At 41.3% G+C, this 457,364-nt stretch overlaps 5 protein-coding genes and 1 long non-coding RNA gene across 11 annotated transcripts; 4 read left to right on the forward strand and 2 right to left on the reverse strand.

The window, feature by feature from the left end:
* The first annotated feature begins 10,648 nt into the window (after window positions 1-10,648).
* On the forward strand, window positions 10,649-26,401 carry DESI2 (desumoylating isopeptidase 2). Its single transcript, XM_065057894.1, has 5 exons — window positions 10,649-10,986; window positions 18,085-18,157; window positions 19,985-20,078; window positions 20,787-20,928; window positions 22,803-26,401. The coding sequence occupies exons 1-5, from the start codon at window positions 10,948-10,950 to the stop codon at window positions 23,034-23,036; spliced, it is 582 nt and encodes a 193-aa protein (XP_064913966.1). The 5' UTR covers window positions 10,649-10,947; the 3' UTR covers window positions 23,037-26,401.
* A 10,726-nt stretch (window positions 26,402-37,127) lies between these two features.
* LOC135579091 (uncharacterized) lies at window positions 37,128-45,827 on the reverse strand. Its single transcript, XR_010471514.1, has 3 exons — window positions 45,727-45,827; window positions 39,029-39,078; window positions 37,128-37,266 (listed from the first exon to the last, which is right to left on the reverse strand). It is a non-coding gene; the product is annotated as an uncharacterized LOC135579091 (long non-coding RNA).
* Window positions 45,828-46,436: 609 nt separating this feature from the next.
* On the forward strand, window positions 46,437-51,264 carry LOC102092123 (cytochrome c oxidase assembly protein COX20, mitochondrial). Of its 3 annotated transcripts, none has more exons than XM_065057892.1 (5): window positions 46,483-46,721; window positions 47,982-48,048; window positions 48,888-49,002; window positions 49,145-49,208; window positions 49,789-51,264. In XM_065057892.1, the coding sequence occupies exons 2-5, from the start codon at window positions 48,022-48,024 to the stop codon at window positions 49,928-49,930; spliced, it is 348 nt and encodes a 115-aa protein (XP_064913964.1). In that variant the 5' UTR covers window positions 46,483-46,721; window positions 47,982-48,021; the 3' UTR covers window positions 49,931-51,264. The 3 variants fall into 3 exon arrangements, with proteins under 3 accessions (XP_064913963.1, XP_064913964.1, XP_064913965.1); XM_065057893.1 differs by lacking the exon at window positions 46,483-46,721 and adding an exon at window positions 46,919-46,967; XM_065057891.1 differs by lacking the exon at window positions 47,982-48,048 and having other exon boundaries at window positions 46,437-46,721.
* Window positions 51,265-62,770: 11,506 nt separating this feature from the next.
* On the reverse strand, window positions 62,771-76,302 carry HNRNPU (heterogeneous nuclear ribonucleoprotein U). The gene is made up of 14 exons (XM_065057890.1): window positions 75,354-76,302; window positions 74,244-74,355; window positions 74,046-74,119; window positions 71,812-71,951; window positions 70,187-70,286; window positions 68,969-69,081; window positions 68,301-68,564; window positions 67,944-68,063; window positions 67,376-67,504; window positions 66,837-67,005; window positions 66,061-66,300; window positions 65,434-65,636; window positions 64,293-64,364; window positions 62,771-63,898 (listed from the first exon to the last, which is right to left on the reverse strand). The coding sequence occupies exons 1-14, from the start codon at window positions 76,087-76,089 to the stop codon at window positions 63,845-63,847; spliced, it is 2,526 nt and encodes an 841-aa protein (XP_064913962.1). The 5' UTR covers window positions 76,090-76,302; the 3' UTR covers window positions 62,771-63,844.
* A 21,430-nt stretch (window positions 76,303-97,732) lies between these two features.
* EFCAB2 (EF-hand calcium binding domain 2) lies at window positions 97,733-128,627 on the forward strand. Of its 4 annotated transcripts, none has more exons than XM_065057925.1 (9): window positions 97,733-98,237; window positions 109,992-110,109; window positions 111,752-111,902; window positions 115,967-116,051; window positions 120,193-120,265; window positions 124,895-124,974; window positions 126,792-126,834; window positions 126,939-127,005; window positions 128,006-128,627. In XM_065057925.1, the coding sequence occupies exons 3-9, from the start codon at window positions 111,845-111,847 to the stop codon at window positions 128,113-128,115; spliced, it is 516 nt and encodes a 171-aa protein (XP_064913997.1). In that variant the 5' UTR covers window positions 97,733-98,237; window positions 109,992-110,109; window positions 111,752-111,844; the 3' UTR covers window positions 128,116-128,627. The 4 variants fall into 4 exon arrangements, with proteins under 4 accessions (XP_064913997.1, XP_064914000.1, XP_064913999.1 ...); XM_065057926.1 differs by lacking the exon at window positions 97,733-98,237 and adding an exon at window positions 98,309-98,816; XM_065057927.1 differs by lacking the exons at window positions 109,992-110,109; window positions 111,752-111,902 and having other exon boundaries at window positions 97,737-98,237.
* Window positions 128,628-149,565: 20,938 nt separating this feature from the next.
* On the forward strand, window positions 149,566-456,520 carry KIF26B (kinesin family member 26B). The gene is made up of 15 exons (XM_065057896.1): window positions 149,566-149,764; window positions 150,018-150,419; window positions 241,936-242,469; window positions 270,775-270,941; window positions 341,766-341,949; window positions 386,708-386,914; window positions 388,441-388,534; window positions 390,808-391,070; window positions 393,944-394,127; window positions 398,853-399,012; window positions 428,285-428,447; window positions 429,619-433,051; window positions 446,005-446,207; window positions 447,545-447,695; window positions 449,547-456,520. Exons 1-15 carry the CDS (start codon window positions 149,702-149,704, stop codon window positions 449,693-449,695), a joined length of 6,357 nt encoding a protein of 2,118 aa, XP_064913968.1. The 5' UTR covers window positions 149,566-149,701; the 3' UTR covers window positions 449,696-456,520.
* Window positions 456,521-457,364: the final 844 nt, after the last annotated feature.

Here is a 457,364-nt window from a genome sequence, read left to right on the forward strand (position 1 = left end):
GACGAGCTGTCTGTACTTCTGCTTATTTCCATATTTCTAACTCCCGATTCTACTGCACCTGTTAATGGGTTCAATAATAAGCCCAAATCTCCCTCAGCACAGATCAACCTCCCACACAAACATGACTTTTCTGCATTTCACAATGTGGTTTGTCTGCAAACTAAAAGAAAATCTTTCATCCGTTCACATTTTCTAAGCTGTCTCCAGTATCTCACTTTAATTGGACTTGTGTTTATCTATAAATACCCACTTCACAGCAATCATTAAGCCATCCTCCCAAAGGAAAATTTATTCTAGTATTCCGAGAGAACTAGTCTTGAAACTAACACTGCAAAATGTAGTCTGCCCTTGGATAGCTGCTGTGTTATTAAAAGAGCAACCAGGAGGTCTAATAAAGCCAAACTTGTTTCTCTGGAATCAATAAGCATTTAAAGATCGCTGACTTGCCAGGACTGGCTCTCATAGCCCGACACACATCCCCCTGCAACACCACACCAATACCTGTGTCAGTACAGTGGGAGTAAGATGGGACACGGACGCTGTAGGTGATGCGACAATAAAATAAGTAATAATAGGTAACAATAATAGATGCCTCTTGCCTCCAAATGAAATGAGCTTCATATTGCTGCCTTTCGTTTCTTTGGTGTTACTGATTTAGGTCAAAATGAATTCTAACACGAATTCTTGTTTTGGACGGGGGATTCTTTTTTAGAGAATTAACCAGCAGTGTTACGTCATTTGAACTGCAGCGTGGCGTCTTTGAAAATGCATGTGAACTACAGCATCAGGTGAGTGCTGTGGCTTGATAAGGTAATTTGAAAAAAAGAAAAAAATACAGTAACAATGCTTCTCAGGTTCTTATGAGCAAATCTTGACCCGCTGCTGGGAGGATTTCACTCCAATTCATACCGTTCCAATTATCTAACATCATGTAAAATAATATAAACACTAAGTAGAAATGCAGAAATGAGGAAGTTCACAGTACAGTATTGATGTCCAAGGTGAGTAAGATACAAAACAGCTTTTGGAGAAGAAGGGAGCCATAGTACTGAACCAGCATACAGAATTGGTGCAATAGCCATGACTCCCATTAATAGTGATGAATCTCCTCAAAGCCCATGGACAAGGTTCATTTCTGAAAGGCTTCCTGGGTATTTTTTTCAGGTATCTTACTTTTATGTTGGTTGCTCGCCGGGAAGGGACATTTTTGTTGAGAGGTAAGTTTTAATCATTCTGGGTAACAAGCTGAAATAAATGCTAATATAGCGGTATTTTTAGCCTCATATATATCATTTATTAGATACATAAAATGTTTCTTTTGCTGCATAAATGCATGAAAATAATTGAAATATTTTAGAATTATGACAGATTTGCATCATTTATAACTTCTGAGGAAAAAAAAAAAAGGGTTTTTTTAAATAAAATACCCAACTTTCCATAAGATTATAATTTCTTATTATCGTCCCCAGGAAAGCCAGTGAAATGTAGGGACCCTTCATCCTGTCTTGGGGCAGTGAGATGGAGAAGATGAGTGTCTGGTTTGTTCAGCCTGAACATACAGTTCTTTGAACTGTTCACATCCATGATTAGAAGTACAGTATTATTAACTCAAACTTCATTCTTGTACTCAGATTTCTGACATATTGAGTCCAGGAAAGTAAAAGCATAACCAGTAGATCTCTTTTACCTTTAGAATTAATTTGAAACTAGCCTAAAATTCATCTCCAAAGCCAGTTTTTACATACTTTCTTTAAAAATTCATATCCTTAGAAAATTCGGTAACATCCTGAAATTATTGGAAAAGGGATTTTTGTGAACAGAGTTCGGAATACCAAAATAATAGAAGACAAATTGTTGTGCAAATTATTATATTCTTAAAGCATAGAACAATGAAAAATCTTTAATGTTTGTACGTGGCTTAAGTATTAAATGATGCTAATTTATACAGATATTTTTCTTTGCATTTCAGACCTGTAGACGTAGTCTGTGAAAAATGTAATTTCACTACCTAAAAATTTCCTGGGTGAGACACTGTATTAACAGCCCAAAGAAGACTAGGCATTTTGGACATACTGTCATATGAAACCAAAGTGCTGTACTTTAACATTCCATATGCTAGACTTAACATCATAGACTACTCCAAATTATGCATGTGGGAGGTACCAAAACAATACAATGAACAGAAGAAAAAGTGCCAAATAGAACATGGTTTGGGAAATGAAACTTCAAGAATCACTTTGAAATTTCAGATTGCCTCTCTCTTCAAGGAGAAAAAAAAATTACATCCACATGATTGTCAAAACAAATTCTGCCCAATCTATTTGTGATTAGTACTTTGCTTCCTTTTTCAGTAGGATGACAAAGGATATTTAATCCAATTCCTCATCTACATACAGTGTTATGGGAACTCGTGTAGCCTCCTCTGACAGGTCAGTTTATGAAAGAACTCTGACACTCTTCTGTGTACACATACACAGCTACGCTGGAGGTTTGGACATGATCCTACTTATTCATTTGCAACCCTGACAAACACAATTCTCTCTTAAAAATAAGTAAATCAAATATACTGACGCATGATGTCACCCTTTCATGTACCATACTTTCAAATTATAAACATTTGAAATTCACCTTTTAACCTGGTGTTTTGTTTTTTTAATTTGTATTTTGAACAGGCACATTGCCTGTATAAAGGACAGTTTCAGCCCATGATGCTCAAACAAAGTAAAAACTCTCCATTGGATAAAATATGGTGATCACAGGTATGAAAATGTGTGTTTAGAAATAGCTGGTGACAGCGTGAATAAAATCCATTGTTATCTTACTTCATATTCTTGCGTTACTAATATCTTTGGAAAAGGGGGCATGGTGAAGCATTGACAGGGTGGAATAAAGCTCATATGACAAATACTGCACTGATCTAACCATAAAATCATATCAAAGAATAACTTGTGGCTGAAAATAATAGTTCTTATAAGAACTTATAAGAAAAGGTATCACTTAATACTGAGTAAAGCACTCTTTGTGGACAACAGCAGGAATAATTGAAACTTTTGTCATACAGAAGAGTGGCACACAAAGAAGAGGGCTAGACGGGAAGTCAGAAGAGGATTATAGAACTTAAAAAAAACCCAGAGATAAAAACACACAGCAGGAAGCTGTTAGAAGAAGAGTGGATTCAAGCCAGTGGAATTAGAATAAGCAACATAAATTGTGTTAATCCTTCCTAAAAAATAAGGCAATGAATGAGTTATTTCTTGCGCAAAAGGCTGGAGTGTCTGGCTTCAAATTTCTGCAAAATCTTTTGTTCACGGTGTTGTTCAGAGAAAGAGAAATTTGTCTGAAATCCTCTCCACATCAAAGCAAGAGATGGTTTTGCTACCAACGCCAGTCTGGAAAAGATTCCATTTGGATATCCTATTGATTAGTACTTGTCTTGGCATGTAGGTCAACTTCAGAATGTTTATTTCCCCTCTAAATGGAATTGTTTCACAGAACCCCAAATCTGGGCTTTTGCTCAAAGGGGCAATAATGTCGCCACAGTCCAGCAAGCATTATCAGTGGTCTGTCTGTGATCTTTATAGGAGAAATGTGGCTATCATTAAATTTAGGGTGAAACTTTTGAAATCTTTTCATCATTAGTTACATCTGTCTGTTTAAAATACTTCTAACACTAGAATATACTTCCAATGAAAAAGATGCTGGTTCTATTCATCATTTCATCTTTAAGAAGAATGACCTATTTGTGCTCCTCCCATTGCTAGAATCTGATCTTTATCACAAATATAACTCTGCATAAATTTAAATATCTTTGTAGAATAGTTTTAAATCATAGAATCATAGATCAGCCCAGGTTGGAAGGAACCTAGTCCATCCTTTCATGGGAAAAGGAGCCCAGATGAGATTATGTAGTACCCCGTTCAGGTGCATCTTGAACACCTCCAGCGACGGGGACTCCACCACCTCCCTGGGGACGTTGTTCCAGTGACTGACTGTTCTCACTGTAAAACAATTCTTTATTACATTGAGATTAAACCTCTCCTGCTGCAACTTGTAGCCACTGCCCCTTGTCTTCTCCATAGGGCTCCTTGTGAAAAGAGCTCTTTTTGCCCAGTATTGCTTTTTGCCTTACATATCAATAATATTATTGATATTATGCTCTAGTGAAGTCTTGGCTTTCAGGTCAGCATCAGATGCATTCTGAATCACATAACTGCAAGAGCTGATGTAACCACTTCTCCCAGATTCCTGCCTTTCACAGGAGACTGTCAAGGAAAGGCAGACTGAAGACCAAGTGGTTTTGCTGGCCTTCACTTTGCCTCAGCAGCTCTGGCTTCAGGATCTTCTGAGACTTTCAGTCCACAATAGGAGGATGCTTCCATTATTATTATACCGACTTGCAATATGTTTTTCTATCGAAACCCTTTTCATCTAACTGCTTGGATGTGGATGCTGGTGGGGTTAACAGAATCTTGGTCTTACCAGTGAGGAACATTCTTGTAAACACGAGAAAGGAATCCAGAAGATCTGTTGAGGCAGCCAGGTTGAAAAGACTTTCAGCTCACTATTCATGAAGATCGTATTCTCCATTGTGAGCTCTCCTCCAAGCAGTTTTTACTGCCTATTCGGACTGAAGAGGTTTTGTCTCTCCTTAGCTCTGCTAGAGCTCTGATAGCTCAGGCAGCTAATTTCATGCCATTTTTTAGCCTTGTACAATTAGGTTAAAGATTATTCTATTTGAAGATTAATCTGCTTTTCCCACCCTCTTGACGGTAGACTTCTGAAGGAGCAAAGCAGACTCAACTGTCCTGCCAGCAGCCTGTTCTCTTAATGGAACCTTAATTAAATTTCTGCACCTTTTAATAAGAAAACCCTCTGAGTATGTGACTACAAGCCTCTTCTAAAGCTGTCTACTAAGACAACCTCTCCAATTATCATTATCTTGTCCCATTAGTGTAGGTAAGAGTCAGTTCCTTGTGGCTGACTTTTTTTCTTGTTTTTTATGAACATGACTTTTAGAACACACATAAAACCCTTACCCAGTATGTATTTTTTCACTTTTATTTAGCCCAGGAAATCCTTGCATGCATACTTTTTTCCTAAAATTCATTGTCTGCAGAAGTAACCCTTTGCATCTTATATGTTAGTGTACCTTCTCTATCTGTACTAATGGGACAATTTTCTGACTAATGGAGCTTACATATACATACCTATGGGATGAATGTAGACATGTACATATAGATAATACATCTTGAGAAATGCAGAGGAAGCAGCTTCTTATTATTTTTGTTGTTTATCAGATTCCTCTTGGAAGCCATGCCAGGAACCCGCAAGTGTTATGAGTTAGAAAGAATGTAAAGAGAAAGTATGAACCATGACACCTGGGTTTTTTACCTTCAAGCAGCCAAACTGGATGAGAAAATACAAAACATACTCTGTAATATCCACAGAACTGATGCTTTGTCCTGCCCAGGACTTTCTTATCACAGAATCACAGAATGTTAGGAATTATAAGGGACCTCAAAAGATCATCCAGTCCAATCCCCCCAGCGGAGCAGGAACACCCAGATGAGGTTACACAGGAAGGCGTCCAGGCAGGTTTTGAATGTCTCCAGAGAAGGAGACTCCACAACCCCCTTGCACAGCCTGTTCCAGTGCTCTGTCACCCTCACTGTGAAGAAGTTTCTTCTCATATTTAAGTGGAACCTCTTGTGTTCCAGTTTGAAGACATTACCCCATGTCCTATCATTGGTTGTCACCGAAAAGAGCCTGTCTCCATCCTTGTCATACACACCCTTTACATATTTATAAACATTCATGAGGTCACCCCTCAGTCTCCTCTTCTCCAAGCTAAAGAGCCCCAGCTCCCGCAGCCTTTCCTCATAAGAGAGATGCTCCACTCCCTTCATCATCTTTGTTGCCCTGCACTGGACTCTCTCCAGCAGTTCCCTGTCCTTCTTGAACTGAGGGGCCCAGAACTGGACACAATATTCTAAGTGTGGTAGGTGTGGTCTCACCTGGGCAGAGTAGAGGGGAAGGAGAACCTCTCTCGACCTACTAACCACCCCCCTTCTAATACACCCCAGGATGCCATTGGCCTTCCTGGCCACAAGGACACAGTGCTGGCTCATGGTCATCCTGCTGTACACCAGGACCCCCAGGTCCCTTTCCCCTACACTGCTCTCTAATAGGTCATTCCCCAACTTATACTGGAACCTGGGGTTGTTCCTGCCCAGATGCAAGACTCTACACTTGCCTTTGTTATATTTCATTAAATTTTTCCCTGTCCAACTCTCCAGCCTGTCCAGGTCTCGCTGGATGGCAGCACAGCCTTCTGGCCTGTCAGCCACTCCTCTCAGCTTCGTGTCATCAGCAAACTTGCTGACAGTGCAATCTATTCCCTCATCCAAGTCATTGATGAATATATGGAATAGTACTGGTCCCAGTACTGACCCTTGAGGCACTGCATTGACCACGACTCTCTGGCTTCTTTCCTTCAGCCAGTTCACAGTCCACCTCACTACCCAATCGTTCAGACCACACTTCCTCAGTTTAACAGCAAGGATGCTGTGTGAGACTGTGTCAAATGCTTTACTGAAATCGAGGTAGACCACATCCACTGCTTTGCCATCATCCGTCCACCTCGTTATGTCTTCATAAAAGGCCATGAGGTTGGTCAAGCATGACTTCCCCTTGGTGAAGTCATGTTGACTGCCCCTAATGACCCTCTTATCCTTGATATGCCTTGAGATGGCATCAAGGATAAGTTGTTCCATCAGTTTCCCAGGGATGGAGGTGAGGCTGACCAGTCTATAGTTACCAGGGTCCTCCTTCTTGCCCTTTTTGAAGACTGGAGTGACATTTGCTTTCCTCCAGTCCTCAGGCACCCCTCCCATTTCCCAAGAGTTGGCAAAGACAATGGAGAATGGCCTGGTAATGACTTGAGCCATAACTGTGAAGCACCTCCATGCCCCTTTCAGATCGAGATAAATATATTCGGAAGATTTTCAGAAATAATTCTGAGGCATCTTCCAAGTTCTCTGTCTATTCTATATTCTATTTCTTCTGCCTAATCATAGTGCTGAGATCTGTGTAACAGAGACAAAGTACAACAAACTGAATACAGACTGACAACTGTAAGATCAGAAAGTTCACTAAGATGACATCTTCAGGAGAAATACAGTTACTAGAAGGACTGATGTATTTGGTAAATTACTGACAGTTTCTTAATAGCCCTGTCAAGAGACTGAACTATATAACTTATGTTCATATGGACATTTAATTTGTGCTCAGTTGAACATTTATATAGTATAATCTATTACTTTTCAGCCACTACTTGAGGTATTCACAAAAATAGAACTATGCTATTTATAAATAAAAATTTATATATATTTATAAATATATATAAGTACATACATTTATAAATAGATTATCTGAAAATCTTTGAAAATGTCCTCTCCTATGCTTTATAAGAACTTCTGTGAGTATTGCTTCTATTCAAGAATACCTGTCTTCCCTTTAGTTCAATTCACAGATATTTGGATTATACATCCTCTCAAGCTTATTCTCTCCTTCAATATATAAATGTTGGGGTTACAATACTTGTTATAATAATTATCTTATTTTGATCTATTTTTTTTAATCCTGGCTAAAGACATTTTTGCACTTTTGAGCAGAATTTTTTTATTGGCAAGTTAAGATACTTTGCAAAGCCTATACGATTAATGGCAATTGTTCTGTTTGTACTAAAATAAGTTTAATAAAGCCCCACAGGTGAATAAATGGTTGAACTACCCATAATCGCTGTGATATATGTATTTGATAAAGATTATGAAAGCCGTAGAAATCTGGCATGAAGAATACATAAGCATTTTTAACCATTTGTTAGGAATTCATTTTGCATTATTCATATCCCATCATTTCAGTACAGTTTGTACCAATACAGAGATCAGAAAGAAATCAATTTTGGAATTTCACCTCCAGTGAAAACAGTCTGTTCCTACTGAACATTAAGCAGGCCTTCCCTTAAGAGAGAATTGCCCCACTGGCTGAAGCACAGGTGAGAGCCCTCCAGTTCCTGCTGGGCGTTTGCACATCTGTTCCACCTTAGCTGCGCGTGTGCCAAACGCACAAGACACACGGGAGGTGCTCAGCAACATCTGTGCTGGGTGCTCTGCACCGCCCTGTGAATCGAAGGCGCCTTAGGCTTCTCACAGTTCTCTTTTGTTGAGAGAAAATTTGTGCTCCTCTAATCTTGACTATTTCTACACCTTTGAAGACTAAACCAACAATGGCATCTTCCATAAAGACAAGAAACAGGACAGTTCTTTAAACCTATTTCTCCCATACAAGGCTAGGAAAATGTCATGGCATAAAGTAAATGTAGTACAGATTGGCAGACGCTGATTCTGGTTTGTGTTCTTCTCTGGAGAGATTTTCTGTGTTCCTATTCAGGGCTCAAGCAGCTTAGCTTTCAGTTTTACAAAGCAGAAGTCCCCCACATTCACAAGTTATACTTCTTTCGTGGTAACAGTGCCCACTACTGATCACTGCCCCTTTACCAAATTGCCAAGCTGATCTTTGTGAGTATCTCAGAGTATCCCCATACCAAACTTTCTCACTCTGCAAACTACTCAGGTAAATGCACACTGCTGTAAAACGTGTGCTTAACATTGCTTCTGACACCTACCTAATCAGTTTTTTTCCTCAAAAAGAGGCATTTTCCTGTCTTTTGCAGATAACTGCATGAAAAGATCAACTGTATCCCTGAGGAAGTCAGAGCTGCGCTATTTTGTTACTACTCTATGTAGTAAGTCTAATATATAAACACCAAAATTCAATTTTTAAGTCAAATAAATGATAGTTTGAGGCTTTATTCTTCAGCTTTATTCATACAATATGAATCCTATCTCCCTCTCCTGTCACTACAGGCTACAAGTTATTTCCTCTCCTTTTTCTTCACAGTGCATCTTGTAGACAGGCAACAAACAGGAGACAATTAAGACTTAGTGATTCACTAGAAGTCATTCCTGCACTCTCTATTTCTCTCTTTCAGTTAATACACACTGTTGCAAATGGAGTCCCTGCCTTTTCAGATAAGGTTTTTGACCCTTGCAGCTTTTATGATATTATCACATTTTCCTCAGTGTTCCGACGCAGAAGCAACTTTTTTCCCCACAAACTTTTTTGGTTTAATAGCTATCGTTTCCTAGCTGCCTAAGGAGCAGATGAAACACACGACCCAAAGGAGTCTGGACACCCTCTCCACAGGTTTACTGTTTCTCTGGCAAAGTGAGGCATTCCCGCCAACACTTCTCACACAGATAAGATGAACCACAGGTTCATACAGCAGCCGCTCCGGTGTTTGAACTTCATACTTTGACAACCAGCAGACGAGCCTCCGCTAAGTTTTTGCACCAGTATTAGTTTCCTTTGACTGAAGATCACTCCCCAAAGCTGGAAATAAACCGATGCTTTTTTAAGTGTCTGCATCAGCTGTGTTGTAGTACTGGAAGCACAGAACTGGTCTGTGTGTGAAACAGAGCCCAGGGTGCGCAGCTCAGGAGCCAGGAGGAGTTTTAGCTGAGAAAAAGGGGCTAAACATCTAACATATAAGCATTTGCAGCCAAAACTGATAGCGGGAGCCAGAATACCCCTGGAGTGGTGCATGCTCTGTCCTGCTGTACCTTCATCTCAAAAGCACATCCACAACCTGCTGGGAACTACACCTCTTTTGATGTGCTATAAAGGGCCAGTAGCAGTAGCCCTCTTATAAAACTGAATCTGCACCCCAGGCTAGCTGTTGACACTTTCACCAACTTGAATTTTGTTTTGCTATTGCTAGACAAGTTATATATAAGGATACCTTACCATAAGGCTACTATAGCCCACATGGGAAGTGTATGCAGCCTTAGCAGTGGCCACACACCCACCACTATCTCCACGTGGGTTATCTGCAGGTCAATAAAGCTCAAATGTCACTTTTGTAACACTCGTTCCAATTCCAGGTCAGTTCCCATTGAGCAGGAACACAAAATGGCGGTGCCGGGCACACTCTCCACACGGCCCCATCGCAGCCCTTCCTGCCGCTGAACGCTGAGGGCCTCACCTACGTGTGTGTCACGCCCGACACGACACAGGGCAGCCCGACACGGCCCAGCAGCCGTGAGAGCGCGGCGGTGTCGGTTCCGGCGCGGGTTCGGTACCGGCGAGCCGCGCGAAGTGCCCGCCCGACGGGGCCCCAGCCGCCCGCTGGTCAGCCCGCACCGGGCTCTCCGGCCACCTCCCCAGGACGGACGTGTGAAGAGCCGCGGCGACGCGCACAGGGGCTGCCCGCGGCGACGCGCCCGGCGCACGGGGGCTGCCCGCGCCGGTCGCCGCTGTGCCGGGGAAGGCCCCGGGGCCGCCCGAGCGGCGCTGCGCACGCCGGAAGCCGCAGCCCTGCCCGCCGCGCTGCGCGCCGGGAGCTGTAGTCCCGGCCGGCCCGCGCCCGGCGGCGATGGGGGCGGGCTCGAGCGGCTCCATTTTGCGCCCATTGGAGGGGCTGCCCGGCCGAGCCGCGGCCGGCGCGCCAGCGCCGGGTAGGGCGCGAGCCGCTGCCTGCGCCCGCCCCCGTCCGCGCCGCCGCCGCCGCGCCCCGTCCCCCCCGCTCCCCTCCCGCCGCCACCGGCGCCGCCATCGCCACCGAGGTGGGGCCCGCGCCCGCTCCCCCCCGCCCCGCCCGGCCCCCGCCGCCGGCCGCGGGCTAAGCGCGTCTCCCGGGGGCGAGGCCCCGTCCCTCCGCGGCGGCGGCTCCATGGTGCCCGCCGCCCCCCCCCGCCCCGCAGCAACAGGCAGGACGAGGAGGAAGCGGCCCCCGGGGGTCCCCACGGCCCCGCCGCCCGCCTGAGCAGCGCCGCCGCCGCAGCGGGAGCGACCGAGCGGGCGGGGGGCGCCCGCGGGCCGCCGGCGATGGCGAACCAGCTGGTGATCCTCAACGTCTACGACATGGTGAGCGCCCGGCCCGGCGCCAGGGGCCCGGGCTGGGGGCGGCAGCGCGGCCCCGCACCTGTGGCAGCGGGCGCGGGCGGGGGTCCCGGCTCCCCGTTCCGGTCGGGCCGCGGGGGCTGCGGCGCGGAGCGTCCTGCGGGAGGGGCGAGGGCAGCGGGGAAAGTTTCCCTGCGCTTCCCCGGCCTGTCCCCGCGGGGGGCGGCTCCGTGGGCTCCCGCCCGCGGGGGCGATAAGAGGCCTGGGGAGGGGGTGGCGATGATCTGGGAGGTCTGACAGTGTCTGCGGGTCTTTTGTGACCCGCAGCCAAAGTTTTCCGGGCTGCGGGCCGGGCCTTGCGGTGACAGGTGCGTCCCTGCCCTGGCACAGGGGAACCTCGTCCCCTGCCCCAGCGGTGCGTGAATGGCCACGCGTGAATTTCCCCGGGCTGTTCATCCTCCCGTGGTTTTGCCCCCAGGGCTCAGCGCGGGGAGGCTCTCCCGTTCCTGCTCCTGAAAACCAGAGAAGTGGCTGATTTTCCAGGAGGATAGTAGTTGTGGATAACCACTGTCTGTAGGGATAAGAGATTTTTAGTGGTGTGTCAGTAACATGTTTATTTCTAGACCAGAAATTTTGAACAGTTTTGGCGTGGCTGCAACTTGGTAGAAATAATGGAATTGCTCCAGTTTGATTTGCAGTCCTATGAGCTCACCTTCCCTCCCTTCTGGGTCATCTTTCTGTGACACCTACAGCAACTGTTGTATTGTCCTCTGTTCAGCTGCAAGCTGCTCAAATGCTATGGTAACAAATGAGGTGTAAGTACCTGCATAGAGCAGGAGGCGTGGATAAGTAATATTAAGAAAATATTATCCGTTAATGCGTTTCAAGCGCTGGAAAGTAGAACAAGGAGCACTAGTTCTCTCACCACGTTTTGAATCTACTGATAGAGGGACAGTAAGATTCACAACTAGCTTCAGGTAACTGTTTGTGTTACTTAGCCTATTTTAGATAGGCTTTCCTGCCACCACCACCACCATTTTAAAGTGAACTTTTTGCCTTTTGAAAGGATGAAGTTGTATAATGTAGAGTCAGTGACTGCTGGCAATGAGAAAATGCAGCTTGTTTGCTTGAGAAAACTCAGGCTCAAATGCTAAAATGTTTAAAAGCAATCATAAGCAGCTGTTTTGAAATTAAAATTATATATGAGTTTACATGAACTAGCCTGATTTCTGTCATAATTTTCTTTCACCCCAATAGTTACCATAGAAATCAATGCTCCTGTCAAAGGATTTTTAAAATTTTTTTTTTCTTGCCCCCTCCTGTGTCAAAGTTCTGTCTCCAGTGAATATAACCTGTTGCTTCTACTTTGTTTTTCCTTTATTGCAGAGAATGAGGGGAGAGTGCAGACAGGAACAGTCTATTCACTGATTTTTCGGAGTGAGGGGAATAAATGGAGTCTTTGCTCACCTAGTTGAGCTCATACATGATGCTGATACAATAGGAAATCAGTGTACCTTGTTTATACTAGACTTAAGGAGGGAAGGATGCTCTGTCACATGTCTATGTATGACTTTTCTGGAGTACAGTTAAAAAGTGTACATTGGAGAAGCTCGTCTAGCATGGAAAGAGGTGGTTTTACATTTATTAACTGTAAATAATTGAACAGGGCAAGAAATAGGACTTCAGTTTCAGGGCTCTTGCATAAGGCAGTGTCTTTGAAGTCAAGGCCTGACGCACTTCTGACTCACCAAGGTGGAAGACCCGGTGTTCCCACAAAGACTCGCTGAGCTGCGCAAAGTGTCACCTGGGCCCAGTTCACGGGCAGGCTGTGAAAACTGACAGAAGGGACTGTCTCCCGTGTGAGTTCCTGCCTGGAAAGTCACACCACGGCCTCAGTGGGAAACAGAGTTCTCGCCACGATGATGGCACTGGCAGGGTGTGACTTCAGCATGCCTTTTCTTTTTCTCTTGTCATGGTCTACCCTTCCCATGGTTTTCCTTCACCCCTTACTCCTTAGATTTCTTTGATGCAACCCACATCCTCCTTTGTTTTTCCTCCAGAGTTGAATTACTGTGATTAGTTTTATTCCAGCCATCCTAGGAAGGCTGAGAGTTGACGGAAGGGTAGGAGAAAAAAAGCAACAGGAAGATTGTGCTCATAAAAACTAGTGTCATACTTCTCCTCAGGACGTGTTGGCGGCTGATAGTCGTCGTGTCATGGGAGGTGCGGCTCTGCCTACATCAAGGAGTAGCATAGTCTCTAAAGCCACCATCTGTGGAAGGAACTTATTCCCCAAAAGAAGCAAGCAAGCACATTCGTTTGCAGATGCTTGATCACATATAGGGGTGGCACTTTGTGCATTGGTCTGCGGTTGTGGACATGAACACAAATTATACGTAGTTGTAAGCTGAATATTTCTATATCGTACTTCAGCTGTGTTTGTTGTTTTATAATGGTATCCATGTTATTTGGCCATAAGAGAAACGGGTTTCCTTTAAACTGGAAAGAAAAGCTGAGGTTCCCACGGTGACTGAAGGACACTGTCAGTATACATCCAGCCTCGAACTCTCACTAAACGATGTCTCAGTCCATTTTAAACTTGTTTGAAGCAGGAGCTTAAACTAGAGCCTTACTTTCGCGTTGCATAGCAGTTATGTGACTGTATGTAGACAGCCTGCTGAAATCTATGATACTTCGTTGTTTGGAGGCATTAAGAGTGGGGGGAGAAGGGAAGAGTCTTTCATAATAGCTATTTTGAAGTTCTTTTTATTCATCAAATCTTGACAACTGTGTATTGAGGTACTAGCAGGTGTACTGATCGCTTCTGACACTGTGTCACTTGGAGGTGGGTTTGAGGTTTGGTGATTTTCTTTTTTTGTAGTTTAGGTTTGGGATTGGGGTTTTTTTGTTTCACTTTTGGAACAAGAGCCCCCTGTTAGATACCTGGTTGACAGAATCGACATTACTATAACTGCAACAGTGATACCAACAGCTCTATTTTAACCTGAGCGCTAGCTGTGGCTGCATTTCCCAGGCAGCTGCTTAGGTATGCAGGGGAATATAGGGTGACCTTGCTGCTCTGGAAACTCCTTGCAGGACTGAGCTGGTTGTTTTCTGAGCATGTACCCTTCCTTTGTCCTTAGCGCTTGAAACAGTGAAAATCTTTGATAAAACCAAAGAGGGAGGAGGGGTGCATGTGTTGTACAAGAAAGGGAACTTTCAAGTACTGGGAACTTTACAGAGGGAGAGAAGCTTAAGGGCATATTTACGTGCTGCAGTTCATGCCTTTGAAAATCTTATGATCATTAAAAGGGTAGGGTGAAGACTTTGATATGTGTTTTGAGAACCGGAGTACTTTATAGTTTCATTTTAACTAACTGCTATTTTTAGGAGTCTAGCTTTTTTGTGCACAAAGCAGCATCCTATTTTTTCCCTTGTCAAATAAGGCTTTAACAACCTAAAGTATTAACATAAATAAAAGCTCTGAAGAAAGTAATGAAGATATTTTTGAAGCACTGGGATTAGTCTTTTTCTTTCATTTCAATGACATGACTTTATTGTGCATATAGAAGAATGCTTGTCCAATATTTTCATTCTGATAGTTACATTAAACATCAATTCCTGTTTTATAAGACTGACTTATTGCAAAATATTGAGGATGTGGTATTGTGCTTTTCTATACATTATACTGTGGCAAAATTGATATGAAGACTAAATTAAGGGAATCAAGTTTGTGTAGTGGAAGAAAAAATGCAGCTTTCAGGATCCATTGGGGATTCCAGAATTTGTGGCATTTTACTGATCCAGAAAGCTATATAGTTATTATTTAAGTTGCATTTGCCATGCATTTCTTTCTTCAGTGCGATAAGGCATTTTGTTCAATGAGAAAATGTGACCAACCTTCCAATAGCTGATCCAGATGAAGTAATAACTAGATATAATTACCGTTCCTATGGGGAAAGTATTTCTGCTTTATTGAAATTCTTTTATCTTCAGTTAATCTACTCTATTCTTACTGGAAATATTAAGTGCCAGCTTGCTTTAGTCAGTTCTTCCAAAGATGCTAACATTTGCTTTATTTGCCACCACTGCTCAGTTTCTGTAGTCTAGTGAGCCTCGTGTATTTAGGTGCCACCAGTAAGGAGGAGTGTGCACTGGAGTAGCACTGGACTTGCAGAAGACCTTGTTAGAGCAGCTTTCTGCCCCCTTTGTCTGCTTCTGTATGGAACGATGAGGAGGGTGGGCGACCCACTTGTCTGTCCTCTCCCTACACCCTGCGCTGGGTTTCACGAGGGTGTGTGAGGGGAGGAGCATCAATCATTTTTCTCTTTTTCTGCCTAGTAACAAACTAGGCTTTATTACTTCTACTGCTTATGGAATATCTTGTGTAACTTTTGTTCCATTTTCAGAGAGCAGTGATAACCTTGCTTGGCATTAACAGATCTGACGTGTGTGTGTAATGTGTAGGTTATTTGGAATTCAGAGGCTGGAGCCAGAGTTTTCTGGCCAAATGAGTACCCAGGAGAGGAAAGACTAGAGCACCAGGGACCCTGTCAAGCTCAGTTCTAGATTAGGTTCGTTTGGATGCATCTTCTCATTAGGCCAACAAGCTTTCTTCCTGTGCTAACAAACTGTATGTTAAATGTGCCTATGGTTTTGGCTATAAATACAAACCTAAAACTATTTTGAAATGGTCAGCTGGTAAAGTGTGGAATATGACTGGCTTCAGAACTGAAACAGGGTTATGTTTAACTAGCTCCTCCATTTTCCTGGGGGCTTTGATTTCACTTCAGTGAACAGAATCATTTTTTTTTTTATGCTCACAAACCTGTTAAATTCATCGGGTAGTCATAACACTGTTTTCTTTCCTTCCCCTCTTCTTATTTTCTCCCTGGTTTCTGTCTTTCTATATCGGGGTGTCAAACTCATTTTCACCGGGGGCCACAGCAGCCTCGCGGTTGCCTTCAGAGGGTCGATTGTAATTTTAGGACTGTATAAATGCAGGAGTACTTACATTTATACAGTCCTAAAATTACATTTGGCCCTTTGAAGGCAACCGCGAGGCTGCTGTGGCTCCTGGTGAAAATGAGTTAAGACACCCCTTGTCTATACAGAGTAAATCTAACCCAGTATATTTCTAGATGTAGCTTGATCATACAGACTAGCTCTCTGCTCTTCTCGGAGAGGAGGAAGGAAAGAACTGCTAAGCCCTTTAAATAGACTAAGGTGATAATTTAGTGTAGTCATCCATACCCCACTAGCTAACAAAGCAACGCATTGACAAAAACAGGAATTAAAGCAAAGGGTAACGTTTAGTCCTGAGCAAAATTTATCCACAGATCTCAATGAGGCTTAATGTTAAATAAATACAAGAAGCAAAATCTGCCTTCTGTTAATTCATGTTGTCAAAATTCCTCACAACTGGCTTGTCTACAGAAGAGGACATCAAATCCTCAGTATCTTGCTATCCAGATAGTCTTTTGTGTCCTGTGCCTGCTAGCATAATTGTGAATTTTAGGCTGGAAAAATTACATGCTGATGTTTGGTGGCTGATGGTAACTCAGTTTGGGGGACTATTTATTTTAGGTTTGACGGTACTTAGGGTGACTATAAAAGCCAAATACATCCATATTTTATTCCTCATAATTTGTATCTTTTGGCTTCACTTGCTCTTTTTGCCATTTAACTTGTCTTGATTTTCATTAATAGCTTCTCCGTCCAAGGTCTAGTGTATATTTTTTATTGGGAGAAAACTAGCTTTCGGAAATGCATGTTATATATCATAATGTTTGTAGTGGCCCTGTAAATTACGCAGTAATCGGCTAGCACATCTTAAACAGTGACACCTGTAACCTTTTACATTTTTATCATCAGCTGTGCTGTTTTAATAGTGACTTCACATCAGAAAGCACTTACTATGTCAACAGGTTGTGTAAAGAAGACAGCTTCTTTTTCTTCCTGGTTGCTAAACAAATATTAATTCCCTGGGGTGCTACCTCATCTGTATCCTGTGTGCCAGCTGGCTTGCTGCAGGCTCCTTTGCTGAAGTTCGCAGCCGTGCCCTTTGGGGCCACATGACCTGGGAGGAAAAATCCCACTGCTGGACTAAATGACAAAATAATGTTTTCCTTGTAGTTTTGAGAAGTATTTCTTGCTAGACAATTTCAGTTGTAAGGACACAACCGAGGTGGGCTTTTTAAAGCCTTTGTTTGAGGTTCCTTTTTAAATTATGTGGGTCACTTGAAAATTTTTACTGAGACTGGTATTTTGAGGGTGGCGATGTAGTTCCAGAACTCTGTGCATCTTTAGGATCTTGAGGGTAATAGTTGGATCCTGACAGGCACTTGCTGCTGCTTCTGAAGAAGAAAAGAGAAAGTACTAAGGGAAGGGGTTTTTTCTTCCTCCCGCCGCCTTCCCCCCCCCCCTTTTTTTTGGTAAATTATCACTTCCTAGTTTCCTTTTGAAATGCAATTATTATCTGTTGGATACAATAGAAGTGATATATTGGAAACAGGTGTTAGACCTATGCAAAAGACTTACACCTGGTGTATGGAGACACATCAGGAGCTGGGAGAGAGCTTCGTCTCTTGTATGGTGTCTGACAATGGTGTATTCAGAGATAAAATATACCGAGGCAATTTCAATCCATCTTACATATCTCTGAGTGTGTCTCGTGCTCACCTGGTCATAAGCAAAAGTGTGGTTGTTGCTATAAGTGACGGCTTGTGTATATTACAGTCCTGTATTCTGATGTTATTAAAAAAAAAGTGCTCCTGCAGAATTATTGTTGATTCTAGAATGTATCACACCTAATGGGAAAGTTTATAACCTGTAACTTGTTGACAAATCAAAAGTTGACCCGGATTTCTCCCATGGATGGTCTCCTTGGCTGGCAGACATTGACCACACTAAAACACTGGAGTAGAACACAATGGAATTAATTCACTCTGTACAGTTGTGGAACTTTAATGGCATGTTCTGTTCCTGTAAAATGGGTTGTGCAGTTTCACTTTGTGATAGGATTTTATTCTTTTGATGTGGAAGATAAATACTTGTCAGCCTGCTATCAGAAGACAAATCTGCCTGGGAATCTAACAAAAGTCCTTTTTTATTTTATTTTAGTATTGGATGAATGAATATACTTCTTCCCTTGGAATTGGAGTGTTCCATTCAGGTATAGAGGTGTATGGCCGAGGTACGTGCAAGAAAGACATAACTTACTCTTTGTTTGGTAATGCTGTTATTTAAAAATGTTTATCGGTAGTGAAGGAAATCTGGCTTCTGAAACCTGTTCATCAGTTTTCTCTTAGAGTTGTCGTCTCTTCTGTTCTGGAAAAAACCTTGGATACAAATAATCCAGTAGTCATCTAGCATTCTTGTCTAAAGCTGTGCAACTATGAAAAAGTGTGCAATTAATTCAACTAGGCATAGAAATATGTATTTTAGGTTTTGAAATATCTATTGCCAAAATAAATGTATGCTTCGGGTAAGCATGGTTGAGTTATGTTTCCTCCGTATTCTGCCAGCCCTTAGTGCAAGAAGTTAATTTTTAGGTGCAGAAACAATAGTTTGTTGCAGATAGACACCTAAAAGTGTATGATGCTCGGCAAAACCTGTCTGTCCCTTATTGGTAGGCTGGTTTGTTTTAAAAAGATAGTTTCTTTAAAAGGCATCTCATGAATACTGTTCGCAAAAGATACGCTTGTAATAAATACAGCAACACACTGAGATTTTGCTAAGTAGGTGGTGCTTTGGGAATGCAGCTTCCTGACCTGTTTGAGCCACTTTGAGTCCCCATTGCTGCCCAAGGGTGTTTCTGAGCATCCAGTAGCACAGGCTCAGGTCTGGGGTGTTCCTGCCTGCCAGCCTAATGACACTGTGAGCTGATGGTGCTAAGAACAGTCCATTTAAGGATAAAAAAACTCCAGTCCTCTTTTTGGAATGGGTTTGGAGGTGAGGGGAAGCAGCAAGCGTTGTGGCATGAGATCCAAGGACCACACACTGTGCAAAGTTACCTTAAACTATAGATGTTTCAGCTGCTGTAATGGTCAAACCATAACTGAGTTTGCAAGTGTTTTCAAAGTAACAAATTGACAAAACGCAATATTTATTGTTAAAACTCTTTTTTAAATTTCTTTTAATCCAAACCAGAAAGACCTGACTCTCAATAGTGCTGTGCCTGAAACTGGGCTTGGGCTGTGCCAAACACATGTGCCTCCCCTCCTGTGCACGGTGTAACAGCGCTCTCCTGTAGCAGGTCACGCCCCTGCGTTTTTCAAAGTACATCAAACTTTATTTATTAACCTGTTGTAAGAAAGATTATCCACAAAGCCGAATGCTAGACTTGGATGATGTGTTAAGAGTTTTGAGGAAGCTTTCTTTTGCACTCTGGGTGCGGTGTGCTGCATTATTGTACAGACACAGAAGGAAGCTAAAGCACCCTGCGATACTTTCTTGTACTGTAAGTGCTTATGCCAGCAGGTGCTGTGTGCAGACTTCAGATGCACACACTGGTTTACTTTCTTGTTATAGTGAAGAGCTCAGGACAGTTGAACTCCCGCAAATCAAAATAAAAATCATTATGCTACTACTCGCTGCCACACTTAGAGCTGTAGTGCACACTGAATAGAAGCGCCATCAGACTTTTGAGGGTGCAGTACTTTGAATCCCTAATCCATAAATACGTACGTGGATTTTTAAAAAACAAGCATGTATAAAGAACATTGGTGGGATTTACAAGTTAACGTGTAAATCCTCACTCATACAATGAAAACAATATGTAGTTACTGTAAAGTTGTTTAAGTTAAACATGTAAAGTGATGTAGGAAATTTCCTGATGGTTTTTACTTAGATCAACTAGTACCTTACAAAACTTCATTTCCAGCTCCTTGCATCTGTTACCCATGTAAATAAGAAGTCTGGTTTCTAGCTTTAGATCCTTGTGATCTTCCAGTCAGTGAGGTGTGCTGTTTCCCTCTGTTGTCGTATGCTGTTTTTGTTAAACCTGAGCTTTTTCTTTCAGAATTTGCCTATGGTGGTCATCCATACCCTTTTTCTGGAATATTTGAAATTTCACCAGGAAATGCTTCTGAGCTAGGAGAAACATTTAAATTTAAGTAAGAAAGATACCTATTTTCTTGCTTTTCAGAAGGCATATTAAAAAGACAACTTGTTGCTTTTATTTTTGAGGATAGATATGTTGAATATTACAGGATTTCTGACTTATTGAGAAATTAATGTGTTTACTTAGAAATGAAAGACAAAGGTGATGAGACTCAATAGTGTCTGCAGCAAATAACATTATTTTTGGCATACATTAAATGCCTTAAATCTGTACCAATTATATGGACTTTTGGCTAGCTTTTTTTATTCATACAGTATATACAATGGAGTAACTTTTTCAAGGTAGTGAAATTTTTATTCAAAGAAAAAGCTGAAAAATATTGCTCTTCAAGGTTTCCCCATGTCTCTTTTGCACTTTCTCAGTGTGATTGCCTTAACCTTTCCCTGCTTTATAAGCTTTTACCTGTTCTCAGCTCTCCCTTAGAAATTATAGCCTTTGCAGAAGAGGGGAAAATTGCATCCAGTATTTCTCAGAGTTAAGTTACAAAGAACTTACAGGTGGGCAAACAGCAAGGAAGTCATATCTCATGATAAAGATGAAAGTGGTGCTGTAATGTGTAATAGAAATAATCCATGTTGTTCTAGGAGGGCAGAAAGATCTCCCCACCCACAGTGGGGTGATTCTTGAGTGATGTGTGAACGATAATCCGCCTATATCATAGAAGCCCGATCACCTTCTCCTCTCTCCGTTTCTCTTCTAGAGAGGCTGTGGTTCTAGGCAGTACTGACTTTATGGAAGATGACATAGAAAAAATAGTAGAAGAGCTTGGAAAAGAATTCAAAGGAAATGCTTATCACCTAATGCACAAAAACTGCAATCACTTCTCTTCAGCTTTATCTGAGGTAAACAAACATAAAGGTCTGTAGAAATGTGTTTCCTGGGTGGCTACAGAGCATTTTTCCTGTCCCTTGGAATGTTTGACCTAATTTCCAACTTCCTAGCTCTGTTACTTTGGGCAAATGTGGCTGTTTTTCAGGTTCTATTTGTGTTCATGTCCAAAGCACAAGATTTTGCTGCCAAAAATGCTAAATATTGTTTTCATACATAGTTTGTGTTCTAGCAGGTATGCATTCTTAATTGAGAGCCCTAGTGAATAAAGTATTAACAGGATTTCCAAATCATTTCAGATGCTTCAGAGATCACTACTGAAGATAGAACCATGTGTTATTTTTATCCACAGAATCATCATACTGAAAATAATTTTTAAAGTTATGATCTACTGTAAAGAATAACAAAGACATTGAAGTTTAACAGATAGTGTTAACCCTCTGAGAGGCTTTTGTCAAGTTATTGCTCTGCCAGCACCCGTGTCCTGGACATGCAGATACCCGAGTGGTTGTACAGAGTATCTGACTGTGGAGTTGAACGGGCTTTGCTTTTTCCTCTCGTTTTTATTTTAACTTGATTGGTTTGCCAATATGATTGACTGCCTGATCACTCACATGTGTATCAACACGAGGGAAAGGGTCAGGAACAAGGAACGCAGGACAAAGATGGGAATGGCAGTTGTGATTTTTATCAGTAGCTGGCAATCTCTGCTTGTCAGAATTTATTCTGATGTTTCATTGAAGCACTCCAAAAAAGGCATGGCTATTTTTTCCATTATGAACTTCCATAATATTTAATTGTTTGTTTGTTTGTTTGTTTTTCAAATAGCTAATGGCACACTTATTGTATAGCCTGTGTTTTGTGTAAACTGATCTTCCAGTGGTACTGGAAAATTTTATTGAGATGATGATTCATGTGCGATGCTGGAACAAGTAAGTAGGGTGAGACACTGACAAAGCAGCAGTTGGCCTGAAATCTGGCCTGTATGGCCAGGTTTTTGCCATACTCTTCAGCCGCATTATCATGTTGTTCCTATTTTATGTCTTGTCCTATTTAATGTTCAGAATGACTGTAAAAACAAGGATATAATTACAAGTTAAATGCAGCAGAGTAATGCTCACATTAGCTACAATTTTCTCCAGATTTACACTGGAGTAAGTAGTACCAGAAGTGAATATGGAGGTAGTTAAGTAAAATAGCTCACTCCTTGAATAGTGACAATGAAACCATTCGATGACTTGTGTACAGAAAAAACAAGTATTTAATGCAGCTTTATATATGTTTGAGGGGCTGAAACCAGCTTTGCACTATATAGCTTCTCTTGTCCCAGTCAACATAAGAGTGTTTGTGCTTGGCCTGTGTGCTGCAAGATTGTGATGTCTTGTGCAAAGTCATCAGAGGCCGTCTCAGTCAATACCCTCAGCTGTGTGGATACTTTGACGTAGCTGTGGTATCGACACTATCTTTTTGACCAATTGGTTTCAGGGTGCTTTTTTCTAATAGTGAGATTTCTCTTGCAATTTCTGTTTCTGAGGAATTAGCAGTGAATAGAAAGCATACCTTAACTCATTTCTGTGTCTTTTATAGAAGTTATTCAAAAAGAGTGAGGTGGTTAGGCTTTTCAGGACTTCTGAGAAAATACAGAAGCATATGTCAAGCTCTCACAGTGGAAAACAAATCTCCTTGTGTGACTTGGGATGCTGCTTTTACGGATGGGGAAAGTTGTCCTAGCGTAGCTAACTTGAGTGCTGCTTGACTGGTGTTTGTGATATGCGAATCATAAGGCTGCTGCAGCCTTTGCTTTTTATTTCCGCTGCATACTGTAGTTCTGTTGCTGCTGAAACCAGAAGACAAATTAATCCTTTATTTTTCCCTTCCCCGCCTCTAGATTCTGTGTGGAAAAGAGATTCCACGGTGGGTGAATCGCCTTGCCTACTTCAGCTCCTGTATCCCGTTCCTGCAGAGCTGCCTGCCCAAGGAGTGGCTGACACCTGCAGCCCTCCAGTCCAGCGTGAGCCAGGAGCTGCACGAAGAGCTGGAGGAAGCCGAGGATGCGGCAGCATCGGCTTCCTTGGCAAGCTCAGCATCTGGGTCTAGAACTGGACGCCACACCAAATTATAGGTCTCCCTCCAAAGTAACAAAGGGTTTGAAAAACTTCAGTTTAATTTCTCCAGCAATTGACTTCCTGACAGAACGTGAGAGCTGACTCTAGAACATGGGTTTTATATGCAAAAAAGGCTCTCGTCACCCCCTGTTTCAGCTCAGGATTATTTACGTAGTGAAAAGGATTGCTGGGAGAAAAGGGAAGGATTATGGGTGAAGCCACCTTTTTCATTTTCACCTGTTTGGTAGACCTGGGTTAATTTAGCATCTTGTATAAAGCAGAACTTAAATTATTTGTTTACAGTATTGTGTACTGCTGTTTACAAGTCCTGTAAGGACTCCTGCCACCGTGGAAGAACAGAGAATTTGAGTTGGATGTAACTGTTGGTAAAATCAGTGGTGTGATGCCCTGGATGAACTCTCCCCTTTGTTTTCAAGATTTTTAAGGCAGGTGAACGTTAAATTTTGAGAAATGCCAGAAACTGCTGAATACTGTACATGTAAACAGGGTACTGTGCACTTAAAGTGGCTGATGTAAACAGGCGGATTGCAGGATGTAGGGAGACTGCTTTTGTCTAAGATCTGTTATAGAAGTATGACCTCTACATTAATGAAACTGTGGATTTTTGCACATGTGAAGGGGAATTTCTGTGTCATTACAATGCACATTGATCCCTTTTTATTTTTTTAAACTCAGCCATGTAGTTTGCATCCTATCTTCTGTCTGCATTTACAGTCTATTTCAACCAGATTTTAGACATGTGAATATCATCTGTTAGAAGCATCAACGAATTTTTCACTATTTGCTTTACTTGGTTTCAAACTTGTATATAAGAGTTAGTACTTTTATTCTTGTTTGTTTGTTTCATATAGTTTGGAATAGTGTAATACAAGCCATTTATGGCTGGGGAATGGCCTTGCTTTCTGCTGCTGATTTTTGCTTAATTTGAGTTTGTAAACATTCGTGTCCTTGTTTTTGAGCTATGAATTACTGCCCAGTTGTGCATATCCGCACAAATTACAGAGAAATCCTAATTTATTTTCCCACAGTCTCTGTCTGTGGCATTAACTTTCTTGTCAGATGTAATGAAGAAAAACCTGAAAATTGCTTATGCACCTGCGTGTTTACACAGCAGAACCCACTAATCTGCACACATAATTATATCTGAAGGTAAGAGATATTATTTTCTAAAATACAGAAGTATGTTTGCTGGTAGATTATAATTAGAGCTAAATTATAATTAGTGATCAGAATATATAATGGAATGCCTTATTCTTGTTCACTTACCAAGAGAATTATTGGTTCTTCCAGTCATTAGTGTAAATTAGTGAGGTTCTCTTGTGCACATAAGGATACAGTAGCACAAACATGAGGGAGGTGAGCTTGTGTATTTTGAAAGACTTGCTGCCTTAAATTAAAAAAAAAAAAAAGAAAAAAACAAACACACCACCCATAAACTGACCAGCTCACAAAGAAGCGTGCATTACTAGAAGTATAAATGATTCTTACAAGCTTTATTTTCAGTCTGTTGCTGGATTTTAGTTTTTCCATTAAGTGAAATACTGACTCTACAGTTTCTGCTGTTTAAAAGGAAAAAGAAATACCAGGAGGCAAAAATGCTTCGTGTTACGGATGCTCCTAGCCACAGGCAGTCGGTGCCGCTGCGCCCTACGGGAAGGTGCAGTAGGCTGTATTGTAGTAAGAATTCCTACGATGGGCAACTCCAACTGGGGTTAGAAACAAGCAGAAGTTTTTCTGCCAGCGGTTGGGTTGGCTCCTTTGTCAGGCAGTCTCTGCGTTTTCACTCATCGTCTGCGATGCAGTGTAGCTACAGAGGTGCTCGGTTCTGGGGAAAAAAGAAATCATTGAGGCTCTTTCTGGAAAGACGGGATAATAGTAGAAGTCTCTTTAACTGTAGTTTGGTACGTGTTTTAATAATCTCTTCTGCCAAGTGGGAAATGCTCAAGACTGACAAGTCTACCGCTAATCACGTTCTCTGGTCTCCAGAAGCTGGACATACTGACTCTCCCTGTCGGATGCTTTTTCACTTGAACCTCTTGAATTTGAGTTCTCCTTTCATTTTTTTCCCTGTAGTGAAAATGAATATGGTGGTCTCCAGTCAACTCTCAAGCATCACAGAACTGAATCTCACGCTCCTGACGGCCGAGACAACAGGCCACAGGTTATTTTGTCTCTGCTGTGCAGCTGGGGAAGTAATGTGACTGAGTCTCTCGGCCAAGGCAGGTCCTTTATTTCAGCTCAGGGTTGAGGCCACTGATCTAGCAATGTACTGTAGCTTTTCCTAGGTTTTAGGGAAAATAAATAGAATGAATTTTCATTGCTACCTAACTTTTATGTACCAAAATCAGCTTTTTAGGCTTCTGATACATCCAGAGTGCTAGGTCACCAATCTCTACACCTTCATTACGACACACAACTGCAGCATGTACAATGCAAGAACGTGACAGATCACAGCACAGTTTTTATTTAGAAGTAAAACTAAGAATATTTTTTATAAAGCAGACTGGAAAGTTTGTAACAAAAACATTCATTTTATCGGTAGCTGTACAGGTGAAAATACTGTCTTATGCTCCTCCTTTTTGTTGGTGTTTCAAAACCATCCATTTGTAAACCCTGTGAGGAAACTGACCCCTGAACCCTGAAGGCTGTTGGGTACTGAATCAAAGCAAGCGGTGCTGTAACCTCAGCCGCAACTCAGCCTCCACTGGATGCCTCCGAGAAGACACCCTGCCAGTGGTTACTCCGATTTGTTAGCAATAGAGCAAGTTACCTTTCACCAGCATTACTGCCAAGCAGGGATTACTTTAGTCTACTAACGACCACACTGTGCTAGGACTAGGACACTGCAAAATGCTGTGAGAAAGCTGGACACCTGTGGAGTCTATTCCATCAAAACGGGTAGAAAAATATCACTACTTCAGGGTTCTGCTCTGTTTACTTTCTCATTCTTGTTTAATTTTCTGTAAGGTAGTACTTTTGGTACGTATTATATTCTTTAACTCAAAGTCATTTTATTTAAATGCCATTTTCTGTTCAGCAAGCCAAAAAAAATCCAATGTACTGTCAGTGTGCACCAGTAACTTCAGAGTGGCTTGGTAAAAACATAGTTGCATTACTTCTACAATTTGCAATGCAATTCTGATCACTATTGATACATGGCAATTTTCACTGTTGGAAGTTGGTTACAAGCTGAATATTCACTGATGCATTTTTTGTAAACTTGTATTCAAGTTTACTGTACTACATAGTATTTGTATAAAATTCAAAGAATTTTGACTTTTGTTACCTGTACATGGCAACAAGTTGTCTAGCATCTGAAACTTAAATCCATCAGTTTATTAAAAATACTTTTATAAAAAAAGACGGTTGGCTATGTGTGTTGCTCCCTGGTACCTACACCTTGTTTTGTCAGTTCCACCCAAGCTGACCTTCACTTTTGGAAGATGCTTTCAAAGGACGTTAAGATGATCCAAGGGTTTCCTATAGTTAACCTATAGGCTATTTTCTGACATGCGCCATAAGATGTGTGGGGTCTGTAATGTCTGTGCCTTTCCAGCTCCTTTGCACTGAGCAGAAGGACCCAGCGTGTGGTCAGGGACCGATGGCAACACCACCCTGAGCCACCACCCTGTGCCGTGCCCGTCCCGGTGGTGCGGATGGCGCCACAGCCCGGTGCTGGCCCAGGCTGGGGAAACTCCCATGGATATTTTTTGAGGAACTTGTAACCTGTTGAAAGGAACTTTGTAACTTTGACAGAGCTCATCCGTTTAAAACTGTGGATTCCAGATAAATTCACTTGTGTCCGATGCTAAGGGTGCCTGTCCACTTCTAGGAAGGCCATCAATACACAGGAAGTATGGCATTGTTTGTTAATGGGTGAGTAGCTGAGTTTAACTGCACTGTTCTTGAAGAAAATAGAACAGTTTCAAATGAAATTTCATTTTATAAACCAGTGTGTTCAGGAATGCAGGGTTTATGTTGCAAACGTGTCATCAGAACAGCTTCTCAATAGGCAAAGCATTTTTACAGCTAAAGGCACCTTAGTCATATCGCTCCCCATCAATAAATATTTTTTTTCACAGTGCTTCATATAATGCAATGAAAATGGCTATTGGGCAGTTCCTGACTCTGATACCCTTTGGCTTGATCTAAAGAAGATCATGAAAAAACTTCAACAACTTTTCAATGTAACCACATGCCAGGGAAGCCCATGGCGTGGCTTTGAGAAAGCAGCTGTACTCCACCAGTAAATCTGATTCCTGCTGGCCTGGAATCCCATATTTCTCATATCTGGTCCTCTAAAATTAGTGTATCTCAAACTAAACCAGGATCTAGTGATAAAGAAATGTAAGATTCCTACACTGGCACAGTTTTAGCTCGCTCTGGGGATGGTAGAGGGGCTACATCTATCTGGTTCTCCTTAGCAAGGGGCATTACTGCCACCAGACCAGCTCTCCATCCCTGCCGCTCTGAGCAGCCGCCCAGGACACGCAGAGCTAAGGTAACAGCGCTCCATCCACAGGTGGAACATGGGTGGCTGGTGGATCTTGTGCTGTTCTCGATGTGTCAGTCCCAAAATCCTCAACGCAGAAAGCTGCTGCGCTTGCCTGTTACCTGCTTTGCTGCTTCTAGCCTGTGCAGTTGTGTGAAAGGAGAGAAACTGGTGTCTTCTGAGTGAAACCAATGAAGGGGAAAGAGAGGGGCTTCGCGTGGCTGTTTAAGCTCATGGGTTTCAACTCTAGGATTTCCTTTCAGGCAGTCTTTTTTCACCGCATCTCCTTTCACCTCCACACAGCCTGAAACAAGGCATTCAAATAGTGGACTCCAAGAAGCCTCGACTGTGTTGCTGAACCGTTCCTGCGAGGGCTGACTGTGGCTTGGGAAGAAGGTTCGGAGGGGTTCAGGCCATCTCAGATGAGAAAAGCCTTTCCCGCAGCCACAATGCGGGCCCCATCTTCTGCCCAGGCGACTGTGGGGCAGCAGGGTGGGGGGCTCAAACACACCTGTGGGGTTTGGGTCTGGTTCCAGTGACAGTGGTGGACACAGGTATTTCTTTACAGAGAGATAATTGATGTGAATCAGACATCCCCACCAACCAGGGCACAGGCAAGTTTTTATCAGGCTCTAGCGAAACGTGACCACCCTCCACAGCCGGTGAGAGACAAGGGGGAGGAGGAGCCCCTCTGTTCCCTGTGTGTGCCTGAGGGACACGGCAAATGCGGTTTTGGCCGCTTCCCTGACATTTCCCAGGTCTGAACGGTCATTAATGCTGGCTCAAGCAAAGCCCAGCTTTCCTCCAAGAGTAAGAATAAAGCGCCATTAAACCCACCTAATGACAACACAAATCATGCGAACAGAAAACGGCTTGTGTTCCCTACTCGGGCTTCTAAGGCTTGCAGGTTTTGTTCTGGTTTTCCCATTCCTAATTTGCCTGTGGGAAACGCTGCCTCCCCCCAGCCCTCACAGCGCAGGCACACAATAGCTGCTTGTCTTTTGCCTGGAAGGAACTGCTGAGCCTTTAAATAGCTGGAATTTAGTTTATTTTTCTTCTGTACTTCAGCTCATTCATTACTCCAGTCATAGCACCCTAAAAGTGTGGATTTCCAGAAGCACTGGAATTTCCTTTCCTCCTTTTTTTTTAATTTTTTCCCCTAAAAAGATACTCTACATCTAAAATTTTGAGCACCAGCCCCTTGATAGAGTCACTAACTAATCCTGCAGTGAAGCATCAGTGTCCAACAAATTAATTCACATGCCATTAAGCAAATATGATCTGAGTAGTGAGGACTAGCAAGAGCTGATGGCAATGTAGTCAGCTCAAATGCAACTGTAAAGGTCAATTATTTTTTTAATCTCAGACTTGGAAAGCTTACCAAAAGCGCTAAACGAGAACCGATGATAACTGAGGTGACCGGTTGAGCCAAGGCTGCTTGGGCCAGCTCTGACCTCCAGCACTCTGGAGTTGAGGGCAGAGAAGCACCTCAGGGAGTTCCCCAGCTCTTGAGGATGCTCTCACCTCTGCAATTGCTTTCTTTGAGCTGCTTTGCCCTTCCAGGAGCCTGGTGGCTTCTGTGCATGTTAGGAGGTTTAGAGGACAGACATGGCCCAGATCACTTCCTCTGCCCTGCGGCTCCCCGCACCAGCGGTTGTGGTTGGTGCTGATATTGCTGAGGTTGTCTTCAAATGAGGAAAACAAGGCTCTAATACTAAATATACTGACATGTAACTATTTATTGATAATATAATAATACTGAAGAATTAAACCGAGTACAAACAGGACTCTGCTCAGAGCTAGACTACACACCTTCCCGGTCCCAGCCTGTGGCATAACATATATGTAGCACATCCAGAGCCATCAGCTCCTCAGTGTCACCTTTTTCTCCCTCACACTGTCCTCTACAGATGTTTAACTTCTTAAATGGTTTCTGAGGATCTGCCTTTTACCTGCAGACCAGGTAACCCTATCGAATCACACTCTTCCCTGACTGTGTCATGAACTAATCTATACTTCTTCCTTATCTTTTGAGGAGGTTTACCTAGAATGTCTTTAAGAAGCAGCAACCCCCCAGAAACTGGTTCTTGTTTCATGTCCACCAGTGGCGGCCTTTGCAGCTTATACCTGGTAGCCTGGAAAAGCTCCACTTCACCCCTCCTTGCAGGCTCCGAGGTGACTTTCTGCCATCTTTCCAAGCTAGCTGTTGCCTTTAAGCTGCCTGCAAAACGGAGAAAAGTGCTGAAATAAGTTACTTTTCAGCTGATCACCTTCATAAAATCTAATCTTTCGGTTTCATAGGAAAAAAAAACACCCTAACAGTGCACTTCTAGTGACTGTCAGCTTGATTTTGAGAAGCTAGTCTTTGAGAAACATTAGAGACAGCTGCAAACATCAGGCAGCTGGAGAGGCCGAAGTAAAGTAAACTGCTGGCTGCAGGGATAGGAGAGCTCAGCCACCATGGGGCTAAAGGACAAACTCAAGTCACCTCCCGTGGGCACAGGGACCGGGCTTAGGAGAACGCAGGTGTCCTAAAGCACATTTAGGTCCAGCAGACGGACAAAGGAGAGGTCGTGGGCAGAAAGGCTGAGATGGTGGAGTGGCTGCTCTGCCCCGACGTGCAGAGAGGGCCTGGCCACCAAGGCCATCCAAAGTGGTCGCTGCTCTTTGCTGGGTTTAAGATCTTACCTTCAAGGCTAAAGTCTAAAAAACACCCAGAGAAAGAGCATCTCATCAAAACCATGTTGCTGAAAGCTCAAGGAAGTCCACAATCCAATAACCTGGTGCCAAGTGCTGATTCTCCTGATACAAGTCAAAGCCTTGATTATGGCAATGCCACAAGTCATCCTATGGCTGGTCCCAAGCAAGCATCCACTTGGCACAGCCACATTTCCTGCAGGAGAAACAGTGCTTGGACACCTCAGCCACTGCCCCCAAGGAGAGAGCAGCTGTCTGCTCCCTCTTCTTGCCCATCCCTTCACAGTGTGTGGCTGGAAAAGGGCACTTTTCAGGCAGAACAGCTCAACAAGGATGCAGCACGAGCACAAACTGATGCTCATGCTGCTCGTTCAGCTTCGCTCTCCAAAGCCTCAAAAGGCACAACGGTGCATTTGCACCTAGTGCATCTATATAGAAACAGGTAACATAACTTCAACCTGGAGATAGGAGCTGACGAGACTTAAACAGATATTTCTGGTGATAATAGTTAGGAAGAATACCAAGAATATTGGTAAATTAAGTGCAATACATATAGGACTGGTATTTTAAATATACTTGTTTAGCAAGTTAACCTATAGAAGCATGCTAGAAGCAGTGGAATGAGTGAACAAAACAGGGCACGTGAGAGGGCAAGGGGTCCAAAAAGAAAGTGGCGTGTGTACAGGCAGAGCTAACCACAAATCCTCCCATCACTGCTGGGGCCTGGGAACGCTACCGCAGTGGGAGGAGAGGGCGAAGACATCTCCAGACCTTTCCTCCCTCTGCCCTCCTCCCCCGGCTGCAGGACAAGCTGCCCAGACGGGCAGGATCAGCCAGGAAAGGCACTGCACACCGGCTGCTGCTGGTGGAACAGGCTGAAGCCTCTGGGCCTGGGCTTGCACACCTGACAGCAACAAGCAATGCAAGTGCGCCGGCCAGGGAAGGACAGGCAGGTCAGCCGTCTTCTTTCCTGTATGTGCTGAAAGTCATTTCTTGGTTTCCATGGAAACCAGCTGCTGCAGAAATGATGTTATGAAAATGACTTCCAAGATTAAAGCTAACAGATTTGCCTTGCTCTAATGAGTGCGAAGAGACTCATCACTGTATTGCCCTGCGTGCGGTTTCAGAGAAGTTGCAAGTACCCCGGAGATACCCCATCGGCAGTGAGGGCAGCATCGCCTGCCCTGTGTCACTGAGAGCCACAGTCACAAACCCCAGGCACGGGAGAGGAGGACAAGGAAGAGGAGGAGGAGGAAGGAGCAGGGACTCAGGGACTTCCAAGTCCCACTAGCTCTCTGCAGGTGGGTACAGCTCACACCAGTACAAGAGGACACGCTGTTGCCATCTCTGAGGGCTGAAATCTACTGTTTGCCCTGAAAACCCAAGCCAGCAGAAGCTGCAGCAGCGATGTGTGATGGCATGGTGAGGCCTCCAAGGGGCTGCAAGGAGACTGCACCGCAGCACCTTGAGACGAAAGGGGAAAGGCAGCAACGGTGGGTTAGAGAGAAAGGCAGTCGCTGTGAGGCTGCCTGTCCCTCTCACCCAGACACTGAATGAGGGACACTTGATTCAGTGTCTGCTTTCATATTTGACACAGACACCAAGTGGCCAAAAATCAGTCTTGTATGAAAATGAAGTTTGGATAGGCGAACTCTTATGTAAGTTGCTCTCAGAAATACACGTGTTATTGAATAAACCAAAGTCATGCCTCACAGAGAAGCTCCGTAGCAACAAAGCACACCAGTGTTTGATGGAATAATTGGCAGAAAAACAAGCAGAACTTAAAAAGCTTAACTCTCCCTACACATTATTAATTACTCAATCAAATTGCATTTGGAAAGAGTCCATAAGAATATAAAGAGGCATTCAGCCTAACAAGAGAAATGTCAGAGCCCAGGTTAGGTAGGACGGCGGAGGCCTATTGTTAATGCTCAGAACTGGTGGTGTGAAGACAAGCTGTGGCCACCCCCACAGCAGGGACACGCAGGTCCTGTGAGAGGTGGCAGAGCCCTGTGCCTGTTCAGCACCTGCAGCTAATCACCTCAGTGGACAAACAGCCTTCCTAATGGCCAATAAGCAGGCAAATCAGAGAAAACATCTGGAAACAGATGCTATCAGGGTGAAATTATTATGAGGAGAGGCTGAGGGAGCTGGGGTTGTTTAGTCTAGAGAAGAGGAGGCTTGGAGGTGACCTCATCACTCTCTATAACTAGCTGAAGGGAAGTTATAGCCAGGTGGGGATTGGTCTCTTCTCCCAGGCAGTTAGCAACAGGACAAGGGGGCATGGGCTTAAACTCTGCCAGGGGAAATTTAGGCTGGATATTAGAAAGAAATTCTTTACAGAGAGAGTGATCAGGCATTGGAATGGCTGCCCAGGGAGGCAGTGGACTCGCCGTCCCTAGAGGTTTTTAAACTGAGATTGGACATGGCACTTAGTGCCATGATCTAGTAAACGGACTAGAGTTGGACCAAGGGTTGGACTCAATGATCTCTGAGGTCTCTTCCAACCCAGTCGATTCTGTGATTCTGTGATTCTGTGAAATTCATTTTTAGTATGTGTTTTGATGTTTCTAGAAGATGCTCCAACATTTTACAAAAATGTAATCAAGAATACAGAAATGCTGAAGGCAGCCAAATCAGACATCAAATATTTTTGTTCAAGTCCTGGAAATGACAGTTAATCATAGCACTAACAGCCAAGTGTTTGTTATTGAAAAGTCCCCATACTCCTTGGTGCAGTGAAAGCTACGTGATCTTGGAAGCTTCCCATTAATATTTTTACGCATTTCTGCTGCAAAATCCACTCAAAATTACTATAATGGATTACCCATGACTCTATTTCTGGAGAGACTCCCACAGCGAGGCTCTACAAAGCTTCAGGATGCAAAATGAGAAATTCTGGGAGCAATCTGTACTCTGTTGTGGTGGGTTTCATCTCCTTATGCAGTGTTAAAGCGCTGCTACGCAGGCCTCGGGAATATAATCACTAATTACTGTAGGCATGTAACAGAAGTCATAAAGAACTTTACAGTACAACTAACAAGCAATTAGATGCTAAATTAAGAAGCAGAACATTATGGTCTCTAGTCCATCAAAGGAGGAACAACGCCCCTCAGAAGACAGACATGGTATTTTATGGAAAAAACTAGTAGTTCTGAAGTCTAACTGTGGCATTTGAAGATATACAGTATGAACAGACATGTGGTATTGCCAATGACTTGATACTGCATGTATGCTTAGCCTCTCAACAAAGCAATTAGCTGAAAAGAACATGATGGTCACTCCATAGGTGAGGACAGCAAAAGAAGAATGCGTTTTATGATGTTCAAGGCAGTGATTAAATGTACAGAGAGCTGTGCCTTGTCTTCTTCAGAGTCAAGCTGCCGCTCAGACAGAGCGTGACTCAGTTGCCCACACATTGGCATTGGGTCCCTCTTGGTTTAGCCAGTCAAACATAAGGTACTTTTCCAGCTGATTTATTACCGTAATGGCAGTAGTGGAACTCACACATACTTGAAAGAACTTGTTCAGCATGGGCAGGATTTGCAGGACTGAGTAAGCTCTCCATCATGTGACGTTTCCCAAACTTCTGTCTGAACCTTCCTCCCAGCTCACGTCAGAAGAAGCTCAGATGCTCTTTGGAGCCTTGCCAGGGAAGGCAGAGGCTGATGTGAGGGAATTAGCTTTCCAGCCTACTCTCCTTCTGAATGAGCAATTTGTCTCAAAGTACTCCACCTCCTCTAAAAGCCTCTCACCCACACAGGTGGCATTCCTTGAGAGACAGTCACTCACCTGGTGAGCTTGCAAAGAGCATGGCTTCATGCTCCAGATGGTCCAACCATGGCTTAGCACTTAGAAACCACCAGGAAAAACATGGAGCCAGGTTGTTGTCTAAATGGTTATGGGAGAATGGAGTCATGAGATGGGTCCCATAGTAAATACAAGCCTTGGACAGCAATCAGAGAAGACAGGTTTTGCATCAAGCCAAGGATTTAGAGAGGAAACTGATGTAGAGAAGGCAAGGCAGGAACCTGGACAGAAAACGAGAGGGACTCAAGGAAACCCCAGAGAAAAGGATATCTGCCTTGTAAGGACCCACTGAGTTGAGGTTAGATTTGTTTTCAAAATCCTCTTTATTCCATCTTACAATGTAGTTTAAAGAGTTGTGTTGTTGGATTTAATTGCTTTTCTATCCTAATAAAATAACCTTGGGCAGCCACATGAGGAAAAGTGGAGAACAGGTCAGCTCAGCACGGGCTGACTCATCCCAGCACGGGCAGCAGTCCCGGCTGCTCAGGGAGGTCAGTCCTTATGTTCCCCTTTGATGTCAAAGCCTCTGGCTGCCCCTGAGACAGTCACACCCTCAGATGGGATATGAACGCTCATGTCTGACTCCCAGACTGTTCAGCTGGTCTTTCTTACCTCTGTTCAGCCAAACACACCAACTTTCAAACCTGTTTTCAGTCTATGAGAGTCTCTATGAGAGTCCCTATGAGAGTGGACACTGTCAAAATTGGTTCCCAGTGTTCCCTTTCAATAGCAGCACAGGAAGTACAGGAAAATAACCCATCAGCCTGGTAAAGAGTATCATGTGCAATTTGTTAACTGAAAATTGTCTGAGGCAATTTAGAAATCAAATTTGATCACACAATGGTAACCGAACTCTCAGTTTTATCACCAGAGCAAGGACTTTGGATGGTGGCACGGAACATTTTCTCTGTAGCTTTCTCTTCCAACACCAAGGTGTTCTTTCAGTTCACTGATACTGCCGTGGAGCTGCTGTCCTATAGCAGTGAGACTCGAGCATCCTAAGCAATATGAGAAGAAACTGGGGCTGACACCCAGAACTGCTGCTGGCAAGTCAGGCAAATGACGCATATGAAATCCATGTATCCTGATTCCATGATAAAACAATTTTGTACATCCTGAAATCTGTGATAAAACAATGGAGGGGTTCTATTTTGCTTTTTTTTTTAATCTGACTCATGCATTCACTTCCTCTGTCTGAGGGCAACATGTAGGTGAGAACAATTTTATTTCCAGTAACTTGGAATTCTCCCCCAGATGGAACTTCCCCGGTCAGCACGTACTCGCAAATGGAGTGGGGAATTTCAAATACGGTTTTAGAACTGTTTCTGAAGCAGGATGGGACCTTCAAAAAGGCAATGAAATTGAGCATTTCTGAACCGATCAACTAAGCCTTGAATAAGAGTGTTACCTTCTAATCATGGAAGATCAATGATGAGATCTGTAGGAGGTGCTCAGCACTGCCAGGATGAGTGAGAACAGCATGGTGGCACTGAGAAGTCTTTGTGGTGTTCAAACACTTTCACTGACCCACTTCTGTAAATACATGTCTGATCTTTGCCTAGAGCTGCACAATTTCCAAGTATTTGTATTCTTTGGGGGACCTGAAAGGGAGCAGAGAACATGGTCCAAGGGTTGCTGATGGCCTCTTCTGACCCTGGATTACATGGCTACTCTTTGAATAGCTCTTCTGAACCTTCCCATGGAAGACAGAGGTGAATATACCTGCATGACTCAGTGCTTTTTCCTGAAGGAAACAAAGTTTCCGGGAAATAAGAGGTCTGTCTGTCAGGACCTTACTGGGGAGGGAGGACAGGGTATCTACCATGGTGAAGCTAGCAGTGGAAGGATAGGTGATCTCTCATGTGAGCTGCAATGGGTCAAAGAGAGAGAAAGTTTTTGAACATGGAGGGGGAGAAGAAGGTTTCTTTGCTGAGAACATTCCTGAGAAGGTTCTGTCAAACCTTCCAGGGCAGGAGCCACCAGCTTCACCCCCTGCCTCTCTAACCTTTATCAAATTTCCCATTTGTGGCTGTTGCTTTCAGAGCCTTTATCAAGTTTCCCTCCAAACACCCCATTTCCCACCAACTCCTTTTAACGGAGCATTTAAGCAAACCATGCACCAGTTCCTTCCCCTTTGCTGTCAGCACTTCACAAAGCAGCATACAAGCAGGCTTCCACCATCGCTTCCTCCTGGGCAGAATGTACAAGCCAGCCTGGCTACCTCCTTCTCTCTAACAGGCCAGTCTACCCAAGGCTGGTGAGGGCAGGTTACCCAGAGCTCCAGAGAAAGGTGGCATGGTTCCTCAGGGCTTTCAAGATGGTAGTCAAAGCCCCCAGCCGGGTGGTCACACAAGGAAAATCAGAAAGGACACAACCAGCCAGCGAGGATGGGATGGTGGATCACAAGTAAACAGGAGAAGCATCTTCCTTCCTCACAAAGGTCATGCACATCAGCAATTCAGAGACTGCTGAGAAGACAGACTCTGCTGGTTGTCCAGGGTCCACCCTTTCTCAGGGACATGGCTAAATAAACACAGTTCATGTGGGAAGGCCAGAGGTAAATGCAGCACTAGCTTTTTCACCGTGCACAGGGGCATGGTCCTGTGACCCAGGGATGCAAAGCAGTGTGTGGCATCCTACCTGATGTCAAGGGGCACCCAAACACCACAAATGATCCAGCCTCTGCTCGTAGATGTGGTGCTTGTGTCCTTGCTGATTCACGGCTGGAGTTAGGAAGGTGCGAAAGTCGTGAATTCTTCCAGTGAAGCCTATTGTGTTTCATAATTCACATGAAGTGAATCACCCAGACATATACCTCACCCTACTGATCCAGTCTCGTTGCACTGAATGACTTTCTAACACAGACACAGCTCCACTAGCACAGAGATCCCCAGGAATGAGCAAAGCTGTCGCAAATGCCAGGCTTGGAAGGTGGAGGGGAGACCAACAAAGCAGCCAGCAGCACCTTCCTGTGAGAGAGGGGGACAGTCACAGCTGCTCTCTGTGGATCTACAAACCCAACCAGACCTCACCTCTTGGAGCTCCTCCAGCTACGCTGCTCACAGGTCCCCGCGAGCAGCCACCATCAGCCCGACTCACAACAGGAGCCACACAAGGTGTGGCGCCCATCCTCCAAATCACAGCTGTCCCAGATGTTTTACTTGCTCTGGTGAGACTTGTCAGCTGAACATGAAGGCAGGTTGCACCAACAGAATAATATATTGGTACTAAGAATCAAATAAACAACATTTAATGTTCCTTTCGCATCAGGATTTTGTAGAAGCATTTGTTTGCAATGCTGACTTGAAAGTGCACATATGCAAGAAGGACGCTAGAAGCAGAAAGGATTTGTGTGCGATTTTCGTCTAGTCCATACTTCCTACACAATTTTGGACAAAATGACATCTCGGGATCCCTTCCAGACCTATTTTTCCCGAGTTTATAGTGCTATTAAATATGGTAACTTCATTGTTATTGGGATGGAGGTCAAATAACAATTTATTATATTTCTGGACAAGAAAACAGGTTATATTTTTTTAATTTACTGATCCTATTTTGCACTGGTTAAATTCTATCTTAGCACTTGTCAAAATTCACAGTGTCTGTACTCTGACCTCTTTTTTCCCCCCAAATCATACTAGTAACCTCAATAAATCTGAAGTTATCAATAAGTATTAGGGATCTGGAGAGCTTAGTGCTTTGGTGAAATACCAGTGTATGTCTGTTAAAATGGATTCTAGAAACTTCCCAGAAACTGAGATGTATTAACTGTGAAAAAAACAGATTTAACCAAAATTTATATAACTTCACAGATTCTGGACAGTTTGTTGCTGATACATCTTTAAAATTAACTAAAACCAGTCCATATGTCATTCTTTGTAACAATAGATTGAAATTGTATAAGAATGTGGAATGAACTGAGAAAGCAGGACTCTTGTGGATAACAATAATATTAAAAAACAGCACTTTTCTCAACTGAAGTCTGCACCATTTTGGTAATTATCTGTCTTAGCTCTGGATCTGAAATCACAGTCACTTAAAAGCCCAGTGACGGGTGACAGATTGTTCTTAGCAGACACACCCCTAAGGAGCTGATGGTTACTGAGGTTTAAATAAAATCAAAATGTTTAAATTCTACTCCTCTAAGTGCACAGCAGCTCTGCATTTTTTGGAGAAAGACCTAATAAATGAAAAGGTGAGGGTCAGGAGACTGTTCCATCATTTGACTTAAAAATAACAGCATAATGCATGAAGTTCTTCTTAGGGATTGGTCTTCTGCCACAAATTCTCTGAGCAGATAATTATGCCAGTTATAGATAAGAATTTAAAGAGACCTCTAATATGTTCCAAATAAATCTGAGGCTTGCTTGTCACTAGGTTCGGGAAAACAAACAAACAAACAAACAAAACCCAAAAACACACACACACAAAACCCCCACAACAGAACTTTGAACAGCATGCATTTTTTAACATTCATTACAAGTTACAAGCATTTAAAAAAGATGAGGGATTTAAGACAAACTGCTGTATCACAATGATAATCTTGATCAACGAGTTTTAAGTACCCTCACAGGAGATAAACAAATGTAAAAAGGAAAACATAAAATATGGGAACATACATATCACTCCCAAGCGTGAGGACAAGGTGCAAATCAGATGGAACCGATACTATTATTCAGAATTATACTATCTTAAGCTTAGGTTAAGCACTCTGAAGGACCATTCATCAAAACAAGCGCTCCTTTCCCTTCCTCACATTGGAAATGGCACCTCTCTGAGGCACAGGGTTGGGTGAAGCTGCTTGTTGAAGGTTCCTGCCAACACAGCCTTCCCTGGGGCTGCAAGAATAACTCACCAGCTACCTCTGGCTGCTGTTAGGCTACTTTAGCTTTAGCAGACCAGAAAACCTAATCTATTAGACATCAATTATATCCAGCTCTCTAAGAATTTTAAACAGTTTACAAGTGAGGTAATTAAGCACACATTTACCTTCTGCTCTCATTCCTGCAGACGTACTGAGAAGGCACCAGTCTGACATCCTGGGAAAACAAAACTATCAGCATGGGAAAATGTATGGGAATATAAAACTACCAGTATAAAGAAAGAAAACCTTTTGCATAGATCAGCAGCCACTGAATAGATGCCCACACCCAGGCAGTCTGCAATTGAATTTAGGGGGCAGGCAGCTATTTCACCAGTGAGGATGATGGCACTGGGCCTTGCACTAAGCTCCCAATGCCTTCCCCCGCAGCACCACTGTGCACTTGCAGGGGGACAACGACAACCAGCTCTGTGCAGAGGCTGCACACAGATCTCCAAGTCTACCCATAGAATCCCTGCTGCCCTACTGTTTTCCAAAACCTCAGACCACAGCTTCTGCCTCTCACCACGTTCTGCTGGTCTTGCATCAGGTGCTCTGTAGAGTTATTTTGTAGATACAAGTGACTTTAGCCCAGCACCCACTTTAGGCAGGAAACTAGAATCCTCCAAAATCACAGCCCGACAGAAGGTCCCAGCCTTAGTAGCCAGTCACCAACAGACTGATCAGCTTTGAGGCCAGGTCACAGCGTGGCAGCAGGAAAGGAGAAAAAAATACTGGATCCGAGAACACCAGCAACAAGGTACAAAGTGTGCTTGATCTCTGATCCTTCTCAAAAAGCAACAGAAACCACGTCACATACAGAAATATTTATATGCTAAACTAACACTCTCAGTGTGCAAGACACTAAGTCATTCTTGTCATGAAATGAGAAAAACCTTGAATTCTTGCCAGGGAACCTGGACACCACAGTGGGACACCTGAGGTGCCTGCAAATCTGCAACAACTGTTTGGAAATAATATGTCGTGCTTGACTTTTATCTCAAATCTCAGCCTTGCAGACTGGCTGTTTCTTATGAGATCCTCTGAAGCCATAAGCTTGCCTTCCTTTGCCCCTCACCGAAGCTAAGCTACTTTGTATAGGAGATCCTGTCCTAGAATACTGAAACCAGCCTTTGCAGTATGACAAAGAAACATACCCCGACTTTTCTGAATCTGTTGATGTATTTTGGATGGTGGCTGTCTCAGGAGCATACTGCTAGCTCCAGAGGAACAAAACACCTTGCATCTGGCAGGGTACCAACAGTCATGTCACCAGACAAGGTACTCCTTGAAAGTGACCCCTCCTTCCCTGTACGCTGCTAATTATACATCTACTTTAGCGGCACATTGCATGCAAAATGCATTGTCAAAGTGGCTCCTGGCAAACCACTTCTCTCTTACCCTTCAGTTCAGTGAGATCATTATATTATATCACTGTCTATGTTAAAAACGAACCAGTTGTCCACGCTATAGCCCATTAATGCAGTAAGAAGGTTCTTTTCCTTCCCTAAGCTATAACCTAATCTTGGCAAAAATGCAAGAGCCACAGAGAGTAATGCAAAAAGTTAATTTAGCTGGTCTTGGGTATATGGGGGAAAATGTGAAGACAGGAGAAGCAATCCACGACATTTCCTCAGAATACCCCTGCAGCCTCCAGCAACTTGTGCTCAGGGAATTCTTGTGCCTGAGAGGGTGCCTGAGCATTTAATAGCCTTCAATAGATTTTACTTCTTTTCCTCTATGAGTTATCTAGTTCTGTTGTGCTGTTTAAATAGCTTATTTCTAAATAAATTTCTTACAGGCGCAAGCCTATTCAATTTGTTATGAATTCTTAGAAACCACATCCCAAAAGAAACAATTGCCATACAAATATCTTATTAGTTCTAGTCTTCAGTTTTCCCTCAGGAATTAATAAAGATTAAGCCTGACACATCCATATGACAGATGTGGAACGTTGATGCTCAGAGTTCATAATAACCCTCCTCCAAACTGTTTGTGATAGAAACCTCAGGACAGCTAACGCATTTTGAAAAATTAAGATGTGAAATGAAAGAGGAACTGTTAAAAGAAACTTAGATAAACATGTCAGGAATGAAATGGGCCTAAGTAAACTAGCTCTGAGGCAAGAGAAGAGTTCCCTTCCACACTCATGTTTCTATAACCCTGTGGTTACTAGGTCATCTTTATTTAGATTTGTTTCAGAAATAGCATCTATCTCCTGATGTCTTCAATATCAGAAAAGAAGTTCTACACCTTACAAAGTTGCAACTTAAAAAAAGGGACCAAAAAATTGCAGAAATAAATACTACCATAATCTGCTTGAAGTGGATTACAGTGATGTACAAGATGACTTAGTGTCTGTCAGTATTTGCCATTACACATTTAAGACATGCTTTACAGACAAAGTAAGTAATTTACATTATATGAAAAATTGTGGTTAATTAAAAAAACCTCTGTTCTACTTTTAGTCAGAAGTATCTATAAGTCCAGTTGCTACTAGTTAGACATTAAATTCTACATGTAGGTCTACATCTAACAGTATAGCAATTACAACCATTATGTTTCATATAAGCCTTCTTTTTTAATATAAACCCCTCTTTCTTTTTTAATCAGGTGCCTGAATAAGATAAACAGATTAAAAGATCTGGCAGAAGAAATAAAGCCAGCAGAAGCCTGCCCTTGTTTCCTTGGCTTTTAGAGGAGAACGTTGAATTAACATCTCTTAGGTGTTGCAGCTGAAAAGATCATTTGTACAGGCAGTCAGCAATGAGTTAGGCAAAGCCAACCCACAGAACCAATCAGCAAAGCCAACACAGAATACAACTGTCTTGCAGTTGAAATTTAATTTGTATTAGCATTAATGCTGAGGGGAAAAAAAAAAAAAAAAAGAGTATTTTTTTAAATTAAACTGTGCAAGTGTGGTTGCCGACTGCCTTGGCAACAGCAGCCTGCACACACTCCTTGTGCCTGCCCCGTCCCCACAAGGGTGGCTACTCCCACATAACCTACTGCACAGGATCTCTACAGTTGTGATAATACATATTTACCATCACAAAGCTATCAAAATGTGTAACTCCCACACATTTGCATCCAATAACATACTGTCCTCCTCCTGAAGGACAAACACCCTCGTGACAATGGAGGATGAGTGGAATAACCATCTTCTTCACAGCTTCTGGCAATTCTAAGTACCCCTTGCTTTCACGGCTTACGAAATGGCATGTGGTTACCACAGGCAACTGCTTGACTCCTATTTAAGTACCTTCAGGGTAGCCATGAAGACAAATAAAAAGTCCTGCTGGACACCTCTAAACTTTGACTTGAGGTATGCTTTAACTACTAGCTCAGGAAGCTGAAGGCTTGCTACCTCCCAAGCAAGACATGCAACACAGCGACTTCTTTGGGCACTTGATCTAAATCCGCACTGCTCCCAAAAGCCAGTGTGTTTCTCTGCTCACAATGGCCAGGAAACAGCTTTTTGTGTAGTGATAATTTTCAGCTGCATCAGATGGCAGAGCTGGTGGTCCAAAGAAGAAGGCAGGATTGCACAGCAAAGAAGAAGGAGGCCTGGACCACCTCTAGTGTCCACAGCCCGTTTTGGAACAGTTTAAGCTACATGTGGAGCCGAACAGCAAAGCAGAGAGTGGTTTGATACCAACGGGTAGAGCAGCTGCCATTTGCCACTCACAACTGCTACGGACAGCCTGGGAGAACCGCTGCAAGCTGCCTGGGCAAGGCGTGCAGCTCTGAGGGGGATGCTGAATTCATCTCACTGAAGGTTAGATATCTGAAGGGTCTATGGTAGCCATCAACCGAAAGTGGTTATCACTCATAGCACCTATTAAATGTATGCCTTAGGACAGGCTGTCACATCTTTTGCAAGTGCTTGCTTCTCCACAGCGCTGTATCAACAGCTTATGGTACTGGAATAACTTAGATGACCAAGAGGTGCTAAAGGTAGGAAGTTCCAGGTTTGTGTGATGGCTTCCTTCTTCTAAGGAGCACAGCCCAGGTTATTTCGGAAGATCCTTGTATCCTGTTCAGACCCCTCAAGGAAGTCCTCTTGGGGATGAAGGAAATAAGCACCAGAGAAGTCAGTAAGCCAGGTTCTTGTCTGCACAGTGTGACGTGAGTGCCTTTGGTCCACTGCCCCGTGTTCTGTACATGCTGGTCTCTCTCTCACTGATGGACTGACAAGAGTTTTGCCTTGCCTGACCTTCAAACACAGAGGTGAAGAGTGATCGGACAGAACAAGGATTGCTGCCAAAGACCAATCCAAACCATTCCCAAGCCGGCAATTTCAGGGTGGAGTGGAGAGGCATGCTGCTCCACAGCAAAAGATGCTACCCCTTATTGATCAACACTAATAAAAATAAGGACTGCATAAATACAGGAAAAATTCAGACTGCTGAGAACAAGTGTCAGCCAGCATGCTCTGATGGATAAAATTAAGGATGCAGAGGCAGCTTCTCTCAAGGGTCTCCAGCTCCAGATGATGTCGTTAAGGGAAGAGATACTTTTCTCTGACCCCTTTAGGGTCAGAAAACCAAGGCAGCAATCCCAAACACATACACAAAGTGCCCCAGCTTCCAGAATAGTGTCTCTGCCAGTGGAAGAAGGTGCGTAGGGCAGGGCTCTTGCTCAGCCATGTTCCCCACAGGACTCGCTGGCCAGGTACAACAGAAGATGCTCTGGGAGGTGCCCCTGCTGGGCCAGCTCTGCCAAGGCTTTAACACAAGGCTGGTCCAGCCCTTGTAGCGAATCATGCGGGCACCTTTATTTGAATCCAGGATGTCAGAAAGAACACTCTGCTTCCTGAGCCTTCAGAACATGTCAGGAAAAAAGCATCAGAAGCACAAGGCCCACGCTTCAGGAGCCCTGCCCTCCTCGAGAGCCAGGGGACATGTCCCCATGCCCCACACACCCCAACGCCTCAGGTCGCTACGGGCACAAAGGGAGGCGAGTGCTCACCCCAAGCCACCCCAAAGCATGGAGCCAGCCGCCCCTCCCCTGAGAAGTTGCAGAGGCTCCAGCTCAGGTGTCTTCACTGATGTCAAGCACTGTCCACAGCCCTCTGCCTACTTTTTAACTCCAGGAAGGGTCACAGGTCCTCATTTCAGAGCAACTTCTAGAACAGAAGCAGCAGAACTATGACGTGCAGCAGTAAAGCAGATTGATGACTGACTACCAAAGAGAGGGGAACAAAACCAGTATGTTACATTTCCTGCCAATAGATATTAACTTGTGTGACTTGGATATTTTTAAAAAGGACAAGTTATGTGCAGCACTAAGAGGAAAACTACACGCTTGTCCTTAGCCTGTTCTTGACCATCAGATGGGAGATGCTCTGTGTGTTTCGCTCTCCAGCACCTTCATTCTATAACCAATTCCCTGTTTCACAGCAAGAAAGACCCTTCTGTTCTTCTCCTTCAGAACTGGAACTTCTGCAGGCCATGCCACCTCGGCAGCAGTAAAAGCTGGGTCTATTTGTCACCACTGTCGCCTTGTTAATCTCAGACATACTAGCATGCTCTTGTGATTTACTACTGTATTCCTCAATGTTTGTCATTGCTTAATAAAATGCAATTATTTTTTTAAACCAAATAAGATAAAAACATACATTACAAACTCTTCCAAGAAGGGTTTATGCCAATAATTTTCTTTTACACACATTGTAGCAAGTATCCTATGTTTGCAGCACTACATAAATAATACCCATCAGCTTTAAAAAGGCTAAACTGCTTACAACTCAAGCAATATTTACTATTATTTTTAGAACAGAGAGTAAATGTATTGAGTCAGTGTGTTCCATGAATTCTGAGCATTGCCTGCAAAGTTCACAAAGACAAAACAATGATAGATTTGGAACTGCTGGGAAGCACTGAGACTTTGTTTCTAAGCCATCAGAGGTTTAAAATAGTTTATACAAATGTACAGTAACGCTTTTCAAGTAGTGATATGTGAAAATTGGTTACGTGTAAAAGTGCATTGTTTCCAAAATCCACAAAACACCTAATAACAGAGAAGAAAACTCAAATTGGCTTGGCTTTCAGTGTGTGAAAAAGACATTTTTATTCAGCACAGGATTAAAAAAACAGAAACAAAAAACCAAACAACAAACCAAACCAAACACCACCACCACAAACCACTAAACAAACAAAAAACCAAAACCCAACATCGACAATAATATTAAACAAAGCGTGAAGATATCTCATTTCTCCTAAGGAAGTAATGTGCTTTTGAGACACACTATTTTTTAAATCAAAGAGTAATACTACACATTTCTTGTTATACTTCATAGCTAAGATGGAAAAGGTCCTAAATTGAACTAACCACATAATTCACTACTTAGCAGGTACAGACTTCTTGACTTCCTGCAAAATGTATGTTTACAGTGTCTTGCAGATCCATAAAACTCCATCCTACGTTGCTGAGCATTATTTACCCATCCAGATATTACTACATGTACAATTACATATCTAGTGCATCATTTCCAGTCCATCTCCCTGATTGAGCACCGGACTTACTGAACCCATTAGGTGTTTTGTCTCATTCAGCTGTGTATGTCTCACACTAGGTCATTTTCAAGGGCACTTCTTTCCAAACAGAGCTTCCTAAAACAAACAATTCTTCCTCCACCTCCTCCCCCCTGCCACCAGGGTGCCTTTCTCCCAGTGGCACACTGCAGCTTTTCCTCATCCCACTCCAGCACTCCGGATTGTTTCATGCCCACACTGGAAATAACTTCTCCCCACATCTGCGCAGCTGGGCTATCTACACCCCTGAAGGCTCCCAAAAACGCCTTCTCCCACTGGGTGCTACTCACTGAGCCTGTTTACGCCTCCTACTCCCGTTACTGCTCGTTTGAACAGCTCAGCTCAGGCAGGCTGGGGCCTAGGCCGGCAGGCGGCTGGGCCTCTCTTCGAGGATTTACGGTAGCACACGGAGGAGGGCGCTGCCGTTGAGCCCGCGCTGCGCACCGCGTCCTGCCGCGCGGCCCCGGAACGCCGCAGGGGCACGTGTGCCTGCAGTACACGAACCCTTCTCCTCTCTACTTATTTACTGCACGGAGAGAAACCTCATGCTGAAAAAAAGAACAGCGTCTCCAAGAACAGTATCTGTGCACTCGGGCATTCTGGATAAGCACGTCCATTAACTGTATTTGGACAAATACATGAAAAAGTTTAAAGCAAATACAAGGACCGAGCACACGAGTGACGCGGCACCGGCCCGGCAGGGTGCCAGAGCCGCCTGTCTCACAGCAGCGAACTGCACAGCGGGGCCGCACGGCCGGCGAGGCGCCTGCGTGCCGCCGGGCCCTCACAGCGCTGCCGACGAGCACCGCGGCGGGCGGCGGGCAGCGCCAGGCGGGCAGCCCGGGCCCGGGTGCCGCCGCGGCCCCTGCGCAGCGCACCGCACCGTAGCGCGGCGCTGGGGACAGGCCGCGGCGCGCGCCACGCGGAGGCGCGCGCCTGCAGCGTGAGGGAGGGGGAGGAGCGGGCTGAGCGCCAGCGCCGCTCGCCCTGCCCCCTCCCCGCGTGCGCGCGCGCGGCCCGCGCCGTGACCCATTTCACCGAACAAAGGATTTTGCTGGAATCTCAGCGCTGCACCTAAAATGGCGCCGGCGCGCTAGCCCGCCCCACCCCCCCCCCGCAGGCACCATAGAGGTGGGGCGGGCCAGAGCGGATAGAGCGGCCTCTCCATGTGCCTTCTCTAGGCCGCCGTAGTCCGGTGTCGCTGGTGCGCGGTGGGGGAGGGGGCGCGGGCCGGGCGAGGCGCTGTCACATCATGGCGGGCGAGGGCGACTCTGAGCCGAGGAAGGTAATGGAGGATGGGGGGGGCAGGCGGTGAGGGGCTTTTCCCGCCCCGCGAGTGACCGCAGCCAGTCCCCCCTCCCCGGGGCGCTGCCCACCCCCTGGCACGCACCCCCGGCCCGCGGGAGGGAGCCGTGCCCGCCCCGCCCCGACCCACCCGGGCGGCGGGGCAGCCCCGGAGCGGCGGCCGAGAGGCGGCGCCGGTGGGTGGCGGCGCCGCGTCTGTGATCCCCACGGGCGCAGGAGGCCGGCGGTGCGTGGGGCCTGTCACCAGGCGCTTCAGTGGAGCGCGGCCGGGAGGAGGATGAGGAGGATGAGGCAGAGGCCGAGGCCGGCGGGGCTGTGCCGGCCCCCAGCGCCTCAGGGCCCGCGCGGGCACAGGCGCAGCCGGCGCCGGGGACACGAGGGGCTGTGGTAGGCCCGCCCCGCTGGTTTTGCTGCGGAGCGAACAATTAGGGAACAATGCGCGGAAACCGATGACAGAACCGGGGTTCTCCGGGGAGTGGGGAGTGAGGAGCGGGGGGGGGGGGGGGGGTGTCTGTGTTTGTTTTCCACAGACCCCTCCACAGGGCTCCCTCTTCGTGGGTGGAACGCCGTCATGACACTTGAGCCTTGGTAACGCCAGGAGTTAGCAATGGTTAGAGTCATAACGAAGGATTTCAAGTGTAGCAACAAGTGAAATACTATTTTAAAAGGATGCATCATGCTGCACGGATGTAGCAAAGATACCTTCTTAGCCAACAACAGCAACCTATCAAGTGACTTCTTCCATGTGAGAGTACTTGAAATTACTCATTAGGAGACTAGAGCAACATAGACCAAATCCTATTTGTCTCATTTGTGCACAGGGATTATGTGGAGGCAGCTGATGGTCATCCATAGGGCACGTAGAAAAAATTATTGAGGGGATTTCCATACTTGCATACAAATCCAGCTGTTGCCAGATGCTTGTCGGCCCTGTTGCCACTGTCGGACGTGACTTGTCTCGCAGGGTTGTCGGTCCTCCACAAATAGTTGAATATAGTACTCCATCCTCAGAATCTACTTTGTCCAAATAACTAGCTTTACAAAAAAATGAAACCATTTAAAAATCTTTCAAGATTTTAGTTGTGCGGTTGCACACATGATATTTAATGGTCTAAGGATTTAAACACAATAGAATGAAAACAAATTCTCACACCATCCCTAACAAAAGAATTAATAGCAGAAAGATGTGCAGGTGTTACTACAGTGCAGTCGCCTTAACCCTGACCCCTGTCATCCTCAGGCCTTCTTGTTGCAGTTTCTGACTCCTGCTTGTGGTGCCAATGTGGATTTGCAAGGATGTTTGTCAGGTGGGAAATAGGAGTTGTGGTCAAGTTAAAAGACTTGGGTTATGCAGAACTCATCCCTGAAATGAAAAATATATTTGCCAGTTCACAGTTGGGTTTATGAATGCCACATGTAATTCCCATTTGAAAAGTAAATAGAAAACTGATAGATGTAAGCTAGGGTAGGTTATAAATGTGAGAGTATGAAATAATTTGAATATTTTTTACCAGTAAGTTCATTTAAAAACGTACATGCCATATTTAGAAGAACTGCTGTCTACAGCCCCTGCCTATATGTAGGATTAGGTTAAAAATTACTGGTTTATAAAAGTTTTATTCAATGTTCTGTGTAAGGTTTTCTACTACATGTACGATCTCCAGTGTTCAGGTTTGGTTGGTTGGTTGGGTTTGTTTTGTTTTAAGCACATTTGCCTTTTCAGATATTAAAATTATGTGGCATAACTAACTGCACAATTGATTGGAACCTTCCCTGTTTGTTGTGATGTATGTTGTTTTTGAAGAAAGATCTTGGATTCTTAAGGGTTTTCTACCTCTTTTGGAGAGTGTAAGGGGAAAAAAGGAAATACTTTTTCTGTACTACTCAGTAGAAAGGATGGATCAGCAGGTTTGCACAACACAATGCCTCCTGTATCAATAGTTAACTCTTCCAAAACTATTCCTGATACAGCTGTGCATGTTCAGTTTTGTTCAGAGATAACACTGAAAGTAGGAAATCCTGGAGTGTTTATTTTTGACTCTTGAGATAATAAGTCAGTTTTACAATGGAGTTGGCACCATAGACTTCTACAAAAGCAATTTGAAACATTTATAGTGTGTTGTGGTTTGTGTTTTTTTTCTTACAGTCCTTTAAACTCCTGGGATTTCTCGATGTTCAAAGTGTCCCATGTGCACGAGAATCAGTTCTCTATGGCTCCCTGGGATCTTTAGTTGTGGGTCTTGGACATTTTTTAGCAACTAGTAAGTACTTATTTCTTCTGGGTTTTGTATATTTATTTGCAATGAAAAAATAGTTCCTTTTTGCTGTTATGTCTTATTAATAATGGGAAGTCATGCAGTGTTTTTTCTCTAATTTTTTGGAGGATTTCTGTTTTTCTTTCAGGTAGAGTTAGAAGATCGTGTGACTTTGCAGTTGGTGGCTTTATTTGCACAATGTTAGGATACTGGTATGTAAAACACTTATTGAGTTTTGACAGGCCTGTGTTGGCTGCTTTGTACAACATGATCCCTGTGTGACCTTTCACACTGCTTTTGAAGCTCCGTTAAAAAATTGCCTAGCAAAGCGTCCTCTTCCTTCTCCCGGAAGTATTTCTTTTTTTAAAAGGAAGCAATTTCAGTGCATTTGGATCTTTGTTATTTTTTTTAGCCTGCTATTGTTTCTTGAATCCTAAGAGATCGAACCACCACCCAGTTATTTCCATCTTTCGTAATTACTCTGTTTTTCCTTCACATATGTCATCCTTCTGTCCTAATTATAAAGGCAGTGTACTAAATGGTCATGAAATTAAGATCCAAATTATAGAAATTAGCATTTTCCCTTGGACTTTCATATCCTGCTGCTCAGTGGCTACATAATGTTTGCCTTAAAGGAATAGCGGTTACCCTGGTATTTCCATTGTGCATCATTTCGTAATGAATTTCACTAGGATTATTACGCGTGGTTTCAACTGGTCGAACAACTCTTGGTTTGATCCTGTCACTCATATAAAGCAGGGAATCATGTTTTCTTTTCATCCCCTCCTCTAGGTTTTACTGCAGGTACAATTTGGCCCAACAGAGGATCCGGCAAAGAATGCTGAAAGAAGGAATGAGAAACAAGATTTTATTTGAAGGCAGTTCTCTTGATCCAGAAAGAAAACAAACTGGCAATGAAAGGAGCGATTCATAGTCTGCTATAGAGGAGTCTGTGCGCTAATACAGCTTTGGGAGAAGGTGCTCCAGGAATGGCAGTCTTGCCTGTAAATGCGTGAGGTGCCTAAGACTGGTAAATCATGGTGGTTTTCCTAGCAAATCCAAGCAAGAAGCCCATAGTGAATCTGTTAAGTCAGGATACAAGCCTTTCTTTGTTTCATATATGTATGTATGTATGTATATGACTCTGTCCACAGACAGGAATGACCTCCTGTTAAACATTTGGGAGCTGGTGTGTTCTGTTACAGGGTCTCAGAGGATTAATGATGTGTTTTGGGACTGCTTTACTTTCCATTATAAACAGAATCGTAGAGTTGTTTTGTTTTGTTTTGTTTTTTTTTTTAGCGAAGTTGTAATTACATCTCATTTAAATACAGGAAAATATTTTAATCAGCTGTTCTCTGAGTTAGTGTATCCTTCAGTGCTACTGTTAGTTGTGCTGTTTGTGAAACAGGAAGCTGTAGACAGCAGGTGAAGGCTTTGCTTGTGCAAGGTAGGTGATATCAGTAGCCTTTGTGTAAGGGAATAGCTGCAGGATAACTTCAGATCATTTATATACGCTGTGAAGATGAAGGATTTCCATTTTCATTCTGTCTGTGTAAAACTAAGAATAAAATCACACTTCAGAAGCAGTCTAAGCTATGTAAGTAATCTTTTTACTTGAGTAAAAACCTTTTATTTAAGACATTTCCTTACAATCGGTGGAATATTAATTTACATTATTTGTAAGTAGCAACAGTCAGTAATTTTATTAAAAGGCATGTTCTACTTGTTTACTTCACTGTACATTTTCAGTTAAAAGAAGGATTGCTATATAATTTGAAGGAAACCATCTTATTTGGAAACATAGTGTTAGATCTAATTGCATAATGGTAAAAGGATGAGTGATGGCATAATACTCCTTGCTTGTTTCCATCTACACCGATGACACAAAGTGTTTACTTTCTTTTACAAAAGGCTTTCTAGTGTGTGATGCTGTAAGCACGTTTGGTCTAAAGGCATTCACTGAGCAAATTCCTCTCCCCCCACCCTGTACTTATCTGAGAGAGTTTGCGATGTTGTTAACTCAGGTAGGTGTGGGGAGGTTTGGGAATCCAGAGGTAAACAGCAGCATTGCTCTACTTATTTAATTTGGAAATATACATTGAAGTACTAAACAAACATGCTGTTTACACTAAGATGATGAAACGTTTACCCTCTGTGGATTAGGGTCTTCCAAGAAGAGAACAAACCTGTGTACTCTGTTGCCTTTTTTCCTCTGTTCCTTGTGTTTCTTCTGGAGGAAACAATAAAGATAAATTTTATGGAGGACATGCAATTCAATAGTTTTATATAAAAGGTCTGCAGAAAACTTGAGATGGAGCAATGAACCACTTTCTGCCATCACTGCAAAATTTAAACTGGGAAGTTAACCAGTAGCTCACTCTTAATTCAGAACAGAAGAACATTTCCCTTGGTTCTGTGCTGGGGGGTAAGGGGGAGGGAAGCTCGTTCCCTCGGCATGGGCAGGAGCCTCGCAGAGCCCTGAGAGCGGCAGTGGGAAACTGAGCCAGCCCCAAAGCAGGGCTTAGCAAGCTCCTATTTTAGTACACGGTTGAGTTCTTTCCTATCTGACCTAAGAAAAGACACTGCAGCTTAAGCAGGGGGTCTATTGGCTGTGAGGTCAGAGTTCACCCAGGGAGTTAGGAAACAAAAGCACACAGATGATAATTTACACTTCAGCAACGAGCAGTGGCAGAGAGAAGAATGGTGTTTTGTACTGACAGGAAAGGCGTTAGGATGCGTGTTAAGGGCATCCTTCAAAATGCATAAGTGCTGTGAGTAGTCAAGAAAAAAGCAGAAGCATCACGGTACTGTGTAAATTAAAAAACTTGGGGAAAACTGCAGCGTTGGATCCTCTCTGGTGTTAATTCATGTTGGTTTTAAGTTACTGCATTTAAAGATATTGGCTCAATAGCAGCTTAACTACAGTATTAGCGATTTTGGCCAGTAACTATGAAATTCTAGACGTATCCGCATTGCGTAGATGACCCATCCAATCCTGCTGCTGCCTCACTGGGCAAAATGTAACACGAGTATGCCAGATGTTAACAGAAAGGTGGGGAAAGAGGCGATATGCAGGCAGGCTGGCTGACATGCTTGAGCTTCACTGTCTAGTAAAAGGTGAGGTGGAACTGAGCTGACCAAAAGTCAGAGCCTTTGCTGAAGAGGCCAGGACGTAGGATAAGACAAGGAAGTCGTGAGCAGGATGCAGTTAGCGAGAAGGGGAGAGCTTGCAGGAGCAGGGGGAAGGATGCTCGTGGTCAAACGTGCAGGGGAGAAGGTCTGGTGTCGTTCCAACAAGTGCTGGCTACAGCTGCATCTGCGCCAGCTGCGGGAAGTGGATTGAAAGTGACTGATGGGTCATAAACCCCTGTTGAAAGGGTGAGGGACAGGACAAACCCCAAAAAATCTCAAATATATTAGTTGTCATAAATTAGGATGCATTCACAAGAAAATAAAAGTTGTAGTAACTTAATAGAAGTAATTTTAACATTTGGAAACAATTTCCTGACTATCTTTTAAATTGGTGACTTGTATCCCTATTAATGCTATTTTTAAATTTTAAGTCATTGTTGGAAACACATAGCATGCATCTGTGTTTTATTATTGGACTTGATATTGTTAAGTATTGCTGCTAATGACAGATGTGGTAGTCCTTGCTTTATTGAAGTTCAAAATATTCCCCAAATTAGAATGTGCCCGTTACTAGAAAAGAAGATAAATAGTAATTGTGAAGGTGTTTGGTTTCCAGCCCTCTGGAGGAAACTTTAAAAGGAGAGAATGAAGTATAGCAACTTTAAGCTATAAAGTTGCTAACATCTTGTTTATTTTACTGACAGTCGCCTTACTTGGTCACTAAATGGTGACTGACAAGCACACTTAGTTTTTGTTTCTGAAGTTAGTAAAATCCCCCCTTAAAGCCATCTAAAACACCCCCAAAATAAGCAGATGGATTTACAGCGCGTTGGCTCCTCCACACCTTCCTGCTCCCACAGGAGCGATGTCCCCGGGCAGAGGGGTTTGCCAGGAGGGACAGTCAGTGTCAAAGCAACAGGCAGAAAGGTGTCAATCAGAGTTAATTGCCAGCTCAGTCCCTAGAGGACAGGGTGATCAGGTCGCCTGTGCTCTTCAGTGCCTCTCGCTGAAGCAAACGTAACATTTCAGCTGTTGATGGTTGTGACAGGCTCAGAACCCAAGAACTGCTTTGAAGTTGACAGCAGAGGCAACTACAACTGTCATCCCCAACTCGACATTTACACCTTTACCCAAGCAGAAATTTTTGGCAGGTGATGTTGGCATTGCCTTCTTGCTGCATTTTGAGGGTTCCCAGGCTATTTTGTGCATCGGCACCACCCCCTCCAAGTCTCGGAGTGCTGCAAAGGAAAGGTCACCTCTTGTCGTTAACAGGTGAGACTGGCTTTTGGTAGGGTCATTCTTTTAGGGCTGGGGAAGCACATTTGTTATTTGTGGTGGAAGCAAACCAGGTAACAATGGAGTACTGTGTGGACTTTCTTGTAATGAGCTCCCAAGTGAAAGATTTTTCTCCAGCTCAGAGTAATTCCCACACTCCTCTCATTCCAGGCTTTGAGCTCAAGAGCTCAGGGGTTTCCAGTGAAAGTTGTGTGGCTTACTCCATTTAAAGTCTGAAACAAATACGTGATTGCCTTGAAAAACTGATCAAAACAAAGTCTTTACGATATGTCTATATGATCAAGGAGATGATCTTTTGATGATTTATTTTTTTAATTTGAAGAACCAAGAACTAATTAAATGTCAGAAGTAGAGCTGAGCTTTGGTTAATGTGCCTCAAGGCCTTGGAACATACATCTTCTAATGCTTAAAATGAAAACATTACACCAAGTATGGCTGTTAAACCCTCAAAGGGGGTGGGAGACCAGGCTGATGAAGGAAAGGAAAGGAAAGGAAAGGAAAGGAAAGGAAAGGAAAGGAAAGGAAAGGAAAGGAAAGGAAAGGAAAGGAAAGGAAAGGAAAGGAAAGGAAAGGTAAAGCCTTGGATGAGGCAACGTGAGTAAAACACAGACTTTTATTAATGGCCACCAAAACTCTGAGACTGTTTGTAGGCCCCCATGTTTTCACGCGCTGTTTTTTTCTGCCTGGGCTCAGAGTTTGCCTGCGAGCCATCCAGCAGTGTTCCTGGAGGAACAGGTCACAGCATCCCTGTGTCTGCTGGTTTTAAAGATTAAGAGGACTTTGTTCTGAGGAGGATATTTTAATCCTTCCAAGCTTCTGTCATCTGCCATAAGCAAAACTGCGTCACAGCCCGCAGCTCTCCTGAACGTGCCAGGAGCCCGCTGGCAGTACACGATATGTACTGTGAGAGCAGACAATTACCTCTGCAGGGCTCTTTTGACTGGCCACAGCTCCAAAATCCCCATCCTGCCTGTAGTGGTGATGGATTTAACAGCAGCAAAGACTTGTCTTCATGCTTTGAAGAGAGTGAAACACAAGCTTTGCTTGTTTTTTAAACTCCTTGTTCATTCTGTTCAGTGCTATTACAAAGAGCAGCAGGTGTGCTCTCAGCCAACATGGCCTCTCTCCCCAGACAACTGATCTTCATCTCTCTTTTTGGTGGCAAATGGCTTGTGGCCAGCTCCAGTGATCACAGTGTTCATTTATGTGTGAGTTGTCTTGGCCTTCAAGCCTGTATGTATGTTCATGACAGGTTTTTGGAGGTCACCTACAAGCTTTGCAACTCTGGTTGGTATTCATGCTTTCCATCACCCAGATCAAGAGTTTTCACCATCTTTGCCAAGCTGCCAAACCAAACCCAGTGAGAGAAGTGTTTCTGGTGGATGGAGATGTACTGGTGGATGAAAGGTTGGACATGAGCTGGCAATGTGCACTTGCAGCCCAGAAGACCAATCGTATCTGGGGCTGCATCAAAAAGAGCATGGCCAGCAGGTCAGGGAGGTGATTCTGCCCCTCTGCTCTGCTCTGGTGAGACCCCACCTGGAGTCCTGCGTCCAGCTCTGTACCTCAGTACAAGAAAGACATGGACCTGTTGGAGGGCCACAAAAATGATCAGAGAGCACCTCTCCTATGAGAACAGGCTGAGAGAGTTGGGGTTGTTCAGCCTGGAGGCAGAGAAGGCTCTGGCGAGACCTTATTGTGGCCTTTCTGTGCTTAAAAGGGGCCTATAAGAAAGATGGGGACAGACTTTTTAGCAGAGCCTGTTATGAGAAGACAAGGGGTTATGGTTTTAAATTGAAGGAGTGGAGATTCAGGCTACATATTGAGGAAGAAACTTTTTACAATGAGGCTGGTGAAACACTGGCCCAGGTTGCCCAGAGAGGTGGTAGATGTCCCATCCCTGGAGATATTAAAGACCAGGCCAGATAGGGCTCCAAGCAACCTGGTGTAGTTGAAGATGTCCCTGCTCATTGCAGGGCTCTTGGAGTAACTGACCTTTGAGGGTCCTTTCCAGCCCAAACTATTCTATGATTCTCCACCACCTCATCACTGTGACACTTTGCGCAGATGCTGCAGAAACAGGATGAGAGATCCACCCAGCCCATTTGCCGAAGGTTCCTCCTTCTGAGCAAATTTGCAGTCAGGGTGCCTACAGTTCCCACCCACAGAATATTTGGGATATGTTACTTCAGCAATTAAAAGGAAGCTAAGGTCCCCTTTCCTGTATGGAAACATTCAGGCTCTGGGTGGGACAGACAACAGCAACATCATTGAAGGTGTAGAGCCCATCACTCACTTATTATTGGGCAGATACATTATCATAAACTGCTGTTGCAGTTGTTCTTCATAGAGCCATTATAGAGCAAAAAATATTTCCAGTGGCCTGTTCCTCAAAATAGAGAGGATGATGTTTTGTTCAGTCACCCAAACAAATCTGGAACTACCACTGACTATTGCTTGCTGTGCTTAGGATGCATTCACCCAGCATTTACAGCCCTTGAGGGTCACCCTGAGGCAGCATTGGGAGGCTGTGACAGAACCTGTTTGACTCGGTTTCTTGGCTCTGAGAGAATCCAAGTGCCATGTTCTTTGGTAACTGCCTACTCAGACTCCCAGATGGGTAAAAAGAGCTCAGCTCACTCTTTCTAAGTGTCCCAAAGTCCCCTCAAACCACTGCTGCAGAGGGCTTCTTACTGCTAACAAGCACAATGGGCCTCTCAATCCCAAAAACCACTCACCATTCATTTCTACTCACCATTTGTATATCACAATTCATGCTTCTACTAGGAACATCATACCTAAGCTTGTACCCCTCTGTCACCAACACGTGCACGCTAGAGATAATCTGAGAGATGCATCTCAAGAGCATCTAAGTGGGGTCACAGAGTGACCCAGCAAGCCGCTCCCTCAGAATAACCTTCAGCTGGAGCAGAGCAGGGGCTGCCCGTTGCACCCACGCACGCATGCACACACGCAGGCAGCCACGCTACCCACACTTCAGCAGTGCTCCATCTCTGAGAACCACAAGGCTGTGACACACAATAAACCACAGCCCTGTAGTAAGTAAATCACGTACTCCTGGTGTGGCAGCGAACCTGGCCGAGTTCAGTTACTGATACATCAGAAACACCATCCATCTGCTGGTGACCTCCGGTGGGACCCACACAAACTGGAAGGCTGAAGATGCATCCACCAGTCAAGGAGGAACCCCTGCACTCCCTCCCTTCCCCCACCAGCTTTTCGGTTGCTTTCAGCCATGACATTTTCACTGGTTTGTTCTGGAAACTAGGGATGATACCGAGACTTAGCGCTTGCCGGACAATACACCTTTTGAGGTAGTAAGTATCTATAAAAGCATGCTAATTTGTGAAAGTTTCTCCTCCTCATTTTCTGTGCTAGGATCTGCCAAAAGAAACTGTTGGAGTCTCTGGTTTCCCTTTTGTGGGTGTTTCCTTAAAGGAAAAAATAAAACAAGGCCTGGCCGGCCGCCAAGCCGAGGAGACACATAAATATTCCTGGGCTGCGCCAACACGGCTGCTAACGCAGTAGCAGCAGCCCCCTCCCGAGCATGCCCGGCAGCCACTGGGGAGAAGTTGGTTTTTGGGAAACATCTCCTGGTCGCCACCACCGAGCAGACCATGGAGCTTCCTCAGCGCCAAGCAGGGCTGGGCTCAGCACGCCGCGCTGTGGACTGGGGCGCTGGATCGCAGCAATTCTGCCACCTCCTCCTTTCTGTCAGAGAAAGTGCCTCCTACAGTGGTGCGTACGGGAGCCAGCTGGTCCGCTCGAGCGCTGGCAGCTGGGGTGGTGCTCAGTGGCCCCTGCTCCGCACAGGAGATGCTTCCCTTCTCTTTGTAAAAAAAGAGGCAGGCAAGTTAATACAAAAGCTATGACTGAAGGAATGTCTTAGGTCTGGAAACCAAATGTGCCTTGTGATGTTCAAGCGTTGCATTCTCTGATAAAGTAAGTACTGAAATAGTTCTTATCATGCTATCACAGCTGCTTTCTCCGAGATCTCTCAGAGCACAGAGGGGGAATACACAAGGCATTTAACTTGAACAAGTAATTCATGTCTAACCTTTCTTTTTAAGATTCTCTGCTTACTATTTAACAATTTAATAAATTACCTTTCTTTAAAATTATTATTATTATTACCAGGGTAGCTGCTTGCATAATAGAGTGTACACTAAAGGCTGGGAACCAGCTAGCTGAATAGCCGCCCTGCTGAAAAGGATAGGACCAACAGTGGACGCCAAGTTGAACATGAGCCAAGAGAGTGTTCTCATTGCAAATAAGGCAAACCACAGTCTGGACTCCATCAGGAAGTGTGTGGCCAACAAATGAAGGGACGCGCTTATCTCCCGGTACGTGACACTGCTGAGGTGGTGCATCCAATATTGCTGCCCAGCTTTGGGCCTCTTGGTCAACAAGGATGTTGAAAAAACACAGAGGCTTCAGTGAAGCGCTCCTAAGGTGTTCAGGGAGCTTGTGGAAAAAAAGTGGAAGCACTTGAACTTAGTCTGAGGAGCAGGTTGTGGGGTGACCTAAGAACCACCTGATGTTATCTGCAGGACAGTTGTAAAGATGGAGCCAAGATGGTGCAGCGGGGCAATGGCCACAAACCCTAGCTTGGGAGCTTCTGAACAGGCAGCAGGACAAAGTGTTTTACTTCGAGGGCAGTGCAGCACTGGAATGGGTCCCCAGAGAGGTGGTGTAATTTCCACCCGTGCACATCTTCAAGCTTCAGATAGACAAAGCTCCGGCTGACCGGAGCACTAGTGCCAATCCTGCTGCGAGCAGGAGGCTGGACTAGTCTCTAGAGGACCTTGCAAACAACATTTCTGCAATTCTGTGACCTACGGAGAGATGGCGAATCCACAAAACCCAAGGCAGAAAAAGCCCGGTGCGGAGGATCACCCTACAATAGCACCCTTTCTTTTCTTTTGGGAATTGTCCCCCGCAATGCAGTGCTCCCAGGCTGGGCTGGAGGCCCCGCAGCACCCCAGGTGCTCCGACAGCGGCAGGGAGCACGAAGCAAAGACAAAGTATGCACAACGTGGAGCTGCCAGGCTTTGGGTACGTGGCTCTGCTGCTCACAGCCTGCACGTGATGCTGCCTGTGGACCCACCTCTAGCAGCTCAGCTGTTGTAAAATCTTGTTTCTCAGCATGATGTGAGCAAACCCCAAGTGACAATTCTTTCAGAAAAAATATTACAGTAAATACCTCCAAGGAGGCTTACTGTTTCTTCTTCCCCCGCCCTCTTACTACCTTCTTACCCCAAAGACCAAAGTCCTTTTATCATTCAAGGGCTTATCTACTTGTTCAACAGCTCTGAAAGTTCAACAGAACTGAAAGTTCAGCAGAGACTACAGAAGAGAATCGAGCCTTTCCTGTGTCTCTCGTCTTGTAAACAACCACTGGTATTTTAAGCGTGCATTTACATCCAGGGACATCTTCAGCACTACTCTGGGCTTTTTTATTTTACAGCATTCCTGGGCACTTGCACCGTGAGTGCTGCTCGTCAGCACAGACCTCCCCACCTCTCAGGTGAACCAGTTTTTGCTGACCTCGGTAGGGAACCTCTGGAGCACAGAGTAGCAGAAGAGTTGCAGTGACATAAATGAAGGCTGCACTCAGACCAGAACACGCATACTTGCCTTTTTTTTAATGCCTCATTAGTTATCAGAGGTCTCCTAGTAAACAGCTGCCTGTAGGGAGAACTACACTGAGAAAAAATGAGTGACCTTTCAATTGTTGTGCACTAACCAGGCAGCACATCCCCAAATTATTATTTAGTGTAAATTGTACCTGACCTTGACTACCAAATGGTAGATTTTTTCTGAGCGTGAAAAAGTTTGAGGGAAAAATTGGCTGAGCTGTCTAACCCATAGTTTCCATTTCAGTAACATTTAGGAGCAAATTTACTCTGCAGATCGGAGATAGTCTACTAAACCAGAAAAGAGAACAAAGAACTTCTTCAAAAGTAACACTTGTGTACTGTCACCCATATCAGTAATTATATTACAAGTCGTGGGTTTTGTTTGTCAACATCAAAAGAGGAAAAACAAAGGCAAATGTAACAAACAATGTGTTAAGCATTTAGCACCTTTAAGCTACAGCTGAGTTTACGTAGCCAACCAGTTCACTGCTGGATCTTCCTGCCGCTCCCAGTACTGGCAGAAAGACAAACTGAGGCAACAGCCACATCCAGAGCAATTACGGGCCGAGTCCTGATTTCAGCCGCTTGCCTGCAGCGCCTGGCTCTGGAGAGGCCGCCGCACTGGAGGGGACGGCTTGTGCCTCGGTCACTGGACAAAAGGAGAAAAGCTGCACACAACTAATTGCTAATCTGCTATTAAAGCTAAACAAAAACAAACAAAGGCCTCTTTGTCCCCTCCACCTACGCAGGGTGGCTCTGTCTAAGATGAGGTGACTGGTGCATGAGGGAAGTGCTGCTCTATCTTCACCATGGCCAGTTTGATAATACAGGAGTTGCAAAGCTGCTCTTCTGAATTTCCGCTTTCCTCTCAGCAGCTTTTTCTGACATGCTGGAACTCTCCCCATCCTCCACAGCACTTCAGGCTGAGACAGCTACAGGCGTACTCTCCAACTTAGTAGTTCACAACTACAGTATATGCACCCTTGTTCACTTAGGAGAGTCCAAACCCAGCAGTTAAACAGCTGCAGCAGTATTAAAGTACCTCACCTCCCTCTGTAACTCAGTTTGATGTCTCGCGGCTTAGTCTGAGGTCACACTTCTAGAAAGCACTGGCCTAATTTTCCAAAAGGTCACAAGCAAGGAAACCTCCGAATCTTAAAAGATTACTTCATCACCTATTTCTATTAAAAAAACATTGCTCAAGAGTGTTGTAAAAGATTAAAAAAAAACCCAAAAAATAGTGGCTTACAGCACAAAGAATTTTTTTTTTTAAATACAAGTGGTACGGACTGCACGTGGCATTGTCAGAACACAGGTTTAATTAGCTCTGAGAACTGGGCAGAATTTCTAAAAACATCTTAACTGATCAAGAATTATTCTGCATTAGGCACTGAAAGGAACTCATGTACAGGTGCCACTTGGGCTGAGCTCCTACACACACACGACAGCGCAGCCGAGTGCTCCCCATGCAGCACACTAGAAGGGCCAGCTCACAACAGCAGAGCTGCGGTTTGGGGACAGGGATCACCTAACACACCTCACAGCAGCAGCCAAGGCCCGGATGTCCCATGAGTTAAGTCCACTTACAAAATGCAGCTACTCTCAGAGCTGCCAGGGTGTGTCAGGGAAGCACCTGTTTACACTATGTGTATCCTAGCGACTGTTACTAGCAAAGGCAGAAATACAACTGGAGTATTTAAGTAGGAACTTCCTCCCGAGATACCCAACCCAACCTGCCTTAAGTCTATGGCTACACACACAGCTGCATCATGCAATGCACGGCGGCTACAACCTGTTTTAAGATGAGAGAAGGTAGCAGCTTCGGCAGACAGGGCTGCAAGGGGAGTGCCAGCAGCAGCGACATTCCTGCTGCCACTGCCAGTAGCCACGCAGAGATCAGATGCCACGTTCCTGCCGCCACCAAAACCAGGTCCAAGTTTCTCCAGGTTCGTACTCCATTAGAAAACCCAAATGCAACCCCCAAACCCACGCTGTGTCACTAGTGCCTGCACCGCCACTGCCAGCAGCACGACTGCTGTAATACAGGGACTTGCCTCATGTAAAAAAGTCCTTATAGGCTGCAAGAAGTTACTCAAGAGATGGCCCAACGCTGTCCTCCTTTCTGTACCCACCAGCTACATTTTCCATTGCCTTTCGTAAACACAACCTGGAAGTGTTTTACTAATGGTGATTTTCTAGGTAACAGCTCCTCTGTTCAAGCCATTCTCACATGGCAAAATAAACCCCTTCCCTAACAATAATCAGCCAAGATGAACTGAGGGAGTCTCTCCTTTGGGGGTGGGACATCAAGACTCACTCAAGTACTGGTCACCACTCTACTGTGATAGATGGGACAAGTATTTAGGTTTTCATATCCTCTTTCCAACCTACACTGGTGCTTATGTTGAAGCTTTTTTGAATTCTGCACCTCAGACAGGCAGCACATTTATTGCTGAACTTATCAAAACTGCTTTTTTCATACAGGGGTATTTTTAGCAGAAAGAGATACTAGTCTTCCCCGTGTTAAGACAGTTGAAGCACTTCTCATGTGTAGTTTTTCTTTAAACACCATGTATTGAAGAATTGAAAACAAAACATCCCAGGCTTTTGAATTAAAATACAAGCTTTACAACCACATAGTAAGTGTAGGCTCTTATATTTCAGTTTAAGACTATATAACTTTATAGAGTACCAAAATAAGCAAAGGATCAGCACTCCATACAAAGTGTTAGTTCTTGTGAGAAGGGTAGAAGGGAGATGGACTTTAATTACACTAAACCTTTTTGCAAGTCTAAAGAAAATTCCATTTCAGCAAAACAGATTCGGGGCTAGATTCCCCGTATTTCTAGTTAATTAAATATAGTGTTTCTTTAAAGACAATTTACATTTTTCTCATTCAAAGTAAAGGGATGACTTAAAGCAATATTAACAAAGAGGTGGTGCTGTTAATGTTTAATGTCAATAAGCAATGTCATCTGCTATAAAGGCTAGAAGAGCAACACAACTTTATCTTAACTTCTGACAACGACTAGAAATCGACTGACGTTTGAGGAAGTTTCAAGCCCCCTGCTCCGGCTGCAGCTCTCGGCTGGCGAGCCTGCGCTGCCTGCCCGCTGCCACCCACCTCAGCGGGCACAGCCCAGCGCCCAGCTGCTGGCACTGACCTGTGCTCACATGTGGACCACGAGCCTGACTCGTGACAGTTATGCCTCTCCCCTGTTTTACGGCATTAAAATGCAAGGAAATTACTAACATTGCCACTACATTTTTACAAAAGCATAAGTCTGAACAAAATAGCAGTTAAAACAAATTGAAGCTCTCTGTCCAACTCTAGGATTCATTCTCTATGACAACCCTCCATCTGTCCTATTCCCTGTCTGTTTTTTTCCCCCACTCCTTCCTTCATGTCTATTTTACAGCAAATACTGGATTCACATGATGAAAGCGCGACTCAGAAGACTTTTGCCCTATACATATAACCATGTTAAATTGTGAGATTATACAAGTGATATATCTCTAACAGAGCAACCACCAGCTTAGCTTTTTAAAGAAACACAAGTATTTCAGCATGTACACAGTAATGAGTTTAAAACTGTCCAACATCATCGCTTTCATACATTCTCTTCCTCTTTATAGCCTTAAAGGGATTTTAGACCTTGATGGCAACAATCCCAAAACAAGAGTAAAATGAATTTATTTTATTGCAAACAAACGTCTAGAGTTAAATTTCTCCACCCACTTTCTTTAAAGAGAATAGGAATCAGCAGGCTAAGGAGATACACCCATTTGAGAATTGACATGATTAAAAATTAGATATAAAATGGGTGACTCACAGTTTCATTAGCTTACAAAATGGTGGAGTAACTACTACAAGCACACTAGGTATACAGTATTTTGTGGGGAAAAGAGAGTTATACAGACACACAGCTAACTTCATATAGATCCCATTAGACAACTGGATTTACAACAAGTTTTGTTTAATAAGAAATGGGCAAAGCCAGCTTCTTTTCAGAATCAAAATGCAGAACAAATGGAAAAGAAATTATGGTGTTGTACCTTCACAAGTTTGAGCCTCCACAAATAATGCAACCAAGTTTTACAACTTAAAGAGCTTCTACATACACTCCACCTTCACTATTCAGCCCCAGGTTTCCTTTTTGTCCCCAACATCTTACTGACTTCCAAATGTTACAAAAAAGTCCTAGTTATTGCCAGAAACTTGCACCTACCCCATATCTCCCCTCCCCACCCAGCAGCTTCACAGAGAGGATGGAGTGTAATATGGAGCTTTACATGATCTCATGGTATTCATGAGGGCTACTACTGAGCCTCCATACGAATCTGGTTGCTAACATTACTATTGTATTGTGACATGACTCACGACTGTTTCTTAGAAATCGGGGAATGGGGAAAAAGGAGAAAATTCTTTAATAAAAAGACACCAGGTACAAAGCAACGTTTTACTTTTGTTGTGGTAAAAAAAAAGTCACATTTTACAGATAAAATGTAGAACCCTGAAATACTGACACATTCTCTTATCGTGCACAATGCTGAGGTTCTCTTACGAATCACTTTAAAACTGCAATTAAAAATGTACAAAAAAAGAAAAGAAAAAAATCAACCCACAAAGCTTCTAAAAAAGGAACCCGCAGGCACTTCCTCTTGTGGAATGTTTAAAAAGTTAGCCTACTAAAGAAAACAGTCGACTTCTTGTGAAGGTTTTGGAGAAATATGTATCAGTTCATTTATTTGGGTATTCAATAATATCCTTGGTGATAATGCTGACTCCATGGCTTCTGACCCCAGAATTGCTGCAATAAATGGATAAACGGTTAATTTTAACCTCTAATCACATAACAGTTACATTTCTCACAGAAGTGTTTAACAAACGTCTAGTTCTCCTGGCACTTGAGAAGATTAAAGTCCTCTCAAATAGCAGCAAGTTCTTAAACAACTTACAGCAGTTCACAGTAGTAATGTGAAGCCAAATACTACATACCATTAAGACCAATAAGCCATAGCTGATATTTGATAGATCAAGAGCATGAAGCCAGATTAAGTCTTGCACAGAAAAACTATTTATAGTGACATTACCTAGCATTAAAAGATTTTGTTGTCCAGTTTCCATTACACAACTAATTATTTCAGACAGCATTTTAAATCATTCAAGTTAATCAGTAGAAAGGTAAAATGATGACTACTTACACCCTGCTGCCACTGGTTGTAGCCCTGAGATTGGTTTTTGTAGCCACGATTATTTCCCCTTCCTCTGAAGTTCTGCAAGAGGACAACAGTTTTAAACTACTTCACTTATACAGATTTTTCAGAAGCGTACTAATACCAATCTATTACCACCAAAATACCACATACTACATAGAATCTTTCAAAGTATTTGGCCTAGGTTAAAAAAAAACCAACAACCAACCTCCCTGAAAAAACACTAGAATATCAGAAGCCTCCCCCTCCAAGAAACTGCTATTTGAACGTGGGGCAAGAACCTCAGAATTAATTAGCCAGCTCAAACCATTGTTGCCAGTGGTCTGGAAAGCTGGTTAATCCAGTTTTGACTCACCCTATTATTTCCAGCTGCTAAACTGCACCAGGACAACTAAAAATACAAGAGCTTGCCTATTTTTAGTTAGGAAAGGCTGTAGTTGCTCCAAGGTTGTGTTATCTAATCAGACAAAAGGATATGGGTCATACAACCGAAAATAGAAGAGCTAGTCCACAAAACTTCAAACACAAGTTATAGTACAAAAAAGGGGACATGGATATTAGTAGATAAAATATTACATTTCCCATTTGTCAGTATTAGACAAACCTGAGCCATGTTTACTACCTTGGGCTCCATCTACTGGCTCTTCAGTAATCCAAATTATGTTTTCAAATGCTTCCACTGGTATTCCAACAGTTAAGACCTAGGCTAGTATGTCTTTACTAGCTGTGTTTGATACCCAAAACCAAAACAAAGACTCCTGAGAGCTATTTCCAGAAAGTTCCCTAAATGCTTGATATAGATACACCCTGACCATAAGGCCAAACAATGGTTACTACTATCTGGAGAGAGAGAAGAAAATAAACAAAAATCAAATACAAGTCTTCACACACATGCCCTAAAAATCTTCAACTGGACAAAGGTCCAGTCTGAACATGGAACTTCTACATGAGAATTTCTTACGCAACATCCAGAGCTCTGGGCACCAACACTGAACTAGAAATGTAGGCCTTCTAGTGTGGGATTAGGGTAGTACCATAATCAGCTTTGTGGTTACTTGCAGCCACCAAACCTTTCAAACATCATCCAAACTACTGCAGTTCAACTAATAAATCCCTCCGAAAGCATCACCTGGTTGTAGTTCCCCCTGTTGGGCATTCCACCTCTGTTATAGTTTCCTCTGTTTGAGTAGCCACCTCTGCTTGGAAAGACAGGGCCACGAGGATATGGGTAGCCAATGGCACCGCTGCTGCCACCACCACCACCGCCACCTCCACCACCTCGCTGGGGCATGTTGCCTCCCCTCCTGTTGTATCCACCACGATTGCCAGGGACTGCAGGGAGAAAGTTACTTCCATCAAGTAATTGTTCAATCTGAAGTATTTTGTACGTGAAGATTACTGTTTAGAATAATGATGGTATAGAAATAAGGTGTCCAAATTCAGTGCAAAACTTTCAATGCAAAGATTAAGTCATCTGGTCAGTGAAAAATGTTAATTTTACCATGCACTAGCCTCCAACAGTCTAGTATACAGGCAAATACCAAACCTCACATAAAGACTCAAAAGCTGTGCCTTACATTGCACAAATAGTATAATCCACAATTTTGGCAATCTTCACTTTTAGGTTGGACAATTAATCTTTTCTTCTTTAACTAACTGAAACTGAAATCAAGGTTCCCAATACATAGTAATTGCAATGCAAGTACTACAAGCTTCCCCCCAACCAGCAGCAGCAACCTCCAATTTCTAGGCTCACCTCCTCCTCTGAAGTTGCCTCGCATGTTAAATCCTCCACGACCTCTCTGACCCCTATTAAATTGATTTTTATTGCTCTTCTTGTTCTTCTTTGAGCCAGTGTTCTGTTTCTTTTCTGGCGGAAGAGATTTCTTACTTTCTTCTTTATATTGTTCCAAAAGCTTCTGAGCTTCTTCTTTTTGCAACTCTACATAGATTATTTCATCAAAGCATTCTGCTACCTCTGGCAGTGTGAAGTTCCCTATAATTGCAAAAACACTGAGTATTCAGCATCTACATTCAGCTACAATCAAAGCCATCATTTAACCACCTTTCCCCCATTCTTCCTCCCACCCCCTGCATTCCCTCAGCATAGGGACAAACTTACATAATTTGAGCATTTAAGAAAGGTTAACAGTGACAAAAGAAATAAACAGGTCTTCATGGAGTTGCCAGTACTGTTCCAAACCTTGAAAACATTCTGCCTATATCTTTTTTTTTTCTTTTATGAGCCTCCACTCAGAGCACCGGTTTCTGCCAAATAAGTCACTTATATAGGGCACTTTATGCCAAGACAGCTTTGTGCATCTGCATGAAGCATATCAGCATGACTGAGTAGTGTTAAGGACTGCAGCAGAGGGAACACAATATAGTGTTATCCTACAAGTTACAATAGTCTTCCAGTTTTGTTTAAGTACAGCTGTTTCAGATAAAGTGATCTTTTAGACGTCACGTTTACTTAATCCTTTAAACAGATAGTCAGCATCCTAAAACACAGTATAGGATTATGTTCCATGCCTTTCATTTTGAGAACTGCATGCTCTGGAAGATCTTTTCCCTCCACCTCTGCCTTCTTTTGTGTTCTTTGCTTGTAGTCTTCATCTTTTGGGCAAACAACAACTGCTTTGCGCTGGAAGCCTGCAAACAGGCACATTTTTCTCCTCTGCGCAGCTGCAGACACATTTGTCTGAAAAAAATGCAGTAACTTACTACACGTAGCTGTCATTGTAAGAGTTAAGGAAGTCAACTTATGGTGTATAGACTTCACTTCTACAAGAGCTTGCAACGAAGTTTACAAATAACTGGACATAAAGATGCTGCATAATGCAAAGTTACGAGCGCATATCCACGTGTTAAAACACTATTCCTCCCACATCCCATAAATCCAGAGAAGTTCAGACAAGCATTTGTAATAATATCTCAACTTTGTGCCCCCTGAATAAGTATTAAGTCAGCAAGTGAAACAACTGCTATTACAATGTAACTTTAATCCCACTTAATTACTTAACTAGAGCCTACAACAACTTTCCTTAACCATTTTTCACTGAAGCTTCTACCTGATCCAAAATGAAATTCCGCTTCTTACGAGCTGCAATCTCAATGAACTTTCCAAGACACTGTGGAGCTCTCTGCAGCAGTGTGTTAAGTTTCCCAGTGTCTGCCATCTGCCGCTTAAAACCTGCAACCTATGGAGAGATTTCCCAGAGTTAAAGAAAGTAGCCCTCCCGACATGTGGCTGACATTTTTCTTTGCTAAATGCTTTTCACCTCGCTTCAAGGCTTGTTCAAGCCAATGCCACAGCTACAAACTCATAACTGAAATTCCCAAAGCCTCCATAAGACACAGAACTTTATAAGCAATCAGGAGAATCAATATAGCTGCATCCAAGGTATACTTGGATGCATTACTAATTCAAAGCCAAATGTTCTGAGGACAGTGATATACAGAGAAATAGAAATACTTTCCTGCTGTGCCATGTACGAGTAGCAGCTCAGCAATAAAAAGCCTTTAATGGTCACTAGCTAACCAGCAGCTGGTTTCTCAGATTTCTGTGATATAAAAGAACCCCATGGCAACCAAAGATATTTAACATATCAACAAATAAAATAACATATTATCACTTACCATCATTTTGTCCATAATAGTATTTGTCCCAAGAATGTTGTATTTCCCAGGATTTGCTGCTGCATGTTTGGTAACCCATGTAGTCTTACCAGCTCCAGGCAAGCCAATCATCATCACCACCTGTGACAACAGGTTCTGTACTTGAGATACTAGTCCAAACATTTTCTTTAATATGCAACTTAGACCAGCAAGCCTAATAGGAACTGAGTGGGGGACATGCGGGGATGAGGGAGTTGAAGAGTCACAGGACACCAAATATTAAAGCCTCCAAACAAAAAGGTCAGAGTATCATACAATTGCTTTTTAAACCCCACTACATCTATTGATCTTTCTCAACAACTTTAACAAGAAACTCACCTCACAATCTTTCTTTTGCTCAGGTCCTTTTGGTCCTCGGACCCTATCCTCCAGGGGAACCTTCTGGATGAAGGTATACTCTTCAGGTACAGGAAAATAAGGTTCCTCCTTCTGACCAAAGTTGAACTCAACTGCACAGTTATGGCAGAGAACATGTGGGAAGAGTGGCCGCCCATCAAGAACTTCCTTACTTATTTTGAATGCAACACCAAGCTCTTGTCCATTCTTGGAATATGAGAGTTCCACTTCATCACCATCAAAATTCTGGTTTTCAAACAAAGCATTAGTTTGGATAAAATTACTCACCTCACACTATAAAGTTGTATTAGTAATTTCACTATATTGGCTATATTCACACAACTTCTGTAACACTGCTACATCATAAAGTAACTACTTAAAAAGTCACCTTAAAATGAGTTACTGGCAACGATCATCTTGTTTACGACCTGATTTTTTAAGGCTTTAAAGACATTTGTCTGTGAATATGAAATCTTAGCATGTTCACAGCTGCCACTGTTGATAATTCCTGCTATTTCTACCACCTCCCTAGGTTAAACAACTTGCCTCGCTCCAAGTTTTCCTGTATTTGGTTTACTGCTTCTCACATCAAAGCAGTCTAAAAATTCAAGGATGTTTTCCCTCAAAAGAAAACAGAAGTAAAAACTTACAGCAAAACATCCAATCACATCATTTTCATCAAACTTCTCACCAAAGTCTTCAGTCTCACAATTGCATGTCTTTATTCCTTTTAGAGAATACCCATAGGAAAATTCTTCTTCACCTGATGAAATAATTTAAACTTATTAAAAATAGGCATTTTCACCTAACCTCTTAGAAATACTATCTCTTTGCAGCTACTTAAGTAAGGTGCTGTTCAGAATGCTTTGATTAATGCCAAAACAAGCTATAACCCATAAAGAGCTACAATTTATTTTTATACTCAAGAATACTCTCACCTGAGATGCAACAGCAGTGTTCCCCCATCCCAGCTTTAAGAGCCTTATGCTGCTGGTTCCATATTCATGTTGACTAAGTCTGAACTGCCAGATAAAGGCATGACCCAAGTATTTTTAAACTCCGAAGACCTGATTATGTACCGGTATACCTGTAGCGTAGTTAGTCAGAAAGGTTTTCTGACTTTTGTCTCCAGTAGCACTTACCCCTCCCCATTTTAAAGGGAGTTTAGCAGACATTCAGCCTATGCGACAGCTGAGGATGAAGCTGCAAGGAACAAGCTAACAGCAAGTGTCAAACACAAGGATTCAGGTGGAACTTAATTACTTAACTAAAAAGCTGCTGATATCAGAACATACCAATTAATATACATTTCCAACAAAGATACATCTCAGCAGCAGGTTTTAGTTATAAACACCATTATATTCAGTTCCCATATATCTCATGAAATTGTACTTCTTTCTTCCTAACTACTTTCAGAAATAAAGATTCCCACCTCAAGCCAAAAGAATGATAATGTAGTTATCAAGGATTTTTTTTCTTCACTGGTGACATCTTATACCACATCCTGGCCTCAAAAAAAAAAAAAAGGCCAAACCAAACCACCCTCTTCCTATTTATGACGCTACATGAAAAGGAGAAATCCTTCATCTTGTCAGGCCTTCAACAATGTTCTCCACAATCCATACTTGACCACCGAAAGAATTAACTCTCAAATCATGCAATCTTTACAGGTCTGAATGTTTTATGACTTTCTTTGGTTCCAATAAACTTTTCTCACACCATGTCCAGTGAACAATTCAAGTTAAGACCACTTTTCAGAACACATGGACTATAACCACTATGCTTTCCCACTTGCTTAAGAAAAAGCGACTTTGAACTTCCACATACACCATAAATAATATGAAAGTAATCAAATGTTTAGGTCTTACCAAGCAACATTCCACTTGTGTTCAGTGACCAGCCAACTCGCACTTCATGTATGTCAATGTCTTTCGTATACAGATGTTTAACAGGAATCTTTTCTGTAACCTATTTTTAAATTATTAATTAAAAGGCATGTAGTATTTATTAAACACTAACAAGATGGAAACACAAAGGTGTCATCTGGAACCTTTACACTTCGGTTAAATCTTTGCTAAAACTGACTCATCATCTTCTGCAGAAGTAAAACATGCTTAAGTATGTGAAATCACAAGCCAAACACTAGTTACATCTCCTGACTGAGCAACAAAGATCCAAAATACCATATACCTTCAAGGCACTTCATCACAGCAGTCCCTCTCAGTGGCTAAAAGCCCTAATCCTTTTGATATGGTACTAAGATCATAAGATGTGTATATATTTTTTTTTACATAATTGCCATAAAGTTGGGCTTAACAGTAAGTTACTTTGCAAATAAAATGTGGCAATGGATAAAAAAATGCTTTATCAGAGACTGGGGAAAATACGACACTCATCCCTTTCCACAGTAAGCAGACTTCCTGAGCCAGCTGCCAGCTTTCCAAACAACATAACCAGATTCAAAAAACCCACCTAAATACACTGGAATCTGTAAGCAACCAGGTATTTTCTAATTGCCTTTACAAACTTCACTGAACTAAAGTGAAAAACCGATCAGTATCTTACCAGCTCCCACAACTATTGGAGTCAGGTCAAACTGATCTGAAAGTGAACAGGGTAATAAATACTGATACCAATTTCACTTTGTTGGCCTTCCGAGGTTACAGGTACCAACAGACATAGAAATCAGAGAGAAGGGCATCACTACTCACTCCTCACGGTAGTGGTTAGATTCGAAAGTACTACAGGAAGAGACCACAGTGAGCATTTATATATACAAAGGCACAACATATGCAAAAAAGCCTTTAACATCACTAAATGGAAAAAAAAGAATTTTTTGGTGCCTCCAGTTATTCTTTTGTCAGTAAGTTGGAGAAACATGTTTATTACAAGGCTGACTGCTCTTTGTGATTCTTACCCTCTAGAAGAACTCTTACTCTCAGAATTCAAGTACCTCCTCAACACTCGCATTCAACACATACACAAGTCGGGACTATTCAGGCTGGAAGGGACCTCTGCAGGTCACCTAGCCCAAATCCCTGCTCAGAGCAGGTCAAACTCAAAGACCAAGTAGGAACAAGAGAAAGGACTGCTGGGATAATTTGTATCACTTTAAAACAAACAAACAAAAGCCAAGCTTTCTGTAATCTTCAGGAAGTACACACAAACTTCTGGCTAGTGAGTATCAAAATTCTTGAAGTGTTGATGCACGAGGTGTCAAATAAAATTCTTGGTTCAAGACAGAGACTTAGAAGTTACACACTCAGGGCAAAAGCAAGTGCCTTTTTTGTTGTCATTGTTAAATGAAAGTTCTTATATAAGAAGATGAAGCAGTTTTGCAAACTGAGTCATATTTTATAGAAAATAATTTCAAATATGGTATTAAGTTCTATTAAACTGAATTAGTTTCAACTAAGTACAAAAACTTGACAAGTTTAAGCAACACTGTATTTAAGCATAAAACAGTCTCCCATAGAACATCAGTTTAACTCACCTTCATCTCAAAGCAGACTTTGCCTTTAGAAACTCCATAGGAGGCTCTTCCTCCAGCCCAAAGAAAGGCAAAGCTTTCCATGGTCAAAGAGGAAGCACTAAACCGGTCTCTTGAGATTTTAAAATGCAGGTCACAGTTATCTGTCAACAAAAAAAATTGTTGTTTATTCTTACTACAACAGTACAGCTGTTTAATTTTATGCATTAAAGGTTATTTCAGCTTATAAGGGTGATTTTCAAGATAAACTCCCAGCAAGTGCTCAGTCATCTTTCAGGAAAGCAAATGAACACATACCTAGCAGGCTGAAGCTCAGCCAAAGATCTTAAAAAAGCTAGCTAACAAGAGTAACTTTCAAGATGGCATCTTCACTTCTGTCACCAAAATCCCCTATTTTTTCCATATGCTTAAAAGCTTTGATTGAATTTCATCTATTTGAACATTTCTGGTCAGTTACCAGAGATATTTCCATCAATATAGAGCAAAGAAATCTGCACTATGCTCTTTGCATTATTTACTAGATACCTCTTTTTGAAGTCTTCTTACTCCTCATGCCCAAATCTGAGGGCAGCTGAGAAGAGAAACACAAGTACTCTTAAGTACTCAAAGTAGTAATGTCTTTGGTTAATATAGTTATTTAGCAAGGCCAACTAGATCAAGCCAAATGCAGATAGGTTAAGCTCGCAGAATGTGATAAGAAAACCTCTTTCACCTACATAACATGATCTGCACTATGAATTCACCTATCACTCTAAGAACTTAAGTGGAACCTTTGTTTAATGGACATCTTCAGAGCTGTAGCACCATGAAGTTTCAACTTAATCTTCTAGTATGTTTAAAAAAGACAATGCAAAATGGTAGCATGAGGTATAGGATATAGCACTTGAATTCCCCAGAGCAAGGAATCCACAGAAAAAAACTCCAAACCTATTTGACAGTTACAAGAAAGGAACAAAATTAAGAAGCAGTGAGTTCTGTCCTGGTATAAGGTCTGCATCCTGTCCAAGCACACTAAAATGCAATCTTCCCTGTATTACTGGTAACTCTCATGTATGAGATCTTGGTTTGTTTGCATAAAGCCACCCTCTGTTGCAACTACAGTATTTGTGATCCAAGCATTTTCTCATTAGTGATTCTTTTAATTGTTGCATGAAAACCAGACAAAACCATACAGAAGAAACCCACCGGTGTAGGTTATTTTTAAACTCTGCTCTCATTTGTTCTAAAGTTACAGGTTACTTCTAAGACACAGGTAATAAAGAGTATTTAAAGATGTTAAACTTCTCATACGCCTGCATCATTATGGTCCAGAAAAGAAAGCACCAAGTTGTTACACAATTCAATATTAAGCTATGTTGAATGCTGATCTTCAAGTAGTCTGTCGACACTTCAAATCACAAAGTTTATCCAGTAACAAAACTTTCTACTAGGTATAATAACGAAAAGTAGCTATTACTCAGTTATTGGGAAAATCAGAAGCTTTCACAAAGGTGGATACTCACCAGGTCAACAGTTAGAAACTTAAGAGTTACAGATAATGCCAAAATTTAAGCTTTCCTTCAATGGCATTTTAATAATCCAACAAGTTCAAGCAACACTTATCAAATTTTAATATTGCGATAAGTCCTTATACTTACCCTCAAAACCACAAATGTATCACCCTCCCCGCCCCCAACTCCCAGACTGCATCAATGGGTAATTTCTCAGAAGGCCTTACCTGACTTTGTTAGATTTATCACAAAACATGAACAAATACTGCACTGGCTGACATATAAACAGGGCCTCATCAAGATATGCAGGTAGTTTACGTCACAAATTGTACCACTGTAACCATCTACACTGTTTGACCCTTACAGCTTTCCAAAGTGAAAAGCTTATTTACCATACTATTAGTTTCTCAAACTGTTTTTAGGGTATTCTATGCTCACTCTACACTTGGCCAGCTTAGTTTCCATACCAGATTAATAATACGGTTAAGATTTCTTCAGAAAACTGTAGGATACCACGGATTTCATGGGAAAACCAAGCTTACTACTGCTAATATAAAGACCCATGTATCCTCTTGTTCTTTTGTATATATACTGAAAATGGGTGGAAACACCTTTTCTGGTTTTTTTTAAGTTACTTAGTAATGAAAGTCAAAAAATGTATTCACCCTACATTTCAGAAAGTGTGGTTATAAGAATAAAAGCATAACACCAGATCTTTCCACAGTAAAGGAAAGCATGTTTACTCACAAGTATCAAGACAAACCACTGTGTCATCAAAATGTTCATCTTCTTCTTCAACAGGTGGTTGAGGGGACTTGGCTCTGAACAAAACAGAAACCAAAGAAACAAGATTAATGTTACATGTATTTTCAGTGTTGAAATAAGCATTTCTGCACCTTATTTCTCCTCATTCACAAAATGCTGCCCAGCACCAAGTTTACTCACCTGCTGTACTTGTTTTCTTCAATGTATTCAAAATATCCACGGCCATGATCCTCACGTGGTCTCTTCACTCCCCTCTTTTTCTCACCAGGTTTTTGTTCAGTTTTAGCTTCTCCTGCAACAGAAATAATGATTTATTTTAATTAAATAACTCTTTAATTGAGAATAAAGTCCTATATGATTGTTCCAACGCTGGAAACTGTAAGAACCTACAAGACAAAAGCAACAGTATCCTAAAGGATTTTGCTTTGTATGAAGATAAAAAGCTGTATCCAGAATTTTCTCAGAAGACTCAAAACTTGTCTGCCAAATCAAGTGGGATCCACGACAGAAGTGGGCAGTGCGGCAGTGGGTGCAGCCCCCGATGGTAAGATCCCCACAGGAAAGCCAGACCGCTCCCAAGCGGTTTAAAAAAAAAAAAAAAAAAAAAAGAAAAAAAAAATAAAGAAAAAAAGGCGGACAAAAATCCCTCCGCGGCGTCATACCCGCACCCTCCCCCTCCGAACAGAACGTTCCCAGCCGCTCGCAAGGACACCGGGCGACCCGCACGACTGCGCCTCCTCTCGGCAGCCCGTGTGCGCGGCCCGGGCGGGAGCCCCGCGCGGGGCCGCCCGGCTGCCTGCAGGGCAGGGATTCCGCCTCCGCCCGCCTCCATTGTACCCGGCCTTCCCAACGCCATCCCGTGCGGCGCCCAGCCCGGAAGTGACGTCACGCCGCCGAGCGCTCCTCAGCACAACACAGCGCGCCCCAGCGGCCCCTCCGCCGCCGCCCCTCCCCCCGCGGCCCCTTCCCCGCGCCTCCCCCGCTACGGCCCCTCCTCCTCCGGCCCCGCGCGGGACCCCCCTCCCCCCGCCCGCGGCCCAGCGCAGCGCCTGGAGAGCAGCACGCGGTGCCGCGCGGGGGGCGGTGGAACCCACATTCCCCCCCCGCGGGGGAGGCGCCGCCGTCGCGCCCGCTCTCGCGCCGGCTGCGAACGTCCTCCCGCGCGCGCCCCGGAAACCGCCCTGCTGGCCGTTACCCGCCCCCCCTTCCCCCACCCCCCCCGCAACGGGGGAGTTCCCCAGGGCGGGGGGATTAACAGGCTTCCCCCCCATCCCCGCCGCGCACACTCACCCCCGCTGGCCTGAGCCCCCGGGCGGCCGCCGCCGCCGCCACCTTCCGCTTTCTTCTGCTGCTGCTGCTGCTGCTTGGCGGGGCCCGCCGGGCCGGAGGGGGCCGCCGCTGGGGTCCCCGAGGCGCCGCCAGGGCTCTTGCCGGGGGCTTCTTTAGCGGCGCCGCGCGGCTGGATAAGCGGCGGGGGCTGCTGGGGCTGGGGCTGCGGCGCCTGCTGGTCCCCGTGCCCGTTGGCGTCCCCGGCCGCGGCCTCCTCCTCGTCGGCAAGCTCGTCCTCCCCCTCTTGGAAGCCCTGGTCGTCTCCGTTCTCATCCTCCTCCTCCTCCTCCTCTTCCTCCTCCTCGCCGCCCGCCTCCTCTTCCATGGGGCCGCCTCCGGCCCCCGCCCGCTCGCCGTTCTCCTCGCCCAGCTCCATGGCGTCGCCATCGGCGGCCTCCAGCCCTTCCTCGTCGTCGTCCTCCGCGGTGGAGGCCGCGGCCTGGTCGGGGCCTCCTCCTTGGTGGAGCTGCGAGGCGCCCCCGCCGCTCTCGGCCGCCTCCCCCTCCATGCTACCGTTGCCAGGCTCAACTGCGCTGCTGGCGAGGCCTCCCCCGCCGGCCTCCTCCATGTCTAGCGCGGCCTGGAGCCGCTCCATGAGCTCGGCCTTGAGGCCCTTATCGGAGAGGCGCCGCTTTTTCAGCTCCTCCTTCAACTCCGACACCTTTAGCTTCTTCACGTTCACGGGCGAGCAGCTCATGGCGGCGGCGGCTCGATCCCTGGGCGGCGCGCGGGCGACTCGGAGCTGGGGCGGGCGGCGGCGGCTCTGGGTCGAGGCCCCGGCGGGAGGCGGTGGGTGGGTGGCGCGGCTGGTTCGTGCGGCTGCGGCAGCTGCAGAGCGGACCCGCCTGGCGCCAAATCCTTTCACCGAGCTCGCGAGGGAGACGCGCCTCGCGGGGCCGAGCACGCAGCACTGCCCGCCCCGCCCCCGCGCACGTAGTCCCTCCCCCCCCACCCCCGCTACCGTAACGGCCGCCCGCGCGCGCCCATGTACCGTAAATACCCGCCCGAGCGCAACGGCTCCGCGCGCACACCGCCGCCCTCACGCGTGGGGCGCCGGGCGCTGTCACCACGGCCCCGCCGGGCCGCGGAGCGGGGGACGAGGGAGAGGGCAGCTCTCCCTACCGGAGCCACCCGTTCCGCGCTGACAGGCGTGCCTGCGCCATGTTGGGCAGGCGGCAGCAGGAAGCGCGGCTGCACGCGCCGCTGTTGTCCCCTCTCCGATACAGCGCCTGGGCAAAACAACCCATTCGTGGCTGGAAAACAGTCACCCTGTCACCCGAGCAGGCCCCCGCTCGCCCCTTTGGCGTGGATTAAACCCGAATAAGGGCCCAGCCCAACTAAACAGCCTCCCGCCCCAGCAGGGGCCGCAGCCTGGCAGCTCCTTCCTTCCTTTGCTCCCTGTCTGGGGCCTAGTCCGCACAGCTTGTGGCATAAAGGGCTTGAAAATGCACATCGCTACTCAAAATAGTTACCCTGATACAACCTTGTTAACACAGTTACATAAGGACGAAAATAGAGCTACATGCTTATTCCTTCACCCGCTGCAGCACTACAAAGCGTGCAGAGACCTGATCTTTAGAGCAGGCCTGGGCTAACAAAGCCACAGGGTTAACAAAGGGTTTTTTTTCAAGTGCATTAACTCTCCACCGCGTAAGAAGCACTAGTCTGCAGCTCAGCACAGAGGCGCTCAGCTAACCAAAACTGCTCAGTCTTCCTTTCCCTCCCCTCCCTCCCACCCCTATCTCCCCCGCTTAGGAGGTCTCAGCCACTGAGTTGTCCAGTGGTTGAATTTTTCCAATTTGGTGGAAAGTGACACGAAAACAAACACCAGAGAGGGTTTCACATGCACAGAAAGGCAGCACTGGTCTACAAGTCTGCTTCCTTAGGGAGCCTGGGTAAAAAGCTGATTTTCACTTGCAGGAAAAAAAAAGGCAAGTCAGACAACCAGAAAATGAAGTCCTGCTGAATGGAAGGTGTGTTTGGGATGAAGTTGCCTTGTGTTGACACAGGTTGTGTGGCCTCCTGAACCAGAGCAAATTACATTTATCTGCACCAATAGGAAGGGAGGAGATATGAGGAGGTCACCATGTATTAACTGCACAAGGAAAGGGCTGTTTTAAGCACATATACATACTGCTCTGTCCTCCATTGGGCTGGATCCATTTAGAGGAAAGATGACTCAGTCAGCAAGGTTAGCTCAACTCCTCACCACACAACAGCTTGTTGGAACAGGGACAGGGAGAGCTCCCTCATGCAATACGTACAGATGAGAAAAAGGTTGCCAAAACCTTTCCTTTACTATAAATGAAAGTTAATAGATTTTTTTATCTCAGCCCTGTAGGTCAGAATCATCTCAATAGGGGAGGAAAAAGATAAGACTGCATCAGTGCTGAGGAGAAGTCAGTGTGTGATCAAGCTACACCAATAGAAATCATTACCTTTGTCCATTTCTTCATGACAGAGCTATCTTAGCTAGTCTGCTGAGGTACTCTTGATGTATACTGTTCTGCCAAGGTGGAACAGAAGTAAGCAGGGTCCACCTAGTTAATATTGCAAGATTCTGAAGCTTACAGACAGCCCTGCATTGATTTAGATTCCATTTGCCTGTCCAACCTCCATGTTAATTTTTTGAATTTTGAATGTAAAAATTTTAAGATACATTGCAGAGTCTTCATTTCTGATCTTCAGACAGAGCTCTCTGCTTAGGCCTTGATCTGGCACAGACCTCATCAGTAAACCATGTTTCTGGAAGAGCTTCATCGACCTAATAATCTGATAATTCCTCTCACTGCTGCAAACTTTATATATTGATAGATCCTTTAAAGCCAGTTTTGGATCCCTAAGCCTTACCTGAAATCAGCACATCTACATACATTCACAGCACCTCTGTGTTAGAAAATGCCCTCATTCAGACTCACCCTAGAGCTGCAGTCATCATATGTAATCCCATTCTTAAACAATGTCATGTCTGCCTACTTCAGTAACATGCTCATACTGCTTTATACTCCTGTTACCATGGAGAAACAAAACAGCTAACAGCTTTGAGGCACATCGAGAGATTACTTACTTACCCTAAAGCATTCAAGCCTGTATAAAAGCACAAGTACATAGGGAATTTTTTTTACCCCTGCAAGTTTAACACAACAAACCTGGGATATTTTTTTTTTGATTGCTAAGGCTATATCTTTATTAAACCAATTAGAAGGCTAAACTTTCTTTGTAAAGGAGATTAATTCATGCCATAGTAGTAATGGTACTATCTAACCATTCAATTCTACCAAACAAATATCTGCAAGTGTAGTAGGACAGTACTTTCAAACTACAGTATGCTGTTACCCATTATTACAAAAGTGAGAAATCCTAGTTATTTTCAGACATCAGGTGATTTCATTGTGGTAAGAACAGCATTTCTTACAAAGCTAAGTACATAAAATACACACATAAGCGATATAGATGTGTAAACTTAATGACAGCCTCTCAGTGTTTTTTGCTGTTTAAGTTAAATACATATTTCTTACACATTTACCTCTGAGAAAAAACTCTAAGATAGCTCCCCTGTCCTCTTTCAGTTCTATGTTTCAAGAGTTTCCCTCTTCCCTATTCACACTTTGAAGGGGAAAAGGAAATTGCTGTACCCTCTTTTAATTCAGATAGTAGATACTTCAGCTCAGCTTTTCCTAGACCACACAGATAGACATCAGCCATATAATCAAAAAATTAGTGTTTGGTAATGCAAACTTCTGAAACAACAAAGAGCTAGAGGAAAGCACTTGAGCTTTGATTTGCAAAGTTACTACTTGCATGATAATGATGGCCATATGAAAAACAAAACATAATTGCTGATAACCACAAGCACTCTTCCATTAAAATTGTCCTTTATTTTATCTCAAGACATATTTTAAAAATCTTCCTTTCCGTTTAAATGGAAAGTGACATCTACCCATACTTAACCGATGCAATTCTATGCACTTTATTTATCCATCATGTAACATCTTCCTTCTAACTGTGTTACTTTATAATTTAAGAGGATGTTTTTCTCTCCACACCAGTCTTCCCTCTCAAAAGTAATTGCAGATCCTCCCTCTGGGACTTGGCCCTTCAACAGATCAGTTACTCTGGTTTCCCTCACTTTTGTTTGTGCCCCTTTAGACTCAGTTGCTCTCCTCACCCTTAATGGTCTTTCCATAATTCACCCTTAGTTCTTACAAATGCCTCTCCTCCTCCTGTTTGCCAAAAGCAGCGACAAAGGGGTGACAAAAAGAAGAACAGGTTTTCGGGAGGGGACTGGATAGTCTCTGGAGGGGTCCCATCCCATCCTACCTGAGCTTTGAACCTTTCTTGAATCTTTTTGTACACCTTCAGTGTTGCAGGAGGACCCAGGCATTTACCTTTTCCTAGTCCTGCTCTCTTGATGCCTTGTCTGTCGTGTTCTGGCTGTTCTCATGCTTTACCCTACATCTGACCATCACAATATATTCCTGGTCTCTTCTGTGTGTCCTTAACCCATCTACCCTCAATTAATATTGTCTTCGGAATCCCAGATCCAACACACCATTACTTTAAAAGAGAATATAATACTTGAAATACTCTGCTGCCTTTTGTGATAGCAGGGAGCATGTGGAGCAAGTCTTTCTCCCTTTTCATCTCTTCTTATGAAATCCTCATTAATCACTATTAGAGCCAGTCAGAAATTTTCAGACATTTTTAAAGTGCTAATTTGTCACAAGTGAGGTTGCATGACAAAGGGTCAGTTCTGATGATTTCTTAGCCCGAAGAACCCCTTATCTATACATCTATAGATAGACTCTCTGTGTAGAGACTCTGCCAGAAGACTGGGAGTTTGTTCTGAAGAAATACCACTACATTTGTCCTGCGCTCCTCTCTTTCCCTGGAATTCACTATTGCTCACTACAAGAGTCAGGATACTGAACTAGATTGACCTTGCCTCATACTATCTATAATCTCTCCATGATATTTTAATATCAAATGAGGTCCAATTCATCTCAGAAACGAGGCGGTCATTTGCCATAATAAGGCCTATTATTTGCACAGGAACTAGATCAGTTAGATCCTAAGGAGGGTTACTGCCTGATTACAAGCAGAGCTAAGAGTGTTCAAGGGACTGAAATTCAGGTTTCCAGCACCAGTTCGGTCAGCCAGTTCTTCCTCAGTAGTGTCTTTCTCTTATTACATTTCTCCATAGCACTCCCCTTTCTGCCACTGTACCCTTTGGGCCTCCAGGTGAGTTGTCAGTCAAGGGTCAGTATTTAAGTCATTTTTAAGATCCCAATGCCATTTTGCTTTTGCTGTGCTGAAGTATTTTAGCAACCTCACCAAGCAGAAGGAAGGGCTGCAAAGCTACACTGGGACATCGCAAATCAGCCACGACCTATGTTTGTCACCCTTTAAAGGGCAAGCACCCACTGAACCCACAGAGACCCCCGAACACCCCCCCATTTCCTGTTCTCAAGAAGTAGGTTTTCTTGCTTAAAAAGAGCCAAAACCCAAAACCATTTGCTTCTGAGAAACAGCACCTCCATTCTGAGCATTCAAAGACTGACACAGCTTCTAAACCTGGCCTTGGGAAAAAGGCTGCATTCTCCAACATTAAAACCAGGACTCATTTTGGCTTTATTCAGAACCATTCAGAAGTTTGCTGATCACACACTTATCAAGCATCATATATAAACTAATTTATAAGAAGATAATTCAGTTCAGGAAATCACACACCTACAGTTTCTTGAAATTTTTCTTGTAACCTGCCACAGATACACATTTACTAGAGTACTAGGGCTGTGAACTCAGAAAAATTAGATAGCCTAAACTCTTCTGAATAGCAGTCTGTGAAAAGGAGGTAGCATTGTGAGTCAGCTTCTAAAAATTATTGTTTTCCTGCAAGAAGACAGTGTGAAAAAACTATTTCAAGGGAGTATCAACTAGCCTCTCTAAGGGACTATTAAGACAAGCATAAATAGGTTTTAAAGTTGAGTGTCAGCTCCAGTGTACCTTCCTGCTAATACACCAAAAGGAACGTATGGTCAATATATGTAACTAAAACCAACTGATCTGGGAAGACCGACCCAAGAAGTGTGGGTGACAGGACGATTCACAACTGTCAGCCAACAGACTAGCTCTTGCCTAATGCAACTTTTCTGTTCAACCTGACTTTAAAAAAAAAAAAACAAAACCCGAAACCCAAATAATAAAAACCAAAGAAACCCAAACAAGCACTCCTTTCCAGACCCATAATGTCCAGATGACCACCTTTGTGGGTTGTCCTTCCCCCAGTTCTGACACTCTGCACCTTCTGTAGTATACACAGTACACTCCTCTCATTGTTTTCTCATTAAGCCTCTTGAATACACCTTTCTCCTTCCCCTCTTGTGATGTTTCAGTCAAAAAAGGGGCACAGCCACACACGTTTTGTGGCACTGGAGTGCTTCAAGCTCCTCTGTTGCCTCTCCTCAGGTCACCAAGGACAGCTTCTACAGGTTGGGAAGGCCTTGCTAAACAACATGCAGAAATGCCCTAAAAAAATATTGTATGCTAACAAAAGGTACTACCATGGCCTAACAGCATACCTTAAATCTGTGATGGGCGGAGCCAAGTAAACAAACTATTTTTGAGTAGTCATTAATCCATGTTAGCACACTTTCAAGGTAGCCATTTTTGTAACAAGGACATTAAACAAAGCTGAAGCCCAAAGCATTCATAAATGTACCTGTCCCAGCAACAGGATGCTATTTTTTCGTTCCTGAAGCTGTTAGCTTATTTAAGTTCTACAGCCTCAGAAGTACAGGCAGACAGAGGTACTACGTTAGACTTTCCCCCAGGACCAATTCCTACATAGGAAACTCATGTAGTACATTAAAAATGAACGGGGAAAAGAAAGAATTGCTCGATGCTGGGTCACTTTGTTTGTCTAGGCACTGCTCTGGTGGTACTACAAGGCTGTTGCCACAAAATCCCGAGGTCTGCTAAGGTGGTTCCAGGAGACACCAAAGCATCAGGAAGCAACTGGAAAAGCACAAAACTGCCTTTCTCCACAGTCTGGGTCTCAGATCTCTTCACTCTTACCTTTGGAAGTAGCATCCCAAAGGCTAGCTGCTTTTCTGTTAGGCCCCAGAACATGTCAGCACAGAAGAGAAGAGGAAAAAACCCTCAGCACAGTCAGTGAGAGAAGGAAACGGCCCCTTATAGTTTCTGCCCTCCTGCCTCCCATCACACATCCATGGGCTCAAAAACCCACACAAAACCAAACCCTGCACTAGCAAACAAAAGCACAGGCCTTAATGACACTTAACTTTAAGAATGTACACCACAAATCAAGAAATAGAGAAGAGCAGCATTTAAAAAAAAAAAAAAAAGCTGAGAGACCCAGTCAATTCTGTTATTCTGTTTGAGTTTTGTTGTTTGTTTTTTAGGAATTCACATATTATCCAATAAGTTTACCTCACTGTAGCATGCTCCCTGGAAAGAAAGCTATTTTGTCATAGGCTGCTCTTTAACCCACTCTGCTGGAGCAAACCCACTCAGCCTTTCTTTATTTCCAGGATGAGGAAAACCAGCATCATTTCATATGACAGACCCAGCAGCAACAGAAACTCTTCTGGCAACGCAATAAAGCAACTGCTAGCAAACAGCTACAGGTAATTTCCTAGGAAAGCATCCAAAAAAACTCAGCAAGCCCCCCACTAACACTCTGAGAGCAATTCCTTAAGCATAAGCACCAGAAGAAAAGCACTGTCACATCACCTTGCTGCTGCACATCCATAACCAGGGCAGTCCCAGACTCTCCCAGCAAGGGCAGCCCCACAGCAGGTGTTATAGACCCGCCCGGGGATCCCAGCAGGGCATGCTCCTTTAAAGAAACAATGCTAGCAACAATGGAGGAAGCCAGGAGTTTTTCCTCCAAGGTACCTAGTCCAAGAGTTAACAAGTTCCTAGACTACCCAGCATGAAGTTAGTGACACTGAACATAAGACAAACCATCCTCTGAAGTAACATCAGGTCAATATGTTTTGTGCAGTAGCCTGAATGATGTCAGTATTTGCAATCCAAGGCTCTCTATCCTATCGCTTTTCCTGTGTCCCAGGACCCCTGTGACTCTGCTGGGTTCATTACAGGGTCATGGCCTAAATGAGATTCTGGATTTTATGAGTTCTTTTTCATACAAAAGAAAACAGAACTGCCTGGTAGTTCCTCTACGAGATGAAGCATCTGCCCTTGTTTCTCCTGCTCCCCTCTGGCTCCACTAACCAGCAAAGCCAGAGATCCCCAACAACAAAAATTAAAACAAGATAGAAGCAAGGTGAGCACAGCATGCCAGTCATAACAAGGAACTGTTTTATCAGTCCTATTATCATACACAGGACAGTGTTTCTGAAACAAAATACAAGCTGGTTGCTAAGTGACAGTAACATGCTTGTCTATCATTTACGAACTCAAGAACTTAAAAAGTATTGTTAAAAAAGAATGAAAAGACATATGCACTCCAAGCACAGCTCTCTCAACTTCAAAACAGAGAAAAATCAGACTGTCTGCACCATCTAGAAAGGTGCTGTGTTTTGGTTTTTTTTATAAATTGCCAACATATTCCACATGGGAAAGCCTCAGATACTCTAGTTACGGAGAACACTGTGAAATTCTAGTATACTGACACACAAAATGCAGTTGAGGGTAAAAGTAAAAAAAAAAAAAACCAAAACACTTGAAAATGAAACAATTATGTGATAAAATAACGTTATAACTGATCAGCTTTAAATGAAATGAGTACACAAAATAATGTTATAGTTGGTCAGCTTAAAATGAAATGAATATCCAGATGGCAAATCTTTAGATGACTTATTAAAACCAACTTTTTTCCTTTATCCTCTATTTCTTCTCTGAAGCCAGACTCATCACAAAAGCCAACAGGATTTTTCTAACTCCATAGTAACTAACACCAGCAATGCTCTTCCAAGTTCTTAGGCTTGACAATTTGAGAGTTTGTATCTAATGCCATGCTTTAGCAACCAACAGTAAATCAGAAGCAAGCTTTAGGTCCACTGTTTATTTGAAGCACTCTTATTATGAGGCAATACTTCTGGTAATATTTCCTTCTGTTCCTTTGTATTGCTCCCTTTCTTGTTTACAGCTTCCCCTATATTGTCTCCCCCATTTGTATGTGTCTCAAATGCTTTCATATACTTGAAATACTTCACCATAATGATGCAGAACTTCACTTTGCTGGAACATTGAAACGTCTGGCTTGAACCTGATCTGCACTGGCAGTAGATCGCAGCGTGCGGCAGCCCACGTGAAATGAGCTGAAGATCTCCGTCTGCTTCTGAGTGAACAAGGAGTGCTCTGGAGAATGCTACCCCAGATAACCCCCAAACTGACAGCCTGGGAGGGAAGAGAATGGATATGGGTGCCAAGTCACTTTTAACTTTTATTGCTGTGAACAGGTAACAAATCCACAGAAGCCACTTTGGATACTCAGCAGCAAAACTTGTATAAGGGTGAAAATACTCCCCTTTCTCTCATGCCTTCCTCCTCCCTGCCATGCAAACAGTTACTTTTGTGGTGGGGACCAGGGGCTGGTGCGGACCCATCACCCACAGCTGGCAGCACGTTGGGTTCAATCTGCTGGAAAACCAGCACCTGCGGGCCAAAGATACCTCCGAGCCAAGGCTGGGAAAAGTCTGCAGCCTGATGCAAGAAAGGGAAGAATTTGTTTGGGACAAGTGCTATGGCCTAACAGGGAGGCTGTGGCTTGCAGGCAGAGAGCAGGAAAAAAAAGCATGGAGCCCAAATGATGGAGAAGCCCGCCGTATGCAGGCTGAAGCAGAAGGGCTGGCAGAGCAGCAAGGAGCCTGCCTGCTCACCTGCCTGCCTGCTCACCTGCCTGCCTGCACAAGGGTAGGCTCTCAGCAGCCTGGTGCTGGGATGCTACCGGGTGCTTTCTTGGGTGATATCCAGAAGTGGTCTGAATTAAGTTTAAAACAAACAAACAAACCAACAAACCTGAATAAACACTGTGCTCTTCAGAGTGTGTTTTGGATTTTAAGGAGTTTTGTTGAAATTCGAAGTTTACTTTGCTTCTTTGGTCAAGTTTATTAAACTATTTTATTACTTCTTCTGCTGGAATTGCTTCAGAGGTTCTGCTTGGAGAATAATAAAAATGAGAAAACTCCTTAGAATTGAGAAAATTTATGAAACATAGTATTTTAATTAGCAATAAAATTGCTTGTTGCAGGGCACCAAGATCTCTTAAAATCCTAACAGCCAATATTTGAAAATAAAAGCATTTAAAACTGAGTAACAGTATGTTAATTTTCCCCTTTCTGCCCTTTAGGTATATGTGGAACCACATTTGTAAGGATAAAGGAGAAGTCTTTTCTTTCAGTGCTTTTAACAATCTGCTGTTTTATCTGAATTGGAAATTGCATTTGATATCTGTCTTCCTTTTTTTCCCAGTCTTTACTGTCGGTGCATCTGCTGAAACTGGGGGTGTAAGAGAGGGAGACGTGTGATTTACACTGGCAGAGCTTACTGCTGGACTCACTGATGTTACTTGTGTGAGGCAAAGTTAAGCAGACATATATGCCTCATGGTTGGGATTGAATATGAGTATATGCCTCAAGACTAGGATTTTTGCATTAGCCATTTAGATCTGCTGGTGTTTTAGATCCTCCTCTCTTTTCATTTTTTTCAAAACTTAAAAGTTCCTTTATATAATTCTGAGAACTTTTCTATCTCATTATCTATATCCAGATTTTCTTTCATCCTTTTGTTTTCTTATGCTTCTGTTTCAATCATTCAACTGTGTTTTCTCACTTTTATTCTTATTTTTGTTCTATTTTGAAATCCTTTAATTCGGGTTTCATTCTAATTCTTCTTCTAACACTAATGCCTCACAGATCTTTTCTGTTCCCAGTGCATGTTATCTGTCTTTTTCAGTAGACAACACATATGCTGTCGCTCCCCAGCTTCCAGATATTAGCAATTTTATTCTTGATTTCTAAGTGGCGATATAAAGTGGTGAATTCCGTGCAACTATTTGTGATCACAAAGTTGACAAAAAAGAGCTTTTAAAACCTAGGTTTGCCTGTGAAACCTTATGCTTAATGTAAAACCAATTCTTGTCTGCTGCAATCCACCAGGCTATTGAAGGATGTTGGGAGGATGGCCAAAATAGTTTGGTGATGGCTCTCTTAAAAGCAGAAGACATTCTCCCGATATCAACCATTGAGTTGCTGCTAATGGCACTGGCTCCTTCATAACCAACCAGATCTTATGCAGATCCAAATGTCAGGCCTGGAGTTTTGAGTGATCTGTGAATTTATAGAGCGCTTTTTTCCCCCCCCCTTACTTTGTAACTCTGATATAACTGAATAGTGCCACTACTGAGGAAAAATAGATGGGTATTTACTCCTTTCAAAGTCTCAAATCAGAGATTCTCCTCTCTGTTTCTCATTTCTCAAATCTATAGGGGAGCCAATAGCTCAGGCTGATAACTATGCATTGGTATTTTATGGCACTGAATATAGGTTGGAAAGTGATAAAAACAGAGCTCTGAAAATCAGCTTCTTCCTTCTACTATTGAATCAAAGTAATCCTACTAAGACAGAAAACCTCCTTACCTCCTTTAGCCCTTTCTGGGACTATGTCGTATTTACTGTGGAGGCCTTCAGTCACTCTGGAAACTGGACTTCTGAAAATATGCTGACAATTTTGGCTGCTAGAGTCATTTAGGAGAACAAGAGGTTCTCAGACTTCTGAAATTTTAGATCAGAAGAATCACGCGTATCTCCATGGCTACCAGATCAGTTCGTGAGCATCCTGACAGATTTCTGGTAGCCATTTTGGAAGCTTTCATAGATAAAGTGCTTAGTGAAAAGACTACTGTAGCCACACAGGCCAAGACTGTATATATTTGACCATCAGTCAGAAGGGAGGACATGGTACTGCACCACCTTGCTATTTGACCTTGATAAACTTGCTGATGTCTGGGCTAGAGGTTAGCAAAGTGGCTAATTTAGTGGCTTGGGATCTGGGAATCATGGGCCTGTCTACATCTCTGTGAAATCTGGGCACCTAGCATGCAAATATTTCACTATGGGAAGAGGAGAAGTGGTGGTGGACTGCAGGCCATGCTTCAAGGATATGTCTGCTTCCAGGAGCATCTTTGGAGGCCTACAGGCACACAGGAGGCACACAGGACACAAAAGGGGAACATTTTCAAAGGGCTCAGCACTTGGGTATGCACCTGTCTGAGGTCCCACATTCTTCTTATATGCCTCCCTTCTTGCTACGTCCTCCACATTTTCTTATTCTACATTTTCTTCTAGAAATTAACCTCAGCTTCACCTCTTTAATACTATATTTTAGTGCTCTCTTCAATCATGTGTCTTTAACGCGTCTTGAATGCTCCACACTACATCTAAGAGACAAACTACTTGCAAAGGAGATGGGGAGAGAGGTACAAATACTATCTTAAAGATACTCTATACTATCTTAAAGATATCCTAAATTATACAACACTAACACTCAGCCCACATGCAATAGATACATGATACAATATCACTTTGCAGGTAAGGCATTCCGAACTTTTGGAGGTTTGTTCTTAATCCTGTAAATAACTACAAATGCAAAATCACATGTGTTAGTGTTTGAAAAATAGGGGTTAAAAGACTTATTGAGGGTCACAGCTGAGGTCTGGTAACAGAGAAACAACACTTAATTTCACTGGCAGATTTTGTCTAGTTTAGCTACAGCGGTTTAAGATCTTACCGTCCCAGCAGCTGCACTGCTTGAGAAGTGACAGAATGGGATGTGTGATCACTCCCTGGGTCACAGCTTTGTTTATCAATTTAAAGTGTTAAATATGCTGTGTTGTACAGCCAGGCTGGGGTGAAACGAGGCACCTGATTGCCACCTGATTCTTCTGTTACAGAGGGGGACATGACAGCTGGCAGTGGAAAGTAAGGTCGCCAAGAGACAACAGTATCGCCTCAAATCACTGCAGCAAGGTTTGGTCTTCAGGCTTCCAGATCTGGTTTAGTTAAAAACTACATTCCTTCTCGGACTCTGTGTTTGGTTGAGTTAATCTAAACTGACAGAAACTATAGCTCTCAAGGTGATGATGATGTACACAGCACTGACAATAAATACTGCTGTATCACGAAAGTATATACAAAACAGATTATAGATGTGTTCTATTTTAATCATATACTTCAATAAGTAATTATAAGAAAATAACTGTCTCACACTGTGATTCTACTTTTAGGTTTATTTACACAGCTGTCCAATTCCTGGTGGTAAATCATGGTGCCAATGACATAAAACTGGGAAAAAGTTACCTGTCTATGGTTTACTGATCCTCAGTTTCAGATGGATTATTAAACTTACATTCCCACTTTGTAAAGTTTAGTTAGCAGCTTAAAACTTATGCATATATTAGGTAGTCCATTTTCACTGTCCTGCATAGTCTTACTCATAGCTTCCTTAAGTGTAATTGATCACAGCTTTCCTAATGCTGCAAATCTTTACATTTTGGAGTAAACTTACACACTGATCTCTGGATGATCAGTCTATCTGATCAGCAACAGTGGCTTAAGCAGTTGTCGCTCCCTACATTCTGCTGTGCAAGTATTTATGTGGCTATTTAGCAAATGAGAACTTATCTCGCTGGGAAATAACCCATTAGTACTTTGTTGCCCATTTGTTTTTCCTGGGTTATTTTTCAGGTTATTTGTCAGTCCCTGGTGTGGTTCACTGAACAGCCTCATAAATGCTTAAGTGATACAGCTTTGAATGTCCAACTCTAAGACAATTTAAATGGCTTTATCAGGATATTTAAGTGCCTCTAAGTGCAGATAAAGATGCCTTTATCTGCATCTGTCTACACGATCTGTTAAAATCAGTTTAGCATGTTGGAGTTTTCCCCACTCCTTAGGGCTCTGCATGTGATAACTGCTTGTCTTTCTGTCCCACAAAGGCCAATGTCCTTACCATGCCTTCCTTTGCAAACAATGCCATTTTCCTTGCAGGTACCAACTAGCCATTTCACTCTAATAGTCCACGTGATGCAACGTAATAAAGCTAAATTTGTTTGAAAGTGGTGGCCACTGTACTCTGTTGAAGGCATGAAACTTCTATTTCAGAGCTGAAAAAGGGGTCATATGGTCCACGTTTTGTGTGTGTGTGTGGTGGTTTATTTTTCTTTTATTTTTTTCCCCCAGCTCTGTTAGCTCGCCTAACAAATTACCATGCTTCTCTTTTCAAGCCCTGCTTTTGCTTCCTCGGTGGCCTCCACATGAAGGGAGCACAGCTGGAAGCTAGTTCAGGATGGCGGCCATCTGAGTTGGGAGAAGGCAAGCCAGCAATGGACCAAAAGCCCTTTCCACCCACTGATGGAGGACTGTGCCGAAAGTCTCAGGCTGCTGTTTGGTGGCAGGTCTGTGTTTTCTCAGTCCCAGTCAGTTGTTCCTAGGCTGTCTCTTCTGCTGCACTCACCCAGCTCACAAACTGGTAACCACAACAATAAAAAAGAGTATTTTTTAACTTAATCAGTTTCCTACTCAAATCCTTGGGGCATGGCAGAGAAGGTGATACAAAAGCAGGTGATGCTTACCCTGGCACAGTGACACTGAAAACTCAACCAATCCAAAGTATTGGTTACCTCTCTTAGTTCGAGTTACTGTGTCTAAATGGCTCAGTAGACAAACACTTCCTAAGTGTAGATTTATGACATATCTAAATAGCTACACTGACAAAATTTACAAGTGGAGGAGCAGTTTTGATGGTTTATTTTTCCTGTTCCCTAGAATGAAGAATACAGAAAATGTCAACTCTTCCTGATAAAATTGGCTGAACTTCAGCTTTTGACAGTGTAACCATCTATTGTGGTATGAATATTTTACATTCATAGCCAACATGAAAAGTCTCTGAGCACAGATTAGATTTTCATTAATACAGTTATCTATCTTCTGGCCACAGTGCATCAAGTCCCCTAGCTCTCACAAGGGAATCAAACAGGAGTTCAATTTCTTTCTTATTCTGAAGGTAGAGAAAATATTTCTGGGATGTGTTTTAGTTCTGTTCCTCTGCTGCATCCCCTGCCCTTAAAGTAACAAAGTATATTTCTTACTTCAAAGCAACTTTCATTTTACAATCATAAGTTTATATAGGAAAATTTAAAAAACATACTCTGTACACTATCTCTAGTTATATCAGACTTAACATTATTTAAATATGCAAATGAATTTAATATCTGCAAAGTTAACACATATATTTAAATAATAAGAAAATGTCACAAACCTGGAAAAACAAGCTAGCCACACAATTAGCCATTTGAACAAAAAAACTCTGAGATGAATGAGAACTGAGGTGATGCTTATGCTATAATGCTGGTCTTAATCCTGTACCATTTGTGTCAGTGGAGATGAATAAATTGTGAATCAAATTATGATCAGTTCCACAGACCTTAACCTTATTCCCACTGAAATTCTGGAGTTAACAGGAGCAGGTAGTGGGGTCAGACTTGTAAAGACAAATTCTGAACACATTAAGTTAATGGGACTTGTTAGAGAATATGATTTTCTCCCTTACTGTCCTACTGTAGATTTAAAAGGATAATGCTACGTAAATTATCCAAACATTATCTTCTGAAGCACATGGTCTAGATTTTTTTTTTAATAAATTGTAGCCAGTATGAGGCTATGTTTTAGATTTGTGCTGGAAACAGTGTTAATAATTGCCATGGTTTAACCCCAGCCAGCAACTAGGACCATGGAGCCACTTGCACACCCTCCCCATCATCCAAGTGGGATGGGGGATAGAATTGGAAAGGAAAAACAACAAAACCAAATCAAAACAAAGGTGGGTCGAAATAAGAACAGTTTAATAGGACAGCAAAGGAAGATAATAATAATAATAATAATAATAATAATAATAATAGAATATACAAAACAAGTGATGCACAATGCAATTGCTCACCACCTGCCAATAGCCCATTCGTTCCCGAGCAGCAGTATTTGCTCCCCAGTCCACTCCAGTCTATAGACTGAGCATCTCACCACATGGTAAGGAACAGCCCTCTGGGCAGCTTGGGTCAGCTGTCCTGGCTTTGCTCCCTCCCAGCTTCTTGTGAAAAGTCCTTGACTTGGTATAAACATTGCTTGGCAACAACCAAAACATCAGTGTATTATCAACATTCTTCTCATACTAAATCCGAAACACAGCACCATACCAGCTCCTAGGAAGAAGATTAACTCTGTCCCAGCCGAAACCAGGACAATAATACAGGGATGTTTTAGTCATTGTTGAGCAGGGCTTACACAGCACCAAGGCCTTTTCTGCTTCTCACACCACCCCACCAGAAAGTAGGCTGGAGGTGTGTAAGAGGTTGTAAGGGGCCACAACCAGGACAGCTGACCCCAACTGACCAAAGGGATGTTCAATACCATATGATGTCATGCTCAGTATAAAGCTGGGGGGACAAAGAGCAACAGGGGGACATTTGGAGTGATGGCATTTGTCTTCTCAAGTAACTTACACGTGATGGAGCCCTGCTGTCCTGGAGATGGCTGCACACCTCCCTGCCCATGGGAAGCACTGAATTAATTCCTTGTTTTGGTTTGCTTGTGTGCGCAGCTTTTGCTTTGCCTATTAAACTGTCCTTATCTCAACCCACGAGTTTTCTCACTTACTTTTCCGATTCTCTCCCCGGTCCCACCAGAGGGGAATGAGTGAGAGGCTATGTGGGACTATGTTGCTGGCTGGGGTTAAACCATGACTTGCATTCTGAAGAAAACAGAAAAATCTTAACTGCTTAAATTGATGGGTTTTCTTATACCCAGGTTGATTTTGGTTTTGATTATTACTAACCTAGTGAGTACAGCAACATCTCCATGCCCAAATAATCTTGACAGATGATCTGAAAGAAAGTAATTCTGCTACTCATGTGCTAAGAGAATTTTCCTAAGTATTAAAAAGTACTATATCATGCCTCATATAAATCGATTCAGTACCATATATGATCATTTACACATCCTTAGTTCCTCCACTCATCCCAAAGTCCTGTGTTGCAACTCATGGCTTTGTAAAATATACTGTGGGCCAATTTACCCATGCTATGGCCTTTACACCCTTAATTTGAATGTTATCATGTAACAAATAACAAAATAAGAAATTTTTAAAGACTAGCTTCGTAACATAAACACAATTCCAGTGTTCAACATTCCCATTCAGTTGTGATTGTCCAAACGTCAGTTTGAAACCTATGATTTTGTGTTTTTCTCATATATCTCTACATTATTACAGGGCCTCCCTTAAATATTAAACAACAATCAAAGAGTCCTTTGCTTTTTTAAGAACACCAAAATGAGCCTTCTGGGTAATATCCAAGGTCTACCACTTTGAGCATCCTTTCTTCTAGTGAGGCATAAAGCAGGTACACAGTGGAGAACCAAGGAAATGGGTATATTGAATATTTTTTCTGTCAGCCTGCTACAAATAGTTTGTGATTCCAGGATTTTCTGAGTTAGGGCCAGTAAAGAGTATTTCCATGTATTCAGGACCACTCATGTTTTTTTCCTTTTCTTCCTAAGTATGTAAACTCAGGGATTTGATAATATGTTATCTGGGAATTTTTTTGCATGGTATTGAAACATGCACAAATAACTTTATGAAAAGAAACAGAGAAAGGAAGAATGGAGTTTGCATTCATGTTGCCAATGTCATTGCTTTTGTCTCCTGCAGGAGCAGTTCCACTGATGACATTTTGCTGGTCCAGAGGTCCCTCATTCCTGAATTTCAGGCTGCTGGCTGACACCTTCTAGGTTGCAGAGGAACACAGGTATCTTGGATATGGAAACCAAGGTCTTCCTTTGAGGAAGCAGGCTTTCTTTACCAGTCTGCGGCCCTTGAACTTGGCTCGGTGTTCAGTGGTGAGCCCCCGCTGACTGTGGAGCATGAGAAGAAATACTCATGGCAACCTGTGTTGCTAGGCAGATGGATGATTGTGTTCTGTTCCTGTCACTGTGTTCTCAGGGATCCTGGCTTCACTTCTAGATATAATTAATGGTAATAAAGTCTGAAGGTTAAAATATGTAGATCTCTAGGGCCATTTCTGTGCCTGGGTGGGATGAGGAACAGCATCCTGGCACTTAGAAATAAAAGTGAAAGCTTTTTTCTGCTGCAGGTCTTTAGGCATAGTCCCAGAGGCCGAGCACTGCCAGTAGCTCCTTGACATTGAGGAATACTGCTGAGGGAAATAAATGCTTCCTTTTTCCTAGTAACTCATTTTTAATGCATGTTCAGTCACTTTTCCTTAGATGCAGCTTTGTTGAAGCTGAATAGGAGCAGCTAAAGATCCATAGGATTGTAGCTGTATATGAGCAGCAAGAGAGATTTGCCAGTACAGTTCCAAAGCCATCCCATGGACTGAGAGGATTTGAGATGCTGCTATTATAAGCAGTCTTCAAACCTATTTTTTCCCTTTCCTTCCTCCTGAGTTTTACTTACAGACTCAGCCAACCACTGAGCCATCTCCCTCTAAAAGAACATCTTACCCTTCCTGCCTTCCTCCCTATTTCTCCATCACTTCTAATTGCATGGTCCAACTTCCTGGCTGTGCTGATTCAGATGCTTGTCAGACCCTTTACCGAATTTCTTAATATGGCAAAAAACTATTCATTTTTTGATGGATTATTTTTTTGCTGCTTCAGTGACTCATACCTGCTCTCAATGAAGGGCAGAGCCAGCACAAGGTAGAAGGAAGTTGTGCAGCCAGCAGAAGAGAAGGAAGCGCGAGACTTGAAGAAAGAGCTGGATCCTCCCCTTTCATCATCGGTGAACTCCAAATGTCTCAAGGAATCATATCCTGACATTTTATTTAAGAGATTTGATTTTGGGCTTCTAGTTTTATTACCTATATGAAAAATAAAGGAACCCCCTTGCTAATCCATGTGTTTTTTTTCTGTTCTGTAGGTCAGTGCAGGAAGACTTCAATTTTACAAAGAGAAAACAAAATGATGACAAATAAGATTAACAAGAAAATACCAGCCACCTGGAAGAGGTCAGTGGTAGAGCAAGTAAGGGTGGGCATGCCTACTTGTCTGTCCCTACCCACTCTGTTAGGCTTGTCTTCATGTGGTCCAAGCATAGGATCAAAGTCTGCAGCAGCAGAACAAGCCAGAGAAAGGCTGTCTTCCCTCCCACACATCAAATAACGAGGTAGCTGCTTTCAGTGTAATTTACCCAAAATCGGAAGGGAAAGATACAGCATAGGCAAGGAATGATGGAGTATTTTTCTCATTTTTATCTGGTTGTTGTGTATCATTTGCATGAACAGATAATAATTTAGATAATACTCTGTTTTGAAGAATCTGTTTCTGAGTCACTCAGATCACCTGCTGATCCCAGAGGAAGAGTGAAATGGAGATGCCAAATGCACTAGGGTCACTCGTGTTATATTGGTGAAAAAGAGTACTGTGACATGGAAACACCTCCCAGGTGCCAGCTCTGGACCCATTTAGCTACAGAGGAGCTACAGACAGACTCCTGTCTCAGAACCATAGCTATTCATTTACTTTCTCTGTGAAGGGCACATGCATACGCTTCTTTGTGCCTTCAGTGACATGGTCCCCAAGGACCCACAGAGGGAGTTCTCTGGCGAAGGTCTCCAGCAAGTGTTCAGAGCAAAGGTTTGTCCAAAAGCTGCAACCCTGAAGCCATGTGGGGACACTGCTTTGTAGGACGTTATTATACCTCCTTGAGCTGCTTTATCTTTTACATCACTTTTCCCATTTTAGAGCTGTTTTTCATTGCTGAACAAAATTTCTGAACATATGCATGGAAAATACACAAAATGTGTGACAGGACCCTGATAGCTGAGAGGAATGTGTGTGATGAAATTCGGTGCAGGGGCAAAGGTACCTTACGTCTATTAGACTTCAGTGGACTCAGGCTTTATATCAACAGTGCTGTATTTTTCCGTATTTTCCCTGAGATATTTTCTGACATTTTTTAAATGAAAAATTACAAGTTTAAAAGGGTATGTTCTCTTCAGAGGAGCTCTTTAAAGATCTTGTATGCAGCAGCTGATATTTCAAGCTGTTGAATTAGTAGTTCTGGGTTTCCTTTTGTACTTTTCTGTGCCAAAATGCTATTAGTTTTTTCAGCCCACTCATATCCATGGTTTGAGATGTCTGTGCATTAAGTTCGAAGTCATGTGGTTCAGGTCCAATATTTTATCTGCATTATAATTGTTAACATTTTTTTTCCTACATAGATTTTTCAATACATGTTGCCAGGAAATTTTAAAGCAGTGAGTTCTCATTTTGAAGTGCTTTCTCATTCCACATTTTGTTCTGCTCCCGGAGACAGGGAAGATACCAAAGCTCCGTGTGTCAGGAACTGGGGGAAGAAGGGGAAACAGGTGCTGAAACTTGGCTGCAAGCTATTGAAAGCAAAAGGAAATTCCAGGCTGGAGCAGACGATGCAAACGAAGCACTTTCATTTACAGGTATTGTCCTGCGTGGAATCTCAACAAAACAGGTCGGACAGTGCAAAATACTGTTTACTGAAATTACTGTTAGCTGTAAGTCACAAAAGATTCTGCAGCTAGGCTACCAGTATCAAACTTAACGAGTACAAATGTGCAGGATTTGACCAATAATTTTACATACTCAGAACAATGCTTTCCCCGAGGAGCTACTGTATAACAGCAGCTCCTGAGGGCCAGAGTCAGCGGCTACGATGGGATGTAAATGTGGCAAACACAACGTGTCGTAGCTGTTGTGTACTTCATGATTTCCCCGTGTTTGGTTGGCTTTTGCACACTGCTTTCGTTACCAAAACAAAGACGTGTGTGTCAGATAGGACAGGGTGGTGAGGAAAGCCAAGTGCAAGCCCTGGTGAGATCACTGGGAAGACGTTAAAGGTAGTGGCCCGAGTGGAGCTACTGTCCTGTCACGTCACATTTGCAGTCACTCACTTCCATTCGAAGTAAAAACTGTAAAAGCGCAAGAATCTCAAGAAATGCACACAATAGGTAATATTTGTATCTATTTAAAAACTGAATGTTGTTCGTATTTTGAATGACTAGACAGGATATTTTTAAAGCTTTTATTAGGGAAATGTGGTAAACACTTTGAATTAGTGTTGAATTTGTAGAAGAGCTGTAAATGTCCTATGATGAATCAGGTGATCTGGAAAATTACGTAAGAAATCTAATGCTAGGCACGATATTCAAGAACATGAAATGCCACGTTTGGAGTAGGGGAGAGAAGAGATACAAAAGCTCCGTCCTTGCCAAAATAATGTATTTCACACTTTTCTTCAGTTTCAAACAAGTGACTGATCCACCACCATAGATCTACAACCAGGAAAGACAGAGGTTTTCTGTCTGGAGGGGCTGAGGGAACAAGAAATGGGACCCCTGTAAGACTAAAAGATAAGGGCCTTTCCTTCTGCTGCTCCTGCTGCTGTATCCTCTGACTTTGGCTGCCATGCTATTCTCACCAAAACTTGTTATCAATTTGAAAGGAAACAAATCCATGCTCCTCTTGTAGTCAAACGTGTGATTTGAAGTATTTAGTTACTTTAATAAACTGTTCAAATCTGTAGATAACCTTTCAGAGGGATCAGCTTGGTTAGAGAGCATAATCAGCTGTTTTCCCAGCAGAGTAAGGATGTATTCTCTTGGGTCTCTATCATACCCTCTTTACTCTGAGCCACATTCAATACAAACACAGAAATAAGTGGCTTTCAGGCAAATAGCAAGTGTTAAAATGTCATAAAAAGTGATTCTGTAAAAGCAAATAAGCCCTATTTGGGTTGTGATTTTTATTTTTTTTTAATTTCAGGCTTCCATGAACACTGAGAACTTCACAACTGTTGGACAGGTGTAGGTGAGGGTGTGAGGAGGGGTCAGTCACATGGGCTTCGCAAAAATTTAACATCTGACAAGCAAGCATCTGCTGTGGCAAGGACAATGTTTTAGTTCTAAGAACTTCATGAATATTTATTTTCTATGAATATGTGGTTGCATCTTGCTGAAATATTAATATTTATATTTTCTCTACTTTCACAGTTGTTTTAGAGTCAGAAGAACCAGGCATCGCAAGCATGTCTGCTAAAACACACAGCTAAATTTAAACTGCAGAGTTTTATTTAATATCACTGAGACAGAATATTTTAGCTGTTTTGGCACAATGGTGTTTAGGATAAAATGTTCTTTCACTTTCTAAAGATCAGATACGCAGAAATCTCTGCAATGGCTGGGAAAACTATTTTTAAAAGGCACGGAGTGCGGTGAAGTGGCCGGTTCCAGAGGCTCACCGGGGCCCGGCGGCAGGGGCAGCGCTGTGCCGCACCGGCCGCAGCTCCCTAGCCCAGGTGCGGCCTTCGGACATGGTCTCCCTGTCCTGAGCACAACGTGGGTGGCTCCGCAAGCCCCTGCGTGGCTGGCACTGGGGAGCAGGCCGGGGCTGGGCCTCCACACTGCGGTCCACGTTCTGGGCCTAATGGACGTTTTGGGGAGACTGCGGCCGCGGCTTCCTGCGCGGTGCAGCACCCGAGGCCGGCACGCAGAGCGCCCAGCTGCTGCCATCACCTTTCACTCGCTTTGTGCCTTAGCAGGCCGCCGAGCCCGCAAGGAACGAGCTTTCTAGGGCGGAGGGAAGGTGGTTGCGTCTGTTAGCTCAGCCCGGCCTGCTCCCACCCGGCCCGGCCCGCGGCCGCTGCGAAGAGAAGCGAAGCGGCGGCGGGAGGAGAAGACCCGGCCAGGCCCGCGTCGCCATGGCGACGGCACGGGGCTGCTTGCCATGGCGGAGAAGGTGCGGGACAGCCAGGGTAAGGCCGGGCCGGGCCCTGGGCCTCCAGCCCCCGGGACGTGCGGGAGGGCTGGCGGGGGGGCCGCGCCGCGGCCGGCTGAGTGGGGCCCGCCCCGCCGCGGCCTCCAGCGGGGAGAGAGGCGGCGGCCGGCGGGGTTGGTGCCAGGATGGCGCAGGGACAAGCACCGACAGACATGTATGTGTATGTGTATATACACATATGAATGCACGCACACGCATATATTTATACACAAAGCCTCTGCTCCTCTCTCCCATTCCGGTTGGCCGTCCCGCTGCCTCCCCCCCGGCCCTCCCCGCCTCAGGCCGAGCCGCTTCTCGCCCACGCCCGCCGCCACGGGAGCCGCTGCCCCCGCCGGCCATGGACGCGGCGCTGGCGGCCTCGGGGCGGTGTGGCCGCCGCGCAGGGAGCGCCCGGAGCCGGCTGGTCACGGCCCCTCGCTGGCACTCCGGGATGCACCGGGCTCCCCCTGCCAGGAAAGAGTAACCAGTGCTGCTGATGGCGCCGTGGCTCGTTTTTAGAGGCAAGAGTGTTCTGCTTTAGGGAGCGTTGCCAGAAATTGTATTTTACAGGCTAAAGGTAATTCCTTCTGCAAGGATTTTCAACTGTCATTTCAAGGAAAACGTGCTTCTTGTAAAACCCACAGTATTGTGACTTCTAAAAGCCATCCTTTGCATAAGTAAACTTGTGTGTGTTATAATAGTTTGCAAATTCCAAACATTGTATTTGAAATAATCTAAATAATGGATTATTTCATATTATTTAGGAAAAATAGCCCAAATATATTTGATCGAAAAGTCCTGTATAAATAGTTGCTGTGGATGTTACTGAATATGTAATTTGTTTTTGATGGAACTATTTCTAGTATGCACTTTGCAGCATAGATATCTTGCAGAAATTAAGAAATAAGACTGATGTAGGTTCAGTGAGGACTGTTCTAAAAGTATTATTTCTTTTATATTGTTATTCATCTTTGTTTAGTCTTGTCAAAGCATATTTTCTGCATCTTTCCAGTTTTGCAAATGAAGCTGGGGCGCAGTTCTGGCAGAGGTGGATAGATGTGATAGGATAACAGCCCAGAGGTCTGCTGAACCACCTGAGGAAAGGGAATCTGGTGTTCTGGCAGGATAACAGTAACACTGGGAAGTTCTGGCTCCATGTGTTTTGGGCACCCATATGTATGATATTGAGATTTTGCACCGTTTCGTCAATCCACAGGCAGAAACTTTTGGAAGTTCATGAAGTCTTGATTGCTTGATTAGTGGCTTTTAATGCTGTTTTTATAGTTTCAAAGTGAGAATACTTTGTAAGAAGTTTAATTATTGTATTAGTAAGTTTAATTATTATTTTAAGTTATTATTATTAGTTTAACTATTGTATTGTATGACTGAAGAGAGTCTTGTATTTTTTGTTGATTTTTTTACACTTCATGTTTTTTAACGTCTTGTAAAACACTATTCCAAATAGAGTATCAGATGTCATCTTCTAGAGTAAAATTGTGTTGTCACCCCATCCCAGCTTGACCCATGAACTCCATTCCTGGCCCTCCCAGACTTCTGGATGGTTCATGGAAAGTGACATACCGGGCTTTGGTTTCCTATCTGTAGAATGAGTATAATAACCTGTATCACACAAACAAGGCATCTGACTTCTGTCACTCATGAGAATCATAGTCTGCTTATTGTCCTATAAAGATACCGTGTTATTATAAACAGAGTTTGGGTTGAGGTAAGCTAACAGTCTCATTAAACTGCAGAAACAGGCCTGTAAGAATTAAGTCACACCCATTTCAGAGTTGTTATTAGTCTTTTTGCAGAGAGTAGTTAGTGGGTTAATTAAGATTCTCCAATTCACACATGCATCATGCTTTCTTCCAACAAGCATCCTATATCTATGCAAACTGCAAATTTTACTTTATTATGCTTCAAACAGAACAATAACATTAGTTGTATTGTCAAATAATTAGTCTTTAGGGTATTCGTCTCGGATTTTTGTAGAACTGCAGTTCCACGAGCTTTCATGGTAAAGGTTTCCCTTAGGTCCTATTATTTCCAAGTTTTGTCTTCTTCAAGTTAAAATTCCTGCTTACATGTTTTACAGATGTACAACGTGTACATAAGGAAAAATAGCGAAAGGCCAAATCCTGCAACCTCTTGTACATCATGTTACTCACATGAGTATTACCCTCTAACATAAGCAATTCTTGTGAATAAAATCTTGTATGTGCATAAGTCTGGATGGGAACATGCCCATACTATCTGTAGCTACATGTTTTATGTATGCATTTATATGCTTATGTTTGTGCATTCAACATTGTTTAACGTTTTTCTTCATACCCATCTGATTGTGCTAGACTGCTTGCTTAATCTTTCTCTTCTGTATATTTGACTGTTTCTCCCCTCCTGTCATTCTGTTGCTTTCCCTTTTTGTGCTACTTAATTCGGTCTGTCTGTTCCTCCATTTGCTCTCGGATACCTTCTTTGTAATTTGACATGTCAGATTTTCGAAGTTTTAGTATCTCTGATCTCAAAAATGATGTCACTAGAACCTGAAAGCAAAATGTCAGACTGTTAGTGCCTGAAGTAGAACTAAACAGAAGACAAGACATATTTTTCTCCAGCTGGGATTTAAGAAATCACGTGAAAGTACATAAAGGAGAGAATGCTTGGTGCTCCTTTATCACTAGGGTAATGTTATGTAGTTTATCAGTATTAGAGTTTTTCTACGACCATATTCTTTGTGCCAGTTAGTGCATATTTAAAATGCAATTAATAACTCATGAATTTTAATCCAAAAGGAAGTATATTAACTAGTCTGAGTTCCTGTTTCACCCACTTAAGCCCGTATGAATAATTAGTTCTGGATAACAGATGTCCTTCAGAAAGATACCTGTTTCTGATGCAAAGACCTGCGGAGATGGAGAATAACCATTCCACGGTGGTGGTTTTCCCTGGTAAATGATCAGTAGTTGTTCTGGGCGTTTTGAGTTGCAGCTGCGATATGTAATCAGGCCTCACAGATCCCCTTCCCCACTTACGAAACAGTCACATGGATGTTGTTAGTGGAGATGGGAAATAGTTTTCACCCCAATTTTAGTGCCTTATGTAAATACAATAACGGTGTGTTCAGTCATACAGATGCATCTGCTCTTTAGCTACCCTGGTTTGCTGCCTGGCATGCTGGTGAAATTAGAGAGTTACAGGAGTTTACGTTTGGTAAGAACTAGCTACATACCCATTCAACTACTACCTTCTTGCAAGAAGGAGAGTTGCTCCTACATCACCTGCTCTTCCAAATCCTCCTGTGTATGGAGGTAGGATCTAAAGCTTCCCTCTTCATATCACTTGGCTCTGCTGGGATTCTGTATCGCTGGAGGTGTTGAAAATGTGCTATGGCTGCTCCCTCTATTTTAGTAAAGTTGCCCGTCCAAGCTGAGAGAGCCTTGGAGCTGCCGCAGGCACTGCAGGCGGTTGTAACCATTAATTCTGCTTGGAGCTTGCTTAATTAACGTGAGGGTTTCAAACCTGACACAGAAAAGCGCTTAAGCTGTGTATGGCTTTGGGGAATCCCGCTGAATGGGATAATATGATGCACATGATGCTTAAGCACATGAGTACATTTAAGAGTTTTGCTAAATTAAGGATTTTAAAATGTGTTTTTGAGGGTTTCACAAATAAGCATCAGCATTTGAAAGGTACAGAAGCTATGGATTAAACACTCAGAATAAACCTTCAGGCTAAAGTGGTCCATCAGACAAATTATCTCTCATTTTAAAAGTGGCAGTGTTGCATTTATGAAAAAAAATAACAGTATGAATCGTTAAAAATAAGTAGCTTTCATAGGGCTCAAGCAAGGAATATTTCAACTCTAGAAGAAAATGTGAATGTATGATATCACTTAGGAAATCAGTGTGTGGTTTTATCACAGTGGGATTTACAGATGAGCACTATGAATATTTTTATATCCTCTTGTTGACATTGCTGTGAGAAATAATTTGAGGAGAAAAGTTTATAGCTTTTATTAGACTGTAATGCAGTTTAACACACACCTTGACATCAATCTGAGTTATGTTTTAATATCCACACTTATTTGAGGCTGAAACAAAAATATAAATTATGTCCATCTCCCATGGACAAATGCCGGCTGTAGATCTGATCCTCTTGGCTATACTCCTGCGGTAAAAGTATCTCAAATGGATGTAGAATAGGTAATTGCAGATTGACAGGTTTCTTGTTTCCATGGTGCATAAAATAGCAGAAGTTTTTTGGTTTGGCTCTACTTGTAGCTGACTTATTAAATAAAAAATTGGCTGGTGTGCAGAAAGGCTTGAAACTTTTTTGTCTTTTAAACAATACCAGCCAGCAGATACACAGTGCTGACAGGGAACTGGAGAACTCCCACAAATTATCTTTCCAACAATAGTTAACATGTTATTAAGAATTTACATGTCTACATACTAATTATTCTGAGATCTGAGGGGCTTTTTTTAAAAAAAAAAAAAAGAAAAAATTCGGAGTACCTTTAGTTTGTGTGAACAGATGCTGGTTCATTGTGGGAGATGGGGTAGGGGTGCTGCAGAAGGTGGCTGGGGAAGCGAGGAGCTCCCTGCACGGAGCTCACAGGTACCTGGCGCAGGGACAAAAGCTGTTGGCACAGTAAGGGGCAGGAGGTCCCCAAACCTACCTCTGGCCCCCACAGCTTGGATACTGGATTATGTGCCACCTGACAAGTCTCTGGAGGTATTTTTGTAAATGATCTTTAATTGTATATCACCTCCATTACCAAAAAATCGGGAGTCTGTGTTTTCTTAATGTGACACCCCTCCTGTTTCAGTGTTACATAGATACGGGTAGTATGTGCAAACCCCAATGAACGTAAGATTGGAAGGGGTTTCCTTGCGTCCAGCCTGGGGTTGTATACAACCATCACTGTCAAAAGTTTACCAAGCTCCATCTTAAAAATGATCAGGATTGTTGTGTCGCTGGTGTAAGGTCACAGGACATTCTGGACTGTTACTGCTGGTGGTCAGGTTTAAAATTAAGAGATGAATTCTGAAATTTAGCTGTGAATAGCTTGTATCCTCTTTTTGCTGTTTGCCAACTTTCTCCTTTAGCTTACCTTACTTCAAATGGTTATAGAAATAAATCTTATTCCCTATGGATGATAAATGTAAATGTCTTATATTTGTCAGCTGAAATGCTGTTCAAATTCAGAATATTCCTCTTAGGCAAACAAAAAGAAAATTGGAGGTTCATATTCATTCACGATATGTAAAGAAAGTGATTTAGGGCTGTAAGTGATACTTTCAAGACAGCTCCTTAAAAAACAAGCAGCAAGCCAGCCTTGCCGCAGCAAGCCTTTGTAGTTCCCTGCCATTTTGTTTCACAGTAACAGTCTTCCTTTGCTTGGTCAAAGCCCTCACTCCATAGTGCAGACAGAATTGGAACCAGTTTAGAAGCTCTTGGGGTTTTTTTTAACTCATTTGACACCATGTCAGGCAAATTGAAGGGCTTGCGATATGTTAAGTAATAACGGCATCTATTACAAGTCATATTTAAAATGCCACATTCTCGTGTTATCTTTTAGGCAATATTTTTTTCAAATGAAGAATGTTTACAAGTGGCTGTATTCTAGCAGTGCTACTGTGGTGCTGTAGTTAAACTTTATAATGGCTTATGTTTAAAATAAATTAATTTTAAGAGCACTAGTATCCGTATCCATTTATCCACAAATTTTCTTAACAATCCACTTGATTCTGTTTCCTGACCACTCGAGCAATCAGTGTGCAGAGGCAGTTTAGCAGGCATATTCAGTTTACAAGATGTTGGGTGCTGCCACATGTGCAATGAGATGTACGTGTGATGAGTTATCGAGTGTTGTGTCGGGGCCGTTCTGCAGCATTGGCAGAGTGAGCTGCTGTTGTGGGGCACATGGCAGTGTGTGTGTTGCTGCATTTCGGTGGAGCTTGGTGTGGTGAATATGTGTGACAGGCTTTGAGTGTTGTAGTTGTCCTTTGTGACTCTGCCATCCGCTTTTGGGGCCAGCACTGTGGACAGTGTGGGAAAAACGGAGACAAATGTGTTTTGCGGCCACACGGCACGCCAGCATGGGCTTTGTTCTGCTGGTGTCGCAGCCTGTGTGAGCTCTTCCTGTTCAGCAGCAGCTGGAGGTACAGCAGGACTCTCAGCATCGCCAGGAGAGTTATTTATCCTCACAGGACAGTTTGCTGTTGGTGATGAAAGATAATGTAAGTATGGGCTAGACATAACGCTTTCATTATATCCCAGGTGTGGCTGAGATGAAAGATACGGAACAAATTGGAACAATGGAGATTACTGGTTTTGACAGCTCTGAGCTGCAACAGGACTGCTGACTGGTACAACTGCCAGAGCTGGGATTTCAGGGATGTGCAAGACATCCCTAATGGAGATTTATGCTGAGCTTATCTCTGTCTTATGGAAAGGGAGCCTGCATGCAGGCAGTATTGACATTAAAAATAGTGTCACAATTATTTTTTGCAGGCTAACAAACATCAAGCGCTGGCACGTCTTTCACTTCTCTGTAGGAAGGATAGCATTATGGCTTTCCTCAAGAGAAGTATAAGATATTAATTGTATATTATCTGTGAATCACAGGCCTACAGAGGACAACACAGATCTATGCATAGACTTCTTTGCTTTCTTTGGATGACTGGAGGCATAGGTCCACATCCTCTGCTCGGAACAGGAAATCTTTATATCAAAAGGAAAGGGCTTTCCCCCATCATGCTGCAAGTTAGTGTGACAAAGCAGGTTGTCTCACTGCCCTCAGTGTTGGTTGCGCACAATGGTAACTATTTGGCAGCTTGTCTGTGGGCACCAGCTAGCATTAGAAGAGCATTGCTGTCAGAACTGGAGCTGTGCAAATGGTCAGGGTGGGTGATATTACTCAAAACTTGCTGCTTGGGCTTATGAAGCTCCAGGCTTCGTGCAGTCAGACTCAGCTACTGCTTGAGTAGCTGCAAAATGATGATGTACTTGGCTGGCTGAAATCTAGGTCATAATGGAGACCTCTTAGGTCCGATTTGGGTACATGTTTCTTCCTGAGAGTCCTTTTGCATGCTGCTTCCAAAGTAATAATCTGCAACCCTTGTGGAACTAAAGCTCATAGCATGACCCTGCACTATTTAATGCAGGGGTGACAGTCAGTTGGGGTACAAGGAGTAATGCGCTTAAGAAGGTCAGGTCAGGGCATTGGCTCTCACTATTGACTGCTTCAGAGCTCAGAGAGACTTTGTGCTTAGGGTGATAAAAATCCATAAGCTCTATCTATAGGGAAAGGTTCAGTACAGAGCTGTGACCTCACACAGACAAGGTGCTTATCCGTGGGCACTAACTGTGGTACCTGAGGAGCCAGGGGGACTGTGGGAGATGGCAGGAGGAGCTCAGGGCTGTAGCCAAGTGGAGCTACATGCAGTCCTTGGAGCAGCGGTGGAACAGTAAGTTGGAGCTGGAGGAGGGCTGGGTGCCAAGTATTTGCTTGTGCACTTCTCTGCTATTTACAGGTGGTAATCCTCCCACACAGTGTCATTGTGGCCGGTCCACAGAGAGGGCGGAAAACCTGCCTGTGATGCTGTGCATGTGAGAATCTGACTTGTGTTGCCATTCCCTGATGGAAGGGCTGCTGCCTTCCTTCCACCAGTGGGGCAGGGGATGGCGGCCTCCGCTGGGCCATTTTCCTTGAAAAGGAATGCCGTAGCATGGCTTACAAATTACTCACTAGAAAATGTCAGAATGTCTTGCAATTTGAACCTGAATTAGGCCAGCTTGTGGTTTTCTGACTTTTCTTTTTTTTTTTTTCTGGGCATGCTGCTGGTTCCAGAACACTTCATCAGCAGGAGAATGTAGTGCTATAGCCAAACCCTGGCCCCAGCCTGCACACCTGCATTTCCAAGGCCTGGACTAGCCTGTCTCGGCTAAGTGCTGCTATGGGCCACTGCCTGAGCTTCCGGCAGATCAGGAATCCCTGCCAGGGTCTGTCTCATCTTAATTGCTTTGATGTGGAATGTGATGCATGCTACATCTCAGGTGTGTGGTCATGCCAACCAGCCAGCCACTATACCTTCATTTCTCCTCTTTGGTAGATGTAGACCAAATCCCAGATTTGTTTTGTACAGTGAAGGTGGGACACACTCCTTCCATACTGTCTCAGCAAAAAAGAAAACAAAAAGGATCACTCATCAAATGTCTGCTAGTGCAGAGGTTTGTGAAAATTGAAGTCTAGGTGAGTTTAGCTAGGTGGTATTCCTTGATCATCTCCCAGAATTGCAGGCTTCTCTGCTGATGCTTATGAAGACTGGTGGGTCAGTATATATAGATATATATGCAGATATGGCATATCTGCACAGATTGTGTACAGTAAAATCATCAGGGTGTATTTTGTTGACCCTTTCCTGAGATGCATGAGGTACTGTCACTGACATGGTTTGATATGTCCCCATGTTGCATCACTCAGACTAACTGCGTAGAGGTAATGGAGTTTTCCATAGCAAATTGTATGACTGGAGCATCCTTCCCCCATATATCCCAGGGTTGTGTATACTTAGCTTATTCTCACCAGCAAGCTGCTCAGGAACTCTGAACAGCAAAGAGGACGGATTTTCTTGCCTGTAAGGCAGGGGAGAGACTAATCACCCCCTTCTTTTCCCTGAAAAATAAGTTGCGTTACCTGGAGCTGGATCTAGACTGCCAAGGATGCAGGCACATGTGACACCTGAGGAGATGCAAAGATTATGACACCAAAAGCGCAAAGCTGGGAAAGGAGATTCAGTAGAGTAAAGGGGTGCAGTCCCGGTGGGAACAGTGCTCGGGACAAAGCTAGCAGAGTCAGCTGGTGGTGTCAGCCACATCTGCCTGTGTGCATTTTTATCTAAGGAGCTGAGCTGGGTGATAGGAAGAATAGAGTCGCATCCCTTACCACATCCTTAGCACGTGCTGCTGATTTTTTTTCAATGGCACCAGACTTCTGTGTGCCGTCCCCACCAGCAAACCTGCCACGTGTCCAGCCCTGAAGAGCACTCAGTGGAGTTTTACAGGCTGTAAGAAACACCATACGACATGAGCTGGATATCCATTGGGACTCAGGCACACTCGGTCACTCCTAACCTTGAACATTTCCTGCCCCTCTTCCCTTCACTTGCAAGTTCTAATCGGTTGTACATAGTTTCAGTAAGTTTAGAGTAAGATTGCTTTGCACTTTGTAGGTAGGAAGTCCTGATGGCTTTTATTTATTTGACAAACAAATTTCGATCCTTTCTGGGGATCTCCAGAAAGAATTGGTTGGAACTGGGGAATTAAAGTCTCTGTTTTGGAAGCCTGGGTACAGGGAGGATGTCAGGGTTGTAGTGTAGGAAGTGATGCAGAAAATAGTGGTCCCCTCCAACATATGAACAATTCTGTGTTACAGCAAGCATCTGTTGAGGATTTTGCGAGGTATCCCTCATAGTTTTCCTTTCTCCATTTCCATAGGCAAATGCATTCTCTGCAACAAGCCCAGGCAGGGGTTGTAGTTCCACTAGGGCTTCATGCTGACGTACTTTGCCATCTGCATCCCCTGGCTTTAAGAAATACAGTACAAGCTCTGGACAGAGCAAGCAAACAGGATCTTGGTAAGGATGTGAGAGTCAGGTTTGATGCAGCAGCTGTTCAGGCTGTTATGAATTGGGGCAGATAGGTACGAGTTATCAAGTACTGAGGATACAGACTGATCTCTGTGAACTGGTGTGGGAGCTATTTCCCCAGCACAGGGCTGGCAAAATAATGGTATCTTGCAAGAGCAACTGGCAGTGACAGCATTAAAATGGGTTTGATGCCTACAGTAATGTGTACCATGAGGGCAAGAATTTTTTTTCCATTGATGGAGAACCATATTTGATCCAGAAGGGCGGGTAGTAGACAAGACCAACCATGACACCAACACCTCTGGGGGGAGTTGACTGGGACAAGGACTTTGTGAATGGTGTATATTCCATTTCAAATCAATGACACTTGAATATGGACTATGTTTTGGAGGCAGTGTGAACTATGGATTTAAACACCTTTTGATATACTAGGTGACAAAAGGCCTTGACTATTTATGGCTTCTTTTCCAGCTTGATGTGGCATCCTCCATGGCCTGCTTTGTTCTACATTATAGTGTTAGATTAAGAATGTTATAGCAGCTAGAAGCTTGACTGCTTATTGAGGCAGCAGTAGTTTCTGTACTTAGTTTGTTTCTCAACAGTTGAAATGGTTTGTTAATTGCCCCATTAGTTTTGTTAGTTTTGGTTCCCACATGTGTTAAAAGATCCGAAACTATGGTAGCTTAGAATGCCATGGTATTTAAAATAGCATCTACTGAACAATCAAAACCTAGGATAATCAGGATATCTTGTTTCACCAGGTAAAGTTACTGGCAACTTGTAGCTCCAGTAGGTGCTGCCAGCTGACTTATTACAACTCAATATATTTTGCATATTGTCACATTTTTAAACTTTGAGGTTGAAATGCATAGTTGTTATATCATTTTGGAAGTCTTTAGTGGATTTGACAACTTATAACTGAAATAACCAAAATATTTCCATTGTGGTTGATCTGAACTCTCCTTATTTTTTTACTACTAGCATCATTCTATACATTAAACTCATGGTCATAGCAAAGCTGGAGTCAAGACAGTGCTTAATTTTTTGCATCACTTTATTATATATTTTGCCCATGCTACAGCTTAGTTGAGAAAAAAGGAAAAATTGTGTTTAATATTTTTGTGTCAGAATTTGAAGTAGCTTTTGCACTTAACTGTGCCACAGCCTGTATTTTATTATCAGGCATCAAATTAATTACCTGATTTTTCTAAAACCCTGTTTGCTGCTGGTGGTTTTGTTCTCATGGTTATTTACACCATGTGCCATAGGTCTCTGCAAAAATTGTTCTGGTTGTTTCACTCAGAGAGCTCCATTCTGTGTATCTATTTTTAAAGATAGTCCCTTTGTTTTTATTCTCTATTATTAGGTTGGTGCAAAACTAATTGCAGTTTTTGCATCGTTGAAATTTGCTGTTTGCTATTGGATACATTCTTAAATAAATCTGGTTATGTTATACATAATTTTAATGTGCTTTTCTCATTTTATGTTTTTTTTTTGTTTGTTTGTTTTTTTGCTACTGACTTATCACATTCTGTTTATTTTATATTTATTTTAGACTATGGAAATTATGTTAGACAAAAAAGCAAATTTGAGCCATTTTCTTACTTGAGTTCAAAATGGGTCATAAAGCAGCGGAGACAACTCACAACAACAATGCATTTGGCCCAGAAGCAGTGATGTGGCTAGTTCTCAACAGTTCTAAAAAACACAAAAGAAAAAGTTTTTGCTGTTTTTAAGTCTTCATTTTTGCTTTTTTGAAAATGCTTGAAAGTGACCTCTGCAGAAACCAGTTAAACATTTTTTATTCTTCTGTAGGAAACAGACTAAAATTCAGGTTGCCTAATTCAGGTTGTCATTTGTGATAACATGGGATGCTTCTTGTCCAGGAGAGAAAGTGTCTGCAGGCCATTGCTTGGACCCCCAAACTGGAGTAGGTACCATTGTCAGTGAAGAACTCAGCCTGGTCATTTCTTGGGAACTGGCGTGTAACAAATTCCGTTAATCTTTTATCTCTTCATTCAATGCGAATGGCTAAACTCAGGTGACATATTTCCCATTGGTGCCATCAATACTTTGTGTCAACCTCTTTTCTTCAGATTGCTGTTTAGGAATGTGTTTATCCCTTCTTTGGAGGAATCAAGCTGCTTTATAAACTACCTGTTTTACTTCAAAATCTGCTTGATTCGTCTTTCCAGAATGAAGACTCTTCAATAAGTACGTATCTCAAACTATTTCATTATGTATCATGAGACACAAAGGAATAATACTGCATGTTTCACAAGCTTATAGATTAATCATATTATTCATTTTCTGGTATCTAATATATTAATATCGTACATGCTAGAGAAGGTGCAGAGTAGGGAAGAAAATATTTCTCTTGCCTCAGTATTTTTGGAGCATGGCATACAATTACTGTTTCAGCATATTAGGCTGACTGTACATTAAGCTTCTTCTGAAATTAAGAAGGTCACTAGAAAAAAATCTAATGTATGCCTTTTCTTCTACAGAGCAGAAAGGTCTTGCCAAAAAGTCGAATTCAAATGGCCTCAAGATTGTTTTTTCCCTGTGTTCTTTCTCCTCAGTAATTTCCTTAGAATAGAATTACTTAAATGCTCTAAGGGTTTTGTCTTTGGGGTGGAGCAAGGTTTCTGAATTATATTTAAGTCAGTCAAGCTCCCCGCACTTAAAATGAAGGCAGCACAAGCATTTGTAGAAGAATAATTTAGGGAGTTGTATGCTTTGCTTTGGAGTTAGGAAAGAGAAGCAGTAGCATAGGAACACCTTATGCTGATACAATCACCGAGAATTCATCTTAATGATGCCTTGCTGGTTTTCCCTTTTAGTTCTGGAAACACAATGCCTTGATAAAAGTGATGCACTTATTTGAGAGTGTTTGTGATTTCACCTGTGCTGGTGATGCTGAGTATTGTGACTGCTTTTTAATACATCGACCTAGGTGATGGTCCAGTTAATACTTGCTTAAAAGGCAGATTAGATCTGGTAAGATCTAATTGATTACCTTCTTGGAGTTGCTACTGTGAAGTCTCTTACTGGTTTGTTGCTTCACATTTTAGAAAATATACATTGTATATTTATTCTCATTAGAACTAGTCACATTATTTTTCTTCAACACCTATGGCCTTATTTTCATTAGTGGTTTTGTGAAGGATTTTGGAAGAGATCGGCTGAAACGGTGGCTGCAAACATCAGATCTCTTTTGCTTTTTATTTCATCTCTTTCATCCTTTTGCCCTGTACAGCAAGATGATAAGTCGGGAATTGCCCTTAAAGGGAGCATGGTATTCTTCAGGAACAGCACCAGTCTCCTTACTTGGGGAATTGTTCCTGCATCTTGACACATTTCTAGGATTTTAACTCTATAGTAAAGCTGTAAGGAGTAGGATCTGTTTAGCTATTTCTGTTTGTTGGCCAAGCCTTTTGATTTTGAGTCTGCAGTAGGCTCAGTTTTTGAGGAGGGACTTAACACATTTTGTGCCTTTTCCACCTCCGGCTGGCTCAGATATTCCTCATGGCTCCACCACCTTCTCATATCTCCTCCTTGATTGGCATGGTATGGCAAGACAGAGAGTGTTACTTGTGATTTTGGGGACAATGGGAAGAGCTAGGATTTGAGGGGGATGGTCATGGGGGCCTTATGGAAAAGTGCTGGAGCAGTGTAGGGAAAGTGGTTAAATACTGTAGCTTGGATCTGTGAGCAGAAAGAGAAGGTTCACTGAGGTCAAGTGGAGATTGCAGCAGGCTTGAAGACTCACGTTTTCTCATACGGGTGCCTGCACAGTTGTGTCCCCTCTTATGTCCATTGCCTTCTTAAATATGTTCCTTTTTCTTGTTGGCAGTCTTTGCATCCCATTCCCAGTTTTTCAACTGACAGCCGCAGGGTTGCTGGCTGCTTTTTGGGTTGAAATAATGGCCGGTGGGAAAGAGAGGAAATGGTGCTGGAGTCTGCAGCCAGTGCTGTGATTCTGTGCTTCCTGCTGATAAGCTCTGGTGAGTGGATGGGGAGATCTACAAAAGAGCTGTCGATAACAACACTTTTAAATAAAACCAGAACAACAACATGTAAATGACTCTGAAACTGTCACTGAGTTGTGGTTACCCAGTTGTGTCCCTTGTCCTTTCAGACTGACTAGTTCAGCGAGGCAGCCTGGTGTGGCACAGGGTTCCTGTCGCCAGAGACCTCAGGGATTTCCTCACACCTGCTTGTAACCATAATGTAGTGCCATGGAAAGAGGGTGGAGTAATTAATGAGGTGTCCACATGCATACAGGAGTTTAAATATAAAATTGACTACATTTATTAAAATATGCCTAGACTCATGTTTATAAATATTTCAGATGTGTTGAGCAGTAACAGTAATAAAATAAATTCCACTGGTGCTTCTATAAATCAACCATTAATTTTACTCTTTATGTAGCACGAAAAGAGTTTCGGAGTATTGCATTGTGTAAATAGGTTCATCAGGCTGCACTAGGACTAAACTTTCCTGTGAACAGCAAACAGATGTTGCTCCCCAGCATTTTGTGTGGTTGCTTAATATTGGCCTGCCTGTTCTTTTGATATTTCTTTTTTTCTGCACATAATTTCTCTTCAGTGAAAGGAAGGGTTGGCTTCTTGAACCAGCAGAGTGACTGGCCCGGAGGAAGAAAAGGAAGCAAGCTCATACACTGAAATGAGTGGTAGAATCTAGCAAATTGTATCAACTAGAAATCACTTTTAAAGTGTTTGTTACTCAGGAGTCTGGCAGAGCCATGTCTATTAATTGCACCTGTTCCCTACAAAGACTGAAGCTGTGGTCTTTGTAGAAGAAGTGTCACAGCTGAGGTGTGCTGCTTAAAGGCTGGCTTCAAATGGGCCTCTGAGTGTTGGAGAACAATCTGGACAAGCTGAAGAGGAACAGTTCAGTCTGAAAGAACTGGCAGATTTAATTTGGGAGCCCCAACTCTCTGCCAGTTTTACTTAACTGCTAGTATCTAAAGGTTTATCTAGTTCATGCTAAATAAACTGGGAAAACAGCAAAGGATGGTACAGGAAGGGAAATGGATACTGAATACACTATTCAGTTAATGTGCCTGAGAAATGGATTTTAAGACATTTTGTGTGGTAGGAAAATAAATGAGAAAAAAATGACAAGTAACTGAAGCATTTTAGCAGCATAAAAACCGAAATAATGTATCATTCCTACAGGATGGATTTGAGGGAATAGGTAGTTGTAGGTATTGGAATCTTTTTTTGGCATGGTATGTTTCAGTATGTGTTTATTTAGGCCATTTGACATAATCAGATAATTTTATGTTTGATATTATGTAGTGTTTCTCTGGTTAGTAGAATAAGTGAGTGAAATGCTTTAGTCAATCAGAATGTAGGTATTTATTTCCTGAAAACTGCTAAGAATTGCTCCACGGGGCAGCATGAAGCTTTCGTTGACCTACCTGTGGAGTAGAGTTTTCACTACATTAGAGAGTCACATCTGCTGAGTTAACTGCATGTCTGATTTCTTGGTGCCCTTCTTGAAGTGATCATTTTAAACCTTTATCCATTACTTATCCTAGAGCTGGAATCTATTTTCTTCTCCTTTCCAAAGAGAGGTTTAGCCGAATTGTAGAAGTCTTCAGATAACTGACTTTGCCATCCTGAACTATGTTGAGCATCTTTGGCTTTAATTCCTAGAGAAAGGACAAGAGATTTAGGCAGTAGCTTGTTAGGTGTTCACTCATCTCACAAAGAGCCTTTGAGAGGGCTACAGTATATTATGTTTTCTTCTGTGGATATGGCTTTTAATCACAACTTCCTCTCAGTTCTTGGAAAAAAATATAGATTACCTGGTACTTAGATTAAATCATCAAGTTAATTTCATTTCAGGATCTGCCTTTGTCAGGACTCATGAAACATGCAAGATTGATGCATGCTGTTTTCACAGAAGGCGAAGCTTGAAAAGGCTCGATGGCTATGTACTTGCAGTACTGGAAATGTGCCCCTGCCTTCCCCTGGTTAATTTTTGGTTCTACAGAAGCCTTACTCATCAAGCCAAGAATATACAGCTATAAATATTCCTTCAGCATTTCTCTATTGCAAGACATAGTGTACAACTGAAGTGCCAGATCTCAATAACTAAACTCCCAACAGTCTACATTGGAGACTAGATCCATGACTCTGAAGTAACCAAAAAAAATGATCAAATTTAGTAGTTTGAGAGTCTTTAGGGTCCGTTCTACAAGGAATTAGACTTACTTAGGTTTAACTGTGCTTTTTGAAAAGGAATTACATGTGGATTTTACTGCTTAGGCACATAAAGGGTAGGCATTATTGTCAAGCTATGAAAAGAATACAGCTTGTCCTGTATCTGAGGACTGAACTCTTCTTCCTCAGTGAGTTGTGGTCTCCAATCCATCGTACTTGTACCTGCCCGTGTTCCCATCAGGGGAATAAAGTCAGGGAGAGGAATGCAGGATATATTCCTACCTCTGTTCACATATCCTCTGGGGGAGTTCAGTAACAAACACAGATGGGAAGCAGCAGGCACCTGTACCTTTGTAAGGGGATGCACCTTTCTTCTGTATGAAGAACACTTTACTTTTATCTGGATCAATCCACTGCTATGTTGAGGTGCTTGCAGCCTGTGTTGGGTTGATCTTGGCCAGCTGCTCTCTGCCCTCCTCAACAGCACAGGAAAGAAAATACGATGGAAAAGCTCATGGGTCAAGATAAAGACAGGGAGATCACAAAGCTAATGTATTGTTTAGCTATGTCCAGTTTTGATACCCTTTGCCAGAAAACACATTTGTGTTATGAGGGCAATAGAACAAATGGAAAAAATGTTTACATGCTGCAGCCCCAGAGATTCCCAAATGATTGAGACTGTAGAAAACTAGGTATGAATTTGTTATGCCTGGTAAAACAGGGTCCAGTGGTTTAGTGCTGGTCAGAGCTGCTCAACAACATAACACCAGATGAGACTAAAGAAGAAAATAAATTGTCTATTAGAGGAGAGATATGTCTTAATTATTATGTTGAAAATACAGAAGTGTGAAAATGAGAAAATAAGTGTACCTGATGCCAGTCTCATGTTCTGTTACTGAAATTTTCCCTGCGGCATCCCTGCGGAGGCTCACAAAATGCTCACAAAATGCTGCCTCCTGAGAGCTGGTTTGACAGCCAGAGTTTGGGGCTGTATTTAGCCACAGGAACCGAACATCAACTCCACATTGCTTTGCTTCCTACATTATGTCTTTCGGAGTCAAACATTAATAAATGGGCTAACGAGTTCCTTCTTTATTGACTTTGGCTTCCTTGCTGGGAAGATTTTTTTTTAGATGGACCCCTTCCTCTCTTTACATTTTTGTCTTCAGCATGTATTTTCTGGTACTTCCCTTACCCCAATAATGCAGTTTCTGGCTTTAGATGAGATATAAGTGTGGTAACTTGTGCGTCTTCTTCCCCCATTCTTTGAGATTGAGAAATAAAAAGCAAATGCAGCAAATTGCTTCTTCCCCTACACTGAGATCACCTTCCTTTCCAAACAATAAATTACTTACCATGAGACATATTCACGGCGCATGTATCTTAGCCATCTCTTTATTTCTGGTTCTCAGCTTTTCATACATGATGGCTAACTCGGTGAACATGAGAGCACTTATATTACCTTGGATGCAGGAATCTGGATGAAGTGACTCAGCCCCATCTCAGGGCAGGCCTGGGCCCAGGTTCACCTTCCTCCTTCCATTGGTGTCGTGGTGTCCAGGGGGGGCTCAGGCCCGTGATGCAGAAGGAGCTGTAGCACACTCTGGGCAGGTGATCATGCAGCTGAGATGCACCATTATCACCAGACTTGATGTAGCTGCAGAGCCATAGCAAGGCCATATTATTAATATAAATGACAGATTTTGCATTTAGAGTGTGTTTTTTCAGAACAACTTGCTTTTTCCAAGTACCTCTCCTGTCTGCCCCTTTATCAGTTTTGGTGCTTCTGCTGTTGCAGTTCTCAAATTGGAAATAAATCAGTTGCAACAGCTCAGTGAATCTTTCTTTTTCTTTTCTTATGCTTCTTTTTGCAGATGGTGCGGTAGCTGAAATTGAGAAAAAGATTATAGAAGCTTTTGAGGTGTTCGATCAAGGAGGCGATAAAACTGTGAGCATCAGGTTTGTAAATATCTTCACACAGAAATATTACAGGATCTAGTACAGAGATAAATAACTCCTTCAACATGCATCTGCTTTATCAGAAAATGTAATCTAAACAGTCCTTTTGGCCCTGATGGGACAAGTATGTCTTTACTTGTTTAATAGACATTTTGCATCGCTCAGTGGTTGAAAACAAAGACCGGTTTGAGAGGGGGATGCTGGGACTGGTAGAGTCAAGAGGCAAGAGGAAACCATAGAATTCTAAGCTGCAGCTATTACTAGGAAAATTTCTGTTCTGATAGCTCATTTGGCTCTACAAGTCCCGAATCCTGTATGGATTCCCTTACTTTCAGAACAGTCCCAGCACATCGAGGGGTGTTCCTGCCAGTGTCTGTCGCAGTTACCTGCCCTCAGCCGGTGTCTCCAGTGGCAGCACATCGCGCATGTCCCTCATCCTCGGATAGTGCGGGAGGTGGATGTTACCCTGACAGGGAGGTGTTTTTAGGAGACTTGGAAGAAACTTGCATATAGCTTGATTATATAACTTAAAAATAATAACTATAATAATATAATGAGTACAAAGGTGATCATACTTCATTGCACCAAAAATCCATTTAGCCCAGTACCCTCATCTGAGCTACCAATAGTTACTTGGGGGAGGCATATAAGGAACTAAGCAAATACACTGTATTTCTTGTTGTGTTTTTGTACATCTGCCACATCATGATTTGAGTGGCTCCTGTTTTTTTTCATCTTATGATAAATAGCGAACAATTGTTCTCTGTTAATCTTCTCAACAACATTAATGATTTCATAGCTGTTTGTCACATCTGTCCTCCATCACAGTGGTTTAAGGCTGAAGAGTCTGGATGTGTTTAATCTCTTAGGAGATGCTGTTCCATAGCTCCGGCCATTCTCTTTTGTGCTTCTTCTTGTTCAGCTTTCTCCTTTTTGAAAAGGGATGACCCGAACTGGGGGAATGGGACAAGCAGATGGGAGTCAGGAGGGAAAACTGCATGCACTATATCTTTACCATGCAATGTTGTGGAAATACAAACAGAATATATGTCTAAGGGAGTAAGAAAAAGTTCAATGGAAGATAAAAACATGGGCTGTTAGACTGAGGAGGACATAACTGACTACAAGATACAGAGCTGAAGGAAATTTAAAAATTCCTGAATAATCTTAATTCTCATGCTTTTTAAGTTTGAATATCTGTCAGTGCTACTTTAGCTTCATTTTGACATAAACATCCATACATGTAATAGTATGGCTTTTGTTTTAAAATACATAAAACACACGTTTATGTCTCACTGAGTGGGTTCTGAGGTTGTTGTAAGCTGTTGTCATTAAAATTTATTGAAGTAGTTTTTCATATTTCCGATTACTATTCTCAAAAGAATATCACCAGAACTTTTAATTAATAAATCAATTAGTGAGTATAAACACTACAAAGGAGTAGTGAAACTGTTGTCATTAGACATTCCTCACAAAGCCAAATTGGAAGACATCTTTAATTGTTCCAAACGTCTTTTCTACTTAGAAAACAGAGGTGAGAAAGGTGCAAAATATTTATGCATGGTTACTTGTGCCACTAAGCTTAAGAAATTTTGGTTACTTCATAGAATCAAAATGATTTTTCAGTTATACTAAATGGGGAGAATTTCAGGGTACGTCTCTACACTCAGTACAGTTGCTGTTCCTTTGCCCATAGGACTCTTTGGGAAGAGCACTGACTTAAATCTCTGGGCCCGTCCCCAGGGACGTGCCCGATGCCAGGGCTGCCCCGGTTCCCCCCCTGCTGCCCTGCTCCTGGCTGGGGGTGGGACAGGCCCTGGCTAGTGGGTCCTGCCACCCCCGTGGGTAGTCCCTGCCTCTGCCACCCCCCAGCCCTCCCCACACCACGACGTACCAGTTGTTTGTTCGTCATTTACACCTGCAGTCCTGGCTGAATAGCTGTAAAATTCACTGCACTCCTCAGTCTGTTATACAGTGGATATAGAGCTTGAGAAAATGTTACAACAACGAAATGGTACAAACAGACTTTTTGAAAAATTTATTCGGTAAGTCATAACGTGAAAGGGGATTTTCAAAAGTAAATGCACAATTTCACATCAATTTTTATCTTGGCGTGCTTACTGACAATGAACAACAGTTTCTTGTGTAATTACTCCCAGGTTCATATTGCAGGGCTGTTATCACAATAATGGGATTATTAATGGCTGATTATCTTGTATCAGAAGGTGGCAGTACAGCACAATTCTTAACCACAGTTGTAGTTGTATGAATGTTATTGCCTGAAATATCAGATTCCTGTGAAGAATATTGAAAATTGCCCTGAGTTGACAAGCCATCGGTATTCCATGACTCCTAATCCAAATACAAGTTAGTAAGAAATTACACATGAAGAAGGCGGTATTGTTTCATGCTGCTTACAATACACCCTGAGCCAAGGGCTTTGGTGATTTTGGAAGTCTTGTCACTGGAGTGTTATATGTAGGGTGAAAACTATGGCCCAAAACCTAATTGCATCTGTGTTGCAAAACCTGTATGAACATAAAGTAATTGTAACCATCATTTTTGTATGCTAGAAACTACACAGCAGAAGCTGCAGTTGCTGAACTAAGTGAGAGCAAGTGGTTGGGAGGAAAACGCAATGTCCTATCTGGGTCCTTTAAACTCCATCTTATTACGAAATGTGACGTGACTTTTTTGACCATGGACACGAATGTGACATGGGTCAGGAGATGACGACAACCTTCCCAGCTCTGCCGGTCTGCGGGAGTGGAACTCGTGTAGGACAGCAGGGAGGCATGGTTTGGGTTGGGTGTTCCTCTGGGGGAAGCAGAGAACTTTTACAAGTATCTTTTAGCTGGAAAAGATGAGGGAGTGCAGGAGTAAGAGCATCAAATACAGTACATCCATACTAGCAATAGGATGCATGGGCAAGGATTTTAAAAATAGAACTAAATGTCTGACTTCGTTGAGGCCAATGGCCAAACTCTGTTCACATCCATGGGGGACAAAGTTTCACTGAGTCATTTGAGCAGATGGCTTCGTTTCATAACAACTGTGTGTGTGGGACTGGGTCTTGTTTTGTAAAGGTTTTTGTGCAGCCAGCCCTTTCCTCTCTCTGGTGCACTGTCGTGCTTCTCACATGGTGTCAGTCAGAACGGGAGCTCCTTGGGGCCTGCCTGACGAGGCCAAAGACTGACCCCTATAACTTGACATGTGCTTGGTGTCCCACAGTTGAGGCCTTACTGTTGTACGCTGATTTTACAAAGGTCATTGCCTCTTGAATCTACCGTTTTTATTAGGCAATCTATTTTTTCCATCAAATGTACTGGTGAAGACAAGGAAACCAAAGAGGTTTGAATTGTGGGAGCCACCAGCTCCGTGGATACTTATTCAAAAATGCTTGAATTTTTGTGTTGCAGAATCGGACTGAAAGTCACAAGCAATATTAATGCTTCTGTTACTTTTTTTTTCAGTCATACCATAAATCCGACTAGTACTCCTTTTTCACAGTATTTCATTACTTTTGCATCTAGTCTGTGATGCTGTTCATCTTTAACTATTTTGAGGCATTGTCACTTTGGTCAGAATTTTAGAGTCTCAGAGCAACTGCACCCAGGTTCAGCAGTAAATGGCAGCTATGAATATACTGTGCAGTGTGAACAGGGTGGTGATAAGCCAGTGTGTTGGCACACTTGATTCTTTCAGAGCACAACAGGGCTGCCTCCTTCCTGACCTTTTGTAATTGTGCTTTACTGCAGTTAGAATTTGTAGCTTTATAGCATTTAATGTACACTTATAGGTTTCAAAGTGTTTTATTAACTGCATAAGTGTAGAATTCACTGAAAATAGGCTTAACAATTAGAGGACAGCAGTTGAAAAATAACCTGCACATAGTACACTGCAACACAATGGTAAAGAAGAGTTTTTGGGGAAAGTCACAAGAACAATTATACTCTTCCAGAAAGCTCCAGAATATTTAATGTCTGCAAAAATAGACATTGCTCACTGAGACATCATCTTAAAAGTCCACGTACATGTGCTTGTGTGCTTGTACATGCACACTCCTGTATGCAAGCTCTGAACTGGTATCTGGATTCTCCACAGACACTCTCATATTGCAGATTTACTTTCTTTCTTTCAGAGACATTGGTTCAATTGTCAGGTCACTGGGTTGCTTCCCAACTGAGGCAGAACTACATGAACTGCTTGCAAATGTAAGTGTTTCGATCTTTTTGTATTTTTTTACAACCTTAAACTTGCACAAGTTTGACCCTCCTGCACTGCTGTGTGCGAGACCTAAGATCTTCTCCCAGGGGCTGGAAGTATCATGGAAGTGATTCAGGCGGACAGTCTCTCAGGTTGCCCTGAAGAAAGACTTTAGGCTGATGAGGTAACAACATTAATGGGTTAAGATAAGGAGTCTTTAACTCTCTTTTACCCACAAAGATCACTGTGCCACTCTGCCAAGGTGGAGGGGCGTTTATAGAAAATGGAGGAAAAACTTGTTTTGGCTGATGAAAAAGAATGTCCTAATCCTCAGTTGGATTATGGTATCCAAATTCTAACCAACTTGCTTTTCTGACACACACTGGTGATTAAGTAATAAAATTTAGTTCTTGAGCAGTTGTTTAAGTTATACATCAAATTCCAAAAAATATACAGAGGCAAGACCCGTGATGTTTTTTGGTTGGGTCCTGTTATTGCTATCTTACAGCAATAACAAATCTCGACTTTCTGTCCTTCGTGAGGTCTCTCCCAGTCTTGAGCTTTCTAAGTAAGCTTTTCTTACTTGATTACTTAAGCCTGTAAGTCGGAATTCAGACATAAAACATCACAAGACCTTGCAGTCCTCCCATTCTCTCCATGATACACAAAGGTAAGGAACTTCAATCACATTTCTCCGCAGTTTTTTCCTACACTAATTTTTGTCTCCTTACCTCATGCTTGTAATAGGAATGACAGTGTGCTGGTGCCTTGGCAGGGCATGGTTAATAAATGGGAAAAATAAGTGGGAAAAAGACTTCATATTCCTTTTGCAAATGGATGTCCTGCCTTAAGGAATGGAAAATGCTGGGGCTGAGAGGTGGGGGAAGGATTTTTCTCTTTTTCATGTATAGGTCAGGGTACTGCGAATTGCTCTCTCTTACTCTATTTTCCTGTCCCAAACGAAAATGTAGATGGTTGCAGTAGTAGTCTATACTCAGTAGCCTTGTCTGGTATCTTGTAAATCAGAATTTAGTGTAAGAAGTCTTGTGCTAAGTCTTGTGCAAATGACACAGCTGCTTCAGATGAGGAAGTGCAAAGAACCATCAGTGGAGAAAAATCTTTTAACATGATACTGCCGTCTGCCTGCTCTGGTTCTGTACTCTCAGTACCAGATTGTCCCAGCTCCCACTGACAAAGAAGACTAAATGGAAAGAGAAATTACGGCGCTTAATATAGATGATATTTTTAGTGACCTACAGAGATTTTTGTTTGCAGCAAACACACAGTGCAACTGATGCAAGATACAGAGCTGAGAGAAGGAAGGGGATGCTTTGCCCACTGCCCCCTCAGTCCAGGGCAACCAGGAAAGTGTGAGGCCTCTCTCCCCCTCCCAGACAGATTGGACCTTTTTTATTTTTATTTTTTTTAATTGTCAGCATTCCTGAAAATTTGAGATAAGAAATACTTAACAAAGTACAATGCAATGCAGCAGTGAGGTGCAAGATTCTTGAGATACAACAGTATAATATGTATGCAATTGTTGATTACAAGAATATTAAGTTAAAGTACAGATACTACAAGAAGAAATAATACATTCCAGAGTAATGATTAACCTTAAAGAACACTGAACCACAAGTTAAATCTCAAAGAAGGTTTCATGGTGCCTGTAAATGAAACCTTGGCATAGGTGTAGTACCAGAAGAACACTGTCTTCTTGTAGAAACCTTAATATACTATATTAATCACAAATATGTCTTAATTTTTATAAGATACCATTATAATTGACTACGGTAATACCATTTTATCTTAATCTAGATAAAGTAAAAGTTGTCTCTGTTGGGCAGTTTCTAATCAAGCTATTTCTCCAGTATTTTTGCCCATTGTAAGCTGTGATTAATTTCTGGTTCTCCCTACTTGTGTCTTTCAGTCGTCTTCCAGTTAGCCTTATTGTAGCTAAACTAGTGTATGTTGCCTTCAAATTAGTCATATCTGCCAAATCAGCAGTCATATAATTATCTCTAAAAATTTTCATATACTGCTTCCTGTATTACCTTATGCTAAATGCTATACTTAATATCATATCTTTAGACCTCCTTATAAAGTTAAGATTAAATGTTAAGATTGGAGATAGTGAAAGCTAATCCGAGGGCCACTACAATGCCTGGAGTTTGAAATCCCAGGTCCAGGGCACTGCTCTGCCACAGATCTCCTGCATAACTCTGGAAGGTGGTTTTGTCCCCAAATGTTATGTGGATAATAGTAGTATGGCTGTGAGAGCAGAGGTAAAAAACATAATGGGTGCTACAATTATGGGAGCTGTGGATGTACCCAAAGGAACGAAACAGAGCAAAACCCAGAGTATGAACAAGTGAATACTGTTATTGTAACAGTCACGGTGAAAAGAAGATGGATTACAAAAAAAAGGAAAACATCAATGGGAAATGAGGTGTAGAACAGGAATGAGCACGAGCAAGATGATACATCTACCTGCCAATCGGAATACTTACTGGCTTAAGTGAGGTTAATATATTAAATGTATTCACATATTTATTCAATGTTACAGATAAGATTAATTTTATCAGTTCAAGATATTGCTGGTCTGAGCCACTGAAATGGAAGCTCTTCTTTGCAGGTCAGAGGAAGCTGAGGTTGCTCATCACCTCCCAGGCCTAGGCCCATTGTCAGGAACAGCATGTTTCCTCCACAGATTGCTTTCTGAAGACAAAAATACAAATAGCAAACCAACAAAACAAGACAAATCTGGATGATTTGTCAGTGAGGGGTCACATTTCACGTGTATTTGTTATGTTGAACTTTGAAGTAGTCATTGCTGGTGAGTTCTTCTGGTGTGAAAGTTAGGATGACCTTCCAATGTTTGGATTAGCAGATCTAATTTTTGTGGCTCTTAAACATGGTTCATATAACTTGTCATCTTCATGGATGTTTTGAGTCCTTGCTTTTGGTTGTATTGCTTAATTTAAGACTCGTCTATCTTAATTTCCAATAAACAGCTACTGTATTTCCTTTTCTTTCTCTGTGGACTTTTGACCTAATAACAGTTGAAGCACTGATGTTCCCTAAAACATCCTGTGTACTTTTACATCTCAATATTTGTGATTTTGACTAACTGTTATGTCACTGGAAGGAAGTTAAATTTTGCCAGGTATTTTTTTCACATCTTTTCAGTCAGTTGAGTAGTGAAACAAATGATGCTGTAATGGTAAAAGGTACCATTTCATTTATTATGAAGCCCGCAACAGCTTCATTTCCTTGCTGAAGATCCCTTCTGCTCAGCTCCCCAAACAGAAGGGGAAAAGTGCTTTTCCAAGCCACTTTCCACTCTAAAGCAGCAAGAGGCGGTGGTGGCCTGCTTTCAGGAACCAAAACCCTTCTAGAGCACTGGAGAAGAGCATGAGGCACCAGTTGCAGCTCTGCCTTTAAGCTACGGGACGTGTCAGACGTCATCCCCAGCTCAGACCCCACTCTCAAGAGGAAGATTTCTTTCTTCGTCTTTTCCTGGCTCAGTTAGGAGATTTCAAATCGGTGCCTACTTGAGTGCTCTTTCAGTCTGAGCTGTGCCCTGGAGAGCCTAGCAAGGTGTCGCTGCTGCCATGTGAGACCACCGGGCACACATCCAGTTTCGACACAGACAGCTCCATCACGAGGGCTCCTGTTGGGAGTAAAACTTGAAATTTTCAGGGGAGAGGGATGCAGTGGGATGACAGGGAGCAATTTTCATCACGTTGCTTGTCTCCTGTGGAAGTATAAGAATGCAGTGAGAAGGTGGCTACAAGCCCCCAGTGTGTCAGGGCTAATCTGTTAATTTATTTAGGAGGCAGAGGGAAGCTTTTCTTTGTGTAGCATTTTATGGGCTGCCTTGTGACTCTTTCAGACTGCCCTGACTCGGTCTGCCTGCCTCTCTGGTCCTTCCCCTGCCGATTCTCTCTGGCTATGAAACATGTGGAGGCAACAAATTCCATCCTTGAGGTGTACTAGACTGGGGCTATGTCCAAACTAGCACATTAAATGTGCCCAGAAACATCCTTGGAGGCTGGAGCCAGCTGGCACGGAGCAGTTCACGTCTGGCCTGGTGAATGTTTGATGCGGAGCGGCGGCACAAAGCAGCGTGCCGGGGAGCAGTCCCCAAGGGCCCAGTGGCTGGGGGGGGTGGCACAGCCCAAAATCGTGCCAGGGAACGTGCCAGTGGTTTGCTGTTCTGGGTGGTCACATTACAGCGCTTGGGAACGTTCCAGGTCCTGCTAGATTTTGCTAGCATGGGAGCAGTCTGAATGTTTAAACGTTGGCTGAGTTATTGTGGGAGATAAGATCAGTTACTGGGCATCCAGTTCCTTTGTGTGAATGGTTTCTAAGCACAAGAGGGCAATATTGAGTTGTTTAAACTGTCTATAATAGCAAGCCTATGTTTTGCCTGGGATATTATTCCTTCTTGGATTTCTTTTTATTTGATCACAAGCATTTCACTCAGATGTTATGCTGCCATGTGATATTAAAAACCTGATATAAATATTCAAAGTCTGACTTTGTAATTTTAATGCAAGAACCACCTCAATTTTCTGGTTTTCATATTAGTTTGTTAATGAGTCATATAACCTGCCATATTTAAGTTTTATTTTTAGATAGAAAAAGAAGAACCGACCGGATACATTCATCTGGAAAAATTTCTTCCAGTGATGACAAAAGTACTACTCGATAGAAGGTAATGGAAAGTGGATTTTCTGTGTCTGTAGTTTATTCCAGATTTACAGGGTTGATTCTGAATAAATATATCTACAGTAATTTTATGTAACTGGAAGGAGTAGAGATTTTTTTTTTTTTGTTATTTAAACTCAGTGTACATTAGCTTGATAGATTTTGTTTCAAAATGACTTTTTATACATAAAATTATGTTGTATGGATGATATAAATAATAACAGCTTATAATCATGAATTGTGATAATGTGTGGCTTTTGTATTTTTAATGTGAATCAGCATTAACTTGCTATTCAACATGTTTCTTGCATCTGTGAAATATTTTATATGCAAATTAGGGTCATAACCATTACTTTTTCTGAACATGTGAGTTACAGTTACTGAGAAGCACAGTCTGTTACAATGTATTTTTAATAAGTTTTATAAATCAGCTTCATGTTCATGTCCCAAAATGACTGCCAGGTACAGTTGAGTGTACACAACGAGCACTCTAAAAGACTGCCGATCTAAAAGTCTAGAACAAAAAGCTGTTTGTTATTCAAGGGTACATAGAAATCTTCGCATGTACACGGGAACTTGTGCTATTTCGATATTTTGCACTAAAGCAAAATTACTTATAGGGAATTTAGCTTTCTTTTTAAAGATGTTAGCCAAGGCTTTTGGGAGACTCAGTCTTGTCCACTACTGAGAAGTTAATTTTGGTAGGAGGGCTTTCTACACATGAAATAGCTGTAAGGTTTCCCAAACCTGCCTCACAGCATCCAGAGGCAGCAGGGTCCCCCGTGGGGCTGCGTTTGAGAGCCTTTGTGCCCATGCCTGCCCACAGACCAGCCCGCAGTGTTCGGGTCCTGGTGTGCTGGCACTAGTGCATTGCCTTCCCAGTTCCTGTACTTTTGCCTTCTCTGGCTTCATGGCACATTGCTGGTTCCATACTGATGTTCACCCTTCCACAAAATGATACCTTGCTGCTCCAGGCTCTCTTCTCCTCCTCCACACAAGCACACACACATAAAACCTACACAATTTCCCCAGGCTAGTGCAGGCTTGTCAAGACCCACTTTATCTTTTCGGGCACTGTGTCCATAGCTCACTTATCCACAGGCACATGAGATTTGGATCACAAAAACCACATTTGATAATTAGATAGTAAAAGAGCGAGACAGGTCTGGACAAAACAATCAAGGAGTCAGAGCTTCCCTGTCTTCAATGTCTTTTCTTCAGTATTCTTGGAGGTTGGTGAGAATCTACTGGGATATGGAAGGTCTCCGTAGCTTCACAGGGTGTCCTTTCTGCCTCTGAAATCAGGCCCGTGTGTGCACGTACACACATGCCCAGTTCTCCTGTCTCTCTGAAACTGCTACTGACAGACCTTTACTTTTATAGCTGCTGGCCTCCTTTGCTCATTGTCAGATCATTAGACTGACAAAGTCCCACTGTGTGATCTGTTGCCTGCCTACCAGCATAAATGCACAAAACTTTGTTTTCTTGGTTTGTCCATCTTCTGTTCAGTGCATTGGTTACGTGGAATGATTCAGTTATTTTTGATTCCTACTAACCCACTCAGCCAGCCCAGGCATGCAGAAGCCATTCATCTGGCTCCTTAGCATGAGGAAAATTAAACAAGCATATAGTAAAAGACATAAGAGGTAAAGATATGGACAGTTCCAAAAAGTCACGCTGGACTTAAAAGTTTGATAGGCAAACTTAGTAAATTCTCATAGGAAAAAAGTTTTCCCTTTCCTTTAGTACTCACATTGTGTTCTTTCAGAATAGTACAGCTGCTTGGCAAACCGTAACTTAACTTTTCTGATTCAATGGTTTCAGCTACCGGCCCATTCCAGAAGATGTTCTTCTACATGCATTTGAGGTTTGTAACTAAATATTCAGGTATCTAATTGTTGGAAAGAACTGCTGATTCTTGATTCAATATGGTTAAAGCCACTAGGTTTTATTATTTTTTTTTCTTTAAAGGCTTTGGATGAGAATAAATGTGGATATATTACTAAAGAGGAACTGGTCAAATATATGACTGGAGAAGGTAATATGCCTTTTGTAATGTCAGTATTTAAGTAAATAAACATTACATGTGCATTTGACATCTTGAGGTCCTCATTCTGCATGCCAAAACTTGTGGGAGTAGATACATTGTCTTCAAACAGTATTGTTACCGAGAGGAGTGGATGCGGAGTAGAACATTTCACTGGTGAATAATGCCTGCTTGCAAACATTATAAAATAGAGATTATTATTATTATTAAGATTAATAATTCAGCCTTGTGTGGATATTTTATGATTCTGTGCACATCTCTGTGCCTCCCAAGAATGTGCCTCGTTTTCTGTGCTCCTGTAATATGGTAGATTAGAATTCCATGTTTCAGGTAGTTTCAGTGCTTATTCATTCCTGCATTATCTTGATCTTAATTCTAGTGCCGTATGCAAACAAAAAGATTCAGAGACCAGATTTAAGTTGTATGTCATGTAATCCTCAACATCCTTTGAAGAGCCTGCTTTTCTTGCATGGCTGACTCACGCCTGCCTGCCACAAGTCCAAAACAATGTGCAGGCTTTGCGCAAGACCTATCCTGAGATGGGGACCTTGTTCTCAATGAGGGATGCAGTAGGCCATCAGCAGCTTTGAAGCTCCTGAAAGAGAAAAACCAGAAGCCTTTCATGATGTAAATACAAGTGAAAGGATAGCCAAGTGAAAGATAATAATTCTAATGTACACATTAGAAGAATTCACTCTGACAAAAATTGTTGTTTCAAAATCTCTGTGGCAGAGGAACGGGCTGTTTCAGAGTCAGTGAACTGAAAGGAGAGCAGAAGATCCAGCCCCTCTGTCTCCTTTCCCTGAGACCAGCTTGCTTAGTGTGTGGGACTCACATTGGCAGAAATGAAGGAATTGGATCCTTAGTATTGCCCCTTTTCTCCTCTGTGTGAGGACTGAAAGAAGATCCTTGCAAGGGAAAAGCAGGACAGTTTGCCAGCCTTGAAAAGAATATTTATCAAGACAAAGTGTAATTCTCTGCTGTCTTTTAGGTGAGCCTTTTACCGAGGAAGAAATGGAGGACATGCTCTCCACAGCTCTAGATCCAGAAACAAATACTCTTCACTACAGAGACTACATTTTAAAGCTTATTGTAGAGTAAGATCTTCCCCTGTTGTGTTTGAGATGCCTTTTGGTAACAGCAGTGTAGCTTGACAGTTAGGTGTAGTATGTATTTTAAAGTGTAACAAAGCTCGGCTTGGGGCCTTGTGCTTATAATTAAAATAAAATCTGTGTAGCTGTACTTCCTTGGGTTCTGTATACATGTTGAAATATATTCACACCTGGAAAAAGAGCTCTTGACAGAAATACTGTGTAACGTCTGGAAAAGAAATCATGGATTTGGGTTTGAAAAATAACAGGAAAAATAATGTTAATGGAGTCAAAAAATGACTTTACAATTGCTTCTGAAAAACTAACGGAAAATGAGACCTGTGAAAGTGGGTAATAAGTAGGTGAGTACCTTAAGATGACTAAAATTGTGAAGGCATGCTAATAAGATAAAGCTTTTATATTTAAATGTAATCCCTGTTTGTGTTTAACGAATAAGGTGCCAGGTAAGTTACTACCTTTGAAATAATATTATTGATCAAATAAACTTTATACAACTTCTAATTTTTGTCAAATATTTGTGATTTGTGTACCTCAGGCTATTAAACTGGACCAGTTAGTTCCATTTTATGTTACTCATCCATTGGCACATGGTGTTTTGCTTTCATTTTAAACATGCGGGTAACACTCAAACCATTGCCACAGTCAAATTTACAAACAGAGTAATCACTGAGAACATTGCTGTTTCTATAGGCAATAAACAGTTCCCCTTTCATAACTAGTTTGAAATTAAGGAGATAAAACAGTTCAAAACTTAGGATCATAGGACTGGAATTTGATTTTCATAAAGTGGTGAAGCACCATTTTTTGAAAGATGATAGTGTAGAATATGTCTCAGCTACCCTTGCTAGAAGACCACCACAGGCCTCACTGCTCTTCTCATTTCTAGCTTAATAATTTCCTTGACTGTTACTGTACTGCTCTCCTTTAACTGGAGTTCAGGCCCTTTTCCCTTCGAGTTCTTGCCTTGTACATCATCTTCCAAGAAGTGACCAGCGGTTGCCCTCAGCTGAGGAGGTCTCGACTTGCAGGAGGAGATTCTGCAGTCTGGTCCCCAAGGGCACCATCTTGCACTTTGTACTCCACAACTTGGACCTGATTTCTGGCTTTCTACTCTCTATCAAGTTTGGTTTCCTTCTGTACAGTCTCCTACCACTCCTCTGCCTTAACTGCATATCCCAGCTCTGTGTCATCAGCAGGCTTCATCAGCTGATGAAATTCAGGGAAGCCTGACCCACAGAGGCACTGGATGCCTTACCTACCCCCTGTCATGCCCTTCTAGTGGCAGAGCGGAAAGCAGAGCCCAGGGCTCCTCCTGTCAGGTCTTTTGCACCACCCATTTGTTTCACTAGAGCTGGAAGCTCAGAGGGGCTCTTCTCATACACAGCTGTGCTTCACAAACAAGAGATTAGCACCATCTAAATGTGCTGATGGAAGCAGTCTGAAGGAGACCATTTTTAAATTCTCTTTCTACTTTGCTCACCTACGTTGTTTTTCACTGGTATTTTCTTGAACAGTAAGGCAACAAAGAGTTAATGCAGATAAATAACATTTGCCTGGTTCTAAGCTGAGTTTCCATCTGGAAACCACTGTTGCACTGGTCCTAAGGCTGCAAAGCACTCTTGTTAACACATTTACTGTGGGTTTAATTTCATCAGTAAGAATGAAAAACAAAGGTAATCATTAGTGTTATAATGTGCAAAGATCCAGATTTTTTGAGATTAAAGCAAGAGCAACAAAGGTTCATTAAGAAAATATATTTTTATTAGCCTTCTTTAGTGTCTCTTTGAAAGCCGAAATTATTTTCCCTAGATGAATCCTTGTTCTGTTTGATGTACAGTGTGTTGTACTGGATCTCCAACACAGCTGGTGTGAATACAAGCTTCATTCATATTCTGTGGTCTGGGAGCCACTGTCAGCCTCATCTTGGGTGTCAGCAGGAAGATGCTTATTTCAGGAAATCATTTCATAGCTCGCAGTGCTCCAGAGAGCACAATTTGTTTCTGGTGGTGCTACCCCAGGGGCCACCTCAGCTGCTTCTGTATCAAATCAGGATGCCCATGTACCACACAGTTACAATTCATAGTGCAGATAGGATCTTAACATCTATCCTTTGATGAGATATGTAATTTTTTATCCTGCAGTTCTCAAATGCAAGGGAAGAGGGTATTTTGGCAAGCAAAAAGTGGGATTGTGTCTGAATTTATCATACAGCAACTGCTCCAGTCCCTTTTTCTTATACCTGTCCCCAGGAAAGGTACCTGCAGATAGGCCAGAGAAGAGCAAGTTGCAGACTTCTCTTTGGATATAAGCAACTAAATTCCATTGCCTAGAGAGTTTCCAAACTGGGGGTGAAGGCCATGTCAAGAACCAACCTCAGATTCTGTAGGATCCTAAAAGCGGAGTGCTCCCTGCCAGCCAGGGCCACGTAGCAGTGATCGGAGTGGCTTGTGAAGGAGCTGCCCCATGGGTCGCCCCAGGAGTGGCTGAGCAGTGCCACATACGGCTGTTCCCTTGGCCTTGGCTTTCCTGATTTGCCAGCCCGTTCCATGCCCACCCATCTCCCCGTGCTGGTGGTGGGCTGCGTAAGGGGACTCTTCTTAGCTGCCTGGGATGGGCTCTCTGAGTGCCCTGCATCTCTGTGCTCCCTGGGGATGAGCAGGGTCCCACACCCTGTGGGGAGGAGGGGAGACTTAGGGAACCATTTTGCTACAACTAAAAAACCCCTCTTTGTTTCTAAACTTGAGGGGAAAAAAGCGTTACTTTTTCCTCATCTTTGAGGTGGACAAATTGAACTGCTGATTGGTTTTGAGCTGTCTCTTGCTACGTGCCTCTCCTTGCTGGCTGTTTTGCTTCTTCCCTCAAGATCGGGAACCAGGATAAGAGAGTGGATCACACTGGGAAGCCTCTAGGGAGGAACCAGCTTAGCACCTGGACTAAATCCACACAGAGAAACAGAGCCAAGGCTTTGAAGAAACTGGGGAAGTCAGAGCGTTTTTGACCTAGTTGAAGGAGGGAGAGGGAAGGGAACTCATTACCCAGATGTACAAAAGAAAACAAAGAGAAAAAGAAGAACAAATCAAAGAAGCAAACCCTAGAAACAATCTACAAATACAACTGAATCAGCAGGCTGTTTACATCACTGCTACAAGTTGTAGGCTGGACAAGACTTTACTTGTTTAAAACTTTAAGTAGGTTCAGTTGTGTCAGGGCATATCTGGTATATAGTGGACACCTTCTCAGTCTTATTGATACTGTGGAGAAATTCTGCCAGCTGCTGAATTGGGGTTTGAGCGTCTCATTGCGCGTATTCCAGGTAATACCTTTTTATGCTTCCCTCATCAGCTTTGGAGTTGCTTCTCCAAAACACTTCTTGTCTGCTAGTGACAGTCCCGTATATTTTCACACCTGAAGGCTTCAACATTTTCCCATTGCGATGCATACCAAGGTGGTATTTGCAGTTCTCTTAGACTCTCCAATGACTGTGGGCAGAAACAGAAGTTGCAGGACTTCCCCAACCAAAATGCGAAAGGGCCAGCATCAGACCTGGGGCTTCAGGAAGGGAACTGGGCTGTTCACCTGTGTGCCTCCACCCATGTTTTCACATAGGTAAGAGCCTGTGAAGTGTTCCGGTTCTTGCCTCTGTTCAGGCAACAAGAATTTGCAATATTTTTTCTTCTTTGTTTCAGTTTATCTTTTTGTTATGCCTCATTTCCTTAATCCAGTTGCGTGGTAACCTGTGAGGGTTGAAAGTGCAAGAGAGTTTTACTCTGCCCTCCTGCTTGCTCTGGCAGCTGCCCCTATCAGGTTGTCATTTTTCACCAGATCTAGACTTGCTGACACTAAAACCAGCACTTGCAAAACTCTCATCAGAGATGATGGGAAGATCCTGGGCCTTTTGTTTTAGGAGGAAGGTGGCTGGAGATGCTGGAGTTCAGCCAAGGCTGGGATGGGAAGCTGTGATTTTTTAAGTCCTGTTATCATTGTGTAAAAGGGGGAGCATAGTCTCGACCATAAGGCACCAGACAGTTTTCATTCTAGATTTTGTGAGAGCTATTGGGTAAGTCGTGTAATCTCTCCCTAGCTGAACTTTCCATCTATAAAGTCAGAGTAATTATAAGGAATAGGAGACAGGGAGTATCTTGCCTACCCGGACGGTCGACTCTTTGTATCGCTAACTCTGATGTTTGCACAGTGTCTGATACTATGATGTTCTGATTGAAATCAGTGCCTGCAGACCTCCCTGTCACTTAATTAAGAAAGTTCTCAGCCTTCAAGTCTTTTGTTCCAGACTGTACATTCAGGTCGCAACTTCTAAACAGGTCAGTCTACGGCAAGTAAGTTTGTTTTTTGTTGAACACAGCTCTGTTTCGTAGTGTCTCATGCCATGATAGGCTTGATTGCACAACTAACTATTGAAACATCTGGTCTTACTGTTAGAGGGGTTTTTTGTGCAGGTCAGTACTAGGCACGGGGACTATGCTGATTTAAAAGCTAAATAAAGATGTAGGTTGAAACAAAGCAGATTCTCCTGTTTAACCCATTTTGAATCCCTGGGGCCACTATTTGGCTTAGTATCATTCTGAAAGCCAAGAAAATGTTATTCATTATGCTCAAAAGATTGATCACAGCATTTATATCCTGAGGCCCAAATCCTGAAGCCCTTATTCAGACACAGCTCCCATTGACTTCAAAGGGAGTTCTGTCTGCAGAAGAGCTTCAGAAATAGCGATGTACTGGCTCACAAGGAACTGTAAAAACCTTTTAGTCTCTAAACGAAGCCTCATCTGTGGAAGATTTAACAGAAATGTACAACCAGCATGCAAGTTGTGTCATTGAAATGACCCAAAACATAAAACTATAGAAGTAGGTAGTTAATTCTTGTCTACAGTAATGCAAGCAAGCAAGCTTCAACGAGAGTCAGCAGGCAGAACTTTTCCATATCGTTCGGAGTACAAAAAGTAAAATTGAGGGATGCTACTGCATGGAGGCTTAAAATTACCCCTTCCTGCCATTATCCTGGAATCACTGCAGCCTTAGAAACATGCATGTTGCTTCTGTGATTTAATATATTAAAACAATTCTTTTTATCCTGGATGCTAACTATTCATTTTAGAAGCCCTTTTAGAATAGGCTTCCCCATTGCAAATACCTGCCTAACTGATAGCATTAAAGGAAACAGCTTGAAATAAGATTCTTCATGTAGAGGAAAGCCTTTGGATATTTGCTGCCAACAGTAGTCTCCTGCCAAGATAACAGCACCCGTGAGTGGAGAACAAGTCCTAAGCTTCGGTTTATGTTATGCAGCCCTGTCTTCCTGTAAACACCAGCCTAGTGATTAAAATAGCCAGAGTGGAGTTCTCAGGTTTTCCAGAGGTGTCTTTTGGAGCTGATAGTACAAGAATTGGAAGCTGAGGTCTTCCGCATGTGCAAGATATCCACGTTTTATGCATTACAGTAGTTTACATTTTACAGTTCAACTTTAAGGACAACTTTGTTGAAATACCTACATGGTGTTTCAAAAAAATGGACCAAATTTCATGATGGCAGCGTGTTACAATTACACCAAAATTTACAAACGGTCTCATGAGTTAGCAAGTTTTAGTAACCCTTTAATAAATGTATTATGTTCCTTCCACCTGCTGTACAGACAACATCAAGATGATAGTTTATTTCGTATATAGTGATGTTGAATTGGGTCCATATTTTTGAAGTACCCTGTATTTGCATGGTGAAGGTGCACTGAATACTGCAGAGACAAAACTAAAATTAAAACTCACCATAGCCAGTTTTCATATGGTGTTAAGTTGTTGCCTTGAGAAGCAATGCCGTTCTCCAGAGCTCACTCAAACACAGAGGTGCATTCAAATTCTGCTCAACTTTGATGGAAAACTGAGAACTTGCCTCTAGTTCTTTGGGCTTCATCAAAGTTGCAGATAATCTGTTAAGCAAAATATTAATAGGATGTTTTGCCATCAACTGTTGAGAGCAGTAGCAGAGAACTTCCTGAAGAACTGTATAACTAGGAGTGGGAAGAGAGCCCTTGATTCAACCCATTACTAGAAAGAAAGAAAGTGAAAAAGGAAGAAGAGCTCCATTGCTGCAGCAGAGCCACAGTTTGTTGACTTTCAGGATATAAGACACGTCTGTTTGCTCAAGATAGCTATTATTCAGTTCACAGAGGCTGGCCTAAGGTTCAGCTGTTTGAATGTCATTTGTCTTCATTGGTAGTTTCCTCAGGTGCCTCCTCATCTGGAGGCACAATGCAGTGCTGCTGTCATTCACCTTTTTATTACAGTAGCCCTACAAAGCTCAAATCGGGAATAGCAGTGCTCTAAAAAACCCCAGCTATCAAATCTGAGAACATCTATGATGAAAAGCAGGGGAAACATAAAATAAAACCAGTTACATACTCTTTTATAGTTATTTTATTGAATTACAGCATTTTACAATTTATATAAACAAGCTATGAGTTTCCTCAGTTCCTCCTTTGCCGAGACAGGTTTCTTTTTGCTATCACACCAAAAGTACATATTCTGAAAGCATCTGTAAAAATACACTGAAAACAGAGGTAAAAGGAACTGCTGAAAGCATGTAAGCATTGGTTTTACACCGATGTGAAGAAAGAGGTTCTTCCTCTTCATTTCCTGTTGGCAATGTGCTGTTGAGCTTTCAAGAAGATGTCCTCTCAGAAATCTTGTGGCTCTGTGGGGTAGAGCTGAGCTGCCATGAAGAAATGGGCATGTGGAAATGTGTCCTTTGGATTTTCTCATATAAACAACTGAACTTTTATTTTTCATCTTCCAAACTATGAAGGGATGCAGTGCCTTTTAGCAGAGTAGTATAATACGAGATGCACTTGTTGGTGAGCTCTCTGCTTTCCTCTTCAAAAATGTACTGCCTCTCCAGCATAACACAGTGGATTAGTTAGGGTAGGGGATCTTTCCCAGGAACCTACTCTTTAAACCAGATAAATGAACACCGGGGACAGCAGCAGACACTGCAGAGCTTAAAAAAACAAAAGTAAGGGGCACTTCTCTTCATTTGGACTTTTCTAATTGCCAAGGGCCTATTCTGTCTGGCAGAGGTGATTTAGCAATAGCCACTGAGAGGCTGAGCTCCAGCAGGCAGAGAGGAATAATGTTACCTCTTCTTTTGGATGGGATGACAGAATTTTAACAAGGGATTCCCACAAGCCCCATGAACTTTCTCTGTAGCATCCTTATTTCAGAACCTGACCACTTAGTGTTGCGGGGAAAAGACCATTTAAGTGTTCTGAGAGTGGTTTATACTCACAGACATTAGTCCCTAATTGTGGAAGAACATAGCCACTTCGTAAGCTGTGCTGGCTGGCCTTTGACAGCCAGAAACCATTGTTCCCATATGAGACAATGTCAGCTGGAAGCATACAGTGATAACATGAAGAGAAAAACTGCTGTTTTCTGTGGGTAACACGGAAGTTGAATATTATTACTCTCTCCCTGCCCATTCTCCCTGGTAAAGCAAAGGCCTTACAGGGATACAGTCACAAAGGGAAATGATAAATTACAAACTGCAGACATCTGGGACAAATATAGAATTAGAAAAAATGACCTACATGTTGAACCCATACAATTTTTACATGCAAAATTCACACCCAAGATAGCTAATGTCAATCACGCTCTGCAATATTTTATGCTTGCAAAAAGGTGAGCTAAGGAAAAACATTTAAATTCAGAGAACAAATTCTTCATACACAAATCAAGATGGGAAGTAAAGTCCAATTCAGTGACCAGGACTTGCTGAATAGGGTCCCTACAAAATGGGAAGAACCAACACCTGCATTCACAGACTGAGACACACAGTGAAACAGTGGCTGCCTGGGCTAATATGAAAACTTCAAGAGATAAATAACCATGGAAACCTCAGCAAAAGGAATGCATCCTCAAGGAAATTCAGAAGAGGAAGAAATGATAACTGGAGAACCCTTGAGAGGCAAAAGTACATGTATTCCCCTCTCCAGAGATGCTTGTGGTACAAACAGTTTTTATTTTAAACAAAATATGTTCTCACTGGCATCTATAAGACACTATTTGGTGCAACGGTTTTATAATATCTCTTTTATAGAGTTGTCATATTTCTGCATTTGTGAAGGCCTTGGTTTTAGAAGCTTATGGTCAAACACTCTCTGTTTTCATTTATAAAAGAAATAGGAAATAATCTTTCTTCCTCACTTCTGGCAATAGCTTCAAAAATAATAAAAACAATCTGAAAATAAGTAGCTCTGGAAGACTATGGCAGGCCTTTCTAACTTTTATTTGATGTGTATGGTACTGTCCTTTGTTGGAAGCCAAATTCTGATTAATGCTGTTAAAATATGGTTCTTATTTCTATAATCACTGAGGTCTATGAGGTACACCATCAGCAACTACAGGTAAATAGTGGTGGAAAAAAGACAAGAGCTTTCTCACATAAACACAGAAAGCTTGCCTGGCCTTTCAAACAGCTGGCTAAGAACCAGATCTATAGATCAGCTAATGAATGTATCTCAAGAAGCAAGAGAAGAAACAATGCATTCATTGCTGCTAAAATTTAACTTTGTAACTTACCTTTCAGCCATGAAAATTCATAACGAGGATAATAAAAAGGGCAACAGAGGAACATTCTTCCCCTTTCTGTATTGAAATTACCTGCTGTTTGTCCAGCACTCATGTGTACCCAGCCGAGACCAGCAAGTTCACTTTTCTTTTGTTATGCTCTAAACTAGATACAAACTGTGAGGTAAAACTCCTGCACTAAACTTCTGTTCTGCTGATGAAATCTTTAAGCCTTGCAGTATTTGTTTAAGAACAACAGATAAGATTCTGTTTGCAGGGCATTTTTCAGATAGTAGGTGGATTAAATAAATTTGTTCAGAAGTGGCCGTCGTCAGTCCCTGCTGATGAATGAGCGTTCCTCTGAACAGTGGCATTTACAGACCGTCGCTGTGCCCCACCTGGGGAGAAAGCCTTGCTCTGTCCCCCTTGCAGCCACACTACAGCTGCCCCAGCAGATTCCTGTCAGTGAAAGCAGCCCCCAGCTTTCGGACTTCTGCTTCACTGGCAATGGAAACAGGAACTATATCAAAATATTGACGTTAATAACAGGCCAGGCTGCAGAAAGTCACACTCCTCTCACTCAGGATTGTAAAGATAAACTCTCCACATTCATTAGTACCTTCATGTTACCAATAACATCATTAATCTACTACAACACTCCATCAGGGACCAGCTTTACTGTCCATTAAGTGTCCAGCTCACAGAGACTGTACAGAGTTTGTCATCATCCTTGACCCTCATACTGAGGGTATGTACCTCATACAGATGTACAGAGGTACCTCTAGAGATGCTAGGAAGTGGTCTTGAAATTCCCATCTGTCTTTGTCAGAGAGGCTGACAATTAGCATGATTATATTCAGCAAGCTCTCTATCTTCTGTGTTCCCATCACAGACTCTATTTTCATATAAATCTGAAGTCAATTGGTTATGTCCCCATATAGTGGCCTACTCAGCAATCATGCTGAGAAGAAATTGGTCTTTGAAACTTATCTTTGAAAACTCTGTATAACTGAGGTACATGTACAGAATATGATTTGTACAAGTAAGTACTTTCTGGCCCATTGATACCTGTACTGTTAAATTCAGAATTAAGCTGTTGTTGAAAGGACCTGTGTATTACAGAATAGAGGAAGAGTACCTCTACCATTTGGGTTGTTGTACTTGCCAACATGAACATGCACAAGTGCAAATTATGGGAACCACAAGGTATTTAGCTTGGAGCCTTATCTAATGGATCATTGTAAAGTCTGTGTCTTGCTAGAGCAGTTTACTGGAGACAAAAGCTGTACCAGAGCCAAACTAAGGGACTATGGTTAACCTACCCAATGTCATGGTTTTGTGTAGAGCTCTGTCTCTCATTGCTCTAAAAACTGCAACCCTTAGTAGTTCTTTTGAGTTCTCTTTCTCTATCTTGATTCCTGGAATGTGCCAGACACGTGCCGTTAGGGAACCAACAGTGCCAAACTGCTCCCTTGTCTTCTGCCTGTCCTCACACTGCTGCATCCAAAGGACATCATTATTTCTTACACTGAAAGTTCAGTGGCAAGCTGTGCCTTCTTCAGCACAGCTGAAGCTTGGATGGGTTAAAATTTCATATGCAAGAGCATACTTTGCCTGCCATCTTCCTCTTCCTGGAGAGAATGCCTTATTCTGCAGGGGTTCTGGTGGCGTCAACAGCATATTTTGGATGCCTGCTAATTACAGAAATCTGTAAATCCTCTATACACTGCTACATTCACAGATTAGAAATTGTTTCAGTTTTTGTAGAACAGTCCTCTTCAATTACTCCTTGATTGGGGCCCCATGCTCCACTTTCCTGCATGGTCTGTGCTTGCCAATCTAGTTCATGGGTCAAAGGAAGTTATTTCCTTGTAAGCAGAGTTCATTAAGACAGATTCTGCATATTTATTCCCCTTACTGACATCTTCAAGACCCTAAAAGGAAGTTGGGCCTGAGAAAGAAGAAAGGTAGCCTGGGCCCTTTCTTCTAACAGATGAGATGTCAAAGTGCACAAGTAAACAAGTCTCATTAAGATGCCACATCCTGGTGCCAACCACCTGGCAGGTGTTGTGAATAAGAAAATGCAGACCCTGTTCAAAAGTAAGGAACTCCTTGGAACTCCTTACCTGCTTGAAGAAGGCATGCAGAAGAATTTCAGGATTAGTCTTGTGCTCTGTGAAAAAAAAAAGAAGTCTTTGTGATATATGCAAGTTATCCTTATTTATGAAGAAAAGAACTGTAAGGTTCTTGAGTTACAAGGATTGCTGTTGCCAGTATCCCATGTGGCTAAAGCTTGGAGAACAATCTTGAATATACAGGATGTTGAGTTTAGTTAACTAACCTCATTTTTGTAATCCATTACAAAACACCTCCTTGGCCTCCTTGGTCAAAGGGATGTGAATTGACCATTATTCAAGACTAGTCTACAGAACCATGACTGGCAATACCTATAATTAAGAGACAGGTAAAATAACTAAGTATCTATAATGATTTCTTGTTTCACTTCTTAAAGTTTTAGTATCTCCTTAGTAAGTCTGAATACAACTCTAATGCCTGATTAACCCCAGTTTCATCTTGTTAGAATGCTATAAGCAAGAAGAGCAACAGGTGTCCAGGCAAGTAGGCAGCCTTTATAGTAACCAGTTCATCTTAAGGAGGAGACATGTGCTTTTCTTTCAACACAGGAAATGGTAAACAGAGATGCACAAAGAAACACGCACAGCCACCCTTTGCCAGACTCCTGAATGTTGTCAGGACCTTCCTCTGAAGAAGCCTATAAGCTTGCAGCCTTCACTCTATTGTAATTATTTGTGCATTGCTATTGAGACTGCCATATGGCCCTAGCTGCCCATTCTTTTCCAGATTGATTTGAATTGTATGTAGCAATTTTTTCTTCCTGGTTTGTCAGAGTCTTATTCAACAATGCCTTTTCAATGCACATGGATCCCCCACTGACCAGTTAGCATCTGAGCAGCTTCCTATAACACTTCCTTAAAAGATTACAACCTTCCTTTGGAAGTCTAAGAAAGTTTGTTCCAGCTAAGCATGTGAAAGAATGTGAACAACTGGACAAACCTGACATACCCAGAAAGAAAAGGTAAGTCAGTCATCTGTATTTGTCAGCCAAAGATGTTTGCTTTCCAGGTAATGCTGAGAACCACCTTCCTGAGACATCAACCTTTGCAAGCGGAAATGGGGTGGCTGTCCAACAGAATATACTGTATCTCCATACAGGTTTTCAGGATGCAGCTTCACAGCTGTGTGCCATGTGATAGGACCATTTCAACTTCAGAAATGTTGGCAATAATCTTTTTGGTTTAGCAACAAAAATGTCTTCTCTGTGATAAAAGCATCAGCCTGAAGCCCAAATAAGATGAAGATTCTCTGAATGATACCAACTTATATACATTCCTCTCTCAAGGGTGATCCTTACATCAACTCTCATCACCACCCTAGGCAGAGTGCACCTTTTCCTAGGAAAAAAGGTCAGAATCACTACATTCTTCCTTTTCTGTTTTAAGCAGGCCTAACATGCTACAGAAACACTCAGTTTCTCTTGAGATCTTCCATTCACTGCCACTGGTTTGTTTATTTATTTGTATGTAAACAACCTTAAAAGAATATGCCTCCCAGGCTTGCAGTGTCTCCTCCACCTAGCAAAGACACTAAGGTGTCTTGGCCCCCACTGCCAACAAGAACACAGATCAATACAAAACCACCTGAGCCCTTGGGATCCAAAAGGCATCCTCTCCTCAGGCTCCTGTCCAGCCCTGCTCTGTGCCTGGCAGTGAATACTGAAGTCCAGGCTGCTCCCAGCAGTGCAAGATGGTGTCCCTGCACATTCACAAACACGGAAATTCGCCACCTCTAGAGCACAGATTCCAGCTCTTTTGGACCGAAGGCCTGTTTCAGTTTGCAGTCTCAGTAGAGCAATAACTGTGTGAACATACTGACACTCAAGACTTCTTAGTAAACATTATTAACAAGCGCCCTCACCCAGCAATGTTCATCCGAGAATATTGGTCTGGACTTTCAGATGGGAGCAGCCTCAGCTGTCACTGCAGCACATGGCATTTTCATACTGAATACCTGACTGCTGTCCAAAACTCTTTGGTCGCAGAATGGCAGTGTGGCTCTCCTGCAGCATCACCAGGCTCTCACGCTGCCTGTGTTAGGAGATTTGGACCAAATTAATTACTCTAAATCGATATAATTGCATCATTGCAGATCAGACAATGAATACAATGGTGAGGCTAACACTGGTTAAAATGCTCGATAAAGCCAATCACATGGATGAACGTTTATTTAATACGGACAAGGCTGAACAACCAAATTAAAATTTAGATGATTACAAGTACTCTGAAGCCCTGTCTATGCATAGAGACATACTGATGGGTCTGAAGAGACGGAAAGCTCTGGGAAAGAGCGAGGAGCAGCAGGGGCACACTAAGTGCTCAGCTCCTCCTCCACCAGCACAGTTGTTTGCAGAATATTCTTCTTCCTACAGTGTAGTTACAGCTGCTACATTAAATTGGCTTTGTCAAACTGATGCAGCTTTATGTCTGAACATTGCTACCAGCTTAAAACTGGCTCTATGCAGTTCAGATTGCATCTGCTCACACGGGTACAAGCTAAATAAGTGTAACCAGGAAAATCAAAACAACTATCCAAGAAGGTCATGCTGATTTCCATTTATGTTTGATTGGTAAAACTTTCATAAGCAGACAAGCCCTCTCTAAAGAAGAACTCATTTCTGCTGAACTGGGTGACATGGGATAATGCATTCCACTCTGGCAACGCTTTTCAGCAGCAGGAAGAAATGCCCGTCAGTTGCTGCCAGCCCTCCTCTGTAACTGTGTTTGTCTTGCTAGCTGGCAAGGTATGGGATTGTTTTCCTTCTGTTATGGTGTTTGACAGAACAGTTATGGTTCGGAAAAGACCCACATCAGTAAGGCAGCGGGTGGGGACATGCTGCTGAGCACAGCTGCCTCTTGCTTGTGTTGCTTCCAGGGACAAGAGCGCAGCTTGAGGGGACAGAGACTTTCCTAAAGCTGGGAGTATGCCTGCGCTGAAACCATGCAGCAATGCTTTACCCAAGCCTGCCTGTGCACACAGACAGGCTTTTGGAGTCATCTCCCCCACACTGACTTCTGTGCTCAGTGACAAGACTGCTCATTTGTTTAAACCTTGAAAGAAGCCCCCATGCACAGCAAACCATGGTCATGCAGAGCACCAGACTCATGGTGTCCCTCTGAGGAACAGGAATGCCTTACTCATCCCCTGCTCTGAGCACACCAGAGCTGTGCTGCCAAGTCTGAATGTCCCTTGCCAGATACAAAAACTGGAGTTAGTGGGGTCCAGTCATGAATCCTCCCAAACACCCAATGGGTTATTCATGCAGTCAGAGCAGGAGAGCATGAATAATCTGGAAGGAAACTCATTGTGCAAGACAGAGAAGGGCAAAGAGAGCAGGTCTATATGTTTTTTGGCCACTGACCCGGGACCACAGGAGATGCCAGGTCCAGCCATGCTTCTGCCTCCCTAGCTGCCAGTGAGCTGATGAAGAGAGGGATACAGGGACCAAACTGTGACTTTCAAGGCAATGACAAACTAGAGGCAGGTATCAAAGAAGTATGATGGAAACAGCAGGCACATAGCCAGTCATCAGTCCTCTGCAGGTGCTTTATAAAGAATATAATCAGCATGGATTGGTGTACAGCAAAGAGAAAAATGGACCATTAAAATTTTTGGAAATCTGGATGCTGTAGGGTTCACTTTTAACCCTAAACTTGGTGATAAAAGAAATGTATGAAAAGTTTGAAAAGGAGTTGAAAAACAGTTTCAGATGAAAGAGATGCTCACAGATGTGGAGTGCCTACCGTTACAAAAATCTCAGGAACACACTGATGTGAGGCCTCTGACGTAGCTTATCATGACTGTAATTCTCTGTTGAGTACCGAGTTGAATTAGTTCACCTCAGGTGAGCTGAGAGGCAGAACAGAAATGCCTGCTGCTTTTTACATAGTGCCCTATTTAAGGCATTTACACATTCAAGACTGTGATAGACTAGTGCCTGTGATGCCAGCTCTGCTGTTAATCTGTACTGCTATAAATTACTCCTGCAACAACAAGGCATGCACCATAAAAATGTGATGGTGTAAATGCTTCACTACTTGTTTCTCCAGGCTGCCTGTGCACTTTGCTCTGTTACCTCTGCTTACCCTCTTCCATGCCATCTGCACTGCTTGCCTGTGTCCCCAGCTCCTAGGGTGAAGCAGGCACGTACACTGCACTGTCTGTGTGTTTGCTCCCCTCCAGCAGCCACTGTGCCCCTTCTCTAACTTTGGCACGTGCTGGCCTATATTCCTCCTGTTAAGACCAATATTTTTTAATACCATTCATATGATCTTCTTCCCTCTTCTATCTAAAGATTACTGAGAACAGTTATTTTGGAAGATGCGTTTTTGTCAGCCCCTGAGGCAGTTAAGAAAGTCTTTTGAGGATGTTTAAAGGGAATCCTTTGCCCTCTAATATCTCCAGCCGGTGTCCCTGCACTCAGGGACGATCACTAGCAGTGTGCCAGAGCCAGGTTCTAGCAGCTCAGGCTGCCCTGGGCCCCGTCAGCATGGCCCTGCTGACTGAGGCAGCATGCAGTCGCTTTCACTGGGGGCATCTGTCACAACCCCACAGGTGCTAGAGCATTACCCTGGATGTGGCTCCACCAAGCCCAGCACAGCAAGGAGCTGATGGCTTTTCCACATGTCCACAGAGGCAAGCAGGGTTCCTAGATAAGAAGCAGCTTGCATCTTTCTCCTGCAGAGCCTGTGACTGTTGTTACTCCAGTATTTTCTTGCTCTGTTGCTATTCTGTGCCAGATCTGCATCGCCAAGGCTCGGCACTTTGGGATTCACAGGTACTCCCACTTTGTTTCATTTTTCAGGCTTGCCTTTAGTTCTGGAGTTGCAATGAATGCTTATTGTGCCTGAGTAACAGAAAATGGGATTCTGTCAAATTTCAGCATTTGAATTTATGAACGTAACTGAAATTGGCTTCAGACTTGTCATTGCAATGCATCCCACTGCATAAAATGACTGTAAACTTCTCCATGCAGCCCTGCTCTGTGAGTATGTGCATGACACCACATCCTGTATTACTTATGAAACACATATCAATATTATACTAATAAGTAGGCATTGATTTTTATTGAAAACATAAAGATTTATGAAAGTAGGCAGTGCTGTGTGGCAGAAACTATGAAAGCAGTTTCTAGAAAATCTATGAAATATTTTCCATTTGAGATACAGAAAAATTTTCCATTAAAAATAAATTCAAATAGACAGCCCTTTGTGGAAATATATCACTTTACAGTATCAGGCAAGGGTGGGATTTAAAGGCAATTGGTTTGCAACAGAATGAGACTGCTTGTACAAATTTGAGCACAAGTGGCTTCCTTCTGTATTATGGAAAGATTCAAGGAGGCTCTCAGTGAAGCAAGGAAAGTACAGGCTAAACACCTGGGCAATGGCCCTGAGGCAAAAGGGCTACACTAAGCAACCAGGGAGACATACCTGTGTCAGGCTGATGGTAAAACTCTGCTGTCGCTCGGAGCAGGAAAAAGTATATTTAAACTGTCCTGATGCAGATCTGCTGGTAACACCAAGAAATAAAGCTGTAATGAAGACACTTAGAGAGTCACCTGTTCACGGTACAGCACCCAGAACAAGGGACTGTGTCAGTATGTGAGAAGTACACATCTTCCAGTGTCAGACTTTTTTTATGCTGACACACAAGTCTTGCAACTGATTTATGAACTGTGCTACAGCAAATACCTCAGCAGCCAGCTCATACAGAAGAAATGCCCCATCTTAATTCTCCGTGATATCACACTTAACAATTGTCAAGAGCAAGTAGAAAAACACGCTCCAGAAGCAAAGTATATCACAGATATTGCAAAAGGAGCATTACCTATGAGATCAGAAGTACAAACACAGTCTATATAGCTGATTTCCTCCAGTACTGCACAAACTCCTAAATCCTGTGGAATACTTGGTCTGTAGATATGTGTGTTCTGCTGATGTGTGTGCTATACAAAAGGAAAAGGCACTTAATGTGCTCTTAACGGATTTTTTTTCTGAAATGACCCTATGCTTTGGCAAGGAGATGAGAACAAGAACTGGAAAAGTTTTAGAGAAGAAATATATCAAACAGGAAAAGTTCTGGTGATATTACTTGTGACTCTTAGTAATTAGCTGTTTCTAACTTTACAATTAATTCTTTGTCACTATTACTACAAATGCCTTCAGTTTCCTCCCTGTCCCCCAATGGACTCCAGCTCATTAATATGCAGCTTTAAGCAAGTATTGGAGCTGTCATGCATTTCAAATCTCCCCAAGGAAGCTTTTTAAAACTGTAAGACCAGATACTGAGACTTATTAGCACCAAACTTGGAAACAAAGCTTCTGTGAAGGCATTGATGACTCTTCAAGTTACAGTTGCTGTCACCTTTTTTATCCTGAGATTTATTATAAATGTGAATACCTCAAAGGATTTATTTGACGCAATCAACATTTCCAGCTCTCATAAACTGCTGTTTATTGATAGAACTGGGCCTGTGCCAGCATCTCAGATTTGAGTGGTGAGGCTCAACTTCTAGGTCAGATTTAATAGCACCCACACTGAGATATACCCAGAAGAAATCCACTGAAAGCGTCAGAGTGACAGTACACCATCACAAATGCACTGTAATGTGATAGAGAAACTGGAAGTTGGTATACTAGCTAAAAGACAGGTCATAACAGTCTATACATAGAAGTGCAATATGTAGATTGAGATCAAAGTCCATCCCCAATGCTCTGAGACCAGCTTTTGCTCGAACGTCTCATACTTATGCCTGCATTCAAGCCTTTGGCTCCTGTCCACTTACTTATAAATGCCTGAATAGCCCATTTCTTCAGCTGTGCCTGGAATTAAGAACAATTAGTCTAAGACTAAAGTTAAAGCAGATTCCCATGACTACCACTTATGATGACAGAAGAAATACGTAAACTTGAAACTGAGAGGTAGTTGTGGAGCTGCCTGTCATTGGCATGTTGGTGAGTCTACTAGCTGTCTTTCCTTAGTGACACGTGAGGTAGGAGGGGTGGTAAGAGGAAACCGTTTCAATTTCCACACAAGGGATCCCAAAGAGATGGAGAAAGCTGTACCTCAGTCCTGAGAAGAGTCAGTACCTCAGTCTCTGAGAAGAGAGGAAGGTGTTAACCCAGTGAAAAGGTTCTTAGGCAGAGCTTCTTGCTAGAGCAATACTGTAATGTCTTCTGCTTTGACCAGCACAAAATAAGAAGAACTGGAAAGATTTTAGCAGCATAATACCTCCAACTGGAGAATTCGGAATATCGCAGTTTCCAAAAATTCTCACAATTCAATAAAGCTTCCTTGAATGCCACCAAATGTCAGTAAATACCGACACTGGTCTGAAGGGAGAGCTGATCCAACAGCAACAGAGTCATCACCCAGGCTTGGCCAATAAAGTCATGCAAGACCACAAAGTTGCAAGAGGATCTCTCTCAATGCCACCTTCTTAAGAGTTCCACAAACGTGAGCTGCGAGAAAATGGAAATTTGCTACTGAGACTCTTCAGGCTCAAATGACAATTCTACAATGTCCTAATTTCCTGACTAGGGGTAGTGTTCCTCCTCACCACCCGTGACCCTGCTTCTCCACATCAGACCGAACTCAGCCATCAGCTAAGGACTGGGAAAGCTGTGGATATCCTCCTCAAGACCCTGCCATGTGGATGGGATCTGTTTGTTGCCACTGGGCCACTCCATCTGCCCCACCGCCGTTTCCCCTGTGACCACCTGCCCCCCCTGGCCACCCTGCTGGCGGGCACCCAGGCTGGCAGTGACTCCCAGAGCTCTGGCTGCGAACTCAGCTCATCCGGGCTGCTGCTGCAGGCCTCGCCTGGCCGGGCAGCAGGCAGGAGCAAAAGATGAGCTGGCAGGTGGGCAGGAGCTGGCAGAGGGCAGGCACCCCCACAGGCCGGCTCTCACACCGGGAGGACCTGACCCCCAGGTGCAGTGAGGCAGAGGAACCGCGTTACCTTGCCCTGCCAGGGAGGCAACGCCTCCTATCCTAAAAGGCCCGGGAGGAGTCCAGCCCTGGATAAAGCCCCGCTGTGCCAGCACTTTGCAGCCGTGCCCGGAGGACCCCGATCCCCGCCTCGGGGGTGGCAGGGGTTTCTCTGAAGGAGACAGCGCCGCTCGCCGTCGGGCCCTGGCACCCCCTCACGGATCCCGTGACCCGGCAGACCAGAGCGTGGCCGGGGCAGCGGTGGCCGCCTCCTTCCACCCGTCCCTCCTGCGCGCCGCCGAGGGCCGCCGGGCACCACCCAACCGCCCCGCCGCAGCCGCCGCGCGCTGCCGGCAGAGAGCGCCCGCCACCCGCGAACGCCGCGGCCGCGCCCACCGCCGCCGCTCAGAGCCGGCGGCGCCGCTGGGCTGCGGTCTCAGGGGCTCACCCGCCTCCCGCCCGGGAGGCTGGTATAAAGCGACGGTTTAACGGCCAGCCGGGTCGCTCGCCCCACGGCGAGCAGCAGCTGCAGCACGGCGGGGGCTCTGGGGACTCGGCGGGCGGCACCCTCCCCGAGCCTGCCGCTGGAGCTGGGGAGCAGCGCGGTCAGTCTCATCCCGCTTCGCCTCCCGCGGGCCGGGTCCTTCCCTCCGCGCTCCCCATGCCAGGCTGCGGGGAACCACACCGCCTTTAGCAACGTTTTGTTCTCCTTGTTCTACCAGCCTGCTGCAAAGTGCTGCCTCGTTGACCTTGCCTGAGCCGTCAGGGGCCGGAGGACCTGCGGAGAGAGCGAAGCTGGGGTGCTGGCAGAGCTCGGCCTCCCGGTCCCGACTGCGCTCTGGTCCGCGGTCTGGAAGCCGCCAGCACGCTCGGCAGGATGCTGCCCCTGGCCCACAGGACAGCCATCGTCTCCCGAGGTGGACATGCCGTTATGCACAGGATGGTGGTTGTTGACAGAGCAGATGTGGTGAGGCAGGCATAGCTAGCAGCTTGGTAATTAAAAGTCTGCTGAAAAACGAAGTAAATCTGCCAGTTCGCCACCAGAATTGCTGAGCCCAGAAATAAGGAGTTACACACCGTGGTGTAAGTGGCACGTGGCTGCCTGCAGTTGGTGTCTGGGGGCCTGTGGAGTATACTGCTCTGTCCTGCTGTATACTTGCAGCCTTTTCCTGCATTACCTTGTCATCCCTATCACATCTGTCTACAGAACAAAACACGGGATCTCTGCATGCAGATTTATGTGAAACCCATTCACATGCAGTAGGAGCTGGGGTACATTCCTTTGTTTGCCCATTTGGTCAGCTTTTTGGAGGCACCTGTGTAAATGCACAAGGCACTGCTGATGCAGCCTGGCTACCTTGGGTGGCATTGCTTGTGTCAGCTTTAGATTAAAGCTTTCTCATCCAGATCAGGAATGGCTGCTCTGCTCTTATGGTGATAACCTAGTCAAGTTAAAACCCAGCAGAGCAGTGATAACCTAGTCAAGTTAAAACACAGCAGAGCATCTTACACACCTTTACTACTGGTAGAGTATCTGTCAAAACAGAATGCACTGGGAGATTTCTTGCTCAGTGATGCAGTGGGCTGGTTTTGTTTCTTCATGGCTGTTACAGCCCAGGTACATTAGGGATGCTGGAAGGATGCATTTATATGGAAGTAACAATAGGAGGGTGGAAAGGTGGATGCAAGTCCCTTGTGTGTTCTGCCCTCTCAATTGCATCAACCCATTCGTGTTATGACCTTATTGCGGGATCTGGCATTTAGCTCTTTATTGCATCAATTTCTGAGAAAATCAGCAACTTGTTTTGAGGGGGAAGATTTATTATAGATTATTGTTCTATCTGCAGGGTTTGCAATAAAAAGGGATGTGTAACCAGCTACACATAACCTCCAAAAAGAAATAATAATTAGAAGAGAAAGATTAATAGGGACACAAGCCTGTAGAATTTCACTGTTAAGAGATCAATTTATTATGCCCTTGACTGTAAGTTAAATTAATACACATAAAATTACAGCACAGAAAAAAGATACCAGTGACTGTCATAAATACAGCTTGCTTTTCTTTCCTAGTTATTTAGGGAGTATTGGGAACACTTGTGAAATCATGTTCATTAAGGCCCTGAATAGAGGCAACTAACCAATAACTGCGGTGAAAGCAACAAGATTCCCCCCCGCCCTTTTCAAGAAGAGGGGGGAAATCACAGACGTCAGTCAAGAAATACTGCAAAATAAAATGGACCCTCCTGGCAGCCGAGGCATCGCGCAGACCCGCGGTGCGGCTCCGGCACTCTGCTCGCAGCCTCTGCCCCCGCAGCTCCGCCGCTGACCAGGGAGCGCACAGGGCTCCGCAGCCCAGCTCTTCCCTTCCCTTCCCTTCCCTTGCAAAACTGTCAGGCACAAACGGGCAGGAGGATATTGGCTGCAAGGGACGCGGAGGCTCCTCCCAGAGCCTGGATCCCGATGTTTTTGGAGGATTTCTTTTAACTCAGTTACAAACCTTGGTGAAGGAAACAAGTTGCCGCTGTAGCGGAGGCGGAAAGCGCCTCTGCCAGGGCGAGCGCGGCTCCTGCTCTCACCTTCCTAAAGCCACCTCGGATGCTTCGCCTCACTCGCGGAGGAGAGCGAGCCGGGCTGCCTGACGGCGGGAATGCTCTTACTCTGGATGTTGCTGTTTCTGTGAAAGCAAGGGTTGTAAGGGAATGAGAGCGAAGACAATGAGGAAGAACCGACCTGGAGAAAACCCCAGCCCCAAGCGTTTTCTCGAGAACTGACGGTGTTTTGTGGCTGAGCGATCCCGTCGGAGGCGGCGGAGGCTGCGGCCGGCGGAGGGAGCAGCCTGTCCGCCTCACGGGGCACTTGCAGGGACCGGCTTTTGCCTTCGGATGCGGACTGGGAAACCTGTGGGAAATTCTCCCGCCGCGCTGCGAAGCCACCATGAATTCAGTGGCTGGAAATAAGGAGAGGATTGCGGTCACGACGCGGAGCAGAAAATACGGGGTAAGTTGTCGGCGGACAGGCGGCTCGGAGCGGTGTCCGCTGCCGTGCCGGAGCTCCCGCGCCGCTCGGCCGGCGGTTACCGGCGCTGCCGGCTATGGCTCCGCTCAAGTTCCGCGGTGCGGGGCGGCGGCTTTGGGCGACCCACGGGGGTGGGCGAGGCGCGGAGGCCGCCGCGGGCGCGGAGCGTCCGGGCGAAACTTGCCGGCGCCGCCGAGCCTCCCTGGCTGACCCGCTGCTCCTTCTCCCGCTCCAGGTGACCGACCCCTGCTCCCCCACCAAGCCCGCCGCCCCCTTCTCCCCCGAGAGCTGGTACCGGAAGGCGTACGAGGAGTCCCGGGCGGGGAGTCGCCCAGCCCCAGAGGGAGCCGGCTCTGCCCTGGGCTCCTCCGGCACCCCGTCCCCCGGCTCCGGCACCTCCTCGCCGGGCTCCTTCACCGGCTCTCCAGGACCCGCCTCGCCCGGCATCGGCACCAGCTCCCCCGGCTCCCTGGGCGGCTCTCCGGGCTTCGGCACCGGCTCTCCGGGCTCCGGCAGCGGCGGCGGCTCCTCGCCGGGCTCCGACCGCGGTGTCTGGTGCGAGCACTGCAACGCCCGCCTGGCGGAGCTGAAGAGGCAGGCGCTGAAGCTCCTTATCCCCGGACCCGCCAACAGCAAGGTGAGCGGGGGCCGGGGCGGAACAGGGGGACCCTTGTGCCTCTCGGCGAGGTCGCCGTCAGCGCTGCGGGGTCGGAGCCGCCTGGGAGCGGCCCCCATGGCCGCGGGCCAACTCCCCGGTGGGGCTGCCCGCCACCTGGACTCCCCTCTGCTGCTGTCACCGGGAAGGGTTTTAGGGTTTGAGTTTGCCCCTTCTTGGTCTTGTTCTTTTTCCCATCCTCTCTCCCTGCTTCATGTGGAGCAGGGTACTTCTGCCTGTGGAGGGCTGCCAGGCTTCAGGGGGGCCTCTGTGACAGTCCCTCAAGCTTGCTTCTTGCCTTCCTCTTCCATTGCATTCATGGTGGTTTTGTGTTATTTCCTATGTACTTGTTCCCAATAAGAGGAAATCAAGGCTGGGAATGCCACATGGAAGTCATTGATCCCTTCCTCTTTTGCTCTCTTTGATCCCTCCAGGATGGATTTACAAAATATTCTGAGACTTGGCAGTCACCTTAGTGGTAAGATGTGTCTGGTCTGATGCCCATGGTTTGTACTTCCATTGCAGGGCCAGGTGCAGCAGGAATCCTTCTCTAGCTCCAGGTTCAGATTAGGCATTGAAATGCTGTGTGAGTCCAAAGGTCACCCAGGGAGGTCATGGCAGACTATGGCATTGAACCCAGATCTCCAGGGTGTCATCAACATAAGGACAGCTTGGTGATGCTTCTCTTACAGAGAAGCACTAGATTTCCCCCCCTTCCCCAAATAAGGAGACTTTAAAATACTTGAAGCTACTGGACTCTGAGTATTGGGTTGAATAAACCTGTGCCTAAAGAGCATGCGAGTGTTTCTGAAATCTGGCCTTAGGTTTTAAGAGCTGACTGATCATGGATAGCATTGAAAGTCTGCTTTTTGCCTCTGTTGGGGAATCTGGTACCTCCAAAGGCATACTCTAATGCTCCTTGTTTTCGTTTTGTTTGTCATTGTTTTTTGTTTTCTCTGTTTGTTGTCTATGTAAAGATTAAGGCTAACAGCCCTACAAGAGTAACCAGCAGCCCTTGGATGACCCCATGCTACCAAAATAGTAAGCACTGGGCTCCTCCATAGCAACCCTGTGAGTGTTGTATTGTGAATGGGTCTACAGCTCCCAGAGTGTAATACAATGCGATTTTGTTTGCATTGTTGAGTCCAGGTACTATCAAATGCTAATATTTACTCTTCCACTTCAAAGAGTTTTCATTAGTGGTTATGATAAAGAGGTATCATGGAAAAGAGCTGATTGCTGAGAATGGGTCCCTGGTGTTGCTGTTGTCTTCTATACTCCATTATTTATGTGCCATGAGAGCAGGAGTTGGTGCTCTCTTGAACAAAAGACAAAAGGGCTTGATATTTCCTTGTCTCAAGAGCTGGCTTAACTGAATTATTCATGAAAAGGGGGAACCACCAAAATTAATAGTCAGTTTAACCATATTAATACGTGGTTGATTTCCTGGAAAGTGACATTGAACCAAAATCTTCACAGATTTCAGGCTATGTGACTTGGCAGTCATTACCAGCTGTGGGTATAGTTGGGCAATTACTGATAAAGATATGGGAGCCATCAGAATAACTGACGTTAGGATGAAGGGAGTATAAAACATAAACATCAAGGCTCTGTATCCCTTGCACAGTGTTTGAAATGCATAGATTTTTGCAGTCATGTAAGTATTTGGATAGACTTCCCTTATTGTAATAGTGGCCTATACTAGCCTTCCTGAGACATTACCCTCATGTTTCTGTTAATCGTTCTGTTCTGTTGTTCATGTAGCTTAGCTGATGGTGTTGTACAGGCCTGTCTTTATTCATGTCAGTAGTAAGCTTTACTTCTCCATTTTCTTCTAGTCCGCTTTTCAAACCTTCCAGTTGTGTGGTAGTACCATTTACAAAGCTCTTGTGCCTCCTTCCTTCTCCTTAAATCCACACAAGTGGGCTGTGGTGACCCTCTGCCCTACTCACTTTGCTAGATAGTACTTGCCGACTCAGTCCTGTTGAAGTACTCCAGCCTTTTGCACGCAGTTAGTTCCCTTCCACAGATGGGTGCTATCTGTCTGATATTCACGGAAGCATTACTTTCTGTCATCCTTTTCTGCTCATTTACAACCATTAAATAACTTCCTGGGCTTGCAGTTTCTGCCTTCAGTAAACACTGCCCAACACAGTGATCCTTTGGTCTAGGTTAGGGGTGTCAAACTCATTTCCACTGGGGGCCATATGAGCCTCGCGGTTGCCTTCAAAGGGCCGAATGTAATTTTTGGACTGTATAAATGTAACTACTCCTACACCCCTGGTCTAGGTGATATAGGATACAAATATCTTGGCTAGTGCCATTGACTTCTTTGGATGGAGTGTGCTATGCCGGTCTTACAAGTTTCTTGTTGTTGGCATCCATGGGGTAGCCTTATCAGTGTCTGCCTGGGGACAGCAGGGTGTTGGTGTGGGCTCTGCCAGCTCAGCAGGGAGCTGCATTTGCAGGGTTGTGCCACCCTAATGCTCCTGGGCTGCCCTCTGAGGTTGAGATGTACAGGGTCTCCTGCAAGGATGTGGAAACTTGTCGTGCACCTGGGGAAGAGTTTCTTCAGTTTGGATTGAGGCTGGAATCTACCATGCATGTAGCTGGCATTTTTCAGGGCCTGTGAGGTTTGCTCTTGATTGTGGCTATGGAAATAGTTTTTTGGGGGGCTGGAATTCATCCTGCCATGGACTTCAGTGGAAGAAGGAGCAAAACTCATTCCTGGTTCTGGGTATTCCATCAGAACTTGCAAAGCATCTTACAATTCAAGACTGTGGCACCCAGTAGGACACAGCTAATTGGTGCTATGCCTTTATTAGATATCTGCCGGATATCTGCTGGGAGCTCAATACTGCACAGAAGAGGCAGTCTAGGAAGTTCCTAGAGTGTATAGAGGACAATTTCCTTCATCAGCTGGTAAATGAGCCCACCAGGGGCAAGACCCCACTAGACCTACTGTTTACAAACAGAGAAGGGCTGGTGGGAGATGTAGTGGTTGGAGGCCGCCTGGGGCATAGCGACCATGAAATAATAGAATTTTCAATACTCAGAGATGCAGGGAGAACCATTAACAAAACCTCTACGCTGGACTTCCGGAGGGCAGATTTTTGCCTATTCAGAAGTCTAGTTCAGAGCATACCCTGGGAAACAATGCTTAAAAACAAGGGGGCCCAGGAGGGTTGGACATGCTTCAAGCAGGTGGTTTTGAGTGCACAGGAACAGGCTATACCAGTGTGCCGAAAGGCTAGCTGGCGGGGAAGACAACCGGCTTGGCTAAACAGGGAGATTTTGAATGAAATCAGAAATAAAAAGAGACTTTACCGACTGTGGAAAAAAGGGCTGGCTACTTATGAAGAATTTATGGAAATAGCTAGATCATGCAGAAAAAAGATCAGGGAAACAAAAGTGCAATTTAAAGTTAACTTGGCCAATTCTGTCAGGGATAATAAAAAGTCCTTCTTCAAATATGTTAATAACAAAAGGAGGGGCAAGGAAAACCTCCATTCTCTGTTGGACTCTGAAGGAAATATAGTTAACAAAGATGAGGAGAAAGCTGAGGTACTTAATACCTACTTTGCCTCAGTTTTTACCAGTAATACAGGTGGCCCTCAGGACAACTCATCTCTGGAGGTGGTTGGCAGGGATAGGAAGCCAAATAGGCCCCTTGTATTCCAGGAGGAAATAGTTGGTGATTTACTGAGCCATCTGGATCCTCACAAGTCTATAGGACCAGATGGGATCCATCCTAGGGTGATGAGGGAGCTAGCAGAAGAACTTGCCAAGCCGCTCTCCATCATCTTCCAACAGTCCTGGCTCACTGGGGAGGTCCCATATGATTGGAAATTGGCCAACGTTACCCCAGTCCACAAAAAGGGCTGCAGAGCTGACCCTGGCAACTACAGGCCTGTCAGCCTGACCTCGGTGCCTGGCAGGGTTATGGAGCAGATCATCCTGAATGGAATCACACAGCACCTTCAGGATGGACAAGGGATCAGACCCAGCCAGCATGGGTTTAGGAGGGGCAGGTCCTGTCTGACCAACCTGATCTCCTTTTATGATCAGGTGACTCACCTGGTGGATGAGGGGAAAGCCGTGGATGTGGTCTATCTGGACTTCAGCAAGGCCTTTGACACTGTCTCCCATAATATACTCTTGCAAAAGCTGGTAGCCCATGGCTTGGACAAGTGTACTCTACGCTGGGTTAAGAACTGGCTGGAGGGCCGGGCCCAGAGAGTGCTGGTGAATGGGGCTGCATCCAGCTGGCGGCCAGTCACTAGTGGTGTTCCCCAGGGGTCAGTGTTGGGTCCAGTCCTGTTTAACATCTTTATTGATGACTTAGATGAGGGGATTGAGACCATCATCAGCAAATTTGCTGATGACACCAAGCTGGGAGGGAGTGTCGACCTGCTGGAAGGCAGGAGGGCTCTGCAGAGGGATCTGGATAGACTGGAAAAATGGGCTGATTCCAATGGGATGAAGTTCAATAAGGCCAAATGCCGGGTGCTGCACTTTGGTCACAACAACCCCCTGCAGCGCTACACGCTGGGCGCAGAGTGGCTGGAGAGCAGTCAGACAGAAAGGGACCTGGGGGTGCTAATTGACAGGAAGCTCAACATGAGCCAACAGTGTGCCCAGGTGGCCAAGAAGGCCAACGGTATCCTGTCCTGTATCAAAAACAGCGTGGTCAGCAGGACAAGGGAAGTGATCCTTCCCCTGTACTCTGCATTGGTGAGGCCACACCTGGAGTATTGTGTTCAGTTCTGGGCCCCTCAGTTCAGGAAAGACATTGAAGTGCTGGAGCGGGTCCAGAGAAGAGCAACACAACTGGTGAAGGGACTTGAACATAAGACCTATGAGGAGAGGCTGAGGGAGCTGGGGTTGTTTAGTCTAGAGAAGAGGAGGCTTAGAGGTGACCTCATCACTCTCTATAACTACCTGAAGGGAAGTTATAGCCAGGTGGGGATTGGTCTCTTCTCCCAGGCAGTTAGCAATAGGACAAGGGGGCATGGGCTTAAACTCTACCAGGGGAAATTTAGGCTGGATATTAGAAAGAAATTCTTTACAGAGAGAGTGATCAGGCATTGGAATGGCCTGCCCAGGGAGGTAGTGGACTCGCCGTCCCTAGAGGTTTTTAAACTGAGATTGGACATGGCACTTAGTGCCATGATCTAGTAAACGGACTGGAGTTGGACCAAGGGTTGGACTCGATGATCTCTGAGGTCTCTTCCAACCCAGTCGATTCTGTGATTCTGTGGTTCTGTGATTTTAAATCCTCTGTTTAATTGTTCAGTCATCTTCTAGTTGGCTAGATCTAGCTGACTTACACAATGTTTTTTGTTGGTGCTGTTGAAAACAGCCTAGAAATGTCATTAGCATTATAAATAAATAAGGTCTGTGGCACCTGTTTCACATTTATACTGTGTTTAGAAATGCATATAATTCTGGGTATTGTGTATTGCAGAACAAACAGAATATGAAGGTATCTTGCGTTTTGACACATCTTGTAGCAGATATGTGAACCTACATCGATGTTTTCTACAGTATATAATTGTGTAAAGATTTATGTATATCTGCAAACTGTAATAGTATACTTAATTGCTGCATAAACAGACCAGGCTTTATGCATGAAGCTATGTACTGAAGCTTTTCATTTGATGCAGAAAAAACCACACTTAACGTAGTGTAAACTACTTCTGACTAGCTCATTGTCAGTGTTGAGGTGCTGAGCTTTCAGTTTTAAATAGAAGCATTATCTCCTAATACATCAACAGGATGAAAACTTGGTATTTGGTTTGGCTTTTTATTGGTAAATTTTTTGTTTTTTTGTGAGGCACAAAGGTGAGGAATATGTCATCATAGTTCCACTACTTTAACCATTTAAAACGCCAAGTTCCCTGCCATTTATAAAAAGAAAAATGCTAAAAGCTTTTTTTTACTTTTTCTTGTCTTGTGATACAGATGTGACTTAAATCTTAACCACTTGTATGTAGATAATTGTTGTAAAGATTTATAAGAATAAAATCATCTTGTAACCTCCATGTGAAGCACGCTTGTAGGAAATGACAAGCACAAGTTGTTGTTATAACTGCACATTGCAGTTTGTGACTGAAAGAATTGTGGAGCATTTGGTGGCCATGTTTTGTGGGGTTTTTGTTACATTTGCACGATGATAAGGATTGTCTTGATTTTTTTTTTTTAATTTTTATTTTTATTTTAAACTTTCTTGCACTGTATTTTCAGAAGGGCATCAGACAGAGTTCTGGTGTAGAAGTTTTTGGCACCACACTGCCTATTTATTAGAATTTATCTGAAATCTGATTGCCTGGAGTTCAAACCTGTGATATCCTCTGGCTTCAATGGAGCACTAACCTTGGAGGCATCTGATTAAAAAAAATCATTAACTTTAATTGAAGAGTTGCTATATTGTGTATCAAATTATATTGTGTGTAAATAATCAATTGAATGCTAATAAGAATAGTTTCAAGCTGGTGATTATAGATTTGTTAGTACGGAATTCCAAAAATACTGAATACAGCCTTTAAACCCAGAGGTAATTTGAATGTGTAGATGTGAGTGGCTGCTTGGGTATGTTGTGATTGGGTTAGGAAGTAAGGATACTATTTTAAATGCTGGAGATGGATAGCGTTGGTGGTGTTAGGTGGTTTATATTCTGGACTATCCCCTAGCTAAAAAGTCTGTGTTTCAGGGTATCAGAATTGGTTAGATACTGATATGGCACGGTGTGTCTGTGAAGAGGGGAAGGGAAGGATTTGTATTCAGGGTACAGTTTTGTTTTCCTTTTTTTCCACATACTTAATGACATTCTATCTCATTTTTGCTTGCTTTTTGTTGAATTTAGCCTTTTCTGTTTCAGAGGTGTTGAGTAGTCAAAGACTTGGTTAATAATTATTAATAATGAAGAAAGCCTTGAAGCTGATCTAATGAAAAATAGGTTCCTGTAGCTTGTAGCTACTTTAGAAACATTCCCAGTAGAGACAGGACAGTAATGAAGCCTTCCTCAGCTTAGCAAGTGGCAGAATAATGGAATTTCATTTCTGTCCAGATCTTTAATTTGTGAACAAGCACGGCCAGTCTGTATAGTGACTTAATTCACTGTGCAAAAATCTCAGGCACCTAATCATTTCATCCCAACTCATTGTAATGCAGATAGGATTATTGCATTAGAAATGTGATTTTAAATAGCCTGAGGCAGTAATTTGTCAGCATTTGGAAGGATTAACTCCATTAAAGTTTAGGCAACAACAACCATTCTTTTGTGTTGCATCACAGGTCACAATATCAAACATTTAACATAACTCATCTGCGGATCTTCTTACAATTGTATGTTTCCTGGCAAGTTGGGAAACCACAAGCTACTTTGGTTGCCCTGGAATTACAGCTGCTTACAGAGGTCCAGAGGAGACAATCGGATATGTCTTCACCTCTGACGAATTAATGTAAACCCTTTTCTCAGAGCAGCTGGAAGTCTTGCTGCTGCAATCCACAGTGTCAACGTGTGACATGATATAAATATCTCTTTCAAGCTTGCAAATGTCTTTGAGGTAAAGATGAAGATACCGTATATTAAAGACTGCTTTTTAGGAAGCTGTCAAAACTGTTAGTTCTGCAGCTTTCTTCATGGTATCAAAAAGGCGTGCCGTTACTGAGTGCCCTGGATATTAGGAACAGGCCTATAATTATATTTAGTGAATTGAGACTATGTTTTTTTTCCTATCGGAAAAGAAAATTACTCTGGAAACCATAGACAGAGCTGTTGTGGTGGTGGGGAGGAAGTATTCACACTTTATCTGAAGTAAATCTCTAGGGAAGAGCAATTTTTTAAAATAAAATTGTTGGTTTTTTTTACAGAGGTTTGGCTGTGCATCTGAAAATATTGTGTTCAGAAATAAACATTAATGCTTAGTCTGTAGCTGGCCTCTTCATGCCGGTTTAAGTGACAAAGTTCCTTCAAGATGCTTTATACATGCCATGAAGGCCGCCCTGATCTCTAAAATCACCTCGTGTCTTTAGATAGTCTTATTATTTTCTTAGAAATAAATGTGGCAACAGTTGTACCAGTCTTGTATAACAAGCATAGGATTTTGTAGTGTAACTTTGGAGGGGGAGGAGAAAGAAATGTAGTCCATGCTGAGTTCCCCAGACAGTCTTAGAACAACATGTTACATGTTAACCAGTACAGGCCATGGATGTGTAATGGAATTCACGCCTGTGTCAGCAGATTATTAGTACAGTGCAGTGCTCTGTATGTAGGGTTGAAAGACATTTGCAGTTTTGCCACATCAGCAGCACATAGCCTTTGACATCATATAATTGGGGTGATTCCAAGCACTGAACTTGCCGCCTGCCACTGCAATAAACTTGACTGTCGTGCTTTACATAATGATGTGGTAGGAACTGCAGCATTTTGTGACATGTGGTCTGCATGTCAAAAGCGTGAGAGATGTCCTAAGTTAAATTGCTAGCTTAGATCTTAGCAAAGTATCATGCTGTAGCTTGAGAAGCATGCATGTTAATAAAATGTGAGGAATACAAGCATGTGGGCTTCCTCTCCCCATCAGGTAAATATTCTGTTTCCCCCAATATAAGACAGTCCTACATTTATGTTTGCTTCAAAATATATTACTTTTTTTACATGTGTAGCTGCCTGGACGCTATTTAAACTGACTTTTTAAATGAACTGTAACTAAGGTTTATTTTTGGAGTAGGGCTTATATATTGAGCATCCTCGAAAATCTTGAAAAATCATGCTAGGGCATATTTTTGGGGAAATGGGGTAAACTCTTGCTAATGCTGCAGTTCAAGAACTATCCCTGATTGCAGAAAATCAGGTTGTATGTTGGCTTTGAACTAAGCAAGCTATGGTATATAACAACATGCTGATAAACAAAGTAGTATCCCAAGAGTGGGAAGTTCCAAAAGTGTTTTCCATAGTCTTTCTCATTATTGGACCACATTTGCACTGTGACACTGATGGAAGTCACAACAATTAAGGTATTGCTCTTCTGGAAAGCAATGGTAAAGTAATAACTGCAAGCAGTCTGCTGCAGTCACACACTGTAATACTGCTTTTCTCTGGAAGCTTCAGCTGCACATTTGAAAGACATGGCAAAGTTTCATCCAACAGTTTCTGTTAACATGGTGTAGTCATAGAAGCAAGGTTGTTTTAGATAATCATACCATGGCTGCATCCTTGTTCATAGGTTTATAGAACTCAAATCCCCAGTGACTTATGTTGCCCAGTTTTATTTTCGATTACCTACTGTGCAACCTTCTTACATTAAACCAGGGTTTAAAATAAAGCAACTATGAGCATAATGAAACTGCTAAGAACTGTGTTTAGATCTTTTGTTTTGAAACCTGAAATATACGATCAGATGCCTTCTTGGTACAGTTGTAATATCTTGTAGCATCTACAACCAGAATATGCATTTGCTTATACTTCTTTCTCCTCTCCTCTTCAGATGATATGGTATAGCTTAGTAATGTTTTGATGAGAGCATTTTTGAGCTTTATTCCAAGTAAATGTGCAGACCAACGCAAGACACTAAATAGGACAGGGGAATGTTGACTGGAATGTCCTGAACTTGGGATGGAGACTGTTCAAAAGATCCTGCAAGAAATGTCAAATATTGAAAACTCTTTCTCTTGATTAAGTTGAACTACTGTTGATTACTTAGAGCAAAGAAGCAGGGAGGGAGAGAGCAGAGCTCTGGATCTGAACCTTGTCAGTCCAGTGACATACATGAATTGGCTCTAGTGATGGGATTCTGACTTGAGTGGGATTACTTTTAGGCTGCAGTTGTCTGTTATATACCTCTAACCAGAGAATTCTTGTATGCATTTGAAGCAGCAGACACCCTCCTCGGGCTGAGCAGGGCTTGGAGATCCTGGCCCCTTCTGGGTTTCCCAGTGTGCCTTTTCTTTCTCCTCTCTGTATGAAGGTCGTAAGTTAGCATCACTGCAGGTCTCCTGTGGGCATACACATTGCTTGCTCCCTGCTTCAGTTCTTATTGAAATGATAGCTAGTTCAAATGCTTTCAGTAGTGCTGCTTTCTAAACTCAGTTCTTTTGATTGAAAGGTGAGGGAGTGACTAGGTGTGCTATTACAACAGCAGATGTGAGGAGGCAGTGATCTCTGAGAAACGTACTGATGAGAGCAGCACAATGCAGCCAACCGTAACCTCAGCTGTAACTAGTACAGAATTTAGGGATTACTTTTTAATTACTTTATGAAAGAGAAAGTAAAGGAAAATATGATAGTAGCTATACAAAAGAATTAGTTTTAAGAAACTGGTGTGTTCAATTGGAGTTTGGATTTTTTGTTATGATATCAGAATTCAATGTATTTTATTTGAAATAATAGAGTGTAATAAGGCTGTTGAAAGCTATTTACCATTCCAAGATTGATGTGCTTCATAAAATTTATTTTGATCTTCAACTGTGTTTACTTTTAGCTGTCACTAAGACCTATTCAGTTCAATCTATACTATTAAATCCTATAGTCTATGGTTGATCTTGCATTTCTTGTATATTATAAAATATTCTATGTTTTGTAGGAGGGAAGTAAAAAGGTGCAGTCTGAAGAAACCTTCAGACTGATTTCCTCTTCTCCTTGTCTCAGCTTTCCTCTGAAACTATGTAGCCTCTGTGCACCAAAAAAAACCCACCAAAAAAACAAAACAACAAAAAACCAAACAAACAAGATTGCCAAGGAAGTTCTGTTTGAGAGAACTGAAGGAACTGATAGGGTATTAAACTGGACTTGGTGTGTACAATTAATGATGAAAGCAAAGCTTCCCTCTCCTCAGAAGGAACTGGACTCTTCCAAATTCACATAAGGAAATCCTACATTGGTATAAGAATTTTGTGTTGCGTATTTAAACTTGTTGTGCCTTCCTATTAAACAAAGTAGGCCTGAGTCTGCTCACTTTGTTGCCCTACAAGTAGGAGACCTTAACTTACAGGTCCTATGGTATCGGTTTTGTTAGTGGCTGATCAGTTATATTATTCAGTTGATTTGATGGTTCAGGAAAAGAGCGTCAAATGCCTTTTAAAATTTATTTTATTTCAGTAAAAAAATACTGCAATCCAATGTGAGTGTGGTTCTGGAAAATATTTGAAATTCCTTGCTGGTGGTGTGTGTCAGAGGAACCGTGTATGCTGGAGGGGAGGATGTCTGTATCCAGTGCTATATGACTGATGTAAAGCATCCATCCAGCTCTAGTGTCTCTAGGAAAATCTTAACCTGGGAATATTTTCTGGTTTGGTTTCCAAATTACCTTCAAGTGGAACTTGCTTTGTATGTATTTCGATTTTATAAACATGTTTCAACCTGCAGGTTTTCTGTGATCTATTAATAACAAACTTCTACTCTTTTATTTCACCTTGCCTCCTAAATCATAGATATTTTGACATGATCATTTATTTGCACCTCAGCATTGACAACAGCTTCTCTATTCCATGGACTTGCATGGGAACAAAATTCTATTAATACTCACACGAATGTTTGAGGAAAAGCAAATGAAAGGAAATTTTGACATCCGCCACATAAATATTTTCTTTTTTGAAGAAAAAAGTGAAAATTCACAGTGGTTTGTAGGTTTCAACTTTGTTCAGAACTGTCTGAGCACACCCATCTCAGCAGTGGAATTAATTTTCCTCAAGTTGTATGTGTTTCTTTCCCTCTTTCTCTCCCACACTCATAATTAACTGAACATAAATAAGGATTTGGAAATACAACCCATCAATTTCTGTGGGCTGCTGTGTGGTTCTGTTGGGAATTGCCTATTCCTTTTATTACAGGTGTACTGAAGACGTCAAAGAGATTCCTGCAGTGCTGAAGATGATGGTCACTCTGGAGCCCTTTGCTAAAAATGGGGCAGAACTTGGCCTTTGTCTGATTGTGTCTTGGCTCCTGGAAGAGTCACTCTGGCAAGCTGCTGTTCTTACCAAAGCCAAATTTGGACTTGGTTACACATGAAGTGACTCAGGAGACTGGGCTTCTGCCTTCTAACTGAGAAGCCAGAATGATTGTATGCTGCTGTTTCAATTGGACAGTTTTATTTTTCTGTGCCTCTCAGTGAAATGAACCCCTGACCTGCAAAGTGCCAAATGCTGAAAGAATTACTTCTTTACTCCATCCACCTGATGGACTCCAGCAGAAAGCCTAGTGGGCAATAAGGCAGTCTTGGCTTTAGGCAGACGCCGAACAGCAAGAATAGAAGTCATTACTCTTCATTTCTCTATTAGTTTCACTGCTCATTTAATAGTGCTGGGCAAAGAAAAACATTAATATCCTATTCAGCAGCCAAATGCACTAAATTGGGAGTTGCGACTCTTGTGTTTTCCTCTTTTCTAATGGGTATCATTAAAATTTAACAAGTCATCTAAATCATGTTAGTATTCCCAGGGTTAATATTGCTGAAATTGCTGGCAGTGTTCCCACAGGAAGAGTTAACAGTGTCGGGGGCTGTGGCTGGCATTTGTTGCTCAGAGGGAGGTGTTGAGACTGGAGAAACCCTCGCACCAGAAAGGTATAATGAAGTCTTTGGTGGCGGGGCATTTGTAATACACATGCATATTCTTTCCTATTCACCTTTCCCTCTTCACTCCCTCCCCCGTTTTCCCTCCCCACTAGTCCTCAAGCTGTCATTTCAGCTCATACCTGTTAGACTTCTAATGGAAATTCTTGACAATAGGCCTGCATACATGTGAATGTAGAAGGAAGGCATACTAGTGCGCTAGTCAGTGTTAGTGTCAGATTTGAGAGATTGTTAGACCATAGATGGTTTTTACTGGAGGTCGAGAAGGCTAACAAAGTGGGAGATGCAATTAAAATGGTATTTGTTAGAGGGGAATAGCTAGCTGTCTGGGCAGACTGAACATGGGGAAGTGATGAGTAGCTGGAAGGCCATTAGTGATGGCTTTGTAAGCAGCTCTGCAGCATAGGTGGTAAGCCTAAATCCAGAGCTGCTCTTTTAGTATGCCTAATAAGACTTCCTTTTTTTCCTGTGTGTCAAATCAATTTTTGAATAATGGATTTGACAAAAATTCTGTGGATTTTGGCTTAGAGGGGAGAAAGAAGTTATGGTGAGTGGGTTGGGGGGAGAAGAAACTGGCCTAAGGGTGCTTTGGGCACACTCTCCCATCACTATGAAAACAAAGCTCTGCAGATTTTGCCGAGTTGGATTTAGTAAAGTCATTTATCCAGTGTTTCTGCAAAGAGGCTACTTGAAGAATATGACATGGAACAGGCAGCTAATTTAAATGCCTTCTGATTTTAAATGAACAGTTGGGGTCTAGTTCTTCTAAGTTCTTGATGAGAGCTCTGATATTAGAAAATCTTTTCAGAATTGCTTTTCCTACTGCAATCATCTTTAATTGTTAGAAATATCTGATCACATCTATCCTTTAGCCTTTTCCTGACTGGTGAGCTTTTGGGTGTTTGACTTTAACATCTTCAACCACTTTCAAAGTTGCAAGGGCTGGGAATAGGCACTTATAGCAAATCGGCCAGTACGTTTTGGTGTCCTAAAGGATAAACTGCTATGAGAACAGGAAAGGCACGCTGTGAGGAGAAATATAGGGCTTTGAGAGAAAAAAGATAGGCTATAGAGACAGAAATGAAGGGGAGCGTGAAGGGTGCTTTGGTTGGTCCAGGCAACGAAGGAACAGTGCTTCCATGGGAAAGGTGGCACACTGGGGAAACAGGGTGAAAAGTGTGACAAAGCAGTGATCTTTAAAAGGCTGAGCTCGCTGCTGGTGTCTTTAAAACGTTACAGAAGTATTTCGTATGAAGTGTATGTGTGGTTGTGGTGGTATATGTGTGTTGTGGTGTTGTTTGTTTTAAATTTTATTTTATTTTAAGCCATCCCTATTGCTCCCCTTGCCCAATAAACACAAGCAAGCAGCCAGAAGGATAGAATACAGTTACACTAAAGTTGTCTTTGGTTTAATGCACTTCAGTATTTTTCATTCTGAAATCAGGTGTTCCAAAGACTAAGGTACAGGTGCAACATGTGATCTAAGGTTGTAACTAGATTTTCTTTCTTGCACCTCATTCGTTTCTTTTGTTTATCAGTCACAAGGACCTGTATGTTCCATATTGTCGATATGAGACTTGGTATAAAGTAGGGGCTCAACTCAATGCACTAACAGTGTCACCCAACATAGAAAATAAATGACATATTTTAGTGTTCCAGCAATATGGTAGAACTTGACATTCTGGAGCATAGTTAGGTCTCTGAAGGTAAACAAAAAAAAAGTTTAATTTCCAGATTAATTTTGATTCTTGTAATGTTGATCTTACTAATTCTGTATTACTATTATACTGGGTGCTCTGAGGGCATGCTATTAAGTGGTAGTGCTTGCTCCAAATACTTCAAAAGCAGAACAGGAAAGACTTAAGGTGTGAGAGGAGAGCTAAAGGTAGGGGAGTACACAGGAGGTCTGAATACACTGGCACTGATAGCTCTAAATGAAGCACTTTACAGACTGAAGTGCTTTAAATTGCCAGCCTTCTTTGTCAGTCCTAGTTACTTGGTCCTTTCTAGCTTGGTCTGTCACTGTCTTGCCTGTTTAGTATTCCACTTAAGTATAACAAGAGACAAAACATCCAAGGTGCCTGTATCCTCCAGGAGTCAGCTCTGCTGATGTGAAGACCTGTGTTCGCTGTTTATAAGCAATGAGCTAAAGAGGGGTATAAAGAGGAGGGGGAGAAGGGGAAGGAAAACTGTTGTGACTTTTTCTTAATTTGCTGTTCGTTTTATCAGGAAAGGAAATAAATTCCGTCCCTTTCCTACTCCAAACACATGCACTTTGGATAATAGGAATCGTTTCAATAAGCACACACTGCTAAGGCCCAGATAAGGGCTATTTTTGTGCCTGAAATACCAAGGACCAGAGCGTGCTATGTGGGAAGCTGGTATGGAATGCTGCCGAGGAAGCAGTGTGTAGTAATGTGCATGGGTGACACTGATAAATGGCTTCTCTAAGCAAGCATCTGCAGCAAATTGTCAGACTGAGACTTCCCAGCATACCCTGGACCTCTGCATGAATGAAATCTCTGTTGTGCCATTATTTACCCACCTCCATACGAAATGAGAGGATAGGATTCATTGCTTCAGTGCAGCTTTTATGAGTTTGCTCTCTTTATATACATAAATGTATATATGTGTATGTATTTCTTTTTCTGCATTGCTTTCTGCAGCAATAGCTACAGAACTCTCTGTATCCTCTCACTGGTCAGCCATCCAGCTTTTTGAAATGGGACAAAATGGCTTTCAGGGTAAAGGGTAGGTCTTTTAATTCTGGAAACCTAAAATGAGATGTGTTCTATGCATTCTGTTCTTTGGCTAGGCACACGTATAATTAAGGTAAGTAATAAGCATGGTTTAGTTTTTGTTGTTTTATTTAATTGTGGTTGTTTTAGTAGAGGTTGTGGTAGCTGAGAAAGAAAAGGGAAAGGTCTTTGATTGTTTTCCTTTTTGAAGAATCATTATTACTTTCTTCAAAGGGCAGTGAGACAGTCTACAAATCTATGTTGCACTGAAGCCTCTCATCTTTTCCTTGTTACTACTGGACATCACTGATGCATGAAAAGCATTGGACTTGCTCTTTGCCTTTCTTCAATATGTGTTTTTTTACTTCTTTAAGGCTGTTTTCTAGAACAGCTTGTTATTGAAACTGAAGCTCTGGTAATTTAAGCTTTGATGGAAAGGTCTCTTGAAAGCAGGGTAGAATTTCTGGCCAACCTAGAAAAAAACCCAGTGTTTGGTAGTTAGCATATACTCCCAGTACATGAAGACCCACATAAGTTCCCTGCTCTTCTTTAGTCCAGACAATACGACAAACCTCAGGGCTCTGAGAAATGAACCTTTGTGGGTTTAGCTGCAAGGATATAAAATGGTAACCCCTGACAGAGCAGCAGAAAGGTAACACAGTGTGTCAGGGCAGAAAGACTTGCCATGCACACATAACTTAGCCACCGGATTACACTAACAAGCACCTTAGCCAAAGTTTGTCTTCACTGACAATGTAAAGAAATCCAACTGGGGGTCTGGGTGCAGCTGATGTGTGGATATATGTCCTGTCCCACCACCCTGCTGTGGTGTTGATGGCTGCAGCTGCCTGCTCCACCTTGCTGCTGCAGCTCTTAAATTGTTCCTTGACTATTGGAGTCCTCAGCTGCTTGCTGTTTTAGCCTTTGCCCTCAGGCTCTTTCTGTGTGTCTTGTTGGCTTTTAGTAAAAAGCTCTAATATTTGTTTGCTTGTGATGTGGAGAGGGACTTTACCCACGGAATTTTCTGTAGGAAAAGACCTTTTTTTAACCACTCAGCAGAAGAGGACCAATGCTTACAGAGGTAGAGTCAAGTGGTTTGTAACACTTAGATGCTTGTAGAAGTAACAGGACTTCACACAGTTGAAAATATTCACATCACTGTGCCCATTACTGGAGTGCATATGTAGATCTCGGTAAAATGTTTGATTCTTCTGTTTTTACAGGTGAGGAGAGGAGATACAGAGCAACTTTGTGAACTGATTGGTTGCATAAAACAGAGTCCAGGTTTCTTACGTGCTTGTGCTATTGACTAATGGGCTTTTTCCTTTCTTGCTAATGTTGCCCATCGCATTCTGCAGCAGCTCTTGTACGCTGGCTCAGCATTGGCTCTTCTGACTATACGGAGAGGAAGAAGAGAGTTGTGGTTTGCATTTCAAAGCTGTTGGCCTTAAAGGGATTGGAATATGGCAGTTGAATATACCGTAACTAATTACCCGGTTATGACAAAAAGTCTTTTAGAAAGACCTTGACTTTTGATTCTCTGATTGGTACCAGACACTGGCTGCTAGTTTAACAAAAAAGAAAAAGAAAAAAAGGAAGAAATTGCTAATGGTGCTGAGTGTTTCTCTGTGACACTCTTTTAAGAGACTGTTTATTAATTCTCTTTTTTTTTTCTTACCTTGGACAGTTCATATCTATGAATAATTTAATTGTCCTTGGTGCTCTGCTGTTGTGAATGGCATGCTGTTAGGCGTTCTGTATTCATGTGGTATTTGTTAATGTTTATTTTGTATTCTGTCTGCCTCTCTGGCTTTCCAGAGATCAAATGGATGATGCAAGGCTTGACAACATATAAATGCTATTAAACTGTATCTGAAAGAACAGAAAGGGAGCCTTTGTCACTTCATTAGTTAGAACATTAATTGGAGTAGATTGTTCAGTGTTGTTCTCACCAGTGGAGAAGTAAATATTTATGAAAGGATTTTTCTACATTTGAAGTTTGTCTTGAGAATATGTCTAGAATTTATAAGTAACAATTTGTACTAGCTTATATGGTCTATCAAATATGTTCCCGTCTGCGTTTCCTATCTCTAGACATTATTTACTACTGTCATTACTTACCAGGTTTAAACTGCAGAAATACTAGTTTTCAGATTTTAATTCTTTTCCTCATCATTGAGACTTGTATTGCTGTATCTGCTCTTGCGATATTTGTCAAGCAAATAAAAGCATCTGTAGCTTTTCTCAGATTACATCCTTTCTGATGCAAACATAAGCATCATTATTAGTATTCCAAACCTTTATTTAGATCCTGTCTGTAATTCTCATGACCCTCAGGCTGAGACTCTGAGAACACTAAGCAGAAAGCATACCCCAAGCTACTTTTCTTGTCTGTATTTTTTCTAGGTGAATGGGAATAAAGACTAATGCTTTAGTGCAATTTTATGGAGTGAGCTCAGGGATGAAAGTCCCATCTGAGAAAGCTTCATCCTTCAGAAAAAAAAAAAAACATGCTAAGAACAAAAAATATTAATGTTTGCTATCATGGGTAAATCACCTAGTGCCTGCTTTCCTGCTGGCGGTTGCATTAATAGTATCTTTTTAAGGCAACATTGAAGTTTTTATTCATCTACAGTTAAAGAGTGTTTGAGTGTATGCTGTTGCTATAATGGCCTCTGCTTTTGTAGATATTTTGGCCAAGTTCCTCAGTGCCTCTCAGGTGCTGTGTATCTTTTCGTGGTGCCTACCAGAGTCTGCCACGTGTCGCTAGGCTTCATAGAACTGTTGCATAGCCCTGTAGGCAGCAGAGAGGCTTTTGAAGTGCTTCTGATGCTGGGTGCACCTAATGCAAAGGAGGGTAACTTTCTATGAAGCTGACCCTGCTGTTGCTGGACAGTTGTATTACAGGTACATGCTTGCTTTGGCCGATGCCTTCAGAATCCAGTCCTGGAGCTCTTGTTCCTGGCTGTCAGCCAAGCGACTGTGGGTTCTGAGACTGGGTATCAGCTCTGCAATGTTTCTTGGGGCAGGCGTGTTTGGAGACACTGTTCTCACCATGGGCAGCACTGGATGTGCTGCCTCTTTGTCTGTGGAATAGCTTGTTAGGCTGCTTTTAATTTGAACCATCTGTGGCAACCTGCACACTGTTATGATACTGTTTTATGTCAGAGCTCCAGTGGCATGCTGTGAGTGAGCTGGTGACCAGCACAGGAATTAAGGTAGAAAATCCACTGGAAAAATATTGCAGTGCGTGTACAAATAACGGGAAAATAATTATGTTCATTGCAAACTGTACATCCTGCACCAGACTTCATCTTTGCTTTTATTCCAGCAACCATAGTGTCTCTGGTGAAATTACAGGGTGTAAAAGGAGGGTTGAAATGTATCTGTAGTTGTTCCAGTGTTTGTTAGAGGACTCCCCTGTGTTGGTTGAAGCAGTGTTGAGTTTGTGCTTCCCTTCATCATTGTCTGTTAAATGATCCTGTTGGGCAGACTAAGGCTTGTTAGAGCACCCAAACATGGAGTTGCTAATTGGTTACAGCCTTGTGCTTTCTTTACATACAGCTGTTCTCCTCCTGGAACCAACAAACACACTATATACCTCTTTCTTTAAAAAAAAAAAATAAAATAAATAATCCTCTGTGCTCTTTAAACCTCTCTACCCCCTTTTCTGCTCTCTCTTGATAACTTTCTTTTCCCTGACTAGTGACTCACCTGAATAGGATTGCTGCTGCCTCTGTGATTATAGCAATTAACTCTAACCCTATGGAAATGGTTTGCTCTGTTGCCTGGCAGCCAGGACCTACAGGAGCTGGTAAAACAGAATGGATCAGACTTTTCCTGCATTTTGGTCTTGTTATTGATTAGCAAGGAAAGCAACTTACTGTGAAAGATCTGGTCAATTTTCAGGTTGGCTAAGATATTTCAAAATCTGTTGCCTTGTTTTTCAGAGCTGCTCTGAATTTCTTAGAACTTCTAGCCAACAGCAAAGTCTTTGGTAGTTCTGTAAACAAGGCTTCTTAAGCCTAGCTTAAAGGAATTGAGAGCTACAATTGAAATCACTGTCATAACAATTTTTTCTCCTGCATGTTACACTTGATCTTAGAATGGTGATTAGCCAAGCCTTAGTGTTGTCTTTTTTTTGTTGGCAGAGAATAATGAAAAGTTTTAAGTGAAGGTAGGGCCTTGAGAATTCACTATTGTCTTTAGCAAGCTTGCTCGCACATTAATAATTAAAAGCAGATGTGTAAGCGAGGGCCTTGAACACTGAACAAGATGGGAGTGAGCAGTGCATATGTTGGTATTCCAAAGCAGGCCTCACTCTGGGTACCAGGTGTTATCAAAGAGCACCTCTCATCTAGCATCAGAGGTGATAATGTGAACAAGCTGTCTGAATTGGGGTGACATGGCACAATTAAATCTTTATAGGGCTAACTGCAGCCTGCTGAATTGGCTGCATGAGAGGAAAGGTAGGTCTGCCTACAAACAAACATGGGCCTAATAAAGCTACAATTTGTTTTTGTACCCCCATGGCCTCTTTAATAATTCTTTTACCAAATGTCAGCAAAGATGGAAAATTCAAACCAAGCTCAGCAATCCAGTTCGGTGGAATTGGAAAGGTGCGTGATACACCTGTGCAGCTTCCCTGGGCTGTAGTGCTGTCAGGCTTGATAAGTAGATGTTTTGGGTTGGAAGGAACACCTGGAAGCTAACTAGTCCAGCCTCCTTTTCAAAGTGTGGTGGACTTCAGTGTTAGATCAGCTTGTTCTAGGCTTTGTGCAGTGAAATTATGAGCATCTCCAAAGTAAGAGATTGCACAGCCTCTCTGAGCTCCTGTTGCCTTGCTTCTGCAGTCCTGTGCTCCCAAGTGCCCTGTCTCTTGTGTCAGCCGTTACTTGTCTGACCTCATGGTGAGCTTGTTGGGGAGCTAACCTGGCAAAACCAAACCCTTGGTACTAGAAAAGGGAGATCAATGCACGAAATATTACTCAGTGAATCAGACCTTGTTTTCCCCCGTTTTTCTTCGGTCTGGAGGTATTAGTGTTTTCTAGAGCCAAATATCTACACCCAGCTGAGTGATTAAGACATAAACTGCTCATCTGACATCAGAATATTTGTAAACACTATGACTACATATAGCTGCAGGCAAATTATCTTTTTTTTTAACCCACAGTTTGACTGCATGATGAAAAAATGCACTCATAAACAGAAGAAAAAATAAACTAGTGTTTTCAGATATGATGGAATTGTAATAACTAAGGCCATTAGCATTCACCATATTTTTTTTGGTAGATGATAGAAAAATAGGCAGAGATACCAATTTTATTAACGGATTGCCTACCAGTAGAATTGATCTGAAAGCAGTGAATGTAGTATGGCAATGCAAGAAGGCAGACAAGTATGGTATTGACAGTAGTAACAGTAGTGAACTTAGACTTGTGTGGCTATGAGTGACCACTTACAGTGACAAATGGTGGATTAAATAGCATCTAATTGAAGAAGGCCTATAGGAAGGGGAAAGGTGCTTGGAAACCATAAATGCATCTTACAGACACATCTATGTTCCAGGAAAATATGTGATTTAACCTTGCTGAGACTGAGGTGTTTGTGCTGGGGTGTCCTGGTGTCTGTCTCCTTAACAGTCAGTCCAATATAGAAAGCTTCTTTTCCAGAACTGTACAACATGGAGATCTTCTACCTTGAGCTGTTCTACCTAAGTGGCAAAACAGTGTACTACAGGGTGTGCTGGCTGTGTGAGGGGATGTGACACTGAGTGCATGGGGCTCTTCTCAGTTCTGTATTTCTGGTCAGCACAGCCAGCGAGCTGCTAAGCTCCTCTGAGACATGCCTTATGCTTCAGTATTCTCCTTTGTCCCTGCCATGCTATGGCTATAAGTGAAGAAGAATATCTGCCTAATGAATCAAATATTGCATCTGCATTGCAACAGAACACATGCATATTTGAGTGCTTGCAATTATAACTAATTCAGCACTATTTCAGCATCATTTCTTAATCTGCAGTCACTGAAAGTTTCTGCCTTATCCTTCTGGTGTTCAGTAAGGCTAGGTCTGAATTGCTGACTAGAAAGTATCAATGGTTCAGCAATTTATGTTCAAAATATGGATGGACGTGTATTGTGATAGTTGAGGGCTTTTGCTAGAGCACCATGAAATTTATTTAGCTCATCTGCATTTTAATTATAGGGCAGTTACTGAAAAAAAATAACCTATTAGCCACAAAATAACACATCCTGGTAGTACTAGTTTTTCCCTGGGTTGTGAATTAATTGTGGGATACCACTGCACTTCTCAAAATTATATCCTAGGCACTTTGCTGTGCTTCAAAACTTAATTTTGTTATAGCTCTCCAGTAGCCACACACATTAAGCTGATCTTGTGGTCCTGTAGGCTAGGAATTCTCTACTGAAGCTCATGGTGTTCCATTGATACATGGAGTAGATAGGAATTGAAATTGGATTTCCATCTTGTGGTTGTTATGCTGCTAATTCACTTTCTTTTCAGCTATGGTGGATAAAAAGAACTACTTGCAAGTCCCCTGACTGTGACTACTGATCATACTTCGGGGTTTAATACAAATACAGGGCCGTTTCTACCTGTTAAAGGTATTTCAACAAGTTCAAGGCATCCTAGGACTACAGTAGACGTTGCTCTTGCTCTTGTGTCATCCACTGCCCTTTTGTTAACACTTTTGCCCCATACACCTGGTCACTTTGTCTCAGTCCTTTTCGGAATTGTAGGTAGTAATATTTTTTTACAAGGTTACAAAAAAAATGCCTTTGCAGAAGCTTCTTGCTAAAAATAAACCCATACTTCTAATTGGCAAATTTTAAAGAGATAGTGGGACTAATCTCAGACCTGGGAGCCAGACACTGAGCAAAGGGTGCTTTTGAATTCTCATGATGCTGAGCTTGTTCTACTCCTGTCTACTCCCTAGGAGCAAATCTTATTGCAGCTGCCTCTTGGACTCAAATAGTAACTATGGACTGGCAAGGTAGAAATGAGCCCAGACAATGGCTTTTCCTCTGTGTGCAGAGATGGATGTGCCTGCAGTGGTGGGAGCACTGATGGTGTGACAGAATATGGTGCTAGATGCCAGTTTTCTGCCTGGGCAAATCCTCTGCAGGCTGGTCACCTGGGTATGCTGGCAGAATCAACTAGTGGCATTCTGTTTCCACAGATGGCTACTGTCCTGCCCTTTGTGAGCTTGGCAAGTGTGAATGATGGGAAGTGGTGGGTGGGGGGGAGGGAAACCAATTTTTTCGTTGCCATCAGTTTCTAATGTCTTTTGAGCTGCCTACTTGTACCAATGAGAATTATACTTAATAAGAACCTTCCTGTGTTCAGACAGTTTAATTATTAAAAATGCATTAAGACTTTTAATATCTGGACTTAGTTCCTGTAATAAATACCTTAGTTCAGTTTTGAAAATACACTTCAACAGTTCACAAGTATTAATTAATTACCCTCCAGTACTTTCATGTGCCCTGGGGAATATATGACTAGAGATCAAAGGTGTGGAGGAATGAAATGACTTGTCACAGTCACAAGGAGCCTGATAGTTTGATTCCCAGGACCTATGTTTTCATGATAAAAAACAATGTGACACAGTGAATTGTTGCTAACCTTATATGTGGAAGGTGGAATTAACTTTCTTTCAATAGCACAGACAAATTGTGTGGCCTCAAACAGATTATGCTACCTAAAAGTTATTTTTACTTTTGCTCCTTTGCCCTAATTACTTTCTTTCTTTACTAAGACTGTAATTCTCATTGGGGAAAAAGCTGTCTGTCTTTGTGCAGTGCATGGCATAAGGGATCTTGATTTTATTTTATTTGTTAGTTAATTTGTTTGGGTTTGGCTGTTTCCTCCAAGTGCTACCAAAATATAAAACACAAAACAAATGTGGAAACAGATTTTCTATGTGTTGTTTCTTTCAGGTTTGACTTTCTTTAATGTATTTTTGCATTGCTACTTTAGCTCTGTGGATGTCCATAATACTCTAGATTGCTCCAAAGCAATCTACATACCTGAACACAAAATGACTTTGTCCAGTCTTGTTGCTGCTATTTTACAAATTAAATGCTCAAGCAGTATTCTCTTCCACACTCTCTCACTTGCCTTCCTCTTATTTTGGATTACAGAAAAGTCAGGTAGATTCTGTATTGCTAGTCCTGCTCTGCATTTTTTTCCACACTGGCAAATTAGCCTTGACTGTAGTTTACTGCTGGACCAGGACAGACTCCAGCCTACTGTATCCTTTAAAGAAAGAAGTGTGTGTTAATGTCACAGACACATCTTCTCTCTAAAGACTCTCTAATTTTAAGTAGCCTGGCTGTCTGTGTAATGCTTGCTGACACTCAGAAACTTTGTCTTCTAATTGTAGAAGGGGAAAATACAACCCTTCCCAGAGTCAGTGGTGGGTCAATGGAGAACAAAGGCAGTAATCAATCCAAGGCCTAATTAAAGGCAGTGGTGCCAGGAAATGATAGGGAATTCAACAGCCTGACACTCAAACTTCCCTAATTGGACCAATGTCGTTTATAACTGCCCTGTGCCCTGCTCCATATTGCCCCAGCTATGATAGCAGCCTCTTGCCTGTGTTTAGTGTGTTTAGTGTTTTGCTTTGCTCTTGAGTTCAAGGTAGAAATGGACAGAGGGATCCATTAGTAGTGATTGCTGTAGCTTTATACTCTTTCACTTCACTTTTTTAAAACTTCAGTTACTGAAAGATGGTTATAAGCAAGTTGATACTCCTTTTTTTTTTTTTTTTTTTAAGTTATACTGTCTTATAAAAAGAGATAGTATGGCTAAGTGGAACATGTCAGGGCTACTGCTGTTCTTATGAAATGAGAGAGCAAATAAGGGAGATGGTACTTTTGGATGGAGAGGATGGCTTTGGTTCATTAACAATTTCATTTGAAGTGTTGTGGTTTCTTCTTTATGACATTAAAAGGAACTCCCTCTGAAGAACTTCAGGCCAGAAGATGAGCTTAAGCAGCAAGTATTTGTGACCAAGAAAAAAAATACCTTTCAAATCACGTAGCTGTGTGATAAAGTGTAGCAGTTGCCACAGGAATCTGAGAAAAATCCTGTGAACTGGTTAGGAGGTCTCAGTAAGTGTAAATAAAATAAATATCTGTTAGCTTGAGCTGTGCAATATGTTCTAGTTAAATAACATTTAACTAAAGTTCTGTCCTTTATGCAGGAAAGGATCCTGTAGAGCATCTTAGGTGCAGAAAAGAAATCCTCATGGAGTCTCCAGTAGCTTGGCAGAGAAATATGTTTTGAGCATTAGATTAATTTGTGGTACTTCTGTGGAAAATTCCCCCTCCCACACCTGGTATTTTACTGTCTATTGGAGGCTTCTGTACAATAGTGAGAAATAGTTAATTACTTCTGAATTTCATGTTGAGAAAAAAATGCTTGGGAATAAAGTGGAATTAGTGTCTTGAAAAGAATGGCAAGATCTAACTTTTTTTTCTACATGAAGATCTACAGTTTGGGACATGGAGGAAGAGAAGACTTTGAGGGGTAGATCAGTGTGACAAAAAAGAATGTATAGTTCATAGCCCCATTCAGGATTTGATTCTGAATTTTTGCAACTGTATCACTTTTGTCATTCCCTCCTCAGCTATACAATGTCATAGTACAAGTTAGTCAACCATAGGTAATTTAATGGACTTCAGTGGAATGTTGCTCATGTAACATATACTGAAATATTTTTGAAGGGCTGGGCTGTGGCATTAGACAGAAGCCTCCCTGTGTGCCAGCTGCCCATCAGTATCAGTGCAGCATATGCCCATTCAGTTTGCTTAGTAATGCGAATACCATGTATAGTGGAGACAGAGATGTTTCCCTGTAAACCTAAGTTGAGATATTTTTGTTTTCTTTTCAGAGAAATTGCAGGAATATAACCACATCTGTCTAGTTACTCACTGACATAGTTAAATGAGCTACCCCTATGACTCTTATTCCCAGGCATTTTTTAATTGAGAGTTGGATGTCACTGAATAAAGAGATTGTTCACTGTGAAATGGTAAGACCATTATAAAGCAGTATTTAAAATACAGAGAAATGCAAGGTACTGTATTAGTGTTATTAGGACTTTTTTAATCCCAGAGCCATATAAATGTTTCAAGAAGAATTTAATTTTGTAGGTAGGTGACACAGATCTGAGGGAGCTGGATAGTCTCTAGATACAAATGAAACCAAATCTCCAGTCTTTTTGTCATGTCCACTACAGCTGACTGCAGAATGAGCTCTGTGTAGATGAAAGGATATTGAAGGAAACACAGAATAACCTTTTCTTTTTGTTTTTTTTTTTCCTGGTGACAACTGGTGGTGATGACACTTCTAAGCACTTTTAAATTATGTAAATCTTAAAGCAACAGAGCAATTCTTACCCATGCAAACAAATTTGAGCAGAGTTTTTTTTTCTAGTACCTAATCACAATAATGAGAGTTAATGCAAGTTTGAACTTCAAACCATTTGCAGAATAACTAATAAACACAACTAATGAGTTGGCTTTCTGTATATGTCAGAAACAGTGTTTCTTTGTATGTTACTTTAAAAACTTGGAAGTGTCTCGGTTGCCTGTTATAAGAGGTGTGGAAAACTCTCCACAGACTTGCCTGTTTCCTAAGCTGCCCAGCCTCCTGCAAATTATGTACCTTGCGGAGAAGCATTATTAATTTCAGTGGACTGGCCTGTGGCACGGTCTGAATCTGTTTATAATCTTTCAGCACTCTGATATTGCCTGCACCCCTAACAAGAAGGATCAGAGGCATGCAGAGGGGGAGGGAGTGACCCACATTTCAGAGCAATAAGTACTTTGAAAAAAGAACAGTAACTGCTTCCTCTTGGACCTCTACCATTTAACTCAGTCTAGTGGTATAGGAATTTTACCATTTTTTACAAGTAAAAAGTTTGAATAGCAGGTCTAATCAGACAGTTCTTAAGAAATGCAGGGATGCAGGTATTTTGGATCTACAAGGTGTTCTGATGCACTAAGTTCTTGGTCAGATCCATTTCCTAAAGAAGTGTAAAGAATTGGGAGGTGGGTGACACCAACCCAAAAATGCAATGAAATTGTAATGTTGTATTCTAAGCTGTAAAAGGTTGGTGCATCGTTATTTATCATAGACTGAGTTTATTAGTATCTTTTTGTGTGCTCTAATAGGTTGCCGCGTACTGGGGCTTAATAGCATATTTGTGCTGCAAACAAGATATTTAGCTACAGATCTAGCTGAGCAGCAAGTTTCTTTGAGTAGAAGGACTAGCTAAATTCAGGACTCTTCCTAGCAGGTCACTACTACACCTCTGCTTCTGTCTGGCAAGTTAAGTTTTTCCCAGCCTTGTTCTGTTTTTCTTTAGTGCAGTGTGTAGCAGATGGATTTGAATCACAAAGTTGGCTGATGTACCATATAGACTGCAGTGTGAGATACCTGTTTGTCTAAATTCTTCTAAGCTTGATGCAGAGAATAATGCTGACCAGACGATAACAAGATAAGTAGTTTTTTAGATAGAGTTCAGAGGGTTTGTCCACTGCAACTGGAGAATTTTCTCTCACTTTTGAGTGGATAGCATGCTACAATTGCAACTGAGTTTCTCTGATGTGGTGGTTCAAAGATGTACATATTATGATTAGTGCTTGTTATAACGTTTAAACGTGAATTAAATCAGAAAGCCTTCTGATGGGGTGATGTTTTGTCATCAGCAGTCATCTGAGAGTCATGCACACTATGTATTTGATGGCTGTTATGGTTTTGTGACATTAGGAAGACCTGTTGTTGCAAAGAGACCAAATTGCTTTCTCCTGTTGCAAGGAGTCAACAGTTGCACTTCAAATTGCATTTTAACTGTTTACACAAAAGGTTTGTGTTGCAACTGAATTTTCCATGGGCCACTGGCTGTTTACCCCTTTTCTGGCCCTGAGTGAAACTGGGCAAGTGAGAAGTTCTCAGTGGCATAATGTGTTAGGTGAAATACAGTACAGGACCAAGACCTTTGCATGCCAGGACTTCATGCTGGACTTTCATGTTGGAATGACATTCACACAGGGCTATTCACTTATGCCTACTTTCTTCTGAAATTTTCTTTTTAAACTGGCATAACTGCCAAAATCGGTATCTTCTTTCTCGTGTGTATTCAGATTTCCACTACATGCATCTTAACCTGTAACCGTTGCTGAGCTTTCAATCTCATCGGATTCTAATAACATGTTTCTCCTTTTGTGTTTGTCATTAAAATCGGGGTTTGTTGACACCTACACAGCATTCAAAGCTGAAGTTCACGGGTGTGAGTTATGAACGCTTGCTGTCTGTCAGACACAGTAGGGCATTAATTAAAGGGAAATGACAGACTCCTTAACAATGTTGTTGTATTTTCAAGTCCAAGCTTTATGTTATGCAGCCTGTTACATGAGATCATGTCATATTCATAATAAGGTAGGCTGAGAGTAGAAAAAAATACAGCTCATAGAAATTGTTTATGCAAGTTTGTACACAACGTCCTGTTCTTTTTTGCTTCATTAGTACTGGTTGTATCCTGCTGTGTTTTACCTTTTCATGCCTCTCGGACTCTATTGCGTTCACTGTTGTATTTCATTATTTGCATCTCATGCTAAATGCTAGGCATCTGTGGAAAGCAGGGTCCTATTACGGTGTGCACTGTGTGCACAAAAGAAAGGATAGCTCTCTGCTCTTAAACAGTAGCAACAACATTTAAACTAAGCAGAAAGTCTGAGGGTGCTGCTCTGAGTATTTATGCTCTTGCTTTCTGTTCTGAAATATTAGGGTTACATTTCTAATGCTTCTAAATGCTATGCAGCCCCAGAAAAGGGGTTACCCAACACAGCATATGGTGTCTACCTGTGTTTCTGGAGCATGCAAGGTGACCTCTTGAAGGATTTTAAGGTTGAGACAATGAGACAGGGATGTGAATTTCACTGACTTGCTATGTAACTCTCTGCAAATACCAATGCCCAAGTTTCACTGTCTGAAGTGCCACAAGCAAAAGACTCATTATATAAGGGTCCTGGGAAACTTTAGTACTCTTGTGTTTTCTACAGAAATCTTCAGGTGAAAGATGTTCTAAAACTTCAATGTGCTGTGGTTAAACAGTATTATCACTCTAACTTATCACCACAATTGTTAACAACATAAATGGATTTGATGATTAAGTCACAATGAATAATTTGGCATAGTAATAAAAAAAAATCAATTCTAAGTTGCAAACTGTAAACACAGCTGCTTATTCTGCTTTTATTGCAGAAGCAAGTGAGAGACAAAATGCCATTATATTGGTATAAACTTTCCCACAAAGTCCCTGAACTTTCAACAGGTAAGGCACTGGAAGGAAAGAAAATGTTCCCTCAAACATCTCCACTTCTTTTCCTCTAAGGCAGCTGTTTTTATGATCATCAGGAAATTCTAGCCTGCAAGGTTATTCACCACCTGGATCATTATAACATTATAGCCTTTAGGATGTTTCTACACAAAGCCGAAAGGAGGTAGCTTTGGTAAATGGCCTATAATTCTAGGTCTCTTACATTTTTCACCCTCCCCTGTGTTTAGTGCTCTATTCTGTGGACACAGCTGGAGAGAAGCCATTGGACTGAGAAAACAAAAGTGGTAAAATGCGAGAGCAGGGTAACAACCTGTGAGAGGATTAGCTAAAAGTGGCAAGATAACCAAACCCTTGTGTTTATACTTTGACAGACTTTTTTTCTGGTAATTGTTCTTCAGTAAATGTTGTATATGGCTATAGCTCTGATCCTGCAAGTGCTTGAACTGGGCAGGCTGATTCTGTGCCATTGTGTCTGCAAAGTTCGGTAATGGTTCTTGGCTGTAGGTAAGTGGTTCTCACACAGTAAGCATGACTGGCAGCCTGGTGTGCTGGCAAGCACTTACCTGGCATTCCCCTGTCCTTGCTGCAGTGCCTGGAGCTTACACTGTTAGTGCAGTGTGCTTCTCTTGTAGCAGTTACACCATTCTTGCTGGCTTTGGGCTAACTGTAAGGTATGGGCTATTGCCCAAAACACAAGGGGTGCTGGTCTGTATGCATATGCCAAGTTGGTGCCCTTGTTCAGAGGCAGCATAGTGTTGTGGCATCTGTTTTGTCACTTGGTGTGTCAGTAAAGTACATGGTGTATGTGAAATGATGCTAATGCACAAGCCCCCTCTCCTGCTTCTTGCTTCTGTGTGATCCAGTGTGTGGTATTTCAGCTAAATCTGTAGTCTGTGGTCATTGTAGCATGACTCTCTGCAGCCTTCTGAAATCCATCGTACAGTGTCTGCATGAGGAAACCCTTGATTTGTGAATCTGAACAGTTTGTCTAGTCTCAGGCACAGCTTGGTCCTTAATTCTTTGTGGTCATTTGGGCTACAGCAAAATGAGTGCAAAGAGGTGAAAATCTTTATTCCATGTTTTGTTTGATACAGCCTGGTCCTAGTGAGAATGTGTAATGTGCAAGGCTCCAGGGAGCACAGAGTGCTCTCAACTTGAGCTGATTTTGTCATCAATTGTGTCATGTAATTACATCAGATTTGAATATTCAAACCTGCATTTTTCTGTGTTATTTTCTTTCAAACATCTGCAGAATAAAGCCTTTTTTCCCTGAAATTAGTGCTGTGCTGAGCTTAACACCAGTGTCTGCTGTTCAAATAATGTCTGGAGGAATTTAAGGCTTAAGGCTTTAAAATAAGTTTTGCTTGGTTGAGGATGTCAGCATTTAGTCTGGTGGATATAGCTATGAAAGAAATACTCTGGAGGAAAAGTCATGTGAATGGGGTTGTGTTGCCTTTGCTGTTTAAAAGGCTACATCAGATCCAATAAGTTATCTGTGGTGAAAACAGCATTAAGTGCTTTAATGCTTTTATGATGCAGGCAGTACTAGAAAGGAACTACACAGACTGGTAGAAGTGAGCTTTGACTTGACTTGCTGTGAATCACTAATCAGGTGTTGAGTGTGGGACTAAATATTGACACCTTTCAGGACAGTAAGCACTTACAAACTCTGCCTTAAATTCATGTAAAGGTACTTGACATGGAGAAGGCAGAAGCAATTTATCAGGGTAGGCATGCATTTGAAAAGGGTTTGTTGATTTGAGGGCAATTCCTAATCAGGCCCAACAGTGAGTTATATTTCTATTTCAAATGCAGCTGTATGTCAGTAGTACTGAACGAATCTTGTTTTCTGGATGTTTGAAAGGAGTAGGTGATAAAATTGTACATGCACTCCACTTCCAATCTTTCTTGACCAGTAGAACTTCACCTAGCAAGCTCCTCGGTGGTGGGCTGACCCCAACTGGAAGGTAAGCCCCCAGAAAATTGCTTGCTCCTCTCCAGCAGGGTGGAGATGAGAACTGGAGGGCAAAAGTGACAGATAAAGACAGCTTAAGTGAAGAAGAAAAAAAGAAGCAAGAAGAAGAAAAAAAGAAGCAAGAAGAAAAAACACCCACTCACCTCCACCCCCAAAAAAACAAGTGATGCAGAAGCAACCACTCATCACCAGTAGACCAATGCCCAGCCAGTCACTAAGCAACAGCTGCTTCCCCAGTTTTTTGTGCTGAGCATGATGTGTTATGGTCTTGAACATCCATTTGGTCAGTTGGGGTCAGCTGTCCTGGGGCTGTCCCTTCCCAGCCTCTGTGCACCCCCAGCCTGCCCAGCAGAGTGAGAAAGAGAGAGCCTTGGGCAGCTGCACAGCCATTGCTGAAACATCAGTGTGTTGTCACCAGTGTTTCGGTCAGCCAGCTAGAACACATATAGGCTGCTGTGGAGAAAATTATCTCTACCTCAGCTAAATCCAATACACCCTCCCAGTTAACAGGTTGAATGCTGGATTTCAGAGTGCAGTAGCCGGATAGTTTAGCTGAAACCTCTCTTGGGAAGAAGGAGAAAACAACAGTCAGGATTGCCAGCCTGCCTGAAGCACTGCACTGTTAAGAACCTGATTCTCCCTTGTATTTTTGTATGACTTTTTTTTTAAGTTAGCAAAACAGAGAGAATATTATATACCAAATGCCAAAACCAGTGTAGGAGATGGAGAGGAAAGGATGCAAGGCTCTATGTTGTGTGTGGTGGTTTTTTTTTTGTGTGTTTTATTTGAGGTTGCTTGTGGGTAAACATTGTAGATACCGGATTTGCACAGATATTAAAGGCAGAAAGCACATCTCCCTTCTCTTCTCGTGTGCCTTTTCAAATATTGGTTTGTGATTTACTCTTCTTCCTTATGTTAAGTTTTGTGATTCAAGTGGCTCCCATCACATTTTTATCCCTCCCTATTGAATGGCAACTGAAGAACTTGCTACAGAAGGGTATCTTGATCTGTCTATTTGCTCAGGTACCACTACTTGTTGAAAAAATAAGGCCTATGAACACACATATTTGGAAACACAATTTTATTTTTATCACCAAAACTACATGAACAGGTAGAAGTAAAAAAAAAACAGGGCCAAAGTCTACCATCAGTTAATCTGTCTATCCCAAGCTGCTTGAAGCATCTATTTTGGGTGAAGTTTTAGACTTACTCTCACTAAGTTTGAAAAATGTCTGAATAACAAAACTGTAGTTGTTGTTCTTTTTAATAACCGAGAACTATCTGCAAATGCCCAGAAAATACTGAGTGTGCCTGTGGGCTTTCTCAACATGCAAAATAATGCTGAACTATATCCTGTCCTTAAAAACATCAAATGCTATTGCTGCAGAGCCTATATCCTTTAGAACAGGCAAGAGGGCGTAGGAAAGGAAGAAAAGGGTCATATTGCCTACAGCAAGTCTTGTGCTTTAGGTAGTGATGGACTGGCAGGTTGTCAAAACACAGGCAGACGCTTCTGTAATGTATGAACAACATGGCATCAGAATGAATGAACAGTGTTCTGCTTTCCCAGCCTCCTTCCACCCCCGTCGCGTTATTAGCTGCATTGCATAATTTGTGTGTGTGAAACATTTAATAAAGTCAGTATGGTGCTTGTCAGACTACCTGTCATTATCCCCCTTGTAAAGCAGTTATTCTGTCTGCTCTTGCTTTGGTCTGCTCTCCTCTCCTAGGGAGATACAGCACATCTGACTTGGATTTTGGTTTCAATTGCTGCCTAAAATTGTCCCTTTTGAAAAGCATTGATTGACTTTCGGTGCGAGCATCGTTTGTAGAGCTGAAGATGGATCTATCGATATACTAAGAACTTTGATGCTCTTGCACCAGTGAGAGATCACTGGTCACGTTTTCTTCCCTTGAATGAGTCTAACTTCATTGAGTTAATTCAGTGCTGACAAGTGAGATGAATCTCCCCCTTGATTTTGTACATCCCTTTTAATTTTGTTGTTTATTTTTATATCTTTGATTTTTTTTTTCAGTTATTTTGTAAAAGTACATGTACGTTTTGTGCTTTTCGTTTTCTTATTAGGAAATCCTCTTGAATGAATTTGCAAACATGAGTTTAAATTCCTTAAAAAAACCCCAAACAAAGACATTTTCATCACTGTTAAAATCTGAAAGATGAGATCTCACAAAAGTAGCAAGTGACAGTTGAAAACGCCCCACTTTTATTCATGTGTTGGGTTGTATCTTTGTGGAGGGAATGGATGGCAAAGTCTGGGAGATTTTATTGCTGATTGAAAAGTTAGGTGCAGAGGGTGAGTTTTCCTTTAATGTTTACTGGCTGTTTTAGGATCTCACTTAAAAGCTCGACAGTGTTCAGCTGCAAATATTTTTCATGTATCCATTTCACTATAAATAATGCCTATAATCTAAAAAGCAAAATACTTTTACTTTTTCCCAGAATTAAAATTCAGTTGTTCAGTTCAGAATGGCCTGAAGTTGCAGTTCTGAACTGCCCAGAGATGAGCAGACTGTATTGTAAAGAATAAAACCTACAGCAAGATACACACAAGAACTGTAGGAAAAAATATGTCCCAAATAAATGTTAATCAAATTTGCCAGGCCTAGTCACCTCCATTTATCCACTGACAGGTTTCAGGTGGCCTACAATGTCACAGGTGCTCACGAACAGCTCCTGTCAGTGATGTGGGCAAGACTCCGTGTGCACCCATGTACGTGCAGGAGGTAAAGTAATAGCCAACTACTCTTATTTGAGTTTATGCTTATTTCTGCTGCTGCTATTTCTGCCTAGGTGGGCATAACTCCCTGCAAAAAAGGGTTGGAAGTGTTTCAACTGAGGAGATTCAGTTTATTAAAATCATAGAGGTAACTGGCCTGTGAGACAGATGTGTGCCAGCAACAGGCAAGGAGGAGGTAGGATGTGAGGGTGTGTGTAAGGTCAAGGGGAAGAGTGGGCTGTGGGAGGATGAAGGGACTGACGGGGTTATGTTGCAGGTTGCCTGGAAGCATGAAGTGAAGTATCAGGCTAGGATATGTGTGGGGAAAAATCCTGGATTTGGATGTAGGGTATGAGGAGAGGAGATGGGACATCCAGGCACCATAGGGAATCTTCAGCTGCAGGTCTGATGTGCTGGTCTTTGCTTAGGTTGCTGTGTCCCAGATGAGCTCTGGCTATAGGCAAAAATAGATAAGCACTGCTTGTGGCACAGTCTCCACGGTAAGCAAGGCAATGGTGTTTGATCTTGTTGGGTAAGAGAGCTGATTGTTGCTAATGAGCTGAAGCACTGTCCCTCCAAACACGCCATTACAGCGACTGAGCAGCTGGGGCCAGTTATTCCCTCATGCTGCTGCAGAACTAGTGTTTTACTTGCCCCTTGCAGAGCAGCTTGTCAAGGCAATTCACAAATGGGTGTACAGTGCTGAATATTATGAACCAAACCAGAAGATTAGGTGTAGGTGTTCTTGAGAGTAAAACCCAGCTACAAGGAACTTCTCAAGTGAAAAGAAGGTCTGGAAGATGCTTTTCTAAACCTGCTAAAATCAGTTTACAAAAGTGGCCCATCACTCTGCATGTGCTGTCCTCGGTCTTTCAAGAACGTTTACCAAGTTCATCTCTGAACTAATATTTCCTTTTGCTAGTGTGTGACATTTCTGTGTCAGTGTGGTACAGATGCAATTCTCTCCTACAGACAGGATGATGTTCTTGGCAATCTGTGATACAATTACATGTTGAAGCATGCAGTGAGGGACTATTTTTGGCCAGTGATAAAATGACAATGATTACACATAATTGCTGAAAACAATTTTGAATTTTATTAATGAGATACTCCAAACAACATCTTGTAGACTATTGTCTCAGTTAACAGCCAATTCGTAAGAGTTAAGTGTTGTGTAATTTGCATTTATTTCCCCTATTTATACTGAAATGACACTTGCTGTCCATAATTACGCATTCTCCAGATACAAGTTGTTGCTTTTTAGTTGCTGTTTCTCTTAAAATAAATGGAAATAAACACACAATTTAGAGTTGTATTGATTAGTCTTATCCAGGGTGTAAGTAGAGTTTTTACTATGCATCTGTTTCCCTGCATTTTGGGTAGAGTAGCTGCAGGCACTAAAAATAATTCTAATAAAGATTTTTAAAAGTGCTAAGGTTGATCACAGGGAAGTGGTTTTTAAATAGTATGAAATGGTTGTAGGAAGTATCTCTGGTCCTGATCCAGCAAAGATTTACATATTTAACTTTCTATATTGTATAATAATTGTGACTATTTAGGGTAAAGAAAAATGACAAAAGAATGTGGCAGTAAAGAAAATGAAGGTAACAAAGCAGAGAGGAAAATTTCCAAAATGTCATGTTGATTTAGGCTGAGGTTTGGCTCTGCTCGTGTGAAGCACAAGCAAGTGTGAGTGACAGTTACAAGAAGACTGTTGTGGGAGTTCTTAATCAGGTTGCTTGCATATAAGGTAAAGTCAATAACATCTAACTCAAATCTGTCAAGGATTAAAAAATTTAATTACATGTCATGCATATAATAAACATTTTCTCCCCAAACTTGCAATGGCCTTACTGTTTCAGGGTAGGGTGGAGAGATAACTGCTGCTGAATCTTCATGTGGCTCCTCATTTCGGGCAGAAGGGCTCAACAGCACTTCTCTTTCTTTTTTTTCTTCTGTCTTCCTTGCAGTGAAGGTATAGATATAATATCCTCAGGGTCACTTGGTCTGAATGGGTATGAGAAATGTTCCTCCGTGATATGAAATCAGCTCAGCTGAGTCTACTCCTATCATCTGACCCTGCGTTTGGGAAGAAGGATGCATCCAAGGCTTCCTGGAGTCTCTTTCAGCCTGAGCAGTTCTGCTATCCTACTCTATGATTAATGTGTGAGGTACCTTCATGTTCTAGTGATGCTGAATCTGATCTGAGGAACGGGAATTAGTCTACCAGGTTGTATGTAATGTGTTTTTTTTTGTTTGTTTGTTTGTTTTTTAGCATTGTTTCAGGAAGTTTTTTAGGTTGAAGTCCTAGTAGTCATCTGGGGTCAATATGCTAGAAAAAGCAGCGCTCCGGCAGATCAACAGCAATGGCTTTTATGTGCGTAATTTCTTCCCATAAATATTTCAAATATTATAGGTGTGAGGAAATACATTTTATTGCAGAAAAATGGAAGGAAGATTAACATTTCCACCTTTTTTTGGCTTTAAACATCAATACTCTTTGTTTCAGGATAGAGGAAACACCGAGGTAAACTTACTGTTCTGGGCTAACCCTTTGCCCAGTTGTTACAGGTTTAGGAAACGGCTGAAAGATACGGTTGAGAGATTTCTAGTGGGTTGTTTGCTGTTGCTGTGGTGTGTGTTTTTGTTTTTTTCTCCCTCCTTCCATCAGATAGCTTATCTACTTGGGGAGGTATTTCTGCCAGCTTCCTGTAGGTGGTGTTAAGTGTTGTATAATGATGATTTATCTGACTGCAAGGGAGATGAAGAGGAATTTCAATTAAGCAATTAATTTTTCTGTTGTGAAGTCCTAATGCTTAACAGATACCCACCCAGGTAACCCATCCACAGTCTTGATATTACTCTCTACAGGGAAAGACCATGCAGTAAACTTCTGATACAGATCTGTCTAAATTACTGAGCTTTCTTCAGATTTCTGAGTCTCTTGGTAACTGAATTTGCATATATTTCTACAAATCATGTGTCTAAATAGTACCATAAGGAGTAATTTATGGAACAATCCAACTATTTGCTTAATGAAATAAGTGATGATATTCAAAGACTTTTTTGTAGAGGAAATGCTGTAATCTTCGGATTGCCAAGCTCTGCAGGAGAAGCTGATACCTTAGTTGCTGTGGAACTCAAAAACTGGGTAGTATAGGCTGAGGAAAAAGAAGTAAAGAGCATCTTTCTTGCTTTCTTTGGTGAGGTGCAAATAGGATATGTCACTGTAGTTCTGGTGAACATCCATGCAGACAGCTGAATTTCTTGCTTGTCTGCTGAACTACAAGAATGTTACATACAGAAGGTACATCTCTCCTCTTTCTTTCAGCTCTCCTATTGCTGCTGCTGGCTTTGCCTTTGTGCTTACTTGCTCAGGAGGAGCAGAAATATGGGGTTCAGAAACACATTGCTCAAAATGAAAGCATTCTATATAGTTGTTACAACTTTGAAGCTGCTGATAAAAGATTTGCTGCAACTTTTTTTTTCTTGTGAATGTATGAATAAATTTGCTAATTAATTTCTTACTTGTAATGTCTCCTAATGGTGAGTTTAACAGTTCCTGGCCCTTCCCCACTCCTTTCAACAAGACTTCCAAGAGCAAATAGATCTTGAATGAGCAAAAATGCTGTTGTAGGGTGGAAAGAATGGACTGAAGCACAAAAAGCTTGCAAGTCTGACAGTAGGGCTCAGTTGATCAAACTTTGAACTTATGAATTTAATCATGGTTTCCTTCAGCTTTTCCAAAACGATGCAGTAATCGTAAAAATGAAGTATTTCTTTCAACTTTGCGTGTAGCGACACTGAAAACACTTTAGTTCATTGGGTCAGCTTTGAAGAAACAATGCTATTAAACAGGCCTGTAATCAACCAGACCTGCAAATAGTAATCACTAGCTAAGAAATTATGGTCTCTTTCAGGCACAAGGGATATCTAATTAATCCCTGAAGCTATGGGTAGCCTAAAAAACACCTGCTGTGATATCTGGAAGATGACACCTTAGGTGTAAAGAAGCAGGAGAGCAGGGGGATTCATCTTTTATTTAAAAAAAACAAAACAAAACCAACAAAACACACACACACAAAAACCACCACCAAAAAAAACCCCAAAACATAACAACAAACCCCCGAACAACAGCAAACAAAAACCCCCAAACCAAACAACAAAAAACCCCCAATCAAAACCCCAAAAACACAACCCCCCAAAAAATCCCAACCCCAGAAAAACCCAAGCAAATAAAACACCCCAAACCACCATAAAAAACACCCCCCCAAACCAACCAATCAAAAAACAGCACCAAAACAACAAACCCCCCTAAAAACAAACAGCCCCCCAACAAAACACAAAACATGATATTTCTTTTTTTCCCAAGTTTATTGTAGAATTCTCATTCATTTTGCTTTTGCAAAGGTCTCTCTGCCAGTTTTTGAAGGAAGAATCAGACCCAGATGCTAACATTCACAGCAAAAATATCTGTCTATCAAGCAAGCCTTGAATTATTTTTATTAACATTAAAGGCTATACATAGCAAGCATACAGTTATGGTAATTGCAGGGGAAAATGGTAGTATTGTGCACAAGGGACCTCTTTGCACTTACCTTAGTGTGAAGTAGGGGTTGGAGGCTTTCAATCTGTAGACTAGTTTTGACTCTAAAACACATGTGCATACTTGCATTTATTTCTTATTCCCCCCCCCCAAGTCTTTATGATGAGTATCCTCAGGAGGTCTGCAGGTGCCAAAATGGCTTGTGCCAAACAGGAGTTAACTAATGTGTAAAACATGAGTCTATGCCTTTTCATAGAAAATCTTAGTTTTGCGTTTTCCAAGAGTAACATTCCTGGTCATCCAGTGTGATGTCTCCTTGTCAAAGTTGAAAAGTGTTTGACTATGAAAGATAGTCTTGCAAATAAAAAGATGTTTCTATTCCAGCTGTACTTGTTGTTGGATGTGAATACGAGACAAATCAGAAAAAAGGATGAATTTAATTCCTTTTGGGCAGGTATGCACTATTCATTCTGCAGTATACACCTCACCTTTTTTGTGTCTGTGTGTTGAGTGTTTAATACAGTTCCTTGGGGGGTCAGATTTGTAAGTTGAGCCCTTACCAGCATCGGTATGAATTTGGAGTGAGGTATGAAAGTGAATAGGGGAACTGGGATTTGGGGGAATATATTCTCCTTAGTCTCTGTACTGTTTCACATAAAAAGCAGTATTTTCTCCCAAATAAAATAATCCCATTATACTCCTTTGTTTGGGAGAACAATTGATGGCTTGTTTACAAATATTGGTGTGCTATTATTTTGCAAGAGTTACATACTCTCTAAAGTTTAAAAAGGTTGGCACCAAGTAGGAGGGCACAGTATCTGAAAACAAAGGAATAGTCCTGGATGGAATCCACGTCAAAGTCTGCTATTCCAAAAATGGACTGGTACCAGGTAATGAAGATATTGTAGGATGAGCAGTAAGACATCTAGTGTGCCACCTGTGGCCTGCAGCTGCAGGTTACCATATCCGAGGAATATGACATACTAGAATTTAATTTAAAAAGCTTTAGTCACACTTTTTTTTTTTTTTTTTTGCTATATAGTCTGTGGGGTTTTTTTGTTAGTTTACAGATTAAACTATTGGAGTTTGGTGTGCGGTTTTCTTCAAACTGCAGGTTCTATGAAGGCTTGGGTTTACTGTAATGAAGTAATGTGTCCCTTCCCTAAAAATCTTGAATCACAAATCTTTGAGAGCCTAAATCTGTAGTGAAACTGACAGTTTGTAAATAGATTCTTCTTTTACTTATTGAAATAGTTTTACCTGTTTGTCTTGTAGCCATGACATTGCATACAGAATGTTTTCCTCCCTTCTTCCTTTGCTTTACATGCTGCCCCAAGGGAGATGTGGAAAAAGAGGATTTGATTACCAGCGAAGGAGAACTTGACCTTCATATGTTGTACCCTCTGTAACTGGTGGTGGGGGATAATGGTTTGAGCATATACTTTATGGTAGAGAGAAGTTCAAATCTTGCTTAGGGAGGCAAACCTGTTGTGCTCAATGATTGATTTACCTGAAAGAGGCTTGATGGTTTTGTCCCTGCTGTTTCATTTCAGAAACAGTAACTCACGCAGTGGGATAGAGTAATAAGAAAGAAATCCTTACAAAAGCTTTCCAGAACCTGACGTTTCATGCCAGACCTTTTTGTCTTGGTAGTAGCTGGTTTACCAGCTTGCAATCTTGAGCTCCAGGTGTTGCAGCAGCCTTCTTCTTTCCAAAACCTATCCTTTTATTCTCTATCATACCTCTAGCTGGTGCTGTGTTTCTTAAGGCACGGGAGTGGTGCTAATGCTAGCTGTTATTTAGGTACTATCGATGCTTGAAATGAAGCTTTGTGACATTGACTCCAAGTGGTCATTAGTCTCTGTGAGGTAATGTTCTTTGCCCTAGGTCACCATCATTTCTATGAAAATGAGCACATGGAAAATGGTTTTGCAAGCATACTTTTATGTGCCCTTCAGAGCTGTTTTGATGCCAGTTTCCACCACTTCGTGACACTTAATGTCTAATTGTCTCTGGAGAATTAAAACCATCCTGGTTTCAAAAGTGTGATGGAACTATTTATGTCTGAGTATTTCTGTTCAGAGTGATAGTGGCTCTCTTAACATGTGTTTGGGCCTAGACAGCTGATCCCTGTATTGACAAGTAGGTAACTATTATTAACTTTCTGAAACTTACATGCTCAAGCTTTTATAATAAGCCATGACTCAGTACTTAAGTCAGGTTATTGTTACTGTTGCCTGACAGAAAGATTTCCAGACTCAAGCATGTCAGACATTGTGCTTCTCGGAGATAGCAGCTTGAAGAACAGCATCAAACCAGCAGAATGAGAATGCTAGAAAGTATTCGACTCTTCTCTAAATACTGCTAGGCTACTGCTCAAGCATTTGTACCTTTTATTGAATCTGAGAGCTTTTTGCATTTACTGAATCAATCACTTTTAGTTGGAGAAATAATGAAATGTCTTTATTTGGAAATGGAGAATTGGCATTGTGTTTTAGCCTTTGTCCTTTAAGGTGCCGTAATGCTTCTCCTGGACTGACAAGTTCCACAAAATAGGCAAGTGTGCTCAGCCTTTCAGCGAATCACTGTTAAAAATATTGTACTGGACCCCGAGTTAACCTTTGTAACACCTTGCTTCACATTTTCCTACCTTGATAGTGAATTACCGAAGATGATTGATCAAGAACGTATTTTCAGCCAGCTGTGTGCTTCTTCAGCACTGCCTCAGTCTACTAATGAAATATCATATGTTATAGCTCAATTATATTAAGTCAGTTAAGTTGTGCATCCACTACTTTTCTGCTATCGTTTAAGTCATATACTGACTGGACAGTACTTGCTGACTGTTGTTATTCTCTCTGTGATTCTCAGTTAAGTTTCCTTCTTTCATTTCAGTATTTTTAGGGGTATCAAAGCTATACTAACCATACCTTCTCATCACTTCCTTTCTGGAGTTAGTAATTCAATTTGTTCTTTTGGGATTCTACCTGTTCTATATGAGTTCTTAAAAACTACTTTATTCTTTAAGTGTTCTTGGTATCTTATTAAACCACACCAGTCTAAATATATTCTGTGTACCTACCTATGTTTTTAATCAGAGTTAAGAAGTAGGATCTGTAAGATAGGAAAAATAAAATAAAATAACAATGTGAAGCCCAAGGTAAAAGTAATTTAGTCTGTGCTGTGCCATTGGGTATTTCTCCATGTTCTCTGTTGGTTAACAAAAGACTTTACTACAGTAATAGATCTGTCTATTCTTCATCCTCTCACTCATTAATCTAACTTCCTTATTGTCATTTATTTTTTCACTCGGTAGTTGTGACTCATAGTATGCCTGTGCCTGAGTGTTTCTGACTTCTGTCTCTCTCTGCTCGTAATAGTCTCTTTATAGTTTCCTTTATCAATGTGTCTTTGTTTGCATTTTTGTACTGCTCTATTTGTGACTTTTAAGATCCTGAAAGAGTGCTTGATGAAGCCTTATTGAGCTCCTGTTATATCTTGACTTTCATCCCCAGAACATTTTACTGGTGGGCCTTTTAATGCTACCCTTCTATAGAAAAGAGCAGCTTTTCATTTTTCCCTTCTGAGTTGCTTCCTATGGGATCACAAACTCCCTTGCTTTTTTTTTTCCCCCTCCCTCTTTTCATACTCATCATTGCAGGATCACTTTAATCTAAAAATACCTTTTATGCATAGAGTCTGGCAACTAGAGGCATCTGTTGCAAAGGGGGTTACAAATGTCATCACTAATTTTGATATAATTGATGCAGTAGGGTGACTGGAGGCTGGGGGGAAACTTGAGCCAGGAACGGCTCATGTTACTGAAAATCAGATTAAATATCAAGAAGGGTAGACACTCTCATGCATCAGGGCACAAACTAACCCTTAAATGAATTGGTATAAAAGAGATGGATGGACCATTACTGTGATCAGATACAACTATTCCTGTGCTTTCTTGATAACCTGAGGGATGGCAGAGCGGTGGATGGTCTGTCAGAAAGAGGGGAGCAAACAGTTGCTGCTTAAACTCTATGTCAATATGTTTGTATTTTTGGAATAAGGATTAAATAATCATAACAAACATCAGTATTTCTACTGGTGGTGTTAGGGAATTATTTCATTTAAGTATGTGTGAGCTGCATATAAGATGTCAGTACCTCTAATGATGGCGTCCATAGAGAGGAATTTTTTTCAAGGCTGGTGGAGTTATTTTAAATCTACCCTTGTAACAATTCCTTTGACTTATAAGTAAAATATACGCAACTGTATCTAGAAAATACATATGTGCAGTGAGAGATAATTAAAGATGCAGTCATTTTCATCTTGTAGTCAGTCTGAAGTTCATTATTTTGTCAAACTCTTTTCTGCTTTAAAAAGTACTAAGTCTTTCAGCTACTTGTGTGTTATGGTGTGTGTGTTTTTTGTTGTTGTTTTTGGTTGGTTGGTTGGTTTTTTGTTTTGTTTTTTGTCTTTTTTAATGTTAAAATCATGTTCCCATAGTATGTAAAGTGTTGGGTTTTCTTCCCTTTCAAGATCTGCCAGTTGGTATACAGTACATCACGAACCTTGGAAACTAGGAAATCGCTTTCTGCAGGAGCACTTTTTTGTTTTGTGATTTGTGCTTGGTACGGAAATCAATTAATAAAATGGTTTGCCTATATTTTTAACAGCATTGCTGTGGATAAAGGGGCGTTACATTTCTTAAGCGTGTTCTACTGTGAGGCAGACAGACCACTCATTTTGAAAATGTTCCAGAGAACAAAAGATGTTCATACTGACAGATCATATCTTCTGTAATTGTAACACCAAACTATTAAGCAAAACTGTCCCTCAAGGCAAAGCATTTTATTTATTTTCCTTTGAATGAGTAACTTGTTTATTAAGACGTACTAAGTGGCTAAATTCAGATTGTACTGCAGGCAAGTAAAATTGTTTTATCACAGCTGTGAGGTATTGGATGTTTTATATTTAGTAGAATTATCTTTAGTTTTAGATTAAGGAGAATATTTTGATAGGAGCAGTTGGATGAAATAACAAGTCCTGCTCTAGAATATACAGTGTGTTGCTTTAAAACTCTTTCACTCAAGAAGTTGTGGTGACTGAGAGATTCTGACAACTGATGCTTGCAGGAGTGAGCAAGACATAGAAGCAGCATGTTCATACCTGTCTTCATCAGAGCTCTTATACTTAGTAAGGAAAAAACTTGGCGTTCTTATGCAGACACTAGATCTTTTGGGGAATGAAGATAGATGTGCTCATGCTGAACTTGACTTATGCACTCTCAGTAGGGGTGATCTGGTCAACATGGACTGTCATTAGAAGACATGACATTACTTTTCATGGACTGATATTAGTTGTTTCACTGAGAGTCTGAAGTGAGGGGGAAAGGGTGAAAGGCAAAGAAAGGAATTCTGTGTAAGGCATGAAAGTGATTGAGAAATTATGTGCTTGTGAGTGATTGCGGAGGTGGGAGGCAAAAATGTTCTTAGTGTTTGCATTTATGGCTATACATGGGATCTCAATGTGGCAGAAGATGGGACTGAAGCTCAGGGAGACAGTGGGCACACAAGAATTAGTGGTAACAGTTAAAATCAAAAGAAAGTAAAAACCTGGCACCAGATGGTCTAACCGTGTGCAATTCTACTCATTCATCTCACGGGGACACATGATGCTGATTAAGCTTAAAACTGCAAATAATGATATAAATTAGCTGGCTAGTGGTTGACTGTTTATGATCCCCAGCTTTGCAAGGTTTTGTTACCTCATCTGAAAAACATTAACTCAGACAATCAAGTTTAAAGCTTTTGGGAAAGGGTTTAAGGAAAGCCAGTGGTAATGTTGCTAATGATTTCTCCTCCCCAGTCCCAGCTCCTCTCCCCCCAACCTTCCCCTTTCTCTCTTTTCTTTAGTTTCCTCTGTTAAACTTGCTTTTACAGGTACTGTAGCTCTTGGCACAATGGGACTGCTCATGGGTTTTCATTCTATCTGTGAACTTGGGCTCTGGACGCTTTGAGTTTGGTTTGGGCATGGCTTTGTGGCTGAGCTGTGCCACCGAGATTCAGCAGTAAAACCTTCTCTGACAGGCACTGAGGCTGAGGAAGGCACAGTGATGGTCAGCCTCATTGCCTCCATCTGTGAAAAGCTGACAAAAGGGTGGAATGAAGTATTACCTGTCTTGTTTTATAGGGATTTCAAGCTGCTGAAGAAAAGCTAAGAACTTGAGCAGTACATAGCATACATACCTCTGACTTTAGCTGATTTCTCTAAACTGAAATACAACTAATGATGATAGTTTGTAACCCTTGGTTCTAGTCTAGCAATAAAGATTGTCTAGGGAATGATGAGATTTAAAGTCCTTATTTGCAGACAACTAATACAGCCACCTTAAGTATTGTTGTAAGATCTTTCTAAAACTTGGACCAAAATCGACACCCTAGTTGTGCTGCATGCTTTATGTGGGAGCCTGTTAGTTCTGATCTGTATGTGCTGAGTATCTTGCTATGGAATCCCTTCAGACACCTGAGCAGAAATAAAGCCTGGATCATCTGGCTGACCAGGAATGTGTCTATAGCAGGTTGTGTAGAAATTGGGAACACCACTCACTAGTGAATACTAGTAGGCTACAGCTTAGCTCCCCATCTAAGACATCTGTCTCTAGCCCACATATAATTTGTCTTTCTCTTTCATTCCTTGGTGAGTGTCAGGGGAGAAGCAATAATCTACAAAGCCTTCTGAATCAATTTTTTGTTTCTTCTCCTCCCCCTTCAAAACTCTTATTTCCCCAGTAGATGCAGACACAGCCATGTGGTATAACTACAAAATAGATTGTAGTCAATTCTGCCATCTGCTGATGATCTCTTCTGGCTGCTTGCCACCATGCTTGTGATATGTGGCTAAATCCAAATTAGTTGAGGATACTCATAGGATTTGGCCTGTAGGTAAGGAGAGGCAAAATGTGGCTTGGCTTTTGATAAAGCAATTATTTTTTGTGCTACTAGAATTATTTTTCATGTTGTAAATCAGGATTCACAGGCAAAACCTGTATCTATTCCTGTTCCAATTTTAACCGTCATATTAATCTCTTAAATCCTGCTGATTGTGGAAAAAAATGGAAACTGGACAGTGTTTTGAATCTGAACATCCTCAATTCCTGGAGAACATAGGCAGTAAGAGGGAGTTTAATTTGCAAGTGAGTTAAACCTTGCCTGTATTCGTCTCAGGATATACCACACTTGTTTCTATTGCAGCATGGGTGCAGCTAAAATTTGAGCAATGTGTTATTTGTATGCTGACAATTTGGTGAGGTGGCCATCCAGAAACAGGAGATCTTGCAGTATTTGTGGGGGAAAAAGTAAAGACCAGAGTGGAATTGTATCCAGCTGTTGATTTGTGTCTGCATTCCTAGTCCTTGTCTTGTCCTGGGTCCCCAGTGCTTTTCTGAAAGCATCCCAGCACCAAAGCCTACCTCTTGGGCCAATCTCTCCCAAATAATTGAACCATGAAGAAGACAAATTTTGTATTAATAAATTAAATAGGTTGGTTTTCTTTTTTGTTGTTTGTTTGGGGTGTGTGTGTGTGTGTGTGTAAAAGAAACTGTTACTGCACCTGCAGCAGTCTGGATGGAAATGGTCTCAAATCAGCTATGTGATGTCAGTCCTCATTTTTTAGGACAGGTTGGTCACTAGAAGAGAGAAAGAGTGACTTCTGGTGTATTGCACATCAGGCTGCATTTTGAGGGGTTTGCATCTTCCTCAAGAGGAGTCTTTGGTTAGAGCAGAGGTTCTACCTGGGACATGCTGGTGTAGCATTTCCTGCATGGTGTTTCTAATGGTGTATTTTAACATTTTCCGTGGCTGAATGTGCATAAAACATAAAGTAAGCAAAGAAATGTCCACTGGAGTATTTAAAACATGCATGCTACCAACTGGGATGTGAGAAGGATTTAAAATAAAAGGGGAGCATGGTGATATTTTCATAACAAATTATACCCAAGGAACATGCTTATTGAAGAATCTGTGCATGACATCTGCTTATAAAGTGATATCTTTTAGTCTTGAATTCCCATATCTTTTCTTCCTCACTGTCATGTTATTCTTTAAGTATCACTGATAACTGCAGGTAACTCCTGCCTTTGGAGAGTTGAGGCTAAGATTAGAGATGCTCCTTGATGCTTGTTCTTTCTTTTATACACACTGCAGTTTGACATCAGAGGCACCTGGAAACTCAATGACAGGCCGGGCAGATTCTTCTTTCCACTGGATTCCTCTACAAGTTATGCTGTGAGTTGGCCTCAGTTTCTACCAGGTGTGCCTTAGGTTAAACTACCAAAGATTAGTGGTGTAACTGAAATTCAAAGAGGATCTGGAAGTTGAAGAAGCACAAAGAGGAGGAATGTTTCTGCCCAAGTGTGGCTTTCTGAATACACTTTGTGCTTATTGCTTTCCACTTCTAGATACTCCCCCTCTTCCTTCTTCTTCCTTCTTCTTGACTGGAGAAGCAGAAAGTTACCCATTTATTAACAACAGCTCACATTCCCAGTGGAAAGATCATGTATGGGCTGGGATGAGGGAGGGGAGAGAATGAGTGGGTATGAACTGAAGAGGTTCTTGGGCTCTGCAGTAATTCAGGCTCTGGCTTGGATTACTGCCAGCCACCGGGGGTTACAGTGCTGTGGAAGGAAAGAAGGGGGAGGGATAGAGATTTATTTAGCAGTTAATTCAAGTGGTTTGTAAGCCTTTGGATGGTAAGCAATCAGCCCAGTAGGGGAGCTCTTCCACTGTGTCTTGTGATGTGTGTTTTTCTATTAAGTGTTTGTAGCAGAATGAAAGCATGTTGTGTTAAAACACTGTGTGCTTAACAAGCAGCATGTCTGTTAGCTAACCTACCAGACACACTGTGTTTGGTTGGAGAAGTATAAGAGGTCAGCATGGCCTGTGTTTTTTTCATAATGTTGTTCAAATTCTGATTGACCTCCATCCTTTTGTGAAGTAACTGAAAAGTTAAACCCAAAAATTCAGCAGCTTTTCTTAAAACCTTAAGTGGTTCACTGACACAGACATTGAGAAAGAGGGCATGAGTGTCTCCTTACCATGCCTGAATGTCAGCCACTACACATAACTTTTTATTTGAGCAAGCTTCTAAATATAGAATAGATGTTTAAAGTGGCCTTTAAATAACTGGGACTTGTGTCTTTATTTATTTCTCATTTCTCTTTTCAAATACAAACTCTTAAGTTCGCCCTATTCTCTTTTTGTGTCCATATTCTTGGGTTGTGTCAGGAATATTGACCTTGTGAGCTATCTTACCTATGCCAAGCTTGGGATGGGGGTGGCAACAAGACACATTAACTGAAAGTATTAAATCTTAGCCAAAAGTGCTTTATGTAACATTTTAGTTGTACAGTCATGTTAAATGACTATAAATAAAATGCAATGTCTTCTAAAGTAGTCTGACCTGAAACATCTTCGTTTCTTGACAGATAACTATGGCTGTCAGGATAGTTTGTGGCAAGATGCGTATTTGGGATACAGGAGAGATGCAGTGTGTTTTATGAGGTGTTGTAGTGGTGAGGTGCTATACAATCATACAGCCCCCAAGGTGGTTGATAGGAGTTTGGAGATGCAAAGTAACAGAAAGAGTTCTGTAAGAACTTAAAAGGTACAGAGTGCTAGAAGTGAAAAATAGTAATTAGATTTTTCCTGATCTGTTTTGTTCTGCTACATCTTGAGGTCTCCTTCCTGTTATAAGCAAGTTGTATTAAGAAAAGAACAGTGGTCAGCCCACCACACATCTGTTCCCAGATGGGAAATTTCAAACTGTTTTCCTAGACTTCTGTTGGCTGTGAGCACAAAGCAATTTTTTATCTATAAGACTGGTGTTTAAGGACTGGAGAGGAGAAAGGGGCTCAGTTTCTGGGAAAGGAGAGACCTATTTCTGCTGAGGACTTCACAGAATCACAGAATCGACTGGGTTGGAAAAGACCTCAGAGATCATCGAGTCCAACCCTTGGTCCAACTCTAGTCCATTTACTAGATCATGGCACTAAGTGCCATGTCCAATCTCAGTTTAAAAACCTCCAGGGACAGCGAGTCCACCACCTCCCTGGGCAGCTATTCCAATGCCTGACCACTCTCTCTGTAAAGAATTTCTTTCTAATATCCAGCCTAAATTTCCCCTGGTAGAGTTTAAGCCCATGCCCCCTTGTCCTGTTGATAACTGCCTGGGAGAAGAGACCAATCCCCACCTGGCTATAACTTCCCTTCAGGTAGTTATAGAGAGTGATGAGGTCACCTCTAAGCCTCCTCCTCTTCTCTAGACTAAACAACCCCAGCTCCCTCAGCCTCTCCCCATAGTTCTTATGCTCAAGTCCCTTCACCAGTCGTGTTGCTCTTCTCTGGACCCGCTCCAGCACTTCAATGTCTTTCCTGAACTGAGGGGCCCAGAACTGAACACAATACTCCAGGTGTGGCCTCACCAATGCAGAGTACAGGGGAAGGATCACTTCCCTTGTCCTGCTGACCACGCTGTTTTTGATACAGGACAGGATACCGTTGGCCTTCTTGGCCACCTGGGCACACTGTTGGCTCATGTTGAGCTTCCTGTCAATTAGTACCCCCAAGTCCCTTTCTGTCTGACTTGCCCCAGTGCAACCTGGTCTTCCAGCTGTGCAGCTGCCAGGACTGCGTGTGTGTTGTGGGGAGGGAAGAGAGGATGACTTCTCCTGACTCGAGATGACAGGCTTCTGTTTTGTGTGGGAACTGGCTAGCAGGTCCTGAAAAAGTGCAAGTCTCTGCCTGGAGAGGCACCTTCATTTCTGGGACCGTGGCTGCAGCAGAGTCTCTGTGCTGGTGCAGCTAAGAATTGCATTTGACCCAAATATTTGGAAAGCTCTACTGGTTCAGTGAATAGTATGTGAAATGTTTTAGTTTAGATTACATGTATGAGGGAGATGGCTTTCTCTTGGAGTATTTGTTTGTTCCTTGTGCAGCAAATATTACGTTCCTACTAGATGCTAACAGCTGTAGATAGTAGACAGGTATCAAGCCTTCCACTGGTTCCTGTACAGTGTGAAGGTGCATTCAAGGCTGCCACACCAAAGTACCATATAGTAAAATATTTACCTCTTTCCAGCTGTGTTTTTTTAAGTAGTATATACTTTTGCCTTCAGAATATGTTTCGGTCAAAATGAATTGAATGTTTCATAGAATTAAAAAAAGAAAAAAAGGAAAAAGCTGTTTCAATACAGCTTTTTAAACAGTAGGCACCAAGCCCACTCCTCCTTCTTTTATCTGTAATACTGAAATACCTTATACAAGTCATTGGTGCCAGTCATGTCTTTGCACTCTTTAGCTTCTGGAGAGGTTATTATTAAAAGTCTTTTCAGTAGACATGGCAGCAGCTGTTGAAGTACATTTTTCTTACAGGTAAATGAATATTTACCTGCAAGAAAGTCAGTTCAGCATTTCTGAGCCAGAAGAGTCTTGGATGTTAATAGCAAGAGTTGTGAAATACGCAGCCAATCTCTGAAATAATTCCAGATCAAGGCTGAACATACTGAACACTGAATGTAAACAACAGTATTTGTGTTGGAGCTGGATCAAAGCTCCCTTTTCTTATGTTTTAAATGGCTAGAGAACAAACAGGTTAGTGACTAGAATTTAACATTCATTTTAGTCATTTTTAGATCTGCTTGATTGGCAGGGAGCCTTTTTCCAAGTTTCACCTGTTCCATGTGGGGCTACCAAACTGCAGGGACGTTCAGGTTCTGCAACAGAGTTTTCAGGGTAGCAAAATATGGTGTTCAGCAAATATGATTCTAGGGATTCACTTGCTGGAAAATATACTTTAAAATAAGCCGAAATACTTTTGAAAAGCTACAGCTGATCTTTTGCTGTACTGAAGAACTGAACCCTTATTTTTTTGCCGTATTTTTCTCTCTTCGACGATCCAATAAATTTTACTACCTATGAAGTGATTTAGTTTCTTTAACAACCTTTTCTAGGGGACTTTCCTAACAGTGCTTTTGAAAATAGAAATAAACGAGAATTTTTTTGCAATTCATTCACTATTTACATGTTTGGAATTCATTCACTATTTGCATACTGAGGAACTTGGATAGATGGCAATAGCAGGCCTTGTGTGGTCTGTATTGGCTAGCATGTTGTGCTGTGTGGCTTATCCTGTTATCTTTCTCCTGCTATGGAATAAATGGTAGTGACATACACTTGGGTCCAGCAAAGCAGTGAGAAGTATTTCCTTGTGTGAGTTGAGACCTCCATATCTGAGGCTGCCAGCAGAAGATATTCCCATGTAGATCTGTCTTGACCGGAGGTATTTGTGCAGGGCAGTTGTGCAGTGCAGCCTCCTGTTGCTGAGGCTCCGGATGAGCTTGGCTGTAGAATGGAAGCTGTGGAAGTCACATAGTGCCTATGCACACCTATGGATAATGCGATACAGAGTTGGCATCAAAACTGGGACTAGGACCTGGGGTAATGTGTGAAACCTGCAGTGGATGCCAAGGTAAAGCGTTATGTACTGACTTTTGCTTCCCTCTTAATAAGCAATGGAAATAGGACATGCGATAGGTTAAACTGCACACAATAACTTCATTATAGAGTTCTTTCTAGACTAAATGCTTTACCTGGGCTTTCTACTTCTTAAATGACTCTGGCATTGGCTTCCCCTTCAGAAAGCGATTGCTCTCCTTCAGTCATACCCCAGAATCACCACAGCACCAATTAATGGGTCTTTTTTTACACTGTTATTCCCCACCACTCCTCAGGTTTTCCTTTCTTAAAGTTCTAAAAGGAGAAAGACAAATTATGCCAAACAACAAGAGGAAAAAAAAAAGGCAAACCAAAGTTGGATTTATTAGCCCTTTTTCTGAAGCAAACTTGGCATGCCTTTTGCCTTTGAGAAATACACGTGTCCTGCAGAAGTCTAGGTTATAGTTCTGTGTTGGGATTTTTTGTGGTGTGGTGTTTTCGTTTGTTTTTTAAGTCAGCAAGATTTTCCTCTGGTACAGTAACCTGTTGGTGCTAAATGTAGATATTAATGATCAGTTGGCTGTTGATGATACAGGACAAGATTTAGTCCCTCCTGTGCTAGGGACATTGTTATTGACTGTTAAGCCCATATAGCATTTTGATGTGATGACTTTGTTAAAAAACAAATAAACCCAGAACCAAACCAGTCTTTGCCCTTAAGCCATCCTCTGTTACTAGATATATCACTGGGGAGCATCAGGAACTAGTTAGTATCCCAAATGCATGCTGGCATTTGAAAAAGCAGACCGCTCCGCAACAGTTATCATAGGTCTAGATCACCTTATTTCTAAAATAAATAAGATGGCTCTGCTTTCATTAGCAGCTACAGGGAAAGGTCACAGTGGAAGTGATAAAGGGATAGTGTTTAATGGATTTTCTTTCACTGATACTTCTATATAGGTTTTTAAAAAGGAGAGAAGAGGAATGTTGTAAGTCAGCTGTAACTACCAGGTTGTAATTTGGTGGGAAATGCCACTCACTGATCTATTTCCTTACACACATACTCTATGCTTGGAACAAATCCTGAAGATAAATTTGACTTCGTGAAGGGAAGTGTAAAGATCTGAGGGCCGATTTATAGGGCAGCCGTAAAACACTTGAGCTCGTGGGGTTTTAAGTGTACTCACAGTTGTTCAGAGATATCTACCAGGTGGTGGCAATGTCTTATGTGGAAAAGAACTAGCCAATTAAAAGTGTGGCTCATGGTAATCCATAAGATATTAATATTTGTTTAGAAGAGTTGCTGAGAAGGAAGTAAAATAAAATATGTTGGAGGTCTGTTTCATCTAAATTGTGTCTGTGAGTTTTATGTATATTTTTAAAAGCTGAGATCATGCTGAAGATGTTATGTTGTTTACAGACAACACAAATACCCATTTGCATGGAGCTTTAAGTTAGATCTGTTTGATAATTAAGTACAGTTTTGTGCTTGTCAGTACTGACTCTTATCAACTGCTGGGATGTGAGAAACAGGATAATGAAAAGTTATTTTGAAGTCAGTTATTTGAAACTACATTCTGTTTCTTTTCATAAGTTTCAAGAGTTCAGAAGTAAGCTAAGTCATATGTAAGTGTGTTGTTGTAATGCTGTATCAATTATTCTAAGTAATGGGCTGGAGGAGGAGAAGTAATTGCAAGTAGTATGGAAAACATAATTTAAATATTCAAAGGAAATTTGTGAGAAGTTCTGGTGACAAAGAGTAAAAGGATGTATTTCTACTGGATGTTTCTTTTGAGATACTGTTAATTTATAGCACTTACTTTCACCACTTCAGGAGGAATCCTGTTCCTCATAGAAAGAAAGGGATTCTGATGGAGCATGTTGTCTTTACCAAGGGAGAAACTCACATATAACTAATTGATCTGTGTTCAAGGGTCTCCTCTAGTTGAAATGTTCAGTCTGTTCAAGTTTGTTATAATAGATTCATAAAGGTATTTTGGCAAATAATTCTCTGAAAACTGGTGGATCTTGGGTGCTGGCAGTTTTAGTGGGGAATCCATATCAGAGGACCGAGCAGAATTTGGGTTTGAAACCCAGCTTTGTGGCTTGTCGCCTTGTCATTTGAGATAACCAGCAAGGAGCTGCCCCCACCAGCATGGTGAGAGGGGGAGGTAAAGGTTCTTTAAAGAGCACGTACAAGAAACCATGTTTTGTGGTAATTTATTTATCGCTCAGAAAGTTGTTTAAGGCTCTGGGTACAATCTCTTAGTATAGTAAAACACTTATTTGAGGAGAGGAAATAGAAACTTCCAAACTAGTAAGATATTTTTTGCTTAGAAATAGGATTTCTTCCATGCTAGGATTTTATTCATTTATTTTCTGGTCCACACAATAGATCATATGTGAACACTTTGTGCAGGAGAAAACTGTCGCCTAGGTGAAATCTCAAATGTATGACTTAAGATTCCTTGCTTTTTCTTGCAGAAAGTCTTAATCTCTTTCAGTTCCATAGTTTAATATTAGTGATTGCATTCATCCAAGTCTTTGGCACATTAGTAAGTTACTACATGTCATCTGCTTTGCAGTGATTTTTGCACATGTTCTTACCAATGCATCTGTCTTGTGAGAAGTGTGGGTAGGGGATCAGTTAAGCCCAGCAGTATGAGGTACTCCTAGTACTCCTAGGGAAAGAGACAACAGGAGAACTGATTTGTGGTCACTTTAGGTCTACCCTTTAGTAGCTTCCCCCTTCTCCATTAATTTGTCATAATATGGTGTCTTGTGTGAGGCTAATAATCTGGATATGACAAAATATTAAACCTGAAAAAAAGTTACTTAACTGGTGGTTTCCGGGGTCTCTTGGAGTTTTTTGATTGTAGCTGGAAATATTTGGCAAGATTGGATTTCTGTCATTCCGGCTTTAGTGGCTCAAAGTCTTTGAACTATTTATTTGTGGGCTCTTGTCCCAAACAGGATGGTTCACAAGTGACTGTTTATTGCAGGGACCCATGACGTCCCCTGAGTTGTGCTTTCCCGTGTTGCTGTGACTTTTGGTTTCAAGCTCTGAATCTCTGTTTTGTGTGTATCAGGCAAGTTCCATTTTGGGCTTTTGTTTGGGCTTTTGTTAACCTTTCACTCGACATTCATGTGGGCAGTTTGACTGGGCTTCCAAACTGATTTTTGGGAGCAGAGTTCCATAAGAAATAGATTAGTCCGACTACGATGTGTCCGAAGTCCCGTGGTTGGGATAGCAGGCCTGGGGGAAGGGATCATACCATGAGAATCCTGTCAAAATCATTCTTGGCAGAAAGTGCCTGTATATGTGCTCTGTGTGCTTGACAGAAAAATACTTACGAAAACCTCAAAGGATTCTACTGAGTTGTTATTATAATGGTGCTGGCAGATTTAACCTTGAAATTTTGTGTCTGAGAAGGTAAGGTTAATTTGTAGGACTGACAGAGACTTCAGTGACCCTTATCTTAACTCAGCTGTCAAAAAGACAAATTTACCCCTTTCCAAAAATCTTTCTTAGCATTCATCACTTCTGGTTTAGTCTGAGAGCACAACGACTTACTTTCAGTTGCCTACAAACACGCTGCCTGTACAGGATAAAGAGGCATTTGCCAAATCATTTTGGGAAATCAACTAGAGAGAAGTTAATTTTGGTAGCCTTTTGGCTAGTTTTACAATCAAGTGTCTTTTCTTTTATTCCCCAAATTACAAGATGCTTACAATACACTGATTTACTTAAAGTTACAGTAGTTCTTAACCTGAATGAAATAAATCGGACGAATTTGGTTTTTTTGAGATTGCAAGCCCATACCCTTTCCTTCAGAGCCTAGGTCTAGTAATAGATCTAGGAGCAAAAATAACTTGGGAAGTGCCATAGGTGGTTGAATGTCTAGCATTGGTCCTTACAGGCTCTTGTTCGTTAGTTGTTTGCGTCTGAAATTACATTGTGTTTAATTTTCCACACTTCCGCTGTTTCTCCCTTATTGGTAATGAGCTGCGTTCAAGAACAATTCTTATTTAGAGCTGTGTACTGCTTAGGTTTCTCATGGAGCAGAAGTGGGTGGAGGTGTGGTTTGTTTTTGTGGTGTTTGCTAGAAATAAATCTGAAAGTGTAAATTTATGTAGTACTAAAAAGCCTCATATTATAAAAGAAGAAAAAAAACAGAGTATTAGATGTTAGTTTAGGTCTTCCTGTTACTATGGACGGTTTCTTGGTCTTTTTATATTTCAGTAGTGTATATGATGATATAGTTTTACTTCCTTGCTCCTCTGGTAAGGAGGCAAGCTGGGAGTAGCTTTGTTCCTTGCTGTAGTCTTTAGCTATTTTTGAACTAATAGGCAGGGAAGCTGGAAGCAACAAAGTTAAAGTATGTGGGGAGTTTTACCACACTAAAACCAGTGTAAGAAGAAAATGAAATATTGGAAATATAGCATGAGTATATTTGCTTCTAACGTGAGTAGTGAGAGTGTAGTTTGGGCAAATTACTTGCTATGCACATGCATTGGTCTTTTGATGCATTGGAATGGTAGTTCGGAAAGGCAGTTTAGAAGAAAACTGAGATTATTCAAGTTTGAAAAATCAAGGTGATGTCAGGAAAAACGATTCTGAGAGAAGGGAAAAAAATCCAACCAACCAAAACCAAACCAAACAATGATACCCCAACCAACCAAAACCCACAGAAAAACCCAAACAACCAAAGAATTAAATATTACTGAATTACAGTGCTGTAATTTTTAAGTCACTGCCAGAGACTGCAAGTCAGTCTATGCATAAATCTTAGTGCAGCACTCTTCCTATCATTTATGCAGACAGCTTTTCAGTTACCCAGGTTGATTTCATTATCATGGGCTAACATTCTTGGTTCGTTCCACTTGCTCCCAAATATTCCTTTTCAAAGTTCCACTTAGCCTTACAGGTAAACAGCAAACTATGTTTCATTATATCTCTTGCACGCTTCATGCTATACTGATTTTGCTGAATCTGCCTGCACAGATAAGTACTTATCTGTTTAGGAGCTGCTGTGAGTAAGCCCAGAGCATGTGGCACTTCAGACCTCAGCCTTCCTCTGATTTACTTATTTGGATGTGAATACGAAGTTCTGGAGTCAATAAGCATTCTGGATGTGGTTTGGAAAAAAAAAAAAAAGGAGGGCTCCTGCTCTGAAGTTTAACAACATTCTAGAAAAAAAAAACCTGAACTGCTCTATTTCAGAGGGCATGATGTGTTCTAGGAGACTGTTGCCACAGTAAAGATGCAAAGCTCAAACTCCTGTTGTTAGAAGATAGACAGCAGACAATATCTGTGGAAGTGGACAATCAACAGAGCTTGTGTGGGACAAAACTTCTCCCCTGACTGTTACTGAAAGGCATAGGTGGTTGTTTAACCACTCTTGCACAGTGTCCTACCTTGTAACAAGAATGAGAGAACAAATGTCAAGAGTTGCTACACCAATGACTTATTTCCTTCTCCACAGTTCCAAGTGGTTGCTTTTGGCTTTTTGTTTTTCATTGTTTCCCTTCTCTAGTATTGGAGTACATGAGATTGTTCTGTTTATAAACTCTTGAATTTGGAAAATATCCTATGTCATAGTTCAGAGGCTCTAACTTGTAGCTGACAGAAATTTAAGAATAAAGGAGAAATAATTCACACAAATTTGCAATAAGAGAAATATTCTGGGTTATTATTGTTGGAGGCTTATCTCAGGAAATTGTCCCTGGAAGAAGCTCTAAAGTAGACAAAATCCACAGCCTGATGTCATGATGACAAGTATAAAAGTTCCCAAGTCTTCAAAAATTGGAACGCTGACACCACAAATACCTACATCCATGATATGACACTTTAATTTTTAAAAAGTCTTTAAAATGTTGCTGTTGATCAGAATATGTGAGGAGGAGGGGTAGAGATAGTGTTTAGCTCTTCTGGAAGTTTGGTGCAGAAATAGTGAAACAGCTATTACCACCTCCTGGTAGTGTCACCACATTCACCCCAGAGAAGCTCTACAAGCCTTGCAGCCTCCCTGCTGCCTTCCCAAAGCTTGTTGAGATCTCAGGACGGGGAGCAGCCACTGGTGGTTCCTCCTCCAGCAAAGGGCAGGGCTGAAGGGAATCATCTCAAGGCAGTTTTCCTTGTTCTGCTTCCCCAGGCCTGCTCGTCTGGGCAGAGGAGAGCGGAGCATGTTTCCCCCCCTGCAAGAAGGGACAAATGCACTTACCAAAACCTTGGTAATCAAGTTCTGCTTGATCAAAGTGTCTCTGACTTTAGTGTGTTTAGGTGACCCTTTTATTTATTTATTTATTTTTCCTTTATTTTTCCTCACCTCTTTGAGGGGAGAGTTAACAATATGAGTACTTGGATTAATAAAATAGTTTTAAAAAACACAGGACAACTTCATCAAAGAATTCTGACAGCAGCTAGAGACACTGATATACTTTGCCTTACAGTTACATTGGAGGCTGTTCCTTGTTGAACGCTTCCTCTGGTTTCATGACTAGGAGGCTATGAACTGATTGTATAGTGTCTTTTGAGGATTATCTGGTCTCTGGTAAAACTTATATTAAAAAAAATAAAACCAAATTCCACAAGCAAATAAGAAAACAACCTGCAAACAACGCTTTTTCTGTTCTGAAAATGAGTGTGTTCTATAATGAACCATTTTTAATTGAACTGTTACTTTTAAAGGTATTTTTTCTGCTTTTTTAATTTCTCTTCACTTTCCTAGTTTAAAAGCAATGTAATCATTGTAGCCAAGACAGTTTAACCAGGCCTGCTTGAGCAGTGAGCTGATTTATTAATAAGTAGGTGTTCTAGAGAGTCAGAAAACTACTAGGGGTATTAGAATGGGCAAAGGACCTGAAGAATACCAAGACAAATATTTTATTAATTAACATTAGGTGGGAGAGAGAAGTTGGTTTCTGAAGAAGCAGTTCCTTCTTAGGCCCTGGGCTTGTTTTTGCCTCTTACTCCCTAAAGATGATAATTAACCCAGTCTTAAAAGGGCAGAAGTAATCAGAGCCATCCGAGAAATGACCTTCTCTTTGTCCGTATCAGTCCATGAAGAAGAAACACAAGACTTCATGAAGCATCAAGAAGCAACCTTTTCCAACAAACTGCTGGATTTCTTCATAACTGCAGTTTCTAGGGCCAGGTATTTCTAAATGAGTTATGAGCTGGCATGTGCTGGAGCTAGCCGGGGAGATTCTCTAGTTTGTGTCCTCAAAATATGTTTTTTTTTTTTTTTCCATCGGAAAACATTGCTGGAATTTTTTTTTTCCCTACTGGGCGTATTCCTCTTTAACAAGTAATAGTCCTAAATCAGAAATTTATTTTTGTATTTGTATGGACACTTTTTTATAGGTGGGTGTGTCAGAATCTGTCTCTCCTGGGATCTAGTGAAAGTCTCTACTGTTAATGGTAGCTGGGCCATCTCCCCTCTTACCCCATGGTTTCTTCAGTGCCTGAATGAACCTGGTACTTTAGAGTGTCTCAAGAAAATTGGGCATCAGTGGTCTGTTCATTGAGTCCAGCCTATACAGATAATTTAAAAGAACAAGAGAAATCAAAATAGCTACATTTCCCTTAGGATATAAACTCTGAACCCAAATTTCCCATCTGCTCCTAAGCACTGGTGTGTATGCCACATATGTGTTTGTGTATATGTGCATTTATAAAATTATCAAATAGATAAGAACAATGACAAGAATAATACATATTTGTAGTCTGAGCAGAATTACCTACAAATGGAAGATCTGTGGGTTTTTTCTATTTGTTTGCCATTAATGGGTGTTTTCAAGAAAATACTATCTTCTACTGAAGACAGTAATTGGTTTTTCATGTGCATACCCGTAATCCACTCAAGCAATTCCTCATTCACCTCATCAGACTTTGTTCCCTCCTTCCATTTAGGAAATTCAGTGTTCTCTAAAGCCCAGATAGGGGATATCAATCATAGTCAATATTAGGTTACTTGCAGAAGAGAGTCATTACCTTTAATGTGTAATAACTGTGCCATGAAGATAATGCAATAAAGTCCAAGAAATGTAATTTAGAACGGCTTCCTGCTCAAGCTTAAAAAAAGTGTTATAATCCCATCCTTAGGGTCACAGAAAATCTTGTTTATTTTATTCCTTCTACTTTGTTTGTGCCTTTTGGGTCTTCTTGCAGAGCAATGCATCATCTGCTTGAGATGGCTCTCAGTGTGGGTCTGCTGCGTTCAGCTGTTCCTCTAGAAACACTCAAGAACACTTTCTGTTGGAGTGTAGCTGCTGTGCTAAGGGCTGCCGCAGTACAGAGAGCAACCAATGTGTTGGATTGTGATTATAACAGTCCTGCTAAAAATCTTACGATTTGATGAATTACAGGGAATGGGACTACACTGTACATTTGACATGGGTGCGTGAATAATGCCCAAAAGCAGATACTGGAAACTTGGAAAAATAAGAAAAATTTTGTATTCAAATGTGTCCCCAGGGAAGCAAATGGCTGGTTTTGGAGTGACTTCGGTGGGAGGGAGGCTTAGGGTGTGGAGCTGCTGTTACTGCTTTCCTACCTTTTCCTTTTGGCTTTGTTCTCCAGCAGTGCCACACTTGTGTGCCTCGCTGTCCCACCACAAGGGAACAAGATAGTGTCAGCTTTAGAAGGAGGAAGAGTAATGAAGAGATAAGTAGGTAAAAGAGACTTCTCATAAACTTCTCTATCTTGGGAAGTGCAGTGTAGCCCAGTCATTTCAACCAGTCTTTTTTGAGGGGTTCTCAGTTCTGACTGGATTTCTCAGAATAGTTTAATGCAGTAGTTAAAAGAAAAAGGTTGTAGTGTGGTGATATGGTGGGTGTGGTGTTTGTTTGTTTGTTTTTGGGCTTTTTTTTTGTTGTTTGTTTGGATGTTTGTTTGTTTTGTCTTTAAAGCAACAGTGGCAATAGCAGTTTCCAGCTGTGTGGTTTTAGACTAAGTGTTTCTCCACTCCTACAGTTGTGGTGTCCTTGAATTAAGGGGATTATGATTTTTTTTTTTCCCTCAGCATGTTGGAGTAATATTCTGACTTAGCTGCCAGAATCTTTGCCTTGCTTACTTTATTACCAAACATTTAACTTTTAAAAATGTTTAGTTATTTTTCATTTTATTTCACTACTTCTCCCACTTTTGGGTACCTCCCCACTAGGCTATATGCCATTCTAATTACTATTATATAACACAAAACTGAGCAACATCAGTTCCTGATAATTTGATAAATTCAGTTTTCTGTGGGGAAGTTTTCAACAGGATTAGAGCTTGAACTGTTATCTCTAGATAATTCTGTACAGTTAACGTGTCTTTGCTGTGGTGTATTTTGATGGTAAGGTTTTAATAGGGATCTTGCTTTTTTCTGTTGGAGTATGTTTCCTCCTGTTGTTGTCTCCAATTGTATGTATCTTGAAGAGCAAAGCAACCTTCTTAGGTAAAGATGACTTTCTTTGGACTTATTCCTTCATTTCTGCTAGGTGCATTCTTATAAGTAAGTGAGCAGTCGTGCAAAGTAATAAAATCAGTCAACTGAACTCGAGTCCTTCTAGATCTAGAATTATAACTAAGCAGTTAATGGAGTTTACAGTATTCATCTTCTGTATTACTAGCAGAGGCAATGATTAAGGTTTGAGAGGGAACCAGGGTACCACTGGGAAAACTTGGTTGAGGATTTTATTCCAGAGGAGGACAACAGAAAGCATGGCAGCTAACCAAGCTTGTGACCCGTTCCTACACAAAGGCTTTGGTCAGGTTCTGTGGCACCAAGGGGCCTGAGGTAGTTCCCACTGGGAAGGAGTGGACTGGTGGTAAAACTTCTAACAGTATTTTGCCACATCAGCTCACTTAATATTCAACCATGAAACTTGATGTTTCAGCAGACAGTATTAGGAGTTCTGCTTCTTTAACTGTTTTACTTCAGTTATTTTATGAGTTTGTAGTTTCACTGTATATTCCTTTATGCATACAGTTAGAAAGATAATGGAAATAATTTGGATTCAGTCTCAATAGGAAATGTCTTTTTCCTCCAAAACTCAAAAATTACAAATATCTGTTAAAAATAGAGGCAGATGAATATACAGAAACCTCCCCTCTTCCTTAGCTGTATTTCTTCCCACATGTGCAGCCAAAACTTGAAAAGGACTTTGTCTGAATTATTCTCATGATATTGATGTTCCACTGTCTCTGGACACTGAAATAATCCAGTAAATGTGCTCCCTCCTTAAGTGCAACTTTGATTTGAAAATCATATCCATAACAGTTCTCAGAAATCCTATTTCAATTTACTAACATGATTGCTCATGCTGAAAATGCTTTAAAAATCAGTCCAGTCAGACAGCAGATGCTGTTTCAAGTGACTTTTCTAGCCAATCTTTTTTACTCAGCATGGGTCAGAATGAGTCTCTGTACATCAAATGTAGTCAACATGCTGATTATTTTGTGGAGTTAGAATCTTAACAAAATACTATTGAATAAATTCTGAAAGAAAATAATAGTTGATATACCCTAGAAAAATGTGAAGTAGATTTATCAAATTGTGTCTGTTGTGAATTCATGTCTTGGCTTGAACTAATAAGACAAAATTATCAAGAGACTATTATCTAGATAAAACTTGTTGACGCAGCCATATCTAATTTATTAGATATCTTTTTCCTAATACTGTGCCTGTTGCTCGTCAGCACTAGTTAGATGTTTCTTATTTTTCTAGCCCTAAAAGAAATTTCTCTGAAACTCCAAGGGCCATACTTTACTTCTCACTGTAATAAAATAAATGTTGCATAAATGAGAGTGAGTCTATACTTTGGTGGTTGGCTATTTGATTTTGTTTAACAGGAAACTGCATCTGAGTGCTGGTGTTTGGGAAGATGTTGCCTTGGGATGAATCTTGACCCAATACTAATGGGAAGGGGAGTGAGTGTGTGTGTACGGACAAATCAGGATAACTCCATTTGGCAGCAAATTGAACAGGGCTGTGGCTATGTCTGTATTTCCTTTAAAGATGTTCTGAAATTTGTCTTAACTGCTTGTTTATATTCACTGCCCTTACTTGGCATGAAACCAAGGCACTGTAGCCTCGGTCATAACTGTTTCAGTTTGTCCTGGGCTTTGCCAGGGTCCAAGTCAGAAGATGATGCCATCCAGTGTATCCTGCAGCTGTTTGGACTAGTGTTGATTCACCTGCTGCTTCCATGCTCCATTTTTAAGATTTCTTATCTTTCATGTAAAGTTGTCAACCAGCTGAGATATTTCTTCTTTCTTAGAGTAAGCCTCTGCAGGACTGGTTGGAAATCCCCGTGTTTAAATGGGTGACCGGTACTGAGGCCCCCAACAGCTCGAATGTGAAGCAAAAAGCCTTTAATGAAGCTACAAGTTGGTAATAGGTAGTGTGTAAAAGCTTAATGTAAGAGTAAAGCATGCTATTGGAATAATCTCCCCAGGAAAGTGGTGGATTCTCCAACACTGGACCCTTTTAAGATTCAGCTGGACAGGGTGCTGGACCGTCTTGTTTAGGCTGTGCATTTTGCCAAGAAAGGTTGGATCCCGTGGTCCGTTCCAACCTGGTATTCTATGATTCTGTTCACCGAAGCACTCAACTTTCTGCATCCTGATTTTCATAGCATCTTTCTGTGGAAGTATTCTATCAGTTGTGAGTTCTCCACGGTGACTTAATGTAATCACAGACAGCAAATGATTATTAGCATTACAGTTTAGGAGTAACATCTCACACTTCAGTACTCCTGAGAGAAAGAAGTTCTAAACTGTCAGAATAGCCTTGAATTGTATTGGTAACTGGATATCTTTTCTTCTGCTGTCACCCATTTTAGCTCTGACTTTAATTAGGGCTAGGAAAGAAGATATATGTAACCAGTTTAGATCTAAAATCATTAATAAGAAGAACTAGATTAACTGCGCTTTGTTAAAGAATGTCAGTCTGGAGGTTTGACACTGTGTTGTTGGACAATTTGACAAATCTAGTTTGATAATTAGTTTGCTGTGTGCTTAGTTTTTAAAATTAAAATAACTTGTTACAAAAACTATTTTGAGGCAAACCTTGTAAACAACTCTTCTTAAAGGGATATGTCTCTTGTTTTCTTCAGGCTGTTGCCTTTCACTTTAAAACTGTATAGTAGTGGATAGTGGGCCTTAAGTTTATTTTTTGTGGTATTTTACTTACTGTGTGTAAACCCACAGAACAAAACCAAGACTTGTGTAAAACTAGATAGCCCTTGTATTCGTGTATGTGTGTCTGTGAGGTATTGTGGTTTTCTCTGAAATGGAAACTGGACATAGAAGAGTATGTTCTACTTCTGTGACTTGGCAGCAGAGTGTCAGGCAGGAGAGTCTGTGAAACTGAAAAATTTCTCTGAGGGAGAGTAGTTATAGGGCTCCTACTCTTTTATTATTTTAATAACATTCCGCTTTTGTTTTGCTTTAAGAAAATGATTCTGTGGTCTGTTTACTGTGGCCAGAACTTCAAGCAAGGAAAGATGGAGGCCTAGTAAGACATCCATCTGGTGCTCACAAACACAGTTTGTTTGTGATAAAACTAAAATTACACTAAAATTCTAAAAGTACATTTACTTAAAGAGGATGTTTTTTACTTTTACTTTACTTTTTAATGGAACTGCAATGACTTGAGTAAAACTAGTTTAGTTCCATAGTTTAAATTTGTCTGTGCATCTTATGGTTCTTTTAGCTTTGGGTTTTGTGATAATTTTGCACAATGCTAGCTGAGATCTGCACTGGGGATAGTGGAGGGGAGGCATCAGTGCCAGGAGATGTGGGCACAACATAATCTAATATAGCCAGTGAAAATTTTGTTGAGCTGGTTGCCTGGTTTTTATGTTGTTAGATATCTATGGGTAGACTTCTGTCAAATATATACACACAGAAAGTGATTCTGCTAAACAGAGTTTATTATTTGTATGCAGGTCTGTGTAAGGTATTTCATTGTCTTAATGACAATGTCTTAATGTCTTATTTCAATGTCTTAATGTTCATTGTCTTAAGATCACAGAGCTTAAACATATGGAATATGCTTAGTTAGACAGGGTAGTGTTAAATTAGTCTTTTCTTTTGCTTTTGTTAAGTTTAAATTTGACAGTGGTTTCTGAGCTGTGGCTCACAGAGGACCTGCTGGTGCTTAGAGGGGAGCAGTGCAGTTCTGTGGCACTGACTGTCTCCAGCTGCCATTCACATTAAGACGAAGCCGCACACATAATGGGCTTCCATAATGTCAATCTGTGGTTCCCATCTCCTCTGGACTGCTACAAAATTATGGCTTGGAGAGATATAGACTTTGTGCAATAGGAACTGGTAGGGGTTGTGTCTTCAAGTTCCTTCCAGTAAACCATGGACTGTCCAGTGGAAGCCTTTTGGAAGCCCTGAATTGCTGTGTTTTGTATTTCTTATGGTTTGGATTAAAAAAAAAAAAAAATTAAAATACTGTGAGTTTCAACCCCAAGATTTATTTGAGCTGTTAACTGCTGTGATGAAGGTGATCCCTGAAGTCTTCAGCTCAAGCTTGGTAACAGATTACTTTGTCAGGACAGTATATTGGATCTGTTACAAGAAAATGAAATATGAGTTGAACAGATTGTGTTTGTCTCAAATTTTTGTTCTCTTGTAGTGGAAATTCTGTTGCACATTCCTTCACCTGATTATTTAATAAGGACAGATACACTCGAAGTACATGTAACACATCCACTAGTGTGCAACAAACATCAGAGGCTTACATTTTTCTCATTTAAAACAGAAAAAAACCTTGTAATGCAGTTGGTACTGCTTTTAGTAAAGCCCTTCTGTCCTGCTGGGCTGATTGATCCTTTTCTTCCAAAGAACATGGGCATGAAATGGGCCTGGGCTTCTTGTTGTATCTTTCTCAGTGGTAGCTGTCTTTCTCAGTGGAGGGAGCTGGGATGTTGGAGTGGACGCCACCTTGGTGCTTTGTTACGTTTAAAAGTATGACAAAACAAGAAAGAAATACCAATTTTGTGTGCGCCTTAGGAAAGTGTTGTTTTCTTTCTGTGGCCAGTCCACATAAAGAAACAGCAGGACAGTGTTTGTGAGCCAGGCAAAGGGGATTTGTTCTTTGAATTTGTAAGAGATACTTCTAGCTCAAGCAAAACCAATTAAAGTATCTGATCTACTTACGGATTTATCAGATTTTTTTTTTTCTTACTTAGAGCAAACAGATGGAAAGTATCATGGGAACTGGAATGAACATAGCTCGTGGTAGGAACCAAAAATGTGATTTGATCTAGTAGCCTTTTCTATTATTTTAATTCTCAGTATTGCATTCAGGGAACAAAATTAGTCTTCCTGTGGGTTATTCATCACCTGTAATTTTCCATAAGTGTTTCTCAAAGTCTCCTGAAGTAACTGTTTTGTTTCACATATCAAAGGAAGTGAGATCAAATCCTGTTATGGTGTTCTTTTCCATCAGGTTAGCTGAGTTTTCTCATTTTAGAATAAACTTATGGAGGGGATGGGCAAAAAAAAGAGAATTGCTATCCAATCAGCAATTGTTTGTGTCTTAAAAATAAAATTGCATCTCCTAAGATGAAATAGGAGAAACCTTAGAGAAGACTAGATATGAAAGACATCCCACAAATATTATGTGTGTGTAAATGTGCTCCATGTGAACATTGCCATTAGTGGGCTCAAGCAAAGACCCTTGCCTGTGCAATAGTGTGTAGATCCTCACTCTAGCCCTGAAATTGTCCATGATAGAAGAAATTCTATTGTTTCTGTAGCCATGAGAGGGGAAACTGTTCATGGATGACCTTTGTGGCCCACAACTACCTGGGGACTTCTGATCTTCTCCCCTACTTCTCTGTACAGTCAGAAGTGTCAAGTGATTAAGAGTTTTGTGAGTGTGTGTTTGTTCGTTTGTTTTTTTTTTTTCATGTGTGTTGTGGTGGTTGTTGTTGTTTTGTTTGTTTTGGGTTTTTTTTAGCAAAGTTTTTGTGAGATTGCCAGAGCAAACTTGCTGTGGAAAGTGTTTGAACAACTTCCATGGGCAAAATGTTTTCCTGGAATCTGAAGTGCAACATCTGGAGAAAATGATGTTCATAACAAACATAGGTTCAAGTCACCTAGCCTGAGTGAGGCAGGGTGCCCAACACCAGACTTAAGAGAAGGTTTGCTCTTTTAGAGCCATTTAGCACGAGAAGATAAAACTTTTCTTCTCCCTGAGCAAATGAGCAACAGAGTGTATTGCTTGGTGATTCATGCAGTGGTATTCAACAGAAAAGTATGATGGTGGGAAACTGCATTGGTTACCTGTGCCTTATACAAACACTCAGACTATTGGGGAAAGAAGACAGAAGCAAAATATTGTCTTACTGTCTTTCATACGCACTTAAATATATATATAATCTTACTCTTCAAATTTTGCAGAGAGATTCTAATTTCATCCAATTAGAGATGGCACAAATACTTTCTCTAGGCTAGCATCCCACCTTTTGGTGTCTGAAACTTTGTAGTGTTGGCAACAGGATGCACTGTGGAACCTGCTGCTCTGTAACCGGGGCTGCAAGCTCTGCTCTTCTGCATTTGTCCTCCAAGTGCATGTCTTTTATGGAGAAGTGTTGGATAGGCTTTTTTGCTGGGTTCCATGTAGTTGTTGATGGCAGAAACTATCAGCAGGAAGCTGTGGAAGAAGAGATTTCAAAAAGGGGTTGTAGTTCATCAGAGGACAAGAAGGTGAGAATTTCACTGTTGGCTGAACTCTTGGGTCATTGGCATCAATGTGAATTTTATCACCATCTTCAGTTTGCTGCATCCTCTTGGAAGTCCCATTCATGAGAGAAGCACAGCAGCCTAGATTTGTCTCTGGCTCTGGTCACTTTTGTACTGTTCTTGTGACACACAGCCATGAGTCCAGTTTTAACTGAGTAGTAAAACGTGAGTTTACAGCTGTGGTATTGAGTAGGTGATGTGCAAGAATGCCCAAATATAGTCAAACTCATTCCTTTTCTTCTACAGCCTGCTCAGAGACTCAGTGTTTGAAAAATACTTGAAGAACTGTAGCGCTGTACCTGTTTCCTTCAAAGCTCCTCTTCTCCTGCCCTTGGCTCTGATTTTTTTCCTAGTATTTTGTACAACAAAAGAAGGCATTTCATTGTGAACTAAAATTTTGCTTCTCATTTCTGAAGTTCTTCTTTTTAAATTTAGTCTGGTGAATGTGTCCTAAGAAGAACCAGTCTGATACTCAGTTGAGTCCTGGCCTGCACACCATAAGCTGGCTGTTACAGTTGTTCTGCATTGTGACAGTGATTCCCACATGTTTAAGGTTTTCTGAGGAGTTAAAAGGCAAGACCAGAACATGTAAAGTAGATACGTAGGCACAGTTTTAAAGGAGCTATGGCTGAATACTGAAATGTGTGCAGAATGGTGGTAGTGGGGATGAAATTGCAGCTTAGCTAACTGTGGGAATCTTGTTGACTTTTCCTGGTGGTGCGACAGCTGCCAGTTGTCCCAGGGCTGGTGCAAGACCCCCTGAGGCCGAAACATGCCCACAGGTGGCCACGCCATGTTCTTCTTGTGGTACAAAACAAATTCTGTGAACTCTCAGTGCCTTTTGCAAAGTACCTACTTACCTCAGATGGTAATTCACTGCTGTTTCTTGAAGTGAAAGTCTTTTGCCAGTTAATTTACAAGAAGAAACCTTGGAGACTGGCTTTCAGTTAAATACCTCCCCAAACCCCACCATTTTACAGCTAATCTTCCTGTTTCAGTTGCATGTTTCTGTACACATTTGTTCTCCTACTTCAGAGACAGTCAGAACTTGTCAGATGCTAATAAAATTGTAGGGGATGGAGACGCTGAAATGGCATCCCTTTGGTACAACTAGTGCATTCCAGGGATAGCCATAACTGCTATCTGTCAGAGGCAGGGAGCCATTTCACTCTAGCACAGATGGTTTAGTGTAGCTGGAAGAGAGGGGGGTGAGAATAAACCCCACCTGAGGGCCAACAGGGGAATTGTGAGCCTTGCAGCCTTCCAGTTGGGTTATAGGATAGGGCAACATTACAGAGATGTGACCTGCCACAAATAATACACTGAGGCTTCAGGGGGGATTTACAGCTCTGTATTCATCTGCCTGGCCTATGTGATGTTGGGTGTAAAGAGGAGCCTGTTTAACTCCAGGAGACAATGTGTTGCTTGGCTGTACCATTTTTTCAGCTTTCATAGAAAAAACCCCAAACAAATAAAAAACTCCACCACCACCAAAAACTTTCACTACCACTAAGAAACTCCTCTTTTGGATTATGTGCCAGGCATAACAACCAGGCATGAAAGCTGCTTGGCACCAGCCAACCCGTGCATTTTGAGGTTTCTTTACTATAATGTCTTTTGTATTCTGTAAGATAATTACTATGCTAACTTTGTTAAAAAAGGAACAAAACGTAAAAGGAAAATTGACACAGTGACTCCTTTTACTAAGATTGCAAGGAGGAAGAACGTTTCCTTTTTGTGGCTGAAATACTCTTTTTAGCCTGCTTCTCTGCCCACTCAGGGAGGACAAACTAAAGAACATCTACCAGGCTCTGTGCACCCTTCCTAGCTCTAATTCCTGAGAGCTGCCTCATGACCTGCTGTGGAGGGACATCCTGCTGAGAGGGAACCTGATTAATCTGCAGAAATTGCTTCATGCTTCCAAAGTCAAGTGCTAAGTCTCCACCACTGTGGGAGAAGATAACTTAGAAACAAATGAGGTTTTTAGTGATGAATGATAGAGACCAGGCTGGTGGGTTTCCATTTCTATCCCTCCTTCCCTCCTATCCTTTTCCCAAATTTTTATTGCTGTTATCACCATATCCAGCTGGGATTTGTGAACAATTTGGCTGACTCTCAGAGCACTGTGGTAGGTACTGCTGAAGCCAAGAGGAATGACTTGAAGAGGTGCAATAAGAGGAGAGGCCGGTGTGTTTAGAGGTATTTTTCCAGTGGGAACTATTTATCCTCTGATTATTTTTGTGCCCTCTTCTGTATTTCTCTTATTTTTGTCACCTAGAGACCTATGTCTTTAAAACCATATACAAACATGGACAGCCATTCTACTCCAGTAGCAGTTCATCAAAGCCCCCTTCACAGTGCTTTTTACACTTCTGTAGATGAACCTCCTCAATTAATTTTCCATTTCTGTTTCAGAATTTCATTTGAGCTGCAGCTGGGTGTAGAGGTACTGACCTACTTGACAACAATTTTCCTTCATTTTCTTATATGCCAGAGCCAGTCTATCTTCATTTAGCTTTGCCATGTTTTATTTAGGCTGCAGCCCAACCCTGCAAATCCCAGAAAACAGGCATATCTTATTACCTTGGTGTACTATGGGATGCTGCTTTTTAGCTAGTGGTAACTATGTGATACTGCTAAGAAAGCAGAGCAGTGAAGCAACTTTACAAGAGTGACAGGGTGGACACATAGGCTGGTTGAAATAGTATATTTTTATTATTTAATTCTAACTTCCAGTTTAAGTGTGTAGGGCTGTGTATCAAGTACTCAACTAGAAGAGCTACCATTATGGCCAAACTTGGCTAACTTTTCAAACTAAGGATTGGAGGATTCATTGTATTCAGCTGTAGAAGTGGTGTGCCTCCTGACCTCCATCCTCTGTCTTTGAGGTAGCTGAGCCCTGCTGAGAAGAGGCCCAGGGTTGCAGATATCATGCTGCTCAGTAATAAAAGGGGAGCTCTGCAAGTGGGCATGGAGGATGTGAGACCTTGAGCTGCTGAGCTGGCAGTAAAACTATACCTTAGGAAAGTGGTGCGTGTTGCTTCTTTCTGACTTGTAGTACCTCCTCCTTACCTTTGTCAGTACCATTCAGGTTGCTTTGGTGCCACATTTGAAGAAAAGTTGGGAACAGCAATTTTAACTTCCTGACTTTTTGGACCATGCCATCTGTCCATAAAGACCTGAAGATGAGTAGAGTCTGATTCTTAATGTTGTTGTACATCACTTTTCTGCTCCTTAATGCTGCTCTTCCTGCTGTAGTGTGGCAAAGATGATGGGCTTAGGTTGGAATGTGTCTGAGAGTGCAATGCTCTCTGCAGTGCACCTGTAGCAAAATATGCCATTGCACATAGACAATTTCAGTTTTAATTCCTATTTATCAGGTCTTCAGTGGTGGCCCAATGTTCAGTAGTGTGTGTGGTCATTTTTTGGTACCTTGGATTCCCAGGTTATTTCCCATCTGAGTATTAGCAAGGCCTGCTCTGTTTCTAAACTCAGATAAATTGGTATATCTTGCCCAGCTGTGGGCAGCACTGAGTTGTAGGCTCTATATAAAGATGCTTATTAAATGCCATTTTTCCTATTTCCATATGTATTTCACTGTGAAGCTGAGTTATTGAAGAGCTGCATATAGTCTGAAAATGAAACCAAACCGTATTAATAGAAATGGAACATGTAAGAGACATAGGCCAAATTCCAGTAGTACAGCATTTTTAATATGATGATTTTGTGTCACTGTAAAAAGGCTGAGTGGGTATTCCTTTCAGTTAATGTCAGCCTCATATTAGGGGATTGTTACCAGTATAATGCTGTCTGCTTTTCAGAAGCTGCCTAGTCAGAATTTTATTAGCTGAGAGCTCTATGTGCTGGATGAAAGAATGTGACTTAGTCCTGTGGAATGTGTGTGCATGTGTTTGGAATGGAGAGCTGAGTGGGTCCTCAGAATTGCTTTGGGATATGGGAAGACTGGTTTGTTTTACATCTCTGTGGGTCAGATCGATTAAAACTGAGTTTTAATTGTAGCTGTACCAGCTTACCCATGCAAGATCTCCCCCTGCTGTCCCATAGTTACAATAAAAATGGGGCTTGACTGTTTTACCTCATGTGCAATTACCAATATCTATATCAGATTTGCACTAAAGGGTGAGAGTATTCCTAAATCAAAGTGGGAACATGGAAACTCTGTCTCCTCTCAGTCAATACAAAGGTGCAGAGGGACAGAGTAAAAAGCCTAATGTTGCTCAAAAAGTGTTTTGTGTATTCAGAAGCTGATAAAGAAGATACCATGAGTGGTCAGCTATTAAACAGAAACTGGGAAACGCTTGTATTGGTCAGAAATGTGGCACTAGACAGGAGCATGGATGAGTTTACAGAGCTGGGTATTTGCCTCTCTCAATTCCCTTTATGTTAAATTGAGGTTTGATCATATTCTGATCTCTCCTGTCATGTAGATTGTTACTTTAACCAGCTGCATTTTGAGGGTGATCTAATCCTCCCATGACCTAAACTTTCCTTTAGTCTGTATCAGCACTGTAGCTGTCAGAAACATGTGTGGATGCCCATCTTTTAGACGGCTGTTGAGATTAGGATCCAAACCTCTGGTCTGAAGGACATGAGCACTTAGTGGTATCCCTGCAGCACAGGCAGAGGAGTGCTGGCACCTGCCTGTGCGATTCACGGGCCATGTGGCTCCCAACCACCCTTGAGGGTTCAGTAACCACACTGAGAGCAGGGACTGATGTGTAGTGACACAGAGAGGGGCAGGCTGGCTGCACCTTTGGCTTTTTCTCTGCATGGGTACTACTTAAATTGCGACAAGGGACCAAATGTATTAGGCCAAGCTATGGCTGTATAGTGAAATCAAGGGGTGAGAGTATCTGAAATTATGTATCTGCTTTGGCTTTGAGCTAACTAGTTTGGAAAATTACAATCAAGAAGAAATAATAGTGTGGACTTCAGAGATAAGTGCCCAAAGACATGGGGGATCCTTGTGTGTGTTTGTCCTGAAAACCCTGATCAAACACTGTGGGTCTATTAATCATACTAACTTGAGGTACATAACCAAATTCTGTGCTTGTGCTAGTATGTCTTTTCAGTGGCTTTCTACCATCAGTAGGGAAGAGTGTGTCTAGATAACTGAATTTAAGGCATCTTCTGAAAATGATTGGGAAGACCTTGCATTCCTGTGGGCAGTTTGGGGAACCTGAAGGTGATGATGGGCCATGCTCAATGCTCCCATCCAAATCTGACAGGATGAGCTTTAACTGAAGTTTGTGCTGGTGCATCTTTGTCACAGTGAGGGCCTGTGCAGTTGACACTGGGGCATCATAAATGCCTCATCTTTGTTGCTATGAGCCACTGTGAATTGCAGGTGGAATATGTATGCTATGAAACAGTTGCCTACGTTTTTATCAAGTGTTTAATGAACAGCTTCACTTCTTACAACTGGGACAGGAAATTAGGGGTGGCTGCCAAATTTGTATTTGCAAGTTTGAGGGCAAGCGGGTAATCAGAGAATTTCAGATCAAAACTCTAGTCTTTCTTGTTTCTTCCTGTAAGTAGATGCTGAAGTCCTAACATATATAAGGGCCGTTCCTGTGAATGATGCTAAAGCTGAAGCAGTTTAATTATGCTGAAGAACCATGATAAGTTATTAATCCACTGCTCTTGAGGATAGGAATGAAAGAGAGACCCATTCAGGAAGATATATTGCTTTCAAGGATAAGCTCAAAGAAAATCAATCTACAACCAGCGTAAGAGGCTGCTTCTGTGTTGGTTGGAATTGTGTGTATCCCAGAAGTTTTAGCCACGCTGGTCTATAAATTGCTGTAAAATTTCAGTTTTAGTGTATGTTGTGGGTTTTTTTTATGCTCCTATGCAACTCCTATTAGTTGGTATCATGCTTCCACATCTCGGGAAACCATCAACATTTCATATATTGGGTTGCTGTGAGACTACTGTTCATTTCAGAACTCAGAAATCTACGTGGAATTATAACGTATTTATTGTTTTCATAGTAATTATTTCCTTTTAGTAAATTAAATGGCTTTAATGTTAATGAACAGAAAATTAAGAGAGGACAAAGAACAGAAACACTTAATTTTCTGGTTATTCAGGATTAACAGAATAATGTTGAAGGCATCATCCTAGCTTAGTTGAAGTCGATGACTTTGTATAGGATTTGGGATATATGGGTTTAGTTCCTGACTCTGCACAGGCTCTCAGTTTAATCTGGCTGTGATCTCTAGATGATTCTTGGATATAAATAATGCTGCCACAGTAGTGGCAGGTTCATCCTCTCATGACAGAGACTGTGTTCCTTCCCCTGTGCCTGTCACTACTTACCTGGACCAGAGCCATGTGCCTTATTTTCTCATCTTTTACCAATGGGAAGTCCAACATTGATACTGTGGACTAAGGGAAAGAAACAATTATAAGTATGGGTGCTGCACCCCTTCTGTTATTCACGTTGGTTGTTCTGAACACTTTAATGGATATTGGACATATATATATATATATATATATATATTTTTTTTTTTTTTTAAATAGACTTCTGGTCATTTCAGAACTAGGTAAGTGAGCCTAGCCGTAAACCATCCTGTTAGCCTTTGTTCTTCTACAGAGTAGTAGGTGGAGTTATGCTTCAGTGCCTAAGCTGATGTAAAGGATGAGATCTAACAGGTAGAAATCATATTTCTTTTGTACATAAGTTAAGTTGCCTCTTTGTGATTTGTATTTCACAGTACCATATCATTCTTCAGAACATAACCACGTGCTTAGTGTAGTCATTTAAGGGCGCCTTTATCTTGGTGATGTTTTTCAAAGTGAAAAAATGGTCTGAGAATTGTAAAGTAAGAGTCTGAACTGAAACAGATTGGCATAGTCTATAGACTTTATCTTGTACTAGGCCGATTCTTAAAGCTTTATCCACGCTCCATTTAAAATCGCCTATGGAAGAAAAAGGTGTACTATTTCTTTTATACTGTATTGTTTTCTGAAGTTCTCTTCTGTGAAATAGAGTACATTTTTTTCACTTTCTTTTTTCTTGTGTTACGTTTGACCTTGCCTCCGCATATATTCCATTGGAAGTCATATGGAGTGTCCCTACTTCTGGGAGAACATAAGCAGAGCTAGTCAAGGCAAGATCTTTGTGCTTTCTTCTCCTTGTGCTTAAGGAATTCCAGGCTGGGGATTTGCACTAGGAATTCATGCAAATAAACCACCAGCAATTTTGCATTTTCTGTGGAGAAAATGACTTGGAATACATTTCAGTATTTTAGCCATATGATGCAAAAATCACTTGTAGTGTTACGGTCATTCAAACCATTTGATGGATTTAGGGCACAGTCCTCCACAGGTGACTTTACAAACTCAGACTCTCTTAAAAGTAGCCTTTCTCTTCTAACTGTAATTTTTCCCAGTTTAAACTTCTTTAATTTTAAATGAGAACATGGTTTTCTCTGTTTTGCAGGGAGTGGAAAAGGGAGTTAATTCTCAGCATGCAGCTACCTTCTAGCATTTCCTTAGCAGTAATTCCTGTGTACTACATTCACTGATAGGTTGAAGTGCCATATACAGAGCAATCCCATGTTTTATGGGAGTGTTGCGTGTGTTTTGTTTTGTTTTATTTTGTTTGTTTGTTTACTTCACAAAAAGCTCATAAAAAAAGTAAAGTTGTTGCATATTTGTGCAGTACTTAGAGAAGAATGGAGGAGTAAAGAAAAACTTGGTTACTTTGAGGGGAAAAATGGAAATAGATGCAGTCCCAGAATTTGATCCTAATGGAATTAGTGTGATCAAGACCAGGTCCTGGTTGTTTAAAAGGATACAGAGCATTTTAAAGACCTAAAGACCTGCTCTTGTTGCCTGACTGCAATGCAAGTTGTTTATAGTTAGAGGCAAAAAGTTGGATTCTTTCTTGCTCTTGCAAGATTTAGTTTCTTTTGGTTAGTATTTTACATTAAAAGCCTAATGTGTTTCAAATTAGAGTAATTTGAGGTTTTGGATAGGAGCTCTGTAATAAACGTAATCAAGAAAAGATGTTGTATGGAGTAAGTTGCACAATATCTGGATTTGTCGCTGTGCTTTTTTTTTTCCCCTGTCTCCCCCACCCAACCAATATAAGAATAGTCTACAGTTATTTTTAGCTTTATAGTGTTTCTATTTTATTTTAATATTTTAGCCACTTACATATTGCAGTGACATCTTGACTTCTGCAGAGTTTCTGGTAGCTGAAAACCCTGTGGAGCTGAGGGGCAGGAGAGTGTTGGGGGAGCAAAGTGCGGTGAAAAGGGGGAGCTCAGCACCCCCAACTATTTGTCCACATGGTGCCTTTATGCTGTCTGAGAGCAGAATTGAGAGAATGGTATAGCAAATAGCTTTTGAAAATGGAATTTTGCACTGGTGTCGAGGCTTGGTGGTCCAAGTCAGAGAGCTCCACAGCTGTGAACAGGTATGACACACATTCCCCTACTGTGGGATTTTTCGCACACAGGACTGCTGTGACACCACTTAAAGTTGTCATCTTGGCAGTTTCTTATACTATTTACTTCTGTTTTTACAGACTTGTTTTTAGAATGAAATGAATATGCCTTTGCAGAAACAAAAAAGCGACAAACTTTCTGTAGGTTACTGCACATTATGATCCAGTACAGCAAAAATACATCCCTCTCTGTGGAAATGTGTAGCCTTGTGTGGCTACGTGTTGAATCACCAGATTGCAGTCTGCTTGCTTTACCCTAAGAAATCCTTTTGGTTTCAGACATTGCACATAGTGGTCTAGGAAACCTGTTTCTTGGATTTCTCTTGTGAGTGATGTGCTAAAAGCTGCAAAAGAAACACGATGTTGGAATTACTTCCTGGGGATGAGACCTGAAAGGCATTTTAATGCACTGAGTCAAGAATGGGGTTGAGACTTAAGGCAGTGTCCAAATCTAATGGGATCTGTCAGCAGGACGATGGCTGCTTCTCACCCAGGCAGAGTATTTACCGAAGGGCCGCACTGCACCAGTTTGCACATTTGCTCCTGTTTTGGAGTGTGCCACTATGTATTTGACAGTAGACATGATCACATGTGTTTTGAGCCCAGTTTTCCATGTACAATAGGTGATCCAGGTACAATCTCAGTGACCTCTGCTCTGTCACAGCAAAGGAAGCCTGAGGATTTCATCTTCTGAGGAAGTAAGGGAGGATGACTTTTAGTAGAGGTGGTTGCTGTGATGAGTCTTCACATTGGCCTCCCAGGTGGCAGCACAGTGAGTATGACTAATGACAGAGAATCTTTAGGAATCATGTCCCAAATGGTGGTCTGAACTCTGGATGAGTTTAACACCTTGCTCAGTTTGCTAAGTCTGTTCTGCCAGGTATCATAGCCCACACACAGATCTGAATTGCTCTAAAAGAAATGAAATAAAGTGTTCAGATGGAAGCTCCTAACATCGGGAAACACTTTCACTGTGTGGGTGACTTAGCACTGGCACACATTGCCCAGAGAGGTTCTGGAGTCTGTTGCCTTGGAGATACTCAAAAGCCATTTGGCCATGGTCCTGGGCAGCCTGCTCTAGGTGACCCTGCTTGAGAACGAGGTTTGGACCAGCTGACCTCCAGAGGTCCCTTCTAGCCTCAACTGTTCCGAGATTCTGTTGCTTTGCTTCCCTCGCTCAGATTGTACCAAGCACTCTTGGCTCAGACAGAACTGGGGACTGGTAAGGAGAGTATAGGAAGTGCATGTGCTTGTGTTTATCTGTTTAGGGCTGGTGTTGTCTGGAAGCAGTCAGAATTATTTATTCATTGAACTGCAAATTCTATTATTGAAGTTATAAACACTTCTAAATGTGATCAAGAGGAATAACTCGTACTGTCTTCAGACCTTTGAGATTTCTTTTTACGTTGTCCTCTGAAAGCTGACTTGATGTTATTAAACAGTAAAGGAGATGTTCTATGTCAATTTTAAAAATGTTAATATGAACATGAGGGAACTAGTCATGTCAAAGTTCAGGACAGAGATATTTCAGTCCTTATTTGTGTATAAGAGCGCTGCAATACCTTAAGCATCTGACGTGGCTGACATTACTGCCAAGAATAAATGTGAAAGCAATTATATACAAAGCCTGGCTGGGAACAGGGGCAGCAGGTGGGGTGGGGAATCAGAGGTTCACATCTGTTATGGAAGATGGTGTAACATGTTCTAGCTGTGCAGGTATAACTCTCCCTAGAAATAAAATGACCTTAATATGCAGTAGTGTATTCAATGTTTAATTTAGAAAAAGTGCCATAAAAAAACTCTGAATGTATATACACACATCAAACTTCATTACAGTTATATTCACACTGGATACCAAGTGTTGTCTCTGTAATCCTTCTCTTTCCATGTCCCTTAAGTTTCTCATAATAAATTCACAAAATGCTATAGAAGTGGATGCCAAGAAAAGTCTCTGGTGGAATTTTGTGAGCATGCCAGAAAACATTCTATGGATGGTAACATGGGATAGTGAGTTAAATTACAATACTAAATGCAGGGTTTAGTTGAGAACACCAAAAGCATTTAAAATTGTGGGAGAAGGGGAGGGAGGGGGAGTTGGACTTCCCAGTAACTCCAGACGGCAAGTCCCTCTGGTAATCAGTGGAGTCCCCAATGCAGACTCTGTAAATATTAATAAAACAAAAAGATCTGTGTTCTAGTATCACTTCTAGAAAAGCCTTGTAGACCTTACATGTAGTTTCTGTAGTGTTGATGAAAATATGTAATATAATTTCAGAGACTGTGAGCTGGAGCCACAGTTCTGGTTATTAATATCAAACTGTACAAATGGCTGCAAAAATAGCTAAAATGCTTGTAATGAAAAAAAAAATGAGCAATTTGATTGTGCAATGCAACTAATTTCCACTCGTAAACTTGAAGTATGGGTAGCAAAAAACCCCCTGCACTTTAAACATAAAAGTGGGGCCATTGTATGCTTACACATAGGAATTGGGTCCTTACATGCAGCTCCCAGTTCGCAAGTGCAGTTTGTTTTTTCTATGGGACATACTTGGTATTCTTGCTAGCTCGAGTCGTGCTATGTCCTAGGGCTTTTATGGCTGTCTTACGTTGCTCATAAGAAAAAGTAAATACAAAGTAAGAAGTGGATTATTGTAGGGTAGCCTCTGTCCCTTGTCCTGGTCCTGACTAGAAGGGCTGACTATGGATATTCTGTGCCATTTTCTTAGTAGCGAATTTCAAGAAGCAGTATAAGGTGGCAATCTCTAATTTGGAAGTCTGGTGTTGAATGTATTAAATTAGGTCAGTTGAACTGGGGGACTGGGCTTTGGTTGTGTTGATGCCCCATGACAACTGATCATTTCCCATGCAAGATTAGTCACATTCAGAGGTGTGTGCCAAAAGCCAAGTAAATGACACTCCTGTGCCAAAAGGACTTGCCCTTCTGACTAAGAAGTGTTGGCATAAAACAACCTATGCATGGTGTCCAGCAAGGCCTGGAGAAACTCACGTTCCCTGCTCAGGCCACTGCTCTCAACAATTAAGCTGAGTTTCTACCAGACAAGTGGATTAAGGCCATGGCATCACAGTACACAGAGGGTGGTTTGTCTCACTAGCTCCCAGCTCTGCAGCCTTCCCCCATCTTTCCTGTTGCAGCTTCATACTTGCCTTGTTCCTCAGGATCTGCCTGATCTCAGCTGTGTGGAGGAGGAGAAGTGGTGGCAGAGCTGACTTCACCCGAACCAGAATATCTGCTTGTGGTGAGCTGGGGTTGGGGCCAACAAGTAACAGTGATGGCTGGTCAGCAGCACGCCTTCTGCAAGAAAAATAGATTGTGTGTCTTATCTTGTCCTGTTAAAGGTACTCAGTGCAGCTTCTGAGGAGATGGAGGTTTTAAACCCCAGAAAGCTGTTCTGCTGAGTGCTGTTGGCCTAAGAGGGTGCAGCTTTGCTGCTGCATGGAGAGAATGGTGCAGTTGCCTTAGCAGATGGGGAGGATCTAAGGAGTGAATCCTGGTAGAACACAGATATGGGTGTTTATAACTGCAAGGTACAACCTCATGTTTGGCAGCTTTTCTTTGTGAGGTTATGTGGTTCCTCTGCCAGGTGTCACTGCTCAAGTGTCTGTGTTTTTCCTCATGGCTTACCTCAGGACTGCAGGCACCAAGGTCCAGGTTCCAGAGACTGCTCTAGGAGCTGGCTGCAAAGCACAAGCACTGTGCTTCCTATTGCCGTGCTTTGTGAATCTAGCCTAAAGCCATGGTGGCACCTTTAATCACTCCTGATCTACTCAGGCTCCTTCTGCCCTTCCGCTCTCACTCTGTCTCCATCTCAGTGTGGCTCTTCTGCTACGGCATTAGAAATAATGAGGTTTGGTGCTAATTCCAAGACACTGTGCTCCTTAGCCTGGGCCTCATCTGCTTCAGAGAAGAACAAAGCAATCTCTGAAGAAATTGTCCAGGTCTGTGTGAACCAGAAGGAGTAGAGATATGCATGAGAAGTAAATAGTGACTAATATTACATTTAAATTAATGAGACCCAGCCTCTGGAAATTAAATTAAGGAAAATAAGGTAATGCAGTAGTAGAAGGGTTTTCTGTCTAACAATTGAAGTTGTATTTCTTTACTCGTTTCTTTCTCGAGATGTAGCTTTCAGCTACTCAGACAAAAACAAATTTAAGCCAGTACAGTAGCAAGTCCTTGTTTCTTTCTTCCCTGTGCTCTTTTCCTATTTTCCTTGAAGTGTCTTTCCAGGATGATGTTGACGCTGTTCACTTTTTTTTTTTTTCCCCCAATCTAAATCTAGATGTCAGCTTGTCTGTCAGTAAATAACAAAGTAGTGTGGTGGGTTTTTTTGTTGTTCTGTTATTTTTTTGGTTGTGTGAATTATGCAGGTATGTAGATTTTATAACATCTTTACTTAATCAGTGGTTATTGAAATTCTTATAAGGTGTTTTAAGAGGCCAGTGGGTTACTCTACTGATCATTAATAATTTTTGTCTAAGGGCGTATGTCTAAGTTTTCTTAAATGGGGTTTGATTTCTGAATCTATAGAGCTGAATCAGTAGTGGAGAACCTGGAGACTGAATAAGAGTTGCTCTGTACATTAATTGCAGGAGGTGCCCAGGGTAGGTGGTGAGGCTGGGTAGCCTTTTTTGGTGTATTTCAAGAGCAGTGGCTGTCTCTAGAATGGATAGCTTCATCCTTTCAGATGCCATTCCCATTTCCCTATTGATTATGCTGTGTCTGGGTACACAAGGAGCCCTGTGTTAGTCTGATGTCATGATCGGTGTCTTTAATCTTTGCGAAGGTTGGAAATCCATTTTCCTCCCTGCTGGTTAGAGAGCTTTTCAGCTGACAGTGTAACCTGAGGAACATTGTATTTTGGTTTCAGGCTGGCTAATGTTACCAAGCTTTACTGGAAGCTTTTACTCCCTGTCTCCCGTCCCCCCCTTTTTTTTTTGAGTAGCTCACTTGGGGACTATTTGGAAAAAGGTTTGTAATCTTAGCCTTCATCAGACCACACAAGTCAAGAGGCTGATCCCCTCTTGGGCTTGTCAGCAGTCAGCTTATTCAGGATAGAACGTGAGCTGTGGTGAGAGGGGAGGCATGTTTTTAGCCCACACTTGTAGATTGGTGTCACTGGGGGCCAGCAACACCATGCTGTTTGGCAGTGAGGGCTCATTATGTGCCTGTCCCCTGTGGTCCCACAGCAAGGGCTAGAGGCTTCTGTTCACAGTCTATGGATGTAGAGAGGGGAGTGCTTGGCCTCCTTCAGCTCTGAATGCTTTCATTGAGACCTTGATGAGAACGCTTTCCAACTGATGAGCCCAGTTGCATCTTACACCATTTGAATTGCTTGTGATTTTGTGAGAGTGAGGAGGATGGGATACAGGATGTGAGAGCCTGGGGTTGCACAGTGTGAGGGCTTTTGAACAAACCCAATCGTCCTGAACCGAAATGATGCCTGCTTTTTGAGTTTGGGATGTTCTTTGTTTAATAGGTGACAACAACAAATGAGGTTATTAGCTGTACTCCAAAGCTGCCCAGTGTCACAAATCTGACTGTAAGGATATGTATTGAAAGAGAGCATTTACCAGCTGGGAGAAGCACTATGGTAAATGTTAGATCATGTCACTTGTTCCTGGCTGTAAGTGTTCAGAAGCAGCAGTGTTTACAGGGCCATCAAGGCCCACAGAATCATATCGTGCTTTATACCAACTTCAGTTGGCTTCAGATTCATGAAGGTTTCTGCTTTACCCACATCACCAGTTGCCTGTCAGCCAAGTGACCTGTCAGCCTCTGGACTCAAACCAGTACCTTCCCTCAGAGCAGCCTTGCATCATACAGTTGGATCAGTTTGAGTCGGTGCTGGTGTGGTAGGTGCCTTCTGGATCACCTTGTGAGAGCAGCCAAAAGCAGGTTGTTTGGCATTTGTAAAAGCCACAGTGAGTGGAATTGGAGCTATTTTCTTATGTAAAGCCACACTCAGCAGCCCAGCAGCTTCCATCCTGACCACAGCTTATCTTCCCCACACATCTTCCAGCACTCACCAGCCCCTCAAACCCAGTCTCTGTCACCTACCCTTGGCACAAACTACCAAATCCTGTGCAATTCCTTCCACTGACTCTGCCTCAGCAGATGCAGACAGAGTCTGCTGAATTGGAGCTGAAGCATATGCTGAAGTATACAGATTAGTTCATAGCTTGTGTAGAAAGTCACACCCACACAGAGTTTAATGAAATTTAGCAGATACATTTGCAGCAGACTCAAGAAAAAAAGGCTGTGTGTTACGGGCTTGTCATAACACACATTCTACCACTTGAGCCGTGTTGGCATAGTTCAACAGTGCAACTGCCCCAAGGCCGGAGAACAGAGCTTTGCCTGGTGTGAATGTATCCCACACATGGTAGTTTATCCTCATACTCTATGGGAGACAGTCATGACAGTGTCATTCTGTTCCCACTGAGAGCTGGCGAATTCTTGTCACTTTCATTAATATTTTCCTGATCTTGCGTTTTCTTTCTCCTCCCCTTTGCCTACTCCAAATATTTATACCATGCTAACCAAATATAAGCTGAACTTGCAACTGGCATGGAAACCTGTAAATAACTTTCGCACCTGAAATTATTCCCAGCTGAAAAGCTGAGGTGTGCTCCTGCATCCTGCCCTGTGTACTAGGTAGAATAAATGTTCTTTCATGGCTGCTCTTAGATTTCTTTGGTGTATGGAGGCTGGGGACACTCAGCACTCTCTAAGGTAAAGACTAACTTTTGTGGTGTATTTTTGTTTGTTTGTTTTAATAGATCTGTAATATTTTTATGCAAGCATGCAAATGTTATGAATATATCTATGCTATTGTACATGAGAACTGTGTAGAATATGGGGGCATCAGAACTGATAAAAATTTCTAAAGCGAGAAGTGTATTTGCATACACAAGTTTCACTTGCGAAGAGAAGTCTTTGATATGTTGCATCTCATTTTAGGGGTGCCAGGGATCACAGGCAATAATTACAAGGGATTCCATGTGCACAAATGAAATTAAACAAAAACATAATTAGACAATTTGATAATTAGATCATTAACAAGCTATTAATATAACTCTGTGAATGGGAACAGCTATAAATACAAAACTCTATGTAGTTACTGTCTGGTACTACATCAAAGCTGAGGAGCTTTCATAAGCAAATGTAACCCATCCTGAGATAATATAAAACCGTTAGAATAAAGTTTCAATGGTCTGCGCTGGGATTTTTCTTTTCTCAGTTCACATTATTAATAAAAACAAAACCAAGTGCTAATAAAAAGAATTAATAATATCATGCCTATCCAAAGCAGTAAGTGTGGTATCAATTAACCTGGAGCTGGGATTAGTGCACAGAGTGAGGCAGAATGTCACGTCTGAGGGGCAGCAGAAGGGTCAAAGGGTATCTGGGATTGGGAACTGTGTACCTGATAAGGCTGGGGAGCTTGAGGCTGGACATGCAAAGGCTGCACAAACCAGGGGCAGGAACATGGGCATTGTATTGCTGGCAGGAAAGGAACGGGATGGTGGTGTTTTTTCCCCTCTGAGGAAAAAACGGCAGTTTCCAAGATAATGAGTCACTGAAATATAGCTTGATCTTGGATACAGTGGGAGTTTGAAGAATCCCGAGGCAAGAGAAAGAGGTGTGGCCCTTTTGTGGGTTGGGGTGAGAAATGGCTTGGGGTGAGAAAGAGGTGGTAAATGATAACAGGCCAAATGTACTGAGGGGGAAAGATTGAGCAGATTGAAGTGAGACTGTGAGAGCCTGTATGGCTAGACAGCAGGGGACATGAGCTGCCTGCGGAGCAAGTGGCTGTCAGCACCTGGTGTGTGGCTACTATTTAAAGCAGCAGCCGACTGCAGGCCTGGTATGTGTCAAGGAGGATGTTTCAGACAGGTGCTGTCAAACCTCAGAGCTGCTTATGCAACTTCTCTCCCCCCAAAACACAGCATAAAGTCTTTTGGGAAAGCAGAGTGGCATTTGACATGTTAATAGAGTTGGTGCAATCTTCTAGGCCAGCAATTTTGTAGTTCTGCTGACCGTAGATGTTCAATTTATTTGTGTCATACATTAGCTGGAAAAAAAATAATTTACACCATCAGCTTTAAGTAGGTATCTTCTCAACGGTTGCTCAGTGGTCTGGGACTGTTCTCCATGGTCTTAACTAACGTTCCAGCTTTCATGATGACCACTTGCTTGCTTCTGGGTGCATTCACATGAAGGAAACAGCTCCTAAAGAAAGTATGGAATAGCTCTGCAGATGTTCTTTAGTTCATGTTCTTTAGTTCAGTCAGGATAAAGTTGGTGGAAATCCCCAGTCAATATTATTGTGAGATATGACTGTCGCTGACTAATAGGAGCAGGTTTGTATGCAGCTTGGAATGCTTCACATGTACAAATATTTGAGAATCAGTGGAGAGGGGACACTTTCCAAAATTTCCAAATGTGACATGTTTTAAACAATATTATCTATCCAATGCAAAATGAAAACACAGAGAGGGGGCAAATAAATTTCAGTTTTTCATGTGCATCTGTGAATGTGCATGGGAGAGACTTCATTATCACTGTGAAGTGACTGTTGTCTTTGTGATATACTTTCCCAGTGGTTAGGAACAAAATTCATTCTGGTTCCTAGATGGCACGCAGATAAGCTCCATCCGATTTCAATGAAGTGGGCAGGATTTTACTTACAGTTTTGCTAAGATTAAGATTACTTGAGTTGCCTAGTGTTTTCATATTCAAGGACGTGAAAGAAAGCTGAAAGTGTGAATTTCAAATGGCTTTGTTGAACTGCAGTAAAACTCTTCAGGTTACCTGACCATAGTTAGTGCTGTACTTAAGGCTTGCAATGCTCCAATTCTATTCAATCCATATCCTTGACTTTAACTCCTCTTCAGTCAAGTTGAGAAGGGTAAGAATCTGATGGTGCCAGAGAAGAGACCCTGAAAGAGTGTTGCTAAGGAGAGTGTATCCAAGATAAATGAAACTCAGCTGTGCTGAACCAGGTTGGAACCTCAGTGTGAAGTCGAGAAATTGGTGGAATTGTATCCAAAAGCTGAGTGACTTAAGGAAAAAACCCCACAAACAAAAACCAGAGCAAATAACCAACCCCCTAAACCAACTAAACAAACCAAGAAAACCAACCAACCAAAAACAACAAAAGGACATGCAAAGGCAAAGCTCTTTACCCATTGTAAAATCCAACAATAACCTTTACAAATCTATCGTGTTTATTTTTTTTTCCCCTCCAAAAGAGTGATCTTGCATGCAATTTTATGATACTAATGTTTATTAAGAGACAAGAATAAGAGTGAGCATGCAAAAATATTATTTAAAAAAAAAAAGGTACAAATTAAGCTGTATAGGGCAGAAAGTGTTTGATTCTCTTATAATTGTCAATTGTGCTGAAGCTGAGCAGATCTGATAAAAAAAATTACATGCTGAATAGCTCTTTTGAGAATGCCAGGTTATGAAATAAAACCCACAATTTTTCTAATGCTTGTTTGCCTAAAATAAAAGGGATATGATTCTCACATCTGAAAAGGAGTTACAAGAGGTTTCAGCTTGCTACAAACCTCTTTATAAATCAGGAGAAGAGTAAGTATATAGGTGTCACAAATACTGTCCTGACCTTCACACTTGTGATATTTAGTTACTATTCTTCAGGTATGATAGCTGTTTGAGAAATCACTGGTTACAGTGTCAGTATTAGCTCAGTGCTGGCATTCATCAAAGAACTTCTATCAGGAAAAGCAAGCTAAACTTTGAAAATGTGGAGGTGTGTCAGAACAGTAATTGCTACTGTAGCCTGATTACTCAAAGATGTTCAAGTGATCTGTTGATTTGATGTTTATCAAAGCTTGGAATAATGGGGAAGTCTGAAAAGATCAAAGAAAAAATAATATTATTCCAGCATTTTAACAGGTCTGGCCCATGTAATTATAGGTCAGTCATGCTTCATGCTTATCCCAGATGGGCTTGAAAGGGTGGGTAACAGGATATCAACAATAAAAACCAGTGTCTTTGATAATGGCAATCGGAAGGATTTTAAGAAAAAAAGGAATCACATTTGCCACTATGGTGAGGAGTGAGACTGAATGTTTGGTTGATAAAGCTAGCAGTTCATAAGCTCTTGAAAGCATTTAATTGTGACAATAGGTCACATTTGTAGCTGGTCTCTACTTGAGTGAAGAGGCAGCAATAGCAACTGAGTTCTGTGGTATGACTGGAAACTTGAGCAAAAATACATCTGTGATACATCTGTGTCACATGCATGACACAGGACTGCTTACAGCAATGATGTAGAAAAGCACTAGGGGGTGGGTCAAGGTGAATAGTCAGTCAAACACAAGCTCATAGTGTGCCCTGGTGGCTAAGAAAGCAAATGCAATCCTTCAACATTCAGCCAGGAAAATACAAAGCAAGGAGGAGAGAAGGGAGCTGCTACTTTTTCCAGCACAAGCGATGAGGCTTCTCCAGTTCTGAGTTTGTTTCTATTATTTGTGCTATAAAAAGGGTGCTGACAAATTCTGCCCCTTTGGCAACAGCTGAGTTTGTCTACCACATAGCTGTGGACAAAGCTTCCCTCCAGGACACCCTGTGCATGCTGTGGCCAGAGCTTCATTCAGGGCTGCAGAGCTTTAGACAACTGCATAGCAGAGCGCATTGCGCAAGGCTTGCCTTGGCACCATTGAATGGATATTTAGATTTTCTTCTGGCTATTTCATCTCTTCTTCTCAACCCATTTAAAAATCTGGCTGCTGTATAGCTATCAAATGCTAACACAAACACCTGTGTGCCAGATGTGTACAGCTGCAAGTCCATCAGTGCTGACACATCACCAGAGCCATAAGCCAATCCATGGACCAATTAGAAAACACTTTTTGTTTTTCTTCCTCCCCATTTTTAATCCTCCTATTTTTCCAGGGTTTTCTCTCTTCTGCTTTCTGCTACTGCAAGTTTGTAAGGTGAGGCTTGCCTAGGCTTTCTGTCTCTTTTAGATAAGAAAACAATGAGCCTAAACCAGAGGAGCACATTTTTCAGGCTGTAGAGTAGCTGGTTTATACTGACATGTTAAATTATAGCAGTCCAAATGTCAATAGTATGTGCCAGGTCAAGAAAAACATCTTGAAAATAGTGAAGTGATTGTTACACTAGACAGGATTAAGATTTGATTTTTCCTTTGCCTGCTCCCTGAAAAGAACTGGTCCCCCAGATGTGTTCTGGAGATACTGTCTGTAGGACAGAGAGCACTCTCATGTTCTTTTTGAAAGTGAAGGCTCAAGTCAGCAGCATTTATGCTTCAAGTTTTAGGGCCAAAAACTGTAATAGTTAGAGTTGGGATATGATAACATTGCAGAGGTTTTTACTGAAGTTGGTAAGACAGTTTTTTTTGCAAGGGCTTGCTGGAAACAGGCTAAAGTAAAAAGCCTCCTTATTCCACTGTGCTTTCTTCATGACCCCTGTGTCTCCTTCTGCCCTAGTTCCTGACCTAGAGCTCTCCAGTTTAGGACTGCCTCCTCTCTCCTCTCCCCAGCGTGTGGTAACAGTGCTTACTGGGGAATGGTGCTGCTGGGTAGGGAGTTTCAAAAAGACAAGAGAGAAATAGGTTCTCCGTTTCTGGCAAAGGAGATGAGAAAGTATTGCTCAGCTGGGAATGGTTATGCATGGCTTGTGTGAGTGAGGACAACATGCTGGGTGTGAGGAAAGTCTTCAGTGGCAGAGAGGGTAAGGCAATGTGGTCTTGCCCAGAGAAGGTGTCAGTTGCCATATGCAGAGCAATAGGAAAAGGGATGCCACCTCACTGCCCTCTTGGTTTTGCTTATGTGCAACTTTGGCTTTTACTTACTAAACCACGGCTTGTGCTAGTGGAGGTCCTGCTACCTTAGATAATTCAAGTGATTAAGTCTTAGCAAAGGTAACTAATTTTTATCCAAAGGTTCCCAGCTCAGTTTGATGATATAGTGCTACTAATTTATAGTCATATTATGTATCTTGTCATGCTTATGTGAGGAAAAACTCTCATTGACTTCAGTTTATTTGAACATGCTTTTGCTTTAATGGAAGTGGTGCCATTTAAACAGTGAGGAGATGTTTTTCAACTGCTGGGGTTCTGGAATGCTGAAAACAGCAAATCTCTGAAATGTTGCATACAAGATGATAGAATATGTTTAAGTTAGGGTGCAGAATCACTTGGAAAATAGCCCAAGTGCCTCTGGAAAGTAAATTTACAAGTATAATCTCTTTATTGAGCTGGAAAGTACATCGTCAAGAGAGAAAGGAGAACAAAAGAGAATTTTTTCCCCCCCTCTATTTAGAGATCAACCATGGACTAACAGAATTGTGTTTAGAGCAGAGATGTTTTCACAGTCATAGAAAAAACACGTGTTTTTTATCAGGGTTAACGCTTCCCTCCTACTAATGTTTCATAGTTATTTCTTTTACTCCCTGCCCGTGGAGAGTGAGAATCTGGAAAACACACTTCTTTGGGGGCAGAACTTCGTTGCTTTCATCTACTTCTCCTTTCACCTTGTGTGATGGATTACAGGCCAGCAGTCATTGCTTGGACCTTTTTGGAAACAGAAAGAACACCGTGAGTCTTCTCTGAGCATCTTCAAGTGGAAGGTGATATCTTTGATTTAGTTAGTACTGACTGCTTTGTTTTTTCCTGAAGAGCGATGAATAATATTGGTGTTGAGGAGCACAATTTGATAAGAAGGTCTTGAGACCCAATGTATAGCTGAGTTTTCTCTGAGATAATGACATAGGGTTACAATGTCTAGCTTGTGTAGACTTTAGGTGATCAAATCAAATTCAGTTGTGCACAAAATTTAGAGAGTATGTCTTAGTGTTTGCCTGCTCTGTGTTTGCAAAAAAAATACTATGTATATGAAGTGTTTGTAAGTGAATCTGTGATCAGCTATGTTCCATGCAAAATGCAAATCGTTTGTCCTATTTGTTGCCTGCCTCTCTGTCTACTAGCTGAACTCCACCTGCTTGTATCATGTCTCTTTGGGAGCTTTGTGCAAATGTATGTGTGAAACAGACTGTACTTCATGCTGTAAGTTGTTTACTTTGTCTGTTGAGGAAGATGGACACTGAGCTGGATAGCAGGAAGGAAAGGATTATTCTGTTTATAGTCTGCTTTCTTAGTGACGAAGTTAAGATGTCATGAAAACTATAGAGCAAGGTACAGATTTACGAAGGGAGATGAGAGGAGGATGCATCTGTATTACCTTACAGGATGATACAGTAGTGCCATTCCCCCTCCTCCATGAGGTGAGAACTGTATTTATCCTGGTACAGCTGTCTGTGTACTTCAGTGCTTCTTAATTAGTGCTTGTTTGCTGGGTACTTTTTTCCTGGGTAAAGCAAGAATTCCACAGCATACCTGTTTATGATGGGTCTCTAAAAAGAAAAACTTCCTTCCCTCTTCTGTCTTTCCTATATAGGGTTTTTAGTTCAGGATGAAAGATGAGGGGTTACAGTGGAGAAGCAAACAACCACACATAGCAGGAATTGGTGTTTACTTGAGCCTGAAAACTCAAAGGTAACGTGAAAAGGGTCCTTGCAACAAAGCTCAGTATGCACTTTTAGTTCACTGCTTGCCTTGTGCATTTATACTATGGTCTGTGTTGTTACTGATCTCATGAAGCTTTCAGACATCTTACATGCCTTCATTTGTTTATTATAGGAATAGGAGTTTATAGTAATGCTGTTTATACTAAAGATGGGTGAACTATTACAGCCTTAAGAAAAACCATCATGAACCTTTGCCTTGAACTCAAACCAAACTCATTTGTGATCTTTTTTTTTAAGTTCTGTTTCAGTTTTCAGTGTCACTGTACTTCGTTCTGTCAGGCCTGGAAATGAGTGCCAAAATATAAATTATATTTGCAGTGTCAGCCTCAGATTTCATAAGCAAATCTCCTCTCATGCCAGGGAGTGTGGAGACATCCACACTCTTAGACATCCCAGGTTTCTGTAGAGAGCATAACCTTTACAACTCCTGCTGCTTAGTGCAGCTGACTCCAAGCGCTTATCCAGTGAGGGTTGCCCATCACTATGGCATATGGGACGAGATACTGTTTATTGAACTAACAGGCATTCCTATGGGAATGTGTGCAGTTGATTGCTTGCAGATGAAATACTGAAACAAAGTGCCATGTAGCTACATTTTCCTGCTATTCAAGCAAGGGTATTGACTGCCCAGCTTTGGCCTCCTTCCTGCTAAAAGTGTTGCGAGCCTGTTAGCTGGCTCTTCTGTGAAATTACTGTGGAGCTGCCCACCGCAGAATAAGAAAGTAAACTCTCTTTTAGGCTATATCGGTTTTGTGCTGAGAACAAAATGACTGATGTGTGTCTGGAACCTGAGTTTCTCCTGATTTATTTGCTGTCCTGTAGGCTTTTCTGTTTCATGTTCCAGATTTGGATCCAGCGTTAAGCTATCCATCTAACAGAGTCTGATAGATGAGTAGGGCCAATCTTGGGGAGTAATCTATTCAGGTTGTGCCTGTTGTCCTCCTTTCTGCTTCTGAGGAGGAACAGTCTTCTTTCCCTTCTTCCCCCTCTCTCTCTGTTTATTGTTGTATCAGAGAATGATCTGATGTTTCTTTTAACACTGAGATGAAGCTGAATTCACTGCTGTCCAGCACTCCTTAAAGTTGGTGTGCTACTTGAATATTTATATCATACTGACATTTGCTTACATTAGAGAAGGCTTTATTTCCTTGGAATATTTATCATAGTATTAGGTATTTCCACGTTGAACTGCTGCTGGATCTGAAAGTTGTGTATAATTACCTGGGTTCAAGCCCAGTTGCCTAAGGGAAAGTTGACTTCTAAAGAACAACAGCTAGCTCTGTGGCATTAGCTAGCTGAAGAAAGAGCTGGCAAGGATTTTTCCTGGACTGACATGGAGTAGCCTGGAAAGAAGACTCACACCTCACTTCAATGATATGGGTAGCTTTGTCTAGCTCATTATCGTGAAAATAGAGAGTCCTTTCCCTCCATACCTGGCATCATGGATGAGGTGCCTATATCCGATGTGATCTGTTGACCTAGTTATAGTCTGGAATGGAAAATAAGATTTGACATCTTTTGCATCCTGTTTTTCCCCTTGATTTCCACCAGTCCCTTTTCTGAAGGTTAAGGGGGGAGGGTTGGTGCAGAATCCAGTTCCTGCCTTCCTGACACACTTTGCTCTGACCCCCTTTGTGCATAGAATAGAAATGACCAGCTTGAGGCTTGATCAGATCTCAGCCTCCTGTTGTTTCCCATCAGCTTATATGACTCTCTTGTGCTTCTGGGGCTAGAACTCCTCTTTTGCTGCTATGCATAGAGAAGCACCATAATTTATGAATCAATTAATCACTGCATGCTGAGGAGCCGTTTACGGTAGTTAAACAGTGAAAATAAAATGCTGGAGTATATAATAAAGATGGATCATAATGAATATGACCCTCTACCGATGACTTCTTTCCCTCCCTATATTATACCCCCTACCCATTCTTTCCCAGCACAGCCAGACTATCAAGAAATTTGTCTGTCTTGGATGGCATGGGGTTCTTCAAATTACTTGATGGGGTGGTGTCTTGTTGTGTGATTTTTATTTATTTATTTATTTTCCTTTCCTCCATGCCCAACCCCTCTATTCTCCCAGTCTTAAGGAGAAGTAGGCAAAGTCTGTTCTGCTTCGACTGTAAAACCACAAAAATGTGGTAAGAAATTTCCAATAAATATTTCTGTCTTTTGACTGTCATTGTTCACTCTGTGTAACACACACATCATTACTGTGTGTTTCTAAAACTGCATGATACTGTAAGAAGCAGGCAAGTTTGGTAATAAGCCCCTGCCACGATTCCTGTTTGGCTTCACAACTTACTGAAGCACTTTGCAATTTAGGGCAGCATTCAATGACTGTGGTCAGGTCAGGGTGGTATATTGATTGCTCTGTGGAAAGCACTGGTGGCATTCAAAGATCTACCCATGAGATAAGGATATGAGGCAAGAGGTTTTAAAGCCTGATTACATGGTTTTGCAACAAAATTATGCTTTTCATGAAGAAAATAATTCATTACAAGTTATTGACCATATATATGTTTTGTTTTATAAATATTTTTTTAAATTTTACAGTATCAGTAGATACTGAAAATAGTGGCAGAAAATTTCATTAACGGAAAGGGTGTCTTTCCTGTCTGAAAAGTGTTTTCTTGGTAAATGAAATGATGAAAATCTCTTGAAAACTTTATCAAATATCCATCTACTTTGAATTCTGAAAAGGATTTGGGGAGAGTGGTGGTACTTCTGTTTTTTCATTTTTTCTTTGTAGGCAGGCTTTGGAATTCTACATTTTTTTTGTCACAGAATATTTCCTGTATTTTGAGTACTAAAAGCTGGCATTGATGAGTAGATGGATTTGTGAACCTTGCTACAAGCACAATGATTTTAGCGGATTTGCTCTTGATCTCACCTGTCTAACTAAGAGTAGATTTCATTCAAGCCAGAAATTAGGTGCAGTGGTGTGAAGCAGGTTAATTCATTCTCTCTGCCATGCATTAGCACTTGCAGTGGAATTATAATATTTGCCATTTATCAGTAAAAGTAAAAGATATTTTTTCTTTTCAACACAATCTAGTTTCTCATTTTTGTTCAACTCTGCTGCTGGCATATGTTGACTCTATCTAATGGCCTTTGTTTGCATTCTAATTTTATCTCATAAAGTGGCTTTTGAAATGCCCAATCAGCAGTAATAATGTTTTACTGTGGTGACCATGGTTAAACATTTCTCTCCTATTCCCCCCTTCCCTTCTCTGTTTGATTTTTAGGATCCAGGTATCTCTTCGGTGATTCATGACAAACTCCAAGTTCCCAACACCATTCGTAAGGCATGGAATGAGAAGGACAACAGATGTGATGTTTGTGCCACGCACCTGAACCAGCTGAAGCAAGAGGCCATTCAGATGGTGCTGACCTTAGAGCAGGCTGCCAACTCGGAACATTACGATGCCTCGCCAGGCTCTCCTCCACCTCTCTCCAATATCCCCACATTAGTGAGCCCCCGGCACATGGGCAGCCTGCAGCCCAGGGACTGGGCATATATGCCTGCTCCTTATGCTACATCTAATTATACAGGCTTTGTTGCCAACAAACACAGTGGAAAACCCAACACTCTAGGAATTGTCAATGGAGTGGAGAAGAAAAATGGCTCTCCTGGACACCAAGCCAAGGTCAGCTTTCAAATGGCCACCAGCCCCAGCAATGGTAATGTTCTCAACTCTGTGGCTATCCAGGCTCATCAGTACCTTGATGGCACCTGGTCTTTGTCAAGAACGAATGGCGTCACTCTATATCCCTACCAAGTAAGTAATAAAAAAAAAAAGTTCATTTTCTTCCCATCAGAGATTGCATGGGTATTGCTAACACTGCTTGTTCCTCTTGGGGAAAAGCAGCGCCATTCACATAGCGAGCATCAGAACAAGGAGTGCTATAAATTCCCTTTTCTCTGATACAGGATTGAGTTGGGGGAGGCACAGGTCACAACCAGTATTAGTTAGCACCTTTTATTAATTCAGGTGTTTTATTAATAATAGGACCAAATTGTTGACCAAATTATTCCCTCACACAGTTCACACTCACTCTTGCTCATAATACTTGCTTGGAGAAACATCTGGGAGGCCAATGACACTTGTTTACTCACAAGTGGAAAGCATCACTTTTGCACCAGTGACGTCTGGTTGGGTGTTCAGGAAGTCCCAAGAAGGTCTTTTGGTTCATCATGTTGTGCATATGATCATGTAGTCTTTGTCTAATTATAGGGGCACTACCTTCATTGATGTGTTGTAAGTTACATACATTCTTATTGACACTAGTGTATGCTGGTGGTCTTCTGCAGATTAGACTGATTCTTGATGTTTTGATTTTTATCAGTTCTCATGAATTAGGCAGGCCCGCTAGTCTCCAGAGCTTAATAGTTCTGGGAATATTTTAACATTCTTTTCCTCCTCTTTGGCCTGCTGTTTTCTGGTACACACACCGTTAAGTACCTGTAGAACTCATCCATACCAGCTTGCACAGAAGATGATTTTAGGATAGTAGGCAGGCTTTCTGAGGTACTTGGCTGCAGATGGTGGGATTTTCAGAGTGCTGAAGCACTGGCAAATTGCAACACAAGCCTGTTCTTTTGAGTTCTCCCACCCATCTCTGTTGGCTTCCTTAGGCATAAACATCTTTGGAAGTTGGTCTTTCTAATGTTATGAAAAGATTGCAAGATAGGTCCCTAAATTAATATTTAACATTTATCAGTATGAAAGCAACTGAGACTGCAGCCAGAAAAAAAGCACTGTTATTCATAAACATTAAGATATTGTCATGCACCGAAGAAGACTTGGTAAAACCAGAATGAGCTACAGTTATTTTTATCTGGAAAGTATGTGACTTTATAGTTTTGTGGATCTATGCTCTAGTGAACATGAATCACACTTGAGCAGGTCAGTATGTGATAATAGTTTGATAAAAAAAAAAATCCCCTGATCTAAGTTTGATCTAAGAAAAAAAAAAAAAACTAAACAAAGAATGCACATTAAGAAAACTGAATAATTATAATTGGTATTTGGAAGATCAGTTTATGGTACTTGCAATCTTTTAGGTTCATCTTCTGTGAAAATATATTTTATTTAATTTTTAATAATGTTCTTGATTCCTAGATGGCTCATTTTGTCTTAAAAAATATTCACTAAGGAGAATCTAATACTTGAAACTTTCCAGACAGATCCTGTATTTTGGCTTCAGTCAGAATAAGGACTGTTCTCTACCATTTCCCTTTCCTTTCAATAACCTTGAAATAGAAGAGATAGCACCTGAATCTAACCTAAACCAACCAACCAAAAAAAAAAGTCCCCAAAAAGGCAAACCAGAAAACGCCAAACAAAGCCAGCAATGTTGATCTGTGACGGACTGTGGTGATAGTGAATGTTATATTCTCTTTAAGCCTACAACCTTCAAATGTTGAAATTCTCACTTTACTCAAGTATCACATTTAATTGTCAAGTCACAAAATAATAATGATAGGTTTTGCCTCTAAAAACATTGAAAGGATTTTAGTATTTGGCATCTGTATCAGGCTGGGAATTAGTCAAGTAAGAAGAAGAACTTTGAAAAGTAATTTATTTGTAGTTTGAAGCAGTGGGGAAAGGCAACCTTTGCTTTTTCTACTTTTGTGTACGCAAACCAATTGTATTTGCGACACACTTTAAGAACACTGTATATCTCTCTCCCATATAAATATATATTTTTGTTATGCATTTACTGTTACAATTATAAAACTCTGCATGGGAAGAGCACTAGGAAGATGAATCTGTTACCTCATCTGAATTAGAACCCTTCTTGATTTGAAGTTGAATTAAAAAAGCGTTACTAGCTATTTACTTGCAAATGTCTATATATTTATTACATTTTCTTGCCTTCTTATAAGAACAGTGATTGGAAGAACCTCACTGTGCATTAGCTAAAAGGAATAGAGAATGGTTTCTTGGGATAAAAAGCCTTGAACTTCACGCAGAAGTACAGTACCCTTCTACATCATAATCTTGTTAAATTGATGTACAGGGAGAAGTCAGTCTCATGGCTCTAGACTTAATGGCGCCTGTTGTAGACACCTCCCATTGTAAATTAGCTCTTGTTAGACAGTCTAGATAACTTGCCAGAAATGGTTGAGTACCTTGAAAACTGACTGTATTTTTTTTTTTCCTGGAAGTATCACCAAAAAGAGAAAACATTAGTTTGGAAGTGACATTCTGCGGCTTAGGATTTATTCATGGCAACATTAAGCAGCAAAAAGTATTCCTACTGTTGTGAGTTCAAGGATGTTGCTCCCTTCCTAGAATCTTCCCCTAAAATTAGAACCTTGTTGTGGGGAATGAATGACAATTTTTGTTTCAATTTTGGTGGGGAAAAAAAAAAATAACATAAAGAAAATGAGTGTTGTGATAATGTAAGTCTCAGATGCTGCAGTAGTGTAGGGCATGTCTTAAATTACATGCCACTACTCAGCTACTTCTGCAGAAAGAGGAATTGCTATCAGGAGTTAATAAATCAAATGTGAATTTATATACTACCAGGTTTGGTAATTTATTGTGTGTTTACAGCCTGAAAAATAGAAGTGGTATTATAATGATGTCTTTAACTGAAGATGCATGCCAGATGTAAAAGAACCTTTCTAATACTTTCACACAGACATTTCCTAAGAATAAATCTGAGAAATAGCTGCTAAGAATTGTTTAGGCAAAAATGGTCCCACCTGGAGATACGGAGATGGTGTAGATGACCCCATCAGTCCCCACCAACCCTGTTTTATGTCATTCCATGTTTAGCCATCCCTTGACTAGAAGGAAACAAAGGTCTGATTCCAAAAACCTATGGTATCTCCCAGACCTGGCTCACAAATGAACAGCTGCTGCTGTTTTCTGTAAGGGCCTGAATAAAATTTTGCTGGTAAGTGGTCTTCTTACAAACCAGGGAATCAGAGGCAGGGAATGGGAATTGATTATCTTAAACAAAAAGCATGGCCTGTTAAACCCCTCCTAGAAACACTGGAATGCTGAAATGGTTACCTTGTCAGGGTAAAAATGACCCTTTTCTGTTGAATACATGCAGGAAAATACCATTCAAAATTCAATAGAGTTTGATCCAGAGTCTGAAAAACGTGCTCTTTCAGTCATCAGCAGGTAGCATTTGTATACCCTGGGGATCAGACTGTTTTAACACTGGGAAAGGCTTCTGCTGATCTCCTTATCACTCAGAGGGATTTCTGTCCTTCTTTGCTCAGAGAAAACTCATTTAAATTGGTGAGGTTTTACCTGAGAAGGGTTGTAATTATTTGTGCAGCTGTGAATTACAGGATACTGCAGAGTTAAGTGCATTTCTGTTGCTTACTGGTTATTTATGTAACACTTCTGAAGAAAAAGAAACCTTTGGGCCTGGGGTATGAATGTAAGAGCCAGAAGTCCAAATACTTCAGCGAAGTGTTTGCTGCTTGTAATTATTATGCAGAATGTGGTAATAAATTGCATATGTAACATTTATATTACTTTATTATCCAAAGTTGCTAAAGTAGCTAGAACAAAAATACCACACTAAAGAATACGATTAAGGTAGATTTGAATCTTTAGTAGTTCAGACTGATTTAGGGTTTGCTTTCAAAGGGAAAGGAGTTGAAAATAGTGACCAGATTAAGCTGGCTACATTAAAACACTTTTTCTGGAGTAAAAGTGCTCCATTATTTAAAAGTAATTTTTCCTCTTTAGAAAGGGCACCCTCTTTTAACCTAAATTAACTGTACAGTTCTCAGATGTTGATGTGCCTCTAAACAGAAAGCATGACATTTAACTGCATTGTGGTGGGAACTGCAGGGCGTAAAATGGTGGACATTTCCTGGATCTGCATAAGAATCTTTTCACGTCTGCAAGCAGGTTATTTAAAAAGGCAAAACCAAAGAAATAGCACAGTGTGTCTGGTAGATTTGAGTGACAGGAAGGTAAGAGAGAGCCAGAGAACTGGAAAAGGCCAGCTGTTCCAGGAACTGTGTGGGCTGTGAAAGGGAAGGATGGGTAACAGAAAATGTAGCTTTTGATGTGAGTGAGCTCCTCTTGCTCCAGACCTTGAGGTTGTGAAGTTTGAATTTGGTAAGGAAAAAGATGTGCATGTAAGGATTTGAGTAGGGGTATTGTGAACATAACGGTATTCAAGGAAAAAGTGTTCCTTTCTCCCCTGCACTTAAAAAGACGCTTTTGACCGAAAGTTTGGAAAATGAGATCTTAAACCGCTAAGAGCCTCTTGGCCCCAGGCATAATGATCTCAAGCCTATTCAGAGAGTTATCAAAGGCTTTGTTTGTGTACAATTGATGAAAGCCTACAGTATGTGCTTTCTGTTTCCTCTTTATGTATAATGTGTGTTTAGAAGAACACTGTTCTCTGAGAAAGTACAAGCTTGTTCTAGAGTTTTGCAGTGATGAATTATTTGTTTGGAGTTTACTTAGGTCACGGTTGTCTCATAACACATCACTTCTTTCAGGCACAAGCTTTTAAAAAATAAACTGGTAATGATTAGAGTTGGGCACAAGTTGAAGAGTTCAGATGCAGAGCCAGTGTGTGTGTGGGGAATATTCCCATGCAGGGTTTTGATTCCAAGTTTTTTTCCAAGTCTCTGCTGTCTAATTTATTTGTCTTCCACATGTTACTGCTTCTGTTGCTTCTTAAAGTATTCAGCAGGATAAAACTAAAATGTTAATGATTGCTACAACAGTGCTGGTGGTAGTTTAAGTAGCTTCTGAAGTATATAATGCAAGGCACAGAAATCAGGTTACTTGCTCCATCTGTAGACTAAAAGGTATCACAGTATGTTTGGGATTGGAAGGGAAAGGTGTTTCTGTAATTATTCGATGCTTCCTAGAGCCAGACCTGTGTTGCCAAAGTATTTTAACAACAACAGAAAAGGAGATTTGTATACTGTGTCCTCTAGTACTGTGTTCTTAAGTGAACACAAACAATTCAGTATGATATACCTAATGCAGGAGATATTTTGCCTTTTGCAGTTAGGTTTTTGGATAGCTTGTGTTTCAACAGAAGTTTAGTCACTGAATTTGAGATCCACATTTGAGTATGATGACTCCCTGAACATAGTAGAAAACTGTTCCTATCACTCTGAGCTCATGGATGATGATGCTGAACAAGTTTGTGCAAACTCTTGCACTCAGAGTGGTTTTCATTCTGTGACATGGACTCTAACAAGAAAGAAACTCTACAGTGAGACTGTAGACTGAAAGTACAGGAATTTTATTTCCAAAATTTGACTAGGCCAAGAAACAGATTGTCAAACAAATTCATTGGCACTGAAATTATATCCCTGCTTAATTATCTCTGTTACTCTCATCCTCCATGCATTAGTTATCTCTGAAGTAGCTTTCCTCTGACTAAAAGCCTTTTTAAACCACATCAGTAATAATTAGATGTGGCCCTACTGAAGTCTGTATATGTCGTCAGTTGACGTTTTGCCATGATTGTTTGATCATTCAATTTGTATATTAGAGGACTTGGCTATTTGTATTTCATTCCTCCTGTCCACCCCTTCAACTAACAGCCCAGTTGTATACTGATTCTCTAATAGCATCATGGAGGGGAAACTGAAGTCTATGTGAACTGTAGGAGGGGTTTATTTTTGCATTACTCTGGTGTGATTTGATCTCTTAAGGCATTTTTATGCATGGCTTAATGACCTTAGAATCATTACTTTTCCCCTTCATGATACTTGGGTGACCAAGGGAAGAAAGAGGTAAAGGGTATCCCATGGACTGAAAAGAGCTAAGTAGGCTTATCCTATGAGTATGAAAACCCCATGACTCAGCTGTGATGTGAGGAAGAAATCTGTGGACTATTAGAGGAGTGAGTTAATCCTGTAAATTAGCGAAAGCCAGAAGATCACAATTAGTGAGGATTTGGAGTCTTGGTTTCTTCCCCTGCTCTGTAGCTTAAGGATTTTGTCCATGTGTGAGGCTAGTTTCTTTCCTGAAATAATAGCTGTGCTGATTGCTTGCATCATTGAACGAGAGTATAAACTGAGAGAAGATGTTTTAACAGTGGGGAAAATAAAGTATAGATGGAATGGAGGGAAAGAGAAGACAAATTGATACATCAACACAAAATTATCCCTTTGTTTCCCACACTGGAAATAAGGTGGCACAGAATCAGAGAGAAAAATGTTCAGCTTCTGCTTTATTTCATAGTTCAAGAACATGGAGAGTTAAAAGACAGCCAATTTGGAAGTGAGGGGGGAAATACGCTTTTCATGCAGTGTACAGTTCTGTGTATCTTATTACTGTGGGAAAAGTATCGAGGCGAAAAACTTAGAAGAATTCATAAAGGGATTATGTGTTTGTGGGCAATAAAAAAATGCCTTCTTTCTGATATTAGGATAAGAAAAATAAAAGTAAGAGACAGATTTCTGAATAGCTTAAGGCGATTGGTATCTTACATTTCTATGGAGAAAGGCTTCCTTAAATACATCCAACATATAGCAAAGGACTAGAATTCCTGAAACTACTACTGAAGCTTTCCAGCACAGGTGTAACTGGGCTGACTGGGAGATGGATACGGGTGTACTTGGCTCTTAGACGCTTTGTCCTTCTGTTCTAAAAGTGGCCCTTGAGTGGCAGCTGGAGAGAGAGCCTAGATTAGAGTCTGAACCTGGTGACGGATAAACACCAGATGACACCAGATGACTGGTGCTGTGTTTTGGATGGAGGCCTGTGGTGAACAGATCAGCCAAGAGTGCTTCCAACAGTTTCAACAACATTGCCAGAGTTCAATACAAGTGCTGTACATTTCAGATTTTGTTTTTTTTTGTTTCTTACTCAAGCATATGAAGATTCGACTTCTAGAAACTCTCTTTGTTTGAAATAATTCATATGAGCAACATGTTTGTCTTTAAAGCTGCATAAAGATTCAGTCCCAAGGCTCATTTGCCCTGTATCTTGCTATTGTTCAACATCTGTTGCAAGAAGAAAGAAAATAGAAATGTACAAAACCAAGGGTAACTCATTCTGAGATGCAGAAGGGAAGGAGGGGATGACAAAAGAATTAGAAAGCAAATATTTAGGAATTTACCTTTAGATTCCCATAGGGTGCCACTCAAATCAGTGTATTGTTTCCTTGACCGAGACATTTATTTCTTATATTGTTTTACATAAATGTGACATAGAATTAAGAATAGATGTAGGAACACCAGCATATTTTTTTTTTTTGTTTACTTTTTGTAAAATTCTATTCTAAGCTTTAATTTTGCTTAGGAAGAGGTTTGGGCTTTTAAATATGAAGAATTGTATTACTGTGCAAAAAATAAATTGACAAAACCTTTTTCTTTGATGCTATGCTGTGCTTCTGGGAAGTAAGGAATAAATAGCTAGAGGCTGATGTAGCTCTGAAATATGATTCCACACAGCTATCATGTAAAACCATTGTTTTATTTAAAGTGTTTCTGAAATGTAATCAGAAATGGAGCATCAAATTCTCTGCTGAGACAGTTCTCTTTAATTCAGTGGATCCAAGTTAAAGTGTGTGGTTGTTCCTGTATATTCCAGAGCATTGAGAACTTGAGAGGTGGGGTTGTCAGAAAAGGACATGCGGGGCCAGACTCTCTTCCGTTTCACTCCAGGATAAATGCTTTGCAGTTGACATGGCTACATTGGTGTAATACAGATAAGAATAAGATCAGCATCAACCCTGTAAGATCCCATGAGCTGGAGTGTGAGAACAGCTGTGGTGATGGGAATGAATATGGTGTCTTGCACTCTGAGTGGGCTCAGCTTCTCTTTGGGCTGGTGGATGGGGAAGCTTGTTTTTTATATACCTCTGATCTGACCCCACGCTGAAGAGTCTGTTGGAAAGCCTCTTCTTGACAAATGAAAGCAGAAGGGTGATTGTCCAGCAGCTTTTGAATTTTGAATGTGCCTAGCTGTGTTTTATGAAGAATGAGGAAGGATTACATCTGTATAGGGGTGAGAAAAAGCCCCTCCCAGCTAATGAGACCATCTTTTAAATCTACAAACTGCTCTGAGGAGAAATGAAACTGCACTTCACCTTTCACTCCCACCTAACCTCTCTAGCTGAATTCAGAACTGCTCTGACATTGAAGGGGAACAGAAGGTAATGAGCTTTCTTCTTCCAAGGGGTTGGTTTGTGCACGTTCTGCTTAATGTCACTAGCAAACCTCAGCAGAAGCATCTGCAGCTCATCCTTGTATGGGAGCACAAGAGTGACCATCGATTATGCCCTTAAGATATCTGAGGACTTGGGTTTTATAAGCCAAAAAAGTCCCAGGTCTCACTGTTAGATGTGGACATCAAATGACTAAGCTGTAATCAGTGCAAGGTAATAGTTGTATGGGTGGGAATGCAAGTGAAGTGTTTCTGTTCTAACAACTCTTTGAACTAAATCCATGTGTCTGTCATGTTTTACTTCAAAATGCTTGATTTTTTAATTTTTTTTTATTTTTTTATTTGTGGAAGTAGCATATGTATGTGTTTATTAAATAGCTGGCTAAATTTATGCACAGGCTTTTGGCTAACAGGAAAGACAGAAAAAGAATTAAAGGTTGGAACTGTGCTTGATGAAATCACTTCTGCTTCCTTAACTTCATTGTGGCTGCATTGATCTACAGTGAGTGCAGCTTGGTATCCCTGGATAATTACAAAACACACCTGTGATGTGAATTCTGTGATTTATGTACGCCTTTTACTACACTCTCTATTACTTTGCAAGAAAGTCAGGGCTATTAATAAGAGAGTTTAGGCCTAGTTTTGAAAAATATTTCTATTTTAAAGCATATAGAGTGATGCTGATAGACAGCATTTATTGCTTTTCTTCCTGAAAAGTTTTATGCTGCTGGAGCTAGGCAGTGCTGCTGGATGTAAACAGAAACCATAAGCTCAAACATATCTGCTTTATTCTTGTCTATTTTCTCAGTTACTGCAGTGCAACACAGAAGATGGAAAATTAACTTGAGTGTTATTAAAGAAATTATATGGAACGCATCAGAAAAAAAATGTATAGTAATCAGATATAATAATTTCTTAATTGATTGGTTTGTCTGATCCCTGAAGTCTTTGTGTGGAGTTCATTGCCAGTGTGAAGTAGGTAAAGATGGATGTGACACGGTTCTTAATTGCACCATACAGGTACATCATGAAGTGATCACAGCCAGAACTGAAAGGGAAGATGTGCTCAGAAAGCTTTGCCTACATTTGGTCCAGCTTCTATGACAGTCATTGTGAAGAGTCTTGCAATGTTAGGCAGGTTTAACTGAGGCTTAGTTTAGAGCTTGTAGGAGATTTCTGATTTTTTGCTTTGAAGTAAAGTAAACCAAAACTGTGTTTGCCCTGTTCAGCAAACAATACAGCCAGCTGCTCTTCAGATGACTTAGGGGAACAACACAGCTAAAGGCTCCTGGTCAGCAGGCTGCCCTGACAAATTACAATAGCATAAGTGCATGTAATAAAGCTTATCTATTTTGTTTTATTTTTAGGTGCACATGCTAAACAGTTTGGTCTCGATGGTCTCAAAGGTCCTTTCCAATCTAAATGATTCTATGATTCTATAAATAAATGAGCAAGTTGTTTTCATGTAAATAAGTGCTTTGGAGGAGAAAATCTAGTTCTCATCTAACCAGCTTTTCATGATTTCTCTGCCCCAGTCAGTCATCACAAGGCTCTTTGCCTCTGTAATCCTAAATGCCTGGAAGTGCCATTTGCAGCCAGGATTTAGTAGTGATGCTGATTATCTCCCAAGTGTTGTCTTGCACCACAGAGCAGTTGTAAAGATCCTTTTAAACATTGCCAGAGTCCAGCTTATCAAGATTTATTCCCACTTATTATATTAGTAGGTGAAATGCAGACACCTGGTGTGATGATAGCTTGGACTAGATCAAGATTTCTGGAAAGGAACTTGAGATAGGGATTATGTATTTGCAGGTTATGTAGGTTATGAGATTTTTCCAAGCTCAGTGATGTGTGTTTCTATGCTTCCTTTTCCATTTGCTGCTCAATGACTTTAATCATATTAATATATTGTGATTATTTGCCTCTTCTCCCTACCCCCTGAATGTTTTGTCTCTTATTATGACTTGGTTTCCTTTTGAGTGTAAGAGAGTAGGAGGACACCTACTAGTTACAAATGCTTACCAGAAATACTGGAAAACCACTGATGCTCCTCAGTAGCCCATTTTATCTGCTGGATAATTTTATATCGTTCATGAGAAAAAAAGGTTTTTGTTAATGCTATTGCTGCTAGTATTCTTGTGCCCATTTTGAAGACACTGAGTAGAAACACCTTTGTAATTTCTTGGAGAATCCATAGATGGTACCACAGAAAGCCAAGGGACCGGTCAGTAACCACAACTCTACTAGAGCAAGATAATGGTTTGTGTGTAGGGGATTAGAGAACTTGCTCCCAATATCTTTTTAAATGTCGCACTGACATGGAGTGGGGAAAAATTAAATTCTACCAGGAAACATATAGTGTAAACTCAGCTGACAGATAGCTGGAACAATAACTGTATAATATTTTGCAGACGTAGAATTCTTTTTCTGTAAAAGGACACAAAATATTTTGAGCATCAAACCTAAACCTTGGCAATACACTTGAAGGAAGCAACTTCATTGTCCCATGTTTTATGTGTTAAGAAGCAGATGTACAGGAAAGTGGAAGAATATACCCGAGATGGGTGCTATGCAATTTGCAGAGAGTTGAGAAAACCTTTTCTTCTGTTACACTCAGGATTAAAAAAAGGGCCATTTTGTCATTTCATATGTGGAAATTAGATTTTTCTGTGCCTTCCTGGAAGAGTCAATATCAGAGTGGATTATGAAACAGAAATTATAATGGTTCACAACAATTTGGAGAAGCTTTGAAAACAGAGGAGACTGACTAGAAATATCTTGCTTGTTAATTGTTTTATCATAAAATATGGCTTAAGCTGGAATTTTTATCAACTACACAGAGTTCATACACTTCACCACTTACAACAAGCTGCTACTGTGCTTTCTGAAAAGAAAAAAACTTTAAAAGCAAGGGCTTTCCTTTAGAGGGATTCACTTGAAAGCATGCCTTTGGGAAAGAACAAGATTATAGAAGTTTTAAATTGACCTCTGAAGTTTTTGAGGTTGTAGTATCATTGAAACTTATTCTTTCAAAAAGCTTCTGTATCTACGATATTTCTCCCTTGTTGTTTACTCTGCCTTAATTCCTAATGAAAATAGTTTCAGCAAGTACTAAAATCCTGTTATCTTTATACAATGCTCTGTTTCCTACTAGGGAACCTTCTGTAATACTATTCTGCTGGAGAAATCAAGCTTTGAAACTGTAATATTTATTTCTTGAACTTCCATAGTAATCTATTTCCGTTGGATAGGGCTGAACTGTGGGAGCATGAAACTCACTGCATGTAGGGGGCACTATGCAAGAATGGGTATTTTGGAGTTCTAGTCCTCTGGGTTAGTCACAAGGTAAAATGCACCCATTTTGTGTGGCTTCTGTTGCTGTGGTCCTTGTGAGCAGAGCAGCTTAGTTGTGGGAACTATTTGGAGAATTATCCCTAAAGTTTTGGTTTGATGCATAAATAGTATGAGTATTTAATGACTCAATGCATAAATACAGTCACTCCACTTCTGTTTGTTTGTGGGTTTTGTTTGTTTGTTTGTTCCCTCCCCCGTGCGTTTGGTCTGCTTTCTTTATTGTGTGCGCTTGTACTTATGTATACACATACACAAACATATTTTTCTTCCACTTCATTTCCTCTAGGAAAGACTCCTATGCTGCTTTTCCAAAGGAGATTGCCCATAAACTTCAGTGGAATGAGCTTGATTTCAGAATCTATGCGGGTGACAGAGCATCATCATGCCTTTTACTTTTAGCAACTGTATGCCATTCTGCTGATATTAAGAAAAATCAAAGAATCAGAGTACATAGAGTTCTGAAAGCCAATTGTTTTAGAAGGGGAAGAATACACACTAAGCAGCAGTTCTACAAGTGTTTCAGGCTTGGTTCTTTATTATGCTATGTATGGAACAGTGCTCTCCATTTTGGAGCTAGTTCATGCCTGTCTTGTGTTCCCTTTGTCCTAGTGTAAATAGCTGTGCAAGATGACTTAGTAAATGCCTACAGTACACCTTGGGAAGAGACAAGTAAGACCCTTTTCTGACTACAGTGACCTGTAGTCAGTGATCCTTATTTTGGCATGTCACTGTGGAGAAGAAAATTAGTCCATGATGCATTATGAAAAATTAATTAAAATAGAATAAAGGCTTTCTTTAAAAAATTGATTTTAAAGTAACTTCTGAAAGTTTTACATTACAAACTCAGTAAACAAGTTGAAAGCAAAAACCCAAAAACATTACATGTGCAAATAAAAATCCTCTGTGGAGTGCTGAAAGCCAAAATGAGAACTGAAGATAACCATGAGGCATTGATTACAATTCAGAATGCTTTACTAGAGTTTAGGCACCATTTCAGATGATGAGCCTGTTTGTTGTTCTTATATTTGGACTTCATTAAATGCCTTTAATTAAATCTATTGTAAATCTGTTTTATTCCCAAGGGGCCAGTTGTTGTAATCTTGCTGTTTGCTTATAGAAAATATCAACCAACAGTTCCTGCACTAATTTTAATAACTGTTTATTTTTAGACCCTAGTGAAGTGTGTTTTGTCAGTTTAGTTTATTGTGCAAACTCCTTGGAGCAATGACTTTTTGTCTGTCTTTGTGTTCTGTGTAGAAGAAAGTGTATATTCATTGTTACTGTGCTTAAAAAAAGAAAAAAAAAGTAAAAAAAGTAGAGAAGTGCTGTTTGAAGATTATTTCTGCTGACTTCTATGAGAAAGAAATAAACATAGCTCTAAGACTTGACTGTATATTTTCAGACAATTTGCTTAAGCTGATATTCTCTCAACCTCCTGGCTTTTGACTGTTAAGATATCTTAAGTTTTCCAAGTAGTTTTGTTGTTCTCTCCTGTCTCAGGCCGCCAACAGGAAAAGTAATCAGGGTATGTAAAAGAACAAGAATAAAAATTAGCAAATGTTAGTGGTAAAAATTAGGAAATAATACACCTACAAAGATGCAGAAATTAAGAAAATGACAAGGGCCTTAAATGATTCACGAAGTACAGGTCTACCTGGGATTAATGTACTACAGATACTGGCAAGAATTCATGACAAAATCCGGAAGAACACATAGTGGATGTACTGTGAACAAATTCAGCTTTGAAAACAGACACCAAGTGTACCTATGAGTAAAGAGTAAATAATTGGCAATATTTACTGTGCACACTGCATTCCAAAGTCAAACACATTAGGTAGTAAGATGCAGAAGACTTTGCATAGAACTGCCATTTATTTACCTTTTGTAGCCCTTCTCCTAGTCAGAAGATCATTAAAGCTGTATGGAGTATAGCCTTAGTTTGATCTAAGTTATGTTTTACTGGAAAATAACCCTAAATGAATGAAGTGATTGATTATTTGTCCATCCAAAATTCTCATGATAGGTTATACTGATGGAATTTGAAAGAAAATCCTCTTCTGAGGAACGGTTACCATTTGTTAGTGCTGCAGGTTAAGTATGTTCAATTGTTTCCTCTCCTGCCTTTTCAGAAAGGGCTGTAGAGCACAGCCAGACTAGAGCCAGTGTCTCTTCCACTCTATTCTTCACTTTTCAGAACTGTGCACTTTTGAAAATATGCATGCCTGTCGTTCATATCTTCCAAACTGATCCCTCATATATATATATATATATATATATATATATATATATATATATATATTTTAATACCATCTGAGGAAAGTAAAGGAGTTATGTGTCTGTGTTGTCTAAAAAGAGTAATCTAAAATCAGTGGTGAGGAGAAAATATGGTTCTTCATCTGGCCTTATTTAACTGGTCAGGAGAAACTCAATTTGCAAATGAACATGCACTAAATTCCAGCTGAGAATGGACAGTCAGCATGCTTGAAGTTTTCAGTGTACAAAGGCCCTGAATTAAAAGTGGGAGTATAATTTCATTGTGCAAAGCTGTCATAGTGAAGATGGATTATGATGGTTTCTGCAGACCAAAATGCAGATTATGTATACTGGGAAAAGATCATTGTGTGCACTTGAATTAAATGCTAGCTCATCTTCAGCTAATGTGATGTTCATCTACCTCCTGGGAAACCATGCTTGGCTTGGATCCCTTCAAGACTTGCATATTGAAAATGGCCAACTGAAACAAAGAATTTGGATTCAAAACATGACAGAAGTTGCAACAAATGAGGTGATGCAAATGCACATTTATCTTGGAGAAAAGTAGTAGACTAGGACTATATGTAAAAAGCTGAGAATATGTTTAATGCTGTGCGAGAAATACCCACCTCATTCAGCAGAGTACCAGAGCAAGTGTGTTGTCCGATGCTCACAAGGTGACCTCTTTGCCCTGCCATTGGAAGTTGACCAGAACACAGAGAGACCCAGTTCTTAATGGTTTATAGTATGCACCAACAGAGCTTAATTTGGTGTTCAGTTGAGGATGTGCTGCTGCTCTTTTTGCTTTTGTTAGCTGAGAGGGCAGTAAATGCAGAACAAACAGAAGACAGCATAGCATAACTTGGCACCTTGTCAGCCTACAGAATTCACTGCAGGAAGTAACCTCTAAGTCAAATGCTTATAGTCGAGTGGTTTTTATGACTGCTAATAACAGCTGTAGCTATGCAAACTAAGGTAGTAATGCAATCAAACCTATGCCCTAAGGTATTCACCTTCAGGGCCAGGAAGGAACTGTTTCTGTCCAGCTAGTGATCTAATTTGAAGGCTCTTCTGGCACCTTTTGAATTCTTTTCATGTATTCCTGTTAAAAATGATGGCAGTTGCTGTCATAAAATAATTTTAAAACCCCAGCAGGACATTTTTGTTATTAACATGAAAGTAAGACAGGTGTTCATGTATTGTGACAGAGATTAGGAAGACCAACCTTGTTAAAGAGAGCTCACTCCTGCTGATGCGTAGCTTCTGTAGAACAGTGTTTGGTTTGGTTTTCTTTTCTTTTTTTTTTTTTCCTCTTTAGCAACTGTGTACTGACTTTTCTGAAAATGAGAGAATTTCATGGCAGCTCCCATTAGCACTAATAACAGTGAAATCAGCTGTTGCTACATCCCCATGTTGGTACCATGAAAGAAGGAACACCTGCAAGGGATTACTAAGAGGAGGGACAGAAAGGGGGAAGGCAGCTACAGACAGCCAAAGGGCAATGCAATTCAGTATGACTGTTACACTGTGAGATGGTGGATGAGGCCATGGTTTGTGGCATTCATTGCAAAGGTAGAAGTTTTCAGCATGGAAGTTGAGGGTTAAATGCTGTTTCTGGACCATTCTGAACATATGATCTAACTTTTGAGCAGATCTGCATTCAGCCTTGCATAATGGCTCCTATTTTGGCTCTCCTAGCCGAATCTAAGTCTTAGGACTCAAACACATGATCAGTTTGATAACTGCTTAGCAAGCTTACTAATACATGGTAACTGAATGCATGCTCATAGCAAAATTAAGATAATTTCTTTGACTTAGCACTAGAAAAGTGATTGCAAGATAAATCGTTATTGCGTTTGCCACAGGCTAAGTGTGTGCATGTGAACAGCTGTTACGACTCAGCACAGAAACTTATTTCTGTGCCTGAGCCCTCATAACCTCATACAGCATTAGTCAGCGTTCAGAAAGCAAACTGGCTCCTAGACAGTGTTACAAAAGATGAGTTAAATGGTTCACCCGAATATGTGCAGCTTCAGTGATATTAATTTCATTGTGAGCATTCAAGCTGATACCAACATTTTAAGAACTAAATTTCATGCCAAAGACTGGGTACGTTGCAGTTCTAAATGCTTTCTGTGCAACTGAGCCCAAACAGAGGAAGCAGAAGAGATGCTTTCTTCTTCAGGAATGAGACAAATGACTCTTAAGATCAGAGCTCTTGCTAGAATGCAGGTAATAGCTAAATTGAAATGAAGGGAAGGGATGTATCAGCTTAATGACTAGACACTAAGATCTGAACACAGTATTTCTGTTTTGAAACTTTATTGCCTGTACGTTTCAGTAGATTTTCAGAAGAGCTGAGAGTGCTTGGAGCGTTAGACCTGTCTTGAGAGATGCAAATTTAACAAAGCATTCAAATGCGCACCTTGACTTTTATTCTTCTGAAGGATGGATCAGGATATACAAGACTCTTCTCAGAGTCCTTTTAGATAAGTTGTTAATATTTCATTGAGGCAGCAAAAGAGAAAGCAGTATGAACAATCATTGGTGCCAGAGATCAACGTTTATTTAATCAGTTTTTAAAAATGTTCTTCTATGTGAAGATGATTTAAGAAAGTGTACAGAAAAGAACACTACAGAATAAATATTCAAACTTAAAATATTTGAGTTGAGAAAGATCGCTCAGTCTCTCTCAACTCGAATTTCCCAGGCTTTTATATTGCTTGGTCCAAAATATGCCTTTCTTCTAAACGAGTTGACTCTTCCCTGAAAGTAGCTCATAGAATCATAGAATGGTTTGGGATGGAAGTGACATTGAAAGATCACTGAGCTCCAATCCCCCTGCCATGGGCAGGGATACCTTCATTAGACCAGGTTGCTCAAAGTCCTGTCCAACCTGGCCTTGAACTCTTCCAGGCATGGGACATCCACAACTTCTCTGGGCAACCTGCTCTCTTGTGTTTCTTCAAAACTTAATGCCTCTCATGCAAGATTCAAGTCCTCTGGTTCCTTCCTTTATAAAGGTTCATTATTAGCTATCTTATGACATAACACACAGAGAAAAGATTTTGTATTATTGTGGTATCTGCCAGCACTGGTATAATTAAACCTTTGGCAGCTGTTTATAGAAAACCTGATATTTGTAATTTCTTTCCAATGGGTAAGCCATTGGAATGGTACCAGTTTCTGAATAGATTCAAAGCATTGCTAGATCCTTGGGAGTCAAACCCATGCCCCATGCCCCTTCCCATGAGAAGCTGTGTAGGAGACACACCTGTCAGATGTGTACTGATCTTACCCACCAAAAAGGTCAGATCTTGAGGTGATTATGTGTGTGAGCTGAATTGCATTATGCCACATTCTAATGCAATAATCATTGCAGGAATCTCTAAGCCTGTCAAATTTTTTTCATACTGGTAATGGAGTAGTTCTCTCTCCTCTTGTTTTCATGGCAGAACTTGATCATATATCTTTTAAATAAAGACTAATGATCCAGTTTATACACCTATGTGTGGAAAAACTAATGGTGTTTTTTATTGCTTACTCTCTTGCTGTCTGTAGGAAGAGGTTGCTTTCTGGGTCAATAATGCCATTTAAGTTAAGCCCACATGCTGACACACTCTGGTAGCTTCTAGGGCTGTTCTTGTCAACTGACAATGAAAGGTCAATGGCTTACAGATTGCTGCTTGTGATAGGGAAACAGCTACAGTAAGATTTGAACTTCTTATGATGTCTTTGACATTGCTGGCAGGTTAGTAACTGATCAGTGAAATGAAAGTTTGTTTTCATAACAAATACGTTACTCCTGCACACAGTGACTGGTGCTTTAGCTTCAAAATTGCAGTCCCTTCGTTTAGCTGCTGTCCCATGTGTACAGACAGACAGAAGTCAGAGGTGCTCCTCTTTCACAGTCTGCACACACTCTTCATTGCTGCACTAGTTATATTAGCACAGTTAGCCTGGTTGCTGAGGTCTTAAAAGGTAAAAGGTAGCTAATGTAACAAGGGATTACAGCATGGTCACTGAATCTGGATGTATGAAATCAGCTTTAAGTGAGCCACACAAAAGGAAGGCCTTTCTCTTGAAGAATGTTACTTATCTGATGGAGAATAAAAGTCATAGTAGAAAAGGATCCAATTAATTGCCAGCTGTGCAGCTTTATATGCAGCAGCAGGATATACAGGTAATTAAGAGAATTAACAACTTTAATAAACTATATTTAAAAAAAACCACTTCTGAAAGTTAGTCAGACTCAGCTTTCTCACAGATTGCCATGTTACTGTTGTCTTCTTGACAAGGAAGGAAGCAGTTTTGTTGGGTTGCTGCACAGTATATTTTTGCGTTGCTGAAATGCCTTAACACACAAAATTGAGACCAGAACCTCTCTTTGCCAGCTACTCTTCCTGTTTTTCATTTTGAGAGTAAGTATGGGAATAACCAGCTGAGAAACCTTACATTGCAGTTCTCTCTGCAGAGACTTGGCTGGTGTAGCTTCATGAATGACAGCCATGTTTGGGTCTAGCTGATGGTGCTTTACTGCTTCACCCACAAAGACACAGCTTGCAGCGTTTCAGGGGTCCGCCCAAGGAGAGTCTTCTTCACTGGGGGAGCTCTGCACTATGGAGGGTGAGCAAACTTGCACCCCAGGATGGCGTTCCTGCCTGTAGCTTCCGTGGGGAGGAATAGGAAAGGCTGGCATGATCCTAAAGGGACATCAGAAAACACTAAGGGTAGCGAGGAAGGTGAGTTGTGATAGCTTATGTGTTTTAAGATAGAGGCCTTACCATTCAGAAAATAGTTTGATGGACCTGAGAGTTCTGGTTGACAACAGGTAGACCATGAGTCAACAATGTGCCCTTGTGGCCAAGAAGACCAGTGGTATCCTGGGGTGCATTAAGAAGAGTGTGACCAGCAGGTTGAGGGAGGTTATCCCCCCTCTCTACTCTGCCCTGGTGAAGTGGCATCTGGAGTACTGCATCCAGTTCTGGGCTCCCCAGTTCAAGAAGGATAAGGAATTACTGGAGGGAGTCCAGCAGTGGGCTATGAAGATGATCAGGGGCCTGGAACATCTTTCTTGTGAGGAGAGACTGAGAGAGCTGGGCCTGTTCAGCCTGGAGAAGAGAAGGCTGAGAGGGGATCTCATCAATGCTTACAAATATCTTCAGGATGGATGTCAAGAGGATGGGACCAGACTCTTTCCAGTGGTACCCAACGATAGGATGAGGGGCAATGGGCACAGACTGAAGCACAGGAGGTTCCATCTGAATATGAGGAGAAACTTCTATACTTTGAGGGTAACAGAGCACTGGAACAGGCTGCCCAGAGAGGTTGTGGAGTTTCCTTCTCTGGAGACATTCAAAACCTGCCTGGACACATTCCTGTGTTATCTACTCTAGATGAACCTGCCTTAGCAGGTGCGTTGGACTAGATGATCTCCAGAGGTCCCTTCCAACCCCAACCATTCTTTGATTTTTGTGATAATGAATTAGTAGCCAATAAATAAAACTTGCAGGCCATGGCACTCAGACTAAAAGAGCACTACAGATTAGAATCTGCAACTTCTGTGCAAGGGTTAAGTTCACTCAAGGTAGATATTTGCTTTCCTGAATGCTTCAGATGGTGTAATTTTGCTTTTCTCTAACATTTTTCCTGCTGTTTGCTTTTCTGATAAATAAATGTATCAGTAAAAAGTGGGTCAGCAAAAAGCAGACTTGGTCAGGTCAGTACTATTTCAGACTCAGTATACTGATTCCTTTTGATGAAGGTAAGAGTACTAACTATTCTTCCTTTGGATTACTTAGTTCAGGATGATAGAGACAAACTGAGAAAAGTGAATTTATTGCTAAGCCTGATCCAGATGAGTCCATATCCCTCTTGTCTCCATAGTGAAGTCTGCTTGGAAATGTGCATCAACTTCATCTGCCACGCTGTGGTCTTTATTGGAATTTGTTGATCAAGCAAATGAACCATTGCAACAAGCTTAGGAGAGCGAATTTCCTGTTTTATAACAAAGTTTTCATTGTTACCGACTCAACTCTTTGTATTGTTTTTGAGGAGAGTGTGCTCCACAAGTAGCTCAGATTTTTTTCAGTCTGTACTGTTGCTCTGTATGGTTTTGGTTTTGTTTTATTTTGCTTTGCTTTTTCATTCAAAAGCTAGGGCAAGAATGGACTGAGTGAAAATGAGAGGGAGAATACTGGATGGCTGAGAAAATAGTGTAGTTATTGATGATAGAAAATACAGCATAAACAAAGAAAAAAATCAATAATACTGTTTTGTAAGACAGAGCTAGAAGGAAGAATCAGAGGAAAATATCTTAAGTAGAGAAATCTATCATTATTTGGATGTTTGATCAGCTGTTGGGTCAGCCTCTAAGTAGCTGATCTTCAGATGTTCCGTGATTTGTTGTGAAATATTTCATTTAATGGTATGGGCTTTTGAGTGTGACATGGAACTAACTGTATCATAGCAGTTTTGATGGGGGGAGGTGCCCATGTCTGTGTAAAGTGGGATTTCATTTGTGCTGAGGAGTGCACGGGATCTGTGTTAAATAGCTGTCTTGTTTATAGAAGGACGTGGGAGGTGGCTGCAGCAGTCAAAGGTCACCTTTCTTTTAGACAGCGGGAAGCTGGAAGTTGCAATTAAGCTTTAGGTGCTGTCAAGGTAACTAAGTAATGTTTAAGTGAAAGTAGTTTATGCTAAATAAAGACTGACTCTTCCTTGTTAAATGCAAAGCATAACCAGAATTCTTGCCATCCCAGTGATTCCCCCTTTGAAAAACCTCACTTTTTCTAAGGTGCACCTTAGAAAAACTAAGATAGAAATAGAAAATAATCTATGCTGTTGCAGTAGCCTCTTCTGCTAGATTAATATTTCAGACTTTGTGTGCAAATCTGAATAAAACAGGAGCAAAGCATGCCCAAAGACCCTTCCTAGAGATTCAGTATTCACAATTAATGGCGAGTTGCCTTTGCTAAGCAGTACTTGCTGTGTCTACATCCAAGAAGGAGACCGAATGCAGCAGATATTCTGCGTGCCCTTTTTCAGCCTGTTCCTTGTAGAACACATTCTTTTGCCAGGAAAGGACTATCAGGAATTGCTATCTTGCTCACACAGTGTCTATATCAGCGGTTGCAGTGATCTCGAGCTGTAGCAGTTTAGTATTCTGCTATGAGAGAAAAAGGTCATAACCAATGGCAAGATGCTATGACTATGCAAGTGCCCTTAGCTACAGGATCTTGCTGCTGTTTCAAAATTATTTTTTCTAAAGGTGGATTTTGTCCTGAATAATTCTTTAAATGTCATCTCTGTAGTGAGTGATTTGTAACAAATATGGAGTATGTCCTTGGTTGTCTGTGGTATATTAAAGATGACTGACTTAGCAAGTCCCCACCACTTTCAAGTTGCTCTGATTGAATGGTGTAATTGTTTCTTTTTGCTCTGTGAAGGATGTGTTAGAATTATTTCAATAGTTGTGTGGGCAGCACAAGACTCCACTTTCCATCTACCACTCCACCCCCAAAAATCCAGTGTAATGCTAGATCAGTAAACCTACCAGATTTACTTCAAAGCATTTGAAACTGCATTTAACAATGGTATTTGAAACTGACTCTTAAGTATTGCCCTTTTCTGTTAACCTCTCCCAACACCACTCTCTAAAATTATGAGAATGAAATAGAGTAAATGTCAAATGATCCCTATTTTTCTTTTTGTTTTTGGCACTGAGCAAAGTGCATCCCAGATGTCACCTTGTTCTTTGAATGCTACCATAAAAAAATTTTAGCTGCACTTTTCTGATACTGCAGAGAACCTAATGTGGAACTTCTGTGTTAGGCAAAAAGGGATGAAGTCAGTATTTCCAGAGATTATTTTCAGATAAAATAGCTGAGTTGTAGGAAGCAGACCTACTACTTATTGATGCATTCCCTTGCTGAGAGATGCCTTCTCTAGGTGAAGCAGGACTCTGACATTCCATTCATTTACCTCCCTTCTGCTGAAGAGACTCCTGAAGTGTCAGCTCCTGCTCTGTTTGTTCTCTGATTATGCTTCCTATAGGGACGTTACTGGAGTTTGTAGTAGCTGGGAAGCTGGTGGCTGATTGAAGACCTAAGATTTTTACCTGGTTCTGCAATCTACCACACTGTCCCATCAGACAGTGAACTCTTATGAACTAAAGAAAGTGAAATAATTATTTGAGTATTCAAAATTAATTTGTAAATTAGAGTTCTTGCTTCCACCTGTAAGAACTGGTAGGAGTAGGTCAAGCCTAGGAAGAATAGGGTCGTTTGGTTCTTGGGAAAGATTTGGTATTCCATACATGTGTCAGAAGAAAGGCACATGGGAATGATGTACTGTGAGATGCCTCTCCCAGTGCTTGTTTCATCAATCCCAGAGACCAGAAACGAGGCTCCTTGAGCCAAACAGGAATAATAACTTTGCCTTGTTATGACTGAGAGTAAACTGTGATGAGTCAGAAGGAGTTGGACAGAAGGTAAAAGATTAATATTTTAGAGCCAGAACACCTGATCGTGCATAATGAAAAACCCAAAATTAAGCTTCTAAGCTTGTGTTCTAAGTAGGTTTAGAAGAATTTATGGTGGTTTTGGTGTGCTAAAGCATTGAGAAGGGGTATCCTTTAGAGCTTCCCTCAACTTACTTTTGAAAGGGAGGTTCTTTAAGAACAACATATTTCTTGGTTAATGTAGATGTTTGCTATCTGAAATAAGCCAGGAAGTACTTTCTGCGGTATTTATTGGGTGGAAAATTCAGTGCTGCTCTGAATCAAGAGTGGACTGCCAAAGAAGTCAATTCATAAGTATGCGTGTGTTTATGAAAGAGAGCTTTCTACCTTCAGTTTCGTCTTGCTAGTGAGCTTCTCTCCTGGGATTAGGATCTCTGGACACTGAGGATTGCTTTCTAGTGAATTTGAACACATATTTGTATCCTGAATTTGGCTTCAGATATGTATACTTTTCATACATTTCTATGCATCCAGTTCATTTTGCAGTCATTCATGTTAACTGGGTTTTGGGGATGTTCCTGAATGCTTCACTACCTCCACAGAAAAGGTTGTTTCACATCTTTCATACATGCTGACTTCCATTAGTACAGTAATTTCAGTTGGGAGTCCTCAGCTAGGAGCTTTAGAAACATTAATGAGCTTGGCTGTAAAATGCCCTTATGTAAATATAATTAACCTCATACTGCATGATGGCAAGCCTTATGTACAGAGTGACTCTTTAATTGGAATAGGAAGAGAATCTAGCCTGCCTGACACCTGTGGTTTAACTGCGGAACCATCTTTTTTCTATGAAGTAGAGAATTTAAATCATGACTTATCTCCAGCTCTTGCTGAATACTGTCAGAAAGCAGTGAAAGAGAAGCTTAATGGATGCTTTGCTTTTATGAGACAGGAGAAAAAAATGGAACCTTGGGAGGGACATCTGTCTTGTTCTGTGTGCACTTAAAGGGTTTTTATTGAGGCATGAAAAGTTGCTTTGTTCTATGCTTTGTCTTTTTGTTGTTTATCCAGGCAGTGATGTGGTGCCAACAATTCAATAAAGGGATTTCTCAAAATACATCCTATTAACTGATCTTAAACCTCATCTATATGGTATATGAGTACTCACAAAAACGAAGGGAAAGAGAATTGAGGAGTCTCATCTTCTTTTCCCCCTTAAATCCAGAAACAATATCTAGCGAGAGAGACAGTGACACTGACGAAGCAGATTTATGTGAACTGTACTTGCCAGGCATACATTGGGGCTGAGGGAGTGACTGGACCCACAAAGAGCCTGAGTTTGTTAGTGTTCAAAGTGTGATATTCAACTATGTCTTTTTAATTGGGATGAGGGAAAGAAAGAAATTCTCTAAGAGCTTTGGAAATGTCTATTCTGTGAGTGCTTTTTCCTTAAATATATCCTGGGTACATTTACACAATTCTGTTTATGTATGAACTTCAGCAAGCAATGTCAGAGGATAAAAGGTTAATTTGGTACTGTGACCAGAGGAATTATCTGGTCTTCTGTCTACGCACTACCTTATGTGTATTGAACTCTGGTAATAAATGTGGATTTATTAGTCAGATATTGTGAGCATATGAGGTATTCAACCCGTGGATTGACCAAGATGTACAGATTTGTACAGTATAAACATTACTCTGATAAGTACTGGACACAAAAAAGGGTTTTCAGCCTGGCCCAAAATTTGGCATATCACCATCTTTGCCCTTCATCTCCACTGGATACAAGACCAAAGAGACAATTCCATAATGAAATATCTAATTCTGGTTTGTTATCCTGTTCTTGCTTTGATATAAGGAAAAGATAGCAACAGAGTGACTTGAGGAGCTTGTTGGAATGAAACTTGATGTTCTGCTTGAGGTTGTGAGTATTGTAGTATCACTAGGTACTTCTATGGGCTTTTACATGTATAGGATCAAGTGGTGTTGCAGGCTTCCCAGGTAAGGAATAGTAGGATGTTTGAAATTCAGGGAAATATTTCAGCTTTCATTGCTTCTGGAGACATTTCACTGTTGAAAAATCCCATTTTGGCAGACAAAGTAAGCAAGTGCTAAAACTGGAAACCATTTCTAGATTAGGAGATCCTGGACTGTGTCTTAAGCTAGTTCTTATTTTGTCTTAATTTGTCTATGTCTTGGAGAAGAGGAGACTGAGGGGTGACCTCATTAATGTTTACAAATATATTTTAAAGGGTGAGTGTCATGAGGATGAAGCCGGGCTCTTCTCAGTGACAACCAACGGTAGGACAAGGGGTAGTGGGTACAAACTGGAACACTTAAATTTGAGAAGAAACTTCTTCACAGTGAGGGTGACAGAGCATTGGAACAGGCTGCCCAGGGAGGTTGTGGAGTCTCCTTCTCTGGAGACATTCAAAACCCGCCTGGACACATTCCTGTGTAACCTCATCTGGGTGTTCCTGCTCCGGTGGGGGAATTGGACTAGATGGTTTTTGAGGTCCCTTCCAATCCCTAACGTTCTGTGATTCTGTGCGTTAGGTAAAATAAAATATGTTACCATTTTGATATAATTGTAATACACTGTCAACTAAGAAGTGTCCCTGTTGAGGCAAACAGTAAATCAGTGGAGCTCAGAGGCAGGCAGTATGTGCATTTGGGAGTTTAGTTCTGAGACAGATCATGCTGAGAAATGGATTTTTGCCCAGGAAGTTTGCTAGCAGGGGTAAGGAAACCAGGCGGTGGTGCTGGATCTTTAGGATCAAGAGGGTGCTTAACAAGCCCAACATGCCCCAGTATGAGTGTCCATCCAGGGCAGCTCTCTGGGAGGGCTCTCTGCCATGGCTGTTTACACTGGAATGTTGCTTTTCACAGATAATACATCAATATCGATGTCAACAGTAGCTTCCTGTTCTCTGCAACAAAGTGAGCTGTGTGAGTGAACAGGAAAGAGAGCTGCGGCTTTTCCAGGAGGCTCTGGTGGTCAGTACCTTACAGAAGTTTCAGAGTTTGAGCAGCCGGCCATCCCTGTAGTATCTGGACTGCTGTGTAGGGCACACAATAAAGTAGCAGCACTACTGAAAAGTCTAAGTTTATATAGAAAAGACCCTATTCTGCATTTATCCATAGTATATGCAATTCCTAAAACAAATGTTATTTATCTCTCTTCTGTCTGTCCTGTGGTTAGTGTGGTACTCCACAAATACAAAATTCATAAAAATGTTTGATTATTTCCAGCTTCTTATTTAGTTCCTTTGCATTTCACTACAAGAAAATGAGACCTAAATACAGGCTTTATAGGATCTTCATCCTCACTTATTAAAAAGTATTAACATTCCATTTACTGACTAATATCTGTTTCTCATTGAGTGCATAGGTGAGGAGGAATGGTTTATATCTTTATAGAAGAATCTTCTGTGTCTTTGGGAAGTATTTTATTATTTTGGAGTGCTTATATTTAAGAACTAGTTATTGAAAAGATTGTGAACCAAGCATCTGATCAGCTTTTGAGAAAGCTTGAGAGTAAAACCTTTCAGGAAATGTCTACAAGCATTTTGAGGCTTTTTACTGCTCTCTTTGCTCTGTGCTGTTCAGATTAATAGCACTTGTGGATATGGGCATGCATTACCTGAAGGTCTCTATAATTGCAGAAACCATTTAGTTACTGCTTTTATGCCCAAGTCATGATGGAGGTTTTCTGGGTGTCCCAAACAGAGACACAAAAATCCTTTCCTGTTCTGCAGTTGGCCGAAATGTCTCTTTCAAGCCTCACTGTCTTGCAACTTCAGGGGATCTGACACCAACAGAAACGTGTGTCACTGGCTGTGGAAATTCATATTTGGAGCTGCAAATCTGTATTTGGCAGAAGATGGGAATGGTATGATTGCAGCTGAGATCACAGCTACAATAAGTCAACTCATCAACTTCTTAACTGCTGTCAGGTTGCCATGGAAGTGAATGGCACTTCCTGCTGACACTGTTGGCGATGGCAATTAGTCCATCCTTGATTTCAGGTATATGAATTGGATGGACAGAGGTGAGGTCACGTTTATAACTGTACTCTGCTCTGAAAGGAGAGCTTTTTAAATCTGATCAGCAGTTCCAAATGTGGTAGATGATGAAATTGGTTTCAGGATAATTTTAGGGCACAGGACAGAATCCTGCAAATATAAGTAGCCAAGTTAGCAAAAATTATGGAAAATTTGAGGAAATTGTTTAGTGACTTCAACTATATTGATGCCCCAAGCAGACATACATAGGTTAGCAGAACACTGAAGAACAAATGTCTGTTTGCCAGCATGCTGGAAATGTAGGGAGGTCCTGGCAGCCAGCCTAAATTCTTGTGTTTTAACAGTAGTATGAGATGATTTAAGTCCAGGATTTCATCTATAGCCTTCTGAGAGCACTGCTCATTCGATGTAAATCAGTAAAATAGAAAGGCTCATTGTGTGACTGACATGATGGGGCATTTTCGACAATTTTGCTTGTTCCTCATAAAATAAAGTGGCTAGTTTAGCATTCCGGATCTTCAAGTATTACAGCTGATTGACCTAAAAATATGTAAAATAGCTGTAAACTCTAGATTTTCATCTTAGCCGTAGTAGAATGGGTAACAGTTCTCTATAAAAGAAACAAAGGTGGCTTGATAGTTGGTGTAAAAAACGTTGCCATATCATGTCTTTTCCCCTCCCAAATACAAATCACAGGTCTTCACCTTTGCCTTTAACAACTGAAATGTTTATAAACTGAAATAAAGCAAGCCTAAGGAGGAAAAGAACTATCAGACAATCTCAAATACTTTTCTTGATGTGCCTCACAAAAATGTCCTGTTGTTACTGTGGTGATAAGGTTAGGCACGAAAACTGCAGTTGAACAGGTGAGAGACTGGTTCTTGCAAACTTCTTGCAGGGGTAAAGAAGCACTGCCTTGGACAATTGCTAACAATAATTTGGGAGAGTTCTTTTTACGCATATGTTGCAATTTTGTGACATGTGTTGGCAAACAAAAGCTATTTGTGGTTGAAATGAGGGAAGAAGGAAAGTTGCTGGGAATTGCATGAAGTACAATAGGTGACATCACAGTATCATAAATTCATGCAGAAGTAATAGTCAAGAAACTGAAATCAAAGTTTTGAGGAGGTGCTTCAATAGGGCTGACCCAGCTTCCTCTGAAGTCAGTAAAGATCTTTCAGTTAATTTGAGGAGAGCTGCGTCAAGTCTGGATGAGCTCCAGTTCTTTTCCCAGACAATGAAAGGCTGAGGTGAGGCTTCCTAAATAGGGAAAAATGTTAAATGGGCCATCAGAAGAATGAAATCACAGGATGTTTAAAACTTTTTAAGAATGCTAATGAAAGTGAGTGGTAATGATCCTGGTTTTCCAGAGAGATGATAAATAGCCTAAGATGCAAAGGGACTCTTTCCTATGCTGTGTGCTGGCTTTTCTGGAGAAAGGTCAACAAAAATACTTAATATGCTAGTACTGGGTTATTTTACAAAGGCAAACATACTTTTTTCTGAAGTAAAATATAAATATCTTGTACATATCTAAACTGTTTCTCTTGTACCCTAGAGGTCAAACTGAGCAAGGATTATAGTTTACTCTTTCTTTTCCATATGAATGGAAAGACATAGACGTTATTGACATTTCTAATGATGGGATGAATATATCCCGTTAGTTTTAATGCAAACAAGGTTAGAGCTGAGCCAAAGTACTGTAGATTTGCACTACAGAAGCAATAAACTTGTTCACAGAGCAGTAAAGATGCAGTGAATGAAATTCTTCTCTTACTCTATCTGCAACCCAGAGGCAATTCTGGATGAGGAATGGTCAGCTCGTGAGCTTTAGCTGATGACACTTTTCATTTTTTCTGTCTTCAGATATCTCAGCTTATGACAGAGACCAGTCGAGAGGGCCTGACAGAAGCAGCATTGAACCGCTATAATGCAGATAAACCCTCCCTGTACAGCTTCCCTGCTTCCCAGAGCACATATGTCGCCAGTGAAGTATCCACAGGCACCTCAGTGGCAGCATCATTTTTTGCCAGGTAAGAGAGATTTCTCATTTTTTCCTTCTCTGGAATCATAATTTCTTTCAAAGGAGATGATTCTATAATATAGTGAAGAAGTGGGGTTGACAGACTACAGCACACGTAGCAAAACATGACTATAGATACGGATGTATCACAAACTTATTACCATGAAAATGTTGGTTAAACCACCTGTATGCATTTGTCTGTAAGATAATGGGGATGATACTTCTACCATATTCTGTGAAGTATCTGTTTAACACTTGATTTGAGTGAAAATGTGATTTTGGTCCCAGAATAATGCCTGGTTTACTGACGTTTTTAGAGGGTGTATCCCTGAATAGGAAGGATGTAACCAAGTAATTTTCCAAGATAGGCAATTAATTGTATAGCTAGTTGGAGGTGGGTGGTTCTATCTGGCGGGCAGCCTTCAGGCTTCTTTATTGAATTTTACTTCCATCTAGGGCAATTATCAAGATTTCTACTTTCAGACTAAAAAATTTAGGTTTCTGATTTCAGTTTATGTCCTGTCATGCTGTTGAATTGACCTGAGGGTTTAAACTCAGCCTTGGAACACCCTTTGTGTTGAATATTCAGCCGATGTTTAAAAAAAATCTCTATGAGATAAAGTCCATTAAAAAAAAAATCTTATGGCTGTCTTTAGTAACTTGTAATTTTTTTTTTTTTTTAATTTTTTTTGTTGTTGTTGTTTTGTTTTAATGGTTGTAGCAGTTAATAAGTGAAATACGCATTATCAAGCATGGAAATTTTTTCTGTGCAGAAATATGTTCTTTACAGAACATAATCTTTTTAGCCCATGTGAATCCTTATGTAACTGAAGAAGCTGAAATAATCCTTGTCTTTTAATGCTTTTCGGTAATGAGAAGATTTACTTGGGAAGAGTTATTGGAGTAATGAAATAACAAGAGAACAAGCTATTTTTATAGCACTTCCACTTCAACCTAGTGAGAGGTCTGAATTTCAAAACACGGAGTGAACTTTTGAGTGAATGCCTCAGGCGTATTCAGGTTAACTTCCTACGCTTTAAAGAACCAACTATTAGTATTTCCACATGATTCTAGTTTATTCCAAAGACAAATGGACAACTTACAAAGTTGTTAGACTCTGTAAATCTGGAAAGAAGATTTTACTCTCCTGGTTTTACTCACAAACATGAGGACTGCATATGTTCAAGCACTGTGACACAATAAGTAAATCATGTAGGAGGATTAAGAGTAGCATTTAGAAGACCAAGTGAACATTGTTTGGAGTGCCTCTGCCATTTTTTTTCTTTACAGATGTGATGCTGCAAAAGCAAATTTGAATGGTGACCATGGTCTTGATTTGCTGCCCTTTTCTGTTTAACTGCAGGCAGTTTAAATTAAAATTGCTGAATGTACTCATATGGTAATATCTAACCAGAGTGCAGATTGGGATTAGCATGTATTTTAGCATGAATTGATTTATGGAGATGGCTCAACTCATTTGTTCTTCATTGTTTCACTGTTTTATGCTGAGAGAATTCATTTGCTCTTAATATACACTGTTGAAATGCAAGAAAATAATTAAGTTTACTCTAAATCCCTAGTGTAAATCACAGCATTTTAAGAAGACCTTTGTTAGTTTCTAGCTGTTGGTGTGAATCTAATGTTTAGGCTGTTTATTTTTAAACTCTGTTTAGCAAGACAAACCGCCTGGGTTAGTTTTGGGTATTGCATAATTAGATTAATAGCACTTACGTAAGTCAGTTTTGTTCTGGACTTCAAGTTATATCATCTGCTTACAGCTTAAGCAGCAAATCCAAGTCAGTTGTTCACTGCTTGACCTTTTGACAAGAAAATCATGCTTATTTTCAAAATGTGGATAGCACTAATTTTTTGTGTGTGTGTGTGTCTTATGTGTCTGTTTGCATTTTTGTAAAGTTGAGGTAAGAAGCATAAGAACCTACACGTATATTATAAAATATGAAGTAGAAGGCAGTGGTTGTCAAACTCATTAACATGGTGCTCTGTTTACAGTATAAAACGTTCATTTGTACCAGGCATATGAATTCTAAACTTTTGCTTTTTCACATTGTAAGTGGCACATGGAGTAGTGACTACCAGCTATGCCTGATTTTTTTGAACATGTGTCACATGTGACATTTTCATGGTCATTAAGTAAGAAATCATTATACAGCTAGTGAAATTTGGTAATGTGAAGCTGAAGTTGGAAGTAGAAGAGTAGAAAATATTCTTCTGAAATTTGAATAATGTCCCACAGTATTTCACTCTTAAGTTCCCTAACAAGCAAAGCAAAACTCAGATGAAGCTCAGATAGAAAAGTCATCCATCATCAGGAAAAAAACCCAATTAACTAAAATGCTATAGTATAGAGGAAATGTCAAGGCATCGATGGGAACTTTTGGTTTTAATTACTTGAGAAACATCAGGCGTGGAATACTGGGAGCTCTTAATTTTTCTGTTCTCAGGCACTATGAGTCCAACAGTGATACTGACTGGCCTACAGCTGGCATTGAGCCATCAAGAAGTGTCTGAAGGCCACAGTAACTCTCAGTCTTTTAAAAAGCCAGGAGACTTATAAGTTATCTCAATACTTAACTGTAATGTTTCATGATCTATAGCTGACAGATTTCCAAGCCAACTAAAAGGGCCACAAATTCTGTGAATTGTCATTTGTTCGTATATTGCTACAAGAGAACTTAGGACATCTGAGGACTCCCATTGCACAGTATATGAATGTTTTAAAGGAACAAACATTGAAAACTGTCCCAAGTGCTCTGCTGGTAGGCATATGAATATTACATGATACAGGTATGAATAATGAATTTCTAATGGGATTCCGACATAGAAACTGCATTCAGTTGATAGCACTTTCAATGACAAGCACCAAATTTGCCTTTCTGTTCAGGGCTGTCACTCCTTTTTGTCTCAGATATCCTCCAATACATGCTAATTTAGCATTGTCTTGCTTCTTACTAGTACACACTTGTGATTAAAATAATTCATTTAATGAACACAAAATAATGGTAAGATTCTGTACACAAAACAGAATAATTTGGAGAGTATTTTTGGATTTTTACATGAGCCAGCTTTTGCCTCCAGTTTAGGTCTTTGTCGTAAGAAGCACTGCATTTTTGGGCCATCACAGTCTAAGGTGTATTAACCTCTTTCCTTGTGTCCTCCAAGCACAATGTAGGAGTTTGCTGTCTCCAGTTAAGGGAGAAGTATATGTCAGTTCTGATGCTGCCAAACTACTAAGAGAAGGACCTTCTGTTGCTTGTCTCCCTGGTGTCTCTGTGAAGCTCTATTGTGTGAAAGGGCATTGCACTGAACCTTGTTCCTGACCATGCTGGTTTCTACATGGAGAAAATTTCTGTGAATCTGACTTCAGCTTTGGCCTGACGACTCAATAAATAAACTTGCCCGTCGGAATAAAACTTCTCTATTGTGACTGGGCTGTAGAGTTTCAATGGTATCTAAAAGGGTGATAGCATGGTGCAGGAACTAGAAGTCAAAACTGAACCAGAGCTTTTCAGTTGTCCTTACCTAAAGGTTTGTGGGATTTGTTCCTGGTTGACCCTGTCACAGTAAGCTTGCTTTCTCAGAGAAGAAAAACTTTTATTGCTTCAGGACAAAGGAAAACCATAAAAGCCCATTTCTCTTTGGACCTCAGACAAAGGTAAAGATGTTTGGGGAGGGGATATTTTTAAATGGTAGTCTTGAAAGTTGTTTCCTGTTGCTGGTCAGGAAGTGTAATGGCGTCTCTTGAACAAAAGCCTGCCTCAGTCTAAAATCAGATATAGTTGTATTTGGATTAATTGAGCCTAATGGGAATATAGATAATCTTAAAAGTATCCTGAAAAAATCTGTTCTAGGGATCATTTTCCATGTGTTTATACAGCTTAAACACTAGGCAGGGTCACACAATGCTTCTGTTGTGGATGTGGGAAGGCATGTTTTCAAATGGAATGCAGAAATGTCCAGATTTTTAAAAAACTTTTTTTGGGACAAGATAAGAATAGAAAACCTTACCTTCTTGTATAACTGACGTGTAGCTACTCAGCATGGGATAAACTCTCCTTACAGTTACCACCATTCTTGGAAAAACTGCTGGTGACCCTTTCTACCCTCATTCCCTATCCCTGTGTGGTTTGACAGCTGGGGGAGGAGGAGCTGAGGCAGCCCCTTACTGTGAATGGATATTGTGAATGTTGTGTACAAAACATTGCCAAATGTTCCACAGACTTCCCTTCCACTCCTGAATCCTTTTTGAATATTTTTAAAAATTCTGGTACATATTGCATGAACTGCAAAGCTTACATGAAGACACTATATGTGGGACCCTCTTGTTAAAACTGCTTTGCTTTTTTGATGACTAAGCACTCATGCTTTGCTGTTTTTCTGCATGTGCCTGATAAACTGTCAGCTTATCACACAACTTTTAATGTTTGGTGTTTTTCCTGATAGGTACAGTATTATGTGACTTTTGTTGAAACTTAAAATGAGTTAGTCTGCACAATCTTTATGCTTACGGGGAAAATTTTTAAAGCCCAGAAGCTTAAAATTCAGAAACATCAGGGCTTTTCCTTAGAGACTGTATATTGTTTTAAATTAATGATACCATTTTAAGGTCCTGACTTGAATTTTTCAGAGGTCTGGTGGACATTCAGAAAAATGAACTTTTCCTAGCATTGCAACAGAGGATTTGTGAGAACATGTGCAGCAAAACCATGTAAGAAAGAGAGGCAGCAGCTGGCAGAGATGGACGTGGGGTGGAGTGAGTATTCTTGTACCACAGAGCCCTGCTTTGGCTTGGGAAGCTCAATGAGAGAAACATTTTCTGTGTGGCTGAAGCATTACACTACCAGATGTGGAGCCAGATCAGGAATCTTCTCTAGATAACTCCTGTAATGTGTGCAGGTACACAGCAGGCTGTGCAGGGACACTCAGGTCCTGCTGAGACACCCTTCAGGAAAGAGCCTGTAAACATTGTCAGAGAGCAGAAGCTGCTTGCAAATGACTCAGATGACAGTGTTTCTTCATGTTAAAGAATGGTGGACCCAACTGCTCTTTCAAGACATACAGTGAATCCCTGGTTTAGGCACTGCTTGAGAAGTCCTTGGTCATAGAATGATAGGATAGTTTGGGTCAGAAGGGACCTTCAAAAGTAATCTGGTCCAACCCTCCTGCAATGAGCAGGAACATCTTCAACTAGATCAGGTTGCTCAGAGCCCTGTCCAGCCTGATCTTGAATGTCTCCAGGGATGGGGCATCCACCACCTCTCTGGGTAACCTGGGCCAGTATTTCACCACCCTCATTGTAAAAAATTTCTTCCTCGTGTTTAACCTGAATCACTGCTCTTTTAGTTTAAAACTATTACCCCTTTTCCTGTTGTAATACACCCTGCTAAAAAGTGTGTCCCCATCTTTCTTATAGGCCCCTTTTAAGTACTGAAAGTCCACAATAAGGTCTCCCCAGGGCCTTCTCTTCAGGCTGAACAACCCCAACTCTCTCAGCCTGTCCTCACAGCAGAGCTGTTCCATCCCTCTGATCATGGTGGCCTCCTCTGGCCCCTCTCCAACAGGTCTGTGTCTTTCCTGTACTGAGGGCTCTAGAGCTGGACACAGGACTCCAGGACTCACCACAGCACAACAGAGGGGCAGAATCACCTCCCACAACCTACTGGCCACGCTTCTTTTGATGCAGCCCAAGATACAATTTGCCTTCTGGGTTGCAAGGACATGTTGCCTGCTCATGTCCAGTTTCTTATCCACCAGTACCCCCAGGTCTTTCTCCACAGGGCTCCTCTCAATCCCCTTGTCCCCCAGCCTGTTTTGATACTGAGGGTTGCACTGACCCAGGTGCAGGACCTTGCACTTGGCCTTGTTGATCTTCATGAGGCTCATATGGGGCCACTTCTTGAACTTGTCCAGGTTCCTCTGGATGGCATTCCATCCCTCAGGTGTGTCAACTGCACCACTAGCTTGCTGTCATCCTCGAACTTGCTGAGGGTGCACTTAATCCCAATGCTGTGTCATTGATGTCAAATAGCAATGACCTCAACATACTCAAGAGAAAATTATTTTCTGAGACTTAGATGAAAACATATTTTGGTTTCTTGCTGTCAAAACTATGCAGAACCTAATAAGATTTTCTTTCATTAGCTAAACAAACTAAATTTAACGGTTAAGTTGTGGTCAGTTTCTCAGACATTTTAAATAGCTAAACATATTTTGGTTTCTTGCTGTCAAAACTATGCAGAACCTAATAAGATTTTCTTTCATTAGCTAAACAAACTAAATTTAACGGTTAAGTTGTGGTCAGTTTCTCAGACATTTTAAATAGCTATACATTAACAACTCTGATCAGAATTTCTACTCTTTTTTTCCCTCATCCTATACTGCATAAGAAATATGTAAAAAGAAGAATGTTATGATAAAAGATCCATAGACTGTCTTTTAGTAGGAATGCTGGCAGCAAGTTTTAAAACGTCTGTAAATCATTATCACAAATATTTTTACCTCCAGAGCCACTCTTGGGTCTTACTGGTAGGGGAAATTTCAATCACAATGATTTCAGTTAACCTGAAAGACCGTGAAACAAGTATTTAAAATTGGCGCTTAGGTTTGAGTGAACAACAGCAGCTGCTTTTTCATACTTGCTCAATATTAGTCAGAAAAGTAGGAGATCTGTATTCATAGTCACTACTTTTCTGTGTTCCCCATTGTTATGACAGCCCTAACTAACAGGCCCTTTCTACTTGCTCTTATTGGTATTGTTTCATGTGTATAAAATAAATGCCAATCAAAAGGGAATCTTGACTCTGCTGAAGCTGAAGGCAGATGGGGCATAAAGAATACTCTCTTTCTATGGTTCAATGTAAAAAAAAACCCAAACCCAAAGAAGTATAACAAAAAAACCCCAACAAAACAAAACAACCACAAACCTAAAAAAGTCCTGAGCAGAAAGACTGTGTGAGCTACATGTAAGAATAACCAAATAACCAGTGCCTAGTAGTGGAGGCAATGATTTGATATGCAATAAAAAAATTAGGACTTAAGTGCCACATCTGGATAAGGGAAAGCAAATATATCTGAATGATCTCTAATTTTGCATGGTAGTTCTGTCTTGGGTCCCTAACAATTTCCAGTGATGTGTGGTGTGTTGTGGGTTTGGTGTGGGTTTGTTTGTTTGTTTGTTTGTTTTGTTTAGTTGTTTGTTTGTTTGTTTTTGTTTTTTTCCCCTTTCCTCAAAGCTGACACATTTCCCATTATACAGAATCACAGAATCGACTGGGTTGGAAAAGACCTCAGAGATCATCGAGTCCAACCCTTGGTCCAACTCTAGTCCGTTTACTAGATCATGGCACTAAGTGCCATGTCCAATCTCAGTTTAAAAACCTCTAGGGACAGCGAGTCCACTGCCTCCCTGGGCAGCCATTCCAATGCCTGATCACTCTCTCTGTAAAGAATTTCTTTCTAATATCCAGCCTAAATTTCCCCTGGTAGAGTTTAAGCCCATGCCCCCTTGTCCTATTGCTAACTGCCTGGGAGAATGAGTTTGAATGAGTTAATATCTTTTGATTACAAAAAAGTTTAGCAACAAGATTCTGGACTAGGTCTGTTTCTAACAGGAAGTGTGTAGGGCACATCTCTGAAACCATAGTGTCTGAATCTTTAGATACAGGCATGCGGCCGTTACTTAAACAAAAACTTAAAGTCTGCATTTTTAGACCTGGGTTGGAAATCTACTTGTGATATGTTTAATTTGGCATTGAACTATAAACAGAAATCATTTGAACCTTTGTGCCAGTTAGATCCACTATGCGTTAGCTGCAGATTAATAGCTTTTGTTCACAGCTTAAAGTACAGATAACGGACTTTGATTTTTAGACAGGATTTTGAGATTGATCCATGGAGCTATAAAAAGAACTAAGCTAAATTTACCCCTAGATTATTGTAGAATACTATTGTTGCAGGCTTAGCCTCAAAGCACGTAACTGATAAAATGGATGTAAAACCTCCTCGTGTTCCTAGTATCAAAGTAATCCACTTCAGATGCACAGAGGTGTTTACTTTAAGTTAACAAATACAGTCTTCTCAACTAAACAATTTTTTTTTTTTTTTAATTATTTAGAACAATGTAAAGTAGCAAATTACTACCTAGGAACAATTTATTGACCATTGAACAGAGAAATTAAAATTCCAGTCCGTGGAAGGTGTGTTACTTTGATGTTATGTCTGCATTGAAATATGCTACACCTGCTTCTGTGCACTGCACAAGGAGAGTGCTTCCTGATTTGCACTTGCCCTACATGTGGTAGGTTTTGTATTGATAATAATGGCAATCACTGAATAATGTTATTGTGAATGGTTGTCAAGATCTGGAGTGTCTTGTATAACTAGCCTTTCACAGTATTGAGAAATGTTGATAATTTTCTAAGTAAATCTCCCCTTTCCTCCCTTTTTCTGTGGAAGGTTTTGAGATAGTATGTTGTTTCTCTGTCAGTTGGAGACTTCCAGTTTCATCTTATAATTATCTGGTTCTGTAAAGCAAAGGACTGCTTAAGATATTATTTTAAAATGGATGTCTCTGAAGTAAGCTTCATTATATCAGTTTTTTCTAATATATTAATATATTGCCTGAAAACCAGAATCTTAAAGTTTTTCTGATTCCTGTAAGAATCTGTGGTGTTTTGTTACGTTTTTTTTCTATAAATTTGTGAGTACTTTGCATCATTTTTGGTTTTACTTTTTTATGTACACAAGTTCTTGAACTTGCATTTAGACTTAATTTGCCATATTATTTTTATATGATCGGTTATGTTCAGTCTTTAAATCTAAGAAAATAATTTAGGAATGCAATACATTCAAATGTGCTTTTCCCTTCTTTTCTTTTGTCTGCTTATTTTCTCAAGTAGAACTCCATGAAAATTTATGGTAACCATGGACACCACTAGCTAGTAAGCAAATGCTGTCCATCTCAGATCCTAGAGTCAATAACTGATTATATTACAATGAAAAGGGCCAGTAATGCAAACACCAACTTAATCTCCTTCATGCAATGTACGTGCTTTGTAGAACCCCTGGGCTTTGTGTAGCTTCTGTCAAGGTAGAAGGAGGTAACCAAGACAATGCCTGTCTTTGCTAGCTAGCAATGGCTTTTGTCCGATGTTTCTGAGATGTTACCTCAGCTCAAAGTTTGCTTTCTCTGTTTGTAGCTCACTGATTGCTGCTATTATAGGTAAGAAGCTTTAGACCTGTAAATGACTCTTCTGGCCCCATTCTTACTGCAACTCAAGACGTAGATCTTGTGTACTGATAAACGCTTTGCATTGCCAGGAAGAGTATTTGATGCTGACGTGATCACACTGATTATTTTACTGGTTTGCTAAGGAAGGAGGCAGTTTTTCATGGATTTGTATTCCTAATTCTCATAGGTGATTTTGAGCATTCAGTATAAAAGTACATAGGTGTATGGAAGCTGAACTCATGCTGCTCTCCATACACTATGCTAAAACAGAGGGAACTTTTTTCTACTTCTCACCTCATCTTGTGATTTCCTGCTGATTTCAATAGATTGCAAAGGAGGAGGCTAACTAAGGGTGGGTTCGGTCTTCTAATTTCTAAGCAGGCTTTTGAGATGCCAGAATACTTGCTTTGTGAACACCTGTTCCCCACCAATTTAGGAAAACTTAAAAGGAACTGAGGCTATTTCCTTCCCTCGGCACTGCCTTTCCCTGCACCTGACATGTACATTGAGAAAAATTGCTAGCAGCATATGCAGTAATCCGTCAGCACCTGTTAACAAAAACTCCTGGTGTTTAGTCTTGCCTTTTACTCTTAGGGCAGTGGAAATAAAAATGGACAGCATTAATCTTCTGACTTCTAGTATAGCTGTGACTGCCAACTATAGTATAGGCAACTTCATGTTGATTTACTGTTTTGCATATTTCTTGCTTCCCTTAAATCTTGACATAAGAGTTCTGATTTATAGTGTCTCTATCTTGGCTTGTGGAGAGAGAAAGATGAATTGTTGTAGTTGCACTGTCTATAGCAGAAAATTATATGCACCACCAGTTGTTTTTTCCCTCTGTTTTTAACACCATCAAACTAACCTTCACTCATAGAGATCATAAATCCATAGTAACAAGACGTTTTCCTAAACACCTGGAAGTTCAGAGTGGCAAACTTTTTCTTCTGATTACTGCTTTCCTGTTACAAGAAGTGCTGTTACAGTGCTGCCCCAGCAGCCTTGAAATTCCCGCTGTGATTTACCATGCCTATAGAGTTCTCCATTGCCTGCTTGAAGAGTCAGTGTTTTCTTAACCTTAAGAGCAATCTATTCAATCTCTGAGTGGCTTTTCCTTGCAATTACCAATGAATACAGACCATTTTAGTTTTCCTTGCTCATAGAACAGAAACTCCAACAAGAAAATGGGTTGAAATGTTGAAGTATTTGTTTATTGCCAAATAATTTAACATTAGGCAGACAACTGCCAATTGGGCTTGTATATATGCATCTTTGTGATATGGTTATAGAATATGATAAGACCACAGTATACCTGTATATGTGACTAGGTGGATTGTAGCAAGTAGAGATTTAGAACCTCACCTCTTTGGTCATCTGTGGATTAAACATGATGCCCATTTTACAGCTGTTGTCTATTGGCATATTTCAGTCAAAACATTGGTTTAGTCTCTTCCTAGTAACTCAAGTTCAGGATTGCACGCATGCCTTGCATGCAGGACTGGGACTCCAGAGCTTTGGACCATGCATCTTGATTTGACAAGACTAGATGCCTTTCATGAGACAGGTCTGTTAAAGGAGAAAACAAAAAGTGAGTGCACACATCTAGGAAACAAGTAATTACAGGAGCATTGCAGCTAACAGACAATTTCCCCTGTGAATGTATTTCTTCAGATTTCATGACTTTGTCTTGTAGCTTTAGAGGTTTTCTTATGCTTGAGGAATTCTAGAGGCTTTTTTCTCAAGTGTATTTTCTCTTGTTTAATGAAGAATTGGCAGCGATTTCTTCAGTCAAAGTGTTGACAAGGTCTGCCTTTTGTATTCGGCTGTCTATTTTCAGGAAATCAATAGAGACTCAATTCTTTTAAGATCTTTATTCTTCTGGTTAAAATTGGTTAATGGATTCAAATGTCCTTGTAAGGTATAGACAAAGAGATTCACTTGGATTACATATTAGTCATCTCATTTCTTTGAATAAGCAGACTTAAAAACTACTGCTGATAACTAGCGAGGCAATCTTTGGTTTTATTATCCCAACAGTCATGAGAGAGAGGAACCAAGCTAGTTACTCTGTTGTGAGAATCACAGCAGTAATTTCTCAGAATCTAACAAGGAATGCTGATTAAGTGAAAACCGTGGAAATCTAGCCCAAGACAGAAAAGACAATATTAGCAGAAATTATTTCTGTTTATTCTTTGAATACCTCTTTGTATGCAAATACAGGGAGAAATCACTCAGCCTTTCATTAGAAAGGAAAAAGTACACAGAGGGAAATTGTACAGCATTGTGTCTCATGTTCAAGCCATCTGTAAGCAACCTGAGTTACTAACCTGTGCAGGATGGAGCATATCAACACTATATGAAAGTTCAAAGTTGCCCATTTCTGCTTTTGCTTTTTATTACTGGAAGATAAATGAATGTCAATCTAAAGTTTCTTGTTGCAATAGCTATTCCTTTTCCAGCTCTGCTCTTTCACCATGTTTGTCCCTTCCCACAGCAGCATTAACCTTTAATTCAACTGTGTGAAGTATCTGACTAGTTGTGCATGGTGAAAAAATGTCCGAGTTATGTAAAACTTTATATTTTTATATGTGCAAGATGTCACTATTGAGACATTCCCAAGGGACGCTCCTTTAGTCTAGGCCAGTTAATTCGCCTCGGACTTCTTGTTTGAACCTTGCTTGTTCAAATTCATTTTGGGTGTCTCCATGGGAGACCATAGTAGAGGGTGTGCTCCAAACCTAGCATTTCTGTAAACCTCAACCATTACCTGTTGCAAGTAAGACATAAATCATCATGAGATAAAAAGTAATTCCTTGGATCTTTTGATTTGTAAGAGTCTTTAGGTTTCAAACCCTCAGATGCTTGGTGTATGTGTGTTCTGTTTTGTTTTGTTTTTTCTTCTTCCTACATGCATGAAGGTTAGAAGTGGGCTTGCATGATGAAAGCTGAGAAAAATAATCCTATGATATCACAAGTTGAAGAGAAACATTCTTTATTACAGAACTCATGAAATAATGTTGAGAGCTGATAAGAATGAGGAATACATATATCTTCTGAATCAAGCTATGCATGAGAATGGAACTAGGAGGAAGGAAAACAATAAGAAACTCTGAAAGGGAAACAAAAATATTTAATTAAGTCATGGAATTCTGTGAGCATCAGAGAGCTAATATGCCACTATTTAAGGAGAGTTTAGTGGAACAATCCAGACCTCCAAGAACAATACTGGGCATGATACTGATCCAGGGCAAACAGGAAAATACTTGTGAGGGGATGCAATTAAAAAGAAAAAAAAAGTGAAAAATCTTGCCAATAAGTTTAGGATTATGGAAAACTGGTATTGGCCATACTGTTTTGAAATGTTTTTCCTGAGGTAATTACATGTTTAGTTAATGAAGTACAACTGATACAATCTATGTGGATTTCACTGAGCTATTTGGGTTAACACTCTGAATTTTTGATGAATACATTACAGCAATGTGAAACAAATTGGGAATGCATTAAATAGACTAAACTAGATGAAGTTATGTATTATGCTAAATGACTCTGCTTGTGTTGGGATTCTGTACAGAATGCCATGGGGTACCAACTGGAAAAAATATTGTTAAACTTTTCAGGTGGTGTTGGGAAGGTTGTCAGTAAACAGATTGCTTTATCTTCTGGGCCAACAATAGGTGTTGAATCAGAGCCAAATGTCATAGCATAAATCCAGTAGTAAAGAACACAGACCATGCTTACAGAATAGGGGCTTATGTACTGAGAAGCGCTCACTGGAAAGGATCTGTGTGTCTTGGTTAATTAGTTGCATATGAGCACACAGTGGGACACTGGCTAGGAGGATTAATTAAACTTTTGGATATCTGTAAGAATAAGAACATAATAAGAGAGACTGGGAAGTTACTTTAACTCTGCATTTGGAATAGATATGACCACTGTTAGTATACTTTATCTAGTTCTGATGTTCACAGTCAAGAAAGATGCTGAAAAAATGGAGAAGCCTCAGAGAAGAGACACTAAGATGATTAAAAGTTTGGAAAACATGCCTCTCAACAGCTTGACTTTAGTTTATCATGTGGATTTAGAGAGATGTGTTGACAGTGTGCAGGGAACAGAAACGTGATACTAGAGGGTTCTTCAGTCTAGCAGACAAAAGCATGTCAAGATATAATGGCAGGAAGCTGAATGTAGACAAACTCAGAATCCTAATGAAATGTGCATGTTTAGGAAAGGGCAATGACATGCTGTAATGAACAAGAGTAGCAGAGAGTTCTCTTTTAGTGCATGTTTTTTAAATTAAAATCGATATTGGAACAAAAAAAGGCTGTAGTTAACCGCAGGTTGAGGGGCTTTAAGAGATTTAATGTAGGGAAGATCCATCACTTTTGTTATGCTGGAAGTTACATTAGAGAGTCATAATAGTCTCACTTAACAATCTGGGAAGATGTACTCACTTGTGTGTGAAGGTGCAGCAACAAGGAATAGTATTTCTGCTCCTCTTTAGACAGCAATGCTGTAACAAAGCACAAGAAAGAACTGCCATGAAGGAAGGAGCAGACTATTCAGTTTGTTAATTTAGCTAAGAATGAGTAACAAGAAAGTCTTTCAATTGACATGTTGGTGGGTTTTTGGGTTGTTTGTTTGTTTTTTTTTTTGTTTTGTGGGGGTTTTGTTTGTTTTTTGGTCAATGAACTTCAGAGATGTTTGTGGGTTTTATTTGTTGTTTGTTGGGTTTTAAACTGTTAGTATCTGGAATTTTCATTTTTGCATTTTTACACAAAAAGATGTGGGAATCTTTGTTTCTTTCATGGATTCTCTGGGCACACATCTGCTGAAGTGGTGGGTTGTTTTCCTGCTCTTTTGAGAATCCATCCATTTCTTGTCTGTATCAGAAAGCACATCAGTATATATCATTTAAAAAACAAACAAAACAAGCAAACAAACAAAAAAAACCACACACACACAAAAAAACCCAAAACCAAAAAACCCCACACGACTTCCTAAAGTTATAAATGCTTTAGATCTTCCTTTGCCACTTGGATTGAGGATGGCAGTCGGCAAAAGTGATGGGCATTCATTGCTGACAGAAGTAGATCAGTAAAAATCATATGAGTTGGAGAAGAGCATCTGAATATTTTGACATATAAATTAGAGTGGAGAAGTTAGCAGCCAAAGCTGAAATAAAAAACATATTGCATCTGAAGGCAAAGGCTTTGGGGCAAATTTCTGTGCTTTAAAATTACTGGGATGAAACCAAGGGAAAAAAAAAAAAAATCCCAGCTGTTCCTCTTGATGGCTCATAAAATCTGAATAAAGTCCTTCAAGGGCTTTTTTTATAGGGAGAGACTATTTTTTGTATGTGTAGTTATGGCAGCATCTGGTTCCCATCTCTGGGAATTCAGAGAGTCCACAGGCACCGACATGCTGTCTGCTGCAGAGAAGCTCTACAACACAGATAAACGGTTCAGACAAGTGCTCAGTATGTAATGTAATTGTCTGCAAGCTGGAAAGATGTTGGTGTTTGCTGGGATGAGGCAAAATCTGAATCAGTGAAGTTGGATTAACATAAGCAATAGGAGCAGCCCTTGCTTAAAATTTCCTTTGTTCACCTGTGAAGAGTGGACTGATAAGCCAGCAACACCTGAGTCAATAGGATTAATCAGTCAGAGAAGGTAAGCAAGGCATACCTAAACCAAGAGAAGTTGGTGAGTTTTCACAGAGACTATATCCTTCACAGAGGGTTCAAACAAAGGGATTGGTAAACTGATTTTCAACAAATTTGAGCAGGAAATATAAAGGGCCTTTTATGAATAATCACATTGGTCTTAGTAACTGTTGAATGCAAAGAAAAGCAGAATTTGTCTCAGTTGTTTCTGGTTCATCATATTTGTCATTCTAATGCCTCATCCTTTCTACAAACAGGATTTGTGTGTAAGAAGTAATCACATTGTTATCTTATGTGAAATTATATTGCATCATGGTAAGAGTTTGCTACACATTATTGACATGTGGTATCAAAGAAAGCAAAATCTTCAGGATGCCTTGAACATGGTCACAGACACAGCACTGATTTTCTGGGTTATATAGCACTCAGCACATTGTTTTTGCTTAACAAGTAGTATGATAGATCAAATAGAGAGGGCATGTAAAAATTTCACTTCTCTTACGGCTAGAGATGGAGTCGACCTCAATAATAGTCAAATATGAAATGCATTTAAGTACAACTCAGTGCCTGAATGAAGTTTACCATCATCCCAGGATATCTGCTTGTGCACATACATATACAGAAGAGCTGATAGCAGATATCCTTTGTGCCTGAGGGGCCCACCACTGTGCTGTTTGTATAGTAACCTAGAAGCTAGTGTGTTTCTCCAGAAAACTTGAGAACTGGATTCTAGGCATCCCTGGACCTGAAAAGAGTAAAAAATGACAGCTCATGCAACCCAAAAGAAAGATTTTAAGTAATACACAGGGGTAGAATTAGGTCCTCACTCTAATAATGTCAGCTGAGGATATGCCACTGTGTAGGGAGGAATGTGGGATTCCCAGGGCTGCTGGCTGTGAGTGAGAGGGAGCAAGCCCTTCCCTAGACCTGGTGAGCAGCTCTGGGCATGTGCTGTGGCTGCTGTTGTCTTCCTTCAGCAGCCCCATCTAAAATAAAGGAGAGGTGCCAGCCTTTATGTGTGACTTTGTGACTACTCTCAGAAAGAAATCTGGGGCCCTTTTTCATACAGGTGCGTAGTTCTATGCTACAAACGTGTTGTGGTCTGGGATAGAGAGAATATTTGAGAAATGTCTGTCTTCAGCATTTCCTATGGGTCAGCTTATTTGTTTGCAGCATGCCAAGCTGGGGTGATGTTGAGGAAAATGCCGGAATCTTCCTACACTCTGTGCATAGAAATTAAGTACATAACCTGAGGTTTTGACTTTCCCATTAATAGAGTTGATAAGAAATTGCCATGCCAAAGGATGGCACAGATCTAGGCTGAAGTTTACACCTGAATCTGACGAGTATGTTCAGACTAGAAGTTTCACGTTTAATTTGCATTACAAATAACACGTACATTGTGAATACAATAACCATGTATTGCTAGAATACAAATTTCAAAATTTTCTAGAGATCAGGTTTCCAAGAGCACCAAAATGGGAATGATTCAGGAGCCTAAATCCCATTTTCAAAAATTTTTGAAACATTTCTGAGCTTAAGTAACGGTGCGTACCACTGGAATCTACATTCTTGCACATCTAAGTAACTTCTAAAAATTGTACCTGTGAAGTGGTTACAACTTCTTCAGAATTTCCAGGGGGCAGATTTTGCAGCAGCTGTATTTCTGGTTCTGCCATAAAGTACTATTCCTGTATTTTGAAAATTATGTTTATTTTTATTTCCTAACAAATAATTACACTTAGACCCCAAACACATTATACAATATGTTGGCTCAAAGGGGCAATATCCTAAATGAAAACAGATCCTTTTCTTTTTCTTCATGCCAGCTCTTTGTTTAGTAGTATGGCAATCGCACACACATATCCCAGATGTTCATGGAAACAAAATTCCTCTTTAATTTACAGCAGAATCTGGTTTTATCCCTTGCTGGCTTTGTGTTTGTCAAACACACAAATGTTTGAAGCCTTATACTCAAATATACTACAGTAGTATCTAATATGCCTTTTAAAAGCTAATGTTTGTAAAATCACAGAATAATTCAGATTGGAAGGAAGACCTGGAGGTCAGCTAGTCCATCTCCTTACTCAGAGCAGGCCCAGTTACATCAGGTTCATATCTCATGGAGCTCTGCATATCTCTGGATGGAGTTTCTAGAACTTATGTGTCCCTGTTTCAGTGGCTGGCTATGCTTATGATTTTAAAAAAAAATCTTTACTTATAAATTTGAATTTCCTATGTTGCAATTTGTGTCTTTTGCCTCTCCTTCTGTCCCTGTGCATCTCCAAGCATGAGTCTGGCCCTGTCTTCGCTAAATCCTCTCATCAATTGTAGGCAGCACTAAAAGATCCCTGGCAACTACTCAAGGCTAAGTAAATCCAATTCTCTCAGCATCTCCTCATACAGTACGTGCTCCAGCCCTGACCATTCTGGGTGTTTATCTTGAAGGACAAAGATCGTCGTCTCACTGGAAAGAAGATCATGGAGATATGCCTTCAGTGAGATGCTGTGCTAGATACATAAACTGCTTATATCAGAAATCTGCTGTGCATGCGGTTCAGCTTTGCTTGGACTGGTCTTAGAGATCACGCTCAAAATCTGAATTTTAAGAGTCAGGTTTTAATCCCTGAAGCTGAATATATTTGCCATTGCTTTTACCTGAGCAATAAATAGTCAGGAGAGAGTAAAACGATTACATATTTGGTAAGAAGATGCAGGATTTTGGATTTTAGGTGTAGTAATTTCTACAGCTAATGTTTGCTTTGCTCTGCTCTTCTTGTAGTGAATATGGGTAATACTGTGGAACACCCACAGTGGTTCATTTGTATTTGCTTTGCAAAGTCTTTGGCTGGAAGTCAGAGGGCATTGACAGCCTGTGCCTCTGTTTCACATTCTAAGGAACTGTTAAATATTAATGTTTCATGGAAGAAGCCATCATCACAGACTGTACCAATTTAGGCACCAGATGACTGTGCTGGCTGCAGAAGGTTTTTTGCCTGGAGAGCTTTTTTTGTGTGGGTTGCTGCTATGGCCTAAGGGGCATGAAAGTTCAGCTAATGCCAAGGTCTTGTCAGGTGCTGCAGGGCTGGTGGTTCCCCATGGGGGTAGCAGGGCTGGGCAGCCAGGGCCTGTCCCACCGCCCTAGCTAGGAGTAGCCGAGGGACACCAGGGCAGCCCCAGCTCTGGGCATCAGGCATGTCCCTGGGAATGGGATGGAGATGTGGGCCTGGCTTGGTGTGGCCCATGGCAGGACAGGGTGTTGGGGAGCTTGAGATGATCCCTGCTGCAGCATTGCTGGGGCAGGGACTGTTGTCCTCAGGGGCTGACATGGCTTCCTGGGCTATAGGCAGGTGTGGGGAGCACTTTGGAGCTGTGCAGAACTTGGAAGGACCATGGGTGCCCTCAGGGCCCTGACAGACCTGGAGTTGGGGCTGAGCTTAGGGAGAAGGGCAAAGCCTGGACCTGCAGTAGGTGGAAAGTGTAACAGTGCAGGCTGCAAAAGGGTTTCTCCTCTGTGAGGTTGTTCATGTGGGCCTTGGTGCTGGGGGAGATAAATCTTAGCTAAAGCCTGGGATTAGGGTTAGAAGGTGAAAACCCAGAGCTGCCTCTGGCAGGGGGCTGCAAGATTTGCAGAGGAATTTGGCTTGAGGATCTGATTAACACAGGAGAGGGGAAGAACTGCTGCAAAAATTACAAGACTGTGAGCATCTCAGATTCTCAGAGCACACCCCAATCCTGTGTCTGTAGCATATGAGAGATAGGCCAATAATTAGACTTGTCTGAACTGTAATTGTTGTTGGATTGCTCAGTTTCTTCAGCACTTTTTATTTTCACACAGGAACTAGTATAATTTCAAACTTCTTTTGACTCTCACTATGGAGAGTCAGCAGAGATGAATACAGGAGTGACATTCATCTCCATGAGCCTTATTGCATTGGCAACCAACTAGCACTGCTCTAGTTTTCTTATTGCTTCAGCTACTAGTGAAAGAGGGAATAGGGAAGAGTCAGGAAATTCAGCCCAGGCAGAATTCATTTTGCACACAAGCCAAAGAAAAGCAGCAGCAAGTGCTAATTACAGTTTTTAAGTGAAGCATTTACTCTTTGTGTCTGTTTGCAAACATCAAATTCCCTCCATACCCACATAGTTGGAGACACAAAGATGATACTGGAGCATGAAAATACTTACTTGTCTATAAACTGATGTCAGACTTTCCTCCTTAGTATGAGTATTAGAATAGGAGACTGTTTCACTTGCTCAGTGAGCATCTCTTGACTGGCTGGATTGCCTAGTTTTGCCCAACACCTTCAGGCCTGACAGGCACAGTGGTAAGTGCTCACAGAGAATCCCTATTCACTCTCGATTCTCCCCTACTTTAGGGAGGTTGCTGTCTTCTGACTGTTGCTTTTATTTTTTTATGAGCTCACAAGTCTTTAGACAGTGCCCCACATTGAACTGGAATTTTATTCTGGACAATAGTAGGAATAATGTTTTTATTTAGAATTCCTCTGTAAAGGGAAAATTCATATTCCCTTTCTTCATTCTTGCTGCAAAGTTGATGTTGCAGCACCTGGTGAGTTGTACTTGAGCCCATGAGACCTGGTTGGTACCATCTCTTCCCTATGCCCTGCTTTCTCAGGAAGAAGTGAAGGAGCACACAATACTCCTACCAGGCTCCTGGTCTGGATGCCAGCACAAAGGGCTGAGACAGCTGGAGGGACAAACTGCTGGGTTAGCGAGAGCTACCTGTCTTGGAGGTCAGATGAATCAGCAGAGGAACTGTGCTCAGCTGTGAGAAGACTAGAGTCTTGTATCCTGTAATACATGTATTCTCTGGAAATGTGCAGGGGATGTTCTGATTCTCACTCCCTTCACGCCTGTGAGGATACAGCTCGTGAGAAACTGTGGTCCTCTGGTTATGATAATTCCCTGTCTTTTACCAGGAAGTCTGATAGAAGAACAAAGCATGGTCAAGTAAAGAAGAGCTTTAAAAATCCTTAGGAACAAACAGAGGATGTGGTGTTATGTGTTCCCCTATATAAACTGGGTCTTGGGGATTCAAGGGCAAAGATCTATAGTCTCCAGCTCATTCCTCTGTGCTTTGATAAGCAGATAATGACATTTTTTTTTTTTTTTTTAATTTCTTGGTGCTTCTGCACCAATTTCAGTTCATTGACTTGAAGTTCATAGTGCTTAGAGCGATATGGCCAACAGCATTTCATTAGACACCAATGCAGATGTCTAACAGTTGGATCTTTTTGGATTCATATGATACACCCATTACATAAATGTTCCTCCTCTGAAAAGAGTTCCCAGCTCTGAAGGTTTCTTATGGCCTGAGAGGATTCTTCTACCTTTTGTGTTTGCCCAGTCATCTCTCCCAACTCATCTTAATATTTGCTTTTGCTCTCCAGTTATTGTTCCTTGGCTCCTTCTCCATTGGTATTTGCTTCCATATGGCTCTTAGTTAATTAACTTTAGGGCACCAAGAATCAGTTTTTGCTGCATATTCAAATTAAATTCCTATCCCTCAGCTACCCTAGATGCTTATTGTTGTCCTGGTTTGGCTCTACACCTTCTCTTTGATTGTGCTAATGAAACTGTGGGCCTGCTCAGCATGCTGCATCAGTGAATGGCCAACATTGAAAAGAGCCCTACAGCAATGTTGTGGTGTGGTGGTGTTATTTGGTGGTGAGGTTTTAATTATTATATACATATTTTTTAATCTGAATCATCCAGTGACCTGGTTTAGAGCACTGTACTACAAATGGTTGTTTCAGCACAGTTCAAAGGGACAAGACATTGTGGTGGAGGGTAAAATTAGAATCTTGTAGGAGAGAAGGGTATTGTCTTTAACTGCATTCTAAATATACTGTCGCAGCTTCTAAGGCATGGAGATGGAAAGGTACCACATGCCAAAACATATATTATTTCATAAAAGCAACACAAACATTTGGGTGGGTATTTGTATGTCTCAAAAGTGCTACTTGTAAGGGACATGTGCCTGTTCCTCGCATGCTGTGGGGCTTCTCACTCCTGCTTTGCATCCCCCCAACCAGCTCTGTCCACCCAGCACCCATTTCTGGGAGGAGCTCTCTGCTTTGCTGAATTGCTTTGCTGGGACTGAACAGTGAGCTTAAAGGTAGATGATATTTGGTTTTGACCTACAGCTTCTACAATGCAATTTGCTGTTTTTTCAAACTGCTCTGCCATTTTGAAAGCACACTGTTGCTCATGGAGATCCAGTTATACACCTTGCAAAACAGAGCAGCATATTGAAATTAATAAAGGTGAATTAATAAGGAATTAAAAGAAGGCAGTATAATTAATGCCAATCAACGTGAACTTTTGTAAAATATTAATAGGTCTTGTCAGAATGACTTGTAATCTTATTGAAAAGAAATATCAAGTAGAGTTGATTAAATATAATTACAGTGATGTGAAATTTGGTAGTTGAAGACTCTTAAGTCTACTGGATGTGTAAAGAGAGACACTGGCTAGGAAACAAAGACTCAGAGTTGAAATAAGGTCTTCTACTATGAAAACAGTTAAGCATTGCAGATTGAAGACTGGTAAAAGCTTATTAATGGTGACTTCTGTAAATGTGCAATGCAGAGCTGTGGCCTCTTACATAAGACAGCAACTGTGGCAGTCATGAGGCTCTTTTCTGGGTGTATAAACCATCAGATCTCAAAATGGGAAGGCACTGAACGTTGCCTGGGGGAGAGTGAAAGAATGGTGTGCAGATCTTGCAGAAGCAGCAATGAAGTTGTAACTGTGAGTCAAGGAGAAAGAGCTGAGCTGAGAAGCAGTGTGCTCTGAGGAACAGTGGAGCACTGTATGTGCTTTTCAGAAAATAGGCATTTATGTTAAAATTTATGAAATACTCAGTTTGGAAAAATGATTTTCTAACTGTCTCTTAATTGCAAAAATTCTCAGTTCAATTGTAAGATTGTGGATCTCACTCTTCCACCCATTGTCATGATGCACAGTGCTTGATATTTTACTTCTCTTTTTTATTTTTGAGTGATGTTATTTGTATAGAAACTTTCTGCTGAATATGAACAAGGTACATACCAGTTGTACTAAATATATATAAAAAATTGTATACCTAAATATGTGGTTACTGCCACTTTTTATTTACATTAAATAGTACCATTTAAGTCTGCGGAAAGACGTTGGTCTCAGTAAGACATGGTATTTGAGCTTCATCACTTTGAGAACAGCCACAAGAAGTGGAAGCGTTTTGCCTCAGGATAAGCTTGAGTGAAATTGAGCTTGGGAGAGCTGTGGAGATTCCTTTAGGGCACAATTCCTTCCTTTCTAGGTCAAACCTAAAATCTTGTAATTTACTTCTGACTGCCTTCCAACATCGTGTTCTAATAGCCTTTAAGCATTTCAGTTGCACTGAGTAACACAAAAGGGATAAGAAGCCATAGAAATAATCCCTTTCTTTCACCTTTCTATCTGTTCCTTGCCTACCTGGTCTGGTGCAAAAGAATCAGTTCTGATGAAAAGAATGTGCATATATATGTGTGTGTGTGTGTGTGTGTGTACATATATCTACACACACACACACACACACACACATATATATATATATGTATATATATGTAAAGCTTTCCCAACAGAAGAAATCTCCTGTACTGAATCCTGACTTTGCATCAGTGTGAAGCTAGTTAAATGACCTGCCAAGAACAAACCCAGCATAACTGGTCATCACTGACTGGGAACTATACAAATGACAGACTGTCTTAGTGTGACAAGACAAATTTGAAACACAAACTGCAATGTTTAAAAATGCAAATTGATAGACTCGCTGAGTTGTTTTGCTTGGAGTGATTGCCTTTTATTATAAGGTTCCAAGGGAGGGGAGTCAGACCGGTGTGCTCTCTGCCGTGCACTCCATCTTTTAGCAAACTCAGCACCTTGGTGCCACATCACTCAGGATGGTGGGGAGATTTTTTTTTTTGGTGCCTTTTTTTTCCCCTGCTGTGATAATAAATATGACTTCTACTCATCTGTAGTATGAGCAACCTCATTCAAAGGTTCAGAGAGAAAAAAAATAGATTTGTCTGTCAAACAGTTTAAGTCAGTTTTGAACCTAGAAATGCTCCAAAACCTTTCTTCATTTCAGTTTTTAATAAATCTAATGGTCTGAAGTACCTCAGAAGTATACTGCCTATCTCTGGCAAGGTTCTCATGCACCTCTTGTGTTTCCAAATGTTGTGCCCCACTTCACCTCCCTCTGGTTGCTGCCTGCTTTACCCAGTTGGCAGAGTGCCCTCCACAAGGATCTCAGCAGAAGTGCAAGAGGCTGCTACTGGGTCTCTGTCAGACCATCAGAACTATCCTAATTTCTTATTTTATGTTGTGTGTGGAGTAGAGGCCAATGGAGATGTCAACTATAAATTATTAGTAATAATAATTAACTGATAAAATCTTATCCCATATTGATATTGATGGGAGTTTTACCATCAGCTTCACTGGTCAAGTTTTAACCTAACAAAGAGGGGCAAACCTGTTTGCCTGTAGTTTCTTAGTCTGTGAACAGCAATATGACTGTTACAGAAGTGTTCTGTAACCAGACAAGGTGACTGGTTTCCAACAGTGGAAAGGTGATGTAAAATGTAGGTTTGTCATTATGGCTTATTCACCATGCTCTGAGCTCTGCCACTGGCATCAATGAGGAGTTAATGGAATGATTAAGTCATTCCTTGGTGCTATAATACCTCAGTTCACATGTCAGCTGAACTTCCTACTGGTCTTGCATTATTGCCATCATTGCCCTGCTATTAGTTCATGATTCAGAAGATCTCTTGTAAAGACAGGTTTTCTGAACTTAAAAGGATGTGAAACATGCAAGTTCGTAAAATGTTTTTGATTATTTTGCCAGCTCCTCAGTTGCCTATAGAAGATTTATCCCTTCTTTTTCAACTGAATGAATTAAAATAATCAGTAATCAGCTCAAAATTGTACATGAGTTCAATTTTAATCTTCTTTAATTGCCATAAATCTTCATTCTTGGTGTTTCTCAAGTAAAATCAAGAGAATTAATACTTGTAGTAAAAGGTTTTTTGTTTTTTTTCTTTTAAATATAGCTCTGGACAAAAGTGTGCCTCTGGAATAAATGTGCAGTTTGTCCAATGGTATTCTGTACTTGTCTCCAAAGGAAAGGAGCAGAAATGTTCTATCCGGACCCTGCACTTCAAGAGTTGCAATAAAAATTTGTATTACTCTAACCTCAACCTGGAAAAGTAAATATGCTGTGTTGAAATCTATTTCTTTTAATCTCTTGGTAGCATATGCATATAGAGATATTCCTGACAACAGTATCAACTGCACATTTAAAAATATGAACATGCTGATTTTTTTTTTTTAAATGTACATTGTAGTTTGTTTTCATAAATAGCTGTTCAGTGTGGGAATGTGTTTTCTTTACAGAAAAAAAAGGTATTACTGGGTTTAGTATTTCTGTTTGATTATTTTTGTCTTGATTTGAAGGTTTTTGAATCATTTCAAGAATGTGGCTTTACACTCCTGATATCAGGATAATTAAAAAACTAAGACCAATTTTGAGCCAAATTTCACTTCTCTCTGCATAGTATACCAGTGCAAGCATAGACATTGTTAGATATGAGTTATCATCCTGAAGTTTTGATCATGAGGATGAAGAGACTGATTCAACCATCTTTGAATCTCATGGTTTCTAACTGGCAGAACACGCTTCAGTGCAGCAGCCCAGCTGGTGTGTACAGGCATTACTCCTGGTCTTTGACCTGTGTGAGCATCACCTCAGAAGCACCTTTTTACATGAAACTTTCAGCAATAAAGTATGCTCGGGTTTACATGTTGGTGTGTGTGCTTATGCTGGGGCTGTGGGTGTGAAAAAAATGCATTTTGCTTCTGTGGAAAGTGAGTAAATGTTGGTTTACTTATTAGAGTAAATTCAGATTTTTTTAACTGAATAAATATCACACATTTTTGATAGTACATGGACAGGTGTTAGTGATCCAGCTTCCACTGAAACCAATAAAAGTCTTCAATATAATGGAGGCTGGGTCAAGTTCTTTGTAAGGTGTTTGATAGCTGTTAGGTGATATCACTTTTACATTAACATCAACAGATATTGCACTGCTTTGGATAAGGTGACCTCTTAGCTCAGGACTTCATCTTCTTTCTGTTTTAACCTACATGAAATAAGTCTTTCTGTACTTGCAGAAAAAGAATGCTTTGACTCTACAGAAATTTTGTAAAAAACACTCTCCGAGGCTATAGCTGATGATTAACTAGATGCCAGACAAGGTAGTTTAGATAATAACATAAGAAGAATTGTACTCATTAACTCCATATTCCTATTAAAATCAAATTTATTTTTTCTCTCTTTTTGGCATTTGGGTTATAAATTTTACACAATGTCATGGGCCACTGGACAGTCATCAGAGTGCAGCTTGCTCTGAATAAATGATGCTGAACAGCATTAGGCAAGCCTCATTCCTTTATAGAGATAATTTTAATTAAATTTCAATTGACCTAAAAAAAGGAAATAAACTAATTAAAATTATTAAGAGGTATTTCAGTTGACGTAATCTGTTAGTAAGAAAGAGAGAAAATCAATCTACCACAGAGTTTTCTGCCACCATTTGTACCTGAAGTCTTTGTGTTACAATCTTTATTGACAACCAGAGGGGAAGGAGTTACCTAATCAGTAGTACCAAATCAATACTTTTATGCATAAAGACGTTCTGCATAGCATTAGTGGAGCACCTTTCTCTGTTAAATACATTTTAGCTCAGTGTTTTCTTAATGCATGATTTTCATTGTGTGTATTTAATGCTGTTGACAGAATTCTCTTTAATGTTTTTATGCGCCTCCTTAATGTCCCTGAACCAGTGGCCATGGTAACCCTCACTCACTGTACCTTAGGTTACCTCCAGCACTGCCGTACTAGGGCTGGTTGTTAATGAGCATCATTTGCTGGTTCACTTGTACAAGGTCATTCTTAATTTCCTTCTGGTTTCAGTATCAGCTCAGCGTTGAAGAATCCCAGCGCTAACATCCCTAGGATGTTTGGTTGTGTTTTTTTTTTTGCCTTGGGAAAAAAAGAAAAGGAATGTACATATATATATTTAAATATAAATAGTACTTTGTTGAGCATTTGGCTGATATGTCATCTTATCAGTTTGCTATTTACTTATCTTTTTATTGTTGAAATATGAAATTTTACTAATTCATGGCTCTGCATTATATATCTGGAACCTCCCTGTATACATTCGAGTTCTGAAAAGTGCTACAGATTTATTGTTGTCTGTCTGCCCATGGACTAGTGTATCGTAAATGGAGTGCACTTTGCATATGATTATATAGTTCTACCCTTGCTGTTAATATATTAATTGTGCGTCATTGCTCTACTCCCTGACAGACCCCTGACTTCTGCAACTGTTTCTGCAGACTGATCTAGGCAGTGTGATCTGTACCAGCATGACTTTCAGCAGAACCTCCTTGGCAGCTGGGAGGTGACTTACTGAGCAGTGAGAAACCATGGCCAGAACTGCTGATCATTGGGTACTGTTTGCTTTTTTAAAATGCAGTATCTTTGCATTAAGACTAAAACTATTAGCGGTCTTCTGCTGCACTGGGAACTCAATTCCACTTTTGTGCGTGAGGCTCTTGCTGTTTAGTTAGCTGAAATGGAAATTAATGCAAAGCATGAGAATTTGGGCAAACGTATTGTTATTTTAAGGGTCAACAGATTTGCAAGCCTCCAAATGGAAAATCACTTTAGAAAAGGGCCTCTTGGCCCTTTTCTATCAGTTTACCAATATACAATAATCTCTTGTAATTGTGGAGCCTACAGTTTTTGATGGTCTTAGGAGGTTGTACCCTATACCGAATGACAAATCTCAGATTTGCAGAGCAGTTGTGACAGAGATGACTATTGATTGCCAGTCATTTATTTTTGAAGTAATGATCAACATATTTATCATGTTAAGTAACAGAAGGCTAATTCTCTGTCCACATGAATAAGGTAGACTTGCTTTATGTTAACTAACCTTTCTTGACAGACTTAATCTTTATCAGTGTTTGAGCTTTGTGTTTATTCCCAATTAGAGCCATTAGCTGTAAAGAAATAAACATTTTTTCCCAACTTTTAAGCCCCGTTAGCATTACAGAACCCATAAAGCCATGGGAGAGAGAGTTTCTTTAGCTCACACGTTCCTGTTTTCCTCCAGGAAGCACAGAGCTGTGGGTGCATCCTTTGCATGAAGGCAGGAGGCATCAGGCAGTTCACCTACACCAGAGGTCCCGTTGGCACTGAACAAGTGAGCCAGAAAGGACACAGTTTTCTCTCAGCTTGAGTATTTTGGGCTGGCAATAGGGGAAGAAAAGTCTTGTGAATTTGAAAGCAGAGTTAATTTGCTCAGGATAATTGGAAGACAGTGAAAAAGGAACCTCATGCTGCCTCTTTTAGCAATTTCTGAGTGGAAACAGCTGGAGGGTTCAGGGCTTACCAGTCTGAAAAATATGTAAAGAAAATTAAATGGTGTTTGAAACACCCTGGTTAGCTTGTCCTTTCATTGTACGGGATATTTATTTGGAAGTTATTTATTGGGCTTCCTTCTACAGCCATTTCAATCCCAATTCAAAAATTACTTCTGTAGCCATTCCTTAAAGGGAATAAGAAATCACTTTTGAAAATTAAATTCCTAAACAGTATTGCACGTGGTTGGCTGAAACTTACTGAATCCTCTAGTTCTGGCTGGATCATGAAGCTAATTAATAATTTTGTTGCAAATGACATCTCAGCTGGAGAAAACAGCACTGAAAGGCTGATTACAGGTTAAGTATTTCTTATCCCTAAACATTATTACTAACCTGCAGTAACATGAAGTAATCAGGCTGGGTCATCACTGCTTTGTGAGAAACAGAAATGCGGTTTCTGCAGCAGAGAAGAGAAAGACAAAGAAAGGGTAATGTTTAGATCTGTTTTTCTTGCATCTGAAGAGAAAGCTGCCATTATACCTTAGAAGGTCAAAATTCTCACTTTAACAGCAGAAACTTATTCGTGTTTCTTTGCACGTCCTGTGGTGGTGTGTGTGCGCTCTGGAGTCATCACAGCTTTTAGTTACTGACCTTTCATCTTTAAAGATTAAGTACAAGACAGAAACCTGACTAGTTTCTGAAGTCACTGCAGAAAAAGTGGCTAATTCTTCTGACAAAGAAAGGGACACATTCTAATGTATATATAATGTCTGTTCGTAAAAAACCCTGTGAAAAACATGTCATATTTGTAAGGATGAACAGTGTCTCGATTGGAATGTCTGAAGTGATTATCAGAGTTTTCAAAGAATATGCATAAAATGGAAAAAAATTCCAACTTGCTGCTACATTGTGCTGTTTTCTATCCATAGATGGTGGTGGAATACTTCCACAATGTACCAGTGTTGGCACAGCAGCATACACCACCCCATTTTCAACCACCACTGAAATAATTAAAAATAAGCATTTGATTCAGTGTCAAGCGATGGTTTGGAAAGAATCTTCTTTATGTCCAGAGGGTGCCCAAGGATTAATTTTAGATGCCTACAGAAAACCCACAAATCTATGGAGGCCAAAGCCATAAATAATAAAAACCTTTTTCTTTTTTTTTTTTTTTTCCCCTCTGAGGGTAATGAATCTTTTAAAGACAGAAAGAAATCACAGAATAGTTGGTTGGAAGTACAAAGTATTGTGTTAATTTCTTTTTGTAACAACTGCTATCTTAGCACTGAGCTGTTTTAGCAGAAAGCTGTTGACTGGGTTTGGTTAGGACTGCTGGTGAGCCTGGGCTGAACACACACCGAAGTCAGTGCTGGAGAAGGGAAGGAACTACAGAGCTGGGGTCACGGGAAGGAAGAAAATAATCTTTACAATCTACAGAGAGAGGTGCTGAGGGAAGTTGTCTGTCACAAAATGTCAGGTGACTCATAAGCATGGTGACAAACATGCCACTATTAATCTGTGTCCAGATGGGATCCTATGCTTCAACCCCACCTAGGGATGCTCCTTAGGTTGGAGCCTGGCTGCTGCTGTCTGCGATACCTTGGTTGTATCAGGCACCAGAGAAGCATCTTTCCTCTGAGAGCGCACGTTGACTGTGGCCCAGAAGTATCCATTAAGAACAAGTATATTGTTCCTTTATTCAAAGATAAATAGCAAAAAAGGAGATAAACCAGCAAAAGGTCTCTGTGTTCTTACTGAGATCTTCTCCTTTCCTTGCAAATCTTTTAAAGTTAGCAGCTTATCCTCCTACTCATAAGACACAGTCCAAGCTGCTGCACTGCTCACGTGATGATATTAAGATCTTGCTAAGGCACCTGCTGCCATTTGTCTCCATCTCTCTCTAGCTCCAGCTCCAGGGCTTTTGTGTGTTGGCCTCCCCTGTCTCCTACGTTTTAGGTTTGCTGAGGAAAAGAACCTGCATCTGAGGAGACTGGCATGTCTTCAGTAGGTAGCTCCTCTTTTCTCGTTTTACTAAAAAAAATGATATTCTTTTTGATAGCACTGTATCTCTGTTTTGTTTCCTGCTTCTTGCGTCTTACAGCTTCTCCTGATTTCATTCTATAGGGTCAGATAAGTTGCTGTCTCAATCTACCTTCAGTGTAAAACTGATATGCATAAAATTAATGGTGATCTGATTACCCTTGTTCTCTGCAGGACGGCTGTGGAGAGAAATGTTTCCTATAGTCAAGTACTCTGTACAAAACAACGTGATTTTAAAAGCTGCTCCTCCAAGTATTGTGAACAGAGTGGTCTTGATAGTGGATATTTGAACTCTTGTGTTGCCCTACTTGTGGGTGCTTTAACCAAGTAACCCAAGCAATTTTGATGTAGTTTTTAAAAAAACAAAATATGCTGTATAATACTACATATTTGATACCTCTCTCAGTGAGAGCTGTCACGTTCCCAAGGCAATTCCACAGAGACAAGAAATCATTCTATCAGCCTGCTGGAAGCTGGTGCCTTTGGATCTGTGTGTTTTGCTGGAATTGTATGTCAGCTAAAGGACATGAACTTCTCTCTGTGTAAGATCACATACTTGGTTTCCATCAAACAGATGAAACCAAGGATGCCTATGGAGTGCCTCTGCAGTTGTCTTCTCTTGTGGCTCTGTAACAATTTCACACTGGAGTATCTGTGTTCCTGATGTTCCCATTCTCTACTTGGCTTAAGTATGTATGAGAGGTAGAGGGTTAAAAGCCAGTTGCTTTTATAGTTTTTCTTATTTAAATAGACTATACATGACTCAGTAAGGCACTACTCGTTTTTTATACCTCAGGCCACTAAGGCATGGGCTTACATTAAGCACTTGTTGGAGTTTGTAGCTGGAGTTAATAATGTTGTGCATTTACCTCAGTGATTTCTGAACTGGAATTTTTCAATATCAACAGTGTTTCTTTCAAGGGGAAGCGCTAAGTGAAAAAGAGTACCAGGCAATGGTTTCACAAATTGGTGAATTTGTTTTAACCAGATGAAAATCACCAGATAAATGGTGCAAATGAGTGAAATGATGTCAAGCCATTCTACCAGTTCATATTTGATTAAGGCTTGTGAAGTTTACCCTTTTAGGCTTTTTCAACTGTATTGAGTATAGTCTGTCCTCCCAGCATTTGCAGAAGTGCCAGCACAAGTGCTCTATCCAGTGGTTTACCTAGGTCAAGAGGAATACAATCATATGCTTTTCTCCCAGTTAAAGCCAATTGTACTGCTAGGTAAACTGGGAATATGCAGACACAGTATTAATGACTGTAGAACCATGACTGTAATCTTTGAGGATTAGAAAAAGAAAATATGGAGGCCTAATGATGATGTGTGTCATGGAAAAAAGTAACTTGATGAGCTGCTTCTAACTTTTGTGTTGTTCACCCGTTCCCAGTTGGGAGTGCATGCTGTCCTGGTGATACCCATGCAACAAGCTGCATGTGTAGCAAAGCCCAGGCTAATAAATCTGCTGGGCTTATTAGCATGGGCTCTACAGTGGCACCACAGGAGGCAGCAGGAGGGATGCAGGGGCAAAAGGATGCTGATGAATCAGCAACATGACTCTTGTGGGATGAGGAAACATCTGTGAAACTTTTCTGAAAAAAAGATGAGAAAAGCAACACTGTCATGGATATTTGCTGACATTATGAACTTTCACACACCATTTTGTTTTTTCTTTGGTGTGGGTCATGGTCTGCTGCTATCACAGTAGGGGTGTTCAACAAGTCCTAGTAAAAGAGAACTGTGTTTCTGGAAGCTGCTGTGCAGATTTGATAGGATGTTAGGATGGAGAGAAAGAACAATCAATATGCTGAGACATACTGTTAGGCAAAAAGGAAGTAAGGATAAACGTATTTTTTTTCTTTTTGATACAAAGTGGATCTTTGTACTGAGGAGCTCAGCTGTTAAATGGCTTACATTTTACTTCTAGGATAGTGTCTACATTTGATCGTGATGGTTTCAGAACAATTTCTCTAATAGACTGTAAGACACAGTGGCTGCAAAGGCAGCACTAAGGAATTGGTAATCCTCCCTGAATTGCAGCCCTACTGTGTTAGTGGTTAGCACAGCACTCTTGCTTTACATTTTTTCCTTTGTTGTATATGCTTCACTGGATTTTGAAAGATGCAACAAAAGCTTTTAAGATGGATAACACAATTCCTTTTTTCACAACACCACAAGCCTGCATTGTGGATGCAAGAGGCAATGAAGTATTCAAGCAGGAAACAAGTTTAGTGGATAAATGGGCAAGAGGTATGTTTGAAAGTATTTCTAAGAGTTGTCCAGAAGGAGGATGATAATGTCCTAGTACTGAGACTGTTATTGCCATCAGACCCTATCCTACAGGGTCCTCTACTTCTGCTTGTTCACAGTGGCTGTTTGACTCAGCAGCCTTATAATAGGCCAAATTAGTTCTGAATAAGAATATGACAAAGTGCCTGTGCTGCTGCATAGATTTTCTGGTAATCAGCCTTGTGAGTTCAGCATTGACAGCTTGTGTGAGCCAGGCCAGAACCTCACAGAGAGGTTGCTGACGGTTGGGTTAGCAGTTTCAAACACCAGAACTAGAACTGTCAGATGCAATTTTTTCTGTTAAAAGGCTACAGTAATTTTATTCACAGTTTATTTAAAACATAACTTAAAGGCTGCAGTTTGATTTCCAAAGTCAGAGACTAAAATGGGAATGCTTGATCATTTTGTCAATTTACATGAACACGTCAATTATTAATATACATGGAACAGAGATGTAGACAGAAAAATATACTTGTACACTAACTGAATGATTCCCTTATGAGTTCTTTTTGGTGGGAAATTATACAAGCTGTAATGAAGTCTTGGAGTGGAAATCAAAGAAATGTCACCCTGTATGATTGGGTGTAATGGCACCAAGGGAGCCTGAAAGTATTGTCTCAATTTATCATTTCCAAGACAAGCGTCTTGCATTTTAAATGAAGCAAGAAAGCCTTCAGAAATGTTCTTTCAAACAGCTCCACTTCTGCATTTGTTATTTTCATAGTGTATTTGAATTCTTGGCTCTAAAGATATCCTTTGGTTGAATTGACTCATGGCTGGTCAATCATATTTTTCCGGCTAAAAAAGGAAAATAAAAATTCCCTTCCCCATTCCCTTCTACTCTCCACCAAATAAAAACTGCTGGCCAAAACTGTTGATTCTTCCTTAAGAGTTTTGTCTGATTGAGAATTACAAAATAAGGGTCAACATTAATGCCTCTGTTTTTTTTTCCAGCTTGGTATTTTCTTATGCTAATATACCTCATATCTCATTGTGTCCTCCTTTTCAGTGGTAGTTTTCCATCCTATGGTCCATTATAATAAAAATATTTTAAATTATACATTCATTTGTTTCGTACTTCATCATTTCCTATCAGCTATTAAGGTGTAAAAAGTGAGCTTTCCTGATTCTTTTCCCCTGCTTCACTCCTCCTACTAAAATGAGTTATTTTCCTGAAAACTTTCCACAGCTCTTGAGCACATTCTCCTCTTAGACTGATCCTAGCGAGAGCTAGGGTATTTGTTTCATTGGTTAAAAAGCCCTTAGAATTTGGTGGAGGGCTATCTCTGATTCATAGACTTGTTAAAGCAGCTCATGGGATTTAAAAGGGTGATGCCTCTCTGCTATAAAATTCAGTTAGTTACACAAATATTATTTTTAACTCTCTTATGACCCGTATGTTGTTTAGAGTGATTTCTACAGAGTTTGTTTAATTTCTTTCAAACTTGTATTCTTTTATTGGTTTTATCCTTATTATATTTGATGGGAATTTCCCATAAGAGGATAAAAACCCAACGAAGTATGACTTGAAAAAAATACCCTCTAGTTGTATACATTTTTGTAGAAGAAATGTAGAACTGTGTCCTTAATTGGTAACATAATAAATTGATGTATCTGCCTGCATTCTCTTAGGCTTACACTGTATTTGGAAAAAATGCCAAATTACAACTCTTTTTCAAATTCTAAAAAGCTTACTAGAAGACTGCGTAAAAACTTTTCTTAAAAAGAAATATCCATAATGTAACACTGAGATGTCTACACTATTTTCCTCTGCTTCCTGAACTTCAAATTTACATTGTGATGTGACTTATGCCACCGTATAAACAATATATACTTTGTAAAATAAAACATTGTATCAGATTAAGTGAAAGGCAGGATAATAGAGACTGTCGTACTGTATCCTTAGTATCACTTGTTTCCCATACATTTCAATATAAATGTAAATATAGAGTACATTTTCTAAAAGTGATGAATTTTATTGTCTGTTGTACTTCTGAAACTCTGAAAGTGCAACATACAGTCTCCTGTCTAGTTTGAAGCTGTTACTGACTTTTTAAATTTAGTGGGACCTGTGGATTGTGGATGGGAGCACAAAGGAAAGCTTTATCATACAGTCCCTCCATCCCTTGATAAAATACACTCTTTCTTCTGTACTGGTAGCTTATAGTGCACCTTTGTTGTACATTCAAGTAGTATGTAACCACGCTACATCTATGGAGCTAGACGTGCAGGTTTTTCTGTTAAAATAGTTAACATTCAGGCATTCCAAACAGTGATACTTGTGAGGCAACAGTTAGTGCTCTTCGTTGATCTAGGATAGGATAACTATATTTTAGATACCAGTAATGTAAAAATTGTGGTGGTGGTGTTTTGTGTGGTGTTTTCTTTTGTGTTTTTTGTTGTTGTTGTTGTTTATTGTTTTGTTTTGTTTTTTGTTTTGTTTTCTTTTTGCTTTTGGCTTTGGTTTCTTTTAACGAGAATTAATCTAGGGATGCTGTAACTTTCTTTGCATCCTGGACATGGTGCAAAGCAGCCCTTCAGCCGTGCATGTGGGCTGAAGTAGGGATCAGTATGCACATACTGACTGGTTTGAACTGTAAGTACAGCTTTTCCCTATCAGGTTTAGAATTTCCAAGGCTAAACCTGAGCACTGAGGTCCAGTGACTCAAGACTCCTTGGAGTTGTCAGGGCATTCAACAGTTTCTGGTACCTTATATAGAAACATATCCAGTAGAGGAAAACACAGAAGCTTGATACTTCTTCCCTCTGTTTTCTGTTCATATTGAGACTCTGAACCCTGTGCTTCTCAACACGCTTTTTGTACAACACATAGGTGATGATTTCACGTAATTTACAGTCCCTTCAAGTAATAAGGTTGTACTTCATGGCCAATTAAACTGAGAGGGAAATGAAGACATTTACAGAACATTCAACACAAAACTTCACAAAATCTATAGGTGTAGAAGATTGTTAAGACTTCTGAACATATAAGATAGTAATTCAGTAAACATACAGAAAACAGTTTTGTGTAAATCCTGTATGGAAGAACCAAGCACAGAAAAATCACCGTTTCTAATGAAAAACAAGGCCTTTGAACAAAGAGAAATGCAGCGATTGCAAGCCTGCTGATACTTTAACATGGGTCAAATGGGAGACTAAAACGTGCCTGTATCTCTGCGGGTTGAAGTTCCTTTGTCTCATGCTTTCTCCTTTGGCAGGACGTTGCTTCTGCCACCTACAGCTTTTCCTCAGAACTGCATTACAGCTGAGGATATATGCCGTATTGCGCTACTTGCATTTTCAACCTAATTATTGTTATGTGATTGGAGAAGCTAGAAATCGAATTGGAAACCTCAAGGGCCTCTGAAATGAAAAGTCAGGCAGAGATGCTAAGGTTATGACTATCAGGTCTGTATGCTTAATTAGAAGTTGAGTAGCAGATTATCACTTACTTTACCAGTGTCAAAACCTTCATGAGATATGAAACTCTGATGAAGAGGAGTGTGTGGCAAACAGTCTATGAACCATAACTAAGGCTTGTTTATCTAGGGCAACCATTGGAGAGAATGAGAGGAGAGGAATGCTTGGGCTGGCATTACACTGCATGGATGAAAGAATGGAGTTAAGTTGGTACTTCTTTGGAGCTTTTGAAACCAGTCTTTTAGGGGGCAAGGGGAAGGAATGGTTTTCAAGACGTGCTTTTTCAGTTGTTACCATTATGTTTTTTCATTAAAACAAATAATTTAAAGGCTGGACAGCAACAATAGGAGTCCAGTGGGGAGCCAGTGCCCAGTTACAAACAGTGGGATCAAGGTGAATAATGTTCTGTATCTTCTGTGTGCCATGGATGAGACTGGGTGATTTTCCTCACTTCAGAGATGGAATGTCACTTTGGAGCCCTTATTTTAAACCCAAGCTTCCCAGTGCCGTATTTGTAGCTGGTAGCTAGAGAGCTCCATTCTACTTGTTCAGATATGTTCAAATTACCTTAAAAAAACCCCATCCTGAGCTTTGATTGTGAGAATGAAGGAGCACAGTGTGTTGGGGCCTGATGTGATAGAGCTTTCCTAAGCCTCGATGAGCAAGTCATCGCAATGTGCAGGCAAAGGCTTGCAGACAGGCTGGCTCTGTTAGCTCCGATAACCACAGCATTTGCATTTTTACCCTCAACTGCTGATTTACTCCAGTGCTTTTACATCAGATATCTTATTTAAATAATGCTAACAGACAGCTGAGGAACAGTCACTAAGAAAGCTGTAATGCTTAGGTGTGCAGAGGGCGATTTGTGGGTAAAGATATTTAAGGAAAGTATATTTTAGTTAAAATTATTAAGCATGGAATGCAAAAGAGATGTATTGCCGGACAGTTTTCATTGTGGTTTTTAGTGTCTCTTCTATCTATGGTAGATCTCTGGTGTATGTTAGCAACAGCAGGAGATTCTCATTTTCCCTTAGCACAGACTGTTATATAGTGGAGCAATTCTGAACAACAGGAAATGCCTTTTCAAAATAGTGAGTGGCAAGAGCTGGATATGTGATATGGATTTCAATTCTGCTCCTAATGCTAACACCACTACTAGCTTTAACGGGAGCATTTTAACATAGGCCAAAATGGAGGAGATAAGATGTTTCTTCTGAATAGAGTAGTGCAGGTGGACAAAAAGTCTTGTGGCAGCATTCTTTGAGCAGAAGTTGCATAAATTTGTTAGGTGGTGTGGGAAGCGATGGCCTTACTCATTCTCATTGCTGCTTCTTCTCAAAAATCAGCCTTTTACCTGAGTACTACTGAAGCTGCTGTTAAGAAATGTTGCCCAAATTAAGCAAGTATGTGCTATCCAGCCCATTTTGGGGATTGCCTTTAGTTATGCCCAAAGTAAAGTGAATTATTGTTGGAGCTGTGGAGGTCTAAACTTACTGTTTTTCCCCCACTAACTGGCTTAAGCAAGCAAACTTAGATTCGTGAATTCCTTCTCTGTATGCTTTTGTTCGCAGAGAAGGCTTTGCCTACAAACACATTGAGAATATTAGCTGGAGCCTGCAGAGACGTTTGCTTCCCTTTTCTTGTAGCAGCGTGAGGAAGTCTGAGAAGAGCAGACGACTTGCCAAGCAGGCAAAAGCCTGTATCCAAAAGCTGTATCATGTCTTCATGTCTTGCTGGTGCCTGGATAGCAGTGATTATATATATATATATATATTTTTTTTTTTTTTTTTTTTTCTTCAGGTACTTGATGTAGCATCTCCCCTCACATGACTGAACATGTTTCCATCCCAAGATCAGCCTGTAGGTTGCACCCATCATTTCACAACCCTGACCTGTGTTTTGGTCAGGCAATGGATGTGCATCAGGCCACGTAACAGGGAGAGGCAGCAGAACCCTTGGGGAAGAGGGTGGACAGGAGCTGGCTGATGATGCCAGAACAATTCATCTTCCTACAGCCCACTCCCTGCCCCAGGCTGAAGGCCCTGCAGGAAAACAAGGGTGGCAGAAAATCATCTGTGGGTGGATGAATTGTCTTGACAGCTTGGCCCTTGCCTGTGGTCTGTAGGTGTGATGTGTGCTGATACCCTGGGGATCATTCCTTTCCTAGGCTTTTTGAATTATCTGGATTGGTGGCAGTGCTGTGATTCTGATAGTGCTGATGATGCTGGTGACGGGAGAACATTTTTTGCAGAACTCCTAATAGTATCAAAGGAAAGTTCAAGAGAAGAATGTGAATAGCATCTGGTCTACTACCTGTTAAAGCATTGAATGCCTTGAGCATGTTGGCAGTGCTTTTGGTATTATTGCCAGCAACTTGTCAAAACTGACCTGATTTTCTTTTAGGATTCCCAGAAATTTCTCCAGGAGTGCCTTGTGGGGTATGTCATACTCAAACTCCATCACAGCAGAGACAGGCTCCTGCCCAGCTCTGGGTTAATGCTGAATTTAAAAGCTAAGTTGTTACATTCTTAAACATCTGTGAGCTCATGAAGGTGCATAAAGATGCTCTAGCCCCAAGTGGTAGAGTAGGTAATTGCTTCATGCTCTGTAAGTGTGTTGAGTGGATGCCAAGGATGTCAGCTTTGCTGGCATGCCCCTTTCTTTCTTTGTTTGTTTATTAATTGTTTTGTTACTGCATAATGTGTACACAGCTGGGACTACTAGCCATTTTCCTTAGTGTTAGCTGTGAAAGCGAGCTTTTTATTGAAACTTTAAATTAAATTATTCTCTTCTATTGGCAAGTTTTTCATTTTTTCCATTTAATGAAAAAAGATCCCCAATGTGGAGAGGGAAACATTCTCCATGCAAGTGTGTACAGTATGTTTTATTATGGACCATATATAGATGGCTCAAAATACTTCTTGGACATCCTTTATTGTTAAAATTATGATTTTTTTATCATATAAAATATCTTAGGCAAATGTTTGAACATGTTTAAATGCATGCATAGTACTTTTTATGGTACACACCCAGTAAAATGGGGGTTTACAGTCATGTTCCGTATTACAGTAGATACTGCTTGTGTTTCTGGTAGTTTCATATTGTGACCGATTTGGTTTTCATGCATATTAATGAGCCACCTCATAACGTATGTGTCCCATCAATGTTCTGAGTAGCTGCACAGGGTTTAAAAATGAGGTTTAGAGCTGTGAGCCTTAGAGGACTGGAAGAGACTTCCACAGTGAAGGAAATTTTTTTTCTCTAATGTTTTTAAACAATACATGATAACTCATCAGAAGGTGTAGGCTCATAGCGGTACTCGCTGAGTGAGTTTGTGTGGCCTGTGTTGTGCAAAAGGTCAGATACAATTGCAGGATGATGCTTTTGAACTTAATACCAAAAAATCTCTTCTATAGTACAGCTTCTTCAGAAACTTATTCAACTCCTCTCTTTTGCAGAATTTCACAAATTAGGCTTGTATTATTGCATCCCACTGTTTTCATACAAGCTTTAAAAAGGCAGATTCAAGCACAGACTGTGCTTTGAAAGGAGTGTTTATATGCTTTTTATACATTGGGCAGTTGCCATGGTTAGTTATTGTCAGTATAACTCAGTTTACAATATAATGAGCTATTTTTGAGAAAATTCATTTGCTGCAGAGCATGAGTAGGTGCATATGAGCTTGTGTACATGCACGCATGCCAGCAGATGCTGGCGCAAAGCCATGTACACTTGTACGTGCTTCTGTCCCAAACATCACGTTTTAATGATAAGTCCAGAGTGAACTGGCCTGTTACTTTATGCATACATGTTTTGAAAGGACTAATATTGCTTGCTTGTCTTACAGCAAACAGTATCATGTGGCTCATGAGTGCTTCTACCAGCATTTGTCATAATTCCGTGTTATAGCTGATTCTCCATTACACAAGAGGGGAACTGCAATACCCTGAAAAGGCCAGATAATGCAGTACTAAGGGGAGACAGCTGAGTGGCCATTATGCACAGCCAACTCATCCACAATTTCGATAGCTTTGTGCTGGAGCTGCTAATCCAATGCTGTCTCCTGCACAGCAGATAGGAGGCCAGGGTAATTTCTTCAACCAGAGCATCCATCTGTGCTGCTCTTCATTGCAGCTAAGATGATTTCCAAGAACCTACAGATCTAGGAAGCATTGTCTGAGTGGCTCATGTGGAGGCACGTCAGCTTGGGTTCGGCTTGTGTGGGTAGCTTCAGGTGTCCCTCCAGCAGAAGCAAATATCTTGTACTGTGCTTCAAGGGCACTGGCAGTTGGTGTTGTGTTTAGAGGAGCACCAGGGCTTGTAGCTCAGGTGGGCCTGGGGTGGAGTGGCTGAAAGTCACTTTGGGAGTCTCTGTGTCTGAGTTACTGTTGATCTGAGATGTTGAAATTGTCCTTAAATACTGAAAGATTGACTGAACTTGGAGTGGTGACTAAGCACTAGCAGCTTTGGACTCAGAAAGGCCATTTTGTTACTTGAACTGAAGGAATTAGTCCATTAACTGTGTATAAGTGGTAGGTTTTAATAGTTTTTTAAATGGAAGGGGAGATGTGATCTGATGCATTAAAGGAAGTATAGTACATAAAAGGTTGCACTTTGGACTTTTCATAGCATACCTTTAATTCCAGAGCAACTGTGAACAGGGCTTATCTGAAAAACAACGTATGTAGATGTTTTCCCTGAAAATTTAAAACATTTTATTGCTGTCTAAATGTTATATTAGATTTTATATTTTATCTTTTATATTAAGTTGTTTTAAAGAAGTAGTAACACTTTCTCTCTTTCCCTTAAAACAAAGAAACAAACAAACAAACATTTGGGACAAAAAAACTGGAACTTTGGTTGCCAAGTTCTCTACCTGGACAAGGTATTACTGTTGGTACAATGCTCCCTATGCCTTCTGTGAATAAAAGATGCCTAATAAAGTACCCCAACCATTTACATTTCCTTGAAATTTTGTGTTAGGTCTCTTCCACAAGGATTATTTTCACCAGCCATGCTTACAAATGACATGGAAAATAATTAAGTCCTCCCAGGAATACTTTCTCAGGTATTCCCTGACTGCAAGGAAAGTTGAAGGCATTGCACCAAATAGTGCACAATTACAGGAAAGGGGTAAAGTACCCTATTTTTAGGATCTCTTGAGCACTTCAGAGGCTTGTAGATGTTATGTCTTTGACAGTCCTTGATACTTCAGATGTTCCTGGCACACACAGCCTGGTCTGGAGAACACCCACTCTGTGCTAACTGCTGAGGATCTCAGCAGTATTGTTCAGCAGAACAAGGCTACAATTTGGTCTGAAATTTCATTTCAGATAATTTCTCCATATGCATGTTATGGATAATTCCTCTGTATTGGTTAATTGTGGTCTAGAGATGTAATTGGAATTCTGGAAACATTAATTAGTGTCATCCTCAAAAAGAACCAAAGCAAAGTGACATGTTTTATTGATTATTCCATTTAGATTTAATGTAGTTTCAGATACTTGTAGGATTATAACACTGAGGCCTAATATGACAGATTCTGTAAGTGGTTATATTGGGTGCTTTATACAAATTGATATTGAGGTAGACATTATTATTATTTTGGTCTGAGGCAGGAAAGATCCTCTCAGACTTATGTTTGAAGATTCCTTAATGGTTCCTAAATAATTCCTAAGATTAGTATTACTGCTTCACCAATCATTTAAACACAAACAGTATTTTTAAATTTAAAAAAATAAAATAGCAATACAAACAATTTAAATAAATGCTGTGCTTTTCCACCCTTTTCTTATGATGACATGTAGCCTGTGAGCTCTCAATGTCCACTGCTATAGAGCATCTTGTAGTTAATACAAGAAATAGAAATTGTCGCTCTTGCTTCAGATTCCAACTCAACAAAACAGATAGTTATTTAAAGAAAAATATATGAGAAGTGAACAACTGAATGATGATGTGCATTCCTCTGGTTAGTTCCCCTAATTCCCATTCTACAGTACATTTGATTGCACTGTCCATCAAGCACCGTATGAGAAGGGGAATAATTGGAAATGGGAGAAGAGGGGCCTGGGAGCGCTGCATGGAGGGTGCCTGGGAAACCCAAGGGCAGGCAAGCGAGTTCAGTATTTTCTTTGTGTGGTTTGTGTCAAGTGGAGTTCTGCTGAGCGTTCTGCTATGATCCTGACAGCTCCCAGGATTCTGCTCATTCTCATCCTAAATTGGTTTCTGCAGTCACAATTCCAAGAGGAAAAGTAAAGCTACTAATTGAATGTGAAGGCTTTCTGACTTGCCTCACAGCTTACACTGGGGCTGCTGAGTGCCTGGTTGCAGGCCACCAGTAGGAATGAGCTTTCTGTTTACAAACAGTGCATTTGGCTTGGATGAGACTGCCTATTTAAAAAAAAAAAAAAAAAAAGAAGTTGAAAATTAGTGTAAGGACTTGAAGCACGAAGTGGTATGTAGTGCATGGAGGCAACACTGGGATTTTACCACAGTAAGTTATGCTGCAGTCTAAACTCACTGTATGTACTTAATAGGCATGTTATCAAGAGAAATGATGCAGAGTTGTTTATAAGAGCAGCAACTCCTTTCTGCTTTTAAGATTTACTGTCTTGAAACCCTGGACAGTGCAGGTAGTATTCCAGAGTTAAAACAGCTGGCTTGAAATAATAAGATAACATTCTAGAAGTGGGAGTAAGAAGAGAAACAAAGACAAAAAAACAGCAATGAAAAAATAAGGCATCAGGGTTTTGTTTAGTTTCACGTGAAATGCAGGTCTTATTATAGGTTTTAAGATGCCCCCTTCCCTTTCTTGAAGCTCTCCCTGCAGTCAGTGATTTCCCCTGAGCCCTGGGTCCTGCTGTGGAGACAGAGGACTGGTGGGTGCAGGTGCTGAGTGACTTTTTGGGCAGCTGCCCCTGCCCCCTTCCTCCCTATCCTGTCCTACCCTTTCTAGGAGGAGCTGCTTTCTTCCTACTTTTTGGGCAAAAAGAGGCAATGTTCAGTGCTGAGGCAGGCGTTCCCTGACCACCAGACTGAATGCTCTCTCTGGGAAACCAGCTGGGGTCATGCTGAATTGATTTGAATGGAAAAAAGATATATAATCACGTGCTTATAAACTTTGTCCTTCTTTCTATTTTCAGGTATACGTTACCAAATCCTTAAAACCTCCTGTTGCCCCCATCTCCCACAGCCTGATGTTTCCTTATGGACCTCCTGACTGTAGCACGGGTAGGCACAGGTCTGAGCAGTAACAAGTAATTCCCTGTGCTGTTCCAGAATTAGCATGGGCATTTGGCACTCTCTGAGAAGGCCCAGGGGTAGTGCACAGGTCTGCATAGACCAGGGATCGTCCCCCGTGGCTGTGTTTGGATGCAAACACCCTGTTTTCAGGGCCAAGAGTATTTAGCCAAATGGCCATTGTATGTATAAGTATAGGCACAGCCATGGGTTTCACTTATCTAAGTGGCAGGTGACACTGCAAGACTTGTCCTGACACACCTTCTGCATGTGCAGCTGCAGAGGACTTTTGCTCTGGTCTTGGCTTGATTTAGCTTTGGCTGAAGTTGCTGGTGAAATTCCCTTTATATTTGTTGTGGAAGCAAAGTTGTACCACAACCAAAAGCTTAAAATACAATAGCACCCTTGTCTGCCATGTTAGTTATGATAAGATTTTTTTGGGGATTTGTTTTTTTAAATTCTCAAGGATTGTCAGCATGTTCTTCAAGTGTGGGATAAGCACAATGAGCACTGGCAAATGCTGATGCTCAGCAAAACATCTGAAACTGTCTTTTGGCTGACAGAATGCTTCACTTAAAAGATAAGGACTGGATTTCTAAAGGTTTGGTTTTAAGTACTTAAAGCAGATTAAAAGGGCATACAAGCGTGTCCCAAGCATTTTTTTAAAAAAACCTCACCATTTCCATATTTAGCGCCAGCCACTTTTTACCCCTTGTGAATCTGAAGAAGAGAGTTGTGCTTTATTTTTGTGTGTTTACGGTGCAGTGGGGTGCACAATAGGACAATAGAAAAAAATTAGTAGTTACGACGAAACCTTTGCCTATGGTGACCTATGGTGGTCATGTGTCTGGGCTCTTTGCTTCCAGCTAGAGGTATACAAACTGGGGAGAGGACAGAGGAGAGTGGCGAAAATAAAATCTCCAAGGATACACTGAAAGAAACAGGGCCATTTGAAGAGGAGACTGAGGAAGGATTCCGTAATGGTGTAAAACAGTAGAAGAGAATATTTCCACCATGTTTGTGATGAATGGGACAAAACATAGCAAAGATGTTTCAGATTGCACATTTGGAAAACTTCCTAGGATAATGGAGCACTGGGGTAGATGGCCTAGGAAAGTTGTGGAGTTGCCATCATAGGATGCCTTTAAGAGTAGAGTGGGCGAGCATCTGTCAAAGTGGCACAGGTACAGTCACCTGTGGTTGGAAGATTTGGATCTGTCAGCACAGAGAAGATTAAAGGTTTTCACAATACTAAGTAAATAGGTTTTATCTGCTGAAGCTGTTATTCATGTACAGAAGTGACTGGAATATGAAGATTTAACTGAGGGAAACTTGTGCTTAAGAATAACATTATTGCAGTTTTTATTTGTCTTTGAGTGGTTTTATACGGTGGTGGTCTAAAAAGAATGATTTAGATTATGCAGATAATTGCAAATAGAATTTTCTGCAAACTTTTGGCAAATCTGTTAATTCACTGTGAGTGGATTTTGCTGCTGAAATGCTTTTCCATGTGCAAAGGGAGTTGATGATGAAAGATTTTTGTGTGAAAGAGTTTCTGCAGAGGGTCTGCTCTGTTTTTCTGTTTTGGGAAAGCTCTGCACAGAAAGTGTCTTCTGACAGAGAATTGACTGTGGATGCAATATGCATTAGAATTTCAGCAGATAAATCATTCTGGATCAGGCAGGTAATGTCAGCTCCAGTGGACAGCAGGGTGCTCAGCGAAGAAGTGCAGTTTGTCATACTTTGAGTGCTTCTTCATGATTTCTTTTTCAGTCAGTTGCCTCTATTTGCCCCTACTGTGATTTATAATTCAGATCACTATGCTTCTTACCCTTATTCTCTTCATGTGTTATTGCCTCCTTCCTTTCGTTCCTTTTCTGTGTCCTCAGTGTAGTAGGCTTTATGTCACTGGCATATCAGATGCCACAAACCCCTCTCTCTGCCTTTCCTCTGCATGCTGCTTGATTCCAAGTGCAAGAACCTGCAGCCCAAACCTCAGCAGGACTGGACCAGGCTGTGGAAAAACATGCACTAGGTGAAGAAGACCTCTGTGGTTCTGATGTTTTGAAGTTGTAGAGGGCTCACTTACAAGTTCATTGATTAGTTGTCAGTGGCTCAGGAGTGGAAGTACTAGCTAGCATAAAAATCAGTGATTCTGTGTGTTCCTGTTCCTAGTGGGTGTGTTTATGAATAAATATTTGTTTGTCTAATCATGAGAACTAAAAATTTTACTTGTTGAGATGTGGGCATGCATTTGGTTAAGGAGCCTATATGAATGAAAAAATAGTTTTGAGTCAGAAAAAGAAAACAGATTTCTTGGAAGATAGATGTTTTGGAAAAATGATTATAAAAGGCAGCAGATATTTAGAGGTGATTCTGAAGTTGAAGACATGGAGAAAACCTGCATGTGCAATTCAGAAAAGAAGTAATAGCCTTGGGGTTTTCTGCAAGTCTCTGGAGGAGCCATACCATTTGTATGCTGTAGTATTAAACTAATTTGTATGTAACAAAGGATATTCTTACTAAACCAGCTGCTGAAATTCTCAATTGATAGAGAAGCAGAACTCCTGCAGGCAGCAGCTTAGAGCAGGAACCTAATATAGGCGTTCTCAATGTGTTTTAGAGGAGTTTAACTCACTTGGCAGACTGTATAGGAGCTAGAAGATACTATTTGTTTGGACAGCTAAATCAGGTTTATGTGGTTCAGTATTATGGATACACCTAATTGTTTTCTATGCACTTCCTCTCCCTGGAGGTGACATAAATGTGAATTGATGTGCAGATATGGGAAGAGAAAAGAAAGCTACTGATTCAGCATTTGGCACTCTAATTATTTGTTGCTGCTGTCAGAACTAGCCTTCTGAAAGGAGCCTGACTATGACTTTCGCTCTGGGATTTCTTTCTCGGTTAGAGCATGTCTGTGCTGCCTGAGGGATGCCCCAGGGCCCTCCCTAGTTATGTATAAAGCCCTTGCCAAAACAGCATTTCCACCCTTTTCAACTCTGAAAGGATGGTGAATTGTGTGTGTCTGGTGAATTCACTGGTAGACCAACCAACGTACTAACTAGACCCAGTCTAGTCATACAGTCTAGCTGCTGTTTTAAACCCAAGGCATTCCCAAATGAAAATGTTATCAATTTTAATGAGAACTCTTAAACAATGTTCTTCACATGCTGTAGTTAGAATAGTTGCCTCTAAACAGTGGCTCCAGTGATTGCTGTATGTTATTCATTGTAAGACTGCATTATTTTCCTACCTTCTTTTCAGAATGTAAATTAATTTAGATTATTATAATAATTTGCCTCAGATCCTGCTAATTAAAAAAAAAGAAGATGGAATAGAAGTATTGTTTTGCAAGTGACAATTAGATATCTTGCACTGCCTCAGGTTGCATTTCTGTTTGTTTTCCTGATTTGCTTTGAATACAGTTTCACGTTTCTCCTTTTCACCTCTTTTATCTTTCAGGGCAATTGTCAGCAGAAAATTCTAATCTAATTATTCTTATATCATGTTCTTGCCATGGAATGCTTTTCTTGCCACAAAGCCCTTTTGATAAAGTCCCCTGTGGTGTTTCTGGTTGACATTTTCCTAGCCCTGGAGCTTTTATATCCACATCCTGGTTATGTTATTGAGGAGAAAGTGTAAACCAATGTTTTTCACTGAAAGACCTTCAAGATCCATACATGGCAGCTTTTATGTGGATTGACTTGTGAACATGAAGTGCTGCCTGTACCTCCCTGGGTGCGCTATGGACTGTGGTTTAGAACAGCATATCCGAGTAGCCAGATGGTGGTCACACTGTTACAGTGTGGTCATGACTGACTGGGTATTGCTGCGGTCATACCTGCCAAATCAGAATTATGCTCCTATAAAGCAAAAAACTTCATCAGGTAATGAAGCAAAGGACACATCATTGCAGTAGGCGGAGAGAAAGTAGTATCAAATGCTAAGAATTCCTGCAGAACATGATGGCACATCACCAAGTGGTGTGGTGGTGAGTTCGTGTGTTAAGCACCAGTTGTTGCAGGACAGAAGTAACTTCTGGATCAAGTTCTCATTTGTTTAGTTCTTTATAATGAGCAGCTTGCAGCTTCTGAGGAAATGCAAGAAATTCTGTGGGGGCCAGGCATGAACACATCCTCTGACTGGTATTACAGCCCTGTGTGCTTCATTTGATCTTGCACTCTGGAATAAGTAACAATTCCTGCAACATCAGCTTGGTCAGTCAAGTGGTGCATGGTGTCTTCCTAGCCGAGACCGGAGGCTGCACGCTGTGACTATTCCCTAGCGCAGCAGGGCAAGGGAAGAAATATTCTGCAGAAATGAAGGAACTTTTGTGCATGAAAGTCCTCAGCTAGGTTGGAATGCCATTTCTTCAACAGTCTGGGTTTAGTACCAAGGTTTGCCATTTTGGTAACTCAACTGTAGAGAACATGTTAAGCTGTGAACAGCACTTAACTGCCCTTATTCTTCTTGTTTCTTAAGGTTTAACCTTCATTATTTAATATTCCAGTTCCCAATAGATTTTCAGTGAATAAATTGCCCAAAATTTTTGATAGAAATGTTGAAAAGGCTGTAAACTTTAGAAAGAACAAAAATATTTTGTTTTGAAAAAACTTTTTTTTGTTGTTTTGATTTGTTTTGATTTGTTTTGTTTTGTTTTTTTCAACCAACAAAGTCCATATCTCTTTGATATCTCTTTGTCAAAAGGACTTCTGCAACTTGACCAACTGCAATAGAACACTTGTTGTAATATATCAGCATTATTTATTATAGTTTGCCACCTCATACTTTTAGACAACTCCAGTCAAATTTGAGACCTTGAAGGTAGGATCTAAAAAAAACCTTAGGAGATATTTTTTTTTACAGGACAGAGACTAGCACATGAAAGATAAAATGTGGCATGTATGTGATGGTAAGTCAGAGGTTAGTGACTGTCAACACAGGCACAGGATATGTGGCTAACATTTGGACTTTGTAATATAAATGGCCAAACCAGTCAGGTTTCTGCTAGAGAAAGAAATGTTATGCCAGCAGAAGAAAATATTTAGTTGATCTTTTGACCCACTGTTAAATACTGATTAAAACATTAGGAGTGTCAGTGGAAAACAAGGTCCTTCACTGATGGACCAGTCAAGGCTCCTCTGAACTTCATCAACTTTCTGCTATAGTGTGACATAGCGTCTGGGAAAGGATCTGTTGACCTCTCAGTTAGATTTGGATCTAGTAAATTTATCCTTAGGTGCCACTTCATTGTTACATCATTGTCAGAGACCGTTATTTTAGTAGCTATGGACACCTGTGGACAAGATACAGCTCCCATAGTCTTAGGCAAAGCTGCTCTGTAGGAGTGGAGGTTGTTTTTCTGATAAATATTTTCTATTAACCACCAGGACTGCTCAGCAGATGAGTATTTATGTCACCATCTCGTCTTTTACCAGGCTTGCGATTTGCCTTCTCTTGCTACTTACATTGCAGAGTTCTCTGCCTAAGCTTTATTTATGTAGGTGTGCTCTGAGGCTGTGGGACAGGGTGCTCTTTTGCCATCACACACTGGAAGGACAGAAGTTAATTCACATTCCCTGCTCCCTCTTTACTTCTCCAAGCGTACAAAACATCCCAACAGGTAGAGCAAGAGATAAGGATATATTTTTCACTCTCTTGACACATGCTGTAGCCATCATGAACGACTGATTCTGTGGGAGGTAAGATGTACTCCATAACTATGTGCCATACCTGCTTCCCAGTCCTTACTTCTATATCTGTCTCCTGAGTCAGTGTGATTCAGAGTCATCTCCTTAGCATTTCAGAGATTTTAATGGTATGAGCCAAAGCCACTGATACTGGCAGTGCATCCCTACTGTTTCACAGTGAGGCACTGCTTCACTGAATGCTCAAGATCCGTATTTTTATTACATAGTAGCTGATTATTAAGAGCATTAGTTGCAGCAGGGTACTGCTGTTTTTTGTAAAAGTCAGTTTATTTTTATAGCGACACTTACAGAAAGGACCCATGGTGACAGAACTGTTGCATTTCTAAAAATAAGTAGAGCTGTAGTGAGACGTAATTATGCCTACCTTGTTATTGAAACTAAAGTATACAGCACTGAAAATACCATACTTGGAAATAAAATTGATTCCTAAATATCAGCCTATGAATTTTCTCAAATGTATTGGCCTGAGCACAATACCTTGTTAATAGTATCTAAGCCAGATTTTAGGTATTTAGATGCTTAACACTCAGTGGCTTTACACACTACTGAAACCATTAAAAAAAATGGGCTGTTTTATTACTGCAAAAATGAACATTGTGCTAAACCTGAGAGCAATGAATTTAAATAATAATAATAATAATTTAAAAAAAGACTAAGCAAAGGAAACATGGTTTCAGGCTGAGGAGGAAGCCAGCTCTTAATCCTGTTTGTGGGCTCTGCTCCAGTTGGGCTAACCATGTGGGTAAGGGAAGCAGGATTTGGCACTGGGAAGCCATAACACTAAAGAAGACAGAGGGACGGAGAGATGCAGTATGTAACAGCTAAAGTATATTCAGTATATTCAGAAACATTGGGCTGCAGAAGGGAGAGTTCCTCTCTCCAGTGTTATGATGCAGGGACATGGGGACTACTGGCTGCAGTGTTGTGAAAGAGATTGAGAAATCAGGGAGTTCAGAGGGGGGGATTAAAAATAATTAATGAGTCCTAATGAAAGCAGCTAAATATGTATAGTTTGGCTAAATGGTGACTAATGTGGCCTGAGGGACAGAACAGCCCACAAATATTTGAGAGATGTAACTCCCCCAAAGAGGAAGAATAATTATTTAACATAAGGGATGAGTTGTAGATACAAGTAAATGGAGGAAATAAAACAAAGAAAAGCTTAATCTCAATATTGGGAACAATTTCCTGAATGAGAGCTCAGTTATTACCGCCTGGTATAATCATCCCGAAGAAATGTGGGAGCCTGACTTTTCTGTGTATTAAGCACTTGGCTGTAAAAATACCACACACACAACTGGAACGATCTTAGTCTCAGCAAGAGAGAAGAGAGGAGGTGGCATCACTGCTGGTCTACCACCCCTAGGCTCTCTGGAGAAATAATGCATTCCTGGACCTGTTTTTTTTTTTTCCATAATGTGTGTGCTGTGTTTATTCCATTTATTTATTTATTTATTTAATGTTAAGCTGAGGAATCGGTTCAAATTCCACAATATGTCAACAGATATAGCTGTATGGATGAAGCCCTTGTGTGTCGGCAGGCTGTGCCCTGGCTGCCCGGGGAGCAGCTCTGCAGCAGAGGGGCTGAGGTCCGGCAGGGCAGTGAGCGGGCAGGGAGGGACGGAGGGTGCCGGTGTCCTGGGTTGCACTCACAGGAGCCGCGCTGCTGGTTGAGGGAAGTGAGTACCCTGCTTGTCTCAGCAGTTGTTATATTGTGTCTGGACACCATGTCCAGCCTGGGTTCTCCCAGTGCGAGAGAGATGAACAAGCCTGGAGGGAGCTTGGTGAGGACCACCGAAGCCCTGGTTCCAGCAGGAGGATGGTGGGGAGATCACCCTTCCAACCTGAATCATCCTGGGCAGTGTCAGTCAGGTTTGCTAGGCAGAGATGCACATCAGGCAACCTTTAGAAGCTTTTGTAAGAACAGTTTATTCCAGTTTGTTTTACATAAAAGTATGAGATTATGTACAGCTTAGGAAAAAGATAAAGAATTCTACTTTGTTTTGTTTTTTAAAAAACACTGTCACTGGCATCTCACACACCTTATAATATCTGGGTAATAATGTCTTGTTTTTCTGTTAATTAAGTCTTCAGACTTCTTTTTTTCAACAGAATCTGTGCTATTGGGCTACACTGATACACTCTTTATCCTGGTAAAGAAGGAAGCCTCAGTGAAATTGTAAGCAGCATCAAGTCCTTGAGATGGTTCTGCCTGTCAAAGCCACAGTTGTGTCTGAGGAGTGTGTGGCTTCCCCACTGTCCCAGTGCTCCCTTAGTGACATATTCCTGATGCTGCTTTCAGCCACATCCCCTTTGTGCTGGTGGTGCCACTGGCAATGCCTTTCTTCTGCACAGGCTGTGGTGTGCTTGCTGTGCATGCTCTGTGTGATGTGATGCTACTGGGAGGTTATGCAAACACCATCACTTGAGGTTCTTGCAGCTGTAGGCAGGTGGTGCAGTGTTGCTCAGTGTCTCTTTGCTGCTAGGAGGGCATGCTTTGCTTGTTCTGACATTCTGTCTCTTGTGTAGCCATCTATACCTAGGCCAACTGAGTTTAAATGCTTTAACATCTGAATTTCATGCAGTCGTAAACAATTTTGCAAGTTTGCAAGGTAGTGAAAAATCAGACCTCGAGATCTCAGGTGTGCATGGATACATCATCAACTCTGAGCAGGCTCCACCATTATTTGAATGAGGAGATATGCAACAGCAATTCTAAAATCTCAGGAGAGTTTTTGCAAACACTCTTAAATCAAACTGTAGTTAGAGAAATTAAATTGAAAGTCACGTTATGACAGCAGCTGGGAGAATATTAATGGGCTCCGGGGAAGACGAAAAGAAGGACCATGGTGGCACAGAAGAAGAGATGAGACACAGAGAATTACCCCTCACCACACTTTTGGCTATACCTTGATTTCATGCCACAGTTTACTGACTCCTTCCTTCCCCATGTTGTGTCAACATAGTTCTTTGTGGGTCTGTGTTGTAAACTGGACCCTGGTAGGCTAAAAAGGCAACTCTTCAGGGGTGTGCTTGCTCTCTGACATGACAAGCTGTGAGCAGCAAAGGTAAGTGCAGGTCATCTTGGCTGTCACATGTGAGCCTTGGCTTTTGCACTGAAGTAATTGGACCTGCCCTTTCCATCAGCCATTCCAACAGCTCAGCTTTGCATGTATGCAAGAGCAATATGTGCAACTGTTTATGCATACGTGTAGTTTGCTATATATATTATATCTAGCTCATTTCATTATGGAGGTAAAAAATGCATTCTGTTCATGTGTGTAAAGAAAAGCAACATACATTTTAAAGGCTTAACCTCTTCAGCTCTCTGCAAGGGAATTTTTGAGTTACAGGTTAAATGGAGTCCCAGCAAGTGTTTACGTCTCGCTCTGCCTTTCCCAATTACACACATGTTGTGTGTCTCTCTCTTTCACAGCCACACACGTTGGATAGCAGGGAAGAAACAGATGAAGTTTCTGTCAGAAAGCTGCAGGGAGAAGTTTGCATTGGGCTGCTCAAAACCTCCCATAAAATGAGAAATGTATTGCTAGAGCAGGTACTGTGTGGGGTGAGAAGTTACCGTGAAATTCAGTCGAGATGCCTTTTCAGATGAAATCTGTTCAGCAGTGGTAGTGTGTGCTCGGGGAGTCGTGACTCTTCCATTACTTCTGGCTTTTCACCATCCCTTTGGATTTAGGGATCTTTATGGCTGTCTGTCTTCACCTCCATACCGTTGCACTTCCATGAAGGAAGCTGCAACTCTAACAAGGAACATCTGAGCAAAATCTTTTATTATCAAACATGAAGAAAAGTTTCTTGCATTTGATCATCTAGCCATAATGTAGTAATGATAATGATGGATTGGAAGGCAACGTAAGTAATGTGATTATCACTATTTAGATGGCAAATCGGAGGGATTTTATTACCTTCTTTACTTCTTTTATAACTTTCAATATGCCCATTCTAAAAGTATAATCAAAACAATATGTTTTCTTGGTTTATACGTTAGTCACTATGAAAAGTTCCTAGCATTTGAGACATGCAGATGTTTTATCACAAAGGGAAGGCCTAATATTACATGTGAAGGACGTGCCTAAAAGGGTTTTTCTCTTTTTGAATCAGCATACCAAGAACTAGATGGATAAAAACCAAAAAAGCGTTACATTAACCTTTAGTAATATTCAGTTATTGTAATGCGCTATATTTATATTTTTACTACCTGACCTAACTTTCATCTTTTCATCTTTTTTCTCCTGTTTTAACAGTCATATGTGAATTAAGAGGCTTTTAGTTTTGTATCTAATCAGGATAAAGAGTGGGACCAATTTCAGGCTCTCCATGGACCAGCTGCTATGAAATCATACAAAAGTATGTGGATTGACACTAACTTAGATTTCCTGAAAATTTTCCCCAGATGTGTTGTGCATAGTTGTACATTAGTGCCCAAATTATGGTGGTGTTTTTTTTTCATTGAGGTTTCCAAAGTTTCTCTATAGCGCTGCATTTCTGGATATGTACTACTTTGATCTGTACACTGGAGCAGCCTTGGGAGCAGCAGGCAGTGATTGGTTGGGGGAGAGCTCCACAAACCTGGGTAGTGTCCACAAAATTCCTCCTTTAATTCTCATCAGGTTAGTAACTAAAGCTGTATGAACAATTGTTTTTTGGTTTAGCATAGGAAATGAAAGCTGCAAAATTCTGGTTTGAGTTAGACACAACAAACTTTTCAGTCTGATACAGACAATTTTATCTCTCCTTCCATGTATGCTAAAGCTTAAAAAATAAATGCATATGTGGTTTTAAGGCACTGAAATGTTTCACTGGTCTTTTCAAAATTTTGGTACATCCCTTCATCCTGAACAGTGTTTGTAATCAAAGCTATTAGCCCAATTCTAACCCCTAACCTAGAAACCTAAGAAACTACATCCCTGCCCCATGTTGCATGTCTGTGAGGGCAGAGAGAAATGGTAGAGGGACTGGGTGCCTTCTCTGCTGGCAGCTCTGGGCAGTGCTGCAGCACTCATAGGCTAAGCTGGGGTAGCAGCTAATGGGCCAGCTGATATACGATAACCTTGAGGGACCCTTCTAGGGTTCCAGCTCAATTGTACATAGATAGCCGATGCTTCACTTGTTAGCGTTTGGACAGAAAAGTGCTCTTTTGCCAGGGAGCAGCCACATGTCCCTTGCCTCCCTGAAAACTGTGTATTGCTGCCCTGAAAAATTCAGACCAGTGTTAGTGGCTACTGCCTGTAAATACCACAGCTTGATTGCCGCCTTCATCTCTGAGCTTGCCATTTGCAAGGAAAGACGTATTTTCCCCTTAGCTTTGGAATGATTTAGATATCATGTAGGCTTAGTCTTCATGGCATTTTCATCCTCTAATTCAACCCGCAAGGATTTATGTAACCAGCATTATTACAGACTAATTAAAACTAACAGTCTTCAAATGGTCACACATACTTCTTTATACTTCCTTTGCTTGTGGCGATATGACAGACGGTGTTCAAACATCCAGAATAACTGTGCTTGCTTCCTGTTATATAAGATGAATCCTTAAAATAGACTGGTGAGAGATGTTTTTGTGTTTTTGTTGGTGCTTTTTTTTTTTTCCCCACCAGCCAGCTTCACAATATCACAGCACTGTCCTCATGTAAGTCTGTGTGACTGCCCTTCTGCTGTAATCTTATTTAATCTTGGTGGAAAAGAAGATGAAAATAAGCTTTTGTTTTTGTCATTCCATGTTTTCCTGTGGCATCAGATAGAGAAGGGGAGATGGCATAGTCACATGCCCTGTATTTAAACTCCTTTGATTACCAAATGTGCTCTTGAAGTTCTTGTGATAGTGAGTTTATCTGCAGCAATGGCAGCCAGCCTCTCTGTGCTTGTGAACCATTTTTACTCGCAACCAGATGTTCAAGGGCTGATGAAATACAGTCATGCTTGAAAAAAATCTGCATCTCCCTTGGTAAATAATGATAGTGTAATAATCTCTTGCCTTCCTAACACACACCATGGTACCCTCAGTTTGGCTGGCCACCGCAGCAGCCAGCTTTCCTGAGAGTCTCCTAACAGTTGTGTTGACAAGCTCTATTCACGAGGTGGTTGTCTTCTGTTCTAACATTAGGGGCTTCTGTAATTACCTCCTTCAAGATAATGAGTATTTTCTGCTTCCTTCAGCAGCAATGCAGGGTGTACAGCATGGTGTTAGATCAGGTCCCTACACAGGAATCCCTTCAATAACTCAGAAAATGCCTGTTTCTGAAATCTGCCAACCTCTTAAGGTCACATTAGTCTCAGTAGGAGCTATAGGCATGCAGCACACATTACAGAAGGTGCTTAGGTCCTTGCAAAAATGAACTTGCATAGCAAATTTATCATTCATTCAGAAACAAGTGATCTAAGACTGGTCTGAGCTTCAGAGCACAATCTTATCTCATGAGATTCATCATTATTGATTTGCATTTAATGTGATCAGAGTGTGTCTCCATGCAATGTTAGAGATGTGAAATGTAACCATGCAAAAAGGCCGCACTGATATGCTGTTTCTCCTGGTAAAAAAATGCTGTCTAATAATGTGTCACATAGTCTATAGGTCTTCTTTCCATATCTTCACTGTCAGAGGTAGATATCTAGCACAGAAAATAAATCCTAAGGGAAGTATAAATGTGCTCTAGCTTGGGGAACAGAATGGCAGGGGAAAGTCTGAGTGCAGCGGGCAGGAGCTAATAATAGAGTAAGGACTGTAACGTCACCCCCGAATGGCCATCAGTGTGTCAGTGATGAGCTGAATGCACTTCATCTGCCTGACGTGTTCCCAATATTATTTGATTAAGTGTATTGATGGGGCAGTAGCCAGAAAAGCAAAAAAATTGATAACATGACATATATGTAAAATAGCTACAAGAGCACATAATGAAATGAAAAGAAGTTGGTGATACTGATGACTGAAGGAAAGAGATCTATGGGCTGGTAGGTCTGTCTGGCACAGTGTTGTGCTGTCTCAGCTCAGGTGTGAAGCAGCATGATGATGTTTGCCCAGGCTGACACGGCCCCGAATTGACTCCCTGTCCAGTGCTCCACAGTGCTTCTGTTCTTTGGTTTGTGCATGCAGGACTGGAGTGGGTGTTGATGTGTACAGGGGAAAGTGAACTGGCTGTATTGCGTGTGTGTGTGTGTTCACATATATATAATGCAGTCATTTTTGTTGTGGGACACATTTCTTCTTGCCAAAATAATACACAGCTGCTCTTGTGTAATTGCAATTTTATCACTTTACATTATTTTCCCCTATTCCCCTTGCTGTTTGGGAATAAGCTGTACCAGAATAAATACCTTCACACTAAGAAGATTATTTGCTATAACCATACTGCTGAAATTACAATGGGATAAATTATGTGGAGGCTGGGACAGAAAGTATGTATTTTTGTGCTTTAAGTTCAGGCTTGTCTGTCTGTGTCAGCTTTGCAGTGCTTTTGCATTGTAGACACACAGGGTGTACTTATTGCTTTCCCACCATATCAGGGAGAAAAATAAAATATGTTTTTAAGAATGTAATGAAATATTTCTTGTGGGGCAAAAATGTTGTGTTATCAACTACTTTAAGCTAAAGTACTTCTCCACCCGCTCCCCGCAACATTTGTAGTGTTCTAAGTTGTAATATTCAGTCTTGAATGACCGCTTGAGTGAGACTACTTCAGAGATGTCCGCAGTTTATGGTGATGTTGCAAATGGACAAAACAGCAGATTTACTAAAAATAGCCTTGTTTCTGAGAGCAAGGGAGGCCATGCGGCTGTGGGCGAAGCTGTGCAGAGGAGTCCCTTGGCTGCTCTATCAGCCACACTGTGAGTCTGATGGGTCCTGTTAAAGCCAAATAGCTGGTTTAAAACTCTCTGGCTCTGTGAGAGGGTGCAGGCTGGGTTTTTTTTATGAGAAAGTGCTATGATGTGCTCATGTCTGCAAGCCGCCTTTTAGAAAGGACTGATTGCAATCTATGTTTGTTTGGTATTAGGACACAGGGAGGATGAAGGAAGAGTCTGTCGGAGGCTCCTCAGAGAGTACTGCACAGTTTTGTTTTGAGCGCAGGAGGCCCAAACTGATAAAGCTAGGCAGCTTAAATAAGTCCCAAATGGATCAATACCTTACATATAGAATAAAGTTTTCATTTTTATCTGAAGTTTCAACAGGAGAATGGTTTACTTCAGAGAAGCTAGAGAGTTCTTTAACACAAGGAGGCAGCCCCAGACGTGCCAGATCAGTCAAGCAATTTCATTTTAACTACATTACCCACTCAGTAGGTTTCCATCCTCGCTTGTTTAAATCAGATAAAAGCATTTCAAATAAGACCAGAGCCTTGTGACGTTGGAAACTAAATTCCAAGTTTTATTTTCTGGCCAGTCATTTTGTTAAGGGGTTTATGGTTCTTTAAAATTACCAATATACTGTGGATGTATTGAGGCGATGAGATTTTCATAATGGAAAACGAGGGCTTCTCTTGCTGCAAACACAGGGTGAGGGACCATTTGGAGTGCTTGTGCCTTGCTGCAGGTAACAGTAGCAGGGCAAAGGAACAAATTCGTGTCCTCTGTTATCTTCTGGTCTGGGAAGCACAATATACTCAAATTTTTCTCTATTCAGGATGTGCTTTTCCAGATAACAAGCAATCCGGAGTGCACTCAATTTTCTCAAAAAGATTTGAAAAGCTACACTGCTATAAACTATCAGCTGACGGGTTTTGAGGCCCTTCCTGAGGGCCAAACTGATTCCTCTTGGTACTCTAGGCAGCATATACTCTAGGCTGTCTTCTGTAAACTCCTTATTCTGAAAAAATGTCCCCAAAAGATGAACTGCAATGAAAGAAGTTTGACTAGAAAGCTCTGTCCATGGAAAAGGAGGCAACCTGAGCTTAGAAGATGGAGAATTCTGGAAGAAGATTTTATCCATCTGTGTCTTATAAGAAGGAAGAAAGAGAATTTTTGAGTTTTAAAGATCAAAAGTAACATAAATTGTGCAAAATTGGATTGATTTTTTTTGAGGTAGCTGTGCAAAACCATCTAAGATATTTGAATCATAACCTATTTGGTGGTGGATTTCTCAAGAATATGCTGCAATGTCATCTACCCTATAATGGGATGTGTAAGAAGTTTTCGATCAGTAAACAGCTTTTTCATTGAGCTCCAAAAAACTTAGATACAACAAAACCATAAGCCTCTGTGTGGTATGCAAGCACAGTAAATGACAATGTGACTTTCCCTTGGATGCTATCCGTTATCTGTATGAACTGCTGTGATGCATAAGCAGTTTGCTGACCTCCTCCCATATTTCTCTAGTCTGAGTTAGTCCATGCCATTCCTGGTATGACCAAGGTTTTGCTTTGAATGTGCTGCAGTAGTGCACAAAGGCATCTGTGAAATTTGGAGTCGTGCCTCATTCTGTTACACAACACTTGACAACAGTGTCAAGTTAAGCTATAGTATTTGATCAACAGCCTTTAGCAGGGTGCCTTGCCAGTGTCCAGCTGTGTGCTCACTAACAGGAGAAGCCGCAGCACATGACTGATTTTCAGAAATTCAGCTTAAGTGGTTTTGTCTTTGATATTACAGAGATACTGTTTTCTGCACATTTATAGGGTATCACAGTGGTGAGTTTGTCCAAGGTGCTATCTTTCTCTAGTTCTTCTCCTGTCCTCTGTCTCATATAAAAGAAAAATAGGAAAAAATATAATTCTTGTCTTATTCTTAGAAGCCAAGTTGCAGCTGTTTGGTACAGAGAAGACACATTGGCAGGAGGTGACTACAGGCTCTCCTGCATCTTTCTTCTGGTGTTTTTGTATACATATATATACATATATATACATATATATATATATATATATACATATATATATATATATATATACATATATATATATATATATATAAAATGGGAGAGCAGGATAAAATGTATTGTAGAACCATATAGGTGTACTTTGGCAACAGTAGGAATTTCTGAGGTAGCTTAGAAAGAATTACTGGAAATATTTTCGAAGGCCAACAATAAACGCAGTCCATGAGATTTCTAGCTTAACATTCAGGTTTTGTGACTATGGGATATTTATCATTAAGATGGCAGATGAACTGATTTCCTGGACCTTCTCATCAAATAACGAACTGCATAGAGAAGTGATTCTGCTCTAATGAAGGCAAGACAGTGGCCTGATATATTGTGTCATAGAGCTGCATTACTGAGAGGTGTCTTGGAAGAGTAATTTTGTTCCTATTTTTTCAAGTATTCTCTGAGTTGTTGGTAGAGGTAATCTTTAGCCTATTGTTTGCTTTGATGATGAGGACCAGGATTTTTAGAAAAATATGCTTTGTACCAAGATGCTGTAACATAGGGGACGTGCCTTTTGAAAGGATTGCACCAAGCACTACGTGCTGTGGATCAGGACCCTATGGGTTGTTGGAGAGGGAGGAAGCAGAAGAGCCCAGTGCTGAGGGAGCTGACCTGGCTTTCAGTAGGCCAGCTGTCCAGGAATAAAAGCTTCACATGCAGACATCACTGGGAAAGTTTGAGGTATTTATTGAGCATGGTTTGTCTTATGAAATACAATGACCAGACAGTTTATCATGCTTCTAAACCTTGAATAGAGAATGGTGGAGAAAGACAATAGGGTGGCAAGAGGAGAGCTCAGAGTTACAGCTGAATCTCCCTGCTTGTGAAATGAGCTTTCATTCTGAATACACCAAGTGAAATGTTCATGCCTATCTGTCCTTAGAGCACACAGCAATATTCTGGCCTGTTTCTATACATTCTAAGAGGGAAAATATTTTTCTGCCTAATATTGCTGCTTGTATTTGTCATATATAATCACAGAATAGTTTGGGTTGGAAGGGTCCTCTGAAGATCATCTATCTACCATGGACTCATGGGACTTGAAGACTGTAGTCCCTTTGGCAGTCTGGAAGAGCCAACAAGATCCTTGCTAATTCTCTGATTTCCCTCCCCCTGCACTCATCAGACACAGCTGTATTTTACCAGTATTGACCGTGAGTCACTGGCACTTTATTCAAGTGGAACAGAGGTGCAAATATGGGTATTATCAACATATCACAAAAGAGTTTGAGGTCCAAGTGAAATCAAGCAGCAAATACATTTCTCTGTCTTTTTATATGTGACAGGATTCATTTAGAGCAACACTATTGGCATAAAATTTTGAGCCATTGTAAATAACTTTTTTTTCAATATTAGAGGTATTTTCAAAAATTTACTTCTGTTAATAAACAAAAATACTTGTCTGAGAAGTGTACTCAGATCTGAAAATTAATTGACTTTCATTGAAATTTGTACAAGTAATAAGCAGAATGCTGCAGATTAAAGTCTTTATATCTTATAATTTCTGCTTTTTGGTGCCTGTGCCATACATCTGTACAGTTCACTTTTTTTTCTGGCAATGTAATACCAATGTTTGGTGTATTTAATTTCATGTTGTTTTTTATTTCACTTTACTGGAAGCAGAAAAACAAGAACAAGAGGTTTATTTGAAAAATAACAGCAATTACCAAATGTAATAGTGTTTTCCAGTTTCATATTTTTTGTAATAGTTCATTTTGCAGCATGATTAAAGTCGGTTTAATATTAAGGTCAGGTCCCAAAGGAGGTGGGGTCTGAGCCAGCAGAATGCTGAGCATTCCTGCAAAAGGCTGGGCACATAGGACTTCCCCTGCAAATGGTAGGATATGAGGACATTTAGAATTGTGTAGAATTGCTTCCCGAATCTTCAGTAAATAGAGACAGAAGGTCTTGTTACAAAATATTGAAGGCGACTTGGGTGAAATTTTGTCAGTTTTTTCCCCAGCAAGTAATGTAGATTTTATTCGAATTAAATTACTTCATCAGCTTCTGCTGATTTCGTTTTTATCCTTCCAGAAAGTAAACAAGAATCAAGAAAATTTTTAATGTGTTTTGGTTACACCCTTAGAAAAGAAGTAGTTATTAACTTTTTCAATTTGAAATGAAAGTTCGACATTTGCTTCAATTACATTTAAATTGATGTTCTAAAAATGAAAACTTTCATTTGGAGTGAATAAATTGCTGAGGTTGATGCTAAGTGATTTTGTTGAAAGTTTTCAGAGAAGCTATTTTGAAAGAAAACATAAATTACAATATTTTTATTGCTCTCAGAATTGTACTAACCTTTCATAGCATCATTGGATCACAGAGGCTGGAAAGGGACCTCAGGATGTTTCTTGTCCCAACCCCCTGGTCAAAGCAGGCTCAGCTCTGAGGTCGGACAGGTTGCCCGGAACTTGATCCATTTTGGTCTTAAAATTCCCCAAGGACAGAGACTGCACAACCTTGCTCAGCTTCCTTATACCCTGTCCATATCTCTTGTTGCAAGATAGGCCCACTAGCTCTTGTTCTCCTTCCATGCCCCAGCTTGAAATGCCAGACTCTGTCATCTTGGTACCTTCCTTGTATGTACCAGGGTGATGCTGTTAGGCACCTCCAAAACAACTGTAACTATTTGTGTGAATCTGCTGAGGACATCTAGAATAAATTACTATTTGTCACTGTTCATGAATTTCTTTGTGCTTCAGCGTATCTCTGAAGATAGGATCATACTGAGTGCACACTCAGCAAGTTTGCTGATGATACCAAAGTGGGAGGGAGGGCTGGCACACCGCAAGGCTGTGCTGCCATTCAGTGACACCTGGACAGGCTTACAGGCTGGAGGACTGGGCAGAGAAGAACCTAATGAAGTTCAGCAAGGGCAAGTGTAGGGTCCTGCACCTGGGAAGGAATAATGCCAGGCACCAGTACAGGTTAGGGACAGACCTGCAGGAAAGCAGCACTGCAGAGAAGGACTTGGGAGTTCTGATTGACAACAGGTTGACCATGAGTCAACAATGTACCCTTGTGGCCAAGGAGGCCAACCATACAGTTGAGGGACGTTATCCTCCCCCTCTACTCTGCCCTGGTGAGGCCACATCTGGGTACTACATCCAGTTCTGGGCTCCCCAGTTTAAGAAGGATAAGGAACTACTGGAGGGAGTCCAGCAGCGGGCTACAAAGATAATTAGGGACCTGGAACATCTTTCTTGTGAGGAGAGGCTGAGAGAGCTGGGCCTGTTCAGCCTGGAGAAGAGAAGGCTGAGAGGGGATCTCATCAATGCTTACAAATATCTTCAGGATGGATGTCAAGAGGATGGGACCAGACTCCTTTCAGTGGTGCACAACAATAGGATGAGGGGCAATGGGCACAGGCTGAAGCACAGGAGGTTCTGTTGAATGTGAGGAAAAACTTCTTTACTTTGAGGGTGCCAGAGCCCTGGAACAGTCTGCCCAGAGAGATTGTGGAGTCTCCTTCTCTGGAGACATTCAAAACTTGCCTGGACACATTCCTGTGCCATCTGCTCTGTGTGAACCTGCTTTAGCAGGTGGGTTGGACTAGAGGTCCCTTCTAGAGGTCCCTTCCAACCCAACCATTCTGTGATTCTGTGACTGATTTTGGCATGTGTGCAGTTTTTTAAGAGAAGGAACTCAGTCTTGGACCTTAACATAGTAATAATTATAGTCTCCAGTAGTCAAAACCAACTTGTCTCAAAGAATTATCACTATCTCATGGTGGTGACTTAAATAAGTACAAGGCAAGACTTACAGGAACTCTTAGAGGAGATATTTTTGATTATGACAGGAGGTTGCTTGTCAGAGCTGGGCTTAAGTGCATTGAAATTCAGTGCATCTGTGTTGTCAGAATAGTTTACCATTTGTATGCTGGTGTTATTTTAAATGTGCAGGCCTCCAAAAATATTGATGAGGCAAAAAACCCTGTAAAGCTTATCTACCTTTTGGTCTATTTATACATCTGTTTAATTGTTCTGCCAACTGGAAAGTTAAACAATGACAGAATGGACTGTGAATCTGCATGCTGGCTGCTTTTCCTCCTGGTGTTATGAGAGGTTTTTGCTGAATGGGACAGAGATTTCCACACAGTGTGTGGTCAGGCTTTAGCATCCAAGGTAATAGAATGACTGTAATCATATAAGCTCCATAAAACTTACAGTTAAAGAAATTGCTTTATGTGATTTTAAGGACTGTTGTGAAATGGCCAGCGGTTTGTGAGTTACTCATTGCAAATCTGTTAGTCACATTTTTGAGTTGTCATAACTGTCATTACTTCTTGCTCATGAGGAGAGTAATTTGTGGTCTGGCTAACCAGGAGTCCTGTCCCACAGTTTGAAGTTTGTTAGGTTGTCTCAGACATGGGGAAAATCCGTTTGGCAGCCATCCCTGGTGGGACTTTCAGGAGAAGACACTGTAACTGTACATGTATGCCCCTAATATTTTCCAGCTAACACTTGAAGACTAACAGATCTGCATGTGTTTTTTATTTTACACAACAGTACAAATATAAAACAGTGCATGTCACCGTTCTTAATACTTAATGGCAATGCTGGCGTCTTAAGATCTAAATCTTTAGTCTGTACAGGCAATGGTTCTCATGACCCAAAGCTTGTGCTGGACAGAGCTTGTTTCTTGCCCCCAGCTCTGTGTGATTGAAATTAAGGCTACTCTGGTCCATGGTTGTCAGTCTCCCACTTATGCAGTTTTCCCATAGGACTTGAAGATGCATTGTCAATTAACCATGCAGTGATTGGTAGGGGCTTACATTTGAATTCATTTGAGTTATAATAAATATGTAGCTGGTTTTCTTCCCATATCAGACTGGTGCTAAACATCTGATTTTATTTGATATTTATATTTATGGTTTATAATTGTTCAGCTTCCTTCATACATTAAGCATTCAGTGACACATACCAGTTCACCCTTAGAGCTTTCCAAGAACAGGATAATGCTGTAAGCGCTATCATCTGTCTGATGACTATTTTTCATAAAAGTATTTTTCAGAGAGAAAAATAAACTAGATTAATAAAAAGAAACTATACTCACTCTTTAAAAGATTGTCTAGTGGTTTGTCTTCTGTGTTTGAATGCTGAACACTTTCTTGGAGTTGCATCCTTTGCTGGTAACCAAAATCACTCTTTTCTGTAAAAATGCAGGTTGATTATATGTGTCTGTGGTCAATAACGCAGCAGGTAAGGTGAATCTGGTTGTTTTTATAGTGTGTGTGGTGGCCTGGATCAGTAATGCCTGTACTAAAAGGAGAAGAGAATGAAGAGAAAAATAAATGGAAAGGAAATAAAGGATAAATGATCTTTCTCTAGCTAAATGGATCAAGCTGTTTACTCAAGATGTAGCTTTCTTGATGGGTACTATTGAAGGACAAGGTTTTGATTTCTTGTAGAAATTCCAAATGTGAACATTACCTCTATACGTGAGAGCTAAGTAATGATCCTGTTGCCAAAGACAGAAGGCTATCTGTCACCGAATCAGGGTTTTTTAGGAACTTTTAGGATAGGTAAAAAGATCTTTACTGGAGTGATACCTGGTGAAGAGAATGTTGTGGATCAAACAGTCCTGACATGAGAAGTGGTTTGTTTCCTGTCTTGTCAGATCCTTGTCTAAGATTTGGAGTTTCACCCAAGTAACAGCTGTGTAGAATACGAGTCCTCTGTCCTGCAATATGTATGTGTGTGGGACTTTGAGCTTCTCGTTAAGCTATTGGTCTTCAAGCACATTCTTCATCTTCATTTTGGGGGCAACTTAGCAGCTCTGTTGCCAGTGAATTTACACAAATTTCAACTTGATGTAAGAACAGGTCTGAGCTGTTAATTTTATTAAGATTGCCTGGGTACAAGAAGCCTTGAGTTTTTAAAGACCTGTCCTGAACAAGATTTGAAGCCCTATTTTCACTTTGTGTTGGAATTAACTAAGTTAAAAATAATGAGTTTCTTGACAGTTACAATACAGTTCCAGGAGAGAGCATAGTCATGAAGGCACTGTGGCCAAAACATCTGAATTAACCACCCAAGAAGTGAAAGATTACAGCCTGGGACAGCTTTATTGTTGCTATGAAATTGAATGCATACATAAAAATAAAGAGAACAATAAGGGGCAAGCATTTACTGGGCATTAGAGAGATGTTTATTATACCTTCCACAACATAAGCAGAGAGCTCAAATTATCTCCAGATTTTAAAGGCATTGTAAAATAATTAAACACAAATACTAAGAATCTTACTGGAACTACAAATCCAGGAAATGTTCCTCTGAGGATTCTTATTTCATTCTTTACATGCCCTACTAGGCTGCAATACCACAGCCCTGGGTTCGGCCACACAGAGAATTTAAGTGGCATGAAGTTGCCCTGATTCTTGTTCGTAGCTCATAATTCCTGTTGGAAGGCAGAAAATGTGGGCTGGGAATGGACATGGCTTTACTTTTGGATGAGAAAAACAGTTCCATGCAAAGGTATGAGGAAAAGCCCTTGGAGGTCATTTTGCTCTGTTCATGGAGGATGCTTCTCAGGTGGTACCCCTGGTTTGCAGCAGATAGCGGGAAGGGAACCTGGCCCCTTGCAGCAGAACACAGATGTCCCCTTGTTGGATAAACAACCTGTGAAGCATCTCTCTTCTCTTTGCTTTAGAGAATGCAAAGAAAGGCATGGCACAATGGAAGCCATGGCTCCCAGCCAGATCTTTGCCCTCCAAATAGAAAGATGAGATTTTGCGTGAAACCACATTTAGTACCACATACCTCAGATTTTAAGGTCAGGGAAGGTGCTTGCCACAGCAATTCAGGCATATTAGCCATGTCAAATAAATATGATTTAGAGCACCCCTTTGGCACAAGCCAGTTCAGGAGGTTAAAGCAGTAGCAGCTGAGCCAAAATAAATGTGAGGAAAGAAGAGAGGGAAAGGAAGTATGCAAACAGAACAGTGACAAGTATGGGGCCTCCTCTTTTGGTGGTAGCACCCAGGTCAACTTGGCTGTAATATCACCTTAGTGAGCCTGTGTCACCTATACAGGTGATTGGGGAAACAGAATCACTTTGGGTGACACTTCAGAGAAGCTATGTTAGATCCCTGTAATTAGAAAATGTGAATGTCCCATTTAGTTCCCTGCATCCAGTTTGTATAGGCAACATTAACTGATATAATTCGGTGACGGTAGATCCTGGAGAAAAAACAACTGTTGAGTGACCCTTTGTAACTGAAAATCAAGGCTAGCTTTTCCCATATAAAAAAGCCTGCATGGTTGTAATTTTGCTGTATCCCGTTCGTTCTTACCTTACAGCTACATGAGGACCTATAAGATAAGATAACTCACTTTATATAAACACAGTTGTCTGGAACACAAAATACACCACAAACCCATATTTGCAAACATTTCAGTTGGAAATAATAAACATTAATGGCAGGCTTCCAGTATGTTTTTGTTTCACATTCCATCAGTTAACTACAATACTATGCAGATTACATTTTACTTAGTAGGTGACAGTCAAGAATTTCTACTCTTTCTACAGGAAGCATTATGGAAAGGGTTTGGAAAAATAAAAATAATAAAAAATGGTAGGGCTTTTGTGTTGAACAAGGGGCTGGGGAATGGCATCTTTCACTTTTAGGTGCCAAAACCGAGACCGTAGGATACGAGTGTTTCATGCTGGGTGACTGCCACAGTTGGTCACAAATGTATTTTATAACTAGTGATACGTCTGCACAAATATGCTTTGGGAATTAGTTCAGGAGATGGACTTCCAAACTAAGCTTCCATCTATTTTCCAACCCAGCACTAAGATACAGCAGGTAAGATAGTTTTTGATAATTAAATATAGTGTTTTAATTACAAGGGAAGACCATTAATCTCCTTTGGGCTTGTCAAACCAGCACATCCTCTAGTAAGCCATCCTTGCACATATAAAGTTCTTACATTCCTCCTTGAACGGTGCACCCAGCAGAGACCGTTTGTCTTATAAAATTAAATGTATGTCTCCAAATAATGAAGAAAATTAGATGTTTAGTTTTAATGAAAATTGCAAATATTTACATTAAAGTTAGATAGTACATGACTATTTAGCCTCTACAGCTTTACATTCATTTCCTCTGTGGAAAATATGATATGAAAGTGAGCTCATTTTCAGTTTTTATTTTGACACAGAAACTGATACTCTGGCTCACTGGCCCCTATGATCTGGAAGTCTGTTTCCAAGGGTGATAAGTAGTGGATGCATCATAGTGTAATATGAAACTCCAGTAATGAGCAATTATCCAGAGATATGCACTGAAGGAAACTTCTTTGTATGTCAATGGCAAAGGGGTGTGTCAGGTACTGAAGTGTGAGAGTCAGTGTTACTTATCCAGTGATGATCTTTGACAGAAGTGTGAATAATACTTTAATTATTCACTTAAATGTCTTACCTCCTTCTGCATCTTATGAATCTTCTGGTCTTACTGACCTCTACTTTGACAGTGAGTCTTGCACTTCTAATTTTGCCTTGGATAATGTGTTAGTGAAAAAATAATTTATTTTATCAAGTTAGATAGGTGTCCCTTCAATTTTATTGTCAGTGTCTGCTTTCTTACTTGAGAGAAAGAAAATGTGGCGTGAGTTTACTAAGCCATCCTCACTCAAGTTCATGATCTTATATGAATTTATGCCAAATGAGCTCTTAGTTCACTGTTTGTTTTTTTGTTTGTTTTGGGTTGTTGTTGTTGTTGTTTTGGTGGTGGTTTTGGTTTTGTTTTGTTTTTTCCCCTCTCACTGACTATTGCTTAGTAACAAGTGGATGTATCGATTTGTCCTCAGTTTCCGAAGTTGCTTTTTGTGAGCAGCCAAAGTTAATTTGGAAACCATGAATTTCCTAACTGTCCCTTCCACAGTGTTTCCTTTCGTATGTTGTACTCTAACCATTACCCAGTGAGTTCTCTAAGCCAAGGTATTTACAGAGCTTTCCTTAATGCCTTTTATTTTGTCTGAAGAGTTTCATCAACTTCATTCTTATATTGCTCATAAGCAGTGTGAATATTTTCTTAGCAGGGATATTTGCATCACCCCTAGCAGTGTCTTTCTTCTTTGCTAAAAATGGATTATTTAATCCATTTCTGTTCATTCATCTCCCTAGACAAGTTTTCAAAGAGCATACTTTACCCTTTCACATCTCAGAATTACCTCTAAGCTCGTTTACTTCCATTTTTTCAAAGAATCCCACAAAGGACCTTCAGCTTTCAGAAAGTTTCTGTCAGTCATGCGTTGGCTTCCAGTGTAGGGGAGTTAGCTCTGCAATGAATGTGTTTGAAAATCCCAGCCTGCCCATGGCGTTTTAAGGGAAAAAATTTATCACCATCTGTACATAAGCAGGAGGTGAAAAGCATTCTGACTGCCCAAAGATATACACCTTAATAAGGTTGTATTTTAAAAAGCAAAAACTAGAGAATGTACTTTTCAAGAAATGGCCTCAGTCTTTGCTCTGGATCAGGTAGGCAGTTAAAGCAATCCTTTCCTGCCAGCAGTCCATCAGTTTTACTTGGATCGAACTTCTATCAGCTTTCTAATACCACTTCTGCAACCTCAAATCTTAATCTTGTGATTATTTCCTCTGCCACGAATATTGTAAGCTTTCAAAATGTCTCCAGCTGCTTGTTTACATTAGGATTCTCAGGAAAAAAGAATCCAAATTAACTGAAGGTGTGAATCCAAAGTATATTTGTTAACCTGGAGTAAATCTGTATTATTTTGGAAGGTAAATTAGTAAAATGACATTAAAGTTCATTCTGTAGTGACGAGTGTGTCCACACAGTGTTCTAATACAGTCTAAATTACACATTTCAGAAATTTAATTGGGATCAAGTTCCTTGTGTGTCTGTGTGGACACAATCCCTACCAGAGCAGGGAAGTGGTTTACACTGCACTGATTTGCACTGGAGCCCACAATGCACCCCTGCATAGTTCATAGCTGATACCACTTGGGTCAGGTGAGGTGGATGTAACGTGGAGCATGATCAGCTTTTTGTCAATATATGAAGTTATGTTGCCGTCATCACCATTGCCATTACTACAACATCATGCATTGTCTCATGGAAATCGGAGTCCTATTATACTAGATAATACATGAAAACAAATCAGCTGGCTCCTGTACAAGGCATAGAGTCTAAACAGCTGCTGGCAGGGCTCGGTGGGCTGTGGGCTGCAGTGGCATCAGGTGTCCCAAGGTCCAGCCTGCTGCTTTGCCCAAGAACTCTGTCTATCCAGAGTCTGCAGGGGAGAGCCAGGTGTCTGAATTGCCTTGAAAAGTAAAATGTGAGAATTTCTAAACTCCCGTGCTAGATCACAGGACCAAATCAGCATCAGCTGGCATCATCAGAGCAATGCTAGCCACCCACGTGGAATTATTTTGCACAAATCCTTCTCACAAGAAAGCCACACTATACATAGTTATGTCATATTGAAGCCCACATCTGGTTAAAATATCCTTCTCTTCCCAGTTAAATGCTCTGGGAATTACCTGAGGCTTATTGCCTTTTTGATCCCCTTCAAAATTCAGTCAAGTCCGACAGGGTTTGTAAATGATTTTCTAGCTTGCCATGCATTGATTTTTCTCTCCTTGGGGAAAAACAGAAAACCCCATGAAGTTGTGAGAAATAGTTCATTGCTTTTTCATACATTTTGCCAGATGCAGGCCTAAAATACAAAGGAAAATGCAGGTTCTTCTATATGAATGCAATCTCAAAGGTTATAACTGTCAAACTAGAATATAGTTCCAAGGTTTTGAAAAGGCCAGGTACCTCCAACAATGTTTTTTCCTTAAGAAAATGCCAGCTATGGGTTTGGTTGGGTCAAGAAGTCGTTTGTATTACACTATCAGCTTTGTAAAAGGAGTAGTAAATGCTGGAGAAGCATTTAGTGGTGAGAGGGATAATGGCTCTGTCAGTCAACTTTGAAAATGGCTTTTACAAAATGTATTTTCACCTGAGGTTAGTTCAACGAGACCAGATGTATGAGCAGAGTGAGTGGAACAGCTGCCTATATTTAAGACTGAGCTCAAGCACAGGAGTAAACTTTTCAGTGTGTTTGCCAACAATTATATTTTCAATTGTTGCACATAGTATAAGATTTTGTTTAAAATAATTTCATAGTGAAGCTAAGACATACAGAAAATCTTGATTCATTCAGGGACAACTTCATAAAAGTATTAGTGATGGACAGTGTGAAAGCTGAAATAATTGAATCCTCTCAAACCACTGAAATGTTGCTAGGAAAGCGAAAAATTTATGTTTTTTGCTTTGGTTTTGACCAACACATTTTGATTGTTTTCTATGAAAAAGAAAGCAGACTCTTAAAGGAGGGAACCAGGTTATGAACTGCAATCTTTAGGCCAGAGGGAAGGGGAAGGACAAGGAAATGGTACAGAAACTTCTGAGTTGTAATTCTGTATCTGGTCAATTAAAATCTCCCAGTGTTTTTCCTTTATTACAAACTAATCTATCTGGAACTGCTTTGCACTTGCCATAAGCTAAAAGAACACATACTGGTGGTGCACACAGTGCGCACAGAACCAGCTAACGTATGGCAGCTTCATGCCCAGCAGTAATTTGTTCGTGTGTCTGAGACATCTGATACAAACACAAGGCACTTGCATGCTGGAATGAGTGTGTGAGTGTATATATATGTTCAGTCTTTTTTTCCCTGACTGCTTGGGATAAAATAATGTAATCACTTCTGTAGGTTCAGTGTTGCATCACATATACTGATACCAGTGTAATGGAGCTAAAGCTTCTTAAAACTTAGGAGGGTTTAGAATTAGTGGTCTTAACTGTGACACTTCAGCAAAGTAAGAAGAGCTACAATCAGCACAGGCTACTTATATACCTATCTTAAGTCACAATTTTTCTGCCAAAGCAGATAACATTAAAGTAGCCTCATGAATTGTTATATCCATCCCTCCTTTGAGATGGTGCTCCAGTCAACCTGCTCTGTTTAAAGTGCTCATTTTACAAAATGGAAACCATGGGACAGGGTGGTTAATATTAATGTTATCCCTCGGCAGCGCAGAATGCACAAGGGTTCGAACAAAACAGCTGCAACAAAGGCTGAATGTTGAATTGTCTCTCAAAATAGAACATTATGCAAAACAAAAGTACTTGATGTTTCTGTTCCAGAAAAGCATAGCTTTTTAATCAAAGTCTATACAAACTTCAGCATTCTTGTCTAAGAATCCTGTAGTATTAAAACAGCCTTCATTGTTTTCTCTGCCTAATGGTTAATGCAGCTGTAGTTGGTATGATTGTCTCCATCTCATTGCAAACAGCAATATTTTCATTGGTCACCATTTGGATTATGTTTTAAGAGGTGATAAAAATTTAAAACAGCTAGTGCATGCCTTCTTATTCCTCACTAAATTCACATTTAATACTAATTAACTTAACAGTGGCTGCTTACACCCAAACATTGCACAAGTATTCATTTTCTAATCAGAGACTTATGAATGAGACACAATTCAGTGTGAACCATTTGGTGACTGAACTTAATTTTAGAACAGAAATTGCTGTACAGCTCATTGATTTAATTGGAGGTTTTGGAGCTTTCTTGCAGCCTGAATTGTTTCAATAGATGAGATAGTGAGAGAGGTCTGATTGTGACCCTGCTTAATGCAGGCTGAATTTGGGACAACTTTGTGAAGTCAGTGGCATTAAACTAGTAATAATGAGTGAAGATTAAAAATTATAAAACTGTTGAGATCAATGAGGTCAAAACTGAGATCCTACAGAAACAGTAACCTGAGAAATACTTTAATTTATTCTTGACTGTTTGTGTTGATGAGTTTGGGGTTGTTTTAGCTTACTCTTGTCATTTTTCCCACAGAGCTGCTCAGAAATTGAACCTGTCTTCCAAAAAGAAGAAGCACAGGCCTTCTGCATCATCTGTTCCTGAATCTCCTCTCTTCTCTACCAGCTTCAGCAGTATCCTTCAGACTTCTCCACCCCCTGCTCCACCATGTTTGTTGAGGGCAGTCAGCAAAGTGAAAGACACCCCTGGTTTGGGCAAGGTAGGCCTTGCGAGTATCACTGAAACACTTGTTTTCTTCAAGGGAATATTTTATCCTCGTGCAAAATATTAAGGGAATTGGAAGACCATGTCTTTTCTTGGTTGGCTTTACTGCAATTGGTCTTTGAGCACATGTACAAAGGTCTAACAATGTAAGTTACTTAATGCAAGTGAACTTCTAATGAAGTTCAAGTTGACATGAAGACTCCCAGACCTAATTGTGCAGCAGTAATACATTGGAAGGTCCAGCTGCACTAAACACCCCTGCATTAGGACCATTGCGCTACTAGGCGGTGACAATGTCACTTCTCGGGTTTCTGGAGCAGTTGGCCTCTGGGGCTGTCTTTATACTGTGTAGCAGTTGCTTGCTGTGGCATATTCTGGGTTCCTGATCCCCTTGCTGTCCAGACTGATGTCTTGGCTGGACACACTGTAATTTGCTTCTGGCTCATGTTTCCTGGCTTTCTTCCAGTACAGTCAGGACAAGGCTGGGCCATGTACCTGAACAAAGCCTGTGCTGATAATGATGAATTGCTCCTTTTTCCTTCTGTCATGTTATTTCCTCCCATTTGCCATAATCATACCCTCTTAAAATGCTGTTTAGGTGCATACTTATAGTGGAAAATGGTTGAGGTGATGGAGGAGGTGGCTATATAGTTTGCTGTTGCTTTGTTGTTTGTCTGAGTGGCCCTTCTTTTTTCCCTGTCACAAATGGAAAGCCTGGCATATTACATCTGGGAATACATGCGTGCAGTTGCTGAGGACAGCAGTTTGCTTTAATCAAGGTAGTTTCTTATGCAAGCATCTGTGTGTGTGGCTTTTCCATATTCATTGAATACTAAGCAGTGACAATGAATTTGGTGAAACCTTTGTCTTTAAAAGAGAAATTGTAATGTATGATGTAAGAATGCTGAGCATAGGATGGGCTTCAGAATTTTTATTGCTGACTTCAGATACTCACTTTCTTAATATTGTGCGGTTCCAGGTTTGATTTTTTTGTTTGTTCATTTGTTTATTTCAAGGAACAAAGCTATTACTTTCATGGATGGTTTAATGCCTGTTTGAAAATGAATTTTCTCTACATAGGGCTCCCTTCTTTCTTGTGGCCTGGTAAATGGGAAGAAATGTACAGATCTGTCACGAAGTTAGCAGTGATGCATACTCTGACTTTAGTGGGAGGAGCAGTAAACTTGAACCTGTTCAATGTTGTAAGAAGCTGCTATGGAAAATATTTACAATAGAAGCCATCCTTTCAGGATTCTTACTTTTTTGTGCTGGTGACAGGTTATATCTGGAAGTAAAAAATCCATTGAGAAATAATGAAAAAATGATCATTAAAAGAAGGAACTAATTTGCCTTGTTGAAGTGTGTGAGCACTTCTCCTGACCATTGGTTTTCACCGCTCTCGTGAAAAGGATCTATACACATAGAGACACAAACATACCTCTGTCCAAACACTGCAAGCTTGCTCTGAGCCTTTCTTGCTCCTCTAATCATTGGTTTCCAGTGGATAGGGCTTTGGAAACAGTTTTGAGATATGCGCAAACAGATGTATGATTTGCTTCTTCGTCAACACCATGTAGCAAAACAGGCTCCAGGCTTTCTAGCTGTGTAAGAAAAACTGAAATTTTGCAGTCCAGCAGATGAAGGAGGATATTTCTTTTCAATTTAGACTTACCATCCCTTAGCTATCAGAGTATATAAGAAAAAGCTAAAAGGTTTTAAAAAAAAATCTTTTAACACATGCTTCTCTAAAGTAGTAAACCAAATCAGGTTAATTCGTATAGTCAAAATGGATTTTTTTTTTTCTACATTTCCATTAGCAAAAATATATCTACCCTGCGGTTTCTAGAATTCAGTTTCATTTTTCACCTCTTTGGTTTCTTCTCTGTACCTCGAGATTTTGCTCAATCAGCACCAGCTGAGCTGGTTCTGAACAGTTGATCTCAGGAACCGAGACACAGTCTCCCACAGCCTCCTCACAGCTAAACTGAGGAAGTGTGGTCTGGATGACCGGGTAGTGAGGCAGACTGTGAACTGGCTGAAGGAAAGAAGCCAGAGAGTCATGGTCAATGGGGCAGAGTCCAGTTGGAGGCCTGTATCTAGTGGAGTGCCTCAAGGGTCAGTACTGGGACCAGTACTATTCCATATATTCATCAATGACTTGGATGAGGGATTAGAGTGCACTGTCAGCAAGTTTGCTGATGGCACCAAGCTGGGAGGAGTGGCTGACATGCCAGAAGGCTGTGCTGCCATCCAGCGAGACCTGGACAGGCTGGAGAGTTGGGTGGGGAAAAATGGAATGAAATATAACAAGGGCAAGTGTAGAGTCTTGCATCTGGGCAGGAACAACCCCAGGTTCCAGTATAAGCTGGGAAGTGACCTATTAGAGAGCAGCATAGGGGAAAGGGACCTGGGGGTCCTGGTGGACAGCAGGATGGCCATGAGCCAGCACTGTGCCCTTGTGGCCAAGAAGGCCAATGGCATCCTGGGGTGTATTAGGAGGGGGGGGGTTAGTAGGTCAAGAGAGGTTCTCCTTCCCCTCTACTCTGCCCTGGTGAGACCACACCTGGAATATTGTGTCCGGTTCTGTGCCCCTCAGTTCAAGAAGTACAGGGAACTGCTGGAGAGAGTCCAGCACAGGGCAGCAAAGATGATGAAGGGAGTGGAGCACCTCCCTTATGAGGAAAGGCTGAGGGAGCTGGGGGTCTTTAACTTGGAGAAGAGGAGACTGAGGGGTGGCCTCATGAATGTTTACAAATATATAAAGGGTGAGTGTCACGAGAATGGAACCAGGCTCTTCTCAGTGACAACCAATGGGAAGACGAGGGGTAATGGGTACAAACTGGAACACAGGAGGTTCCACTTAAATTGGAGAAGAAACTTCTTCTCAGTGAGGGTGACAGAGCACTGGAACAGGCTGCCCAGGGAGGTTGTGGAGTCTCCTTCTCTGGAGACATTCAAAACCCGCCTGGACACATTCCTGTGTAACCTCATCTACGTGTTCCTGCTCCAGCAGGGGGATTGGACTGGATGATCTTTTGAGGTCCCTTCCAATCCCTGACATTCTGTAATTCTGTGATTCTTCACGGAGTCAGCTTATAATTATGACCTGAAGCTTGTATACTTTCATCAAAGTTTCCCATCCGTTTACCTCTGTATCACAGTTTTAATTTTAATATATCAGAAATAGGCGTGAGACATAATAAGGAAATAATTGCAGGACAAGAATGTAATTTATCTATCAGACTGAGAAAACTTCAGACAAAGTAATGTAATTTCCAGCTTGTTTACTTTTAATTTTTATTGTTGTTGTTATTTATATGTGTTCTGTTCAGTTTGATTGGCATATGTTTTGATAAGAGCATGCTAAAAACTATGTTACTTTTCTCAGTATATTCTCTCATAGAGTGTTTTCTGTAAGGGTAGAAATGTGTGAAATGTGGACCCATGTGGAGGAAGCAGGCTTGGAGAAGCTAAACATTCCTTTCAGTCATTTAGTTTTTTTTCTGGTTTGTGTTTAGATAGCATTTTACCAGCAATCCCAGTGCCATAAAACTCTGTTTCACTTTGGATTTCAGTGTGCTGGGTGATTTCTAACATGACAGTTTGTTACTGGAAAGCCTCGTTCACCAGAACTGGGAGGCTGGCCGATGCCAAGGACACTGGATTTCTGAGAGCCCCGGGGACAGCTGCACACAGCTGTCCTGGGATGGGCTGCCTGAAAATTGGGCACTTTGTTGTAGGGCTGGGAGCCCCAGCACTTGAGACACTGAGGATAGGTACCTGAGACACTGCAGGATAGGAAGCAGGTACTTCAAGGCTTCGGCTTTGGGGTTAGATGTCATTTCACAGTTTTTCTAAAAAGAACTTGCTACCAAGCAGTTGCCATTTTATATTTTCACTTCTACCTGAAATTTCAAATATTCTACTTGTTGCAAAATTTATGGCAATGATTTATTTAAAATTCTGAAGTTTCTCAGCTGCTCAGCTGTCATGTGCAGGCATATAATTTTTGTGAGTTAAACTAGGAAGAATTGACTATCAGCAACATATTTAAAAGTTAATTAGCAGCTCAGTATGGATATGGGTACAACTGAAGAGTCTAAACTGACAAAGAATTAGAGAGTATATATTCAGGTTGCGTGTTTCACACCTTTTCTTACAAAAGGCATTGCAAATCAAACTGTACCAGCTCGGAATTTGAAAGTAGTAGTATTTGAAAGCTAAAGTTCAGCTTCACAGAAGGAGTAAGATGATATTAATAATGAAATGTTGGGACTGCATAATTACCATTTTACTTCGATGTTAGACACGCTATTGACCCTAGCAGAAATACAGCAGTGTCAAAGTGAAATAAAGTATTAAAGGATCATATTTTTTGTTGCACTCTTCCCAAAAGCTCTCTGTGAAAACGAAAGGGTTGTGACCGTTTTGTAAATATATCAACAGTGGTGCTTGTATGGGTCATAACATACACATGTGCTTCAGGTTTGCATTTGCTGGTAGTGTGGTTTCTTGAGAGCAGAGTTTTCTTTTGGGCTGAGCAATGGTCCTGCTTCATAAAATACTGGAGCTTGAGCATCACTCACTTTTTCTTCTCTCTCTACTGTCTTTGAATCATTGTATTCTGAGAGTGGCAGATGACTTTCCTTGGGTTTACACACAGAGAGGGTGCCACTGTCCTGGCTGACTATATGCACAGTTTCCCCAAGTTTTATAATTTTCTGGGACATACTCCTTAACTCTGTTTTGTTCTTTCTGTAAATGAGCCAAGTAACAAAGCAAAAAGGCATTCCCTGTAGAAATAATGATTCCATGCCTGCACTCAGGTTAACTACTTCAAGGGCATTCTTGTAAGGTTTGCTTAGATTTGCTTCCCAAACTGCTTCCCTCCTTCTTCCCCCTGCCCCTCCCTTTCTATTTTCTGTCAAAGAAAACCAAACTAAACCAATACATTTGTTGAAAATCTGAAATGTTCTTTCTGTGAAAGATGTTGTTTTGCTGAATCCCACGTTATGCATGAAAAACAGCTTGAGTGAAAAATTTTCTGGCAGCCTTAATAAATAGGTTGTTTTCAGGTGGCACGGGGTTTAGGATGAATGGATGTGGTCTCTCTTCTTTTATTTGTTATTTTTCTGTGTGTAGTCTTATAAAACTCTGTCACTGAGAGATATTTGTTATGTTTCAGCAGAGATTAGATTACTTTTTCTTAGATATATTTTTTTGTGTGTGTGTGAGTTGTTTGTTGATACTTGTTAATCTCAAAATAAACCAGCAATGCTTATGGATTAAAATCATCCCTATGCAAAAGGCTCCTACGAGGCAGAAACAAGTCCTCATTGAACCTTCTTTGGGTAGTCATTTCAACCTATTAGAAAAATGGACTGTAATTCCTGGCAGTGTGTTTGCTTTTTATTTTTCTGTCGCACCAGGTCTCCTGTTTGCAGAGCCTAGACCAATTTTGCTAAAAGTATGTATACATTCAGATAAAAAAACCCAGCTGTTTCTGTCAGTGTAAGGAGGAAGACCAGACAGACAGAGACATGGAAAGCAAGAAGAAACAATGAGGTATTATCAGTCATCTTGATAGCAGTGTCCTCAACCCATCAGCAGTCTAATATTAGATACCTCTTGTCAAGCTTTGGTAGATGTTGTAAAAGAGCAGATTATTAAAATCTTTGAAGGGAGAGTAATAGGTTAGACTGCAGATGCTTCGGAGGAGCCCTTTCCAAGTGTGCAGGGCTGGGTAAGAAGCAGCACAGAAAGGGGTTTTTGAGAGTCTAGTAAGTGAGTGAGAGATGCAGGAGCTGATCTCCTGGCAGGGGCTGAGCATAGAGCCTGCTGGGAAGGGCTGAGAGCTGAGCTGTGGCCAAATACCAGGGATGTCCACAAAATGCTGATAGGAGGTGATGGTGATAGGAACTCCTGAGTCATACACTTTTCTCCCAAGGATCTGGGTCACATCCTAAAGAAGGTTCAGTTACAAATAATTTTTCAGTGCCTGGCTGTAAGAATTTAATCTTCCACTGAAGCACAATACTTGATTAAAATAAGCCTAAAATCTACTGTTCACTTTACATTGGTCTGCAGCTTACCTTTTCCTCACATTCATTTGCATAAAACCATCTGGAAGCACCATAAAGATCTTGTCTGACCTGAAAGTGCCTCCACCAAAACAGAAGATGATTATCAGAGGCACTCAGCTGTGTTATTCCTTTTACTTTTCATGAATGTCACTGGGAACTGGTACCCACTTTCCCGAGCCCCAGTGAATGTTCCCACTGCGAAGGCTAGCTGGTGAGTATCTTGTTCGGTGAGGGAGAACACATTTGTATGGGGAGAAGTGTGATACTCCTTGCCTCTTTGGAGGCAGGAGGTCCAAAAGGCAAAATACCTCTGATGATTAATGGGCAGAGTCTTATTTCTTTGTCCTAAAAAATACAGCTGTAGTATCATTGTTAAAAATCGAAAGATGGTCTTATGTCATGGCATCCCACTTTGTATATTGACCATATAACACGTTACTGTCCTTTTAATCCAAGTGGCTAGTTAAGATGCAGTGCTTTGCAGAGTTTTTCTGGATATGGAAAGAGATTATGAAGGGAATGGATCCAGTGTTATTAGCGCAATTCAGTTCTTGTACAAAGAAATACAAAATCTTGAATGCTGAGAGGGAGAAGAAAGCAAATGCAATTTTTCTTCTTACTCCACCAGGTCCTTTCAGCTAGGAATTAATTGTCTCATTCACTCCTCAGTTTAAGGGAATTTCTTTGTCCTACAGTACCAGGGTTTGTTCAATTTATTTATTTACTTATTTTCCTCCCCGTTGTTCTTTCTGTCCTTGCTTTTCCACTTTTGCTGTTTCTTCTTTATATGTACCCCTGCCAAAAGTAACAGTGAAGAAAGCCCTACTGCTTAAGCAGTTCAGGTTTCTGAGTAGATTTGGAATTATCTTCTGAGGAGGGACAGAAGGGTATGCTGATGCTTTGGACTTGCGAACTTCTAATGCTTCAGCTATCTACTGCCTTAAAATAGTTTATTGGGCTTTTCACTTAGTAGGGCTGTTTTGGTATTCAAAAGGTGGCTGCAAAGTTGAAGACTCCCTTTTTACAAGGAGTCACATGGGAAAGATGAGGCGTAATGGGTACAAGTTTCTCCTGGGGAGATTCCGATTGGACACAAGAGGGAAATTGTTCACAATGGGAATAACCAGCCATTGGAATAATCTCCCTGGGGAAGTGGTGGATTCCCAAACACTGGACACTTTTAAGATTCAGCTGGACGGGGTGCTGAGCCATCTTGTCTGGACTGTACTTTGCCAAGGAAGGCTGGACCAGATGATCCTTGTGGCCCCTTCCAACCTGGTATTCTATGAATCTGTAATTATTGCACTGGCCTTGGCAGGCTTTAATCCAAGACATAACAGTGCAATACATGTGTTAATAATGAGTAAGTATTCTATTGGCTATAGCCTGTATGAATCATGATTTGAACAGTCTTTGTCAAAAGATGTTTTCAATAGCTGTGTCAACCCTTTGTATCAGTGCAGTGGAAAGTAAAGAGACACTTTTAGACTTATGTGATTTGCAAAGCTGATTTGAAGGGAGCAAAATTGCACATCCAAAAGACACAGGAAACCCCTCTTTCTACTCTCAGAATTTGCATTTTCACTAGCTGATTGGTAGATGTGAGGATTTTTTTGGCAACATTATGGCATACATTAAGCAGTTGTTTATGAAAACCTGTGTCAAGGTCAGTAAAGAACCAAGCACAACTTACAAAATATGTTCTGTATTTCACTTCACTGCCATCCATCCTGCAGGCTTTTCAGAGAGAATCAGAAAAGGTTCTCTTTCCTTTGTAAAGCAGAGGTTCTCTCTCTTTCATCACTCAGGCTTATAGGGGGAAAAGTTAACAGTTAGATGACAAATGTGATTTAAGACCCTTTATCACAGAAAACAATTTGTGAGGCGAAAGCTAGTTTTGCCCAAAGTTACCATGGTTACAGAAATGGGGAAAAAAAGAAGGACAATCCCTTGAGGCATTTAAAGGAGACATATGTGTTCATCTTTGTTGTCAACATGATTGTTGTACAAATTAAATAGTTAGTTCCACTTGGAATGAAATCCAGGTGGCCTTTTGCCCTCTGGACAGAGTTTCTCAGATTTTCCTGAGATTTTCCTCACCAAATGTACTGTTTGGACCTAGCGGAGGCTGTTGTACTCTTCGGCTAGTTTTCTGCTAGGTGGGCATTTCTGGGAGGTGTTTTAATACCTCAAGCTGCTTTAAGAAAAAGGTGAAATTAATAGAAATTAGAAGAATTGCTATAAACATCAATCTCTTACCTCCCTCTGTCATATTTTCTATGCACATTTAATTTGTCTTTCCCTAAGCTTATCCTGAATGTGGAAGTACCAACCTAGTCATGCTTGGAGTCTGGCAGATTGTATTCTGGTTAGCTGTGAGGTTTCCATGATTTAGAGAATGGCCATAATTGCTGTTCTTTCTTTCTTTCTGTGAAGTGCAGAGGCTGCTACTCCATAGGTGCTAGGAGCACATATCAACCAAATCTGCTAAGGGAAAAACTGGCCCATTGCCTAAACTTTACACTATGTAAGATCTCTCTTATCTGTGTGGAAAAGCAGGGCTGCATTTCTGTCATATAATCTAGCCAAGCCCTTCAGGAGGGGAAGATTAGGTTTTGCCCCCACCAGTTTAAGGGCAGCGGGTCCATTTTGGCCCACGTGCGAGCTGTCAAAAGCTGAGGAAGTGGCTCCACAGTTCCTGTTCTGACAAGCTGTCATTCAGGAAAATGGGATTCCTAAGGTCAGTTGGCAAGGAGCAGACCCCAGAGAGAGGAGGTTGTGGCAAGTGGATGCTCATGTCATGGTTCCCTGGAGCACTGCAGATGTAGGCAGGTAAATGGAGGTGGGCATCAAGGAACAGACTTGCATCTGAAATGGGAAAATTGAAGGCAGGATACCATTGCTGTCCTTAATCTGACTACACAAAATGGAGCAGTTTTGCTGTATGGAGCACTAGGAGTGCTCCACCAATCTGAGCACTGTGTGGTCAAACTTGATACTAATTTCTCTTCTGTTAACTCCTTTGCCTCTGCTGATTTTCCATAAAATAAAGCCATCTTTCAAACTAATAGTAGATACCTTCCTTTTCACTGGTATCAAAACAGTGAAGTTTATCTAGAGAGTAACTTACAGCCCTTAAATTAAACTCTTGGCTTTGGAAAAAACACATCTCTTTCCATATGTCCTAGAGAAAGACTTGTACCCTAATCTGTGCACCAACTATTGGTGACAGCAAATATGGATAAGAAACTGTTGCTCAGTACATTCCTTTTTTGCCTTAAAGAATACAAAAAATGGTACTCCTCCTCTCTTTAGTTACATCTTCCTATGTGTATTCACAAATGGTACTGATGAGTGAGCTTGTGAGCTCAAGAGGTGCATGGAGGAGATTTCCAGGTGGAATTGAAATGGACAGACAAAGTATGAAAAAGGCTGCACCTCACTTCAGTAACATTTCTTATTTCTGTGTTAGAAGAATCAGTCCTTTCTGTGTTTCTTTTATTGTGCATTTCACTTAGGGAAAGAGCTGTAAACCCCAGTTTTATATTGTTTATATTGGTCTGTTTTGATGAATTTTCCTGAAAACACTGAGCATAAAAAAAAAATAGATGTCAGTACAGCAGCCACATTTTAAAATATTTTAAACATTGAAGATGATGAAATTTGAATGAAAATTACTGGATTTTTCTAGAATATAAAACTAATTGGTTTTAACACTTTGATTTCCTCTTTTTTTTTTTTTTTTTTTTAATCCACTTTTTTCCAAGCCATTGTATTTTTATTTCCTTTGCTTTTCTGCTTTTCAGTTTTGGTTGTACTACCGGTTGGTATGTGGGGGCATTAGGATAGTTCTAGTTAATCACTTCCACTTCATTTCCAAGACTTTCAGTAGTACTTTTTGAAATGTCCCCTTTTTCCCTGCCCTCTCCCCGACACCTCTCACCCCATTAAATTAATTTTTTAATCCATGGAGAAGAGGCTAATATAAATCAGGAAAGTCAAGATGAAAGAAGCTGAAAATTACAAGGGTGTTTTCTGAGATCTTATGCAAATTGCACGTGCTGTACTTTAAGCACTCAGCTGTAGGCCTTATTACTTTTTTTTTTTTTAAAAAAGGAATAAAATCTGTTTGGGGAATAATTTTCTGGAGACATTTATCCTTTTTTTCATGCTTTTACGGGAAGCCTGTATCCTCATACTCCAAGTCATTATCTCCCCATCTTTTTCCTCACTTCTTTAGTGCCACACTTATTGCACTTCCTTAGGCTACAATTCATGTTGCTAGCTTAAGTGAACTGACCACTATCCTTCTGATCTGGGCAGGTCAGATGAATTCTTCCCATGGAGGAATGAAGTGCTTTAATACCTATGTTAGGATGGGCTGACTTGCCTACCAGATGTTCCTTTCTTTTTCAGTTGATTACAGAGGAAACTGAGACAGCTGCCTTAGAATGAGATATCTGTGTTTTGGTTGGCTCAAGTAAGGTGAAATGAATCTTTCTCTGAAGAGGAACACAGTCTCTGCTTGTGTTCTGCTCTGAACCTTTAATAAAAGACTGGCTAATGGGAGATATAGTAATAAGATATTTCCAGAAGGTTCTGGGTACTTCCATCTCTTTTCCAGATCAAAGTCTGAATCCTCTGCTTTCCAGTCTAAGAAATATCAAAAGCTCACCATTTGGCACCCAAATCTGGTTGAGCACACTTGCATGCAACCAAGTATGTTGCATAAAGCAACAAGACCTTCAAGAAGAGGGGCCACCAGGGTTTTCACACTTGGCATTATGCAAACCAAAGGAAAGTTGAACTGAGTTAAGGACCGGAGATGTTCAACTGTAGTTGATGGATCTGTAAAACTGGTTGCAATGTGCACACCAATTAGAGTCACTGGCCCTCAGATGCCCAGATTCTCATTGCTCTATAATGTGACCTTCCGGTAAGGACTCCTTCCCAGAAGAGTAGGCAGTGTGGTTTGGGGCTTGGAAACATTTCATTAGTGGATCTGGATTCCTGATACCCAAATGCTATGTCATTTTCCAAATGTAAATAGTCTTCTTCTTCTTCTGTATTATTGCTAAAGTGATTACCAGTTACGAGATCTTTCATTGGATAGTGAGATATGAAATGCCAGGTATGAAAAGCAGAACTTCAATGTTCCCATTTTTCTTTATGACAGAATCTTTCAATATAGTAAAGATAAAAAAAAGTTTCAAATAATTGACCTGTTTGGTCTTAAAGAATCAGGAGGCGGGTTAAAACATTTTTAGGGCCTATGACCCTCAAGGCCTCTCCTTTAGCGCTCAGAAGTGAGAAACAGTGTCTGCATCTGCAATGGGTGGATTGGGTAAGTATACGTATAATTCACACTATACATATGATATGTACATTTAGATCTAGAAATCTATATAGGTGTGTGTATATATATGTATACATGTATTCATTTCCTCCTTCCCACCAGTACAGTGGGAATATACAGGGAAAAAGCTATATATGGAGTTTCTGAGCTATGGACTTGCTTTTATTTATAAAACAGCAGATCTCTTTTAAGAGAAAGAACTCAACATGCCCTTAAGACATTCCCAGTAACCTCTCATGGATTTTTAAGCAAGAAAAATATCCTCCTTGCTTAGCTCAGTCCTCCTATACATTGCATGTTCTTTTTTCCTCCTATGAGGTGACTAAAAATGCTCATACAAATAGCAGCAGTTTACATTAAATTCTCTAGGTATCTGTTAGCTCTATTGAATTTCTGTAGATCCCAGTTTCTCTCATTCATATTAATTGCTGCTAGATTTTTCCACAGATCTGCTCAATTTACCATGTTTGTACTGAAGGGGACACAGTTAGAAAAGATGTCGTGTCAAAATGTGGTGCATATTAAAATGCCAGGAGGAAAGCTGTACAATAACCTTTACAGCATCACATACTTCATTACAGAAACGTAGGTGTGGGAAAACTTAAAAACTGCTGATTTTTTCTTCCCTGCCCAATTTTCCCACAGAAAATATGGCATATGTATTTCAAACTGTAAAGTGTGAGCATAATTATCTATGCTTTAATGTCTTGCTCCCTTCTTTCCACCCTTTGGTATTGCTGGAGGTTTATCCAAATACCAATCTCGATTTGCAATAGAAATCCATTCTTTACTAACTCGGTGCAGCACCTGAGCTCAGATTCTGGAAGTACTGTGGCTAGAAAAGCTGCCCTCCTTTCCCCGCCTGCCCCAAGAAAATACCTTAAACATTGCATTTGTATCAGGAGCAGTGCTAAAGGTATGTGCTGGCACGAGATCTGACAGAGGTACCGGGGATACGTATAGCCTGGCCACACAGAAGGAGAAGGCATGCACCCTGATTGATAACAGCGTGTGCAGATGTGATCAACACATGGAGGCCCAGGCTGCTTTTGGGAAATGTGATAGCAACACAGAGGAGGAAATGGGATTCCCCAGGGCCTCGTGTTCCCCGAGTGGTGGGAATCATGAATCTTCTCAGATGGGAGGGAGTTATTAGTCATAAAGACTATTACATCGTGTGAGGCATTGCTGAAACAGAACACCACCAAGCTATTTCCTATCTTATCAGGGTGTATTAATAATGCAGCAGTAATAATAGAAGTACAAATTAAAAATAACTGGGTGGGCAGATAAGCAGAGTTCTTGAGATTAAGAGTGTCGGGAATTGCTTCAAACAGTTAATTGCAGAGCAGAACATGGGGGAAATTTGCCTTTGCTTTTTTTGCCTTTATTATTTTCTTATTCTTCATCTTATCTCTGTGAGCATTATTTCTAGGGCTTTTACATAGACACTAATAGGCACAATATTTCCTCAAGTTTTCAGGCAGTTCTTTTTTATCTCCAAAGAAATGAAGTATCTTTTGCTGATCCATCTAATTCAGTAGGGACTAATAATGCTGAATAAGAAGAGTATTCTGATTATTAGCCTTCCTCTACATAAACCTCTTATCATTTTCTCCTCCCACTCCCAGGCTACAATATAATGGCAGACAAGACATTACAAGTGTCAAATATTCAGGCTTCAGGGTGAATTGATACAGACTGTTCCCTGGAGGTTTGTAAGCTCCTTTTGGATTGCAGTGGCATGAAATCCCTAGCATTCCCACCTCTCTTGAGGTGTAATGGCTGGGCTGGGCAATAAGAAACGTGAATGTCTGTCTGGTTCCCTGGCACTGGCTGATTGTGCTCCCCCCAGTACTCTCTTGTACAGTCTATGTCTGTCAGTCACTGACCTTTACGTGATTTGGGTCCTCTGCATAGTTCCTTTCAATAGAATTAATAACTCAGAACTAATCTTTGGTCGCCTGCTGGGTACCAAAATGTGCCTTACTTAGGGCATGAGACTGCTGTCACTTTGATTTCAAGTCCTATTTGCTAAGCAATTTTTAGGACACGCAAATTCTTCTCTAAATGAAATAGGCATTGGAGCTAGTGTAATGTGCAGCCATTTCACGCAGCTCCATCCAAGCAACACTGGCCCACTGAGAGAAGGCTATCGAGGGAAGCCCATTTGACTGAACCCCCTGAACTCAGCAAAGAACTACAGCACAACTATTATTCCACCATTTTCTGGAAAACAACATCATTTGTGAAACTAGTAATATGGGAGCTTAGTGTCAAAGATGGTAAATCATATGTCATCCTGCTTTTAACATGGTTTTAGTACTCCAAAAAGTTTCTGTATGTAATATTGTTATTACTGAAGAATGCAATCTACTGTACAGAATAGTTCATCACAGTTGGTTGCCACAGGAATATCCTCCATGATTTGTCAGATTTAAAAGGTGGAGAAAACTGTTGTTTAAATACTGATTTCTTCAGTAACAAGAGATAGAAGTAAGTAAATCCTTTGGATGGGATGAGAGAGAACTTGGAGGGAGTGGAGACTGGGGAGTGAGGACAAAAGATTATATTATATGCACACTGATCCTGAACTTTCTGTGCATGCCATAAGTATTGTAAGTGTTTAGCACAGTTTGGTGGTTAACTTCTGAAATAGTACACTGTTGACTGATCAGTCTTTGTCATTCAGGTTGTATTTCCGCTAATGTAAATGATGTAGATTATAGCTGCAGGGGTGAACATGCATAGCAGCAGGTGAATTCACCAGCTTCATGCAGAAGGTGAAGCAATGAAAGCAGGTAAACTATATTGACCAACTGAGAAGTGGACAGACTCCATTTACCTGTGCTTAAAAGCACAGGTAAAAAATAGATAAAAGCAGCATGTGGAACATTTTCAGCTTGTGATCTAGGTGACTGGAACACTTTGAGCACATGAATTCATATGAATGGTGAAACTTTCAGGGTTTATAGGCATTTTTACAGAAACTGCTAACAAACTAAGTATCCTTGATACTCATATCCACGATACTCCTCACCCATTATAATAGCTGCTGTCATGCTATTAAAACCTATCAATCCAAATTCAGATTCTCTTCATTTTGTTTCCTTCTTGGAAATGATTAATGAATGTTTTTCATCTACCTGTCCATGTCTCTGATGGGCATCTTACTGTCCCCAACTACCACCGATGTCTCTTGTTTATCGCAGTTTTGCTGTTGCACTTCTATTAGTTGGGATGCTCTTCTCACCATCGTTGCACCCACAGGTGGCCTCTCCCAAACTTATGATACTTCTACCTGTGCCTGTTCTGGTCTGAGCACTGCATCTTAAAAATCAACATCTACTCTCATTCAAGGTGCCTTTTGTTTTTCCTGAAGTGATTTGCATATGCATCAGTAAATAGTTTGCTTTTTTGTTGCACGTAAAAGAAGGAAAGGAGGAAAAAGAAAAGGTATACAATCAGTTATCAAAAGCTAGAATTGCAGTACAAAAGCTGAAACTGCTCTTTTCACATGCCTGGGTCTCCACTGAACAGTAATCACAAGACAACAATTAATGAGACAATCCTTGTTTTAAGGCATTATCAGCATCCACCGTCTCTGAAGGCTAGACTGTGGAGCTTTGGTCAGGGGACTAAACACATCTGCAAAGAATACCACAGAGGCAAGCTATTAATATTTTCTTACAAATTTCCCAGTTACTGTCTAGACAGAAAATATACAAGGTGGGTGTCTGCCCTGCATTTATTTTTTTTCCCCCTCACTTTTTCAAGGAAGGTTTATAAGAGCTTAAAACACCTTCTAGTCTCTAAGTGTTTTCATAGGAGGCTTTTGCATCTCACTGGGTTTTTTTTGGTGATTTTATGTGTAGGGGCTTTTTGTGTGTGTGTGTGTCACATAATGATTTATATCAATCTCTCTCTTCTACAGGGTAGTCCTAGAGTATATGGAAACACTGATAGAGAGGATGTGTTCTAGCTAGCGAGTCTAAAATACCAGACAGTGGACCGGGCTCAACTTCTGGCTCTGCAAGTTATGCTTAACTCTCTCAATCACCCTTCCAATGCTTTTTAACTTTATTCCTCATATTCTAATTAGTTTTTACCTTTATTTTTAGGCTCTTTTACTACTGTGAGGTAAAATAGTATTCACCAAATTCTTTGGCTCCCATGGGAATATTTTAAAAATACATTACTCATTACTAAGTAAATATGTCCATTACTTAGTCCAGGATCAAATGACCTGACAAGACAGATAAAGCAAAGTTGTGGTAACATGCTTTCTCCCTCCCTGTTCCCAGCACCTTATCCTACAGCACTGCTGCACACCCATACCCATTGTTCATTTCCTTGGAGGAGTGTTAGCATCTTCCTCCTAACTAGCAGAGACACAAAGTACACAGCCATACATTGCAGTGTGCTTGCTCGTTTTGAAGTACATGATTCAAGTCCAAATTTGTAATGGTTGTTTGAAGTCCAGGTGATAAACTGGGAATAGTTAAAGGCTAGTTATCGATTTTTACACTTTCTGGAGACTGACCTTTCATACCTCATAATCAGTTACATTTTAGCGAATTGTGGAGGTAAAGCAAATAACTAAAATCTGAATCAGAAGCTGAATTGAGTATTTGTAAATGTTATCATCCAAAGCAAATTTCTTTAAGACTAGATATCAAAACAAGCTTCTGAATAGAAGGCAAAAGGATGTAGATGTCTGTAAGAATGACGAGTTTCTGAAACCTTATGAACAAAATTCAGCTACAAGGTCTCACAAGCAGAAGGCAAATGCTGAATTAAAATGGTTGTTTCATGAATACTCTGTGATCCTGCTGCTGAGATTTTAAGAATGGAAAGATAAATTGTACCTTGCTTTTGCATGGCTGTGCAAGCCTAGGGGAATGTTCGCAGATTTGCTACCCTTGTACCCACCCAGTAACACCACACGTAACAGCACCACGTGCGGTAACTGGGGTTCAAGGATTATTTAGGGCAGCAGTCACCCCACAGTGGGCAGGTGGCCCTCCAGTAACTGCCTTTTCCTGCGTGGGGATGCGCAGGAATTCTGTTCTGTGGGTCCCCTGAGAAATGGTATGCTGGAGAAATGAATTTTTCAAAGAGACAATGGGAGCCTATTTCATTTTAATAGTTTGTATTATATCCCAAAATGGAAGCAGAATGGAAAGATACTTTCTTAAAAGGAAAGGTTTTGGACCTGATATTTTCAAAATCCAGACAGCTAGAGATTCAGAGCAGTGGAGAGAAGGCTGTTGGTGGTCTCTCAGTGAATAGACAAATAGATCAGGAAAACCAGTCTGTGAATTAGCGGTCGTGACTGAGAGCCCAAGATTAAACAGTCACAGACACTAAACAATCCTCTTGCCCCTTGAAATGGCCCTAGTCAAATAGACCTGACGTGTGTTAATAGGTAAGCTGATGTGGATACAATTTATGCAGTATCAGGTCTATTTAGAGAAAGACTTCAGCTTCCAAAATTGTCAATGTGGCATATTCCATAGTTTTTAATTCACCTCATTTAAAAAAAAAAAATAAAATCACAAAAATAAATCTTGATTTATGCATGTTGGTCAGGCTATCCCAGCAATCACACCTTCAGTTCACATCCCACCCTGTGCATGCAGAAGTCAAACAAAACCACCTCTGTCATGCAGTGGTGCCTTTTAATTTACACAAACCCAATAGCTGCCAGAGACCACATCAAGTTCAAGAGTACAGGGGAGGAGGAGGAAGCATGAGGAGGATTATAGACTGGCAAGAAGAGCTTCATATTGAGACGTTAATTTGCATTTGCTGATATCTAGTTGCTGTTGCAAACCCATAGTATAAAAAATGCTTTTGCTTCTGCTTTATCCCCCCATTAAGAAGCCCATTTGTCTGTGTTTTACTGATCTAAGAGATAAGACAGAGATAGAAGTGAACCTTCCTTTCAGTTCAAACTGAAAAAAACCCCAGTGTTACTCCTAGCTCCATCTAGACATGCCTTTGTCATAATGGTTCAGATCTGGTCCCTTTGAAGATTTTCTTTTGAGTAGACATTAAAAATGTCACAAAAGAATGAAGGAAGGAAAGTAAGAATGAACTGGAAATTCTTAGACCTTGCCTGGCTCAGAACTTTGCCTTTGGAGAAGTACACAAGCTGGTAGATAAATCATTATCATAGATTAAGCAATATTTTTTATGCTATTGTGTAAATTGCTTTATTTTATCAGTTATGTTCATCAGACCATTTTATTTGTGGTTCTGTAAGGATGTTACCTGCAATTCATGTGTTTTCTTTGAATTACCAGGGAGCACAAGCAGATGAGACAATACTAAAAATCTTAACTGATAATAGAAGGTGGTGTAATTTAGTGTAAATCTGATAAAGAACACAATTCAGAGATTAAAGCAATGCATTGTGATTATGAAGAGTTCCTTGGAAATAGTTTTTCATTTTCTTTTGTCCTGTGGGTATTTTTCCTCTTTAAAAGTAATTGTAGTTAATACAGAATGATGAGCTGCAGAGGGAATACAGGCCGAGTGAAGGAGACTGACAGGACCAGTATTGAAAGTGTAAATGGAGGGGCATAAGGACCAGTGTACTGTGCTCATCTTCTTTCTTTTGTTGTTGTTTTTAGCTACTCCATATCACAAATACCCATTTTTGTTTTTATTTGGTCGTAGAGAGGTTACAAAGATACTTATGATGTATTTGCATTGATTCTGCTTTAAGGCATTGCATATTGTTCTCAGAGGACATTCATTGCTATATGTGCTTCTGACAGACAAAGAGAAATAATTTCCAACTGAGAAATTAGGTGCTTCTGAGTACTAGCCTTTTAGAATAGTGTCTGCAGTCAGAAAGGCTAATCGTCCAAATGATAGACATGCATGGTTGACTTTCCTCTTTATGCAGCCTTGATTGAGACACGATGGGCATACTGCTGGCCTTTGCAGTGGATAATTTTGTTAGCACAATGTCCTCTGGGAAAGGCTTTTATACAGCACAGATGACAAGTGTGGCAAATTGCTTACAAACCCCAGACCTAGAGGCTTCTTTTTCTGAAAGCTGCCAGCCCTCAGTACAGCAGTGCTACAAAACTGGAATTTAAAAGCTGTTTCTGCTGCTGTAAAAGCGTCACTTTTTTCCTAAGCTCTTTGCTTTTTTTCCTCAGAAGGTTTGTTTTCACAGGACCAACAGGTTTGGGAGGCGCAGAGCACGTGAAACCAGGACAGAACCAAATACTCAGTGAGGACTGCTTGTTGTTATACATGAGAAGCGATCACCTCCTGATGAAGTGAAATAGGCCACTCTCTTCTTTCCATTTCTGATACAGAAATTTTGTCTGTGGCAACTGCAGCCTCTTGCCCTCTAGTATTTTTTTTTTCGCTTTTTATCTCTCCTATTTCTGTTGCTAACTGACAGCAGCTGCAAAAAACATTATATCCCATTGGATTTCTTACATACTTTATAGTAGCTGCACCACAAGTATATAGTTTATGATGTGCTGGACTTCAGATCTGTGTGTCTTTTGATATATTTCATGGTGGCGAGGGCTCTCATTCTAATTGCTTACAGTCTTATAAGCAGAAATGGTCTCTGCAGTGAAATGAAGAGGCAGGGCATCATTACCACAATGGGTGACAGATCTGAAAGGATTTATAATCTAATTTCAGTTCATTAATGACTGTGATATTTAACTCTTCTAGCCTGCCCTTTACTAGCTGTATGCAGTTTTCTGGACTGCAATATCGCTCTGCAGAATACAGCCCCTGACTACAGCTTGCCCCTCATGGCTTTGTCTTCCATGAATATGGTCCATCTGTATTGTCTCCCATGTTCAGCTCTGGGCCACCTTCCGTGTTGGCTCCCCTTTCTGGAATCTGTCTTTTCATCTTAACACCAGTCTGTTTCACTCCCAACCGGCTTCCCCCAGCTGTCCTGCTGACCTTAGTCTGTTACTGAGAGGAAGATGCTTGAGCTTCAGCAGAAGACAATGATCGAGTAGTTCAGGGCAGAGCTCTGTGAGAGTAGCTCTGCTGCAGTGCTTATTTACATCTGCTAAATATCTGGTGCCTAAAATCTTAGGAGTTTGCACCTAATTCATCATGTCTTATTTTCAGATAGGAGAAGTAGACAAGTACTTGGTTTCACTCTGGTTACATAAAAAGAGGCATACAAAAGAACTGTAATTGGCCCAGATGCCATTAATGCAATATCAAATGTCTGTATTAACTGGTATCTGAGATTGCTTGCTAGAAACGGCATTTTAACAGACTTATTGGAGACAGAAGCTTCACATTCTCTTCCCTCCTGCTCAGCTAATGCTGCTGTTCACTCTGTGTGGGCCAGCTCTCACCAGCTCCCCCTCCCATTCCCTTCCTGACCTCCCTCTGCTGCCTTCTAACGTGAGGATCTGCTACTATTTCTCCCATAATGCTTTCTATTTCTGCTGATGCCATGATCTTTATTGTACCTTCAGGAAGTATTTATATGTTATGAATTATATTTTACTCCCACACTGGTTTCTCTTTTCATAAACAGGCCCTACAAAAATCTCTGTGTTGGGCAGTTCCGTATAAATTTGATCCTTTTGTTTTGTTCACAGAGAGGATAAGGTAAATGATGGATTGCATTAATAAAAAAAAAAGTGTATTGCTGTATATAAACTGGTCCCTTATGCTATAATATCCGTCTCTTTAGCTCTGTATCAACAATGTGTTGAACAAGGCATTCATTTAGAAAAGGGGAAAAAATATCACCTAGCCTGAAAGTTCAAGCCTCAAGTTAGCACAATGTGAGGGTTAGTGAAGTATACAGACGCTTCTTTGTCTAAACACTGTGCCAAGGAGAAAAAGGCCAGAAATGACCCACCTGGAATGTGGAAACTTTGGGACCATAAATGAAGAACCCCATTTTCACTTTTACAAAGGGTGTGTTTAGAGGAATGCTCATTATTTATTAGTACGTTCACCCGGAAAGCTATGCAAAAGCTGAACAGTCTGTTCTGGCTCATGCATGCGGTGGGACATGACAGAGCTCTTATGCTTTTCTGTTGGACATAACTGTATGTGTTGTGTCAGGATGCATGCTAGTAATCCTAGAGAATAACCCAGGCAAATCCTGGCCTCTCCCAGCCCAACCCTCCATCGAGTGAACTGTTGTCATACAAAATTGAAGTACTCCTAAAATGACTTACCATGGCTGTTACATCATGTTCCTATTTGCGCCTCTCTGGAGGTTATCAGCACAGTTAATTCATCTGTCATGGATATTCTTGAAGTTAACATCACAAATCAGAGTGTATTTATAATATTGATGTAGAAGTCAGATAATTAGAAATGTGTACATATTAATAAAAGAAAACCCTTATCATTCAGCCAAAAAAGTAACACTGGATTTTCTGTCATTAAACTGACAGGATGTTATAGCTGCTGTAAATAACAGTAACTGCTAAAATCTTTTGGCTTCCCCGGTGTACAAATCAACCAAACATGGATTAACTAGTTTCCTCTGATGTGGTTTGCATTAATCCAATATCCTCTGATAACAGGAGGAGGCCTTTAATTAGAACCTTTTGGTTTCTCTTCTGTGTATGCTATGGCTTCTCAGAAAACACTGCTTAGCTCTATGGAGTTCAAAGTCAAGTAAACTTTAAAAATCTATTACCTGAACGATGCCTGGGGACATTTGTGAAGGGCTTTTCCTGGGACAGTGGGGCTGGATGCATGTGCCTTGTGGCTTGGATGAGAAGTAGTTTGATCGTTACCAGATGGACAGATTTCTCCTTCTTCTTCCTTAGACTGGAAAGTCTGCAGATGGGTGGTACTGTGCTCCATTCTCAGTCCCCCACGTGCTTCACCTCATACAGGAAAGATGTGAGGGATAACAGGGGCTCTAGGTGGCTCCTGACCTTCCTTGTGTGCTTGCACTCTCTTTGATTCTCAGTTGCCAGAGCTGCAGGGCTGCTCTCGTGTGCTTGCAGTGGCCCTGCCAGCAGCCATGGCTTTTGCCTGAGAGGTTTTGGAGTGGTGCACGCTACTGCAACGTGTCCTTTGCTCACGGCTTGCCTTTGACACAGGGAGCCCAGCTGGGGCTGTCCTTTGAGAATACAGATTTCCCAGATACGCTGTTCTACCGTGGGAGCTCCTTTCATTGTGGGTATTACATGAATATTGGATTCAGCAGCTCAGTGACTTTGTCGTGCTTCTGCAGAGAAACACAGAAACCAAATTGCTCTCTGAGGCTGACAGGCAGACAGGCTGGCAGCAGCCATCTGAGGTGAATGGTTTCGTTTTCATGTTTTAACAAAAAACAAGACTGAAGTTATTAAATGTGACAGTAGCAGAAGACGGGTTCTTTGGCAATCTCTGCACTTTCACCCTTCCCTAGATGTCATTATGTTCTTCAACCTGTAACCACCTTACTTTCTGGTAATATCACCTTTGCTCTCTTCTGCCCCTTTTAGTTATCTAATCTATAGCAAAATGATTAGGGGTTGGCGGGAATGAGATGGGCAGAGAGAGAAGGGGAGGCTGAACAGGAGAAGCAGTAGTAAGTTACTTTACTAGAATACAGGCAGGCTGGCGGCTGAATAGCTTCACTGGAATTTTCTTGTAACAAAGCAGAAATACCTCTGAGTTCTAGCTGAGGATGGGGAAATGTTTAGTGTCTAACAGCTAATATATTCTCAAGAACCTCCGATGATTCTTACATACCTTGTGTTTGGGTTTGTTAGGATTTTCAGTGCGTGTTTAGCTGAATGTTTCAAAGGTTGGTGATCCTCCCAGAAATCCAGACTTGCTCCTGTTTAGCACTTCTATAGAATTTCCCCACTTTGGGAGAATCAACAGCTGCTCAGGGAGCAACTTAACATGGTTGCTGTGCCAGAGATGTGCCAAAAAATTTTAATGGGGTTTAAGATTCAAGCAAGGTTGTCAAGTCTCATGTGGTGCATATGAGACTAACTCCAGCTGAACCTCATCTCAAGCTCCTCTATGGCCAGGACCGCATCTCCTTGTTTCGAAGCCTGGTGAAGCCTCTCTCCTGCTTTCTGACCTGTTGAGTGACATGTTAACTAGCTGTGCCTGGAGTGTTGGGGCACGAAGGAGAGGTGCAGCTGGAGCAGGACACATTTCCCAGACCAGCACTGGGGCTTTTGCACCACACGAGTGGACGTGCAGCTGTCCCACGCACACTACATGCTGCTATGTGACTCGGCACATGGAGTTTCATGCACTGGAACAGGAGAATGATGAATCTAATCAGACATCTGGTTTTGACTCCCTCAACAGACATTTTACACCCTCAAGAGGTACATTATACCTATGTGGGTTTTTTCCTGACTACCTAAGCACACACAGCCCTTCACCACATAAACCTGTCTCCTACGTCAGTTGTGAATTTGGCTCTGTTGCAGAACAGTAATGGTTTGAGCAGCTGGCAATCAGAGAAAGGAGGAAGAGTGAGGAGTGAATAGGAAGCTACATCTCTGTCTTAATCAACACAGACTTTAAAAAGACGTTACTGGGGAGAAAAATACTTCTTTGATATACAGTAATTTTTGCAGTGTAAACAATAATCTCAGATGAACTCAGGCTAAAAATGACCTTTTCGTTTCTTCCTTTTTTTTTTTCTTCATTTTTTTTTTTTTAAAAAAAAAAAAACAAAAACAAAAACCAAACCTTTTGGAACCTTTTAAGAAGGCTGTGTATAAAAGTATTAAAATTCACAGCTTGGGGGAAGGAACATTGATTTTATTATTTTGTGTAGACACAGACATGCACAGACAGAAGCCAAGTCACTGAAATAGTCTGTAACAAATGGATCTGATCCAGAAAAGTCTATGTAATTAGATTAGCCTTTGGCCTGAGAAACACTTCATAAAGTTCCCTTAAGACAATGTGAGAGAGCTAGTAAAGTAAAGAGGAATTTATCATGGGCTGGAATTGAAAAAAAAAAAACCAAAAACCACAAAACCAAAACCAAACCAAAACAAAAATACCCCAAACAAGCAAACAAAAAAACCCGAACAAAACAAACCTAGACTCTTTAATTTCATGGCAATGAATTTGCTGGATAAATGTATTTATCAGTTGGTCACAATGTGGAAGTTAAACTAGGAATGCTCAACCAAGTCTCCATATTTTTTAGAGCAGTATTTTAAGCATCTTTACAGCTCTCAGATGAGACAGATTTCCCTTCCATCATGCACTGTAAAGCTGATCTTTAGTGACAGTTATTCTTGTTGGTTTTATCTTTGCCATCAGTTTTTTCAGTGTCGCTTCATTGATCTTCTCTTCTAAATCAGACTGAAAAAATAGATGACATACAGGACCAGGTTATGGACCAGGTCCAAACGACTGGAGGAAGACAGAGTCTGAGCTGTGGCATAACACATGGGTGAGAGGCCAGAAACTTTGGCAGAGCACAGCAAGGGCCCACCTCTGCTGTTCCTCTAAAGGCAACAGGCATTTTATCACTGCCTTCAGTGGCAGCCTAATTAGGTCTCTGAAGGCTTTTGAAAAATCCCCCTTGACACCTGATGACTGTTCCCTGCGGTGTCAGTGGAAAAGGATGCGTCTTCTGTCAGTGCAAAAGGTGGCTCCACATGGAAACTTTTTTTTTTTTACTACAAATTAATATTATAGCACTTCTTTTATCACCGAAGAAAAGTGCAGCCTTGTCCATGAAATACAGTGTGAGATTGTTACGAAGGCAGACAGATGGCACAGTAGGTTAATGCAATAGTCTATCTCTAGACATCTGGGTTCACACCCTTGCTCAGAGCTTGTGTAAAAATGAGTTTGTAGTCCCAGAGGACCCTTTAGCACACCTCATTGACAGTATTCCTGCATGTTTTGGCAGGTTTCCATCTCTGGTCAGAATAGGTTTAGGACTGAAATAGCAGTAGAGCTTTTCCAGGTGAGAAATGAAGAGTGCTGGTAGAGAGCTGCAAGAAAATTGTTCTGAGTCTGTGGCAGATGAATAGAAATACCACCAGTCCCATGCAGCATTTTTTGTGTTTGTTTGGACACTTCCACAGTGCCATTTGCTCCAGGCAGTTGCAGTCCCCTACCTTTATGCCTTTCCTGTGTGCCCAAATGAAACTGTAAGGAAGGTGAGTTCCTGCAAGTTCTGGCACTACTTAACACTTACTCTCTCAGTAATTTAAGGAATAATTTTGAAATTTGAGGCTATGTTGAACAAGGCCTCAATTAAAAAAAAAAAAAAAATCATCCCATAGAATTTATCAGCAGAGATTAGTATTTAGCCTGATTGTTGTATTCATCAATTGTCAGATGCTCAAGGCAAAGAGATGATCTTTTCTCCTTAAGATACTAGAGTATCTTGCAAAGTGACTAATAGCATACACATAATGATTCACAATGGTAAGGCCCAGATAACTGAGTTGTATATAAACATATAATGGAATGGAGGTAAGGAAGATAAATCCGGCTCTTGAAGGTATTGAACACAGATGGAGATGCAAGGGCATCAAGTAGATGCATACAAACTCATGAACATACTTATGAGTATTAGGCAAAGATTAGGTCAGTGGTTATACAGTCCATTCTCCTGCTGCCTCTATCAAAGGCCATTGCCTGGTGATGTAAAGGACATCTTAAACTAAGTTGCAACTGTGCAGCAGCATTGGCTGGGGAAAAGGAGAGGAAGGATTCTTTCCTAACACCCGTGAACAAGAGTGACACGGTATGGTAGGAGGTTTGATTATTCACAGCATCCTCTTGGGACCATAACTGCAGAACAAATCCTGTTAAGATCACATCATCATCCAGACATTAAAAAAAAAATAAATCCAGTTAGAGTGTTTACCTTAATAGCCTTATGTGATAGTGTGTACTGCATATTGAAGGGAAGTGCTTTGTACTATCATTCCCAGAATTACTTTTCTTGCTTGAGAATTCAAAGTGATTTTTTTATTTAGGCATTTATCATGGGATGTTAGAACTATAAAAGCCAGCTTCATCATCCCGTCATTTATAACCCTTTCCTTTATTATAGTCCCTGGTGTTTCACAACAAATGTCTCAATGTACTGTGGGTAGCTGAACCTCAACATAGGGATGATGTCCCATTGTGAGGAATTATATTACTGGCCACACTGATGCTGATGGTGTTTCAAGTGTTTGGCCATGCATAGGTTTTCTTCTACTCTCCATGAAAGGCTTCAGTAGAGTTAAAGTAAATTGGCTGTGTTCAAGCCCTGGGGAAGGTATTTAGCCTTTGCACAATGGCGGTCTCCAGCCAGCTCTTCTCTTTCTCTTCTGATGAAAGAAGTGGTGAATGAGGCAGAGGGGACCTGAGGGCTAAGTCCAGCCCCTGATCCACCACCCCAGACAGGCTCCTCTTTCCAGAGAGTTTGGCTTTGGTTCTTAATAGTTTCCTGCATAGTGAGTGACCCATTTTTGGGGGGTTAATCTGACCATGATCTCCCTTTATTTCTTTTGTTCATTCCTTCTAGTGAAACCTTTTCCTTCCAGCCTGAAAAGAACCTGTTAATCTTCAAGAGGTGAATTGAATTAAACAAGTTGAAGTCCTCTGATTAGCTGCTCTGTCTGAAAGATAGTTTGTGGATGAAGTCAGAGGGCCAGGGTTTCATGTTGTATATTTTTAAAACATTTTATTTTTGTAAACATTTTAGATATCTATCCATCGTTTTTCTTTAGAGCAGTTCTGTATACTCCTCCTCTGCATTTTTACTCTTACACAAGAACTATTTGCAAAGAGTTTATGCTACAGTTTTCTGCATGCTTTTCTAGGTTTATGCGTGAAAAGTGTTCCTGCTTTTCCTTTGCAGACTCTATAAAAAATGTACATTTAGGATAGTGTGCCATATAATCCTACAAAAATGTTTTTGCACAAAAATCTGTTGCCTTTTAGGCTGGATTTTGGAGTTATACTTTTTTTTTTAAAACTCATCTTGTTTCATATTAAGATAATGAATTGTTTCTATGAATGGGGAAATGTGAATGCATATGTATACTTTGCTCTGAGTGTGCCTGTCTGGAAAGAGTAATAAAGTGTAGTTTAGCTCTACAAAATACATGTTGCACTGCTTCAGAAAGATAATATGATTGTGTGATTAGAACTCTTTATAGATATCAATTTTCTCATTCTTTTTTTTCCCCTAATTTTATAGAGCCTAATGTAAAGGTTTTGTTTTTTCCTACTGGGATTTTCTTAACTCTTTCAGTACTTAAGCGTTTAGGACGTGCCCAATTAGTAGGTCTAGTTCTACTAAAGCAGCAAGTTAATTATCTAATGTAATTTTTTTTTTTATTAGTAGCTATATTTCAGGATAGCTGCTCCCTCTCAGGTCATGCTGTTTCCAAATATTAATCTAATTGGATTATTTACAAATCGATTGAATTGATTGAGAGTTGAACTAGTGATTGAGCTAAAAATAGCTGAAATATTTTCAATTGGTGTTTTTTTGTGTTTGTTTTTTTTTTTTTTTTCCCAAAACCAAATTCAGGTTGACAGCACTCCATAGGTATGAAGTATTTTCATTTCAAAATTGCTTTTTCTTTATATAATACATTATATAAATTACGATTTCAATGTATTTTTAAAGTCAGTGAGTGGAAAAAGCCTTTTTATCAACACACAGTTTTTAAATGAATCCAAAATAATGTCAACATTTCTCAGAAAATTTCAGTTTTGCAGATTTTTACTTCTATTCAAACCAAAACCATATTTTGAAATAGCAAAGTTTCTGTCCTGACAAAATAGAATTTCTGAGTGTTGGATCATTAAAAATGTAATTGAAAGTTATCAAATTAAAATCCATTTGTGATTTCTTGTAACCAAAAGAGCTTCAAATGTATATATTTCAACGAGATAAAAGTTTTCAGTTTAGATATGTGTGAGAGTCCTTCTCTTACCAAGGGAAAAAGAACGTATTTTACAAAATATGCTGGCTTATTTGAGTTTAGAATTTTAACTTCAGGAAAATAAATGCCACATTGTAGAGGTTCAGCAAGACAGGCTTTTGAATCCATCCCTGCCCTTTGGAGTAGAGGGGACTACATTTTGTGGCTTTTGTAGATATTTGCAAAAGTGAGTGTCAGTTGCTGGAACTGAGTGGCCTGGTGCAGTTGCATCTGGACATTCTATAGGGGTTGAGCTCCATAGGATCTGGAATGCCTTCTTCACCTGCGATGTCTAAGATTTCCTATCTGATGTGCTGAGGTTTCACAGAATCACAGAATGTGAGGGATTGGAAGGGACCTCAAAAGATTATCCAGTCCAATCCCCCTGCTGGAGCAGGAACACCTAGATGAGGCTACACAGGAGTGTGTCCAGGTGTCACCAAGCTGGGAGGAGTGGCTGACACACCAGAAGGCTGTGCTGCCATCCAGCGAGACCTGGACAGGCTGGAGAGTTGGGTGGGGAAAAATGGAATGAAATATAACAAGGGCAAGTGTAGAGTCTTGCATCTGGGCAGGAACAACCCCAGGTTCCAGTATAAGCTGGGAAGTGACCTATTAGAGAGCAGCATAGGGGAAAGGGACCTGGGGGTCCTGGTGGACAGCAGGATGACCATGAGCCAGCACCATGCCCTGGTGGCCAAGAAGGCCAATGGCATCCTGGGGTGTATTAGAAGGGTGGTGGTTGGTAGGTCGAGAGAGGTTCTCCTTCCCCTCTACTCTGCCCTGGTGAGACCACATCTGGAATATTGTGTCCGGTTCTGGGCCCCTCAGTTCAAGAAGGACAGGGAACTGCTGGAGAGAGTCCAGCACAGGGCAACAAAGATGATGAAGGGAGTGGAGCATCTCCCTTATGAGGAAAGGCTGAGGGAGCTGGGGCTCTTTAGCTTGGAGGAGACTGAGGTATAACCTTATTAATGTTTATAAATGTGTGAAGGGTGAGTGTTAGGAGGATGGAGCCAGGCTCTTCTCGGTGACAACCAATGGGAAGACAAGGGGTAATGGGTACAAGCTGGAACACAGGAAGTTCCACTTAAATTTGAGAAGAAACTTCTCGGTGGGGGTGACAGAGCACTGGAACAGGCTGCCCAGGGGGATTGTGGAGTCTCCTACTCTGGAGACATTCAAGACCCACATGTACACATTCCTGTGTAGCCTCATCTAGGTGTTCCTGCTCCGGCAGGGGGATTGAACTAGATGATTTTTTGAGGTCCCTTCCAATCCCTAACATTCTGTGATTCTGTGAACTGGGGTTTTTTTGAGGATGATGTTAATATAGCAGTGTAGATATAATCTGATAGCACAGGAGTGTCAAACTCATTTTGACCGGGGCCACATCAGCCTCTCCATTGCCTTCAAAGGGCCAAATGTAGTTTCAGGACTGCATAGATGTAGGAGTAGTTACATTTATACAGTCCCAAAATTGCATTTGGTCCTTTGAATGCACCAGCGAGGCTGATGTGACCCCAAGTGAAAATGAGTTTGACACCCCTGTGCTAGGTATTAGAAATATCTCTCCTTTGTTAGGGCTATAGTAAATAATGTCATCCTGAAAGATAAAATAAACCACCTTTTTCTCGTGGAAGTCACTGTAGGGCCACAGTAGCTGGTGCATAAAGCAGATTCCATGTAACATATTCTGGAATGGGTGTACCTCATTAATAGTAGAAACTTTTCTGCCAGGTGAGCTAGTAGGAAGAATTCTGAGTTACTCTCATCTCAAAGTCATTATAGATTAATGACATTTTTCTTTCTCCTTTTCTTTCTGCCTTTGTCCATCTGGTCACTTGCAATATTTCAGAATACAGTTCAGAGGATGTTGCAACCTGTGAATGTTCATGCAGTAGGAGACACAGTAAATTAGACTTACTGTGCATGTCAGTGAGCTATACAGAAAAGATTTGAACCGTAGACCAGAATAGTTTGGAAAGAGTTATTATGAACTGTCAAGTCAATAATTCACATTTTAGAAAGGCCCTCAGTATAAATTTACAGTTTGGATTCATTTTACAACCTATCAGGAGATTAATCAGTACTTTGTAAGGTCCCCTAATGCAGTTTTGTATTTTTATGTTTTGACATGATGGACTGTAACAGCTTAATTAAAATAATATTAAGAGGTTTACTGAATTCCACACCATCGAAGGGCATCCTTAGTCACTTAATGGAAAATGTACTGTGTTCTGTCTTGTTATTAGACAATGAATGGGATATGTCCTGAAGCATCTTGACAGAGACCACATTTCTTGCAACATCTCCACAAACTGGTAGAAATTACTGACAGAATGCATTTCCTTTGCTCTGGCAAGTTCATATGCAATATTCACCTTACCAAAATTTTTATTGAATATTAGTGGATGTGCATTTACATGCAGTTAGGTAAGATGTGCAGCATTTAACAGAAATACAGTAAGAGCAGTGGTATAGACAAGCCTGTGTTTGAACCATATCATATTACCATTTATTAGACCTTATGTTATTGAATAATCTGGATCAAAAGCCAGATGTAAATATACCTGAAGTTGAGTTGTGCGCTGTCCAAAGTAAGATCTATATCCAAATTTTTTCTTTGAATAGCAGAAATACTATGTAAGAATGAAAGATACTTGGCTGCACAGAGCAGCATTGTTTGCAGCACTCACAGGTGAGTGTTGCTGTGAGGATAGTCCTTAAAAAAATGAAGGGCTCATGTACAGCTATAGTACTGGAAAATAAGTGATAAAGGCAGCTTTAGATGTGCAATAAAAACTTCACATTGTTAATTTTTCACTGAAATAGTTGTCCTGATGCCTGTGACTGTACCCGAGGCTTCCCAGCCAGACAGATTTGTGGTCCATTCTGCCTAAATGTGGTACTGTCAATTCCAGGAACTATTTGGAAAGATTTTACGTACTGAAAGAAGTGAGGAAAAACCAAGTTGATCCAAGTTAGGGCTTTGGCTCCACCAGTGAAAATGTGAATATTGTTGTGGTTGGCATGACTCTCCTTTGGATCCTGGCCCAACCCCTGGCCACACTCGCTTTCTGTGCTGCTCACATTTTATACTGATGCAAATGATCAGTCTGTACTCAGGCAGTCCCGCTTGCTTCTAGACATACCTTTCCCAGGTTCTGTGGTATAAAACCGCCCTTCACCAAACAGGCAGGCAGTAGAGCTGCCTCCTTCCCTACCACACAGTGCTGCTTTAGGATTGTGTTTAGATTTGAAATTTGAATATTTCATCAAGCTTCATTCTATACTGCATGTTAAAAATCACTCTGGTTTTTTTGTGGTATATTCTCCCTTTTATCTTTCTGGTTTATTTTATGTTGCTTATTTGTTCTGCCTGTGCTCTAATCTACTGTGGTAAGATGCTTCTTAAAAATAAATCACACCCCTTCCCCCCCCCCCTTTTTTTTTTCTTTTCTTCATTAACCAATTTCTATTTTGTGATGAGTGACAAAAAGTTACAAAGGATCAAAGATCATTCCTTTCCTGCTACTGAGTTACAGTAGTGACAAGCATGGGGATGAATTAACTTAAAATGAAATATCCCTTTATTACCCCAGAGAAGGCTGGTTGCTTCAATCATTTGTGAAACCTGTGCACTAACTGCTACTTTCATTGCCATTGTCAAATAGGAGTGTTTCTGTAGAAAAATTCATGGCACGTGAAAAAAGACTGTTTAAAGAGATGGATTTTGAAACAAATTCATTGGTGTAATACCTAGGATAACTCCAGTAGTGTCAACAGAGATACAGTGTCTCTGCACAAATTTTTACCCATGAAAGGCACCAAGGCCTTTGCTGGGTGATCACGGTTTTGAGAATGCTGGATCTCATTGTTGGCTTATGGTGACATAATTGTAACCAAACTGGGAATCATTAGATTGTAGTGGAGGTGAAGCAGCCAGCTCTCTCACCCACCTATGTAAGAGACGGGATGGAGACATAGATTTGTTGCCTTCCCAAGCTCACCAGCATCATCCACTCATTCTTATCCAACATTCAGTCACTCTGTCTGCATCAGAAAAGAGAAATCAAGTTGTCAGTGCAGTTCAGGAAAGCTAAAGGTGAAGGCTTCTTAGAGCAGCTCTTAAGTGATCAAGAACCTGATCTTCAGAAAGCAAGCTTACATGGCTGATGCAGTCCCCATCCTGGTGATAGGTGCAATGGGAAGAACCTTGCTTCTATATGTAGAATCCAGGATAAGATTATTTTTAGTTATTTAAATAGCATGCCTAGAAAATTGGTCACACTAGGCTTAGTATTTGATAAGGAGAGATCATTTTGCCACTTACAATGAAGTTTTTTAAGCCATGCAGGGCTGAAGTGGACTTCATCAAACCTCTGTTTTCATTATCTTGCTCATATTTTTCGGTGATCATTATAGCCGTTAACTGTTGCTACTCTATTTACCACTGCATGTGAATTATCAGTAAAGGAGCTGGAGTTGCCCTGTGCAACTCCATTTATTATAAATCATTTATTAAGGAATGTAAAAGCATTCCAAACCACTCAAACCGACTTGCTCTTTTGACACATGCCTGAACTAGATATCAGGAAGAAACAAAGAGTTTACCATTGTCTTCATTTGTAATGTTTGTCCAATTGCCTTATCAGTCTGAATTTTTGAAACCCAAATACAAATGCATTTTTGCGTTTGTGTTAAGCAGCTCACCCTGTCTAGAGTTACAATGAGGATTGTTTTAGAGGTGCACCTGGAAACCAAGATGAAATAATCCTGTATAACTAGCAGCTTAGGGACAAAGTACTATTATGGCAAAGTTTTGCTTTAAAAAGGCTCTGGTAATGACCATTTAATTCGTACTCAATAAGCCCTTATTTTGTGTTTTGGTCATGGAAAGAGCTAATTACACTCAAGACAAAAAAACATATCTGCAGGACTCAACTAAGCTCATTTTTATAGTTCTTGTGGACAGCAGCTGCAGGCTATCAGCCTGGACCCTTGATAAATGGTTTTGACATTTCCTACAGACACCCCTCATGAAAATGGCTTTTTATTTATTATCAAATGTTGAATTCTGCATTATTGATCAGGTGCCATTTGTTTAAGGCTGCTACTTGCTAGAAAGAATTACCCGGTCCCTAAACTACACACAACATAATGAATTATTCTGTTGATGAACAGCAACACTAAAGGAATGTTAAGGTTGCATGGTTAAGTGCTCAAAAATCAGGAAATGACAGTTGAGGTTGAAGACGATGGGAATTTTGCCTGAATTAAGACTGCAGAGTTACAGCTGAGGGCAAGTACAAACACTACTAGCAAGCACTGGTTATTCTTTCTAGGACAAGTGGTTGGTTACCTCTTCTCTTGAAAGACACTGCCTTTATTTCTTACAGTATTTAACAAGGCATCAAGCAGTGGGTGAAATCATTAGTGGTAGGGGTCACTAGGCAGATGGGCAGTTCGTTGGCTGTTCCTCATTGCTATAGAGTTGCATTTGTCAAGGAAGAGGGTCACTAGCAATATTATGCTGTATGCTACAGTTGAGGGTAAAAGAAGCTAGTGGCTTGCTGTGACATGAGGTGAGTTTCATTTGTCAAAGTATGGTTTCAATTTAGTTCTCCCCTGGGGACTCCTGTTTAGTTTTCTTTGTATCTTTTTTATTGGTCTCTGATTTGGTATCATTTTGCTTCTGTTATTTAGCTAGTCATGTTCAGTACTGAAGAAAAAAAAACCAAACCAAAAACACAGGAAAGCGTTACAGCCCTGATATGTTGGTCCTGTGATCAGACAGACCAGGATTGGTACCAAGCACGCTGTGCTGTCCTCCTTGCCTGCATACCCGTGTCTCTTCCCCTGGGAACACAGGATGCAGTGGAGACAAGCTGCACTGTACCTGGAGTCAGATACATGCCCAGGAACCAGTATTGCAGAGTACAACACAGAGATCATTTGCACCAGCAGAGCAGACTTAGCTAAGATGTCTTTGGATTTTTCCAAGTAAGTAAGAGTATTCTTGTACCCCCGGAGGCTGTGTTTGTTGATCTCCAGCTTTTAGGAACAAATTTGCTCAGACAGATGACTTCCTTGGATTTACTGTCCTTTGGGGGTAAGAGTCAGGTTGTAGTGCCTTCTAGAGGCTACTGAAAATCACAACACAGTGTTTGCTACTGGCCAGAAAGCAATTTAATATTAGGACTGAGGAAGGCATTTAAGAAAAAAAAAAAAAAAGCTGAGGCAGGACAAGCAGCCAGAGCCTCAACAACACGTTCTGACAGAGCTGGGAAAGGCAGCTTCATGTAATGTGTGTACTCAGGGGAGACCTTTCTGGGGCACTCCTCTCCCCACCCCCAAAGGGAGTGACAACATCCCACAAATGGCACTATAAACATGCCCAAACCCAACAGTGTCCCCCATGGGCTGTAGATTTGATTCAGACTAAAGTTGGCTCATGGGAGCCTGCAACTCTTCCCTGACAGCGTAAGTTCCTCATACTTTGTGTCTTGGTAGAATGCAAGTGGCACGTGAGCCATGTGGGTACTGGCAAAGCACAGTTTGAATGGGACCAGTGGGACGTCTGTGCAGCCCACCATGGTGGGAGACTCACAAGGCAGACTGTTAGGTCACTGTTGGAGGTGAGATATTATGGAGTTACGTGAACTTTTAGATGCATCTTGTATGGTCTTTTCTTCTATTCTCATGTCCCAGGCACAATAAAATAACCCTGTTTGTTTCAGATGCATGCGGAATCAAGCCCAGCATAGATTTCTGTTCAAGCTCAACAAATGCATTTTTAGCTAGAGATAATATATAGCATTATGAATGGATCTCATTAATTCTAAGTGGCAGGCTGCTAGGGTTCTGCAGTTGTTGTGCCTCCCTGTACCAATGCCAGAGATAGAAGCATTCAGATAGTATTAAACAGGATACAACAGAAAAGAACAACATCAGGTTTATGCCCCCTGTAAACATTACAACCCACACTTATAGGATAAGTAAGGGGAGAAGTAGAGGTCAGGTAGTCTGTTTAGGTAAGGCAAGCCTTTCCTGGCATCTTAAATGATTTCTTTATGCCTTATTTCTGCAGTTGAAAAATGAGCATAATTGTAAATGTATGTCTTAATCCTGTCAGAAGCCTTTTCAAAGCCCTGTAGGATCTTCAGGTGAAAGGTTCACTAACAATATAAATCCTGTCATTGCTTGGATCCAGGTTTTATCGTTTCCTTCTTTTTCAAGTTTCATTTTGTTGGTGGTTATTCCTAACTAAGATCAGATTCTCATCTCATATACTTGCAGGTAAATAAGGAATTATTGCTGAATTCAGAGACATTATCATGTATTAAGTTTCTCACTAAAGTATCTATCCTCTAATCCTTGAAGTCTCTGCTGTTTGTTTCATGCAACATATAGTACCGGAGGCTGGTTATACTCTCTTTCTGAAGACTGTATTTCTCCTCTGAAAACCCAAGCACATGTTAGATATCTCACCTATACTGCCTAATATGATAATTTTACCTCCTTCCATTTATATAGAATCTCTTTAGAAAAGTAGTCCCTTGCTTTCTTTGAAATTATTTTCCTCCCCATGAATTCTCAAATCTTTTTCCTCGTCAGTACCATGAACTATCCCTTTTATTTACTGGCTGTCATTACCAACTGCCACTCCAAAGCCTAACACATCTTTTTCCACACTTATCTGCATTAAACTGCAATTTGTCACTTCTTCTGGCTTGCCTTAAATCATGTAAATCCTTCTTATCTGATTGCATTGCTACTCATTATTTATGGTGCTATGCCATACACTGCTATGGGCAGACTGGGGAATCTTCTTTTGTATGCAGTCATGGAGATCATCTTTATAAATAATGGAAAAGCTTACTATTGTGATTATGCATCTTCCATGCAATACCTTTATATCCTTTGTTTCTGTAGCACTGAAAAGACATCTCAAAGACACACATAAAGGAAACTTTGTCTTTTATCTGCATTCTTTCCATAGAAATTCTTGTTTCCTTAGACAAAAACAGAGAGCCTTGTTCATCTGGGAGTTCCTGTTCTCCTGAGAATGTATAATACGAAGCCCTCAGTGCCACCCTTTCTCTAATTAAGGATGAGATGACCTTCCTGCTTAAATTTACCAAGCTGCATCTTATGCACCTTTTTCACAGCTTCACAAAAAGGGAAACTCAGGCTCTTAGAAGTAATATATCAGACATGATTATCAATGAATGTGCTTGAGATATTGCTACTGTTGATATTGCTACTGCTTTCTAACAACAGCAGTCCTTGTGGTAGCTGAGGCAGTAGAGTCATGTTTTGCTGGACGGGCAGATTTCTAATAGGAAACTTTGAATTACTGAAGGAAAGTCATCTTCGGTCTTTCTGTACCTCAGCAAGATATGAGCATGGCCTATGAGAATGAACCAAGTAAGTCACCACTGCTGGCTCACTTCCCCCGATGGCTCATGGCAACCTCGCGCAGGCAGCAAAAACGATGGCAGCCTTGTCATCAATTGTGATAGCAGAGAAGTTCCTTTAAGGAGGCTTGCCTCGGTGGTGCCACAAATGTATTTCCTGGGTTTTGTGGATCTGTCTGTAAGATCTGTTGATGCCAAGTCAGGCTGGAATATGAACAGAGCAACATATGGCACAACACATGCTTGGGAGACCACTACTGTACCACCTGAGTTTTATGTATTTAACTTAAAGAATGGAAAACATGGCCAAGCTGTGCAGTGTTCTGTGCCTGGGACTATGCTGTGGTTTAATCCTGGTAGGCAGCTGAGCCCCACATGGCTTCTTGCTTGTTCCCCTCTGGTGGGATGGGGGAGACAATCAGAAGGGTAAAAGTGTGAACACGTGTGGGTTGGGCTAAAGTCAGTTTAATAGGTACAGCAAAAGCTGTGCACACAAGCAGTGCAAAGTGAGGAATTCATTCAGTGTTTCCCATGGGCAGGCAGGTGTGCAGCCAATTCCAGGACAGCAGGGCTCCATCACATGTAGCAGTTACTTGGGAAGACAAAATGCCAAAACTCCAAGTTTTCCCCTATTCCTAATTCTTCCTCCAGCTTTTATTGCTAAGCATGATGTCACACAGTGTGGAACATCCCTTTGGTTGGTTGGAGTCAGGTGTCCCAGCTGTGCCCTCTCCCAACTTCTTGTGCACCCCCAGCCTACTCACTGGTGGGGTGGTGTGAGAAGGAGAAAAGGCCTTGGCTCCGTGTTAGCGCTGCTCAGCAATGACTAGAACATCCCTGTGTTATCAATGCTGTTTTCAGCGCAAATCAGAAACACAGCCTCATACTAGGTACTATGAAGAAAATTAACTATCTCAGCTAAAACCAGTACAGACTATAAGGTAAAGAGGAGTAGGAAATGTTCTGGGCACTGGCACTAAATTGTCCATACTCCTGCATGGTTCATAGTGTACCTGGCATGGTGTTGGGCCTCTAGACTGCTCTCCCAAACAAGTACAGGCATGGCTTTTAAATTAGCATGGACAAAGAACTGTTGCCGTGCCATAGCGGAAGATGAGCATTACAGGAAAGGATGCCGGTCATTCTGTGCCAGGGAACAGTTTTTGCCTTGTTTAATTTACTAGATAGATACTTTTTCAAAAGGGTCTTTAGATATAAAGTTGCATCAACCAGAGAAAGAGGAAAGGGGAACTCTCTACTCTAAAAGGTCACTGAAGTGAATCAAAATAACTGCTTGATTTTGGAAGGTAAAGGCATCTGATGCAAAGGAAGTAAGGAGATCTTGAAATTCATGGTATCCATGAATTTTGATCTAACTACCTGCTACTCAGTGCAGAAAAAGAAGTTCTTATCAGAGTGAGAGAAACAGAACAAATTTTTGCAGTGGTGTGTTAGAGGCCTAAGTAAGGCATCTGCTGAAAATACCAGTAGGTGCATGCTTGTATATCTGCAGATCCACTGAGGGTAAGACAGGATTTGCTAGCTGATCCCATGTTGTTCATGCTGGCTGGCGTTGCTGAAGGCAGTTTTGGTTTGGTCAATTCATATGAAAATGCCACTAACAACAATGTTTAAAGATATTATACCAAAAAAAGCACTGAAATTTCATCCCCACACGTGACCTGAGGTGGACTGTTGTTGACCCCATCATAAATGCAGGTGCTTTTCTGTGGTTGCATGTGTGGGTATGTGGAGAGTGTCAGAAGCTGGGAAAAAATCCACCTTCTGCTTGAGGCAACATGCAAACTGCCCAGCCATACAGGTCTGAAGTACAGATTTCCCTCAGAGAGATCGGAAGGAAACAAAAGAAAAAGCAGGAACACACAGTCTGTTTGCGTGTCAGGAAACTTAAAGAAAGATTGTTTGCATGACAGGATGATTCTCATTTCTTTTTCATTATTTATTTTTTTAAAGAACAGAATAAAGTTGCAGTGCCTTATGTTAATCTAGTAAATGCTGAAGTAGCAATATGACAGCAGAGGGACTGGGCCCATGTACATGCTGCTTTCAGTGTCGATACTCAGCACTGTCTTTCAACCGTACCAAATTACAGTGACAAAACTCAAAGCTACTGCTGACACAAACAAGACAAGAGGTCGCTGAGCCATGGCCTGTGACCTGAGCGTATTTCACATATTTAACACCAGATTTTACTGAATTTACTCTTCCTCCAACTGAAGAAGGGTACAATCCTGATAAGGGCAAATTCTTTGAATAATATGATTGGTGTTTGGGTACAGTGCACTTACACTGCCTCCCATCATTGCTACAAGTGCAAATTAGTTTAAGTGCTCTATAGGATGAGGTTGATGAGCTGGTAAAGTTTTAGCAATTACACAAGAAAGAAACAGTGAGACCTGCCAACACTAATGGTTTTGCTTTTTCAGTTGTTTTCACTGGTTTTCCAAATCAGCTGTAGCAGGAACATCCATTTCCACAACAACCCTGAGCGATCAGGCCTGAGTGTTTTCTAATTTATACTAAAATAAAGCACTGAAACCTACAAGACAGCTTTGTGAAAACAGGAAGAGAGGAGAATGAGGCCTGTTTACACATGCTTCCTGACCAGCTTACACTGCCGTAATTTACCCAAGGTGTTGTATTTTGTTTTCTCAGATGTGACCAGGAGACTTTCATTAAAACAATGTCCACTCGTACAATTTCCTATCTGTCTCATTCTGGCTCAGTCTGTTTGTTTTGACCGGCTAGATTTCACATTAGCATGACCAGTTCATTGTCTCACGATCTGTAAGAAAGATCCTTTAAAATGCTTAACAAACTGTTTCTACATTCTCTTGGCACTATAGAAAGGCTCCTGCCTTTGCACCCATCATGAAAAAGTGTTTGAGATGTCATGGATTTTCTCATGCTGCTGTATTTTGTGGCTGGCTACAGCACCAATGCACGCCTGCCACCATTATTTACAGCTGTAACAGTGAGAAATTACAAACCGCACTCTTCATTAACCTCCACTAAGGCTGTTCCCGCAGCCGGTGATTGCTGTTACATTGATGGAGTGCTAATACAGCTCCATAGCCCCGGCTGGCCCGGCTCGCCCCTGACTGCGCCGCAGCTCCTGCCTCCCACCACTGCCCAGCACACGTCTCCCAGACATCCTGCTCAAATGATTGATGGGGAAGGCAGCTCATAAAGGCAAGCGCAGTGCCCAAAGCAACAGCTGTCTAGCCGTGTCCCTGCAGTAATTAGATAAATGAACCCCAAACAAAATCTTACAGGCAGGAGTAGAAGGAAGTGATAATATCCCCAGTGTCAATCTCCTATTGCTTGTGTTGCTTCATTCCAGCCTCTGTCTGCAGTTATTCGTGTTTGATGCAGATTTGACACAGCTCACATGTGTCCCACCTTCCATGCTCTTTTCACTGCCGCTCCTCCAGACAGACCCCTGCGGGCACAGGAGACACGGGGGTGTCAGGGGCTGGGGCTGGGCTCTTGCTTTCTTTTTTTCCCTACAGCACCACTTCTACTTTGCAGAGTGTGCTGATCCTTTGTCCTTCCCCACAAGAGTAAGAACGTAACAAAAGGTCCATGGTAGGTCACAAATTGAGTTTAGCTGGGGAAAACCCTGCAATTAGCAAATTTCCTCTTCAATAAATAGTTGATTTGTATATGGCGATGCACTAGATAAAAACGGAGAAGGCAAAGGAACACAGCTCCGGCAGTTGAAATTGTAAGAGAGCTGATTAAAAGGTCTGTGCTTATTTTTACAGTACAGAAGCATAGTGATATTATAGCAATTACCCTGTATCTTCCCTTGATGCTACTGAATGATAGCCATGAAGGAATCTTCAGGGCCAGTAATTACGATTTAGAGAGAAATCTGTGAAAAATGTATTTACATTACATTTTTATATATATTTTCAGAAAAGGTATATGCATTTTTAAATATACACACATATGTATGTATAAAATACATATACAGAAATTAAAAAAACCCAACTGTCTTGAGGAAACCTAAACAGTGCAGCTCTGATTGTACTTCCATTGGTGGAACTGCACATCAAGAGTAATTTTGTGAAATTCAGTGACTGTAAAACTCATTTGGTAACAGAAAAAAATATTTGTAGGCAGGAACTGAAATCCAGAGAAGCACGTGGGGGCCCTGTTGGATTGAATGGTTGTCGAATGCAATCCTGTGACCTCACAGGAGAAAACTTACTCAAAAATGCTTCCAGCATGAGCAGAACTAAGAGGTGAAGTTATATCCTAGAAGAGGCACAATAATCACACAGAGCAAGTGGTCTTCTCTTTTATTCTCCCTCTCCACTCTTAAGCTAGGCTAATTCTTGCTGAGTTCAGCCAGATTTGCATGAGTGTAAAATTAGATCAAAATTAGGGCCAGGTTGTTTGTTTTACCAACAGTGCATGTCTGAAGAGACTGCTTTTGTGTTTCCCCATAGAAACAGTCAGAGGTGCTTGTAAAGCTGGGCGCTGCCAAGACCTGATCGCTGGGATTCAAATAAGAATTTCTGGCAGACTGAGTGGTCCCATTAATCGCAAGTGGTATCTCTTAAACCCTTCAATTACAAGAGATTAGTGGGAAACTGTAGTGTTGGACTAAAGAAGTAATGACACATAGGAAGTGAAGCAGAAAACCTGCTTTCTTCTTTATAAGAAGAAGTTTAATTTATAGTTTATTTAAATATAAATTGCAAGCATAAATTATTAGAGTTCTTAAACTTCATTGGTTTTTGTTTTTTTGTTTTTCAAATTAACCATACTTTATTTCTGCCTTCCCCAGAGCAGAACTGTAATCTTCAGCCTGTATGTTTCTTAAATTGAACTGAAGGTTCCTGTGCTATGCCATAGCTGGCTGAGTTACGTTCTTGCACTGCTTCCCACCATGGATTGCAGGGGCCAGCACGGATTCTGAGCCTCTCCCTGCCATAAATTGCGTGAAGGACTGTGAAATGGCAGAGCAGGAGGCTGTGGTCTCCCATCACTTGTGCTGCTGTAGCTCAGTTGATTTACTCTTGTTGCAACCACTATTGGGAAATGCTTTGCAGGAATCCTTGGTTTAGGTTACGTGCATAATAATGTTTAATAATGGCGTGCTTACCCAATGGCAACTGCCAGTCCTTTGAGCCCAGTAATGGCTAAAAGTATCCATGTGCTCACAGTGAAGCGAGCTGCAACTCAGCCTGTTGTAAAAGTGTGGAGAGGGAAACAGAAATTGCATCACTAGTTCACAATCGTACCGCATCTGAGGCACAGCCTTTCAGAGGGTTCCTAGCACTGGGAGTCCCAGACCAAAAGCCTGCCTGCCTCCTCAGAAGATACATCTAGCTCTGATGTTTTAAAATTTATTTTGTTCTTCCTAGTTTATTGTGCCACAGTTATGCATGCAGTTCTCTGAATCCCCATGTGTGTTCTCAGGACTGAAGTTTGCTTGTGTCTTGCCTACTTGTCGGGTTTTTGCTATAGTCACAGCTCCCATGGCATTTAGTGGATATGTGTTTTGCACAGCCAGGATCTAATTGTCTTCTCAATTAATATAATGTAAATCAAGAGTAATTTGAAAGAGTTACACTGATGTGAGACTGGACTGGGAGAATACTCTAGGCCAGGGGTGTCTAACTCATTTTCACCAGGGGTCATGTCACCCTCGTGATTGCCTCCAAAAGGCCAAATGTAATTTTAGGACTGTATAAACATAAATACTCCTACATTTATACAGTCCTAAAAGGGTCTACAAATTAACAGATGAGTTCAAATAATCTATTGCTACTACTTGTTTTTAGGGTTCATCACACTCATGCACCCATCTTTATTTTTGTTAACATGTGGTTTTTGCTGAAAACTGCCACACAGATTTGTGTGTGCTACTTAATTTGGCCCAGGGGCAGTGCTGCTCAGGAAAAGCATTTTTATTATGCTTACAGCAAAAAGAATAACTTTAGACAGCCTACAATGTAGGCACCTACATCTCAGGTAATCATTTAAGATATTTGTGATGGTACAGAGAAAGCACCAAGCACTCATGGAGTGCAACTCATCTTATCTGGAAAGCAGGTCTATAAAACAGACCACCTGAATTAAGTGCTGGAAGTGCCTGCTTCTCTCCATTGTCTACAAAGGGGTCAGACAATGGGCTCAGAGGGAGGCAGTTCCTGCAGGCTGCTCTGAAGTGAGGTGAGAGGAATCGCCCATGACAAGCTGTGCTAGGGTGCACAGACATCTTCATGACAGCTGCAGACTAGCTTCAGAGCAAGAAGTGGTCCAGCCAACAGGATACCCACATGGAACCATATGATATTCCTCTGCTCTAACACACGTGAACATGGTCTTTTACATGCTAAATGAGTCTATGATTCTGTGTAGGCATGGTGCTTAAGGACATGGTGGTGTTAGGTTAACGGTTGGGCTTGATGATCTTATATTTTCCAACCTAAGTGATTCATGATTCTGTGAACTATTAAGTCTCAAAACAAAAATCCCCAATGCACAGGAAATACAAAGGTTCATGGCAACAGCAGTATTTTTCTTGAGAAATGTCTGTATTTGCCAGAGTTGAGGAGCCAAATGGTCAGAAAATGTATACTGTTAGACAACTCCTGGGACTTCTGAGATGAGCTCTTTCTTTACAGGAGTTCATTCAGCTTATCTGATGCTTGTAAACTTTTAGGATTTCAGTTAAATTGGTCTTTTACTCCAGAGAAAGAGAAACCTGATGCCTCAGCCCCTATCAGTATAGCTGTTGGAAGTTAGGAGGATTTGCAGTATTACTTCAGTAAGAAGTGACAGGTATTAATCTGATTTTGTGTGAACAGGTTGAAATCAGGACTGTAATAGAAGTAGTATAGCTGAAGTTAAAACTGAATGCCCATACAGTTTGAGGCTAAAAAGGGCTCTTAGACTGTCTGTATGTGAAGGGTTGTTAAATTTCACGCAATATCCATTCTCCAAAACCCAAAGAAACTTAGCCCTCAAGGCATTCAGTTGACTTTCCTTTGCACAAAAGGGTCAAGGGTCTGGAGGACATTGATTCATACATGTAAACTTATAGGAAAATAGTTTCCTAAAGCAGAACAATGTTTTATTTAAAGCAGTTGAAGAATTGCATTTATTAATTCTTTTGACATTGGCGTCTGTTTAAAAATGTAGGAGACAGTAGAAAAAAGCAAAGGCATCCAAAGTTGAAAACAGGATATTAGATCGGTACTGATATTACTCTTTGTTTCCCTGCTGCTCTAGGATTCAGTGCTGTGTCCTTTCCCTTCTCTGCTAACTTCACTTGTGCCTCCCTTCTGAGCTTCCAGGAGTCCTAGGGCCGGAATAAACATTCAAGCCTTGCCTCGTTCATCTGGACTGAGCAAGGGTGTGGGCTGCCCTTGTCCTCAGTAGAAATCAGCTCTGCTTAGGGTTGGGTTTAAAAGAATGCCTTTGGCAAAATATTGGAAGTAGTTTTTTTCCAGTTAGAGGTTAGATTTCACAAATAGCTCAGCTGAGTAGTTGAGGAGGCAACCCATTCACGCCCAAGCTGTATTTTTCCTCTTTCCCTCAACTAATGCTGTAAAATTGAAATCATGTGCGCAGATTTGTGCCTATTTCACCATCTAATGACATGTTTTCCCATGTTAAAATATGTGGAGTCAAATTACCACTTTGACTCACAGACACAGAGAGAAAACATGTCAAACATACTGAATAATCCTAATTAATCTCTGGTCTTATTCTGTTGCCTTCAAAGGAGTTGTGTCAAAAATGAATTTGCCAAGATTTTACCTCTCAAAGCAGCTGATTTATTTCCGTGTAGGATGAGCTCAGGCCAACATGAAATGAGATCTGCATACAAATAGCACTAGTGTCAGTGAGGCCGACAGGAACTTCACTGTTGTCTAACTTTTAGGGCTACAACCTCCTCCCAGGGTGCATCTGCCATTCCAGCCTGCACCCACACTGTGCTGAGGTGACTGTGGTCACTTGCATGCTAGCTGTGAGTGGGTTTGGTGTAAGTGTCATACAGTTAAGGAGCAACAAGAAAAAAATTCTGGCTGGTTGGTGTGAAAGCCAGTCTACTCAAGGACAAAGTGTGTGCAGGTGTGGCTTGAGGCCGGAGCTGGCAGAAAGGTGATGTTTGCCCTGTAAAGTTCAGGAACTCATGTGTCTGCATGTAGTGAATTTGTGGGGAGAACTAAAGCCAGATGGATTGTCATCAGCTTTACTTACAACTAAATTACTTACTCACTGGGCCAAGGATGCAGTAGAATCTCATTAAAGCCATGAAGATGTATTTTTGTCTTAGGAATAACATCTTATTATGTAGCCATTTAATGAGTTGTGAGCTAACATGTTTTAACAAATCTTTTAGCGCTTATTACATTCCTCTCCCTTGATGATAATTTCAAACTCTGACCATTAAAACAGGGCCCTTTTCACAACTCTTTGATGATGACACTTGAAACCGAGCACATCATCTTTTTGCATTTGGCGTAGGATCGGAAAGGTGTAAATTACAGATCTGGCTTTTATGTGCTTTTATTGATCAGACCGTTTTGTAGAAACTGCAGCAGTTCTAATACCTTAGCAGTCTAGATTACCTTTCAGATTTCTTAATTGGGCCACTGGGGTACAGTTAATTTTCAATTTATATTGAGAGTAAGACAAGGTGATGTAATACGTCATCACTGTACTTGCCTAACATTGACACTAAAACACCATGATGTACTTTGTAATTCTAAATACCTAAATTGCTACACAAGTAGATTAAAATGAATTCTAGCTTTATTCACTATGTATTTTATACCACATTCTGCCTATAATAATTCCTGTGTCTTCACTGACTTCCACTGAGACACTAGCAACAGCAACCAAGTATGTTTAGTTGAGTGTAACCGGAAAGTTCATTCAACATACCAGTCTAGAGCATCCAGCAGACTAATCAGATGCAGTCCTCTTTTTGTGTGTTTGCTGACAGGTCAAGGTCATGGTGCGCATTTCTTCCACGCTTGGCAGAGACACGTCTGAGTCCAGCTCTTTCTTAAAAGTTGACCCCCGTAAGAAGCAAATCACGCTGTATGACCCGTTGGCATGTGGAGGCCAGAATGTTTTCCAGAAAAGGGGCAACCAGGTTCCACCTAAGATGTTTGCTTTTGATGCAGTTTTCCCCCAAGATGCATCACAGGTATGAAATGTATGATCACAATAGTTATCTAAACAATAACATGCACCAGAGCCAGATTTGGTTTAGCTACAACAGTAGTGCTTTCATGGAGTTAGACCAGGGCTGAATTTGGCCCACAAATATAATCAACAATGAAATCAGTTTATTAAATTGTATCTTGATAATTGTGTGTTTTCATTATTCTTTACTGTAAATAATCGCTCCTAAAATTATACATGCAATAAACGTGCTAAATGGTGCCTAGTAGGCAAATCCTCAATATCAACAAGTTATTGTATATTATAAAATCTTATTATTTGCTGTACATAGTTATCTGATCAGATCTGCAGTTCTCTAATGCAGTCCTCAATTCACTAAGAAGTCAAGGATTATTTATGCAGTGTTCTATTGTATGGTTTACAATAAGAGGATGGTGATTTTGGTCCACAAGTCTTTATTCATATGTATAAGTTCAGATTTCTTATTTTAATTAGACTTCTTTGGTTTGATGAAATGTGTTACCCAAATGTCATGAGGATGAGAGTAGAAGAGTAAAGTAGCATTGCAAAGTATAATTAGAAAACACTACTTTAAGGCTGTTTCTGTACTTATAAACCAAACAGAACTATGACACAGGGCCAGCTAAAGCACCGTCATAAGATTGTATCATGAGGTCAGTCCCTGACCTAGTTCTGGTCCAGGCAGCCGGCACCTCCCAGACTTATGCCTGGATGCAGTTCAAGGGCTGGCCTGGGAACAGCCCATTTACTGGCCAGTTTCATTTACTATTAAAGTGATAGTCTAGAAATACCCATGAATTTACATGATTTATTATCAAATACGAAGTGCTTCACGTAAAAGTCTAAACTGCAAATTCTGGTTTAGTTTCACCCACCATTGATAGGCAGTTGCTACAGAAGCACTGTAGACCAATCAGCCTGCTTGAACCTTAAATCTAAGAATGCCCAGGGTGAATTTGTGTTTTGTACTTCTTAAAATATTGCGACAGGCTTCGGTATGGAGCCTATGCTGCTGAAAGCTAAGAAGACTCCTAATAATGTAGAGAAAAATTAAGAAATGTTACCTAGCTAATACCAAAGAGGCTACTTGTTCACCTTATGTTCCTTACCCACCTGCTAGTGGACTTGAACTCTGTCCATAATTGGGCAAATAATAGAGCCTGTAGAAATTCCTCAGTATTTTATTATTTTTAAATAAAAAATCTATTTTAAAGTCCCCTAAACAGGCCGTTCTAAACAAACCAGCCACAACTTCTTAGAGAATGTGTATTTTGTTTGAGTTGATGTTTCAGCAGATGAAACTTAGTTGCCACGAAGCAAAGTCCTCCTTCATGTGCTTACACAAGTAATGTCATTCCCATCAACAACATAGGTCACATGAATGAGACAAGCAGGATTAGACTTTTTGATACTTCAGCAGGAGCACTGATGACATTATGACCATTTTCCAGTGAAAGTACTCTATTGATTTTTCCTTATTATGGATAATTTTATTTATAATTTTATTTATTTTAATACTTGTGACAGGCTGAAGTATGCGCTGGGACTGTGGCTGAGGTGATCCAGTCTGTGGTCAATGGAGCAGATGGCTGTGTGTTCTGCTTTGGCCATTCCAAGCTTGGTTAGTATTGCTAAATTTCCCTACTGAAGCAGCAAAGTAAATATTTTTAACCCGAGATTACGAGTACATTAGATTGGAGAAAACGAACTTTCATTTATCTCTGCGTAGTAATTGTACTTGAAAGTGGTACACTATGCGTGGCCTTGTACTGCACCTACACCTTATGCTTACGTATCTGTTAACTTTGCATATTGCCTAAATCAGGGGTGTCAAACTCATTTTCACTGGGGGCCACATCAGCCTGGTGGTTGCCTTCAAGGGGCCGAATGTAATTTTAGGACTGTATAAATGTAGGTTACATGTACACAGTCCTAAAATTATATTTGGCCCTTTGAAGGCAACCAACAGGCTGATGTGGCTCCTGGTGAAAATGCGTTTGACAGCCCTGATCTAAATGTTGGGCAGCATGCTCTTTGAAACGGAAGTTATCTCTGAGTTGTTGCTTCCTTCCGTCCCCTGAGTACTATAGCCATTTTTAACACTGTCTGTAGTTGTTAATGATCCAACAGTGATCTACAGCTTTACCAGTGTGCTTGATATTGGAGTCTTGTTTGCCAAAATACCACTTTTATCAAGCTGTATAAGGGTTGTGAGTATGCCCTCAAGTACTTGCTGTTTCTGATAGCACTATTGAAGTGCTGTGTTTGGGCACTCAAATTTTTTGGTTTATATTCCATTCCCTGATTAGACACTCATTACTAACTTCTATTCTGCCTCCAATAAATCCTATTCTAATGGCTAACTGAATGTTACCAGTGGATCAAAACTTGCTCTTTGCAAATGCACCAACCTTTCAAGTATTAATGGAGAGGGGATAAAAAAGATCATTAACACACTAGTCTTTTGAGATAACTGGATTTCAAGAGTAATATTGTATTTTGTTCATGCTTATCTAAAAGTATTTTGAAAATGCTCTTTTAATGAAGAGGGTTTTACTATATGTATGCAATGATGTCCATTCTTACTGTCTCAAAGAAACACAGACATACACGTACAACTTACAAGGATAATTCAGTTTTTCAAGTGATTAAGAGGATCAAGCTGTATCAGGCCACAATGCTCCCCAGGTATAGGCAACAAAAACTGGGGAGTACTGAATGCTGCAATGCCACCAACTCTGGTACAATGAATGGACCAGGACCACTGGTCCGACTAACCACAAGGCCCCTGTGGGCCGTGCAGGAGTAATACTGGGATAAGCACTTGGATATGTGACCCTCTGTCACCTGCCACACATGACATAGCAAGTAAGATGGGAAGGAAAGCCACTAGATGACAATGTCTCGCAAGTGCCCCAGGTCCTTCAGAGAGGTGGTCTATCTAGGGCTTTGCTGGAGCATGAGTTGAGTCTCTGTAGTTGCTTTGCTAACTGCACCGCCACCATTCCACCAACCATGGACACATCCAGGCCTTACTACAGACAAATGCATAGAAATATTTTCTTTGCTGATCTCTGTCAACATAAGAAATGAAACTAGGTAAAGTAGCCACAAGTACTAGCCTGAAAGGTTGTATACCTTTGTCATTTGGCTTAAAAATTTAGGAGCTTTAGAAAACTTGTCTAAAAGCATTATATATAGTGATGCTTGAAACAATGTAAGAGAATATTCTGTGTCTGTTCTTAAGCAGCGAACTTTTACAGCAGAGACAAGCCAGAGTCAAATAATGGCAAACCAGGGGAAGGTTTTGACCCACTTACACAACAAATGACCTCATGTACCTGTTTTCTTGTGTGGTTTTGTTTGTTTTGTTTGTTTGTGGAGTTTTTTGTTTGGTTTGTTTTTTTTTTTTCCCATGTATGAAGTTATATCTTCATGATCCTGGGACCATCTTTATGTCACTCCCAACCCCAGCATATGAAGGATGGCATAGATAAAATGTTATTCAAGGAATACCATACACACAGTAACTAAAGCAGGGATTTTTAGAGCCCATAGCACTCCTGCTCTGCTCAGTTTCCCCCACTATTCACCTTCATCAGAGGCTGCAGTGTTGTGCGGTAGGGATCTGCAGTGCCCTGCCTGGGGGATGGAGGATGTCAGGGGAATGCATGAGGTAATGATTTTTGAAAGTGGAGTTTATCTGTTGGTTTTAAATGCTCTCCATTTTCCATGTACTGTTTGTCTGTCTGCCTATCTTTCTGCCTTGCTAACTGTCCTTATTGTAGTGAAGAAGTTGTTTTCTTCGGACTGTGCAGGATAGTCTTTCTTGGCAGAAGGCTGTGAAGGTCCTGGGAGTGATGTTATCTTTTCTCCACCCCCCATTCCTGACAGGGAAGTCATACACCATGATTGGGAAGGATGATTCCATGCAAAACCTTGGCATAATCCCTTGTGCCATCTCATGGCTCTTCAAGTTGATTAATGAACGCAAAGAGAAGACAGGAGCTCGTTTCTCAGTCCGAATTTCTGCAGTGGAAGTGTGGGGGAAAGAAGAAAATCTGAGAGACCTGTTGTCAGAAGTGGCTACAGGCAGCCTGCAAGATGGCCAGTCACCAGGTGTCTACCTTTGTGAAGACCCCATTTGTGGCATGCAGGTGAATACAAGGTTCATTTTACATTGAAACAAATAATCCGACTGGTTTTTTTTTGTTTCCTGAGTTTTTGAGAAGGTTCAAATTCAAGAACTACTCAGAGCATAAAGTTTATAGACTTGAGAGTGTTTACTTTAAAACATGCAAGAACTTTATGACCTGCAGCTGCAGGGCCATCTGCTGTCCTGGCCTAAATATTTGTACCTCTGGTATAACTGATGTTGAGCAGGGTCTTGTGTTTGCAATAAAATGTGAAAACTTTCAGTGCAAACAAAAATTCACTTCATTCTTAAAAAAAAAAAAAAAAAGAAAAGTGTGATCTCTCTTTTGTAAAACCACAAGCTAAAATATTTACAGTACGGCACAAATAGCTGGAGGCCATTAATATGGCTGTTTATCTCTTTATAAACTACATTATTTATAGCATTCGCATTAGCAGTGTTGCAGGAAGCATTAATCGCTACTTATTAATTGCTGCCAAGAAATAAATTCCTGAGCTGGGCAAGCCAAGAATAACTTGAACTCTTCTCAGATTTGGAGGTTTAGCAGGAATGAATAAAAGACTCATGTATTTCCTGGGTAACAACTAGAATGTCTCAGCAGCCCTATTATTTTCCCCCTCTTGGTTTGAGGGGAAAAAGGCCTATTCTTCCGTTTTGCTGTCTGTAGGGGAGTGAATTTGATTTTTGTATGAGCAGATGAAGAGGAAGAAAACCAGCGTGATGGAGCTTGAATACATTCTTTCAACCTTAAAGGCAAAGGCTGTTTCCATCCAGAACCTGCAGAGCACTGCCTATCCAAGGATGGGGAATAGAGGGAAGATGGAACAGACCTATGGGGTCATGTACCTTATTTGGAGCTCCAAGCATCTAGAAATTATGATTTACATTCACAGTAGTAATGAATTGTGAGATTTTAAACAGCAAGTAATAAATTTTGTGGTTTATCTCTTTGTTGTTCAAGCCTCTTGGAAATACTTAGATCATATTTTCCATTCTTTTCCATTCTATATGAGGACTACGAAGTTGCGTCTTGATTTAAAATAACAATTAGGGTTCTCATTTTCACTTGACTCCTGGCTTTAGTGATACTTACAGTATCATGAGATATCTTGGCCTCTGGTATCCAGTAATGGGTGCAGTCTAGTAAATACAAGTTGGGAGACTTGAGTCTTCACAGTTGCCATCAGGGTGATAGGTGGGCCAGTTAAGATCTGAATTAGCATATGTATGTTACATATGTTACATAGCTGTGTAACAACTAGCCTCTTTGTAAAGCTTAATTCTTTACTAAGGTACAAGCACAATAGCAATAATAATAACTATCCCATTATTTTTGGTTATTTTCATATGGATACAGGCAGAACAGCCATATACAAAATGACTTGTTTTAGATCAGTGGAGAGAAGATAGCTTGAGATGAGATGTCTATGTATCTCTGCTGTGCAAAACACTGAATTAAATTGCAAGAGAAGACTTTTTATGTGTATTCACAAGACATAGTGACATTCTGGAGTCATGTATCCTACACCTGAATTCTCCAAATCCTCAGATGAAGGGAGGATATTGTAGCCATATAGATATGCAAAATCAGCAGTGTGTAGAGCAAATGAATAATCACCATATGTCATACTATCTGTCATTAGGCCTTTCCAAGTATGCACATTTTCTTGTTGCTTATATTAGTGAGATCAGCCCACAGACTGGCCAGCCTTCTGCTTGCCTTGTTAACTCCTTCCTGTCCCCTCCCTCCTTCTAGAGAGACCTTAGCCTTCAGCTGTGTCACCCCATCCCATGCACAGCCTCAGCTTTGTCCCTCCTCAGGCCCATAAATGGTCACAATGAGAAGATGGGAGCACTGTGTTCTTTAGGAGAACTTAGCTGTGTTACATAGCAGGGGAACAAACCCTGAGAATGGGAGTTGCTCGCTGTTTTTACATCAGATAAACCAAGTCTATTCTAAAGGTTATGTGCCTGCTCTGCATACTGCCTAAACTAATGCCATCAGATTGCACTGTCACACATCCCTGCCACAGATGGACTAATCTTAGGTGACATGAAACACGCATGTTTTCCAGTGTTATGGAGGGTTAATAATGTCTGCCCTCTTATGCTGTCTATCACTTTGAAGAGATAAGAGCAGGCTGGTGACTGGGATTGAAGTCCAGCAAATGTGAATGTAGGTGCATTACCTGCCTTGTTCCATTTAATGGATTGCCCTGGCTTCTGAGCAGGTGCCTAAGCTAGTGGTATGAAGGGACAAGAAAATGGCTTCTCTTCTGGACTTCTCCCCACATGCTATGGGGCTGAACACAAGCTTCAGCCCTGTTATCTCCCAGATGTATCTGTCGACTGCTCCCTTCTAACACTTTCTGAAGGGCAGTGCATAGTCCTGCCCCTGCCAGTCTCCACCAACTGTTGAGTTTGGGACTGACATGTCTTCCACAATTTTTTCTTTTTTTTTTCACTTCTGTCAATTCCATGGAGGAAAAAAAAAAGCAGTAAAAAAAAATGAAAATCGTTAATAATTAATAAGCACAAATAGCTTACAATTCTAGGAAAAGTAAGGAAACAAATTTATGCATCTGTCCAGCCTATAGGATTATTTCCGCTTGCTGGGATTTATGTTTAACAACTGCCACCAGAGGTACCCCAAGTGAGAACCTCAAAAGCCTGGATTCAGTCGTGGGGCTCTTTGGAGGGCATAGATTGTCATTGCCAGTGTCAGGAGGATCTCATTCTATCAGGCATCTCCTCCTTTTTGGCCACATCAGAAGCCAGCATATCCACAGTGTGAGCTGACTGTGGGGAGGTTTTCTGGTAGCTTTGACTTGCCTGGGAGTTTCTAGGTCATTTCTCCCTTGTGTTACCCCACAGCTTCAGAACCAGAGTGAGCTCCGCGCCCCCACAGCAGAGAAGGCCGCCTTCTTCCTCGACGCCGCCATCGCCTCGCGCCGCAGCAGCCAGCGGGACTGCGACGAGGAGGATCATCGCAACTCCCACATGCTCTTCACCCTGCACATCTACCAGTACCGCATGGAGAAGAGCGGCAAAGGCGGAAGTAAGCTGACCCTTCGCTCCCTTCTGTTTTCTCTAAGACTGCCTGGAAACTGGCTTTAAAAAGGCCTTTAAATAATATTCTTTAGTGTCGAAAATTAGCAGAGTTCTCCATTGAGCATGGAGTGAGGCCACTCATACCAGCAGACTATCCACCTGCCTGGTCAAGACCTACCAAAGGCCATTAAAGGCCACTAGGGATGATTACCAACACTTGTCGATTTAGTTGCCATTGTGGAGATACTATTGCAGTTAGCCTTCAGCACTGTGTGGGACTCTGTATCTCAAAACAAAAAAAAAAGTGCTTTTCCAATTGGCTCTTTGTATTGTCTTTACTGATAATGTTGAGGTCATAGATTAAAATATCATGGTGACGGGAATTCCTTGCCACCCTTACAGTAGCTGTTCCTCTTTGGCACCTAAATAGCTGATGTTGGCAATGCATAAACTGTGCCCTTTCTTGAAGGCAGAAGATATTTTAATTGCTGGCCCAACTACATGTGCACAAAGAACTCTTGATTCTTTGCAAAGGCCCTGGGCTTTTCAGATGAGCTTGTTCCCTCTGTTTGCCACAGATACTTTCACTGGCTTATGTCTTTATTTCCATTTTCCACATGCAAATGAGGAAAACATGCTTCTGTGTCTACTTATGTATTTCTATTATTTTCAAAGATTTCATTTGACTCACACCATTTATATTTTTTTATTATATTTATCTTCTGTTTCAAGTCTCCCAAATTGTTTATGACTGGAGATATACAGAAGGGTGGGTTTTTTTGGTAAGTTTCAGTGATAAAAGATTTGTATAAGAAACACCCCCACTGGAAAACTTTCACATTAAACTTCTTTTTTTTAAATAATCATTTTTTACAAGGACAAAATGTTTGTTTGAAAGACACCAGAGACCTCTGCTTCTTTAAATTTGTGGGCCTAAACAATGCTGCAGAAATGGCATGTGTTTCAGCTCCTGGCTCTGCATAGGTTATTTGTAATAATGAATAGATTGCAAGCTATAATGTGTAGTGGGTGAACACCACTGCAGTATTAATGTCTAATGTTTGAATGCAGGAAATTTACATTGGCTGTACGTAGAAGGGAGAAAAACAGAAAGTTGCTCTAAATGGAAATGCATGTGTTTAAGTAATAACCCCTGTGGAACTGGCAGGCAGAAATCTCAATTAACTAAAGGTTTATTAATTAACCACCCTGCGGTAGAAAGGAAGACTGTGAATGCTCATACAGACTGGTTCATAGGAATAAAGATGGCTGATTTTGAGGCAATTATTATTACAATTATTTAATGCTCCATGCTTTCTACTGCATACAAGTACATGTACACACAAACATTTTCTACTATTTTCAAGTGCAATTAATAAAAGGGAAAAAATATTTTCCTGCAGCTGTAATGACTCATTTCAAAAAACAAGACATGATCCTGTTGAATTATAATATGGCATGCTTTGCCCCCTGCCTTTAGTTATATCTTTGTCTCATGGCCATACCACCTCCTGTCTTCAAGTTCCCATATGTGAGTGGCTTCACAAGCCAGGCAGGGTCAGATCTCGCTGATAATTGAATGAGGGGGGAATTCCAGCTGCTCAGAAAGGGCGCCTAGTGATTATCACTGTCTCCTGCTGTAATGAAGGACTTCTCAGGAAAAAAAGAAAGAGAGATAGAAAAGATATATAGATTCCAACAACCGGATTAAAAAAAAAGGATAGGAAAAAAAAAGAAACAACAAAAAAGAAACCCATCTTTTAAAGGATAAGAGATTAAATGGCTGGGTAATGTATGATTTTGATAAAAAAATTACTGTTAGAATAGCATTGGTACTGTACTTTCCTCCTTGTTAGACTCATTATCAGGAATGCCATGGAGCAGGCTTAGCACCACTGAAATAAATGGCATTGTGGCAGAACTGGCACAGTCATTTTTCAGCTGTCACCTCAGCGAAGTTAGGACGTTCCACTTGTTTTCTCTGTAGTTGCCAGGCATATTAGTGGTGAACTTGCCTAACAAAGAGCTTCATTTTCAGATCAAGCAAGTGGATCTGCCATCCTAAAAATGTCTTACTTTGACTTGCCAATGAAATAAGAAGGAAAGATCCAGTAATTTCTCTTATTCTGTATTTCCTCAGCCCATGTAATAGCAATATGTATGGAAACAATATGACTGACATTTTGAAGGGTAGTGATTTCTTTAATTTTCTTTTGTTTCCCCAATGTCTAGTAATCTTAGCAACAGAAACATTTATCATATGTAATTCAGTAAAGTCACATGCAGTCATTTTGAGTAGCAACTAAACACATTTCTTTGTCTTTCTAAGGAAATCATTGGGGAATACTCAAAAAAGTTAATTTCAGCTTTCTGAGGGTAGCAGTCTTATAGGACTTAGCGACTCTTTAAGTCTGGGAGTCTTAAGGACTCTTAGAGGGGAGGCAGAAGTTCTCCGGGAGCAGTTGAGAGGAGGTGGAGGTGCAGCTGCCTGGATGGTCCCCCAGGGCAGCCTGACTTTCTGCAGGGAGTGCAGGAGCCCATAGTGCGTGTGGATACTTCCCCAGCAGATGTATCCCACCACTTCGACCACAGTGGTGAAACTGCTGTGGATGTGTTTAATGAGTTGTCATGTCATATCATCTGTGGACTGTTACAACGTTTGGAATGTCTAGCCACCAGTGTTAGTTTTAATCAGATATTTATTCTTCACTTCTGTTTTGTGATACTCAGAATGACAACCAATACTGCAGTATAATTTAATACATGGAAGTCCTGTGTTGCCTGATACCTGATATAGCTGAAGAACTAAAAGGGCTTATAAAAAGCAGAAGTAACTGTATTCTAAACAATTGTTGACAGAGATATTGGCTACATTTTTTGCAATATTGTTCTCAAATCCCATTGCAAAAACCCGTTTCACATTAAAAAACCTTTCTTCTTTCTTCATTCTTCATTTTTTCTCTCTGCTTTGCTTTTCTTTCATTTTCTTATTGTTTCTTCCTCTTTACTGAGCTTTCTTTTTTTCTTTTATCATAAATATCTACTCATTATTATTGTTGTTCATTTTAACTAACTGTCAGCTACAACTGGAACAGAATTATAGAGTTATATATAACACATTCTACAGAAAGACACTATATTTTTACAGAAAGTTTTGTGTCATGCAAGACACCAGGTAGTAGCAATAAGCAGTGAGCAGTGTGTTTTGCAGTGCTTGCAAAATTAAATATCTCTCTCTTTATTTTTTCAGTGTAGGTTAACATGTTTTAAGTTACAGGTAATAATTATATACACCTTTAGTGGCTGAATGTTTGCTATATTGATATACATTATCGTAGTAGACTATGAGCAAGTCTGCAAAATTATATTATCACCTATCAGCTTTTTGCCACTGTGTAGAAGTTTCAAAAGTGTCTTCACATGTCTATGTGAACCTGTTTCCTTCTGCCTCCTATGGCACATACATGTCTGTAGAGCATGGCATGGCACCACAGCTACTAAATGCAGGGTCATTGAAAAAACATGCTTACGATTGATGAGACATTTCCAAAGCAATTAAATGTATCTGGAAAGCTTGTTTCTAAGGTTTCCATTGTGTAGTTGCTCCCATCACCATCTTTGCTTATTGAACTGGTCTCTCCTCACCACAAATACTTATTTTTCCAGATGCTAAAGTTGAGGTGCTGTGTCAAAATGTCTGTGAATGTATTTGCATGGAGGGAAACTCAGATGTCCAAGTATTTCCATTCCTGTTCAAGTTATGTTCATGTCCTCAAACAGTGCTCTTAACTTTTGAGTTATGATCCTAGAAATAAAACTTCATTTTCCTACAGATTGCTTCTTAACTAACTGTTGAGAATAGGGAGGAGTGGTCAAAGATCAGATAAAAAAAATACCAAAAAAAAAGGAAAAAAAACCCAAAACCAACAAAAAGCCACAACAGCTAGGAAGTCGTCTTGAGATAACAGAGAATTAGAAGCTCTTCTGTAAAGCCTACATAGTCTTCATTTTTGGGTTCATAAGGTTCATCTTGGTGTTTGTGAGGTAGTATCCTTTCACTGTACATGTAGAGATATTGATACAGAGTAAACAAGGAAAACACACAGGGATCCACTGCCAGTTTTACAGAAATTATTTTCAGAACAGAGCAGCATTTCAATAATCCATTACCCATGGCATGGCGAACCTTTTGTTAGCCCAAATTATGACATAGAAGTATATAGACTTAAAGCAAAATTGAACGTTCCACAGGTGCCACAGTTTATTCTGAAGATACAGTAGTCAAGATAGGAAAGATAAGAGAAAGGCTGAAGTTACCACAGGACCACTGCTCACCAGGCAGCAATCCCCAACCTGTAGTTTTCCAGATAGAGAAACACTAATTACAGAGACAGAAACTGGGCTAACTCAGGTACAGGCTAATAGAGCTACATTTAAAACAAACAGACAACAAAAAAACAGCCCCACAGTGGTGACTCCCACAGAATTAAACCTGCAGGTGCCTGAGTACTGAAAAGCTTGGCACCTTTTAAGCAAGTCCAGAGTGGACAGCAATGTACAGCAATAAAGGCTGACAGCGAATTAACAGGAACCCTGCAGTTTGTCACTGCTAACATGAATTAGCAAAGGTCTCCTGATTGCTTCGTCTTTGCAAGTTGTGGTGATGTTTGCTTTCCCAGGAAGCTGCCTTTGGAGGCACATGCTCACTGTTTGCTTTCTTTGTTTATGGCAGTGTCTGGAGGTCGCAGTCGCTTGCACCTTATCGACCTGGGCAGCTGCGTGAAAGTGCTCAGCAAAAACCGGGAGGGAAGCTCTGGCCTCTGTCTCTCATTGTCAGCACTGGGCAATGTCATCCTTGCCCTTGTCAATGGAAGCAAGCACATCCCCTACAAGTAAGTAGTCTTCTATGTTGCACTTAAGGAGAAGATGCTTGTAAGCAGTTTGCATATCTGGGCCTGAGACAGACGTGGGTAAGTGGGGAGACACTCTGCTGGGGTCACCACAGCCCTCTTGAGGTACAGCAAAAACTGCCTGGGGTCCGGTGACACCTGAGCTAACCTTCCATCTGCCACCTACACTGTATTTAACATTCAGGTTTCACAGGAAGAATCTTGCTGAAATATAACTCAGGTGTCTTAAAGATCGTAAAGCTCAAAGTTCAGCATATTAGGATTTTGTTTTCTAAGACTGTTCAAATATTAATTCAATGTTTGAAAGCATCTGAGAGCTGCTTTCCTGTTTGCTCCACAGAGACAAATGTTGCTGCCATAATGCAGCACTATAGAGAAAATTATTTTGTGGTCCATTGTGTGGAATTTAGTGCCTTGAAAATGCATGTCACAATGAGCATGCATGTTTGTCGTGAGATTCTTTCTGTTATCCAAGGTTACTTTCCAGTTTATTTTTGTATGGCTTGAATCTCCATGTTAGCCTTTCATTTGCAAAAAAAAGAAGTAGGCTTTATTTGTCACACTAGACAAGTGGCCTTTGCTACTGCAGGTAGCTTCTGGGAAATTAGAGGAATTGCTCACCTAGTGGGTATGCTTTGTACTCATTTCTCTTCATCATTGTCTCACACCATTTGTCATGTGTGCAGGTCTGAAAGCAAGTTTGGATTCATTACCCAACCCAGACAGTCAGACAACCTTCCTGCTCAGAAATTTCTGATTTTATGGATGGTATTGCTTTTCTCTAGGTTAAAGCCTAGGGAGTAGCAACTGGTGGCATGGGAATGGCTTACTGTAGCATCTTGAAATTGAACTACTAATGAATGTCAGCATTTGTGAAGGACATATATATGAGTTTTGGAGTTAGGAGCAACAGAATGACATGAAAAACGAACCAAGTCATTCACGGATTATATTTCAGTCCATGTATTTTACCCTCCTAGTCATGTTAAAGACTGTAAACGTGATTATTTTCTCATACTCATTCAGGATTGCAAGGTATTGACAAGTTTTACTTGTTTGGTTTTGTCTTCATTTTGGAAAATAAAGATGAATTTAGTTTGGTTACAATTTTGTTTTTCTTCTAACATTTTGAAAAATTATTTGGCAGTTGCTGGAATTCAGTCAGACTGGAATTCAGTTAAGGGCCAACCACATTTGTATGTGTAAACATTCGTGAAATGTTTTGTGGCTTGTACACCTAGTCATAGTGTGAAAATATGAATAGCTTGAACTCTGCATTTCACAAAGCGTACCTCAAACTATGCTCATCAAAACCCTGTCTTCCTTCGTGTCGGATTTTATAGACTTGAGGGAAGGCAGACTGTAGGAACAGAAGAAATATGTTAATGATGCTCCCTAGGTTAGAACTAAGCATACAGGGAATAGTTACCGAATACAACAGCTGTCTTTCCTGGCAATGCCTGACAGGGAGAAAAGCATTACTGAACATGTCTTCTACTTGCTGCACTACCAATTTCTTCTGTGATTCCCAGCTGTTGCATTTTTGAGCTTACACAGCCAGAGGTGCCAGCACACTTGCTCATAATTGTTTCTGTACTGCTGAAAGAAGATGAAAGCTCTCTTCAGGCCAGCACCTCCTCTGGAATTTACTAGGGTAAGAGAAGATAGTGTAGAGTGTAGGTATAGAGAAGTGATTCATCATGTCTAAATCAGAGATGATGTGTCTGTTTGAAAGGAGGACTTTAAGAATGTAATTTGAAAAAAACATGTTGGCATATTTTGGAGCTAATTTTGTCCACTTCTTGCTTAGAAGAGTGGAGACAGCATTTTTTTCCCAAATGTGGTCTATTCACGAGGAATGGAAACAAGAGACTTGGTGGCTGGGTGAGTGCAAGCACTGTTTGCTCAGTGATCCAGCATTACAGGTGTATGCTGCTCCTCGGTGGATAAGAGAGGAAGGGGGAGAGGGGGGTTTGCACTGCCTTGTAGAAGAGTCTGAGCATCCCATAGACTGATGCGATATATATATGTTCAGTATCATCTCTTGTTTAGATCAGCAACTAGCCTATCTAGCTGAGATCATTTGCCTTTATTTAGGGGTGTTCTCTTTCATTATCAGGGATAAAATTATAATTTTGATAACTACCTTTTTTGAGTGGGACCGAATGAAAATGAGTGGTTTCTTATGTGCAAGAGCTGCACATTGTGTGTGTGGTCTCAGCAAATTTCCACAGAGCAGCAGACAAAATGGAGCATCTTTTCTTTATCTGAGCTATTAAACAGCCATTAAGAATTTTATGGCTGCCTGTCAATAGGCACTGCATGGCTTCCTGGGAGCACAGAAACTCACCATTTCATACACATCAGATTTTCTCTTACTGCAGAAATTGAGTTCTCTCAACTCTGAGAGGCTGCAGGCTCTTAAACTCCCTTCAGTGCTGTATCCAGCTTTATCTCCGCAGGTAGGAGTTGAAGGGAAAAGCTTGTTCAGTTTCATAGCTGGTATAAGCAGATGCTACTGCTTTGCCTTCAGTGGGCTGTGTGTTTATGCCAAGGATGAATTTACTTCTCTGCCTGCAGTCTCTATGAAAAAGTCCTGTTGCTTTTGAACACATTTTGCATTTTTTTCCTTTCCTGTAAAGCTAAGCCTTGGAAGGCATTAAGTTGGAATCTTTCTCCCCCATCATCCTGCCCCCCCCCCCCCCCCCCTTTCCATTTTGGGAATAGTAACACAGATGGACAGTGGCTTTAGGGGGAAATTGTCTACTAACGTTGTAGGAAAGTAATGTAGACATTCTCAGACATCAAACAATACATGTTGACATGGTTTTGGATCTTGTCCTGCATTCAACTTAAATTCCACGTGGGTCTGAGGAATGGGTAGACATCCCTATAATGGGCAACGACATGCAGCTAATGAGTGACCAGGCCATGATTTCTGAGAGTTTGTATCTTTCATGTATGTACTTATAATCTCTCTCTAATATCTCAGTGGGTTATCTCTCTATCACTATTAATGTCCAGACCTATTTTGAACCTTATTAAGCGCATCGTTCTGTTATGGTATGAACAAGTGAGTTCTTCCAGCTCAGTATCTTCTCTAAAAATAGAATTTTTAATTTGACTTCAGTACATTTCCATTTAATGTCACCAGTTTCTTGAGTTATGAGCAATAATTATTTTCTCCTCAGGAACATCAAATATATTAAAAAAAAAATAGAAAGTGGCACCTGCAAGCCCAGTGAAGAGCAAAGGAGTCAACTCATGCCCTGAGCAAGTTTGGCAGGGCTCAGATCTGCTTCAGGAGGAGGGTTTTGCTAAGCTGCAGTAATTGTTAGTGCCATTTTATTTTTTAAGAGCATTTCTGCTTTACATTAGTGCTGCATTATCTTCCTTTGATTTCCAAGATGAATGTGTTTTAAACCCTCAAATGAATACCCATTTACACAAACTCCAGATACTGGTTTATATAGCTCACCACTCAAAAATTACTCCAGTTGCTAGGCAACAGGGGTGGTGATAATTCATGGTAATGCTGTTTTGGAAATAATCATTTTTATACATTTTAATGACTATGAGAATGTAAGGAAACTGTTTCAAAAAGTGCAAGGCCGTATGAATTTCTCTTTCAGAAATTGTTGCTTGTTTTATTTAACAGGCTTCTCTCTTAATGTGCTATCCCAATGTGCTAGTGTTTCTGGAGTCATCGTATATTTTGAACTACATGCTTATGCTTATCCAGGGAGGGAGCCTTGTCCGTAAAATAGATGGGTGTGAGTCAAAAGCATGAATTTTATTCTTGGCACTTTTGCTTCCCTGTCACATGGTTGCACTTCCTCCTAGATCTTACATGCTGGTATTAATGTTTTTGTGCTATCTGTAGAAAACAAAATGGTAATAAGTGACTGGTGCAAGCTTGCAGAAGAGACTTAGTGGCAGAGCAACCGTACTTTAAGATCTAATCTGGTGCTTAAATCATGGGCTAATCCATTCTTTCTTTCTGCATGATCTTTCGAAAATGATTTATTTCCGTATTTATTTATTTATTGCTATTTATAAAACTCAGTTAGAAAAAATTCAAGTAGGACTTTGTAAAGGTCATTCAGACTTGGCCAAAAGCACTACTTATATTGTAACTGTTGCTGGGACTCTGTTGCGTTATTTTTTCACTTTTTTTTGACTTAAGGACATCCTTAATGGGATGCAAAATCTGGGTTTTTTTGGCCAAGGGTAGGATATTATTGCTTTTAAATGAAGAGGAGAGAAGGGAAGTATTGGATTATAGTATTGTGGTATAAAAGGTGAGCCTAAAGAATATGCTGTTTATCAGATATTTTCTTTAAACTACTAGTTAATTATTGAAGTAAAAATGAAAATAAGGTTTGGATGGATCCAATAATTCCGATTATTTTATTGGTTAAATGGGTGTTATTTATGTACAGTTGTTTATCTGTGTGAAAAACAACTGTGAAGAGAACTTACCTTTGCATTTATAAGATGAGTATAAATACTTTTGCTCAGAAGAAATGTGAGTGAAAACTTTTCAGGAAGATACAAGGAAAGCTAAAAGCCAGTTCACAGTATATTTCTTATACAGTAACAAGTATTAGTACTGGAGATTTTATCCTCATTTACCATCTTGTACTAAGTCTTGGTTTTGTGGAATTCACATAACCATGTCTGTTTACTGGGCCTAAGAATTTAATGCCAAAATTGAACTATTTGCCCAGTGAGCAATCTGTGTATTGGTTACTTCATCTGTGCCTAAGCCTAAAAGAATTTCTTTATTTTTTTTTTTTTTTTTTTTTTTTAAATTGAGATATTTCAGTTTCTAATGCTGGATCTAGCAGACTTCTGTTTCTTGCTTTTCCTTCTCCTCAATGAGAACATGGTACAAAGACCACAGAAAACCTCAGAAAAAAAATAATCTAGTGCTGCCTTTAGAATCTCCAATATTTCTGTGTTAATTTAGTATTTAATATATTAGAAGTGGATGAAGAACTGTTTTGCTGTTTTACTTGTGGAAATGTGTGAGCAGATGAAGGGGAGATAATGAAAAGGAGGACATTAGTGACAGCTGAAACAGAATCACAGGACTGGGAAATGGCCTCAATGAATGGGAAAGCTCTGAGAAACACTGAGATAATATGCAGATGAGACAACAATCCATGGAGGAGAATGGGGAAGCAAAAGAGAAATTAGCCCTTTCAAAAGGAGGAATAAGCCTAAGAAATACCCCTAAATGATTCAATTGTAGGAGGGTGGTCAACAGAGATTCCATTTAATGTGAAATAGTTCCTAATTAGCTATCAAAAGACCTGAGCTGCTCTGGAACAGGAGAATTTTTCCTTGATGTTGGCAGCCAGGTCATATGGACCAGAGCCTTGACTAATGGACAGTGAAGCTCCTGGAGCAATGCCAGGTTACACCAGCAGAGGAGCTGGCTTTAGGTACATGCTCTTTGACATGAGCCAGAGTGCTTCGGCAAAATGGAGGGGCAGTGTAGTTGACAGCAAGAGGTGAGCGCTGAAACACTGTCAACATAGGTATAATGAGGACTTGGAACATCTGGCAATTACTTTCACCTTTGGGGTTTTTCTGTAGTTAACAGTTTTACTAGGTTGAATTTCTGACACTTCATTCCAGGGAACTACATAAAATAGACAGAATCAGGGATGTACAGTCTGCGAATGTAGGAAAACTTCTTGCATTTTATTAATTTAATCTGCAACTCAGGAGGATAACAGATTTTGCATGTTCCAGCAGTCGCTGTTATAGTGTTCATCAACAATGCACTTTATTGTAGGACAGTTTGTACAGCTGACAGTGCAGATTTGAGCTTTATCTGCACATGTCTTACAGTACTGTGTTTCATCATCAAGTTAATGAGAGATAGTAGACAAAATCCCCGGGGAAAGCTTCACTGGAGCTGCCATTCCCCAGCTTTGGGTTTTCAACTCAGTCCGGCCAGACTGGCAACGGCACAATTGTTGGAGCAGAGGTGTCTGTGTGCATGTGTGAGTGAGTGTGTTGCATTGACTGAGCCTGGGCCCTTGTTACAGCAGTTTTACAACAGCCCTCAGTTGACATGGCTCCATTCTGCACAAGTGTTCAAGTGGGAAGAATGCAGCCTCATGAGCAAGCTGTTTCAGCCCTCTTTGAACCACTTGATGAATTGCCACTTGACAGATACTGAAATAAGCAAATAAAGATGGACTGCAAAATGAAATGAGAAGGGAAGTGCCTGTGGTTTATAGTGAGATTTAATAGCAATTACTAATTGCATTTAAATAGCCATTCCTATCAGCAGCAGATAGCTGCATCATGGAAGGACACTACTTTGGTCCCAGGCCAGCACAGACAGGACTGGTAATGAACAAGCAATCCAGTAGTGTGCAGTTATTGCTGAAATATAACTTGTGTGGGACCCAAATAGGCCATTGTGGTGACTTCATCTACAAATGAATCTGTACTTAATTCATTAAAACGCCATTTTGAACTTTGAGTCAGGTTATCCAGCAGTTTATTCTCACCTGTTCCACCACTGGTTCAGGCTCAGTTGAACACTAATATATTTTCTCTGGTGGAAATGTGGTGATAATTCATTTAATGTATAATTGAATAATTTTTCAATAGCAATATTCTTGGAATAACTAGCTCTTGTGCAGTGCAGCAAATTATCAAAAAGCGTATAGTAATATTTATTATCCCTACTTCACATTTTTGGTTATCTCCAGTTTCTTGAATAGTTGCATATGGATATGACCTGTGAAGTTAACTTTTGTTTCCCTACTGATCCTACACAAAACCAGTGTGACTCAGGGCAAGAGAGCAGAGGCATCCCACTGCAGATGACCAAAGAAAATAGCTTTTCTTTGTATAATGCTAGTATGTAACCCCTAGTTCGGAGTCGGGCATCTCATCATGAAGAGGTTACAATCTGGAGAAAAGTGAAAAGAGAAGCAAAAAGAATTATGAATGGTCTGAGATAAAAGTGTTACTCACCTGGAAGAACACTGGAACAGAAATAAAGCTTCATTGCTAGCAGGGAAAAGGAGACTTCTGAGAGGGGAGATGACAACTGCTCTGTAGTACTTCAAAGACGTGAATCCACACAGGAGGAGAGAATTTTTTCTGGTGAGACAGTGGCAGAACGATTTCTTATCCTTAAGTAATGAGAAAGAGGAATTTAAAGTTGAAAGCATGCTAACAGTCATTCTTGTTAGTCAATGGAATAACTTCCCAAGAGCTGAAGTGAAAACTTCATTGGTAGAATGATTTAAAAGCAAAGTAAACATGTAACTAATGAATATTAATGAACAGTTCTATAATAAACAGTTCCAGATTGGTTAGGAGCTAGGCTTATGCAATTTCACTGCAGAGTTCTGGGGCCAAATCTTCAACAATTTTCAATAGTTGTACTTGCACTTTAATAATTTATCTTCATCCTTGCTTAGTAAGTGTTGGTGCATGACAAACAGTTATACAAATAAACAATAAGACATGTTCTAGTGTGTCTGCCAGAATCTCCTCTGCTTTTAGGAGGCTGAAAACTAGCAGTCAGCTGGATTATTACAGTTGAATGCCATCAAATAAATCCAGAAAGTCTCAGCAGTGTCTTTCTCAAGACTACCCTAGAAGGGATAGGGGATGTCCAATGCATGCCTGTGCCAGATGATTTAACTCAGTGAACTACTTTACTTCATCATTTGGTTACACTGTTTTTTTTAAGGCCTCTTTCTCTTTGAGTTGCAAAATCAAGTTCTCTCAGTGCTTGATCCAAACTCAGTGTAAATCAATGGAAATCTTTCTATTGGGTTTTGGCTTAAGCCCACAGATTAGAAAACATGCTTATATCTAATTAGATGAGATAATCCTTAAATCCTTGCTAAGGGATATTGTATAGCATAGTTCATGTTCAGGGTTTGATGATTAACAGCTTATTTGTTGAAAGAGGCAGTATGTGGTTCCGTGTTGCCTAGTGATGAGTTTGTTTGGGATTGCAAGGGACGTGACTGATGGAATTGGTGAAAGTGAAAACTGGAAATACACAATCATCTATTGGCTGGTTGCAAATGGGTCTGTGACCATGAATTTGGAGCTCAAGAAGGTTATACAGACACTTGCCACATAAATGGGGATTTGTGACTGCTGAAGTGGCACAAGCAAGACTATCCGATTTTCCTCTTCAATATATATAAATAGTATTTGTGACCTTAACTTAAAAATAAACAAAAACTTAGTTTACATTTTCTGGGCAAATAGTTGAACAATTTTCCCTCATACTCTTTCTTTTTTTGGACTCTATTTAACACCATCCCCTCAAAGGAGTGACAGACCCTAGAAGCTTTGAAGAGAATTGCATGGTTGTAAATAGGGAATATTTCAGACAGTTTGTCTTATTGCTTTAAGAGCATTTGAATGCCACTATATCTGCAAGATGTTTTTTTCCATACGAACTTCTATTGACGTTCTTATTTTCATACCACGTTTGAGAGGAAAGCAATGAAGACAATCCTCTTGTGCTCTTCAGATAACTGCTATCTTCTGCTGAGTGATCAAAGTTTTCTGGCTGGTGGTTGCCTTTAGGCCTGTACACGATGAACAGATGTGAAGTGAATTTTTAAAAATATGCACTGACTTTTCAGAGTTAAGCAGTCTGGTTAGAATGATTTTCTGAAGTATTAAAATTAGCTCTCCCTCCTGCTGCAGAACAAACTTGTTAGATTATTTCAATTTTTAAAATTTTGTTTGTTTATAAATGACATCAGGTGACATGCTTTTTAGCAATATGTGACAAAACTCAGTGAAATTAATTTCAGGCAGCAGATTTAACTGTTTAGCTGTATTTTTTTTCTCATCACCCCATCAGCAAAACTGTTTAACCTGCCATATTTAAAATTATTTACCAATGGGTTATTTTTAAGGGTGAGGGGAGTTAGTAAATTGCTTCTCTCCCTATTCCTTAGTTTGTGCTTTTGGGCACAAATAAAGCTTCACTCATTTTGAAAATCAGTGACAAATTGCACATCTGAACGGTCAGAAACGTCATCCCCTCTGGCTCCCTTTGGTACAGCTGGTCCTGCAGAGCAGAGAGCTGGGTAGCAGAATGATGGCTGGGGCTGGTTTGAGTGCTGTTACAAACCTTGGAGCAGTGGAGATTTAATCTTCAGTCTGCAAATGGAACAAAAAGGAGAAAATTGGCAGCTGCCATAGACATGAAGGGATTTGGGGGCTTTGAAAAGGATGCATAACGTATTACACTCTTTGCAGGAGTGGATGCTCTCACTGGTTGAAGTCTCTGTCCTGCTGCCCTCGCCACAGGCAGCTTGCACAGCCTGCAGCACCCGGGGTGTCCCGTCTGCCTCCCATGGGAGCTCGGGAGAGCAGGGCCCTCACACGGTGCCTGTGTTGCCCATGCCAGCCCCTTTGGGCAGCTCAGACTGCACTGGGCGCCTGTGCTGCTCGACATGGAGACAGAGAACAAGCAAGGGGAGCCAGCTACGAGGTGAGCTGTTAAAAGCACCTCGCCATCTCTGTCTGTGCAAGCAGGACCTGAATCTCCTTGGAGCTGTCTTTTAAGGATTGAACACAATTTTTATGTCTGCCTCCAGCTATAAACAGAGTAGCGGAATCTTTTGTGCTCCTAGATGGCATTTCCTCTCTCTTGCAAACAACAGTTTTCACAAACTCCATGTGATGTGCTTTGAAGTTACACATCTGTGAAAGAGTACAGGAATTAGATGCAGTATCCAGATCAGCTACCTGGTTTTGCTGCATAACAAAAAAAATGTTTCCAAAGGTATGATGTTCGAGAAGTAACTGCACTTTTTCCGAGAGGGAAAGAGCATTCTACGAGCTCTGTGTACTCAGGCCATGCCACCATGCACCTCCTGAATCCTGCTCATCTCTCGTGTGCGGATATTGCTGGAGTGATGGGACAGTTTTCATACCAAAAGGAGCTAAAGGAAACTGCTGTTGTTGCAATAGCTTACACTGATGTGGAAGATGAGCTGATGGAGGACCGAAGCTGAATAAGATTTTACTCTGAAAATACAGATCTGTAAAAGAAAAGCATTTGCCACCTTACCAAATTGTGTGACACTGAGATTTGTGGAAAACTCCTAATTTTTTTTTTTTCAGCCAACGGTTAAGGTTGATTACTGTGGAGTATGTTTTACAGAAAAAGTGAGGTTGTGCTTTGGTAACCTTTAGAATCTTTGCATCATACAGAACACAAAATAAGCCTGTTAAGCTGGTAACAGATTTTCTTCTCTCTTGTTACGTGACTGCTCCCATTTTGGATTCTATGTGCTTTGTAATGTCATCATAATCAGAAGCTTTTGTTGGTTTTGAGCTACTCTTGATTGCAGTCCTCTGTGGGCTCCTTTGCCTGGAATCATTTGTGTGTCAGACATAAACATCAAATAGGTGACACAACTAGTGAAGTCCTTTGAGTCCATTTGCAGGTTCCATGTCCATTCCCCTCACGCTCCTCAGCTCAGCAAGCACCCTGGCAATGAGGGTGTTTTCTAGGGCAAGGCTCTGGCTGCTGTGAATCTGAATGTGATGCTTTGGGTCTCTCTACTGTACATGCTCCTGGGGCCAGGCACCTGTCTTCCCAGCAGGGTCAGGGCTTGTCCAGGCAGGAAAGGGACATGATGCTTCTGCAGCACTATAGCAAAACTCCTCTGGTCACTACTGGTATCACAAACATGTCTGCTAGGTGTACTCTGAGAATTGAAATGGACTTTTATCCTCCCAAGAAAATTCATAGTTTTGTGTCAACTTTTCTACCAAATATCTTTTTCTCACAGAGAGATAAGACAATGAAAGCAAAGAATTACAAGCAAGTTGGTATGTATATTTGACAATAAATTGGTTATTGGAAACAAATACCACAATAAGGTTTTCTTTACAAGTTGGCTAATTTGATTTGAGAAGAATTTACATTGTTTAATATGTAAGATTTTTATTTTTCTCTGATAATGCTATAACATCACACCCATGCAAAAGAGAACATAACCCTTAAAAATACATTTTTAATTCAATTGACCATGTTCCATCCATCCATGGTGCTTCTTTGTGGAGTAGTACTGTTTGTTTTAGGGTATCTCAGCTACACACTAATAACCCTTCAGTTGCTTAATCAGGGAGCAAACTGCTGTTGCTAAAGCGTACCAATGCTTATTGTCTTAAATGCAAAGGGACAGAGTTAGGTGTTCTAAGCTGACATTATAAATTATATGCTGCCCATATGACCTTTCACTACCTTTTGCAATACCTGAATGCAAGAGTGTATTCTCCTTGGTTATATTCTCGTAATATGTAATAGGAATATGTACAGTGCTTTTTCCTTTTGTCTCATTTCTCATAGTAAATCAACATCTCCCAGACCGTGGTCTGATTATATTCCTATTGAGACATTTCTGGCAGTTAAACCTTCAAAGCTTTGTGTATTTGAGTAGAGAACATTATTTTGTGAGATCTGTGGCAGGAGATTTTGTGGCAGGTCCTGTCTGACCAACCTGATCTCTTTTTATGATCAGGTGACTCATCTGGTGGATGAGGGGAAAGCCGTGGATGTGGTCTATCTGGACTTCAGCAAGGCCTTTGACACTGTCTCCCATAATATACTCCTGCAAAAGCTGGTAGCCCATGGCTTGGACAAGTGTACTCTACGCTGGGTTAAGAACTGGCTGGAGCACCGGGCCCAGAGAGTGCTGGTGAATGGGGCTGCATCCAGCTGGCGGCCAGTCACTAGTGGTGTTCCCCAGGGGTCAGTGTTGGGTCCAGTCCTGTTTAACATCTTTATTGACGATTTAGATGAGGGGATTGAGACCATCATCAGCAAATTTGCTGATGACACCAAGTTGGGAGGGAGTGTTGACCTGCTGGAAGGCAGGAGGGCTCTGCAGAGGGATCTGGATAGACTGGAAAAATGGGCTGATTCCAATGGGATGAAGTTCAATAAGGTCAAGTGCCGGGTGCTGCACTTTGGTCACAACAACCCCCTGCAGCGCTACAGGCTGGGCACAGAGTGGCTGGAGAGCAGTCAGACAGAAAGGGACCTGGGGGTGCTAATTGACAGGAAGCTCAACATGAGCCAACAGTGTTCAGGTGACCAAGAAGGCCAACGGTATCCTGTCCTGTATCAAAAACAGCGTGGTCAGCAGGACAAGGGAAGTGATCCTTCCCCTGTACTCTGCATTGGTGAGGCCACACCTGGAGTATTGTGTTCAGTTCTGGGCCCCTCAGTTCAGGAAAGACATTGAAGTGCTGGAGTGGGTCCACAGAAGATCAACACGACTGGTGAAGGGACTTGAACATAAGAACTATGGGGAGAGGCTGAGGGAGCTGGGGTTGTTTAGTCTAGAGAAGAGGAGGCTTAGAGGTGACCTCATCACTCTCTATAACTACCTGAAGGGAAGTTATAGCCAGGTGGGGACTGGTCTCTTCTCCCAGGCAGTTAGCAACAGGACAAGGGGGCATGGGCTTAAACTCTGCCAGGGGAAATTTAGGTTGGATATTAGAAAGAAATTCTTTACAGGGAGAGTGGTCAGGCATTGGAATGGCCTGCCCAGGGAGGTAGTGGACCCGCCGTCCCTGAGGTCTTTTCCAACCCAGTTGATTCTGTGATTCTGTGATCTGGAAAGGTGGGCAGAGCGTGGCAAGCCTTCACTCCCCTTGCTGTGCAGGTTCCAAGATGAGGAGTCCTGAGAGATTCCTGCTCCTTTCATCTATTGCAGGAAGAAAAATTCTCCACCACCACATGTAGGAAAAAGGTCCAGCTTCTTGCAGATCAAAGGCTATGTACTTTCTTAAGTTCAGGGCTAGGTGAGTGTTGAGAACTCGCTCAGCACACTGTCCTCTGCCATTATCCAAGTTTTGAATTGCGCAAGTATAGACCAGCAATGGTTGTGTTTTAAGTGGTTGATTTAGAGACATAATTTGTTTTTTGAGGCATTATAAATGTGCATTTTGACCATGTCTGTTTTTGACTTCAAGTAGGAACCAGTAAACGCAGAGCACAATATTGATATTGTTCAGTGTATCTTATACTTTTCAGAGAAGAAACTCCAGCACAGTTAGACTGCAGGAAATGAGGTAGCCCCTAAATGTGGTCTTGTGCTGCTTCTCATTTCTCTTAATCTGTTTATAGTAATTATTAAATATAGAACTTTTACATCCCATGATGCCCTTAATTTACACAAGCTTTACAGAATGTGGATGAGATACATTTTCCCAACTGTTCCTACCTACATCTTGTCATCTTGAATCCTTTTTATTCATTAACAAGTGGTAACATGATGAAACATCTTGTTCTTTTCATTCTTTATCTCCAATATATTTCAGAAGTCATTTTAATTTATCGTAAGAGTTCTGGCACATAGCTGTGAAGCACCCATTGTCAGTGCTGCAGTATCTTTAGTCTGCAGTTATTCAGAATCTGAATTCTGGCTGCAGTTTCTCAAATGCTTTCATAATCTGAAGCAGGTGGGGCAGAAGAAGGCAGAGGGGATTGGAAACCACATTTCTGATTCTGAGCCATTCCAGAGGCCCGGCATCCCATGTTAAACCTTCTGGAAGCCTAACTGGGAGCAGGCATCCCAGGATGCCTGTTGGGCCACCCTGGTCCCTGACATCTCCACAGCACACAGCACTGTGGCACTGTCTCTGATATATCTCCTCTACTAGCAACAGTCACATCCTCGCAATCATCCCCTGTGGTAGACTTGTAGGAGACCCACAGGAAATTCTGTCTCAGTGACTGTCCTCCGAAACATTCTCTCATACTATATATAATGCTCTTTTACATCGTGAAGGTCTAGAGATGTGTGAAGCTCTCACCCTTTTCTTTTTTGTTTTCTATTTGCGTGATCTGAAAAGGAATGGTATGTTCTGCTGTGTTAACTGATTAAATGACATCTATCATAACATAAAGAGATGAAACAGAATTATTTTTTCTCCCACGTTGCCATTTAAAGCTCTCAATTCTGCTCAGATCATTAGTGTATAATTTTCAGATGAGCTAGCCAGAAGGTCCCTAAATAAAAATTAGTAGAAGAGATTAGCTAGGAAAGCTAAACTGGTAATGAGCTGTTGCACTGTGGTAATGTGCTAGGTTTATAGCTCATATCTAACCCTAATCAGTGATAAGTGCAAGTTGTCAGCATTTGATATCTAATTGGTGTTTCTTGGAATTACACTGCAACAAACACTCTAATAGGAAAACAAAGATTTTCTTCATATATGTCAGCTTAAGAGTTAATTATAAATGCTGGGATCAAACACACCTTTTAGCTACACTATCTGCAAATCTGCTATGCTGAGGGAAGTATAAACTTTAGTCCCTTTTGGATCATTCTTACTTTTTTGAAACTGGTACAGTAGCAGCTTTGAAAACAGAATGGGACCTTTAAACCATTTGCTATGTATTTAATATGTCACACATAATACAAAAAATAACTAAACCTGAATTACTGGAAAATAGTAACAATGCAATAATAACTCTCATAACAACCCATTTGTTATTGATTGTATTTACTCCATGTTCATTTGAGAACTGCTGTCCTCCCACAGAATTAATTGGACATAAAATCATAACAAGGATCTGAAAAATTATAAAGCAGGAATGATCTAAGCCGTAGGACATGAGAGACTTAACAGCCTGACTAACTTGACATCTGTGAGTTGAGATTTTTGTCATTGCATAGCTATAATTAGGTGGCTCTAATCACTCTCATAAAGCTAATACGGGAAATGTCCTGTCTGTCCTCGGTAGCTGGTGGTGGGAATGACTGCTATGCACAACGTTGTGCTTCAAAACCGTGAAGCCTGACAAAGTCTGCAAGCAGGATTGGCCCTGACAGGCATCTTCCGAGAGATATTTAGCCACCTCTTGAGAGGCTGAAGCGTACATGATCACACCATCTCACTGCTATTCATCCAAATATATATTTTTAATTGGCCGTTTAATTGACCATTTCCAATCAGATTTAGCACAGGGACAGGCCTTCTGATATCTGAGGTCTGTGCAATACTCCTTGGACTGGGAGAGGAACAAAGCAGAAGCCGACTGGGCCACAAAGCTGTGAAGCCAGCAGGTAACCCGCTCCATTGCATGCTGCCTGATGCTGGCCAGCCAGCACGCACCAGCCAGCTGGGAGATAGAAAGGAGGTGCAGCCAGAGGAGATGAGTTAGGTGGGATATGGCAAGGTGAGGTCATAGGGACTGTGCAGAAAAGGGAACAGCAAAAGTACAGGAAAAGGAGGAACACAGGACACAAACCCCGAGGAAACTAGTCTTCATTAATTCCTCTATTTATAAAACAACCTGTTCATTTATTCAGATCCTCATAAGTTGAAATGCAATTAGATGTATGCATTTTCCTGCTGAGTAAAATTCATACAGTCAGCAGACAAACACCTCTCTAAATGATTTGCTCATCAGTGTGTATGGGGGAGGAAGGATAGAGAGGAGCTTAAATTAGTTCGGTGCTGGATAGTCTGAATTAAGTGATCAATTTTTATTACTACAATAGCTGCTAAAGTTAACAATGAGATGTTAAGTCCTGCTACAACAAAAAGTCACTATTAGCATTCAGATGAGAGAGGAACAAATCCTGAAGGCCTGAGTTAAAACTCACTTTAGAGTAAATCCAGACAACAGATATTGCCTTCTCAGAGGGTAAGCCTTGAATTCTTTTTGGATACAACCCTCACTGGGGTTTTATGCAGATATGATACCTAACGTCTACATTTGTAGGTGAAAGAACAGAGGTAAAGGTAATCTGCCTGGACCTGAGTAAATAACTGAATTGGTGTCTCCTGAGGAATTATTAGTTAAATTGAGGAAGACAAGGAACTGTAAGATGCATTAGGTAATGAAGACTGATGAGACAACAGTACCTAGCATTGAAGTGAGAGCTGTCAGAGTAGAGGGAAGGCCACCTGGGAAGTTCTTCAAGGACCAGTTTTGGGAGAGATTTTATTTAGTGTTATTATCAGCAGCCTTGGCACACAAAGCAGGAGCATGCTAATCGTAGTGACTGGTTCCACAAAGCTGAGCGCCATCATCCAAAAAAAGGAAGATCAGAACATCAAATGGGAGCAGCTGTGGGACCTCGAGGGCTACAGTAATAGAAATGGCACTAATGCAAGGACTTGCCTTAATGGACTGTTTATAATTTCTACTGAAATCCGGGAGCTTATCAGCTAGAGAGGGGGTGGGGTGTATGTCTGATTTAGGCATATTGGTTAATGATCACAGGTGTCCACAGCTGATGTCACAGTAATAGAGTAATGAAGTCTGAGGAGACATTAGGAATAACAGCAGAAAAATAGTAACATACTTATGCAAGGGGTTAGCAATTCCTCTCCTGGATGCAACTCTGGTCACCCATATAGATGAATATAGACTCAAACAAGTGCAAGAAACATTGTCAAGGGGAGCAGGACAGCTTTTTGTGTGAGAGAAGATTAAATGAATTTGAATTGTGTACCCAAACAGAGTTAGAAATAGAGCATGAGAAGGATTGTAAGTTGTGTTTGTACATGCGGCAAGAGTATTGCTGTCCCCGGGGAGTGAGGGCAATGCAGACTGAAGAGCCATGTTGGAGCATGGGCAAACAGGGGAGTACGTGATTTCCAGTGTGCCACTCTGAAATGGAAGTGTGTGTTAGCAGTGCCAGGAAGTCCTTTTGTTTTTAAGGATGGGTTTTCTGAATGCTTAAAGAGAATTATGTGGTTCTCTGTACTGGGTAGGGTCAGATACTAATAATTCACAGTTTCTTCTCACCCTCAGTGTCACCTCTGCTTTGATGATGTCCCACAGGAATCAGGCTCACAGCACCAAACAATGCATTACACTTTCCTCCTTCTCCTCAGTGTTATTGTCCATGCACTCTCCTTAACAGAATGACTGTCTTTCCTCTTGGTCTCTCTTGTGTGTCCAGACACATCAACCAGGGCTGGGTTGATTGGACACTGAGGATCGCTTTTACCCATCCTTAGGAGACCACAGCAGGTGTGCAGGGGGGATGCAAGAAGGAGGCTGCAGAGCCTTGATGTAAACCACTATAACCCAACACTCAGAACGGAAGAATGGCCATACTGATTCAGGCCAAATGTCCTTCTAGTCTCTGTCTAAATTCAACAGCAGGTGCCAAGGAAAGAGTGTAAGTCTAGAATGAGTACTTTGCCAAAATATTCTTGCAGCCTCAACTGTTTTCAGCTGCAGGAACTCCTGAGCTTCAGCAGCGGCTTTGTAAACAGAAGAGGGACCTTCCAGGCACATTATAAATGAGTCCAGTTTGAGGCTTTTTGAAGATGGTTGAAGGCTGAAAGAAGCTATTTATGAAAGACTGGCTCAGCTTGTCTTTGAAATTTTATTTTAGTGCTTCTGGGATTTCAAACAGCTGAGTCTTTAATACATATATTTTTATCCTTTAAATCTAAATACATACAAACATTAGTATTTGTATATTTTCTGTCACTCACAAGTCTGACTACCAATCTTGTGGAAAGACAGCTACTAACATGGAAATACTAAAATTTACAGTTGATTTTCTGGATATAATAGATGCCTATTGAACTCTGAAGCACGTTCTGGTTATCTCAGGTAAAACTGCAAGCTATCTAACAATTACTAAATGACAAGTTTAAAAGAGTTCCTTTCATTTGCTGTCACAGGCTATTAGGAGATCTCTGAAGTGTTGGAGATATAGGAGCCTATTGAGGAACTTGTCTAATTAATGGTATAATGGGCAAAATAAATAGAAGAATCCATTTCAAGGGGGAGTGTAGCTTCAGCTAACATGAAAAATGCATTTGCATCATTAATATTTTAAATTGCTACATAGATGAAGATAAATGTATTTGATACAGCCTATCTCCAAATGGCTTAAATAGCAAATCTATATACATTAAGAATCTTTATATATTGATTATATTGATTATATCGATTTGGTCACTTTTACTTACAATACGTAGTACTTGTATGGAGATGGGGGTCCCTCAGGTTTTATTTGCAGTCCTCTGTAAATAAAATATGATAAAGAGTGAGAGGGGTAAAAGAACAAAACATGTAGTTTTCTTGTGCCTGTGTTTGTAGATTACAAAATTCCCACTGCCCTGCAGCTGCTGCTAGATTTGGCCCTATGCTGCCAAAAATGTCACCATAAAACTGCCTGTGGCTCAACGTTTTAACTTCAATGCCGTGTGTGTGACTTCAGAAGGGACTGTTTTATTCATTATCTCATGTACCCTGTCACTAAAAGCGCAATTCAGGCCCTACTGAAGCTTTATGGGAACCTTTCTGTGTATTTCAGTGACAGCTGGGTTTGCACCAGAGTTTACCATAGTTCATAAAAATTTCGGTTTTGGGGCTTGTTTTTGAATATCACCAGACACAGGTAGAGAATTTTTCATCTCTAATTGCCATGCAAGATCAACATCATCGCTGTTATTCTTCAGTCTGTCTCATCACATCTCTAAATCAGTCAACTGTGCGAGTAGTTCAGCCCATCTGTGGATGAAAGCCGTTGCTGTCTGATGGCCATTCATTTTGATGCGAAAGGAGTTTTTGGTCTCTCTTCAGTTCCAAACAAACTCACCCACCCCTATTGACTACAGGCAGTACAAATATAGAGATCAAGGACTTGCAGGCCAGAGAATGCTGTGTTCATCAGATTCTACAAACATCGTTGCAGGTGTCTGAGAAACTTATTTTGACCCTAAAACTATATTTTTAATATTAAAGCGAATGAAGTCTGTGAAATGAAACCAGCTTTCTAGTCTGTTTCATTTTTTAAAGAAGATGGGTGCAAAGGAGAACCTCAGCTTCCTCACTCTTCCCTAAAGACAACAAATGTGTACAGTTAGACAGCTTAGTCTATGCTTAGCCACCTTCTTACCCAGATTTTTGGAAGGAGACGGCCATTCATCTTGTCTAGGATCTGTACCTATTACCTGTACATGCCCATACAGTGTTCCTATATTACAGCCATGTTTTTTTAGTTCCTAGATGGTTTGGAGCTGAGCAACTGAGGCCAGTGTGTCCTCACCTGATAGGTGGGAGATGACACCAAAAAATTCCCCTGTTTTGGAACTTCCTTTACCTGCTTGATTCCCATCCTAGGTTAGCAAATAACTTGGCTGCTGCAAAGTCCATCTTTCTAATGGATAGGGACTGCTTCTTTTAGCAGCTTTTAGCAGTTTCATGTTTCTCTGTGAAGCAAAGTTTGGAGCTGTATGTGAGGAGGAACTTTAAAAGGTAATAAATTGATTACCAGAGATGGAAGCATGACTTGAAGCTTCTGACTGCTTGTTTAGCTTTAATGCTGTTAGCTTAATATTTTCACTGCTTTACTTTGTGTTTTGACAGCTTATAGTCACGATCCACTTTCGTATGAGTGCGTTTTTTTTGGTCTGTTGATATAAATGAACAGTTCTGAGAGCATCATAATATTTCTAACGATTTGTCTCTTAATTTTGACATTCAAAAGGGTATAAATACTGGGTGAAGTTTCATGTGCAGTTGGGACTTTCTCTCGTGTTTGCTTTCTCTGGTGCGTTCAAAAGTGGAATTTAGGGAGTTTTGGTCTTGTTCCTATGGGTGCACAAATAAGATTTCTCTCCATCCACCCAGCCATCAGTTCTCACAGCATTTACAGATGCTTACTATCTTTGAGACTTTTATATTATTTTCTCAAAGTTTCTTCAAATTGGCCAATGGACTAGAAGTTTATTGCTGGAGGTGATGAGGCAAGCTTGTGCACAGATACGTAGGTAGTATGAACTCTTAACCCTGACTTTCTTTGGGAATATGCCTAGTGAGTGGCATAGATTAGTTGTATAATTTTAGTAATATTAATGTGAAGTATTTTGTTGAGTGACCTTCACAGTTTCCTGGAGATGTCATCTATTTACGCTAGTAGCAGTGCCAAGTGGAGCGGCTTCTAAAACTGAACAGCAGTCAATTTATTTTCAGGTACCACTCCATTTGGGATTGCAATTAGGATAACTAGAGCTGCTCTCCAGCACAGGAAACTGGGAAGGTCACGCTGCCAAATTGTTGGCATCTTGATGAAGGAGTGTAAACTACTGCTGTCGCTACTGCAGATCAAATGAGCCTAACCAGAATGAAGTCATTATGAAACCTTCCCAAAAGATCATGAATATTCATGGATCAATTACCAACATTTGAAGTTAATTTTCGTTTGAGGAAATAACCGTGGTATTCCACTCTCAGTACATATGAATCATAACAGCCCTTGCAAGCAAAGGGCAAAGCGCTGTTGCTGCTGGGGCACAGGGATGCCGCTGTGTGCGCAGCAGCCGCTGCCTCCGGCCAGGTGGCACAGGAGCGCTCGGTGCAGCAGCCAGCAGCTTTTCTGCCCCCCTCCAAATCGCCGTGCTGCCCTCATGGGGGTGGCAGCTGAAATGGTCACCTGGCTGCCTGGGGTGGGGCTGACTGGCTGTGCCAGTCTGGTAAGCAGGTGCTTGTTTGCACTGAAAGGGGAGCTGAGGTGGCCACTGCCCTGCCCTCTCTGCAGGCGCTGTCACCCGACAGTGGCTCTTCAGCACGTGTACCTAGCCAATGACACTGGCAGCAGCTGAGCTTCAGGGAGCAGTGACCTTCTGAAAAACAACCCCTTTGCTTTGCCTCCTGATTGCAGGGTGGAGAACCTCGCTTTAATCAGCTGTGCTAAAAAATAGCAGCCTGCCTCGAAGGGCCCAATTCTGCACAGTGCCATGTGCCCCTGTGACGGTGGTGGGAGCTGGGGGCAGCAGTGCTGCAAGCAAAGGTGCTGAGCAATGGGAGCAGATCCCCCTCTTCATGCTGATGGAGGGTGTTGGAAATGCCCTCGCTGGGTGCCTCTTTGCTGTCCTCATGCCAGAGGGGCTGGTGTGAAGGAGGTTTCTGGAACATGTCCTCAGCAGATAGTCAGAGGATGTTTCCTCTTGCTGCTTTCTTGCCATGTGTTTTCCCTTATCACTGCCCTGTGGGCACAGGCACTGGGCAGCCCCCCTGCACCCCTTCCCAGTGCTCCCCCTGTGCAGCCAGGGTACAGGCAGCCCGGAGGGGAGGCAGGCAGGCTCCTCACTGCTATTCAGCTGCAGATATGGCTGTTGGCTTCTCACATAAAGCAACCAAATGGCTTCACAGAGCTGAGCCAAACTTGGGGCTGCCATAATGCTTCCAAGAAAGGGAGCCAAACAAGGAGGGGTATGGGGGAGGGAAGCCTTTTGCCTTCCTTTTGTGAGTGTACCTTGGTAGAAGTTAGCAAAGAGCCTGGCCACATGCAGAGTCCTTAAATTATTTAAAATCTGAATTGTTATTGGTTTAACTGTGGGGATTTTTTTCTCCTGTACATCATAGTCTATTTACTGTGCAGGTTTTCTTAAAGAGTGGAGTTGCTGGTTTTGGGCAATCTGCCTTTAACTCCAGTATATAGTTGCAGAGCCTAATTAGCTCCCTGGATTAACTGAGCTTCTGTTTTTCAGCTAGAATTTATTAGGAGCTGGCACTCTAATGAGACAGACCACTAGGATCTTTTTTTATTATCTTTGAGCTTTGTTTGTGTGTTTTCAACGGCTGCTTGTGAATGATGTTTGGCTCTGTGCTGTGAGTTGGAGTACAGAGAAGAGAAGGACCTTTTTGTCCAACTTCAGTGCAGTCCTCCCTCTAAAACTGTCACTGGTCTCCAGCAGAGCTGCCACCCCCCCAGCCACCTCCTTCCTTCCACCCCTACAGTTGCTCTTACTGTGGCTTTAAAGTAACATGTGAGTCTTTGAGCTCTCATTTCTGTAACACATTGACCTGTAAATAGGGGTTTATGTCTTCAGTGTGATATTGTCAAAGTGCGAAGTATACCTGAACCAAGCCAGGTAAATTCACATAGCTGGGTCAAAGACCACAAGGAACTTTTTTCTCTCATTGGAATGAACTATTTAAATGGAGCCTGTGCTGCTTTAGCTCCACTGGTGGCATAAGGCAGAAATGTGAAGGTGGTGAGGACATCTTTCTCTGTGCTTCCCCAAGGCTAGTGCAGTGGTGTGGAGCTCAGACCTGGGCTGGCAATGTCAGAAACCAAGCACTCTTTAATATGTAGGTAAAAGTGGAGTTGAGGTGTGACAGTGACTGCTTTATTTTGAGATAGTTCTACTATGGATAAGCTTGAATTGGTAAGATCAGTCAGTGGGACCTCCAAAGAGTGGGGAACTGAATGTCATTTTTGGATAACAGACTCCTTGGCTATTTTGTAGACTGTGTAAGTTTCACCAGCTTTGGAGCAACTTTCACACAAAAGATACAGTCCCTTTTATGGTGAGAGGGACAGTCTGTTTCAAGGAGTCAGAGAAGCTGTAGCTATTGAGACTCTGTCCTTCTGTCACTAATTTTATTTTCTGTCTTTGTTGAAAAGAAACAAATGATGTTATCTTGTGCCTCTGCCACATGCTCATGTGTTGTCACAGACACAAGGATTGTTCTGCAATATAAAATCTGCATAGTTAGGCTCTTAAAAGACAAGAATTATAGGGAGGGTACCCCCTACTTTTTATATGCATTTTATCATACTAGAATTCAAGCATAAGTCTCTGTTATCCCATACTTGGCTGCAACAATACTTTTCTCTTGCTGCAGTGTCACATCCCTTCCAGATGAGACTACGATTTTCCCAGTACATGAACCTGAGTACAGTATCCCCTTTCAGCTGCCTCCTCTTTCCCCTGTGCAGTGAGCACAGCTTTCTGGGTTGTGCTCCTGTACCTCATACAAGATAACTAACTGCAGTGGCAGCAGAGATTTCTGCTTTGCTTAATTTTCCCTTTAAGGCTAGTCAGCTTCCACCTGGAACAAGTTCATTGTTTCCCCAATGCCTCATTTCACCAGGTGAAGGATTCCCCAGGTTAAAGGTCCAGCAAGTTACCTATTTTTCTTCAACTGCTAACAAAGCCAGGCTTACGTGGTTGAACCACCGAGGGCTTTATCACTCCACATGGCCTCATTTTGCCTGTGCCTGCACACATTGCTCCCATTTCCTCTCTCTCTCTATTGAAATTATTAACAGAAAGGAAAGACATAGTAAAGCAAACTGCACTGGTTCATCATGAACTCAGCTGTTACACACCTGTAGCATCCGCTATTGGGTTTATGCCTTTTAAGCTATAAACTATCCTCTGTAGAGATTATTTCCGTGCAATGAGAGCCAAAACCAAATGGAGTATTTATGTGCTTCCTTTTTTATGCAAGCATTTACTACTATGAATAAAGCAGTGCATCAGCACAAGGGAGCAGGGTTGAGACTTCATGATCAAAAATAACCGCAATAGTTACTGAGATTTTTCCTTTGACGTACTTCTATAAATAATTAGATTGCAAGACACCTGAGGGCATATATAATCTGATTTTATGAGAATGAAGGAGTTGACAACTTCCTCCTTTTGGCCAAGTGTCTAGGAAGAAACTAAGGTATGTGATTAATAGAGAGAACACGCAGCCTTGCACATCCTAAAACTTAGTTATAATATTGTATTGTATTCCTTGTGGAACGTTATTATTTCTATTCCTGATGTTGCTGCTGTTGTCACTGCATAGCCAAAATCCTCATAGCAGTGGGGTGAAAGGGAGGGGAAGACAAAGAAAATATTTGTTATTAAGGTGGGAGGTCAGAAAGAAAACAAAACAAAGCATATGATAGGATTGGCTAAGTAATTTCACAGGAAAATCATTATTCCAAGACTTTAGTTGGATCTTCCTCTCCAGGATTCCCTCATTTTGCGTAACACTCTTGTGCTTGCCTCTCCCATACAGAAAATGAATGAGATGCTGGGCAACAAAGATTCCTGAGATTTTCCTGCCTGTAGTATTTATTCTTATAGCTTCATTTTCTATTCATGAATTCTGTTTTGCAGCCCTAAACAAAAGCAATTACCGTTTGCCTCTTTTCTCTGTAGCTCACTTCAAACACATTGCTCATATGGATTTTCATAATGCTGAAGGGTCTGACAGAGGAAGATGCAGGAAGGCACTGCCCATGCCATGTCCCCTTACTCTGGCCTGCACCTCACCTGTGATGCCATCAATGTCATGGGGTTCCTCTGCTGGGTATCAGTAAGCAGTCAGGGGGACTTGAGTGGGGAGAAGGGCCTTGGAGGTCAGGCAGTGGCAGTGGAGGATGTTAATGAGAACAAGAGGTGAGGAAAGAGATCAGTACAGGGAGAGGGTCTAGCAATGGTGCTGGAGGCTGGCAGAGTCAGGTGTAGCTGGTTAGACCACAGCAGGATGAAATCGAGCTGTGCTGGGCTATTCTGGTGAGGACCTGGGGATGTGGATCATGGTATGGAAATGAGTAAGAAGGTCAGACTAGGAAAGCTCAGGATAGACACTTATAGAAGAGAATAGGATTGTCTGATGAGATAAGAGCATGGCAAAAAGGAGGTGAACACACAAGAACACAGCTCTTCTACAGGACAGCAATGCTGCTGAGTCTCAGTGTTTCTCTACAGGCAGCTAATACTAGCAAAACCTCATGGTAAACTGTGAGTCACGTCCTCCTTCTCTATTGCTTGTCCATACAAAAGCTGGCAGCCGGCTGCTGCTGCCAGCTGGTCAGCTAGTTAAGCAACTGAGGCTTTTTAATACGCAGGAAGGTTCCAGACTTGCTGATGTCTCATTGAAGTGTAAACACAAATCCACATGAAGTTACATAAAAATACATAATAAGAGCATTCAGATTGTTAAATCAATCACTACAGGGGCAAGAAATGCCAGAATTAAGATTGTCCTGGCAAACTTACTCTGGCCTCATGGACTGTATATTGTGTTGTATTTGCAGGATTTCCTCCCCACCCCGAAAACCGTCATCTTTTTCAAGGCAGATATAGGACCTCCTTGGAGATTAATCAGGACTGTACAGTGATGTGGTCATTATCAATAAATTCCCTCCCTAATTTGTAGCAGAAGTTGGAAGGTGTATGGAAAATGGGACTGAGGGCTGTGGAAAAGAAGTACTCTGAAGGGAGCTGGTACCACCTTCAGAACTGCCTCTGCCAACACATTCCTAAAAATTTCAGGTGATCTATAAATTGTATGTTCCTGGTTTTCGAGGTGCCAAGACTGAGAATCAGCCGCCCCATTTTCTTTGCAACAGAGGTCAAAGGTACTTTGAATATAAAAGACTATATAATGCTTAGTACTCTGGAAGATCAGTGCTTCACACTGAACAGCTATATTTAGTGAAGTCTTCAGTGCTGCAGGTGTTATCAGGGGATTATATACCTCACCTCAGAGACATTAATCAGATACCGCATTGATGAGCTCCATAGGAAAAAAAAAAAGTCTTTGAAGAAATCAGTCATTCCTGAGTTTGTATAGTCTTAACAGTAGATAAGGCACAAGTCCACACATTAAAAGGCAAGGATTAAATGAAAGACTGAATAACTTCTTGTTCAGTGAGCACTGTTTATCCTGTGTGATTGAGGCAGGGTTCTAGTGGAAAAATAGTGTGCAGTCATGAAATTAAAGACTTTGACTTAATGCACATAGGCAAGTGGGATTTAGGCAGCGTCCAAGGAAAAGGATCATGATCTTCATTCTTCTAATGAAAGATTCTGTATTGTTTGAATCTAAGTATAATTAATCATTTATGAGGAAGGAAAATCCAGATATGTATAAGAAGAGCATAAGGATGTACATTTTTCCTTCTTACTGAGCAAGCAAAAGGACTAATTTATGCTGATCGCAGTTTGCACGGTGAAGTCTCAGAAGAGAAGGAATAGAGAACACTGGGCTCACTGCCCCATCTCTTGTTTGGGAAGTTTTAATACCTGTGGTATTAATACCTTAGTGGTAGCTATTGACAGACTTGGAGAAGTTTCTCTGAGTAGCTGCTGTAATGTGAGAGGGTGGAAACAGGGAGGAGGTGCGAGAGAGCTCCCCTCCACATGAAGGGCTGCTACTCCATGGAACGGACTGGAGATTTCCACCTGGCAATCTGCACCATTCTTCCTTTCTGGATCCTCTGTACTGTACCTGCTGACATACCTCCTAGAGACACCTGAGTTTAGTTTCCTGCCCCCAGGGCTCCATCTGGACTTTTCCAGAGATAGATCTTGCATACTTTATTTCAGGGTTTTATCTGTCAGGGATGCATGAATAGTGTTTAGTAGTATTTTGCTGTAGCCATGATCTAAGGCGCTAGGCAAGTAATGGTAATGCATTTTATTAGACCAAGTGATGCAATTTGAAAACCAAGGTAACTTTTAAGTACTGAAAAAGGCTGCAGAATAGACTTGCTGTTATAAAGACTTTGGAGTTTGAAGCATGGTATCCTTCCAAACCCACCTTCCTTGTTCCCTGTGTATTATATCCCCATATTCATGAAGGGTTATGGTAAATTTCCTAAACTATGAAAACATTAGTGGGTGGGCTAGTAGTACATTTACAATGAAGACAGGTATACAAAGTGGGGTCATCGTACTGCTCTGGCATAGCAGTTTATTGCTCATGGAGCAGAATAGAAATGGACCATTAGCATTCCTGAGGACCTCCCCTTGTTATAAAGACATTGCTGCAATTCAGTGTGCTGCTGTGAGAAATCTGGGGCCTTCTACAAACCAGCCTCTGCTTAATACAGGGAGCAACATGCACTCAGGAGCAGCAGCCCTTCTGTGAGCTTCTTAAAAATTTCTTGTGTCTTAGTTTAGTTTGCACAGCCAGATCATCAACAAAGGTCTTGCTTCTCAAAGGTCCTCCAGTGCAGAAGTGCAGACCTTCTCTTTGTAAAACTTCTGCTTTCACAGGAAATTTTGCTTTTGCAAACACCAGCTCATTAATTACGTAATGAAACAATTCAGAGCCTTTCATTTTTTTTCTGGCAGAAATGCCATGTCAGCGTTCAGAAGAACAAAGCATCTACTTTGTCTCACACTGTCTGTCAAGTTAATTTCAGTGAGACACACAAAATATTTTACCAATATTTTACTTGATGAGAATAGGTTGAGTTAAAAATTAAGCAGCACATTTTTGTCTTATGTTCTCTTTAATTTTCTTTCTTTCCTTTAGAAGTTAGTAGGTGCTATTATGAGAAATTAGTGAACCATGAACAGGTGATCTTATCCTATGACAATATTCAGAATTGACAAAAACCTGTGTTTAGAAAATTTCTTGCTCTTTATTTTATTTTCCAGTGTACAATAGTGACACAAGGCTAGTTATTTTCTCTGAGTGCAAAGTGAAGTCGATACTCAAGGTGCAGACAGTGCTGAATGAGTGAACTCTGAAATTAGAAATAGGGGTTGGTTGGGCTTTTTTTGCTACTAGGTTTCAGGCTTTAATCCTAAACAAATCTGCTCTTCGGTTCCTGTCTGATATATGTCAGAGGATCATTTGAATTATAGAAATGGAATTTCCTCTGTATTGTCATTCTTCTTGCAAGTATGCATTTCAGTACAAGGCAGATGGCACAGATTATTTTATATTCCTAATGCATATACCTCTAGGAGAGCCACACTGCACTGTGCTGATGCTGGCTGCATGGGTTATGTGTTCTCAGGAGACCAACATGTTCAGAATGTATTCTTTTGCCCTTTCCCCTGTCATTTCATGTTTTGCTATGATAGAAGCACTAGCAAATAAAAGGCTTGTTATTGATTTCTGTGCAAATGTTAATAATATCTGTGTAACTCTGCATTGGAGTGACAGTAACTGATGTACAAAATTTGACATCTTAATTATTCCTTGATGGAAAGGAGGGCCACTAACCTGAGATACAGCAGCCTATTAACTTTGGATCTGTGGATTCAAAGCAGCCTTAGGTCACAAGTGAAATGAGTGAGGCTGTCTTAATATAGTCTTTATGGATGTTTGTTTGCTTCTTAAAAACAGCAGAAGGTCTTCAATGTGTCTGGAGCAGACGGAAGCAGAAATCCTGAAACAAAAAAATGTTTTGCTTCTAGTATTGCTAGCCTAACTGAAATTGCAAGTACTTGAAATCTCAGCAATAGCACAACTTATAAGCTCCCCAGTCTTATTGGTAGATGCATAAAAAATATGCATCCAAAATGATGTTGTTTACTCCATCAAAAAGAGAGGTTCAAGAATTTTGGTGTTTTTCTGTTATAACAGTGCCATCCTGTAGGCAGAGCTTCAGTTCCCGGCAGTTGCAACTTTATGCAAAATTCCTGGAAGCTGGAAATGTGAAGTGGATGACCAAGGGCACATATACACCATAGGTCATTAGCAGATATTGAACAGTGAACCCCAAAAATCTGATCCCCAGCCACTGAGGATTTTGTTATCATTACAACAGTGAAAGTAATTCCTTTAGCAATAGGTAGATATCAAGCTGTTGCTGTCTTTGCTTTCAGCTATATGTAACTGTCATCCACAACCTGTAGCGTAGGAGAGGCTCTCTTCAGGAGGATACCATTTCCCAGCTAACCATCCAGGTGACCTGTACACTTAGTAGCTAAAGCTCTCTTTAAAAATTATATTGTGCATTTCTGACTACAGGATTATATGACCACCACAGAAGTGTTGTATATGCATCATTATGCTGTTAAAATTCACATTCTTAGTCCAGTCACAGACAGCCCCACAATAAGGCATCAGCATTTCAAAAGCTATCCTATGTCGAACAATAGAGTAAATGGCAAGAACAGAAAATTTGATTCCTGCCTCAGTGGAAGAAAAGATCTAATATGAAAGAACAACTGCGAGAAGTATTAAGGCTTGATTGTTTGTATTTCACCGGCAGCATCCAGAATTAATTTAAGTGATTTAACTATTATTATTATTGAGTTACCGAGTGCCCTAGAAGGCAAGAAAAAATTTGGGTCCTCTAATCTAATCCACTACTTTCTTGTCCTCCAGAGCTGGACCAGAGTTTGCTTGCACATTGTGTGCTGGAAAAGGGCAGCAGTTTGATGTTTGCTTGAGCAGCTCCTTAATAGTCAGTCTCCAACCCTGGTCTGCCTCTCTGTTTAAGCAGTGATAACAGTGCAGAAGGACTAAGGCCAGAAAACAGAAAGGATGAATTGGGAAGAGGAAGGAAATTTACATTGTAGTCCAGGGTCTTTCACCATGCTCAGCTGCAAACACAACATAGGGCAAACTTAAGGAAGGAAACTAATTAGGATTCCATTAAAAAGAGGAGAAAACATCTTGCTGAGACCCAAGTCACGTCATGATGGTCAAAGTGAAACCTTGCTCGCTAATGTAGCCTTAATTCATTTTATTTTGCAGAGACAGCAAGCTCACCATGTTGCTTCGGGAGTCCTTGGGGAATATGAACTGCCGCACCACAATGATAGCTCACATTTCAGCCGCTGCGGGGAACTACGCTGAGACGCTGTCTACCATCCAGATTGCATCAAGGGTCCTCAGGATGAAGAAAAAGAAAACTAAGGTAAGATAGTGTATAACTCCCTTCTTGTAATGGTGGAGGCAGGAGGAAGAAGGACCCTGAAAGATCTTTAATGGGGTAGAACAGCATATAACAAAATCAGTAATCAATTCCAAAGTGCGTGGGTTGTATGTACCCTGTCCTAGGCGAGTGGCTTATAGCACACAGGGAGGGTAAATGCTTCAGCTTCAGATACAGAGGAGTGAGTTCAGACATATCTGCTATAGCAGCTTTGTAAGCTGGCCTCATTTAATGATATAGCTGTCAGAGAGCATTTATTTTCAGTTACGCTCTTAGTGCTAATGAAATAATAAGGAATGAAACCACTGTAGAGTTAAAGAAAATTTGGATTAATGAAGAATTAGATTCTCTGTGCTTCTCAGAGACAGTGGAAGCAAAAAAAGTGCAAAGCAGTGTATCCGTTGCCAGCACTGATGCCCCTTTTATTCCCACCGTTTCCAAATAAGGGTGATAGATTTTCCAAGAAGTAGAGTGAGGATGGGCTATATCCACTTTTATGTTTTAGAGTCCTGTTTCTTTCTGTACTTACTGCTTATGGTGTGAATTGGGGACAACAACTGAATTTTATGTGTTTCATTTAAATTGACAGCCTATGGATTGACAAAACCTTTTTTGTCAATTAATTGAAGAGAGAGAAATGAAGGGACTCAGTCCATCACAGCAGTGATGGAGACCTAGAGACCTCTGGGTTCATGTCATACAATTCCACATGCTGGTGGTATGACCAAAGGGGGATTGTCTTTATTTTCTGTGCCTTATTTGTGAAATGAGTTTTGTTGTTCCTTTGCTCACGCAGAGAGACAGAAACACATGCCCACACACAGACCCACACAACCCCCTACCTTTGCCAAACATCTGATTTCTTTGGCCAGGCTCAATTAAGGGAAGGATCCTAATCCATTTGTTCAGTACTTTTTCTTTGGAAGTGTCATGACTCTTGGAGTGGGGCACAGATTTGGGGCGTTGGGTTCTCCATTGAACACGATTGTGTGTTTGCTGTAAGATTGTGGGTAAGAAGCTGCAGAGCTCTGTGTCTTACTTTAGAGATTTCCCAGTTTAGACATGACTGCGACCTTTTTGTGTATGCACTTTGTGCAAGGAGCTGTTTGCAATGCTGAAATGTCACGGTCTCTGTCTCTCTCTCATGTTGCAGTACACATCAAGTTCTTCTGGAGGAGAGAGCTCTTGTGAGGAAGGCAGAATGCGGAGGCCAACCCAGCTGAGGCCTTTCCACTCTAGAAACACCGTTGACCCAGACTTCCCTATTTTGCATTTGTCAAGTGATCCTGATTATTCATCCAGCAGTGAGCAGTCCTGTGACACTGTGATTTACGTTGGCCCCAATGGCACTGCCCTTTCTGATAAGGAACTGACAGATAATGAGGGTCCCCCTGACTTTGTTCCCATAGTTCCTGCTCTGCAAAAGACAAAAAATGAGGGCAGGTTGGAGGAAGTCAGTGAATCAGGGCCCAGCACATCTGAAAGAGACTGCCTGAAGTGCAACACCTTTGCAGAGCTCCAGGAGAGGCTAGATTGCATAGATGGCAGTGAAGAGACTGACAAATTTCCCTTTGAAGAGATGCCTGCCCAATTTAGCTCAGACCAGATGTCTAAGTGCTCTGTTTCAAGCCAGCTGGCAGAGCTTAGCCACTTACCAGAGTCAGATAAGGAAGATACGGTGCCAGAATATCAGCATTCTGACAGAGAAGCCAAGGAAAATATAAATGCAACACCCAGCAAAACGAAGAGAAATCACTCCCCTGTTCCTTCTGGAGCTCTTAGTAATGTTTCAACCCCTTCTTCTCCCAGGAGTGTAACGGGCAGCTCTAGCAAAGAGCTTAGCTCTTCTCAGTTAGCACACAGCACCAGCTTGCAGAGCAGCAGAGAAGGTCTCAACACTTGTGGATTTGTGGAAGGCAAACCTCGGCCAATGGGTTCGCCCCGGCTTGGCATTGCAAGCCTCTCAAAGACATCTGAGTACAAGCCACCAACTTCTCCTTCTCAGAGGTGCAAAGTCTATACGCAGAAAGGAGTCCTGCCCAGCTCCACTCCCCCACCAGCTCCCCTGAGTAAGGACACTGGGACAACATCTAGTGAATCTTTACTGCAGCCGGAACTCCGGACCCCACCTGCAGGCATGAGCCCTCAGATCATGAAGAAGTCAGTGACCTCCAGCAATGGGGACTTTGAGGAGACCATTCTTGATGAAAATCGGCAACAAAGCATTTCTCCAGAATCCAAGAAGGAGATTCTGAGCACCACCATGGTGACCGTGCAGCAGCCGTTAGAACTGAATGGAGAGGACGAGCTGGTGTTCACCCTTGTAGAAGAGCTAACCATTAGTGGGGTCCTTGACAATGGGCGCCCAACCAGTATCATCAGTTTTAACAGTGACTGCTCAGTGCAGGCTTTGGCCTCTGGGTCCAGGCCAGTCAGTATTATCAGCAGCATATCTGAAGATCTTGAATGTTACTCCAGTGCAGCTCCCGTGTCTGAAGTCAGCATCACACAGTTCCTTCCACTTCCAAAGTTGGGCCTGGATGACAAATGCCAGGATGATGGCAGCAGGCGCTCATCCATTAGCTCATGGTTGAGTGAAATGAGCACAGGGAGTGATGGTGAACAGTCATGTCACAGCTTCGTAGCCCAGGCATGCTATGGGCATGGGGAAGCTATGGCAGAGCCCCCTGTCCCGGATTTTGCAAGCACCATACAAAGTGCCAGCATGATTTGTGTAAGCGACAAACAGAAGCCAGTGACTGACAACATGCTTATACTATCAGAAATGGGGGAGGAAGCTTTTGGAAAAGTGCCACCCATCAAAGGGTGTAAAATATCAGCTTTAGGGAAAACTACTGTCACAATTAAAAACACTGCAAGCCTCAGCAGCTGTGAAGGCTACATCCCAATGAAGACAAACATTACTGTTTATCCGTGTATTGCTGTTAATCCATACAAAGCACAAGACACTGATGATGCTGTATTGGCAGTAAGTGCAGACCCAAAAGTTGCTCGTTCCCATGACGTGAAAGAATCCAGTTCTAAGAAAGATATAAAATTTGAAGACCCTTGGCTGAAGAGAGAAGAAGATGTAAAAAAGGACAGCTCTGGGAGCAGTGATGGGCCGAGGCCTGACATGGCTGCAGTTCCAGCCAAGCCTGAGCACAGCATAAAGCCATCCTCAGCAGACAGATTTAGCAACAGCAGTGGGGATGCCTCTATCTCCCCAGGGTCTGACAGTTTAAAGAGGATCGTGGATGGGTGTGAAGTGGCAGCGTCCAGCTCTGCTACCCAAAGCCCTGTTCATTCCACTGATGTCTTGAAGAGTGGCAGCCTCCCTCGAGGGCTCCTGAAAGCAAGCAAGCTGGAGGACTCTGACAGTCACCTCCATCCCCCTGCCACTGACAGCAGCGGAGTTGGCTCTCCTGCCCTCCTCCCATTTTCTAAGGCTAGCCTTGACAAGAAAATGGCCTCTCCCAAACACTGTGTCCTCACTCGTCCCAAAGGGACCCCTCCTCTGCCACCGGTGAGAAAGTCAAGCTTGGATCAGAAGAACAGAGCCAGCCCCCAGCACAGTGCAGCCAGCAGCACCACGAGCAGTCCCTCCAGCCAGCCCGGGTCCTTCCTGGCCAGCTTCCCTGAGGAGCTGAGTGCCAAACAGAAGGGCTCTGGCATCGACAGCAGTGGCAACAACAGCAGCAGCAAGCTCTTCAGTGCCAAACTGGAGCAGCTTGCCAGCAGGACCAACTCTCTTGGGAGGTCTGCAGGAAGCCACTATGAGTGTTTGTCGCTGGAAAGAGCAGAAAGCCTGTCCTCTGTGAGCTCCAAAATGAGCCCTGGCAAAGACACCACCATGCCTAGGGCTGGAAGGAGCCTCAGCCGCAGTGTTATGTCCTCACCCACCAACTCGGGCCTCTCCCAGTCGGCAGGTGCCTCTCCGAAAGCCAGCCAGTCGAAGATCTCTGCAGTCAGCAAGCTCTTGCTGGCAAGTCCCAAGGCCCGCAGCCTGTCTGCCTCTGCCACCAAAACACTCAGCTTCTCGACCAAGTCTCTGCCTCAGTCTGTAGGGCAGAGCTCCAGTTTGCCTCCGAGTGGGAAGAACATGTCTTGGTCAACGCAGTCCCTCAGCAGAAACCGGGGCTCCAGCCTTGCTTCTAAATTGCCCCTTCGGGCCGTCAATGGGAGGATTTCGGAGCTGCTCCAGGGCAGCGCCAGTGCCAGAGGGTCACAGCTGCGGGGCAGCTCAGAGGCAGATGAGCGCGGGGGCCTCCTGGGAGATGAGAAGCCGGCAGTTCACATGCTGCCTTCCCCTTACAGTAAGATCACCCCTCCTCGGAAACCTCACCGCTGCAGCAGTGGTCACGGGAGTGACAACAGCAGTGTCCTGAGCGGGGAGCTGCCCCCCGCCATGGGTAAAACAGCCCTCTTCTACCACAGTGGGGGGAGCAGCGGCTACGAGAGCATGATGAGGGACAGTGAGGCGACGGGGAGCGCCTCTTCAGCACAAGACTCCATGAGTGAGAACAGCAGCTCCATGAGCAGCAGGTGCCGAAGCCTCAAAAATTCAAAGAAACGATCAAATGCAGGTAAGCTTGTGGTGGTGTGAAAGAGAGATGCGGACCAAAGCAGCTGACTAGTTCATGGTGGGGAGCCCAGTCCTAAAGGGGAGCTAATTCCATACCAGCTATATCTCTTAGCAGAGAAGCGAGGCCAGGCTCCAAGTGTCCAAGGCTCCAAGTTTCTTCATCTTGTAACAGGCACAAATCCTGTGTGCTTACATTGCCTTGGCAATGGAGTCTCCCCTTCACTCATTTCACTTAGGTTTACTTCAAATGAACAGAAGAACGATTATCCCTACAACTGGTTAGTATTGCCAATGACGGCCACATTCAAGTATTTACTTATCCAAATATTCTTCTGATTTGATTCCAGAAAGGTGCCTTTGTGAGGTAGTGAAATGTAACTGTTACTCTTAAGAACTTTGGGCACAGACTTCCCTCTTGCTATGCACATTTCACCAGCACAAGACGAGAGCCTTGCTGAAGAGCAGTATCTGTTGTGAGCGCTCTTTTACTCCTTGTGCTCTGGATGCCCAAGGGTGCAAGATGACCTGCAGCAGAAGCTACTGCTGAGTTCCTTCTTCCCTAGAAGATGGGACAGAGTCGTGCTCATGCACCTTGAAAGATGTCATCCTGCCTCTGAGACTCTTGGTTTTTAACTTTTGAGTTATGAGTCCTTTTTTTCCCAGTAATTTTTGATAACAAATAAAAATTATATTAATAATAATATATGGGAACTACTGCACTGAAGCACTTGCAAATCTGAAACCATTTTAGTCATCACAGAAAGGATCAGAAAGACTTAATCTTTGTTCAGATTCAGTCCCCAGCAGCTTTCATGCTATGTAAGATTTTTTAATTAGATGGCAAGAGCCTCCTGTATCATACCAAGAGTCTGTGCAGTTGCAACTGCTGTATCTTCCTATGAGAATAAGTTTTAGAAGTTTGCAGGGCAATGATGAGGAACATTCATCAGCTGGCCACCTTACCTTTTTCCTGGGTGCTGTTTTCCCAACCTGAAATGTGAGTCCTGTTTAACCTCCTTTTGAAAAAAATGCACACTGGCTTTGAAACTGGTATGCACAGGTATGTGCTACTTATCCTGCAGTACTGCTGGCTGTCCCAAATCTGTTATTCTCATAGAGCTCCTATTTCACCAGCCATTCCACTTGCTAGCGTACTCACTACTGGGATTCACTTGCAGTGAATGAACTGAGTAATGCATAACTCTGACTTTCCTTATGTTCTTGACTGTGGTAGCAGAAAGAACAGGTGCAGCACAGATGTGAATACAACAGATACCACTATTAAAACCATATCCATAAGTACATGGCTGATTGTACCTGTTCAGGGGATGCATCTGAAAGTGATCACTCCACAGCACAGGCCAAGTGGTGAATTAATCTTTCTGAAGTTAACTTTGCATCCTATAAGGAAACCTCTTTCCTGTGCCTTCAGTTTATGTGGTGATAAATTGATTTTCCTGTTTCTGAGGAGCTGTTCCTCTAGCAGCTCCTTTCAAATATAAACCTTTTAATGGTAACAAGCAAGAAAAAGAAGTATGATTTGTATGTTGTGCAAAAGGAAAACAAAGCTGTTCACAGAGATGAAAAGCATTTGTGGGTGTATATTGAGAACTGGATTGTGTCTTGTAAAGGAGTTGCCTCTATAATATGGACTTCTTCCACAGGATGTTTAGATGCAAAATGTATAAGGTTCTGTGAAAACAGGCAGCTGTGCAGGTGAGGGAACAGAGAGAAAACTGCAATGTAGATTTTCCTTATTTGGCACTAGGGAACATCCTCCCTTCCCTAGGGCAAATACTTAAAAAAAAATACTCTGAGAAGAACTTCAGGCAGAACCTGCAGATTCTTTAGACAACAGAGTTCGGCCCAAACCTAAATCAGCAGGAGACCAGGATTAGTTTACCCTGATGCTCATTAAACTACTTGTTTCATTTAACTTTGCTTTGATAGCACATAGGAGGCTTGACAAGGCTATAGATATAACTGAGGAAAATCTTGCCTTTGTGTTGTAATTACAGAAGAGCTTCAGATCCATTTTTTATATTTTAGATTAGGGTTTTATGTTTGCTCTCAACCTTGGCTTTCAATAACCCCCGTGCAGGACTTAACACTGTGGCAGTGGCCATGAAAAGGTAGTTATGAAGAGAGGACTGTTTGAGACTCAGGTTTCAGGCTGCTCTCATAGCAGTCTGGAAGACACCGGTAGAGTAGAGGCTTTCCCATGATCTGTCCAGTCTTGAGACCACCTATCAGAGCAGTGATGCTGGTTTGTTGGGAGTGATGGGGCGAGCAGGAGCCTTTCCATAGCAGAGAACATGGACAGTCTAAGCTTTACCACTTTTTTACTGCTGTGTAAAGTCTGACCTGTCTTTTTCACCAAATACCATTTTTTTGCTGGCCAACAGATTAATCTCTTTATCCAAATTTCTTGTGTGGTTTAGAACTTCTCTCCCTGGTCAGCAAGTATGCAAATATTTACCCATTGCTGGACCTGAATCTCTGGGGTGGAGGATTTTCAGTGGAGGGGCTGTGGCCCTGGGACTTGTCTGCCCCGATGGGTTTGGCATAGCCCGGCACCTTGGCCTCCCTCAAAGTAATTTTCAAAGCTTCTCTCTTAATTCGCCTGATGTGAAGAGATTCTGAGTACGTCCTCTCTGATACTTTACTTTTGAGGATGATTCCCTATATCAGCAAGTATTCCTGTATTGTTTTGAATGTCTTGAATTTGTGTATAAGTACAACCAAGGGTTTTATGGAAATGAAAAAAAACACCAAGGGTTTTATGGAAATGAAAAAAAACAAACCAAAACAAAAACTTTACCACCTTCTATATCTCTAGCAGCAAACCACTGCCCAGAAATTAATAAGGCTTTACTTTCTTATAACCTATCTCCTGTTTGCATTTGGTCCTGCAGCAGTGAAATCATAATTCTGGTTTGATGTGTTTGATAATAGTATAATTTTTCACATGTCAGCGGATTTATGATGGCATAAACCCAGGATTATGACTTCAATGCAGGAGAACATGAAGGAGGAGCTTAGATATAAGGGAGAATAGAGCTGTTCAAAAAAATATTTTTATTGCATAATAAACAAAAAAAACTGCAAAGGTTTGCAATCTTTCATCCTCTGTAATATCTTCTTTCTACAGGTCTGTTCTAGTGTGAATGTTCTCTCTTAAGGAACACTTTTTAATGAAAAAGAGAGCAGACAAAGCTTCTGAGCTCTTAAAAAGACAGATATTATTTTAATACATAGTGTCAAGAGCATTGGACCTTTCCTGATTTGTGGTCACAGATCCACTGTGCTGTAATGGATATGGCACTATAGATATGCTCATTTCAGGTCAGGCAACTTGTCCACTTTATTTATGATTATTATTAACAGAAATGCTAGCTGTCGGACACGATCAACATGAATCAGCCCAAGGCCCCTGCAAGACGAGCTATAAAGAGTCTTTAAGAGAATCACCAGCAGCCCTGTCAGATCTCACAATTACTTTTGAAGTTCTGACACATTGGAGAGACATCATTTTTTTCTTGAGATTAAGATCTTGTCTTTCAGTGCTCTTAAGTGCATTATTTGTATGTGTAGGTGCTTCTGCCCTGGATGTCATACATGAAGCATCAGACCTACATTGACGGCTTTTGAAAGATAAAGCTAGTTCACTTCCTTCAGCGTTAGCCTTAGGTTAAGTTTGGGGCTCTGCCTGCATACCTGTACATTTCACAGACAGCCCAGTAGTGTGTACAAAATTAAAATAAAATAATTTTAAAAATACCTCTTGCATTCTGGTACCTATTGAAAAATCATGTGTTTACATCACGAAGCACATGAACGTTTCCCCTGAAGCTATCTTATCCATTTAATAAACATTCCCATCTTTCTAGCATTTAACACTGGTCCTATAACATCATGTCAGCATATATTGCCCCAAAGTGACTGCTTATGGCAGAAACAGAGCTATTTAGCCCTGATCTATGGCTGTACATTTCACAGCTTTGTACAGTTGCTCTTTAATCCATCCTGTGGTGTAAGTATTATTCCAGACCCCATTTTACAGATGGAGAAATGAAGGCACAGTACTTGACTGACTTGCCCAATGCCTACAACTGAGAGCCAGATCCAGGATTAAATTACAGACACTCTTGACTCCTCCTAACCTCAACCTCAGCTGGTTTGGCTACAAACCCTCCCCTGCCCCTGCCGAACAGTGGAGAGGAGGGTTTCATTTGTTGTTTCCTTTTTTTGTGGCAGATCCTTCCTCCCTCTCCATCTGCAAGCATCTATGCAACTATGTTTTCTCTGATTACTTCGCTCACTCCATTAGCCTTTACCCTGTAAGAAATAATTGACATATCTGCCCTATTTCTGGCTCTGCCTCTATAGTCTCCTCTCTCTTGGGTCAGCAGTGCTGTCTTGAGCAGGGCACTGAAGTGTTAGGGCATTATTTGTACAGTTATCACTAGCACCAATTATATATTATTTTTAATTCCTCAGAAATTTCAAGTTCAATGTGCCATTACTATTCCATGAAAAGACATTGACAAGGGTGCTTTTATAGTACATAGTCCTGTGTGTGATCAGGAAATGCATTTTGTCTGAAGTCTGTTTTACCAAAGCCGTATTTGTACCCTGGGAACACTACAGGCAGATGGGGTGGCAGATTAGGACTTGCAAGATCTATGTTGTATTCTCTGGTGTGCTACTGGTTTGCTGTATCACCTTGGGCAGACTGTGTAATTTCTATGTTCCCTGGTTACCAGCTCATAAAACTCGATAATGGTGCTGCAAAAAAAGTAACAGCAGGGTCCTTAGATCAGAAGTGTTACCTACCTGCTTTTTGCTGCTTTGCTTTGGTTCTTAGCATATTTTCCCCAGTTTAGTTTGGTTGTACATGGGAGTTACTCTAAAATAATTCTCAGGGCAAAATGTGACTAGATGATTTCAGAGATGCAGCTTTGGTGCCAGCTCCAGGTCCTGCCTGCTGTCAGCTAACAGCAAAGCATGAGCCCAGGCTCTGATGAAGTTTACCCAGTAAAGCCAGGCCTTATTTCCATTTCCATGTGATTTGCACGCATGCCTTGTTTCTGCCTCTTACCTCCCTCTCCTACAGATGATATTTACTAGTTCCTGCTCCTTACACCTATAAGACCGTCCCTGGGTACAACAGAATGGGAGGGACTTCGAGATGATTCATCACAGATGAGGCTTTCCGTGGAGACCACAGAGATCTTTCTGAGGCTGCTTTTTTTCCTGTTGCCTGTGGGAAAAGAGTGGGGTGCTCAAGAGAGTCCCCATCCCACGTGACATCGAGTTAGATCTAAGGGCTGCAGTGTGTATCACTGCTGGCAGCGCTGTGCCGAGATGGGACAGACCTCTGCCAAGGAGAGTGTCTCCTTCGATTTCTTCAGTTGAGGTTCTTTGGAGCTGAGTCTGAACCTGGAGCTTTACTGGAGCTGGGGCTGGTGCCAGCAGGGTGGGACACTCCAGGCAGTGCTTGTGGAGCAGCAGGGTGCAGCAGCCGGGGTAGTGCAACAGTGGGCACCACTGCCTGCCTGCTGGGGTGCACAGACCCGCTCACGGGGGCAAGGACACGGGACTTGGGCATGTGAGCCCTGTGGGAGGGAAGAAAGGAGACTGTCAAAGAGGTGAGGCTCAGGGGAGAGACTCCTTGTATGTAAAGTGCTGTCAAGTTGTGCCTGTCTTGCCCAGTTCAGCCTTCCTGATCATTGAATATCAGTGAGCTTCAGAAAATAAATATTTAAAGGATGGTACTGGTAGTGAGGCCAAGTCTGGACAAGACTGTGGGAAAATCAGGGTTGCTGACTTCCTGAAATTTAAACCAGTGCCCTAAGTTGCAGTTCTATATCTCAACATTTGTAGGACCCTGCTCTTGTCAGTCCAGGACAGGCTTTGCGTATGTGTGTGTGTGTGCACATGCTTTAATCTTTGCATGGGGAACCTGCCTGACTATAGATAATTAAAGATTCCTGCTGCAGCATTTTATGGCTTTTGCAGTAAAGTTTCATGACTCCTTGCGGCTCTTTCTCAGTAGTAAGTTTTGCCACCAAAGCAGAGCAAATTGCTACATGATTTTAAACACTTTAATAAAAAGACAGACTGTTAAGACATGACAATAATTATCTACAATTAAAGCCCCTTTTTCTCTCTCACTTGTGCACTCTGGATTTCACTGGGGAGATGATTTTAAAGATGGAGATTTAGAGGTTCCTGGAAGGCCCTGAAAACTCTACATTCAAACACATTCACTCTCTAGATGCACTTAGCCCTGCCTAGGAAAGCAGCAGAAAAAGCCAGAGGCTAAATCCACAGGCTGTAAATAATGAAAGTCCATCTCTAACCAATATCGCAAGGCATCACGTTTTGAAACATAGCCAAAATTATAATGATGAAACAAAACACCAACAAAAAGAATCTGAGCTTTTCTTCTTGAATGCAAGTGAAATGGAATTCGGTTCATGTTTAGACTGCCTAAGGCACAGTGCGGGAAGCTGAAAATTGCCTTTTGTATCACAAAGCCGTAGGGCATCTCCAGTGTTTCTACTTTAACTTGCTTACAAGTGATGGTAGCTAATTGATATCCTGCATTATACCTTTACCATGACAAAGGAATTTAGGAATTATATAGCAAAATGCCGTTTGCATTCAGGTAACCACTTTATGCATGTGACTGCTGGCTGGACAGCCCTGTGGGGAGCAGAGGGAGGGGAAGTGTAGACTTCAGCTCCAATTTTTTTTGTTCATTAAAACAACAGCATTGATTTTCCCAGGTCAAAGCCAGGCCATTTCATGCAGCAAATCTGTGTTGAAAGGGATCAGAGTAATCATTTTTTACACGCTTGACTACTGCATGCCAGCACTGAGCTTTCAGCCACATGCACATAGGAATGATTTAATAGAGGAAATGGCAGCAGGCTATTGTGCACGGTGAAGGCTCCATGCAACATGCATGACTGAGTTGCACACCATTAGGCTGAGTGTAAATAAAACCTGCTCCTGACACTGCCACAGAATTAGCTCACTGGAATGCCTCCACCACTGTCCTGTTGGGAGTGAACGCTCTGGCTGCTTGAGCCCCTTCCCCCTCCAGCCTCTGCCTTTGCTACCCAAGCGACTGGTGCAGCTATTCAAGACTGTAGTAACAATAACCAGCTCCCGAAATAATGCCACAATGCTGACAAATACCTGTTAAACCAAAATCCAGCCCAAAGTGAGATAAATATTTAGAATAGACTCTGGTCATTTTTTGCTAGTGATTGTGGGTGCTGAAAATTCATCTCCGGTGATGTGCATCTTCCCTGGAGTGTCTCCCAGATTACTTGTCAACCTGCCACACTGCAGGAGGGCTGCTTCCTGATCAGTGCTCATTCACCGGCTCTATACTGCCCTGAAAAGCTTATTTTAAAATGAGACAGCAATTCAAGAAGCAAGGTTAAGAAATGAGTGGGGTGGGTAGAAAAAAATTAGGAGTGGGCTGTGCCTCAGCATGTTCCTTATACCACTACAGAAACAACTTATCTAGTATAGGTATCGACAGAAGATTATATACAAGGGTTGCTTTATTCCTGTGTATAACAAGCAGAGCTTTCTAGCCTCAAGTGTCCTGGTACTTCTTATTAATTCACAACATCAGGATTACGTATAAGTCAACACAGAATATGGCCTGAATTATTTTACAGTGGAGTCAACATAGAATATTTTTTTCTGAATGATGGATCCTGTCAGTGTTTCCTGTTCAGGGTTCAGCTGCAACATGGTTCTTCCTGTGTAATCTGAGTTGCCAGGATGAGTGAATGCTGTTTAGATTTTTTTGGCAATAAATGCCTGGATTCTTTGGAGTACTAACCTCAAGATGGGCACCCAAAATACTTCTGGTGAAGTCTCCACACCATCAGAGGTGCCTTCCACTTGAAAGCATTGGCAATGTTGTCAGTAATTGGGAGGGGAACACTGCAAACTGGAAAAAAATCTAGGGAGTAAATAGCTATGTGCTCTGCACTGGGAAAAGTGCACTATAGAATAATTTAGAGGAAAGGAGGTCAAAGGAATGGGAAGGAGTTGGTTCAGTCATGGACAGTTGCCCATGAGGGCAGATCCCATTAGGAAATGAGAATGAGAGAAGCTGGCACTGCGTTTTCAACTCAAACAAAGGAGGAGCCCCATTGTCAGACAGCGAGGAGCAGCAGGGGAAACAGGACAGGTCATCTTTCCAGTAAGCAAACAGTTTGGTGCTGCATTTCAGTTTGATGCTATTGCTGCTGGAAGCACAGTATTTCTTGGAAATTAAGCCACAGAAGGAGTGGTGGTACTGCTCTGCTTTTCCAGGATTGTTTTTTGTCATCATCTTCAGTTTGGATGGACTCTCTAGTAAGAAAAAAAACAACAACCAACCCAAAATGCTGAACAACAGGTTCTGTATAGAAAGGCAATTTTAATTCCCATAACATTAGGTGCAGTGGGGAATAGTTTTGGCTCCACATCCTGCCATTGAGCACACACTATAAACTTCTGAAATTATGACATATCAAGTTACAGTTTCATTTTCTGTTTGACACAGCTTGAGATTTCCAGGACGGCAGTTGTTTTGCATCCCATTCAGATGTAACCTGCTTTGAAGAGATATGCATCAGGCTTCTTTTCATGAAGATTTTGCATTTATTATACTTTTTGCCTTTACCTTTTTCACAGAAAAGATGCTCAGTCTGGAATGTGTGCTTGGAAAGCAGTATAAGGAGAACACTCCAAAATATACAGTACTTAAGCAAGTCCAGACATCTTAGAGTTCTTACCTTGGTCAACACATACTTTTATGAGCACACATCCTTACGCAGTTGGGCAATTTTGCTGAGGTCAGTGAGTCTTCTTATCCTTAAAGTTACCCTTGCAAACCTAGCTGCCTTGGTCTGGGTTTCTAATACCTTTAAGACTTTTCTGGGCTTATCTTTGCTGAAGTATTTTGTAGCTTCAGTGCCACTCTTCTGCTTTCACCCTGCACACCTTCACTGCTGTCTTACTCCCTTTATCTTAATTTTAACCTGGCCAAACCTTAACCTCAAGGTAGAGCAACAGATCTGTTGTGAAAGCAAGTCTTGTATTCTCTGCATTTTCAGGGCTATGTCACAGTTTGATTTTTCATACTAAAGCTAGGCTCAAGAGGGGTTATTCTGAGTGTGGATAAATTCAAGCTAAGGGAAAAACATATCCTATAAGACATTTAGCAAATGGCCTGTTGCTTTGCAGGCCATGTGGTCATATATGAAAGTGTCATTCTGTCCTGGGCTCACCTTAAAGGATTTATTTCAGATCGATTTTTCTATAATTCTCTTTTTTCAATGTAGGAATTAATCCCATTTACATGGCAGGAGGGTTAGCGAGTTTGCTGAGGTGCCGGGCAGGGTGCATGGGAGGGACCTGCTGAGAACTGTTCCTGCTGAGCGCCCAGACTGCCCACTGCTTTTGTGAGACGTGTGTGGGGAAGGAGAGGAGTGGTGCCCTCTAATTTCTACAAAATATTTATTATACAGTCAAAATTTATGAGATGCTAACCCTATCAAGTGCCCCCAATACATTTGGGACTTCAAATGGGTATTTTCTGTGTAAATGGAAAACTGTATTCATTTTAACAATTTAGTTTTTGTGTCTGCATGTTGATACAGATGAGCAAGCTGTCAGCTGCTTTGTGACACTCACCCTGAAGCTCTGCTTTGGCTGTGTCTTCTTACTGATCCCAATTAAGGTGAAATCAGAAAAAAACAAAGACTAAATAGAGGTCAGTGGCAGGAGTCTCCTGTCAAAAACCACAATTGTTTTCTGTATGTGGACTAATAAACAGCCTATTAATGAGTGCATGTTTAGAATAAACTAAATTTCATTTTGCCTTACTGTAAAGATGCAGGAGATCTTTCATTTCACTTACTCCCAAAGCACTCTTAACCTCAGATAAATCATCCTGAGTCAGCATTCAGTGTTCAGACAAAAAGACATCCCTCTTTCTCTTCCTTGTCCGCCCCACACGCAGACGTGCCCGCTGCGCTGGGGCAGGGAGACCTGCATGGGCGGCCTCTGCGTCCCCAAGGAGCCCCTGGGCAGCCGGCAGCGAGTCTGCCCACCTCAGGGGGCTCTGCCCTGCTCCACTGAGAGCTTTGTTGTGATAACCCACGGGCTATGCAGGCACAAACTCTGGCTAGAAAAACATAATGAGCTCCTGTTGGCGCATCTCCTGCCGCTGCTGTAGTCTCCGTCGCCTCTTCTGCGAGGGGCAAGTGCTGTTAGCTGTGGCCTCAGGTTGGAGCCCTCCTTCTAGACCACAGGCTTCTCTTTCTCATTGAACCAAATGGATATGAATGGGAACTAAATGCAAAGATATTTACCATCATCCCTGCAATTCATACACTAGTGGCATCAGTCTGCTCAGCTGCTTCCTTGAAATGCTAGAGCTAGTCTGTAGGCATGACATGAAAGGAGATGTGACCATCAGTGCAGGGCTCAAAGTAAAAAGATTTAGCAGCACTCAGCTTTTAAGTGTTGCAGGCTCTAAAAGTTGATGGGCAACAAAGATAGGAAAGAGATTGCTTTTGCACTCAAAATTTGAAAGACTGCTGCTATGAAACCCCATGGCCAAAAGCCTAAAAGAGTATTTAATACTTAAATCCTTTTGGTCTTGAGTGACAAGGATGTACTCAGTGCCTGTCACATCTAAGCAAGTGGAGGGCTCGTGTCCCAGGAAGGGCTGAGCCCCTTGCAGGATCTCTACCTGCAGGTAACAAAATCTACTTGTTCACCACCCAGTCTCACCTCCCTTCAAGTACGCAGCTGCTCTCAGCATTTGGATGCCTTTTTCTAGCATCGCTGACAAGAGTCACTCTCAGCATTGGAGTTCATTGGGGTCTTCCCAAACTGTGTGTTGCTTTTCAGCTATGGTAGTGGCTCAGGTCTTGCTTTCATTTTATTGAGAACCGATTCTTCTCTTGATTAGTCAGTTTAATCTAGAGATTAACTGAAATGCATTCAAGGTAAGTGAATACTGACGTTGACTTCCAGTGACTGGTACCACAGGTCTAAGATAGCTCCTACTTACTGGTATTTGTAAGGCTTCATTTGTTCTGGCATGGGCTTTTTTTCTGGGCTGCAGTTTGAGTAGTAGATACAACTGCAATACATGTCATAGGATGAGCAGTCCAGATCTCAAGCTGTTTGGTGTAAAGGGGCCTTATAGAGCTCCCTGTCTATTTGCCTGGCCTCCTTTCTTGCATAGAGTTATCTCAGATTCATTCAGATAGAAGCCTTGTAGAGTAGGCTTTCCCACTACACAGCAAGATAGACCATTCTCATCCATTTCAGAGCTAGTATTTACAGGTTAATTACCGGTTACTAACTGCTGGTTTCTAGCACAGACTACTGCACTCAGAATTCAACGGGATAAGATGTGATAGTTTGCAAAGCTGGCAGAGAATCATACTCCCATGAATGAAACTAGACAACGCTCTGTTACTTGAAAATAAAAAACCAAGACAATCAATAGATATTTTTGGTTTGGGTTTATTTTGTTTGGTTTGTTGGTGGGTTTTTTTTGTTTGTTTGTTTTGACAGACAAGTTAAAGCTATTTACATTCGAGTTGCAATATATGTAGTGCTGGAGATTCCTCTAAATGATTTTATCTTGTTTTTAAAATAAAATCTGTGTGATCATTCTGCATCCCTTCCCTGCTGGCATCAGTTTTGTTCTTGCAGCCAAGAGAGTCAGTTAATAGTTTCATTCAAACTTGCTGGCTCTGGCTTTTGTTTTTGTTTTCTCCCATCTCTTCCCTTCCTGCTGTCTCCTAGGGGAGACCCTGCAGGAGTTGTCAGCTACAAAACTTTTTCTTAAAAATACACAGCCATTGCTCTGATTGTGCTAAACCAAGCAAAGAAATGTAACCCGTTGTTTTTCTTTTTTGTTTGAGCCATATGCTCAATTTCATTACCGCTGCCATCAGGCTAGTGAGGTACATTTTCTCCCTTGCTTTACCTTAGGCCCCGACTTGGCAAATCACACGTCAGATGCTTTCCATATGGTGCAGGCTTTATCAGCCATGGTACGTTTTCAGCTATTGCAGAGCTCCCATCCGCTGTGTGGGTGTTGTAAAGCAGGGTGTGTGTGCACGAGCACTGGCACTGAAGCAGTCGCAATGACTAACCCTTCTGCCAGCCTGTCAGTCTTGCTGCTTTCTTGCCCATCACTAGTGCTGCAGTAAGTGCATCAGTGGGAAGTGTTTTAGAAGAATATTCTACTGAATGGTGACAAGACCGATGCAACTCTGGTGGCAACTGCCAAGCTTGGATGTACTTACTGCAGGAGTTTTTGTCCTTTTTAGTGGTTTTACTGCTGTGGCTCAGCCTACAGTGGAGTTATGGAAAGGACTAGGTGGTGGTATACTGGCATTCAACTCCAGTGGTTTTTGTACTGTGATTAAAAAAAACCACAACAAAACCACACCTCCCCTGCCGATGATCTATGCAGAGGCTGGCTGATGCTTGTCCATAGGCTGTAAGGACCAATTCCAGTAAACAGATAGGAAATCAGTGCTAGATCAGTTCCAACCTGCTGCTCAGGTCCTTCATTTGGCACACTTGTACACACTGAGACCTGAGTAAAGGGAAACAGGCACAAGCTCTGGAAACTTTAGGGTGCATATGCCCTCTGAGGATCAAATTCTGAAGTCAGGCAGCAAAGAACATGTGAGGATCTGACTCATGGTGAGCATGTAAAGCACATCCCAGCTACAGCTCACCTGAACTTCCGTGCCCCCCCCACTCCCAGGTTTTCACTCCATTTTCTTCTGTGTGTAAGAAAGCTGAATATATGTAGTTTGTAGGCACATCTCTGCAGACAGAGCAGAAAGGAGAGGCAGTAACTGTGCTGACATGAAATGGCAATTTCTGCATTTGCAGGTTCACAGAGACGGAGGCTTATTCCAGCTTTATCGCTTGACACCACTTCCCCAGCAAGGAAGCCTGCCAACAGCCCCGGGGTGCGCTGGGTGGATGGGCCCCTGCGAAGCGGGCAGAGGGGGCTGGGGGAGCCCTTCGAGATCAAAGTCTATGAGATAGACGATGTGGAGAGGCTCCAGCGGCGACGAGGTGGGGACAGCAAGGTGAGTGCAAGCCAAGTAATTAGTCTCCCTCCTCCTGCAGGGTGTGAGAGGGGGAATTCAGATTATGCAGTCAGAATTGTGTAGTATTGTATGTGGTTAACTCAACAGGCAGCAAAGCCTTTACTCTCATTTAAGTGTAGTTATGACTCAAGTTATACCTTCTTCTATAGCAACTAACAGACATTAGTACCTTGCATTTTTTTCCCCTTGCTTATAGTCTTGATAGCTCCCGTGCTCCAGTATCTTGCCACATCTGTCCTTCAAGGCAGCAATGGTGCCTCAAGTGCTTTGATGGTATTGTTTTCAGGATATCTAATGTCTTCTCTCTAACAAAGTTGTTCCCGTCAACCTCAGGCCTTCAAATTTACAAAACCTATGGAATGGTAAAGGTTAGCTCCTGAGAGGTATGATCGGAAGAGTATCTGAAACTGGTAAAATAGCACCAATTTTAGAGTAACTGTGGACATATATTTTGCTGTTATTTTAAGGCACTTTTACTTCCCACTCCCTGTCACTTGTTCAGGCTGTTTGTTATGTTATTCACTGATACAATTTTGTTGGGGTGGTGTTTCCACTGTACTTCACGCACATGGCAGAGCTTTTCTACAGAGCAGAAGGCAGAACGCTGTTGAGACCTTCACACTGGTTGGAGAAGGATATTTCTGGCATTGAGAATGCTCCCATGCTAGCAAGGGTGGCACAGCCCTCACCGTGGGCTTGCTTACTGCACACCTTGATGGCTGCCAGCCCTCAGAAGTCATGCAAGGCCAGGTTGTTACTGTGTCCTATATCTTTAATAGAAAATATGTCTTCTTTATCAACAAATGTGAATTGCTAGAGCTTTTCATAACATATTCCCTTTGTTTAAGGATGTTTTAAATTTGATGTTGCTACCAGTTCTTGTATTTTATAACATGACTACTGAAATTCCTATGCTCCAAGCAAAGAGATGTATTTAGGTTTTTAATACAGCAAGCAATGGATTTCCTTTTCCCCAAGAGCTTAGATTTTCTTAGCCAGACTTCTGGTGACAAAAGCCAGAAATGTTTTGCTACAGTTAATCTGATTTCAAGATGCTGCCTGTTATTAATTATTATGGTTTATTATTAACTATCATTGCTAAGTCTCCAAAGCTCACTGATGGAAAACATCAAAACCAAACAAAAGCAATAAAAATAAAACAGATGATAGATGATTTCATGCAGTGATTCATACACTTTCCAGAGTAAATAGCTTATTGTCAGTATTATTGATTGGAAGATCATTTGACTGAATGGATATGGGTTTTCTTTCTCCTCTTCACCTATTCCTTTCCTGCTCCTTTTCCTGGTTGGCAGGAGGTGATATGTTTCAATGCCAAGCTGAAGATCCTGGAGCATCGCCAGCAGAGAATTGCTGAGGTCAAGGCCAAGTACGAGTGGTTAATGAGAGAACTGGAGGTGACCAAACAGTACCTGATGCTGGATCCTAATAAATGGCTCAGTGAATGTAAGAACATCATTTGATTGCCTGGACTCAGAGGTGTCCTTTAGTTTATTTCATGGCGGGGGACAAAGGGGAGTAGAAATATTTGCTAAGAATGAGATGTGAGCTACTGTGTTTGTTAACTAAAATGAACCGACACATGACCTAAGGGCAAGTTTTAGATTGACTGTATTTCTAGAACTAGTCCTTATAATTCTTATTAAATGATGACAGTAGAACTGAACAATCCTTTTTGCCTGAGAGCTGAATGTTGAAATGGTACAGCATTGTAGTGGTGAATATTGCCATTGGTAGATTAATGTTCATGCGTTTCACTCCACAGCTCCTGAAAATGAGATTTTTTTTTTTTTTTTGGCCTCAGATCACTCAGACACATGAGCAATATTATAAATCTGCTCTTCTACCACAAAATAACACTGCGAAGCAAACTTGTCCCATGGCACCAGTGAGTTTACATGAAAAATGAATTTGGCCCATTTTTTATAACTACAGATGTGTAAAGTTCAGAGAGCTTAAAGGGCATTCACATTCAAATGAAGAAGGACCTCAACACCTCAGAGGAAAAAAGATAAAGAGTACTGCAGTAATTGTACAACAATCTTTAGTATTAGCAGGTGGCAAGCTCATGTCAAAGAGTTCTAGAAAACAAATTAAGAAAAAAAAAAACAAACCATTTTCAATTTATTTAGGATAACTGCAGGTGGCAAAAGGAGGTCAGCTGGTGTGTTCTCTTAAAGTATGCTAACTCTTTGACAGCTGCCATAAGTTAACGTTAGGTTGGTATGTCCTGCAATACAACCACAGTATACGGTATACGATTCAGGAATGCCATTAGGGAAGAGAGGTAAAAAGAACAGCTTTAAAGGGAACAGAGAATTTGCCATACCTTGCTGTCTGCTTACTCCATGATGCTTTTACACCTGATCCAGTGTGACAGAGGCGAAAAGCCTCAAGGGCAGCACAGACCTCAGGGATAAGATGGGAGGTGCTGGCTCCAACACCGTATCTCATGCTCGGCTCCCATGGAAGCCGCTGCCGTGGGTCCCTGGCAGCACAGGGACACCTGTGTTGGAGTGATTGACATGTACAACTTCCTTTGCCACTCTTGAGTGGTCTAGTGAGAATCACATGGAATAGGGAGAGGTGTGAGGAGCAAGGAGGCTAGAGGCTGGTTTCTAACCCTGGGTTCTGAATTCAGCAACGGACTTGTCTGCTCCGTGCAGAGCACCTATTTGAATCTCCTTCTGGTTAGTGGAATGTGTGAGAGTCAATACATCTCATGCACATGCCTTGAATAGGGATGACTTTAGGTATGTGCTTAGTATTCAGAATTTCCTTAAGCATGAGGCTGAAGCAGACCCTGAATGCAAACAATCAAAATAATTCTAAATAGATTTAACTTGGCCTGTTTTACACCTTATTGCTAAATTTCCCCATCAAGTTCAACCTCTGTGTTCCTTATGGGCATGAAGGTTAACCTGAAGCCTACAGGTGTCTTGTGCCAGCCAGTTTCTCTGCAGTGAGCCATGTGGTTGCTGGAAGAATAGTTCTAGTGGCTTTTCTTGGGGAAATATGCTGGAGTGTGGCAAGTCATCTGGAGAAAATGGCAGAGCATATTACTCAAGAAAGCATCCAATGCAGTCTTAGTATTATTGTTCACTGTGGGCAAGCTGCTGTGCCATTTCAATAGCCATTAAACAGAAAAAGCAACTTAAAATGAAAGGGCAAGCCAGAGATGATGATGTATATAGTACATCATGGGTTGGAAGAATTGAATTAGCTCTGTCTCTCCCACCAACCAGCACTGACTGGGTTTTTTCTGCTTTTCCTATCTGTGTGTTTTCTTTCCCACAGTTGATCTGGAGCAGGTATTTGAGCTTGATTCTCTGGAATACCTGGAGGCCCTGGAATGTGTGACTGAGCGTTTAGAAAACCGTGTCAACTTCTGCAAGGCCCATCTCATGATGATCACCTGTTTTGACGTCACCTCTAGACGCCGATAAAGAGCGAACCACAAGAGAATTTCATTGCACATCTCTGCCATCCTCCTTTTCCCTTCTGAATAGCATCCCAAAGACAACAGAATGAGGATGAAGGTTGGAGTCAAGTCTCAACTGTGTGTATCAGAGATTTGCTTTACTATACAGAAGAGTAGTATTAAAAAAACACAGGACAAGCATGAAAAATGGAGATATTAGGTTGTTGATTCTCTTAGCCTAAAAGAGCACTTTGAGGAACCTTTAAGGACATGTGTGTAAATAAGTACTGCTGGCAGAAGACACTTCTTTCCCTGCGTTAGCTGAGGGAGGAGGGAAGGTGGTTGTAGGAATTCCATTGAGAGGTTCATTAAAAGAAAACCTATCCAGAAAAACTGTTTAAGTGCCTTGCAAATCTTTATTATCCAAACATTTATGTTCATACTTTATTGTGTACAGATGGTGCTAGTCAAGAAAAGAAAAAGGAAAAAAACAAACACACTTTTGAAATGTATTTACAGCTTGTTTTTCTCTTGGTGTTTTCTCCTATTTCAGACTTGCTGTTTCTAAGTAACTTGTGTTTGTAGAGATATTTCCTAATCAGTACAACATATGAATAAATGTTAACTGTCTTTTCTTGTTACCAGAGTAAGGCCACTCAAAGAGAAATTGAACTTTCCCAGATGACACAGGAAATATTTCTAGCAGAGAGTGAGCTTTGCTTTTACATTCTGTCTACTGTCTTATATGCTGGAGGACACAGTAATTTTCCCAGCTTGTAGGTACTGCAGTTTATGAGAGAGAAGAGGTGACATAACAGTGAAGTAAATATCTTTTCCATTTAATCCAACACGCATACATGTATTTTTTCTTTTTTAATGTATTTTTAGCTTTGTACTGGTTAGAGTTATTGATGAGGAGACACCTTTGTCCTAACCTCTTTTTCTGATGCTAATAACTTGCTGGAAAATTACTTTTTAGGCTGAGGGCTCCCATGCTGATCAGTCCAAAAATGAGTGATTTATTCTGCCTTTCTTTCTCGAGACTGACTGATAAAATTTAGCTTCACCTCTTTTTGACATATACCACTGCAAAACATGTTTTGTCAGCTTTTGGTCCCTGGTCCAGTCTGTCCATAGTCACAGACGTACCTGGGAAATGTAGGCTCAGCTCAGCATGTCTAGAAATAAACGGGAGTCATGAGTGAGTGGACACAGCACTTCAGAGACATTGACTATGGCATTTTCCTTATCAACCCTCCAGTACTGAAGCCATGGCAAAATTCACATTGACATCAAAAGGACAAGGGTCTGTGTCTCAATGCGCATCCCAATGTTCTGCTAGTTTACCTCTTCATCTACAAAACAGTATATGGGAAGGAACATCCTTTGTGTTTGTTAAAGAAATGTGCAAAATCTGCATTTTAATTACACATCAGCATGAAAAATTATTTTTTGAATTAGATTTATTCTTTTTCTGTGTTGAAATAAGGCCATTCACAAAAATTCGTGTTGCATACACTTGTGCTACCCTCCTGTTGTTTATGAAAAAATGAGAGCATCCTTTAACATATACTCAATATACTGCTGTACTTAAATGCAACTCTTCTTTTACCTGTACTATCATATTCATGCCATCTTATGATATCCCAAGCAGCGAATCTCCATGGAAATCTAGTAGTTAGCAGGAAAAAAAAAAACACATTTAAAAAATACTTTCTTTTAATACTCTACAACTTGTAATAACAAATCTTATTTGTTGTATTAGGCTTGTCGCTGGATTTTGTAGAACATCCTTCTTACATTCTATAGGATTATTTGGATGAAAGTCACTTTCTAGTCTGTCCTGCATAATTTTCCAATCATGAAACTCATATTCTAAGTAAGTAGTAAGGACATAGGTCTGGTTTTTCTTCCCTCCTTTCTCAAGGGAAACAAACAAACAAGCAAACAAACCACCCCACAACTCTGGATTAAAAAAACCCCAAACTGTGCAATTTCTCTAGCTTTGTTCCTCTTTGCAATGATTTCAGTAGCACTTGGTGCTGTTGAGGCCATCTGTTCTCCACAGAGCCCCATGAACTCAACCCAGCTCCACAGAGCCGTGGGAATCGCCCCTGCAGTTTTGTGCTGGATGAGGACCTGACCTAGCGCCTTTGGGACATGGAGTGCATCTCTCTGGGCTTTGTCCCACTGCGCCCCAAGTGCCCACTGCCAGGTCACAGACACGCAGGAGAGAGACTGTCACAGCAAGGTGCCATCTCTCATCCGCCTGTGTCCCCAGGTAGGGCAGTACTGCTCTCACCTGTGACACTGTGCTCAGCCTGTCTCCCTGGTCATGCTCCCACATTCAAGGAAGAACCAGCCCAAGTCGTGCACATGTAATTAAATGTTGTCTTCGATAAGCTGAACCATTTCTGAAAATGTGTTTGCTGGAAAGTCATCAGTGGGTCATTGTCCTTCTTCTGCTGAGAACAAACAGCCCAAAATGGGTATGTTGGGCTGCCCGGGGACCTGCAGTGAGATGGTGAATGGCAAGCGGTTCAGGAAAAGTAAACACACACTTCATAGAAAGTGAAATCCCAGCAAACGGTGCACACACAGAATGCATTATTAGCAAGAGGTGCCCTCTTGCCTAGTCTGAGACTTACACAGAAGTGATGATGTTTCTATAAATCAAGTGGACACATTTCAGAGCTGCTGTAAAATATCTATTACATGTAATATTCCTCAGCATCATTAACTCAATTATTCATTGTCTCTAGATTTTGTACTTCTTTAGATTAGGAAGTGTAGCAAAAAGCACATCTATCTAGCTGTTATTTTAAAAAGAGCATACCTTTGCTGTCTTTATCACGATGGACCAGAACTGACACCTAAAACCAAATGGATTATGGCAAGGATGAATTAGGCAGAATGACAATACTAAATAAGCAGAATCACAGCCCTTACCAATATTTTATGTCTGAGGACTTAACCATATACCTATATTCATATCCTAAAATCCATGCTCATCTTCTCTTTTTTAACTTTCTGTCAGTGCATTTCAGAATCTGTTACTGTATTTTGGGGAATTCTGGTGACATAATGTATAAAAGGGAATGAAAATTTGTGGAGATTTGACATCTACAAAATGTTGTCTCATTGCAAGTAGCTGTTTACTTCTGAATGTATATTTTTCAGACTTCAAATATCTTCAAAACAGGTAATTAAAAACATCAGGACCTTATTATGAAATGGATCTTGATCTATGATAGCCAGCACTTTCCAGAAGACCCATACACCTTTGCAAGTTGTGCAGGAAGTCCCATTCTTTAAGCAAGAACCAGAGTGATGCTGTTCTTATCCTGATTTTCTTTTTTTTAAAGGCATTGAGTTGTCTAAAATACTTAAGAGCAACATGAATGGGCTGCTTAATCGTTTGCACGATCAGAAATCAATCTTATTTCCCTGGGACAGCTTTAGCAGGAAAGAGCAGTGTTAATGTAATTAGGTTTGAAGGTTAATTCTTTATTCGCGTGTGCAGCAGGAGATCACAGTTCTTCATTGCCGGGTTGTGTGATGGCTACAGAACACCAGCCCTGCTGTGCACCCCCACCGCTGTGCTTGGGCAGCTGGCACAGTTTGGGCCTCATTCTGGGAATGGCTTGTCTTATCATACATGAACCTTATACAAGGTCCAGAACTTGCCTTGTAGCCACAAATTCAAGAGAAACCTTAGATTGGAGAATTTGGCAATGATCTGGATTCAGACATTCCCCTGGTGTGCCTGACCTCTCGCAGCGGGCAGAAAGCCACAGGTTGGGGTTGCATACCCATCAACTCTGGGTGCTGGATCCCTAATTCCTGGTGCCTTTGTCATAATGACATGTGTCTTTTCTCCTGCAATGCATGCCTTCTATTTGCTTTAAAATGATTTATTGACAATTCATTCATTCATAGCTAAGCAATCAGAAGTACTATTTTACAGAAAGGCAAACTAATACCCAGGCTCAGCTTTCTTAACTCTTTACCAGGCACATCCTCCTCTCGCCTGCACTGGTATAACTGAGGCACAATTGCATTAAGAGACAGGAGAGTTATAGCAGAGTAAACACAGTTGCACAGAAAAGGAAAATTCATCCACCTGCCATTTTTGGGTATTTGCTGTGCTGCTAGTTACATAGTCGAAGAATATGGTCCCCTTACCTGCTTGATTCCCCCTTATTTTGCCTCAGGGCCATGCACAGGGCTGTCACTGAACATCTGCTGGCTTCCATCCAGTCTTGGAAGACTCCCACTGCCATACAGTGTAACTTCAGAAACTTGCAGCTACATAAAATAGGAACTCGTAAAGAGCAGTGGCATGATCCTCTGACACGAAGCAAACTAAGTGAGAACTGTAGATAATGTACAGAACAGGATGAAAGGTACACACTGATATTTTTTTCTTTCATCTCTGAACATGGCAATTACAGAGGCAGAAAGCTGGAAGTGATGCTGGGAGTAATGCACATCAAGTCCTGAGCTTGCTCACAGGGTAGACTCAGTCCATCTTGAAGTGTTTTGTTTTTTTTTCATTTATCTTGATAATATGGTTTGTCTTAAAATAGTGACTATTACCCATGGCATGGAATTAAAATTTTGTGACAGCTGAAGGATGTGGACTCTTACAAACACTAGTTTTTAAAAACATCTGTGATTTTGTTGCATCCTTTTTTCTGAGCTAAAAATAATCTTTAAAATACAGGGTCGTGTATATATATATATAGACAAAGGTATGGGTACACAGCCCGAGAGAGACAGTCCTCTCTCACAGCCATGGCTGTTCAGAAATGGCAAAAATATCACTCCCCCTTCCTCCTCCAAGGAGTACCTACAAAACTTTTCTCCTAGCACTCATCAGGATGAAGCTGCCATGCCACATTATAGAGAAAACTTATGCTTGAAACACTTTCAAAGGCTTCTTTTAAAGGTCCTTTCTTCCCCATGTTCTCTAGCCTACAAAGCCAAGTTGCTGCAGTTCTCGCGTAGAGGCTGTCATTGAAAGGTTAAAGCCTGTAAAAAGGATCCAAATGAACTACACTGTATTTCAGGGCGTCATGAATTTAAGGCAAGATCTCTTAAAATCACAGCTGTTAAATGCAGTGATTTCTACATATGCATGAGGCATACAGCATAGTTACATGAACTGAAAACCTGGACTTTTAGCTCCCCATGAGATAAAGCTTTCTGTCTAGTCCTAATAGTTTTAAAATTGTAACTTGAAGCTTCTGCATTGTAGAAACAAATACAATTCTCTTGAACCAGAGGCTGAGCCACCCTCTGATGCCAATTCATATGGAAGGGATGGTTGCACAGCATCAGGGCTGCACCAGCTCACTGCAGAGATGAAAGCATTCGTATCACTAAATACTGACAGGAGTGCATGACGACCATACAGACAAGAGCTATTTCTCAAATCCACTGATGGGTGACATACCATGCTTAATCCTGATGTCCTCACCATCTTTGTTTTGTTACTCGGTAGGCTTTTGCATTGGTGATACTGAGTAGTTTTTGGAGACACAAGGCTGGCCGTTGCTAGCTATTGCAGGATTTGAAATAGGTTTCCAAATAACTATAGCAAACAAAACTGTGAATGATTTGTCAGTGCAAAGTTAATAATCTCTATCTCTTGCATTTATTGTGTGCTCATCCCAGGGTTATCTGAGCTTCCATACCTGCTCTTGGAAATAATAAACCATTTTATTATTGTCTTTATCTTTTCTTCTTTCTCCTTCTCAAGCAAACCTGGGGAAAAAAATATGCAAAATCAGTTTCCCTTGAAAATATAGCACCCTTATCCTAACCCCATTGAAGTCAATATGGATTTTGCCACCAGCTTCATGGACAGCAGACTCGTGCTCACTTATGCAACATTTTGAAGCTCACAAAGGGCGTGATGATTCTGCAAAGAACAGAGGAGCTGAAAGTGAAATAGTAACATTCATCTCTAATATTTCAAACCACCTGAAAACCCTCCTGGACAGGAAATAAAATGCAACCCAAACCATCTTACTTTGAGTGGTCCTACTTAAGTATTGAGCAAACTTTATAATAATGGTAATAAAATGGTGCTTGAGGCAGTTTCAGCTATATTACATATTCTCTATACACTATAGATATGGATGTATTCACCCTCTATATTGTATATGTATGTGTGTGAGTATTTACATATAGCACACATACATATATGTTTTATGTATGCATAGATACTAACTTTTCTAAGTTTTTCTTCTTTCCTTCCCATAGCTGAAACTGCTGGTTACTAACATCCACATCATATTCTATGTATGAAGGATATAATTTATTTGTAAACTCAGGATGTTCTTGTTTTATAGAGTTGCTTGTATTTTATAATTTATTTACACATCATGGTTGGAAATGCTTATCTAAGTGCTATGCATTGAAGTGTATGTTTGCTAAATCCATTTCACTCTGTCCGTGGCTATGTTCTTTCTCATTATAACAGTGGTATAAAATAGGGCTAAGGAAGAGACAAACTGCTGGATATAGAACTTAACAGTGGGTAATTCCAAAAGAGGATGTGTCATTAGTAGATATATATATATTTTATCAACTAAATTTTATGGAAAAAAAGAAAAAGAACAGCATGAGGACAAGTTCAAATTGTGCAAAGTCACAGCCATTTCCAAGTTGGTCAACAAATGCATTGAGCCTTTTGCCATTAAAATTGTAAAGTTTATTGTTTGCTGGCTAAAAAATATCCCTTTTGTGGTATTTGAGGTGTGAAACATTGTCAAAAATATGATGTCTGGAAAAAAAAATCAAACTATAGTGGCATTAAATGTTTACTTTTATCTTACCAATATATCTGCCTCTCCCTTCCTGACTATTTCACTTTGGATGAGAGCATTTATAAAATGGCAAAAAAGAAGATGGTTTTGACCCACAAGAGAATGTGCTATTGCAATAGAGTGAGCAAGATCAAACCTGAAAAAACAGCCTAATAAGTACTACTAAGCAAGTATTGCTGAGAAGCAAACTCACTAGAAAACAACAATAGGGCATTGCAGGGTTAAATAGCAATGACAGAAACATTATGACCATGCACAGGACCATTTTCTTCTTCCTGCTGTCCAGAAACAGAAAGCAAGCACAGTCACAGCGTCTGACTTGGTCAGGCTTTTACATGCACTGGTTATGTGTATGTACCTCCCACGTTCGCAGGGATTGCTCCTTCTGCATCTGTGAGCAAGGGAAAAATCTAAAACCAAACAAATGATGAAAACGTGTTTGTAGGTAGAATTCTTTGTCATCTGCAGCAACTGTGTCAGATTTCCCTTGGCAACCATGCAGGTATCTAACATTATGTAAGAGTAATAAAAAGAGTCTGTGTCCATTACTCAAGGCGTGCTCCTCTCTCAGAAAGGCAGTTGTGGCAGGTTCAGCTGACCCCTGAATTCCTGCCAAGGCTTGCACAATACCTGCCTCTTGCTCATGTTTGTGGTGTTCCCTGTTGATAATTAAGAGAGCTCCTCACTTGCAAAGCCTGTTGACACTTGGGTACGCTCCAATATAGACACTGTTCCCATTGGAAGAAAACAACAAGACTTATTTCTTGTGGGGAAGAGGAAAAAGGAAACAGTTTAAAATTCTCCTTGAAGACATACCGTATGCTGGCAGATGAGTCCCTCATATGCCCTACTTTAGGG

Source organism: Columba livia, chromosome 3, assembly GCF_036013475.1.
Source record: "Columba livia isolate bColLiv1 breed racing homer chromosome 3, bColLiv1.pat.W.v2, whole genome shotgun sequence".
Lineage (NCBI taxonomy): Eukaryota > Metazoa > Chordata > Aves > Columbiformes > Columbidae > Columba > Columba livia.

Coding starts and splice junctions, on each gene's coding strand:
- DESI2 (XM_065057894.1), top strand. CDS start 10,948: ATGGCGAACCAGCTGGTGATCCTCAACGTCTACGACATG. Junction 20,079..20,786: donor GGAGAAACATTTAAATTTAA/GTAAGAAAGATA, acceptor TTTCTCTTCTAG/AGAGGCTGTGGTTCTAGGCA. Junction 20,929..22,802: donor TCTCTTCAGCTTTATCTGAG/GTAAACAAACAT, acceptor CCCCGCCTCTAG/ATTCTGTGTGGAAAAGAGAT.
- LOC102092123 (XM_065057891.1), top strand. CDS start 46,689: ATGGCGGGCGAGGGCGACTCTGAGCCGAGGAAG. Junction 46,722..48,887: donor GCGACTCTGAGCCGAGGAAG/GTAATGGAGGAT, acceptor TTTTTCTTACAG/TCCTTTAAACTCCTGGGATT. Junction 49,003..49,144: donor TGGACATTTTTTAGCAACTA/GTAAGTACTTAT, acceptor TTTTTCTTTCAG/GTAGAGTTAGAAGATCGTGT.
- HNRNPU (XM_065057890.1), bottom strand. CDS start 76,089: ATGAGCTGCTCGCCCGTGAACGTGAAGAAGCTAAAGGTGTCGGAGTTG. Junction 74,120..74,243: donor GAAGAAAACAAGTACAGCAG/GTGAGTAAACTT, acceptor TGTTTTGTTCAG/AGCCAAGTCCCCTCAACCAC. Junction 68,064..68,300: donor AGCAAAAGAAAGATTGTGAG/GTGAGTTTCTTG, acceptor CTGTTGTCACAG/GTGGTGATGATGATTGGCTT.
- EFCAB2 (XM_065057925.1), top strand. CDS start 111,845: ATGGTGCTGGAGTCTGCAGCCAGTGCTGTGATTCTGTGCTTCCTGCTG. Junction 120,266..124,894: donor TACATGAACTGCTTGCAAAT/GTAAGTGTTTCG, acceptor TTTTATTTTTAG/ATAGAAAAAGAAGAACCGAC. Junction 127,006..128,005: donor CAAATATATGACTGGAGAAG/GTAATATGCCTT, acceptor GCTGTCTTTTAG/GTGAGCCTTTTACCGAGGAA.
- KIF26B (XM_065057896.1), top strand. CDS start 149,702: ATGAATTCAGTGGCTGGAAATAAGGAGAGGATTGCGGTCACGACGCGG. Junction 270,942..341,765: donor GCAGCATCATTTTTTGCCAG/GTAAGAGAGATT, acceptor TTTTTCCCACAG/AGCTGCTCAGAAATTGAACC. Junction 433,052..446,004: donor AAAGAAACGATCAAATGCAG/GTAAGCTTGTGG, acceptor CTGCATTTGCAG/GTTCACAGAGACGGAGGCTT.